This window comes from Dermacentor andersoni, chromosome 7 (assembly GCF_023375885.2).
Source record: "Dermacentor andersoni chromosome 7, qqDerAnde1_hic_scaffold, whole genome shotgun sequence".
Classification (NCBI taxonomy): Eukaryota; Metazoa; Arthropoda; class Arachnida; order Ixodida; family Ixodidae; genus Dermacentor; species Dermacentor andersoni.
Window position 1 is genome coordinate 21235523 of NC_092820.1, and position 576716 is coordinate 21812238.

Here is a 576716-nt window from a genome sequence, read left to right on the forward strand (position 1 = left end):
AACGAGGAGGAGTGAAGGCGGCGGAGGAGAGTGTCGCTACTTTACGAAGTTTAAGGGGTTTTCACAGCATGCGAAGCTCTAGGTACAGCGTACCCTAGGGAGGCATTGCGAAAGGCGGCTTTATTTTCTCTGTTCCTTGAAGCAAAGAATTCCATGGAAATTGGCGTTTCGAGGATACCTTCAACCGACCAATGGAAACGAGGATCAGTCTCCTCTGGATACGGCATCCGGCGCCAGGGCGCGTGCGTCTAGATGTCGTACAAAAATCCCTCACGTGACCTGATCCTAGGTGCCTAGGGAAAGGATCGTTTAGGGATTTTTGAGAAGGCACGATGGTGGCGTCGAGCGACGCCAGGCCCCGCACACTCTCAAGTTCAACAAATGGCCACAGAGGGCGAAAAAATCGACCGCGCGCTGCTGCTAACAAAACCAGCATAGTAATATCACTTCGGGATGCTTACGTTAGTTTGAACATTTTCCGCTGGAGGCGCCGTAATAAGCGCAATTTTTTTTGCTAACTTTCTCCTACAATTACCGAAGCACGTTTATTACATGAAAAAAAGGGCGAAATTATTATTGCTAATTTGATATTGTATTCTTTGTAAGTAAGTTTATTGTTTCTTTGTCATTATAAACGCAAATAGCGTTCAGCATCATCGATCTTTCACGTGACCTCTGGCGTGGATTTAAAATTTTTACCGGTATTTTCGAGTACATGGCGGCACGGATTCATTCGTCCGTGCGCTCAGACTGGTTGCTTCTTTTTCGCTAAAACTAGTTTATTGCGCTTCGATGTCACGCGTTATTTAACCTAGGGTGAAGTGACGTGTTTCCAAGCGGACATGTAAGCCCGAAAGTTGGGTATCGGTCGTGAGCCATTCGGAACACGTCTGCATCGAAACGGGAGCTGGATTCTGGTGCGGCTGACAACGGTAATAACGGTGAGTCGTTTAACACCGCTGCTTGAATCGTTATATAATATTCGTCTCATTAACTTACTGGCGGAGACAAGTTAACGAACTAGATCCTGCGCAGCATATGGCAGTTGGGATCCTCCGTTGCTGTTTCCTAAATAAACCGTTACTGGCGAGGCTGTCGTTATACACACACAATTGGGAAAGAAAGAGCGATATCGGAACGCGCGCCTCATTTTTCATCTTATTGTAGCCGTGGCCATAGGTGACTGGGTAGCCTTAACAATATACATATAAAACTTATTTTCGAGCCCGCCGGCAACTTTTTTCGCCCACAAAATCGAATAATCCTTTGGTAAAATTATGTGAAAGTACAGAATTTAATGTATTAAACAGTTGCAAGCGTGATAATTCACTCATATTTCGTACTTGTTGGTTCCAAATGTTCTTGCTGTTCAGTTTGGTTTACCGTAGGGCATTTATTTTTGCAGTAGTGCAGCAGTGCATCACGTTCGTGCAGAAAAATAATGCATCAGTTTTAATAGCTTCATGACTTTCATGTATTTGCTTGTGGAACCAGCAGTGTGATCTCTTCCAGTGTATAAATGAACGCACAAATGTTCTCATTTGTGATATTAATAATACTTAAACTGTTCACATGCATTGTATAGTTAGGCAGGCATAAATTTATGGACAACAGCAATATTTATTTAACGTGCTGCTTAAGCGCCCTAGAACAGACAGGGTATATTTGCATGTGTTCTGTAGTCGCAAACCATTACAATATATATGTCACACCTTCTTGCATTTCATATTGCAAAATTGTGCTTTTTTCAATTTCTGATTCAGTCAAAATTTCTGTTCCAGACATGCAGTAATGAGGATGGCACCAGTATAAAGCAACACACTCCACACACTAAACAGAAGCTGCTGCCTGCTACAACAAGGCCATTGTGTGGACATTGGCTGCTACTACAAGGTAAACAACATGTGAATCAGAAATAAATATGCTTGATATATGCTGTATTGTCTTGCTAGTCTTGAGATACATGTCATTTGTTTGCAGCAGAAATGAATGTTTGCTCATGTTTATGGTTCAGCATAATTGGTTCGAACATAAAAGAAAACACACATGAGTTTGGCTAATCTGTGCTGTATCTCATGTGTCACCGTTCTGCCCCAACAGAGTCCATGCCAAGCATACCTTGGTCATCACAGGAGCTCCTATCCACACCAACAGAAAGGGGCTGGAGCTGAATTTGCAAGGCTTTTACGCCACGAACAAAGAAGCGCATGCAGAAGAATTTACATGAGATATCAAGTCTGCAGAGCACTGTGTCAAGACTGAAAAGAGCTTCAGCCACCATTCCACCAGCGCTGACAAATTGGCTTAGTCATCCAGGTAACTCAAAAAGGACTTTATGGAAATTCTTCGTCTTCAGATGCGCCTGCAACTTCTGATCAAGCACGGACGACGCTGGCCAAAAGAGTTCCATCAGTTTGCCCTTAATCAGCTTCCTGGCCATGTCAATTCCATTTGTGCCAAGTGTAATTTTTCTTCTATAAATGCAAGCTTTTTCATTGCCCATTCTCGTTAGAGATCATTCATCCTCATCCAAACATAAAGGTCAACCGATTCTTCGCTGATACTTAATGCCAGTCACTGTCTAGTAGCATAACATATCTGTAGCAGTACCTTTTAGTGCATGTTGTCATGCACAATTCCTCTCCTGAAATAGCTGATGCAACATCGACATGTTTCTTGCATTAACCTACGCACTGTTTGCTATGCACCATTTTACTTTTCTTGATGTTTTTGGCCTTCAATGCTTGCAGAGCAGGGTGGCTTCTCTCTTGAATGCAAGCTTTCTCATTTTCCATATTCCTAGTCTCGTTGATGGTTGCTCTTCTTCCTCGATAGCCTGGGTCTTTGCGCAAGCTACACTGAATGATAGATTGCAGAATCTGGTTTTGCTGCCCCACTTGGTTGTGGTCGCCGTGTTACATTTCTCGGATGTGGGGGCCTGCTCAGTTACATTGGTAAGCAGTCTCTCGAGGTAAGCATTTGCTCCTGCAGTCCGCACAGCGACATAGACTCCCAATTTACACACCATGATTCGTGCTCCCCGTTCAGCCTTTCCTGCTGCAGCCATGTGCAAATTGTGCCTGCGGCCTTTCTCACTCGCAATTAAGCACGAACGGAGACAAGCATACGTGCTTACATGGTCCAACGTGTTTGAAGTTCATAGCCACATGGGTGGAAAGGCCCGCATAAATGGCTGCCGAAGGTGATGCCCACGAAAGCGACTTGTCCATATTGAGACAAAGTGGGACACCAAATGTGAGCCACACATTAGTGGCCCTCGATAGAAAAGAAACATGCAGGTTGGAAAGGAGTTAACGCTAAAATGCCGGATAGTCCATTTCGCTGTGTTGTTTGTGGCAGCAGACGCCTGCATCACTTGATTGCTTCGCAATGGAAGTTGCTCATCTTCAACGGCAACTGTCGGTTCAAACAGGTGCGACGCTCTGTCCAATCCGTTTGTACTGCTGTTTGTCGCTCGTTACCAGACCACCACATGCGACGAAGGCAAGCATTATGCCTGTAAGTAGGCGGCTGAATGTATCCTAAGAGACCCGTGTATGTGAATGCTCACTGTTGCCATATGGTTTGTAGCCAATGTATAATGTATTCTCTGAACACTATGTGGTGAATGATTGCCGTTTATTTTTGCGGTTATCTCACTTGGTTACGGTCGCCGTATTATGCTTATCGGATGTGGGGGCCTGGTCAGTTGCATTGGAAAACAGTCTCTCGAGGTAAGCATTTGCTCCTGCAGTCCGCACAGCGACATAGACTCCCAATTTACACACCATGATTCGTGCTCCCCGTTCAGCCTTTCCTGCTGCAGCCATGTGCAAATTGTGCCTGCGGCCTTGCTCAGTCGCAATTAAGCACGAATGGAGACAAGCATACGTGCTTACATGGTCCAACGTGTTTGAAGTTCATAGCCGCATGGGTGGAAAGGCCCGCATAAATGGCTGCCGAAGGCGATGCCCACGAAAGCGACTTGTCCATATTGAGACAAAGTGGGACACCAAATGTGAGCCACACATTAGTGGCCCTCGACAGAAAAGAAACATGCAGGTTGGAAAGGAGTTAACGCTAAAATGCCGGATAGTCCATTTCGCTGTGTTGGTTGTGGCAGCAGATGCCTGCATCACCTGATTGCTTCGCAATGGAAGTTGCTCATCTTCAACGGCAACTGTCGGTTCAAACAGGTGCGACGCTCTGTCCAATCTGTTTGTACTGCTGTTCGTCGTTCGTTACCAGACCACCACATGCGACGAAGGCAAGCATTATGCCTGTAAGTAGGCGGCTGAATGTATCGTAAGAGACCCGTGTATGTGAATGCTCACTGTTGCCATATGGTTTGTAGCCAATGTATAATGTATTCTCTGAACACTATGTGGTGAATGATTGCCATTTATTTTTGCTGTTATCTCACTTGGTTACGGTCGCCATATTATGCTTATCGGATGTGGGGGCCTGGTCACTTGCATTGGAAAACAGTCTCTCGAGGTAAGCATTTGCTCCTGCAGTCCGCACAGCGACATAGACTCCCAATTTACACACCATGATTCGTGCTCCCCGTTCAGCCTTTCCTGCTGCAGCCATGTGCAAATTGTGCCTGCGGCCTTTCTCAGTCACAATTAAGCACGAATGGAGACAAGCATACGTGCTTACATGGTCCAACGTGTTTGAAGTTCATAACCGCATGGGTGGAAAGGCCCGCATAAATGGCTGCCGAAGGTGATGCCCACAAAAGCGACTTGTCCATATTGAGGCAAAGTGGGACACCAAATGTGAGCCACACATTAGTGGCCCTCGACAGAAAAGAAACATGCAGGTTGGAAAGGAGTTAACGCTAAAATGCCGGATAGTCCATTTCGCTGTGTTGGTTGTGGCAGCAGATGCCTGCATCACCTGATTGCTTCGCAATGGAAGTTGCTCATCTTCAACAGCAACTGTCGGTTCAAACAGGTGCGACGCTCTGTCCAATCTGTTTGTACTGCTGTTCGTCGTTCGTTACCAGACCACTACATGCGACGAAGGCAAGCATTATGCCTGTAAGTAGGCGGCTGAATGTATCCTAAGAGACCCGTGTATGTGAATGCTCACTGTTGCCATATGTTTTGTAGCCAATGTATAACGTATTCTCTGAACACTATGTGGTGAATGATTGCCGTTTATTTTTGCTGTTATCTCACTTGGTTACGGTCGTTGTGTTATGCTTATCGGATGTGGCGGCCTGGTCAGTTGCACTGGAAAGCAGTTTCTGAAATTAAGCATTTGCTCCTGCAATCTGCACAGCGACATAGACTCCCAATTTACACACCGTGATTCGTGCTCCCCGTTCACGTTCAGCCTTTGCTGCTGCAGCCATGGGCAAATTGTGCCTGTTGCCTTTCTCGGCCGCGATTAAGCACGAACGGAGACCGGCATACGTGCTTACATGGTCCGACGTGTGTGAAGTTGGGTGCAAAGGCCCGCAAAAGTGGCTGATGAAGGTGATGCCCACGAAAGCGACTTGTCCATATTGAGACAGTGTGGGACACCAAGTGCGAGCCACACATTAGCGGCCCCCGAAAGAAAAGTAACGTGCAGGTTGAAAAGGAGTTAAGGCTAAAATGCCGGGTAGTCCATGTCGCTGTGTTGGCTGCGGCAGCAGATGCCTGGTTCACCCGATTGTTTCGCAGTGTTAGTTGCTCATCTTTTACGACGACTGCCGCTGAAAACAGGTGGGACACTGACCAATCTGCATGAGCCGCTGGTTTTCGCTCGTTACTAGACCGCCATGTGTGACGACGACGGTGAGCCGTTTACGAGCTCGTGTCAAAGATTCCAGTGTATCTCGACATACAAATTTTATTTCTGCTATTGCACGAGAATGTACATACACTGCTTGTCTTCTGCCATTAAAGTCGCACGTTCTGTTCACTCACTTGTGGCTTGTTTGTATGGGCGTCAGTAGAGGCTCTTTGCTCTCCTGGCAATTAGAACGCACCGGCTACGCGGCAGCCGAGGCGAGTACGGCGCGTACGAGCCGATACAAGCGTACACGACCGGCAAAAAGCGGCCATATTGAATAATGCTCTAAAAAAAAAATGCGCAATTCCGCTTCCTGTTTTAGCAGCGTCATCTGGCGTCCACCTAGGTAAGTTCCATGCGCTGCCGCTGCTTATTTTCGAACCACTGCGGAAGGTAGTTTCCCTTCTCTAACGTTGTTCTTTATTCTATGGCGACGCCGTGGCGTGTTCGTACTCGGCGTGATCGTTATCTGGCCCGCGCGGACCGCGCATTCTTCAACGTTGCTTATGTGATTGTGTTTCCGTTGCTTGTGTGTTGGTTGTAGGTTCTGTGTTACTTGGCGGAAAGCCGTGAGTAGTGGTGGTGGTGCGGCAGTGCAGCTTTGGCCTCGGTGAGCTCAGGCAGTACAGAATCTGCGTTGTGTGACCCGTGCTTTCTTGAGAACCCGGCGGTGGTGACAATCGAAATATCGAAGTGGCCTAGCGCCTCGTCAGTGAAGTTCTGCGAACCGCGATGTGGCGTCGCCGTGTCCGACTTTGCTTCACGGACATCGAGGGATGTGCTGCTCGCTGCAAGTCATGTATATGCAATTGCGTCGACCGCCCACTGTTCAGCGCTGAATGTGTGTTTGGTGTGCTGCGCTTCAAACGAGTAGTGCAGCTGTGCATCGGGGGTGGCGGAGAAGCAGAGGGGCTTTGGGGCTCCGTTTGCGCGTTCAGAGACATGTGCTCCCGTCTTGGTCTCATTAGCGGCTGCCGCGGGATTGTCGTGTGCTAGCTCCTTGCCTAGTATCAAGCGTACGACGCTAACACACAGCATGTTAACGTTTTTCCGCGCTATATGTCATCTGCATGACGGCTGCGTAGAAAACGAGACATATGTCTGTGTTTTTTGCGTTTGTGTTGTAAATTACTTTCTATTGTGGAAGTTCTGGGAGTCTTATTACGCAAGGAGTGCGAACGTAAACATAAACACATATGTGTGTCTGAAATTTTGAATTACCCATAATACCCTTTACGACTAATAAGTTGGCTACACGGCCTGTGTGAATCAGCTACCGTATGTTGCGACGTTCTTCCGTGTGGTAGACTGGTGCATGGTGCGCGTTTATTTCTGTAATGTTGTAGAAACCATTTGTTTATTCACTCAAAACAAATGTACAGCTTCTTCGCCGCAGTACATTTTAGTTACGTGGTGAAGCATACTAAAAGTGGGAGGGGGCCGCTATGGGCCAGCATAGTATGTCCACTTAGGTGACCTGAGTGGCGGCGGGTGCCCGAGTGTATAATTAAAGAACTCTCATTATGTCCAGTGACAGTGGCCCCTTTTCACATTTAGTATGGTTCACCGCAGAACATTGTTTAGGATTCACCGCGAAATATTAGTGTATTGCGAGAAAGATAATCATAAAAAGCTTAATTATGCAAAGTTTATTTTGTAGCTTGCTACACCGCAATACAGGGGTGTAAATAAGCTTCGAGCAGTAAAGCATACTAAGAGTGGAAAGGGCACATAGGTTTACACTGTGCTCATTATTTTCAATTGTGACATAATTTGCAAGTGCATCTGTGCTCGTGGTAAGCTTCATTGACAATTTTTCGTACATTACAAATTCATATTGCAGGGAAGCTTAATAAAGCACATTTCCCATTATGGTACGTGTTATTCACCTTCAATGCAGGAGCACAATGCGGATTCTTACCCTTGCTTTTGGCTGGACTGCACATGCTCTTTGAGAATTGATTCATTTCATTAATTCATTCTTTGATTAAGCGCAAGACGTAGCAATGGGTAGCGCAAATATAGATTTGAGAAAACCAAAACGAATTCAGCAATAAGAAGCTAAAGGGTTGTTTTGGTGTAGACCAGTGACCAAGTCCGGATATGAAAGAGGAGGAAGAAAAGCTGAGTCTTTCCACTTCAACACAAGAGTCGTGCAAAGTCTGCCCGACTCTTGGCCAATCCCCGTGAGTGGGTAAGCGCCAAACTCATCAAGGACATCATCATCATCAACACTGGGAGGCACAACTCCCACAAATAAATACGACTCTTATTTTACTTTTTAAGGAGATTACCGACTTGCATTGGCAGGTGTTCACCTCAACAAACACTGCATGAAGTAAGCTTCCTGTGCATATTTCACCAGCTACTGCATCATTGCTTCACATTATAAGTGAAACTGCAATTTTCTTTATGCCACAACTTGCCCAATTTGTGGTTTGCAGTAGGATGTTAGCAGTGCTATTAAGGCACTTAAATACTCATGAATAGTAGTAGAGAGAAAATAAGAGTAAGAAAGCAGCGGCTTTTCGTGCGTAGACTATGCATACACCTGGTGCCCTTATGGTCATTTTTTCCCTATCCGCTAAACTATTCTAAACAAGAAAAGTTTATACACAATTAGTTTATTAACAGACCACAACTAAACCACAGGTATCGTTAGTAAGTAAAGTATATTTATTCGGTGATATTTTCTACAGCCCTGCTATTGGGCTTTCCTTCCTTCCTTTTCAGCTGCGCAGGTTCATTAAGAGGTGATGAGACAGTTTGACAATTTTAATCGTTGAAAGACATAGCGAAACCTTTTTCGAGTTGTTTTTTCTTGGTTTCAGACTCTGCTCATTGCATTTTAAGGCGCGTTTTCTGTGTTTGTTGCTTTTTCTTTATGGGCAGGGCATGTCAACATTTTTTACACCTTGTCAAGTATGTGGTGCCATAGACTGTTCTTAGATGGAGTTTTGCCCTTTCATTCTGTACAATATGATGTCGGTTTTTTGTGTCCACGGCCATTTTACAGCGTGATTGTAGTATTTTCCCAAGTTTTGCCTCTGTCACCCAAGCTTGAAAGATTGCTACCCACTGCTGGTGGCATGACATATGTGACGTTTCTTTTTCAATAAAAGGAAGTCTGTCACTTATCCTGTGCACTGGTTGTCTTTCGTCTTTGAATTTCAATTTGTTGCCAATATTTTCTCTTTTGTTGCATTTCGGATTGGGAATGGCTATCATAATTGACATTCGACCATATTGCACACAATGTGGATGATATGTAATTGCAATATATGGCCACCATAAATATAATAGATGTTAATAATTCAAGAATAGTGCCTTTGCATGGTGGTGCAGCCATGAATTGTGGCTATAAGGTACCGGTGCAGCAGGTAGCACTGCTTGTGCAGAATATAGTTCAACTCTACTACTTTCAAAGATCATTGTTTTTATCTACATTTGTATAGCCCCAGTTTCTGTGAACGACACACATCTGGTGGAAGAGTGGCTTGCACCTGCAGTTGGGTCCAATGAATAAGCAAATTTTTTGCCCGTTTTCATGTTATTAGCATATTATTAAAGGCAGTCGTTTTTATAGTAGCCTGTTTGCCCAGTGTAGAAGCCGCTGCAGGGTGTCAGGATCTCATACACATCTTCAGCTTTGCAGGGGACACAGCATCTGGCACATAGTTTGTCAGAGGCCATGTATTCGGGGCAAGTTGAGTTCATTCACTAGCAAAGGGAGAACCAAGCTTGTTGGATATGATGTAAACCGCCCGTATACTCAGTGGCCTTCTTCATTTCGTTTGACATATGTGGTTTTAAACGAGAAGAAAGGGGGTTAACCGAGGGGCCGGATTTTTATTAGTCATATCATAAGAAGCCAACAAACACTGACACCAAGGACAACATAGGGGAAATTACTTGTGTTTAATAACATGGAATAATGAAACGATGAATTAATGGGAATTAAAGTGAATGAAAAAACAACTTGCCGCAGGAGGGAACCGAACCCACAACCTTCGCATTTCGCGTGCGATGCTCTACCAATTGAGCTACCGCGGCGCTGTTTCCCCATCCACTTTCTTGGGTATTTATGTGTCCTAGAAGAACCTTGGGAGTGTTAGCCAGCGCCACCACTCGGGTTCGGTTCCCTCCTGCGGCAAGTTGTTTTTTCATGCACTTTAATTCCCATTAATTCATCGTTTCATTATTCCATTTTATTAAGCACAAGTAATTTCCCCTATGTTGTCCTTGGTGTCAGTGTTTGTTGGCTTCTTATGATATGTGGTTATAGCGATCCTTATTTTAAGCACTTTTTGTCCAGCAGCGGTCGTTTGCTTTTGAAACACTCAGGATAGCTTTCAGGAAGCTGTACAGGAATAAGACTGTCCAGCAGATGTTAATCGTCGCACTTATCATTCGTACAGTATGATGAGGGCATAAATAAATGAGGGTGTTCTTTAAGGCCTTGTAGCACATGTCACGAGTTTAAAGCAACATGATGTATGGCACTTTTTTGATCGCATGCTATAGGTTTAGCAGGTGTGGTCATGGTTGAAGTGCAGTGCAAGGTCAAGAAAACAGATATCTATGAGCAGCACCCTGGCAGCACCCTGGTAAATGAGACTCTGGGAAAACTAGTGGGAAGCCTGTTGAACATCTGGTTAACCCACTTGCTGGCTTCATCAGGCAAAGTGTGATAAAGAGAAGGAAGTCATCAACACATCAGAAGGTTTTTACATATAAACACTGTGCTAAGGTTATAACATGCCAACAAGTCTTAGTGCGCAGGCTATGCACGACCAACTACATACGCCTTCTGCTCGGACATTGCTCATTGTAACTAACAAGGATGGAGTGGACAAAAAAAGAACAGCAGCTCCATTAATTTGGTTTCACTGGTATCAACAGTGTTTTGTAAGTGTACATTGCCATACTCCCCAATGCCTTCTTGGGTGACATCAGCAAGGACCAGCTTGAGGCAAGGGGTAATAGGCGTCTTTACGAGCTAAAAATGCATGCATGCATGGAGAGCACATTGTGTCCAAAAAGTAGGCACTTCACAGGGGCACTGGAGAAGGAACAGATTATTAACAGTGGGCAAAGACAAGCTACTAAACACCCAACACTGTTGCCATGTAACGACCTCTGAAAGAATCCCCCTTAAAGAGGAAATCATCTTTGTGCATCCATAAAGAGGGCAGATGGGCAAAGCCCTTTCAGTAATGTTGCCACCTTCAAAAGCCCACTTTGCACATCCTGAGTGCTTCCTTCTTACGACTTTGCTGGGTGCAAGCATTCTACTGTCCAAAAGCTGTCATTGGGAGCACTGTTGGTTTGGTGGCAATATAGTTCAGAAGCGATTGCAACAAAACTCCCTTCCTAGTTGGCCTGGATGCTCACGGTGCTTATGAAGCAGCAACATGAGGCAAGCAAGGTGAACGGGTGCCTCAAAGCCCTTGTTCGTTTAACACACTGTTCTGTTAGTAACAACCATGAGACTTGAAACCAACAAGCTAAAGTTCGGCACTCCCGTGGTTACTGTGGAGGATCCATAAAAAGCACAAATACAGAAAACTCAAAGGAAAGGATAAAGCACCATTTAACACTTAGTATCGCTGCAGCCCACCCCCTTCTTTTATTTTGTCTGGTTGTGCTACATCTTTTTACTATATATAGGCATGAACTTAGGTGATTTTCCCAATCAGTGTCCAATTTTTATATACACTATGTGCTGGTTCAAAGAGGCTCGAAACACTGCAATGGAAGCTTCAAGTACAAAAGGTGCCTGGAAGAAAAAAAAGCTGTGCTGCAACCATCTCAGCAACATCTCATCCCCTTAATAAAAATTGTGCTTTCATATTGTCACAGTCGGTAATGTGTGAAGAAGAGGACTATGATGGTGGCCTCGAGAGACGACGAGGAAGAGGGTAGTTTTTTTATCGCTGCTTACGCTTGTTGGCCCAGCCATTAAAAGCCATCTGTAAATAGACGCACGCTTCTTCCTTTCCGTAACATCATTGATGGACGTGCGGGGTAATCACTTGCGCAAGACGGAGCTCCGCAGCGGACGTAACCTGGCCGCCGTCATCCGAAGGAGAGAGTTCAACCACGGCCCCGTCGTCGCCACCGACGGTCATCCTGGCCCAGCCTCGCGACCCTGGCGTGTTTTCCGGGATCGACAACGTTGACGTCGATGACTGGTTGCAGAATTACGAACGGGTCAGCGCACACAGCAGGTGGGACAACACGCTTATGCTGGCCAATATAATATTCTACCTCAAGAAAACGGCACGGGTCTGGTTCGAAACACACGAAGAAGAGATTACGAGTTGGGACCAGTGCAAGCAGCTTAGAGATTTGTTCGGCAAGCCCGTCGGCCGCCAACGTGCTGCGAAGAAGGACCTTGGGACCCGTGTACAGACATCCACTGAATCTTACGTGGCGTATATCCAGGACGTCCTCGCTCTTTGCCGCAAAGTAGATAATAATATGGCAGAGGCAGACAAGGTCAGCCACGTCTTAAAAGGCATCGCGGACGACGCGTTTAACCTGCTTGTTTATAAGAACGTAACAATGGTCAATGAGATAATTAACGAATGTCGCCGCTTTGAAGACGCGAAGAGTCGCCGCATAGTTAAACAGTTTACGCGGCTACCCAATACCGCAGCTTCATCGACGTGCGAAGACATTTGTCCACCGCGTGAGCCCACCTCCTCCGAGAACGTCGTACGTATCGTTCGGCGAGAAATCGAAGCAGCGTCTCCTGCCACGCCTGTGACGCAGTGCTTTGGCGATTCCAGGCCGCTTGTGTCACTCATTCAGTCGGTCATTCGCCAAGAACTTGCCAATGTAGGTCTTCCGTCCATCTGCTCCGCCAGCCGTCCTGACTTTGCTTCGTCTGCTGCCTCTGCCCCTGTTCACCGGAGCCAATACGGTCCATATCCGTGCTATCACAACCCGGCCGAATGGCGCACCCATGATGACAGACCCATCTGCTTTTACTGTGGACGTGTGGGCCACATCTCTCGCCACTGTCGAAGCTCCTGGCCAGCCCACTCTCCACCAAGCTTTCCCGCCTACCGCCGCTCCCCACTGAATCCCCACCCGCCATCCCTCTCCACCGAAGTTGAAGACGCACCTGACAACGCTCGAGCCACCGCGACCAGCCGATCACCATCACCCCATAGGGCCCGTACATGGTCGCTCCGCCCGTCCGTTCCGCCCTCGTCCGCCCGCGTGCGGAAGCCCAAAAGGCGGAAGGTGTCGCAAAATTCGATGCACGCTCAATCCGCACGAGCGGATCCCACGCGCACTCCTATTGGGCGACGCGGCCTGTTGACAGCTGGCAACCGTTCGGCGGAGCAAAGGTGTTCAAGGTTGGCAACGACCTTTGACAGCAGACGACACTGGCATATTTTTGCAGATGTGATTTCAAGTTTCCGCGTTCCGGTGAAAATGCGACTCTACGCTGCCACATTCTGTTCTGCAGCCGTATGTGTTGCATTGGCACCGTCATCTTTCTTCGAAACATTGCACAGTCGTCTTATCTGCGCCACCTTTTACAGATGTATTGCAATCGCATCACGTCGCAGCACGCGACGTATTCTCGGATGATTACTTCAGTGCGCGCTGCCTTGGCTGGTTGAACAAAACCTCTCTAATTATCCAACGTGCTGCGTTCTGCGTCACGCGAAACTGATAGTGTCGCCGGAAGCGCGGTGGCGCGGTTTCTGAGTGCTAGTGACAGCTTGCAAGAATATGGAACACACGCACATCTGTCGCGGAATGCATTTGCGTAGGTCGCCAAGACGCACCTTTTTGCTACTGCACGTGTGAGGCTCCGAGTACAGCTTGCTGATACGCTTGCTCGTGTTTTTTTTTTTTTCACTCTGCCAATTTTAAGAGAGTGCTTAAAGCAGTTGGATGCATGGAATGCCTTTTCCTTTTTTACAGATATAAAGGCACCAAAGATGAGGCATGAAACATGCACCTTAGAAATTTAATACTTGCTGCTTGTAAACTTTCTAAACAAAATATAACCTTAAATGATGTGCTCAGCGATGAAGTTCTCACCGTGTGCAAGAAGGTTGTGCATAAGTGGTTACTTCATGCAGCAAGGAACTGAAGGTTAAGCAGTGAGTGTACGATTCACTATGACTGGCTTAAAGCAATATGTATGTATAGCAGCGACCTTATGCAGATATAGGTATACTCATCAGATGTTTCCAAGGGGAGTATTTATTTTAAAGCATATAATTTACATTGCTGATAAGAAAACTTATTTTGAGTGATATCAAACAATTGCATTCTTTCTTGCCAGCCTGGGTGGCCAATATGTTGTCACCTTACTACTTAACATACCTAATTTAACATTTTAACAATGTACAAACATTACCAAAGCGCACAAAATTAAGCAGTATCTTGACAAGCATGCTCCCTCTCTCACCCATGGCACCAAACAAGGATGTTCGACTTGAGACTGTTTGATACTGTCGGCATCATACATGCGTGTTCTATTTTGATTGCTCTACATATAAAAAATAAGCTCTACTCAGGTTATACGAGTTAGTTGGGCATGGGCTGCATGTTGTTTATGTATTTATGTAGTAACAACCTTGCTAGCTCATGCACAGCCATATTTTAGGAAAATGAAAAATGTATAGCATAACAGTGCCTGTGCCTGTATTTATTTAAAAGCAAACCGAGATTATCAAGTGTAGCTTAGCAGTGAGTTCAGTGACCTCTTGTGGTGTGAAAAGGTTGATGGGTTGATGTAGTTAGTAGTTTTGTGTTTGTCTTTCTTAATTAGTTGCTGTTTTAACATGCACATGACAATGAAATGAAGGCACATAGGGCAGAAGACAGGGCCACACAAAAAGTGAGGAAACATTCATTGCCATTTTTTTATTTCCATAACAGAGCAGCGAATAGTTCCTTAGGTTCAGTTTTCTGAATAATGCACAAGGTGCTCTGCGTAAAACTGAAAGATTGTAGTGTTCTATTACCTATTCACTATTCGCGTAGCCAAATGAATGATACTCCCATTAGCACTGTGAGAGCACAGAAATTTGCAGTCAAGAGGCCGTAGTGGCTCAGCCTCTGGGCCAAATTTAGCGCTGTGTGTGTGCAGCGATATAACTTGGTAAATCAAAGCTGTGGTTATTCAGTACACTGAAAGCAACTTTGCGTGTGGGTTAGCTAATATAATGCTCCTACATATGGGTCAGCTTAGTATTATCAGCCGCTTTGTTTACTAGTTCACTGTTACGCCTGAACTATACGGTGCCACTGGACAATGCTGTATCCCTGCAGGCACGTTAGAACAGCTTGGCCATGCACAAACAACCCTTTACATCGCACTTAAATTAAGGTGGTGTAGATTTGCTGTCACAATGTGCTTGTAAGCATAACTGCCGAGCATTCAACAAAGTGTTTGAAATGTAATGGTGGATGCTCAGGTTTGCAGGTGTCACGTTTTACATTTATAGTGCAAGGACACACCAATGAACAGGAAGGATACCACACAAATGCTCGTGTTGTGACCTCGCAGTCACAATGCAAGTAGTTTTCTGTGGTTTTTAGCTATAAACATGTGAAGCAATCTGTAAATTCAAAACTGTATTAAGTAAACTGAGACACCATGAAAAGCAACATAACACTAAGGTGTACACATTTTTTTTGTCACATCAGCTCTTTGTGGTGCAGGTCAAATATGTATACACACTATTTGTAGCTGAAAACAGCATGCATCACATTTAGAGCTCGGAATGTTCAATTCAAAAGATATTTAATGCGTCAGACATACATTTGGTATCTTGTGCAATGCTTTGCACACAAATAGCTATGCTTGGCACAACTTGAGTAGCACATTCATAAGGGACTACTACATGCAAAATCCATTTTGCACCTCTCCTTTGATATTATACCCTCCGACACAGAAGTACAGACTGGAATTTTTCTTTATGTCAATATTTAAAAGGCAAACAAGTTTTTGGCATCACAGGTCTCAGTCTCCCACACAGGGCACTTATTGCATGTTCTGAATGTGCATTAATTGGCAATGGTATATCTTCTATTGTGAAAATGGTTTGTTCGACATAGTTTTACCCGTTTATTTTTGAACTTACCCACAAGTTCTCTGCCCTACTTGTATATACCTCCTTCAGTACTGGTATCTGTGCTGTGCCTTCATTAGCGCAGTAAATGTTGTGAAAGCTGTTAATTCATAAAGTAGGAAGCCTATCCAATATAAACAAGAAACTTGCAGGCAAGGTAATCACGACAAACCAGCTGAGACGGTGGTACTATTCTACTTGTTTTCGCTTATGATAGCACAAGTGTTCCCACTTGTGCTGCTAGATGGTTGTGACTGATATGCTCACGAAGGTTTGGGTCATTCACATTTCAAGGGATGAGTAACTGTTACATACGTGCATCATCTTCCTCTGCCTATATCAATGACTTAACTATATGTGGCAGGTTTAGCTGTGTGATTATTGGTGTAGCTGAAGTGATGTATCACACATAGTTTCCGCGCACTACCCAACTGGTTAAAAGCATGCAGGAATTGGTCTTTGAGCTATTGGTTCAGCGGTGGCTTCCCGCTAAACTGACTGTTGAAGAGGCAGATTTCACTTCATCGAAAGACCCATGTGAAAATTAGCCTAGAACTCATGACGCCAAATACTGTCACCATGTGTGACTGAAGAACAACACGTTACAGAACAATGAGCAGTGGAATTAATCTCACTAGTATACAAAGAATTGCAGCTGCATTCAGTATTTCACTGCTGGTATACTAAACACAAACCTTTATATGAGTTGTTTGGATGGCATAATCAACAAGATCCCTCTAATAAGCTGTGGCAAAAGCTAACTAAAAAGCTGCTACCCCAGGTACTGCATTGGCCTAAATATGCATTCTCACATGCAGTGAATACAGGTCTTAAATTGGTTTACATAAAGGTATGAAATGTTGTAACTGCACCATGTGATAAAATTTCAGTAAGATCAGCTGAATACCACATAGAACATCTTTAATGGGTATAGTTGGTACAACGTCCCTTGATATTAGAAGTTGTGCTGTTTTTTTCACACACACATGCACATAAATGCAAGGTACACATACATTTGTGTTCACGTGTTACTGTGTGCATCAAATGAACAGCACCACTTAGACTACAAGCCATAAAGACAAATAATTTTTTCGTGCCAGTCTAATTCCTATTAGCTATGCAGTGGTTTTTTTCTCACATGCAGCAACTCAACTCCGTGCATAAGTTAAGCTGATGTTGCTAATCTAAGCTAGACATGGGTGTCATGTCCAGAATACCATAAAATAAAGAAGTGACCATGTGTACGGGCCTAAAATTGATGGTTGGGCAATATCTTGTCTGGCTGGGTAGTAAATTTCTGTCAAAAAAAGAACAATTCAGCATACTGACAAAGCAGTGTGGCTAACATAATATAGGGAGCAGACACTCTGCCTGCAGAGTCACTTGAAAATTTTGCCAGCAGTTCATGCTCATTGGCTGGCTTCGGTCACATAACTAATGCTTACATAAATGTGAAAATTCGTGTTCAAGATAAACTCATAGCAGCCAATAGGCACGTTTTATATTGTGATAGCAGCTGACTTCTCAGGGACAATGCACTGTGGCCATGAACATGCTAAAAAATGACAAGAGGCAAGGTCCCCCTTTCTATAGTCTGGCAGCGCAGCTGAAAACGGTTCAGTTAATGAGTGGAACCGTGGCCTATTCAAAATAAAGATCAGTCAGATAGCCACTTATAGCGTCCAACATCCCACACCCACGAATGATAGGTGGCAGTAAACTTACTGGCAGATGAAAGTGCACTGGAAAAACATTTAATGGACATACTTTACAGGCCCAAGTCAGTTTAATGCACATTATTTGCTAATGATTGTTGGCAGAATGAACACGAGGAAAGAAAATAAAGCACTTATCAGGCATATAATGCTGGTACTTGTGCTATTGTTCGCTTTAAACTGAAGGCTCGTGCCAAAACAGGCGACACGAACCAAATAATCAAATAGGGTGGATAAGCAAAGTAACCACAAACTTTCGCTTACCCAATTCTGCCTGCATTAGTAATGTGACCATGGCTGGCTAGTGAGGAAGAACTCTGGGCAAAATTTCTTTCACACAGTTCTGCTGGCTGCTAGCAGAATATTATAACACCATACCTGTGACACTTACTTGTTACTACTCGTCCTACGTGTTCATTTTTACATTCAAATTGCTTTTTGTCAGCAAGCGTAAAATTTTTAGTTAATAAGAAGGTAGTATCCAGTTCTTACCTATAATATATTCATCTACCATGCCACTGGTGTCTTCACAAACAGACGCTGTGTTTAGTCACTAGTCAAAAACAAGCAGCTCAGATTTTTGGCTATGTAAGCCGCTTGCATCACAATATATAAAGCAATTTACTTCGTGAAATCTAGAAATTCTTGATCTTCACACTAGTTTCCACATTATGAAAATCAAGGCTGCCAGAAATTTGCATTCATGACATTAGTGCTCTCAGGTGCGTCCACATTTCACGACAGCGCTGAACGTCTTGACGTATGCAATTATTATGATGTTCCCTAATTTCCCCCCACCGATAGAAGCATCTTCAACCGTGCAGTAACAACCTTTGAAAGAAACGATAGATGTACGAAGCAGAAAAGACCGGTGTGATAGGGCTTATCTGTAAGGGTACTAAATATGAAAACGCGATCGGCAACACTTCTGCACAGTTCACTTCTGAGCAAACACACATCGCGTAGAACGAGTACTTCTACACCCAGCAACGCTGCGACACATCGCACATACATATCACGGTTTGTAGCTTGCAAACGCACTTCATAACAGCAAGAACACAGCTCGAACGTCGCGGTCACCTCGACGCGTCGCAGCCGGCAAAACGGCTCACGCGCAGTATAGCACACGCGGAATGGCAGCGATAACAAGGCGATAAACATTTATCGCTACTGATCGTATCATTACTTCTGAAAGTTGCGAAGGGCTGGCGTTCACCACTTCGCGGCAACGATCCGCATACACAGAGCAGAAACCAAACGTGTACGCTGGGTGCGCCAATCGGACGCTAGTTATTTCGCCACGCACTGTACATGTGTCCTGCTGCTCAGAATGCACGTGTATGTGATGGACTTCTCGTTTGCGACACGCACGCGAAGCATGGAACAAAATATCATGAAGTCGACGGCTTCAAATATTTCTTCCGAGGCTCTCGTAAACACAACACACACTTCCTGCGCTCCGTCTGTTTATGTTGGCGATCGCACGCACTGATGAGGTCTGGAAGGGTACGCCGGCTTGCTGCTTTCGATGACTATCTCCGTGGGTGCCAGATAACTAGTAAATATCACAAAAAGGAGAAAAAATATACTGTTTCTGACGCGGCTGTAGCTTAGGCCTTCCGTCCCCGCTTCGCTTCGCTTCGAGCTCGCGCCATGTTTGCTGTGACGACAGCCAAACCGTCCGCCTCGGACCAGCCAATGAGAGACGAGCTGGCGTGCGGAAGGGAAACTTGCGACCGCTCCTCGCTCACCAGTAGAGAGCCATCCGCATGCGACCGGACGAGGGCGGAACGGACGTGCGGAGCGACCATGTACGGGCCCATAGTCGCCGCTCCCATTCGCCCCAGCTGCGTTGCTCTCCATCCCCAGCTTACCGTCGCCGCTCTCCGACGGGAAACTAACTGGGGCAGCTCCTGGAGGTGACGCTGCTCTAGAACACCGGCCTGAAATTCCTCTGCTGACCCTGCCTACGAATCAGAACCTTCTGGACGTGGACGTGGATGGTTTGCCAGTTACAGCACTCATCGACACTGGAGCCCAAATTTCCATTATGAGTGCGGAGCTTCGAACGCGCTTGAAGAAAGTACTGACTCCTGCTCCGACTCGACTGCTCCAGGTCGCCGACGGTGGAACTCCGGTTGTGCTTGGAATGTGTACTGCTCGTGTCAGTGTCGCCGGTCGCCACACGTCCGTTTTGTTTAGTGTGCTCGAACGTTGCCCTCACAATGTGATCCTCGGACTCGACTTTCTGGCCGCCCATTCTGCTCTGATTGACTGTTCCGCCGGCGTTGTACAACTTGACCTACCCCTACCTGTTCCCGTTGACCTTCCTGCTCAAGCTCCAACTCAGCTTTGTTCCGCGTATTTTACACGCCTGCCATCTCTTGCAGCAACCTGCATCCCTGTCTTAGCCTGCCCACCTGTACCTGACGGAGACTACGTCCTTACTCCCGTGGCTTCAGTCCTGCTTTCTCACAATGTCTCCTTCCCACACACCATCGTTTCTGTTGCGGACAATCAGACATGTCTTCCCATCCTAAATTTCGGACAGTGCCCACAAGTATTTCCTCGAGGCATGTCTCTTGCCACGTTGTCACCGACGCACGAGTGCCACATTTCCGCTCTATCTGTTGCGCCGTCTTCGACCAATGTTCATTCTCCGCCGTCTACATCAGCCCCGACCGACGACATTACAAAGATGATTGCACCGGACCTCTCGACCCAACAAGCCGCAGAGCTCCGTTGCCTCTCGAGTCCTACTCCGACATTTTCGACCTGAACGATCGCCCTTTGTGTCAAACTACGGTCGTGAAGCATCGTATAAATACCGGCGATGCAGCACCTGTTCGCCGACACCCATACCGGGTGTCGCCTACTGAGCGACACGTTATCCAGAGCGAGGTTGACAAGATGCTTGCCAAAGGGATTATTGAACACTCTTCCAGCCCGTGGGCGTCCCCTGTTGTTCTCGTCAAAAAGAAGGATAACAGCAGGCGATTCTGCGTTGACTATCGTCATCTGAACACGATCACCAAGAAAGATGTATATCCACTTCCCCGCATTGACGATGCTCTGGATTGTCTCCACGGTGCCACTTATTTTTCATCTATAGACCTTCGCTCTGGATATTGGCAAATATCCGTGGATGAAATGGACCGTGAAAAGACCGCATTCGTCACACCAGACGGCCTATATCAGTTCCGGGTAATGCCTTTTGGCTTGTGCAATGCCCCGGCGACCTTTGAACGGATGATGGACATGCTCTTGCGTGGTTTGAAATGGTCCATCTGTTTGTGCTACTTGGATGACGTCATCGTATTCTCTTCAACTTTTGCGACTCATGTTGAAAGACTTTCATCTTTTCTTTCTGTTTTTCGCACCGCTGGCTTGCAGCTCAACTCGTCCAAGTGCCACTTCGGTCACCGCCAAATAACCATGCTCGGACACCTCGTCGATTCGTCAGGCATTCGCCCCGACCCCGCTAAAGTTCATGCTGTGCAGAATTTCCCCGTACCAACTTTTGCCAAAGATGTTCGCAGCTTTATTGGCCTTTGCTCGTACTTCCGCAGGTTTGTGAAAAATTTCGCCCATGTTGCCCGTCCCCTGACTGACCTCCTGAAGAAAGACGTTCCTTTCTGTTGGGGCTCTGAACAAGTGTCTGCCTTCTCGCAGCTCATCACGCTGCTCACCACACCTCCTGTTCTCGCCCATTTTGACGCCTCCGCTCCGACGGAAATCCGCACTGACGCTAGTGGCTACGGCATCGGCGCAGTTTTAGTTCAACACCAATGTGGGCACGACCGCGTCATCGCCTACGCCAGCCGCCTCCTCTCTCCCGCAGAGCGCAATTACTCGATTACTGAGCGCGAGTGTCTCGCACTCATTTGGGCGATGGGCAAGTTCAGACCCTATATATATGGTCGGCCATTTACAGTTACAACCGACCACCACGCCCTTTGTTGGCTTTCCTCCTTTAAGGATACCACCGGACGCCTCGGTCGCTGGGCCCTACGGCTGCAGGAATACACATACACTGTGGTCTACAAGTCGGGTCGTCTACATCAGGACGCCGACTGCCTGTCTCGTCATCCCGTCGATGTACCGGACGGCTTAGTGGATGTCGCACCGATCTGCGTTCTTTCGCTCTCTGCCTTGGAAGACATTGGCGCTGAACAACGACGTGATGAGTCGTTACGGCCCATTATCGAACGCCTGCTCTCTGATCCGTCTGACCCATCCCTTCACATCTTCGTGCTACAAAATGGCATCCTGTATCGCCGCAACATGCACCCCGACGGGCCCGAACTCCTGACCGTCATTCCGTCTCATCAGCGACAGACTGTGCTGCAGCAACTGCACGACGTTCCCACCGCTGGACACCTTGGCGTTACGCGGACCTATGACCGAATTCGGCGACGGTTTTTCTGGCCCCGTCTCAACCGCTCCGTTCGGCGCTATGTTGCCGCGTGTGAGTCGTGTCAACGCCGAAAAAGACCAGCTGTGCCTCCTGCCAGACTGCTGCAGCCTTTGGATATACCGGCCGACCCTTTTTTTCGCGTTGGCCTTGATCTTGTCGGGACATTCCCTATGTCGAATGACGGAAATAGGTGGATTGCCATCGCTACGGACTATACAACTCGCTATGCCATTACTAGAGCCCTACCGACCAGCTGCGTGACAGACGTCGCTGATTCCTTGCTTCACGACGTTATCTTGCACCACGGTGCACCTCGTGAACTTCTCACCGATCGCGGCAGATACCCAGACAACACTCGACGTCCTGAGTACGTCCTCAAAAGGTACAAACGTCCTCGTCCGTTCTGTGTCGTTCTGAGGATGTCCTGGGGACGTCATGAAAAGGTAGAGGCGCCCTCGTCCGTTCTGCGTCGTTCTGAAGATGTCCTGGGGATAACAGTTGCAGGATTATCCTAGAATTGTCCTCAAAAGGACGTGTTCAGGATAACAAATCTGTTATCCCTTGGAAAGCTGCTAGTTGTGAAATAAATGCCGTTTAAGTGTTGATTTATTACGAAATACAATTAAAAATAGCTGGTTATGTATAAAAGGCTATGAAGTTAGGATGATAACCTAATTAGACGTTTTGCCTGAACTGAGCGAACATCGGCATAAATAAGTCGTCGATGCAATTTTGGTAAATGAGCTATATTTTTCCTTAGCCGTCTCCCTTACGGACTGCTTGGCAAAAAAATAAGCGTTGCTAAGAATGACATTTTGTTCAATATCGCCGCCCCCGCGTTTTTTTTTTTGGCCGCTGGCAACACTGGGATGAAGTCAAGCCAAGCCCGAGCCTCCCATTTTGGCGGGGCGCTCAATCAAAAAGATGGCGCAGTGCGATGCGGTCGCTGATGAAGTCATGACAGCAAAAAATGACCTCGAGCCACATGTGAATGCCGGTGAGTGCTGTCCAGCCTTCTGAAAACCGTGGTGTTGTTTGTTGTGCTCGTGATGGAGGAAAGTAGTGAACGACAGTTTCGCCGGGAGCGAAAACGGCGCGTTGATGCGTGTGTTCATTTCCTAAGAGACGTTCACAATGACTTCGCAGCGCCGGCGTGCAGCGCCTCACATGCTACGGAGCCCACACAGGCGCTGTCTTGCGTGTCCGGCGCGGATGACTGCGGTCACGTGGAGAATCAGCGTGAAATGAATTTGGATGATAGAGAGATAGCGCAATCTCCTGAGTTGAGTCCAGAGCTAGCACGTTTTGTTCATGACGATGTGCAAGTGGTGTGTCAGCATGGCGTAGTGGACACTGAGTTAGTGAGTGACCTAGTCAGCGGTTCTTTATCTGATGGCGACGTGGACTCGTAGCCTTCGACCATTTTGTTGCAACACGAACAACGCCAACTCCAAAGCAGTGATGCACAAATCACGCAGGACTCTGAATCTGATAGTGGCGAGAGCAATGTGTTGACCATACGGCAGATGTTGCAAGCATGGGCTGTTGAATCGCGCTGCCCTCAGGCCGCGGTCACGTCACTATTGGCAGTTCTGCGAAGCCACAGTTGCCTTTCGTCACTACCGTCGTCTGCTAGAGCTCTTCTGCAAACTCCAAAAAGGGTCCTCAACATCAAAGAGCTAGGAGGAGGGAAATTTCACCATTTTGGCCTAGAGGCAGGACTGCGGCAAACACTTCTTGGCCGTGAGCACTTGCCTGCCGAGCTTAGTCTTAGCTTTAACATTGATGGTCTGCCACTAGCCAAGAGTTCGAGAGACCAATTCTGGATCATCCTCGGCCGCATCCGAAATTTTGAAGATCGAGAACCATTTGTTGTCAGTGTTTTTTTCGGCAAAACCAAACCGCAAGATGCAAATGAGTTCTTGCAGTGCTTTGTTGAGGAAGCCAAAGAACTGCTGGTGGAAGGCCTTTCTGTTCATGATGCATCAGTTCCTGTGAAGCTGCATAGTATAATTTGTGATGCACCTGCTAAAGCCTTTGTCCTTTATATCAGGAGCCACACAGGATATTTCAGCTGCACAAAATGCACTGTCAAGGGAATGTATAGAGCAGGAAGAGTTTGTTTCCCGACTTTTGCTAACACCCTCCGTACTGATAACAGTTTTCGCAACCAGAGTCAGGAGCAACACCACACAGGCCGCAGTATTTTGGAGGAACTCCCAATAGATATGGTAAAGGATGTGCCTTTGGACTACATGCACCTTGTCTGCTTAGGTGTCATGCAAAAACTCCTTGTTCTGTGGGTTCGCGGGCCGAAAGAAGTGAGACTTGGCTCTAAAGTTCGAAGTGAAATCTCTGAGAGGAACATTAAACTTGCAAAGTTCATTCCTTCTGATTTTAATAGGAAGCCGCGAAGTCTGGTGGAGCTAGATCGCTGGAAGGCAACTGAACTTCGCTTCTTCTTACTATACGGAGGGCCTTTAGTGTTGTCTTCTACAATCCCTTCCCACATGTATGAGAATTTTCTTACACTGCATGTGGCCATTACAATACTAGCCTCACCTAATTCAACTGCAAGTGAGGTTAGTTATGCAGGTGACTTGTTAAACATTTTTCTTCGAAACTTCATCAACATTTATGGACAAGAGCAAGTGTCGCACAATGTGCATGGCTTAAGCCACATTGCATCTGATGTGTTGCACCTAGGTTCCCTGGATGCTTGGAGTGCATTTCCATTTGAAAACTACATGTCAAACATCAAGAGAATGATACGAAAACCTGAACATCCCCTTGAGCAGCTCTGCAATAGATTGTCAGAGCAAAGAAATGTTCCAAAAAGGAATTTGGTACCATCAGAAGGTCTATTTTCTGTAGAGCATAACTGCGGTCCATTGATTCTGCCATTCCAAGGCACACAGTTTAAAAAGGCCACATTACCTGGCAATGTTGTACTGGTAGCTGGTAAGAAGAACAGCTGCTGCACACTAAATAATGGAACAATTATTATTGTGGAGAACTTTGTGCATGACAAGTCAGGCACACCCTTTGTGATAGGAAGAGAGTTCCTCCAAAGAAGAGACTTGTATACAAAACCTTGTCAATCAAGAATGCTTGGGATTTGCATTGCATCTCAGCTTTCTGGCTTGCGGTCCTGGCCAGTTCAGAGTATACTTCAGAAATGTCTGAGAGTGTTGTTCAAGAGAGAAAATATTATTTTTCCACTTTTGCATGCTGTTGTTCCGCAATAGTTGTCATGTTGCTGTACAGATGTTGCAATTTCATTTGTCCTCATTAGTGTAATGCTTTTGGAAATAAACTAGGTTTCTTTCTGTCACGATCCACCCCGTGTCGTGAACAAGGGAGGGCTTCTCAGCGTGGTGGTGCTGAAAGATTACTGACCGGCGAGCTGCCGTGCTCGTCGGTGTTTATTGTGGCTCGGGTGACCACTGTTGCCTGCCGAGCTATAGCAGGCCGCCGAGCTTGGCGGGCGAACCAAGATTATGTCCGAGGGGGCGTCACCTACTTGCTACAACCCCTCACCCCCAGTTTGTTTGTTAAAATAAAAAACAAACGTCCAAGTTCAAACAAATGTCCAAGTTCACACTATGAGGCTCTGCCTCTACCCTTGCTGGGTCGACAGTGCCTGCTACCCAGGCGAGTAACGGTCTGGTGGCCTCCGCCGTCGAGTACTCCGCCTGGGCACCGGTATTGACGGGTCGGGTGTGGCAACGCCGGGTGCTGCCTGGGCCAGCCTTGCTCCATCCGGGGGGTCCGTAGTGGTCGGCCTTGCGAGTGGTGCCGGGCTTGACACCGGTCCCACGGGTGCCGCACCACTGGCTACGGTTGCCGCCTCCGAGGTAGGTGGTACTCCGCTAGAAGCGACTGGTGCTGCCGCTAGTCCTCCTGCGGGCTGGAACTCAGTGGCAGTCGAGGATGCTGGCCGGGTCCCGAGGCGTGGTCTGACATGGTCGGCGTGTCTATGCCACATGGCCCCGTCTGGCATGCGGACGAGCAGGGATGAGGCGCTGGCAGGAGACACCACCTGTCCGGCAGACCAGGATGAGCCAGGACGGAAGTTCCTGGCGAAAACTGGAGCTCCCGACTCTGGCAAAGGCCCGGGACGGCATCCTTGGTCAGCAGCCAGCTTCTGCTTCAGCTGCTTCTGCGTCTCTGATTGAGCCTTGTGCAGCTTGCGCTTGCTGCGGGAGACCTCGCTCTTGAGCTGCCTGTTGCGGCTCTGCAGGCTCGTTATAATGTGCCGCATCTCCCGGTTGATTGGCTGAGCCTGCTCGCTGGACACCGACGACGCCTCAAACTCAGTGCGTAGATTCTCGTACTCTCGACGAATCTGCACGATGTTGTCCTCGAGGCGAATGACCTCCGAGCGAAGCTTCTGGACAACGAGCTCCTCGCTTTCCAAGAGCTCAATGTGGCGAAGGTGCGAGTTTTTGGCTGTCGACAGCAAGGAGCGACACTCGTCCAGCTGAGTCTTGAGTTGCATGCTCTCGTTGTACAGCACGGAGAACTGGCTCTGCAGGCCCTTGTACTCTGCCGTGCTCACCACCAGGCTCTTGGGCAGCGACCGCAGCTCTATCCGCAGCCGCTCCACCGTCTTCAGGGCCTCCTTGTGGTCAAGCTGAAGCTGCTCCAGCTCCAGCAGCCGTGCCGATGCCAGCTCCCGCTGTTCCTCGAGCTGGCTCTGCAGGTCCTCCAAGCGCAGGGAGGCTGCTCCGCCACCACCGCCACAGCCCCCAAAATCCACATGTAGGCGGGACCAGGGTCTCTGTGGGAACGGCCAGGGGGTGCTTTCCACATTACGCGAGGCTCGCTGATGCTCCTGGCAGATTTGGCAGCTCTGCATCCCATGCAGGCTGGCTTCCGGGTACTCTGGCAGACGAATGCCCAGTACATGAATCCAGTTTCGGCCCAGCAGCGTCGGCGACGACCCCTTCGTTAAGTGAAGGGGAAGGGTTGCTTCCCTGTCGCCAAAACGAACGCTGACCTGTGCCTGACCCTGGACTTGGGAGAGTTGCCCGGAGGAGCTGCGCAGCATCACGCCCAAAGCCTCGACGGACACGCCGGGGAAAGTCCGCTTGAAGAGCTTCCCGGCCATTACAGACACGCTGGCCCCCGTGTCCAGCTCCATGGAAATGGGGTGCCCGCAGATTTCGACGGTCAGCATGTATGGCGGCACAGACGACGGTACAAAGCCTGTGTGCCACATGTCGAAAATCGGCGGGTCCTCGGCCACGACGTGGAGCCTGGCCGCGGAAGAGCTTGAGCTTGCTGCCGCATGCCTCCGCCGCGTACCCTTGCGACGGCTACCCTGGCCGCGGGCTTGTGTTGTACCTGGGCTTGAATCCGGCTGCTGCTTGCTGTTCGTCCTCCCACTTCGGCATACACGTGCCAGGTGCCCAGTTTTCCCGCACGTAAAGCATTGTGCTTGAGAGAACTGGCACTGTGAAGGGGAGTGGGCACCACCACAGCGACCGCAGGTACTGCCCTTTGTCGCGAACTTGTTGACCGCCGCTTCCGCCGACGGTGAGCCAGTCGCACGGGAAATCTCGCCGGCGTCCTTGGCGGCAGCTTCCATTGCCAGCGCTGCCTTCACGGCGTCGTCCAGCGACGGGTCGGGAAGCTCCAGGAGTCGCGTCTGCATGGCGGGGTTGTTGATTCCGCAGACGAAACGGTCCCGGAGCAGCGAGTCCAGTTGGTCCCCGAAGGCGCAGGCACTCGCTAACCCTCGTAGCGCAGCAACGAATTGTCCGAGGGTCTCTCCTTCCCGGCGGCTCCGGTTGTTGAAGCGGAAACGCTCCATGAGTGTGGACGGTGCTGGGTTAAAATGCGAGCGCAGTATGGCAAGCAGCTCACCCAGCGTCTTAACGTGCGGCGTGGCTGGCTTCAGAAGGTCGAGCAAGAGGCTGAAGACGCGGGTCCCGCAGCTGGCTAGGAAAATGTCCCGCTGTTTGGCCTCGGGTGTGTCGTTTGCCCGGAAGAACACGTGGACTTGCTCCTCGTAAATTTGCCAGGCGGACCCATCTCCCTCGAACGGCTCGAGCCTTCCGTACAGCGGCATGGCGACAGCAACGGGGGGCGGTGTTTCGCCGCTCGCGGCGGCGTGGGACGCTCCGTAGGTACTCGTCGCCAGCTTCGTCGCTAGAGTCACACGGATCCCATCCTCGTCGCCAGTGTCACGATCCACCCCGTGTCGTGAACAAGGGAGGGCTTCTCAGCGTGGTGGTGCTGAAAGATTACTGACCGGCGAGCTGCCGTGCTCGTCGGTGTTTATTGTGGCTCGGGTGACCACTGTTGCCTGCCGAGCTATAGCAGGCCGCCGAGCTTGGCGGGCGAACCAAGATTATGTCCGAGGGGGCGTCACCTACTTGCTACACTTTCTTTTTTTGCAAGGTGGCCTCTACATAGTAGTGAAATTTCCTGAAGAAGATGATGCTGTTGCCATTATACATAAAAACTGGATCGATGGCAACGGCTGCATGTGGCCTCCACAAACAAAATACATAAAAAGCTTGTTAAAAGCTGGGGCCATGCCTGGAAATGACTGGAGGAGTCTGCCTTGTGAAGTGGTTGAGGCATTTGGTAATATTTATTATTTTGTCCATTTTATATATGCAGGCTGCAGCCGTATTGCAATGATTGTGTACTCTTCGAACAGGTAGACTTGTGTGCTTTATTAAACATGTAAATTAACTAATTCTGCATGCAGCTTGCACTATGGAATTCTGTTCTGAAGCCCCACCTGTTTATGATAGAACCTATAGGTCATACCAAAGTTTCAGATCAAGCAAGTGAAAGGTGAATGTTGAGCTTGCAAATTAAATGTCGGCCACTATGTCTTCAGGGAGAACATGCTGTTATTTAAGCGTCTTGTACATACTTGTTCAGATAATTTTAATAGAAAATCTTAAAACAAACTATTGCAGCTATAACTTAAAACTATTCCAATCTGTTTTTATTCCAAATTGGCCATTAGCCCTCTGTGATAGGTCAAAATGGCTTGGGATCTGCCCATATTGGTGTGGCGCCCACTCAGTATGGGCTGGACTCGAAACATTCTGACCTATCAGAGACGGCGAATGACCAATTTGGAATAAAAACATAGTGGAATAGTTTTAGGTTGTAGGGCCTTTTTGTGGACAACTGCACAAGTGAGTGCCCACACTGGTTGGGGCATGTGGTTGTACTGCGTTTAACCATAGCTGACTAAACACTTCTGTTGCTGAATGTTCTTATCAAAAGAATAGGAGCATCTTTATTCACATAGAAAATGTTACTTCTGCCACTTTGCACCAGCAAAGTAGGCCATAGTTGATCATTGCAATAATAGTTCAGCATGGTAGTTCCATACAGCACTACACTATGTTGCTTACAGCGCAAGGAATGCAGTCACTATCTCCCGTATTCCATTGGTACCAATATGGAGAAGTTGGGGTAAATTGCTTTTATAGGTCAAAGCAGATTATTGACAATGTGGGACCACAATGAACTGCTTAGTTAGATGAGGCTTTAACTGCAGTGATCTTGTTTTAAACGGTGCTTGTATTTTAATTCTTTAATTCTATTTTAATTCAAATGAAATTTGCAAATTAATGCTGCCCATTTATTTATACTTATGCCATACTTGTCTTTCATTTTTGCCTTAATTTCCTACTCATATGAAAAATCAGTTAAGCCAGAGAGGGCATAGGTGAAATTATAGTTAATTGAGGTGTAGAAATAATGCAGTAAAGGAACATGAAAATGAACAAAAAGGTAACTGCTGCTTGTGGCAAGTAACCTTTTTGAATACATATGCAGTTTCAATACATTTAAAGTTCCAGTGATGTCCTGTATTTTTAAAGCCAGTGCGGAATACTATTGCGAATTTCAGCCAATTACGATGATGCTGTACGGGGCCTCAGAAAAGCTGAAGACAACTCAGACATCGCAAGTGCAAGTGAACGTGGCAGAGGAAAAAGAAAAAAGAAAAGAAGGCTCTACAGTGACGAAGACGAGATGCCACTCCCGCAGCCACCACAGTCTATGCAGAAAAGTATGCATTTTTTTCAGCTATCTGTAAAGAGGTGACAAAGATGTCATGGTCTTCATATTGGAGGGTTACTAGATTTGTGAAATACTGTTTACTAGTCTGCTATGCATGACAGTCATCAGCGGTGCTCTATATTGCCAGTGGACGTATAGCCAGGGAGTGGCACACTGGGCATGTGTTGCCCCCCCCCCCTCCCTTTCTCTAATCAACTGTTACACCTAGAGTGCTCAGGCAATTTTGTCATGTTCTCATGCAGGAGCAACACATGGTATTGCAGAAAGATCTGCAAGGATGGAACCGTCAAGTATTTCGACTGTTTCACAGCACTCGGCATATAATGGTATGGTTTCTTGCATGCATTTATGGTGCATAAATGAAGTTGTCAATTTTATAATGTAGTTTAAACATCTCATTGTTTAACTCAAAAGAAGCTGCTGATTGCATTGCCACAATTTTTGGTAATTGCAACTAAATCTGGTAATTTTTGCATCACTTGTTTTGCTATGCAGGTGCAATATGTGATGTGCAGGCCATCGAACCACATTTCGGTTTTACTTGTTGCTTGAAAGAGTTGTGGCATGTCATTTGCTCATTTGCTGCATGTTCGTATTTGTTATTATGTAACATTTGCATTCACAATTGTTATCACAGAGAGCTTGTATCACAGCACGTAGCAAATTTTAACATCGCTGGCTGCAGGGATGTCAAGCCCATTAACGTTTATGTAGCTGTCTGTGCACCTAACGGGTCTAAATATTGAACCTGAAACATTAGTATTACAAAATGTTTTTATACTATTAACAAGTACCGCTGTTATGATTGCAACGAGCAGAATTCTTTCCAAGTTATACCTTATGTTCTTGTGCAGAAAGAATGCATGGTACTGCAAAGCGGTCTGGAAAGGAGTCACTGCACTCGTGGAACGTTCCACAGTGCTCTGCATATAATGGTAAGACCACTAGCTTGTGTTGGGTTAGCTTGTGTTTCAGCACACTGAAAGATAACCTTTTTGATCTGCTTGAACGATACGTGCTGTCATGGGTGTTGACGAAACGTCGCACCAAAAGCAAGCCATGGTTTACAAAAGAGGTGCGCAGATGCGTTGAAGAGAGACATCTATATGCATGCCTAAAAAGAAAATAATTGCAAGAATCAGTTCAGAAAGATTACAAAAGATATGAATAGCTTGGTTCAAAAAGTCAAATTTGCCTACTTCTAGTCCTTTGGTCACCCTAAAGGATTTTGGCAGTATATATTTTAAAAAATAGGAAGGGTGGGTTGTCCGTCCCACCACTTCATCTTGACGGAATTATTGTTCACTATAGTCTGGAGAAAGTGAAGTGCCTTAAGGCGCTTTTCAGCTTGGTATTTTCTACTGCTGAAAGCAACATTTGCCCGGCCGACTATTGCCCTGACTTTATCAGTACCAAACCCATGGCAGTTGTTCTATTTGAAGAGCGAGGAATCGTGTCATTCTTAGGAATGCTTGAAAGAAAACAGTGCTACTACACCAGACAGTTTACCCATGATCCTGCTCTTTTCTTGTGTTTTTTCTTTGTCAAAGTAGCTGCAGATTTTCTTCACCAAGTCATAAGACTGATTTTTACCTGATGAATGAAAACTTGCAAATGTTGTGCCTATCTTAAATCAGGACTTTTAAATATTGTTTCAAATTATTGACCAGTGTCTTTGACCAGTGTGACATGTAAAGTTTTTGAGCAGAAGTTTTATACTAATATGAGTCATCTTAGTGCATGCTCATTCTTAAATACCCATCAGCATGGTTTTCGCAGCGGTTACTCGTGTGTCACCCAGATTACAGAATTCGTTCATCACTTAACGAGTGCACGGGATATAGGACATTCTGTTGACTGTATATTTCTTGACATCTGAAAAGCATTTCATGTTGTGTCACATTCGTTATTAATAGAAAAATTATCTTGGTACAACATAAATGAGGATGTGTGTTTACATATTTTGAGAAGCCAACAAAGACTCCAAGGACAACATAGGGATAGGGAAATTATTTTTATGCACTAATTGAATTAAAGAAATGATAAATTAATGGCAATGAAGGTGGATGAAAAAACAACTTGCCACAGGTGGGGAATGATCCGTCGGTACGCATGCGATGCTCTAGCCAATTGAGCTACCGCGGTGCCATTTCCCCATCCACTTTCTTGGGTATTTGTTTTACTACAAGTAACGTTGGGAGTGTTAGCAAGTGCTACCACTCGCAAACCTTAGCGGCTGATTGGAACATCCTTTCTGCCGCAGGCGTCACGAGTACGTGATTTTTTTGGTTGAAGGCAACTGGTCAATAAACCCACGCGTGCTTCCTGAAGGCATCAATGTTGCCAGATACGAAACACTCCATGCCACCTGAAGGCATTGATGTTGCCAGATTCGAGACCCTCAACAAGGGTCTGGAATCCGGCAACATCGATACTTTCAGGTAGCATGCATGGGTTTATTGACCACTTGAGGGTCTCGAATCTGGCAAGATTGGTGCCTTCAGGTAGCATGTGGGGGTTTATTGACCAGTTGCCTTCACCCAAAAAGATCACGTACTCGTGACGCCTGCAGCAGAAAGGATGTTCCACATCCGTTGACAAGGTTTGTGAGTGGCGGCGCAAGCTAACACTCCCAAGGTAAATACCCAAGAAAGTGGATGGGGAAACGGCACTGCGGTAACTCCATTGGTTAGAGCATCGCACCCATAATCCGAAGACGTGGGATCGTTCCCCACCTGTGGCAAGTTGTTTTTTCATCTACCTTCATATCCGTTAATTAATGATTTCTTTAATTCCATTAGTAACTACAAGTAATTTCCCCCATGTTTTCCTTCGTGTCTTTGTTTGTAGGCTTCTCGTGATTATCGGGGCCCCTCAGTTAATCCCCTTCTCGTTGTTTACATATTTTGACACTTTTCATAAATGAATACAACCTACAAACTTTTACCACATGTTCTGGCATTTAGTTATAAATTACAAGCAATTACAATTAAGAATTGTGAATTACATAAAATTAAATTAAGAATTACAAGCAATTGGACCCAGCTGAAGTGATGCCTTGTGTTCTTGTGCAGAAAGAATGCATGGTAGTCCTGAGTGTTCTGCAAGGGAGCCACTGCAGCGGAGCTTTCCACGGCGTCCTGAATGTGATGGTAAGACCTCTAGTTTGTCTTAAAGTGGCTGAACAAAGTTTAACCTTGCATATTCTGTATAATTATTTTTAAAGTCGTTGTCCATCATCGACTAATACATATTGTGTTGCTGATTTAACTGACAAAATCAAAAATCACCACAAAGCAAAACAAGTTATGTATCATGCAGGTGCCAATGGGGCAAATCTTTAAATCTTTGTTGGATATGTCAGAATTTTCATTTACTCAAAAACCCACAAGCATCCTTTCACAAGGGGCCAGCTGCACAAAAATTTAATATGATGGCTGCATCGATTCGGTGTAGTCTGAGTGGTCACCCGAAAGTTGCTACTTATGCTACCGTATGCTCACTGTCTGTGTACATATTTCAACACTTTGAGTAAACGAATACAACCTACATACTCTCACTACATGTTCTCACATTTAATGGCAGGTTTTCTTTGCTACAAGCAGTGGGGTGTAGCTGACTGAGCCATTTATATTGAGTTTGCAAAATTGCTCATTATGAGTCCAACGCTAAATGCACGTTACATTGCAGAAAACAGCAGTTTAAGTTGCATCTCAACGCCATGTGGAGAAGGTAGATTTGAATTTGCAGACTGTTCTAAAATGCACACATTTTGTCAATGTGATAATTTTATTCGAAACTGCAGTGTATTGCTTCTATTTTGGTGACATTGCAGACAACGCTCAGAGTGACTTGCCAGGCTTGTGGCCGTGTGTTAATCGAACGGCGACACCAAGCTCAGGTAAGGTATGCATGGCTATCGAAATAAGCTCCAATACTATATTTGTGCTGTTTTTTTTTAAGGCCATTACGACTGTAGGAGCCAGCCATTTGAGCATGAACATTTAGGTAGGTTGAGTGCATCATGTTCTAGTACCATGGCATGCTAATTTATTCCCTTTGTTGCATCGACACTTGTCTTTGCAAATAGGGTTGGAGAGACGCCAGAAAACTAGCACCCATGCCCGCTCACCTCTTACAGCTGCCTCTCAGCCAAGAAGTGACTTCTCACGATCAGGTAAGACTAAGTATATTGATTGCACTGCTGTTACTTATCTTGCCATAACTTGCAGGATCATATGGGCTGAGCAGGGCTTCATTTCCCACTGCTGATGTACTGTCTAGTAAGTGCATGTTACTTTTAGTTGATTCTAAGTGATAATTTGAATGCTAAGTTTGGCCATGCTCTGTCATACAACAGGGCATGACTATTGCAGTATTGCTTTCTGGTACAGCAGAGAGTAGATTCCGTTGCAATTTAATTAGGCAATACTGCTGAATGAGCTTGCAAAATGTGATTACATTCATAATGCAACCTCGACGTTCGCATGCTATGCAACTGCAAACTTGTGAACTAGAAAACCTTGTTTTGCTATTGATGGACATTTCATTGGCAAAGAACCTTGTGCGGGAAATTCACTCTCAATGGCTAAATAACTTGCAGCACCTACCTCAAGGCCCACAAGCAGGTCGGTTTCAACCATAAATGGGCCATCTGGTAAGCAAAAAACTACATTCCATTAGACTGGTGTTCTAATTTGTGATGCTTTCTAGTGCTACGTATTCTGCCTGTGCATAATGCATGCCTGGATTCCTCGGGCTTTTTTTAACATAATGGTTAGCATCCAAAATCACAGTTGAGTGTGACACCCTGGACAAAATTTAAGATCAAAAATAACGTACAGCGCGAAGGACAAGGACTGCGAGAGACGACATACACAGCGCTGTATATGTCGTCTCTTGCAGTCCTTGCGAGTGCTGTGTATGTCATCTCTTGCAGTCCCTGTCCTTCACGCTGTACATTATTTTTGATCATGAATTATCAACTAGCCCAAGCAACCACCCTAAAATTGAAGACTTTTGTGCGCATGGATTTTTGCTGTCAATGTGAAATAGACAAGAAACTACGAGTGTGCATCATCCGAGTTTTCATTGTCAGCTTGCCTTGTCTACTACAGGTGGATGGCCTCTACCTTCCATCTCAAATTGGCTGTATGCTTATCTGCCAAACCTAACCTATGCCTGCGGATTTCTTGATCTCATCACTCTGTCTGCATAATTCTCTGCTGCCCTCAACTGCCTACTCTTCCCTTTATATATCACCATTCATCTGGTCTACCATTACATACATGAGACAACCTTTCCAGTTTCACTTCCCTTTATTCTAAACTGGAATGTCATTTGCCTACCTTCTGCATTTACATGTAATTTTTTTGTTTCATTGCTAATTGCACGATTGCCTTTTTTGTCAATTTTCTTAGTTACCCAAGTTATAGCTCCATGGGCTAGTGCTAGCAGAATACAATGATTACATACATTTCTTTTTGAATATGTCAGTAAGCGGCAGATTTTTATTACATTGTTATTGTTACCTCAATCTTTGTAGATTTTGAACACCAGGTCTTCAAGATCTTGCAAACAATTTTAATGAGGGTTGAGCACCAAGGGCGCCAACTTGATGCCATTGCACAACAGCTATGCAGTGGCCCTTTGACAGTTGGGCCCGCAAAGGATGTGGTCCCAAAACCATTCGAGGACATCGAGGCATTCGAAGAATTTGATGCCGAGATATCAACAAATGAAGGAACAAGGACACGCCTGGTCTGATATTTTTTCTTCTCTTTACTTCCTCTTTCAAATGTACTTGCATATATGAAACTGACATTCCAGTGCACGTTTTACAGGAATAGTGGTGCAGAGCAAAACACAACACTGACACTAGGAGGCACATAAAAAGGACAACACACTGCGCTACAAGCAACAGTGATTATTCTCAAAACCAGACTGCTTCTATACCATCAGCCTCAAGCAGACATAGATCACGTGGAAGCACTGAGACATGCGCTATGAAAATCACACCATCGAAATTGTCATTACTTACGCAGGAAAGCTAACTCCTTGGGAAATAACGCTATTGATGGCTTGTTAATGCAAAATTCACCAAGTATGTCGATATGCTCTGCCTCAACAATCAATAAGGTGACCTCTCTATATCGAGCAACAATGATGGCGAAAACATGATTATTGTTGGCCAGATTGCTGAGGCCGAGCATATCGACGCACTTAGTGAATTTTGCATTAGCAAGCCATCAAGTGTTGTTTCGCAAGGAGTTAGACTTCCTGCATAAGCGGTGACAATTTGTTCTGGTAGATTATCGTGGGTCGTGAATATGGTTCGACAGTGCGACTTTCATAGTGCATGTCTCAGTGCTTCCACGTGATCTATGTCTGCTTGCCACTGATGGTATATAAGCGGTCTGGTTTTGAGAATAGGTTGTTGCTAGAGCACTGTGTGTTATCCTTTTATGTGCCTCCTAGTGTCCATGTTACATTTAGCGCTACATCCAAAGTATTCCTGATGATTCACCAACAAGCCCCGTCCCCGTCACTACCCATGTTTTACAGATGCAGCAATTTCATGGTCTTGGAGGCAGCAGCATAGGACCTGCAACACGGCGCATTTTAGGAATTTTGCTAAGCCAAAAAGTGGCAGTGCAGTACAGTTGGCTTGGCAAAAAAGGAAAGAAAAGTTTTTCTGCACTGCAAGTGGCTGACACAATCACAAGTAAGGCATTGGCTGCCTGAATGTTTATATTGTCGGTAAAAAGAAACTTGGTAGAATAATTTCCTTTCTCGCTTTCAAAAGTCAAACTTGTATGGGTATGCATACTTCGTAAATGTCAAGCTGAGGAGTGTTAAACCAGCTGAGCCAAGTACTATTGTACTTGGGCAAGCTAAGATGGCTAATATGTAATTTCCTGTTGTTTCTGGATACTGTTAATGTTTTGCTTTCAGCTTGTATATGTACAATGTTGTATAAGTAATCTCCAGTGGATTTTTCAGGGGCTGTAATGCAAAATTTTCCCACATCAAAAAGAAATGATGTCTAAAGTATAATAAAGGTGTGGCTGCGCCACTCTGGCGAAAAACTTCGAAAACAGCAGGCCAAGGCTGCCACATCTGAAAGTGAGTTTGGTATTTAGACTATCGTGAAAAATACTCAAAACATTATTATCCTACATGAATACTTAACATTTGAAGGCGAGTGTTTTCGTGCTTATGGGCTTGATCCCCATATGACAATTTGGATGCTGTCTGGCACCCAACATAGCTGCATGGGCTGCCTGTTTGAGAAGTTGCACTTTGCTGTACTTGCAATATTTATATTCTTGTAGAACCATTGTCATTATCTGTGCTCATCATCACAGTATACATTTTCTTCTAGGCTCACTGGATGTGAACTCGGATTTCTCTGATTAAATGCCTGGAAATTCAAGATTTCAAGAGGAGTCAATTTGCTCAAGATTTATTGCTGGCCTTGGCAAGTGCCACCAGTCTATAATAAACTCTAGTCATTGGGAAACTGGTTATATTTGTGTTTGCTTTAGCTGGTGCCATGACTATCACCCGTATGCATTGCCTGCTACAGATACTTTTTAGAACCAGGTAGATTCATTTTCGTTGGTACAGAAAAATTACATTTTCTTGCAGCCAGAATTTCATCCATGATGCAAAAGGCAGAATTGACATTATCTGGGCAAGGTGCTCATGGCACCTTCAATATTGAGTTTCGTGCAATAGATGAAGTAGCCAATTCAATTTACAACCACACGTCAGGCAATTAAGCAGCACCAAACCTTACTGTGCATGTGTGTTGAAAACTAGCTGATCATGGCAAGAGCTTGTGCTACTTTTGTCACGTAATGCCCTGTCAGCATTGGCTGTTTAATATGTGTAAATTAGCCTTGTATATTACCCAGCAAGCCGAGGCACCAAGGCATTCCATTCATTATGATCAACTTCTGGACGCAGCAATATGTGCAGCCCATAAGCATGCCTTAGTGTTATGTTCTGTTAAAAGCTAAACGACGTTATTGAATGCAAAAATTCTGCATTCAAGGAAGCCTACAGTGCACCCTAATAAGTCCTCAAAACATCCTAGAAAAATCCTTGTGGGCTATCTGAGGATGTTCCGAGGATGTGCCGAGGCCGGACATGAGGACCTTTCTAGGCCTTTGCAAGGACCAGTAGAGGATGTACTCAGGACGTTGCAATGTCCTTGAGGGGACATACTGAGGACATACTCAGGACGTCAGTGCGTTGTCTGGGATACTTTCTTCCCAAAGTCATAGACGACCTACTTCGATCATGTGCTACTAAACACAACCTTACTACCGCTTACCATCCTCAAATTAACGGTCTTACCGAACGCATGAACCGCACATTAACTGACATGCTAGCAATGTATGTTTCCTCCGATCATCGCAACTGGGACATTGCTCTACCATTTGTCACGTTCGCCTACAATTCCTCACGCCAGGACACAGCTGGCTATTCCCCCTTCTATCTCCTCTTCAGCCGTGAGCCAACTTTGCCTTTCGAGACACTCCTCTCGACTACGCTCGACTCGCCGACAGAGTACACTCGGGATGTCATAACCACAGCGACCCAAGCACGCGAGATTGCCCGCATTCGTCTTTCTGCTTCACAGACACGCCAGAAGTGCCGTTACGACCAGCGCCATACGACGTGCATTACGAACCAGGTGATCTTGTGCTAGTCTGGTATCCAACTCGGCGCGTTGGTCTTTCGGAGAAATTCCTCTCGCGATACTATGGCCCTTACCGCATCCTTCGCCAGGTGACCCCTGTCACATATGAAGTGTCTCCGCTGGATGCCACGGTGCCTTCACCTCTCTCTGACATCATCCACGTGAGCCGTCTCAAACATTACCTTTCTCGGACAGATGAGACGCACCAATAAGGTGCTTTTTCCGACGGGGGTGATGTCACAGACGGTAATGTGTGAAGAAGAGGACTATGATGGTGGCCTGAGAGACGACGAGGAAGAGGGTAGTTTTTTTATTGCTGCTCTACGCTTGTTGGCCCAGCCATTAAAAGCCATCTGTAAATAGACGCACGCTTCTTCCTTTCCGTAACAATATCAACTTGAGCCCTCCAGTTTAGAGTAAAGTACCAGTGCACTTATGAACAATGAATCAATTCTCAAAGAGCATGTGCAGTCCAGCCAAAAGCAGGGGCAAGAATCCGCATTGTGCTCCTGCATTGAAGGTGAATAACACGTACCATAATGGCAAATGTGCTTTAGTAAGCTTCCCTGCAATATGAATTTGCAATGTACAAAGAATTGTCAATGAAGCTTACCATGTGCACAGATGCACTTGCAAATTATGTCAAAATTGAAAATAATGAGCACAGTGTAAACCTATGTGCCCTTTCCACTCTTAGTATGCTTTACCGCACGAAGCATATTTACACCCCTGTATTGCGGTGCAGCAAGCTACAAAATAAACGTTGCATAATTAGGCTTTTTACGATTATCTTTCCCGCAATACACTAATATTTCGCGGTGAATCCTAAACAATGTTCTGCGGTGAAGCATACTAAAAGTGAAAAGGGGCCACTGTCACTGGACATAGTAAGAGTTCTTTAATTATACACTCACGCACCCGCCGCCACTCAGGTCCCTAAGTGGACATACTATGCTGGCCCATAGCGGCCCCCTCCCACTTTTAGTATGCTTCACCACGTAACTTAAATGTACTGCGGCGAAGAAGCCGTACATTTGTATTGAGTGAATAAACAAATGGTTTCTACAACACTATAAATTGGAAGGGCCCATTTCCCCCCGGCACACTTCTCGTTAAATAGACGGCAAGCGATGGCATGGCGCCTCTTACAAACAGATACATATCCGAACCCGGTGGCCTACCACCGCTACTACCCGAACCTTTACACGGATAGATGTAGATTCTGTGAAGAAAGGGCGGACCTACAACATATGGTTTGGGCTTGTCCTTGTACACCCATACAGAATAAGATAATTAAGACCAGAGAGCAGTGGGAGACCGCGTTGCTCAGCTGTGCACCGGAAGACCAACTCAAGGCAATCCAGCAGGCCGAAGATGCCGCCATGCAGGGCCCAAGGGCTCGAGGCCGTCATTTAGGTAGAGGCTATAGTGAACTAGAATACTCTCTAGTGGCGCGAGCGGCGAGGCGCAGGCGAGCCGTTTTCTAACAGACGCCATGAGATGGCGCCACTGCAACTTTTCATAGGCACAGGAATTCGCGTAGTTTTGAAAAGGTCGTCTGTCATCTTGCGTTTTTCATCTCATTTACTAATAAGAATCGCTCATTTATTACTTCTTGCTGTTCTCCGCCTGTCAGTTACAGTGACTAGGCTTGTTAATTATTGAAACGCGTCCGAAAACCACGTACCTTAGCAAGGAGACAACATTCCTACTGTCGCGTCGTCTGCTAAACTCCGACTTGCAGAGTGATTTTTTGGCGCAAAACACCATCGCAGAATGACAAGCGGTCAGCATGACATACAGAGCAAATTATTTGCGCGACCATTGCTGTGGTTTGAAGATCAAGACCCGAAAGCAATGCCATTTAGTGTGTGTACTCACAGCCATTTATTGTCCACACACTTTCAGAAGTAAACCGTTTAAGCTAAATTTTATGCGGCATTTTGAGCTCATATATAGCTCAGAGAAGTCAATGGTCTTGTAAATATGATCGATTTACCGCTATGATGTGAGTTTTGGTGTTGTTTTTGATGTAGTAATAATTGTAAAATTGATGTCACAGCTATGTACACATGAACACCATATGAAGCTTTTATTTACAACTGACTTCAGTGCAGAAATGATCAGAAAAAAATCTTGTTTGCAAAAATCCACAACTTCCCTGCCATTGCCTTGTTCAGCACCTACTCAATTTAAGGTGCTTTGACGCCTGCCGCTTGCTGTCGCTGGCTCGATTAATGCTCTTCGTGAAAAAATGCAGACGAGTAGTTAGGTAAAATGCAGTTATTTCTGCAGCTATGGTATGAGCGTGCTCAGGACATCCAAGCTCAGTTTGCTGCTTTTGCTTAGCAAGGTCCAAAACATCAAGCACACTTTCAGAGTGCAGCTCTGAAAGGCTAAAGCAGGTTGTGAATGACTCTTCGAGGTCAGCCACAAATTTAAACAACTTGCTTGAAGGGTAAAGTAACCCACCATTGTCCTTTAAACGGACAAGCTCGGCCACGTTTAAATTGTCCGCTGCCTCCTTGGTGAGCAAAAGAAGGTTAAGACACCTTTCACAACCCGTTCTTAGAACGCATTTTCGCGCGACGTAACCAGCAATGTAAAAGGTTAGCCTGCAGTCGCTTGATGCCACAACAATGGAAGAATGGTCAGGCACAGCTTTTGTGAGCAGGGCGTCGGCTGCATCCAAGTTTCCGGCATCGAGAAATCTGTCAATGAGCTTCTCCCTCCCAGTGCAAGTGTCCTGCTCACCAGCATCTGCATTCAAGAGTGAACTTAAAACAGCAGGCTCGCAGTTTCCTCTTGACACAGAGTGTGCAAGATTGCTGAAGCTGAGACAGTTCACTGTAGCAATGAACTGCTGAGGTGTAGGATGAGTATTGCATCCCGATGACTGTCTGACGATGCCAAAAAGATGTTCCACGGGGTCTTGGCTCACCCTGCTTGTCATTACATACTTGAAACCAATGTGTTGAATCAAGTACTTCAACAGCGACAAGGTACTGCATAGAGTTACACGCAGTCCAGTTACTGTGGACTGGCTTAGAAAGCCCCGCTGCCCATTTGTGTGGCGTTCCCACTCTGACAGAAACGACAGAAAAGAATTCAACTTGTCGGCCGATGCAGAGTTGGGACGCAGTGCTTCAGCTGGAAAGCGTGACGTCATGACTTGTATAACACCATGAATGATCCTGCAAGAGCAATGTTAATGTTCAATTTCAATCACACTTAGCTATTTAACTTATTTACGACACATAAATAATAAAGCGTTCAGTTAGTCATGTGGTCGTGCACCAGTTCACTATAGCACACTGTATTAAGTGAGACTTGTTGTCAGGCAGGCTAGTCCCAGTTTGATCTAGGCTGTGGTTGAAGGTTAGGTTGACAAAATAAGGCATTTTCTTTGTACCTGGAGTAGTGGAGTTATCATTCTATGATATGCAATACTTACTCAAAAAAGTGCACTGTCGCTGTTATGCTGCCGCACAGAGGCTCTAACTTGGCTTTTTGCAGCTGAAGCCCATGAATTACTTTTTCACTGAAGAGCTGGAACGCCAAGGAGACTCATTTTCTCGAAATCGTTAGGGCTCGTATGGCTGGATGTGATGCCATGCATGGCCTGCAGGGTAACATTGCTTCCGTCCAGCTCCACAGCTTTTCGAATAGTTCGCATTGTCACCTGCAAGTAAGGCAAATCAGTAATTATTTACTGCCAGTTAGAATGACTGGAACAAAAATTACAGAAAACAGTTAAGCATGCCGCTTTGGCAAATACTTACTTGGCCCTTTGGTGTTTGGAAATCCAAGCACAACAGCCGGTTTCGAAGGCACTTTATGAGGTGAGGGAAGTCTGACATGAAGAAAAGTTGACGGTGCGCGTCTACAGGATGTGGTGCACTGCATTTAATGTGGTCCAAAGACGCCTTGATGCCCATTAATGTCCACATCCGTCGGTTCCAACTTGCTCCGTCTGATGTTACGAAGTCAACCTTCAGCCCTGCTTTTTCTGCCAAAATTATGGCTTCAATTATGATCTTCGTTAAGGTACTGCCGCAAATGTTCCCTCTTGTTGCAAATGCTGCATGAATTTGGGTCCATTTTCCAACAAACGGTACGAAAACCAGAACCATTCCGTGATCGCATGGTGAGTGTTTGTCCTCAGTCGATGTAAACTTGCCGAGATCCACGAAACCATCTATGTGGCCAGCCGTTGTCACAGAAAGATGCTGAGAGAGCTTCATCTCATCGACAATAATTCCACCGTGGCGTGCATATTCATCCATTGTGGCCGTCTTTTCACTGATGACTTTGAAGATCTTTGGGCAGAAACCAAACCCTGTTCTGTAGGATTTCAAATATTTGCCTAGAGTTGTTTTACTCGGGAGTAACAGTATCTTTTCCTTCCTCAGGTGCTCATAAAGCCTGGCACTCTTCATTTTCATTATGAGGCACTCCAGGACCCATTCGTTAGAATACTGCATGCCTTTTGTGCTTTTTCTTGAAACAGATTTAAACATGTGAAGTGTTGCTTCACGCTGTTTTGGAGGGAGACTTTCCATTCTAGAGGCAAATTCTTTCTCATTGATGTCTTTGTTTTTAGCTGCCATTGCTTTCAGTTGGCCCTTTAATGCAGTGGCGCTGGTCTTCAAACGTTTTGTCTTCTGCCTTTGAAGTTTTAGACGCTGAGCAAGAGCTCCTTTCTTGGACACACGGGCTTTTAAGCTCGACTTTCGGGTCAGCAATAACTTTCGATGCGACTTGCACTCTGGGCAGATAAGTCCTGTCGATGAAAAAAAAAACGCAACTGATTAAATGTTGGAATAAAGAATACATACATACGAGACTAGTACATGAAAGTCTCTTAAAATTACTTACCAACGGACGGGACGTTTCCGGAGCACTTTATGCTGAAGACGCAGAGTCCGTTGCTGCATGTTGCTGCCTGAAGTTTCACCGTCAAGTTCGGTAACACCTGCCTATATTCATCATCCGTCATTGCTCCCTTGCAAACACAAGTTGCTTCGGCATCCTGCAGTACAGCTGCAGCGTCGCCAACAGAGGCAACTGTTTTTTCTGTGCACATCACTCCTTGGTAATAAATGTCAGCACAAACTTTGCCTCCGACAGGCTTGAAAACCACAGCTCGCTCATGCGTAATCACAAGCCTTGTTTGCATTTTCAAAGAAGACGTCGCAAAAATTAACCAGAAATGTTCGTCCTCGAAGTGGCACCAGCTCGTCGAAGGAGCGAGTCCACGGAGCGCCTGAAACGAGAAAGGCGAGGAATCTGTAGCAGCCAGCTCTCCCGGCTCTTGATGTTCGTTGTCACCGCTGTTCACGTCCTGACACGGCTTCTTGCTTCGTGGTGGAATTGTTTGACAAGCAGATCTTTTCCTTTCAGTCCTCTGTTTAGGAGTTTTAACAGAGAGGTAGGCTGGACACCCAGGCAGCAGCGTCGGAATGGCACCGGGAGCTAACGACGGCTTGCCTCTGGGTATACGCACTTCAACGCCATCGATTACGTGAACGTAGTCGCGCAATATGAGGTGGGCTTCAAAATGGTGCTCACACACTGCTGATAGTTCCGTGAGGCTCTTGTCGTCCCTTCGCATGTTCCGCTCCCACTTCCCTCGCAACTCGTCGTCTCTTGGTGCGGCAAACAACGATGCTTTAGGCGCGCCCGGGTAGCCGGTGCGGCAGCCTGGCGCAAAACAGTGGGAATCAGTTCTTCTTTTCGCCATAACTTCGTTAAATTCCCTGACACTGATGCTACATAGTTCCTGCTCACTGCTATCCCTACTTAACAGCAAGATACGAACGCTAAAGTAAAATTAATTGCGTGACAGCGCGCGCGCGAAGCGAGCTAAATCACACACCGCATTGCCATGTGCTGCCAACGCGCGCGCCGGAGGCTAGGAAAAGGCGCAGCAGCGCCCCTGGCGGCCGTCAGTGTCAACTCGCTTCAGCCGAGCTGGCCCCAGCAGCCACCGGTCGCGCCACTAGAAAGTATTCTAGTTCACTATAGTAGAGGCTTAGGTCTCAAATCTGCTGTGCACAAATAAAGTTTATTCCTCCTCCTCCTCCTCTACAACAGTACAGAAATAAACGCGCACCATGCATCAGTCTACCACACGGAAGAACGTCGCAACATACGGTAGCTGATTCACACAGGCCGTGTAGCCAACTTATTAGTCGTAAAGGGTATTATGGGTAATTCCAAATTTCAGACACACATATGTGTTTATGTTTACGTTCGCACTCCTTGCGTAATAAGACTCCCACAACTTCCACAATAGAAAGTAATTTACAACACATAAACGCAAAGAACACAGACATATGTCTCGTTTTCTACTCAGCCGTCATGCAGATGACATATAGCGCGGAAAAACGTGAGCATGCTGTGTGTTAGCGTCGTACACTTCATACTAGGCAAGGAGCTAGCACACCACAATCCCGCGACAGCCGCTAATGAGACCAAGACGGGAGCACATGTCTCTGAACGCGCAAACGGAGCCCCTAAACCACTCTGCTTCTCCGCCACCCCCGCTGCACGGCTGCACCACTCGTTTGAAGCACAGCACAACAAACACACATTCAGCGCTGAACAGTGGGCGGTCGACGCAGTTGCATTTACATGACTTGCAGCGAGCAGCACATCCCTCGATGTCCGTGAAGCAAAGTCGGACACGGCGACGCCACATCGCGGTTCGCATAACTTCGCTGCCGAGGCGCTAGGCCACTTCGATATTTCAACTGTCACCACCACCGGGTTCTCAAGAAAGCACGGGTCACACAAAGCAGATTCTGTACTGCCAGAGCTCGCCGAGGCCAAAGCCGCAGTGCCGCACCGCTACTACTCACGGCTTTCCGCCAAGTAACACAGAACCTACAACCAACACACAAGCAACGCACGTATACAACACATGAGCAATGTTGAACAACGCGCTGTCCAGTGAACGATCACGCCACAGGACGAACACGCCACAGCGTCGCTCGGCGCCAGCAACGTGCCTTCTCAAAAATCCCTAAACGATGCTGTCCCTAGGCACCTAGGATCAGGTCACGTGAGGGACTTTTGTACAACAAATAGACGCACGCACAAAATGACATCATAATGTGCAGAATGAAAGGGCAAGACTCCATCCAATAACACTCTATGGCACTACATACTTGACATGGTGTAAAAAATGTTAACATGCCGTACCCATAAAAAAAAAGCAAAAAACACGCCTTAAAATGCTATGTGCAGTCTGAAACCAAGAAAAAACAAATCAAAAAAGGTTTTGCTAAGTCTTTCAACGATTAGGATTGTCAAACTGTCGCGTCACTTTTTGATGAACCTGCACAGCTGCAAACGAAGGAAAGAAAGCCTAATAGCAGGGCCGCGGAAAACATCACCAAATAAATATAATTTCTTTACCAAGGATACCTCTGGTTTAGTTGTGGTCTGACTTTGCATAGAGAAAAAATGACCATAAGAGCACCTGGTGTATGCGTAGTCTACGCACAAGAAGCCACTGCTTTCTTACTTTAATTTTTTTTCTACTACTATCCACGAGTATTGAAGTGCCTTAATAGCACTGCTAACATCCTACTGCAAAACGTAAAATTGGGCAAGTTGTGGCATTAAGAAAATTGCAGTTGCACTCATACTGCGAAACAGTGATGCATTAGATGGTGAAATATGCACAGGAAGCTTGCTTCATGCGGTGTTTGTTGAAGTGAACACTTGCCAGTGCAAGTCAGTAATCTCCTTTAAAGAAGTAAAATAAGTACAAATCATTTATTTTTAGGAGTTGTGTCTCAGTGTTGAAGTGGTAAGACTCGACTTTTCTTCCTTCTCGTTCATACCGAGACTTGGTCACTGGTCTACACCAAAACAACTCTTTAGCTTCTTACTGCTGAATTCGTTTGGTTTTCTCAAATCTATATTTGAGCTACCCGTTGCTAGGTCTTGCGCAGTGCCCCATCAACCAGCCCCATCTAGTAAATCTCAGAAGCCAGGCACTAGAAGAAGATTAACGAAGCAGACGCACCCAATCACTGTCGTTACATGTAAGAAGAAAATTTGACATAGGACTGCCTTCACAAGTGGGAAAGTCATGAGTAAAAACTTGAAGGTGTGGACGCCACCTTTATATCCAGTATGCTGACATTGCACAGGTGTTAGCCAATTATGGCACCTGTTGGCTAGATCGCACTCTCCGGGATCAGTATTCACCACGACTGTGCCTTCAGCAGAGTGGCTGAAATGTAGAATTGTGGACTGCCAATCTTTTGATCATGTTTGAATCCAAGCAGCACAATGAGAACTTTATCTGCAATGTTCTAGCAATAAATTTGGGAATTCGAGTGACAACACGAGTAGACATCAGAACCAGGGGAGTTAGCCCATAGCAGCTATTGGTGTAAAAAAGAAGACTGGCATAAGCACAATAATTGAGATGGGCACGCTACATGCCTTTGTTCTGGTAGTGGTCCACTACTTTGGTGCTACAGTTAATACTCTCGAAGGAGTTCAAGGAGCAAGAATTTAGCCCAAAAATAATATTGCGCTTAACAGCTGCATCTAGTTGTATCATTTTGCCTATGCCATTTTATATAACCCTGTCCACACTTACCTAAAGCACGAGTGGCATCCTGAAAAAAAAATTTAGCTCTTGATATTGCTTTGGAGAAAATTCATCTGCTTCGGCCTAACAGTATATATACATACTGCGCATACCTGCATTCCCTATACCTTATCCCCAACTGTTAAGTCACCTTCTTACCTCATCAGCGAATCACTCCTGCAACCAAGTGTGCTGGTCCGGGTTTTACCTGCATTTCTACCTGTGCAGTTGGTAAAAGTCTTTGGCTGTCTACTGTAACTTCATATTTCAAACATTTAGTAGCATAAGAGACTTTGGCAACACTGGCAACCCTAATGCCTAGGCAGGCTTCACGAAAGGTCACCAGTACCTCATCGTTGCAGACTGCGCTCAACATCCTTCTTGGCTCGACTGTGACTAAGAAACCATATATCTCTTTTCCGAAGCGGCTGGTATGGCGATGCTTGGATGCAGGAAGAGGCTATTGTCGCACATGTCAACCTTAGGCCAGAAACCAGTCTGGCACAGGTCGAAATAGTCTTGCCTTTCCCAGATGGTGGTTCATTCTCGCAAGGCACATTCCTTCAGTCAATTTGCACACTAGCAATGTGGGTGAGACTGATCAAAGGTTGGCTATGGTGTCAGGTTCCTTGCCTGGTTTTGGTAGTGGCATGATGACCAAGTGTTTCCCCTCTGTGGGTAATTCCAGATTTCATTGATTACAAGCAATAGTGCTTGCTTCCTCGTTTCGGCAAGATTCCTCAACATCTGCAATATGACTCCATCTTTGCCACGTGCGCTTTAAGTGTTGACATGCTCAAGAGCAACAACAGGTTCTGCCATACAGAGGCTTTCCATTCCTTCCTTGGCAAGTGGTCATTAAGGTGCGTACAACTCAGGTGACGGTTAGTCATTGTGAGGTAATCGGGGAAAGCATCTGCAGTTTGTTTATCAAATTTTTCAGATGTTCACTGAAGATCAAGCAGCATGTTTTCAATAGTATTACAGTATTTGATTCATCCTGTTATAGCCGAGAACGTGTTGCAGCTTACTGAGACCTATACGTTCAAATGACTGGCAGTGGTCCATCCACTAGTCTCTAGCAAGTTTCTTAGCCTGACATCTTGCCTGCTCAGTCTCGTGCAGAACATTGATCAGGGTTTTTCCTGTGCTGCCACAATTTAAGTATGCAGTATGCAGCTTGGCTTGCTCACCCCAAAGTTGCAGCAGGTGCTTGTCAGGGCTGTATGTTGCCCCAGTAAGCTTTAGTTCGCATGTCGCTCTTTGCAGTGTGTAAAGCTGGAACCGCATGGCGCGTTTTCCGCGAGCGAAAAACGTGACGCGCGTTGCCGCCGACGCGCGAGCACCCGCCCATAGAATAAAGAACAACTTTAGAGAAGGGAAACTGTACCTTCCGCAGTGGTTCGAAAATAAGCAGCGGCAGCGCATGGAGCTTATCTAGGTGGACGCCAGATGACACTGCTAAAGCAGGAAGCGGAAATGCGCATGTTTTAGAGCATAATCCAATATGGCCGGTTTTCGCCGGTCGTGTACGCTTGTATCCACTCGTACGCGCCGTACTCACCCCGCCGGCTATGCGGCATGCCTCGATGCTTCGGCTGCCGCGTAGCCGGTGCGTTCTAATTGCCAGGAGACCAAAGAGCCTCTACTGACGCGCATGCAAACAAGCCACAAGTGAGTGAACAGAACGTGCGACTTTATTGGCAGAAGACAAGCAGTGTACATTTTCGTGCAATAGCAGAAATAAAATTTGCATGTCGAGATACGCTGAAATCTTTGACGCGAGCTCGTAAACGGCTCACCATCGTCGTCGCACATGGCGGTCTTGTAACGAGCGACAACCAGCGGCGCAAGCAGATTGGACAGTGTCCCGCCTGTTTCAAGCGCTGGTCGCCGTTAAAGATGAGCAACTTGCATTGCGAAGCAATCGGGTGAACCAGGCATCTGCTGCTGCAGCCAAAACAGCGACATGGACTACCCGGATTTTTAGCGTTAACTCCTTTCCAACCTGCACGTTACTCTTCTTTCGGGGGCCGCTAATGTGTGTAAAATCTTTAGTCCGAAGTAAACTCGAATATGCCTCTTCAATCTGGGACCCCAGCACTGCTATATTAACCTCTGCCCTCGAGCTTGTCCAAAATAACTCTGTCCGCTTCATTCTAGGAAACTACAGTCGTGCTGCCGGTATCACTTTAATGAAAGAGTCCCTACAGCTTGCGTCACTCGCCTGCCGCCGCAAGTTTTCCCGCCTATGTCTCTTCCACAAGATATACCACAGTCCCGCCCTACGCAACGACCTTATTCTTCTCCATCATACATTTCCCCTCGTTTCGATCATGCACAAAAGGTGGGAATAATGTCGTGCTTAACGCAAACATGTTATCAATCATTTGTACCCCGCACCTCACAGGACTGGAACCACCTTCCTGGAGCAGTCACGTCCACTGTTCAATATTCCCAGTTTCATAATGTTTTAAACACAAGTGTATTGCAATGTAACTAACCAACTATGTAATTATATTTGTTATCGGTAAATTGCTTGAATTTTTGTTGCTTCACGTTTCAGCTAACATTGTATTAGCAGAAGAAAAACCTGTATAGTGTCTTTTTTATGTTGCCCTCCCCTCTGTAATGCCTCTGGCCCTGAGGGTAATACTAATAAATAAATAAATAAATAGTCCTTGGTGTCCCGCATTGTCTCAATATAGACAAGTCGCTTTCGTGGGCATCATCTTCATCAGCCACTTTTGCGGGCCTTTACACCCAACTTCACACACGTCGGACCATGTAAGCACGTATGCCGGTCTCCGTTCATGCTTAATCGCGGCCGAGAAAGGCAACAGGCACAATTTGCCCATGGCTGCAGCAGGAAAGGCTGAACGGGGAGCACGAATCACGGTGTGTAAATTGGGAGCAGATTGCAGGAGCAAATGCTTACTTCGAGAGACTACTTTCCAAGTCAACTGACCAGGCCGCCACATCCGATAAGCATAACACGGCGACCGTAACCAAGTGAGATAACAGCAAAAATAAACGGCAATCATTCACCACATAGTGTTCAGACAATACATTATACATTGGCTACGAACCATATGGCAACAGTGGGCATTCACATACACGGGTCTCTTAGGATACATTCAGCCGCCTACTTACAGGCACAATGCTTGCCTTCGTCACATGTGGTGGTCTGGTAACGAGCGATCACAACCAGCAGCAGAAACAGATTGGACAGTGTGTCCCACCTGTTTGCAGCGACAGTCGCCATTAAAGATGAGCAACTTGCATTGCGAAGCAATCGGGTGACGCAGGCATCCGCTGCTGCAGCCTACACAGTGACATGGACTACCCGGCATTTTAGCGTTGACTCTTTTCGAACCTGCACATTTCTTTTCTTTCGGGGGCCGCTAATGTGTGGATCACACTTGGTGTCCCACATTGTCTCAATATGGACAAGTCGCTTTCGTGGGCGTCACCTTCGGCAGCCATCTTTTCGGGCCTTTCCACCCATACGGCTATCAACTTCATACACTTCGAACCATGTAAGCACATGTGCTGGTCTCCGTTCTGAGCAAATCATGGCCGAGGTCGGCCACAAGTACAATTTGCCCATGGCTGCAGCAGGAAAGAACGAACGGAAGCACCAGTTACGGTGCGTGTATACTGGGAGTCTATGTCGCTGTGCGGACTGCAGGAGCAAATGCTTACCTCGAGAGACTGCTTACCAATGCAACTGACCAGACCCCCACATCCGAGAAATGTAACACGGCGACCACAACCAAGTGGGGCAGCAAAACCAGATTCTCCAATCAATCATTCAGTGTAGCTTGCGCAAAGACCCAGGCTATCGAGGAAGAAGAGCAATCATCAACGAGACTAGGAATATGGAAAATGAGAAAGCTTGCATTCAAGAGAGAAGCCACTCTGCTCTGCAAGCATTGAAGGGCAACATGAAGAAAAGTAAAATGGTGCATAGCAAACGGTGCGTAGGTTAATGCAAGACATGTCGATGTTGCATCAGCTATTTCAGGAGAGGAATTGTGCATGACAGCATACACTAAAAGGTACTGCTACAGATATGTTATGCTACTAGACAGTGACTGGTATTAAGTATCAGCGAAGAATCAGTTGACCTTTATGTTTGGATGAGAATGAATGATCTCTAACCAGAATGGGCAATGAAAAAGCTTGCATTTATAGAAGCAAAATTGCACTTGGCAAAAATGGAATTGACATGGCCAGGAAGATGATTAAGGGCAAACTGATGGAACTCTTTTGGCCAGCGTCGTCCTTGCTTGATCAGAAGTTGCAGGTGCACCTGAAGACGAAGAATTTCTATAAAGTCCTTTATGAATTATCTGGATGACTCGGCTAATTTGTTCGTGCTGGTGGAATGGTGGCTGAAGCTCTTTTCAGTCTTGACACAATGCTCTGCAGACTTGATATCTCATGCAAATTCTTCTGCATACGCTTCTTTGTTCACGGTGTAAAAGCCTTGCAAATTCGACTCTAGCCCCTTTCTGTTGGTGTGGATAGGAGCTCCTGTGATGACCAAGATATGCTTGGCATGGACTCTGTTGGGGCAGAATGGTGACACATGAAATACAGCACAGATTAGCCAAACTCATGTGTGTTTTCTTTCATGTTGGAACCAATTATACTGAACCATAAACATGAAAAAATATTCATTTCTGCTGCAAACAACTGACATGTATCTCAAGATTAGGGAGCCAATACAGCATATATCAGGCATATTTATTTCTGAACCACGTGTTGTTCACCTTGTAGTAGCAGCCAATGTCGACACAATGGCCTTGTCGTAGCAGGCAGCAGCTTCTGTTTAGTGTGTGGAGTGTGTTGCATTATACTGGTGCCATCCTCATGACTGCATATCTGGAACAGAAATTTTGACTGAATCTGAAATTGAAAAAGCACAATTTTCCAATATGAAATGCAAAAAGGTGTGACATATACATTGTAATGGTTTGCGACTACAGAACACATGCAAATGTACACTGTCTGTTCTAGGGTGCCTAAGCAGCACGTTAAATAAATATTGCTATCGTCCATCAAATTTATGTCTGCCTAACTATACAATGCATGTAAACAGCTTAAGTATTATTAAGATCACAAATGAGAACATTTGTGCGTTCATTTCTACACTGGAAGAGATCACACTGCTGGTTCCACAAGCAAATGCATGAAAGTCATGAAGCTATTAGAACTGATGCATTATTTTTCAACACGAACGTGATGCACTGCTTCACTACTGCAAAAATAAATGCCCTACGGTAAACCAAACTGAACAGCAAGGACATTTAGAACCAACACGAAATATGAGTGAATCATCACGCTTGCAACTGTTTAATACATTACATTTTGTACTTTCACATCATTTTACCAAAGGATTATTCGGTTTTGTGGACGAAAGAAGTTGCCGGCGGACTCGAAAAAAAGTTTTATATGTATATTGTTAAGGCTACCCAGTCACCTATGGCCACGGCTACAAAAAGATGATAAATGAGACGCGCGTTCCGATATCGCTCTTTCTTTCCCGATTGTGTGTGTATAACAACAGCCTCGCAAGTAACGCTTTAATTAGGAAACAGCAACGGAGGAACCCGACTGCAATATGTTGTGCAGGATCTAGTTCGTTAACTTGTCTCCGCCTGTAAGTTAATCAGACGAATATTATATAACGATTCAAGCAGCGGTGTTAAACGACTCACCGTTATTGCCGTTGTCAGGCGCAGCAGAATTCAGCTCCCGTTTCGATGCAGACGTGTTCCGAATGGCTCACGACCGAAACCCAACTTTCGGGCTTACATGCCCGCTTGCAAACAGGTCACTTCACCCAATGTTAAATAACGCGAGACATCAAAGCGCAATAAACTAGTTTTAGCAAAAAAGAATCAACCAGTCTGAGTGCACGAACGAATGAATCCATGCCGCCATGCACTCGAAAATACCGGTAAAAAATTCAAATCCAGGCCAGAGGTCACGTGAAAGATCGATGATGCTGAACGCTATTTGCGTTTATAGTGACAAAGAAACAAACTTATTTACAAAGAGTACAACATCTAATTAGCAATGATAATTTTGCCCTCTTTTTTATGCAATAAAAATCCTTCGGTAATTATAAGAGAAAGTTTGTAAGATAAAATTGCGCTTATTACGGCGCCTCTAGTGGAAAATGTTGAAACTAACGTAAGCATTCCAAAGTGATTCTACTAAGCTAGTTTTGTTAGCAGCAGCGCGCGGTCGATTTTTTCGCCCTCTGTGGCCATTTGTTGAACTTGAAAGTGTGCGGGGCCTGACCCGTACGAAAAAAGGGCGCGGCGCTTTCGCTAGGGTGGCTAGGATTCTAGCCACCCTACTTTCGCGTCGCGTTTTCCGGGTTGACAGACAACATAACTCCCAACGACATCAATTGTCTCTGTTACCGCATAAACAATATGCCTAAAACTTACAGAACACTACAATAAAAATATTCTTAGGGTAATTTGACAGCGAAATTTTCTTCCGAAGTGTATTTATCAAGCTTAATTTCAAACAGCAAGAATATGTATGAAACTGCGACTATGTACCTTCCGCATGCTTATAGGCCGCTGCTTGTTTACAACTTCACATAGCAAATGGAGTGTCGGCCGCTTACTACTGAGCAGAAAACGAGATTGCTACTATTAAGGGGGATGCTGAGGGCATCTGCTATAGCTCGCCAAGACGCGACGCTTCTCCACTTCAGTTATTAGGGCCTCGTTGGTTTGTTTTGTCCATTTTAGGTAAACACGATGCGCGAACCAACATGATGCGCGAACGGAATCACGGTAGCACGTTTTTTTCTTTGACGCACGCTCCAGTTCTGCCGAGAAAAAAAATACCGTCAAGGAGGTTCCGTCGAGGATGGATGGATGGATGTTATGAGCGTCCCCTATGAGCGTCCCCTTGGTGGGTTGCGCCACCAAGCTCTTGCTACTATACTGCCTAATATCCTACCTAGGTTAAACAATGAAAAAAGAAAAAAAGACACTATGAACTTCCACGCCCAAATTATCTGATCCCCTATTTCGAACTGTGCTTTTGTACGTGTCTGTCTTTTGTCGTTTCCCTACTTTTCTTCCGCCAATCCTCCAATCGCCTCTTACCAATGTCTATTGAGGACATGTTTGCTTTACCACTACTCCCGCTGAACCCAAGGGCTTCAAGGAGACCAGTGGTGCCTAAATCGACCGCTGGGTAGACGTCTTCACATTCTAATAAAACATGCTCCGTCGTTCCCCTAGCTTTACCGCAGCAAGCACATGCTTCTTCTTCCTTCTTATATCTCGCTTTATAGGTGCGTGTTCTAAGGCATCCCGATCTCGCTTCGAAAAGTAATGAGCTTCCCTTTGAGTTATCATAAATGGTTTCTTTCCTGATTTCGTTTTTTCCTCTTAAGTAGTTACTCATGGCAGGTTTCTTTTCCATTGCCGCCACCCATCAGATTAATTCAGCCTCTCTGACTTTCCGCTTGACCTTCTTTGTTGCTGTGTTGCCCGCCCCACAGGCCGCATACTTGCTGGTAAGCTTCCTAGTTATTTTCCTCCACCGTGAATCAATTTTTTTTCCCTGTACAAATACCTGAGCACTCTCCCAGCCCATTTACTTTCTTCCGTATTCCTCAGCCGTTCTTCATACTCAATTTTACTGCAAGCTTCCCTCACTTCAAAACTAGTCCAGCCCATATCACCCTGCACAGCTTCATTTGTAGTCTTCCCGTGAGCGCCCAATGCGAGGCGACCCATTGACCTTTGGTTCCCGTCGAGTCCTGATTGTACCCCTGATTTAAAGCAAACAACCGCATTTTCAAAAGTAAGTCCTGGAACCATTAAAGGCGATCACGATCTTAGGGCTCGGGCGCCGGTTCTACGAGTTCGTCCGCTCCTTCCTAACCCGTCGCAAGGCCGTGCTCCGTGCCGGAGACCTCACGTCGGAAGAAGTCGAGCTCGGACAGCGTGGCACCCCCCAGGGCTCCGTCCTTTCGCCGACGCTGTTCAACCTGGTGATGATTGGGCTCTCCGAACGCCTGTCGAAGATACAAGGCCTCAACCATACGGTATACGCGGACGATATCACCATCTGGTGCTCCGCGGGGTCGGACGGCTTCATCGAATCCGCTCTGCAGGAGGCAATCGAAACTGCCGAATCCTACCTCGACCACACGGGCCTCAAGTGCTCCTCCGCCAAATCGGAGCTGTTGTTGTACAGCCCAAAACGACAAGGCAAAAGGCCTAAGGGATGGAAACCACCGACCGAGCGCAACATCACTATCCGCACCAGAGACGGTCGCCCAATCCCCAGGGTCGATTCCATCCGAGTACTGGGAATGATTATCGAGGCGGGCGGATCAAACATCCAAACGGTCCACAAGCTGACGACAAAGACGGACAACGCAATACGACTTGTACGCAGGGTGGCCAACCGTCACCACGGCCTCAAAGAAGACAATCTGCTGCGTCTCGTACACGCGTTCGTCCTATGCCACTTCACCTACGTCGCAGCAATGCATAAGTGGAAACAATCGGAACGTGACAAGCTCAATGTACTCATACGAAAGGCAGTGAAGCGGGCCCTTGGGCTCCCGATCACGACGCCGACGTTTCGACTCCTCGAGCTCGGTGTGCACAATACCCTCGAAGAGATCGCTGAGGCTCAGGAGAGAGCGCAGATGATACGTCTGACGATGACGAAGACTGGCCGTCACATCTTGCGCGAACTGGGGTACTTTCCACCGAACACCCAGGATCCCCCGGAGCTTACGCCGGTTCCCCGCGAGCTCCGCGACCTGATCACAATCGCACCCATTCCGCGAAACGTCCATCCGAAACACAATCGAGGCAGGCGCCTAGCCCGGGCCACCGCGTTCCTCAAACGAATAAACGAGAAAGCCGACGACGTCGCTTTCGTGGACGCCGCCGCCTACCGGTGCAACCGAGCCTACGCCGCGGTAGCCGTCTCGTCCTCGCAACGGACTTTAAACGCCGCAACGGTACGCACACGTGATCCCGAGGTGGCGGAGCAAGTGGCCATAGCCCTAGCAATGCTCGACGATAAGCGAACAACAATATTCAGCGACTCGAGACCGGCCATCAAAGCGTTCGAGAGAGGAGTCGTCTCCGTCAAGGCGTTACGCATTCTCCGCGGCGCTGATCCAAGCACCCTCAAACACCACACCGTCGTCTGGTTTCCCGCCCACCTGGGTCGGATCCCGGGCGCCCCGCCCAACCTCAACGAGACAGCCCACGACGCTGCGCGCGCGCTTACCGACCGCGCCGTCACCCCCGGGCAACCACGTCTCGATGAGTTGGAGGCGAACAGGGACGCCCCAGTAACCTACAATGAAATAACCAAACACTTTTACTTGGGACGACGTCTCTTTCCGCCCCCGCACCCCAAACTAAACAGGCCACAGGCGCTTACGCTACGCTTATTACAGACAGATACCTATCCGAACCCCGCCACCTTACACATCATCTACCCGGACGTCTACCCAGACAATGCGTGCCCCTCGTGCGGGGTCACGGCGACACTCGCACACGTGCTCTGGGAGTGCAGAAACGCTCCGCCCGACTCTACCTCCGACAAGTGGGAGAGGACGATACGAAGTCCGCTCCTAGAAGATCAGCAATGGGCCGTCCAGCAGGCTCGCGCAGCGGCCGCCAGGTACTCCCTGTCGGTCCCTGCGTGGGAGACGCCCACTGCGCGCTGACGTGCGTCCTGCAGGACTTCTATTAAAGTTTTTCCAATCCAATCCTGGAACCATTACACCTTTCCACATACCGCGGAGGACCTCGTACCTATTGTATCCCCATAGCGCTCTCTGCTTCATTATGGCTGCATTTCTCTTCTCCTTTACTGTTATGGTTTTTTCCTGTTTCCATATATCCATTGCCTTCGTTTATCCATATACCAAGGTATTTATATTCTGTTATCCGAGGTATTTCTTGACCCTGTATCTCCACTGTCTGTTCACTGTTTTCATTGAATACCATAACACCTGATTTTCTAACACTAAATTTCAAACCTAAATTGTTGCCTTCCTGTCCACATATATTAGCCAGACGTTGCATATCACTTTGCTTGTTAGCCAGCAACACAATGTCATCCGCATAACACAAACTTAGGAGTTGCTGCTCTATTACTTTACCTGCCTGTTTGTATGAGAGATTAAACCCAATATTACTTCCTTCTAGCGCCCTCTCCATCCGCACCATGTACATCATAAACAGCAGCGGGGATAAAAGGCACCCCTGCCTCAGTCCCTTGTTGATATGAACTTTCTCCTCGCTCCTCATCCCTTCCCATTCAATGCAAACGGTATTTTCTAGGTAAATCTCTCTCAAAAGCTGTAGGCAATCGTTACCTAAGCCTTCCCCTTCGAGAATATCCCACAAAATGCTGCACTCTACGTTGTCGTAGGTTCCTGTAATGTCTAAATAGGCCACATACAATGGTCTGGTTTCTGCTTTTGATATTTCAATACACTAAGAGATGCGCAGAGAGCAGGGCCATCTGGTGGCGAAACCAAAAACCAAAATGCCACGTGACTTACCTGAACTCTGATTGGAGGACGCGCCGCGCGACGCGTTTTTTTTTTTCTACCTCGAGCAGCAGCACGCAGCGGCGCGATTTCGTGACGGATCATGCTGGGCCCGCGTCAAAATGACGCGCGCGTCCCACAATCCGCGCGTCAATCGCGCCTGAAATCGCGCCATGCGGTTCCGCCTTAAAGGATGCGTGTTGCTAGCGATTCAACACCTTCACATTCTGCAGACTCAAGTGCATCACGGAAATGGTCCCAGCCTGAAACCCTGATTTTGTGAATGTGGCACATCTTCACCCCTACATCAGGTATTATATTGGATAATGGTCGCTGCCTCTGGGGCAGAGTTACACTGACACTCTGGATGAAGGCCCCAGTTGCCCATGCTAGGTAAGTGTACTGCCCTTCTGGTTTTAATGGTGGGTGTGACAGTTGGGATAGTTGCTGTCATTTGTTAATTTGAGGTTTTTGGTGACTGCTTCGTCAAGGTGGCATCCTCTTGGCCGTACATCTTTGCATTCCCAATGTGGGCGATGTGCATTGAGCTCACCTCGACTGAGTATTCTGTGCTCGGGAAAGCGAATTTGAAGATGCCAAAGCCAAGTGAAGTCACCTCGGCTTCGGAGCCTGGTTTTGGGACAGAGGAACACCAATGCCAAAACGGCTTCCTTTCACTGCTTTAGCCTGCAGCACACCACCACAGCTTACTGATGAGACATATGTTTATTCAAGCTGTTACTTCCTTGCCCGAATTCAATAGCCAAATTTAGCAGCTGCAAATCAAGCTGACTTCAGAAGACTGCCGATTTTTAGCTACTTCTAGTAGCTTATTCCTTGGTTAATTTTCTAGTTGAGCATGACATGCTTGTTGTTTAAAAATGAACTATTTAAAGAATTCTTGGAGTAATATTAGGACAGGCAACTCTGAGTCGTCACTGCTTTTATCACAAACTGCGGCAATGAGCTAGGCAGATGCTTTCACGACAGCGTAGTGTTAGGTTGTATGAGTACAGAATAAACAAAATTGGAGTTGTGAAGTTCCAAAGCCCTATTTTTACAGCATCTCTTTGTACTGCTGACATTAGAGAGCTTTAGATTAGTGGACGCAAGCAGCATGCTTAAACAAGCATCCTGTTTGGGTATTTCTGGCTTCCATGTGGTTTGCATAACCAAGCAGCACACGAGTCGCTTGCGTCCTCTTATCCAATACTATTATTTTCATTGTAAAGCAACCAATATCGCGGTTAGTCTGATCAACCTGCATCAATATGATAGAAATTTTTAAGCCCTTAAGGTGTCGGTTGATTGTTTAAAATACTTCACCACACCCTTGGTCACTAGACTTGTACTTTCCAGTATTACTTCCTAATCAACTCTTGAGGTCTTTACGTTATTTTTCTTTGCTGTAAGATTAGTTTGACAGTCCTAATAAAATTGTTAAAGTGAAGGTGGGGGCTGTTGTATTGGCCATGTCATTCTGAAGCTGTTAGGTCTGACACTGTCAAAGCATTTACCAATTTTAATAAGATTCACTTCACTACATATATGTGTTGCGGTCAGATCATTTTGCATGTGTAAATAAACATACCGGCAAATAGACAGCTCCAGCGCACCTGAGAGTATAGTAAAGCAGGCGGCGCAGTATCTTGAGGGTAACGGGGACATCAAAGCTGGAACTAGGGCTGCCATACAACCTCTCACCGCAGTACACTGTTTGCTTCATCGCATTACACAAATGTGTTGCGGTGAAGTTATTGGAGACACATTCATTCGCCCCAACTTTGCACAGAATCCTGCGTCCCATTGCTAAAACTAAGAGCGCGAAAATGGGCAGAGATGCAGCTGAACATCGCAGGGCACAGTATTAAGCTCCACCTCACTGTGTATCGCACCCTTAGCACCAATAATATTAAACATCTACTCTGCATTTAGTTCGTGGAATTCTGGCAGACCATGTGATGTCACTAAAGCCCCGTTATGTTCACAGCACTACGTGATAATTGTAAAGCCCACGATCACATGAAGCCCACGATCCTGCATGTGTTAGTTAATGTAATTCATTTTAATTGCATGTGACCTTAGAAGCACGCTAGTAGCCTATAAACTCTTGTATGCTACCCCAAGTCGTTAGGCGGTCAAAGTTAGGGCCGTCGACCATTTGTCTGCTCCTAAGCCCAATTAATGGCAAATCAGTTCTGTGGAAGCCCGCAAAATCAAGGAAGGTTCACGAAAAGGAAAATTCTCATGAACCTGACTTTAGCACAATGTCCTGGGTTCCATCCCAGGACCTGGAGAAAATTTTTTTCAGCTATGAAGCTTTTTTTTTCAAAGAAATCCCTTATGGGTTTTTAAAAACTGCTTTCGGCTGAGGAACCTATGAAGCCATCGTTGTTTTAACATACATCACATGACATAGCCATAGGTATGTACGATTGTATAACACATAATCACTGATAACTTCACAATCCATGCTTCTCTTTCATATGCTCGTCCAGTACACATGTAGAACGTAACAGTCTGCGTGTTATAAGCTGACTTCAAATGGCCGGAGTAGAAATCATGCCATCAGTGTCACACAATCATAGTCACTGACGTCTTTTTGCTTTCGTTACACACAGTTCATTTTGCACAAACATGTCGGTCCGCCTAGCAACACTTCACGTTAATCATAACAATGTTGGGCTACCAGCAAAATGTTACCATAACATTGGTTCCCATAATGCATGGGAGTCGCTCCATTTTGATTTCCGACTTGTGTAAATGTTTAACCCTTCTGCTGGAATGTAAATTAACAAGTCCTCATGGTTAATTACATGAATGCAATAATGACTTGCAGGCTAAGGCAATCTTTTCTGACTTGAGAAAGAATCACTGTGAGCAGAGGTGTATGTACAAAGAAGTTGTGGGAAGGCTAGGTTCGGTCATCCTGGTCACCAATTTATGGGAGGCAGCATGAAGTGGTAGCCACGGCTTATTCAAGCCAGCCAGCCATGGTGTCACGGGATCTTGGGAGCAGCCGTTGAGGTCGCGTGCACTAGCATGTTCTATTCTTGCTCTGCCTGTGCGTGAGCCCATCTTCTTTGCCTGTGTTGGAGGCGATAGTCCCGCGGCTACAGAGCCCATCTCCTCGTGCGAAGTGCAATTGAAATAAAGTCCAATGGTAAAGCCCAGGTAAAGTGTCCAGACGGTGTCGTCATTGGTAGTGTCGGGTTCACGCAATCTGAGAGCTGTACACCAGGCAGCATCGGCAGCATAGGTTGTGAGTGAGGCGCAGCCACAATGATACCAGAGTGCGAAATCGCAACCTGCCACAGGCACTCGTAGATGCACGGGCCTGTAGAAGTCGGAGCTCCAAAAGTAGACCGTCTGGCAGCTTGGGGCTTGCGTGGAGATAGCGCAAGTGTTGGTCACTCATGTTGTTGACGTAGAAGTGATTCTCGAGCTGAAGAAACCGGATGGCAAAGTTGTTCCTGCAAAACTTCGGTAGGCCATGCATCCGCGGAAGGTGTGAGCACAACATAGGAAAGCTTGCCTGCTACTGCTTGCAGTGGAATCTCGAATGCCAATAGCATCAGGGTTGCAGTGGTCGCTCAATGCATCACGAAGGTTGTGCTTGTGGCAACGCCGTGCCAGCGAGAGTGAAATTTGTGCCTTGTTGAGTCGGTGGCTGAGCCTCTGAATTGGCGATGAGTGAGTTGCCCTGAGTGGAAAAGCAGGCAGCTTGTGGGAACGTCTAAGGAAGGAGAGCCACGAGCTGTAGAGTAGCCGAAAGCGCTTGCATTTAGCTCAGTGTATTTCTTGGAAAGAATCGTCGAGCAGCTGCCTTTGAGCTGGGGAGGATGCTCACGGACCAAGTAGAGGTTTGATGCTGGGGTCGGCGCATGCGGACGACCGGCATGGGTGGACGCAGGTGATGTGGGACGACCAGATGCAGAATGACACGACAGATGGCGAGAGCTGTTGTGGTGGAGCACCAGCTGGAGGAGAGTGAGCACTCAAGGTGACATAGTGAGCAAGGACGGCTGCCCACGAGTCCTTGTACAAGTCAGAGCAGGGGCTGAGAGCGGGAGCCTGGAACATTTTTGAGAAGGAAATGATTGTTTAGCGGGATGAACCAGATGTCCAGCATGTCAGTGTAGACTTCCCGTGCACCCTACAATCGCAGGACGTCTGCCAAACCGTGCGAGGCCACGTCACTACTCGCCTTGGTAAAGTTGGTGCGCTGATGCTGGCATGGCAGGGCTCAGTCGTCCTGGTCACCAAGTTGTGGGAAGGCTGGGCTTGGTGAGCTGTGTCATCACTTTGAGGGAGGTGGAGCCAAGAAGTAGCTGCCGTAGCCACTGTTTGTTTAGGCCAGCCAGCCATGGTGCCACGGGATCTCGGGGCAGGCTGACCCGCGGCCGCTTTGGTCAAGTGCGCCAGCATGATCTATTCTCGCGCTACCTGCATGTGAGCTCATCTTTTTCGCCTGTGTTAGAGGTGACAGTCATGCCACTACAAGGTATTAAACATGTTTACTGTTTGAGCATCTCTGAATTGCATGAGCTATTAAATACACCCATCACGTAAGTGCAGAGCCCTTCCACTAAGTCTATCTGGCAGGAGTCCTTTGTCCTGTAGATGTTCACGTTCTCCCTGTCCATTGTACAGCTGTATCCTGCTACGTCTACTTGGTTAGACGCCAACGCCAAACTTGGAGGAAAAGGCGAAGAAGCTAGATCCTTATTAAATGACTTCACTGTGATAAAATTTTTAGAATTATCAGCATTCAAAATTAGCTCTCATTACAAACCACATTTAAATTTGTGAGAAACTCTCACTAAAAGGCAAATCTTATACTTTCTGATGAGCCTACCCTGTGCATTTTCATTCCTTAAGAATTTGTGTACTTTTCCTTATAGCTTTTATCTTCAACATTAGGTGAACAGGGTTTTTCAACTCGTGAAAAAAAATACATTTACAGAAGAACTAAAATTCGTGCTATCTTGTGCTGTCTAGACCAAATTTCAGCTTATCTGTGTTGTATGTCATCTTCCTTTTGTGTTCTACTTGGCGCTTAAACTATCCTGATAGACAATTTACACACAAACAAACCATTTATATTAGACTCTTCAACTTTATATGCAAAAAGTACTACCGTCGCAGACAGAAAACACTGGAGTATAGTAAGAAATTCTGATAATTGTTTTTCGTGCAAGAAATTTGGTTGGCTTTGGGCAAGGGTCTAAAAATGTTGCATAATTTGGTTTCCTAAAGTCAGTTTTTCCGTAATACAGCCGTAGTCACAGGACATGTGTGTTCCTTAATTACACATGCGCACACCTACTGTCCCCTGTCATACTACAAATACCGACACATGTAATAACTGTACTGGCAGCCATTCAAAGCTGTTTCTGTGGATATTTAAGGCCCATGTTCTGGGATGAAAAGTGCGGCCCTAGCTCGTAAGAAAGTAACGCTTTGTTTATCAAGCCAAAGTTTATAGTGTTCATGTTTTTTAAGTGTTTATTATTTCTAGAATATTAGTTACATCCTTGCAAGGTGGTTGAAATAAGAGCTCGCATTGCCACAGCCATGTCCAAAGTAGCTCTGATGGCCTGCTAGTACAATTAATAGGTGTATTGGTGCTTTTACTGACAGGAGATAGAGGGTGCACACACGTATCATTAAAGGGACACTAAAGCGAAACAATAAATCAGTTTAGACTAATAAAGCATTGTTTTAGAACCCTGCAGGCAGTCATTTTAAAACAATAGTTTGGTTATTAGATGTGAAAATGAAGTTCGAAGTATCAGTATTTGAAATTCATGCCGAAACCCTGACACAGCTGCGTCAGTGTGACATCAGGGTTTCCAAAGTATATTTTTGCATTTGTGCGGTGTTGGCTGAGTAAAAATTCCCGAAACTTCACATTTGGTTCCTTTAAAACACAATGTAGACAGTCTGTACCGCTATGTAATTAAGTAGGCCCTAGAAGATACCATCCAAATCCATGACTTCACAGCGACCAGGTGCGGGAACTTCAAGGAGGCATCGCCTACCTTCTTTCGTTTTTGCGCTTTTTCTGGCCTACCAAGCGTCTTATACTGGAAGAGTGGTGTTTTTGGTGTTGTAGAAAGGTAATTTACTAATGCAGAAGAAATAACTTTTCTCTTTAATGTCCCTTTTAGGAACACATTATATGTCCCGTGACAGTGGCCCCTTTCCACTTCTATAATATGCTTTGCCGCCGTACATTGCATATGCTTCACTGCATAACAAGACTGTATTGTAGCGAAGCTGATTTTAGGAAACTGAATTATGCAACACTTTTGGGAACCTTACATGACTTCATTCTGTAGAGGCGCTATGAAAAGGCATGCTGCTCTATATTCACAGCAAACATAATCTGTGTCATAGAAAAACAAATGTTTGTGATATTTATTTGCAAAATATTCATGTAACGTCAGCCAAAATATTACCTGCCGTTTTATTGTGGCACTGCTGCCAGTAACCCTGAATGACTGAGTGGGTCTGAGTAGTCTGGCTCTGAAAATTGCCCATTGATAATATTTGCATCCGTTAAGATCAGTTTTTGCCTTTACTAGGATGCAAATGAAAAAATGTTATTGTGACGTAGCATTCAGCATTACTTTTAATACGCCCCGAAGACATGGTGGACCGATCACACTGAAGGCACAGATCAATCTTAAGATGGGTCCCCACAAGAGATGAAGATGAAGAACACGGTCTGATGATGATCATGTGCAGATGCTGAAGTGCCTAAGAAATGCCCACATTATAATTATTTGCGTCAATAGAAGAATTATAAGCAACCTCTAGAAATCTGACATTTTTGTGATGAAATTGTAAAAGTTGGCAGGTATGTATTATGACATCAATGCAGAAAACATTCATTTTGTCATTAAAGAAAGTTATGTATGCATTCACTTTTTCATGTTCCCTCTTGTGCTTGGGCCTTCATTGGTCTACATTGTGCAACAGGTAAAATGATATGAAATATAACTGGTGACAAAGAAAATCCTAGCCTGCTAACATACGCCTACTCAGTACACTATTGACACGTCCTGATTTATTAAGCGTGCTCATCTGTCAATTCAGGCACAGAAGCAGGTAACTATAACTTCTGTTCTTGAGCTGAAACATACACAGCCATGCTTACATAGGAAACAACTTTCAGGAGGCCAATTATTGACACGCATTGCAAATAGTACTATGGATCAAACATGGGGCTGACCACAATGCCCTCGAACTCTTCTCAACATACACATATTTTCTTGCATCCTGGGCCAACCTTCTGACCATGCTTTGAAGCTGCTGTCAGGTTTCGAACCAAGCCCAATCTTTCTGGCTTTGTTCTCCTCCTTGTCTTGCCATTTTCCCCCTCATTTTCCCCCTCATTTATGTTTGTCATATTGAGACAGATATGTGATGATTTTTCATTTGTGTGTAGTTTGGGCAAAGTCAGTTTCAAATAAAACAAGCCACTCAGCGATTTTTATGGCCTAATTGTTTTTGCACTGATTGATCAGGCAGACCTACCTGCATGGCTGCATGTATATGGCAACGGAGTTCTCGTCAGATGTTATGTGAATATTTAATTAATAAACTTCATATACATTTCTGCGCAGCATAGACTCATTGCGGCTGCAACTATACTGAGCTGCATGGCTGTTCACAGCATCATTACGGAATAAAATCTGCCAGTCTTTATTTAATAAACAGTCAACATAGTGAATAACCGAATAATATTTTGTATATTGTTCTAAATTTAAGTACTTTATTTCTTGCACTGTCGTGTTCTTATAGCTTTGGCAGGCCTAAAAATCTCAACAGACCATCTAACTATGTGGAGTAATTTTTTAGCCATTACATATTCACTGCATTTGCCTGCTTTCCACATGGCTACCAATAATCAGTAGATATCATGTCGGTTATTTATATTTGGAATTGGTGACTTGCCCAAAACCTCATAGTACCCAAAAGAAAATAAAGCCATCGCATACATGCAACAAAAGTTTAATGCACCCATGGAAGGGGAAGTAAATCGTGAAGATTTACACAACGGCACAACGGCCACGAAGCCAGGATGCCCCCAGAGGTGAATGACACAACCTGTCAGCCAATTCCTTGGAGCAGCCGCTGACCTGCCTATCGATGCGAAGGACAACTGCAATGAGAACTGCAAAGCTTGCAAGGCTGGGACGATAAATTTTTTCAGTGACATCCATGTTGAAAGCCTAGCCCTTGAAGTGAACGGCATATAAAGTGCACACTTATCTCACCACCACAACGATGACTGCTCCACAGCTCACAAGGCTGGGATAGCAATTCTCATCGGAAGGCTGATCGTGTAGGCCTAGCCCTTGAAACCACCAGCTGTGTGCCTGCCAATATTCTGCGCCTTCATCGTGATGGGCACTCCAAGGTTTGCAAGGCTGGAACGCTGAGGTCATCCCATCTGAAATTTGGAAGCTTTGCCCTTCAAGCATCCAGTACCACCATGGCAGTGTTAAAAATGGGAGGAACTGCGAGGATCACTGGTGTTTACTAACAATTATGTGGCAGTAATATTAGCACACTAGAGCCAAAATGCAATGATATCCTTACTAAAGTATTGGCATAGACTAGAGTAAATAAAATCAAAGTAAACCCAACTAAATCCAAAGCAGTTATTTTTTGTGCTCAGAATAAAGCAATTCCTCCGGTGAATTCATTCATTTTACAAGACCAGCATATAGAAATAGTCACCGAGCACAAGGTTCTCGGTGTATTTTTCTGCCCATCAAAAATGGGACGCTCATGCTGTTTACATCTCCAGAAAACTGTCTGCAGTTACAGGTGTAATCTCACGCTGCTGCACATTTCTTCCCACAAGGGCTAAACTAAAAATATATTATGCCCTATTTTTTTCTCACATTAACTATTGCACACTGATATAGGCTACAAAACCTAAAAGAAATATGAAGAAGCTTCTTGTATTGCAGAGGAAAATTATTTGCCTTATCGTTTATATTGAACCAACGTCGAGTGTTAATCCCACAATAGTATCATTCAATTTGATCCGTGTAGATAATATATATAAATTTCGTTTGTTACAAATAACATACTTTTCTTCCACAGGTATGAGTAATTTCCTCACACAACTTCCCTTGCATATCATACACCAATAGTTAACACTCGTTCTACTGACACTTGGTCCTTACCACAGTTTAGCACCGATTACAAGCTGCAATCCTTGCTCACAATCTGCCATTTTTTCTCAATAAACATAAAGATACTGCTGGTTTTAGTCGAAAACAACTGCGAACATACTTTGTGCACATGTAATCCGTATTTCTTCATATGTCGTTTAAGAAAACTTCTGTGGTATTGCTGTACTTGATTTGATGCTGTACTTGATTGCTGTACTTGATTTGATTTGATGACTACTTCTGTATTGCTATTGTTATTTCGTTCTGTCTGCTGCTGCCATGTAATGGTTTCCTGGGCCTTCGTCAAGCTGTTCATACAGCTTTTAGCCCAGGTGACCATTCAGATACTTGCTGGAGAATAAAATATGATTTGATTTGATTTGATTTGAATTATGTAGCATCCTTGTCTGTGCACTCACGAGTGCCCTAGGGACCTAGAAGACTGAATTATGGGACATTGAGTGGCTGAGAATGTATGGGAATATTCTTGCACACTGACATCAAAGAAAAGTGATAGAATACTTGCATCTATGTCACGAATAGTTGTTAAGTTCAACTTGGTTTGCTTTCAACAAGAGTGACGTAGAGGCTTGTGAATACATTGAATTGGACATCTGCTGCAGTAAGTGAAGCTCGAGGTCTGATTGACCAAATTAGACAAGAAAGCACGTTACACATCCGCTATGCCAACAGGGATTTTAATAAGCAGGCCATAGATAGAGCTGGGTTTGTTCACATGACTAGAGGATGCCCATTGATGAAGCTAAGTAACTCGGTCTAAAGAATGCTGCAAGAATTTAACACTACTTGAGTAGCGATATTCTCACAGCAAATAGATGCGTTGCAGAAGCAACAGTCATAGCTCCAAAAGCACAGAAACTCGGAGGCGAATCTGAATTTGTGCCACAAAAGCCATTCTGTTCTCTGTCAGCAGGTCTGCTATGCTGTGTCGGTCAATGGGTGCTGTGTCTGCCCTGAAGACGGCGACAGCTTTCCTTTAACTGGGACTGATAATCCATCTGGCACCACTGCTAAAGAAATGTTAAACATTTGTCCTAAAGACAAAAACGCAAAACAAAGCGGGGGGGGGGGGGTGAAGCTTGCAGGAAAACGAGACTAGGATTCTTTGATATAAGGTGTGGCAGTTAGGATCAGAACCAGAACGATAAGTCAAAGGAGAGTTTTTGCACTTTCGCGTGTGATCAAACAGACAGGCATCACACTGAAGGCATCAAGAAGAGCACAAGGATGAAGCGAAGGCACTTGGCAGCTTGGACAGACAGAGACACGCACTCGAATGCAGAAAAATTGCGGGAAATAACTCAAGCACCCGAATGCAAGAAAAGAGTGAAAATAATACTTTATGTTAAAAAAAAGGATTTCCTTTTCAACTCTATAATAAAATAACACTGCCCCACTGTACGATACATAAAACATTATAAACAGCTTCAAAATTGCATAACTGTGCAAACTCAACCTGATAGCCTCAAATAGATGCAATAAAATTTGTTCCTTGTGAGCAAATCGGCCATCCCGATTTGCTCACGAGGTTGGTTGCTACTCCTCATGCAGAAGCGATAACCGTATGTTGCTGGTCCTGCCGTGCCCACGGCGTTTGATGTGCATTGCATATGAATGCTTAATTGTGTGCAAACTGCTCTTATGCGGTGATGTAGAAAGCAACCCTGGCCCTCCTGTTCACGAAATGTTCGATAAAATCATGAAATCCCAAACCATCATACAGCAGGAAATTTCAGAACTGAAAGCTTTCCAAAGTAAGCTATATATATCTCTCAGCTTCTTAGCAACTAGATTAGATCGCATAGAACATCTGTTTGGCGACTTCAAGGCCGGTATTGAACCACTTGCTCCAATCGAACAGCATATGAATTCGATAAAGCAGTCATTTTCCAAGCAACATCAAAAGCTCACTGACCTGGAGGATCGCAGTCGTCGCTCGAATTTAATTATACATGGCACAATGGAAGATACCTCTGAAACTGAAGAGGAACTTAAAAATAAGGTGATTTCTGAGGTCTTTGAAAAACATCTTGGTGTCTCAACATCATCCATTGCCCGTATACATAGAATAGGAAAAGCAAATAACTCAAACCGACCTGTAATCGCATTCTTCCAAGATTTTAATGAAAAAAAGGCCCTGTATGCAAATGTTAGTAAACTTAAAGGTTCGGCTTTTTCCATACAAAATGATTATTCTAAGGAGACACTAAGAAAACGAAAATTGCTCTGGGAATCTTGCAAAACCGAAAGGAAGGATGGAAAGAAGACTTATCTCGTTCATGACGAGCTCAAAATCGGCAACAGCATGTACGCTTGGAACGATTCAACTGAACAACGGATTAGCCTTTCTCCTCTCTTCTAGTAACTCTGATTGACAGACCACCTTAGATAACCCAGCTCTTCGTGACCCTGTTATATTAAACATAAACGCCCAAAGCATAGTGAACAAGGCAACTGCCCTTGAGATCGCTCTGTTTACTCACAGCCCTCATATAGTTGTTATAACCGAGACTTGGCTTCACTGTGATATCACTAATGATTGCATCTTTCCTCCACCATACACTGTATTTAGGCATGATAGGGGGTCACGAGGAGGTGGCGTAGCCATTTTACTAAAACCGAATGTTTCCGTTACAGTTCTAAATTCACCAGAAAACCATGAAAGCCTTGCTCTGAAAATCATGTATCTTGGCTACACTTTCATCTTATGTGCACAGTTTAGGCCCCCTGATTCAGATCTGGACTATCTGCATAAGCTGCAGGATTTTTTGTTCAACTACAGAAATAAAAAATTTATACTTGCAGGGGATTTCAATCTGCCAACCATAAACTGATCTAACAAAAACCTTGGATGTTCTGAAAATGCTGACACTATCTATGATATAATGTTGTCCCACAACCTTCAGCAAATAGTCACCGAACCAACTAGAATACATGGTTCTACTGAGTCAATCTTAGATTTAATATTCATAAAACTCTCTTTTTGTGATTACACAGTATCTGTTCATGACGGGATATCTGATCACAAGTTAGTAATCGTATCTTTACCTGTAGTCCACGGACGTATAGAAAAAGCAAGGCATAAGAACGTAAAAGATTATTCAAAAGCACTGGATGAATCCACCCTTGATTACTTGGAATTGGCTTATGAAAGCTTTGAGGGAACCAGTGTCACACAGTTGTGGAACATGTTCAAGGAACACTGTAAATATTGTATCAATAGCCATACCTGATAAGAAGAAGCGCTTAAAGAAAGCAAATCCCTGGTAAATAGGCACATTATTCACCTAAAACGAAGGCTTAAACGGCTGAAAAAAGCTAAGAACGCCAGTTCTAGTCAGTTAGCTATTTTAGCAGAAGAGCTTTCTTCTAGCATTAAATCAGCAAAAAAAAGCATTACTTTACAGAGAGTCTTCCACAATTGATGCGAAATGATCCCCATAAGTTTTGGGATCACCTTCGAACTTCCCACAAGCAAATAAATCAAATCACTATGCATAACAACGTGATTACGTGTTCTCAATCAATTGCTACGTATTTCAATGCCTACTTTCATTCTGTATTTTCTGAAGAAAGTGCCAATAAACGTGTGTTTGACCTTCCACCTGAAGAATCAATCACTGTATCCTACGAAGGTGTTGTTGAATCCCTACTCCGGTTAGATACCAAAAGTTCGAATGGTCCAGATGACATACCAAACGCCTTCTTACGCCGTTATGCTGAATCATTAGCTCATTTCTTAACAAAAATTTTCTGTTTATCCTTATCGTCTTTTTCATTGCCCCCCCGACTGGCTAACAAAAAAGGAGACCGCGCATGTTTAAGCAATTACCGTCCGATTTCTTTGACGAGTACCTGCTGCAAACTAATCGAACACATTATCGCTAACCACGTAGTTGAAATATTAAACTCTAAAGGATGCTTGTCTCCATTTCAACACGGCTTCAGGAAAGGTTTTTCAACTGTCACGCAGTTGGTTACTGCGATCCATAACTTTAGTTCTGTATTAGATAAATCTGGACAACTGGACATAATGTTTTTAAACTTCAGCAAAGCGTTTGATAAAGTTCCCCATAATAAACTTCTTTGAAAAGCTGAAATTAATAGGCGTGCCCTTGACCTTAGTAAACTGGATTGCTTCCTACCTACAAAATCAAACACAGTTTGTGGATATCGGTGGCATCTCTTCCACGTTACTTCCAGTGACATCTGGCATGCCTCAAGGAAGTGTCCTAGGTCCACTGTTATTTTTGGTTTATATTGTCACGTGGTGGTGACGGTAAGAACACAGTAGCAATACTGTGAAAGGCAAAACTAGATTTTATTGGGCGAACCTGTGCCCACAAAACAGGCTACACTTATAGCACAACGAAAGCGGCGAACACAGTCGGCGATCGTCGGAAATCTGATCAGCGAGGTAAGCGCGTCGGCTTTTATACAGCAGTCGTCGAATATTCCAGCTAGACTAATCGTTCGAACCCGCGTGCCTTCCACAATGTTCTACACCATTCGCGTCACGTGATGAAATCAGATAACACAACGTTCGGCGACAACAGACAGCCGGGTAGAAGCATCGATAACTTTCCAGAAACTTCGGATACATGCAGGCGCGTCCCGCGCTGTGCGATTACATTTGTTAGGTGGCGAAACGTGGTCGCCCGATAAAGATAAGTACAGGTGTCAATGTAAACAACATTGTGTGTTCCATTGATAGAAATGTTAAAATTGGTTTATTTGCCGATTACTGCATGCTGTACACCCCAATAAGTTCTGTGGCTGACCAAATATTACTGTATGATGCTTTCTGCGAAATTGTGGCCTGGTGTGACAGATCAGGAATGGTCTTCAATTCTGATAAGACTGTGCTTTTGCGCATGACAAGAAAGTAACGTCCTATCCACTTTAGTTACTCTGCTTACGGCACTACTATCTCGGAAGTCGAAAAATACAAATATTTAGGTGTTTTAATAAATTCACAGCTTAACTGGAGCGACCATGTTGATTACATCTGTTCGTCGGCGTTCATCAGCTCAAAGGAGCACCCAGTCACGTTAAGCTATTAGCCTATAACTCTCTTATTCGGCCCAAACTTGAATATGCAGCTATAGTGTGGGAGCCGTACACCAAAAAAGATATAGCAAAAATAGAAAACGTGCAAAGACGGGCTGTGCGCTTCATTTACAATAAATTCAAGAGAACTGATTCCCCATCTGCTTTAATGGCCTCCAACGAAATGAAACCTCTTCATATAAGACGGAAAATTGCTCGATTAATGTTTCTTCATTCACTCATCCAGGGAAAGTTTGGAATTTCTTCTTCACCTTATGTTACACCTTCAACTACACGAAAAACCCGTCACCAACATACCCATGCCCTAACACCATATTTTGCGAAAACAAACTTGTTTAAGTACTCATACTTTCCGCGCACAATAAACGATTGGAATGCACTGCCTGAACAGATTGTCTCAAGTGACAGTGTTGAAAGAAATCTTAGCAATGAATTTTGATGTGCAGATTGATGTGCAATGTATTATTTCCTTTGACTTGTTTCGCTCATTGGTGTCATGTGTCAAACCTTTTGTCTATGTAATAACTTTATGGCATTTGTAAGTATGCCTTGTTATCTGCCCTTCCTGCTTGGACCACATGAGGTCTGCAGTATTATGTAAATAAATAAAATGTCCTTGCATTCATGCTGGACGGCAATATTTTTCAGTTCTACCCTGCCCCCTCACTCTAGGTCTTTGTCCAGAGAAGGATTGCCCACTGCTTGAGTGCCCATGACAGAGTCGATGCTGCTTCAAGCTTCAACAATTCTTGTGCCAGTTACAGCTATGCAAGCCAATATTTGCACCAAGAAACTGTTACTTAGCTCCTTCAGGTTTTTCAAATAAAGTACTTCACCAACAAAGCTATGCCCGGGGGCTATCCCCCTTCGACTTTTCTTTGGCATTTACAACACATCCTCAGACCATAAATGCTTATTCAAAGCACCCGATACACTTTAGGCCGAACATCGTCTGCAAAGTTCCATTTGAAGAGGTACTGACATGATATCTTCAATTATTCCTTTTTTTTTCTCGTTAAAATAAGGCTTTCGAGCTCTAAAATTATAATAACAAGCCTTGGAGTGGCGTGATTTAGTATAATAGCTTTCCCAGAGCCGGTTTCGGTTTTGTTTTCTAGGAGGATACTGTAATGACATCACAACACAGTATGTGGTCACGTGGGAGAAGGACATTGCGACGTTTTGACACTCTCTTGAGGCCTCCGGCTAGCTCAGTTGACTTGTGCGCTGCTAATTGTGAAGATCAATGTAGCAGCATAGCGGACGACTGAATGAGCTAGAGCGAGTGTTGTAACATCGCAATGTCCTGCTCCCACGTGACCATATACTGCATCGTGACATCAGGGCATAGTATCCTCCTGGCAAACAAAATTGGCTGTAAAGAAGCTACTATATTAAATTATTTACAGCTTTTTGTCGTTTCACCCCTCTAGTGCTGTCTGTCGTCTTCTCTCCACCCATCTTCAGCACTGTTAAATTCAATTATAAACGTGCACTAACCAGCTCAGTTAAGCACACTCGTGCAGTATGTACTACCAATTGAGCGCTTTTTTATCCCCTTCCATGTCGCACTGCTACCCCGATAGGGGTGAAATGCAAAGACACCCATGTATTGTGCATTTGGCGCACATTAAGAAAACCCAGATGGTCATAATTAATGCGGAATCCCCCACTTCGGTGTGCCTCGTAATCATATCATGATTTTGACATGTAAAACCTCACAATTCATTTCATTCTGACGAGAAGTGGCCAACATATTTTTAAAACCTTAGTTGGCAACGTGTTTTACCTTCTTAGAAAGAATAAATTTGCTTCTTGTGCTGTCCCATGGATTATGCATTGCCTTCGATCAAAAGCCTGACTAAGCATTGAGACACATCTTGGCTTGTCCATGGCATTGCTAGAGAATGCAAAGTACTGTTTATGAGCTGAGCTTGTCTTTGGCCGTTTCTAGCAAGAAGCCACGGACGAACCTAGCTCATTGAAGGCACGGAAAATGTTAAACATACCACAATGTGTACAAGTATTTCATTTCAGAATCAAGTAGGGGAACACAAGCTGCACACCTGGCAAGTATTGCTTGTGCAATTGACGGAAAGCTAAGTCTATCAATCTTGCTAGAAAGCACGCCTGAAATGATGCACGTCAGCGATTCCAAAACTAGACAGCAAGGACAAAAGTCTAAGAATGCAAGGCATGCGGTGAAAAATGTTTGGTAGCTTTTGCAAAGAAACTGCAGGTAAATTATTAGGCTACTATGAAAATGCCTTTGGCAGACCAGTTCTTTTTAATATTAAGCTTGATGACACAAAATTGCATTGCTTAGACAAAGGAATACTGTTAAGAGCTTGGGTCATGGCTTTCAGTGAAAGGCAATAATGAAGAACAAGTCTTAACACAGCCACCTACATGCTCTTTCTGTTTGGACAATGATTTAAAGCAAAGGGGTGGGGGGAGGGGGGCTCAGTAACTGATTAAGAATAATGTATTGTAACGAAGAAGAGTAGCCGCCTGCGCCACAGCACCATCGCCACCGGCATGAGCTCGTGGTTGCTGTCTTTCGCCGAACGCTTGTGACGGCTACCCGTTCGCGCCCGTTGCTAATAAATCTCTTAGCAAGTGGTGGAGGTGCTGGGTTTCGACCACCCTGGAACTTCGGAGTCGCACTCTACCCCCCATCATGCCCGACGACGCACGCACTCCTCCAGCTCCTCCAACGGCGCCGGCCACCTTGGTTTGTGCCGGTGCCTTGCGTCAGCGAGATCCCCCTATCTTCTCCGGCACAGATGACAAAGACGTTGAAGATTGGATCTCGTCCTATGAGCGAGTGAGTGCCCATAACCAGTGGGACGACGTTACCAAGTTGAGAAACGTCGCATTTTATCTTACGGACGTTGCGAAACTATGGTTTCTAAACCATGAAGCCGACCTCACTTCGTGGTTGGTCTTCAAGACCAACTTTACCCAAGTTTTCGGTCGGCCTGCAGTAAGAAAGCTTCGTGCAGAACAACGTTTGCGCACACGAGCCCAAGAGGCCGGAGAAAACTTCACGAGCTACATTGAGGACATTGTCGACCTTTGCAAACGGGTGAATGCGTCGATGTCAGAGGGGGAGAAGATAAAACATATAATGAAGGGTATTCAGGACGACGCATTTCAAATGTTATTATCGAAGAGTCCTCACACTGTCGCTGAAGTGATAGAATTGTGCCAGAGTTACGACGAGTTGCGCAGGCAACGGCTTCACACCCGACGTCCCACCCCACCCGCCGACTCTCTAACAAGCCTTGGAGTCGACGACAACCATGCTGCTCTCTTCGTAAAAATCCAGGAATTCGTTCGCGCAGAGGTCGCCCGCCAGCTATCTTTGATATCTTCTGTCCAGGAACCACCCCCTGCTTTGCATCCTACGATCCGCGACTTCATTCAAGAACAAGTCTCTCAAGCCGTTCCTCCAGCCGTTGAACAGACACCAGTCACGGCTCCTCTCACTTACGCTGAAGCAGTTTCCCAATCTCGTCCACAAACGCCCCTGCCGCCCTCTATGCATCGACCACCGACATTTTTGCCGCCATCTATGCCGCTTCACGAACGCCGGCATTTTCCTCCTATGCCACTTCCTGACCGACAGCATTTTGCGAATCCTCAACCGCGACTCGGACCTTACCCCCACCAGTGGCGCACCTTCGATGACCGCCCAATATGTTTTGCTTGCGGTAATGCTGGCCACGTGGCGCGCCATTGTCGTCGTGGCATGCTTCCTCTTCAGAACATCCGGCGAGCGCCACCTTTCCCCGCTCCGTTTTCCTCTACGCCTTCCAGCCTTCCTACCTCTTCCTTTTCCCCTGACCGCCCAACCGCCTCTACTCGCCGCTCACCATCTCCCCGTCGTCGTTCGCTTTCTCCGATGCGGCGTCGTCCCGTGTCCACCGAGCAGGAAAACTGATGGCCGCAGTTCCCGAGGCACGAACTGCGTCCACGTCGCAATGCCCAAGTCCTCGTCCCTCTCCAGCCAACGTCATTGAAGTCTCTGTCGAAGGAATCGCCGTCCTGGCACTTGTAGATACAGGAGCCGCCGTATCCGTAATTTCCGCCGAACTCTGCCGCACACTACGAAAGGTTTTGACGCCTCTCTCCGATTTCTCCCTTCGAACCGCGAACGCTCAAAATGTAACGCCTCTCGCTGCCTGTACTGCTCGCGTCTTCATTCAAGGTCTACTGTATACCGTCGAATTCGTCGTGCTGCCCACTTGTTCCCATGACATCATATTAGGCTGGGACTTCCTTGCAAATAATAACGCCGTTATTGACTGTTGTCACGCCGAACTCGAACTTTCTGCACTTCCCGACGTCGAGCCTATCGAAAACGACCCTTCCAGTGTTAAACTGTTTGTGTCCGAAGGCAATTCCGTCCCTCCACGCTCTTCCCTGCTTGTGCCTGTGTCGTGCGCCGCTATTTCTGATGCCACCGTTCTCTTTACGCCCTCTGAGCTGTTCATTCGCCGCCGATGTTCTCCGCTGCCCTTTGCTCTCCTTACTCTTCGCAATGGCGTCACGAAAATGGTCGTCGACAATCCCACAGCCTGCCCTTTAGCTTTATCTCATGGTGAATGCCTAGGCCTTGTTCAACCGGTCGACACCTTTTGCATCTTTGACACTCCTGCCGTTTCTACTTCTGCGGGCCTTGGCGCACTTACTTGTGACTCTGCGATTGATCAGTCACTCCTCGACGCTTTCCACTGCTCCATCGACGATGGCACGTCATCTTCAGAACGAAGCCAGCTTATTGCTCTGCTGCAGAGGTTCAGCGCTTCTTTCGACAGCCATGCTTCCGGTTTGGGCCGCACATCGACCGTTTTTCACCAGATAGATACCGGCAGTCATGCACCTTTGCGGCAGCGCCCTTACCGAGTTTCCGCCTCTGAGCGCCGTGTCATTGACCACCAGGTTGCTGACATGCTCAAGCGTGGCGTTGTGCAGCCTTCCAACAGTCCCTGGGCATCACCGGTCGTCCTCGTTAAGAAAAAGGATGGCTCTATTCGATTCTGCGTCGACTACCGACGTCTGAACAAGATAACGCGCAAGGACGTTTACCCGTTACCGCGCATCGACGACGCCCTCGACTGTTTGCAGGGAGCTGAGTTCTTTTCTTCGCTGGATTTACGTTCCGGATACTGGCAAGTCCCCTTGGCACCATCTGATCGACCTAAAACAGCATTTGTAACACTGATGGATTGTACGAATTCATCGTAATGCCTTTCGGCCTGTGCAACGCCCCAGCCACTTTTGAGAGAATGATGGATAATATTTTACGCGGCCTCAAATGGAACACATGTTTATGCTACCTGGATGACGTAGTTGTCTTTTCTGCTGATTTCCGAACCCATCTCAGCCGTCTCGAGCAAGTTCTCAAATGCCTCACTGACGCGGGACTTCAACTTAACTTAAAAAAATGTCGTTTCGGCGCCCGCAAGCTCACTATTCTTGGCCATGTTGTATCACGAGACGACGTTCTTCCGGATCCAGCCAAGCTCCGCGCTGTCACCGACTTTCCGCAACCAAAGAAGTTAAAGGAGCTTCAAAGTTTCCTTGGTTTATGCTCATACTTCCGACGTTTCATTCGAAATTTCGCTTCCATAAGTGCACCCCTGACAGCCCTTCTAAGTGGCGACAAAGAACTTTCCGCTTGGTCACCCGCCTGTGATGACGCCTTCACGAAATTACGCCACCTGCTAACCTCGCCACCTGTCCTCCGCCACTTCGATCCTGCAGCGCCCACAGAGGTCCACACCGATGCCAGCGGCGTCGGACTTGGCGCCGTACTCGCACAACGAAAAGCGGGCTTTGATGAATATGTCGTTGCCTACGCGAGCCGAACTCTGACAAAGGCCGAGGCTAATTACTCTGTTACAGAGAAAGAGTGTTTAGCCATTATTTGGGCACTTGGCAAATTCCGTCCTTATTTGTATGGCCACGCTTTCGATGTCGTCACTGACCATCACGCCCTTTGTTGGCTGTCTACCCTTAAAGACCCATCTGGCCGACTTGCTCGCTGGGCCCTTAAGCTACAGGAGTACGACATCCGCGTCCTCTACCGTTCCGGCCGCAAACACACGGACGCTGACGCCCTTTCTCGCTCACCGGTCTCCGCTGACTGCGCTTGCCTATCCGCCCTTGAGCCCACAGTTCCATCTCATGCACTGCGCAACATGCCGTCGGAGCAGCGCAAGGATCCCTGGATCAGTGCTCTCATCAGCGTCCTTTCTGATCCATCCACCTCTTCACCATCTCGCGCTCTTCGCCGCCAGGCTACTCACTTCTGCATTCGCGACGGCCTTCTTTATCGTCGTAATTACCTCTCTGACGGTCGCAAGTGGCTTCTCGTGATACCCCGCCATCTCCGTGACCTTATCTGCGACGCTTTCCACGCAGACCCTCAGTGCGCACATACCGGCCTCTTCAAGACCTATGCTCGGCTACGCATCCGATTTTATTGGCGCGGCATGTATAACTACGTCAGAAAGTTCATTCGCTCCTGTGCTCAGTGCCAACGCCGAAAATTACCTCCCGGACAAGTCTACCCGTCACAACCCCTTCCCTGCCCTCGTCGGCCCTTTGATCGTGTTGGTATAGACATCTACGGACCGCTACCCTCCACTCCAGCAGGCAACCGCTGGATTATTGTTGCAGTGGATCACTTGACCCGCTATGCTGAAACAGCTGCTCTGCTGACTGCCACCGCCCGCGACGTTGCATCGTTTCTGTGACGACATTTCGTTCTTCGCCACGGTGCCCCTCGCGAACTTCTGAGCGATAGAGGCCGCGCCTTTCTTTCCGAGGCTTTGAAGGCACTATTCGACGAATGCCGAATCGTTCACCGCACCAGTACAGCGTACCATCCGCAAACTAACGGCATGACCGAGCGCTTCAACCGTACTCTTGGCGATATGCTCTCCATGTACGTCGCCTCTGATCATTCAAACTGGGACCAAGTTCTCCCTTTCGTGACGTATGCGTACAATACTGCGACCCAAGCAACTACTGGTTTTCCCCCTTACTTTCTCCTATACGGACGAGAACCTTCTACTACTCTCGATACCATTCTGTCATATACACCTGACGCCTCCGAAAGTACTCCGCTATCTGAAGCTGCTCGTCATGCCGAGGAATGCCGCCAGCTTGCCCGCTCTTTTTCCACCGAGGACCAGTGGCAGCAGCAATCCCGTCAACCTGCCGGCCGTTCTGCACCAACTTTTTTGCCTGGCTCTCTCGTATGGCTTCGGGTACCCGCTACTACACCCGGCCTCTCCTCAAAACTTGTCGCAAAGTACCTAGGACCCTACCGCGTTCTCGAGCAAACGTCCTCCGTCAATTACATCGTAGAGCCCCTCACGCCATCGACGGACCTACGCCATCGCGGCCGCGAACTTGTCCACGTCTCTCGCATTAAGCCGTACTACGACCCAATAGTAGTCTCTTCGCCTTAAGCCGCCAGGATGGCGCCTTTTTCTGCGGAGGGCGATTGTAACGAAGAAGAGTAGCCGCCTGCGCCACAGCACCATCGCCACCGGCATGAGCTCGTGGTTGCTGTCTTTCGCCGAACGCTTGTGACAGCTACCCGTTCGCGCCCGTTGCTAATAAATCTCTTAGCAGTATGTAGGACCTGCCAAACATCATTAACAATGGCAGGTGACATCGGTGGTATTTCTGGCTCCTGTTCCAAACATTAAAATATGAACCAAATTCTCTCTCTACAATGACTACTTTATCATCAGGTTTATAATATTACCCTTTTTTATACACCTAAATTTATAAAAAGGAGCTGCAGGCAGGCTTCACACAAATCAGGTAGCAATGTCTTTTGACAAATGAGCTTAATGGCATCAGCATTAGGCCTATTTCCACAATCCAGTTCATTAAGTACTACTTGGAACGTATACAGAGGAAAGGTCACTTATATTGATATTAATTAGAGCTGCACGAATCTCGGAACTTTCAAGCAACCAGAGGGGCTCCATGCTGTAATGTCTTCCTAGTTGTATTAGTATGTATGGAATACAGGTTTAGTCATATATGTACACTAAAGGCAAAACACTTTTATTAGTGACCATGGTTCTTTCTTTTGTGTCTCTTTTTTAACTTGGAAGGAGAGAAATGAGTGCAAGATGATGGTTGTTGGTACATTTAGATTGCCACAACAGAGTGATTAATGAAAATAGAGTTGCTGTGGACCCGTTAAACGCGTATCCAATATATAAAGAGTGAACCTTAGCAAAGCTGCACAACCATAAGTCAATTCAAGTGCATATACTAGTTAAAAAAACAAGCTTAAAATATAACGTACCAAATATTAATTTAGCCGTCATATATACCACTCATAGGTGCTAGCGTGGCTGAGTTAGTGATCAGAAATGATCCTACAAAAAAATCATTGTTGTATAAAAAACAAAATCCATGTTCCTGCTAGGGTTTGGGTTCATGACTTAATTTATAAGCCAGGTGTTCCATACATGACATGGCAGCAGTTACATTCTTTTCTTTCTAATGCAGACACAATCCAATAATTGTAACCCAGTGTATTTGACCACATTTGAATGTTTCAACAATTCAAATGCTGAACTCTTAAGAGTACTAAAAGTGAAATATTTTCATGTGGGTAGTTCCATCAGTCAATACAGCCCTCCTTAGTCCACTATAAGTGCTGTGGTCTTAAATATTAAATGATGTGCAATATTGGGAGATGTTGAAAAAGTAAGCATCGGAAGATAAATTTTGTACACCACAGGTCTTAGAACAGTTAACCATTGACCAAAAGCTCATAAAATTGACATCGTGCTTAAGAAGCCCGAGTATGTTAAAGTGATCAAAGGCTTTGCAAGTTTAAAAGCCGTCCATCAAGAAAGATGTGTTTTCAGGTAACACTATATCATAGTAAATACAAAGGGCAAGTGGAACAGTAGGAGCTCCAGATTATATTTGGTCATGGCCAGGACATTACGTGAAATGATTATGAGATACTTTCAGCTGTCCACAGAGTTGACATTGCAAGCCTTACTTTAATTAGAAGGTTTCCCTAAAAGGCTGCCACAGTAGGTTGACGCCTACTTGTATGTAATGGTTCATATGAAGTTCTGTGGGTTGTTTTCGTCACCCCACTTGGGAGAACCCTTAGCACACCCCTTTTACTATCGTAAACTAATCCTTGCCTTCAAAGCTGGACGTCCCTCTGCGAGTGTTCGCTATTGCTATTAGCAATAAACGTTGTTATCGTTGACACCGCTGGTTGCCTTATTCGTCCGAACACGGCGTAGCCGCGATTCCCGCGCTACGGGTTGGGGGTATCACGAAGCGACTGCGTGGGGCTAGATCCGGAGCTCGCCTTCAGCCCTAGCCGCACGCAGAGTGGAACCCCCACACAGTACAACGTAATAATGAACCTTACTGACAAAAAACTAGAAAGTTGGAAACATCTCACTCGCACGAAGACACTAAAACGACGAAACTCAAGCTAAACAGCTGTTGGCCTAATTTTGCAGATGGTTTATTGTACCAATGCAGTCGGATATGTATAGTACACGTCGAATACATTTTTACTGCAGCACAAATTTTATGCGATGAAGCCGATAGATTTTGGTGTAAAAGTTCATTGCTGCCACTGCAACTGCTGAGAACATATCGTAAAAACTTGATTTGCGCATATATATATATATATATATATATATATATATATATATATATATATATATATATATATATATATATATATATGTATGTACTGGCTACCTGCGAGACACTGATCATTGCGAAAACATGATGAAGCGCAATGTGTTTACCGGAGTTTAAATTTATTTCCGACAGCGCTTCGCTGCATAATACTTAATGCTGCTGTAAAGCCCATTTGCAGACAACAATTATGCATTGCAGCGAATAGCTGGGTTTATTAGTTGGTTTTATTGTTGTTCGCGAGTGGTTGTGTATAAAGAGGGCGCGAACAGAGAGGAATCCTGCAGGCAAAACAACGGCTTAAAACACCACACCAGAAACACCTCTGAATGCATGTCGGTACACATATTAGATGGTTCAGTGCTCATACTGTGACCGGAGGCGACGTGTACGCTCGTGTGTAATTAGGGACTCTTATTATAGTCCCCGTGAGAGTTGAACTGAGCCCCCTTGCAATCTCAGTATGCTTCACAGCAATGCAGTTTGTATAACTCACCACATAACTTGTCTGTATTGTGGTGAAGATAAAGCAAATCTGTCAACAACCATTAAGAAACACACACAAGACCTTTGCCCACGTGTAGGTGTGTGTGTGTGTGTGTGTATACATATATATTAGAACATATGCTTCCCTGCACTGCATTTTGTACAATTGAGCCCATAAAATGTCTATGTTGTGGTGAAGCTAATTAAAGCAACTTTGTCGACCATTATGAGATGCATACAAGACCTTGCCCACATGTGGATTTATGTAAGCTATGACTACACTCTAAAAAAAGTTTACCCCCTTTGGGTTGTATTTTGTCCCCAAACAATAATCATCATTTGTCATGCCCGCATTTCCTTTTTTTAATGCTGCGAGACCGGTACTTCTTAGTGACGAACGGCTTGTGCATAATCAGCTTGACACAGCACTCTCGACAGTAAAGTATCGAGCGCCGAGTTTTCAAGAAAGGAAATATGCAAGTAAGGCAGATGTGACGATTATCGCTGTAGGACAAGACAAGCCCCAAAGGGCGTAAACTTTTTTTAGACTGTACTGTGGACTGTCAGTGGCTGTGAAATCTTCAACATCTTGCTCTTCTCTCTCTTTCGAGAGAAAATTTAATTGCATCTAGATAAGCCCCAGCCCCAGGCTTGGAAAACTATTCTCCATGTTAGACGGCAATTAAAGGACTAAAGAAAGCAAGTGAGAAAAAAAAAGAAAAAAGCACACTGACTTACACTTACATCCATGCGAAATGCACTATCACAAAAGCGATTTTCTCATTGCCTTTGTGGAGCACAGCTGATATATTTTTGGTTGCACCACAAATCGTGTATTGTGTGCCTACTGAATTCCTAAGGACAGCCCTCACTGTTACAAAGCCTCTGCAAATATAAATCAATGGTCCCTGTCATGGTCAACACAACAGGTGGGTACATGTATGGCATGCTGGACAAATAATTCTAAATAAATCCCTCTTGAGCGCATGGCCGTTAACGAGACCTTTAGCATTTTGAAATGTAAGTTTAGCTCTGAACTGGTTAAATTGGTGATATAGCCATGGTCTCGAGGTAGCATTTTCTTGAATCTACTGTGTGTAAAATACACTCGCGATTGTTGACAGTTGAATTGTTACAATTGCAATCAGCAGAGAGACCTAATCTCGGCCTACATAGCTATACATACTAAAGGGCTCAGAGCACATATTCAACATTCCACCATCTTGCTTGAGTACCATCTTGTTTGCTTGAAAGTGACGAGCTCTCGGGCTACATTTTCAAGAACCATTGTTACTCACTAGCCTCCACTTTCACAGATGTTTTCACCTGCTGCAACAGCACCATCTCCCTTTCGAGGTGAGAGAAAGCTCTAGCTATTAGAACTGTCTATGTCATGTGGGCCTTCTTTGTAACCCCCGGTATTTAGAGGCATACTTGATCAAGTGCCTTTACAAATTCACTGTCCTTCGTTATTAAATGTGACCACTGTAACTGCAAAAAGACCATTGAACACCTCCCATGTCAGTCTTTGATGTCCAATGTCAGCCCTTTTAGAGTGTACCCACCCAACTGGATAGTGGCCCTTTCACAGAGGCTAGGATCCTGGGTGCTTGGCCATATTAATGAAGAAAGCTATGCATACATGCTCTTATGACTTTCTAAAATAAACGAATCTGAAAAGATACTTATAGACACCATCTGTCTTGTGCAAGTGAACTGTCTCGATTTGCCTCCTTTTTTTTTCTTTTAACCCCTCATACCCTCACCCCCATGCAGGGTAGCCAACTGGATGAACGTCTGGTTAACCTACCCGGCCTTCCTTGTTCCTTTCTTTCTCTCTCAGATGTAAACTCCATGCAGGAAAACTAAAAACCACACGAAATCTAGTCAGTCATACCTGTTGAAACTAAAACAATTTCAGACGTGTAAATGCACCTAAAATACAAGTACAAAAGAAAGGAAAACACACACGTAGCACATGCACTACTGATTCTTGTCCTTTCTTTTGTCCTTGTATTTTATATACTTTTACAAGCCTGCAATGCTAAACCAACTCGCCCAACTACCTACATTGCTTAAACCAATTCAATTAATATTTTGGTTAATGTATACTCAGGAATTCGTGCGATGATTAGTGTTACGTTTCGCCTACAACGCGCGGTATAGCCGGCGCGGATGCAACGGACGCCGGGGCTTCAAAGCGGCGGACATTTTGGCCCGTTCGGAGCTGCCGCAAAGCCTCCCCGCCAAGCGCGCCCAGGCGTGTTTCAGTGCCTCGTGTGTGCGTGTGTGTGTGTGTGCCCACGCTTGTCAAAGCGCGGCAGCCGGGGAGAGGAGCTCCCCAAGTGTGAAGCGAGGAGGTCCGACCGGCGCCCGTTTGGCGGATGCGTCACTACACTCGTCTCAACCTGTCTCTCAGCGTGTCCGTGCCCAGTCACGTGCGCATCTGACGAGACGTTCCTCCTTGCCCTCAGCTGCGAGACTATAAAAGCAGCTGCCCCCGGACGCCAAGAGAGAGGCTCCGATTTCTTCTGTTGAGTAACGTGCTCTCCCGTTTCTCACTTCGGTCGACCTGACCGGCCGCTCTTTTGCGATGTTAGAATAAACAAGTTGTTCTGTTCCCAGTCGACTCATGCTTTGCCGGGACCTTCGGATGCTTCCAGTGCCCCAGGCCGCCAGGCCAACGCTACCCTTGGGGCTTGCGACCCATTTGCAGTAACGGGCGTCAGCACTGAGATTGCAACAACTCGTGCCAGCGGTGCGATACACAACATTAGGCAGATTCTTCTCTTGCAGAACTTCATCCAACCAAACACCAGAAAAAAGAGTGATGCTGATACAGACACACAAGTTTTGTTGGCAGTGGAATATGTCAGCTGGATAAATTACTGCAAGCGTTGCATAGCAATATTCATTGAAGCTGGTGAGCAAGTTGAAGTGCATGATCTGCAAATTTTCTGCCAATAATTTGCATTGTCAGACGACGAAGGTGAAGAAAGGACTGCTGGCACCTGGACCAGGTTCTTGCTAAGTTCGTAGCAACTGCTATTACACTGGAGGACAAAATAAAGCAACCACTGCGCCACCTGAAGCAGTATTCTCGCTCGTTGCTTAATCCAGCAAGGACAGAAAAAGAGTGGAGAATGCTGCCTTCCTAGCTTAATTACAAGCAATGCAAAAGCAACCTTGCAAATCAAATCAACTGCATCATTCTGGGCAGAAATGGGAGAAGTAAAAAGATAGGATGACATGCAAGAGTACAGAAATATCTGTACATTGGCCCAAAACATACTAACTTTATATTTTTTCTGCAACTGAAGGAAGCTATGCTAAAAAAAAGAGCAGCAGCTGGGCTTGGAGTTGAAAAACTGCATGCCATAAAAAATCAGCTTTTGCCATGACTGGCAGGAGGTATGTCAACATGTACAAGCATCAATGACCAGCAAATTGAAGTCCACCAAAAAGGAAGTGGACTAAACGAGACATTTGCTTGAGCTTTGGCAAAGTGTTATCACCTGGCATTTCTACTTTCATGGCCTCATCGATAAAATAAAGTCGCATAAGTAATACAATATTGGTTTTGCTGTAATGGACTTTTTATTGTGTATTTGATTATGAGAGTGTACGATCTTTTGATGTAGTTTTATAGGTGCAACAAAGCACTAAATTTTTTGTTATAGTTTGTATTGAAAGATTTCAATAATGAGGTTATTACTCTTACATTTTTTTATGCCAACCCAATAGCCCAAGTTGTATATTAGCTTGTGCCACTATCTAGATGTGTGGATGTGTTGTGTTTGTGATGCCATCGTGTTCATTGCATTGTCGTCATTCCAGCTTTGTCATGCAACTTTCACGCTACCTGCGTTGGAACCAGATGGCTCACATGAAAAGATCCAGGTGTCTCAGCAGTAGCACACCCACCCATTGTTGGTCGCCTCCGTTTGAGATTCAAAAGCAAGTTTCACACGAATGTTCATTTCGGAATGACCGATAGCAACACCTCACCTTGGCATAGCCAACTACCTGTAAAATACTTCACATAACATCAATTCCCACATTGCATGGGATTTACGCAAGCTTATCTCATAGTTTTCATGTAGAGCCTTTTGGACCTTAATGTGGGGGATAATAAAATGGCTTTTCAAGTCTAACTCCTCTGAAATATGTATAATTCGACACCTTGCATGCTAAGCTGCATCTTCTTAAGTCCCAAACTGGCATCAAGAAAGCCAGGACCGTAAAATGATACTGGGCTGGACAAATCAGTTTCCAGAGGTTTATGTTGCGTTCTTGACCTCCTTTCCAGAGTTCCTGTGACAAGTTTGTGTGAAAAGACATTCTCAAAGCTAACATATGTAGAGACCAGGCTGAGAAGCTCTATGTCAAGAATGGCTTAGCTGGCTGATGGTGCCTTTGGTGGAGCAATGAATTGCAATATTTTTTATGATGTTATGAAGATAAATAACACTATAGCATGCATGCTTACGCTGTAGCTTTCTTTCCTGCCATGCAACACCAAGAAAGCAAATGCGTAATTGCAAAGTAATCTGCATTTTGTATCCCAGGTGTATTGTGTGTGCTACATTACCAGAGAATCCTGTGACCTTTAATTCACCTTTCCAGCACAACATGTCTTTATCAAGCCATACCTTTACGTTGGGTTGATATATGTAGGGATGCCCTTTCACCTTCATGTCACCTTAGCTCTGTCAACAGCAGATGCACTAAAGCTAAACACTCTTGCTACCTACTTCGCATATTGCAACTGAAATGAAGGAAACACAGGTCTTAACAGTAAACGTTTAAACAGTGCATTTAAATACTTGTGCAACCTTCTTTTTGGAAAGACCATGTGGCGCCTAGAGATGTAGCTTGACAAGTAAGAAACTGATGTGCTTTTATCTAAAAATAGAATTGATTGATGTTTTGTGGGACGAGGTGCCTGGTGTCTCAATGAGCACACTTTATGGCTGAGCATATTTTTGCCATTGCGTCAGCTTTGAAAACTTGTCAGAATCTTTAATCTTGGTGCATTAGAAAACACCTTAACACAAAATGAATGTAACCCTTAATGTCATTGAAAGAAAGGTGCTCAAAATAATTTGATGAATACAGCAGAATGAAATGCAGGGAACTTAGATGGGAAATAGGTAAGCAATTTGCCAACCACGTTATGAATGCAAGCAGCTTACACTTAATAGAATAAGAAGGCCCTGGAACAAGTCTCTGGCTTGCAGTGTAAGACCTGTGCACACTTATGATGATATTGCAGTATTCATGGCAGGGACGGGACCATTCAACCTTGCACACTGTAACAGTCTGTATATCTCTTTGAAATCTTCTTGTACCAACATGTACAAACTGCATGTTGCAAACAGTAAAATCATTGATATTGTCCTACAGACAGTTCCCATGTTTAGTGGATTCTCATTTTAACAGCTGACTTTAAACTTCCATACTGAGAGCTGGACGAGTTAGTGCGTTTTTGGAAGAGTAGAAACAGTGCACAAAGTATGAAGGACAGTGAAAACGCAACAGGAGCACTGACTTGCAACTGAATTTTTTATTCAGGTATACATACAAGAACAATATGCACACACCATGCAATGTAAAAAAAAGCAAGCAAATGAAGTGCAAGCTATTAATCATGATTGACATTGCTAGAAAACACAAGCATGAGTGACGTCATGAGTTGACTGCGACATGGTACTAAATCCATGCAAAAAGCCATGTTAGAACTTACATGGGCATTATGCGATTCAATGAATTCAACAGTATGCTTATAAACTATGTATTCTAGCATTTTACTTGAATAAGGGGCTAAGGAGATCAATCTATATATAGCTACAAATGCCTTAGTCACCAGATTTGAAAAGCGGGAGGACTTTCGTTTGTTTCAGAGATGAAAGAACTATACCTGTCGTGGGAGAATGCTGAGAAATAAAAGCGATACTGAGGAGTCCGTTGGGAATAATATAATGCACGAACATGCATTAGGAATTACGTCAGGATCTCAAAATTTATTAAATTTGCAGACATAGTTCTATATTTTAACAACATTATTAAGGCATACAAATTTAATAAAGAAATGCCACTACGTTAGTATTTGCCATAGCAAATGATTTCCTAGAGGTGCATGTACAATGGCCCCCAATTGAATATTGTACCACTAATGCTCTACCACATGTGTTTGACCCCTGTTGATTGCAAGTCGCACAAGAGAAACTTGGCCTTCTTTGTAGAGCAAAGGCAGTTGGCAAAAATGAAGCACACAAAGGTAGAGAGGTTTTGGTATAGCCTGTACAGTGAAAGATCCACTCAAGATCCAGGTGCTGTACCGTATCTTCAGAAGATAAAGCATTTATCTAAACACGTGCGTGCACAGGGTGTAAATGATCGCACTCCGATACATGTGATACATAATGACAATCACCACGAAAGCCTATCGCACTACTATTACTTCCACAGGTAATTTTCATGGCTACTAGCCATATGGCTGTCTCACAGCACCAGAATCTATAGCAACTAATACACTGGGCATTTCAAATGGTTCATGAAAGCGGGTTGGGCCCTGGCCAGTCTGAAGCAGCGGCACTCCACACACTGTTCAACGCCCAGCCTCATGTGAGTCACTTGACACTCGTCACGGACACTTGCTGACATTGCCTTCAGGCGGGAACAGGCCTTTCTGTTAGATTCACGTTTCACGTCCAGGCTTTCGTTACTAGGCTTCTGCGTGCGTAAGGCGACGCGAAATGTTTGAATGCACTTTGCTCATCGACAAAAGGCGCCCTTACTTTGCAAAGCGATTTGGAAATGTGTATGCACCCTACATCGACGTCAATGCCGACGCGCACCACTTCTGCGTTTTCGAGCTCGTGAGCAGTGTGTCGACGTGAAACCAAGGCCAAACAGGCATCCGGCTTTGCCAGAAGGCGTACACACAACTTAAAGAATCGCTACATATGACACATCCGTGTCGGCACCATATGCAGTGGGCGCTGTGTTACCACTACTCTTCGAAACCGACAGTCCAAATGAGGTGACATGTCGTGCTGTTTCGTGGATGCAGCACAGTTCGTTCGAAGCTTCTGTAGCTTCGTAACGACAACGTCATTCGTACTCGCCGATATTACACAGTGATCCAGTACTACAGTACACACCACACGGCCACAAGGAATCACAATGGTCCTCCCACTGCGTGCACGCGTGTGTAGGCGCCCACAGTCATTTTCGATTTTAAAACGCAGCATAAAATAAATGCTTTATTTATTTAGGCGTAGTGCATTTACCAAAAGAACGATAACGCTAGCATTTTATGTATTTTTTATTAAGCCTTCTTTTTGTGACGTCATCATGCGTGGCAGCAGCGGACTCCACTTAGGGTCGTCTGCTGCCACGCCTATGCGTGGCAGCAGACGCCTGCCATGAGTAACTACTTAAGAGGAAAAAACGAAATTAGGAAAGAAACCATTTATGATAACTCAAAGGGAAGCTCATTACTTTTCGAAGCGAGATCGGGATGCCTTAGAACGCGCACCTATAAAGCGAGATATAAGAAGGAAGAAGAAGCATGTGCTTGCTGCGGTAAAGCTAGGGAAACGACGGAGCATATTTTATTAGAATGTGAAGACGTGTACCCAGCGGTCGATTTAGGCACCACTGGCCTCCTTGAAGCCCTTGGGTTCAGCGGGAGCAGTGGTAAAGCAAACAGGTCCGCAATAGACATCAGTAAGAGCCGATCGGAAGATTGGTGGAAGAAAAGTAGGGTAACGACAAAAGACGGAGACGTACAAAAGCACAGTTCGCAATAGGGGATCAGAAAATTTGGACGTGGTAGTTCATAGTGTTTTTTTTTTCTTCATTGGTTAACCTAGGTAGGAAATTAGGCAGCATAGTAGCAAGAGCTTGGTGGCGCAAGCCATCGCCCCGTTCCAAAGGGGACGCACATAACATCCATCCATCTATCCATCCATGTATACGTGATGCCTACCACTAATACCACTTTACAAACCATAGCGCAGCAGCGCCAGATTTCCCTCTAGATAATATAGTGAGAAACTTTGTGGTTGCACGCACACGCACGCTTCTCCCCAGTTTGCTCTGTGGGCGCCGCCAGAGTTGGTTAAAACTCAATGGGCCCAGGCAACCGTCGCGCATGCGCAGAGCATTTTATATATCACGTGACCTGGCCATATGCACAGGTGTTCTGTGGCTGTCAAATCAACTGGCGCCAACGAATTTGAATCGCGGTGCACGCGCATTGTCCAAGCTTCTTCGTGTTCGCGGGTTTCTAACAGTTACGTTTCGGCCACTTGTATCCGACGGCGTTTGTGCGCTGTTAGCTTGCTGGCAGTGTTGCAGAGAGGCAGTGCCGAGCGTGCCAGAGTGAACTGGCGGTGCAATGGAGGGTGACGGCGGCGACTGGGAGCTGTCCAAGGAGAACATCCAGCCATTGAGGCATGGCCGCGCCATGTCGTCGCTGCAGGCAGCACTGGCTCCACAGTGCCAAGAAAACCTCAGGCAGATACGACGGTGAGCACCGTCCAATGCAGGCCTTGCGTTGCGAGGGGCGGTGCACTGCCACCGTGCCCGCAGCACGCCTGCGAGGCAACGTGCGCGAATGAGACAGTTTACATTGGTCTGGCAAGCTGGCTCCCGCGGAAAGCTTTAGTGGCGCGTTTTTGTTGGTCGAATGATTTGGTGGGTAGCTGGGGCCACTTAGGTGGTATTGCCTAACATGCACTGAAGTACTCGCGGTTGTATGCTCAGTACCGGCATGGCTGGGACTCGTGTATCGTGTAGTGGATTGGGGCAGTGTGTCGTCTGTACAGCAAAACAATAGGAGAACCGGGGTAGGTTGGTTGGATTGGATGGAAGGTAGGAGCGTCCCCTTTGAAACGGGGTGATGGCAGTTGCCACCATGCTCAGCTTTTTATTTTGCCTTTTATTTTTATTTACCTGTGCTGTGTTATTAAAATTCTCGATTTTCTTTAAATACGTCTTCCTACCCTTTTAACCTTATGTCACCTCTCTGCTTTTGAGCCACCAATCCTCCAATCGCCTTTTGCTAATTTCCACCGCATATTTATTTACATGATTATTATCTCTGAACCCTAGGGCCTTAGGAAGCGTGACTGTGGCCACATCGACATCGGGATTGACACCATCGCATTTTAGTATGAGGTGTTCTATTGTTTCTACAGATTTACCACACACTGTACATGTGTCTTCTTCGTTAAATTTCTTGTTATAGCATCCTGACCTAGCTTCAAAGAGAAGGGCAGTGCCTCTTGAGTTATCATAACATGCTTCCTTCCTGATCTGCTGTTTCCAGTCTCGATATAGTGCAACACTATATGCTTCTTTTCCATTGAATTTATCCAATTTTTTACCTTCCGCGTTTTTAACCTGTCGTTTAATGCTCTCTTTCTTTGTCCTCGTGTCTGGCATACTTACTGGTTAGCTTCCTAGTTTTTTTCCGCCATTGTGAGCCAACGCCTTTCTGTTTAGGTATTTAAATACCTTAGCTGCCCACCTGTTATCGTCCAGTTTCCTCAGGCGTTTTTCGTATAGGATTTTACTCTTGAGCTTCCTGTGCTTCGAACGATGCTCAGCCCATATCCCCCTGTACTGCTTCGTTTGTGGTTTTCCCGTGGGCGCCTAGTGCTAATCTTCCCACAGCTCTCTGATTTACTTCTTGTCTCGACTGAACATCTGCCCTTAAACACAGGACCGCATTCCCGAAAGTAAGCCTCGGCGCCATTACTCCCTTCCAAATACCTCTCAGTACCTCATACCTGTTGTACCACCACAATGCCCTATGCTTCATTATCCTGGCATCTCTTTGCCCTTTTGCTATGAGAGACTGTTCGTGCTTTTCCGTGTACATCTGCCCTTTGTTTATCCATACCCCGAGATATTTGTATTCGGCCACTCGGGGTATTTCATGGCCTTGTATTGTAAGCTCCTGATCAGTGGTATCGTTGAAAACCATCCCACTGGACTTAGCTGCACTAAAACTGAAGCCTAAACTGTCTCCTTCGTGTCCACAGTAATTAACCAGAGTTTGCAAATCTTTCTGGCTCTCTGCTATAACAGTACAATATCGTCCGCATACATTAAACCCGGTAGTCGTTGCTCAACAACCTTTCCGCCTAATCTTACGACAGATTATACCCTAGATTGCTTCGTTGTAACCTTCTTTCCATGCTTATCATATAAAGCATGAACAGCAGCGGTGAGAGGACAACCTTGCCTTAATCCTTTGTGAACCTCGACAGTTGTCGTACTCTTAATTCCTTCCCATGTTATTTCAACATTATTTTCTCGACATATTTCCTGTAGAAAATCAATTACCTCATGATCGATAACTTCATCTTTTAATATGTTCCACAGGAGTCCCCTGTTCACATTGTCGTATGCACCGCTTATGTCCAGGAAGGCTAAATACAGAGGTCTATTTTCCGCCTTAGCTATTTCTATGCACTGGGTAAGCACGAACAGGCTATCATCTAAGCGCCTACCACTTCTGAACCCGCTCTGAAGTTCTCCGAGTGTTCTATTACTTTCTACCCATGACTGCATTTTTAATCTCACCGCCTGCATCGCCAGCCTATATATAACTGATGTTATCGTAATTGGTTGGAAGGATTTTATGTTCTTCTTATCACCTTTCCCTTTATAAATCAAATTCATTTTACTCTGTTTCCAGCTGTGTGGAATTTGCTTATTTGTTATGACTGCCTCCAATGCTTTTATCAGCGTTTCCTTGCTTCTTGGGCCAAGTTCATTAATTAACTTGATTGGAATTTCGTCTATCCCTGCGGATGTGCATTTTGGAACATTTGCTTTCGCCTTTTTCCAGTTCGTATTGGTCAGTTCTAAGCTGTTTTCTATTACGCTATCCTGTGTTGCTCCCTCATTTGGGGAGATTACCCTATCGTCTTTCCTAAATGACTCAGCTATAACTGAACCAATGTAGTTCACAGCGTCATCTCCCTCTAAACAATTTCCTTCGGCATTGTGGATCTGTTCCTGCTTTCTGTGATTCGCTTTACCCAGCCAGCTTATATCCCCTTCAGGCGCAAATTAAGAGAAACACAAAGGAAAATTGTGGTTCCTTCAAATGTTGCCTCTAAATAGCGACCCAGACTCAGTGATATGAATGCAAACATGTTTATTGAGCCTATAAAAAATTTTTGTGATGTGTACATTTGTACACATGGCGCCACCAGGACGTAAATTATCCCGATGGCCACTTACACAAGGAACAGCAGTTGTCAGGTGCTGTTAACTTGTCAAAAGTACTTAAGAGTGTATTTACAATGCATCTCAGCTTGCCTGCTTCGACGGATCCTACTTTTTGACGTGAAATCCATAGTAGCAATCCTTTGTGGTACTTAGGCAGAGGAAAACTCCGCATTTGTGACAGCAAGCTCTTGACTTTGAAGCACAACCTGTGTTTCAGCACCTTTGCGGAGAGTTGGCACTGATGTGAATGGGCCACTGGTTATTGCCATCAAACCTTGTGGAATTTGTTGGCAGGGGCATACCGACATGTGATTTTCGGACAGGATTTGGAGAGCTGGTGTTTGGTCTTCCCCTCCTGTTTGGCGCAGCCCTGTTGCTTGAAATCAAACTGCGTGCAATGTCCGATTGAAATGCCATAACATCTTTTACTTCCTTTTTGGGCAGTCCTTCTGCGTTCGCGTCGTGAATGTACTCAAGCCAGCTTGTATGAAGTGGGAGATAAAGAAGCAAATGAAGTGGGAGATAACTCTTACTGGCCATTTCTTCGTCTTTGCTTTCAGGGGATAGAGCGACATCAAAAAGTCGAGCTTGTCGACGCCACCCATGAACTGATTGTATTTGGCGATTACCTGCGGACAATCGATGTCGACATGTGCCTTGGCAGCTTCGCTCCATCTCTTCACCTTAGTGATGTTGCCTAGTCCTACAACTGTAGAGACCATGTTGACTGGACCATTGTTGTGTCAGCGAACAATGACGGCGCCTTCCTCTTCGGCAATCTTGAAGTCGTAGTTTTCACGTCTTCCTTTTTCAATTCTTTTTCGCGTTTGAGCTCACAGCCTAGAATTCTGTTGGCCCTAATCGTACCAGAGGCCAAAATACCAAGCAATTTCAGCTCTCGGAAGAGCGGCACAAAAGAAAAATAATTATCCATGCAGCATCTAAAGTTCAGACCGCGGGGGAGCGATTCCACAAGCCGCATCACGACTGATCCACCAAGACCCAGATGTGAATGGTCCTTGCTTACACCAGCGCCTTTCCCTTGGTGGAATTCAAAATCATCCGCCATGCTGTCTGAACTACAGCGGACGAATACTTTAATTCCTTCATGGCTTGGCTTGTTCTTCACGAACTGCTTAGCAGAGACCCTTCCTGTAAAGGGCACCATCTGTTCGTCGATGCTGCTTTCGGCGAGAGGCTGCAGAGCAAGACATCGACTTTTGACAGCATTAATGATTGGTGCCACTTTCCAAAACTTGTTCTTTGGTGGATCCAGCGGAGCATTGCCATCAGTAACATGCAGTGCTGCTCGAAGCTTGAAAAATCGTTTGGATGTCATCGCATCCGCAACACATGGTATTCTAGTGTCCTCCTGCCAATACCTGCGTATCCGAGGAAATTTCAAGATTCCCATACGTATAATAATGCCAATGAGAACTTTGATTTCTGCCGATGTGGTGTTTAGCTCAACTCCATCTCTTTGTAGTGCATAAATGTTGGTGAAATGTGCTATGTCATCAAAAATGTTCTCTGGAAAGTACTTCACAAAGTACTTAAGCGGCTCAAGGATAGCTGATCCTCGGTCAGGGATGAACCTGCACTCAGTGTTTACTGGCAAGAATTTCTTCCTAATCCACTTCACAACCGTTTTCTTCCTTTTTGTTGGCGGTGGCTGAACATTCTCTTCATCTTCACTGCTACTGATGTCTTGGTCAATTAGGAGAGGATCTTCGTTTGAAGCAGTCTAGAATAAAATGAAAAAGTTACAGAACTAAATAACAGCAAAATGTAAAATTTCTTTTGAGTAGTGGCCATACTTACCACAATTTCGGCAGATTCTTCAAATTCATTGTCTGAGAAGTCCCCATCTAAATGTTCCCGTCAGCTATTCTGGCCGAAAGAGCCTGGGGCGATGTCGTCGATGCCTTTCGCCGGCATTCTGAATGGTCTCTAAGGCCTATAACGCATAAAAGATACATATTAGTTCAGAAAAAGAATAAAATGCCCAGGTAATGCGATCTGATGAGACAGGCTTGAGGCGCCATGTGTACAATTGTACACACACATATTTCACTGCACAGCACCGAGCCATCCTTAACAAAAACCGCAAAAAATTCTTGTTTGCCTCAAGCCATAACCGTATGTGTTAAGCTGATATGAATATCATTTTTGTAAACAAATTTTACACGAGCAAAATCAAAAATAATCGGAATGCACTCACATTTCGATCCGTAAAAGGTGGAGGCGTCCATCTTGAATGTTTGTTTTCACTTGTGCTTTGCTGTAAAAAACCTAGATGGCGCTAGCTGTCCACTGAGGAAGCATGTCTCAATGCTCACGTGGTGTGTTATCCAATTTGAAGCAAAGGCGGGCGCTCGAAGTGGCGCCAAATTTAATGTGTACAATTGTACACACCACTGCTGAAGGGGATATGGTTCCAAAATTTTCTTGACCTCCCTTTATTAGTTGCATCACGAACTTCAGCCAGCCAGCGATCAGAGGACTGCTTTATTTTAGCCTGGATGAGCACCTGCACTTGTATCTTTTGTTTATAAGATTCCCATTTTTGGCCTATTTCCTCTTCAGATAACTGCGCCCTCTTTGCTTCTGTGTTCCCGAGATGCCAACCGTCGTTGTTCGATGGCCTCCCTAATTTCCTTATTCCACCAACTTCGTGGCTTCCTCTTTCATCTCCAGCGGTTTACTCCTTTTACTTCTTTTATTTTTGTACTAATGAGTAGTTCTAACTGATTATATTCCCGCCTTTCGATGGGATGTTTCTCTATTGCTTCCTCTGTCGGCTGCTATTTGCGCTATTTGTTCGTCATTTAATTTTGCGTACTCTTTTTGACTTCCCTGCATTTTTTTAAGCAGGGCTCCCAACTGTATACTAATACGCTTATGATCACTTCCGAGGCTGTACTTCCCCTCTTTGTCTATTTCCATTATTGCGAGCTTGCTGTACAACCCCTGCGACATTAGGCAGTAATCAATGGTCGTTTGTCTGTTACGGGACACCCATGTGATTTGTCCCTCACACTTAGTTTCTTTATTTACTATAACTAGGTTGTGTTGCTCACAGAAGTCTAGCATCAACCTCCCATTACAATCTGTGTATCCATCCAGATCCTCGATGTGGCCATTCATGTCACCCAGCAGACAAATATCGGCACCTTCTCCAAACTGCTTTATATCGTCATTGAGGCACTTCACTAGATCCTTGTTCTCTTGCCTGCATTTGGCCCCTGTCCCTAAATAAACTACTCCTAGCCATGTCTCTTTACTGGCAATTGTATCTGATACCCAGACATGTTCTTTGCAAGTTAACTTTATTCTTTTCCAATTTGTTCCTTGATGTATCAGCATACCTACTCCTCCTCCCTTCCTCTCCGTTGTTCTGTTGCTCCCTTCCCAGACGTAGCCTTCAATAGACGGTGGGTCTTCTAGATCCCTGAGGTGTGTTTCGCATAGTGCGTATACACCTACTTCTTTGTCCTTTAACTGCTGTTCTATTTCTAACCACTTCGCTCTCTTTCTACCGCCTTGCATGTTTATGTACCTGATCCTGGTGTCAAATTTATTTTTTGTAGTTTTCTTAGGACGCCTGTAGGGCGCCATCAGTAGGGCGCAGCGATTGACCGCCGCGCCTAGCGCGCAAAATTTAAACTCGTTGTGCTAAACCCTGCATTCATAAGCTAAAACGCTCTCACAACAATTGAAATTAATATAGTTTAAAAAAAAATAAACACTACAGGCTGTTAGGATACATCAGTAACGGCGCCTAAGCTTGCGTGTTTCCAACCACAGATCATGCAGTGTTCCTGATCTTCCGCGCAGCGTTTCGGCTGCAGAAGACAAACACTTGTCTACTCGTTCTGTTGTGTAAGCACGCATATGTTTTTAGTATTTAGAAACACAGGACGATAAGAAGCCCGGAAGGAGCACCTACACTGTGCCTGGTGGGTTGCATGGGATTCTTTTCATGTTGCATCAGCCTGAAAGGCAGTCGCCAGGTTTCACTGAAGAAAACGAACAAGCTCGCACCGAGACACACACACACACAGAGATGCTTACAAATTCAGCGCTTTCCGTGCAGATAATGTGCGAACGCGGCAAGAAAAACCACAGCAAGCAATCGGTGAGCTCTGCACGTATGTGCATGACCTCCGCGACAACCATGACTGCCGATCCTGGCGGCCCAGTGTTGTACCATTAGCTTTCCTCTTGCCAGCAATGACTGCGTTTTAGCGACTGGTGGCACTGCAGTAGGATGGATGGATGTTATGAGCGTCCCCTTTGGAACGGGGCAGTAGGTTGTGCCACCAAGCTCTTGCTATTATACTGCCTAATGTCCTATCTAGGTTAAACAATAAAAAAGAGAAGCAAAAAAACATTATAAACTACCACGGCCAAATTTTCTGATCCCCTATTGGCGGCGAGGAGTTACGGAGTCGCCATCTTGCGGAAGCGCCTCGCTGGCGTAGTATGAGGGATCACGCGGCGCGCTCCTCATAGGTTTTGCTGTCAGCGCTCACTGAAAACGCCACGCGCGAGCTCTCCTGGACATTTCTGTAAGTACTTTCGAAACGAGAGAAGTTTTTTACTGTCTAAATAATAATCTTGGGCAAACTGAAAGCACAGAATCGTTTACAGACGCTATCTCTTTACCGAATACGTACAGTGAACGCCACTGTGCGCGGTCGCCACGATGGAGTCTTCCGAACCGGCTTCGTGCGTGAAGGGTAGGTAAATGCTGAAATCAAACTATGTGATACATGTTCTTATAGTGTTTGTATAACTAAATGGAGCGTAATAGAAGGAAGCCTCAATGCAGTGATCGCACAGATTCGCAGCGACCGACTGCGCGTCTGCATGCTTGTCCGCGCACTGTTTCGCTTTCGCCGCATGCGCGTTTTCGCACCGTGCCATGAGCTTTAGGCCGCAGAATATGAGCATTTGACAGTATACAAGCAACCATTGTTGCGTGGGCGCTATCAGAGCTGTCCAAAATTAATTTCATTGTAGACTTCGACGCCTGTGATGTGCCATCGCGACAATTCAATATTTTTTTTTTCTTCTAAATTCCTGGACGTTTCAATATTATTTCTCGAGTTGCGTCGCACTGTATGTTTATCGGTGTTCTCAGTGTGCGAATTCCCGCTGCTTCTTTTTTGTAATCCAGTGCATTAATTCATAACACAAACATGACCATATGCCATGCTTTTTTTTGTGCTTCTTACCGCTCCCTTTCCACTCCAGTGAACTTGCCAGTATCTATAGCATCGATAAGTTCATAGAACAAACAGTCATGACATTAGTCGGGCAGCGGACTCGAGCCAGCGTCTCAGTGAGAGTTTTCCGAACATCGCAGACCCGGCGCCGTAGCAGAAATCTTCCTCGCGTCTGTGCTTGCTGCATGCCCGAGTTGTAGCAGATGACTGTTTGCCGGTTTTATGTTTCGCGAGCCAAGCTTCACGCAGCTTCTTGTCCTCCGGCTATGTGTGAATAAGGCTGACACTGGGCTCCGTTGCGTACGTCCGGCACTGCGGCACCGAGCAGTAGCCTACCATGTTGCGTGCCTTCAAAGACAGCCACTACCTATTGTAGTGCTCTCAAGCGTTGTAAAGGAGACACTCGAAGCGGGAAAATCTCGTCACTAAATGAGGACCGCAGCGTACGAGGCAATTTAAACTCCCATTTTTAGCTCGCTTCGGTGCTCCCGAAGCAGCCGACGCGGCCGCTGTGTCCACGTGATCCCTAATAGCACGTCACGCCGACGGTGGCGCCAGCTTTTCCACTGGTGGAGCTCGAGGCCAATTGCGAACTGTGCTTTCGTATGTCTCCGTCTTTTGTCGTTTCCCTACTTTTGTTCCACCAATCGCCCCTTACTAATGCCTATTGCGGACATGTTTGCTTTACCACTGCTTTCGCTGAACCCAAGGGCTTCAAGGAGGCCAGTGGTGCCTAAATAGACCGCTGGGTAGACGTCTTCACATTCTAGTAAAACATGCTCCATAGTCTCCCTAGCTTTACCGCAGCAAGCACATGCTTCTTCTTCCGTCTTGTATCTCGCTTTATAGGTTCATGTTCTAAGGCATCCCAATCTTGCTTCGAAAAGTAATGAGCTTCCCTTTGAGTTATCATAAATTGTTTCTTTCCTGATTTCGTTTTTTCCTCTTAAGTAGTTAATCATGGCAGGTTTCTTTTCCATTGCTGCCACCCATGAGATTATTTCAGCCTCTCTGAGTAGACTGGCGTGCTCCAGCACCCCTGGAGGTCATCGCATTGCAAAAACAGGCATTTTTAGCTGCCGTACGACACACTGCCCTATTCCAGTGCATCATAACTCGTGTTTGTCAAAGCAACACTGCTTGAAAATGGCCGAAAGCAGCGGGTGGAGTGCATCAATCCGCATGCTCGCACTCGACTCCACCAACGCTAACTACGGTGCACATTTCATTTCCTGCTTTTGGTTTCCATTCGGCGATGTGCTTGGCTTTTGCCGCAATGCTAGGGGCAATTTATGGGGAGTCAATATTCTGTCGGCGCAGTTGCTCAATATGTTGCCGGCATTTCATAGTCTTTGCCTAACTTCTGTCACGCCACGAGAAAAGCGACAATTTGCGCTAGTGCTAAGTGTAAACAGCGTGTCATTATTTTGTATACTTCGGCGCGCCTCAAATAGGACAGTGGGGATGCCAAAGCTGCAACCCGGACTCTTCTTTTTGAAAGTTTGGCCCCCCCGTCGCCCCTTGGGTGTCCTGTTGAAGACCCTGCGCCGCTCGCTTTATTGTAATCTCGGATGCTCTCCTGAGGCCTGTTTGCAACTCCAATCAACATTACCATGAACCTCTGTCTGTAGCATTTTCTTTTAGTTTGACATTCCAAATCCTCGCCAACTGCATGCAGTACAGCGAAAACTATGGGTCGCCTCCGGTCGCACTCCGCGTGGATGGAAGCTTCTGGAAGGGATGACATAATGGACGAGCTCTGTTCTTGCAGCATGCAAAACAAGTTGGAAATCGGACTTTTCCGATTTTTGTTTCTTGAGTCTAGGAATTCAAGTCAACTTGCATTCTTAGCAAACTTAAGTCTTATATAGACTTTGAGGTACCAGCCATCCCTTTTTGTCGTTAAAAAGGAACTGTTTCATAAATTCACGAAATATTCAGTATTATTGGATGACAAATATTGGCTGCAACAAGGTAAATGCGGTAACCCAATGGCACAAGAGTGCTCTGCACAACGTTGGCCTGAGGTCGCTGGCCGAACTCAGCCCATGGTCCGCTGCCAAGCGCAGCCCACATTTGAGGATTGACACTGGCCTCACTTTGGCTGACGTTATGGCCAGCGACATTGGGCCAACTTGAATGGGCAACTGTTAGCCACAGTAGGACCATGCTTGGCCCGGTGATAATTAGCAGAATTTGGTAGGCCGCTTGTTTATGTATGTTTTATATGTATTTGTTTTTATACCAGGTGTTCTTCAGCTGCACCAAAATTTAAAAAAATTGCCTGGGGTAGGTAGCACAACTCTAACCCTTGAGCTAAATAACACAACAAGGCGGCCATTCCTTCTATGAGAAATCAAAATGCTTAATTGAATTATTAACCTATTTCCGCTCATTAACTTTTTAATTAATTGCTTTACGGAACATATTTTAATCTACGAATTATAGCATGCGAGTTCATAAGGCACTTATCCACTTGGAACGAATTGTCGGAACTAAACCAGTTCGAGATACTAATTTTTAAAATGTCCGATGAAATGAATTGTGTTCCAGTTACTACTTTTGTCTTTCACAACAATTTGCTTTCAAAGCGCTTTCACAACAATGTAAGTGGATAGCAGTGCATTTTAATAGCAAGTTTGATGGCACATATCTTGAAATTGGTATCATTGTCAGAATTTGTTCCAAGTGGGTATGCCTGGCAAACATGCTAGGTACTATTCCACAAGTGAAATATGCACTGTAAATTAATGAGTTGATTAGTGTAATTGCGCTATTCCATTAAGCGTTCAGATTTTTCATAGAATAGCCACGCTCGTTGAGGAATTCCTTGAGGGCTAGAATTGTCCTGTCTGCCACTTGCAATATTAAAAAATTTGGTGCAGCTAAACAAAGGCACCCTGTATATATTTGTAAAGCAACTGCACATGCACACTATTGTAAGGTCAGCACACAAGTACACAATGCAGCGAATGCTTTAGAAGCATTTATTGAACAAAGGTCTGTAAACCGCATGTGGCCGAAGCACTGAACCTTATTTGCAAGTTTTTATTGCATGTGACTAGACTAAATACTGAACTGCAAAAATTAGGGAGCATACCTTTTTTACTAGTGACGTCTTCTAAGTACCACTTAAAAATAAATATCATTTGATATATGTACTGTATAAAGTCTATACACTGTTAATGTCAAAAATCAGTTCTGTAAATTTCAGTCAAGTCCATTGCACCCTGCCTGACCTGCCTGCACCCTTTCAGTGCATCCTCTTTGTCTTGGGTGCCGAAGATCCAGTGTATCACAGCGGAGCTCAGATCTTGCATGCAGACTTCGGAGTGGTCCACTATCGAGGCAGCCTGCAAATTAAGAAGTAAAAAAAATGTATTAGAATTGTTTGTCGAACTGTCTGGCCACATTATCCCTCGTTTAAGGCGCTGAGGAGCTGAAATACATGCATTTCAGTGAGAAAATGCTACGTCTCACGACTCGGAATAACCTGGAAAATAGCCTTTACTGAAAAAACGGCATCTCAAGCTTAGCTGCAACAGGATGAGAGCTACGTCCTGCTCCTCGGCCAAATTGGAATAATATTCTGTTAACATTTGATAGCTCCTTGATATCTTTGCGAGTGTTGACTGACGGGACCGTGCCCAGCAGCTAATTGAGTTACGGTTTCAATGACCCAACGAAACCGTCGCTAAGTTCGCCGAGGACATGGCCCGTGTGTGTGAACCGCCTCTTCGGGGATCTGCTGACTAGGTTTGTGCACCCAGGTGTTGTCAAGGCACGTCATTCATTGCTGGAAGTTGACTGTGGAGCTGCAGAGAACCAGAAAGGTGATGAAGACATAGTCATTGGCAGCAAAACCTACTCTGTGGTTGAGACACTGAGCTACATTGAGAGAGAGCAGTTCTCTGCTGTATGTCTGTACTTAACGGCGGCATGCGATTACATTCGCCACAAATTCCCGCTAGAAGACATCAATCTCAAAATGGCTGAAGTTGCTCAGGTACAAGCTCTGGAAACTGCTTCATTAAACAGTGCACATAATTTTATTATGGCGTTTCCTGCTATCCTATCCCAGCGAAGTGGCGAATCAAAAGAAGCAAACGACGGGCATGAAGTCGAGTTCGCCAACTTGCAAACATATCGGGTTCCAGCCCATATTGAATGAGCCAAGGTGCGACGTGCACTGGTCGCAGTTAGGAAGTGGTCGAAGTGTCGACGGATCACTCAGGTTCTACAGAATGTATTCTCTCCATTCCCCACAGCAACGCTGACTGTGAGAGAATATTCAGCACTGTGAACAAAACTGAAGTGGAGTTTCACTCATCTGTATGTGAGAAAACATGAAAGTCTGCTGATGGTCAAGGGGCACCAGAGTGGTACTTGCTTCGAGCAAACCTACATGGAGAAATTTCTGAAGCAGGCAAAGTCGGCAACAGCAAAATTATTGCAAAATTATATAGTGCCCCAGTGGAGCTTTCGCTCTTTACTCTCCAAGACACGATTTCACTTGCGGTTGTGAAAGCGTGAGTAAGCTTGTCGCAAAAGGTAAATCCCTTAAAAAAAAGAAGTGCTGCCCCCCCCCCCCTCCCATCGTAATAGTTTTACGAATTTCCAAATCTTCAGGTTGGCAGTATGCCTTTGTAGACATTCGTGTCCTTTCCACCCTAGGCAGCTTTGAAGATGTAGTCAGTAACGATTACATCATCACATCGTCATAAATGTGACTTATTCGTCAGTCGTCGCACCCGCTGGCGCATTACAACCAGTGTTGAGCAATTTCTGACTACTAGTGACATCGGAACGCTTGTCAAGTGTGCAGCTAGCACAGAGTGCACCTCGGTTACAGCTAACTGGAGCATATGTACTCTACCTCGTTGACATCTGTGGAGGGCAGTGGTGGCACTGCCCTCCACAGTGTCATTTGTTGTGTGGTCATTTGTTGTAAAGTAACAAATCAGCTGGCGGGGACAGCAAAGTCCTTCATTGCACTGGCAAATTCGTTGTAGTGGTCTTCCTTGTAAAGGCATTCACAATATGTATCAATCCTTTGTTACACAGGTCATTTAGCTGCAAACGCATTCCAGTGTATCTGCTTGCGCTGCGCCAGCTTTCTGTCACTGGAATGCAAGACCAACTAGCCTAAGCAGTCCGTCCTTCTTTCCTTCCTTTTCATTCATGCGTGCTATTTTCAGCGCTGTTGCTTCTAATTGCACAGGGAGAACCTCGTAGCCTTTCTCTCATGCTGGTGGTATGAACTTCTTTCCTGGGTAGCTAAAGGGGGTGTAAAAGGTCCCACGCCTTCCACATTACCTCAGCATTACGTCAAAAGCAGCATGAATATATGGACTGTTATCTCGGAGAACAAGACTGCCTTGTATTGCTTGATGGGCAGCTTGGGGAATCGTACCAGCAATGATAGTGACATGTGTAGGCTACTTTGAACGTCCTGGTTCCCGAATACAATACCTGTGCTGCTGAACAATGTTGGTAAATGTGCCAATGCTGCAATTGCAACATGACAGTGTTAAGGAGCCCGTGTTGCAGAAAATCTGGCGACAATGTTGGACGTCGCTTCGGCAAAAAGATTTTCGAGCCACACATACCCAGCACATACCCAGGCCGTTCATGTGACTCAAGGAATTCACTGAAATTATTGAATTTCTCAAGCTAAAATACATGGAAGAATTGTAAACTGGCTTGTACACAACCTACAGACATGATAGCTCTCGGATTGTAATTTGGATGTATGAGAACACAATTCTGTTGTGTGAAAACTCGAACCCCTTTTCCGGCATTTCTACAGTGCATAGGCCAGAGATGGCGTCGACCATGTGCACGCGCCGGCTAGCCAGTATCTTGGAGGCCATGGAGTGGCGCGCCCGGTTCCTTGCAATACCTCCAGCTGGCGCTCGCCTCTGCCGCATCGCAGCTCCCGCAAGACGCTGCATTTCGACCAGAAAGCCCGCCTTTGTGCATAGCATTCGCCGCGAGCGTTTTTCGGTAAACAGTAATACGCTGCAGTTGCCAGGAAACGTGTGAAGCAGTCAGGTGCAATCGCGTTCCATCTTAACTCTTTCAGGGTCAATGACTTAAATATATGTCACCGGGAACAAGTCCAAAATGATCGATGCTGTATATTTACCGCGCCGTCTGTACGTTTAAAAAACGCGCCAATTTCCTAACATTTTTTTTTGTCTGGCATGTGCTTCCATTATGCGGCAATACAGGGAATTTTTTCCTTGCATTTCCCTCTCTCGATTTTCGTTGCATGGTTTGTTTGATCCAGCACGTCTACTACCACTCGCGTGTTGGCATGTGCGTGGGCACGCGGCGGTTTGGCTTTTGTTCCGCGGGCACTTTCAGCTTCTGGCACTCGCAAAACTGATGGCTATCTCGTTACCCATCACTCAAAGGGTTACTGCCTGTTACTCGCTCGTTTATTGCTCACAGGGGTACATATATGAACGATGCCGCCGTGCATGCGTTTCCTTTTTTGGAGACTCGCGAAAACTAATTGCCCTGGTTTACGATAAGATGAAGGATTAGTGGAAGTTTGTCACACATTTTGCTTTTCTGACAGGCACACAACGACAGTTTTCATTAGTGCGCTCACCTACGTAGTTCGATTACGTTATGGACGTAAATATTAGTGTAAAAGGGGGAGCATTTGAGACTTGTGAAATATTCTCGTGTGCGCATTTTTATAAGCCTTTGTCTATGTGTATGTATTACAATGCATAAATTTTTTAAATTATAAGTTCATTTCCTATATTTATGGTTGTTATTCATGAATAAACAGTACATATATACCAATGCGAAATATGTTTTTCTCACGTTACGGTCACCCTTAAAAAAATACGGTATTTTTATTTGAAATAGGTCCCTCTGATGAATTTAAATCTGCAATAAACAAAATCGACCTTGGGTGGTCACATGGCGAAAAAAGTCAATCCTGAAAGGATTAAGGCGAAGCTTAAGCGTCCTGCAAATTTTTTCTCACGCCATCTTGAGTGCTATCTCCCTTCAGACGTTGTTGCTTTTGAGAAATTTTCAAGATGTCCTTGCGTGCTGGGCTTTGCTATAGCCCGACATTTGATTCACTGCCAAATAGAAAATGTCCTTACTGGCCATGTTATTCCTTGTCATGTACAAGAGCTCGAAATCGTATCCAGCTAAATAGATGCTTTCAGATAGCTTGCTGCAAAATGTTTCTGAATGTATTTAGTAACTGGCTACTGGAAAAGTGAATCAAGTGGTTGAAGTTAATCTGAAACCCTTTGACAGCACCTTTAATCGTTGCTGCGTTGCTTTAGGTCATTAAGCCCAAATGCATTAGCCTTCATTCAATGAATAAATCCAAAAGGCAATCACTCAGTTGATGAATCAACAAGTGCAGCTTGTGGTAAGAATCGTATGTTTTGGTAATCCAGGAGACTACCTGTCTGATCTACAAGTGATCATAAGGACAAGCATGCCTTAAATGTCAATGTGAATTGCGACAGGTTGCAGCAAACTTTGCTTCTGTGTTTGAGTGCCCTCAACATATCTTAAGACATGTTTGCAGGATGCTTAGCCTGGCGTGTGAATTTAATTCTTTCTCTTATTTGCAGGGAGTTTGAGGAGGAGCTTAGAACCACATCTGGGGTCAGCCTGCTGGATGTATACCACAGGTAACATTGAGCAGCATTTCAGCTCCATTTCAGCCAGTACTTTGGAACGATTCAGCTGCAATAATAGAGATGTGCTTCTGACTACATTGGTGCAAATTCATTGCAAGTGTTCAACAGAGTGAATTGTGTTAGTGTTGAACACAGGGAAAAAGCTTCGATGATGTGTACATGTGGGATATTTTTTGTTTTTAGGTAAATGTAAAAAAAAAAAAAGAATATTGCTTGACGCCATCAGATTTGTTGGCCTGCTAGCAACACAAAAGTGCTTCATTAGGTAACAGGAGGGGGCAGCGCACAAAGGAGATAACACCAACGCTACACTTGCAATAAATTTTTATTTCGAAAGGTGTAGCTCTACACCAGTGCATCACCATGCGACAGAAAAAAAGCACTTCACGTCACTGCAGAAAACTAACAGACAAAACATGCTTGTACTTTCAGTTCAAGTTACACGTCAATGTTCATGCAAACCTTCAGAAAAAGATACAGGTCTCATTAGATTTGGGGATGTGAAAAGCCTCGATAACCTCCCTAGTTTGCTGAACCTTGTGGCGCAGAAATAGTGTAGTGCCACTGAGTAACAGCAGGTAGCTGCACTAAGTTAGCACATATTGTTAAGAATGTAGCCAGCCATTGCGACGTCGAAGCGTTTTTTTTTCTGCACTAAACAAGCTTGCAGAGTTCTGTGCTAAGCTGGGCTGTAAGCTTTCAAAAAAGCCAGATCAATATGATGGGAAATGCAGTATCCAGCATATGGCTTCACTGGCTGAATGTAGTGTTTCTGAGGTTTATTGTTTGTCTAATGTGTGATCTGATGTACATATGCCAGACTGGTCATTTTGTAAATCCACAATTGTTGGAACACAAGTGGTTTCTTCAGAATATGCATTCACACTTGAGAGGCCATTGTTGAAACTATATCTATTTAACCCTCTATAGTCTTTTATAGAGCCATATCACACATTTAGGTGCCACACAGGAAAAGGGCTCAGGTAAATGAATTCATGTTAAGTGATTTACTTCAGAAAATTTATTTATTCTTGAGGTTCTCACCAGTACTTTGAGCGCTACCAGTATGGCAGCGCTCAAAGCACTCTTTTGGGTGGAGTCGTGATCCTCTAAAGTGCTTTCACCTGAGCACCTATGCTGACCATCTCGAGGTGAAATATATTAATCCAGTGAACTGGCGTGAAATTTGTCTAAACAGTGCAAGTGCAGAAAACACCACTGTCCTGTTGGTGATTCAGTCCGCAAATCGTGCAATAGAGGAAGGAAAAAGAAAGTGCTGCTCATGTCTGGAGACATTACGAAGTGCACTTATTACTTGGAAAGTTCTCAAGAGCTGGCACTGCTAATCCAAATAACCGGTGAATGCGAGCGCACCTGGGCCCCTATTCTTAAACGTTCGGCTTCCGCGAAACTATCGCCTTGGCCACGCCTCTGCCAAAGGCACATGCTGACTGGCGGTTTGAGCAACACCGGAAGATAAACAGTGCCATCTAGTATTTCCGTCCTACGTCATTTTAACGTCATGTTGTCGATGGGTGCTCTCGACGTATATTAAATAAACGAACACGTCTTTTGGCGTTCGGTTGGTGGTGGAGTCTTACATGCATTGTTTCGTGGCGATATTTGTTGATTCATTTAAAACAAAACATTTCACACTTTCTTATTCAATTTATTTTACCTAAAGCGGCGGTAACCAACCGTAGTTAGTGCGCAGAACCGTACTGCGGTCACTATATACACTCGAAAACAACACACCCGAGCCACTCTGCACTCGCACGGTGTGCTCTCTCATGCGATGTGAAGCGTTCGACAGCATGTATTGGTAGTGCACGCTGACATCACAGGTAAGCAGTTGCTTGATTTATTGAATGGGACTATCGCCGAAGGTGAACATTTCAGAATACGGCCCCTGTTTTGCACGCTACCCGTTATCTAATCGGAAGGGATATTTTTGCATGTCAGGGGTGTGGCTACATTTTTTGGAATAATCAATTGCTAGTGCAGTGTTTGTATCTCCTTTGAGAGTTCTATATGCATGCCCCCCTTCTATTCAGCATGAACATATACCATTAGCTCAATTATCAACTTTACTGCCTCATTAGGGATATTGTATTCATTTTTTTTCATACTGAGAGTATAAGAGGTCGAGTGGAGTTTATTCAAGTAATGTATATTTATGTTTCGCCAAGTAATTAGGCTGTAATGTCTCCTGGAAATTAAATTCTGAGCATTTAGTGAGTCGGTTCTGAGCATCTAATAAAACGTCAGCAGTGTATCTTGCTCCAAGGGAAGCTTGGTGTTCATTGAACAAACTGGGAACAATAAAGAGTCTGCAGGTGCCATTCATTAAGTGCAGCCCTTGATTATACGTTACAACTAGTTGCTGACATCTTCGGCAGTGATCAGCTATACTGGTCCGGCTGGAAGGTGCCCAAGTGATAGGCTGAGGAGCAACAGCAGGGCCAGCACATCTTGTTCATCATATTTGAAGATCTTAGTATCACGCACTTTTTGGTTGCGTTCGAATATTATGTAGGTTTAGGTAGGAGCCTAATAGATTGGTCTTTGAGGCTTCCTTACATCAAAAACAAAGGTGATAACTGCACTAGCACTACTTCTGTAGCTATCACACAGAAGGAAATGTATGCAAGTCAGAATACAAGTGGCATGCAGGTATGGTAAAAATGAGCATGTTTTTGCCTGGTCTTCAATAGATTTCAGTTGTAGCTCCGTGCTTATGGTGCCTTACGTCCCTTTGTGTCCTGCTTCCTTGCGCTGGTAACATGAATCACCTGGTGCTGCCACTCGAGTGTAATCTTAATCTCTCGTAATAAATGATAGAAGTCAGAGGAAATGTTGCTAAAGGGACACTAAAGCTGAATGTTGAGCTGGATTTGCAAACTGCAATTCTGAAATGCCAGAAAGGTCGGCCATGTTGTGAACATAGTTTTTGCAAATAAGAAAAAAAAGCCCTTTCTATAATATATGTCAATCTAAGCAACCCATACATCAGACAGTGAATACTTGTTTACACAGTACTGTATGCGAGTTCTCATTCCCTTCAGAGGGGGCTCCATGTTCTTAATAGTATTGTGGGAGCACCAACCGACACAGGGGTCAGTTCTGTGTCACGGAGCACATCTGTGAAAGTGGTGAGAAGTGGTGCATTTGCACGTCCTGTCTGAATCTGGTCTGCTAGGCTATTCCATTCAGCATAGCATAGCCCCTGCTGCTTATGAGCTTTCTATCTTTTGTAACAGCTTATTGTGACCATGGTGTGCACACAAGATCCACGGAATATGGCAGTTAAGTTATGTGGCACTTGTGCAAGAGCATAAGTGTACATGCATTTGTGCTAGCGTTGGAACTGGATGAGTGGGGTTTTAAGCGCAATGCAATTGCCCAGCAGATGATGCTTGAACAGGAGGGTGCTATGTGCGCACGTGCCTACCCTCATTACTTTTGCAGATGCGCTTTGTGACACTACGTCGATCGTAGTGTCTGTCAACGCTCCTGCATAATTAGTACTAAAAATTTGGAGAGCTGTTACTTCTATCATCATCATCATCCACCTGGTTATGCCCACTGCAGGGCAAAGGCCTCTCCCATACTTCTACAACTACCCCGGTTATGTACTAATTGTGGCCATGTTGTCCCTGCAAACTTCTTAATCTCATCCGCCCACCTAACTTTCTGCCACCCCCTGCTATGCTTCCTGTCGCCCCCTACGCTTCCAGTCCGTAACCCTCAATGACCGTTGGTTATCTTCCCTCCTCATTACATGTCCTGCCCGTGCCCATTTCTTTTTCTTGATTTCAACTAAGATGTCATTAACTCGCGTTTGTTCCCTCACCCAATCTGCTCTTTTCTTCATCATTCCTCTTTCCATAGCTCGTTGCGTTGTCCTCAATTTAAGTAGAGCCCTTTTCGTGTTACTTCTAATCCTTTCAAACTTTCCATTAAATCAGACATGTTACTGCATGCTGCGCTTGCTATACCAGCATCTGCCTGCACATTCTCATGGCCTGTTAGGGGAGCATTGTTGGCATGATAGCTCATTGATGCCGGTCTCTGATTGCATGTTACCACTGAAGCCTGGTCGAGCTCCAGCGTCATTTGTTCGTTTATTGAAATTGGATACCGACAAACCCACTGCATTCCGCATGGGAACCATTGTGGAACTCCCCTTTAGATTCACTGTAAAAGATGAAAAATCTAGGACAAGTTTAGATGGGCACTAGTTATTGAGATATCTTGAGATTTGTACAGCATTTGCTCAGGACTGTTTCATAGCTTATTGATGATGAAGCATTACCTTGAACTCTGTATTTACCAAAGATTACAGCTAGCAAGTATGGAGAACTTTCATTGAACGTTTATTTTATGGACAGAACATGAAAACATGTTGAATTCGATGATGTTGTGCTGACATATAGTGCCTATATGACATAGGACATTGTCACGAGCTCTCGCAGCAGAGTTCAGAAAAGGCGTGAATGACTATGGAGAAGACAGAAGGAAGGGAAAGGACTTTTGGCTGGCTGCCTTTGTCCTGTTCCCAGGGAACGCCAACCATCCCGAGTCATCTGCCATGTATCTTTTAAGTAAATGCCTCATATATGATATATAACATAATGGCTAAACCTCTCAAGAAAGAGAAGCTGCGCTTCCTTTTCTCTGCTAATGACCAACCTTATCCATCAAGCGAAAAAAAAAAAAAAATCAGTTCTTATGTCCCCAAAACTGCACAGTCGGTTATGGGGGATGCTGACGTTCAGGGCTCCAGATATCTTTTGGTCAACTGGGTTTCTTTAACATGAACCTAAGTTCATTTGCGCGAGTGTTTTTGCGTTTTGTCGCCTTCAGAATGTGGCTGTGTGCTCTTGCTCTTCACTGTCCTTTTGCGGAGTGCCTTGCAAGCTCCATTGTAAAGCAAATTTACAAGCTAGTAGCAGCTTAGGGCGCCCATTGAATGCTGCCCATACTAGCGCTTTGAGATATACCAGCTTGACCTGTCTCTTTTAATAAGCTTATGATCATGCAGTGATAGAGCCTTGCACAAGTTCATATTTTTCGACGTATGTCATTAATGTCTAATGTTTAGTGTACACTTAGTTTCACCCTGAGTGCACCGTTGTGTTTAATTTGTCATTTGTTTTCCCTTTCCTGTCAGGATCACTGTAGCATTAGTATGGCAATGTACAAAACAGTTAAACCTCGTTATTTCTGAAAATGGGATAATTTGGACTCGTCTCTTGGTCCCGGCAGGCGTATTCATTATTGAATGCAATAACTCGTTAATTCGTTTGTATTTGGCCGCACATCAGTTAATTTGGAGAGTGTGCCTTCGGGGAGTGTCACAAAAAAGCAGACGGCTGTAACGTCCAACCGAAACGAAGCCACAGCGTATGCATTGCCATGGTCATCAGCAAAAATTGTATATGAATTCATCCCTATTTGGGCTTTTAAAGCCTTTATTTTTGCGTTTGACGCCGTGCATAATAATGTGTTGGCTGCATGCCTTCATAAATGCGTAGTCGCCATCCATGATCGTGTTGATAACGACCACGGCAAACATAGTTTCGTTTCGACACAAAGCAAAGCTGTCAAGGATGAAGTGCACTGGCTATGTTGCTTTGGATCGACAATCTGTTGGTGATCAGCTCACTGGCTTAAAAATAATCGGGATGTGCCCACAGCAATGAAAACAATGTTTCAGATGAAGACTCTCGCCGCAGCCACACTGCGAAGGAAGTTGCGAGACCTTTGCCGCTGTGAGCGCTAATCAGATGAGATCATGAAAATTGCAGCTTCTGCATTGCTTTTGTGCAATATAGAAACAGGATTTGCATATTCATTCATTAAATAAGTGTTGAGATAGTAAGTATTTGTTTATTGTTTTCTTGATACCCTCAATAATATAAATTAGGTTAATTCGGACATCTTTTTCGGTTCCATGAAATCTGAATTAGGAATGTTTTACTGTATGCTATTTTCCCCCTACTTTCTTTATTACCTAGTATAGCTGCCAGGAATGTGCACTTTGATATACCTTCTGTTCTATAAGCCTGTGCAAAGCGCAAAAAAATTTATCTGGAGTCTCCCAATACGATGTGCCTCATTATCAAATTGTGGTTTTGGCACGCAAAACGCCAGAATTAAATTTTTTTGGGATTGCAGTCCAGCCCCACGATATAATGAATGCAGATACTATAACAAAGTATAAAACATGACTATGTAGATCTAAAGCTTTTGCTGGTGTTACTCATGTTTTGCTGAGATTCGCCAGATGTGATGTGACTTAATAACAAGGTTTACTTGTGCTTCAATGTAAATAGTAAATAAGTACTCCTTGTCGTGCTTGTTCGCCAGGTATGTGCTGTGGGTGGAGCAGCACCATGTGACGGGTGGACATGGTGTCAACCTGCGGCAGCTGCTTGAGCAGGCCATTGTGCAGTTCAAGACAAACACCGAGCTCTTCAACGACAAACGCTACGTTGACATTTGGATACGCTATGTGGGTGCTCCTTTGGGATCATTTTGTAACCGCTTCTTTATCAGCTCTTTTATTTACAGTTGGATTCTTTTGCTTTGTTTTCATGAGAGGCAGTGTTTAACTGGTATTGTTTGCATTTAATAGTATTAGCATACTCTGCAGTTGGTTTGATTTTATTATGGAAGATAGGAAGGGGGACACATTAACATGTATGATAAGTGGCTGAGTTTATCCCTTGCTGCTTTTGCCGTCAGGTTTCATTTGTACTTCTTTTTTGTGATGGCAAATGTGGCCTTCAGATGAAGCCAACTGCATTGGATTGTGCTCATACTTGAGTTGAATGTTGCTTGTTATTTCTCTTTGGTGGTTGGAACTGAGATCACACACAGACCATGTTGATGACCCTAGGGGTAATGTTTGGGTTCACAGGCTATAAGTTTCAATCATCGCAAGTGCTGTCCATGCACCTTGTTAGAACAAAGACAGCCCATATGCAGGCACAAATTTTCTGAATGCCAACTAGGCGAGCCAAATTGGTCAGCATGTACTTTGGCTTTATACTGTTTGGGCAAGGTTTAGCTAGAAAAAAAAATTTTGCTTCTTAAGTCGACCATCATCAGCTGAAGTCACAGCTACTAGATCACCATTCACAGCTTCAAGGAGAAGCATCAAACTCTGCACTGATGCAGGTGACTGGTATGCAATTGCCATACTGCAAGAACAAGTGATGAAATGTGGATCCGCTCAATTGCATGGAGTCAAGCGAGTGCTATATAGCCAGTGTGGAAACTTTGCGCACACTAAACGAAGACAAGAAAAGGACACAACAACCAGCGTAGTACTGACAGGTGAACTTTGTTCCTAGAACATCTCGTATATACACGCTCAAGAACCATCTCATGATCACTGTGCATGAGCAACAGAGCATCCATTCCACATAACATTCAGAAAGGCAGCATAATTGACACACTATCTTCTATTGTTGAGCAAGTTAATTTCGCTGTCATTCAAAGCGATAGACGGATGGCTAACACATGCTCCTTGCAGTCTTGATATGTGCCAAGCTTCTACAATTTCCCTCATTGCCCGATTAGGATTAACATACAAAAGAGCAGTTTGGTAAAAAAATGACTTACATGAGCTCAATGAGCATTGAGCGCAGTGCATTGCTAAATGTGAGTAGGGCCTTCCACTCAAGCTGGCCAGGCATTCCCTTAAGGGGGGACGTGGGCCTCAATATAGCAAAAAAATAGTAAAAAAATTTTGGAAACCCGATTTCTAAGTCTTTATAGTCCAAAGTATGCTCTGGCAAAATATTATGGCTGAATTCCGTGAGCAAATGCTAAAAAACAATAATTTTAAAGCGTGGGAAGACTAAAATTAACGCCTGAATTCGGAAATTTGGCCTGACTTCAAGCCACTGTAGCTCCGCACGACGACAACCGATCGGCGCCATCTTGGTCTTGTTACAAAGCTGCTTCCTAGCGTTTGAATTTGGCGCGCTTCAAGCCAATCTACAGCTTGTAGAGCCGCTGCAGTCGGCACCTTTTGAAAGTGATGAGGAGGACGCCGATTGGGTATAGTGCGCGCGACGTCACTGCGCAGAGAGATGAAATTCTTATTGGAGGGGATGAAAATGTGGGGTGAAGTGCAGCGAAGTAATATCGCGCGGAGAAGTGCAGCCCTCCGATTGACGCGCCTCCTCTCCTGGCCTCCCCGGCACAGCCAGGCCTTGTAATTTGAAGCGTCTGCTACTGCTCGCTTTGCCATCCTAGATGCGTGTTTCCCTTTGTTGTCGCGAGCTTTTTTTCGTTGCCGTGAGTTTACCCGCGTTGCAGAATTTGTTTTGTTTCACGCGCTTTGATGGCCCGCGATGCCTGTTTAAAGTAAGCTTGCAGAAAGCGTGCAGCAAAAAAAAATGCATTTGGACGAAGAACATCGCGTCGGTGAAAATTAAAACTTTGATGGTGCCGCCGGCTGTTTCTTCTGTGGTCAGTACGGCTGGGCCATGTTCAACATCGTTGACTTCGGTGCCATCACAAGCTCGTTTGCCGCCGCTTGATGCTGCTGGAGCAAGCTCGTGCACTGAGCGCATTAACAATGACGTGCCTGGGCCAAGTTTGCGCACAGAGCGCATGGACACTGTGCTTTACACTGAGGAGGAGTGTGCAGAGCGCGAAGAACATGAAAAAAATGTGAAATCTTCCTTGGCAGAGATTCCGGCGACTTCGCGAAAGTTCAACCTGCTAGACGTCATGGCGAGTGACGACAACGATCGTGGCATGGAATTAGTCATCGTCGACACGAAAGTGATGCAAAAATTTTTTGCTACTGGTATGTGTACCAAGTTCGGGACGGTCAGTCTATAGTTCTCTAAGTGCAGCAAAAGCCAGTACGACCTGGCAGTAAAGCTGGCGCTCGTGTGCTCTGGTTGTGACTTCGCCAAGCCCCATTTTTCGTTACCGCGAGTCGATGGCCCATCCGCGATCACGCCCTTTGAGATAAATGTAAGGGCCGTGAAAGGTATCCAGAGCATCGGAAAGGGAGTGACTGCGCTTGCGGACTTCTGTGCCACCCTGAACCTCTCCCACCGTGACCTTCATCATAAAACCTTCAGGGGACATATGGACACCATGGTAGTAGCTTGCCAAGTAGCTGTTGGCCGCGGCGGCCGCATTTCGATGGGGGCGAAATGCGAAAACACCCGTGTACTTAGATTTAGGTGCACGTTAAAGAACCCCAGGTGGTCCAAATTTCCGGAGTCCTCCACTACGGCGTGCCTCATAATCAGAAAGTGGTTTTGGCACGTAAAACCCCATAATTAAATTATTAAATTGCCAAGTAGCTGCTACAGCCACAGAAATGGCAAGTGTAGAGGTGGTCAAGACCCTCTACAAGGACTTCTTCAGTCCGGTTGGGAATGTTGACATCATTTTTGACGGCATGTGGAAGACTCGTGGACACAAATCAAACATTGCTGTTGGGTGCATCATTCAACTGTACATGGGCCTGGTGTTAGACCACGTTGTGTTGTCTAGGTACTGCTGCGACTGCCCGGGGGCACCTGACCCAAGTGATGATGGCTGTAGTGACTGGGCAGTCAACCACAAGTGCCTAAAAAATATAGACTGCAATGCCGGACGTATGGAGGTTGAGGCTGCCCTGATTCTGTTCAGGCGCTCTCTAGAAAAGAATAGACTGCGCTATACAACCACCCTTTCAGATGGCGAAAGCTGCACATCCCATGCTTCGAAAGAAAAGGGTGTCTATGGATGTATTGACATAGAGAAAAAGGACTGCGTCGACCATGTTCACAAGAGGATGGGGACTGCTCTTTGCACCTTGCAGGAGAAAAAGAACACGCGAGGGGAGTCTCTTGGGGTGGAAAGGGAAGGCTCACCCAAGACAAGGTCAAGAAAATCGCAGCGTATTATGGATACGCTCTGAGAAGCCACAAGCATGACCTCCCAGCCATGCAGTAGGCAGTGAATACCGCACCGTTCCATATGACATCCACAGATGATGCCCCAGACCACAGTCACTGTCCAGAAGGTTCCAGTTCATGATGCTTTTATAACCGTGCACATGCCAGCCATGAAAAACCACCATCCCACAAAAGTTCACTGCCAGTCTCTGTCTGTACTTCTCTGGAGCCAGTCCTTGCAAGGCTCGGTGACCGTGCCTTCTTGCACCGTTGTGCTGATGAGATGACCCAAAATGTGATAGATACCCTACACTCTGTTATCTGGAGTCAAAGCTCCAAAAACACCCACGAGCCTCTGCTCGCTGTGGAAAGGGCTGTTGCAGGAGCAGTCTCGCGTTTCAACCAGGGAATGGTAGAAACCAGCCGAGCGATTGCAGGGCAGCTTGGCTACAGCCCTGGGAGCTGCCTCATCCAAAGGAGGCTGTGCAAGGCCAACAAAGGGCACACAGGGCGAAAAGCTCAAGAAGAGGATGGCCAAGAGACAAGCCCAATGTGAGCTAGGACTACTATCCAGGACTGCTGTAAAGTGGCTGAACACCGTGAAGTGACTCACTTTTATTTTTTGTCACATGCCTTTGCGGTACGAATGTTTTGGTCATGTCTGACTGAACCAATTTTAATCAATCTAGTTTTATTTTGTTCAGCAGAAATAGAGCTTCATTCTGAAGCGTTTGTTTTTCTTACAGGCTTAACAGATAAAATTACAAATGTTCTCAAGACTTTGAACGCAATTTTCTCAGCTTTGTTATTTTTTTGAAGTGCCTCTGCCTTACGGAAGTTTTGAGGAAGTTTCCATGAACAGATTTAAACAAACTTGGTATCATTCTTTTCAGTAACAACTGAACTGCAGGCTAAAGCTTTTATTTTTTTCATAACCTTGATGCAATTGTAATTATTTGATAAGTAAGCTAATTAATCAAAGCTAATTCTTACCTTCCAAGTTTGAAAATTATTTCTGATCAATGAAACAGCTGTATTGACATTTAATTAGCTTTAGCCTACGGGGTGGGCCTTCAAGAAAAACCACATAGTTCTGAAAAGTACCTTTTTGAATTTTAAGTTGCCATAATGGAACCGTAAAAAATTACCTAATTACAATGTGGGATTTTGTCATAACTTCTTCTCTAAATGAGATATTTTAAATCTGTTAGCAGATTTAAGATATCCATTCAATGATGCACACACATGCCGATTTTCATCGAGATAGGATAACAAATAAACTTTTTTTAGGACCCTCATTCCCCCTTAACCTTACACTTAATGCACTGGACAGTCTGACCGAGATAGTACTGCCCATGTGTGAAAGAAATTTTGTACATTACATTTCCTTTACATTCTAAAAACTGGCACACATGACGCATCTAGCACTTATTACTAAGACTGTTAACCTGTTAATACAGTCGAACCATGTTCGAACTTCCAGTTTATTCGAACTGACGCAGCAGACCTGTCAAAGTTATGCGTATTCCAATGGGCAAGAACGCCTGGTAATTCGAATGTGGAAGCATTTGCGTCGGTTAATTCGAACATACCGCGCTCCGGCATTGCTCTCAGCAGTGTGCCAAATCACGTAGCGGCACCCCTGACTAGTATTGCTCTGACCCCACCATAGAGGAAAGGCTTAGGAGAAGCCCCTCAACGGCACGGGCGGGGAAACCTGAGGCGGAAATATTACCCTCTCTCGAATGGCAAGGTTGCCTTTTCTGCGTTTTGCCATAATGTCCCAGACACACTAGTGGCAAAACGTGGACTGCATGAGGGAATGGTCTTGGGCCAATATCTTGTGACTCGCCGCAGTGGCAAGCGAGCCAGGAGCGGCGGAGACCAATAAGAGTGGCCGCTGCAGTGACATACGCGTGGGAAACAAGTATCATACAGACCTGCCCGACCGCTGTATTCGTACTCGTGTCTGGTTCAGCCAGACCACTTGTTTCGCACTATCGTCTGCTCACGTGAACTCTGACTCGTACTTGTATTGGTTGACTTGGTTAGTCTCGTTCGCGCTTGTTTTTCTACAGTCGCGCATTTAACCCGAGACATCCTGACAAAAAGGTTGGAGACAGTGCGCCATATCCGATTCTGTATGACAAGACAGACCTTGAATACAAGGATGCGAAGGTGACACCCAGTACCTCATTCTCCTTGTCTTTTGAACGTGGTGACACCATAACAGAAGGGAGCACACCAACATGATTACGATCAGCGGTGACGACTTCGTCGTCTTGATAAGACATGACTCTAGTTAAGAATAGAGGACGAAGAAGGTAAACACAGCGCCAATCTGTCAGCAGACGAACGAAAAAATACCCAAGCCTGCAGAGGGAAGCAGCAGCGGAGGCCCAGTCCTGGCCTGGTCATTTCTGCTACTTCAGTGGCAGTAGGTGGCAGAGGTAAGTAGCGCCATCAAGCAAGCTTGCAGGAACGCCGATATGCTTCCCTCTCAACTTCCTTGCAACTCCCTCATCTTCGACAGTCTCTGCGTGTGCACGCCTCCATGCCGGCGGCGTCAGCTTAGCCCGCTCCTTGAAGTTTTCCTTTCTGCCGTTATTGGGAAGCGAGCATTTGCCGGTGTGGGTAGTTTTGTGATCTTCGCTCGCTGTGCGCTTGCGTGCCATGATATTTCACGACTCTCACAGTTCGTGCATCCTGCTATAGTGCAGGAATACTTCAAAAAGAAGTCATTGTTTTAATTCAAAATTCTTTTCATTTGAACACATTTTCGGGTCCCTTCCAGTTCAAATGATTGAGATTTGACTGTATATGGGACGTTTTAGAAATAAAGTTCGATTGTAAGTTCTGTGCAGGTCTTTGTGGCCTTTTTTTGTTGTCCTTGTTTAGTGTGCGTAAAATTTTCCACAGTGAAGTCAAACCAACTACGCCGCCTTTCATTCTTATTGCTATATAGCCAGATTTGCCACTGTGAAGGCCCGTCAATGTGCCTGAGTTTTTGTATCTCGTGTTTATGCTGTTCAGGTAAAAATTCTCATGAAGATTATGGAAGGCAATGTGCGTGAGTCGTGAAACGTGCAGTGCGCACTGATCTCTGAGATCAACACCGTAGCCTAAAAGAAATAGAAGCATCATTTCATTTCTGCAAATTTTTAGAGCGATTGACCCACGTTAACTTTTCGCTTCTGCTTTGATGTAAAGAATTGTGTGCCAGGAGGGTGGAAGTGATACAAGGTGTGCTCTGTTACCCAGAAAACGATTGCCACCTTAGGTTCAAGTCCAGACGGCTGTGCCTGCCAAACGAATTGTAGCCTTTCTATGAAGGCGTGATATGCTCTGTGCAGGCTGAGCAGTCGCCAGAGCCCCTGGCCGTGCTCAAGGCAATGTTTGAGACTGACATCGGGGTGCGGCAGGCCCACTTCTATGCCACTTGGGCGCAGCAACTGGAAGCATCTGGAGACACCCGCGGTGCATCGCGCGTCCTCCAGGGAGGCATCGATCGACGTGCTGAGCCCACCAACTTGCTTGAGGGGGCACTGAGGTTTGTCTGCACTTTTGAAACTCTCTCGGTACATTCCTGGTGTCACAGGGTGCTTTGCTTGCAGAGTGCTGTTCTTCAGGATATCACTGGCTGCTGTTTCACGCAGAGAGTACTCTAGTGAATCCTAGGTTATATATGTACCCTGCCAGAATTGCTGTTCATACAGCACAGGAGTGATAAGCAGTACAGTGAAACCACATAAACATATTAGCAGCTGAACGCAGTTGTGACGAATCTCTGACCCAGTCACCAAAGAACCTATTGTATTGGCTAACTGCTTAAAGGGCGAGAAACCAGCTCCACAATTTTCTTGCATGTTTGAAATAAATGCGTGCATCACCTACAGTACAGCCGCTTTCTGATAATTTGGCCCTAACAGGACCAATGAAATTAGTTGAATTAATTGGCAAGTAAAATGAAACAAGATGCAAAAAAAAAAAAAGTCAGAACGCACTACTGGTTAATTTGGCAGTACAGTCGCCGACCGTTTATTCAGGCTTCACGGGGACTGCGGAAATGTCCGAATAAACAGGTGTCCGAAAAAGCAGATTAAGAAAAAAAAAGAAAAAAAAAGAAATCCTTTATTTTCACTTATTCGGGCTCGGCAGTAAGCTTGAAAAAATCGTGAATGCGCCGTTGCACGCTGTTCGGTTTATGCGCAATCAGATAAGCCTGAATCTCGGAGAGGGTCGTATGGCCACTATAGGTGGCTGAGAGCACAGTCACTGCTTGTTCATGCTCCGCATGCGACGGCAGTGTAGCACATGGTGCGTCATCTTCCGACTCGGAGTCATCGTCCGGCCGTGCAGCAGAAACCTGACAAATGATCTTGCCGTCATCGAGTTCTGCACATGTCAGTACAGCAGTGTCAGCACCTGTGAAACTGTCAAATGAGACGGTGTCCGGAATCGCAATGCAAGCGCTGCGCGGTTTTCCGCAGAACATTTTCGGCGTCAGTAGGGAGCACATCAGAAGGCGACAAATCCTAGGCCTCCCGGCACCCGCTTTCCGGCATGCTGCAGCGCAGTCTGTGTGGGCACTGTCGGTGCCATTAGACACTTGACGCGATGTTTTCGTATGCCGCGTTGGATCACCGCAACCTCGACACAGCTCACAAAGCAAACACCACCACGCCGACACCAATCGCACAAACGAAAAACGTAGCCTACTCGCAGCCATAGTTTCCTACAAAAATAACTAGAGGGAACTTTGGTGCTTCAGTCGTTGTCCTACCATGAGAATGATGGGAAGTACGTGGATTTGTCTGATCTTCGTGCTTGTGGATCTAGACGTTCTTGTGGCTTTGTATATTACGCTATATAAATCTTATTGTCGTATATTTCAGCGCAATCTATATTCTTTGAAGTGCAGAAGACGACATGAATGCGTACAACTGCTATGAATTGCAGCGATTGAGCTTGTCCAGGCGGCCAAATCGAAACGCGCCAAGCGTCTCAAGGCACTGGCATGCCTGCAATAAATTCATAAGGGCGTTTCATTCGCTTGTCGATACATGCGTCCGTGGCTTAATGGTTTCAATATCAGGCTTCCGTGCAAGAGTCCCTGTGTTCAAATCCTGGCGTCGGGCAATTTTAATGATGTTTATTCAATTATTTATTATGCAATACACTGTTGAAAATGACGAGTTTACAAAGTCACCAAGCCGTTTGAAGCCAAAATGACGAACTTTAGGCAAATCCATGTACTTCCCATAATTCCCATGCTGGGACAACCGCTCCCATTGCAGCTCCCGTAGACACTAGCGCCAGAGTTCCCTCTAGTAATTTTTGTAGGAAACTCTATGCTTGCAGCGTCGTGCACGAAGAAACAAGCAAATTGGTTGCTGGATTGTCTTGACATGGCTTACTAAGCTGAGACTGGAACTGCTGTAGCAACTCTATCGAACCAGGCAGAAACGATGATGATGAGCGGGGATTTCCAGTAGCGCCACTTCGTGGAGCAGCAAGGAGGCTCCGTTCAAAACAAAAATGGCGCTCAGCTAGTCGAACCACGCACCGGTCAGAGTCGATGCATGGTGCTCTCGATCGAGTTGGCTCAAGGAGTGTCCGAAAAATCAGATGAGAGGTTGCAAGGTGTCCGAACTTTCGGCAGTTATACATTATGGTCTATAGGGAGAATGGTGGTGCCGCGAAGCAGACCGAATAATCGAGCATGTCCAAATTTTTGGAGTCCGGAAAATCGGTCGGCGACTGTATTTGCCTGTTTTTAACACATCCCAAATCAATCTCGTGCCCACTTTCTGTATCTCCGAAGCAGAAAACTAATGTAGGAATCGCAAAGCTCCTAAACAAACTAGAAATTTAATGTGCACCCAATTTTTTAGAAACAAAAATGTGATATGGTCAAATATGGGTTGCACAATGGCGGCTAGGTTTTAAAAGTCAGCTTCGTTGCATGGTATTTAAAATCTGCTTTGCCGCAATACGGCCCCGTTATGCGGCAAAGCATACGAATGCCTCAAATGAAGTTTTGGTTTTTGAACTTGAACCGAACTTTGAACTTTATTTCGTATCTATACAACGTACAGATGACAGGGGCATGGACAAAAAACTATAAAATCAGCTTGACTAGGCCTGTGTCCCTTGGTTTCTTAGGCAACACGTAGCAATGCGTGCATAAATACAAGATGAGCACATGTATTAGAAAAACAATATAAATATAAACAATGTGTGGATAAATGGGGCTATTTATACAAAGTTACTTTCGCACAGCCACGAAAAATTGACATGAATGTGGAAATGGTAATTGTCATACAAGTTCTGATTGCACCATGCAGGCAATTTCTGAAGCAATTTTCCTGAAAAGAAATATGACGCGCATTTAATTGGGTAAATACAGTACAGTGAAACCTCGTTAAACCGTAGTTGGCCGGAGCTCAGAAAAAGTACGTACTAAACGGTAGTACTGTTTAACCGAAAAAGCATGAGATCGCCCACTTACCTGTCGAAAATGGAACTCAGAGAGACTGCGATGAAAGGGGAAAAAAACGTGCGGTATTTATTCACTTCGCGCGACAAAAGTGTTATTTTCGTTTGATGCTGCGATGGCCTAGCACGACGACAGCGGCCTCAAACTTACTGAAGCTGCGTGCCAGCTTTTCAGCCAGCCCCCTCTTCTCGGCAAACACTCGCATGGCAGATTCCTCGTTGGCGTTACGTATTCTCCGTGCATGCGCGCAGTAGTGCTGCAGAAGTCCCGGGGGCGCATTTTCATCGCTGGGTGCCGGAGTTTGGAATACTTTTCGTTTGGAATAGTTACGTTATCGCGCCCCTGTTCTCATCGCGACGATTGCATTCATTAGGCTGACGTAACGCGTATAGCTTCTGCCACTGTCGGGCCTGAATCGCCCGTGCTGTCGCTTTCTGTGTTGTCGTCATCATTGTTGTTAGGCGACACTTCGGCAACAACAGAGGCAACGATGGCGAAAAGTCGAACCTCGTAGCTGACATGTCTTCGCGGTCGCAGCAGCGCTGCCGAGCAACTTCTTCGCATTCCAAATACCATACACCGTAGTCAACAGCAGATCCTTGTCCCGTGCCAGCGCCGACTTCTTCGTGACACGTTCGATAGCACAGACAATGTCTAATTTTTCTTCTATGCTGAACACCCGGCGTCTTTTTTATCCGAGCTTGGGAATGACGTGAGTCCTCGCTTTCACGGTGCCATAACGCTCTCTGGCACGGCGTCGATATGATGCTGATGTTGATGCTGTCTCTAAGGCCATCAAGTATGGCCTTAGAGACCCTAGACATCAGGTGTGGCCTCAGAGATTACACATTGAACAGTGATATCAGAGGCCTTGCCTTGGTTGCAGCACTGTGCTTCAGAGATTTGACTACAAAGGCCAATCTTGGAACGACAGCAAGCTGAGCTAGTTGGTAAGGATTCATAATCCAAAAAGGGGGGTAAGGCGTGCAGACACGGGCACAAAAGAAGAGAAGTGGACGACACGAACGCCGTGGGGCAACACGATTACGAATAAACCTCAACATAGTTCTGATGCGGAAGATACGTATCGCAATTAAGGAAGCTAAAGAAGCAGGATTGTGCAGATAAGTAGAACAAGGAAACGGGCTCAGAGTACTAGAAATGAAGCTTAGAACTGAAAGCTGAGCTACCTTATTTACTCGCATAATGATCGCACTCATGTAATGATCGCACCCTGCACTTGTCGCAGTGATATGTCGTGTGCCAAGTCTAGCTAATGATGATCGCGCTTACCATCTGTTGAACGCTACGCGAACGACTATTGAAAACATACCAAGCGGTCTGCATGCACCAAACATTCTAAGATGCCCTATTTTATTCCTTTCATCACTTTCCGCACTTCCATGAAAAAAAAGCTACAACCAAACTTGCCTCAGCTTTATTATTTGTAGGCTTCATAATGGTTTTGGTCAACAACATCAACATAAAAGGTGTCTTTCGATTCGTCTCGTCTGCACTCGTCGGCACGCAACAAATTGCGAGCGGCAACGATAGTGGCCACGTTTACACTGATACGTTAGAAGTGCACCCTATTCATACGCTGACTCTTGTAATGCAGCTAAAATATTCGCCCACCCTTAGCAGAAACGTGCCGTATTAAGATAGCAGTGAAGACAAATGCCGCAGTTTCCGCAGCATGCCTGCCATGTGTTTCTATGTCATTAGCAGCTAAGCGCGCCCATCTCTGTTTCTGTCCCCTCAAAGTGGACATGGCTACGTTATTGTCGCAAACTTGCCGATATTAATGATATTATTCATTACTGAAACGGAAGAAACTGTTTCAATGCACTTAATGTACTCACGAGAAGAATAATAATCGCGTTCGGCACGTTCAGCTTGCTCCAATGGCCACAATTTTTGTTTTGGTGTCCCGCACTGACAGCGGCAGCCACCTGCTTGTCACCCCGCAGCAAATGCGGGATGAAAAAAGAAAATGTTTCTTTTAGTGGGAAATTTAATCCGCGTGATGATTGCACCCCTGAATTTGCATACATTTTTTGACAGAAAAAGTGCGATCATTACGCGAGTTAATAAGGTAGTTGGTAAGGATTCATAATGCAAAAATGTCGTGGTTTATTCGTAATCAGGTTGCCCCACGGTGTTCGTGTTGCCCACTTCTCTTGTGTCCCTGTCTGCAAGCCTTACCGCCTTCCTTTCCAATCTTGGAGGCTTTGCCTGAATTATAGGTCGCATCAACATCGCGATTATCATATCCTATTCCGGCAACCCTGCACATGGCCTGCTCTTGCTGTTCTGTTTGTTGTATTTGCCTTCCGGACAGCGTTCCACCATTCTGTGCTTGTTTGTTTGTTTAGTATGCATTCCCGACAGTGCTCTGCTGGCTCTAATGCCCCAACCACTGGCACGCGCCGGAAAGCTTCGGCGCGCGCCGAAGAGTCAAATGCGTCAAAGCGTTGGTCGGGAACACGGCGAAGCGGAACGTCGCGCAGCGATTATGTCTACTGCCGATGCTAGAAGTTTGCCGACGCGCGGCGAAGCCGCGCCGGCATGCACCAATGAGAGGCTGCGACTTGTCGCAGGCGTCAACCAATCGGAGGCTGCGGAGCCTCCGGCTGCTAGGCCTATGATGGCCGCCCGTACGAAGGCGCCGGCACCAACGATCGTCCGAGTTCCTTGGACGTACGACGCGCGCGACAGTGTTCCTGAAAGACAGTGTTGTAATAGTATGCGGACGACGACACGACCGACGACCGTGGGTTGTGGCAGTGCGACGTGGATCCGAAGCGACTTCGAACGACTCCGACTAATCCAACCTGCCCACTGGGTTCCGCCGGGCTCAGTGTGATCGTCTCCTAAAACAGCCAACCGAAGCACGATTACCGCAACGTCTGTGCTTGTTGTATGTGTATTTTGTTGTGCTGAAAACGAATGGAAACATGTTAATGAGTTCCGAAGTCTGGATATTCAGCACTCGCCTATCGCCGATGTTGTTTACGTTACGCGTAGGCCTAGCGGGTCCATCGAGTTCATAACTGCCGAGTAAACGAGGCCAGCTAAGAAACTCTGTCGAAGGAAGTGAATTTTCAGGTCCGTTTGGTGCTGCAGTGATTTAAAATATGGCACTCCTGACTTCATGTGAAGTGTGATGGGGTGAATGAACAGTGTGGAAGTTGGGTTGGTCAACCGCGGCGTGTTTCGTGTGATGTCGGTTGACTCAAGTTACACGGGCAAGCTCTGCGCTGTTTTCAGTGGTAAAGATAACTTCCGAAAGCGAAATACACTAGTAGTCGAACTATTGGAAGTACTTACATAATCGGCCGTGCCGCCTGTTTCAGCTGACACTGCGCTCTTCTATTCGGCATGTGAATCCAGTTCAGTACAAGTTCACTGTACTCATTCACTCAATTCTTTCAAGTGCGTCCGTCTTTTGGGCTAGTACGGGATAATTCGCTCGTGGAGCAATCAAGAACACTGATGCACTGAAGCATACGTGACAACGCAGTCATGTTTGAGTCAGTGTGTCCTTATAGTTGAGCACTGCAAAAAGAAATTATCTGTTTGCGACGTGTGCCCTGTGTGCAGTGCATAGCAGGACCTGCATCATGCAAGACCTGTGCATGTAGCAGCGTATACCATAAATGCTTCGATGCCCGCTTCAGAAGCAGCAAGTACTGAGTCAATGAAACTGTAATTGATTTTTATCTCACTTTTTGTTTATGGAAACTGTAGATGGTGTGAGTGCATTGTGGGGAAGGTGAAAAGGTGTCATCAGTGTTTTGTGCTGTCGGTATGCTTAAACTGCTGGAATCCCTTCAGCTTCTACTAAAATGTTTCTTGCTGCGATACTATAAATTGTAGTCGGGACAAAGATCTACTCAAAACCAAGTTACTAATGCATCTGCGCAGAATGTGTTTGATTAACAAGTTAACTCTTCCATAACAACAATATGCCGATGCACAGCATATGTGCTTACAATAAATACATTCTGTAAAGGTGAACGGCTGGGCCTACAGTATCAAACTTTGTAGTAGCACCGTAAAAGGTGCTGCCATGCGTATCAGCCACAATGAAACTGCTGCACGCCCAACCTTCTTCCTTGGAGGCACCTCTATAAAGACTGTTCGGGCCCTTCCCATTCTGGATGTAACATTTAGCTCGTCTCTCAACTTTTCCGCATATGTCACCAGCACTGTATGTAAGCACCGGCCCATTCTTGGGTTTGTGTCCCGTGTCTCGCTTCCCTGATGACCTAAGGTTTTCCGAGCACTCTACACTTCTATCATTCTGTCACGACTTGAGTACTGCTCATCAGTATACTTTCCGTACCAAACTCTCGACGCTAACAAACTTAAGCTTGTTCAGCGCCGGACAATACGCACCCTTTATTCCCGTCTTTTCGGTTGTCACAAGCTCATGCCAGCCTACGAGAATTGCATCAAACCCCTCAGGTAGCACACTCTGCAATACCAGCGCAACATTGCACTAGTCTATACTGCAGGGTGCTTGACGACTCTCTGGACAGCACTAATATTTCTTCAGTTCGTCTGAACAAGTGGTCAGCACAGCCTGAGCCCTCATCGCGCCTCTGTGGCCCGACACCGCAACTCCATGATTATATCTGGCATGCAGAGCTTTCTCTCCACCGCCCTGGCGATTTGGATTCTCCTTCCTTGGAACCAGACTGAATTGGAACTCCTGTGTGTTGTGCACCTGTCGAATGTGTGCGTGTGTGCCGTGCTGTGTTATTGAGCAAGTGTGTGTGCACGTGGAGGGGAAGGAAGTGTCTTCTGCATCCTGCAAATTCCTGCTCTACATGGCTGGTTATCAGATGCTCTAACATACAGGCTTTTTAGTCTAGTGTGCCAAGTTACCACTAAGATTGTTATTATTATTATCATTATTATTATTATTATTATTAATATTATTATTATTATTAATAATATTACTATTACTATTATTATTAGAATCATCACTTTGACCACATTGACTGTGTTGAAGCCAGCGTGACACATAATTCAAAATATTTCTGGAGCTTTGTGGGCTCTCTCTTCTAAAAGGAGTGCCAAAGATGTACGTCTTCTTAATGAAAATAGCGGTGTTGTCTCGAACACTGCTGATGCCTTTGCAGAACATTTGTTTGCCATATGGTGTGAAATATGCTTCAAGTAGCCTTCCTCCTCAGTCTGGTACAGTGTATGCTAACAGTCAATGAAAACCTTGTTTCCAAGTATATGAAGTGCCTTAAACTTTGCCTTAAACATTCCCTTTCTTGTGGTGTTGATGGTATTTCCTCCACAGAGCTTAACCCTTCGAGACGCTGTCTACACAATTGGGCACAGCAGGGGCGTGCATCAATAGCAAAAGCACTGATGAAAGTAATGGTATTTAAAATGTGTTTCATACATGTTGAAACACTTATTATTGGAACTGTGCTGCAATTTTGAATAACGTGCAGAATGTTTTAACAAAATGAGTGGGAAGGTAGACGGCTGGGTGTTGTTACTGTGTCAGTATTGTTGTAGCTTCGACGGGGCGGCCGGACGAAAGGTTGACGGCATGAGGCCTAAACGGCCGGGGCACGCAGCGCCGCAAAAAAGAGCCGGACTGCTTCAGTAGGGGACCAGACAAAGAATCTGTTTTATTTCTCCGAGGGGAAGCAGGAGACAACTTGCAGCGTTTGGCGCTGAGTGGTGCCCTGACGTAAACGACCCAAAACCGAAACCAGAAGCTAACACAGGATACCACAAGTATGTTGTATGTAGCGGGTTCACTTCTTTCATTGTTTTTTACAATGTTCTGCACCAGGCATAATTTTCAATTGGGTGGATAAGTGCTTTTCAAGCTTTTCAAAACAAGAAATAGTACATGTTTTCGTATTTTGTGTTCCTGTAGTGAGTTTTCGCATGGAGTCGAAATTTTGTAAACTTGACAAAACTCGCTAAACAATTGAAAATTCTTAATATTTGCTGCAGCTGTACACTTTCTACGATTCTGAGGATGCAAGAGATGTGGTGAAAGCAACTTTCAATCAACGGGATAAAGTGGTGTCTGAAAGGGTTAAGACGTATGGAAGCATACTTGTTCCTCGTTCTCACAAGCATCTTCAGTAGTTACCTAAACTCTAGTACTTTTTCTAGCACTCGGAAGGTAGCATGAACATTGCCCATGCACAAATCAGCTGCTAGATGTGCAGTTACTGCCGACCTATATCTATCCTCTTCAGTGCGTCAGGTGTTTGAATCGATATTTGACTCCTCGTTTTCTGTTAGTGCTAAGAGCATTTTAATAAATGAACAGCATGACTTTGTGTGCCGACAACTTAAAACTATTTCAGACTGTCAACAGTGTTCACCACTGCATCGACTTCCAAATAGAAATTTTTTCACTCTCTAACTGGTGGAAGCATTTAAGTACTCTTAAGTGCTTCCAACACTATGGCATTAAGTTATATGCACAAAACGCACCATGTGAAATTTTGATGCACCCTACGTGATGCTCCACTCCTTAGGGTCGATGAAATGAAAGATCTTGGTGTGTACTTCGACAAAATGCTAAGCTTTTCTTCACATAGATAATTACACAAGATGCCCTTCACGCTCTTGGAATTGCATGATTTCCACTCACCTGTTGTTTCTGAAATTCTGCTGTGTGCCTCCAACTACTAGAGTATGCCTCTGTAGGAGGGGGGTGCAATGAGCAAATCTAATTCTGACCTCATTGAACGCATCCAGAATAAATTGATATCTATCTTAAAGCACCACTTTTGCCATTCTGGCGACCACAGTTGAGCCTTCTCAAATATACTTCAACTCGCACCTCTAGATTCAAGTCTTAATTAATCACACCTTTTGTTCCTGTATAAGGTGATCCATGACATTATACATTCCTTTAAGCTTCTTGATCATATGCATTTGTTTGTGCCGCAACAGTATACCAGGTAGCATTCCACATTCGTTGCCTGGGCTTGTTACAAGATTGTGCTAATAAGACTCGACTCCAAAACATACTTCGGAGTTCATTTCCTGTGTTTTGTGTATCTGTAGATAATTATGTAGGATTAACTCCCTTTTACTTTTCCGCATTTCCTTTTTTTCGTATTTGTTTCTCTATCTTCCATTTTTTTGTCTACTACATTCATGTTTTCTGTACATTTTGTCTCGCATAGTGCTCGTTAAGTGCACCTGTACAAAGGCTCTCTAGCTGTTCCTGGGCACTACAATAAAAATTTGAATGATTTATTATTATCGTAGCATAAAATTGTGCTTTTTAAGTATGTACTAGTATACTATTTCAGTGCAGTAGCTTTTGTGCAATTAAAGAAAGGGCATGAATTAAGAAGAGAGAGAGAAAATGATAAATGAAAGGTAGGGAGGTTAAGCAGGACTGAGCCCGGTTGGCTACCCTACACTGGGGAAAGGGAAAGGGGGACGGAAAGATTAAAAGAAGAGAAAGTCCACTGGGGATATCAGTCGGTCACTCAGTTTGGATCACAGACGCTGATTCAATCCGGTATCTTTCAAATATCGCAGCAGCACTTTTGTGGCCTTTTGTAGCTGCGATATGAGAGGCCATGGTCCCAAGATCTTGTTCAAGGTGAACGGCTTTCCATCTAGCTGATTGAGAGCTGTGCAGAGGTCTTGCCTTTCATCTTCAAAAGATGGGCAGTAGCACAGTAGGTGTTCTATGGTTTCCTCGACACCGCAGGCATTGCACTCGGTGCTATCAGCCATTCCAATCAAAAATGCATATGCATTGGTGAATGCGACGCCCAAACGTAAGCGGCACAGCACTGTTTCCTCATTTCGCGGAAGACCTGGTAACAGCCGCAGTTGCATAGAGGAATCGAGGGAATGCAATCAATGTTGAGTGAATCCAGGTGTGTGCCACTTTTCCAATGTCAAAAGAGTGTGCTAGCTTGCCTAAGTGTTGGGCTGTGTCAGTCTGCGATAAAGGTACAGAAATAAGGGTTGCTCCTTCGTGGGCTTTCGTAGCAGCTTCGTCAGCGAGGTCGTTGCCGGAGATACCGCAATGACCAGGCAGCCACTGAAACACGACGTCGTGTCCTTTCAGGATCATGTGATGGTGCATTTCTCGTATCTTCGACACGAGTTGTTCACATGACCCGTGACGAAGAGATGACAGAAGACATTGTAAGGCCGCCTTTGAATCGCAGAATATTGCCCACCGATTAGCCGGTTGGTTATTAATTTAATGAACGGCACCTCGGAGGGCAACAAGCTCCGAACCGGTCGATGTTGTCAAGTGAGAAATATTGTATTGGATGCTTAGTGATCGTGATGGTATAACCACTGCGCTGGTGGAGCTGGTCTGAGTAGAAGAACCATCCGTTATATGTGGACTCGATCAAAGTAGAAAGTGTGCAAACTATCCAGAGCTGCTTGCTTCAAGGCCAAGGTAGGCAGGTCGGTCTTCTTTCTTATCCCTGGAACCGTAAGACGCACTTGAGGTTGCTTTAAAGCGGAGGTTGAACATGCTGAGGGTGTGAAGCCCGATGGTAAGGAGGCACGATGGATGCTGACCTTGTTGGAGAAGGACGCCTGCGGTCGTCGTTCTGGCATGAATTAAGAAAGTGCAAAAATATGCTATGTGCCTGATCATATGCATTGTGCTATTTCTTCCGAGTTCTAATAATGGCTGGCTACTGCATGCAGTGTTGTGCAATAAAATAATATGCCACAGCAATTATTGCGTGCCTCGCAGAACAAATTGAATATATCTTTCTCAGTCAAAACATCATAGCAGGCTGAAAACAATAAACTGCAATTTTTCTTTTTGTGGTGACGAAGTGTGTAAATTGTGAAAATATCCTGTTTATATATTTGTTACACTATGCAAATGAGCTGCTCCCATACATTCGAATAAGTGCTTCAATAGTACGACTTGGCAAAGGACAACGAAAGACTCCTATTAAAACCCTCTAATTCTCAAGCTTGTATTATCTGACGGTATGTCATTTCGTTAATGTAAAGAAAGGCAAACTTGATATGTGGAAACCAGTTACAATAGAACATGGCCCTTACACTGTGAAAATGTTTTGTAGCAATACACTCAATGTGAAGGCCTCCGGATGCGGTGTTGATGCATCAAAACAACCTAGAATAATAGAGGTGCTCCATGGGCTAGATTTGGCAGAATCAAGAATTGGGGGGAGACAAGATATGAATTACATACATTTTGGCAATTCTATATATTTTTTTTTTTTGTGAGTGCTACAGGTGTTTCAATTCTGTTGTGCTCATTTTCTCAGAACCCACTTTTTCACGTTTCTCTCGTGCATCAACAAGCATAATCATATTGACAAGATGCTTTATCTGTATCCGGTTACCGTATTTCACCGGATAAAAAATGTCAAACGTTATCGCTCGGTGCAGGATGCGCCTGAACGTATCGGAAGTTTCGTGAATGTTATCGATGGTTCTGTCTGTTGTCGACGAACCTTGCTAGTCTGATTGCATACGCGACACGAATTGTGTTGTAGTTTCTGGAAGGCGCGCGGGCACATTCGAATAGGCTGTAAGTTTCGACGACTGACGTATGCAAACCGACGTGCTTGACCCGCAGATGAGATTTTCTACGATTGCCGACATTGCTCGCCGCTATGGTTGCGATTGAGCCGGCACTATTTATTTACCGTCACTACTGCGTGGTAATATTTCCAACACAGATTTTTTCAGTTATACATTGCACGCCCAATTCTTACATAGTTGGCTGTGCAATAAGCTACCAAAAATGAAATGGTACAACAGTTTTTGATATATGGCAACGTCGTGCAGGTGTTTGCAAAGCGATCTTGCAGACAGACGACGCGCGAGCGCTGATGTCGATATTTTGTACACTATCGTTACTTCAAAAATAAAAAAACTGTTGCGGCAGGTGTATATTCATTATTCAAACGTGTTTTTTATATCTAAAAGCACATACAGATAACTAACTTATTGTTTCAAGCTTAGTTTACAGCAGGCTGTTTTAGGCCGGACTTTGATAGATGAAGACGGAATAGTCCAGCAACAGTGTGCTGCAGCCGAGGAGCGAGCTTTGGTGCGCGTCGGAGCTTGTCTCCAGTGGTTGCGCGCCCTTTCCCTCCAGCCGAAGCGAAGCGGCGCGTTCGCTTGCCAGCGCGCGCCGAAGCTTTCGGCACGTGTCAGTGGTTGGGGCATAAGAAGTCTTTCTCGTGAGGTTATTGACAGTGCGCGTCAAGTGGAACCAACGGGGCCCTCACAGTTCGACTCCGAATTCAGTGGCAGTCCGAATGGCTCCGCAACTGAAGAGCCTGAACTGCCACCTACACAACGAACTCAAATGCTTGCATTATTGATGACCTGCTAGGATGTGGTGTGCCCATTCTTGCCGCCGTTACAATTGAAGACTTTGCGAACGTTGACAGTGCGGTGTTGTGTGCCGAACTGAACGATGACAAAATAATTGAGCAAGTTCTCCCTCCGTCAAACGACAACTCTAACTCGGATGATGATACACCGTGTGCTCTGCAGCCTTCACATGTGGACTCGAGCCTTTGCAGTCCTTGCATTGGCGTACAGCGACAGCACAAACCTTGCAGAAATGCAGGCGTACTTGGTTGCACGTAAGCAGAAGTGTGTGCAGCAACGAATCGACCACTGATTCCCTGCACAGGGGCCTTAAAACATAAATGAAATTATCTTTTTTGGATACATTAGTTTTTTTTGGTCAACATGGCGTGCACAGGTGAGCGTGCGGCCGGTTCGATGTCCAGTGCCACAGTGCTGTGCTCTTTGCCTGTACGGCACCACATGCATTCATGCGCATGTCAAGGATTTGGAACAGTGTCCTTCCACCATGGGAACAATGGCCGCCCAAGCGTTCATGTCGTTACTGCCGATATGCACACGGCCCCAGTCAGCGAGGATGCTGTACTACATACTGCAACCACACAATGTTGCAAAGGATCGACAGTTACTACATTGTTACCATGAGATCATGGTTCGGTGGCGCTTTGTTTACGCATTGTCAATTACTGATAATGGTTCGAGCTGACATTTCGGAACATTGCATTTTCTTACCCAAAGCGACATAGATAACATAATTTTACGGCTCTTGTGTGGCTGACATGCAGTTGTAATGCCGAGAGGTTCAGAGAATGGCGGAATGCTGCAATAGTTTCCCAAGTTTACGCTTCTGGCATGTTCGAATGCTTTGCTATCTTGTGTGGAATAGGCATGTTCTGCTACAGTAAACTCTCAGTTGTATGGATGTCGGTATAACAAATATTTAAAAATAGTGAACTTTTAGCAAATCCTAGGTGGTTTTCTCATGCATTCTACGAAAAAAAATTTTCATTTAAATGAATTTCTAAATAGCAATTATTTAATTTAAATGAGCCTGGTGGACCTGGGCTCATTTTTAAGACCAGTTCAACAAAGTTTTGCAATCTGCAGCGCTGGTGTAGCCAACGCCTGCCACCCCCAAATTGCCCGTCAAGAGGTGGCGGCGCAGCATCGCTTGTGCTTGCAGTGCTGCCGAGGCAAAGCGGCCTTGCAGGAGAGGGAAATGAGCCACGTGGTGTCTATTTTTTTCTCACTGGTTTGGTTCGGCCATCTTTGTTTCGGATAACAGCAGGATTGCAGTTTGTCTGCCGTGAGCCCACTTTCGTAATGAGTTCAACGAAACGTAAGCAGTTCTCTCTATCAAACATGCTCAAAATCATTCGGTGTGTGGACAATGGTCAAAGGCAGGTTTCACTGTATCCCTATTATTGCATCTGTATTCCGGGCTACTTTTTTCGTCTTTTTGAAAAGTATCTCCAAAATATTCCATTACGTCAAAGACAAATGTATCTTTGTATCTGTATTTTAGATCTCCAGTTTATATAGGTATTTAGATATCTGTATTCCGGAATACTTTTTTGAGTATCTGCCCAGCCCTGCTCTCTCGACAGCTTTGTTGCTTGCACTTTCAGAGCACCAGTGCAAATGCAAACTATATTCAGGTTGTCTACCAACCGGGAAAACCGGGAATTCTCTGGGAATTTGAAGTCTGGAAATACTCAGGGAAAACTTGGGGAATTTGTGCTTCTATCAGGGAAAATTAGCCGTAACTCTATGAAAGGGAACGAAAGTCGTGTTAATGCTGGCTCCAGTAACAGAGGAATCGCAAGGAATAGTCATTGATGCCGTGTCATCGGCACGATGTATTGCCAGAGTAGTTAACGACCGATTTTCCAGACACCCGATTTTTCGGACATGCCGATAATTCGCACGGCTTTGCGGCACCACCACGTACTCCATATAGTCAGTGTATATTGCCCTGATTGCAGGTCTGAAATGGCATTAATCAAAGCCACCATCGCTGCCATTTCGATTATGCCGCCGCCTCGAACCAACACTCTTGCATGCAGATCCGCTGGCAGCCGTAGCCACCACCACTGCAACGTTAGGCCTAGCTGCTTCTACGTTCGCTATTAAGCTTCTTGTCGTGCGGTGCCATGTTTTTCATTGAAATAATTCGCCGCTGTCAGTAATGGCAGCGACACCGCCTTTGTAATCCTCGCGATTGGCTTACACTCGCGGAGCACAACGCGTTGCGTAATGCCAGTCTCCGAAGTTAGCTTTGCCTCGGTACAGCACTGTTAGGCGGTGAAGCATAAGCATGGGAAGGGGCAATTGTCACGGGACACTGTATGTATTCCTTAATTCTACATGCGTGCAGCCCCATCTCCTGTCACAGCAGGAGCACTGATATGCCTAATAAGTGTACGGGCAGGCCATAAGTGCTTTTTTGGACGTGCCTGTGGCAATTTTAGCCCTTAAGGGCAGTTAGAGACATGCATTCATTTTTTTTGGACGGCCAGATTTTTTGTTGATGTTTTTGTGGCCCCTAGGAAGTCCGAAAAATCGAATGTTTACTGTACAACTGACCAAGAGGATGCTTCAACTGATCCATGGGGTGAAAGCGTGGTAGAAGGAGGATGAGAACAGAAAGGACCGACGCACTAAGGAATTAACGGGAAAGGAAGCGTGCCACCACCTTTTGGAAGTAACTTGCGCTCAAAAAACAGTGTTGGCTGAAGCCGAGATGCAGGTGTCCCTCATCCAAACCAAAATAAACTCTTTAAAGCAGTGAAACCCAACACTGAGATGTTGTGTACAGGCTGAGAGTATGTCAGAACAGTTGAGGTTGACTTCCCAGCTGCTGAGAGAGAATCTTAGTTGGGACAAAGTTCAGGCCTCATACCGATGAGCTTGCTATCACTTGGTAGAAATAGCTCATATTCAAAAATATTTACTTATGTATTCATCTCCTTTTTATTCGTATTTGAAAATGTTCGACTCAATTTAGAATGGGTTTTACCATTCTTTTCATGGTGCATTTTACTAACATCTTCCTTCTGTTTTCTTTTTAAATAAAATAAATATTACTCCTTACTATTGAAATTGGATTGTCATCTTTTTTTGTTTCAACATGCTTACTAGAGAGTGACAGCATCGGACAACATGGTGTCAGCCTGTCTTGACAAAGTTCTGGCTCATTCAGGGAATTTTGCAAGGGTGCTCGGGGAAAACCTGGAAAACTCTGGGAATTTAGAAATGTCAACTTGGTAGACACCTTGTATATTTTTTTTCAAAATGAGATATGCATAACGTAACTGTCATGCACTTCGTATATATTGATGTACATAACTCCATAAATTTCATTTCACACTTTTGACTTGATGTCTGCTGTGCCCTATGCTGTTTCATATTCTAGTGAATATTCAGTTTATTTTGCGGCGGAAATCCTCACCGAGAGACAAGTTGCAGCCTTTGAGCTTGTAACCTTTTCGTAATATTTGAGTCTTCTGTCTAGAGTCGAGAAGCCTGAATATGACTGCACTGGTTTTATTTCTTGAATTTCTACCTAAACGGTGGATGCGCTCAATACCAAAGGGTTCCAGACCAACAGTGTTCTTAATTATGTTGTTGTTCACAGGCACTTCTAGGCTTTCACTGCTTTCTCCCTCAGTTTCAGAGAGGCCATTAACTAATAGGTTTGCTTGTCTGTTCCGATTTTCTAGGTCTTCAGCGCCTCTTAAAGCCTTTGCAAGCGCACCTTCATATCTGTTATATCACTTTCGAAGAATGACACGTTTTCCTCGATTGCTGTTAACACGTCTAACTTTTGATCCATCTGAATGAGGCGTCCCTCTTTCATATCTTTAATATCAGCGGCTATGTCCTTAAGTTGTTTGGCAATCTGGTGTATGTCAGGTCCCGGATTAGGTTCTACATCACCGCACAATAGCAGTTCTCAAATACAATGTGATGTCGATGCAAATCAATATACAACCGACCGAATCAACAGAAAGGCGAGTCTGTGGGCACGGCAGCAATAGCAGAAATGGGTCGTTTGACCGAAAACATAAACCATATCGTTTCACCTGCACGACGAAGACGAAAGGGTTAGATGCCACCACCGCAACCGAGGTGCCGTGCCCAATGAAGCCGTAGTGCTGAGGGAGGCTTTTTATACGAGTGCTGTGGTGAGACGATGCTTGTTGGCCGTGCAGCTGCGCAGGCGCTGTCGAGTGACGTATCTTGCAGTCCCATGGTGAATCGCGGCACGACGAAGACGAAACGGTTAGATGTAACCATCGCAACTGCGCTGCCGTGCCCAATATTTGATGCATTCTTCAACAACAGGAAACTTTCTTTGCTTGGGTCCTGGTTTGCTTTTGTTCCTGGTCTTGCATCGGTAAGCTGAGCCTTTTGTTTTTGCCAGTGTAGGGCGTGGCTTTGATTTATTCTGAACTGCTTGCACAGGGGCATGGTTTCAATTTTCCTCGGCTAACTGTGTTACACGGAGTTCAAACATGGCCGTGTAGGTATTGTACCTCATCACAATAGCAGTCGTTGAAGTTGCATAGATTAAAGCATGACCAACCAGAAAGCACACATCACACCATAATCAAAGGTTGTACGGGCAAGGACGTGCTACACCATCTCTCCTCCAATGTTGAAAATACGGTAAAAGCTCGTTAATTCACTACTCGTCAATTCGAAATTTCGGATAATTTGAAGTAGTCGCCGCGGTCCGTCCAACGATGATTGAAAGCAATATGTAACACATCCCGCTTATTCACACTGAAATCCGCACCGCCACAGATAATTCGAACTCCGCATCATCGTGGATGGGGAGAGTGCTAGTGCGCGGGAGCACGCTGGCGTCGCCGCGCGGGTTGCGCAGCTTTGCTTTTTCGATCAGCGGCAAGGACGATAACACTGTCGCTGCGCACCGTGCTCTTTGTGTACGAGCGTGCGAGGGTGAGCCGGCGAACGCGGCTCAATCTCGCGTGTGCGAGTGGGGAAGGTGGGGCGGAGCGCGCCCTCTCTTGTCACGCGCAAGGCGGGGGGGTGAGGCGAGGGAGGGACGGGAGGACGATCTTTGGCGTCTGCTGCTTAGGGCGCGGCCATGCGGGCGCTGCATCTTGAAAGCGATTTGCGACGTGGTCAAAGTGTGCGCCCGCATGGGCCTCATCTTCAAAGCGATCTGCGATGTTTGCCGAGTGCGCGTCGTGCCGGTAACTTCATATGCGATGTGCTTTCTACGTTTCGTTTGCGTTAAGTGAGAGCTGTACGAACGTCAATTGCTCGCTGCGACTGCTGCGTGTCCTCACTCCAGCGTTTTTCAGTGAGTTTCCATGGTCATCAAGCGAGATGCGTTCATGCTTACCTGTGCGCGCGTGACACAGTGCTTGTTAATTTATTTAGTAAGCGAATGCTTACAAGTTTATACGGCCGATAAAACTATTATCCTTACTTCATATAGCTATCTACTAATTTTCTATCGCAATCGATGCTTCGCTTTTCGCATGAGTCTGCGACATTTCTTATTTCTCCGCTCCAGTCAGCGCGACGAATGCGCGAATGGAGCAAGAGCCATCTCAATGTCGGGCGCGTCGAACCGTGCTGGCCCCGTCCGGTTACGTTGGCTGCACCAGTGCTTCGAAGTATAGACGTTGTTCACGCCAACGTGACATAGCGTGTGCGCGCGTGCTCATGCCACGTCAGACCATATACGCGCTTTAACCGAGCTATTTTTTTCTGACTTTCAATAATTCGAATTTCGTATAATTCGAATTTTCATAGGATACTGCAGAATTTGAATTAATGAGCTTTTACTGTGTTGTCATAAAAAAAAAGAAAGCGCACCTAGCTTGTTCTTTTTTTGTGTATGACTTCACCCCGACTTAGCCTCAAGCGACTTTTAACTGCACCATGCCTTCACCTGTTGCAACTACGGCGCTGGCATGGTACTGGCATGCTCGCATGGTCAGACACAGATATGACTATGCCATATGTCCTTGGATAACGCAGCCTGTTTTTGCACTGCTGAAGAAAATATAGACTACTACAATAAGCTGAAGTTGAATAAAACATGATTATTATAAGGCCCAATATTTCAGGAATCACTCTGTCAGGATGATGCATGAATCCAAAGAAAGCATATTATGGTGGTTTTAATAGTTCTTGCGATACAAAACAAACATAAAAATAGTCAGGGATGTCACGGGACTGAGTGATAAGAAAAAGATTTATCGTGACAATATAAGAACAAGCCTTACTAGTGATTATAATCATTACTTTGCTACTGTTAGTGTAAATGTTACAAAACAATTTAGTAGTGCATGGCCCACCACTTATTTTGAAAAGAATGAAAATAGGTTTAGTTTTCACATTGTAACAGGAAGAGGTAATGCCTTGCTATAGGTAGACTGCAGGGGAAGAAAGCCACAAGAATTGACGGCATACAAGCTAGGGTACTGAAAGCTAATACGGATATTTTGAGTGCTCCACCTTGCCATTTATTTAACCATTCGTTATATACTAAAATTGGCCAAGGTCGTGCTAGTATACAAAAGCATTGACCACAACATTCTGGGTATCTACAGGCTGATATTATACGAAGAACTATGAACAATATTTTTGAAAAATTAATAGCACTATAGCTGAAGGACTTTTAGCAAAAATAATGTGATTTGCCTTGAATAGCATGGTTTCATCCCAGGAAGGTCCGCATCTACTCCTGTGCTTACTCTATTCCAAACCATCAATTCTGCCCTTAACCAGCAAAAGATTATCAGAATTCTCATTCATATAAAGAAGGCATTCGATACCATTTGTCACTCGGCGCTGTTAGAAAAACTGAAGTGCTGCAGGACTGTTGGTGGCTCATGCGACTTCTTTCTAGTTATCTTAAATCGGCGACAGCAAACGGTACAAATCGAAGGGTTTCCCATCCGCATGAACAAACGTCACATGTGGTGTGCCGCGAGGGCTGGGTCCCATTTTGTTCTCTTTATTTGTTAACGATTTCCCATGAATATTGCAATCGTCAAATGCTTTATTGTGCATGCAGACGATAGTGTGATATTACTACTTACAATAAGTACACTTTAATTGTTGCAACACACTGTGTCCAATGAGCTGCTAGGATGTTTCAAAGTGGTTTCGTGACAATCAACTGTTGTTAAATGCTGACAAGATTAAATAGATTATTTTACATTCATGAATGAAAAATCTTAATTGCACTTCAATTAATGTATCAATAAACAACCGAACAATTCAATGTGTTTACAGCATTAAATACCTGGGAATTATATTTGATAGTCACCTTCATTGGAAAGACCAAATCCATGCCGTTTGTGAAAAGCTGTCTATCAACTGTGGCACTCATGTGCCCAACAATACATTGAATAAACTTTGCTAGGATATCTGTATTTTAGCCTATTTCACTGCCGCCATAGCTATCGTTTCGAATCATGGGGCCAAAGGAACGCAACTTACCTAGCACGGTTACTCTGTTTACAAAAGCGGGCTCTGCATATTACTTTTTCCCCGGTGCACCATCCCAGTAGTACTCCTTGAGAGACTATGTGTGCTGTTGTTTACTACTTATACAGACCTACATGATTTTTCTATCGCTGGACAGATGCCAGGCAAGCAACATCAGTGTTAACCTCCCTGTGTGCTGCAATGTGTACGGTGAAAGGCTAATCGAATTTTCCGATGCTAAGATGTGGAATGACTTGCCTGTTGAAATAAAACTTGCAACAAATTCGGACATATTATGTAAGCGCTACTTACTCTCTACCCAAGCTTTGTCTTGACCTTTTCTTGATGTACTTTTCATTTTGTGTACTATCCATAGCTCATCTTTCTACAGCGAAGCTGTATATAGCTACTCTCCGGTGGTGGTCGATGTCTGTCAGTATACGCATTGACACGAAACAATTTTCGTCTAGTTTCTCGCGAATGCTCTGTAGCTCTCAATCTCATGTAGGTACCTCGGAAAAGATCATACTGAAATTGGCTGCTAAGATGACTCATTATGCTGAGTTTTGTTTACTTGTCATAATTAGTTAGTTCACAGCGAAGATTTAAACGTTACAGAATTCCAGTCTGCTGTCAATACATGACCGTTTGCAGAGGGTGTATAGTTGCAGAAAATGGCTGCAACTCTTGATTTATTGAAACTATACTGAAACAAATATGACATTTGTCCGCTAAGATGACTCTAACATTATGCATAGTTTCATCTACTTTTTATAATTACGTAGTTCACAGTGAAGTCTTAAATATTATGGAATTCCCATCTGCCACGTGGAGGTACTTGCACACGTAACTGCTTCATGACAGAATAAGAATAAATTGCTCCACAGTCAAAAGATGTATTCAATGTCTGTGTCCTTCAATAACCATAATAATATTAATACTGCGGTGGCGTAGAGGTAGAGCATCCGCCTCACGTTCAAGAGGACCGTGGTTCGAATCCCGATGCCGTGCAATTTTCCACCGGATTAAAAAAAAATCTGCGTGTTGATAAAACTGCATAAAGAGGCCTGGAGTGCGGCCTGATACCGGTGACCAGAACCGGAACGCACTCCCTCACCAGAGCAGGATTGGCCACCCTGGTGCAGTACTTGGCCACAACCTCCTATATGAGTACGACAATCAAACCCCGGCCTTCAGTCCCCAGCAGCTGCGAAGCAACTGACCACGGCGGCGGTCAGACCTGTGACGCAGCAGAGGGTGCTAAGAATCCCTAGGGCCGGACAGGCCGCCATTGGAATCTAAACCTGGCAACGTTTAATGCTAGAACGTTATCTAGTGAGCAAATCTAGCAGTGCCATTGGAGGAACTAGCGGGCAGTAAATGGGATTTAATAGGGCTCAGTGAAGTTAGGACAAAAGAAGCATATAGAGTGCTAAAAAGCGGCCACGTCCTGTGCTACCATGGCTTAGCATAGAGACGAGAAATAGAAGCTGGATTCCTGATTAATAAGGATGTAGCTGGTAACATACAGGAATTATATAGCATTAACGAGAGGGTGGGAGGTCTTACATCCAGTCACATCCAGTCATGATGTACCGGAAGTCGAAAGCTTCTATGAAGATGTGGAATCGGCGATGGTTAAAGTCAAAACAAAATACACTATACTGATGGGTGACTTCAATGCCAGGGTAGGCGAGAAGCAGGCTGGAGACAAATCAGTGGGGGAATATGGCATAGGGTCTAAGAATAGCAGAGGAGAGTTAGTAGTAGACTTTGCAGAACAGAATAATATGCGGATTAGGAATACTTTCTTCCGCAAGCGGGATAGCCGAAAGCGGACGTGGAGGAGCCCGAATGGCCAGACTAAAATAGAAATAGGCTTCATACTCTGTGCTAACCCTGGCATCGTACAAGATGTGGACGTGCTCGGCGAGGTGCGCTGTAGGGACCATAGAACTCGAATTAGCCTAGACTTGACGAACGAACGGAAGAAAAGGGTACATAAGAAGCCGATCACTGAGTTAACGGTAAGAGGGAAAATAGAGGAATTCCGGATCAAGCTAGAGAACAGGTACTCGGTTTTAACTCAGGAAGACGACCTTAGTGTTGAAGCAGTGAATGACAATCTTATGGGCATCATTAAGGTTTGTGAACTAGAAGTCAGTGCTAACTTCGTTAGACAGGATACCAGTAAGCTATCGCAGGAGACGAAAGATCTGATTAAGAAACGTCAATGTATGAAAACCTCTAACCATACACCTTGAATAGAACTGGCAGAACTTTCCAAGTTAACAAGCGTAAGACAGCTGACATAAGGAAGTATAATATGAATAGAATGGAGCATGCTCTCAGGGACGGAGGAAGCCTAAAAGCAGTAATAATAATAATAATAATAATAATAATAATAATAATAATAATAATAATAATAATGATCATAATGAAGTGAAGAAGAAACTAGGAATAGACAAGAATCAGATGCGTTAATAGACAAAGCCGGCCATATCATTACTAATATGGATGAGATAGTTCAGGTGGTTGAGGAATTCTATAGAGATTCATACAGTACCAGTGGCACCCACGACGACAATGGCAGATGGAATAGTCTAGAGGTATTTCACGTCCCGTAAGTAACGCCGGAAGAAATAAAGAAAGCCTTGAGAGCTATGCAAAGGGGGAAGACAGCTGGGGAGGATCAGGTAACAGCAGATTTGTTGAAGAATGGTGGGCAGATTGTTCTAAAAAAAGTGGCCACCTTGTATACGCAATGCCTCACTACCTCAAGCGTACTGGAATCTTGGAAGAGCACCAACATAATCTTGACCCATAAGAAAGGGGACGCCAAAAACTTGAAACATTATAGACCGGTCAGCTTACTCTCCGTTGCCTGCGAAGTATTTTACTAAGGTAATCGCACATAGAAGCAGGAACGCCTTAGACTTTTGTCAACCAAAGGACCAGGCAGGATTTCGTGAAGGATACTCAACAACAGACCATATTCACACTATCAGTCAGGTGATAAAGAAATGTGCGGAATATAGCCAATTCTTATAGATAGCTTTCATTGATTACGAGAAAGCGTTTGATTCTGTCGAAACCTCAGCAGTCATGGTGGCATTATGGAATCAGGGTGTAGACGAGCCGTATGTAAAAATACTGAAAAATATCTATAGCGGCTTTACAGCCACCGCACTCCTCCATAAAGAAAGCAACAAAATCCCAATAAAGAAGGGCGTCAGGCAGGGAAATACGATCTCTCCAATGCTATTCACAGCGTGTTTACAGGAGGTATTCAGAGACCTGGATTTGGAATAATTGGGGATAAGAGTTAATGGAGAATACCTTAGTAACTTGCGATTCGCTGATGACATTGCCTTGCTTAGTGACTCGGGAGACCAATCGCAATGCATGCGTAGTGACCTGGAGAGGCAAAGCGGAAGAGTAGGTCTAAAAATTAATCTGCAGGAAACTAAAGTAATGTTTAACAGTCTTGGAAGAGAACAGCAGTTTACGATAGGTAGCGAGGCACTGGAAGTGGTAAGGGAATACATCTACTTAGGGCAGGTATTCACTGCGGATCCGGATCATGAGACTTCCTCAGCGACGCGTAATTCAGTTTCTAGACATTTCTTGGTCTTCGAACAAAATTACGTTTGTTGGCTGTACTCCCCAAGATCTTTGAAGCCGTTGTTAAACTTTCAATCCAAGCATTCCAAAGTAGTAAAAAACGGAATTGCCATGTCGTTCCTTAAGTCTTCTCCACCAGATCCTGCATGCACAACATGAGCGCCAGTTTTAATGCAGAGGTCCGACTCCTATTAGAAGCAGGTTATCCTAGTGTAGCAGTGGCCACTGTGGCTGAACGCCTAAAGAAGTCGGTTTTGAGGGGGACGTACGGGAGAACAGAAAGCAGTAATAGGAAAAAAAGAGTAGTGGCTATTCCGTACATTCATTCAGTATCGCACAGGCTTAAAAAAGTTGCAAGTAGATATGATGTTAATGTTGCTTTCACTGCTCCCAATAAGCTAGGTAAGATATGCGCTGCCGTTCAGAGGAAAAAGGAGCAGGTAAAAGGCAAAAAAAGAACAGATATTTATCCAGTGAAGCACAATAAGAACAACAGTTTTACTGACTGTCGTATGGGTGTGGTTTATAAAGTTCCCTTTAGCTGTGGCCAGTTCTACGTAGGGCAAACGGGGCGGTGTATCAATCAGAGGCTAATGGAACATAAAAGATCGTTAACCGGTGGATCACCTTCTAATCTTTCCCTTCATTGCCAAGATTGTAACTGCACGCCAGAGTTAGATCAATGCACAATATTGTACAGGCACAAAACTGAAGGTACGTGTCTTATGGTAGAGGCATGGCATAACTATAACAGTGGAGGTGCCTGCGTGAGTGAGCCTTCGATTACTTTATATAAGGAAGAGATTACGTGCCTTAACAGCTATCTCTCGCGTAGACCGGCACATGTACCCGACTGACACGTGGTGATACCATTCCAGAGGTTGCGCAGATGAGTTTTGTCTTTCTTTTTTTTTTTGCCTCAGTGCTCCCTTCAGTTGATAGTCGGCGTACGTGTTCACTTTTCTTCTCTTGCGTCCTGTCTGCACGCCTCACCTTTTTTGCATAATGAAATATTCAGAAGAATAAGAATGGGCTGGGGTGCGTTTGGCAGGCATTCTCAGGTCATAAACAGCAGGTTACCATTATCCCTCGAAAGAAAAATGTATAACAGCTGTGTCTTACCTGTACTCACCTACGGGGCAGAAACCTGGAGGCTTACGAAAAGGGTTCTACTCAAGTTGAGAACGACGCAACGAGCTATGGAAAGAAGAATGATGGGTGTAACGTGAAGGGATAAGAAAAGAGCAGATTGGGTGAGGGAACAAACGTGAGTTAATGACATCTTGGTGTAAATCAAGAAAACTAAATGGGCAGGGCATGTAATGAGGAGGGAAAATAACTTATGGTCATTAAGAGTTACGGACTGGATTCCAAGAGAAGGAAAGCTTAGCAGGGGGTGGTGAAAGTTAGGTGGGTGGATGAGATTAAGAAGTTTGCAGGGACAACATGGCCACAATTAGTACATGACCGGGGTAGTTGGAGAAGTATGGGAGAGGCCTTTGCCCTGCAGTAGGTGTAACCAGGCTGATGATGATCATGATATATAAATCATCATCATCAGCCTCTTTTTTTTCCACTGCAGGATGAAGGCCTGTCCCTGCAATCTCCAATTACCCCTTTCCTGCACCAACCAATTCCAACTAGCACCTACGAATTTCCTGATTTCATCGCTCCACCTAGTCTTCTGCCGTCCTCGACTGCGTTTCCCTTCTCTTGATACCCATTCTGTAACCCTAATGGTCCAACGGTTATCTAACCTGCGCATTACATGACCTGCCCAGCTCCATTTTTTTCTCTTAACATCAATTCGAATATCGGCTATACCCGTTAACATATTTAATCAAATCTAGGCCGGCCTCGATTCTAAGCCGACCCCCGAATGTCTGAAGGCAGAAAAAAAAAATAATGCTTGTATGTAGGCCGTACAAAAAAAGTGAGGGCAGTGTTCACAAAATAACAGCATTTATTTATTATGAACATGCTCAGCTTAGCGTTACTGCTCACGGTAACACTGAGCTTAGTGTCACAAGTTCGCGGTGCCGTGCTCCCCCTCCTCTCTCTCTACGTCGTCACCGCCGTTATCCTTGTCCCTACATAGCCCAGACCACACGTACGTGTGCGCAGACAGTGCGGCATTGCACGTGTCGAAACGCGGCGCGATCTTGGTGAACAGCTCTTTTCGGTTATTGCACGCTTCTTTACTTATTTATTTAGAAAGACCTCACAGGCCTACGAAGAGGCATAGTGTGAGGGGGCATATGGTACAGCGCATCACTAGATACAGTCGGTAAGAAGATATTGATGCATAAATGGATTCAAACATTGGCTCAAAACGATGAAATTTACGTATGTACAGAAAGATGTCAAAAGCAAAGGAAAAAAGGAATGAACAGATAAGCATTGCATAAAAACAGTAGAGAGCTTTAGAATAGGGGCCCCAAAGAAATAGCGTCGAAGCCACTGTGCATGTGCGAGACGCAAGCTGCGTTTGAGTTTTCGTTGGGAATGCTATTTCACCGATTTAGCGGGAGCCCAAATAGCGGCCCCAAAAGCTTTGCGTCAACAAACATGGCGGCACCCATTGAAGCGACGGCTCTAACCGAGCACCAAACTTGGTTCGATTCGCGGTAACGCGTGAAGTTCGCAAGCTAGAAGTGACTGCGGTTATCGCTTTCTCTCAACTAGCGTGTGTTATGAAAATTAATTCATTGGACGCCGCTGATTCCGAATTCGATTGTGGATGTTATGGCTCGTAGGCCTAACACGGCTAAGCTTGACTGATGAAGGAGGCACGTAAAGTTGGTTTGCTCAAAACTAAACGCAACCAATTGTTTGCTGCTTGCAGAATAACCTCTACATTGTAATTAAACACGAATACACGCAAGTCAAAATTACTATTCCTACCATAAAATGGTTTATTTTGTTTAATTATTTCTAATAGCTTTTCTTTGACGCCGTAGTGGTGCTGTCAGCGCAAGACGGTATCCGCAAATGTAAAACCCTATTCTAAAGCTCTTCATTCCTGCGTGCCCCAACGCTAACACCCGCAAAGCTCTTTGGAGCCCCTATTCTAACTCTCTCTAGTATCTCCTTATCAGCATCTTCCATATCGCTGTCATCTCCTCGTTGCGGCACCAGGGTGTCTACCAACCGGGAAAACCGGAAATTCTCAGGGATATTGAGTAGTCTGCAAATACTCAGGGATAACTCGGGGAATTTCTGCTTCCATCAGGAAAAATTAGATGTAATTTTACTGAAAGGGAAAGAAAGTAGCAGTAATGCCAGCTCGCGTAAAGAGAGGGATGGTAACGAATCGTACTTGACGGCGTGTCGATGGCTGGCGGAGTTGCCATTGTACAGCCAATGGCCGACGGCATCGTGGCACCATTACGTACCCTATAGAGTCAATGTCTGAGAACGTCTGAAATTCTGGACGCAAGAGCCCTTTGCCGACCGATTTTCCGGACTTTTTGCCGTGACAGCAGGTCCGAAACGGCATTAATCAAAGCCACCACTGCCGCCGTTTTGATTACCTCGCCTCCGTGGTAAACGTTAGGCCTAGATGCTTGAATGTTCGTTATTAAGCCTCTTGCCGTTCAGCGCCATGTTTTTCATTGAAAGAATTCGCCGCTGTAAGCAATGGCACCGTCTCCGTCTTTGTGGTCCTTGCGATTGGCTTCGAAGCTCGGGAAGTACAGCGCATTGCATAATGACGGCTCCCAAAAGTCGGCTTTGCCTCAATACAGAAGTGTTACGCCATGAAGCATAACAAGCGTGGGATGGGGCAATTGTCACGGGACACAGTATCTATTCCTTAACCCTTTGAGGGTCAATTTTTTTTGCCATGTGCGACCGCCCAGGGTCGGTTTTTTATTGCAGACTCCAATTCTTCTTAGGGACTTAATTCGAAAAAAATTTACCGTAAATTTTCTAGGGTGACTGATAAGTGAGAAAAAAACATTTTGTGTTGGTATATATGTACTCTTCATTTATGAATAACAACAGTAAAAAAAGAAATAAACTTATAAGAATTAAATATTTGTTGCATTGTAAATAGTTCAAGGCTTTGAAAATGCCCACACGAGAATATTTCGTAACTCTCACCTGTTCCTGCTCTTGCTCTAATATTTACGTCCATAGCATAATCAAACTGCGTAGGTGCGTGCACGCAAGAAAACTGTGGTTTTGTGCCCGTCAAAAAAGCAAAACTTGTGACAAACTTCCGCTAATCTTCATCTTATCGCCAACCAGAGGCAATTAGTTTTTGAGTGTCAAAAAAAAGAAGAAAAGAGCAGCGGAAACGCATGCACAGTGGCATCCTTCCTGTGCGCACCCTTGTGAGCACTAATCGAGCGAAAAATAAGTGGTAGCCCTTTGAGCGATTAGTAATGAGGTAGCTATCAGTTTTGCAACCGAAAGAAGCCGAAAGTGCACGCGGGACTAAACCCAAACTGCCGCCCGCCTATGCGCGCTCCAATGCGCAAGCGGTAGTATATAGATGCGCGGGAGCAAACTAGCTTTAAAACAAACCATGCAACAAAAACCGAGAGAGGGAGGCGTGCGAAAAAAATTGCTGGTATTCCCACTTAGTGGCAGCACATGATAGAAAAGGAAAAGTTAGGAAATTGGCATGCTTTTTAAAGGTACACACAGTGCCGTAAATATACGGCATCGACCAATTTTGGACTTGTTCACAGCGCTGTATATTTACGTCATTGACCCTCAAAGAGTTAATTATACACGCATCCATCCGCCGCCACCTGCCACAGTGCGGGCACCGATATGCCTAATAAGCGTGCTGGTAGGCCTTTTTGGATGTGCCTGTGGTGATTTGAGCCTTTAATGGCAGTAAAAGGCATACATTCATTTTTTCGGACTGCCCGATCTTACGCACGTTTTTGCGGCCCTTAGGGAGTCCGAAAAATCAGATGTTGACTGCACAGCTGACGAAGAGGGTGCTTCAAATGGTCCATGGGGCGAACGCGCAATGGAAGGAGGACAATAACAGAAAGGACCTACGCAATAAGGAATGAACGGGAAAGGAACTGTGTCGCCTCTTCTTTGAAGGAGCTTGAGCTCAAAAAGCAAAGTGCTGGCTGACGCGAAGATGCAGGTGACCCTCATCCAAACCAAAATAAACTCTTGAAAGCAGTGAAACACAAAACAGGCATTGTGCGCGGGCTGAGATTATGTCAGGAGAGTTGAGGTTGACACACCAGCTGTTGAGAATCTAATTTGTGACAAAGTTTGGGCCTCATACCAATGAGCTTGCTATAAATTGATAAGTAGCTCATATTGCCTTCAGTCACGTCGTCCACATTTGTAAACGCGACCTATTTTTGTCACTTCTATGCAGTCTTAGCAAGGAATAAAGCATGAACATTAAGCTTAGGGCAAATTTAACATTCTGATAACCTAAATTACTTCCATTTTGCTTCCGAGTGATATGTATCGCTACAGAGTATCGCTTTGGTGAAGGTACCAGTACCATGTTCTACGTGACGCGTGATGTGCGGCATGTCGGCAGCAACCTTGAAATATATATTTTTCTTTCTTGAAATGCTTGAGGCTAATGAATAACTTGTGCATGTAATTCGACCGGGGGATTTAATCTTTTTTATGAAGAAACATAGCATGACTGACTTTACAATGTTAAAATATTTAGTTACTATTTAATTGACTCATTAAATGCTCAAAGAGTCGCTCTATCACCTTGATTTTCTTTCTGTAGAGTCTCAAGCACCACCTATATTTCACACATGTATTGAGTCTATAATAATTCGTAACTGAAGTGGATATTCGAAAACATTTGTTTATGTATGCATCTCGTTTTTATTCGTATTTAGAATGTTCCGCTTGACTTGCAATGAGTTTTACCATTTTTTTCAATGATACTTTATTCGCTGTGCATTTTGCTAACCCCTCGCTTCAGATTTAAATAAAATAAAATAAATGGTACTCCTTACTGTTCAAACTGGATTAAGTCGTTTCTTTAGCTAGCTTACTAGAGAGTGACAACATCGGACGACATAGTGCCAGCCTGTCTTGACATAAAACAGAATTCTGTGTCACTCAAAGAATTTCGCAAAGGCACTCGGGGAAAACATGAAAAACTCGGGGAATTTGGAAATGTCAACTTGGTAGACACCAGGGTGTCTATCAAGTTCAGGTACAACTACCAAGTATAAATTAAAGCTTAGAGAAATAATAAAACACAAACCGAATGTCTGCTTGTTTTTGTTTTACTTCGCACCGCAGCAAGAGCGATGCACCTCCGTTTCATCTGCTTGTTCACACGTCGTGCAAACGCCTGCGCAGACACCGAAACTATGCCATTTTCTACCGTATTCCACCGCAGGATCATGCTCTGTGATCCGCTTGTCTGCCTCAGTATTTGTGTAGCACTGACTCATACTGCTAGTCAGGTGTCCTCATACACAGTGCGCAAAATTGTGTGCTGTGCGAAACGAGACAATCACAACAGCTTGCGCACAACGCCGTCAGTGCCTGTGGCATTGTTTGGCTAAGCATGATTCCGTGGGATCAAATCCCGGCTGCAGCAGATGCATTTTGATGGGGGTGAAATGAAAAATGTGTGTGTACTGTGCATTGGATGCACGTTGAAGATCTGGTGGTCAAAATTACTTCGGACTACCCCACTATGGCATGCTTCATAATCGGATCGTGGCTTTGGCACATAAAACCCCACAATATGATTTTAACTTAACAAAGGTGTGTCGACGTTTAAAAGTGTGCCATGACAGAGCACTTTAAATTTGTAATGTTAATGTCGGAACCATAGGAATTAGTCACGAAACGTACAGAACAATATTGTATTGCTTCCAACTTATTAATGAGAACTTTAGTGTTGAGGTCTTATACCAAAGCATATTAGAGTATCGAATGCATGTTAAAAAAATATTGAATTTGTTACGCATCAAGTGGAGCTTGCTTAGAACTTCTTATAATAAAGTTAGAATGTCCAGCTTTTAAGGTGATGTGCTGCACTTGTTTGCCCCATGTAATGCCTGGCATGCACGCACACACACACAACACCCAGCTATTTTTCGTGATCTCCTACTTGATTAGAATTTTTACTAGATTGCAGTTGCAAGAAATGTTAACTAGCTTTCTGCGCAAGTGGATGTGACTACATTTTGCAGCATTGAGGTTCATGTGCCATTTGTGGCACCAATAAAAAATTAAGTCACGGTCAGCCTGCAAAGAAGCATGTCCCTATAAACGATGCAATGGTCTGCATACAACCTAATGCGAGATGTGCTTAGACAGACGATATTAACCCTTCAAAGGTCAAAGACGTAAGCACGGCGCTGCAAACAAGTCCCAAATGGTCGATGCTGTATGCGCACCTATGACGTCATCTATATGTTTGAAAAATGCGACACTTGTTCAACTCCGTTGCCCAGAAAATGCTGCCGCCATGTGTGGATACAAGGAATTTTTTTTTTGCTCTGTAGTATCTTGGTTTTTATAGCATGGCTTCCTTGTGTCAGCAATCACTTGCATGGTCTTCATTGGCCAGAGCTGGCCCTTGCGCCATAAACATCATATATCATCATCATTCCTTATGCCATCAAGTCGGCAACTGCTCGTGCATCCGCGTGCACGGGTCAGTTAGTCTTGCGATCTGTTTCCATCTGTCACTTGCGAAAAAAATTCTTTCTGGTTTTTAATCCCTCAAAGGGTCAGCACTTGATGCTCGCTAACTTATTGCCCACAGGGGTGCGATTACATCTGTTCACAAGCAGGTGTTTGTATATACAAAAGATGCCACAGTATACTAACGATGCTGCCATGCCTACATTTCTTTTCTTGAAACTCGAGAAAACTGATCAACCCTTGTTGGCGATGGGACAAAGGATTACTGTAACTTGCTTGCTCATTTGGTTTTTCTGACGGGCACACAACCCTAAACTTTTCTTGCATGCGCTCACACACGCAGTTAGACTATGCTACGGACGTGCGTGCTGGTTCCTCTTCTGCAAGTGAGTTGAGCGGTGATTCCTTCAATGTGGCCCAAGTGCCCAATCGGAATACAGTCGAAACCTACGGTAACAACATTCCGCAACAATGAAATTCTAGTGACAACAAAATATTTTCGTATATCTGGCAAACACTCAAAGGATTCAGTGTATTTTGTAACTCTTGACAATGAAATCTCTCGAAACGTAACCCTGTATAGTGCATACATGGCATACTCGCACAATGCTAGCGGACCCAAAAAGGACTCATTTGCTTCGCACCTGAATTGCATAACATGCCACATTACGTTTGCATGGACACCGACATTTTCGTTCACAAAAGCCATCAAGCACCGAAAGTGATCGTATGCACTGGAAACACGTCATGGTCACCATCTTGTTTGCTAATCGCCTGTTTTAAGTGGTACGCATGTTGCTACCGACATGTGATGACAATTTTTGTGCCCGTAGCGCAGTGCATAATGTGCTGCTCAGTGATAAAAGTGTTAAAGAAATTCATGTCCCACTGACGTCGTTGAGTGATCGTCCAGAAATATGTGTCCCTTGCATCAAGAACGCTGCTTTCACTGCCATGCAACAGGCCTCCTTTATGGATTTGGCACAAATCCACGCATTGTTCGGCGCAGGGCATAGATTTGTGCGAAGGGGCTGTAATCTGGATCGATCACTTCGAAGGGAATACGAGATACAATTACGCTTGCGCTTGGCACTGCATAGGCCAAGCTGTAAGTTTTTAACTGGTGAAGGACGGTCACCGGAAAAATGTAAGCAAATGCGTATGTCAGTGTGTTTGGTAGCAAGGGCCTTTGCAGTTCATCTGTGTTGTGGCACTGCTAAACGTTGATGCAGGCACCTGGAGGCACGCGTCAGCCGCCAGGTTGCTCTCGATATGCAGCAGCAGGGCCAGGAAGCAGCAGCAGCAGTTGGTGGCGCGAGACAGGATCCTCGACCTGTGCTGGCACCATTGCGTCCACAGGGCAGGCAGGGCACCGCACCAGTGATGCGCACAGGGCCCACGGCTAGGCCAGGTGAGTGGCCAGCGTTGTGTCGCTGGGTTGCCTGCTTGGCAGGGTCCGGAAATGCGAGCACGGCCCACGTTCGCTGATTCAACTCTAGCGGGACCAATGAAATGGATCAAATTATCTGGCGGGTTGAATAAAAGAAAGTGCAGAAAAATTACCAAAAGCTACCCATGATTCGTTTGGCAGTATTTTCCCTATTTAACACGTCCCCGAATCAAATGTGTCCAAAGTGGAAAAGTAACTTAGAAATGACACTAAAGCTCCTACACAAAGTAGAAATCTAATGTGCACCTGATTTCTTAGCAAGAAAAATGGGCAAGGGTGGCACAGTGTCAGCTGGTTTCCCAAGTCAGCCTCGTCATACGATTTTTTAGTCAGCTTTGCCACTCTGCCGTGTTATGTGGCAAAGCTTACAAACGCCGCAAACTGTTTTTGGCTCAGTCTTCTTGGGAAGGAAAAATTCATGAAAATTGAGTAATTACCTTAAGTAATAAGTCATTGCAAGCTGCTGTTATTGCTTGGAAATCCTTCTAGGCCAGGCGGAAAATGGGCATTTTCAATGGAAGATGACTTGCGTTCACTGTCCCCTAAGCTCTGCTGTCACACACCACTAAATCTGCCGCTATTGGGGTCATCATAGAGGCCGAGTTCGAATCCTCCGGAAAATGCCAAATTTAGGATTGAAATATTCCCAGGGTACCTTATGTTATCCCTAAGACGAGTTGAAGACGAAAGCCCAAGTACTGATGCATTATGGATAGACAACGTGATGTACACATCCCACTTCATTCGCTTAATCTACTTCGCTTAGTCATCTCTTTTAATTCGCCTGGACATCCTTTTAAATTCCAAAGATTGGGAGTTTGACTCACACCCAAGGTTGTGGGTTCGAGTGCCTCATGGAACTCTATCCCTACCTGTGCCTTAATTAATTTTGCCTTAATTACCACTAAAGGTGGTGGGTTTGACTCCCACCAAAAGTCTAGTGTTCAACTCTGACCAAAGGTTGCGGGTTTGAGTGCCTTAGCTCTAACTTAATTAAAGAGGAAGAGGTTTTTTGACATGAATTGCTTTATTATTTAAGCCGGGATGATGGAAACTTCAGTGATTATGTATTGTCATGTGTGCATATCAATTATGGACTTTTATTGACACCATGCCATTAATTTTTAAATTAATTACAGTCGCCGACCGTTTATTCGGACCTCACGGGGACTGCGAAAATGTTCGAATAAACAGGTGTCCGAAAAAGCAGATTAAGAAAAAAAAAAATCCTTTATTTCCACGCACTTATTCGGGCCCGGCAGTAGGCTTGGAAGAAATCATGAATGCGCCGTTGCACGCTGTTCCGTTTACGCGCAATCAGATAAGCCTGAATCTCTGAGAGGGTCGTATGGCACAGTCACTGCTTGTACATGCTCTGCATGCGACGGCAGCGTAGCACATGTGCGTCATCTTCCAACTCAGAGTCATCGTTCGGCGGTGCAGCAGAAACCTGGCAAATGATCTCGCCGTCGTCGAGTTCTGCACATGTCAGTACAGCAGCGTCAGCACCTGTCAAACTGTCAAATCAGATGGTGTCCGGAGTCTCAATGCAACCACTGCGCAGGTCTTGGCAGAACATTTTCCGCGTCAGTAGGGAGCACATCGGAAGGCGACAAATCCTAGGCCTCCCGGCACCCGCTTGCCGGCATTCCCCAGAGCAATCTGCACGGGCACTGTCGGCGCCATTAGACACTTGACGCGATGTTTCCGTATGCCGTGTTGGATCACCGGAACCTCGACACAGCACACAAAGCAAACACCACGATGCCGACACCAGTCGCACAAACGAAAAACATGGCCTACTCGCAGCGTTGTGCGTGAAGAAACAAATCAGCTGCTGGATTGTCTTGACATGGCTTACTAAGCTGAAACAGGAACTGCGGTAGAACCAGGCAGAAACGATGATGATGAGCGGGGATTTGCAGTAGCGCCACTCGTGGGGCAGCAAGGAGGCTCCGTTTAAAACAAGAATGGCGTTCAGAAAGTCGAACCATGCACCGGGCAGAGTCGGTGCATGGTGCTCTCGATCGAGTTGGCTCAAGGAGTGTCCGAAAAATCAGACGAGAGGTTGCAAGGTGTCCGAACTTTTGGCGATTGTTATACATTATGGTCTATGGGGAGAATGGCGGTGCCGCGAAGCAGACCGAATAATCGAGCATGTCCGAATTTTTGGAGTCCGGAAAATCAGTCGGCGACTGTATCAAGTAATCTCTGAGGCCATGCTTGATGTCTCACCGAGGTGGCCAGAGGAGATAATGGCAGCAGTCGGTGTACGATACAGGCATGAACGTAGTCAGGATAATCGAATGTAGAGCTGGCGGCTGTCCGAAATATAGGTCGTCTTTACACATGAAGTCTATGGGGTCATTGACGGTGCCTCGAAGCTGTCCGAATTACTGAGCATGTCCGGATTATCTGTGTCTGACTTATTGGTCGGCGACTGTATTATAGTCTACGCTCGTTACAATGGACCCATGTACAACAGACTTTCTGATATAACAGACCATATTTCAACCTCACTTGGCTCTACCTATTTTAATAATGCAACAAGGTTCGCTTTTAACGGACCGCGTTACAATGAACTGTCGGCTACAGCGGACGAAATTTGCGGCAATTTTTGCCAAATTGGTTGTATGAAATGGCCTTTTGTAATGTCGACAGGGGCTCTTGCAAGGGGCAACCGACAATCGCGGCTCAATATCGTGCGCGCGAGTGCAAGGGAGGAAGGCCGGGCAAAAGCGTGCTGTCTTCTTTAGCGCGCGAAGCTCGTGGAAGTCGGGTGTGGGGGCGAGTGAGATGGGGTTTTAATCCTACGGCTGCTACTTATGGCGCTTCTGCATAGGTGACATATCTTGAAAGCAATCTGCAATGTGGACGAAGTGCACCCAGTGCCGGTAGCTTCGTATGCACTGGGCTTTTCACGTTTAGTTCACATTGAAGCGAGAGACAACACGAAGGTCAATTCGCTCGCTGCTGCTACCGCTCTTTCTCACTTTGTTTTGACAGTGGCTTTCCGCGGTCATAGAGCAAGATGGGTTCATGCTTAGCTGTGCTCGCGTGACACTGATTGTTCATTTAGTTAGTGAGCGAATGTTTGCAAATTTCTACGTCGATAAAACTACTATCCTTACTTCGCATAGCTGTCTACTAATTTGCTATCGCAATCGATGCTTTGTCTCTCGGGTGAAACTGTGACTTTGTTTGTTTTTTACTTTGGACATTTGTCACTAGCTCTTTGCAATAGCGTTGTTTACATCGTGACCAGAGTTTCGAAAGTGAGGCATTTTGGATAATACAAACTTAGGATAAAACCGACATTTCTTGTTGGATTGTCAGGGTCCATTGTAAGGGGAGTCTACCGTAGAGTGATTGAATGACCTAGCTTTGCAAATAACGCATTTTTGTGCAGAAACAAGGCATTACATGTCTAGTGTGACAAATTTTGTTTGTGTACTCGCCAAACAATGCTTACGCATTAAATAACAAATTGAGATTTAGGAGCAAACATGTAATTTCTTTGCATGCACATGAGTCTTCAGAGAGTGCCAATGATTGCTGTATAGCCTTTAACATATGGCTACCTAGGAGACGTAGCTTGCCTCCCTACACAAGTTCTCACGTTTTATGTCTATTGAGGGCAAGCTCTGCCCCAGGAAAAGCTGCCGCCACCGTCGGTGTGACGTGGTACATGGGATAACGAGGACGCAGCGGCTGCGTTGGAAGCGCTGAAGAGAGCTGAAAAACGGAAGTTTAAGGTCCCACTTGTGCTGCAGTTCTGATTAAGTGGGGAGGTTTTCCTGCTTTGGAGAGTGTGCTTAACAAGACTTGAAAGCACTCTAATACGTTGTGGCTGCTTTTGAAGGCGTCCAACATGGTAGGCTACTGCTCGGTGCCATCGTGCTGGACTACGCAGCGGAGCCCAGAGTCAGCCTTCACACGTACCCGCAGTACAAGAAGCTGCATGAAGCTTGGATTGCGATACTTTGAACTCAGATTTGCAGCGGGGAAGATTTCTGCTAAGGCATTGGGGCTACGATGTTCGGTGAGAAGCACAATTAAAGTGCGCACTGAAGACTCTCACCCGCTCGTGCTGCCCGGCTGATGTCATGAACCTATGCTCGTTACTGGCACACTCACTGGAATGGAAAGGGAACGGTGAGAAGCACATTAGAAAAAAGACCGCTAAACATAGTGATATGCAATTTGAGTAATAATGATATTGAAACGTCCAAGAACTTCGGTATCACCGAAGGGGGGGGGGGGGGGGCTCCCTCCCTTGTCCCTCCGACACACACACGCGCACACGCGCACACACACACCTAAAGTGCCATTACCAGAGCTTTGTCGACCACTTCATTTGATACCCGCTGTGGTTACTCAGTGGCTATGGTGTTAGGCTGCTGAGCACAAGGTCGTGGGATCGAATCCCGGCCACGGCGGCCGCATTTCGATAGGGGCGAAATGCGAAAACACCCGGGTACTTACATTTAGGTGCACGTTAAAGGGACACTAAAGGTTACCAGAAACTCAAGTTAAAGTGGTAGAGCAATGTTCTAGAACGTCTAAGGCGTCAATTTAATCGTGAACAGAGCTTTAGTAACCGAGAAATTGAGGTAAATGCATGACACGATTTGAGACCCCCCAGCGACATTCCGGTACTAGCCCGATGACGAAAGGACTCCTCATAATTTGTGTTACTAATACTCAACTACTCGTATTAAAAATATCATTTCATTCGATTATCAGACGGAAAAAAATGCTACTTGTCTACGTCTATTCGACTCTAAGAAAAAATAACATTTTGACGTTACCCTTAAGTAATATGGGTGTTCGAAAGGTTTCGTTTTCGCTCGACTCTGCGCGCTCGACTCTGCGCCGCGCACGCTTTGGAGTTTCAGTACTTTCGTTATCGCGTCGTGCTGTGAGGGTTCTGCTGGCTCGCGACACTTTCATTTGGTACAAGCAGCGAGAATGCCACGTCCATGGGATGTCGTGGGAAGCCCTCGTTGCTTTCCTGCTCCGGAGAGCCGGTGTCGAGGCCGCCGTCGTAGTACGCAACGACGCCGGCAGTGCGAGCCCTCAGCAGCAGGTCGCGCTCGTCGGTGCTCAAATCGCTGAAGTTGAGCCCACCATCGCGAGCCAATCTGTCGGTGTCAGGGTCCATTGCGACGAGCGTCGAAGTTTGCGCCATAGAATGAAGTACCAGCTTATGGGCGTCTTGCGCTGGAGTTTGAGGTATAGTAGCGGCGCCTGGTGGCGATGCGGGAAACGACATCTGGGTCGCGCCAGCTTGGGTCGTATTGAGCCCTGCTGGCTGTGGCGAAGCACGTTTCTAGGCCGAGTTTTGCGTCGATTCGCACTTTTTTATGCCCTGTTGCGAGTGCGAAAAGGCTCGTCACTTCTCACAGATCACGCCGACCACGCTGCGAGCTCGCCGCAGCCTATAGTTTAACGAAAACGGACTCTCCGTGTGCCGTGGGACGTAATGTGGGACGTAATTCGTTTCTCCTTCCGCTAGCCACCATACTCCCGCTTTCGCTCTGCTGTCGGCTCTGTCTTGGCTCTGTTTCTGGCCGCGCGTTTGCGTTTTGCGCAGAAAAGCCGTAGCGCCGTCTGCGGACGCCGTTCTACTCACCGTTGGCGCAACGTCACTATGAGACCATGATGTCAGTACTCCTCGATCGGAGGGCGGGTGATTTGAACTGCGCTAGCGGTACGCGGACGCTTCAGAACGCATTTTCTCTTAAAGTAAGTCTCTCCTTGGCACGAAACAAGCGTTTCGAGGTTTCTGTGATGGTATTTCAACAGTCCACGTTGACTTAATAGTAACCTTTAGTGTCCCTTTAAAGAACCCCAGGTGGTCGAAATTTCCGGAGTCTCCCACGACGAGGTGCTTCATAATCGGAAAGTGGTTTTGGCATGTAAAACCCCATAATTTTAATTTTTAACATCATTCGAGGTTTCTTTTGACTTCGACATTTTCACTCGAAATTTTACTGGCGCTAATAGCTTACTGCATCATCATTGGCGCAAACGTGCACGGTTTTTAATTCATACTGTCGCTTTCCTTCTGCAAATCTTGACAATAGGAGGACACGCGCGTTAGAAGCACTAGCGGTGGCTGCCTCTGTATTTTCTCACTTCAACATTGTTTTAACTTTCCACTGTAGACACCACGCACATGCACAACATATTTAAATTTACCTACAGCACAAAGTTCATTATATTATTGAAAGAGCTGGAGGTAGCCAATTAAAAATTACTTCTCAAATATGGATAGCCTATGCCTACAGAACGAATATGTTGCTGTATGTTCACCACGCTTCAAATTGCTTTGCATGCTTTTTTGACATTGAAAAGAAAACCTATAAACTTCAGTGACCCCTTCGACAGAGTATTGTCATGTGGTGATGACGTTGAACAACACAATAGCAATACTGTGAAAGACAAAACTAACTTTTATTGGGCGAACCTGTGCCCACAAAAAACTGGCTACACTTATAGCACAACGATAGCGACCAACACGGTCGGCGATCGTCGCAAATCTCATCAGCAGGTCAAACGCGTCGGCTTTAATACAGCAGTCGTCGAATGTTCCAGACGTAATCGTTGGGACCCGCGTGCCTTCCACAAAGTTTTACACCATTCGCGTCGCGCGATAAAATCAGATAACACAAGGTTCGGCGACAACAGACAGCGGATAGAAGCATTGATAACTTTCCAGAAACTTCGGATACATGCAGGCGCGTCCTGCACTGTACGATAACATTTGTTAGGTGGTGAAACGTGTCGCCCGATAAAGACAAACAAGTACACGTGTCAGTATTATCATTGGCATGTGAAATGCATGTGAATGTTGTGTGTCTCAGTATCTCTTCTTTTTCCAGTGAGCAATGCTAATGACTCATGAAAAAGAAAACATTTCTAATAATTTACAACATTCATTAGGGATGGAAATATTGTCACTTGCATGCAAAGGTCACAAATATATACAGTGTGTCCCAATTAAATATTGCGCACCAACATAAAAAAAGAGCAATGCAGCATTGAAGAAAACCTAGTGCATATTGTTTACAGTACAGAGGGGTAGCTGCCAGTATTTTTTTTCATTACCGAGATTTAATTAGGTAATTGTAATTAGATATCTAACTCGAGACATACTATCCTAATTATCAAAGTGTCATTGAGGCATTTCAAGGCACAGCCAAGGGACATCTAACTGCAGTATTTTCGGCAACATACTAATTGCATACTGATCTTTTTCCGACTGATAAACAAACCCCGTGAAATATGGAGAATACCATGTGACTTCGCTCCCACCCGGATCATAAAGCAGCTCCCTCGAACGCGCTCCTTCTGAGTTATCCAGAAGGAAATATAGAAAATAAAGAAAAACATTGCGATCGAGCTAGTGCCTTATCTGCCACGCCCCGGCCAAAGTAGCACTTTGTGTTTGGTATTAGTTGGAAAAAAGCTGCGATAGCTGTTGTCTCAGCATAGATAAAGTGCATGGATGTTCTTTCTTTTTTTTGCCACAAAACCTATCATTACAAAAGCAGATTGACAACGCCAGTGCACTGATTTAAAGGTGAATTTTGTTTTGTCCCAGTTGCCATGTCTTTCTGTAATGAGCAAACGGTAAACATGATCCTTGCCTTGGGATCTGCAAATGGCAACAAGAGGAAGGCCACAAATATGTAAATCAGTCATGGAAGTAGGGCGGTAGACCAAACGCGTTGACTATCATAAAAAATTATGGAAATCTGTGACAAACCGGAAGCTTCAAGAAACAGCGATGGAGGACTCCATCTTCGAGTCCTAGTCTATGCATGGATGTTCTAGCGTTTATGGCCTCATACCTTCATGCTAGTGTGTGGGACATGGCTGCCTAGGCACAGATTTCCAAGTCACCAGTTTGGAGGATTCTAAATGAAGGCTTTTCACCCGTACCACCTTATAACCAGCACCAATGCTTGGAAAATATGGACCCGTAAAATCGTCTAGATTTCTCAAATTGGGTCCTCACAAAAGCTGATGAGTCACCAAACTTTCTGAGCAACATCATGTGCACACATGAAGCCAATCTTTTCAGAAATGGCCAGGTAAATTTACTTAATGCTCACTATTGGTGTGACTCCAATCCATGCTGAGTAAAGTGCACTCAGCACCAGTACCAGCAGTCGTTCAATGTGTGGTGATGAATATATGCCGGTGTTATAATTGGTCCCATGTTCTTCGATCACACACCGACTGGATAGCGTTACGTGGACGAAATCCTTGGAGTGGTGGATGGGTTTCTCAGTGAAGTCCCGCTGTCACGTATTCCACTTCTGTGGTATCAGCATGATGGAGCACCAGCACATAGCAGCAGCCGAGCACGAAACTGGTTGAATGCGACTTTTCATGTGCAATAGATTGAAAGGGATGGGCCTGTAAATTGGTGGCTAGGTCACCTGACCTCTCTACTCGATTTCCTTCTTTAGGGTTATGTGAAAGATTGTGTGTACATGATTGAGACGGATGTCAAATTAATTCAAGGCAAAGATAACGGATGCCTGGCGTAAAATTCTGGCGTCGGTCATCAAGAAAGCCACTGAAATGTGATAAAACTGACATGGTACTGCGTATCTGCAAAAGGAGACCTATTCGAACACATCCTCTAGGTAGCAGCTGGTGTTCAACAGAGCTTACAAATTCATAGATAATAAGGGCACACTAAAATCTGATGTTTTTTTTTTACAGCGAAGCTGTATACCTCTACCATCCAATGAAATTTTCGTGTCGTTAGCGTGGTAAGCAAAAAATTCGCCATATGTAGGCCGATCCCGGAGATAGTACAATACCGACCCAGCCCGCGGCGGAGCTGAAGCAGGCTTTAAGCACTCCCTATACGTGGGCTGTTCTCAAAGATAGTGCAATGCTGAGCCGACCCACGGCAGAGGGGAAGCACTTCCCATACGTGGGCTGATCCCAACGATAGTTCAATGCCGGGCTGACCCACGGCGGAGGGGCAGTTCGCCATTAAGGGGCCCACATACAAAGCTTCGCTGGTTGTCCTTCTTCAGAGTGGAAGGGCACTGAGTTATTTTGTTTCTTGTGTGTTCTTTTTTTCGTGTGCAGGCATCCCGATTGCCTATTTGGCTAATTTAGGAGTGGTTATTTACTTTCTTGAATGCATCGGTTATGCCTTTTCTGAACATGTGGGTCGCTTCCCGATCTGCTTATTACGCTTTTATTTTTTGACACAAACCTGTTTTTGCAGCACGTATACACTCATGAAAACTAAAAGCGTCACTTTAATTTGGCTTTGGTCCGAAGGAAGTTTCTGGCACGAAATATAGCTGTGTGCGAAACATTTTATGGCTATTCCATTGCTTATTGCATTTCGTGCTTGGTCAGAGCGCCACTTTGGACGCGTTATCAAGCGGCTTTTGTTATCAATGTGATCAGTCGGCCTTGAGAGACGGATAATAAGTGTGACGTAGAAATGAGAGGAAGGAATTGCTGCTAAGCCGTGAAACCTGCTGTTGGTGCTCCTTCCGTATACCATTATTAAGGTGATGCGCTCTCTCTTCGGGTTTGCGACAGGCAGTGCAATTGCTTTCAATCAGCTTATTTGAGGGCACTGCTTTATGATGCGGGTGGGAGCGCACTCATATGGTATTTATCATGCTTCGTGAGGTTTCTTTGCCAATCGGAAAAGATTGTACGCAATTAGTATGTCGCTGGAAACACCACAGTTAGATATCATTTTGGGTGCCTACAAATGCCTCATATAAGCTTAGAAAATTACTAGAGTACTTCTCGAGTTAGATAATTAAGTGCAACCATTGAATTAGATCTCAGTAATGAAAGAATTACTGCTGGCTACTCCACTGTACCGGAAACAATATGCACTAGGATTTCTTAGAGTAACACAACTGCTCTCTTTTTAAGTCTTGGTGAATTATAGTTGGAAAACACTGTATAATTCACTCGGTAACTGAAATGAGGCCAAGCTGGATTCACTCTAAATCAGAATGAACAGCAGTCACGTGCAGCAAGCAGCGCCTATACTCGGACTCACAGAAAAAGAAAGAAAAAGAAAGGAAGAGAAGCTGCAGTTTCGCCGGAAAGGCGAAGCAGTATTAGTGATAGCCAAGTATGCGCCAATTACACGAAGGAAAATTACAACTCTGAGAGGACTCAGCTGTGAAATTGGACTGTTTCCTATGAGGTCTTGTAGGGCCTTATATAACGCTGTGACTTCAGCCCTCAATTGTTCGAGGTCACACGAAGTTTCTTCAAGTACAAGAAATATATGTATATATATATCATGGTGGAATGCGTTATCACGCATTCGTGACGTTTTCAAGCACTGACATACAGCGTATCTAGATTGGTCATAGTCGTGATCAATGAGGTGCGCACACATGCAATGTGAACTATTTTCTACAGTTTTTGTGAACACAAAGGGTGTCGCTTCATGCTTCCAATATATATATATATATATATATATATATATATATATATATATATATATGTAGCCCCTCACCCCAGACAAATGAACTCTCCGCCTATGTGTGCAGTTCTCGAATAAGCTTTGATAGGCATATTTTATAGTTCGAATCAATAGGGCAAACTATTTTGCAAGCCCCTTTGAGTTTGATATATCCGGGATGGACTGTACCCCCATTTTTCACTAATTTTAATGAGACTAGTGCCGGACGGATTCGGCGTTCTGGCACTTTGCCAACTCTGCTAAGGCAACGTTCCATGAACGGTGTCGCTCGTAGACATTGACGCGTCTGGTGCTAGTCTTGTGAAACCTCACAGAATGGAAACTATCTCTGAAAGTGATCCTCCGAGAATGCTGCCCTGGTGCCGTGTGAACACTTGTGGCTGTTAGTGAACATTCCTCTGCGAGTGCATTTGCAATGATGCCTCTTCTCTTACTATCTTCCCTCCCTCTCGCTCCCCTTAACCTTTCCCTCCTCTCGATGGCACGCCCTCCAAATTGCGTTCATCCGTTTGCAGCCGAGCAGCAACAGGGGGGCTTGGCGATTGTGTCGGCAGGCTCGGCGGTTGGGAACCGAGGCCACACAAAGGTGCGCGTGCGTGCTGACGAAAATGCCCCGCCGGACAGCGCTGCCCTTCTCGTGCAACCCGTCGCCGCCCCGCCCTTTGCACCCACCACCCAGCAGACCAAGGAGAACAGCCGCTCGGCTGGGCCATGGTCTGGAGTCACGGTGGGTCCTCTTTGACATTTCACTTCAGTTTAACAAGGAGCAAGCCCCATGATACCAAAAGGGTGGTATGATTTTATTCGCATTGAAGTGATCTAGGGGGGGATGCTATTTTTATTACTCTTGCACCATCATGAAAATTGCATTCACGTGTAGTACTCACTGCTAATTAGAAAACAATTTTCATAATAAATGCAAGATTGTTTTCTTGTCCGTAAAATGCTTCCAAATGAATAAAAATAGCATCACCCTCTACAGTAGGTCTTTAGCAATGGTGTCATGCGCTTATTCTTTCGGTTTAGCAAGACGGAATCATCAAAAAACACCGTAACGAGTTTGAAATAATTTGACTTCAGACCTCAATATTTTTTGAACTGCTACAGCTATCAAAAATCTAATTACAGATTTGAATGCATGAAAAATTACCCGGGAGAGTGGGGTTCATTAAAGATTCGCCCAAAAATAGGAAACACATTTTTAGGACCCATGTCCCCCCTTAAATGCCCTAGAAACGTCTGTGTTCTCTTCCAAATACTCGACGAGGCTCTCTTGCTCCAGATCTGCTCGTTGCTATTCAGCGAAGTCTTCTGCGCTTATTATTCTAAGGAAGGCATCGTCATCCTCGTCATCTTGCAGCAATTGGCATAGTGTTTTCGTCTGGACTTGTAGATTATAGTGATGTCATATTCTTGCAGTCTGAGGCTCCACCGCATCGGGTGTCGTGAAGGGTCATTTAAATTCGCTAGCCAACACAATGTGTGGTGGTCGCTGACGACTTTTAATGGCCTGCCATGTAGGTAAAGGCGGAATTTTGCTATAGCCAAAATGACGAGCCATGCCTTTTCAGTCTTAGAATAATTGCCTTCCGCTTTTGACAGCGACCGGCTAGCATAAGCTATCACCTGTTCAAGCCCATCTTTCCTCTGGACTAGGACGGCACCAAGGCCTAGGCTACTAGTGTCAGTGGGTCTCGTCGAAGTGCGCAAGTACTGGCGGTGACTGCATGCGTCGTTTGAGTTCTCGAAATGCGTCGGCCTGCGGCGTTTCTCACTTGAACTCGACACACATTTAGTTAGATTTGTCAACGGCTTAGCGATGCGTGAAAAGTCTTCGACAAATCGCCCGTAGTAGCCACACATGCCAAGGAATCTACGCACTGCCTTCTTGTCGATGGGCTGCGGGAACTTTGCAATGGCAGCTGTCTTCTGTGTGTTGGGGAGGACTCTAGATTTGCTGCTGATGTGGCCTAGGAACAAAAGCTCATCATAATCAAAGCGGCACTTTCCTGCCTTCAGAGTACGCCCTGATGACTTGATGGCCTCTAGTACAGTTGATAGCCGCGTAAGGTGATTGTCTAAATTTCCGGTGAAGACGACTTCATCCAAGTAAACAAGACAGGTCTGTCGCTTTAATCCTGATAAAACCGCATCCATCGCGTGATGGAACATTGCAGGCACCGAGCACAGTCGAAACGGCATAACTATGAACTCGTAGAGGCTGTGTGGCATCATGAAGGCGGTCTTTTCGTGATCTCTCTCGTCGATTTCTATTTCCCAGTAGCCAGACTTGAGGTCCATCAACGAGACGTATTTAGCGTTGCAGAGCCGATCCAATGCGTTGTCTAACCGTGGGAGGGGGTATACATCCATGATCTTGTTCAGTCGACGATAATCATCGCAGAAATGTAGGGTTCCGTTCTTTTTCTTTACCAAGACAACAGGGGATGCCCACGGGCTTTTCGATGGATGGTGATGTCGTCGTGCAGCATTTTGTCGACTCGTTGCCTAATAGCTTCACGTTCTCGCGTCGAAACTCAATAAGGGCTCTGGCGAAGTGATCGAATGCACTCTTTGGTTATTATGCGATGCTTTGCGACTGTTATTTGTCGAATCCTTGATGACGTCGAAAAGCAGTCTTTGTATCATCGCAGAAGACTTCTGAGCTCGGGGACACTTACTCAGGGAGAGACTTGGATTTATGTCAAGAACTATGGTCGTTGGGGTAGATGTGGCAGATTCTGAGAGGAGGGATGCATTGCTGGTTTCCCCAATTTCCTCGGGTGTATGCGATCGTCGTGCCCTTGTTGATGTGCTTGAACTCCTGGCTGAAGTTTGTCAGCATCACTTTCACGGCTCCTCCATTCAGTCGAGCGATCCCTCTTGCGGTGCAAATTTCACGATCGAGCAGTAGGCATTGATCCTGCTCGATGACACCTTCTATGTCTACAAGTATTTTTCTGCCGACAGAAATGCTGGAGCGAAGCGGGATGCTGACTTGGTCCTCAAGTACACTCAAGGCACACTGACTAGAAGGCCTCTCCGTCGGTATCGCTTAGTCAGCGTTATCGACTTCGACGTCAGGTCGACGATGGCACCGTGTTGGTTCAGGAAGGCCATGCCAAGAATTACCTCTCGCGAGTACTGTTAAAGGACAACGAGTGTTGCAGTGTAGGTCCGGTCATAAACTGTAATTCTTGCTGTGCCGATTCCCATCCGCATTATGAGGTATCCTCCAGCTGTCCGAATTTGAGGGCTGTCCCATGCAGACTTGACTATCTTCAGCTTGGCGGCGAATAATCCACTTATGATGGAGTAGTTGGCTCCTGTGTCCACTAAGGTGGTGACTGCGTAGCCATCGAGAAGCATGTTGAGGTCGGTTGTTCTTTTTCTTGCATTGCAGTTAGGTGTCGGCATCGTATCACGGCTGCGTCGTGTTGACCTGTGGCTGGTACGTCATGTCGTTATGTCTTTGGTGCGTGCATTCTTTGTTTCCAGGCTTCGTCGGGATGGCAGCGTGCTGTTATGTCGTCGAGATAGTCTTTTCGGCATCTTTGTCCGCGGTGGAGGATCTTCGTCAGTTTGACAAAGAGCAACCGCACCTCCATTGGTTGCTGCTTTTAGTTTTCTGGATAGGACTGACGGACCGGCCCCGGGCTGGGCCTGTGTATGGACGGCACTGCGGCGGCAGGTATCGGCCTGGTGACGGTGAACAGGATGGTCGTCGAGGGCTCCACTGAGTAGCGGCGAGGTAGTCAGCGATATCATGAGGGCGTTCACCTTCCTGTGGGTGCCGTGCGCTGACGGCAAACCCTCACAGTCCCATCTCGCGGTAAGGACATCTGTGGTAGATGTGGCCGGCTTCTCTGCAGGGATAGCAGAGCAGATGGTGCTGGGTAGCTCGCCAAACATCAGTTTTCCTTGGAATGCTGCGTGGGGTGATGGGTTGGCGTGGTGGCAGCGGCGGTGGTGGATGATGGAGCTGTGGTGTTAACGGGCCCTGGCGCAGGCACGAAGGGGGAACATGACTGCGGCCTACAGCGGTGTACGTCATTGCTTCTGGCTGACGCGGTGGCGATTGGGGTACTTCGAGTCATTGTTGGAGCTCCTCGCATACGACGTTGGCAATCGAAGCCACTTGAGGCTATGATGAAGGGAACAGCATCTGAAGCTCCTCCCGCATGACCGCTCTGATAGTCTCGCGCAGGTCGTTGGTGACGTAAGGGCGGACCTGGGCCTCGAGCAATACCATTATTGATATTGCTGCTAGAGGAATGAAATTTGTAGGTAATACGTAATTTAATGCGCTTGATGCAAATATGTAGTTAGTTTTTCTCTATAGAATGAGAAAAATATTTTATACCATTTTTCCTCTTCCCATGTTTCGGGATGACTGGCAGAAAACGTTTTGCAGTATTAAATGTAAAAGTTATGTGAAAATATTGCTGAATGCTCGAGGAGTGCAGTATAAGCATTGTCTCGTGTTTCTATCTCTGTTCTATCTAAACTTGACTTGCGATATATATATACAGTCAACGACCAATTTTTCTCACCCTCCAGGGAATGTAAAAACGTCCGAAAATTCAGGCAGTCCGAAAAAATGAATGCATGCAAAAAACACACTTTTTTTACTTTGTTTTTCTTTTCTTTTTTTCGGATCTAGAGGTAAAGTGCGAAGTACCAGGTTTTCGAAACCCTGCCAAAGCAGCAGTGAAGTGGCTATAAAAAAAACGCATTCAAAAACTCTGTATGCAGCCGACTGCCGGTTTATTATGTACATGTGCATCGTCAGGCAGCCGGTTTTATTGCTGCAGTGGCTTGAAGAACTTGTTGATTGTTGTTTGGACGGCGTTCCGGTTGCATGCGATCATATTCACCCCGATCTGAGCAAGGGTCATGTCATCACTGTACACCGATGAAAGAGTCAACAGTGCTCGCATCAACTCGGCGCTTGTAGGCGGCGCAGGCATTGGCTCCTTATTTTCAACATCGGAGTCTTCTTAATCCCCCACAACCTGACTCCTTGCTCCATGCCGAACTCCTTGCTCACGTCAGCCTGCGATGGGCTGCTCACGACTTGCTTAATAATGGCAGCTTTCTTCTCCATCGTTAACCGACGGTACTGCTTTCCGCGCTTCGATGCAATCGGCGAGGACAACCAAGATGGAGTGGGGGCCATCGAAGGCAAGCGAAATCCTCAAGTTGCGAACAGTGGAGTTCGCAGACGAGCGTCGAAGCACCTAGGCCTAGCGTCGCAGAGCACACTTGACACAACAGCACAACCACGCACCACGCTAGCTAAAACGTGGCCTACACAAACAAATGAAATGGCGCCGCTCTGGAAACTCCGCCGGAGGCGGAAGCGGAAGTGCGGCGATGATCAGAGCCAGCGTGGCCAGACCAAATCGGTGTGTGACGGCTAGATTTGGCTAGTTGTGGTTCAAAGCAGTGATATGCTTCGGCTGCAAGTTGATTTCCTGCGCAAGGGCGCTGCGCGAGGAGCCAAAGGACCTTCCGTCGCGTCAAGAAATCCGGAAAATTGGACGACGGGGGGTTCGAGCGTCCGAAACTTCAGATGTCCTTATACATTGATTCTATGTGGCTCGTGGCGGTGCCGCGAAGACGTCCCAAATATCAGGCACGTCCGAAAATTTGGGCGTCTGAAAATTCAGTCGTTGACTATATATATTTTTTACCTTCCTCAAAATTTCAATATGTTTCAAGGTGCAGAAATGTGGTATTATAGACTGTACTCCCTGGGGGCCTAGCTATCAGATAAAGCAAAAATTATTCAAATTGGATGATTAGGCAAGTAACTATGCCCCCCGGAAAATTGCTGATTACCAAAACAAGTGTGTTGAGAAAAGTGGAAAAAACTAGCCACCATGTGAAAAAAGCATTTTATTCTCCTGGATGCATGAAATTGTCATAGCCAATAGCTCGGAAGGCTGTAGGGGAATAATCTGGATGGGGATTTCCTCGCTGTCTCCGCTTTGCAGCTGCTTGAAAAGCTGCCGAGGACATTCGCTTTCTCTCCACAGTAACAACACAACAGTCCTTTTCAGGGGGGACATTGCTATTGATATAATATTCATTTTTTTATCAATACCGTAAAAGCTCGTTAATTCGAACTCGTGGGGGACTGAAAAATTGTTCGAATTAAGCGGAGTTTGAATTAACGAGCGGGCGGCAAAAAAAAAAAAAAAAAAAAAGATGGCCATTGCATTTGGCTGCTAGGGCTGAAGCCAATATAGCCATATCTGGGATCGTCATCGAGGAATACGCACTACTACTCTTTGAGGTCGGCGATTGCGGGTATTAAAATCATGCGAGTCCAAACACCAAAGGAAATAAAGATATCCAATCAATTTATGCGCCTGGAACTAATGATAAATGTACCCACGTGAGCGTCAGGCTTAATGATGAAATATGACACTATTTATGCTTCAAAAACATGTTTATTAACAAAAGAATAATGATCGAAAAATAATCGGTGATTTGCATTTGTTTGCGCTTTCTTCGCCGCGACTCGAAGCATTGTCTGCAACTTGTCCAACATCTCCAGCGCAGCATCCGAATTCTCATCGGTGGAGAAATAGCGCGCAGCCAGATCGAGTCCCGATGCTGCTTCACATGCGCTCGGAGGAGGCAATGGATCGTCCTCTTTGTCGGACTCGTCGTCGCTGTCAGGCGTGCTCGCCGCGCGTGAGTCGTGCTGCTGACTGGACGCAGCCTCGATAATCTCGGCGTCAGTTAAAGGCCCCGTTGTCTCCACGCCGTTGTCTACGTCGACAAATCTCTCGAAGTCCACACCCTCCGATAAAACAGCGTAGGCAGGGTCCAGCACGATGGAGCCATCATCTGGCACAGTCTATGGAGCCATCATCGGCACAGTCGATGAGACGTCAGCGGCGAGATACCACACAAACGAGCAAGCTCATGCAAAATGCGACAAGAAAAGACTACTCGTGCATTCCACCGATCGCAGCCGCCGCAGCGCAACGAAAACCTGAAACGGCTTGCTCCGGAGCATCGGCGGCGGCGGCGCCCGCGCGTCAGAGAAAACCTGCTACGGCATGCGCCGGAGAGTGGTGTGCAGCGAGCGATGAGCGAGCGCGGCTTCGGCCGCTTATCTGTTTTTTCTGCCAGCGTCCGCTGCGGCGTACGCGGTTGTTGCGACGCGGGTCTTTTCTTTTCTTTCTTTCCTCTTATCTTTGAACTCTCCTCTATCTGCACGCGGCAGCGGTGATGGCTCGGCCTGAGCCAATCGGCAGGCCCGTGCACTTTCCTTTTCATTCTTCCCTCAGTCGCAACAACAACGCCGGAGGCTCCAGCAAGGAAATTGGCGGCTCGCCTCGTGTGTGCAAAAATGCGCGCTGGCTTATTTATTCTCGTCGCTGTGCATATTGACACGTGTACTTATCTTTATCGGGCAACCACGTTTCGCCGCTTAACAACTGTAATCGCACAGCGAGGGACGCGCCTGCATGTATCCGACGTTTCTGGAAAGTTGTCGACGCTTCTATCCGCGTGTCTGTTGTCGCCGAACCTTGTGTTATCAGATTTCATCGCGTGACACGAATGGTGTAGAACTTTGCGGAAGACACGCGGGTCCCATCAGTTAATCTGGAACATTCGACGACTGATCTATAAAAGCCGACGCGCTTGACCCGCTAATCAGTTTTTCCGACGATCGCCGAGCGTGTTCGCCGCTATCGTTGTGCAATAAGTGTAGCCTGTTTTGTGGGCACAGGTTCGCCCAATAAAAGTTAGTTTTGTCGTTCACAGTATTGCTGCTGTGTTATTCAACGTCACCACCACGTGACATCTGGTGGAGGTGCTTCTCGTCCATGTACAGGACGCCCCCGACAAGCCGTGATCCCAGCCCAGACCACAAACAGAACACCAACGTAGTCCCGGACCACCGAGCAAGCCGCCGTCTTCAACAGCTGCCCCCGGAGCACGGACTTCTACCTGAGAAGACCAAGAAGATTGTGGCCAAGGCAACCGCAATGGCAGCCCCAGCGTCCCCCATCGTGCTGCAGCAGCCCAGGGAACCACCAACGTTCCGCGGTTCCACATTTGAGGACCCGGAAACCTGGCTGGAAACGTATGAGAGGGTCGCTACGTTTAACAACTGGGCAAGCGACGACAAGCTACGACATGTCTATTTCGCATTGGAGGACGCCGCCAAGACGTGGTTCGAGAATCGAGAAGCCACCTTGACGACGTGGGACCTCTTCCGAAGCGGCTTCCTGCAAACATTTCAAAGCGTCGTGCGAAAAGAGCGAGCCCAAGCTCTACTGGAGACAAGAGCGCAGCTGCCGAATGAGACGATCGCGATTTTCACTGAGGAAATGAGCCGTCTGTTCCGCCACGCCGACCCAGAAATGTCCGAGGAGAAGAAAGTACGTCTACTGATGCGTGGTGTAAAGGAGGAACTTTTCGCCGGTATGGTAAGAAGCCCACCGAAGACCGTCGACGAGTTTCTTCGTGAGGCGACGAGCATCGAGAAGACACTGGAATTGCGGAACCGGCGATTTGACCGACGCACCAAGCCAACAAGCTACTCCGGAATTCAATCACTGGCCACGGACGATTTATGCGAGACCATCAGGGCCATCGTGCGCGAAGAACTGCGCAAGGTCTTGCCATCGTCGCAGCCTCAAGTGGCCTCGATCGCCGACATCGTGAAAGAAGAGGTGCACCGATCGCTAGGAGTTCCTGAGGTGCAACCACGATTACCGCAGCCCCAGCCAGAAGCGATGACTTACGCCGCCGTCGCACGCCGTCAAGCTCCCCCTCCGCGACAACGCCAGGGCCCTGTAACGCCACAATTCCGTCGTCCACTGCCACCGCCGCCAGCACGACCACCTGTCGCCCAGCGCACCTACGCGAGGAAGACGGACATTTGGCGCGCTCCTGACCACCGCCCGCTCTGCTACCACTGCGGCGAAGCTGGCCACGTGTACCGCCGATGCCCATACCGCGACCTGGGATTACGAGGCTTCGCCGTGAACGCACAGCGCCCGAGGGAAGGTGAACGCCCTCGTGACATCGCCGACTACCTCGCCGCTACTCAGTGGAGCCCTCGACGACCGTCCCGTTCGCCGTCACCAGGCCGCTACCTGTCGCCGCAGCACCGACCGTACACCGGCCCAGCCCGGGGCCGCTCTGCGAGCCCATATCCGGAAAACTAAAAGCAGCAACCGATGGAGGTGCGGTTGCTGTTCGTCGAACTGACGAAGATCCTCCGCCGCCGACGAAGACGACGAAGAAACCATCTTGACGACCTAATGACGACACGCCGCCGTCCCGACGAAGTCAGGAAGCCAAGACTACACCGACGAAAGACGACTTGACGAAGCGACGTTACAGCTTCAGTTCAACACGACCCAGCCGTGATCCGACGCCACGACCTAACTGCAATGCCAGACAAAGAACCACCGACCTTGACGTGCTTCTCGACGGCCACGCAGTCACTGCCTTAGTCGACACAGGGGCCGATTACTCCGTAATGAGTGGACACATCGCCGCCCAGTTGAAGAAGGTTAAGACTGTATGGGAGGGCCCCCAAATTCGGACCGCTGGAGGGCACCTCATTACGCCGACTGGAATCTGCACGGCAAGAATTACCATTCATGACCGGACTTACCCTGCCACCTTCGTTATCCTGCAACGGTGTTCACGAGACGTCATTCTCGGCATGGACTTCCTGAACCAACACGGCGCAATCATCGACCTGAAGTCGCAATCAATAACGCTGTCGGAAGATCAAGCGATACCATCGGAGAGCCCTTGTAGTCACCACGCCTTGAGTGTGCTCGAAGATCAAGTGAGCATCCCGCCTCGCTCCAGCATCGTTATTTCGGTCGGCACCGAAGCACCCGCTGACGTAGAAGGCGTCATCGTAGGCGACCAACGCCTACTACTCGACCGTGAAATTTGCGTCGCAAGAGGGATCGCTCGACTGCACGGAGGAAACACGAAAGTGCTGCTGACAAACTTCAGACAGGAGTTCAAGCACATCAACAAGGGCACGACGATCGCATTCATCGAGGAAATACAGGAAACCAGCGATGCGTTTGTCCTCTCGGATTCTGTCGTATCAACCCCAACGACCGTAGTTCCCAAGCCAGACTTCGACATAAATCCAAGTCTCCCCGTGATTAAGCAGCAACAGCTAAGAAGTCTGCTTCGACGGTACAAAGATTGCTTTTCGACGTCATCGAGGATTCGACAAACACCAGTCGCAAAGCATCGCATAATGACCGAAGAGTGCGCTCGACCACTCCGCCAGAGCCCTTACCGAGTTTCGACGCGAGAACGCGAAGCTATAAGACAACAAGTCGTCGAAAAGCCCGTGGGCGTCTCCAGTTGTTTTAGTGAAGAAAAAGGACGGAACCCTACGTTTCTGCGTCGATTATCGTCGACTGAACAAAATCCCGAAGAAAGACGTATACCCCCTCCCACGGATAAACGACGCATTAGATCGGCTCTGCAATGCTAAATACTTCTCATCGATGGACCTCAAGTCTGGCTACTGGCAAATAGAAGTCGACGAAAGGGATCGCGAAAAGACCGCCTTCATCACGCCAGACGGCCTCTATGAATTCAAGGTTATGCCATTTGGACTGTGCTCAGCGCCTGCAACGTTCCAGCGCGTGATGGACACGGTTTTAGCAGGATTGAAGTGGCAGACCTGTCTTGTTTACTTGGATGACGTCGTGGTCTTCGCCGGAAATTTCGACGATCACCTTAAGCGGCTTGCGACAGTATTAGAGGCCATCAAGTCATCAGGGCTCACCCTGAAGCCAGAAAAGTGTCGCTTCGCTTACGATGAGCTTCTATTCCTAGGCCATGTCATCAGCAAATCTGGAGTGCGCCCCGACCCGCAGAAGACAGCTGCCATCGCAAAGTTCCCGCAGCCAATCGACAAGAAGGCAGTGCGCAGATTCCTTGGCATGTGTGCCTACTATAGGCGCTTTGTCAAGGACTTTTCGCGCATCGCGGAGCCGCTAACACATCTAACGAAATCTGATGTCGAGTTCAATTGGGAAACGCCGCAGGCCGACACATTTCAAGAACTCAAACGACGCATGCAGTCGCCGCCGGTACTTGCACACTTCGACGAGGACGCCGATACTGAAATCCACACTGACGCCAGTAGCCTAGGCCTCGGTGCCGTCCTAGTCCAGAAAAAAGAAGGACTTGAACGGGTGATATCGTATGCTAGCCGGTCGCTGTCAAAAGCAGAAAGCAATTATTCTACGACTGAAAAGGAATGCCTCGCCATCATTTGGGCTACAGCTAAATTCCGCCCTTACCTCTATGGCAGGCCATTCAAAGTCGTCAGCAACCACCACGCGTTGTGTTGGCTAGCTAACTTAAAGGACCCTTCAGGACGGCTGGCGCGGTGGAGCCTCAGACTACAAGAATATGACGTAACGGTAATATACAAGTCCGGAAGAAAACACTCCGACGCCGACTGCTTATCACGCGCCCCAATCGATCCCCCGCCGCAAGACGACGTGGACGACGACGCCTTCCTTGGGATAATAAGCGCCACTAAACAGCAACGAGCAGACCCGGAGCTAAAAGGCCTCGTCGAGTATTTGAAAGGGAACACCGACGTTGTCCCTAGGGCATTTAAGCGCGTGTTGTCTTCGTTCACGCTACGAAACAACCTGCTCGTGAAGAACTTCTCACCAGTCCACGCCAGCTACCTTCTTGTGGTGCCGTCAGCGCTCCGTCCAGAAATACTGCACGCCCTACGCGACGATCCAACCGCTGGGCACCTCGGATTCTCGCGGACGCTGTCGAGGATACAGGAAAAGTATTACTGGCCGCGTCTGACCGCCGACGTCGCCCGTTATGTCAAGACATGCAGAGACTGTCAACGACGCAAGACACCACCGACAAGGCCAGCAGGATTACTACAGCCGATCGAACCTCCTCGTCGACCATTCCAGGAGATTGGGATGGATTTGTTGGGGCCGTTTCCGATGTCAACATCCAGAAATAAGTGGATCATCGTGGCGACGGACTATCTCACCCGCTTTGCTGAAACCAAAGCTCTACCAAAAGGCAGCGCAGCCGAAGTGGCGAAATTTTTCGTCAAGAACATCCTGCTGCGACATGGTGCCCCAGAAGTCCTCATCACCGACAGAGGAACGGCTTATACAGCAGAGCTCACCGAAGCCATTCTGCAGTACAGCCAGACGAGCCACAGGAGGACAACTGCCTACCATCCGCAGACGAATGGTCTCACGGAGCGCCTGAACGAGACCCTCGCCGACATGCTAGCAATGTACGTCGACGTCGAGCACAAGACGTGGGACGCGGTCCTGCCGTATGTCACCTTCGCCTACAACACGGCGGTGCAAGAAACAACACAGATCACGCCATTCAAGTTGGTTTACGGCAGGAACCCGACGACGACGCTCGACGCCATGCTGCCGCACGTCACTGACGAGGAGAATCTTGACGTCGCTACCTATCTCCAGCGCGCCGAAGAAGCCCGACAGCTCGCCCGCCTACGGATCAAGACCCAGCAGCGTACCGACAGCCGACACTACAACCTCCGACGACGCTTCGTCGAGTACCAGCCCGGCGACCGTGTTTGGGTATGGACCCCGATACGCCGGCGAGGACTCAGTGAGAAGCTGCTGCGACGCTATTTCGGACCCTACAAGGTCATCCGACGTATTGGCGCACTAGACTATGAGGTCGTGCCAGACGCCATTTCGCATTCGCAGCGGCGCCGCGCACGGTCTGAAGTGGTCCACGTGGTGCGCCTTAAACCATTTTACGGACGCTGATGAACTTCCTTAGTTTGTTGTTTTCTTTGCTACGAGTGCTTTTCTTTGTTACTTTCGTTTGTTAGCAGCATCGGGACGATGCTTTTTAAGAGGGGGGTAATGACACGTGTACTTATCTTTATCGGGCAACCACGTTTCGCCGCTTAACAACTGTAATCACACAGCGAGGGACGCGCCTGCATGTATCCGACGTTTCTGGAAAGTTGTCGACGCTTCTATCCGCGTGTCTGTTGTCGCCGAACCTTGTGTTATCAGATTTCATCGCGTGACACGAATGGTGTAGAACTTTGTGGAAGACACGCGGGTCCCATCAGTTAATCTGGAACATTCGACGACTGATCTATAAAAGCCGACGCGCTTGACCCGCTAATCAGTTTTTCCGACGATCGCCGAGCGTGTTCGCCGCTATCGTTGTGCAATAAGTGTAGCCTGTTTTGTGGGCACAGGTTCGCCCAATAAAAGTTAGTTTTGTCGTTCACAGTATTGCTGCGTTATTCAACGTCACCACCACGTGACAATATAAAAAAAAAATTCAATGCATTGTACTCGTTACGAGGCGACTTCTATTTACGAGAAGCAATGTCGGCTGCCGGCTCCTAGTTCGAATTAACCGACGTGAGTACCGGTACGTTCGAATTATCGGGTGTTCCGGCCCATTGATATACATAGGGCTTTGCAGGGACCCGGGCATCAGTTCGAGTTAACCGGCGGTTCGAATTAAGCGATTTCGAATTAACGAGCTTTTACTGTAATAATTAAACTTTCATACCTTACTAAGATTCTTGTGATGATTTCATATATGTCATTCTTTTTCCAATAGGCCATTTACTTCTCAAGATAAATGAAATTCATTGTTCATCATTTGCAGAAACAAGAGAATACCTGCGCTACAAAAATTCATATTGTCACATGCCTAGTACTAGAAATTTCGTAAATTTTACCCCGCGTAATAGGCGCACCCCGAACTTCGCGCCGGATTTTCTGAAAAAATAGTGCGCCTATTATGCGAGTAAATACGGTAGTAGAGCTTGGGCTTGTTCTCTGTATACGACACTTGTGAATGTCTTCAGGAAGCTGCTTCGGAACAGGTCCCACATCGTTAAGGTGGCTTCTCTATTCTTGAACGATGTCCTGGCAGTGTGTTCCAATGCGAAAAAGACATTTTGCAGCTTGTCGGTGTCCCAGTTATTGAAGGGGGCGGTTTATTCATAGGTCTCCAGCCAGGTTTCTGGGTCTTCAAATGATGATCCACGGAAGGTCGGTGGCTCACTGGGCTGTTGCAGCATGATGAGGGGTGCTGGGGCTGCCATAGGGGTTGACTTTGTGACGATATTCGTGGGTGTCTCAGGCAAAAATTCGTGCTCCGGGGTCAGTACTTGCAGCCTGCTGCTCCCTCGCTGGTTCTTGGCGACGTTAGTGTTGGCTTCTGCGTTCGGGCTTGGGTCACGGCGTTAAGGGGGCGTTCGATACATGAACGCACTAGCACCTCCACCAGGTGTCATGTAGTAGTGACGGAAAAGAAAGCTGCAAGGCTGTTACTGACGAAACTAGCGTTTTATTGGGCGAACCTGTGCCCACAAAAATGGGCTACACTTCAAGTGCAACGATAGCGGTGAACACAGTTGGCGATCGTCGGAAGTCTGATCAGCAGGTCAAGCGCGTCGGCTTTTATATGTCAGTCATTGAAGGTTTCAGAGTTATCGCTGGTGCCCGCATGTCTTCCAGAAAGTTCTACACCATTTGCATCGTGCATACATGAAATCGGATTACATACGGTCCGGTGACAACAAAGTGGGTAGAACCATTGATAACATTCGAGAATCTTCTGATACATGCAGGCGTGTCCTGCGCTGTGCGATAACATTTGTTACGCGGTGAAATGTGGTCACCCGATAAACAAGCACATGTGTCAGTATGGTCTCATTTTTATAAGAATTGACATCCAAAAATTTTAAACGATCGAAGTTTGCTGTGCTACAAGAATGAATGCTCTAGACCGATTTGAGCCAAAGCTATAGCATGTCAAACTTATTTAAAGTAATAACACCTAGTAATGCCGAGAGCAAGTTATTTTAAAATATTTTTTCATCTTATAGGTCTATTGTCAGGGTGTCTACCAACCGGGAAAACCGGGAATTCTCAGGGATCTTGAATAGTCTGGAAATACTGAGGGAAAACTCTGGGAATTTGTGCTTGTATCAGGGAAAATTGGGTCTAATTTTGTTGAAAGAGAACGAAAGTCGCGGTATTGCTGGGTCGAGTAACAGAGAGGTGAGGAATCGTGACGAATCTACTTTGACGCGGTGTCATCGGCTGGAGGAGTTGCCAGTGTACAGTCAACGACCGGCTTTCCGGACGCCCGATAATTCGGACAGCTTCGCGGCACCATTACCTACCTCATAGAGTCAGTGTATAAGAACATCTGAAATTCCTAACGCAAGGACCCTTCGCCATCCGATTTTCCAGACTTTTTGCCGTGACCGCAGGTCAGAAATCGCATTAATCAAAGCCACCACTGCCGGAATTTTTATTACCTCGCCGCCTCGAACTGGCTCTCTCGCACACAGGTCCGCTAGCAGCAGTAGCCACCACCGCGGCAACACTAGGCCTAGCTGCTTCGACGTTCACTGCCGAGCTTCTTGCTATTCGACGCCGTGTTTTTCATTAAAACAATTCGCCGCTGTCAGAAATATCGACTCCGCCTTTGTCGTCCTCGTAATTGTCTTTGAAGCTTGTAAAGAACGATGCGTTGCATAATGCCGGTTCCCAAAAGTCAGCTTTGCCTTAGTACAATATTGCTACGCGGTGAAACATAAGTGTGGAAAGGGGCAATAGTCATAGTACAAAGTATGTATTCGTTAATTATACACGTGTGCACCCACCATCTCCTGTCATAGTATGAGCACCAATATGTCTAGTAAGTATACTGGCAGGCATTCAGAGCTTTTTCGGATGTGCCTGTGGCGATTTGAGTCCAAAAGGACCCACACCAGGTCTGGCCATTGTGAGCTGACAAGCGCAGAGCATTCATTATGTGATAACAGTCTTGTTTGCAAAGTATTACATTGCTACGCACCGCGGAAAGACCTGAAAATTCAAACCGAACGCCGTTTTTCTTTCTCCTGGCGGCTGCCGCGCACCAAGCTGGAGGATGAAGTACACATGCTGGTGCGCCTATGTACACATGTTTGCACTGTGACGTCACTCGTGGTGACACGTGACTTCATGAACTAGGTATTCAAGGCAGGATCGTTATTTGTGTAATATATTGCTTGAATAGACGAAGTAAAGCTTAGAGGAATAATAAAACACAAACTGAATGTCTGCATGTTTTTGTTTCACTTCATACCGCAGCAAGAGAGATGCACTTCTGTTTCATCTGCTTGTTCCCACGTCGTGCAACCACCCGCACAGACACCAAAAGTACTGTGAACCGCTTGTGTCTGCCTCAGTTATCGTGTAGCACTGATTTGCACAGCTTGTCAGGTGTCCTCGTACACAGTGCGCAAAATTGTGTGCTGCGCGAAACAAGACAATCGCAACAGCTCGCGCGCGACACCATCAGTGCAGGTGCGCAGCGTCACAAAAGAAAAGAAAGAGCGAGGAGAAAAAAATGAAGGTGGGGGCCCTTGTAGGTCCTGTGTGGGAGAGCGCAGGGAAGGTATTTCGGTTGCGGAGGTTAAGCCTGCTTCGCATGCAAGCGATTCAGCGAATGGAGCGAACAGCGGCGCGGCGCTGCGAAGCTTTTCGTGAGGTTTTGTTTCACATGCATTGCCGCCGCGCGTTTTCCGCCGCTGCGAATAGCAATGTTGCTGGCAAAAAACACGGGACTTTCCGCCAGTTTCGGTAGTTTGCGACTACCAACATAAGCATTGCTTCGTCTTACCTCTCAAATTTTTATTTTATAAATACATATCCTGCGCTTAGCAATTAACAATTAGTTGAAAAGCTATCTTGGCATGTTGCCTGTACCACGCGTAGCAAGTAAATAAACATTGTCCTATGCGCAGGCTTTCCAGCACTGGTACACCGCTGGTCACGTGTCGAGGTGGGCCGTTCGGAAGCGGTGCTGCCGCTCTGCCGCTGTGATGAAATTCCAACTTGTCCGAACCTCGCCGCTCCCGCTGCTAGTGCCGCCACCGCCGCTGGAAACTGATTCTGCGCCGCCGCGGCAGGATTCGCGAGCATTTTCGCTTGCATGTGAAACAGGCTTTAGATTGGGCGAGTGGAGAGAGTGTCCTGCTTGGCAGTGGGGCTCGCCTCCTTAAATCATGGGTTGGCGGCACTGAAATATTTCTTCAGCTATTAATGAGCTGATTTGCAAATTTTTCTGTGGCAGAACGCTCTTTAGAGGACACGTAACAACTTCCAGCGCATAAGCAAAATTTGTTATGGGACCTGGTGAGGGGCAGTAAAATACATGCATTCATTTTTTCGAACTATACTATTTTTCGGACGTTTTCGTAGCCCCTAGGGAATCTGAGAAATTGGACGCTGACTGTACAACTGACCAATAGGATGTTTCAAATAGTCTGTGGGGCAAACGTGCAACAGAAGGAAGACGAGAACAGAAAGGACCTACGCATTGAAAAATGAACGGGAAAGGAAGCATGCCACTGCTTCTTTGAAGGAGCTTGAGCTCACAAAAAAAAAAAAAAAAAAAAAAAAAAACGTGATGGCTGATGCCGAGATGCAGGTGCCCCTTCTGCCAACAAAATAAACTCTTTAAAAAATGCAACACTCAGGCGTTGCGCGTGCACTGAGAATATGTGAGAACAGTTGAGGTTTACTGAAAAGCTGTTGCGAGAGAGAATATAACTTGAGAAAGTTTTGGCCTGATATGAATGAGCTTGCTATCAATTCATAGAAATAGATCTTATTGAATATGTTTACTTCTACATGCATCTCCTTTTTATTCGAATTTTAGAACGCTCAAGGTGATTCGCAATGGAATTTATCTTCTTTTTTCGAAGGTATTTTATTTGCTATGCATTTCACTAACCCCTCCTTTCTGTTTTCGTTGCACCACTCCTTACTATTGAAACTGGATTAAGTAGTTTTTATTTGTTTTTAAGATACTTAGTAGAGAGTGACAGCATAGGGTGACACGGTGTCAGCTCGTCTTGAAATAAAACAAAGTTCTCTGTCACTCAGGGAATTTTACGAAGCCACTCAGGGAAAACCTACACAGTGAATTTGTAAGTGTCAACTTGATAGACGCCCTGATTGTACTGTAACCGTCCACCTTTCTCACAGAAGGAATACAGTAGAACCTCGCTGATACGATCCCATTTTGTACAATTTCCCGGTGCCAACGTTTGTAATGGACAACAAAAAAATATGACCCAGTATGGTTACGCTTCTTTCTTGCTGATTGGTATGTTCCTGGAAAAGCGCTCGTCTTTTGGCACTGAAATTCAGTGCATCTCCAAACTGTGATCATATTGTTATGGGGGAATAAAATATATGTACAGTGAAACGTCGTTAAACCGTAGTCGGCCGGAGCTCTGAAAAAGTACGTACTAAACGGTAGTACTGTTTAACCGAAATAGCATGAGATCGCCCACTTACCTGTCGAAAACGGAACTCAGAGTGCGATGAAAGGCGAAAAAACATGCAGTATTTATTCACTTCGCGCGACATAAGTGTTATTTTCGTTTGATGCCGTGGCGGCCTAGCACGACGACAGCGGCCTCAAACTTACTGAAGCTGTATGCCAGCTTTTCAGTCAGCCCCCTCCTCTCGGCAAACACTCGCACGGCAGATTTCTCATTGGCGTTACGTATTCTCCGTGCACGCGCGCAGTAGCGCTGCATAAGTCCCGGGGCGCCTTTTTCATTGCCGGGTGCCGGAGTTCGGAAAACTTTTGGTTTGGAATAGTTATGTTATCGCGCCCCTGTTCTCGTTGCGACGATTGCATTCATGAGGCTGACGTAGCGCGCAGCTTATGCCACTGTCGGGCCTGAATAGCCCGTGCTGTCGCTTTCCGTGCAGTCCTCATCACTGTCGCTAGTCGACACTTCGGCAACAACAGAGGCAACGATGGCGAAAAGTCGAACCTCGTAGCCGACATCTCTTCGCGGTCGCAGCAGCGCTGCCGAGCAACTTCGCATTCCAAATGCCACACAGTGTAGTCAACAGCAGATCCATGTCGCGGGCCAGCGCCGACTTCTTCGTGTCACGTTTGATAGCACGGACGATGTCTAATTTTTCATCTATGCTGAGCACCCGGCGTCTTTTTTATCCGAGCTTCGGCATGACGCGAGTCCTCGCTTGCACGATGCCGCAACGCTCTCTGGCACGGCATGGGCACCGCGTCGAAATGATGTTGATGTTAATGCGACTTCACATGCAAACGTACAGGGCGCTTGGAGGCCGTTGTACCGATCTCTGAGGCTCGTTGTTCTGCTGGGCCGCCCGATGGAGACGACGCACCGCCGTGTTTGCGCGACGAAAAGTGGAAACTCTACGTTTTAACCGATGCGTACGCAATAAGCTGGTACGGTTTATGCGGATACAAAATACATTATGTTCAATGCCCGCTGAGTCGGGGAATTGACTTTACTACTTTTAAACCAAAACTACTGTTGAAGTGGGTACGGTTTAACGAGATTTTACTGTATTTACAATATATACAGTTACGTAGTTGTAGCTCAGTAGTCAGGGTACCACCATCTACCTATCGTTGAGACACTTCAACTTCCTCTTCACCTCACAACGTCCTTTCGTCCACAGCGGCACAAACTCGTACGTGACACTAATCCCCAGCGGCAGAAGCATCGTCTCGATGCTTCCTAGGGTGTCAAATCAGTGTGCGAGTTATAGGGCTTTAGTCGGGAAATGTGCACGATATCAGTTCTTGGTGGGGTAGAAGACGTTGAAGTCACAGGTGATCTCATATGTGAGGCTGGTGACATATGTGAGGCTGGTAGGGCCCGACATATTGCGGCAGCAGTTTTTCGCAAAGGCTGACACGATGGGAGGGTAACGAAAGCAGGACAAGTGACCCAGTGCTGAAATTAACATCCTGACGACGACTGTCGTAATGGTGCTTTTGGCTAGTCTGAGACGCCAGAAGACGGTCATGGTCAAGGCGATGTGCTGTAGCCGCACGAACAATGGCGTCGTGAGTATAGAACGTGGTAGTGGTGGTATTGGAAGGGAGCAGCAAGTCAGGAGGCAGGCGTGGGTCACGGCCATATAGTAGATAGAATGGAGAATAACCAGTAATATCGTGACACTACGAATTGTACGCAAATATCACGAAGGGTATAAGGTGCAGTCCCAAACCCGGTGATCATCAGACACGTACATGGAAAGCATGTCCGTGAGTGTATGGTTGAGACGTTTGGTAAGTCCGTTTGTCTGTGAGTGGTAGGCCGTCGTGAACTTGTGGGACGTGGAGCAAGAGCCAAGAAGGTCATCGACAACCTTAAAAAGAAAACAGCAGCCCCCATCGGTGAGTAGCTGACGTGGGGCACCATGGTCTAGGATCAGCTCATGAAGGAGAAAATCAGCCACATCAGTTGCGCAGCTCGTAGGGAGGGCCAGCATTATGGCATAACGCGTGGTATAGTCTGTCGCAACGGCCACCCACTTGTTGTCTGAGGATGAAGTTGGAAGTGGGCCAAGGAGGTCCAGGCTGACGCGGTAAAATGGCTCACTGGGGATATCTATAGGCTGAAGGTGCCCAGCAGGAGATAATGGAGGCTTCTTGCCAACGTTACTAGACTAGGTTCAGTTTCCAAACTCCCGTGACTGCGTGGACCCACCACCGATCCTCGCCTCTCGTGGCGCTGCTGTCGCACTTTGCTCGGTCAGCACGGCGCGGACGCGCACTAAGCACTGTACGTTGTTTATTTATTTTGGCACTTTGTAAACATGGCTGTTTTGCTGCAGTTCCGGTGCATTTTCGCGACACTCTTGTGCGTTTTAAATGCCGTGTGCGTTTTGAAGATTTACGGGCGAGTGTCATCCAATTTCATTTGGTGACGCGAATGCATATTTATGCTCCGTTCCTCCAGCGAGAACCTACTTTGAATGTGCAAGTCTGCTCGCAAACGAGCAAAGCTTACGTAGGTTTCAACATTGCACTTGTGGATGTGGTGCTCTGATGAAAGAAATAGTGCTAGCTTCATTTTTTTTCAACCTGAAATGAAGTGCTGAGAGAGTGTATATACCGTGTGTCCCAGCTAACTTCAGCCAGACATTTAAAAGATGCGAATGCCGCGTAGTTGGACACAACCAAGGTAATGTTGTTTGCCGTCGCTTAGAGATATTCAAATTATTTTTAATCCGCCTAGTTAGGTAATGCGTAATATATTAATTAATCATTGCCTAATCAATGTTTCCTTAATAAATAATTGACGAATGAATTAAATAATTTGCCTAGTTAGGTAATTCATTTCCACCACCAAAGGTCGAGGCTTCAACTGTCACCAACGACCGCGGTTTCGAGTGCCATAATTTGCTATACATTAATTAACTTCGCCTTAATTACCAAGAAAGTAAGTGGGTTCGACTTCCAATGCTCGTGGGTTTGAGTGTCGTAATGAACTATATCGTAATTAAACCTGTGCCTTAATTATATCTACCTTGATTAACTTCGCCTTACTGAACACCAAAGGTCGTGGTTTCGAGTGCCTTAACTATATCTTAGAAACTGGGTCTTAATTAACATCGCCCTAATTGACGCAAACGGTCGCGAGTTCGAAAGGTTCCCCCAATGGTCGTGTGTTCGAGTGCCTCAACTATATTTTAAATAACTGTGCCTTAATTAACTTCGCCTAATTCACTCTGCCTTAACTGGCGTCGTGAACTGCCTCGATTGGTTCGCTTGGCCATGGGTTCCCGTGACATTTTTTTGGACCATCGTGTGGTCGCGCTAACATCGCCTCATGAGTCATACCATGCGTTCGCATTAATAATTAACTAGTACTAAGTAGCAACAGCTGATTACAACTACTACTCAGCTACTTACAGCTACTCAGCTACTTACAGCTACTCATCAGCAGCAGCTGATTAATATAGAGCACAGTGGACGGCCGCGGCTGCTGCGGCCCTGGACTAAGGACTCCACAACGCACTCTGGGGCAGCGCCGTAGCATTTTCATAGCTACGTAAAGTTTTTTAATCAATCTCCTAAACGCGAGACTATACAAACATTTAAAAACTCATTGATGAAAACACTTGCTGAGTACGTAAGTTGCGAAGTCGGAGGACCCGAGCCGCTTCGCCAACGCACAGCTGCGCCCACGTAGAGCTACCTGCGGTGCTCCCGCCCTCTGGCGGCAAGTCAAGACACGGGGGCACCCGCAATGTACGGCGCCTACGGAGAGTTTTACAACTGAACCTAGTCTAGTAACGTTGCTTCTTGCGGCATTGGCAAAGTTCGCAGGCTGCAACGTAACTTCGAACAGAGCGATATAGCCCAGGCCAGAAAAATCGCCTGTGGACAAGGTCATACGTATGGGAGACACCCAAATGACCAACGGTGGGCGCATCGTGCAACTGCGAGAGAATCGTTGACTGCAGGTGCTGGGGAACAACGGCAGTTCAGCACCATGTGGACTCATATTGTGTCTGTATAAGGTCCCATCCTGGTGAACAAACATACGGAGGGAAACGTCCTGTTGCTCAGAGGTAAGGCGTTCAATGATGGATCGCGAATATGGGTTACACCCGCCGTGGTTGCTCAGTGGCTATGGTGTTGGGCTGCTGAGCACGAGGTCACGGGATCGAATCCCGGCCAGGGCGGCCGCATTTCGATGGGGGCGAAATGCGAAAACATCCATGTACTTAGATTTAGGGGCACGTTAAAGAACCCCAGGTGGTTGAAATTTCCAGAGTCCCCCACTACGGCGTGCCTCATAATCAGAAAGTGGTTTTGGCACGTAAAACCCCACAATTTAATTTTTTTTTTAAGGGGGGACATGGGTTGTGGAGATTATTACCTGCATCTTATGGCCAAATCTGATAAAAACATACAAGCTTAATTAGTTTTTCGTGCTGATTTCAAATATGCAATAATCTTTCTTGTAGGTTCATTAGTTCAGGAGATTGACGGTGCTGCCCCTCTATTGTTTCCGGAGACAATGGAAAAAAAACTGCTCAGCAGAAAGTGAATATTATTGCATAGCTAGATACTATAATGTGCAATAACTGCAATGCTGCAAAACGTTTTCAAATGAAATTTTAATTAGCCATTCTGCAGGTGATCAAAATTCTTTCCTTGACCTAAGGCTACCACACCAAAAGAAAATTCATAAAATGGAAATATACATGCGCACAAATTTGAAATTCTGCTCTCAGCACTTTGTAATATGTAGATTAGGCTTTCTGCTAAAGAAAGAATTAGTGCTCTAGCGTTTCTAGATCATGAGATATCACTTCGACAGTCAAGTGAAGTGACCCAAAAACATGTTTTGAGAAAAGTGAGAAAACGTGCAAAACCCTACTTTATTTACAAATTTACAGCTGTAACAGCTTAGTAGGCACCAGGCATGTAGTCCTGCTGACTCCCAGCCCCGGTGTGCCGCTTTTTGAGGGACTGGTGGAAATTTTCTGATGCTTTGCATTTCTTGGCTGATGCTGTCATTTGACGCCTATCTTTCTCGGCCATGAGGGTGCGACTTTGCTCGCTCGGATTTAGACGTAGTTCTTTCATTGTGTCCTTTGAGGCTCTTGCCCTTGCACACAACGATGTTCCCAGTATGACCCACGTTCAGTACGGCGTAAAGTTCGCGAACCGACCGCGCGCAGTCGCCCGTCAGATTACGCGCCGCGCGATCGGCCGCTGGCGTCAACTTCGTCTTCACGTAGCTCTGGCACGTTTTCATGTGAAGAGCCCGACGGCTGATGCCCATCAACGAGACAAACGTCATTGAACGCGGTCTGTCGGTTCTCCGTTGCCTGCATGGCACGCGTAGCCAAAACATTCACAGCAAAGGGTTTCATTCGTTCAGCACTGTGAACGCGCGGCGAGCTCTACACCGACGCAATCTCTCCACAATTTGCGCACATAAAACGCAGCTTCACAGCGAGTCCGTATTCCCGCTCGTCTCGGACGATTTATAAGGCACCACTGCAGATGTTGCAGTTCGCAAATGTTAATAAAGTGTTCACGGCACTCAAATCCACAATCGTAAACGTAGTCCCATCAGGCAGGCGTAGTGCATCGTCGGTACTGTCACCCACACTCGCGTTTCCTCTCCGTCGCTGGAGCGGAAGACAACTCCGATAGCTTTGCTTTGGCTTTCGCTTCTTCCTCCTCCCGCTTCGAGGGTTGCCGGTAGATCGTATCTTGCCGTACGCGAGCGCTGGGTCGAAGGGTCAACGGCAGGCGGACTTGTCACAGTATCCGCAGCAGCCGATGCGGTCGTTAGGCCTGCCGTTGCTGCACCGACGATTTCGGCATCGGTCGCTGAGGTTGTGGCGTCCTGAGCGTTTTGCAGTGTTGAGCAGCGTTTTTTGAAGTTTTCGATGAGTGTCCGTCCCACTTTTTGCGCACCAAACTTGTGCCGCGTTCGAAATTTGCGTTCCGTTTCAGATATCGCGTTGACACTGGGGCAAGATGACGCACCTCAGTGCGCGGCTCCAAGCGCGGAGCAGACGATGGCCATGCAGTTCCGCCAATCGGGAGGCAAGCTCAAGTCACGTGCACCGAGTGACGAATAGGAGGGCGTTCTAGTACCTTTCTTTGCCGCGCATTTTATAAGTGGCCAATGGCTGAATGGGGCCCGTTCTGGCGGGAATTTGAAGGGAAAAGTCTCCTCTTTCAAATAAGACCAAAATGTCCGCGCTAGCACACGTGGAAGAGCAGGCGCGCGTTTCGGAAAATATGCCGTTTCAGCGCAAGTTCCGCCTGAAATTCAGCTAGTACATGTCGTATAAGGCGTCACTGCGGCTAAAATACTGATGTTATCGGTATGAAATTAACAATATAGATGCAATAATAGCTGTACATTCCAAAAATGCAAGAAAAAAAATCGTGTTTTTTTCGCGATTTTTGGTCGCCACAACCCGTGTCCCCCCTTAATATGGGTTACGACGCTGCTCGTCGGCGATGCGTGAGAAGTTGGAGATGACAAAACGCAGGTATCTGTATCGGTTCCAGTGCCATCGGCAGGGTCGACAGGATAGCGGCAGAGGCAGTTGGCGTCCTTATGTAGCCTCCCAGATTTTTAGGACACGGAAAAGGTGTACTCTTGCAGGCGTAAAGCCCAGCGGCCAAGAAGGCCTGTCGGACCCCTGAGTGTGGATAGCCAACGTAAGGCATGATGATCTGTTACGACGGTGAAATGCTGACCGAACAAGTAAGGGTGGAACTTAGCAAGGGACCAAACGGGCCAAGCATTCACATTCTGTTATGGAGTTGTTGCGCTCTGGTGCTGACAGAAGACGGCCAGTATACGCGATCACGCAATTGATCTCCCGTTGTTGTTGGGACAAGACAGCACCAATGCCATGGTCGCTTGCATCAGTGCAATCTTCTGTGTAAGCATGCAGATCAAAATGACCCAACACGGGTGGATTGATAACGCGACTGATAAGCGTTGAAAATGCTGCAGTCTGGTCGGGTCCCCAACGAAAAGTGGCGTCCTTTTTGATGAGGTCTGTGAGAGGATGAGCGATTTTGGCAAAGTTCTGGATAAATTGCCGAAAATAGGAACACAGCCCTAGGAAACTTCGGACATCGGTAGAAGAATGTGTGAGTGGGAACTCACCAACGGCACAACCTTTATCAGGATCAGGCTGGACGCCTGTAGTGTCAACCAAGTCACCAAGTACAGTCGCCGACCGTTTATTCGGACCTCATGGGGACTGCGGAAATGTCTGAATAAACAGGTGTCCGAAAAAGGAGATTAAGAAAAAGAAATGAAATCCTTTATTTCCACGCACATATTCGGGCTTGGCAGTAGGCTTGAAGAAATCGTGAATGCGCCATTGCACGCTGTTCTGATTACGCGCAATCAGATAAGCTTGAATCTCGGAGAGGGTCGTACGGTCACTATAGGCGGCTGAAAGCACCGTCACTGCTTGTACACGCTCCGCATGCGACGGCAGCGTAGCACATGATGCGTCATGTTCCGACTCGGAGTCATCGTCCGGCGGTGCAGCAGAAACCTGACGAGTGATGTTGCCGTCGTCGAGTTCTGCGCATGTCAATACAGCAGCGTCAGCACCTGTGAAACTGTCAAATGATACGGCGTCCGGAATCGCAATGCAACCACTGCGCAGGTCTCGGCTGAACATTTTCCGCGTCAGTAGGGAGCACATCGGAAGGTGACAAATCTTAGGCCTCCCGGCACCCGCTTGCCGGCATTCCCCAGCGCAGTCTGTGCGGGCACTGTCTGCACCATTAGACCCTTGACGCAATGTTTACGTATGCCGCGTTGGATCACCGAAACCTCGACACAGCACACAACGCAAACACCACCGTGCCGACACCAGTCGCACAAACGAAAAACGCGGCCTGCTCGCAGTGTCTTGCGCGAAGAAACAAATCAGCTGCTGGATTGTCTTGACATGGCTTACTAAGCTGAAACCGGAACTGCTGTAGAGCCACTCTATCGAACCAGGCAGCAACGATGATGATGAGCGGGGATTTCCAATAGCGCCACTTCGTGGGGCAGCAAGGAGGCTCCGTTCAAAACAAAAATGGCGTTCAGCAAGTCGAACCATGCACCGGTCAGAGTCGGTGCATGGTGCTCTCGATCGACTTGGCTCAAGAAGTGTCCGAACTTTCGGCAGTTATACATTGTGGTCTATGGGGAGAATGGCGGTGCCGCGAAGCTGACCGAATAATCGGGCATGTCTGAATTTTTGGAGTCTGGAAAATCAGTCGGTGACTGTACTCGTATTTGGCGGTGGCTGAAATAGCATTTTGCAGAATTGAGTTGTAGGCCAGCTCATAGGAAAACAGCAAGGATAGCTGAGAAGCAGTGGAGGTTGCTCTTAAATGTCGGTGAAAAAACAATGACGTCATCAAGGTAGCAGAGGCACGTGGTCTATTTCAATCCACGCAGAAGAGAGTCAATCATGCGCTCGAAGGTAGCAAGGGCATTGCACAGTCCGAAAGGCATCACTTTAAATTGGTAGAGACCATCTGGGGTGATAAAGGTGGTCTTTTCGCGATCTCGTTTATCCCTTAAGATTTGCCAGTAGCGAGAGCGCAAATCAATCGACGAAAAATAACTGGCACCGTGTAAGCAGTCCAGCGCGTCATCAATGTGCGGAAGCGGATACACATCCTTTTTGGTAATCTTATTAAGGTGACAGTAATCGTTACAAATTCTCCAGTGTTTTCCTTCTTCTTAACCAGAATGACAGGTGAAGCCCACGAACTGCAGAAAGGCTCAATATCTTTGGAGAGCATTTGGTCCACCTCCGCTTGGATCGCCTGGTGTTCAGCCACAGACACACGGTAGGGCTGCTGGTGTATAGGAGGAGCGTCACCAGTGTGAATTGGACGGGTGACGACACGGGTTCGACCTAGCGGGCGATTGCCAAAATCAAAGATGTCTTCATAGGACACTAGAATGCGGCGAAGAGCGTCGACGTAAGCAGGTCGTAAATCAGTAGCTATCATTGGCGTGAAGTAGGAGGGGTAGAAGCAGCTGCAGTGTCGAACCGTGGTTCGGCCGTAAGAGCAGCTACTCCACAGTCTTCTAAAGGGGACAGCACAGCGAGAGATACACCCTCAGGAAGCAGTTGCAGGCACGAACCAAAGTTCAGAGGAAGCCACACTCAATTGTTGACGAGAGTTACAATTGAGCTTGGTAGCGCTATTTGACGGGCCAGGAGGACGTCGCAAAGTGGGGACACCACGTAAGGACCATCTCGAAGTGGTGGAGAAGGCGACAGGAGGACGTAAGTCGCAGCATCAGGTTGCAGTCGAACAAATTCACTAGAACGAAGTCTGGACTTGTGGTTGTCGGTCGGGTCGGGAGAGTAATGGGGAAGTTCAAGGCAAAGGGTGCCGGTTGCACAGTCAATAAGTGCTGAATGGGCACTTGGAAGGTTGATTCCAAGAATCACTTTGTGGGCACAGTCAGCCAGTACGGTGAACAGGACTAACACTGGACGGCCGGCAATGGTAACACGGGAGGTGCACATTCCTATCACGGCTGTTGTACTGGCATGGCAGGCTACTCGGCAGGTGTCAGGACTTTACGGAGATGGCTACAAAGATCTGATCGCATAACTGACACCTGAGTGCCAGTATCGATGAGTGCTTGAACGGGTACATCATCAACAAAAATTTCAACAAGGTTCGATCGAGCAGTAGGGGTCAGCAGAGGTTTTGCAGTCCGAGTCGTCAATGCAGCCGCACCTCCGGGGGCTGCATTGCTTAGTTTCCTGAGAAGCGGCCCACGTAGGACGGGGACGAGGGACGATGAGGTGTGGGCGAATGGGACTGACGGCGTTTCAGCGAGGTCGTGCGGCTAATTGTGTTTCCCCGAGAGGAAAGGCCGGCATAGTATGGTTCAGAGAGGGCCGATAGAAGCCGAGGGTCTCGGTCGAAGTGGCAATCAGTGTATCATACCTGCCAACCCTCCCGATTCGCCTGGGAGACTCCTGATTTTTGACTAAACTTTCCGATTGTATGATCACTGTCTTATATCTCCCGAAAAGTGGGCTCCGTTCGTGCAATAATGGTTTTTGCAAAACCTGCACCGCCGAATTTACAGCCACATCGTAATCGACAGCATCACCAACAACAGCTGCACTAGCATCATCGGTATCATCGACTAAGCAGCAGACTACGGTGCCTAGTAAGCCGACCAAAGCCAGAGCCAAAGTAGCTCTTGCATTTTATGCACGCCTTCCTTCATGGTGCATCTTGTTGCTGCTGCTTGTTGGCTAGGCCGTCTTTGTGCAGTGCACTGTGTAAAGTTAGAATCCTTGTGTGCTCTATGCCAGGGCGCTATCAAAGCCCAAGAAAAGGTATTTGCAGAAGTTTGTGCGATCTTATATTTCTGAATTTCCATGCTTTTCGACATCAAGAATAGAACATTTTGCATTTTCTACAATGTGTGGATGCGACGTCAGCGTGTGTCGTGGTGTCAAAGGTGACTTGAAAGTGCACGTTTCCCCGTCGAAGCATCAAAGCTATGTTCGCACCGCTGAGCAGCATGGCAACATAGTGAACTTTCTCCAGAACAAGTGCGGCGACAGTGTTATACGTGTGGAGTGCCTGTTTACGGGATTCCTCGTTGAACACAACCTACCCCTTAGTGTCAGCGACTACGTTGGGCCTCTTCTACGGAAAATATTTCCGAAATGCGAGGAGGCGAAGTGCTATGGATGTGGACCCAACTCTGAAACCCAACTCTGAGGAGTGCGGAGGTGGCCAACATGAAATTTATTTCGCAGGCATCGATCTCAAGTCTTCGTTTCTTTATTCAGAGTTTTCCTCAGCTGCTGCCCCGAGATTCCAGTGAATTTGCTGAATACGCTTTAGACGCTCTTGAAGCTGAGTTAAGGTGATGCTGGATTTACTCATGATACGGCATAGCAACGCAGAGGGCGAGAGAATTTTTAGCACGGCATGAAAAACTAGGACTGAGTTCCGCTGATCAATGTGCAACACAGGCCTCCAACACCTGCTGCTAGTGAAGGGCCGTCAGTCTGGACCATGTTTTCAGCAAAGCTACTCCGACAAATTTTTGAAGTGAACAAAGTCTGCTACTGCAAGGTCCTGCAAAAGGACTCATCTAACACTGCCTGAAAGTTTGAACAAAACACCCCCCGGTACCACCGGAACTTGAAACAGGGAATGCCCCCCCCCCCCCCCGTTGGCACGAACAAGTCTCCCGATTTTTTATCTCGCCAGGTTGGCAGGTATGGCATATGGTCGAGGCGAGGAGTACCAGCGGCTACTACTACAGCAGTGGTGGGAGATGTGACCGATCCGAGAGCAAGTAAAGCAAATTGGCCTGTCATCCAGTGTTCGCCACTCAGAGGGGTTCCAATAGCGATTTGGGAACGACTGTCGAGGTGCAGCAGAGGCAATGACAGGAGCGGTAGGGGTCGGACATGGGCGGACGCCAGACTGGATGTCCATGTTTGCAATTTCTTGGTGGACAACAACTTGAATGAGCGAGATGGTCATGCTCTCATGCGTTATGGGGGCAGTGAGGACTTGGAGCCATAGCCTCATGTTGACGATGGATGACCTGTGTCAAGCTTGGCGTTGTAGGTTGATGTGACGCCGGAAGGTTGTAATGTGACACCAGAGGGTCATTGTAGGAGGAAGTGGCAGCCGTATTCGGGAGTCGATCGAAGTGTTGTACGATGCGTTTGCTCTTCGCTGGCTCAAAATTCCGGCATTCCTTAATGATGTGTCTCCAACCGATGAGCAGTTCTTACAAAGCAGGAGGTTAAATGCATCGTCTGCGATGCCCTTCAATATGTGTCCAACCTTATCGGCTTCCAGCATGTCCGTGTCCGCTTTACGGGAGAGAGCCAGAATGTCTTGAATATATGCGACGTACGATTCAGTTTATGTCTTGGCACGAGACGCTAGCTTTTGTGTGGCCTCCATTTGATGTCCCTCAGGTCTTCCGAAAAGATAGCGTAGCTTTTCCTCACAGGAGTCCCAGCTTCTAATGTCGGCTTCATGTGTCTCGAACCATACCTTGTTCGCGGTTCCTCCCAAGTAAAAGATCACGTTGGCCAGAAAAAGTGTGGCATCCCACTTGTTGTGCTTACTGAAGAGTTCATACGATGTCAGCCAGTCTTTGATGTCGACTTGCCAGTGCCGATGGATATTCCCGGGTGACGTAGCTGGGTTAGTGCCACTTCCGCTGGTGTGCGAGCGGTGGAAGCAGTGTCAGCAGCGGAGGCAGCGTCAGTAGCCATAACAGCGGAACCGATGTGACGCCCGCTGGGAAGATCCAGGGCTGGCTTGTGGCGAGAGTACCCTGCACGTCCACCAAAATGCTACGGAGGAATAAAATATATGTATATACAATATGTACAGTCTCAGTTGTCAGGGTACCACCATCTACCGAACGTCGAGACACTTCAACTTCCTCTTCACCTCACAATGTCCTTTTGTCCACAGTGGCACAAACTCGTACGTCACAATATGCTTTCTGGCCGCTAGATCCTATGTAAACAAGAAAAGGTGCAAGTTTGGGTGCGATAGTAAAGAGCAGTCACCTGCTGTTGTAGCAGCTTTCCTGCTGTGGGCCTTGCCTGCCTGTGTCGCTTGAAAACGTCGGCTCACACTGTTTTCTAATACCTTGTGGGTTGTCTCATGCCACGTTTGCAGCTATTGTCACCAACTCCATTGCGATAAGCTTACCTGTTTCACAGGGCATGGGGCATATTGCCGTAGGAAGGGTACTGCTGGTGTTTCATAGGAGATAAACCAAATGCACCTGCCATTCCTAGCGGCAGGCGGAGTGAGGTGAGTGTCATGGGGCCCAATAACGTAAAACTATTCCAATATGTTTTCATTCCAATCTCCTGACGTCAAATTTGCCTGACCACCGATGCAAGCATCGGGCGGTGACCTGCACTGTTGTTAGACACCAATCAAGTGCTCTCCTCGTTTATAGGAGGTCACTTTTGTTTGCTTTAAAAATGAATAACATTGCCTACACTGAGCGGCTTGCCTTATCTAATTGGCTGACAAGTGGTGAGGAGCACGCTCAAGTGGAGAGGGGTTTGATGGGGCCGAGCCAGTGCACTGAAAATCGAGAACCGGATGAAGAGGGTGTTGCCGGCGTCTGCGATTGGAATGAATGAATGTTTGGTTTTTATTGGCGCAAGGGCCAGTAATGGCCAAAGGTCAGGTGCGATTGGTCAGTTTTCCCTTACCTTGCTTGTGGTGGCTGGTCAAAAATCACGGCATGCAACGGAAGGTTAAGAATGCTACTAAAAAGGATCCTCGGCAAAGAAAAGTTGGCTGAGCGAGGTCGTAAATGTGCCGAAAGGGCTCGAAGACATTACACGAGCACTCAAAAAGTTTTATTGTACGCAAATAAACACATGCTCTCTGGCAGATGAGAGTAGCCAGTGTCTGAGCGATCGACGACAGCCATCTTTTATTCCTTTCGGAATTCGGCAGCCTGTGGCTATTCAGAGAAAAATTCAGTTTTATTCGGCATATTAATGCATCTTTAACGCGTCCACGTCACTTGGACACAGTAAGTTTTCGCGTTTTGTGACGTCGCGTGACGGGCAGGTGAAATAGTTGCAGCGCGAAAACTTTCAACCAATAGCCGAGGGCTAATGGTGAAAAGGCGTCAAATCGGAAATAACTATTTTTCTTTTGTTCAGTGCAATCATGCATAATCAGAGTGTACACGTCATATTAGATAGGGAACTATCGCCGTTTGCGTGGCGTCGCGTGACTGACAGGCGAAGTGGGGGTGGCCCAAAAAAGTTTTTCACCAATTGCGGAGGGCTAATTGCAGAATTGGAATAGAAACGTCCGGAATAGTTTTACGTTATAGTGCCCATATTCTGCTGACGGTTCACTTTGGAACCAGTTCACTCTGGCTGTTATGTCTGGGTTACATCACTAATAAGATGTCACTAATATGATTTCGGCTCTAATAGGAGTTCGTTTTGCCGGGGCTCATCTTCTTAGGGTGGGTGATTGGGATGAGAGTTCCGTCCATGCATCCCATAACTTCGAGAATCTTGCAATGGTCCAGGAAGCGTTTTTGACTGTGGATCAGCGTTTCGTGCTGCGAAGATTTGCGCAACGTTTTGAATTGCACAGAAGTCAACTACAGTTGAGTCTGTTAAATTTCTTAGTGACTTCGGATCGTACATTTTCCTGGTTAGTGCGTTTTTCTCACATTTTTTTTCCAGCACAAATGAGGTTTTACTGTACATTACTCTAATAGGATAAGCACAGCCAGAGATAAATCACTCAACTGACTGATACCATCACAAATGCTGTTTGGAGAAAACTAGGAAAAAGATTTTGTGACATGTTCATTTTGTTTACTGATACCATCACAAATGCTGTTTGGAGAAAACTAGGAAAAAGATTTTGTGACATGTTCATTTTGTTTACGGCAAAGGCTTAATTGATCAAGGATGATACAAGGGTCCAGTCAAGCAAATATAAGTGCTCTGCACCAGGCCAGAGCAAAGGGACTCAAAAAGATATTTTGGCTAATTTATGGCTTTTTAGGAGTTCAACGTTACTGAGTTACCTCCACATTTGTGCATTTTTGTTGTCTTGGTGTCTGAAAAGTTTATGGCTGTACCAAGTTTAGTGGATTTATAAAGTTTTCAGAGATGGCTTGCCTCAGCTGTCAATCTGCTGTGTGCAGGCAAAGCAGCGTCTGCAGTTGGTGTCTGCCCAGCCGGGCTTTGAGGTCTTGGAGGAGCAAGGCAGTGAGCCACTTCCATGGTGAGACCTCCCAGCTTTCTGGCCTGTTTGGAATTACCTCAACTTGTGGTATTTTAGGGGGGCATGGTGTTTAGTGTTGTCCTAATTATTCGGAGACTAAATTCAATTAAAATACAATCTTACTCAGTCTTTTGAGAACGAGAAGAGAGGGGGTTAACCGACATTGATGCCTTCAGGTAGCATGTGTGGGTTTATGGACCGGTTGCCTTCACCCAGAAAGATCATACTCATGACGCCTGCGGCAGGAAGGATGTTTCACATCCGTCGCCAAGGTTTGTGAGCGGTGGCGCTAGCTAACACTCGCACGGTTAGTTCTAGTAGTAACACATAAATACCCAAGAAAGTGGATGAGGAAACCGCACCATAGTAGCTCAATTGGTTAGAGTATCACACGTCTAATGCGAAGACGTGGGATTCTCCACCCGTGGAAAGTTGTTTTCTCATCCACTTTCATTGCCATTAATTTATCATTTCTTTAATTCAATTAGTAAGTACAAGTAATTTACCCTATGCTTTCCTTGGTGTCTTTGTTTGTTGGCTTCTCAAGATATTAATCTTTTGAGCTGATTTCTAGTGTGCATTATGCTTTTGATAGGTGAAGGTTAAAATTATATGGAGATAATTATTATTTATTAAACGATGCATGAGAAAAATAAAGCCTGAAAGCTATAATAATGCATGTGTGGACAGCAGGTGGGAAAACCTGCAAGCAGTTTTCAAATCCATCGAAAATTCACAATTTAGCAGCTTGTAAAAGTTCAGTATTTACGGCATCCCTACTAGCGAACAATAACAAATGCAAATAAAGAAGATTAGAGGCGAAAGAAGAATCTGCTTGCAGCACATAAAGCTCTATGCATTTAGCTTGATATAGTGTTGCCAAAAACAGCATGATGAGCGAAAAACTTGTTCTGAGAAAACTGATAAAAAACACTGCAACTTGATTTGTTTTGAAATATCTCGAAATATTTACATGTGACCAGTTGTAAGAGTGAAGCAGAGATATGTGACTAAGCTAGTATGCCCCCGCAGATACCATAGCATGTATGCCCTGGTGTGAAATGTTTGTTTTAAAAAATTATTTAGTGCTGTTTGCTAATTGCCAGCGCTGCACATTTCACACACAGCAAGATTTTTAACAAGGAGTAGTTTGCACGTTAGGCTGCCATTCACGTGCGGCATGCTGATGTGGCATCTCCTTAGATCGCATATGCGCAGACTATGGTGAGACCGTAGTCGTGTTCACCTTTGCCCAGTGTCACACTGCCACCACACATCGAACGCTTTGCACCAGACAGCGGAGCACTTGTAGAATTGAGGCTTATGACAATGAAGCGTTTCTTGCACCCGAGCCAATGCAAGTTGGAAAATGGGATTTTCGTGTGTTAGCCAGTGTTGAAGAAAATTCGTGCAGTCTTTCTTGAGCTTCCTCGACTTTATATAAATCGGCAGGCTGCAGTAGTTCTGCTGGAATGTTGCATGAACACACTCTGTCAAAGCCGCTTCCATCTTCTAAGCCTGTTTCTCAGTCATGGTTGGAGGCTTTGGCAGCGTTTGGCCTGGTTAGCAAACTATTGTTGACATCTTCTGAATCTCTACTGCATACAGTAAAACCTCGTTAATTAGAACTCGGTTAATTAGAAATCCCTGATAATTCGAAGGTTTTCTGCGGTCTCGTGTTTTCCAATGTAAATTTGACCGGATAATTCTAACCGGTGGCCTAGGCCAACCCGGTTAATTCGATGATTTGGGGTGCTATGCGGCAATTCCCGATCCCCATTTCACCACAAACCCAATGAAACAACGGCCATTCGTCGCCACGAGGCGACACCACATAACAATCATGATTATTTGTAGACGAAGCGCCCAACCCGTAGTACTGCTAGCACACAAATCAGTCCATGGTACTGCCGAAACGTGCGCCTGCAGAGGAGAAGACGTGCTTCACTGCAACGCAGCAGGCATACCGGTTTTTGTCGCATGCTCTCGTCCCCCACTCCGCACGCTCCTCGGAGTCAGTGGGGGTTTCGTGCCGCTGCCACTGGCTGCCGTTCGCCCATTCTCTCTCCGTGCCTGTGGTGACGTGTGTGCGTGCAACGCCGGTCTGCGCCGTGTTTTTGTGTGCGGTGGTTAGGGGTATTGCTGATAGCGTGGTGTTTTTTTTTTCTGAAGCAAAGATGGCAAAGTATAAGACTTTAATGCTGCAGCAGAAGTTCTGCTTGATCCAAGAAGCAGGTAAGAACACGTGTTCCAAGGCCGAGTTGGCTGAAGGGCGCAGCGTGCCCCTCTCGACGTTGTCCACAATATTGAAGAACAAGTCGAAGGTACTGGAGGCCTACAGCAAGAAACGTTCTTCGAAGCAGTCGCGAGTACGGGCTCGCATGCGCCAAGACGTGGAATCGGCTTTACTTCGTTGGCTGCAGAAAGCAAATGCAGCCGACCTTCCCGTCAGTGGAACGATACTGCGGGAGAAGGCCGACGACTTGGCTCTACAACTTGGGCACAAAGAGTTCAAGTGTAGCAATGCATGGTTCAGCTGTTTTAAAGAGCACAATAATTGGACCTTCGTAGCCATCTGTGGCGAGACAGGCAGCACAAACGAGAGCGTCGTCGACGATTGGAAGAAACGCACGTTGGCTCCGTTGCTTAGCGAGTACGGTGCAGACGATGTGTACAACCTTGACGATGCAGGGTAGGTAGGGTAGCCAACCGGACGTTATTCTGGTTAACCTCCCTGCCTTCTGCTTTTCTCTTACCTCCTCCTCTGACGAGGCAGCCCTTTTTTGTCAAGATGCTGCCCGCAAAAACACCGCGGTCAAGGGTCGAAAGCAGGTCAAGGAAAGAATTACCGTTCTGTTCGGCGCAAACAAGTGTGGTGAACACAAGGTGCCGCTACTCGTAGTTGGAAAGAGTGGGTAGCCTTGCTGCTTTAAAAATGCACGACCGCCGCCAAGTGATAAGCTTATCTACCGCCACAACAAGAAAGCCTGGGTAACAGGCCCGACATTTGAAGATTGCGTCCGGCAGCTTGACCACAAGTTCGCGGCCACAGGTAGGTATGTACTCTTCGCTGTTGATAATTGCTCGGCACACGGTGACATCCCAGACCTGAAAGCTATCAGGATGCTATTTCTTCCTCCGAACACCACGTTGATCTCGCAGCTAATGGACCAAGGTGTCATTCACCACACGAGAAAGATTTACCGCCACCACCTGCTCAAGTGCATGCTCCTTTGCTACGACAACGGCAAGGAGTACTCCGTCGTCCTCCTCGGGGCCAGATGTCTTATTACGTATGCATGGAAGCAAGTGGAACCCACTTTGATCATGCGGTGTTTTGAACACGGTGGCTTCTTGAAGGAAAGCACCGTCGATGCTGGTGCTGACTATTCATGTGCACTTGATGAAGAAGGAGCCGAGTATTGCGGCTGCATCAATGCACTCTGCGCTGAGTATAGTGAATCCGGTGCAGTCGGCTTCGCCGAGTATCTGAACTTTGAAAATGATCAACAAACCGGCTACTCAGACTTGGAGAGCGAAGTTACCGCTGATGCCACCATGTGCGATGACAGCGACGACGCTGCTAACGAGCCCTCCGCAGCACCCGCTCTTGGGGAAGTTATCGGATCGCGGAACGTTATCAGCAGTTTTGTTGAGTGCCACAGTGGAAATTCTCAAATGCTGCACGTAGTTGGCCAACTAGAAAACATGACCCTTGGAGCCTCGAACTACATGACGCGACAACCGGCATCTCTGATTACTTTAAGTAATCCGAAGATTGCCGAATAAAGGTAGCGCATTCCGCAGGGAAATTTTTTGCCTGGGTCGCATTTTTTTTTGTGATCTGTTAATTTGAATTTGAAAATCCGCTTAATTTGAAGATTTTTTTGTGGTCCCGATGTCTTCGAATTAACAAGGTTTTACTGTACTTCCAAAAATGGAACACCTTTTGTTTCTGCTTCTGCTTGCTGAATTTATGCGTTGTAGCAAACGGAATTTAACATTCTTTTGTGCCGAGTTTTGCACGCCCGAGCATACTGTTATGGGGAGAAAATATATGCATTTACAATATATACAGCTACAAGGTTGTAGCTCAGTAGTCAGGGTAACACCATCTGCGGATCGTCGAGACACTTCAACCTCCTCTTCACCTCGCAACGTGAAAATCTGCCAATGGCATGGTGTGTTTAGTCGCATGTCTCATTGCAGATACGCCCGTGTACTGTGCATTGGATGCACGTTAACAAACCCCAGATGGTCAAATTTAACCTGGAGTCGCCCACTACTGTGTTTCATGACATTGTCACGAAGGTGACAGCGAGCCAGTTGGCACGTAGACAGACAGAAGGGGACACTACGTCGGCAGTTCATTGGGCAAACTCGTGCCCGAGAGCAAGCGAACGAACTTGGTGACGGCGAAAACGGCAAGTGCGTACGGCATCGGTCAGACTTGGCCAGCGCAAGGGGCAGTCCTTTATTTGTGCGTTGCGTTGCGGAATATTATAGACGTGTCCACTATCAAGATGCATTCAACGACGCCGCACACGTCGCTGTGCGTAGACAAAAAAGTGATGACACACATGAATGGTGAGGTAGAAATAAATGCACGTGGCAACATAGTGGTTTTGGCTCGCAAAGCCCCATAATTAAATTTAGGATGGTATGGCAGCTAAACTATTAATCCAAGATAGGTGAAAGTTTCCATGATCATGCATCGGTCGCTGTAGAATGCAAAAATGACATTTTCAAATATTTTCCCATGGTTTATCGACTTGTGTCCCCCTTTGTTGCATTGTATGTACCCCTTTATACATACCGTAAACTCTTAATACATAATAAAGCTGCTTTAGTCTAATTATTGCTTTGCCCGTCATTTCTCCCAAGTTCCGACCCAAATGCATACATTTTAAATCGGATTACTCGAGGCACTCCGATAAACTTCTCCACTTGGAGCAAACTGGCAAGGGGCATGTGCGCGCTCGCAGCGGCGCCTTTCGTGCCGACGCTCTTGGTTGCCAGCTACGCGTGCCACCTGTGCGCACCCTTTTCTTCCGTGCCGTGCCCTGGGTGTGGCTGGCGGGGAGCGCACTTGCAGCGGTGCTCGTGGCCTGTCCTTCTCACTGCAAGGACCTTCCCTCACCCTTCGGATTGTTATTTTTGATTGTGCCAATCGTGCACGGCACGTCGATAGTCGCGATTGCCGGATCTGCGATCACTGAGACAGAGAGCAACTGTCATTGCGCTGGCGCAAGTGAAAACAAACCGAGGAAACAAGACGTGCGGCCAACAGAGTGCGGGCGCACGTGCATGCGTTTCCACGGAAACGGCGGCAGTGCAACCGCATGACTTTGCTCCACCAACAGGGAGACGCAGATGAGCCCCGGACCTCTTCACCTGCCCTCTATCGCTGGCTTGAGTGGCAAGGTAAAAGAATGTAGCTTTATTTGGGGGGCCTATTTGCACCAAGTGAGTGGTCTTTTTCCTCCGTAATGCACTGGCGTGTCGTTGGTGGCGGCCGGCGGTGCTGCCTTGGCACTGTGGCCGTGGTGGCTGCTGAATTGTGGAAGTAGTCCACAACGGAACAGACAAATGTTACACTTCACCGCCTTCTGCATGCCCAAAGTCACCTGCACCAAGGCCCTATTGGTTCCCTCTCGCAGCTTGTGCAAAGGAGCCAATCGCGACCAAGAAATTAGATCACCATCATCAGCAGCAGCAGCATAATTTATTTTTCCTTAAGTACCCTTATGGGGCATTACCTAAGGGGGAAGGGGGTGTTCTCTTCTTGTTTTGCGCTGCCATACTCATTTTGAATTTGTGTTCAGCTTGAAAATGTCTCGGAGATACTGCTGCAGGCACACATTGATATTGAGACCACCTTGTGCTTTCTTGCAGCACTCCTGCGCTGATCCCAGGCTCGCGGCAAGCCCTCAGGTGAGCATGGAAAACGCTACGAATGGCTTGTTCGCATGTTGACAAAGACCTGTGATATGGCTCAAGTGCATGTCAAATTATCTTTCATGTATAGAAGTGTAACAGAATGTCTAGGATGATAGCTGTGTAATGGAAGCTAAATGCAGTAGAGCCTCATTCACACATTTTTCAAGGGATTGCAGAAAAAAACAGGACGCGACAGCCGGAAATATGCAACAATGAGGAATGCCCCATATTGCCACAGCAACGTCGGAAACAGCTCTAAATGGCTGCCACTACAGTTATTAGAAGTATTGGTGCTTGTTCTGTGAACGGAGACGGCACATGCACGCATGTATAATTAGAGGACACATACTTTTATGTTGCATGAGAAAGGTCCCTTTTGACTCTTGATATGCCTCGCCGCATAACATGGCTGTATGCGGCGAAACTGACTTCAGAGAACCGGAAAAAAAAAAGAAAAGAAAAACACAACTGTGGAGAGACGTACTTATAGCGGCTGACCATTGCATACTCCCAGCGTTTTGAAGCAGGTCCATGAACAAGGCTTAACTGCAAGTACGCATTTATCACCTTTGTAGTAATGTTCCGAGAGTTAAATTGCCTCTGCACTGTTGAACTTGCATGACTGCTGTGTTTGAATGCAATGCAAGATGTGGGAACATTACACAATGGCGCATCAAGTGGGAACATGATACACAGCTGTCAATGGGGTTTAAGTCCTACTGCGAATATACGATGTAGTAGCCAGGAAAACCCAACAGCAAGGAAGATATCAATGGGGTTCCACTGTACTTGGGTTACCTCGTGCAGCTTCATTCACGGTGCAGCCGACGGAATTCCTAGCTTACCCAAGCGAGCGCTGGCTTCTGTGTACGGCAGTGCCTTATTGAAGGAAAGATTTTGCAAGACAGTCGATGTGAAATGCTTACTTGCAAAGCGCATGCAGAGATGAGTGTCGTCTCCTAGGGTGTTCCTTATTCTCAATGCAATCCTGCCTCTATTAGCACAGCATACACTTGCAATAAGCACACGTCGTGCTTATGTGTAGCAACCAAGCATGCCTAAACATGAGCATCCGAAGCACAGGTATTTTCTACTTAAAAGTCTGAACCTATTTTGTAGAAAGCTGTTATGAACACTATCCGCTGTGTAGTATGCGCAGCCGTGTGAGGTTGCTACTAGTTTGCATTGTGCTAATAGGTGGCTTGCGTCGGGAAGAAGACACAGGCTAGGCAGATTACGCTCCTGTCTACATGCTTTTTGTGAACATGCGGTTAACATTGACCATCACATAGTTGCTATTTGTCCATGTTTAAAATAAGTTCAGCTGCATTTGTAAATTGCTCTTCTGCAATACGAAACAGGGCCACTTTCACAGTGAGTAGACTTGGTAAGCCAGAAAAGGCGTATAAACGAGACGGGTGGTAATGCCACCTTGACCTACCAGCTTGCCATGAATTTTTCTGCTTGGGCCTCGTTAAGCTTTTATTGGCACAGGTGGGCTACATTGTCTTTTAAATGAGCCAGAGACTGAACTTGATAACCTGTGGTGCTTTTTACTGCACCACAGCTGCCTACATGAAAAAATACTTTCAAATCCATGACATCACATCGATGTACCAGCAATGAAATTTAGGCATGAAATTCATTTTTGAAGTTTGGTCTTTGTGTTGTCTAGTAATTTATCTCATACCACCAAATTTAGGGAATATAGTTTTGAAGGAGCATTTTATTAGCTTCAACTGGTTTAGTGTTTTGTAATGACTTACCAATGTGGCTGGCAACAACCACAGTAACGCTTCTTGATCTCATCATTAGAAATGTTGAGTTGCGCTGTGCGCAGTCTGATGTCTGACTACTGCCTCAGCGACCATCTCCCAACATTTCTTTCTGTAAATGAATCTTGTAGAGTTATTGATCACTCTACACCAGTAGCATACCTTTCTTATAGATCAATCAACTCTTTCACATTAACCACTTTTCATGAATCTATCGCACATGTGAGCTGATGTGAGCTGGGATGATGCTCCGAGTGAACATAATCCAGAAGTTGCCTACGACAGGTTCTTAAAACAGTTTACATCTACAATTCATGCTTTCCACAAAAAACATTTAAACGACCAAATAATGTTCGTAAGCCATGGATAACAACTGACTTTTTGCATTTAATAAAGAAACGAGAACAGAAAACTATTTTATTCGCATACCTTCATTAATTCAAACTAGATGTCCTGGTGCACTTGTTGCTTTCAAAGAACATGGAAATCACATCATTAAATAACTTTCTGTTGCTAAAAACAGATGCTATTGTAAACACTTGATTTCATTGAGGCAATACACTGGGGACATGTGGTGCAAACTAAATGCAATATTTGGCAAAAGTACTGAACAACATGAAGATTTCTGGAGCATTACTAGCAAATGCATTTAAACATTCGTTTCTAATCTCCCATTATTTTTCGAAGGCGACGGCCTGTCTTACATGCAGCTGTGCTATGAGCATATACAGTGTTTCAGCAACCAGTATCTGAATAGGAGGTTATTACAACCTACACACAACCTACACGTCCGGACAGGCCGCCAATGGAATCTGAACCTGGCAACATTTAACGCTAGAATGTTATCTAGTGAGGCAAGTCTAGCAGTGCCATTGGAGGAATTAGCGGGCAGTAAATGGGATATAGTAGGGCCCAGTGAGGCTAGGAGGACAGAAGAAGCATATACAGTGCTAAAAAGCGGGCACGTCCTGTGCTACCGGGGCTTAGCGGAGAGACGAGAACTAGGAGTCGGATTCCTGATTAATAAGGATATAGCTGGTAACATACAGGTATTCTATAGCTTTAATGAGAGGGTGGCAGGCCTTGTTGTGAATCTTAATAAGGGGTACAAATTGAAGGTCGTACAGGTCTACGCCCCTACGTCCAGTCATGATGACCAAGAAGTCGAAAGCTTCTATGAAGACGTGGAATCGGCGATGGGTAAAGTCAAAACAAAATACACTATACTGATGGGCGACTTCAATGCCAGGGTAGGCAAGAAGCAGGCTGGAGGCAAGTCAGTGGGGGAATATGGCATAGGTTATAGGAATAGCAGGAGAGAGTTAGTAGCGTTTGCAGAACGGAATATTTTGCGGATAATGAATACCTTCTTCCGCAAGCGGTATAGCCGAAAGTGGACGTGGAGGAGCCCGAATGACGAGACTAGAAATGAAATGGACTTGATATTCTGCTCTAACCCTGGCATCATACACGATGTGGACGTGCTCGGCAAGGTGCGCTGCAGTGACCATAGGATGGTAAGAACTCGAATTAGCCTAGACTTGAGGAGGGAACGGAAGAAACTGGCACATAAAAAGCCGATCAATGAGTTAGCGGTAAGAGGGAAAATAGAGGAATTCCGGGTCGAGCTACAGAACCGGTATTCGGCTTTAACGACTGTTGCCTAGAGGCAACATACCAGAAAAGCATTTTCTTGCCGAATTTTGGTGCGGAGTACAATGTTTCTGGCTAGAAATTTTTGGCCGACGCTGAATGACAGCCAGCAACCATCATTTGTTGGTTTAGAGCTGGAACCTAGAACTAGGAAGAAGTTTGGCACGTGACTTGCTTCTTTTTTGAACAGCAGATGCAAGATCTCCGGCTGTAAGGATATTTCACATGTGATGTAAAATAAATGAAATGTACATCAATGGGTCACATTCAATGTACAAATTCTAAACGAAACCATATGTGGCTCAGTGTGAAGTAACTTCCAATTTTTTGCTGGGTGTTTGCCCCTGTATTGTTGAAAAAGATGCTGCAAAGTATTTTTTCTCTTCATTGATTATGTTCATTCTCATTGTTTGCACATTAAGACAGAAAACATTTTTTTTCAGTGTTCATTTTTCTTTCCCTACGGGTTTAAGAACTGGTCATAATTCATCAGGACCAGCTGCTTTCGATGTATCTATTTGTCATACCAAGCAGTCAACATCATTAATGTCAATCTGAATGTCTAGCATTAAAGACTGGGTTACGGGAAGTGCTGCCACCATGCCAGGCACACTTTGAATGAAAACAAGTCAAGTATTGCTTTGAACTTAAGCCTTATATTCTGTGTGGGATTTTATAGTACAGTCAAACCTCAATACAGTGAAACCTCGTTACTGCAAACACAGCATTAACGAACATATCTGAAGTCCCCTGCTCATTGCTTGTAGTTTCAATGTAAAGATATTTCAGTACTACGAACTTCATAATACTGAACGTTTCAGGAGAATGACCAATATTCAGTTTCCGTGTCATGTTAACATCTCGGTACTACAATTTAATGTTCCAACGTCTCGGTATTCTTAGATTTCCCTGTATCCTTCACTCAGCCGGAGCAGTGGGCTAGCAGACAAGGCATAGAGAGCGGATGCCGCAGTGCTTGGGTTCGGAGAACCTGAGACGGCGCTGGAGGGCAAAAACGCCGGAGGGAACTTTCTTCTAATACAAATGCGACGACGCATGGCGTATTTCTAGTGCATGTTCCGCCCAGACAAGTGTCGCCTAGCATCTCTCCTCTTGCCTTTGTTTCTGCGCACGCCCCTTCTTTCTTTCGCACTTCTTTTCGTGGCCACATAAGCTAGATGCGTGGGGAAATTTAACCTCCGGGCTTGGGGGGGATGCCACATGGTCTCGCTTACACGCGCTTGCACTTTGGAATAGTTCAGGTGTCCGCCTCAAGCGAAACAGTTGCAGTGTCCCCGGCAAGGAATGTGGAAAGCAAACAGACAAAAAATGTTGTGCTTTGGAGGCAACAGGGAGCTTCCTCTTTGTCAGTGGTTTTCTTGGCGTCAGCATATGTATTGTGTGTGCCACTCTTACTATACAGTGCTTTGGTGGTGTGTATGGTGCCAGAATCTACGGATTCGATGTTGGCTGAGAGCCAACAGCGACGTTTTCATGGTTAGCTCAAATGGTGGAAACTTTTGAACTGGTAGGTTTATGGGCGGTGTTGTAATCGCACCGCTGGCACGAGTTGTTGGGGTCTCGGTGCTGACGCCCGTTATTGCCAATGGGTCGCAAGCCCCAAGGGTAGCGTTGGCCTGGCGGCCTGGGGCACTGGAAGCATCCGAAGGTCCCGGCAAAGCATGAGAAGACTGGTAACAGAACAACTTGTTTATTCTAACATAGCAAAAGAGCGGCCGGTCAGTTCGACCGAAGTGGAGAGACGGGAGAGCACGTAACTCAACAGTACAAATCGGAGCCTCTCTCCTGGCGTCCGGGGGCAGCTGCTCTTATACCCTCGGCGTCGCGGTCCAAAAGGGAAGGTCACCGGAAGAAGGTCACGGGATGAAGGTCACGGGACGGCGGAGCATGAGCCCACGACGGCGCGCACGGTCGAGCCGAGAGACCTGCTGAACCGAGTGTAGTGACGCATCGCCAACCCGCCCACACGACGGCGCGAACGGTTGAGCCGAGAGACCTCCAGGCTCCTCATTCGGGGAACTCCGCTCCCCGGCTGCCGCGCTTTGACAAGCGAGGGCACACACACACACACGCACACACGAAGACACGTGGCACTGAAACACGCCTGGACACGCTTGGCGGGTAGGCGTTTCGGCGGCGTCGGACGGGCCAAAATGTCCGCCGCTTTGAACAAAGCCCCGGCGTCCGTTGCATCCGCGCCGGCATTACCGCGCGTTGTAGGCGAAACGTAACAGACCTCCCCGCCGGGGGAAGGAGATCCCGATGGTCAGGGGACTGCATCCGCTGTCCGGAGGGATGTCGCTCGATGATGCTCATAACCGAAGTTGGGCGTCCTTGGGCGTTTCTTGAGCGCAGCGCACAGAGAAGGCCTCGTTCTCACGTTCAGGTGCACACAGGACACTGCAAAGTGACTTCGGGAGAGTTGACATTTTTGTTCTCGTTTCCGGCAAGCGTTAGAACCACGCCAAAAGTCAACCGCTCAGTCAGCAAGCACGGCACAACCCTCACTAAGCCCTGCCAGGCTTTTTTCCTTTTTTTTACTGCTGCCTAGTTCCTTACAGTAGTTTAGCAGCACTCAGAACGCGTCCACAAATCGAAAAATTGCACTAGAAAGCACATCATCACTTTGAAACACTACACAAAAGCAATAGGTTAAAAATCCTGCCTCAGGAAGAAAAACATCAGTAACAAGCAATTTTGAGGCTGATTCCCACGTTAGGGGCTTCGACTTAAGCCATCGGCGTTACCGTTGAGACTCCCCTTTTTGTAACGCACCTCAAAGGAATATTGTTGCAAAGCGAGGCTCCAGCGCAGGAGGCGGCCATTTTTGGGAGAGATGGTCTGCAGCCATTGGAGAGGGCAGTGATCCGTCTCAATGATAAACCTCGAGCCAGCTAGGTAACATGACAATTTCTGAACGGCCCACACGATACACGCACACTCTTTCTCGGTGGCGCTATACGCCTGCTCACGACTGGTCAGCTTACGACTAGCATACAGGACGGGGTGTTCTACTTCTCCATTTTCCCGTTGGCACAGTACAACGCCCATGCCTCGCTCACTAGCATCACACTGAACAACGAACCCTTTTGTGTAGTCGGGCGATCGTAGCACAGGCTGGCTTGTTAGGGCGCTCTTTAGGGCGCTAAAAGCTCTTTCCTTCGTCTCATCCCAGACGACTGTTTGCGGCTCTGTCTTTCTTAGAGCATCCGTTAAGGGAGCCGCGATATCAGAGTACCTGGGGATGTACCTCTGATAGTAGCCGGCGACACCTAAGAACGACCGAATATCGGTCTTCGTGCGCGGTTGCGGGAAGTCTCGCACAGCGGCCACCTTTATTTCAGAGGGGCGGCGTCGACCCCGACCAATCACGTGTCCGAGGTAGACAACCTCGGCCTGTGCTAACTGGCACTTGGGAGCCTTGACTGTCAAGCCCGCATCGCGCAGGCGGGTTAGCACTGCCCGCAAGTGCGCCATATGCTCAGGCCAGGATGCGGAGAATATCGCTACGTCGTCTAGATACGGTAAAGCGAATTCTTGCTGTCCCCGCAACACTTTATCCATGAGGCTTGAAAAGCAGTATGGCGCGTTCTTCAAACCAAAACTCAAAACTTTAGGACGGAATGTCCCCATTGGTGAAATGAACGCCGCATACCTACTAGCCTCTTCTGTAAGTGGAACCTGCCAATAACCCCTGACAAGATCTAGGGTGGAAATAAACTGAGCGCTACTCACTCTCTCAAGGCGCTCCTCGATGTTAGGGATCGGATAAATTTGATCCTTAGTGATGGAATTAAGCCTGCGGTAGTCGACGCAAGGACGAGGTTCCTTGCCCGGTACCTCAACTAAAATCAAAGGGGAGGTATAATCACTCTCACCCGCTTCAATAACACCGAGCTGTAGCATTTTCTTTACCTCAGCCTCCATAATATCGCTCTGGCGGGGTGACACCCGGTACGCCTTGGATCGTACTGGCTCTGGGGAGGTAAGTTCTATGTCATGAGTAAGGACAGAAGTCCTACCAGGCCTCTCAGAGAACAGACCTTGAAACTCTTGTAAGAGCTGGTGTAGTTCTGTTTTCTGCTCAGGCGACAGCGATGCTTTACTTATTAAGTCACTAATGACTTGATCGGCGTCTTTCCTGTTTGTCTCTGAGCCTAGTCCCGGAAGCTCGACCGGAAGCTCTTCTAACTTTCCCGCATTGGGAATTTCCTCTCCAGTATCTGGTGCCTTTAACGCTACAGGCTCAAGTTTATCCCGTTCGGGCGTGCTCTGAATACCAGCTTGCTGCGCCTCTGACCCTTTTTCATCGTTCAACAACGTCGGCCCCGCAACTACCGCCTTTGCAGCGAGCTCCCGAACCTTCGATCTGGTTAAGGCCTGAACGCTAGCCTCACCAAACAAAAGCCCCTTCTCGCGCAGGAGGTGATCGGACCTGTTTGAAAATAAGTACGGGTACTGGGGGGGCAGCATAGATGACACTGCGGCCTCCGTCTCAAGTGCTCCGAACGGTCCTTCAATAAGCACTTTTGCTACCGGCAGACACACGCTATGAGCTTCCACTGCTTGCTTGATCCATGCGCACTCGCCCGTGAACATATCGGGTTCTACGTAAGAGGGGTGAACTACATCCATTGTAGCTGCGGAATCGCGAAGCACTCGGCACTCTTTCCCGTTCACGAGGAGGTCTCGCATGTAAGGCTCGAGAAGCTTCATGTTCTCGTCAGTGCTGCATATAGACAAAAACACGACTTGTGTTTTTGTTTCTGGACACTGCGCCGAAAAGTGACCCGGCTTCTGGCATGTATAACAAACGCGCGCTTGCCTCGTCTCGAACCGCTTTCTGCGTTCGGCTTCGGTTGCCGCCGTCTCCTTACGTTCGGTCGGACTGCTTTCACTCGCATCCGCACTACGTGTATCCCCCTTTGCTCTCATGGGTGTGAACTTCGGCCTCTCAAACTTGGAGCCAAATTCACCCTTTTGACCGTCCTTAGCTCCGCGAGCCCGACGCGTCACAAACTCCTCGGCTAACTCAGCGGCTCTAGCCACCGTACTAACGTCTGGCCTATCCAAGACCCAGTACCGCACGTTCTCAGGTAACCGACTATAAAACTGTTCTAGCCCGAAACACTGCAGAACTTTCTCGTGGTCACCAAACGCTTTCTCTTCTTTGAGCCACTCCTGCATGTTTGACATAAGCCTGTAGGCAAACTCTGTATATGACTCACTTTTGCCTTTCTCATTTTCCCGAAACTTCCGACGGAACGCCTCCGCTGACAGCCTGTACTTTTTTAGCAGACTCGATTTCACTTTGTCGAAATCCTCTGCCTCCTCTCTCTCCAAGCGAGCGACTACGTCGGCCGCCTCACCGGGTAGCAAAGTGAGCAAGCGCTGTGGCCACGTTTCCCGAGAGAACCCCTGCTTCTCGCACGTTCGCTCAAAGTTAACCAGGAACAAACCAATGTCCTCTCCAAGCTTAAACGGCCGCATCAGGTCAGTCATTTTGAACAATACTCGTTCTCCTGCACCGTGTGCCTGACTTCCATTACGAGCGCGTTCCATCTCTAACTCGAGACGCTTCATTTCCAAAGCGTGTTGACGGTCGCGCTCTTCTTTTTCTTTCTCTTTTTGTTCTTTAAGTTCGCGCTCATCTTTCTCTTTCTGTTCTTTACGTTCGCGCTCATCTTTCTCTTTCTGTTCTTTAAGTTCGCGCTCCTGTTTCTCTTTTTGCTCCTCCCTCTCCTCAATGGTCTCAAGGCATTCCGACAGCTCGTCATCCTCAGCTTCTAACTCAAGAATAGCCCTTAGCAGTTCTGGTTTTCTGAGTTTGTCTGAGACATCCAGACCCAACTCTCTCGCAAGCTCCAGCAATTTCGGTTTGCGCAACGACTTCAAATCCATGGCTGCTCTGAATGCTGCTTTCTCTACTGCCCACTATTGTCTTGCCGCAAACTAACCCGGCAGCAACGACAACCCCAATTACCAGCTCTGTTTCTAACACTAACAAAAGCCTGGCAAAACTCAGAAGAAGAAAGTCCCGCACTCACCAAACCTCGCAGCCAAGAATTCAGCGCAGTCGTTCCGCTGCAGGCAACCAGTCGTCACACAGGGCTCGTTGCACTGCTCCCGGATGGTCGTTGTGCTGCTCAGCATAGTCAACCGCATCTCTTCGCTGCTGGCCTCCGTTGTCGCGATCTCACCGCTGGCAACCAGATGTTGTAATTGCACCGCTGGCACGAGTTGTTGGGGTCTCGGTGCTGACGCCCGTTATTGCCAATGGGTCGCAAGCCCCAAGGGTAGCGTTGGCCTGGCGGCCTGGGGCACTGGAAGCATCCGAAGGTCCCGGCAAAGCATGAGAAGACTGGTAACAGAACAACTTGTTTATTCTAACATAGCAAAAGAGCGGCCGGTCAGTTCGACCGAAGTGGAGAGACGGGAGAGCACGTAACTCAACAGTACAAATCGGAGCCTCTCTCCTGGCGTCCGGGGGCAGCTGCTCTTATACCCTCGGCGTCGCGGTCCAAAAGGGAAGGTCACTGGAAGAAGGTCACGGGATGAAGGTCACGGGACGGCGGAGCATGAGCCCACGACGGCGCGCACGGTCGAGCCGAGAGACCTGCTGAACCGAGTGTAGTGACGCATCGCCAACCCGCCCACACGACGGCACGAACGGTTGAGCCGAGAGACCTCCAGGCTCCTCATTCGGGGAACTCCGCTCCCCGGCTGCCGCGCTTTGACAAGCGAGGGCACACACACACACACGCACACACGAAGACACGTGGCACTGAAACACGCCTGGACACGCTTGGCGGGTAGGCGTTTCGGCGGCGTCGGACGGGCCAAAATGTCCGCCGCTTTGAACAAAGCCCCGGCGTCCGTTGCATCCGCGCCGGCATTACCGCGCGTTGTAGGCGAAACGTAACAGTGGAATGGTTAATTTTGTGGCTTTCACTATAACAACCTTTCAGAATAAAGAACAATTTGTTGCGGTCCCCTGAAGTTCGTTATATTGAGATTTTGCTGTATATAACAAAATTTAACTAAATTCATGATGTAACTATTTTCATTTCAGAGTCTAAGCTCCATTGTAAGACGTGAATATCTTTTTTTTGCTATTTAACAAACTAATTTTATGATGAGGTTTCAATTTAACGAAGTTTTCGGTCATTTCAAGCATGTAGTTGAAGCTTGTATAGCTAACAAATCTGGCAAGAAGCTACGAAAATGTCCTCCCGGGCAAAAGTTATTCCAAGCGTCCTTCCGCATTGCTGTGCTAGGAGAATGCCAGCAAACCTGAGAAAGGAAAAAAAATGAGAAGCATGCATAGACAAAGTGGCAGGAAGGCGGCTGGACTAACAACTGAACTTTAATCTTGAAAACATCCCGCAAGTCCGTAATGAACGTGTGCAAGGCACAGCATATCAAGTGCACAGTAATCACCTTATATATACAGGGCAACACTAATAAAGAAATTAAAGCTGTTTCTTAGTTAGGAACACTGATGGTGAGCTTACAGAGTGCTCGGGGTAAAGTTTATTGATATGATAGGCCTCAACTTTTTCCTGTAGAGTCTTAGCCTTCGCCACGACTGATGTGTTGCTGAAGATGGGAGTGCAATCGCACTCCTTGCAGTGTAGCAGGAGATCACCACCCGTGCCTCTGGGTACCACATTATCACGCTCACTCATCTGATCATTCTGACGCATCTGATCATTCAGCTCTGTACAAAATAGAAGCAGTTTGAAACATGGGATTGCAGCCGCAGTCGCGGCAGTGAATGCCCAAATGGCCTGAGATTACTTTAGTGACGTTATATTGGTGCTCCATGCAGGAAACACCACTGCAGCATTTATCGCGTTGGCAAACCACCTGCATAGGCTGTGGGTGCTTCATTACGACACAGTACGAAGCGTTTGCTTGTGTTGTGACAGTGTGTGGTCATTAAGTGCAATTTGTTCGTGTTTGCCAGAGCACGTGCGACAGTGATAAAACTACGAACCTTCCTTTGTGTTGTGGTCTCTTTGCTATCGCCATCAGTGCTTTGCTTTTCTGGCAAAACTGACTTTTTTTTCTCAGAGCGGGTATCCATATCTTTTTACTTTTGTTTTTAATTTACAGGCACCATCTGATAATGCCCGTGAACACGGAGTAGTCTGCCATGGTTTCCAAATTTATAGTGCTGTGTGATGCAACTCTCATAAATCTCGGATGCTGTGAGCCACACCGATATGTTGCTCTAGGCGCGACCTGCACCGCAGGCCCTGACGCTGATAACCGTTCTATTGTGGTCCAAACTTCTTGCAATTTGTTTATGAATGCCTACCGACAAGACACTGTCCACCGGAAAAGCGCTGAGAATTTATCAAGTTGTTTTTAGTGCTTACACTTTAAAACTTCAAAATTAACAGAATTCGCGTTCAACGAAGTATTTCGCAGTGAGTACAACTGCATTACATTGAGTTGTGACTTATGTTATACAGTGCAGTCCACTTATAACGATACCACATATAACGATATATCGGTTATAACGATGGGTCGACATGAGAGTGTCATTTTATGCATTAGGTCTATGGGGAAAAAAACCATTTATAACGATAGGTTATTCACCGCATATCGGATATAATGATCAATATATTGCCGTCCAGATGGCTTTTTCCGTGCAAAATAATCGTAACATTTGCGTTGCTTAGTTCCCTGAAACAAACGATGTCGAGATGAGGCGATGTTTACCTCCGTAAGTTCGTATCTGCCGCCATTACCACGCTGCGCGTCCCGCGCCGCCCGCGCACCGGAGAGTACTTGAGTAGGCGCAGCGCGCCACAAGATGGCGCTAGCTGCTTCATGCGTGTCGGCCACAGTCGCTCCGAAAGACAGAGAACGAAAAAAAAAAGCAACAAGCAATGCGGCGCGGTGGCGCCCGTCCCGCACTCAGTCTCTCTCTCTCGCGATAGCAGGCTGACGCCACCGAAGCAGCGTGCAACCAACGTGACCAACGGTACAACCCAGTTCGAAGATGGCATCGACAAAGCGTAAGCTGTGTCGCTTGACACGGAGATGGATATCTTGCAGGACTCTCGAAGCGGCTTCAAGGTGAGCGCCCTCGTGAAGAAGTACGAGCTCGCCCAGTCGACGATATCAACCATCTTGAAAACCGGATGCACCGCGATTCTGAAGGCAGGAGCTATCAGCGGCCATGCCGATCAGCGGAAAAGGGTTAGAGACCCTTTGTACGCCGATGTTGAAGAGGCGCTTTACCAGTGGTTCATCACCAATTGCTTTAAAAAGGTGGGCTTTGCGCATAAGGACGAACTTCCCCAACCCACTGAGACCAACACGGTGGAAGCCGCTGACATAACCGAGCTGTGGGAGTTCGTTCCTACTGGTGACAGAGGTGGTGCGTCGAAGGAGGACTTTTTGACTGCAGACAGTGCTGCCTCGTTCTGCGATGAGGTCACCGACGAGGCGATCGCCGACGATGTGCTGTCTCGACAGACGGCAAAGTTGTGCGATGGTGGCGACGGCAGCAGCGACAGTGACGAGATTGGCAGTGGCTCCCTAACCCCGACCATGATGTCCACGCAAAGTGCACTGTCGTCGATCGACTCCTTAATTGATTTTATGCATGCCAAAGGATTGCCGCCAGTGTTCGCGCAGCAGCTGGAATCCATGCACACCGCGGTTGTGAAGCTGAAGCTACCGCAAAAGCAAGTGCAGATTTCGGACTATTTCGAAGCGCCTAACCCTTGACACGGTCATTGGCGCTACAAATAAAGTTTGTTTTTCACAGCCGACTTTCTACATCATCTATTCTTTAAAGCAAGTAGCGAATTCGAGTTCGGAGCTGCAAAGGTATGCTCCGCGTTTTAAAAAAAATTTTTAACTGCAGTCCAGATATAGCGATCATCGTTTATAACGATCATATTTTTCGTCTTTCTCGATATCGTTATAAGTGGACTGCACTGTAGAAGCTGCTCATGAAATTCACTTGGTAAATATGATGCAATTGTTGCTTACATTTGGAAGAGGGTTAAGCATGGTGTTTGCTTTGCAGCGAGCGCAAGAAGTCGGCCGACGTCTACAAGGGCAACCGCTTTGACTGCTGGGAGGTCCCACTCTGTCGGCCTGATCCACCAGACCTGCCCACGCGGCCCATGTATGACAAGGCGAGCGTCTACCGGGGCACCACGGAGTTCCAGTTTGAGGAAATCCGCATGGCTAGAATTCGAATGTGGGAACGTAGGCTGTGTGCGTGTTTTTTTCCTTCTAGTTGATTTAAGATGTTGCAGTGACAATTCAGAGTGGTGATTAAAAATATTGGAGGATTGCGTTCAGCTGTCTTAAGCGAAGTGCACGTGTTGGGGCTGGTTGGCTCGTGACTTCAAGCAAGAAAAACAGAGAAATGCACAAGTCATGATGAATCGACAATATGTAGTACTAACCACTCGCAAACAAAAAGTAAAAAAAGAGTTATCCACCACGGACTCAGCTAGCTAACCGCGCACTTGGTTACAAAACTAGCTCTGGTCGACAGCGGCCCGCAAATGTGCCACTGTGGACCAGAAACACGCGATGCAAAGTAAGTCGCACGCATATGCTCGCCCCAAGCGGTTCCCATGCAAAAAGGGCGCTTCGCAAACTTGGTTCAGCAAACAGACACAAAAACCTGTCTCTTTGAAACGCAACTTCACTCTCTCAACGACACAGGCTACTGTACACCGCCAGGGTCGTAAGATGCGGGGCTCGAGGCGGAGGGAGATGCCTGCGGTCAGCGAAGGGGGGTCAAACCGGGGGTGGTGGCAAGGCTGCAGGCATGCAACCCGCCACTTGCGGGATTGTCTCCTCATTGTGTCCGAGGCACCTCGGTTTCCGAGAAAAACAGGGCCTGGTAGCGATGGCGGCGTGTTCGTTGCTTGCAAACTGAATGCTTATTCTTTTCAGCATTGTTCAAGAACCTCGATAATTTGAACTTTCAGCTAATTTGAGCTAGCGCTGTGGTCATGTCATAATCTTTAGAGGGTAGGATCGTTCCTACCGTTCCACGAATTTTTACGTGGACGAGGGAAGACACAGGTCTGGTGCTCGCTTACAACTGATGTTTATTGAATCCGGCACGCCATAAAGTTAACTTGGGCATGTGCATAGGGGAGTGCCCATATGTAGACAAAGCTTTGCAGACTCGCCCACACACAACACATCAGTCTGTGTGCCCTCCAGCGGCCTGCTGGTTTAATCTTCGTGCATGCTTTCTTGCCATCCATAGATGCGGATTTTGTTCCCTCCTTTCGCATCGCTTATGGGGATAGCTTCACTCGGTTTTCTTGCCCTGTGGCAGCCTTGTACCAACAGACCACGTGTCGTGTAATGGCTGTGTGCGTCAAGGTTCTTTCGAATATACAAAGTATTAAAAAATACATATTCAATACTGTATTTACTCGAATCTAACGTGCGCCTTTTTTCCCATAAAATTGGTCAAAAAATTGCATGCGCGTTAGAATCCAGTACGACACTAAATCCGCGTTAGCATTTCGCCATCGGCATTCAAAAAATGGCCGCCTCGTATGCGCTTCTAGCCTAGCTGCTGTAGCTTCCTCCATGGGCATACCTCCATGTTGTAAGTGTAACCAGGCGCTGGTGTAACCTAGTCTACCGCCTGTCTTCCCGTTTTCTGCATTTATTCAACCAGCATGAAACCGCCGACTGCAAAGACACGCCGAGTCCACCATGATGCCACATTTAAAAGTAAAGTTGTCATGTGTGTGGAGACGGAGGGAAATCGGGCCGCATCACGGGTGATCGGAGTTCCCGAAACTCGCGTGCGGGACTGGCGCATACAGAAGGAGAATATTTTTGCCGGCAAAGCAACAAGGAAGGGTTTCAGTGGACCGAAGCAGGGATGCTTTGCCGAAATAGAAGAGCTGCTCGCAGAATACGTGCAAGAGCAGCAAGCGGCACAGCGGCCTGTGACGACCGATCTGCTCAAAGTACAGGCAATGCAATTAGCCCTACAGAAAGAGCTAATGCGGAGTGACTTCAAAGCGAGCAGGTGCTGGCTATCAAATTTTATGAAAAGAAAAGGCTTTTCTCTTTAAAGGCAGACAGGGATGGGCCAAAAATTGCCCGAAGAATTTGAAAAGAAATTGCGCAGTTTTCAGCAGTACATTTTGAAGTTGCGCCATAGAAACTGCTACCACTTCGGGCAGATTGGAAATGCCGATCAGATGCCACTCTACTTTAACATGCCTGCCAGCACAACCGTTGAAAAGAAGGGGGCAAAGGATGTGCGCGTTTTGTCTTCCGGCCACGAAAAAACTAATTCTTTTGCAAACAGTGCGAATAACGGGACACAGAAAGAGGCACATGACAGTGTCGACACAACGACACAGCACAACGCCACAGCGCCTGTGTTGTGTGCTCCTTTGTCCTGTTATTCGCACTGTTTGCAAAAGAATGTGTTCGTACCAACAAGTCCGGCTAGCCACTATTCTGAAGAAAAAAAACTGGTCACCGCAATGCTTTGTTGCACTGCAGATGGGCACAAGCTGCCCCGTGGCTTATCTTCAGACGAAAGACGCTCCCGAAAGGAATCGTGTTTCCGAGTGGCGTGATTATGCACGCAACCGAAAATGACCATGGACTTGGTCACTGACTGGATTGATAACATTTGGTGGAAGAGACTCTGTGGTAGTTTGGGTCTGCGTGGGATGCTTGTGCTCGACGCGTTCAGGTGCCACCTTGACCAGCGGATCAAGGACAAGCTGGCTGCATGCAACACCGACCTTGTCGTGACACCCGGCGGCATGACATCGCAGCTCCAGCCACTCGATGTTTTTTTGAACACGCCAGTGAAAGGTACAATTCGGGCACCCTACACCGAATGGCTTGTCAGTGGCTTCCACGAATTCACGCCCGCCAATAAAAGGAAGCGTGCCTCGCTGCAGGACTTTGCTAGATGGGTGAAAGATGCATGGTGCACGATCCCGCTTGCCATGGTCAACATGGCGTTTAATAAAGTGCGGAATTTCGTATGTCATGGACGGCACCAAGAATCAAATGCTTTGATCTGTTCATAGCGATAAAGAGTTGTCTGATAGCGAAGACGAGTGATATCTATTGCCCCTCGTGAGTCGTATCGGCGCAGTGAAAATCTTGGCGGCAAGGTACGCCACTGCCATTTGTGTTTTTATTCATCGTAACTTTAGTGTGTTGGGAATAAATCTGTCTTTTCCAAATGAGATAAAATAGTACTTCTATATGAAAGCGCGAGGTGTGCGGTATTGTACTTTTTTTTTTGTCACGGAAAACTGGTGCGCGTTACAATCGAGGGCACGTTAGAATCGAGTAAATACGGCAATAATGCCTTTGTTGATTCGGAAAATCTGGCAATTCAGACTCATCCTCTGGTTTCGGCAGGCATGTGCATTACTTAACAGAATGAAACTCTTGTTAATCAAGTGTATTTGGCTGTGCACCGATTAATGTGGACAACTCTCCGAGCTCAGTGTGCGTGGAGCACCGCAAATGTGAGAGGCAAAAGAGTGGGAATGGCACTAGCATTCAACCGAAAGGAAGCAATTGAGTCCACATTGTCATAGTCATCAGCAGAAATTGTACGCTAATGACAGAAATGCTTTATGTGTATTTGTGCCTTTATAACCTTGTTGTTGCATTTAGTCGTGCATAACACTGTGTTCGCCGCATGCCTTCGTAACTGTGTAGTCGCCATCGATGATCGCGTTGATAGCAACTGCAGTTTCGTTCACAGCACTTGCGTTTCTACTCGGTGCAATATATGGCTGTGCATGTAATATCACAAACAAGCTGTCAAGGATCAAGAACGCCATCCATATAGACGAAGAATCTGTTGGCAACCAGCTCACAGGTGAAAAAATAATCGGTATGTGCGTGCGATAGTGAAAAGCATGTCTTTGAGGAAGATGCGCATCGCGGCTGCACTTTGAGGGAAGTCGCAAGGCCTTTGCCGCTGCGAGTGCTAGTCAGCCACAAGATGACTACCACAATGGCAGCTTCCACGCTGCTTTTGTGCAAAGAAATGGGATTTCCCGGTTAATGCAGTAAAAAAGTCTTGTAGTAAGCATTTGTTTTTTTTTTCATCACCCTCGCTAATTCAACGTTCAGTTAATTAGGACTTTTTTTCCAGTCCCATGAAATCCGATTGAACAAGGTTTACTGTAATAGATATCAGATTCACGAATATAAATGTTTGAGCATTCAATGTTTGATTTGTATATTGAAGTATTTGCATGCCCCGAGAAACAAGTGGTTGCCAATATATCAGCGCCAGGAGTGAGATGGAGATAATATATTGTTTTTAGAAAATAGCCTCCGAAGTTTTGTATTCTCTTTCGGTACCTCAAACACAAGGCGTGTAGTCTGTAATGTCATTTTCTAGGTGACGCTTGTCTCTTTCTGGTTATTTCTTTTTCATAAAATTTTATTGCTTTTTGTTTGGCATTTTTTTCTGCTGCCTGCTGAAGGGGAAGTAGGGGATCAGAGCTAACTTTCTTGTTTGTGGATGCAGAGTGCTGAAATTAGGCACACATTGCAAATCATATTGAAGAGGCAGTTATAAGTTATTCATAAAGGCGATTTCATTAGTCGTTTATGAAAATGTCAGAATTTCCTGCTTGCAGGTCAGAGTGTTTGTTTTCGAGGGCGAAATACTGCTTCTGCACTTCAACACTTGCTGTGCTAGACACTCTACTCCAGGACACCTATCTGGTGCCTACGCTTAGTGCAACGCTAACCTTAATCCATGGATGCTGTCCCACGTTATTCACGCTTCTTAGAGCTGCACGTGCGTCGTCTCTTTTATTAGTGACAATAGATGCACTTCAAAATAGGTTCTAGACTGCGAAAACTCGTGCTTTTGCGCAGAGGTGCAAGGCTAAGTACCAGCACATCGTCGATGGAAATTTTTTTTTCTAGCTCTTCAAGCTTTCTTTGCGCATCCACTCGTATGTCAAACATAAAATTTAGCATAGTGGCGGCTCTATTTGTACACCATTTAAAATTCTTGCTTGGTCCAAGGTGTAGTTGCAGGTCACCTTTAATGCACAGACATTAAATGTTTGAGTGCCCTGCCTTTTCCAGTGGAGCAGCGGCTGGAGGCCCAGCGAGACCGGTGTGCACAGATGGAGCTGGAGCGACTTCAGCGCCAGGAGAGAGAGCAGTCCGAACGCGACGAGCAGGTCGAGGCACTCAGGTGTGAGGTGCTGCAGTTGCGCCAGGAGCTGCAGAAGATGCGTAGCATGCTCGCCAAGACCAGGTGTGTTTCACCTGTCTTTGTGTTTGTCTGCGTGCCCGCTGGACAGAAAGGGTTAAGCGGGTCACTGAAGAGAAATGATTTTAGGTGTGTTAGTACCACAATATCAATACAGCAAGACCTTTTTAGTTTGGAAAATTGGATAATTCGATGCCTCCTCTGGTCCCGGTAGGCATATGCATTATTTAGTGCAATCAAACTCTTGTTAATTGGAACGTATCTGGCCACACGCTGGTTAATTCAGATAACTCCCGGAGTTCAAAGAGCACAGCAAATGTGCGACGCAAAAAGAGCAAAAACGGCGCAAGCATCCAACTGAAACGTAGTGGCAGAGTCTGCATTGCCATAGTCTTTGACAGGAAATCGTACGTCAGTGCACGGCCGCTAGATAAAAGCGTGTTTAAAAGTGTTTATCTAGCGGCCGTGGTAAATGACAGCAACGCCAGAACACTTCGTCTCTATTTGTGCCTTTAAAGGGCCCCTGAAACGCTTCGAACAAATTTTGCGGATGCATAGGGTACAGTTACAGTAAATGATTCACACCAAAATTTGTGTAAAGTGCCTCATATTAAGAGAGCTACGGATGATTACAAGGTACTCTCCTCCATAACCATGCATTTTCTCCTCAACTTGTTTACCGAGTGATTGGGGCTAAGCTCCGCCTTCACTGGCTCTGCATCATGATGGGACGTTGTGCCGTCTACTTCTGGTTGTCTTGAAGCCAGCGCGCGAAGCCTCTCCAACCTCTACCAGCCGCCTGGCGGTCAATCCCAAGCGAGAGCTATCGAAGCAGCATGCGTTGCAAGCACTCTGTCGCAGCGTCGAGGCTGTCCAGTATTCCGGTAACCGCAGGCGAGCTGGTCGTTTCAACGTATGGGTGGAAGCGTGAACTAAAGCCTCTCCATACTGCCATATTTTTCAGTGTATAAGTCACACCTATGTGTAAGTCGAATCTCCTCAAAGCGGCAGTTTGTCCGAAAAAAAAAAAACGAAAAGACATGTATAGTCGAATCCACTTATAACAATATTCAAGTGCCATGAAAACTGCATTGCTGTAACCGATAATTGCTATAACTGGACTGCATGAAAAAAAATCTAAATTGGGGGGATTGCGGAACTGATGTGATAAAACAATAATGGCAGGGAGGCCAGTGCCTCTCCTCACCACTTTCTTTCATCCGGACGCTGATTGTGTTCACTCGTTTAGCGGTTTCCTGGGCGCTCCAATTGCATGTAACGAGCTGCGGCTGTCTGCGTTAAAGAACAGCACTGCTATAACAACTGCAAAGAGGTGTCGCGGGTGGCAAGCGATATGTGAGCTCCGCCGAGGCATCGCTTTGGTGGTCCAAAAAGGGGCCTTTAAAAATTGCAAGAAGGCTGCCACGGCAGTCTATCAGCTTGAGAAATCTAGAAGAAAAGCTGAAGCGAGATCGCAACAAGGCATCTCGCCACGTACGTCTCACTGGCTTTCACGAGAAAACCCTATCGCTGCCAGCCGTGCATGCTTTACGCGAAGCTTGCTGACATCCTTCTCTAAGGCAAAACAGAGCACTGGAGGAACTGAAGCATCTGCTGGGCCTCCTGTGGAGACAACGTTGATGCAGCCTGCCCTACCACGTCAGTGTTGTCGTCGCTATCTGATGCAAGCATGTTTGCGACGATTGCGTCATCAGTTAGAAGCACTTAGTTTCTAAATCTATAGCCGTGCACTTTCTTTTCATTGGCAACGTCGTGCATTGCCAATGATCAGTGGACGAGTCAGCCATCTTACATTTTGGCGGCGAGTCATACGAGGCATGAAACCACATGGCCAGGAAATATTTTGACACAACCAACAAAGGTGAATGCGAGCAACTTAATCCGTTAGCAGAATAGCGCTCAATGAGGAGCCAGCGCAGAAACATGCAAGCAGCACAGTTGGCGTGGTCCATTCGTGTTTCGGAGGGTGGTGCAGCGAAGAGCTATGGGCGCAGCCTATTCGTGTTTGGACGGGTGGAAGGGCGACAGGAAAGAGGCGCGCAGGGAAGGCTGGAAAATGAGCGTGTGGCGGCTGTTAGAGCAGCGGCCCATCATAAAGTGGCAGGAATTTCATTCTTTTCCTTTTCAAGGATTTCGCATTTCACTACCTTTTGGCTCGGACACCCAGCAGCCAGACTTCATCATTTTAATCGATAATGCGGCATCGGGGCATTCTAGTAAGGGGATTATTTTGTCATGGAAAAAATTAAAAAGTCGATAGTGCAACTGCTTGTCATTGTCATAACCGATATATTGTTAAAACCAGTATCGTTATAAGTGGGTGCGACTGTATATATCGCACCGGTGTATAAAACGAACCTGTTCATTCGGTAAGCAATATAAAAAAAAATAGTGACGTTTCACTTTGTGAACACGGGTCACGCGCAAGCAATGATATGGATACTCCAGGGGCATTTCTGCCGTCGTGGTCGCCGCGATGTACTGTAACAAGTCCAAGGGCGATAACATTGTCCCCGCGCGCCATATGCTGTATGTGCGAGTGGAAGCGTGCGACGGTGAGATGAATCGCACACAAGGGAGGAAGGCAGGGAGGGAGGGTTGGTGGCTTGTACTCTGGTAGCAATTGTGTAGTTTGGGCAGTGGTGCACGCCACATCTTGAAAGGGATCTGCAGATGCAACGACTTCGGAGCCGGTCGACTCAGCCCGCCGCCGCTTGCGTTGCTGCTCCGTCCTTCTTGCACTGCGCTCCGCAACTCCATCACGAGAAGAACCCCGCGCATTTTGTGTGGCCAAGTCATTCAAACTGATTTTGACGACAGTTTTTTTTCCAAAAAGCAACAGCTGTATATAAGTCGCACCATATGTAGAATGCACCGACGAAAATTTCAGGAAAAAGAAAAACCTCAACTAATACACAGAAAAATACTGCACTGTTGCGGTGATGGAGCTTCACCGTAGACATATGTGAGCAGCCCGATCGGTCTGCACGGTCCAGCCACCTGGTGGCACAGAGCTTAACGAGCCAAAGAGCTAATATTGCTCTAACCAAGTGTAAAAATTTTAAACATGTAGGAAAGCAGTGTGCTCACGATTACGCCTCTGCCAAAAATTTAGACCAGCAGCAAAATAGAATACACTTTGTTACTGCTATATTAGTTCCGTGTTTGGTTGAGCCCTGTGCCACCAGGTGGCTGCACCGTGCAGATTGTTCACGTTTGTGCCCCCGCTTATCCCATGAAATGGCCAGGGCCAGTCCACTTGTGCTTGCATTTACATTTACCCAAATACCGGAAACGCGAAACAGCAAAGAGGTTCAACTTGTCCGGTATTCGGGTAAACGCAGGCGGACAGGGCATTGGGGCGGAGGCGTAAAAAGGAATGGCCTGCATGGCGCAGCCACCTGGTGGCGCAGAGCTCAGACAGACAGAAACAGCTAATAATGCAGCAGCCAAGTGTATTTTACTTTGCGCAGATCTTGGTGCCGATCGGATACTGACAGTCAAATGGGGTGCAGCCACTCTGCTCGTCTGCTGCCTTGCAGAGGGACACGATGTCGCAGCTTGACATATTGCTAATCACTACGTTTGCAGCCTGCATTGTAACAAGGGCAAGCCATGGTTATGGCGAAAAGAAAGATTGAGGCCAACACTGACCACTGAGCTCTCGTCAACCCAGTGCACAAGCAGACGACACCTGCTGCATGCCAGAAGTCTTGAGGCCAGTGATAAATTGATCTTGTGCATTCTCTTTTTGTTACAGTAAAACCTCGTTAAACTGTACCCACTTATAAACAGTAGTTTCGTTTTAAAAGTAGTAAAGTCAAATACCCAACTGGGCGGCCATTGAACATAATGCGTTTTGTACCCGCATAAACCGTAGCAGCTTATTGCGTAAGTGTCGGTTAACGTGTAGTGTTTAGACTTTTTGTCGCGAAATCACGGCGGTATGTCAGCCCAACAGAACAACGAGCCTCGGAGATTGGAACGGCTTCCAAACGCAAATGCAAAGGGCCCTTGGAAGGGTGAAGCCACATCAATATCAGCATCATTTCGGCGCCTTGCCAGAGTCGGAATGTTGTGACCCCTGTTGTAGTGTCGTTCAGAAAAGGAAGAAAAATTGGTCATCGTTCATGCTGTCGAACATGGCATGAAGAAGTCTGTGCTGGCATGCATAGTGCAGCCAATAAATATAGTGCAAAGCCAATAGTGCAAACAGTGCAGCCGATAAAGGCATGCGGAGTTCCGTTTGCCGACAAGGCTGCCTTGGAATTTGTTGCTGATTTCTGCACTTGGACATAGCTTTTTGTATTCTTCTTACACATTATTTAGACATTTCGCATATTCAAGAAGTCTTCGAATGCAGCCGTCTGCGTTAGATTTATCAAAGTGGTGCACCTAATTACATCAACATCTACAGCCGCAGATTGTTGCTATCATCAAATATTGTGAAAAAGGTGCATTGCCGATATGAAATAACGTTGAAGCGTAGGAAAATATACATATCTGCACATATGTGCCATGTTGTTGCACGCCGAACCGAGTTAATATGAGCGGCCGAACCACTTAAACAATCACAGCTGTGATCCAGATACGTACATATATTACGGGCTGTTAATTTATTACTGATTCTCGGCGTTCTTTTAACTCCATCATAGTCAGTTTGCGCGTGCCATAGAGCATTATTAGCTAAAACTGTGCTCACATAAGTGCTCATTTCTAGGCCGTGTTGTTCTCTAGCGAAAACGTGCGAATGCCATCGCTCGCTCCGCGTTAGTATGACTGAGCGAGGCGATTTATAGTGCTGTATACCGAATGCAGTCTCTTCTTTACTGCTTCACGCAGAGGCAAACAGTGCATCTCTGAAATCGAGAAATGTGTCTGCAGAGCAACGCGTACAGACCCACCCATTTACGTATATTGAATGCGACCGACAGCCTACAGGTATGGTGACGTATACAGATGTTGGCACAGTGTTGTGTCGCTGCTTGCCATTCATTATGCGCCGTGTGAAGTGAAGTGTAGTTGATTTCAAATCGCTGAGGCCAGTACGGAACTATAGCAGCAGTTTCGTTTGACCTAACTGCTTGCATTTCAGTTCAGGTCTGCCGGTAGCGGGTACACGAACTCGATGGCGCCAGGCTTAGCCTTCGCTGAACAGGATCATCATTGGCTCAAGCTTCATGGGCACGGCTTGAGAGGGTTGAAGCTTGTGCATTTCAACTTGGTAGGCGTGTTTGACTCATTTTGTCAGTTCGATGGCCGATCGCGCGGGTTTCGGTCGACTGGTGGTCGGCACGCTGATTTTGTTGACAAGAAAGCCCGTCGCAGTACGACTTGCACTCATCGGTTGTGTTGTTGTCGACCTGGTATGATAAAATAGTTTCAGTGATGCACAACAGTCGGTCAGTTGTTATTGTGAGCGTCTTGTCGGTCTCGTATCGACCCAGTGTTACGCCTTAAGAGTACGTGAACTCAGGTGTGCGCTGCCACGACCAGCAAGTGAGGACCGACGCTGCAAGAAGACTTCGTCAGCAACGTGATGTTTTTAAGTGTTGCCCAAGTGTAACATATGGGTTTTTCATTAAATTTGCTAGCCATCAATGAAACACAGCAACTATCTGGCTCATGGTGCAGTCCGGACAACTCTGATGATGCCCCGGCCGCTTTCTGTTTGAAAGTGGAGTTGCAGTCTTACGCTATGCATGTTTTCGGCACCGCACCGACGTCGAGCGACCAGTAGAGTTTCAACTGTAATACATGGCACGAGTGCTTGCAGCAGCGCGCGTCCGAGTGCTTTCTTTTTCGGGGGACATTTTGGTGCGTGGTCACGCGCGCGACCCCTCCAAAACGTTTCACGACTAATCTTCTAGGGCAGGGAGCACGCGCTGTTGTGCCATGATAAAGGCAGATTGTCACGTACGAGTCTCCTATCATGGTACGGGTACCAATACGCCTAATAAGTGTACTGGCAGGTCTTCAGGGCAATTTCGGACGTGCCTGTGACGATTTGAACCCTTGGGGCAGTAAAAGGCATGCATTCATTTTTTTTGGCACCGCCCGATTTTTCTGACACTTCTGCGGCCCCTAGGGAGTCCGGAAAATCGGTGATTGACTAATTTGTAAACACCTGTGAATAAATCTTATGGAGCTTCCCACTCATCTGTTAATTCAGTGTGCATGCGCCACTGCAGGTAAGTCCTCCGTTCAATTAGCTTCCTTTCTTCTTTTAATTCGAACAGATTTTTGGGCCCCTTTGAGTTGGAATTATAGAGATTCGACTATAATAAATTACATTTTTTACACGGAGCACTGAGATGCGTCAAATAATGATGAGAAGGACCTACCCTAATGACTCGGTACATTTGTACAATATCGTCGAAATCGTTTCATGGTCCCTTTAAAGCCTTTATTCTTGCGTTTACTGCCGCATATAACACCGCATCGACCGCGTGCCGTCATAACTGCGTAGTCTCCATCCGTTCGGCAGCAACCGGGGTTTTGTCTGCACTTGTTGCTGCATACGGGAGTTTCATTTCGACTTTGCGCATGCATTGTCTGCTTGGCTTCAGAACCGCAAGTTCCCTGCCCACGATTGCGTCAGTAGCAGCCGTCGTTGCAGCAAACAGTAGATTCGAAATGACTCTGTGCAAAGCTGTCGAGGATGAAGAGTACCGGCTATATCGCGATGGATAGACCATCTGTTGGGCAGCAGCTCAGTGGCTGAAAAGTAATCGGGATTTCTGCACAGTAGTAAAAAGCATCTCGGATGAAGACTCGCATTGTGGCTATTCTGCGAAGTCGCGAGGCCCTCGCCGCTGCGAGTGCTAATCAGTCACGAGATGACGAGAATTGCAGCTTCCGCACTGCTGTTGTGCAAAATAGAAATGGGATTTGCTGATTCATTCAGTAAGAAGCATGTTGACGTAGCAAGCATTTTTTGTTTTCTTGATACCTTCGATAATTATGCATTCGGTTGATTTGTACATTTTTTTTAGGTCCCAGGAAATCCGAAAATTAACAAGGTTTTTTTGTGCAGCATAGAATACTCGTAGCATAAGTCGTCGGAGTCGCGGATATCTGTGCTACAAGAAGTACCCCACTGTAAGCTAAACATTTTTCAAAGGCTACATACACAGCGAAACATGTAGCCTAAGCAGCCGCACATATGTGAGAATCGAAGCATGCGACCGGCATATTTGCATTTAAGGGGGGACGGGACTCTGACAAAAATTATATTTTTGGCAACAATTAGTTTTGGCATCTGCAATGCCTAATCAATGCTGTATCAAAGCGATTTAGCTGAAGATGCACTCTAAATGTCCAGAAAAAGATCACACAGAAACACTGGAGCCATCTCTCATCCATCCCAGCAGTGCCATATAGCTATTGTTAAGGAGTTCTATGTTCTACCTTTTCGTTCCCTCCCTCCTCGCCTATGATAGCCGCATAGGAAAAGCAGAAATCGGGGGTCGGTCTGACGAAGTTCGAGATGCAAGTGCCTTCATTTTCTCAGCGAGGCAGCGAGCTGAGAGGTGCCTTACAATTGGCTGTTGCTATGGCAACAGTGCAATGATGCTGTGCGTGATGTGCTCGCCTGCTTCAAAGCTGATCTGCTGTTTTTTTTTGTTGGTCACACTGTGATCCCAAGCAGTGGTTATTCGACACTTGTAAGAAGTACGAAACCGGACTCGCGTACAGAAAGCAAAGTGCAGAAGTTATCTGATCATATGGCGAGAAAGAAGCGCTTGTCGCAAGGATCGAACGAGCCGGCATGTGAGCCGGGAATTGGATTGTACCAGACCGTGAAAGTCAGTAATGTGTCATGGAATTCTGTATCGCATCAACAGTTGAGCTGTTGACACGAGTGGAGCGCCGTAAACGATTGAGGGGAGTGCCATTGCCGACAACCGTCGCGAGTGGAAAGGGGAGAGGCATAGGGATGACAGAACAGGTGAATGCCCGTGAAAAGGTGCTGGAGCATACCTCAATCCCCACAAACTGCAGCATTTACTTTGTGCACGACAAGGCTAGAGTGCGTTCTCGCATTCGTATGCTCCTGTCTGGCTGTGCTACGTGGTGTGGACCGGCCGTGTCCTGCACTGGCTTGACCAATGGGCCCCATCCAGCTTGTGCATATTGCATAAGTGCAAAACTAGTGTTCTTGAAGCAGGGAATGCGTATTCCCAGATGATCGCTCAATCACGACCCGATGCTCAGCACTCCATGCTGTGACCGCCATCTCAAGTGCCATAACAAATTCCACGTTGGTGGGACATGGATTTACTTGTTTTTGTTGCATTTTTCTCGCCGAGGCACACATTATGCACTGCACTGGGTATTCAAAAACTGTCGTCACATGCCGGTAGCAACATGCTGCTGCTTCAAACGGCCAATCAACAAACAAGGTGGTGGCCATGATATGTTTCCAGTGCGATTGTTTCTGGTGCTTGGTCGTTTTATTGTGATAACAATTATATGGACACTACAAGTGCATTTTTGCTGTTGCCGGGATGTTCCGCATAAAGTCCAAGGGCAATAGCATCGTCGCCTTGCATCGTATACTGTATGTGTCAATGAAAGCACAAAGGGGAAGCCGACGTTTGAGGCTCAATCTGATGCACGCATGTGAAAGCGAACGCGACATTTTCCGTCATTTGAAGGGCCGTGGGGGGACGGTAGGTAGGAAGGGGGGCAGCGGTGTGCTTCGGCAGCAACTGCGTATTTCGCGACTGGGCACAAGGTGAACTGAAAATCGTGGCTTAATCTCGCCCACCATGTATGGAAGCAAGCGGGAGGCAGGCAAGAGGGAAGATTGGGGGTGCTTAGACTCCGCCAACAAGTGCGAACTTTGCATGACCGCACGCGCAGTATCTTGAAAGCGGTCTGCAAGCGGCTCATACCTTTGCGTGCACTGTGTTCTCGCCTCTCTTGCGTTGAAGTGATAGACCACATGAAGGTCACTTCGCTCGCTGCTGCTGCCGCACTTGCTTACATTATCGTTTTGACAGCTAGTGTCCGTGCTCATCGTGTGTGATGTGTTCATCTTTGCTCATGCGTGCTGACACTATGCTTGTTAATTCATTTAGTAAGCGAATGTTTGCATGTTTATGCAGCCAATAAAAGTACTCTCCTTACTTCGTATAGCCGTGTACTAATTCGATATCGCAATCAATGCTTCACCTTGCGAGTGGGACTGCGACTTCTTTTTCGTTAAAAAAAATGCCAGCGCCCACGCTAGTGGAATGTGGTAGTATTTTACGAAATTTTAGCCACGAAGAAGGTCACGTGTGGTCGCACATTTTCAAGGCACAGAGGCACAGAATAAGCAGTATGGCGCAGGGTGTGTGCCGGTGTGATATCGGGTGCCACAACAGCGTCACTCTTGTTTCTACACAATTGTCCGTGTGGCACTGTGTGCATTATGCCCGTTTCAACGATTTGGAACGACCATCTGTCTTTCCACCTTGGGAACAAGGGCCACTCAAGCGTTCCTGTCGACACGGCCTTACGCGGCCAGAGTCAGCGAGAACGCTTTACCATGCGCTGCCGCCACGCAATGTTCCAAAGGATCAGTGGTTACTACACCATTATCAGGAGATCACGGTTCTGTGGCGCTTCTTTTATGCGTTGCCAATTGCTGATAATGGTTGATGGTGATGTTATAGCTTTCGAACATTGGATTTCTTTTTTTTGCTCGAAGCGACATAGATAATGTAATTTTACGGCTCTTGTGTCCACCGATGGTGTTGAAGTGTGTAAAGCATGGCAAGAGCCTAAAGCGTTGCATACCCCTTACTGTCTTTAAGCTCCAAGACAGTGAGTTCCCCATGAAAGAGACCTGGTGACTCTTAACCCTTTGAGGGTCGAATTATTTTGAAAAGAACTTTCCCTGGTGGTCAAATTACTTTATTGCAGATCTTAAATGTACAAAATGTATAAATTCGGGAATAAATAGTAAAAAAAAATTAGGAACAGTATTTTGGTGTCTGCATCACTCAGAACTGCAAAATGTTCAATAGTATTTCAGAGTGTGGTTCTCCTTGAAACACGGCTCTCCGCACAGCGCCTTATCGCAGTCTGCACACCTAAAATGCGTGTCTGTTCTCATCTTGGAGCGACGAGCTGTGTTGGCGCGCACATGACATCTCTTCTTGCGGCTGCCTTTGGCAGAGGTCTGAGGCACCCTCTCGCGTAAGCACGTTGCCGCAGAGAGCGAAAATACCTCGTGAGCGGTGGTGATAAACAAGCTAAGAGCAGCGCCAACGAAGATAGAAATTAACTTCCGCCGCCCCTGCAAGAGCGTGCCGACAAAGAAAAATCTCCTTTTGCGCGCCTCCGTTGTGATCCCGCGGCGGAACCAAAATCGCGAAAGCGCATTGCTGCTGAGAGCGAGAATACCGTGCGACCGGCGGTTATAAACAAGCTAAGAGCAGCGCCAATCAAGATAGAAATCAACTTCCACCACCCTGCAAGAGAGTGCTGACAACGAGAAAAATGACGTTTCGGGCACCTCCGTTGCGATCACGCGGCGAAACCGAAACCGCAAAAGGGGTGTTGCCGCAGTCTGCGCGACGCGCTGAAGCTAGAAATTAGTTCTGTTTATCTCCCCAAGAAAGTAGCACAAATTTCAAACGCTTCTTGTAAGTCCTAAGAGGTGGCAGCACCTTCCAGTGAGTACGCATCGTCATTATGGCGTGAAATTTCAAACAGAGGGTTGAAACCGCACCCGTACGGCAAAGACCTTGCGAGACAGAAAACCGCCGCTGTACATGTACGACAAAAACTTTCAAACGGTTAAAGAAGGAGAGGGGGAGACTGGTGCAGCACTGAGAACAGTAACTGTATCGTCAACTGCACGGATGCACACTGCAGCGAACACTTGGGCCGTGTACTGCATTGGTACTCCATTGGTCTGTTGCTCTGCGTCAGTGCAGTCCCGAAAAAGTGCATAGCGTGAGACTGCAACTCCAGCTTAAACCAGAAAGCAGCCAGGGCTTCGTCTGGACTGCACAGTGAACCACGTAGTTGCCGCCTTGCGTAGACGGCTATCAAATTTGTCGATAAACCCCTGTGTTACACTTGGGCGACACTTCCAAACATCCCGACTTCTTGCAGCGTCGAGCCTAACTTGCTGTTGGTGACAGCACATGCCACATACTCATTTGAAGCGCGATAACACTGGGTTGATACGAGACCGACAAGATGCTCACACTATCGAATGGCTAACTATTCAGCACAGTGCGTCACTGAGACCATTCAATTGTACCAGACCGACAACAATGCAATTGATGAGCGCGAGTTGCTGTACTGCGATGGGCTTTCTCGTCGACGGCGCCGATAAAATCGACGTGTCGACCTTCGTTCAACTGAACCCTGTGCGATTGGCTGTCGAACCGACGCGATAGCTGCAGCACTTTCGTTTCTATACATTATGGATTGCACTAAAAATGAGTCAAAACAAGCCTATGAAGTTGAAATGCACAAGCTTCAACCCTCTAAGCCGTGCGCATGAAGTTTGAACCAATGTTGATTCTGTTCAGCGAAGGTTAGGCCTGGTGCTGTCGACTTCACGCACCCACTACCGGCAGACCTGAACTGACAAGTAAGCAGTTAGGACGAGGGAAACTGCTTTTATAGTTCAGTTCTGGCCTTAGCGATTTGAAATAAGCTTCTCTTCACTTTGCATGACACGTACACAATAAGCAGCAAGCGGCAACACAGCGCTGTGCCAACATCTGCATACGTCGCCATTCCCGTAGGCTGCCGGTCGCATTCGCTGCATAGATGGTGGGTCTCTACGTGCTGACACATTTGCTGATGCATTTCTTCATTCCAGAGAAGCACTGTTTACCTCTGCGTCAAAGGGGAAACAAGACTGCATTCGGTACAGTATAACTGCCAACTCTTCTGAATTTTCTGTAAAATGTACGAATTTCAAGCAGTCCTACAATATTACGGAAAACATTTTGTTAAAAAAAAAAAAAAACCGTAAGCATGTAGTAAAACTACTCTGGTACCTTGCACAGCCACGAGAGGGTAATACGTATGTGTGGTATCATCATCAGCAGCTGCAAGGTTGTAGTGACTTCTGTCTTCTACTAGGGGGTTACGAATCCATATGCAACGCTTGATAATGCCGATAGTGCCCCTAACGCCTCCACAAACCTGTTGCCATGCTGTTGCCTTTGCTCGCGCGGGCGCACGGGTTTGGACTTCAGTCACTGCAGCGTTGGCGTCGCCTCTTGCGTGAATAGCTGCCGTGTAGGATGCAGTGCGACTCCGCCCTGCAGTGGCTTCGCAGCGCAGTGGCGGGCTCAAAGCCCAGGCAGTGCTTCCAAGTGTTTTTAAAATCGTACACGGCAGAATTTCCGTGCTTCGTGCCGTCGAAGAAAGGGGAGAAGTTCGGATTCTGCACCATGTCTGCCTGTGATGTGAACATCTCGCATGGCGGCAAGTCTGACATCAAGGTCCACATCGCTTCGAAAAAGCATCGAGGATACGGGCAAGCCGCAGACAGCCAGCCAAGCCTAGCAAGTTTTGTATGCAGTGACAATGACCTCGGTGTGATTTGTGCAGAATGCCTCTTCACGGCGTTTTTAGTTGAACACAGCATCTCGCTGAGTGTCAGCGATCGTGCCGGACCGCTTTTCCGGAAGATATTCCCCAAGTGCGAAGAAGCGAAATACTACGCCTGTGGACAAACAAAGACATCAATTGTTCGGGAAATGGCCACCAACGCGGAGGCTCCTTTGCTGGATTCCCTAAAACAGCAAGTATTTTTGAACGCTGTGGGCGGCAGTAACAATAGGAATACACTGCTTTACCCAATTGTTGTGACCTATTTCGTTAAAGAAACGAGTAGAGTCGAAAGCCACCTTCTTTGCCTTGGGACAATCCAAGGGGAAGCGATGGGTCACAAGATTGCAAATCTGGTTCTAGATGAGGCAATTTGCCTATTGGAAACCTGTTGGCTATGTGTTCGGACAATGCCAATGTTATGAACGGCAAGAAAAACAGTGTTTCTACTTTATTAAGAGAGGCTCAACCAGGTTTGATAGGGGTTGGTTGCCCATGCCATCTCATCAACTTGGCTGCCCAGAAAGGAGCTTCATGTCTTCTTGTAAAGGTTGATGAGGCTTTGGTTGTCATTTTTTTTTTAACCTAGAGAAAAGCTCGAAGCGGAAAGATCGACTTAAAGAGTTCCAAAAAAATGCATGACGCCGAGGTCAGATGTTGAAGCATTCGCCGACATGTTGGCTGTCATTCAGAAAGTGTTTGAAGAGGCTGCTCGACCGGTGGAAACCACTACTCAGCTTTTTTTTAAAATCTGAAACAGAGCACTGCAATAAGCAGAGCTTGTTTTTGAAGTCATACCAAATTTCGATGACTTCCTCACAAACAACGCAACAAATTAACCGAATGATAGCCCGTGTGGCTCATAATCGGACAGGAATGGGGGAACAAGACACCCTCAGACTGGTGAAAAGCCTGGTCATTAGCAGACTAATGTACTCCCTACCTTACCATACCATGAACAGGGAGGAAGAAGAAAAGGCTGATACAATAATAAGGATGGCATATAAGACAGCCCTGAGGTTGCCACGCAACACTTCAAATGAGAAGCTTCTAGCCCTCGGCCTCCACAATACATTTCATGAGCTGGCTGAGGCCCAACTCGTAGCGCAGAGGAGTCGATTGGCGCAAACGACAGTCGGCAGAGCTCTTCTTGTAAGAGTCGGCCTTGGAGAATGCATACAAATATACCAAAACGCCAAAGGTCTACCCTGCCAGATTAGAGCTTTGTATGGGGTATCACCAATACCACAAAACATGGATCCGACATTACACGCAGGAAGGAGAAAAGCTAGAGCAGAATACATAGACAAAACAACAAAATACTTGGACACTGCACGATTCACGGATGCTTCACCATATCGGGCCAACGCAAAGAACATGGTGGCAGTTGTCGTAAACCGTAAAGGGAAAATCACGGCCTGTGCTTCGGTTTCCCGAGCAACCATCTTAGAAGCCGAAGAGATAGCCATTGCCTTAGCTATACGAGAAGGCATAGAGCGCAATGCTCCACTAACAATAGTCACAGATTCTCAGGCCGCATGTAGGAACTATCAGAGGGGACAGATCGGCGCGAGGGCACGCCGGATACTTACCGAAATCTACAGAGACCTTGACGTCAGGTATACCCAAACGATAACATGGGCCCCGGGACACGAGGGTGTTACTGGGAACCTCCATGCAGATGAGGCGGCTCGAGGTTTTACTAATTGCCGAGCTGTCCATGGCAACATGGTGGATGACCCGACACCCATCGATCCAAGTTATAGAGCGATCTTGCAACACTACAGGGAAATCAGAAGGCTCTACCCAGCCCCGCATAGGAACCTTTCAGCCGTGGACTCAGCGACGTTACGCAGGCTCCAAACAGACACATACATAAACCTACATAAATTGCACATATACTACCCAACAGCATACAAGGACATATGCCCGTGGTGTGGGAGCACACCAACGCTCTACCACATCACATGGGAGTGCACAGCTCACACAGAAGAACAAGAAGATAATAACACGAGAGCGAGGTGGGAGGCATTGCTATCCAGCTCCGCCCTCGGGGATCAGCTCAGGCTCGTCCGCAGGGCAGAAAGGATGGCGAGGGCCAGCGGTGCCTTGGAATAGGGGCCCGACCACACGGCGTTACCCCATTTTAGGGGCAACGAAGTTCTTTCTACGAATAAAGTTTTGTTCTTCTTCTTCTTCTTCCTCACAAACCCCCAAGAACCCTGCACTGACCCCAAAGTCTGCTACACATCTTGACAGGACTGCTGCAGGCCTCGGGGAGAGAAAACACCGTTGGTGATGAACTCTCGCTAAAAAGGAAAGGAGCTCATTCTAAACCTCAAGGAAAAACACTGAAGCTTCATACCAAGGATTCTGGGGACTCCAGCCACGTGACCCGTGAGGAGTGCCTGTTTTTTTTTTTTGTCATTGGAGCTAAACAGGGCATGCTGTCTTTTTCTCCAAAATGTTATACCGCCTTTTGAGAAGGCAAACTGTCATCTTCAGGCACAGGCTTCTCATATTCAATTACTGAGGGGCCTTTTGAACCGCTTTTCGAGGGTTTCCTGACTAGATTTATGCACCCAGGTGTTGTCAAGGCATGTCATTCATTACTGGAAGTTGACTATGGAGCTTGTGAGAACCAGAAAGGTGATGAAGACATAGTCCCCACCCCCGTCGCGATAGTTTTATGAATTTCTGAATCTTCAGGTTGGCAGCTATGGGTATATCAGCATAAACTCGCTCAGTTACAAATGGTGTCAGCAATGGCAGCCAGGTTCTTGTGAGAGAATTACATTACCTATAAGTCGAGGCTTATGCCAAGCACAGGTTTCTTTAATAATACTTTGTGACATGCGCAAATGGTAATTATAAGTTAAAGAAAAGCGAGAATCAGTTAACATCCTGTAATATATGTGTCTGGATCACAGTTGCCGTTGTTTAAGTGGCTCGGCCGCTCATATAGACTCTTCTTAGGTTGGAACAACTCTGCTCATATGTGCACATGCGTATGTTTTGCTAAGTTTTGACATTATTTCATGTCAGTGATGCTGCGTTTCCACAATATCTGAAGCTAACATAAATCTGTGGGTGTAGATGTCGACGTAAACAAATGGACCGCTTTGGAAAATACGACGTGGAGAACTGTGCTCGAAGGCTTTTTGAATATGCGAAATGTCTAATGACTGCGTAAAAGCAATACAAAAAGCTAGGTGCAAGTGCTGACATCAGTGACAACAAACTTCAAGGCATCCGCTTCGGCAGATGGAACTCGGCGGACCTTTATCTGCCGCAGCGTTAGCACAACAGCGCATTTCCTGTGTTGTTCTCTTTTACTGTCTGGATTTTCTGTTTCCTCCAAAGCACTGGAAATGCATCAGTTAGAGATGCAGCTAGCCCAGCTGTCTGCTGAAGTCGGGCTTGGCGCACTTATCGACTGCAGGCAATGCACTAAACGAAGTTGTGCCTCGCACATTCCAAAAGCAAAAAGGTGAAACACTGTCAGCGCGCCAGTGTGCTTCGAATGCTTTAAAAAATTTGGACTGTAAGTTGAATTTGAACTTTTTATGCATAGTACAATTGCTAACCAATTCATTTTTGCATGAAGGGGCTTGAAGAAATGTCTCAGTAATCTGGCAGTCTGAAAAAATTAATTTCAATAACGAAAAAAAAATCAGTATTGTGGAACTTGAGAGCCTGCTCACCCATGGAGTAGTCGGTGCGTGATACTTGACTTCCAGGTACGACGTGCTGCCCTGGGGAAACCATTAAAAACGTTATTCACGATCCTCAAATTGGACAACAGACGCACACTCAACATGGGCGCAGGTACACAAATCAACCGGTAAAAGCCTCACGGCACCCTTCTAAAACGTTTCCAGCAGTGTGCGTCAGAGGGCAGCACAGGAACATGAAAAAGGTGGATTGGTCTTTACTTTTGTGCACTTGTGTTGCAAGTGCCGGCCCCTTTTGTCCCGTTGAGTGCTGAATATACCCAGCTTTTGGTAGCACGGTCATGTGCATGTGCGTGTTAGTTGCGTCTGATACCAGAAGACCACTACATCAGGTTTTGATGACGTGACTAGTCTCTTTCATGACCAAAGCCAGGCTACTGATGCATTTCCAGTGCTTTGGTAGAATACGGAGGATGCTGGAGGACGGCATCCTCCCTGTCCTGTTAGCGCATTTCCTGTGGTGTTCTCTTTTACTGTCTGGATTTTCTGTTTTCTCTAAAGCACTGGAAATGCATCAGTTAGAGATGCAGCTAGCCAAGCTGTCTGCTGAAGTCGGGCTTGGTGCACTTTTTGACTGCAGGCAATGCACCAAACGAAGTTGTGCCTCGCACATTCCAAAAGCAAAAAGGTGAAACACTGTCAGCACGACAGTGTGCTTCGACTGCTTCAAAAATTTGGACTGTAAGTTGATCTATACAGTTAAACTTCGATAGGATGAAATCAGTAAGATCGTCACTTTACTTCGTTAAATTGAAATTTCACTAGATTGAATTTGAACTTTTTATGCATAGTACAATTGCTAATCAATTCATTTTTGCATGAAGGGGCTTGAAGAAATGTCTCAATAATCTGGCAGTCTGAAAAAATTAATTGCAATAACGAAAAAAAGAATCAATATTGTGGAACTTGAGAGCTGGCAACTACTTTAAGGGATTGATGCCACGCTGTCAAAGTCCTCTTTACGTGGCCATATGGCATGCGGAATGTAGGAAGAAATGCAGGTCCAACGCACTGTAGAGATAGGTGTAAGCACAGCCTTTGCTTCTACTAGCCTTGATTGTCGCCGAGAGTGATGACGAGAACGCGTGGCCATCAGCTCTCTCCCCCTAGCGTGTGCCTCACTCTAATACGTAGGCCACATGCCGTACCTTGGAGGTTATCTGCGACAAGTGCGAATACTGAGCCGAGACGGTTGGTGCTTTGCGCAGTGTGTTCCTGCACGTCTCTCCTCCTCGCGACGGCTTCCCTGTGATCTGGCACGTATGGCACCACGCGATATTCTTGCTCACCAGCGCGGCATGCGGCAAAAATACGGCGCCCCCCACACATCTTTGCAAGGGGAAGACGCAATAGATCTCCGCAGGATTCAAACGGGGGTCTACCCAAATTTGTTAAGATTGAGCAAAATTTTCCCAACGATGTACAGGCGTGCCTGTCCGTGGTGTAGCGACTCACCACCGTCTTTGTACCACATCTCATGGGGATGCCAAAATAGACCACCGAATTTAAATGCCTACTTAGTTAGGTATAATCTAACCAACACACTGGAGCAATGGGAGGCACAACTCGCCAGCTCAGACCCGAAGGTGCAGAAGGCTCTTCTTGGTCACGTTCGGCTAGCGGCAGAAGCCAGTGGAGCCCTGGACTTGGGGCACCACCCATCAAGCTCCTAATCCCCTATCCCCATTTCCCCAGTTCTCTCTCCTGCACGTCTAGTGTTGGTGGCCGCGTAGTTTCAAGTTTTTGAGATGCTTCGTAAAGCATTCGCTTGCATTGTGATGGCGAGTTCGTGGCCATCGAGTGTTCATGTTTGCCTTGGCACAAGTGGCCCCAATAAATCTACGAACCTTACTTCATGTACCTAGTTGTCTCTTTGCTTTGCCCTCAGTGCTTTGTCCTTCTGGCAAGACTGACTTCTTCCTTATTTTTTTTCTCAGGACAAATATTTATCTTTTTACACTTTTGCTTTTAATTTGTGGGTAGCATCTGATAACAGCTGCTGGCACTAAGTATGGTCAGCCATGGCGTCAAAGTTTTACGGCGCCGTGCGACGCAACACAAGCAAATCTCGGACACCACGAGCCACGTCGATACATTTTTCTTGGTGCAATCTGTGCCACATGTGCTGGCGCTCATAACCGGCTATGTCCCGACCTTCTTGCAATTTATTTACGAGTGCTTACCGACAAGATACTATCCAATGGGAAGAATGCTCTGGGAATTTGCGAAGTTTTTACTGCTGAAGCTTTGAAGCCATAAAATTTGCGATTGAACAAAGCTTTTCATTGTAAGTACAATTTCGTTATATCAAGGTTTGACTATTTGGCTAGTTTCAAAAACTCAAAAGCACGGGATAGCTTTTTTCGAATATGGATACGTGGTGTGTAATATTCTATTCATATTTGAAACTTCAAGTATTCGCCTATCCGTTGTTTTGCGACATTGCACAGCCATGTGAAAAATTCAGTAAGATTTGGTGGGGTGTCAAGTTCATCATGGAGCACTCGCATTGTTTTGTGGAGTTGGTAGCAGTCACTCGGATACTGTGGAGCTCTTTGCGGCAGCAACTAGAGGCTTGCAGATCTCAAGTTCAGCCACTCAACCTGGAGGATGTGCGCCAAGCAAAGAGCTCTGATGTGAAGTGCAATGCATTTGTCTCCTTCTGTCAGCGTGGGTGGCCTCAAAAGAGGTATTTTTCTTGGTGGTTCCTCGTATTGCTTGGTGGCTGCTGAACTGTCTGTCGGTGAGGGATTGTTGCTCTTATGTGCCTGTGTGGCGATCCCATCATCATTCCGATCGGCAGTCTTGGCACTGCTACATAAGGGATGTCGAGTTATTAACAGATGCAAAGCCCTTGCACGAGATTCAGTACGGTGGCCTGGCATTTCTCTACAGACATTAACTCCGTGGTTGCCATCTGTGAGCAATGTGCCTTTCCTCTGGTTAACTTCGCTGAGTTTGTATCCTGGTTGTCCATGGGAATGCCTCGGCATGAACCTGTTTCATGTGAATGGACATAGTAGTTGATTGCTACCTTAGGTTCCTGGAAATAACCTTGAGCACAACAGTTCGAGTGCTGTGGACGTGCTTGAAAGCATATTTGCCCGCTACGAGATGCCTTGCAAGGTCCGGCCTAACAAAAGCCCGTCATTCTCATTGTGAGTTTGCGGCCTTCGCTTCCGCGTACAGCATTGTCCGTACGAGTGGTCCCTACAATAGCCATGTCATGGAGAAACTGGGAGAATGGTCTGGAGCATCAAAGACCTCTTCCACAAGGCAGTGTCATCCTATTCCCTTTGCATCACAGGCATCATTGGAGCCACATGAGCCACAGCCGCCGGTGCCCCCTCCCACTTCTCAAGGGCTTGACAACATAACTGAAACAACGAGCGACTTGGGATAGCCTCCAGGACATGCTGGTGATTGTGATGTTGTCTGTACCCATAGTGGCTGGCGTGTTGTTCCACCATACTGCATGAACTTGTGAGCTAAAGATGGGACGTGCAGAGGTCGCCGTTCATCAAATTGCTTGTCAGTGGTGCCCCCCCACTGTGCCAGCAGGGACACGTTGGGGTACACAATGAAATGCAAAGTTTGGATCTAGTGCAGACTGCTTGTCTCTCGGCTGTCTCGTTAGGCCATGTCTTGGGTGTGGCCCTGCGAGTCCTTATAGACAGTAGCTCTTCCAGTTGCATGTTATGATGGACTGTCACGAAATGTGCCGCAAGTGACAAATTTATTCAAATGTGTTGCAGACTACAGTGAAATAAACTCAGTGTTGTAGATGATTCTCTGTTCGTTTTCTAGTTAGTCCTTGCATAATTGCACAACGTTTAAATCTGTATTTAGTATACAGTTGGCCATGTTGCACTTACTGCATAAAAATAATTTAGTGACGTGATCAAAGCACGTGCACAAGTTAGTTACTGATTGCAGGCATTACGAGAAGGAAAATATTCTTTACCCATTAATGCTGGAATGCGCCGTATAAAACATCCTGTCAAGAATGGTAGTGCCTTCAATAAGGTGCTGGTGTGCAGCATTGCTCTGCAGTGAACTGGAGTAAACATTGGCAAAGACAAGCAGTGTACAAAAGTGAGCACACTGCGACTGAAGTTTCCAAGTTTGTAGCAAGTGAAGGTGGCAGTTCGTATGATTTGAGGTCGTATCGCTTGGATGGTGCACGTAGGGGTCTGAGATCAGCATGCACTGCCTTTGTGTTCCAGGAGTGGCACCAGGGACCATGCCGTGATGACCAGCAGGATGGTGAATCTCGAGCAGAGCATCCTGGTTGCTGAGCAATCCATCCTGGTCAGTCCTTCCTTGGGCAATGCCCTGAAGGACAGGGGTGAGTGACACCTTGCGCAGCTTGAAGTACTCTTGTTTAAAAGTTGACCCCCGACATTTGGCATAATGGACCATTGACCATGGTTTCAAATGTTCAATAATTGGGAGAAGCAAGATTTCTTGATTGGTACTTAGTCTTTTATACTGACCCAAAATTTGTCCTATGCGAAAACACCCGTGTACTTAGATTTAGGTGCACGTTAAAGAACCCCAGGTGGTCGAAATTTCCGGAGTCCTCCACTACGGCATGCCTCATAATCAGAAAGTGGTTTTGGCACGTGAAACCCCATCATTTAATTTTTTTTTTAATTTGTCCTCCTTTTCTTGTTTTCTTAGTAACTGTCAACTCTAACTATGGCATGAAGCCAAGGTTCTTTCAGAGTGTCACAAATGTAATAAAAGGGGTTTTTTAGAGCCCATGAAAAATGTGACGATTGCATTGCGGTTTTAGACAGGAAGCAAAAGACTGTCTGTGACAGTCACGTGGTCCAGTGAAATCTAATAAAAGGGACTACAACTAGCTATGAGGCCCTTCTGACCTCATAGCTAGTTACAGGAGGGGAGTCCCTGTACCCTGTTCATTACTGTTTCTAATTGAGATATCCTGACTCCTCTGGGTACTGTACAGGTCAGTATAGAATTATTCCGCTGCTTTTACTATATTTTTGAGATTGCTGATATTACCCTGCTTATATTTCAGTGCATACACCTTGGTTTGTCCTATGCCAAGTTTCTTTCTCCAGATTTCAGGCTGCGTCCTTTTTTATGGCTTCTTCAGTCTTTCTCACGTTATAGTTTCAAATATCCCTTATTTTCGCCTCATTGATCAGTTTTGACACTTTCGCGAATTCCGTCCTATCTTTTGAGTTACACTTTCATTTTTTGTAGTCTCTTTATCAAGTATTTTGTTACTTGGGAGAGCTTGCCTACTGGTTGCCTTGGTGCCTTGTCTCACACTTCAGTTGCTGCCTCTTAAGCTAGCCTAGTTACGATTTCAGTCATTATCTCTATGTCATCATCATCATCATCATCTCTGTTCTAAGGCTCCATATTTGTTTGCAAGTACCAGGCTGAATTTGTCTGCTTTTACCCTTACTGCCTCTGGGTCGACGTGTTTCTTCTTGACCAATTTAGCTCTTTCTCTCTTCAAATTGAGGTGAATCTTACACCTCACTAACCTATGATCACTGCATTGAGGTCTCTTATCCAGGAGACCTCAATAGCAGAGAATATGTTCGTTATTCAGCAATGTATAAGCCTGACCAGTTCTAACCTCACTAAGGCTGATGAGATCCCAAGCAATGTCTGATGGTTCCTTGAACAGTACTGCTAAGCTAGCCTCACTCGACAGAGTTCGGCAATTAAAGGTTGACAGGGTCAGTTTACATTGACGGTCTGTCTGGACCCAGACATTCCGGTCCGACCGCCGCCTTGGACAGGTGCTCCTCAGCTGCTGGGGACTGAGGGCCGTGAGGTAATTGTAGATATCATTGGGGAGGTTGTGGCCGAATGCAGCACCAGGGAGGCCAATTTCTGTTCTGGTGAGGGTGTGTCTTTGTTCAAGCTTAGTGGGTCTTCTTAATTTGGATGTACCTGGATTAGTATAACCTCACTCGCTCTTGGCATGTTTTGCCGGTGGCAGGCATCACTCCAAGCCTGCAGAAGTTGTGCACTGAAGGAGGTGAATTTCAAGCTCACCATCACTCAAAAAAAAAAAGAAAAAAAAAAGGAAGAAACTTGTGGTGGGATTCGAACTTCCAACTACGGCAACTGAGCATTCGCCATAACTCAGTCAGGAAATCCTGCAGGCGGGGTGGCTACCTTATTGCCGACAAGTATAGCCCCGAGTGCCCTATAAGCGTAAAAACTTCTTTGATTTGTCCGCGATGGAAGGGTTTTCCTGATTGCGATGGGTAACTCTATATAGACCGATTTCTAAGCGGCTCCAGCCTCGTAGTTCGAGTCACACGTGCGCAGGTGACACGGTGTAGTATTGCTGAATGGTTCCAACAAGGTGGTTTCGGAGTCACCCGTATGCATGCGGCCATGAACGCGGGTAGATATACGATATGTTTTCGGCGAACCGGAACAATACTTCCCTATTAGCGTGTTCAAGGCGGTTGCCCTTGTCGACCCATCGTTATAACCGATATATCGTTATATGTGGTATCGTTATAAGTGGACTGCAATGTATTCCATCAATGGTGCGGAGCCGTGCGTAAGAAAGGCTTCCTTGGAAGGTGGCCTTTTTCTGTGGTTGGAAAGAGCCTACACGTTGCCCCCTTCAAGCTACAGCACGTGTCTGCGGTCAGTTAAGACATTGTTTGTACAGTTAGCGCGGGGAATCTATTGAAGTACCTATTACTGCTGCACTTACAATACTTGTAATTTAGCAGTTCCGAATATGCGCTCGTGATCTTGTAAAAACGAAAGCCTGAGAAAACTAATGTAAGTGCAAATGTAGAAGAAATAGATGGGTGCGAACTACGGCCTTTTTTACTTATTTGAAAGACACATTTGCAAGACATGAAACGAGGAAGAGCGGCAGGAGCAGATGGAATGCAGTGCAGTCCACTTATAACGATACCACATATAACGACATATCGGTTATAACGATGGGTCGACATGAGAATGTCATTTTATGCATTAGGTCTATGGGGAAAAAACCATTTATAACGATAGGTTATTCACCGCATATCGGATAAAACGATCGAAATTTTGCTGTCTGGACGGCATTTTCCGTGCCAAATAATTGTAACATTTGCATTGCTTAGTTCCCTGAAACGAACGATGTCAAGACGAGGTGATGTTTACCTCCGTAAGTTCGTATCTGCCGCCATTACCGCGCAGCATGTCCCGCCCCGACCGCGCACCGGAGAGTACCTGAGTAGGCGCAGCGCGCCACAAGATGGCGCTAGCTGCTTCAAGCGTGTCGGCCACAGTCACTACGAAAGAGAAAAAAAAAAGCGACAAGGAAAGCGGCGCGGTGGCGCCCGTCCCGCGTCTCTCTCTCTCTCTCGCGATAGCAGGCTGACGCCACCGAAGCAGCGTGCAACCAACGTGACCAACGGTACAACCCAGTTCGAAGATGGCGCCGACAAAGCGCAAAGCTGTGTCGCTTGATACGAAGATGGATATTTTGCAGGACTCTCGATGTGGCTTCAAGGTGAGCGCCCTTGTGAAGAAATATGAGCTCGCCCAGTTAACGATATCAACCATCTTGAAAACTGGGAGCACCGCGATTGTGAAGGCAGGAGCTATCAGCAGCCATGCCGATCAGCGGAAAAGGGTTAGAGACCCTTTGTATGCCGATGTTGAAGAGGCGCTTTACGAGTGGTTCATCACCAATTGCTTCAAAAAGGTGGGCTTTGTGCATAAGGACGAACTTCCCCAACCCACTGAGACCAACACGGTGGAAGCCGCTGACATAACCGAGCTCTGGGAGTTCGTTCCTACTGGTGACAGAGGTGGTGCGTCGAAGGAGGAGTTTTTGACTGTAGACAGTGTTGCCTCGTTCTGCGATGAGGTCACCGACGAGGCGATCGCCGAAAATCTGCTGTCTCGACAGACGGCAAAGTTGTGCGACAGTGGCGACGGCAGCAGCGACAGTGACAACGACATTGACAGTGGCTCCTTGACCCCGACCTCGATGTCCACGCAAAGTACACTGTCGTCGATCGACTCACGATGCACGATTTTGTGCATGCTAAAGGATTACCGCCAGTGTTCGCGCAGCCGCTGGAATCCACGCACACCGCAGTTGTGAAGCTGAAGCTGCCGCAAAAGCAAGTGCAGATTTCGGACTATTTCGGCGTGCCTAACCCTCGACACGGTCATTGGCGCAATACTTAAATTCCCTATTAGCGTGTTCAAGGCGGTGCACCAAACAACTCAGTCTCGGCTGCCTGTCTCACACATCAGAGAAGTCATTCCTAAGAGGTGGAACTAATACTGAATCGCCGCCCAAGACTGAGGCGCCAAATGAGAGAAGGATGCCTTGGTAGAGACCTTCGCTCAAAGGGCAAATTGTCAGAGTGGGGACACGGGCCGCTACAATGGTGTGGAGCCGTGCGTAAGAAAGGCTTCCATGGAAGGTGGCCTTTTTCTGTGGTTGGAAAAAGCCTACACGTTGCCCCCTTCAAGCTACAGCACATGTGTCTGCGGTCAGTTAAGACATTGTTTGTACAGTTAGCGCGGGGAATCTATTGAAGTACCTATTACTGCTGCACTTACAATACTTCTAATTTAGCCGCAATCTGGCGCAAAAGCAAGTGCAGATCTTGGACTATTTCGGCACGCCTAACCCTTGACACGGTCATTGGCGCTAGAAATAAAGTTTGTTTTTCACAGCCTACTTTCTACATCATCTATTCTTTAGAGCAAGTAGCGAATTCGAGTTCGGAGCTGCAAAAGTATGTTCCGAGTTTTTTTTTTTAATTTTTCTTTAGTAACTGCAGTCCAAATATAGCGATCATTGGTTATAACGATCATATTTTTCGTCTTTCTCGTTATTGTTATAAGTGGACTGCACTGTAGCAGTACTTAATCAAAGATGGAGGAGACATAATGCTTGAAAAACTGGCGGCTGTTTATACGACATGTCTATCGACTGCAAGGGTCCCAGGAAACTTGAAGAATGGAAACATTCTAATCTGCAAAAAGGGAGACATTAAAGAATTGAAAAATAATAGGCCCATTAGCTTACTCCGAGTATTATAAAAAATATTTACCAAAATAATCTCCAATAGAATAAGGGCAACACTGGACTTTAGTCAACCAAGGGAACAGGCTGGCTTCAGGAAGGGATACTCTACAATGGATCGCATCCATGTCATCAATCAGGTTATTGAGAAATCCGCAGAGTACAGTAAGCCTCTCTATGTGGCTTTCATAGATTACGAAAAGGCATTTGATTCAGTAGAGACACCAGCAGTCGTAGAGGCATTGCGTTGGAAAATATCTACCTTAAAATAAATACCTTGGAAAATATCTACAGAGGTTCTACAGCTACCTTAATTCTACACAAGAAAAGCAGGAAGATACCTATAAAGAAAGGGGTCAGACAGGGAGACACAATCTCTCCAATGCTATTCACTGCGTGCTGGGAAGAAGTGTTCATGCTATTAAACTGGGAAGGCTTAGAAGTAACGATTGACTACGAATATCTCAACAACCTTCGGTTTGCCGATGACATTGTGCTATTCAGCAACGCTGCAGACGAGTTACAACAAATGATTGAGGACCTTAACAGAGAGAATGTAAGAGTGGGGTTGAAGATGAATATGCAGAAGACAAAGATAATGATAAATAGTTGGACAAAGGAACAAGAGTTCAGGATTGCCAGTCGGCCTCTAGAGTTTGTGAAGGAGCATGCTTACCTAGGTCAACTAATCGCAGGGAACCCTGACCATGAGAAGGAAATTCACAGAAGAATAAAAATGGCTTGGGTGGTCTCCCTACCTGCCGGAGACCTAAAGCGATTTTTTCAAGAGTGATTAGCACTCATCAAGAGTGCATACCATCATCTTTTACACCGGCGGCGAATCCGTCATCTCTCCTGTGGTGCTTGCGACAGCCTCAAGTGAACTTTGCTATCCCTGGAATTACAAAGAAGGCCAATCATCCATCGCCGACTCTGAAGCAACTTATGCTCCTATTACTGCACCTGACAAATCAAGACCGCATACATATATACCGTATTTGCTCTATTCTAACGCACCCTTGATTGTAACTCGCACCCGTCTTCCGTGCCAAAAAAAAGAAAAAAATGATAACCTCGATTGTAACATGCACCAGTTTTCCTTGACCAAAAAAAAAAAGAAAGAGTACAATATCGCACACCTCATGCTTTCATATAGAAATACTGTTTTCTCTCTAGAAGAGTTAACTGCTGGGCTAGTTGATCTTGCATAATGAAAAGATTTTGCACCAAAAAAACAACACACACAAGAAAGACGACGACACCACGGTTGCTACTTCAACTGTTTAATGAGGGTGAAAGCACTCGACATACGTAGCCCTCCACAACACCGCGCATGCGTACAAGGCAACACGGAGTACAAGGTTTTATCAGAGTAGGCGCGATAGAAACTTCAGCTCAGCATCGTAAAGAAAAACCTACGTATCACTAACACAGTTCGGACCCGCTTTCTTGGTGTAGAAGGCTTCCAATGTTTCACGTGATGTTGTGGTGTCGTCGTCTTTCTTGTGTGTGCTGTATTTTGGCGCAAAATCTTTTCAGTATGTTTTCTCTCATTTGGAAAAAACATTTATTCCATGTACACTAAAGTTGCGATGAATAAAGCACAAATGGAAGCGGCGTACCTTGCCACCAAGATTTTCACTGCGCCGTTACGACCCGCGTGGGGCAATAGATATCGCTCGGCCTCGCTATCAGACAACTCTTTATCGCTATGAACAGATCAAAGCATTTGATTCTTGGTGCCGTCCATGACATACGAAATTCCGCACTTTATTAAACGCCATGTTGACCATGGCAAGCGGGATCGTGCACCATGCATCTTTCACCCATCTAGCAAAGTCCTGCAGCGAGGCACGCTTCCTTTTATTGGCGGGCGTGAATTCGTGGAAGCCACTGACAAGCCATTCGGTGTAGGGTGCCCGAATTGTACCTTTCACTGGCGTGTTCAAAAAAACATCGAGTGGCTGGAGCTGCGATGTCATGCCGCCGGGTGTCACGACAAGGTCGGTGTTGCATGCAGCCAGCTTGTCCTTGATGCGCTGGTCAAGGTGGCACCTGAACGCGTCGAGCACAAGCATCCCACGCAGACCCAAACTACCGCCGAGTCTCTTCCACCAAATGTTATCAATCCAGTCAGTGACCAAGTCCGTGGTCATTTTCGGTTGCGTGCATAATCACGCCACTCGGAAACACGATTCCTTTCGGGAGCGTCTTTCGTCTGAAGATAAGCCACGGGGCAGCTTGTGCCCATCTGCAGTGCAACAAAGCATTGCGGTGACCAGTTTTTTTTCTTCAGAATAGTGGCTAGCCGGACTTGTTGGTACGAACACATTCTTTTGCAAACAGTGCGAATAACAGGACAAAGGAGCACACAACACAGGCGCTGTGGCGTTGTGCTGTATCGTTGTGTCGACACTGTCATGTGCCTCTTTCTGTGTCCCGTTATTCGCACTGTTTGCAAAAGAATTAGTTTTTTCGTGGCCGGAAGACAAAACGCGCACTTCCTTTGCCCCCTTCTTTTCAACGGTTGTGCTGGCAGGCATGTTAAAGTAGAGCGGCATCTGATCGGCATTTCCAATCTGCCCGAAGTGGTAGCCGTTTCTATGGCGCAACTTCAGAATGTACTGCTGAAAACTGCGCAATTTCTTTTCAAATTCTTCGGGCAATTTTTGGCCCATCCCTGTCTCCCTTTAAAGAGAAAAGCCTTTTCTTTTCATAAAATTTGATAGCCAGCACCTGCTCGCTTTGAAGTCACTCCGCATTAGCTTTCTGTAGGGCTAATTGCATTGCCTGTACTTTGAGCAGATCGGTCGTCACAGGCCGCTGTGCCGCTTGCTGCTCTTGCACGTATTCTGCGAGCAGCTCTTCTATTTCGGCAAAGCATCCCTGCTTCGGTCCACTGAAACCTTTCCTTGTTGCTTTGCCGGCAAAAATATTCTCCTTCTGTATGCGCCAGTCCCGCACGCAAGTTTCGGGAACTCCGAACACTCGTGATGCGGCCCGATTTCCCTCCGTCTCCACACACATGATAACTTTACTTTTAAATGTGGCATCATGGTGGACTCGGCGTGTCTTTGCAGTCGGCGGTTTAATGCTGGTTGAATAAATGCAGAAAACGGGAAGACAGGCGGTAGACTAGGTTACACCAGCGCCTGGTTACACTTACAACGTGGAGGTATGCCCATGGAGGAAGCTACGGCAGCTAGGCTAGAAGCGCGTACGAGGCGGCCATTTTTTGAATGCCGATGGCGAAATGCTAACGCGGATTTAGTGTCGTACTGGATTCTAACGCGCATGCAATTTTTTGACCAATTTTATGGGAAAAAAGGTGCACGTTAGATTCGAGTAAATACAGTATTGAATATGTATTTTTTAATACTTTGTATATTCGAAAGAACCTTGACGCACACAGCCATTACACGACACGTGGTCTGTTGGTACAAGGTTGCCACAGGGCAAGAAAACCGAGTGAAGCTATCCCCATAAGCGATGCGAAAGGAGGGAACAAAAGCCGCATCTATGGATGGCAAGAAAGCATGCACGAAGATTAAACCAGCAGGCCGCTGGAGGGCACACAGACTGATGTGTTGTGTGTGGGCGAGTCTGCAAAGCTTTGTCTACCTATGGGCACTCTCCTATGCACATGCCCAAGTTATCTTTATGGCGTGCCGGATTCAATAAACATCAATAAACTGCCATCTAGCCTTTCCCGCGGCGAAACAACCTTGCTGTGCCACTTGTGGCTGGGAGTGGCGTTCATGAACGCCTACTCCTATCGTTTGGGAATGGCCGAGAGCCCAGTCTGCGACTCCTGTAGGTGTGAGGAAACCATCGAGCACCTATTGGCTACCTGCTCTCCCTACGATGTACAACGCCTTCTCTGCGGACAACTTTACACCGACTGGACTCGAGACCGTTCACCAAGTCAACGATACTCGGACTGGCCACACCCATCACTTGCACAAAAAGTGATTCGTGCACTGGTACAATACTTGAAGTGCACTGGCTTAAGAGACTGGTTATAGTGCTCCATAGGCACTCGGTGCTTACGCATCTCTTCTCAAGCTCTGGGTCGGTACCCAAGCGGCAGTTGAAACTTGAAACTGGAGTGGGAACAGAACGTTCACAACGCGTGCTGCTTGGATAGCTCTCACTGGGGATCAACGGCCAAGCGGCTGGCAGAGAATTTGAAGAGGCTTTGCACGCTGGCTCCAACACAACTGGAAGTCGATGACATGACGTCCCGTCTTGATGCAGAGCCAGTGAAAGGGGAGCTTAGCCTTGATCGCACAGTGAACGAGTTCAGAAAAAACGTGGCTATGGAGGAGGGTAACTTGTAGTTGCCCGTAGCTCTCCTAACGAGACACTTCACTTGTGGTGCGAATGTCTTACTGTAGATGTACCTTATGCACCTACAGAATTTGCTCACAGAACTGTTTCGGGGACCCATTAATGTGCAGGTGTGCACTTTTTTAGGCAATGTAGTGACAGGAAACCCTTGTCATAGAAAACCTGTAGACACACGAAGATGATTCAAAGTGCATTCGACAGCATTGTACGAAGCCACGACTGGCACTTTAGTGATCACCTCCAAAGGAAAACCTGGGGCGCGATCGGAGATCATTGTTCGAAAGGCACATTCAGTTTGCGTACAGTTTTGCCTCGCATGCCTGGCCTAGGCTGCGCCGACGCGTGCTGCTGCCAATGTCGGTGCAGCCTAGGCCAGGCGTGTTAGGCAAAACTGAACGCAAACTGAATACGCGTTTCGAACACGATCTCCGATCGTGCCTCTGTGTGTGCTATGTCATTACTGACATGTGGGACTTAAGCTTGAAGGATATTGACGAGACATAGGCTAAAAATCCTGCAGCAAACTTGTGTTACTTTAAGGCACGGATATAGTTTTGTTTCCGGTGTGCAAGGCAGCAGCCGAATATGTCTGCTACATCACGATGCTGACATCACGAGCTCTGAAAACCCTGCATACCTCAGCATGCTGACCATGGCCTGCAGGAGTGCAGTGGCCAAGTTTTGCTGCAGAGCATGTGCACAAGTGTGCAGTGAGTGAGTGACACGAAGGAGAGAAAAGGCCCAGAGCAAGGCTATATGAAAGTTCGGTTAACATCCTTGCCAGTGAGCGAGCGCTTTTTTGTTAGGAAAAGACGCAAACTGGGTGTTCTTCCTTAAGTGGACCCGAACTGCTAGCTGGTGTGCTGCCCGCCACTCAAGCTGGTGCATGTTGTGTTATGGTTGAGAGGCTTCAGTGTGAGATGGGGCATAATCTGTTTTCGATGCTAGTGGCATCAAAGCGTGCTGAATGCCACCGGGATGCTATACTGTGAAGTGTCCACTTTTCACCGGTGCAAGATGCAGGGCTGCTCTTGCATTATGCCTTGCCACCTACTTGAAACACCAACTTGCCCCAAACCACTGCAACTGGCACCTTCGATGCTTGTCCTTTGCAGCCCCTGGCCAGCCTGAGGAAGCACCACCCGGCACCCCGAGTGTTCACCAGGCGAGCGGGCTTGCGAGTGCTGAAAGTACCCAGAGTGGCACGAGCCTACGCACAGCTGACGTGTCGAACGTCGTGCGCGGCCTCTGGAACTGCACCTTGGCACAATCACGCCTGGATCAGCCATCACTGAGCCAACAAGATCGCACGGTGGAAGGAGCAGCAAGTGCGTCCGTGCACGGGCACAATTTTCATGGGCTGTTCTTTCACATGTTCTTTAAATGCCTCAGGTACTGCTGATGGGGTCCTTAACCACCACTTAGGCTTGTTGATACAGTCCGCGGATAGCATACGCTGCTATAAACGTCTCGGCCAAATTTTCCAGTTGTGCGAGGCGTGTGGAGCTTGCAAGCACTGCGCCAAGTCACCTTTCTCTCAAGGACTTTTTTCAACAGAATCCTTAAATTTTTCAGTTTTATCCTTATTATTCCAAACTGATTTAGTAATTCTCTTTAGTGTCCTTTTAAAAACAGCATGTTGTGTGACTTGGTGGCCCTGTCCCACTTGTTATTTTGTGCAATGACCAAAACAACCTCCCTGTTGTAGTTATAGGTGCTGCTAATGATGGCTGGGTCATACTGGCACAGCACACTCGAAACAATGACCGTTGCAAGAGTCTGTGGTGTACCTTGCTACGTAGGCTTTATCGGGCATCATCGCAGTAGTGGGTAGCACCCAGCTTTGGAATTACAAGACAGTATGCTACCCAGCACCTCCACAAATTGCTGAGGAGGGTTTTTAATAACACCGCTCAAGCGGTGAACATGGGCAGAAAGCAGCCCTCGGTGCCAGCAGCAACCAGAGCTGCCTGACTTGCACGACATCGATGGCTGTGCCCATCGTGCTGCCTATGTCTTCACTACTTGTGTTACGTAATGAGGAGTTATAATTAGGGTTCATTTTGAATGCAACACGTCTGCATGTATGGTACAGCATTCTTTGTTCCAGCTTTTTGTGATGACCTAGCAACATCTGCATTGGTGCTTTCAGATAATGCAGAGGTCGAGGCACAAACAGAGACCACTCTTGAAGGTGCTGTTGTGGGTGTTGCAGCTACGCCTTTTGAGGTGTTCTGCGAGCCCACCCACACTGGGGGGCTCTCCTGCAGTGCCCAACCTCCACCGACGGGTGCCCTGGTAGACGGCGTCAATGATGAGAACAGGTGACCACTCTCAAATGCCGACGTGTCAGCACAGACATGTGCTACTACAGAGGGACTAAGCAAAGCTCTTCTGAATTAGGTGCAGCGAGTATTGTTGCTCCCAAATCTCTTGTACAAGTTTGGGCTCATTCTAAGATATTACAGATGTTATGTTTTACTAAAACTAAATTGTTTCTGAAATTCTTGAAGGTCTCGTAACACAGCACTGCACAAGATTGCAAAAAAGTACCAACAAGAAAAATTTATGGTACAAGTAAACCTTTATATAACTTAGTAAAATTTGTCAGTTTACCTCATTTATTGAAATTTTCTTATATATTGATTCTATCTCATGTTTGGGGCATGCTCACTGACCTGGAGAGGCAAAGCCGAAGGGTGGGTCTAAATATTAATCTGAAGAAAACTAAAGTAATGTTCAACAGTCTTGGAAGGGAACAGCAGTTTACAATAGGTAGTGAAGCACTGGAAGTGGTAAGGGAATACATCTACTTAGGACAGGTAGTGACTGCGGATCCGGATCATGAGACTGAAATAATCGGAAGAATAAGAATGGGCTGGGGTGCGTTTGGCAGGCATTCTCAGATCATGAACAGCAAGTTGCCATTACCCCTCAAGAGAAAGGTTTATAACAGCTGTGTCCTACCAGTACTCACGTACGGGGCAGAAACTTGGAGGCTTACGAAAAGGGTTCTACTTAAATTGAGGACGACGCAACGAGCTATGGAAAGAAAAATGATAGGTGTAACGTTAAGGGATAAGAAAAGAGCAGATTGGGTTAGGGAACAAACGAGAGTTAATGATATCTTAGTTGAAATCAAGAAAAAGAAATGGTCATGGGCAGGACATGTAATGAGGAGAGAAGATAACCGATGGTCATTAAGAGTTATGGAATGGATTCCAAGGGAAGGGAAACGTAGCAGAAAGTTAGGTACTCGGCAACAGTACTCGGCTTGTACTGTTGGTTGGGCGCAGTCTGCTGTCACTGTCAACTAGGCGTTGCTACTTTTGGTTTTGAGGAGACATTGACAATATAACAAAACAGAAACATAACTTTTTTTCTCGCTAGGCTAGGTCAACTGTTTGGCTGCCAAGGCTTTGTAGAAAGAGGCTGAATGCACTGTGGCGAATGCACTAATGTACTGCAAGGCTGAAGTGCTAAATTTCTATGGTATGCATGAGTGTGGTGTCTAGTGATACGTCGAACAGGGGTATTTGCCTTTGGTTTGGCCGAAAGGGTCTACAAGTGCAAGAAATTTTCTTCGAAATAACCATTGGTTATCACAGTTCAAATTTACGGGATCTTTTTTCTACTTAAATACATGTGACCCCTCCAGGTACAACGTGCCAGGTTCGAATTATCCATCAGTTTGAATTAAGCAATTATGAATTAAGTAATACCTCGTTAAACTGTACCCGCTTAAACAGCGGTTTCGTTTTAAACATAGTAAAGTGAAGTCCCCAACTCAGCGGCCATTGAAGATAACATGTTTTGTATTCGCATAAACCGTACCAGCTTTATTGCGTACGTATTGGTTAACACTTAGTGTTTGCACTTTTCCTAGCGCAATCACGACGGTAGGTCTGCCAGGCAGAATGAGCCTCAGAGATCAGAACGGCCTCCAAGCACGGACACAGAAGGCTCTTGGAAGGGTGAAGGCACACTAACATCAACATCATTTCGGTGCCGAGCCAGATAGCATTGTGGATGGCTAGTGGTGGCCGTGCTGTGGCGTTGTGCAAGCTAGGACTTGCGTCATGCCAAGGCTTGGACAAAAACCGGGTGCTCAGCGTAAAATAAAAATTGGAAATTGTTTGTGCTAACAAACGTGGCACAAAATCGGCGCTACCGTAGTGGCATTTGGAATGCGAAGGAGAAGCGGCTTGGCAGTGCTGCTGGGACTGCGAAAAGATGTCGGCTACGAGGTTCAACGTTTTGAAGTTCGTCTTTTCATCCTCGTTGCCTCTGTTGCCGAAGTGTCGCCTAATGACAGTGATGAGGACAACACAGAAAGCGACAGCACAAGCGATTCAGGCCCGCATTACGTCGGCCTCATGCGAGTGTTTGCCGAGCTTAAGGGAGTTCCTTAAGCTCGTCGTTCCTAAGCTGCCGCGGCATCAAACGAATATAACAGACTTTTGTCGTGCAAAATTAATAAATACTGCATGTTTTTTGCCCTTTCATCGCACTCTCTCCGAGTTGCGTTTTTGACAGGTAATTGGGTGATCTCATACTATTTTGGTTTAGCAGTACTACCGTTTAATACATACTTTTTCCAAGCTCCGGCCAACTACGGTTTAATGAGGTTACACTGTAGCAGGATTTTGCTATAATTGGCGTTGCCACATACATTGGAGGATAGTCTGAGCTGCTATTTTTCTCTTGGTCATATCATGAGAAGCCAACAAAGACACCAAGGAAAACACAGGGGAAATTACTTCTACTTACTAATTGAATTAAAGAAGTGATAAATTACTGGCAATGAAAGTGGATGACAAAGCAACTCCCCACAGGTGGGGAACGATCCCACGTCTTCGCGATTAGACGTGCGATACTCTAATACCCCTGTCACACGGGCAGCCGCGAACTCCATTGAACTCCTTCGTCTTTACGCCAATGGAGTTGCGCTCCCTGTCACACGGTCTCCCTTGCGCCAAGGAAGTTAAATGGAGATTTTGGGCGAAGGGAGTTCGGCAATGACCATTACGGTTGGATGGAACTCTCGTTCCCAGGCAGCTACAGTTCTGCAGAACACCACGCTAGTAAAATCGTCGTAACTGGTTCATTTACAAATCTTAGCATTATTCTTTTTTTTTGCCTTGGGATATATGCCACATAATGTAAGTTTTAATTTGTTTTTAAGGTCATCAGCACCTTTACTCTCTACACCAATGCTTCGCCACGCTGCATCGGGAAACGTCGTTCCGCCATTTTGTTTTTCTTTTATATCCACGGGAGCTGCACGTATCGTTCAAGCGGTACGGGTGAAATTCTCCGGGTGACACGCACCATGAGCGATCCCGGCGCACCGCGAACACACAGACACTCGCGATTACACAGCGGAATCACAACTCGAAGCGCACCGGCCCAACAACGTGACCCGCTCTGCCCACGCACGAAAGCAAGAGCGCAGTGTGGCCACCATCGCGTGCAACTTCGCTATGCTTGGAAAACTAAAGTCTTGTGGTAACGTACCTCAAAGTTTCTCGCTGTGATTTTATATTATTACATACTGCGTTAAAGAAATGCACATAGATTACTTTAACGGCGACCGTATATGTGAACAGTTGCACGCGGAAGTAAGCGCAGCAGCGCCGTTTGTACCCCGTGCGGCACCCGTCGAAAGCTCGCGCTGTGCCGTGTAGCACGGCCGCAACTCCATTGCCGTCAATCTCCGTTAGGGAGTTTCATGCTCAACGGAGTTCGCGGGTGCCCGTGTGACAGGGGTATAACCAATTGAGCTACTGCAGCGCAGCTTCCCCAACCACTTTCTTGGGTATTTATGTGTTACTACTAGAACTAACCTTGGGAGTGTTAGCCAGCACCACCACTCACAAACCTCGGCGGCGGGTGTGGAACATACTTTCTGCCGCAGGCATCACGAGTAAATGATCTTTCTGCGTTTTTTTCATACACTTTCATTGCCATTAATTTATCATTTCTTTATATCAATTAGTAAGTACAAGTAATTTCATCTGTTTTTCTTGGTGTCTTTGTTGGCTTCTCATGATATGATTAATAAAAATCGGGCCCCTTGGTTAACCCCCTTTCTTCTCGTTCTTACATAACGAGGGTTTCGAATCCGGCAGCATTGATGCCTTCGGGTAGCATGTGTGGGTGTATTGACTGGTTGCCTTCACACGGAAAGATTAGTACTCGCAGAGTCCTTGAATGCTTTTCTGGTCACGAAACTCTGCCCGCAGTTTTATACAGGGACAGAAGCTGCCACTAGGGTTGCTGCTGTTAGCGTGGAGGTATTCCGTGTCTGCATACACCGCACTCGGCTGAAACTCCTGTACTGGTTCGAAGCAATTGTTTATCTTTCATCAAAGAACTAACATTCTACTGCCACTCGTATTTCGGCTTACATACAGTGCGTTTATTGCATGTGCGCGTGAAAAGTTACTTTTGCTTACCTTTGCATGATAACAAGGCTATGATGGAGGCAGTCGTGCCGACAGCAATATTGAATGTGTGCGTCGTTGCAGCGCAGTTCCTTATCTCAGGCAGAGGAGCATGAGATTATTTATTTAAAATAGGTCGTTTGCTTGGGCTTGTGACTCTAGGCAAGGCCCAAGAAACTCGCCAAGCACTCGCACATTTAAGCCTCGCAGCAAGACTTGAAGCAGCGCCGCTCTCACTAGCTATTTGTAATGAGATCGTCTACACCGCGCGAGTTTGCTGCTGTCGTATTACAAAACAGAAAAGCTACTAGATTTCCCATGTTTACAGTTTATAAAAGCTAACTTCACTCTGCTGCAACCTATCACAGAGACCGTTGGCAACATTTCAAAGTGGGAACGACGAAGCTTCCGCAAGGCAACATCTGTGTGTCGCGTGAATATGCGCTGATCTCTAACCTAGCCTTAACTCCGAGTTTGTACCACCGTCTGTTCATTTTCAACATGTAACCTTGACAAGTTCATGTTGCGTTGGCATTGCATGAGCGAGAGCACGTCTCACTTCACCTTGCACAGCTATGCAAGGCCACCCATGCAGCTCCAATTCTCGTGTTGGTTGCGCTTTCACAAATATCTTGCCTTCTGGGACGAGTCCCGCTATCACCTCCACTCCAATCTGGCATGCTTCATAATGACAGTGTGTGTTGCTTGGATGGACTACGCTTGCATGGCGTGAGATTGCATAATGAAGACTGCACTCTGGAGTCTTGATTAACTGAAATGAAGCCGTGTTTCATGTCTAAACAAAAATAAGCACACGTGTTCAGGATCATGACACTGCTGCACTGCAGATTTATTCAGAATGTGAACCACATAACGTAGGGCAAATATCCCAATACGTGTCAAGCTGAGGAGACATTAATGCCCATTGCATCACAAGCCTCAGTATAATGGCACATTCCATTACATATGTTTGTCAATATGACACCGGTTGCGAAAAAAAAATTACGGTAAACAAGGAAGAAATGCAAAATACATATGATGGAAAGCATGTCAAAAAACAGCAAGCTACGAAGTAGTTCTAATGAAGTAGTTTAAAAATAGAAAAATGAACATGGTTTACATAATAGCAAATGAAAAGAGACAAATGCATTTTTTTACGTTTATCTATTGCATTGAGAAAAAGCAGTGAAAAAGAAACTGCTGCTTGCTTGCATGGCTGAAACGTTAAGAAAGCAATTCAGCTGATCACTTTCTTGTCCCCACCGGTTGAGCATGTCGCACGCTTACTTGCCTCGGCAAGTTTGTTCTTTTTCCGTGTGAAGAAGCGCAGACGGGCATCTGAGAAGTAAGAACGAGAAGAAAGGGGGTTAACCAAGGGGCCCGATTTTTATTAATCATATCATGAGAAGCCAACAAAGACACCAAGAAAAAAATTAATCATATCATGAGAAGCCAACAAAGACACCAAGAAAAACAGATGAAATTACTTGTACTTACTAATTGATATAAAGAAATGATAAATTAATGGCAATGAATGTGTATGAAAAAAACACAGAAAGATCATTTACTCGTGATGCCTGCAGCAGAAAGTATGTTCCACACCCGCCACCGAGGTTTGTGAGTGGTGGTGGTGGCTAACACTCGCAAGGTTAGTTCTAGTAGTAACACATAAACACCCAATAAAGTGGTTGGGGAAACTGCGCTGCAGTAGCTCAATTGGTTAGAGTATCGCACGTCCAATCGCGAAGACGTGGGATCGTTCCCCACCTGTGGAAAGTTGCTTTGTCATCCACTTTCATTGCCAGTAATTTATCACTTCTTTAATTCAATTAGTAAGTACAAGTAATTTCCCCTGTGTTTTCCTTGGTGTCTTTGTTTGTTGGCTTTTCATGATATGATTAATACAAATCGGGCCCCTCGGTTAACCCCCTTTTTAATTTTTCTCTTGGGTGATTTCTATTTTCTTTTCTGTTTGCCTTCTCATTTGTGCTGTTGTGAATGCAGAGTTCCTTACAAAGAATGGCTATCCCTGTGTTTCAGGCGCCCTGCAGATTGTGGCCCACCAGAGCCTCCAGTGTGGGCAAAGCCACTTCACCAAAGGGTGCCCTTCGCCGAACTGGTTGGTCATTGCTTTGTCTGGCTAGATTACAGTTATCTGGCAGTTGAGGCAGCCTCTGCCAGTACACTGGCAATGGCTGTCAGTACACTTATTAGACTTCTCTGTGTTTGTACTGTGACTGGAGGCAGCAGGTGTGCGCTTTTATATTAAACAAATACATTTTATGCCCTGTGACAAATGCCCCATTGCACTTGTGGTGTGCTTCACTGCGTAACACCGCTGTATTACAGTTGAGTTAACTTTTGGTAATCGGCTTGACACAGTGCTTTTTAGACCCTTGTCGTGCTTTCTGCGCCTCGACGCCATGAATAAGGATGACGAAGGCATAGTCGGTGCCAGTGCCGACAGAAACGAATCTTTCTAATGAGAACACCGAACAGCAGAATGCTTGACAGCAAACCTTGCCGCAGCTAGGCCTTATGTAATCTCAAAACGACTACTACAGCTGCCAGTGAATTGGCGTATGGGAGCGCTGATTTGAGGCCATGAGATAATAAAAAATCGCTGGGGTGGTACCTTCAGTGAATGCTGTTTCAAAGTTGTGGTCACTGCAAAAGAAGTTGGAAAATTCAGATTGTAAAAAAGGGTTTCAGTGTCTGAAATTTCAGACGTCCCTATACATTCTCTCTAAGGGGTATGTGGTGGGGCGGCAAAGGTGTCCGAATTATTAAGCATGTCCGAAGAATACGTCATGTATGGAGCACTAAAATGTGATAAGCTTCTCATTGAAGTTGCTCTGCAGATTCTGGCATACTGGCAGTCAGTTGTTAGAGGCTGAATCTGAACCGCTTCATATATCAAGTGGCCCAGCCTTGCCGGCCTTAAACTATGTTCGTGTGATGCCTCGAATATTCGTGACCTACCTTGCTATTGCGTGTATTACTTCTGTCGTTAGGCCACATGCTTCTGTTTGTGTCCTGATGAAGTCTGCTATGTCTTTTTCCATCTCATGGTGTCAACCTTTCTTTAGTCCAGTGAACGCCATACACTTTGCAACACTGTTGATCTCATTTGTTTCTGCCATAAGTGCACATTCTTTTCGTCTACACCGAACTGGTGCTTTCTCTGCTTGCAAAACGACCTTTGTTTTAAAGGTTGCACTGGAGTGGCATCGCTTGCTGGGTGCCAAACACAGGCTTTTTGACGTTATGGTGGCTAGGACTAGATGAGTGTAATTCTTTCAAACACAATTGCTTGGAATGAGATGCTTCCAGAAAACAAAATGGTACACACAAGTTTGTCCTAAAGCCCTATAAACTTTGCAAAGTAGCGACACTCTCCTCTTCCACCTTCACTCTTCCTCCTTTCTCCTCTTTCTCACACTCCCTTTTCGGGAGTGGCGCTGCCTACACCGCTCAAGCATTGCAGACGACCTTTCGCAAAGTGAATGCAAGCATAGCAAGGCAGTGCACGCTAAGCATTCGCGTTGGCTTTCTAGCTCTGAATGAATGAATGAATGAAACCACGTTTATTCCACATTAAAATGCGTCGAAGACTCTGCGGTGGAAAGAGGAGGGGTGTTATTGGAAAAGGGGAAGGGTAAAGCTGCCTCCGTTTTATTAATGAACGTCCTGGAGGCAGCTAAGTGGGGGCGGCATGACGCTTGTGGCTGTCACGGAGCCGATCGCCGACGGGTGGTGCTGCAGGGTCCTGAAGGAACAGCAGCAGTGCTCGCCAGAGCTCGATGGCATGGTCCGGAGACGTGGTATCCGGGCAAGCCCAAGTCCGGAGAGAAGGCCAGGGTCCCCGCTGTATGGTGGCCAGGGCACGAAGCCTTGGTGGGATGTAGATTGGGCACTCCCAACAAAGGTGGTTTAGATCAGCACGACATGTGCACATGGAACAGAACCCACTTAAGGGTGGTGGTGTGCCACCCTTGTGGAAACGGTTCAACAAGTGAGGAGTAAGGAGGGTGCTTGTCTGGATTCTCCGAAGTAAGACTGACTCTCGCCGTGTGAATACCTTCGGTGGAAGTGACGGTATAGAGAGTGGATTGCCCACTGCTGCGAGGTAGGCGGCTCGCCGTTGTTTGGTCGCATGCTTGTCAGCCATTGGGTCTGCTACCTCAGGTGTGGTAGCTAGGAGAGGATCAGGATTATCGGAGGCTCTGGCTAGCGCGGTAGAGAGATGAGCGCGCGCCAGTCTATGAGCCTTCTCGTTTCCGGGGATACCGCAGTGCGCAGGGACCCAGTGAATGGTAACATTGTGACCGCATTCGCGGAGCAGGCGTGCCTGGTGCCGGATATTCTGCAGTACGGGATCTGTGTAAATAATATTAGCACATGCCCGATGGGCAACCTGGGAATCTGTGTACACATGATGGTGAACAGGGTCAGTTTGAGACGAAGTTGCGAGGGCCAATTCCAAATAATCTAGGATGGCCATTAGCTCAGCGCGGGGTCTGGACATTGATTCTGCTGATATATGATGGCGGCGGTTCTGATTTTCATTTGTCTGGTCGTACCACGCAGTCGCATAACAGGTGTTACTAACGACGTCTGCAGGCAGTGCAGCGTCCGTGTATACGATGCGTTCAGTCAAGGAGAGTGAACTCGTAGCCTTAGCATGCCTCTTGGCATGCTAAGGCGTCGCATTCGCTGAGTAGGGTCCATATTGAGAGGAAGTGGCCTGCCATCGGTGAGAGCCGTGATTTCTCACGGCGGCGTGTTGTTGGGCAAAATCGGCATTTTGTGGGCGTCATACCCGAGAAGCATGCGTGTGTGTCGCCCTGCTTTTGTGGTGCGAAGTCTCGTCTCTTGTGTATAGATGTGCATGTCTACGAGCTCGGACAGGTTGTTGAGTTTGCTACAACTTTTAAGCGCTTCGAGGCTTGTGTACCTTGGGAGTCCAGTTACAATGAGTTTGGCTTCGTTAAGGGGGGATGAGGGTCTTGAAAACTTTTTTTTATTTCTTAACATATCTTTCTGAAAATTGGCATGCAGATATATCTTTGAATGCTGATCCCAAATATACATTCAGATTTTATATATCTCATCTAGAAATGAAGATATTGCAAAATAATTTATCCCACATAGGTCTTTTCTTACGGGCCATTATGATAATTTCTTAATTAAAAAAACTACTTTTAAAGAATAGCTGTCATTTCCAAGGGCCCACTGCACATCCTAAAGCTAAAGAAATTTTCAAAAAGTCATCATATAGGTCATGAATGAATAACAAAGTAGGAAGAAAAAGACAATGCGGGAGTAATTAGCTTACATCTGATTTAATTGCTAGTCTATTGGGTTTAATGAAAAATGGAAAGCTTTAGGATGTAGCTGAGGTTTTACTGAAAAAAATGATACCTAATTCAATAAAATCGGTTGATGCAAACATTATGAAAAGTTCTGTAAGGCAAAGGCATTTGATCGAAAAAGCAAAGCTGAGAAAATTGCATTCAAAGTTTTGCTTACTCTGCCACTTTTGTTTACCCATCACATGGAAAAATTTAACGCTTTAGCATGCAGCCCAGTCATTACTGAACACAATAACACCAAACTCACAGAAATCTGTTCATGTAAAGATTGTGAGAACCTCTGTATAGCATTGGCGCTTGACAAAAAAAAAGCTCAGAAAGTCACTTGCTATTTTCTATGAATCTGCCACACATTCACAAAAGTCCTGGGCAGTAGTCCTGGGTTCTGTCAGGCTTGTGCTTCTTGGCCATCCTCTTCACCTTTTCAGCATTGGTGTGACTTTTATCAGACCTGCACAGCCTCTGTTTATCTTTTTCAAGGCTCCTACGAATGAGGCAGCTCCCAGGACTGTAACCAAGCTGTGCTGCAACAGCTCTACTGGCTCTCTCATTGCTCTCTCTCACTGCACTTTGCGAGTTGGAGAGTGGCCATCCCACACTTGCTGCAGCTTGAGGACGCAAACAGCTTCTTTAGCACGGAGAGATCAACGATGATGTACTCTGTGCCGCGATCGTCGTCTTCACTTCCTGTGCCGACGTTCATTAGCTCGAACTTGCGGGAAGTCGCGGACTTCTTCGCCAATGAAGTTTTAATGTTGTCTGCGTATATTTCGCGCCCCGCGCACTTCGCCTCCGTGAAAAACACCGTGTCGAAGCGTTGAGCACGCGAGCTCGGTTCAGCCGCGTCCGTCGGCGCCGAAGCGGCGTGCGGAAACGCCGAAGTCGACGTTAGGCTTCGGTCAGCCGGCTCGTCCGCTTCCGACGACACTGAATCCGAAGCGACTTGCAGCGTCTCAAAAGTTGGAATTTTCGACGGGCTTAGTCCGGGCGCATCCACCGGCACTGAAGAGACTTGCGGTAACACGGAAGTTGACAGCGATCGGCACTGTCCAGCCGCGTCCACCGGCGAAGCTAGCGTCGACGGGGTTTGTTCAGCCGCGTCCTCCGGCGAAGCTGTTGTTGGCGAGCTCAGTCCAGACGCATCCACCAAGGGCACAGCAGCTTGCGGCATCACCGAAGCTGTAGTTCTCGACGATGTAGCGCTCTTCTTATTTTATATGCGCGTCTCTTTTTGCTGACTGCTTTTCGCGTGCTTGCTTTCAAGTGCGCGTCTCGCGCTATCGTGACACGCGGAATAAAGACACCAGGCACGCAAAAGCAAGAAATTCGTGGTTAAAAGAAGCGACTCAATAGCCAAGATATCTACAAGAACGATAAAGAAAAAGGCAGAACGAAAAATACTAGGAAACAAAGAGGAGCGCGAAAAATGACGTGCGTGCAGACGAAAGCAGACGACGTGAAGGAGTCGAACAACGCGGTTGCGGGGCCGCGGCAGGCGTCACGGCCAATCAGAGGGCTGCGCCTCGAGGAGGCGCTCGTTTCACCCAATCAGCGGCTGTCTCGCGACGATTTCCCGCTTGGGAACGGGTAGCGATCGTTCCGCTGCACGAGGGTCTTCAGCGTGCCGAAGGGCGCCAGCATGGAGAGCGGGAAGCCAGCTTTCAAACGAGACCAAGATGGCGCCGATCGGTTCGCGTCGCGCGGAGCTACGGCAGCTTGAAAATGAGGGAAATCTTCGCGCTTGGCATTCAATTTCGGCTCACCGACGTTTCTAAATTGCCGTTTTTTTTATACTTCGAGTAGGAATTGAGCCATAATATTTTGTAGAGGCATAGTTGGGACATTAAAGACTTCAAAAACGCAATCTTTGAAAATTGCCATTTTTGACCATTTTTCGCGATTTCAAGACCCGCGTCCCCCCTTAAGTAACCGGTCGAGCGTGTGCAGCTGTGTGCGGTTGACTGGATGATACGGCAGCCCGTACATGATACGGGAGACAAGAAAAGCTTGAGCGAACTGCCGTATTTCACGTTCGTTTACTCCACGGGTGCGGGTAGAGATTCTGCGTAAAGCATGCAGGATTTGTTTGCTGGTCTTCGTAACGCATTGGAACCAAGTGTTCGCTGTGCAGTTCTCATCTAGGTGTATACAGAGTATTCGGATAGATTTCCGTGTGATGGGTTGGTCACCGATGTACAGTTTAAAAGACTGCTTTTCTTCCTGCTTGCCAAAGGTAGACCTGCTACCATGAATGACGACAAACTCTGTTTACCCGCCGCGGTTGCTCAGTGGCTATGGTGTTGGGCTGATGAGCACGTGGTCGCGGGATCGAATCCCGGCCACGGCGGCCGCATTTCGATGGGGGCGAAATGCGAAAAGTTAAAGAACCCCAGGTGGTCCAAATTTTCGGAGTCCTCCACTACGGCGTGCCTCGTAATCAGAAAGTGGTTTTGGCACGTAAAACCCCATAATTAATTATTATTAAACTCTGTTTTGTCTGGGGCAGTGTGTAAACTCGTTTCCGTGGCATAGGCGTGAATAATGTCGAGAGCTCGTTGTAAGATGTCCTCCTGCTCCCCGATGCACCCTTGATGCGTCCACACGGTGACGTCATCGGCGTACACCGCATGTTTCAGGCCCGATACGTCAGCAAGGCGCTTAGGTAGCTGGTGCATAGCTATATTAAACAGCGCCGGTGAAATAACCGCGCCCTAGGGGACGCCTACGCGGTTGGTTCGTATGGCACTGGCGTCGTGACCGACTTCGACTTGGTAGCTTCGCTCTTCAAGGAAACCCGCTATGAACTTGTACATCTTCCCTCTGATGCCAAGGGCACGTGCTTTGATCATGATAGTGTTATGTGGGACGGAATCAAATGCCTTGCGTATATCCACTGCGACAACGGCTCGTGGGTGCACCGAATTAGAGTCGAGGACGTCTTGTTTTAGGCGGGCTAGCACATCCTGTGTTGATAGCCCACGGCGAAATCCATACAGTGTAGGAGCCAAAAGGTAGCGATCGTCAAGGTACCACATCAAGCATGTGTTGACCATGCTCTCCATTACTTTACAGACACACGAGGTCAGAGAGATCGGACGGAGGTTGGACAAGGTATGTGGTGGTTTACCAGGCTTCGGAATGGGCTTGACCACCAAAAACTTCCAAGTGGAGGGCAGTATCCCGGTATCCCAGACTCGATTAAATTCTTCGAGAAGAGCGTGCTTGTGCTCAAGGGGCAGATTGCGTAGATGAGCTACGCCCACCTCATCGACCCCTGGAGCACTACGTACGTTAGCACGCTGCAAGGCGTGCTCCAGCTCGATCAAGGTGAAGGGGCTGTTAACTGGTTCATTATCTTCAGAATGTACATCCTTCTGGCATGTGGTGTCTGTGGGGCGAGACGTCTGCGGGAAAAACAGTTCAGCGGCCTGTTTGGCAAGTTCCTGAGCGCTTATGCCTTCGTGGAGGGCCACACGAGCCGCGCTGTTGTTGGTCTTGCGCTGGCCGAGAAGAGAGCGCAGAATGGCCCAAACCTTGGACGTATGAGTCTGTCCATTGATGGATTCGCAAATTCCCATCCAGCGGTCTGACGCGAGCGTAGTCGTATATTCTTCGATCAAACGCTGTATTTTGCGCAACCGTGCTTTTTGGTGAGCAGTGCGACCAGACCGCCTGTACTGAGCGAGTATCCGGTGCCTTCTATTCCATAAGGTGAGAAGATGTCTATCAGGCTCTGGGTGGTCAGAGGGAACCCGTAAGCGTTTGGTGGCTCTTCGCTTCGCAATGCACAGCTGTGATACCAGATGGTCAATGTTCTTGGCTGGAGACTGCTGCTGCAGTAACTCGCGGTATTTGTCCCAGTGTGTTATGTGGCTTAGCCATGTAGTGGCATGTGACTTCATTTTCGGATTGGCGTGGCCTGTGCAAAAGCGTATGAGGATCGGAAAGCGGTCTGGGTAACTTCGTCTACAGCATAGAATTTCGATACTGACGGTTAGACAAATGGAGCTTTTTTTTTCCTGTTTTGATAAAAATTTTTTTGACACGTATCTGAATGAGCGCTAATGCTGTGCCGTGATGACTCCGAATGTATCGTGTGGGCTACAATTCGGTATGCAACATTTGTCAAGTGCATGTCGAAAGAAATTATTGCAAATGGTTGTAAATAACACGTTTACGATTGAATGCCAACATCCTGACCTCCAGCTACCCTCAGTAGCCTAAATCATCCGCCTCGTCCTTAGCATTTGAATTCATGGTGCATATCAGCTATGACGTAGAAAGGCTGACACAGGGCATGAACGACAACTGATCTGAAGGTTCGAAAGAGTATTATTACAAGCTACAGTGCCGCCAACATGCATGTTTGCCGATCTTCTAAGCACGCACAAAGGCTCAGAGGTGGGCGCTGGTGCTATTGTTTTCCTCGTGCCTCAACGTCGACAGAAACAACGGGGCCGATCATCGAGTCTAGACTCTGCGTACATAATACATAAAATCAGTTCTTTAGCATTCATTCGCGAACTGAGAATGCGATAACAGCATTTCACTCAGTCTCAAACAAGAGCATAGTGGGCTTGAGTAATTTTTTTAGGTTAGTGACTTATCACAAATAGCATTTCATCGTGCGTTAGCTCGTTCGTTCACTAAGTGACGTACTTGTCGTGAACTGAATTGCACTAAAGTGCATGCATTGAGGACGGTTACGCTCGCTCTGAAGTAAAATTTGCGAGATTTGACTTTGTATAGCGAAGTCATGACCATGCAAAGAATTGCTGCGCTATGACGCGGTCGAAATTGCAATAAGTGAAATGATGTTTTATAGAGGTCAAAATGATATGAAACAGCATTTGAGTGGCAAGTTCATAGTTTATTTTCAGCGTAGATGCATTACAGATTTGCTTTTGCAGTCACAAATAACAGCAAGTGCGTCTCAGAGACATAATGGCGATAGGAACTAATAGTGGAACCAACGAGCAAGCAAGCGACTTAGCGAACGAGTACGAACGACGACTAAACCAGCCAGGGAACGAGCGGGTGACTGCACGTTTTCTTTGTGAGTAGTCCACCACCGCGTCTAAACATTTGCACAATTTAAAGCTCACGCAAATCAGCAAGTATGTCTCGGTGACCTATGATGCTGTCTCTCGGCGACAAACGCACTGAGTAACTTAGTTTCGGGAGAACACGCACGCTTTTCATCGGTGCCACCCGTACACAACCACTTAGTGCTTACATAAGCAAAGTATGCGTCGCGTAGGAATCGTGTTAAAGCTTGCAGACAAATGACAACATGCTCAATGAACTGTGCAATATCTACTATGTTACGGCCCGCAACAAATTACGGAAGCCTGACACATGCATACTATACTATGAGAGTCTTGCAACTTAGCTCGCATAATCGTGTGGAAGGTGTTGGTGGGAAGTTCTCCCTCCCAATTCGTAGAAGCCTTATCTTTCTTCTTAATCCGTCGCACTTACTGAACGATATCGAGAAGAGCTTCTTGCTTTTGGGAAATCTATTCTGGCATCCGAAGGCGCAGCAGATCATGGTCATAGAAAATGCTGTGAAGCGACGCCCCACTTGTCACAAAACTTGCTTCAAGGCGTTTGCAAATCAAAACGACACAGAAGAGCAACGGTGCCAACATGTGCTCCACGCCACTCCGTAGACGCTTCTGAAGCGAAAATGCTGCCGAAGTGTGACTGTAAAAGAAATGAAGCCAGCGCGAGGGCCCACGTGATGCCATTAGGCCAATAGTGACGCGGCGTCAGCCTCGGCCAGAGCGCATGAGGAGGAGGTGGCATTTTTCAAAGCGTGGCGCTACTTGACAAAGTTTAAGGGGCTTTAGTTTGTCCACTGCAAGTCTGTGGCCGCGAGGTGGTGTTATGCATCTGGTGGTTGCAGCTGAACCACATTCTCGAACCCAAACTGACCCCATACTTTTGTGCGTTATCCTTTTTTAACACTTTTCTGTTCGCGCCTATGCCCATCGATAAACCGCTATCGATGATTTCAACTTCAAATTTTGCCGCACTTGGAGCACTTTCAGACAGCTAGCGCTATCCAGCACCTAAAAGAGACTGTTTTTCGAGTTTTGCTTTTGTTTCTTTTTTCCACCGCGGGGGGAGGGGAGGGATATTTTAAAGCGCCTTTTAGTCGGGCATGCACATAGAAAAAGGAAAATGCTTGGAGGGAACATATTGAATGCGATTGAAGCCAAACCTGTCGGCCCTACATCTGATTGCACATCAAAGTGCGCGGTTGGTTTTAGTGTTCACGCTCTGCAGGCAGAGCCATGGCAAGGCAGCTGAATAAGCGCGCACTGAATAAAAACTACTGGCATAGCTACTGAGAACCAAACGTCTTGGCAAATCTCGATTCTTGCTTTGTGATCTCGAGGCAAGGGGTTACGTTTTGCACTGAGAAAATGTGAGAGTTATGGAGTTCGCTTGCCAAGGCTGGCTGCCTGACGTAATGCTCTCTCCTGACTTTCTCCTTCCTCCATGCACGAGTGCTAGTAGCTTCCAACATGGTGCCGATGTCGCGCGCAGCTGCCCTTTGGAAATGACAAATTTTGGCGGGTTTCAATGAGCCTGCTTCATAATTTTTTGATGGTGGTAGCAGCACAGACTCGGAAGATGTCCACAGCTATCCGCCAGCAAGTTTCGTTTTCTATTCCAAACCATTTCGTTGCTGCTGAGCTCAGATCTAGAGATATCCGGTGTGTTCTAAAGGTCGCAGTTCTTATCTTCAGGGTGTCAATTTCGTTTGGACACGAGCATTTGCCGGTGGAGGCACAAAAAGTGGAATTATGCGGGAGAAGACGGAGTACACCTTGGCATTGTGTTCTGCATTGGTGCGCGGTGGTTCGTAAAAGTGGCAGCATGGCTCTCACGAACTGCTGAATGGCCCCTAGGGCTTACATTTTCCCTTGTATAAAAAAACCTTTTAGAGACAAAAAGGTCATATCTGTGAGAATGTTGTAATAGCCTTTTATTTTTTTTTATTTCGATTTTAGATTTTTTCTATGTTCTCTTAGTGCAAAGCAGCATCAATGTTTTTATGGAGTTCTCTCTGTCCCGTTAAAAATTTTTCTATTTAATATTTTTTTTCAAGTAATTGTTAATAAATGGTTGCTTGCAAATTATACCATTAGAAAGCACATTCTTCTACAAATTCATACTATACATTCTAATATCAAGCATTTGCTGTAACAGTTAAAAAATCCTTTACTAGACTACCCAAAAACTACAGTTTTTTTCACCGTTGACACGAAAGTGTTAATGGGGACGCGGGGATCTGTTCGCAAGAAGAAAAAAAAATCACTTTTTTGGAAGTTCCAGATTCGCAGATTCTGAACCCTTCTTTATGCTGTCTCCAAATATTTCCGTAGAAAACTGCCTCTAACTATAATACATAACTCTTGCATCTGGTCTGGCAGCCAAAATTTGATGCAAATCATTGAAAAAATATTTTTCCTCCTCGCTTTTTTTTCCTTGTGGCACTGTGCACAAGCTGTTGGGATTGTCTGGTTTCGTGCAGCGCATGATTTTGTGCGCTGTGCACAAGGACACATGACTAGCGGTATAATTCAGTGCTACACAAATGCTGAGGCAAAACAAGTGGGTCGCAGAGCATGATCATGTGCTGTAACATGGTAGAAGATGGCATAGCTTCGGTACCAGCGCGCGTGACTGCACGACCGTGGGAACAAGCAGACAAAGCGGAAGTACAGTCGCTGACCGTTTATTCGGACCTCACGGGGACTGTGGAAATGTCAAGTGGCAAGTTTTGCGGCTGGCAAGTTTTGCGGCTGGCAACACAGGTGACTCCTGGCCAAGCCCAGCCTCTAGCCGAGCCAGTCTGAGGGCACGTTGATCATCACGTGGGGTGTGTTATTGCTTGTTAACCCCATTTTGTTGTGTTCCCATGTTAGTCATTTGTGCAAGGCCGCAAGTGCTGTGATAATGGCATCTAAAAAAATGGAAGCAATTTCACTGAGTGACAGGACGAAGATTCTGTATGTAGTTTCATGGCGGTGAAAAGCAGGCGGACACTGTTAAAATGATGGACTATTGAAGCAGATCATGAGTTCACTTGTGAAACAACAAAGGTGTCGCTCCCAAGCAAGTGTGGGGGAAATTAATCCTAAATGTTTCAGGCTCTGCGAGGCAACATACCCGGACATTGAGTCCGCACTTTTGATGTGGCTGTGCAATGCCCGATCTTTCGATATTCCAGTGAACGCACTACTTTCAAGGAAGTAAGCGGAACAGCTAACCGTGGTCCTCGGACACGACGGTGTCACTTTCAATGACAGAAGGTTGGACTGTTTCAAGGCGAGACATGGCGTAACATACATGGAAGTCTGCGGTGAACGCGATAACATTAGTGTGGACACCCTCTCCGAATGGAAAGCAAATTAGCTGCCAAAGCTTCTTGCCAGGTACGAGAACAAGGACATACTTAATGCAGACGAAAGTGGTATGTTTCTTTAGGGGGGAGGCTACCCTGAAGAACAAACTTCTTTATTTTTTAAGATATCCGGATGAAACCTTCAGGGTACGTTCACACCACCGAACTATGAGGAACTGCAAAGGTTCACAAAGATGTGTTTATTAGTTCCAGGGTTATTGAGGTCCAACTAGATAGCTCATGTATATTGACACGTGTACTTATATTTAACGGGCGACCACGTTTCGCCGCCTAACAAATGTTATCGCACAGCGCGGGACGCGTCTGCATGTATCCGAAGTTTCTGGAAAGTTATCGATGCTTCTATCCGCTGTCTGTGATCGGCGACCGTGTTTGGGTGTGGACCCCGATATGCCGACGAGAACTCAGTGAAAAATTACTGCGACAATATTTCGGACCCTACAAGGTCATCCGACGTATTGGCGCACTGGACTATGAGGTCATGCCAGACGGCATTTCGCATTCACAGCGACGCCGTGCACGATCTGAAGTGGTCCACGTGGTGCGCCTTAAACCCTTTTACGGACGCTGAGGAACTTCGTTATTTTTGTTGTTTTCTTTGCTACGAGTGCTTTTGTGTATTACTTTCGTTTGTTTGCAGCATCGGGTCGATGCTTTTTTAAGAGGGGGGTATTGACACGTGTACTTATCTTTATCGGGCGACCACGCTTCGCCGCCTAACAAATGCTATCACACAGCGCGGGACGCGCCTGCATGTATCCGAAGTTTCTGGAAAGTTATCGATGCTTCTATCCGCGGTCTGTTGTCGCCGAACCTTGTGTTATCCGATTTCATCGCCTGACGCGAATGGTGTAGAACTATGTGGAAGGCACGCGGGTCCCAACGATTAGTCTGGAACATTCGATGACTGCTTTATAAAAGCCGACGCGCTTGACTCGCTGATCTGATTTTCGACGATCGCCGACCGTGTTCGCCGCTATCGTTGTGCTATAAGTGTAGCCTCTTTTGTGGGCACAGGTTCGCCCAATAAAAGTTAGTTTTGTCTTTCACAGTATTTGCTACTGTGTTCTTCAACGTCACTACCACGTGACAATATGCCTGAGGAAGAGCCTGGAGAAATGCCAGGACATCGTAGGAAGCTGAAATTCACTGTGATGCTTCCTTGATAGATATCCCAGGAGGCTACAGAGCCCTTTTCTTTAATTTCCCCTGCAAAAAATGTTAACACAACTTTGAATTTGATATAGCCAGTAATGACCGCGTTCATCAAGATATAATTGCTTATTATAAATTAACTGCACTAGCTTTAAAAGGAAGAAGCCTGTTACCCCCTGGCAAGGTCATTCAGGAAGAGAATCTAAAAAAAAAAGGCACAGAAATCTGAAGAGCGGTTCTTGAGATATCGCCTTCCCCAGCACCACTACTAGCAAAAAAATCTATTCCGAGAAAACGGGCCTTAAAGTTGAACACGTTTTTTTTTTTTTATTAGAAAGCTCCTGCGGAGCTTCTAATTAGCTCTTGCCGCGCCAGACTGTAAAGTTTGGAGTCGGACATAAAGTGGATGGTAGCTGGCCCATGCCGTCGTCCAAATTATCCACGCTGAGGACATTGTTGAAGGGAAGGACTGCTTCTCATTGAGAACGAGGAATATGGGATTTATTTACAGTATTTACATAAGGACGTTGCAGTTCATCAGTCCAGCTGACTGCGAGAGAAAGCACACTCAGCAGCTGCACAACAGCTGCTTATAAACACTTTGTCCTCCCTAGATCCCTAGGTGAGGGATAAACGGCCGTTCAACCTGCTACAAACGGAGCGTTGAAAGTCATCGTAGCCGACCCGCCTTTGAGTGGGGGGGGGGTTTACACATACACATTCCGCACGGGTTTCACTGACCATGCCTAGGTGAGGGGGTTCTCGCTGACATGTGTTTTGCCCGGAGCAGACGCGTCTTAATCCCAGAGTGGAACTCGCACAGTGGCTGCTGCGGCTGTCCATTGACTGGCGTCTTCAAAGGCCCGTGAGAAGGCACCGCAAAGCATCTCCTTCCAGGAATTCCCCCTGCTGCAGTTGAACTGTAAAGGCGTTGGCGATTGGTTTAGTCATAGCGGCGCCATGGAGGTGCTGACGGGGCACATCATCGTCCCTGCGAAACGAGTCACTGCGGCAGGTGGTGAAGGCTTCCATGGTTTCTTCAAGGAAGCTCGCCGCGCGCACAGCTGCAGCTGGCTTTGAAAACCTTGCATGTCGGCACCTCTGCAGGCCATTCCTAACAAGACACACTCAATGTGTCGGATTTTTGACTGGCGACAGCCGATAGTACAGTTCCAGCGCTGAAAGCGTCTACGCAGTCGGCACTCACTGCGGAATATCGAAAGTTCGATGCTCATACAAGTCGCATATCGCACTTCCGTGCACCGTACACCTGCACTGTCTTCGGCTTCGTTGCCGGCATCGCGTGCAGCAAAGAACTAGCGAGAAAAGAAAGTTGAGAAAATAATCTAAAAGATAGCGCAAGGCGATGAGCAGCTTGCAAGCAGGCGTCTGTTGAGGCGGACGGAGCAAGGGGCAACAACGACGCAAGCGCGGCATCAGAGGGAGCAGCCGCCGCCGCCCACGCAGCAGCCAATGGCAGGCGCGCTTTAGCCCGCGGGATTTGAACGCACTGCTTCGGCCAATCAGCTCTCCGCATCGCATCGCGGGAAAACGCCAATAGCGCCTCAACCGTGCCGACGATGCCATTTTGCAAGGCGGAAAAACAGACAAAGAATTCACGGTCAAAACGACACCAAGATGGCACGAGCAGGCCGCACGAGCTGGGTATGGCATGCGCGCGAAGTTTGACTTAATTTCTGCATTTGTACGCGTTTTGTGGGCCGCGGTGGCCTCAAAAGTAGCATTTTTTTTACTTTGCGGTTGAATTTAGTGCTGATAATGAGAGAACAGGTAGTTTGAGACATACAATCCAAAAATATTATTTTTCAGAAATGGTTTTTTTCGTGATTTTTCGGTTTTCGAGGACCGCGTCCCCCCTTAAAGCAAAACCAAACAAAATGCATGTGGTTTGCGGCAATACTGCCACGATAGTAAGCCCTTGAAGGAGCGTTTGACTGTGTTGTTTTGTTGCAACGTGGACGGGACAGAAAAAAGAAAACTTCTGTTTATTGGAAAATAAAAACAGCCTCGCACCTTGTGGCACGTACAGAATATGCCAGTTGACTGGACTGCCAACACAAAGGCATGGATGACGAAAGACCTGTTCAACACCTGGCTGCTGTAGTTCGATAGGGAAATGATCAAGTAAAAGAGGAAGGTGCTTTTTTTTGGACAGCTGCTCAAGCCCCATGAAACCACCCAAGCTTGAAGTAATTGAGCTTACTTTCCCGCAAATGCGACACCGGTACTCCAGCCAATTGATCAAGGTGTCGTGCACTCCGTGAAATCTGCCTATCATACACGCCCTGAATGCCTGCTCTTCATCGCGCAGAGTAGTCAGGAATCGAAAATAGACGTCAGATTCCCAGTGGAAATGTTGGCGAGCATTTGGCAACAGGTGAAAACTGATGTCGTCAAAAACTGCATCAGGAAGGCTGGTTTCCTGAGAAAGGAGACTGCCTGCGAGGAGTCATCCATCCTAGATGGGTGAACCATCGGATCCCTCAGTGTGGCCTTGGGTGAGGGAAGCATTCGGAGTAGAGAGCTTTTTTTATTTTGTCACATTTGACAACGGTGTTGTTGAGAATGAGCCACTGACGGACGAGGAAGTGAGAGCCATAATCGAAGGCCATACTGAGCTGCCATCAGAAGACAGTGAGCAAGAAACTGAGCCACATGCAGTCAGGCTGACTTCACGGCAAGTGGTTGACCTCAACGGAAAAGTGAACGAATACTTTCAGCAGCAGCAGCAGCAAGGCGACTGCTCCATTCGAGTGTTGCAGGTGACTGAAATGCGGTGCAAAGTGACTGCATCCTCCCTCTAGGGAGGCCGCCAATGTCTCATTACAAAGTTCATTTTGAGCTAAATGGGACTACAAAGCTTTTGTTTTGTTGCTTTGAACGTTTGCCACTCACTCTTTGCAATGACGTTGTTAGATATCTTGACCTAAGTTTCGGAAGTGAGGCCGTTCCGGCACTCCAACCCTGTGTCCCGGTGTAATCCACTGGCAAATTAGAAGGAGTTATTATTGTGAGAGGTGCGTTGGTATGAATATGTTAGAGTTAATTCAGATTAGATTGTTGTTCGGAGCGTGCGTTCAGTTTTGCCGCGCGCAGTTGGCTTTGGCCACGCCGACTTCGTGCAGCTGACAAACTCGGCGTGGCCAAAGCCACTCACGCACGGCGAAACTGAATGCGCACTTCGAATAGTTATCTCCAGTCGCACTAGAATGTCGCGCTATCTCCAGTCTCGTTAGAATGCTTTTAGAGTATATCAAATGCTACTTAAGCTATGATACAATTAATTACATTTTTAGAATGTGCACATTAAAATACAGTGTGAAACTTTCATTCAGATCTGCGCACAAATAAAAAAGTTGCCTTTCAAGTGTAGCCTACCTCCTTAAGGCGACGCTCATCCAGTGCACCACTGAAACGGTGCAGCATAGATTACACTCTTCACAATGGAGGAGCTCGGTGACCACAAACCTAGACTTATTGTGTCATATGGAAGCCTTGGCTGGAGACCTAGCTCCAACTGACAGCGCACTTCTCCGGGAACTTTTCCTGTAGCGCCTTCCACCACAGGTGCACATAATCCTGACCGCGTCTTCATTCTCTGTCCCATTTGGCTGACAAGATTACGGATGTCGGTTTTCCCTCCATGGCTATCGCCCTCCTGACCCTTCATCCCATGGCGCAGCCGTTGGCGACAGCTATGCACGTCTCCTCGAAGTTAACGAGCAGCTCAGACAGCAATAGCGCGACAGACAGCTGAGGTCGCTGCCATCCGAACAGGCTGGCCGCGTTCTTTGTCACGACCTCCCCGCTGCAGCCCCGGTCACTCTTAACGCAGTTCTCCTCTTGTTATGCTTTGTTGGTACCACTGTTGCTATGGCTCTCGCGCAAACTAGTGCCGCCAGCCCTGCTCCTATGTGGAAAATGGTTGGGCCGAACACTGACGGCGACCACTGTTCCCGGCCCCAGATCCAGTCGCCTTTTCCACTTCACCGACCGTGTCACCAAAGTCCGCTATCTCGTCGACATTGGCACCGAGATTTGCGTCCTTCCTCCTATTTTGGCTGAGCACCACCATCCTACCGACTGGCCTCCTATCAACGTGGATAGCGGATCGACCATCGGGACCTACGGACCAAAGTCTGCGACTCTTGGCATCGGCCTCACATGTACCTTTTCGTGGATCTTTGTCGTCGTAGCCTGCGTCAGCCCATTACCGGAGCCAACTTTCTTTGGCACTGAAGCTTGTCGTCAACTCCAAAGCGAGCTTAACCGTCCAAGGAGTTTCCTGTAGCGCTCCATCACTTCAGCTTCTCCAGGCGCACATAGCCGTTCTCGACCCTTGGTCAGTCGTCTTTGCAGAGTTTCCGGATGTCTTCCGACCCCCCTCCTTTCAGTCCTGTGTCGCCCACATTGTGGCACATCATATCGTCACGACTGGCTCTCGTCTAGCTGTCGCCAAAGAGGAGTTTGAACACATGCTTGACCTTGGCTTCATTCGTCCTTCCTCCTGTTCTTGGGCCTCGCCACTCCATATCATGCCCAAGAAGACTGGTGACTGGCAACCTTGCGACGATTACCGTGCTCTCAACAAGGCCACTGTCCCGTACAGGTACCCAATACCTCACATTCTGGACTTTACGTCGGCACTGCACGGCTGCGTCATTCTTAGCAAGGTCGTCCTAGTGAAAGCCTAGCACCAGATCCCTGTGGAACCCTCAAATATTCCCAAGACCACCATTATAACAACCTTCGGCCTGTTGGAATATTTGTGCATGCCTTTTCATCTTTGTAATGCAGCCCAGACCTTTCAGCGTTTCGTTGACCAGGTATTACGTAGCTTGACGTGCTGCTTTGCTAATCTTGATGACATCCTCGTCTACAGTATCACTGCCGAAGCTCATAAGCCCCATCTACATCAAGTGCTCACGAGACTCGGCGAGTTTAGTCTTGTCATTAACGGTCAGAAGAGCGAGTTCGGTGTTACGGAGTTGGATTTCCTCGCCAATCATGTCAACGCACACGGCATTCTCCCGCTCTTGACTCGCATCACAATCATCCGTGAGTTTCCTCAGCCATCCAGCACCATGCAAATGCGCGAATTTTTTTGCCTTGCCAACTACAGTTTACGCTCATTACAATGGACCCATGTACAACAGACTTGGATATAAGGGACCATATTCCAGCCTTAATTTGCTCTACCCATTCTATCAATGCAACCAAGTTGGCTTTTAACAGACCGCTCTGCAACAAACTATCGCCCATAGCGGATTAAATTAGTGGCAATTTTTGTCAGAATCAGGCATATAAAACGCACTTTTGCCGTGTCGACAGGAGCTGGCAACTGACTAGCGAGGGTGAGCCGATGATTGCGGCTCAATATCGAGCGCAACGTTCCTGAAGGCGGAGCGGAAAGGTGCAATCTTTTGCACGCGAGGCCCGGGAGAGAGAAGGGAAGGGATCGGCGAGGCGAGAGCGGGATCTACTCCGGCGGCTGCTGCTTACAGTGTGGCCACCGCATCTTGAAAGAGATTTGCAATGTGGACAAAGTGCTCGCCCGCACGGCCGCTGTATCTTGAAAGCGATCTGCCATGTGGACAAAGTGCACACACGCACGGGCCTCATCTTCAAGGCAATCTGCCATGTGGACGAAGTGTGCCCACTGCCGGTAGCTTTGTATGCGCTGTGCTTTCGGCGTTTAGTTGACGTTGAAGCGAGAGACAGCACGAATGACGATTCGCTTGCTGCTGCTGCCGTGCTCATCTTAATTTGCTATCGTAATCGATTCTTCGCCTTTCGAGTGAAGCTACGACTTTTTTGTTTTTACTTTTGGCGTTTGTCATTCACTCTTCGCAATATAGTTGTTAGACATCGCAATTAATGTTTCGTAAGTGAGGCGATTTGGATATTATGGACCTCAGATAAAACGGACGTTTTTTGTCAAAATATCAGGGTTCATTGTAACTAGTCAACTGTATTACCGCCGCTTCATTCCTCTCTGCGCCAATATACTGCAGCGTCTCCACGACTTTCTCTTGGGGCCTCAAGACACTGCACACTCCTCTGGCCTGGAACAACACTGCTGACCGCGCATTTAGAGGCATCAAAGAAGCCATTGCCGGTGCGACGCTCCTCGTCCACCCCAAATGCAATGCCCCTGCATCTGTCGTGGTTGATGCATTGGACACTACTGGCGGTGCAGTCTAGAAGCAATTTGTTGCTGGTGCTTGGGAGCCCATCACCTTTTTTAAGAAGCGTGCGCCCTCTGAGCGCCGATACAGCGGGTTGCAGTGTAGCAAGCACGTGACGCCCCCCAGGCATAATGTTCGTTCGCTGCCAGGCTCAGTGGCCTGCTAAAGCTCGGCAGGCAACATTGGTCACCGCACCACAATAAACACCGACAAGCACGGCTGCTTGCCGGTCAGTCATCGTTCAGCACCACCACGTTGCGGAGCGTCCGTCTATCGGAGGGTGCCTCGAGCCCTCCCTTGTTCACGACCCTGGGTGGATCGTGACACTGGCGATGAGGATGGGATCCTCATGACACGGCCGGGAGCTGCTCACAATCTATTTGGCTGGGAAGCACTTTTGAAATTTTCTTGGGACACTCCTTCCATGTCCTCACCGACCATAAACCACTGACTTCTGCGCTAGCGTCCAGCACCTCCTCCTATGCTCCCCGTGAAATAAGACAGCTCACCTATATTTCTGGATTCACCAGTGACATTCATCATGTCAGTGGAAAATTCAATGCACCTTTGCCGACACACTTTCTTGTGCCGCCATCCATGTAATGGACCATGGCCAACCAATCATAGACTTCGTGGCCATCGCTAACGCCCAAAGTGTCGACACCAGGCTCCAGCTGCTTCGTACGCGTGGTACCTCTCTGGTGTTTGAAGATATCTTGCTTCCTCACTGTGACGTACCCCTCGTTTGTGATATGTCGACCACACGTCCTTGTCCCTATGTGCCTTGCCCATACTGCGGGGCCGTCTTTGATGCCCTCCATTCTTTGGCTCATCCTGCCATTCACGCAACACAGTGACTTGCGCTTCTCATTATGTGTGGCCCAGTATCAATGTAGACGTTCATTGCAGGTCACGCACGTGCCTCGACTCCCAACAGTCTAAAGTGCATCGCCACACTGCAACTACTGTTGGCACATTCCCGTCCCCGGACGCCTGCTTCAGCCATCTGCATGTCGATATTGTTGGCTCCCTTCCTCTCTGCAGGAACAAAGCATTGCTACCTGTTAACTTGCACTGACAGGTTCACCAGATGGCCTGAAGCGCTGCCCCTCCTGGGCCTAATGGCGGACATAACTCATCACACTCTGTATTAGCCGCTACGGTGTCCCTTCCGCCATTACATTGGTGCCTGTGGTCCACAAATTATATCTTTAGCCGAGCCCACTTGATGAGGCGGAAGCCCGATCCCACCGATTCCACTGCTCGCGCACCGTCGGCGCGCTGGTCGTGTCATCGTCACCTTTTGTGACTGGACCATTGTGGCACGTAGTAGTGCGCTACAAGAGCATTTAAATAGCATATACACCGTACACAAACTATTCATATACACATCTACACATATCATATCAAACATGTACATATCAAACATGTACATATAAACTCAAGAGAAGTAAACAAAAGGAAGGGTAAGATAATGGTGGAAGAAATAGAGGTTGCTCATGGCTCCACAAAATTCGACCGTGTATCTCAACAGTGTTGAGCCACACTATTCAAAACACCCTCAGAGAGGTGTTTAAGTGACATGAATATACTACTGTCTACATTGCCCGTGTCAGGAAGGTCGTGCTTGATTTGCCAGCAGTTCAGTGGACTCTTGAGAAGGACATGGCACGGGTAAAACAGGTAAGACCTGAGGCAGAGACTTTCATAAGTGATGCTAGGATATTGAGGCATGTTACCAGTGCAAATTGAATGGGAGAACAGAAGTGGGTAAAGGAACCACGAATTCTGGTCTGGACTGCAGGTGATTTTGGCCTTATGCACGAATATAGCAGGCAGAAACCACACCAAACTGTGTACATTGGTGTCTTGTGGTCTGACGTAGTTTTCCCTTGAGATACCATACCAAAGTTTGCCGTGCCATGTCTGTCCTCACCTTTGTTGCCCTGGTAAATGTTTCACAAATTTAGCTTCTTCATTACTGCTTAGCAAATGACAGCAAGCAGTCTTGAGCGCTTTGTCTGGTGCTGCCATCTGGTGGCTCAGGGAGGAACTGCCTTGGCCCGCTTTCATGAATTCCATGCTTTCTTGCTGCTTTCAGCCTATGCAGGAGGATCAGGCTGTGGACAATGATGAGGATGTCCTGCAGGGTATCAAACCCTTGGAGGACGAGGATAATTTCACCTATGCAGTATCCAAGAGCTTTGCCCGCAAGGTGAGGCTGGCGTGCCATGCTTATGTGTGTTAAAAATACAGTAGAACCTCGTTGATACTTTCCTGTTACATATGTTTTCCAGACACCAACATTCAGCAATTGAGAACACAAAAAATTACCCAATAGAATTGCGCGAATTTTTTACAGGTTGATACGTTCCCTGAAGAGCTAATTTTTTTGCCACCAACTTCCAGTACATCGCCAAACTGTGATCGTCGTATGATACGTTTTCCGGTCGCAAGATCCCACATAAACAAGAAAATGCGCGAGGTGCACGCGATCGAGAACAGTATATAGCTACCCGCAGCAGCAGCTTCACTGCAATACTTGCCCTCCCATCTCACGTAAAAACACGGGCGCACTCACTTTCTCATTTCGGTACCAGCAAATGTTCTCCGGGGTCGTCGCATGTGGCAGTTACAGCTATCACCACCAATCCGATTGTGATAAGCATCTTCGCCTATCTGTTTCACAACACTTGATGCCGTCGGAAGCATAGCGAATGCTTTTAAGGGGGGACACCCCACTTAAATTTTCATTTTTTATTTGTGGCCACAATTTGATAAAACTTCCATCACTTATGTATTTTCAAATCAAATCAAATCAAGTTTATTCATTACAAAGAAATGGTTACATTTTCGTTTTACAGACGAGGGTCCCAATGTCGATGACTGTAACCGGGACCCTCGGTGGGTAATTATAAGAAAAAAAATTACATAGGTGGCAGGACAGAAATAAAATTTATAGAATGTACACTAACAGAAACGAAGAGCTCTAGTGCAACAACAGAAAAGTGATTAGGATTACAATGTACAGTACTACTAACAAAGATAAAAATAATATCGGCGTACAACAGAACCTTTAAATTATCTAAAGAAGGATATGCTGATGCTGATGCTGATATGTTGATAGCTGATATGCTGATATCTAAGAAGGACATGCTGATTTCAAATATTCAGTTGGTTTTCCCATGCAACAAGTACTTTTCAAAATATAAGCAATACATGTTTTTTTGTATGGCCTAATTTGGAGGCAAGTTCTCTCTACAATGCTGGCTGTTAATGAAGGAGACTGGCACATCAAAATGATGTTGAATGATCAGAGGTTGCAGTGCTACAAGAATGAATGTTCTAAACTGATTTATGCCGAAGTTACAGCATGTCAAACTTTTTAAGCAGGAGGCATTAGTGTAACCCTGAAGAAATTATTACTTTTTCAACATTTCTGTAATGATATTTGTTCACATTTTAGGCCTACTGCACTCCCATTTTGTCCACCTTTCTGACGAAAAAAGAATTATTGCAATAAGATGAGTAGAACCAGAGATATCGTCACTCCAAAACTACACTACCATCAAAAATGTTGTTTTGAGAAAACGAGAAAAAACATTTCAGGACATGTTCATGGTGATTACGGCAAATGCTTGAATACTAAATTGATCAAGGATGATACAGGGGTCCAACCAGGCAAGAATGAAACTTTCGCTTCTTCAAGGGGGGACACTGTAATTCAAATAATGTTCATGATGTTTTCCATCAATATTCATGAAACTTTCCATTCTTGTTAAGACCTTTGTGCTGATTTCAAATATGTAATTATTTTTCCAATAGGCCATTTAGTTCTGAAGATAAATGAAATTCATTGTTTATAATTTGCAGAAATAGGGGGAAAAATGCGCTACGAAACTCGTATTGGCACATGCCTGGGTACTAGAAAACATAAGGAACATAATGGTAGGAATACTATTTTGATATATCAAATATTAGTAATTTTATAGCAATTCAATCTTTACTGTTCGAATTGTGGCTACCCTACTGTCTGATCTAAAGCAGAATTGAAAATTTTTAAAGCAGAAATTCCAAAATCTGACCCTACATCGTGTACAAGTGAAAAGTCGGGTGTTTTGAGAAAACGAGAAAAAAGGAATACATTCACTTTTAATCAAAAGTACAGAAATAATTGTGCATTATTTTGCAGTGAAAGTGGCTAAAAGCCACCAGGAATGCAGTCGCTCTGACCACGGCCACTCAAATGCGGCAAAAACATCGTTTAACGGCGTTCGCCGATTCCCAGTGGCTTGCATCGCGCGCGCGGCAAGGTTGTTCACGCGGGTCGAGCTCCATGCCGACACGATATCGCCGCAACACGCGCACGTGATAACGATCTTTATGGCGAGGCCAGATTACCGTTCGCTTTTGCCTATTGCGACGCTGCCGCCGCACACCTTGCACTTGACGACATCAGTCCGTTCACGGAGTCCTACTGAGGAAAGCGAAGCCTGCCTCGGCGTCGACTGGCGCGGCTGCAACGCCGTCGGCGCGAGTGAGCAAATCCAACACCTGCGTTGTTGCTGGCGTTGACGCAAGAACTCGAAGTTTTTTTGAGCATTCATCTCCCTCTGCAACAAATCCGCACATTGCAACATTGCAGTGTCACGCCGAATGCAGCCGCTGTCCGTAACGATTTCACTCATTTGTGAGCTGGCTAGGTCTACTTCGGCATCGTCCGCGGTTTCGGCATCATTTGCGGTTGGCGGCGAGCTACTCTCGATGCTTTTAGAAGGAATGGAGCGCTTTTGAAAGTTATAAGCTGATCGCTTCTTCTTTCTGCCGACCTTGTGCCTCGTGGCGAACTTTCCCGGTGGATCCGACATCCTTGGGCATGTGCCAACAAACCTACGAGACGCGCAGTCGCGTCGCCTGCGGAGTGGAGCAGACGATGGGAACCTCGCGCAGCCAACCACAGCACGCGTTTTTGGTCACGTGCGCTAGTCAACGAATCGGATCGCGCGTTCGGGCTTTTTTTTCTCCCCGGATTTCAATGTCACTGGCGTACCGACGGAGTCACTTTTGGCGGGAAATTAAAGAAGGAAGGCTCCTCTTTCCAACGAGACCAAGATGGCTGCGATCGCGCGCGTTGAAAAAGAGCTACGCGCCGCGATAAAAAGGGCTGTTTTTGCGCGGAATTCAGCTCACAGTGATGTTACAAATTGATATTGCAGACGAAATACTCTTCCCCGAGATTCGAAACTTGGTGAATAAAAGGAATATTAGCTGTAGATATCGAAAATTTCGTTTTCAAAAAATCGATTTTTTTCGAGATTTTTTCGCCGCAAAGAGCCGTGTCCCCCCTTAACAGGCGATAACGCAAACACGCCACTGTTCCCTGCTGCAAACTGCAATTGTATAAATTTTCCGGCTGCTAGATCCCTTGTGAACAAGAAAAGGCATGAGGCTTGCGTGACTGGGAACGGTATTGACCTTTCCGCGGAGCAGCTTCTAGAGAAACAAGATATCCCAGCCACGGCGGCCGCATTTTGATGGGGGCGAAATGCGAAAACACCCGTGTACTTAGATTTAGGTGCACGTTAAAGATCCCCAGGTGGTCGAAATTTCCGGAGTTCTCCACTACGGCGTGCCTCGTAATCAGAAAGTGGTTTTGGCATGTTAAACCCCATAATTTTTTTTTTTAGAGAAACAAGATGGCACTTTTGGCAGTGTGCCGCACGTGGCCTTAACGATAGCGCATGAATACGAAAGCATTATCTCTTCTACCTTGCTTCTGTGCAGTCATCTGTTGGAAATACAACTGAGTTTTCGCTAATGTACTGCGCTCCAATCGTGCTGCAAATTGTGGAGTGCTGGATTGAAGATGTGTGCAGTAGTTGGCTGCGAAAATAGTGACTGGCGCATTAAGGAATGGAATGAATCTGTGTGACCAAGATCTGTGCGATCTACCTACATTAGGACAGCATGTGTCGCTGGCCCTTCGTGATACATGAGTTTCCCCGAGAATAAGACTTCACTCATCCGCCATTGTTGTATCACTAACGTCCAAAGAAATGACTTCAACCCCAGAATGTTGGCGAGAGTGAGTACTGCTCGTTAAACAGTGACAGACGGAGTAGCGCCACTTGCAGTCATAGTAAGTTTTGCATACATTATCTATGCACATCTACTCCAACTGGAATGCCAAATCACTCACGCCTACTCTGTCAGCAATGTATCAAAAATAAGTGAATGGGCGCACACTTGAATACATGGGCACTTTATGTGCACAATACATGACGGACTACACCGCCAGAACACGAATCGTCGAAGCTGAATGTTTCATGACAGTCCACAAGAGTAAGCGAGTGACTAGCAATAATACATCTAAGCCATGAGGCATTGCAATGCGCAGAACAGCTACTGTATTTATTCGAATCTAGGCCGATAGTTTTTTTCAACTAATCATATTCCAAACATTAGGGTCGGCTTAGATTTAGGATTTTAAAAAACGCGCCAGTTTTTCATTGAATCTGCTAAATATGGTGCATAGTTAGCGCCATCTGGGAAAGTCAGTATAGCAGCCGCTACTAGCCGTGCCAGTAGCCAACCGCACACAAGCGAGGTCACCATTTTGACCTGTGTCGTGTCGGCCGTATCGGCGCGCGGTGTGATGTTATGGCGATGGCACCAAGCAGTAGATGCCACTACAGTGCCGCTTTCAAGCGAAAAGTTGTGATAGCCGCAGAGGCATCGTCGAACCTTCAAGCCGGGCGGGACTTCGGCGTCGATGAGAAAAACGTCCGTCGTTGGAGGGGACAATGGCAACAGCTTTTTGCGTGCACCGCAACGAGGATGGAATTCAGCGGACGAAAGAAAGGCAGTCACCACTAAGTGGAGACAGTTTTGGACGACTTTGTTCGGACGTAGAGAGCAGCTGCCCTTCCAGTGACAACATACCGTATTTACACGATTGTAAGTCGACTCGAATGTAAGTCGACCCCCCCATATCGCTTCAACGAAAAAAAAAAGAAAAGAGAGCATACCCGAGGGCGCATTCGATAACGAAAATTTATGAGTAGCTGACATGGTCACTCGACTACTCGTCTTCACTAGTGCTGCCATCGTCATCGTTGCTGCGGTCCCACAGCGCGTCGTGGTCCAGCGAAATTTCAAATTTGGCAGACGACCGCACCAGGACATCTTGCAGAACAGCAGCCCAAGCCAAATGCACCCAACCACACGCAGCCGTCACGGAGGCTCTTTTGACAGGTCCAGTTGGCGTAATTTCGCAGTCTTCTGCCGCCAGCTACTCGTTGTACTCACGGCAGAGCAGAACCTTAAAATTAAGGCGAAGGTCCGGGCTTGTTTCATGATCACGTCGCACTTCAATGGCAGGGACCGATCACGCATTTCAGCGACGTACGCCGCAAGCTTACAGCTCCGGAAAGCGTCCAGACTTCGGCGCGTGGGAAATTTGTCACTTGCCGTCACAGGGTGAAAATTTCGCTTCACTGCAGTCGCCACTCTTGCACCACCCGTTTAGAAACATCGAAATTGTGGCCCGCTGCGCAGTGATTTGTTTCTTCGGCGTAAAGGATGGCAGCCCCCTTGAACGCTGCTGTGAACGAGTGCCGAACGATTAGTGGGCCTGCAGCACTCATGACGACTGGGGAAGGATAGATGTAGCACGTAGCCGGCAGTCAAGTGGAACGCGTCTAGCCTTTAAACAGAGAAAGAGAAACCCGCAAGCGCCGCCGTTGTGAGGGTGCCGCCGCAAATGGGAACAGCGGCGCTAGATATGGGTAGGGCCATAGAGCAAACATAAAATTGTAACTACGTTGTAGTTCTTGCTTGTATCGCTTATTTTGGCGGGGCCATGTTTTGGTTTCGATTGTAAGTCGACCCCCCAACTTCAGACTTTCAAATAATAAAAAAGGGGTCGACTTACAATCGTGTAAATACGGTAAGTGCTCCAAGCGAAAGCTAGGGAGTTTTCGAGAGAGCGAGGCCTAACGTCAAAGGGTTTGAAAGCCAGCCGGGGCTGGCTTCACAAATTCATGAAGCGCTTTGGCTTCAGCCTTGGACATCGCACTTCAATCACCCAGAAGCTGCCAAGCGATTTCGAAGAAAAGCTGATAGCTTTTCAGCGCTACGTGCTGTGAAAGAGAGAAGCGGCAGGCTACAACATTGGGCAAATCGGCAACGCCGACCAGACGGCTGTGTATTTTGAAATGCCAGTGGCATACACCTTGAATGAAATGGGTGCCAAGGAGGGGAAGGTGCGCTCTGCGGCCTACGAGAAGCAGCGCGCAACTGTGATGCTGTGCTGCACAGCTGATGGACATAAACTCCCTCCTTATATGATATTTAAAAGGAAGACACTGCCTGCTCGAGAAACTTTCCCAAGAAATGTCATTGTGCGGGCAAATGAGGACGGGTGGATGACGGGTGGGATGGTGGAAGAGTGGGTTAAGATTGTGTGGCAACGGCGTCCAGGAGCACTTTTGACAAAGAACTCGTTCCTTGCTGTCGACTCTTATCGTGGGCACTTGACCGACAACATGAAGGCTGCGCTCGCCCAAGCGAACACGGACCTCCCTGTCATACTGGGCGGCGTGACAGGCCAATTGCAGCCATTTGATGTCTGCATCAACAAACCTTTCAAGGATTGTCTGTGGAAATATTACACGGACTGGTTGACTGACGAAGCCCACAGGCTAACGGCAGCGGGCCCCATCAAACGTGCATCGCTATCGCAGCTGGCGGGCTGGGTAGCTGCAGCATGGGACGACATCCGAGGTGCTTTGATCGTGTGCGCCTTTAAGAAGCGCAGCATATCTAATGCGCTTGACGGTACCGAAGATAGTGCACTGTTTGAAGATGACAGTGACAAGGAACACAGCGACGAGTCTAGCAGCAACGACGGCATTGAATGAGCTCTGCACGTTCAGATTCAATAATTGCTGTTTGCATTTTGTGAACGCTGTCCTCGCTTTTTTGTTTGGCCTACATTCGAGGTAATATTTTTTTGTTGTTGGCTTCGGTAGAATCGGGGTTGGCCTAGATTCGAGTAAATACGGTACGTTTCAAGCCTTGTGCGCAGTAAGAACTAATCTATGCGAATTGTGCACACCCATGAGCGATTAGGCATAAAATAATCAGATAGTGACCGCCCCAAGGAACGTTGCCGAATCAGAAACGTGACAAGCCGCTGTGTCAATGTATTTGCGAAATAAAGAATGAAGAGCAAAACAAGTTGATCCTGATTCACTTCATAAGCAGAAATTTTGGATAGCTTGGAACACATATTTAGCCCTGCTTTTAGAACAAGCTCCATGTATGCTGTACGTTACTCATGCCATTTGGACATAGCTTAATCAGCTTCCAAAGTGGTTTTGCATGTTCTCTGAAGCTGTGGCCAAAGCTTCTAGTCGTCCACCCAGTCACCATCTATGATATCTCCTGAAACTGGTTTGCTAAGCCGCACCGGCAATATAACACATCCATCGTAAACACAGAGGCAGCTGAGGACACATCACCCTGTGATCAACATGGCCGTGCCCATGGGATCGCCACGAAAAGGGTCACTATAGCTGCCCATCTCACGTGAAAATGACGCTCTGCACAGTTTATTCCGCTACCAGCAAATCTTCGCCTGTGCTGTCGCACGCCACATTCACAACTATCGCCGCCGATTAAACCTATTCAGATAGAGATAAGCACCTTCAGCCTATCTGTTCTACAGTGCGTGGTGCATAGTGTCGTTGGTAGAGTACTGCACCCTTTTAGTAGGCGACAATCCAAACGCGTTGCCGTTCCTTGCTGCAGGTGTCGCGATGTGGGCATCGCATTTCGCTTCGGTGGCATCTGGCATCGCCCACCAGCTCGATTTCGTTTGTTTCCCATTGCCCTCTTTTCCTATTGCGTACCACACAATAGGAAAACAACAAAACGCGTCTCAGGCCGCTGGAGCACCACCAGCTCGACGCGCGTCGGCATCTTGTGCCGCAACAGTCTGCGCGACGCTTCGCATTATGTAGATGTTAACAATAGTTGAGGCTGTCAGATCTTTTTAGTTACTTCGGATTGTACGTTTTCTCAGTTAGTACGTTTTTCCAAAACATGTAAAGGAGGTTCTACTGTATACAGATGCCTCTCATTATAACGGACCCTGATGGTATGGTATGATGAACTTTATTTAATGTCCTGAAGGTCAACCCTTAGGTTGACGCAGGCGGCTCCCATGTCGGGACAGAAAGGTTTAACCTTACCGCCGTGTCGTGGGCCTTCTGCACAGCCTGTACTTGATCAAAAAGAACTCTACTGTGTAGGACTCGCCGCCAGTCTCGCTCCTTGTCACAGTCTGTGAAAGTCACAGGACACTGCCAAAGCATGTGATCCAGAGTAATTATGCCATTACACTTCTCGCAATTGATTGGTATCTCTCTTTCAGGATATATCTTGTTAATAAAGTTTGGACTTGGATAAGTTCCTGTTTGCAACAATCTCAGAGTCACCGCTTGAGCTCTATTGAGCTTAGCGTGTGGCACTGGGAATTCCCTTCTGTTCATGCAGTAATGCCTCGTGATTTCTTTATATGTAAGTAATTGGTCCCTGTTCTCCTCCTGTATATTGTTAAGGTCCTGGTTGCGTAGTGCACGGATAGTAAGTCCTCGTGCAGCTGCGTTAGCCATCTCGTTTAAATTCTTCCGAGATGAATTGACAGACCCCATGTGCGCAGGAAACCAGCAGATTTCAATCCCTTGGCTGTCCAACTCACCGATCAGCTGGGCAGCCCTTTTGGTTACAAAGCCATTGGTAAAGTGTCTAATAGCCATCTTAGTCACTGTAAATCTTCGTCCACTTATTATTCCTTAAAGCCAATAATGCTATCGCTACTTGTTCCGCGACTGTCGTGTCTTTAGTCATGATTGTAATATCATCCCGAGTGAGACCATCTGCATCTACTACTACTGCCGTAAAGGCTTTCTTTCCTCTGACCCATGCAGCATCTACAAAAGCTGCATGTTCTGCAGTCTTCTATCTCTTGCAGGAGAGCTTTGGCCCTTGCCTTTCGTCTTTCCAGGTTGTGCACCGGGTGCATATTTCTGGGGAAAGGAGTCGTCTTGATTATCTCTCTTATGCTATCTTTTAGTTCTACTGTGCCTTCACCTGAAATTTTGGATTCGGTTGGGCACCACCCCACCTCTTCTAGTATTGCTCTACCTGGTTTTGTTCCAGAGAGCTTCTCTCTGTGGGCAACTTTCTGAGCTTCAATTATCTCGGCTATTGTGTTGTGGAGCCCCAGTTTCATTAATTTATTATCCGGCGTGTTAATCGGTAACCCCACTGTTGTTTTGACTAGCCATTTAATTAATCTATTCAACTTGTTTAGCTCTGTCTGTGTCCAACTGAGCATCCCAGCTACATATGAGAAGTGACACAAGGCGAAAGCGTGGACCAGTCTCATGGTGCTCTCCTCTCCCAGCCCTCTGTGTCTGTTAGTGATTCTCCTTAGCAGTCTTATTACCTCCACAGTCTTGCTTGTGATGTGTCGTATTGTTCTTCCGTTTGCCCCGTTTGCCTTCAGGAATAACCCTAAGACTCTAATGGATTCTACTTGCTTAATAGATTTGCCTGCCTTCGTGGTTAGTACTAACCTGGGTTCTTCCTTGGGAACATATCCCCTCGGTTTTCTACCCCTTCTTCTGTTCTTGAGTACAAGGAGTTCAGACTTATTAGCAGAGCATTTGAGTCCCATGTCCTCTGAAATAGACTCTACCTCATAAATGCTCTTCTGAAGTCTGCTTTCCGCATGTCCCATACTTCCTTCAGCGGTCCATATAGTCACATCGTCTGCATAAATGGTAAAGTGAATGCCCTCTATCCCTTTTAATCCCTTTGCCACTTTTGACATGGCCAGGTTGAAAAGCATAGGTGACAAGACCGACCCTTGTGGCGTCCCTCTGTCACCGAGAGCCATCTTCTTTGATTTAATATCCCCGAATCTAAGGCGAGCTGAACGATTGCCAAGAAAGGTTTTGACCGCTTCATTATATAGAGTTTTCTCCCCAATCCCAGTTCGGAAATCACTTCAAGTATTGCTCTATGCTTAATTCTGTCAAAAGCTTTTTCGACATCCAACCCCAACCAAGAGAGCTCGAGTGTTTTTTGGTTTAGCTAATAGCAGTTGATGCTTGATTGACAGCATGGCATCTTGTGTGGACAAGCCTGATCTGAAACCAATCAGATTGTACGGTAGGATGTCATTGTCCTCCACATATTTTGTTAACCTGTTCAATATGACATGCTCCATTGTCTTCCCTAGACATGATGTTAACGAAATTGGCCTCAGATTATCCAAGTTGAGTTGCTTGCCCTGCTTTGGTATTAAGATAGTACTGGCCGTCCTCCCCTCTTCTGGATATACCCCATCTTTCCATAGTTCATTAATGTAAGCGGTCAGATATTTTATTGATTCGTAGTCCAAATTCTTAAGCAATCTGTTAGAGATGCCATCCGGGCCAGCTGCAGACTACTATTCAGAGCATACAGTGCCGTGCGTACCTCACTTTCGGTGAATTCCTTACCTGAGGGGCAAGTATTTAGTAGCCAATCGCTCCATTATGCTCTCTGCGCTTGCAGTCTGACTTTCCTGGTGTACCAGTTTCGCCACTGCCGTGCGTCTGTTCGATTTAGTGCCTTTTTCGTTGAGCAGATGCCTGAGCAAACATTTACACACCTCATCCCATTTTTGTTTCTGCAAATATTGTGCGTGTTCCTCTATATTCTTATTGAGCTCAGCAATTCATTTCCTGAGTCTCCTGTTTAAGCGTTGTGATTTCCATCTTTGTAAAATCGATTGCTTGGCTTCTATCAAATGCGCCAATCTACTATCAATTTGTTCGACCTCTTCCTCTGTCTCTATAGCCTTAGTTGCTGCATTCAAGTCGTCCCTAAGCTGAGCCACCCACTCTTGTAGTCTGATGAGCCCCTTTCTATCCGTGTCTGCTCTGTCTTTTCTGATTTTTCTAAAGTGATCCCAGTCTATGTAAGTGAAATGCTTTACCTCCACCCCCGTCGTTTCCACCATTATGTGTAGTATATAATGGTCGCTTCCTAGGTCTGTACCAGAGTTGATCCAGTCTGCCCTGGGTAAGTTATAAGTGGAGGATAAGTCCGGGGTAGTGTCCCTACACGTGGAACTGCCACACCTGGTAGGAAAGGCTGGGTCCGTGATAAGAGGAAGGCCTTAATCCGTGGCGAGTGGCCAGATTCCTTCCTCTTTCTTACTACTCCAGCGGTAACCCCGAGATTGGTGTGGGGCGTTGAAGTCCCCTCCTATTATTAATGGTGCAGTTTTGGCTACCCTCATGGCCTTATTAAAAATTGCTCTGAAGCTCTGTCTCATCTCTCTGGGACTGCTATATATGTTGAGGCAGAACAAGCTTTGCGCTTTACCTCTGTGCCTTTTTAGGACCATTTCTATCAATATGTATTCAATTTTACTCGCCCCTAATTTTAGATCGTGCTCTATGTAGGGAATTTTTTTGTCAAATAGGGTGGCAATTCCTCTGCCTGGTTCCTTGCCTTTGCAGACAGAGTTGAAGCCGGACAGCCCGATCTCCTCCGCTAGAGTTTCCTGCAGCATTATTAATTTCGGCCTATTTTCAACCGTTTTGATTATCTGTGCTAGTGTCGCTCTTTTTTGCTGAAATCCTCTGCAGTTCCACTGCCACACACTAAGTCTCTTTCTGTTATCCATTATTATTATCGTTGCCCCCTAACTTGCTACCCCCTGTCACTGTTCGCTTGACTGTACCACCTACCGCTCCTGGAGGTGTTCTAGCGCTTTCAGCTTCCGAGGGCATATATTCTTCATCCTCTCCTTGGGTCTCTAGCTTTTTCAATTTTTTTTCGGCTATTAACTTCCACTTCCATGTTTTGTCCACCTTAACGTTAACGCTATCTACCGTGTCCTTTAGGTCCCTAATCGCATTCCTAATCTCCTCCAGAACCGAGCACATCGATTCTGCCTCCGGAACTACAGCTCTTTTTGGGCGCCGGTGTGTCTTCTTCTTCCTTGCTGTTACTTCTACACACCGGCTTAGCTATTGCCACACTGCCACTTTCTGTCCTCAACCATTTTTTCATTTCCTGCATCTGCTGCTTAAGTTCTTCATTTGCTTTCTTTAGTGATATAACCTCTCTGATCAGCTGTTCTACTCTGGCATCATTGCTTTGTTCCTGCGAGGCTAGCGCACCTGTGACTTTCACAGTACCTTTGACTTCCTCTGCCCAGGTCGCTCCTGGCTCCTTTTTCTTGTTTGTCTTCAGCTCCTGCTCCTCGAAGCGCACCTGCGCCTCCAGAGACCTGGAACGGTTTCTTCCCCTCGATGTTCAGCGCTGTCTTGATCTTGATGTGCTTCTCAAGCGTGAGCGCCTTCCGGCGCCTGGAGGGGTTTCCTTTGTCGGTTGGGCCGATTCCATCTCGGTCTCCACTTTGGAGCGTTGTCTTCTTCTTACTCTTACTACATATGGTATTTGGTACCGCTGCTTGCAAGCCCTGTCACTTGTGGGGTGATCTTCACCACAGAACTTGCATTTGGGAGAGCAGATATGAGCCTTCCCTGGGTCTTGAATACCATATCCCCTGCACTGCACAACATCCGGTGTTGGACAAACGTCTGATCTGTGTCAGATTCTTCCACATGCGTAACTTACGTCAAATTGCTTTCTGTACAGATAGCACCTCACGAGGGTGGACCCATATTTGATGAAGTTGGGCACCCTGAATCCGTCGAAAAGCACAATAACAGAGCCCGTAGCTTTGATACGTTGTGCAGCCAACACCGTTGGGTTGTATTCATGCACAATCTTTTTCGTGATCACACTCTGACTGTCATTGATGTTCACTCTTCTAATAACCCCCTTGCACGTAGAGTGGGGGGCTGTTTCATAAGCGCTCACTTCATATTCTGCCTCCATGATCGTAATGGACTTGATTCACACATACCTTTCAGCATGAGAGGAGTCCGGTGTACGAACCACCACGATATTCTGTGTGAAGTTGGGGCAGACGATGTCTTCTTTCGCTTGGTCTGCTGCGAGTCCGGCTGCCTCGACGATCGCTTCTCCAATAGCTGTGCTGACCTTGTTCAGGTTGAGGCCTCCCCGAGGCCTAACGATGATTTTCCTGTGCTCCTCCCGCAGTTGCGGCATTCTTGACGCCTTCACAATCCGGCGCTTGAGCTTGTGAGCCCCGGCAGCACCTTTGTTGGCGATCTCCTCTCCTTGTGATTCTTGGATCAAATTGGCGGCTCCACCAGCTCCCCAGGTCTTTTTCGCAGATTGCGATCTTCAGTTGGTGACCACCTGCCAACTCATTCTTTCCTCGCCGTCTTCCATCTCCGAGGAGAGTTCGTCGTCCATGCATATATCGGCCATGCCGGCTTGGCGGACTCGCTAGACCTACGTGGCATTAGGCCCAGCGTGGCGCCCACGTGCGATGGACAGAGAAGAGGCTATGGAAGTCCAAAAAATGCTGGCCCACCTTGTCCAAAGGTATCCACCAATTCGGGTTAACCTCGCGAATCCGATGATGAGCTTCAATGCGTGGTCCTGCCAAAAGTGCCTGCAGAATCCAACAAACCCTGATAATCTGAACAAAAAAAAAAGTCCGTTTTATCCGAAGTCTGCATTATCCGAAATGCCTTACTTCGGAAACTTTGATCGCAGTGCATAACAACGTTATTGTAAAGAGTGCGTGACGAATGTCCAAAGTAAAAAAAGAAAAAGAAGAGAGAGAAAGAAAGTTGCAGTTTCACTCAAAGCGAAGCATCGATTGCGATAGCAAATTAGTAGACAGCTATGCGAAGTAAGGATAGTAGCTCTATCAGCCGTATGAAGTTGTAAAGATTCGCTTGCTAACTAAATGTACAAGCACGGTGTCGCATGCATACACGTAGATATAAACACATCTTGCTCGATGACCGTGGAAAGTTGCTGTCAAAGCGTTAGTGAGGACGCGCGGATACCGTCGTCGCGTGACGACGGTATCAGCCCACAGTTCCCTAGCTATGAACACATTCTGCTGATTGGTGATGCCACAATTACTGAGGAAGGTGTGTTAGCACTTATGCTCAACCTCGACGCTAAAAAATCGCCCGGAGCTGATGGAATCCCGAATGCATTTCTTTCCCGGTACGCCGAATAGTGTTCAAAGTATTTAACCCTAATATTCGAGAAATCACTGTCAAGCGCAGAAATTCCAACAGACTGGAAGTACGCGAAAGTCATCCCCATACCGAAAACAGCGAATCCGTCTCTCCTCGCATCATACAGGCCAATATCTTTACTATGCACATGCGCAAAAATCCTCGAACACATAATTTTTAAGCACATTTCCGCCTTTCTTAACGACAACGCAGTAATTGACGCAAGACAACATGGTTTCCGGCGAGGTTTTTCTACTGTAACTCAGCTCGTAGAAACAGCTCATGACTTAGCGACAGCTTTAGATAGACAAGGCCAAATAGACTTAATATTTCTCGATTTTGAAAAAGCATTTGACCGCGTCTCTCACTCCAAATTACTTCTTAAACTAAAACCCATTTTAAAGAACGACGCCTTAGTTAACTGGATTACAGCATACCTCTCATTACGCAAACAAAGTGTTCAGGTCAACGATGCAGCTTCAACACCCGCAACTGTAGACTCAGGCATTCCACAGGGATCAGTTTTAGGGCCGCTCCTCTTTCTTATCTTTATCAACGACGTCATCAGTGACATACGCGTCAAGATAAAGCTCTTTGCAGATGACTGCATTTTGTACAACGAAATACGCAATTCAAATGATCAGGAAGCTTTAAACACCGTGCTGTATGCAATACAAACCTGGTGCTCGAAATGGCAGATGAGTATTAACCTCAAAAAGACTGTTGCAATGACCATTACTCGCAAAAAGAATCCCTTAACTCCTACTTATAGCATTAACAACCAGTCTTTATCAGTCGTGTCCACGTACAAATATTTGGGAGTTGTATTAACATCAGATCTTAGTTGGAATGAACATGTAGCATACATTTATAATAAAGCAATGAAGAAACTAGTCTTTTTAAGGCGATCAATAGGAAACGCTTCACCTGAAATAAAACTCTTAGCATATAAAACATTCATCCGACCCATTCTAGAATACGCTGCGATTGTATGGGATCCGCGCACACTAACCAACATCACTAAAATTGAGAAAGTCCAAAGAAAATCAGCCAGGTTTATTTTCAATTCGTACAGCTGGCGCACATCCCCATCATCTCTTCTAGAAGCTGCAGAACTGGAAAACCTTGCAATACGTCGTTACCGGGACAGAATGAAATTTTTTTTCTTACTGTATAACAATCAATTAGGAATAGATAAAACAGCATATATTCTACCGGCTAGTCACCGTCACACGCGCTCTTATCACAACAAAAAGGTTAGAGATTTTACCTGCAGGACTAACGTATTTAAAAATTCTTTTTTCCCGCGCACGATTTCTGAATGGAACGCACTACCTGCCACAACTGTCGAATGTCCAACGGTTTCATCCTTTCTTTCTGCACTTTGTGAATAAACCATAGCGTTAATCTCTCGTTTTTACTAATCAAATCATGATTGTGAAAGGTTTCTCTTATGTTGTTTTTTTATGCAGATTCTTGTTCAGTGTCTGTTATCTTGTTTGATCTTATTTCGTATATGTTTTTTGTTATTTCAAATGCCTACTCCTGCCTAAGGCCTGGTAACAAGGCTGGCAGTACTTGTAAAATAAATAAATAACAGCGAGCGAATTGACCTTCATGCTGTCTCTCGCTTCAACACAAACGTCGAAAGCATAGCGCATGCGAAGCTACTGGCACAGGGCACACTTTATTCACATGGCAGATCGCTTTGAAAATACGGCGCTCACGCGGGCATGCACTTTGTCCTCATTGCAGATCGCTTTCAATATACGGTGCCTGCGTGGCCCTGCTGTAAGCAGCAGAAGCTCAAGTAGAACCCCTTTCCCCCTCCCGTGCCTCCCGTGCGACCGAAGATGGCGCTTCCGCCCTGCCTTCCTTCCTCACGTGCGTGATATTGAGTTGTGGTCATCGGATGACCCTCGCAAGTCAGTTGTCAGCCTGTGTCGACAGGGCAAAAGTCTATTTTATACACGCGATTTCGACAAAAAATGGTGCTAATTTTGTCCGCTGGGGCCGATAGTTCGTTCGAGGGTAGTTTGTTAAAAGCAAACTTTGTTGCATTGATAAAATAGGTAGAGCAAACTAAGGTCGCTATATGGTCAGTTATATCCGAAAATCTTGTATGTGGGTCCGTTTTAATGAGCGTAAACTGTAGTATGAATGCTCGTTCAGGGCACATACATTGTGTTCATGCTGCGAATACAAATACCTTTATTTCAACATCAGGGATGTTAGGGGTGCACCCAAAAAGCCTATGACTGGCTTGACAGAGGGGCGCACCCCCGTACATAAAAACCGGCAGCAACAGAACACGGACAGAACAATAAAAAAAAAAAAAGACTACAGTGCATAGGTAGACATCATATTCAATAAGAATTAGTGAACATCCTCTTGCAATAACAAATAAATGAAGGCGGCAGAATTAACACGAAACGCTCAGGAACACTAAAGAATGCAAAACGAAGAACAACAATAAGAAAAGAAAAAGGGAGAAAGGAGGCACAGACTTGCAGTAAAAACAAAAAGCAACAAGAAAACTGTATCGTTAGGTCCTCAGTGCTCATTGCGCCGATTAAGAAGAGTTGGAATTATATGTCTGAGCATTTCATGGCCGTAATTAGTACGAAAGGATGGCACATACCAGACGTCGTTGTTACGTGTTGGGTAGTAATTAGCTTTGGGCTGTAAGTTAGCTGTGTCATCAAAGAATGCGTCATGATTTTTCCGTTTTCTTTCATATTGTTTACTTAGCAATAAATTATATGTAGGTCAATAATTGGTGTTACTTTTAATGATACGATAATAGGTTGAGTGTGAGCAGTAAACGGGGCATTCGCAATGATACGAATGACCTTTTTCTGTATTTTCTGTAACCTATATGTATTTGACCATGTTGTTGTACCCCACACCAGATGACAACATGAAAGGTTAGATAAAAATAGTGCATTATAAACTAAAAGTCTAACACTCAGAGGTAGTAGAGAGCGGACTCTGTATAACATGCCTGTGCATTTTGCAAGTATTTTAACCAGGTTGTCGATGTGTATGTCCCATGAGAAATGACACTGCAGTGTCACACCTAGGCACTTTACTGACTCCGCTATTTCAATGCTTTGAAAACCAAGCGTTAGTGTAGGTAAATGTTCTAGTGGTTTGTTCTATGGTCGAAAAAGTACAGCTTTAGTTTTGGTAGCGTTAATTTTCAAAAAAGATTCAGTACTCAATTCGACTAATTTACACAGAGTTTCATTAGCGTTTAATGCCAGGTCATTAAGTGTTTTAGCCCTAAAAAATATGCTAAAAATATACACTGGGCATCTTTGAAGTCAATTTTTAGAGGAGGGCTTCCAAGCTTGCATGTAGTACACAAAAACGCTAAGCATGTTGCCACGCAGTCAAAGTGCTAGATGCCGCCGTGCTTTTTTTTTTGCTTTTATGGCAGTGCTGCTTGTGAATTTTAACTTTCTTTTCATTGTAATATACATTGAAAGTGCGCAAATGTATAGAAATAAAAATGTAGGCTTTCTGAGCAATAAGCCACCTCGGCAACTAATATACAGTGGAATTCTGTTCATTGTTTTTCACTGAATCGGGAAGAAAAACACGTAACAGTTGGGAAAACTCAACAGCGAGGAAAGCTCTGAAAATGAATGAAAACAGTGCAGCTTTGACTTGAAACAATTTATTTCCACAAAGTGAACTTAGGACTTAAACAAATCGAAAATGGTGGATTGCCGTTTTTTTTGCTCGCTAGAAGGCACCACGCATACCTCAATAGCCTGAGAGGCCACATTGCCATCAGCGTCGCTTTGAGGTGCAAGGTTATACGTGCGAAGGAGGTCCAGAGCCACGACGGCTTTTCCAAAGCTTGTATCTGCCAGCTCCCGGGAATCTTTTGGCTGGTCATCGTCGCATTCAGCGGCTTCAACTTGTGACTGAATTCGCAATGATCTCGGCAATGCTTTGGCCCTCCCACGTCACGACGGCAGCATCCACGGCAACATAGTCGTCGTATGCGATAGTGTGACCTTGCACTTATCGACTCTTTCCAAGTTCACACTTGCTGCTTCTCCGCGTACTGTCTTATAAGCGATGCCGTGCCTCTTCCGGAATTGGTTGATCCAGCCATTTGACACTGCAAAGTCAGTGATGCCCGGTCTGTCGGCTATCTCCATCGCCTTCTCGCGTAAAATCCTGCTGTCGAAGTTAACACCGGCAGCCCTTGCTTGTTTAAACCAGAGCCTCGTCGAGGTTCCCATGCTTGGCACCACAAGCCTGCTTAGCTTTCGGGCCGAAGAGCGTGGCATTGCCTTCTACCTCGGCACGCTTCAAGGCGATGCTGTTAAGCATTGAGTGGCAGTCTTTGGCAATGTCGACCCTTTTCTGTGCTGGCTGCTTGTCGACTGCATTTAGTAGCCCAGCTTTTCCTCAAGGGAAAGCGCCTTCCGCTTGCACGGCACCATCATGAAGATTGTGGCTGGAGCGACGCAGGCACCTTGAACAACTGCCAGTCAAAAACCATTATGTGAAAAGTGCAAACAACATTGGTTGTCTGCTGCCACTACTCTGGCAACGCCGTACCATGATCGCCTAGCGCCTGGTGAGAGATAGAGAGAGAGCAAATGATAAAGGAAAGGTAGGGAGGTTAACCCGGACTGAGCCCGGTTGGCTACCCTACACTGGGGAAAGGGAAAAGGGGACGGAAAGATTAAAAGAAGAAGAGAAAGTCTACTGGGTATATCGTTCGGTCACTCAGTCCGGATCATAGACGCTGACTCAATCTAGTAGCCTTCAAATATCGCAGGCTGGTGAGAGTTGTCGCTACTCTCAATATGCTGGCTCCTACCCTACATAAGTGACACCTCCATAGACGACCATTTTGCGGTCATCCGGCAGGCACAGAAGTTATCTAGGAGGCTATGCCCGAAGCTGTCCGGACAATGTGACAACGTTGGCGTGCATTGCCCGGGCGAGTTCAGAGTACCAGGTTGCGACGTATCACACGGGAACGTTTTCACAGCTACAATGTAACAGCAGGGATATTAATACATGAGATTCTATGCAAGTTGTGCGGGGCTGAGCAGCCGGGAAAATGCTGCACCGAGGAACGTAAGAGCAAGATTCTACTCTATACGATTTTGTGATCACATGGAATAGCTAAACATTACTACCAAAGTTTCATAGTATAGTGTCACGGCATGCAGTTTTAAGCAACTGTTTGAGCTAATCTAAAATTTTAATGCCTCTTTCAGCTTCTAACATCCTCCTTCAGTCCATCAATTACTGCAGGTGTTCTCAAGCATGTTGGTTCCAGGGAACCCTGCTAAGCTCCATAAAGGGCCAAGGAACCCCCTAGCCCCCAATAGATGCTAGACGTAGCGGGCAACAGGTATGGGGCCGACAGTTGCAGTGATGTAACAGCTGTGCCAATTGCGCCAAACTGCGCCGAGAGCAAGCCTTTGTGCCATCCTGCGTGAAAATGGCATTTTAGCGGAAAATTTCGCCGAGCCCGCATCAAAGCATGCATAAAAGCCAAGCCAAACTCCCTCTCCATCGATGCTTCGCAGCTAGCTAAACTGAAATCGAAACCAACACCACGCTATCATTATCATCATAGAAGGAAGCGGAAGCCCGCACAAAAAGTTTCTCACTTCATGCTGAAATCAAGAATGGGGCTGACAGATGGAGTAGTACATTGTGGTGTAAAGGTTATAAACAGGGATAAGGTACCTCAGAAAGGCTAGGCAATGTTTCGATAGGAGAACCTATCTTCATCAAAAGCAACCTCGTCATCCTCAGCAGGTTAGCTTCAACAGGTTAGTAGAGTGACATCACGTGCAGTTGTTGTCAGTGGTGGCTGGCTATAAAGGGAGACACTGCAAAGAAAATGAGCGCTGTCACCTGATGTCTCTAAGTGTGATTTCTAAGACGAGCGGACAAAACCGGGAAAATGGGAGGACGGGCAGAAAAAAAGAAGGGAGCAAGAAAAGTGGAAAGAAAAAGAAGGGCATAGGAAGGGTGTTGTGGGAGCGAGAGGTTAGGGAGCCTTCAGGGGTGTCATTGACAGCATGCTTTTGTGGCATTAGAAGAGCCGGTCAGTGAGGGAGCAACAAAGAAGACAAAAAAGGACACCAGTTGAAAGAATGACTTGAGTAGCGTAGCAGCAATGCGGCGGGTAATTTTGAAGGAGTTAAGATGCCGACAAGTGGTCTGGGGTGCAACGAATGTGGTAGCTGGAAGGCAGTGGCTTGGTCTTTCAAGGGCCGTTAGCCTCAGTTGCTCCACGTAGGCGTCGTCATGGTGGTACACAGAAGTGGCAACGCCCTGTGTGACTGAGGCGCACAGGGTGGCACACCTTGATGCCTTATAGAAAGATGTCGGCAAGCTTCGCGTAAAGCAAGGCTGATGGACATGGAGTTTCCTTGTGCAAGCCAATGAGAAATATGTGGCGAGATGCTTGTGGCGATCTCACCTCAGTGTTTCTTCTCGATTTCTTGAGCTGACAGGCCGCCACAGCAACCTTCTTGCATTTTTTAAAGGTCCCCTTTGGGACCACCATTGCAATGCCTTGGTGGAGCTCGCACGTTGCTTGGTGCCCGCGACCCCTCTTTGCAGTTTTATAGCAGTGCCAATCTTGAACACGAACAGCCGCGGCTTGTTGCATGTGATCGGAGTACGCAGGAAGCAGAGTTAAACATGTAAACGAGTGAACACAATCGGCAGTCTGATGCAGCAAGGGGGTGCAGAGGGGCACAACAGCTCTGCCGTCCTATTCTTTTCATGCAGCAGGCTATAATGATTATCAGATATAACAATGGAATTCTCATGGCACTTAAATATTGTTATGTGGGTTCGACTTTATTAAGGCTAAACCCCATGAAAGCGATTTTGTTTGTGACGGCGATGGCTTCGAGCAACAAAATGGGCCGTCGCTTGAACAGAGCACTCCATCGCTCGGTTATAGAAATCTAGAATTCGTCACTCGTCCTCCTGAAGTGCTATGAACGACTAGCCAATAGCGCGAAGCTGGAACTGGATGTACATCACTCAAATACTACCGACTGTCGCACGGAACAAGCAAACAATTGAATTTTTATATGTGCAAGGATAAGAACCTACTGCAAGACCTTCAGAAATATTTTATGCTTTTTACAGTAAAATACATCAACTTAAATTAATAAAGCACGTGTCGCGCTAGTTTTGGTGCATATATATTGCTTCTCTCATACCAGCAACACCGGGGAGACGTCGCTCAAAATCGTTGCTTGTATGGGGCACGACTTGTAGGCGACGAGCGAATGCTACAGTCATCTCCATCGCATCGCTTGCATGAGGTTTATACTTTAATGAGCTCGCAGTAATCAAGTCTACCAGTTATTTCGAGTTTAAATTTTTGTGTCAGTACTGTGTTCTGTGCTGCAGCACAGAACACAGTAAACTAGAGAGAAATGATGTGCACTTGCGCATTGTTTCTCATTCCAATTCTTCCTGCAGTGTTTAATAGTGCAGTAAGGTATGCACGTGAACAGCCAACTTGCCTGAACTTTCGTGATACTCTGGGAAGTGATTCTGCAGTTACAATTCTAATGTTGGAAGATTTAACACTTACTGCTTTTGTTTTCATTCAGGTTTGGGTTACAAACTTGCACTTTTTGGCTCATGTCATTCAGCACCACACGTGGCATCATTGTTTGCCTGATCTATCTTCTAGTCTTTTCATGGCTAGCAGGCAGCGAAGCCAGCCCAGGTCTCTGCAGCCAGTCACTGTTTCTGACGCACTGTAGCAGTGTTTATTACTTGGCAGGCAACACTGCAGAAGCTGTGCGAGTGGTGCCCTAGGAGGCATACATCACTTCGCATGTTCTGTAGTGGACTGCCTGTTGACCTGTAACATAATTTACTGGCTTCTTTATTATTTGGAATGGTAATATATAAAGTTATTGCTATGTAACAAACATATTTTTTGTATGAGTTGAGCTTACAGTGTGTGATGCATTATGTTTTGGTTGCCAGTGCAGGCACTGTGCTGTGGAATAGTGGTGTTGTATCACTCTGCTTGTATTTTTGTGGGCAATAGGCTTATAACCGGTATATTTTCTACATGGCATTTCCATCATATATTGTAAATTTAATGCATGAAATCAATGTTGCATCAAGTTGTGTACGTAGCACATTCCTGTTTCTGTCATGTGGCATGCACAATTTTTTTTTTGTGAATGCAGCAACAGAATCTGATGACGGCAAAAGTGCATGCCACTGGCTGAGCGCTGCCTATGAGATAAAGAACACCGTGCTGCTTCCCTGTAGCCAGTCACCACGCAGCCGACCTTGTTCGAGCGCACGCTTGAGAGCAAGCAGCACAATACCACTGTGCAAACGCTCCGTCACGTGGCTTTTTTCATGTTTTGTGGGCTTTCTTTGCAACCACGAAAAAAGGACTATGCAAGACTTATCGTAAAGGAAACAACTCAATCGGTGGTTTCTGAAGGTGACAAATATGCCTATCATTCTTAGGGTTCTCAGCCAGTAATTAAGGAATTGGGTAATTAAACTTAATTCATTAGTGAGCTATGGGCAAAACAAAAAATTGTCTGAGTTACTGTAGGCTATTGCGAATAGTCTGCGTTTGGTTCAATTTGCTTCCGACGGCCTTTCTTGTTCAAATTCTTGGCTCAAATTATGTGGGACACCCTGTATACCACCGAACCAATCTTGGCAAGGCCACAGAGCTGATAATTGTATAGTTTTCTTTTCTTTAGCAGCCTTCCAATAGCACCAAAGTGAACGATATGTGCACCTGGTTGTGTCGCTATATCGTAAGTCCTGGCACGCCACGTCCAAGATTTTTCAGCTTGCTGCGGATGTCTGGGGCTTTGGCTGGCTCGTGCTGCCACGCCTACGGAACCACCGAGGCCAATTGGAGCATGTGATAGTCTGAGCATCTCTGTGTCAAGAGGGCTCGTCGCGGCACCCAACGGTGCCCACAATATCTATGCTGCTTGGCAGAGGGGCCTCCTTGATTGCACGGGTGTGCCATTGGAATCTCGAAGGTCATGCGGAGGAGCCACATGTTAGGTCAAGCGTCACTGCCAGTGAGCAGTAATGGCAATGCATTTTTCAGTTTCAGTTTTTGTGAGCTTTTCGTGATGCTTCCACTTGTACTTCAAATGTCAAATTTTGCATGTAGGCTTCTATGTCTACAGTAGAGCCTCATTGATACAATCTCGCTATGTTCGATTTCCTGGTGCCAACGTTTATGACTGAGCACACAGCAAATGACTCAATGCAGTTATGCTTCTTTTTTTACCAGTTCCTATGTTTCTGGAAAACACTATCTTTTGGCACCACCGCATGGACGTTCAGTGCGTTGCCGAAGTGCAATTGTGCATGTCTTCTGGCTGCTAGATCTTGCGTAAACAAGAAGAGGTGCAAGGCGTGCGTTATCGAGAACAGTAGCCACCCCCTGTGGCAACTTCCCCACAATACTTGCCTGCCCGCCTCAACATGAAATCGCTGGTGCGCACTCGGTTTCTTAATCCAGTAGCCGCAAGTCGCCTGCTGGATTGTCGCGTGCCGTATTCACAGCTATCACCTACCTTTACCTATCTGCTTCACACTGCATGGAGTGCAGTGCCGCTGGAAGCGTACTGCATGCTTTTAAAATAGACGATAACCCAAACTTGCCGCCGTTCTCTGCTGCAGGCAGCACAAAGTGAGCATCATGCATCGCTCTGGCGGCATCGTAGGCATTAAATTCTGGCATTGCCCACCAGCTCAACTTTGTTTTGGTCCTCGCCACCATTTTAAAATGCTACGCAGTAGGAAAACGACCATGTGTATCTTGGTTTGCTCGTGCCCGACCTGCTTGACACGCGTCGCTGCCTCGTACTGCAGTGGTTTTCGTCGAGTGGGCACGTGAAAATGTCCCACTCGAAGCTGCTGACGCAGGCAGAATTTGAGGAGCGCAGACGCAAGCTTGCCAAATTTGTAAAAACGTCAACGCATTTCTCGAGCTGCTCTGGCCTCGCCAGCATAGTGCGTGTCAGCTTCTCGTTCTGCAACAATTCGTGCAGTTGGCATCAGACACCAATCTTGGCTACATCACAAGTCTATTTTGCGACCATGTGACGGTCTATGCTTCCAACCGGTTTGAAGTTAGGGTTGTGCTGCCAGCCGTAATCAGCTTGGTTCCCTCCATTGGAGAAAGGAAAGGGTGCCAGTGCACATTTATGGACATAACTCCCACGCCATGTCTCTTGGGGTTTTTAGAGAACTTAAGAAGAACCTGCAAAGCATATGGTGTTTCGAATTTTCGTGGGTGCTGCAGGTGACCTCGACCCCCTGCGCGACTGACCACACGGTGCCCGAGGTGGGTGAGGACTTCACGGTAGGCGGTCTGACTGCACTTGTCCAGGGGGTGGCCATCTGTGAACCCTCTCCACGTGCCTCCTCAACAGCATCTGCACAGCCGTGCCTGGTGGAGCCTCTTCTGCAGCCACTGCAGCAAGTGCCGCAGGTATGTGCAGTGCACTTATACAGCCAACCACAAAAGTTCATGTGCCGTAGGGTCTGATGAAACATAGAATTTATGAGCCGTTTGTTACCATAGCCAGGAAAATGGTAAAATACAGTAAAAATTTGTTAATATGGGCCCACTTCATAAGCAATTCCAGTTTAAATATAGTTGCGATGAATCCTCCTCCCTGTCGTCATTGAACCTAATGTATTGACTGACGCCTTAAGCCATAGTTGCTTTACGCATGCCCAGTGGTTACTGTGTAGTATTTACTTCACTTTTTGGTGCATACAAGCATGGAATTGGCAAAATTTTGTGCACGCAGAGAATAGATAATTGTGGATTATGGATGTTTCCTGGTCTGCAGTCGCCACCAAAAGTGATGTCAAAACATGGTAGCCATGATGTGTTTTCTGCTTTAATAGCTCCTAGCACATCCACGTCGTCATGAAGGATGACGTGGATGATGGCCCTGCCGTACACAATGTGGCTAGTGTGTTGACCATAATGAGGGCCATTTACACAGAAATAGGGCCTGATGGAGAAACTGGTTGTGGCCTTGCTGTGTTTGAGGATGCCGTCACTCGCAGTTTTTTTGCTGCCTGTTTGCATATAAAATGTGTTGCATGAGAAGTAACACCTTTTTTTTGGCCGGTAAGTTTATAGATGCTCATCTGCCATTGTCAGTTAATTAGTGCATGACTTAGTGCATTCCTGATCCAAGTTCCCTGCAAACTACATATTACTGAAGTTTTACTGTACTATCTTGTTTGCATATACAGTCGAAACCGACTATATCAACCCCATTTACATCGAATTATTTTGTACATCGAACAATTTCTGAGCAGAGTATAGTTTCTATGAGTATATATATAGCAAAAATTACGCTTACATCGAACAAAAATAGCAGTGACTCCCAATATATCGAACGTCAAGCAGCGTAAAAGTGCCCCCAGAAGTTGGCTTTCCCTCGTGGTAGCGAGGAAACCTGGTGGCATGGCTCCATCCACTCGCTCTGCCTACCCTGACCGTGCCGCGTCGTGCGAGTCGTGGACACCCCCCTGCAAGAAATGATCCTGGCCCACCCGCAGCGCTTGCTTAGACAGCCAATCAGAGGCTCTTGTGCCCTCGTCGTGCAGGATGGTCGAAGTGCGAGTGGTCTCGCTGCTTTTCTAGTTCATTGTGTTGTGCCTTGTAGGCCTTCTGCTTGTGCTGCTGTGATGGCTAGCGCGAAGTGAAAAAATTTGCCTTTTGCCGTGAAGCGCGAAATCGTTAATGGAGTCAAACGTGGTAAGAAGTTAGATGTTGCCACAGCGTGTATGATTCCGAGGAGCGCTCTCAGCACGATCTTCAAGAAAGACTAAGGCGAAGATTAGGGCTAAAGCGCACAAACTCGTGACCCAGTGCCCGTGGTGCCCGACGCATACCCACAGCGATGTCGAGGCGGTTGTGTGCAAGTGGTTCATCTGAAGTTGCTTCAGACGTGCCGGCTTCCATGTGCCTGCTGGTGGCTCTGAAAATTCTGATGAGGGCAACGAAGCCGTTGCCGGTGTCGCCGAAGCTTGGAGCAAGCAAGCTCTCAGAATTTCCGCAAGCCACTGATGGATGAACGGTCGACGAGTTTGTGAGTGCAGATAAGTGTCGCCACCATAGGAGAGCTCGAAAACGAAAACTACATCGCGGACATTGTACGGAGCACAAGTGATAGTGGGCACAATGAGGAAAGCAACGATGATCCTTTGCTGACATATTAGAAGGCGCAAGTGGCTTGCATACACAAGCCGCTTGCGTCCCCTAACCTAAAACTCTCCAATGTGGAGAAGTGCATGCATCGCAGGCAGCGAAATTGACCAAGCAGAAGAGAATACAGGACTATTTCATGCGAAACTAAGTTAGTTTCATCAATAAAGTGCTTTTATTTATGCTATGTGCTTTCATGACGCTGAATTGTTTAGCAAGCCTATATAGAATTATGCCCTATATTGAACTGATAGGCGCTTTATTGTGAGTTCGATATAACCGGGTTCGACTGTACTGTTGAACCCACTTAACGATTCCAGAGATAACAATTTATCGGTTATAATGACCTAATTTCGCTGCACTTATGATTTTCCGAACCTGCTTATTGAAGCTGCGCCTAGCTATAATGAACATTTTCAAAAGCACCATACTGTTGCGACAAACAATTCACGAAAAGGAACACTGCTCGCAGACGATAAATGATGACTCGGAAGGGTTTGAGTGCGAGCTAGTTGGTACAGATCATTCATATTTAAAACAGCGCCAACAATTCAAACCTGATTCCAGTAAAAGAAGGGCAGCCGTAATGGCAAGACATTTTCTAAATGCCGGCATGCTGCAGTAGCTTAATTCCGCTTCCAACCAACTAGAATGCCTCACTATCGTATGCAGAATCCAGTCGTGTCCTGCTGATAGCAAAATACAGTTAAAACTCAATATAATGAAAGTCTCGATATAAGGAAGTATTTAACTTTTTCTAACGTTTCGGAAAACTGGCGGCTCTTTATACGAAGTGTCTATTGACTGCAAGGGTCCCAGAAAACTGGAAGAATGCAAACATACTAATCCACAAAAAGGGAGACGTTACAGAATTGAAAAATTATAGGCCCGTTAGCTTACTCCCAGTATTATATAAAATATATACCAAAATGCGCCCTCAGGTACGCCCTTCTTTTTTTTTTTTCCCCCTGTCGCTTGCAATATGGGAGGGGGGGGGGTCGACTTATATTCGAGTCGACTTGCAATCGTGTAAATACGGTACTACTTCTGCTCCAAACTGTAATCTTATTTCTGCTGCAAAAGCTGCACCTAAAGACCCAAGTGCCGCTTCCATCACTGCATAGTCTATATGTCTACAATCTCAAAAAGACAGAAAAATCATTTCATCTTCGCACTGCTGGTCTACGCGCAGCAGCTGAGATCAGCTGCATCTGCTGCACACGTCCTCCAAAACAGCAATACCTGGGCTGTGCAGCGTAGTCTACTGCAGCTGCCACGGGTTGCCACGACGAGCCTTTTTGCCGACAACAGAACACTAAACGAGACCCTACACCCAGAAGGCTTTTCTCCCTGTGTAGCTTCCAGTGCACTAGCAAAGTCGAAAAAAATAGAGAAATAACTCCCCTCATAATTGAATGATTTGAAAAATCTTACCACCGTGAGATTCGTGAGATGACGTCCATCAATAGTGAGGCCATTCTATGGTTAGTTAAAAAGGTTTCAGGGCCTTTTCAAAATGCATCCTGGTTAATGTAACTTTTTGCCTCTGTCAAAGGTGCAAGAAAATTATCTTCTGTTTTGTTCTGTAGTTGTGGGTCTTGGTACTCCTGCATCAATACATTACGATTGCTTCGTAAGCCTTTCTTTCTTGCCGACATTTGGCTGTCTCGCAGGAACTTTGCAACTTGGAACATCAGCAGCCCTGCCCTCCTGCTGTGCAACCAGCTGTGGAATTGCCCCCTGGTGCTGACACTGGCAACAGTGTACCCCTAGCCAAGCGCCGGTTCTCTGTTGCTGCTGCTGCTGGGGACCTGAGGTACTCAAGCAGTACACATGTATTGTGTTGGGCAATGTGATACTAGGAGTTTGGCAAAGGCTCTTCCTTTGTCTGGCTTTTGCCTGACCTTGTTCATAAAGTTCAAAGCCAAGCTGTGCTGCTATGTGTTGCAGTAGATTCTAATTAATCTGACCCATCATAATTGAAAAATCGGATCATTTGGACTTGACCCCTGGTTTCAGCCAGCACGTTGGTGACTTTCATCATCCAGAGGGTGTGCCTCAGTCATGCAGGGAGGCTGACTGGCTTGAGTGCTGCAGTGCAGTCCACTTACAACAATACCACATATAATGATTTATTGGTTATAACAATGAGAGGATTTAAGAGTATCAACTTATGCATTAGGGCTATGAGAAAAGAAAATGTATGCTGTAAAACCCTGTTATAACGAAGTTGAAGGGGGATCATAATTATTTCGTTATAACCTATAATTAGTTATAGCTACTATCCATTTCTATTCACAATTAGCAAGCAAGAGAGGATGTACTGACCACCTAATCTCGCAGCAGCCTGCCATGCGAAAAGAAAATGGCCGCTACGCGGCAAGAAAGCAAGCGAAAAATAAATACCAGCAAGGAATTGCTAATTTATTCACGGCAAAAGGCTCATCACTGATCGATCAACAGCACACCAGGTGGCGGTTCACTTCGTAGAAAAAAATTTCTTGGTTGACTTTTGCCGTGTCTTCTTCAGGCGAATGATGGCTTTTTCAGCTGCAGCCACTATTTCGAGTCCGTCCTCGCCGTCATCGTGAGCGCCAAAGAAGCCGCACAGCAGGTCTACCGCATCGAGCGCTTGTGCGGACGTCGGTACATCGGGTTAGGCTCCGGGCTGGCGTCTACATATTCGTCACTGTCGTCATTAGGCACCCCCATCACCGTGCACACAATTTCCGCCTCTGTTAGTGCTTCGGTCATCACCGCGCCAGCATCAGCACTGACGTACCTCAAGAAGCTGCCGCAGTCAGGCACAACGCCGGCGTCAAGGAGAGCGTGCCACGACACTACGGCTTGGTCGCCCGTGTCACCCTCATTGGTGGCAGCACTGAAATCTGCGCTGTAACCGCCGCTGCTGATGCCAAATGAGGCATGCTGGAAGCAAATGGCGATCGTGCTTGCTGGTACACCTTTCCAAGCAGCCTGTAGCATCTCGATCGCCATGTACAAGTTGATCGTGGACTTGCGCTTCATGGTCCTATTGAGCAGAATCTGGTCAATCACATGTTTGCAGTAACCCGACTTAAGGGGGGAGGTTACCCTCGGATACCAACTTTTTTATTTATTGAGATATCCTAATGAAATTATCAGGATGAACTCATAGCAAAAGCATTAGTAGAAATACAAAATTTCATCCAGTTATCTTCACTGGTTCTCAAGTTACAGTAATATTTCAGAATGGTGCACATGGTTTTCTCATTCCACGCCTGGAGATTTCTCAAAAGGTGCTGCAACTGTGAAATTCACTGGCGATTCCCAGATGGATACCTCAGGGCAAGACAGAGCCCTTTCTTTAAATCGCAAATTACAGACACAATATATAAGAAATATGGGCTTGTCTTGCCCTCAGAAATTTATTCAGATACGCAATAAAAAAAACTTCTGGAAATCTGATGAGGGGTTACAGAGATATGGCTGGAACAAGCAGGCTCACCAGCCAAAAAAAAAAAGTCATTTTGAGAAACTGAGCTTTGAAAGTTTTGAGCACATACAGTCGAACCTCGATATATCGAACAGCGCGGTGATCGCAAAATAGTTCGATATAGCCAGAATTCGATATATAAAATCACGTAGAAAACGCGTCAAAAACTAGCGCAAATCAATCAATGAACCAATCGTGGCGCAATAGATACTCACATGAAGCTTCAAACAAAGTATTTATTTAGTTCGCTGAAAGTACTGAAGCAGCGTAGCCGGCTTCATATTGGCAACCGCGTGCTTGACCACGGCGTCCTCAACATAGTCCAAACGGTCCACAATAGACAGTCCAGTGCCTTCTATTGCGCCGCAGTAGCGGCGTACAACGGCCAAAGCAGCTACAGCCTCAGTTGCAGTCGGGAGCGGGGCAACATCAGCGCTTGCTGGATCAGCCTCGGCAGCGTCTTCGTTTGGCCGCTCAGCAGTCACTTCTGCCGCGATCTCCACGTCTGTTAACTCCGCCACTGTTCCGGTGCAGTCGTCACCGCCAACGAAGTCCGCAATGCACATGATGTGTGGCTCAGCACCGACAAAGCGCTCCAACTTGCTCCACGGCCGCCTCGATCACGCGCGCACGGCGGGGGCAAGCCTCGCCGTGCGCGCGTGATCGAGGCGGCTTGCCCCGCCGTGCGCGCATAGGTGCGCGCGTGATTGCGGCGGCCGTGCTGGCTCCAAGCCACCGCGTGTGTACGCCGCTACGTTCAAATGGCGCCCTCGGCGCAACCGATGTGGGCAGCTGTCGTACGCAGCAGTCTGGAACGCCGATCGCGCCGCCGCTATCTTCGAGGTGTTGCGGGAAAGCTCGCCTCATGTCAACAGAGCGCACTTGGTCTGGGGCGGCGGAGTTCGATATACCCATTTTACATCCGGCCCCGTTCGAAATAAAGAATTAAAAATGCATGCGATTTTTCATGTGATATAGAAATTGTTCGATATACGCAATAATTCGATATATCCGTGTTCGATATATCGAGGTTTGACTGTATATTGTTCTCAAATGACCCTCCAGCATAAGTGGATGTGTCCTTAGGCACTCTCCTCTTTTGCCACCTTTCCACCTTCTCTTGCGATCGCTTCTTGGCCTTTTTCAAGCACAAAGAATCTTTCTCGGCTGCCCATTGAATGGCCAGGTGGCCGGGTGTTAGCCCCACTGATGAACATAGCCCTTGGGCGGCACTGTGGCAGCCACCATTATATCTTAAAACTGCCTCATGCAGTGCTGTCTCCACAGCAATCAGCGACGCATGCTGCTTTTTGGGCATCAGTGACCACAGCACGGAGTGAAATGATTCTGACACATTCTGCGTCTTTGCTCCCAGGCAGCGTTGCAGAAGAGAAGCCTGTGAGAGGCACTCATAAACAGGTAGCAGTGCTCCTACAACATAGCCTGAAAGATTGTACTGATGCTTCGGAGGTGGCACACCATCACTCTTGCTGCCGTTATGACGACACCACAAGTCTGCACCCTCAGGACATAAGTCGTAGTGAGGATCCTCGTCCGTCGATGTCACGTGGTGGTACGATGCCATCGCTGCACGCTGCATTGCAGCCTTATCGTTGGAATAGTTCCATAGGGCCCAGCCATAATAGTCGGTCAACTTGTCGATGAGGGCTTTTGTCAGCCTGCCCTTCCCTCGTAAAGCCTTGTCACTTTTCTGCACAAGGTTGCGCAGTGCTGTCCCCATCCTCTTCTGGACATGGTTCAGGCCACTTTCGAAATGGGGACCAGTTCATAAACATTTGCTTGCACAAGGGCAGAGAAGGTGGCACTATCTTCGTCAGACACGAGCGTTGTGTAACGGAGGTTGTGCTTTGGCACCGAACGTGCGAAAAGAATGACAGCTGCCTCAACCTCCATTTTCCCAGACTTAGAGTCAGTGTTTTTCTGGCACACGTGATCCTCCAGCCAGCTTGCGTTGCCTGGGTCTCCACGCTTTGGTCCTACTTGGCAGCCAAGGCACTGGTTTGATAAAACAATGGTGCCCAAGATGAGGCCCGCATGATATTCAATTATTGTACCAACTCCGCAATATGGGACGTGTGGCCACACTTGTGCCATGTTCCATCAAAGTTTACTGTGATATCCCTGCTAAAATATGGATCCATTTTCTTGTAGGTGGTTTTCACAGCAGAAGCAAATTCTGCATAAAACTTGTCTATGCACTGTGTCTGCGGTTTCCTGAATTTCTTCAAGTGCTTCTGAAAAGTGTTATGATGCAGGCCACGATGGGACACGTTCATCACTGGCCAAAAGTCATTGAGGGCTGTTTGTCCCTTCCCTATCTGTTCTGTTGCCACAATGGCTCTTATATTCACGTCAGAGGCCATTGAGTCATCCTGACGAGCAGAACTCCACAAGCTTGCAACTACTCCACAATGTAAACATAGCAGCTCAAGCTTTGTTGCAAGTCCCGGTTAGGTCCCTCCTTGAACCTTCATCCCAGTTGCAATGCACCACTGGCACGGGGTCTCGGATAGCAGGTCACCTAGGGCATCCATTTGCAGAAGAAATTTTTCGCATTCACTTGTAGCGTTGGCAGCTTCAGGATCGCGCTCCATTGCTTTAAATTTTCTCTCCGTTGCTGACATAGCGCCAAGTCCTCGTTGCACAGCAGTGCGTTTTTTTGTCTGCCGCCTCTTTCCCCTCACACGTCAGGAAACGTGTTTTCAACTGCACAGGGGACGACGCAATCATACTGTCCAAGGCAGATGAAAGAGAAGATGTGGAAGCCACTGTCGGTGAGCATGAGACACCAGACGCGCTCGTCACGACATTCTTGCGCCGGTGGAGCAGGAGTCATGTTGCTAGAAGCGTCGACACAACCACGCTCTTGTGTAGATGAAACAGAAGCTGCCTCACAGGAACCGTCAGTGCGATCGTCGACGGCGCGCAAGTGAGCGGCGACCTTCGCTATGCGGGCGAGCTTCATAGAACGCTTCCTTGCACGCACCGAATGCGTCTAGCATCCTGAGTTTCTTTGGGCGCATCGTGGCCTGCCACACAACAATCAGCAGGCTAAACGAAACAATGGTCTCGTAACGACTGTAGAAACTTGGAGAAACGGCTGCAAAGATAGACGATGGCAAGCGGAACACACAAAGGGTTCCGGCGATGGAGGAGCCGAAGCAGATGACGGCCGGACACATTATGCAGGAGACCACTACGTCATCGCACGCAGCAGCCAATGGGAGTTGCGGGCTCCCCTGTGTCCTTAAGGAGCGCACGCTTCGCCGAATCTCAGTTTCACGTCTGAGCCGCGGGAAAGTTGAAAGTTCTCACGAACGAACAAAACAACACCAAACTGGCAGCACTCGGAGGAGTGGTGGAGAAATGGCGTTCGCACCAAGTAGGGATATTTTGAGTGCTCGCTCCCTCGAGGGCTGCCATGGCTCATTATAAACTTTGAAATAGTTTTGCGATGAATTAGACATTGATATTTACATAAATGGTAGTTTATAAGACATACTGACCGAATATGAGGTTTTCCAGAAATGACCTTGTAGCGATTTTTCGGTTTTCAAAGGCTGCGTCCCCCCTAAGGGGAGATGAGGGTCCTGAAAACTTTTTTAAAAATTTTTCGACATATGCTGCTTAAGTTTTGTGTGGAGATATATTGTAAAATGCTTATTTCAAATATGTTTCTAGATTTAAAATATCTCACAAGAAAAGATGACAGAATACAATACTCCTAATTAGGTCATTTCTTACGGACCTTTTTAATAATGTCTCATTAAAATAGTGTTTTTAAGAACACGTAGTTAACGAGGTTCGCAGGCAATGGGACCAAGAATGTGAAAAACATAATGAACACTATTTTAAGGGGAGACGCGGGTTTTGAAATGGCGAAAAATCTCAAAAAAGTTGATTTTTTGAAAAGTGCATGTTCGCTATGTTCATACATTCAGGAATCCTTCCACAAAATTTATAAAGCGAACCTAATCGAAAAATAATAAAAAAAACCTTCGAACTTCATGCCGTCGCCATTTGTCAACGCGGTGGCCGGCGGCCGCTAGTATCTTGGGCTTGTGTGAAAGCTATTTTCTTTATGTGCATTCTTGCGCCAGTTCAAAATGGTGTTGGAAAGGGGAAATTGATGCCATCACATCATTTCTGAAGGATGCGTCCTTGCTACTGATTGGCCAAAGCGCCCCCAAACCCACGTGCCTTGCTCCTATTGATCTGGCGCTGTTTGGCGCACACTTGACTGCTCTCACGTTTTACTACGTTTGTGGTTTGATCGCACCACAGCTTACGTTTGTTCAGCCACTTGCTTCTTGACAACGTTTCATAAGGCATCTTTTTGCCGCCCGAATGGCTGGAGGAGATCGTCGTCTTAAGGTTACTACGCATCAAGCGTTTGGCAAGACGCGAAAGTGCCGTAGAATTTGCGATGGAAGACGTCTAGGCCTGTCATTAGGAGTGGGATTCCTGCGCCAATTGTGCAATTTTGCTACAAACGTAAATTTCTGTGTGACACTGCGCCAAACACAGAAAATTGATGGAAATTCTGCCACGGTGCGCCAGAACGGCTTCAGCATGTATGTTCCGGCAGTGGCTGTGAACAGCGAGCGGATTTGTTCTCAGAAAAAGAGTGCAGCCGTTCACACGCCACATACCATGCAACCGTGTCTCGCACACAGTTTGTCGTAATTTTTGCGCTGCACTAGCACTAGCACTAGCAGTGCTAGTGCACTAGCAGTGTCATCACTGCTAGTGGAAAGGCAGCTGTTTACTAGGATACGGTTGAGTGGGCCGACCGGCATAACACAGCAAAAAGTAAGCAGACTGTGCTGCGAGCGAACTAGACGTTAGGGAAGCGCACACTGCAGCGCGTTTAGCACGTAGGCGTCTCTGTCCCCAGGACTGATATAATGTAAAACTATTCCAATCTGTCTTCATGCCCATATGGATGAGGCTTCGGTTCCCACCTGCGGCAAGTTGTTTTTTCATCCACTTCAATGTCCATTAATTTAGCGTTTCTTTATTCCATTTATATTAGGCACAAGTAATTTCCCCTATGTTGTCCTTCGTGTCAGTGTTTGTTGGCTTCTTATGATATCACTAATAAAAATCGGGCCCCTCAGTTAATAGCAATTTCTTTCAGAAATTGAATTTCAGTATTAAAAACCTTGTATTGTTTGTTATACAGTCGACTCCCGTTAATACGAAGTTCACGGAGACCGCAAAAAACTTCGAATTAAACGAACTTCCAATTAAGCACAAAATACAAAAACAGCACTTTATTTGTGGCGAAATTGAGTATTTTCTCTAAGAAAAATAGTCAGTCATCTTGCTCTGCTTCTTCTTGCCGAATCGCGCTGCTGAAAGTAAGTTCTGCAGGCTGTAGACGTGGCAGAACGCTTCTTCCGCATTACCTTCAGCGGCAAAGAAGTGCTCCGCGAGAGCAAGGCCCGCAGCTACATCGGCAGCCTTAGGTTGTGGCTCGCCTTCAACGTCATCGTCGCTTTCCTGGGTCGCTTCCTGGGGCCGAATAATCTCTACAATTTCGCTATCCGTCAGCGCACTGCACGTTTCGACCGCCTTGTCTACGGCGACGTAAACTTCAAAATTGACGTCCCCGAGAGCATCACCAAAATCAGTGCCGTCAAGCTCGCTTGTTGACGCTTCCTCCGCTGAAATTTCAGAGGCATCCTCCGAAGAAGCTGCCACAAAACCGCAAGCCCTGAAGCAGTTTGCGATTGTTTCTTGCTTCACACAGTCCCATGCTCGCGCTAACATGTGGATGGCTCTGAGCAGGCTCACCTCGTATTTTGCAGAGTTATCCATACACAAAATCATGCGCTCGAGGAGGTGCCGCCTGTACAGGACTTTAACATTTTTGATGATGCCTTGGTCCATAGGCTGCAAAACAGCCGTTGTGTTTGCAGGCAAAAATGCGAGGCGTATTGCACTCAAGGCTGGCACATTCACGTGAGCACTGCAGTGATCGACCAGGAACAACACCTTGCAGTTCGAAGAAGCAAACTTGCGGTCCAATTTGCTTATCCAGCTCTTGAAGATTTCGGCCGTCATCCACACTCTTTTGTTCGCCTCATAGTCCACAAGCAGCGTCTTCACGCCTTTAAAACATCTCGGTTTCACGGCTTTTCCGATCACAAGTAAGCGACATCGTTCCGTGCCAGTCATGTTTGCCGCGATCAGCACCGACACTCTCTCCTTGCTGCGTTTGCCCCCAGCACAGTCATCGTCCTTGAATGTCAGGGTCTTCTCTGGTAGAAGCCGATAGAAGAGTGCAGTCTCATCTGCATTGAAGATGTCTTCCGGTCTGTATTTGGCGAGATATTCACGCAGCTTTCCGTCCTTCCACGTGGCGCATGTTTCCTGGTTAACGGATGCCTTTTCAGCACACACGCTCTTGAAAACCAGGTCATGGCGATCTTTAAAGCGCGTCAGTCATCCATCTGACGAAACGAAGTCATCAATCCCCAACATTGCTGCAAGCGTCCGGGCTTTCATCGCAACGATGTCTCCGCTGAGAGGAAGTTTGTTGCTCCTGGCCTCCCTAATCCAAACCAGCAGAGCCTTCTCCAACTCTGGGTAAGCGCCGGTGCGCATTCGCTTCCGAGAAGTCTTGAACTTGTCGTTCTCAAATGCATCCATTATTGTGCGCTTATTCTTGATGTAGTTTGAGAGCGTGTTCGGCTTGATCCCGTACTTCCGCGCTAAGTCTTGTTTGGCGGCACCTCCCTTCTCAACTTCCTTCAAAACCTCGACTTTCGTTGCCAGGTCGAGCGTGCGATAAGAGCCACGGTTTGCCATGGCTATAAACTGTGCGACTAGGTACAGTCAATTCCGAAGCGTAGGATCACCGCCCGTGGTACAACCTAGCCAACGAGCTACCCGCACAAAGGCGCTCGACGAACACACGCCTCGACGTACGCTGCGCACGCTGCAAGACTAATCTCACACAATCTCGCCACTGCCAGTATGCAGCGCTGCGTGCACCTATGGCACCCGCGTGGCCTCCGGCGGGAGCCGCTTCGCCTCCCGCCGGAGTTGATCGCGGAGGCCACGGCAGCCGTAGCAATGAATAATCACGCCGCTCCAAGAAGGATGGCGTTGCGGGTGGCTGCGGTGGCGATGACACCAACGCGGAGCACGGAGTTGTTGCAGCACTTGAAAAATTGCACATTCTACCAAAGAATGAAGGTCACCTCGAGGATCCCGGCTGAAAACTAACTTCCAATTACTAAACAATATTACTGGCTGAGGACTTCGAATTGTCGAGCGATTTCTTCCATTGGATTACATCCAAACTGACTGGACCAGCACTTCACTTCTAATTAACCGAAAATTCCAATTAAGCGGCTTCGAATTATCGGGAGTCGACTGTAATGCAGATATGCAAAATCTAATTAGATATTTGCAATCAACAGAAATAACTGACCCTTACTGTTAAATATCATTCAATTCACGCCAAAATTAACAAAATTAGTTTCAGAACCCACGTCTACTCTTAAAGGGGGACATGGTGATTACAGGTATCCATACATATTTTTGAACCAAACTTGATAAAAGTATGCATGCTTGTTCAGTTTCTTGTCCCGATTCTAAAGATGCAGTTATGTTTTCGGTAGGTTCATTGTTTCATTACATAGTTAAGAAAACAATGTATTTTGTTCTTCCCACAATAGCCAAATAAGCGACCCAAAAGAAATATATAAATGACGTGTGGATCAATAGCAGAAAGCACGAGACTCACAGCAACGGAGCAGTGTTAGAGTGGGTTAATATTAATTTGTACTAGTAATACTGAACCTCCATTGTTTTGAACATGGCCATGCATTAATCACACAAAAAGACAATTAGAAAAATAACCGGCAAAACTGCTTCCTCTGTTGTGTGCTCCAAACATGTAGCTTCATGTTGCAAAAAGAACCGTTATTCTATCTGATAGCTAGTGATAGGGCACAGTGAATGTTTGGTAGGTGCGCAAAATTATTTTGAGAAAATCGAGAAAAACAAATGTCACTGCTATTGGCATAATGTTCACCATTTTTTCATCAATATTAATGAAACTATTGTCTTTTGACATTTTTTGTGCTGATTTCAAATGTGATTTTGCTGTAGGTCAGTTCTTAAGATAATTAACATTTCACTTCCATTGTTTAAGGGGTGTACATGGGTTATTGAGATACCTTTATTTCTTAATCAAAGCTGATGAAACTGCATATGCTCATTCAGTGTTTTGTGTTTATTTTAAATATCCAGTTATATTTTGCATATACATAGTAGTTGTCTAGATAACTAATAATTATGTTCTATTGTTTCTTCTCGACACGGTATCATGCAGATTGCACACGAGATGAATAACTTTAATCGCAAAAGTGTCATTTAATGTCATTTGCCGATTGCCAGTGCTCTGCATTTTGTGCACGTTTGGCGGCCGCTCACACGCGGCGAACTCTGCGCCGACGTGGCATCGCCACAGGTAGCGCACGAGAGGACCATCTCTATGTTGAGACTGCAGTCACATTCACCTTTGTCCACTGCCGCACCACAACTTGCACTTTACACAAGACAGCAGAGCATTTATAGAATCGAGGCTTACGATAATGAAGCGCATCTCCATTGCATCCGAGCCAGCCGTGCTGTATCAGTGTGAGCGAGAAAATCCGATTTTCACTTGGTAGCTGGCGTTGAAGCAAAGTCTTGCAGTTTTTCTTGAGCATTCTTCACTTTCTACAAATCATCGGGCTGCAGTAGTTGTGCTGGAATGCCGCATGCACATTGGCCGCTGCCAGAACCGCTTTCATCTCCTAAGCCTATTCCGTAGTCACGGGGAGAGGCTTCTGCAAACTATTGCCAGCATCTTCCAAAGCTGCTGCGCACTTTAGAAAGTTTGATGCCCCTTGTTTCTTGTTCTGCTTGCCAAATTTATGGCTTGCAGCAAACTGAATTTGACATGGCTTCACGCCAAGTTTCGCACTCCCGAGCAGTCGGCGACGAAAATCTGCCAATGGCATGGCGTGCTTACGATCACGTCTCAGTCGACGAATGGAATTGTGCATCGAGACAATTTTTTCGTGGGATTTTTCTTCATAGCCATTCAGCGCACAGAATAGCGGGGGCACAAAAACTAAATGAGAAGACTGGCTTGTTCAAACAAGATCAAGATGGCTGTGATCAGAAACTTGCAACGGCAACTGCGCGTCACGGAAAAAGGACCTTTTTTGCATGTTCCTCAGTAAAAATATCGCTCACCGACATGATGTAAATTGCCATTACGACCAAAATATCGGTCCAAATTTCTGAGATGATGTATCGGACACTGTAGATTCCAAAAACAATGTTTTCAAAAAGTGATTTTTCCGGGACTTCTCAGTCTGTAAGACCTCCTTCAATTTCTTTTTGAGGCGCTCTTCTGGGAACTTCGAAAGAGTTTGACAAGTGACCCATCTACACAGCAGATGCAGAGGTTTTATATCTACGAATCAATGCAGATCACACATAGCTCTCTATGTGCGATTGAACGTATGAATTGTGGTGTGGCATGCGTTTTGTGAAAATGGCCAAAACTTTACGTAATGGCGCCAAACTTTCTTTAATTCATACATATTTGGCTGCCTGCCGGTCAAATTGGGTGACATGCCGATTGTGGAGCACCGGAAATGTGCGATGTGAAGGAGAAAAGGCGGGCACTAGTGTGCAACCTAGATGAAGCCACGGAGTACACATTGCCATAGTTGTCAGCAGTAACTATACAGGAATGCACAGAGGAAATGTGGGAGTGCCAAAAATGCTTTGTGCCTCTTGCATTTTCTGCTGCGCAAAACACTGTGCGTGCCATGTGCCTTTAGAACTGCGTGGTTGCCATCCACAATCCTGTCGATTCATCTGTAATGTTTGCAACAAGCAGTAGTCTTGTTTTGACTCGGTGGATGATGCATGTGATGTCAGAAAACATGACTGAAGCTGTCGAGGATGAAAAGTGATTTTACTGAGACCTGTGCGCTGGCGTCCAACCCATTCTACCGGCTATAATGATAGATGGTGTATTGCCGATGTGCTAACTGATAAAAAATAATCGGAATCTACGCATGGTAGTGAAAAGTCTGTCTACTCACATGATGAAACTAGTGTTTGGATCATCTATAAAGGAAATTGTGAGGCCCTTGCCACTGCAACCACTTATTGACCACAAATAGGAACGAGGGTTGTGGATTTCTTCTGTAAATAAAGGCATGCTAATGTGGTAAGGACTTGTTTTTTTTTCTAGGTGTGTTCAGTTATTTGACATTTGTTTTTTTCAGACATTTTTTGCAGTCCTGTGAAATGTGAATTAACAATACTGCTCTGGCCCTGCATGTAAGTTCTGAAACAGCTGCTGTGTTATGAAAACCACAAATTACTTAGTACCCTGTTTGGCAGGGTACTAAGTAATGGCAGAAATGGCCGCAGGGGACTGCAACATTGTGACATTTTGGCATTCGCTCCAGCTTACTCGATGGTCTGTTATGGTTCTATTAAACTGGGCTGCGTAGTGAGTTGCAGCTTAGCAGACAATTGAGTGAGTCTGAGCAAGTGCCAAAAAGTTGCGATGTCGGGCTTCCACGTGACCGCCTTCTGTATTACAACGCATGGACCTCCTGTGAAACAAAACTGAAATTGGTTCATAGGAAAGCTTTTGTATACTATTTAGGGCACTCTTATGCTTGCCAGTATGTTTTGCAGCTTGGCCTTTTATGGTGGCATGCCTGAACGGGGCTGCCATCAGTGGTGTGTGTGAACCCCTTCAAGCTGCAAATAATTCTACCTATTAAAAATTTAGTTTCGCTACATTTCTCACATATTGAGAATCATGAAAAGCTTACAGCTGCAATGAAGGATTAAGAATTTTCAATTCTTCAGAGTTTTGCCAAGTTTACAGAATGTGGTCACGGTGTGAAAACTCTTTACAACATCATATATGAAAACATTGATTTCATGCCTAGCGTATCTGGAAAGCACCCATCAGCCACTTGAAAAATATGCATGATGTAAAAAATTGCGAGAAGCTATTACATGATGCTACGTGATGACATACTGACACAGAGAGCAAACACTCAGCCGTGTATTTTCAAACTTGTTTTACTAAAATGCATTACACACATCGTTCACGCTTGCAGTACAGGTTCAAAAAGAAGTGTTTCAAGATGTCGGCAACATGCTTTGTACATCAATATTTTCAATATTTATTTTGCTTTGTATGTACAGTGAAATCTTAATAATAATTTGAAGTATCTTAGAATTGACAGATAATTTGAACTGCTTTGTTGGTCGCAGCAAAGGCATATGTACAATCTGATTTTTCGTATTCCCTAAGGGCCGGAAAAACTTCAGAAAAAAAAAAAAAAATGGATGCATGCCTTTTACTGCCCCGCAAGGCCTCAAATCGCCACAGGCATGTCCGAAACGGCTCTGAAGACCTACAATTACACTTATTAGGCCTATCGGCACTCTTACTGTGATAGGAGACAGTGGGTGCACGCGTGTATACTGTCACAAGTAGTGCTACACACCGGTAATTAGAGAAGACGTCAATTGCTTGCTGTCTTGCGGTTCGTACTCGAGCGAGCTGCCAGGCCTCTTTGGCACGCTGCTGAAACGTCGCCACGTCAGGATGTGAGTCACCTTCATTCACATGAGGGAGCATGGTGTCGAGTGTCGCAGTCACTTCCCGGCCGTAAACAAAAGCAAACGGTGTCAGCCCAGTTGTCTCCTGAATGGCTGTATTATATGCGAAGGTTACATAAGGGAGTACTTCATCCCACATTTTATGTTCAACGTGAACGTACATCGACATGTCCGCTAGGGTTTTGTTTAGCCGTTCTGTGAGACCATTACTTTGCGGATGGTAGGCGGTAGTTCTGCGGTGAGTAGTTTGGCTGTACCGCAATATGGCCTGCATCAGGTCACTACAAGGTTTGTTCGATTCAGAAAAAGGTGCACGGCACCACAAACGAAAAGGTGCAGGGGGTGCCGGGCTGCACCCACTTGCTGCAAGGTTCAAGGGTGTTCTGCACCGCGGCGGCACCTTGCCTTGCACCCCGTTCAATCGAGCATGGGGGTGCATGGTGCACCGCTGCACCTCGGGGAATCGAAGGCCTAGGTGCAGTGCACCGTGAATAGGTGCAGAAGGTGCAGAGAAACTTCGCTGAATCGAATAGACCTACAGAATGCTGTCCCCCTGTCAGGGATAAGAGCCTCTGGCACGCCGTGACGCAGGACGATATGAAAAATAAAAAATCTGGCGGCTTCTTCAGCGGTCGCTCTTGAGAGTGCGCACGTTTCTGCGTAGCGTGTCAAGTAGTCCGTCGCAACAATACATTTGTTCCCAGCGGTGGACGTCGGGAATGGCCCAAGAAAGTCCAATCCAACTTGCTGGAACGGTCTTGTGAAGGGTTCGATCGGTTGCAGGAATCCGGCAGGTTTCGTTGGGGGAATCTTGCGGCGTTGACACTCTCTGCACGTACGGACGTAGTTCTTGACTTCTTCGGCAATACTTGGCCAGTAATAACATTCTCGAATCCGCGCAAGTGTTCATGCAGAGCCGAGGTGTCCGGATGTTGCTTCATCATGAGATGCCAGCAAAATTTCTGGACGTAACGACAATGGTACAACAAGAAGGTTGTGGGATCTTCGTGGAATCGAAGTTTTTTGGCTAGAACACCATTTCTCCAGCAGAATGCGGACACACTGCACTAGAAGATTTGTGGTGCGCCGTCACTTTGTTCTTCAAGGTACTCAATGAGGCCACTAAGTTCCGGGTTGGATCGCTGTTGCGTGGCAAAATCGGAGGCGGTAACCATGCCCAGAAAAGTTGAGTCGTCGTCTGTACACGGTGGTGGTTGCTCGAAGGGGGCTCGGGACAGACGGTCTGCGTCTGAATGCTTTCTTACTTTCTTGTAGAATATGGAGATGTCGAACTCCTGCAGCCACAAACTCTATCTCGCGAGGCGTCCGGACGGGTCCTTCAGGTTTGCTAGCCAGCACAAAGCATGGTGATGATCGGTAACGACAGTAAAGGGTCAGCCGTATACATATGGGCGAAATTTTGATGTTGCCCGCACTATTGGCAGACATTCTTTTTCCATTGTGGAATAGTTTGACTCTGCCTTCGATAAAGAACGACTGGCATAGAGATGTGTTCTCATCTGTTCTGTCTCTGAACAAGAACGGCGCCGAGGCCGTAACTGCTGGCGTCGGTGTGGATTTCAGTTTCCGTGTTGTCTTCGAAGTGCGCCAAAATGGGTGGCGATTGGAGACGGCGCTGGAGCTCTCGAAACGCTTCATCTTGTGGTGCATGCCATACAAATGGCACGTCCTCTTTTGTCAGGCTTGTCAGAGGCTCTGCGATCTGCGAGAAATCTTTGACGAAACGTCTGTAGTAGGCACAAAGTCCGAGAAACCTTCTGACGCTTTTCTTTTCATGGGGCTGTGGGAAGTGTTGCACGGCAGCTGTCTTCTCTGGGTGTGGTAAGACGCCTGCATAGTTGACAACGTGGCCCAGGAATTTCAGCTGTTTGTAGGTGAAGCGACATTTTTCATGCTTCAGCGTAAATCCGGAAGACTTGATAGCACGCAGTACCACCTCTAGCCTGCTAAGGTGTTCGTCGAAGGTAGAAGCGAATACTATCCCATCATCAAGATATACCAGACAAGTCTTCCATTTGAGTCCAGCCAACACAGTGTCCATTACCCTTTGGAAGGTCGCAGGGGCAGTGCACAGCCCAAATGGCATGACCTTGAACTGGTATAAGCCATCTGGTGTAATGAACGCAGTCTTTTCGCCATCCTTTCGTCAACCTCCACCTGCCAATAGTCGCTCTTTAGGTCCACGGACGAGAAGTATCTTGCATTGCAAAGGCGATCCAAGGCGTCGTCGATTCGAGGGAGCGGGTAGACGTCCTTTCTTGTGACCTTGTTGAGTCGGCAGTAATCGACACAGAATCTTAGGGTGTTGTCTCTTTTTTTCACGAGCACGACGGGGGAAGCCCAGGGACTTTGAGAGGGTTCGATGACATCGTCGTGCAGCATTTCTTTATCTGTTTCCTGATTGCTTCCCGTTCTTTTATGGACACGCGGTACGGTGACTGGTGAATAGGCCATGTACATTCATCTGTTGTTATCCGATGCTTTGTAAGCATCGTCTGGCGAATCTCTGACGATGTAGCATGAAGCAGTTTCTGCAGCCGTTCTTGTTTCGCTTGCAGCAGAGCAGGGTTTATATCGAATGAAATGTCAGGAGGTTGAGGTGCGAGTTCGTTTTCGAGCGTGAGGATGTTGCCTATGTTGGGAATAGTCTTGAAGAGCGCCACCGTGGTGCCTTTAGCGGGATGGCGATATTCCGAGCAGAAATTTGTTATCGGTATATTGGCTTTGACCAGGCGGACGATCCCTCTTGCTACAGACAACCCCCGCTCAAACAGCAAACCTGGGTTCCCTTCGACCGGTCCCTCCACGCAGCTGCCGTTGTTGGTACCCACTGTGATCAGAGTGAAGCAGATAATGCAGGACTTAAATCGTGCGCGATGGCGTTCTCTGGTGAAAGACTTGTGGTCTGTGTCTGTAGATTAATGACCGCACTGTTTGCCGAAAGGAAGTCTATGCCCAGAATGATGTCACGGGAGCACTGCTCTAGGACGATGAAATTGGTAGGGTACGTGTGTCCTCGCTACGCTACACGAGCCGTACATCTTGTCTTTGGTGTTATGACGGGACCACCTGCTGTTCGTATCTGCGGGCCGTCCCAAGCAGTAAAAACTTTCCTTAGTTGAGTGGCGAACACTGCGCTCACGACGGAGAAATCAGCACCGGTGTCAACCAGTGCGAACACATCCCGGTTATCTACCTTCACTGCTAGGTCCGTGGATTTTGTTCTGGTATTGCACGTGCGTCGGGGTGCGGTGCTGCGGCTTTTCCGGTAGTTGTTACTGACGCATCGCTTGCTCTTGTCGCTGGTATGAAGATTATATTGTTGCGTTGTTGACACATTTTGTTCGTTTGGCGCAGGCGTAGTTACATCACTAGAATGTTGCGGCGGGGGAAGGTTTTCAGCAGTGCGACTGGCTGCAACCGAGCCTCCATCGGTTGCCATCCTGTTTCCCAAGCTAGGGCTGGGGGACCTTCCACGCACTGCTTCCGCTTAGCTAGGACGGGGAGAAGTAGAACGGCGGGATGAGGGTGACGGCGACCTGTAGCGGCTTGTTGATGAATTCTGCCTTTGTAGGTAGTGTTCGATCTCAAGTGGCCTTTGGCCAGGTTGCGGACGTGGAGCCCCGATAGGGAACCCACGGATGCCGAGGTTCCTGTAGAAGCAGCGACGGTATACATGGCCGGGCTCACCACAGTGGAAGCATAAAGGACGCTGGTTAGGAGTCCTCCAGACGTCGGACTTTCTCGGGGCTGCCTGTTCGACTCTAGGCGGGCGGTCATTTGGTCGTGAGCGTTGCAATGGCGAGTACGCCAATCTGGTCGGCCGCACTTGGCTTTGCACAGCGGCGGCATACGACATAACCTGAGGTGGTCAAGAGGTGTATTCGGGTGCTTGGTGTGGCTGAACTAGTTGCCCTGTTCCCAGTGCCTGCTGGACTTCTTGTCTGATAACGTCACTGAGCGCTGCAACTTGAAGACTGGAGCTAGGGAACTTTTTACGAAGTTCCTCTTGTACTACAGCCTTGATTGTGTCTTGAAGGTTGCTCGTGCTCATGGTGTCGAATTCCGTGGGAGACGTACCACGGACCAGAGCAGGGCGTCCGTACTGTCTTCTCCGAATGTCGAGTGTGTTTTCCATGGCTACAGCTTCAGTTAAAAATTCAGCGACTGTTTTTGGTGGGTTCCACACTAACCCAGCGAAAAGCTCTTCTTTCCCTCCTCTGATAAGAAAACCAAGCTTCTTTTCTTCCTACATTTCTGGGTCTGCTCGACCAAAAAGATTCTTCATTTCTTCCACATAGACGGCCACGCTTTCATTGGGCAGCTGGAGACGTGTTTGAAGTTGTCTCTCGGCTCTTTTCTTGCGAAGAACACTTGTAAATGTAACAAGAAGGCTTCGCTTGAAGTTTTCCCATGTCCTGAGCTGAGACTCTTGGTTGATGAACCACGTATGTGCAGACACCTCCAGCGCGAAGTAAACGTGCTGCAGCTTCGCGTTGTCGTCTCACTTGTTGTAGCTCGCCACGCGCTCGAACTGTTCGAGCCAGTCTTCAGGATCATCGCAGGGGGTTCCACGGAATGTCGGTAGCTCCCGTGGCTGCTGCAACACTGCGGCTGTAGGAGTGATGGGCTCGCTCATCTAGACTGTTGTGGCCTCTTTTGCAGGGCATGTCTTCTCTGGTAGGGAAGCCGTACTCGGGAGAGCCCAAGATTCTGGCGGCTTCTTCGTTGGTCGTCTTCTTCTGGCTGATGCAGACTGGTGTCGAGAGTGCCTGAACGAGCGCTTGACATACCCAGCACCTCCACCAGTTGTCACGAGTGGTGCTACACACCGGTGATTAGAGAAGACGAGCGCACAGCAAGACAACCATATATTGAGGCGGACTTGTGCCCCACATAACCAAAAGCAACTAGCAGCAACATGTGCGATCATGGACAGCAATCGACAAAGAACGAGCATCCCCTATCTGCAGGCAGTATTTAAAGGCTGTGAAGGAACGTGCGTGGAACTATCGCGAGAGATAGTGTGAGTTGCCCTGCCTGATACGATGGGCGCATCGTAGATATGAAGCTATCGCGGTAGGTTTGTGCGAGTGCTCACACGCATTAACTTCCATCATTCAAACGGCACCGGCACAGATGCAAAGCCCGAAAGGCACGTAGCAATACAATGGTATGCTTCACCGCAACTCGTCACGCATGCTTCACCGTGTAACAGTGCTGTATTGGCGAAGCTGACCGGCATTGGGCAACGTGTTGTGCTTTGCGAACTTCGAAACCATTGGTGAGGATTACAAAGGCGGAGTTGGCACCATTACTAACAGGCGAATTGTTTCAATGAAAAACACTGCACAGAACAGCAAAAAGCTTGGTAGCGAAGGCCTAGCGTTGCCGCGGTGGTGGCTATGGCTGCCAGCGGATCTGCGTGCGAAAGTGTCGGCTCGAGGCGGCGAGATAATCAAAATGTCGGTGGTGGTGGCAAAAAGCCCGGATAATCGGACTGCAAAGGTCTTTTGTGTCCGCAATTTCAGACATTCATATACATTGATACTGTGGGGTACTTGGCAGCGCCGCGATGGCGTCCAAATTATCAGGCATGCCCAAGAAATTATTTAGATGCACATTAAGGAGCCCCAGGTGGTCCAAATTTCTGGAGTCCGCTACTACGCCGTGCCTCATAATCAGATTGCGGTTTTGGCACGTTAAACCCCATAATTTATTTTTCTTGTCTGGGCTTCTGGAAAAGCTGTCGTTGACTGTATTTAAAAGCACTCCAGTATATTCGAACTCCAGGAACCGTGCAATGGTTATGTCGAACAAACTTTCTCACTCCCATGGACTGCTTTTCAGAGAAACTTTATCCAAAGGCTCGATGCATAGACAGAACTCATAGCGTCGCGCGCTGTAAAAATGAGGAACGACTTGCTGAACCGCAGAGAAGCAGAGCACCCCTTTTCTCCCCATCTGGCTTAAAAGGAGCAAGAAGGAGCCCCCAGCGTGCGCATGATCATGTTTCTGCATGCCCAGCTAGGTCTCCCTCAGCATGAGCTTGATCACATTACTGCACGCTCAGTTACGTAATATCCAGCATGTGTTTGCAGGATGAGGATATGCATCAGGCCACCAGCCTTCCTAGCTCGCCCTCGCATGTTTCCCTTGCACTTCTTATTGCACTTGTCATAAGGAACCTAGGCCTCTCTGGCAAATGTGCGCTGATGTAGGAAAAATATCCCCCCTTTGCAGAGGGACCCCTGTGACATATTTGGTTTTGCATGCTGTACTGCACATTTTATTGAGCGCTATATTTAGCGCTGTATATCTGTACTTAATTCTAACTGCATTTTATTCGAATAAATTTCCAGCCCCCTTGGAGTTTGAGTTAACAGAATTCTACTTTATTGGCTTGACATGCACAATTGTGTGTGCAGCGCTTGAAAGGGTTAATGTGATTAGCTTTCCTTGGATGCTTCAAGCAATCTTTGGTCTGCCAATGTCTGACCTCTTTCTATTTCTGCGAGTGCATTCAGCAGGCGTACACTTGACGGACAAGTGGGAGTGCCCGCTCTTCTAGCTGAAAAGCTTTGTGCCTGCAATAGACGCCTGTGCATTTGCGCTGTAGTTCATTCAAAGTCCAGTATGCTGAACCCTAATTCTGCAGTGCCAGTGGGACAAAAGTGTATGTGGCTGCAAGGCTGTGTTTAGTTTCTATGCGACGTCCAAAAGTGTGCACACTTGTCTTGGTGCACCACACGCATGTATCTATGTGCGTGTGCCAAATCAAGTGCCACATTCTTTGCCCATTACACATCGTACAAAAGGTGTCCTTAGCAGTACAGTTTACTGCTACATTGCTTGAATGCTAATTCCATTAACGTTGACAGTCATTGTGAGGCATTTTCTACCAGAATATATTCAAATGCGATTAGCATTCTTTGGAAACTTCACCTAGTTTGCAGTATGTCTGTATGTTTAGGCCTAACTTCTTTCTCACCCACATCGGTTTGCCGAGGGAACAGTGTTCAAAACGAATCGGTGGACCAACTTGGAGCACTGGGTATGTAACACTGCAGCATGTGCTGCTCTTCAGTTGAGCCCCCTTTGAGGTCATAATCGTACAATGCACATAAACAATTGCGCCATTATCGTCAGATTGCGTGAAGGCCTGCCTCCAATCATCTCTGGTACATCGCCAATCTTCCCAGCACCATCCTGGAGTGTAGCAAGGAGGGCAAGTCGAGCAGCAACAGTGGAGGCAGCAGCTGTTCGAGCAGCTCGTCCCAGCACTCGGTGGGCGTGGCCACACTGAGCACCACCACTGGCCGACCCCCGACTGGCGGCAGCTCCACCTTGCCCGCCGTCCAGGAGGAGCCTGACGACGGCTGTGGTGACGTCTCCATGGCAACGCCAGCACCACAAGAGCAGCAGCAGCAACGTGGCGAGGGGTGCGTGGTCCAACTTGTGTAGACGCTTTTGTGCTCATATTTTTATTAGCTTGAGCCACAGAACGCTTGCATCTACTCTTCAGGTTAGCCCTTGAAAATCTGAAAATATATTTGGAATGTATGACTAATGAGTAGTTGCCATTTAATCAAAAGGAAAGGTCATTAAATTGTATGCTTCATTAGGTAAGATTTCTGTTTCAGCACTAAAAATCATAAATTTCTGGGACAGTCCTGGTGCATAGAACTGTTTGTATTTAAAAACAATCCCACCAGGAACTCCATCAGTGATTAGTATGATGTTAAAGAATGCTTATATAGAATGTTTACAGAATTTTTATTTAGTGTAAAATTAAGTGTAAGAAATTTAACACCAGCTTGAAGGCTTTTGAATTTTTAGCTCACCACTCCACTTTACTGGCCACCTTTTCGAGTGGTGACTTGGCTGTTGGAATTATTCATTTGGTCAACATTTAGGCTTCTTTTTTTGTTCTTTCTTTTGCGGTCCTTGGGTGTTCTTTTACCACATGGTGGAATATTAGAAATGTGAAAGGTCATCTGTTCTCTTGATTGACCAGAAGTGAGTATGCAGGCTAGTAAGCAGCCTCTGTGCATGGGCGACTTCCACTGAGTGTGTGCACCTTTAAGTGCATTTCAGTTTGTAGCAGCAAGCAAGACTGTCCTACTTTAAATTCAAAAACAACTTTCTTTCTGCTTATCTGAACATAAATGCTCCTCGAAATTATTTGCCTGCCAGGTTACCGATTTTTGATGCGGTTAAGGGGGGACTTGGTAATTAGAGCTATCTTGGTTATTTGTACATAAAATTCACTTCATTCCAAAAGGACTTCTTGGGTAAGTTGGTGCTTAGATTTCCTTGGTATACTTTGTAGCGCAAAATACATTTCTTCCTTTCTTCTGTCCCTTTTCACGAAATGTATTTTGCCCCACGAAGTATATCTAGGATTCACAAAATTGCAATTATTTTTTCATAGGTCAAATGATTATAGTGATAATTGAGCTCCTAGTGTTATAGGTGCAACAACAATAGGTAAAAAGGTTCTTGGCAGAAAGCTATAATTAATGCATGAGTGCACAGCAGAGTGTTTAAGGATGGAAGTGCTGCAAACAGTTTTCAAGTCCAGCAATTGGCAATTTAGCAGCTCATAAAAGTTGCATTCTAAAACGCCGTCCTATGTCGTGGCTACGACTACGCCTTTTCTTCCGGCAAAAATCCGACACGATGATTAGTGCTAAGTCCCTAGATATTTTTCGGTAGCAGAAAATCTAGGGACATTAATTAGCACATGAACGCCAGTTTTGAACGTTTTGCAATACAGAAAACCTCATTAATTCGAAATCCTGGATAATTTGAAGGTCCCGTATTTTCCAACGTAAATTTGACTGGAAAATTCGAATCGGCGGCTTAGGCCAACCTGGTTAATTCAAAGATTTGGGGTGCTATGCGGCAATTTCCGATCCCCATTTCACTGCAAACCCGACGAAATGACGGCCATTCAGAGCCGTGAGGCGACGCCACATAACAATCATGATTATTTGTAGGCGAAGCGCCCGACCTGTAGTACTGCTGGCACAAAAATCAGTCCATGGTACTGCCGAAGCGTGCGCCTGCAGAGAAGACGTGCTTCACTGCAACGCAGCAGGCATTCCGGTTTTTGTCACGTGCTCTCGTCCCCTACTCTGCACGCTCCTCGCAGTCAGTGCATGTTCCGTGCCGCTGCCACTGGCTGCCGTTCGCCCATTCTCTCTTCGCGCCTGCGGTGACGTGTGTGCGCGCAACGCCACTCTGCACCATTTTTTTGTGTGCGGAGGTTGGGGGTGTTGCAGCTAGCTGGTGTTCTTTCTTTTTTTTTTTTTCTGAATTATGCAGAAGTGCCCGTGAGCGAAGATGCCAAAGTATAAGACTTTAACGCTGCAGCAGAAGTTTTGCTTGATCCAATAAGTGGGTAAGAACACGTGTTCCAAGGCCGAGTTGGCTGAAGGGCACAGCGTGCCCCTCTCGATGTTGTCCACAATATTGAAGAACAAGTCGAAGTTACTGGAGGCTTACAGCAAAAGGGCAGTGGATTGGGCGAGTTGGTGTTGCATGGTAACAATAAAATTCAAACAGCGCTAAACGACAGGACCACAATCCTCCTCATTCTGGTCCTGTCGTTTGGCGCTGTTTGAATTTTATTGTTACCATGCCTACAGCAAGACACGTTCTTCGAAGTGGTCGCAAGTACGGGCTCCCACGTGCCAAGATGTGGAATCGGCTTTGCTTCGCTGGCTGCAGAAAGCAAACACAGCCGTCCTTCCCGTCAATGCAATGATACTTCAGGAGAAGGCCGACGACTTGGCTCTACAACTTGGGCACGAAGAGTTCAAGTGTAGCAATGGATGGTTCAGCCGTTTTAAAGAGCCAAGTAACTTAACCGTCGTGGCCAGCTGTGGCGAGAGCGGCAGCGCCAACGAGAGCATCGTCGACGTAAACACGTTGGCTCCGTTGCTTAGCGAGTACGGTGCAGACGATGTGTACAACCTTGACGATGCAGGGTAGGTAGGGTAGCCAACCGGACGTTATTCTGGTTAACCTCCCTGCCTTCTGCTTTTCTCTTACCTGCTCCTTTGACGAGGCAGCCCTTTTTTGTCAAGTTGCTGCCCGCAAAAACGTTCGCAGCGAAGGACACCGCGGTCAAGGGTCGAAAGCAGAGCAAGGAAAGAATTACCGTTCTATTCGCCGCAAACAAGTGCGGTGAACACAAGCTGCCGCTACTCGTAGTTGGAAAGAGTGGGAAGCTTCGCTGCTTTAAAAATTCATGGCCACCGCCAAGCGATGAGCTTATCTACCGCCACAACAAGAAAGCCTGGGTCACAGACCCAACATTTGAAGATTACGTTCGACAGGTTGACCGCAAGTTCGTGGCCACAAGTAGGTATGTACTCTTCGCTGTTGATAATTGCCCGGCACACGGTGACATCCCAGACCTGAAAGCTATCAGGATGCTATTTCTTCCTCCGAGCACCACGTCGATCTCGCAGTCAATGGACCAAGGTGTCATTCACCACACCAGAAAGATTTACCGCCACCACCTGCTCAAGCGCATGCTCCTTTGCTACGACAACGGCAAGGAGTACTCCGTTGTCCTCCTCGGGGCCAGATGTCTTATTACGTATGCATGGAAGCAAGTGGAACCCACTTTGATCATGCGGTGTTTTGAACACGGTGGCTTCTTGAAGGAAAGCACCGTCGATGCTGGTGCTGACTATTCATGTGCACTTGATGAAGAAGGAGCCGAGTATTGCGGCCGCATCAATACACTCTGCGCAGAGGATAGCGAATCCGGTGCAGTCGGCTTCGCCGAGTATCTGAAGTTTGAAAATGATCAACAAACCGGCTACTCAGACTTGGAGAGCGAAGTTACCGCTGATGCCACCATGTGCGATGACAGCGACGATGGCGCTAACGAGCCCTCCGCAGCACTCGCTCTTGGGGAAGTTATCGGATCGCTGAACGTTATCAGCAGTTTTGTTGATTGCCGCATTGGAAATTGTCAAATGCTGCCAACTAGAAAACATGACCTTTGGAGCCTCGAATTACATGACGCGGCAACTGGCATCTCTGATTACTTTAAGTAATCCGAAAATTGTCGAATAAAGGTAGCGCATTCCAGCAGGGAAATTTTTTGCCTGGGTTGCATTTTTTTGTGTGATCGGTTAATTTGAAAACCCGCTCAATTTGAAAATTTTTTGTGGTCCCGATGACTTCTAGTGCTAAAGTTGCTTCTAGTGCTAAAACTCTAGAACCCTTGAAGTAACGAAATTCACGATTTGACCAAGTTCTTCCCAGCAAATAATGCTTCATTATATTGAGGTTTGACTGCAGTACAGTCGAACCCAGTTTTAACAATCCTTGATATAAAAATTTATCAGTAATCATTTCACTGGGGTTTACAATTTTTCAACCCTGCCCATTGAATCTGCATTCATCTATAACGAACATTTTAAAAAGCACGATGCTGTTAAAATGAACACTTCAAAACCAGTCGCAGTAAAAGGAGGGTGCATGCGGAGATCTGAAGTACGAAATCGCAACTGAACTGGGTGCACGGCAGCGAGACCTCCTCCCCCCCCCCCCCCTCCCTCCAGTCCCACCACAACTTAGATATGACCGCCGAGATAAGCGAGTGCTGCAAGTGGATTTCAGAAGCCGCTGGGAAAGTCACTTGGTAGCCATGCTTTCAAGGCGTGTCCCAGCGTCCCACGACGGTGGCATCTGGGCAGTTCTTCATGCGGTATCATGTGGACTGCACTTATTTAGATTATTTGTATCGATGAGAACCAAGGGGGAGCTGCTCAAGTGTCTCCATCTTATTGTTGCTGTCGATATTCATGCGACCAGAGTCAATGTGAATGCAGCACAATGAACTGTCGCCATGCAAAGTTAGATTTTTAGAAGTTACCGCAAGAAACCACGAGACAACACAAGCTGACAACACACTGCTTGTGTTGTCCCTTTCTTCAAGTCTCGTGGTTTCTCGCAGTAACTTCCCAAAGTCATGAATAACCAACTGGCATACACACACACTCAGCTATGCAAAGTTAGAGTTGGGAGTTGCTGTTTGTTGTTGCCTTGTTTATGTTGCTGCTAACAGATCACTGTGGTGTTCTACCTTTGAAACTTTGTACTTTTCAAACCGAGCTAACATAGAAAACGTAACTTCATGGCTCTTGGCACTCGGTATGTGGCTGATGCTGGAGCCCTAATGGCAAGATGTTTGCAAAATGTTGGCATGCCACAGTAGTTAATGCTTCAGGCTAACTAGAACGCTTCGTCATCATGTTCAGAATCTATTCGAGCCCCACTGATGGCAAATTATGTATCACACGCTCTCAAAGAAAATATTGCAGTGGCTGCACTCATAACTGTGAGATGGCAGGTGATCAGTACCCGTCCGGAGCTGTTTTGACAGCCATGGCGCCACATTTCATTCTTTAGACGACTTTTTTTTAACAGAAACATGTAGCTTGATATGGGAAAGTACAGAAGACAGAAATGAACTGCAGTAAGATGGAAAACTAAGCTAGTTGATAGGCATTCATGTTGAAGTTAATGAAGTTAAAAATGAAGATAATGAAAATGTAAATTTTGAATCAAAGTGACATCGGAATATAGCTGCCAAAGCCACCGTCAATCTCAATTTTGGAGGTTTTAAACAGTGACTTTGTATGTGATAAACTACTGACATAATGAGCACATTTTGAGGAACCATCTGGTTCATTGCAAACAGGTTTGGCTGCATATAAAAACGTATAAATGCCAGACCATGACCTCCGAGACTTGCAGCGTGGTGCGCTTACTGGCTGATCTTGGAGATCATGCCCCATCGCCATGCTGGTTCTCAATTTTTCCTGTCATTTTTGGCAAGCAATAATGGCTGCATATTTTCTTTTTTAGCTTAGGTACTGAAAATGTATATTTGTGCTAGGTTTCTGTCACGCATCAACTCTCATTTCAAAATTCAAATTTCTATGACGGCTGCTGCACATCTCCATTATGGGAAAGTAGGCCTCGTACACAGTTCAAAATTTGCTGCAGTTGCCCTTTAAGAAGACAGCTGCCCGACAGGGACAGTTGATTATCAGTCTAGAGGTTTTTCAATGTGTCCATGTGCCTTTTATGCCGTGCTTACTCCTCCCAGGGTAGAGCAAGCAGCGTCGCCTGTGGGTTGCAAGGACCCGTTTTCAGAGGAGGAACGGTGCAGCATATTGACCTTGTGGCAGCCACAGCAAAGCGATCAAGAGCAGCTCCTCGAGTCATCCGGCAAGCGCCCTGTCCTCAAGGCAGATGCACAGATCACTCTGGGTAAGCACTGTGTTTTTATCTGGGACTGTTGCTTCCAGACCATGTGGCAACTTTCCAGCATCATGGCTGAGGGGCTTTGGCATTCGTCTGCTGAGCACTATGAAGGGCTGGTGGTGGACTGCTGTATAGTCTTGCATAAGGGCAGCACACCTAAATTTGGCTTGAATATTTCAGAAAAATTAATTGGCACACTCCAAGCTACACTCCCTCCGATGACTTCATCAGCCACAGTTGCACAGTGGTATCTCTGCATGGTTTCGACACAGTACAAAATTGTGTATTGCCTTCACCTATCGGTTGTAATCACAGCTGATAAAATTTCTTGCTGGGAAACTTGTCAATACAAACATTTGGGGCCATGAAATTTGTTTCCTGGTGCCCTGCAGTTTGTGCTGTAACACTTGCAGAGCCATTTGTCGAAAGTGCCTCGCTTGCGTAGTATGAAGGATAATGTGGCCCGCTCCTCATAGGTTTTGCTGTTGGCGCTCAGTAAAAATACCACGGTGAAATGTCGTTCCTGGACATTTCTGTAAGTACTCTCGAAAAAAAGGGAGCTTTTGCCATCAAAACAACAATTTTGGGCAAACGGAAAGCACAGCATAGTTTACAGACGCTATCTCTTTACCGAATACGTACAGTGAACGCCCACTACATGCACTGGCTTGCCACGATAGTTCCTCAAAAACTGCCTTTTTGCATAAAAGATATGCGAAATGTGTTCTTATAGTGGGCTGTTTATGTAACCAAATGGAGCGTAACACAATGAAGCCCCACTGCAGCGATCACATGTGTTTGCGGTGACCAACTGTGCATGCATGTCCGCGCACAATGTTTCGCTTTCGCTGCAAGCGCGTGTTCGCACCGTGCCACACTCTGCTATGCAAAGTTAGAGTTGGCAGCTGCTGTTTGTTGTTGCCTTGTTTATGTTGCTGCTAACAGATCACGGTGGATCACGGTGCAGTATATGAGCATTTGACAGTACACAAGCAACCATCGTTGCGTGGACGATATGAGAGCTGTTAAACAACAATTTCGTTATGACTAGGAACTTCGACCCCTACAGCGGCAACTTGTGATGTGCCGTTGCGATGATCCAATCTTTTTTTTTTCCCCTAAAGTTTCGGACGTTTCAGTATCATAGTTTCTCCAGTTGCAACATACTGTATGTTTATTGGTCTTCTCGGTGAGCAATTACCTGCTGCCTCATAATCCCAGTACATTATTCATTGTTTGGTGCTACACCAGCACGAGCATATGCCATGCCTTTTCTTTAATGTGCGTTTTACAGATCCCTTTCCAGTGAACTTGCCAGTGTCTAGCATCAACAAGTTTATAGACCAAGACATTAGCCGAGCTGTGCGCACAGGCGAGCGTCGCAATGCGCGCTTTCTGCTACTCACCGAACATCACAGCCCCTACGCCGTATCGGAAATCTTCCTTGCAGAAGTGATTGCTGCACCCCCGATAAAGGCATCCGATAAAGGCATCCCAAGGTCATTGGGATGCAGGGGCAAGCATGTCAGATTTTCAAAGTACAGTTAAACCTCGTTAAACCGTAGTTGGCCGGAGTTCAGAAAAAGTACGTACTAAACGGTAGTACTGTTTAACCGAAATAGCACGAGATTGCGCTCACTTATCGTATTTACACGATTGTAAGTCGACCACTTTTTTAAAATTTGAAAGTCCAAGTTGGCGGGTCGACTTACATTCGAAACCAAAACATGGCCCCGCCAATAAAGCGACACCAACGGGAGCTACAACGTAGCTACAATTTTATGTTTGCTCTATGGCCCTACCTGTATCTTTTCGCTATCCCGCGTGTTTGTTCGCTTTTCGGAAGAGTTTTTCAATATTTTTGAGTTTTACACTGCATGCAACACTCATGGGGGGCTGTCGATAGTAGATGGAAGCGCCGCTGTTCCCATTTGCGGCGGCACCTTCAAAACGGCGGCGCTTGTGGGGAGTATCGGTAGTTCATGCAAGAGCAGACACCGCTCGCAGGTTTCTTTTTCTCTGTTGAAAGGCATTGACGCGTTCCACTTGACTGCCGGCTACGTGCTACTTCTATGCTTCCCCAGTCGTCACGAGTGCTCCAGGCCCACTAATCGTTCGGCACTCTTTCACAGCAGCGTTCAAGAGGGCTGCCATCCTTTACGCCGAAGAAACAAATCACTGCGCAGCGGGCCGCAATTTCTATGTTTCTGAACGGGTGGTGCGACAGTGGCGACCGCAGCGAAGCGAAATTTTCACCTGTGACGGCAAGTGAGAAATTTCCCACGTGCCGAAGTCTGGACGCTTTCCGGAGCTGTAGGCTAAGCCTGCGGCGTACGTCGCTGAAAGGAGTGATTGGTCCCTGCCAGTGAAGTGCGACATGGTCATGAAACAAGCACGGACCTTCGCCTTAATTTTAAGGCCCTGCTCTGCTGTGAGTACGAGTGGCTGGCGGCAGAAGACCGCGAAATTACGCCAACCGGACTTGTCAAAAGAGCCTCCCTGATGGCTGCGTGTGGTTGGGTGCACTCGGCGTGGGCTGCTGTTCTGCAAGATATCCTGGTGCAGTCGTTTGCCAAATGTGAAATTTCGCTGGACCACGATGCACTGTGGGACCGCAGCAACTATGACGATGGCAGCACTAGTGAAGACGAGTAGTCCAGTGACCATGTCAGCTACTAACGAATTTTCGTTATCGAATGCGCTCTCGGGTATGCTCTCTCTCTTTCTTTTTTTCCTATCACGCAATATGGGGGGGATCGACTTACATTCAAGTCGACTTACAATCGTGTAAATACGATACCTGTCAAAAACGAAACACGGAACTCAAGAGAGAGTGGGATGAAAGGGGAAATAAACATGCAGTATTTAATCACTTCGCGCAACAAAAGTTATTTTAGTTTGATGCCGCGGCAGCCTAGCAGCAACGACAGCGGCCTCAAACTTACTGAAGCTGCATGCCAGCTTTTCAGCCAGCCACCTCATTTCGGCAAACACTCGCATGGCAGATTCCTCGTTGGCCTTACGTATTCTCTGTGCACGTACTGCAGAAGTCGTGGGGTGCCTTTTTTATTGCGGGTGGCTATTCTCGTCGCGACAATAACATTCATGAGGCTGACGTAACGCACATCTTCTGCCACTGTCAGGCCCAAATCGCCCGTGCTGTCACTTTCCATGTCGTGCTCATCACTGTCGCTAGTCGACACTTTGGCAACAACAGAGGCAACAATGATGAAAAGTCGCACCTCGTAGCAGACATCTTTCTGTGGTCGAAGCAGCGCTGCTGAGCAACTTGTTCGCGTTCGAAATGCCACACACCGTAGTCAACAGTAGATCCCTGTCGCGTGCCAGCGCCGACTTCTTCGTGTCACATTCGATAGCACGAACGATGTCTAATTTTTCTTCTATGCTGAGCACCCAGTGTCCTTTTTATCTGAGCTTTGCCATGACACGAGTCCTTGCTTACACGGCACCGAAATTATGTTGATAAGGCTTCATGCGCAAATGCACAGGGCGCTTGGAGGCTGTTGTTCCGACCTCTGAGGCTTGCTCTGCTGGGCCGCCCGATGGAGACGACGCACCGCCGTGTTTGTGCGACAAAAAGTGGAAACACTACGCGTTAACTGACATGTACGCAGTGAGCTAGTACGGTTCATGCAGATACAAAACACATTATGTTCGATGGCCGCTAGGTCGGGGATTTGACTTTACTACTTTTAAAACGAAACGGGTGGGTACGATTTAACGAGGTTTTACTGTACACTCGAACCTCGTTATATTGAGACAGGATACAACGAAATAATGGCTATGGGATTAAGAGGATGAACACCCAGGGTTGCCAGATTGGCTTATTAATAGGCAAATTGGGCTACTTTTTGTCCGAGTGGGCATCGGAGTTTTCCTTTTTGCTATATGACTATTTTTGGGCTACATCTTCTTCCTGTGTAAAAGAAAGTAAAAATAGTTAAGCGCAAATGAAAAGCACGCTGGAATCAAAATGCAGACGAAAGTAGGTTAAAGAAATTGAGTGCGCCTGCTATAAAATCAAAATTTGCTAGTTCTATGTGAGGGAACACATATGCATGTCAAAAGGTCAAGGATCGCGATTTCTGATTATTTAATTACGAAAGCTGGCCTCATGAAACACGTCTCCATCCCCGAACTAACGCTACCCGCACGCGCGTGCCAGCGAACATAGACTGTTGCTGTCTCCAGATGTGAGCTTTCGGTGTCCTACGTTTTAAGCATGACATGCTTTTTGCTCCCGTTGACGGTGCGCTGCGGGTGACCTCGGCGCCAGAACAGAGGGAGAACACTGAGCTAAACCTAACCGAAATTTGCCGAACTTTCTGCCTGCCGCATGGCACCTACGTGCACTCTTAGACAAGATATACGTCCTTTGGGGCGTATATCTGCCGCGCAACAATAATCGTCATCTCCCTTGCTTGCGTTTCCTTTCTGGAAAAGGCCCCGCCCCCTACTTTCATGTCTGGAATGCTATGTCATGCTGATAATGTGCATGCAATTCGTTACTCGGAAGTACCGGCCTCGCAGCGTTAAAGAAAGGAAATGCGGACAAGAGAGATGACGTTTATTGTTGTGGGGCAAAATGCAACCCAAAGAGTGTGCAGCTGCTCCAATGCCAATGCAGCACATATCCTCTTCCGTTGCCCCACAGCCACCACAGCCATTCGTTCCCTACACAACTCCAAACCCTCCTCCTATCTTCGCAATCACTACCCTTATCAAATGTCGCCGTCTAACGAGTGTTCATCCAGGTCTCTCTCATTAAAACCGACCCTCGAAATAGAATGTCGAACGAGACATTGGTAGCGTTCCTCCACGTGAAGTTTGGCCTGGCCAGAAACGGAGGCTGCTGCAAGGATATTAAACCGGGCCAAGAATTTTTGTCCCGTTTCAGATCTGACATTTTGTACGGATCAAGCAGTTCTACTTCTCAATAAGCTCGTGATGCTTAATCATAGCATACTTTTTATGTCTATATATCGTACTGGATTTTGTAACAGCCGCCATCTATTGTGTTAGACTTTGTCTTGAAATTTTTTGTAGTTTTCCATTTAGTACATTGTGTGGTGTTAAGTGAAATTATCATGAGCTGTAAGTAATGATACTGAACACCTGAATGCATGCCATTTTTTAGCGTGTTTATTGTGCAATGCTATTTGTGTGTTGTTCTTTTCGTGATTTTTTAGTGCTCTGGGAAAAATAAAACAGTGCATTTGTAATGAAGACCGCATTTGCCTTATCATGAATTTGCCTGCATGTCTGCGTTTCTGCACTTGCCCTTGTGCAGCATTTGTTTTCCGTGCCGCATGGCCTCCGTGACAATGCGTGCAGAGGTCATGCGTGGTCTTGCGTGGAAAAACTAATATGTAGGTATTCTTGCCGAAAATTAATTCAATATGCTTAAGAAATGACTTCACAATAAGACAAAGCTCTTTGGCTACTTTTGGGCTACCCAAAAGTTTCGCTTTTGGCTACATTTGGGCTACTGTGGAGGCCTATTTGGCTACCTGTGGTTGGAGTGATCTGGCAACACTGTTTCGCCACCAACTGAAGATGACGAACACCACCAACAGCGGCACCATCGTGATTGCTTCACGCAAGACGACGCTGAAGTTACGGTTCAGAACGCTGCTAGACTTAACTGCTCTAGCTGCCTGTTTCGGATAGTAAACCTAATTTTAAATGGTGGAGATGCTGGGATCAACTGCCATACTTCCATTCTGGAACTGTGCGCCCATACGCTATGACTTGGTATGCATGAAGACGCAACCACGCACCGACCGTCCACGCCCCCTTCACCCTTCTGCTCTAGGGTGCCTTACTAGAGGGATCTGGTGGTCTTCAGTAGCACTCAAGGCAGTGATGTGGAGGACTGGCTCTCATCTTACGCTAGGGTAACCATCTACAACCAGTGGGGTGATGCCACTAAGTTCAACGATGTCGTCTACTACCTTTCTAATGGGGCTAACCTGGGGTTTAAAAAAACGCGTGGCAGACTTTCCAACCTGGTCTGCATTTAAGGCCGCCCTCATAGACGTGTTTGGGCACCCCGCCACATAACATTTGTGCACCAAACAGCGTTTGCGCAAACTGGCACAGCAGCTGGGCAAGTTGTTCGCAAGTTACATTGACGGCATTCTGAACTTCTCGAAGCACGTCAATGCCTCCATGCCCAAATCTGACGAAATCAAGCACATCATGAACAGCATTGACAATGACGTCTTTGAGATGCTGCTTGCAAAAAGCCCGAGCAGCGTAGCGGAGCTCATCAAGTTGTGTCAGAGTTACGACCAGCTCTAGAAACAGCGGGCCTTGGCTTGTCACCTGGTTACAAATGACGAGAGCCTCGTAAGCCTGGTCGTCATCTCAGACCAGTCAACACTGCTGGCACAGATCACGGCGTTCATACGCAATGAAGTAGCTTGGCAGCTCTCAATGGTGCAGTTTACTCAGCAGCAGCCTCAGCTGCGTCCTGCTCCTTATCTATCACCCGCTATTTGGCAGGCGATTAAAGAAGAAATTGCAGATGCTGTGCCAATGTCCCATCAGTGGTATCCTGTAGCTGCTCCTCTCATGTACGTCAGTGTTGCCACAAGGCCTCAAACGCACCCTGCTTTCACACTGCATCGACCAATGCAGGCGCAGACTCCTCCCCGTGCCCCTTGCGCTGGCCCCGTAGCCGCAAACCCTTTGCGTACTCCAGATGACAATCCAATTTGCTTTGCCTGTGGTCCCCCCGAGCATATCTCCTGTTATTGTTGCCGCCACATGCCATTGGCCATCTCATATGGCTATCAATTGACGACTCGCTATGCTGATCAACTACCACTCCGCTACACTCCAAGCGCTCCCGATTGTCATGCCTCCTTCGACCAGTGCTCTCCATCACCACGTCAGCACTCTCTCCCCAATGCATCGTTGTCCCCTGCCTACAGTAAAGTAAAACTAAATGCCGGAGTTCACGAGGCAAGAACTGTGTCGCCATCACAGCGTCCAAGTACTCACTTTTCTCTGTCGAATGTCATTGCTATGTCTGTCAAAGGTGCCTCAGCTTTTGCCCTTCTGGACACTGGAGCCACCGTTTTTGTTAGGAATGAAAGACTTTGCCGCTGCATCCGGAAAATGACTGACCCCAGTTGCTGGCATAGGTCTCCGTACCGCAACAGTGCCAGCATGTTCAGCCGTCAGCAGCTTTTACAACCCGAGTTGTAATTTAGGACATTATGTAGATCATTGAGTTCATTGTGCTGCCATCCTGCTACAACATAGTTCTTCGATAAGATTTTCTCTCGCAACACAAAGCCATTGCCAACTGTGAGTGGGCAGAAGTCACTTTCTCCTTTATGTGACCTCCGTTTAGACAATTCTCCTGAACATCATCCTAAATTAGTCGTCGCTGAAGAGATTGACATTCCTCCGCACAATGCTGTTACTTCAGGCCTACGGAAGCATCTCTGACAATATCACGTCACCGATCATCAAAAGGGCGGCTGTACAAGGAAGGGTGGAACTTGCGTAAGGGCCCATAAGAAGGCTAAGCATTGTTCTTCAGTTACACTATAGTTAGTCTCTGCTTCGGTGGGTGTATGGTTGGCATAAGTAACAACATATTCAGGATGCCCGTGTTTTTGTTGTGCTGGACGGTGCCAAACCTATGCGGCTGGTGTCTGTCTGCCCCTTCATCGAAGCTGCAGGATCGAAGTGACGCAGAATAGGAGGTCTTCTTAAGAAGACTTCCTAAAGTAGTGAATGCCTCGTCGGATGCTGGAGAGAATGACAGGTTGCTGGAGCCCTTTTTCGGCTATCAAATTTGAAAGACCCACGTGGCTTCCTTGCCTGATGGGCTGTTTGACTTGATGTTGATGGGCTGTTTGGCTGCAAGCATTCAGATGCTGATCCCCTGTGCACTCTCCTCTGCCTGCCGACCTGTTGCCTGTCAACACTTATACCCGTCGTCTTGCCTCTCAGCATCCACAGAATCCGCCTCTTTCATGGCGTAATGGCGCATGTGCGATGCCCTAGCGGATTAGTCGTGAAAGGTATTGGAAGGGTCGCGCGCATGGCCGCGCGCCGGTAAGTCCCCCCAAAAAAAGAAAAAGAGAAGCGCTCGGACGCGCGCTGCTGCAAACGTTCGTGCCGTGTACCGCGTTGAAACTCTACTGATAGCTCGACGTCGGTGCGGTGCCGAAAACGTGCATAGTGTAAGACTGCAACTCTACTTTAACAGAGAAAGCGGCCAGGGCATCGTCCGAGTTGTCCGGACTACACCGTGAGCCAGCTAATTGGTGGCTAGCAAATTTAACGAAAAACCCGTGCGTTACACTTGGGCGACACTTAGGTACATCGCATTGCTGACGGAGTTTTCTTGCGGCGTCTGTCCTCGCTTGCTGGTGATGGCAGCGCGTGCCTGACTGCACGTATTCGTAAGGCGCGGCAACACTGTGTCGATACGGGACCACCAAGACTTTCACTCCAACGATGGACCAATGATTGTGCATCACTGGAACCGTTTTATCATACCAGGTCGACAACGATGCAACCGACGAGCGCAAGTTTTACTCTGACGAGCTTTCTTGTCGACAACACCGGCAAAATCAGCGTGCCGACCATCGTTCAACCGAACCCCGCGCGATCGGCCGTCGAACCCGCAGCACAATAGCGACAGCGTCTTCGCTTGTATATATAATTAATCGTGCTCAAAATGAGTCAAACACACAAGCTTTAACCCTCTCAACCCGTGCCCATGAAGTTTGAGCCAGTGTCGATCCTGTTCAGCGAAGGCTAACCTGGCGCCTTCAAGTTCGTGCACCTGCTATGAGTGGACCTGAACTGAACTGTAAGCAGTTAGGTTGAACAAAACTGCTTTTATAGTTCAATTCTGGCCTTAGCAATTTGAACTCAACTACACTTAACTTCGCACGGCGCGTACACAATAAGCGGTAAGGGGCAACACAGCGCTGTGCCAACATCTGTATACGTCACCGTACCTGTAGGCTGTCGGCCCCATTCGCCCATGTTCTCTTTATGTGTCTTCCTTTTGTGTTTGTTAACTTGCGGTAAAAACATGTCTTTTAGCAAGCACTAATTAAACCAACAAGCAGTTCTGTCGCCACGTATATCTGTGGGCCTGTACGTATTGCTTTGCCGGTGCATTTCTCAATTTCAGAGATGCACTGTTTGCCTCTGCGTCAAGCGGCAAACAAGAGACGGTGTATTCGGTATACAGCAACATAAACAACCGCCTCGCTCAGTTATACCAACGCCGTGTGAGTGATGGCATCCGTGTGTTTTCGTGAGAGAAGAACATGGCCTACAAATGACCATTTATGCGAGCACACTTTTCTCTAGCAACGCTCTATGGCATGCTAAAACTATAAGTATGGTGGAGTTAAAGAAACGCGAGAATGAGTTAGGTAATTAGCAGCCCGTAATACAAGTATCTCGATCACAGTTGCCGTTTAAGTGGTTCGGCCGCTCATATTGACTCGTCTCAGGGTGTAACAACACGGCAAATATGCGCAGATATGCATGTTTTGCTACGTTTTGACACTACTTTATATCAGTGATGCACCTTTTCCGCAATATTTGACGATAACAACGATCTGCGGCTGTAGATGTCGATGTAAACAAGTGCACCGCTTTGATAAATCCAACGCAGAAGGCTGCGCTCGAAGACTTCTTGAATATGCTAAATGTCTAAATAATGTGTAAAGATAACACAAAAAGCGATGTCCAAGTCCAGAAATCTGTGACATATTCCAAGGCAGTCGTGTCGCCAAACGGAATTCAGCGTGCCTTTATCGGCCGCACTGTTTGCCGAACAGCGCGCTCAGGACTGCTCACCCAGTAGTGGATATGTGCTACATGGCTTCTAGGAAGGACATGCTGTCCCGAAGAAGCCATTAATAATGATTCGCGATCCACGAAATGCACAACCGACGCGCACTCAATGTGGGCGCAGGTACACTAATCAACTGGCGAAATCCCTGGGACCCTTTCAAAACGTTTTCAGCGGCGTGCGGCAGAGGGCAGCACAGGAAAATGAAAAAGGCGGATTGCTTCAGAGCAGCTCCACAACCCCTGGATAGCAGTCCTCCTCTAACTGCGTTCCAACACGCCAAAGCGTCCAACCTCTCACGCACTCTGCCGCCAAGCTGTTCACTTTGCCATTTGTGATGACGTTCTGCACGAATGCAACTACTCACCTGACGGCCGCAAATGGCTACTCATACCGTGCAGCCTGCAGTTTCTGCTACCTGCGAATACTTTCATGTTGACCTGCTGCGTGCCCACGCCGGAGTCAAAACATATGAATGACTTCGGCAGTGCTGCTATGGGTGACGAATATTTACATACGTCTGCAAACTCGTTCCATCATGTACAGACTGATAACATTGGAAATCTGTCTCCTCATTCAGCTGGCGCTTTGCAGCCCCTTCCCTGCCATGCCTTCCCATTTTATCGTGTGGGCATCGACCTCTATGGTCCGCTTTCAATGAAACCCTTCGGTAACTGCTGGATCATCGTTGCTGTCGACCATGTTACGCAGTGCGCTGAAACTGCACACATGGCCTCCTTCCTGCTCTGCTGTTTCATCCTCTGCCACACCCCACCTCGTGAACTCCTCAGTGACAGTGGGCGCATCTTTTTGTCTGAGGTTGTCAAAGGCTCAGTGCCATGTTATTCATCGAACCACCCCCACCTACCACCCCCAGACCAATGGGCTCACCGAATGTTTCAACGTGACTCTGGGTGACATGCTGTCCATGTGTGTAGGCCATGTATTACATTCATCTACAACACTGCAACCTAGACTACTAGTGCCTCCACTTCGCACTTGCACTGTGGCGTGCTATGCTGGCTCGTGCACCAAGGTGTGACCTGCGAAATTGCGTGAAACCGGCACGAGCCGTCCAAGTCAAGCTGGCGGGCTCACACATCGGGCCAGACGGGGCCACGAGAGAGCAGTGAACCAGATAGTTTTGCTTTCGTGGGCCGAACGCGTCCGTGGATTTGCAGGACGCAGAGCCGTTGTCTTCGCGTGTTTATAGTTCTGCACACCATTTGGCATCTATACTACTGCAGTAAAGGGCAATAGTCAATATAACGAAGTAGTAGATATAACCAAGTAATCTTGGCTTCCTCTTCAATTTTGTTTTAACGAGGGTCGAGTTAAAGGCAAATTGATTTACTTTTTACTCTTGTTCGAGCAGCACCTGAGAAACTTGGGCCCAAATTTATGTAGGAGATGAGCACAGCGCTTTTGTGAGAATATTTGGTACATACCTGCCAGCTTCCCAGCTCTCTTTGGGAGTCTTCTGAATTTCCACCACTCCTTTCGATTGTACGGACATGACCCGAAATTATCTGAAATGAGAGAACGGACCTTTGTGGGCTTAGCGTGTGTCAACTATGAGCTGTACTGCCTTTTCATAGTACAAAAAGGCTCCTAAATTCAGCAGTGGTGTGTGTTTGGGTACTCACCCGGTCCTTCTCTTGCTTCCAGGTGGCCAGGAGGTGAAGGTGCTCCACCACTTGGCATCGGGCGCTTATGCGCGGGTCTATCTGGCGCTGATATTGAACACCGAGGAGACATACCTGGACGATGATGAAAGTTTTGAAGTGAGAATTTTCTGCCTTCTGGCTAGTTTGGGCATGGCCTGTTTGCAAAATCGCTCTTAATTAAGAGTGACTGTGCTATTGTGTACTGCATGCACCGAAAGCGATTGGAAAAGACGAGCATGCATACTAGCCGCCACACATGGGCAAGCTTAAGATAGGAAGGAGAAATACCAGAGTCGGACATGCTATTGATAATATGAGCAAGGGGCTTGGATACAAGATCGGTAAGACAGTGGTTAAGAGGCACAGCACTTATTTCGTTAGCACACTGTTTTGACATCATTAAGAGCCTGTCCTGTTTGTTGCCCTTAGAGATTCAAAAGGGGTAATTGATACTAAACTAGTTGAGTTAAGCTGCCCTGATGAACGGGTATTGTTGCTTGGGCATTCTGATCGAACCCCAAATGTGTTTCACTGCACATGCCTTGCGATAACACCCTGTGCAGGCACCTTCCCAGACGAAGGTTGTGCTGAAGGCGGACAACAGCAGAACCAGTGCCTGCTGGGAGACCTACATCTGCTGCGAACTGCGTCGGCGTTTCAACGAGGCCTTTTCGGGGGCACCTGTGAGTGACTGCTTGGCCAAGGCTTTGTCACAAAGTGCAGCTATCAGCCACAAAAGATGCCAGTTGTGTGTGCCTTTGCAGTTTGCTTGTGCTGGTCGTGATAATCGAGTCATGTCATACAGGGAAGGCACTTGGGTCACTCGACCTAGGGGATGAAATACACTGCAGTGAAACCTCGTTAAACCGTAGTTGGCCGGAGCTCGGAAAAAGTGTGTACTAAACAGTAGTACTGCTTAACCGAAATCGCATGAGATCGCCCACTCACCTGTCAAAAACGGAACTCGGAGAGAGTTCGATGAAAGCATAAAACATGCAGTATTTATTCACCTCGCACGAGAAAGGTGTCATTTTTGTTTGATGTTCCCGCGGCCTAGCAGCGACGACAGCGCCCTCAGAATTACTGAAGCTGCGTGCCAGCTTTTCAGCCAGCCCCCTCATCTCGGCAAACACTCGCACGGCAGATTCCTTGTTGGCGTTGCAAGTTCTCCGTGCACGCGGGAAGTAGAGCTGCAGAAGTCGCGGGGCGCCTTTTTCATTGCGGGGTGCTGTTTTCGTCGTGATGATTGCATTCATGAGGCTGACGTAACGCGCAGCTTCTGCCACTGTCGGGTCCGAATCGCCTGTGCTGTCGCTTTCCGTGTCATCCTTATCACTCTCCCTAGGCGACGCTTAGGCAACAACAGAGGCAACGATGATGAAAAGTCGCACCTCGTAGCAGATCTCCCTGTGGTCGCAGCAGCGCTGCCGAGGAACTGCTTCGCATTCCAAATGCCACACACCGTAGTCAACAGTAGATCTCTGTCACGTGCCATCGCCGACGACTTCATGCCACATTCGATAGCATGAACGATGTCTAAATTTTCTTCTATGCTGAGCACCCAGCATCCTTTTTATCCGAGCTTCGGCATGGCGTGAGCGATGAGAGTCCTTGTTCGCACGACGACACAATGCGCTCTGGCACAGCGCCAAAATGATGTTGATGTTGATGTGGCTTCACGCGCAAATGCACAGGGCGCTTGGAGGCCGTTGTTCTGTTCTCTGAGGCTTGTTGTTCTGCCGGGCCACCTGATGGAGACGATGCACTGCCGTGTTTGCACGACGGAAAGTGGAAACACCACGTGTTGACCGATAGGTACACAATAAGCTGGTACGGTTTATGCGGATACAATTCACATTATGTTCAGTGGCTGCTGAGTCAGAGATTCGACTTTACTGCTTTTAAAATGAAACTACTGTTTAAGCGGGTACGGTTTAACGAAGTTCTACTGTACAAGCCTAGCAAGAGACTGGTTCGGAATATTTTACTTGAGTTGGCAGCACAACCAGCATTGTGTATAATGGGGCCAGCCAACACAACCACCAAAATAGAGACAAAGTAAATCAGTAGAGAATGGATTAACCGAATTCACTTGTTATGCCACCCATTGCTTCACATTTCAGTTCTTTACTAATTCCAAGATTAAAATGAAGTCGTATTTTCATATTTTCACACTATAGTGACTGTGAAGAACGACACATTGTCTAAACTGAGTTACAAATTTAACGAATTGTTGTATGAATTTGTGCCCAGCAAAACAAGTAATATTTCAGCACCATGATAGCGGCAAGCATAGTCGGCGACCATTGAAAATTTGATATGCAGGTCAAGCGAGTCGGCTTTTATACATGACTTGTCGAAGATTCCATCGCTGGTGCCCATGTGCCTTCCAGAAAGTACAACACAAGGTTTAGCAAGAACATACACAACAGAAAGAATCAACGCTAACATTTGAGTAAGTCCCAAATAATGCACTGAGCGGTAACATTTAGCTGTCAGTGAGTGAAATGCAGTCCCGGAAAGAAGGATAAATACTAAGTACATGGGTAAATATAACGAGCATGTATACAGTTAATGATAGATTTTTCAGACATGCCTGATGCTTTCAGACATGCCCCATGAGCCAATGTACAGTGAAATGCATGTATAATAAAATGCTTCAGACCTCCAAACTTTTTCGTTACACAGCTCGCTTCGTTGTAAAAGTTTTGCACTTTATTCACAATACGGCTCACAACATCAAGTTGAAGAGACTTAGTGAAATCAGTCACTAACCTTCTTGAGCACAAAATTTGTTTGACAGAATGCGTGACAGTGGCCAGCCTTATTGTATTGAGGTGCTCAGTGGTGAAGCACAAAAGCTATGCAAAGTAAAGTTGGAATAATTGAATGATGCTATCAGCTACCTTGCCATAAAAATTCGTAGTTTGTCTACAGGATCTTCATACTGTTGCCTTCGTACACATTCACTTCCTTTTCACTAAAACCAGGGGTGGCTTTGAGACGTCATTGATTGTAAGTTACGATTACATCATCACATCGTCATCAAATGTGATGTACCGTAGTTATTTGCATAATGATGGCACTCGCGTAATGATAGCACCCCTGAATTTTGTTGTTAAAATTCAACCCTGAACTTGTCGCAGCGATATGCCGTGGGCCAAGTCTAGCTAACGAGGATCGCGTTTACCATCTGTCGAATGCGACAGGAACGACTCTTCAAGACATACCAAGTGGTCTGCACGCACCAAACATTTTTAAGCAGATGCCCCATTTCATTCCTTTCATCACTTTCCGCACTTCCATGAAAAAAAAAAAAGCTACAACCAAACTTGCTTTAGCTTTATTATGTGTGGGCTTTATAATGGTTGTGATCAACAACAACAAAAAAGGCGCCTTTCGATTCTTCTCGTCTGCACTCGTGGGCACGCAACGAATCGCGAATGGCAACGATAGTAGCAACATTTACACTGATACGTTCGAAGTGTACCCTATTCATACGCTGACGCTTGTAACACAGCTAAGCTATTCGCCCACCCTTAGCAGGAACATGCGATCCCGAAGTTGCTTGAATGTTTCTCTTGTAAATTGTTTTGCTTGTTCTTGTTATGGTTTTAGTCATCTCCTTCTCATAGTAAGCACCTTGGAGTGTCATCATTGCTGTTATATTCTTTTTATGCCCTCACTTCTTGTCAAAGCTGATAAGAGGAACTCATTAGGTGCAGCAGCTGGGATTGAATTGATGTTGGGTGTGTTTGTTGCAGGCGAATTGTGTGGTAGACTTGCAACTAGCCTGCTTCTTCAACAATGGCGCCATCCTGGTGTTCCCGTACGGCCCCTATGGAACACTTTTGGTGAGTGGCTCGGTGGTCCCACCTTTCTTGCCCACAACATCTTGCAGAACAGTTGGGAGGGACACAATGGCTGAGTAACAAATAGGCTACTAGACACATGCTTAACGTGCAGCTTGGAAACCTTGTTCTCGTGCAGACCCCTTGGCGAAGCTTTTGCTCTGGCGACATTCCTCGTTCAACCACTGTTCATCACTTCGAACCTCCATTGTCCCCTGAACTTTTTCTTTCTTCACATATTGCACAACAAGTAGCTCAAAGAACAAACAGGACTGTGTCTTTGAAACTGTAGTATAGTGTCGCCCCCTGTCAGATCTGTGTCATCGTACATGTATGTTTTGTAGTTGTTTAGCTAGATGGCGCACCCCCCTTCTGTCATGTGACGAGCTTGGACCAATCGGGAGGTGTCACCTGGCGTGTGAAGCCTTTATTAGTAATAAACGGCCGCGGGTCGGCTGAGTCTTCGTTCCGGTTTTCATCGGGAGCAGTTAGCTCAGAGTCTCCTTCACTGTGTCGGCGCTCGCCGCGCGTTCGCTGGCCGGTGGCCCCCACTTGCCTGCCGCTGCCGACACAACAGAAACTTGCATGCAGTGAGTGCAGACCTTCTCGCCTTTCCTCTAACTTCAGCACTTTGCCGATACTGTTTGCATTTGAATTAACTGTACACTGTAGTTGAAAATAAGTTGAATTGCAATAGTAAACCTTTCTACAAAACACACAACAGACATTATTTCGACCCTGATGGCACCAATGAAATTGGTCAAGTTATCTGCTAGTCGAATTAAATAAAAAGCAGAAGAGACTGTGCTCAGGTTGTGTGCATCGGTCCTTGCATCTCACACTGTTCCCAAAAAACTCCGCTGGTTCATTTGGCAGTATTTGTATCGTAAGTAAGAATGGCATTAGAAAGTGCCATTGCCATCGTGTGTCTTGGAGCCAGAAGAAGATTGGCATGCTAAAAAGCGCCATCACCATTGCATGTCTATCGTTGCTGTCGCTGTGTTTCTGGCTATTGCTTGCCGACTCCAATAAACCTCGTCACATTTGGTTGAGGTCTCAGGTACGCCTGGAAACTTGGAACTTCAAAGCAGGACTCTGCCATCCATTCCAGTCATGATGGAAGACCTGTCACCATGTCCAATGGCCACAATGCTTGCCGTAGCCTGCTCGCGTGCATCGCGTCAGCACTACCCTGCCATTCTCGGTAGGATAGGAGACCATGACGGGGAAGAATGGCTCACCTCCTATGAAAGGGTGAGCAACCACAACAAGTGGGACGAGGCTAGGAAACTGAACCTCATATTCTGACTAAGCGACGTTGCGAACTTGTGGTACCGCAACCTTGAACCTGACCTATCGATTTGGGTGGAATTCAAGACCAGCCTTACAGAGGTGTTTGGGCGGTCTGCAGTCTGCAAGCTTCGTGCCCAGCAACGTTTGCGAGAATAAGCGCAGCGGAGCGGTGAGACATTCGCTAGTTACATCGAGGATGTCATGGATCTCTGCAAGCGGGTCGATGCGACAATGGCGGAAAGCGACAAGGTCAGGCATATTTAAGGGGGGTTGACAACGATGCCTTTCAGATGCTGTTGGCAAAGACCCTCAGTACTGTGTCTGAAGTGGTGACCCTTCCCCAGAGCTATGATGAGTTGCGCAAGCAGTGGCGCTCGCCACACACAGTGCACTGGTAGACTCTCCCTCAGGCTTGACTGTTACCGCCGATGGCTGTTCAATGATGGCACAGATTAAGCAGTTTTTTTGCGAAGAGGTGGCCCGCCTACTTTCATTGGTGCATCTGACACAAGTCACCTTCCTCTTCATTGACGTCTACACTGCAGCATGTTTTCCGGGAACAAGTCGCTGAGTGCATTCCCCTTGTCTTTCACAACACTCCTGTTGCTGCACCACACACCTATGTGCAGTTCGATACGGTGCCCTCAACGCTGACCCATGCTGCGTTGTATGCACCAACACGGACACCTCCTTCTCCAGCCAGGTTAGTGCCGCAGTATCCCCACCCGTAGAACCCATGGCACACACCAGACAACCGGCCAATTTATTACTGCTGCAGGATTACTGACCACATCGCACATTCCTACCGGCGCCGGATGTCACCTCCTGCTCGCTTCTGGCAACCAGCTTTAAACTACCCTCCAAGAAAATTGCAACACCATGCTTAACCGGGTCCACCCTTCAATTCTATGAGCCCATCAAACGAATCTGCTTTCGCCAGTTGTCGACCACCTTCCCCTTGCCGCCGCTCCATTTTGCCCATGAGGTGTTACCACTTGTCCCGAGGAAAACTGGTCACTACAGTTTGGGAGGTCAGAATTGCGTGTCTTGCAAAATCTTCAAGGCCGCCAATTTCCCCTCGTAACATGATTCATGTGATCGTGGAAGGAGTACAGATACACTCGCCGACTGATTTTTCGGACTCCGAAAATTCGGACATGCTCGATTATTTGGTCTGCTTCGCGGCACCGCCATTCTCCCCATAGACCATAATGTATAACAACTGCCAAAAGTTCGGACACCTTGAAACCTCTCGTCTGATTTTTCGGACACTCCTTGAGCCAACTCGATCGAGAGCACCATGCACTGACTCTGACCGGGGCATGGTTCGACTTGCTGAACGCCATTTTTGTTTTGAACGGAGCCTCCTTGCTGCCCCACGAAGTGGCGCTACTGCAAATCCCCGCTCATCATCATCGTTTCCATAGAGTTTCTCACTACATTATGCAGTGAGAAACTCTATGATCGTTTCTGCCTGGTTTGATAGAGCGGCTCTACAGCAGTTCCGGTTTCAGTTTTGTAAGCCATGTCAAGACAATGCAGCAGCTGATTGGTTTTTTTTTTTTTCGCGCACTACGCTGCGAGTAGGTCACATTTTTCATTTGTGCGACTGGTGTCGGCATGGTGGTGTTTGCTTTTTGTGCTGTGTCGAGGTTCCGGTAATCCAAAGCAGCATACGGAAACATCGCGTAAAGTGTCTAATGATGCCGACAGTGCCCGCGCAAACTGCGCTGTGGAATGTCGGCAAGCGGGTGCCGGGAGGCCTAAGATTTGTCGCCTTCCGATGTGCTCCCTACTGACGCGGAAAATGTTCTGTCGAGACCTGTGCAGTGGTAGCATTGCGATTCCGGACACCGTCTCATTTGACAGTTTCACAGGTGCTGACACTGCTGTACTGACATGCACAGAACTCGACGATGGCGAGATCATTCGTCAGATTTCTGCTGCGCCGCCGGACGATGACTCTGATGCGGAAGGTGACGCCCCATGTGCTACGCTGCCGTCGCATGCGGAGCGTGTACAAGCAGTGACTGTGCTTTCAGCCGCCTATAGTGACCGTACGACCCTCTCCGAGATTCAAGCTTATCTGATTGCGCATAAACCGAACAGCGTGCAACGGCGCATTCACTATTTTTTCAAGCCTACTGCTGAGCCCGAATAAGTGTGTGAAAATAAAGGATTTCATTTTTTTTTCTTAATCTGCTTTTTCAGACACCTGTTTATTCGGACATTTCCGCAGTCCGCAGTGCTTGCAGACACGGGAGCCACAATTTCCGTAATGCTTGCCCACCACTGCTGCAGACTTCGGAAGGTGATGATGCCACTTTCAGGTCTTTCGTTATGCACAGGTAGCACGCAACACATTGAGCCGTCATCGAAGGAGAGCGTTATGTTATTGAATGTTTTTCCTCGCCTCTCATTCTCACAACGTCATCTTGGGATGGGATTTTCTTTCATGCCGTCATGGGCTGTACTCGCGCCGAGGTTGCATTCCTACTTACCTCGTTTTGCTCAATATTTATTTATTTGTCATGTCATTTGAGGAGCAGCCTCGTGCCAAATTTTTGGTTGCAGAAGACACCAGCGTACCTCCGTGGTCATCTGCGATCATCCCCTTGTTGTGCGACTCCCTGTGTGACAGTAGTGTGCTTTTTAGGTCGTCTGACCTTTTTGCCCAACACCGAATGGTTCCTCTGCCATTCGCTGTGCTTGATTTTTGTGCTGGTGCCACTTCCATGTGTATTTCTAACCCAACATCACTCCCGCTTCATTTCTTGCGCCACGCGTGCGTCAGTTGTGTTGAGCCGGTGCACTTTCAGCGCGCATCGAGACCCACCTGCTGCTTACATCGCCACTGTAGACCCTGTGCCTTCGAATTCTTCACCACAGCCCTTTAGCACATCCGTTGACCGTAACCTTACTCCGATGCAGTGTGACGAGCTTCTTCGTCTTCATCAATTCAGAGCTGCATTTGATTGCCACACTACTTCTTTGGGTCAAGCAACAGTTGTCTCCAACACCATTGACACTGACTCTCGTGCTCCTTTGCGGCAGCGACCTTACCGGGTTTGAGCCACAGCGAGGCTGGTTATAGACGAGCAGGTGACTGACATGCTCACTCTAGGCGTTATTTGTCCATTAAGTAGTCCATGGGCATCCCCAATCAATCTTGTCAAAAAGAAAGATGGTTCCATCCGATTTTGCGTCAATTATCGTCGTTTGGATGAGATAACGGGAAAGGATGTCTAGCCTTTGCCGCACATAGATGCACTCGACTGCTTACAAGGAGCCATATTTTTTCCTTCCTTAGATCTCCGCTCTGGATACTGGCAGGTGCCCATGGCTGACGCTGATCGCTGTAAGACCACATTTGTCACACTGGACAGCTTGTATGATTTACTGTCATGCTGTTTGGCATGTCTAATGCGCCACATTGAACGGATAATGCACACTATTTTGCGTGGCCTGAAGTGGCAAACATGCCCCTGTTATTTAGGCGACGTTGTAGTGCTTGCACCTGACTTCTAGAGACATCTCCAACGCTTTAAACATTGATCTGCCTTACGCAAGCGGGCCTGCAACTTAACTTACAGAAGTGTTTTTTCGGCACAAGTTAAGGGGGGAGGATACTTGAAATACTTTTTTATCTGTGGACAGATCTGAACGAAATTTTCACACTTGGTGTATTTTAATATGCAGATTCTAAAAATATAATTAATTTTGCCATAGGATAAGTAGTTTCTGATATACTCTAAAACCATTGTATAAGCTGAGTCCTTTCTTTGGAGGAAAATTAGCTTCTAAACAGAAAACCTCAACACAGTAATTTGAGTATAAAGACTATCTAGAATGTTCAATGAGTGTCATAAGGTATTAATAAATGTTCTAGGCTAATCTGAGCAAGAGTTAGAGCTCATCAAAGTTGTGAGAAAAGAACACCATCTTGACATGTCAAGCATGTGACCTATTCCAAAAACTTTTTGAGAAGAGTACTGCTTTAAAAAGATGCATATTGCTTACTGCATACATTTCTTTTTCTAGAAAAAAAAAAAATTATGCCGAAAGCTGAAATAGGACAGAAGCTATTTTACCTCCAAATTGAAAGTCTGTCAGAATTGTTGTTTTGAGAAATCAAGGAAAAACATTCTGCAACGTCTTTATCGAGAACATACCAATAAAATCTCAAGGAAATTCACCAGGGGCATAAACTGTATGCATCCTATCTTTATTCCGCTTTTTGGCCAGCTTCCTTGCGCTCAAAGAGGCTTCTTGTTGGAATTAGCACTTCGATGGCCGTCTTTCTCCTTTGCTCACTGAGATGCAGTGCCAGGAATATTCTTGTGTAGCTGCTGTAGAATTGCAGTGGACGCAAGCAGGTTCCCAGTGTTGAAGCGTAGGACAGCTTCCCCAACAGCAGCTTGCACGGCAAAGAAAGATGCATGCTGTTCCTTTGAGACACTCCAAATCACTGAGTGAATACTCTCATTCGAATTCTGTGTCTTGCCTCGCTGGCATCTCTGGAGCAGGGTTTTTTCAGATAGCCGCGTATATACAGGTAGCATTGCTTCTGCCACATGTTCTGGCAAGTTGTAGTGGTGCCTAGGTTCAGGCTCTCCCTTTGCTCTCGCAGCATTGTGACGACAGAACATTGTCAGAACATTGCTGCGAGCCCGTACTCCTTGGCGGGGTCCTTGAAAGCATCACCACTTTCTAGCCGCACCCGGGACACAGCACGAGTCCAAGGAACTCTTGTACGACGGATAAATCCACGATTGCAAATTCACTTCCGCTGTCGTTGACGTCCTCTCTCGTGTCGACAACCAGCAGCTTGAACTTTCGTTCCATTGCAGACAGTGACGCCAGGCACGTTTTCCGGCGCTCGCTACTTTCTTCAGTCGTGAAGGAAATGGTGCCTGCATGATCTGTGCCAACACGCGTGGTGTGGGCGGACGAAGTGTTGACACTAGACGTGCCTGTTTGCAGCTCGGAACTCGATCCGGTAGAATGTCCAGGCCACGGCCTACTGTAACTCCAGACCTGCACAGATATCCGGCTTCTATGGGAGCAGCTTGCGCCCACTTTCGTTCAACCGACGGTTGTAGGTGGCGCTTTTATAACCTGTTCGTCTGCTACGTGGTGGGCGGCTGTTCGGCGTTGTAATTAGTACGGCAGCTGTTGTGTTGTGACGAACTGCTTGTCTAGTTGATTTTCTGGAGGATGCGGCACGGACGCATCCTTCAGAAATGATGCGATAGCGTCGGTTTCCCTTCACCGACGCCATTTTGAACTGGCGTAAAATGCGCACAAAGAAAACAGCTTCAAAACAAGCGCAAGATGGCGGCCACCGGCCGCCGCGTTCGCAAATGGCGACGGCGCGAAGTTTGAACATTTCTGACCAAATTTTGCTGATTTCGTGTTCACCCTGGCACCTTTAAGCGCAATTTTTTATTATTTTCCGATTAGATTTAACTTCTAGATTTCGCGGAGAGATTCTTGAATGTATAAACGTAGTGAAAATGCACTTTCCCGAAAATCGACTTTTTTGTGATTTTTTGCCGTTTCGAGACCCGCGTCCCCCCTTAACTATATTGGACCATGTTGTTCCCAAACATAGCGTACTTCCTGATCCCGCTAAACTTGATGCCATGGCCAAATTTCTTAAGCTGACAACACTTATGTCCCTGTGTAGCTTGATGGGCCTGTGCTCCTGTTTTCACCGTTTTGTGCCAAATTTCGCTGCCATCATTGCAGCCCCGACACAGCTTCTTGCTGGCGCATGTGACCTTTCTACCTGGTCAGAAGAGTGTGACACCGCATTTACCACCTTACATTGTCTACTTACGAAAATCTGCCTTTGATGAGTACATCGTAGCCTACGCCAGTCGAACTCTCACCAGAGCTAAAGCGAACTATTGTGACTGAAAAGGAATGCTTAGCCATTGTGTGGGCTCTTGCCAAATTTCGGCCTTACCTTGACAGTTGAGCTTTTGATGTCTTCACAGACTACCATGCGCTTTGCTGTTATCGTCCCTCAAAGAGCTGTCTGGCCGCCTCGCGTGATGGGCCCGATGTCTACAGGAATACGACATCAGGGTAGTCTACCCCTCCAGGCGCAAACATTCTGGCGCCGACGCTTTATCACGTTCGCCAATCACGGCTGACGTCAGCAGCGTTTTGCCCCTGATACCCACTTTGTTACCTTCGCACATCACCGACTTGGCTTCAGAGCAGCAAAAGGACCCATGGATAGGCCTTGAGTTACCTTGGGCCAACCCAAGGTAACTCTTCCTATGCAATTGAGGGGGGGTAGGTAGCTTTACTAGCAGAAATGTGAATAATGACCACCATTGACCATAAACATGCATAAATCCGTAAAAGAGAATTGAAATAAGGTGTACCTTACAGGTACGCCTGTGGGATACACCACTCCTTTACTTGGCAAACAAGGAAGCACATCAAATTGACTCACGCATGACAGAAGCGCAGGAAGAACACTGCCAAGAACAAGTAAACAAGCGAAAGTAAAAAGTAGATTTCTAGTAGTGTTTTCTGAATTAGCCCTCGAAGAACTATAGAGAAATATATGTGTTTCCGGAACAATCACAGTTCTTTTGGATCCCTCGTTTACTGCTCTACCAATTAAAGTGCCAAACCCGACTCATGTCGCTATTTGAGAAGTTGCGTAACGATGCGTGGTCACCAGTCCCGTACAACCGCGTAGAGCGCAGAACGCTGCAGTTCTAGACACACTGCGCCCACCGCGGAAGGTTATAGAAATACTCACATTAGCACAGCAGAGAACTGGCTACGTCAGGTGCCTCTACTGATAACTGTGGAAGCGTGATTCAAAACACATGGAATTATTCTCCACTTCTGGCGGCCTTTTCTAAGCTTTTTTTTTTAAATAAAGAGATGTTGATTCATAAATATTTTCCCAAACAACAGTTGAACTTGTTAATTTTCGCTTTTCCTTCCTGTTTGGCTGTTTCATTGGCTCTCTCCCTTAGTAAATCACTTAATTTCTCAGCTCTCTGCAACATTTCTTTCCAATTGCCAATTTTTCACGAGAAGTGCTGTACAATTATGGAAAAGCCAGACGAGGTAACGGATGACAATCATATCTTTTATGGTTTTACCGGTTATTGCAGGGTCTGATGATGGACGCTGTTTGCCATTATTTTATTTTCCACCTTACCTAACCCATATCGCTGGTAATGCTTCCGAGGATCTGCCAGCACTGCGGCGAGCCGTCACTCAAGGAAATAATGAAGCAAAAGAAAAAGTTTACTGCACCTGGTGTTTTCTCCGGCTGCAACTCGTTCCTCGAGCATACAGACCAGCTGACTACGAACCGAATCACTTTCCTGGTCCCTGGATCAGTCTAAACAAAAAGGTTGAACTAACAAAGCAACAGTGATGCGCGTGATCGTCGAATAGATAGTGACAACTGAACTCATCTCGAGTTAATCGCGCGAGCACCGAATCGATGAGAAAACTGGCCTTCACGCCCCAGGAGATGCCGATAACTACCGCCATCTAAAAGGAGTGAAAACATTGACAAGCATTCTACTCTGTGAAGATGGAATGGCAGCGAGAGCTGATGACAGTCAAAGCTCTAAAACGAAAAGTGCTTCATCCACGTATGGAGTGCTTAACGCTTGGTTCTCCTCCGCCGCGGGCATCAAGCACTTCCCATACGTGGGCCGATCGCTAAGATAGTGCAATACTGGGCCCACCCGCGGCAGAGGTGAAGCAGGCGTTGAGCGCTCTGCATACGTGGGTCCATCCAAAAGTAGGGCAATGCCGGGCCGACCCGCGGCGGAGGTGAAGCAGGCATTAAACACTCCCCATATGTGGGCCGATCCCTAAGATAGTGCAATACTGGGCCCACCCGTGGCGGAGGTGAAGCAGGCGTTGAGCACTCTGCATGCGTGGGTCCATCCAAAGGTAGGGCAATGCCGGGCCGACCCGCGGCGGAGGGGAAGAAGGCATTAAGCACTCCCCATACGTGGGCCGATCCCTAAGATAGTGCAATACTGGGCCCACCCGCGGCGGAGGTGAAGCAGGCATTGAGCGCTCTGCATACGTGGGTCCATCCAAAGGTAGGGCAATGCCGGGCCGACCCGCGGCGGAGGTGAAGCAGGCATTAAGCACTCCCCATACGTGGGCCGATCCCTAAGATAGTGCAATACTGGGCCCACCCGTGGCGGAGGTGAAGCAGGCGTTGAGCACTCTGCATGCGTGGGTCCATCCAAAGGTAGGGCAATGCCGGGCCGACCCGCGGCGGAGGGGAAGAAGGCATTAAGCACTCCCCATACGTGGGCCGATCCCTAAGATAGTGCAATACTGGGCCCACCCGTGGCGGAGGTGAAGCAGGCGTTGAGCACTCTGCATGCGTGGGTCCATCCAAAGGTAGGGCAATGCCGGGCCGACCCGCGGCGGAGGGGAAGAAGGCATTAAGCACTCCCCATATGTGGGCCGATCCCTAAGATAGTGCAATACTGGGCCCACCCGTGGCGGAGGTGAAGCAGGCGTTGAGCACTCTGCATGCGTGGGTCCATCCAAAGGTAGGGCAATGCCGGGCCGACCCGCGGCGGAGGTGAAGCAGGCATTAAGCACTCCCCATATGTGGGCCGATCCCTAAGATAGTGCAATACTGGGCCCACCCGTGGCGGAGGTGAAGCAGGCGTTGAGCACTCTGCATGCGTGGGTCCATCCAAAGGTAGGGCAATGCTGGGCCGACCCGCGGCGGAGGGGAAGAAGGTATTAAGCACTCCCCATACGTGGGCCGATCCCTAAGATAGTGCAATACTGGGCCCACCCGCGGCGGAGGTGAAGCAGGCGTTGAGCGCTCTGCATACGTGGGTCCATCCAAAGGTAGGGCAATGCCGGGCCGACCCGCGGTGGAGGGGAAGAAGGCATTAAGCACTCCCCATACGTGGGCCGATCCCTAAGATAGCGCAATACTGGGCCCACCCGCGGCGGAGGTGAAGCAGGCATTGAGCGCTCTGCATATGTGGGTCCATTCAGAGGTAGAGCAATGCTGGGCCGACCCGCGGCTGAGGTGAAGCAGGCATTAAGCACTCCCCATACGTGGGCCAATCCCGAAGATGGTGCAATACTGGGCCTACCCACGGCGGAGGTGAAGCAGGCATTGAACGCTCTGCATACGTGGGTCCATCCAAAGGTAGGGCAATGCCGGGCCGACCCATGGTGGAGGTGAAGCAGGCATTAAGCACTCCCCATACTTGGGCCGATCCCTAAGATAGTGCAATACTGGGCCCAACCGCGGCGGACGTGAAGCAGGCGTTGAGCACTCTGCATACGTGGGTCCATACAAAGGTAGGGCAATGCAGGGCCAACCCGCGGCGAAGGTGAAGCAGGCGTTGAGCGCTCTGCATACGTGGGTCCACCCAAAGGTAGGGCAATGCCGGGCCAACCCGCGGCGGAGGTGAAGCAGGAGTTAAAGGGAAGCTGAAACACTTTTAGGAAAAAATGAGTTCTCTGCGGCATTCTACGGTTTTGAGTCCCCTGAACACGAATATCTGGTTCAAAAAGGGCGGAAAGAAATGCCAGCGGCTGTTTTTTCAAGAAAATGTGCTCCAGCGCCTCAGGGCATCGCGCGAACGCCGCTGTTGCCCGTGATTGGTCGGGGCCGCTGTGAGGTCATTCGCGGCAGTCGCCGGTCGGCGCCGCCGTTTCAGAGCGTAGCACGCTGTTCTGTTCTGGCTTCATAGCTGAGTTGTAAGCATTATGGAACGTTCTCGCTGTCTCGAACAGCTTGTATTTTCAGCGTACATGTTCGAACCGACAGCCGATACGGAAAACGATGGCGGCAACGGCGGCAACGACGATGTTGAGTGTGCCAACAGCGAGAGCGATGTGTGCACCTTCTCGCACGTTGGAAATCTTAGCTGGTACATGTGTTTTCTTTTTTTCATTTAGCTGCACGTTCCAATGACGGGAGAAAAAATGCGCTATAGTGCCACTGGGTACTTACTGCTGGAAGAATGCCGAAGCACTAACTTCTCATCAGTTTGTAAACACGGGTGCAATTCCGCGATGTCAAGCACCTTGCCGCTGCTTGCCTAAAGTCCCGTGATTTTTTTAGAGTTGATACACGATCGTGAACATAAGTGCCGCGTTTCAAAGCGCGCACATGCAGTGCTGCGAGGTACAGTCATGGAAGTTGCTTATCATACACATCCAGAGATGGCCAGAGGTATTATATGTGCAATATTCATGCTATGGTTCGATGACTTTGCGATTGTGGCTCGATCAAGAATCGGTATGCGTGCTCCATGCTAGTGTTGACATAAAGATATTAGGCAGTTTTAGCACCGCCGTGTGGTAAACACGATAACTGCAGCCGTACGTCGAATGTCACTAGGCAAGCCTATACTCCATTTCATACCTCAGGTGCAACGCTGTGGAAGCTACGCACGAAGTCCGGTCAGCAAAATTTATTACTGCGCGCGTTTCCGTCTATGCTTCGCAGCGTGCCAGCGGCGTTTGCTCGCGCGAATATGCACGTGAAGCTGCTGCGACGGGCTGCAATAAAGAATACCGAAAATTTATTTATAAGAACGTGTTAGCAGCCGTATAAGTACACGAATTGTTTCTTTGGGTAAAGTTTTTTTTTTTTTTTGATTCAGAACTGAGCTTATGTATGGAAAATTTTCTCAAAAATCGGGTCAAGAAACACCGAACTTTTTCTAAGTGCGAAGCAGCCACTGCAAGAAGTATCTCAAGCGGAACAATGGAACAACGCCGGGCTTCAGTCGTGCCGATTTGACTGGAATACCGATTGCCCACAACGTTGTCAAGCTCCGATGATAGTCACTGTCGCGGAAATGGTCCGAGCGCAGCACAGTTGATTTCGTCGGCAAGAAATTATCTCTCCTCACTGCACTGACCCACTGCGCTGCAAGCTTCTTGTCCTTCGGGAACCTGTGAAACACCACATCGTCTCGCCCGCCTGTGTTCGCGCAGCCGAATGCTACACAAAACGAGGGCATGTTGGGTGCCCTTGGCTGTAGGCACTCACGCAGCACAGAAGGAAAGAACAGTTTACGAAAATCGCAAAAGAAAACAAACGTGAGCGGCGACGGCGGCAGATCTCTTGTAGCGTCGTTCAGTAAAGCGCAGGACGAAAAGAGGCATGCCGGCACATGCCAACACGCCGGTCCGGCAGCTCGGTCCCCGCGAATGACGTCACTCTCGCCGGTTCTCTCCTCTGGCAACCACCTCACTTGGCGCTCCGGGAAGCGATGGGGGCGTGTCCGCGGGGGTGATTTAGAAAGCGATTTCCGCCCCTTATATTAACAAAACGAAGGAAAAAATTTCGGAACCGTAAATTATTAGGTCTGTTCTTCCTAATCCCAGCAATTCATGGAAATTGAAAACCGTTTCAGCTTCCCTTTAAGCACTCCCCATACGTGGGCCGATCTCTAAGATAGTGCAATAGTGGGCCCATGATCGCACCCCTGAATTCTGTCATTTGATTTTTTTTTTACTTCCCGTGTAATGATCGCACCCCGAACTTGCCGCAGCGATATGTTGTGTGCCAAGTCTAGCTAATAATGATCGCGCTTACTATCTGTCGAATGCTACGCGAACGACTCTTCAAGACAAAACAAGCGGTCTGCATGCACCAAACATTCTTAAGCAGATGCCCCATTTCATTCCTTTCATCACTTTCCGCACTTCCATGACAAAAAAAAAAAAGCAATCTACAACCACACTTGCCTTTATTATGTGTAGGCTTTATAATGGTTGTGGTCAACGACAACAACAAAAAAGGCGCATTTCGATTCTTCTCGTGGGCACGCAATAAACCGCGAGCGGCAACGATAGCAGGCATGTTTATACTGATAGGTTAGAAGTGTACCCTATTCATACGCTGACACTTTTAACACAGCTAAGATATTCGCCCTTAGCAGAAACGTGCCGTGTTAGGATAGTAGTGAAGACAAATTCCACAGTTTCCGCAGCATGCCTGCCATGTGTGTCTATGTCACTGGCAGCTAAGCGCGCCCATCCGTTTTTGTCCCCTCAAAGTGGACATGGCTACGTTATTGCCGCAAACTTGCCGATGTTAACGGTATTATTCATTACAGATACGGAAGAAACTGTTTCAATGCACGTAATGTACTCACGAGAAGAAAAAAAAATTGCATGGGGCTTGCTTCGCCAGCCGGCATTTTTTTTTTCGGTGTCCTGCACTACATACAGTGGCAGCCGCCTATTTGTTGACCTGTTGTCATCCTGCAGCAAACGCAAAATGAAAAAAAAAATTCTTTTGCGGGAAATTTAACCCGCGTAATGATCGCACCCCTGAATTAGTGACAATTTTTTTTTACAAAAAAGTGCGATCATTATGCGAGTATATATGGTAACTGATTTTGCAATTGTTGGTTTTTCTCTTGTGCTAGAACAAACTTATTAATATCATGTTAACAGCAATGTTAGTAGAAACAGTACTTACAAATTGCATTACCTGTTAACCTGAGTTGCACTGGTGTTTTATACTAATTTGCATGGGCCGAGAACTAGCAGTATGACTAAGGGCCCAGGTGATTTTAAGTAACATTCTGTGACCATATATAGAAATAAACTGACGATGATGATGAAATCTTTTATCGGTTAAAATGACCTACATTGTCTTAAAGGAGCATCACTAAAATTCATCTCAATTCAAGAACTTTTACAGAGCCGCAAAAGCCCAAACATGAGAAATCATTTTGAAATGCGCGATGTCACTCTGACATACTAGTGCTTGGGTTTCAGCGTGACGCTCTAATACTAAAGGTTTGGTGTTTGTTTTATATTTCAGTAGTATACATGCAGTAGTATACCGCGAAATTATTGAAAATAGTTATGAAATACATAGTACTTTGTCTGAACTGATTTACTATTTCTCTTTAGCGTTCTTTGAGTAAGAAATTACTTTATGCTAATAATGTAGCAAAAACGTAACGTTAAACTCTTTTGTGATACAGTTGAACCCACTTCCAACAATGCTGGTTTTAACGATATCTCGAATACAGTCAAACCTTGATATAACGAACCTCGATGTTGCGAGATTCACAATGTAACTAACTATTTTTATTTTCTTATCTTAGCTACGTCGAAAACTGTGTATATGTTGCAATTTAACAAAGCAATTTTGCAACATGGTTTCGATTTAACACAGGTTTCGGCCATTTAAAGCATTTGCAAGCATTCTTCTGCATGAAAACGTTGACAAGCCATTGAAACGTGTGCGCCGGGGTGCGATATGAAGAAAACCCCACTGCACCATTTCACGCGTTGGTAAACAACTCGCATCTTAAGTGCAAGAGGGGCGGGTACAGGAGAGCACGCATTTCGTCCTCTACCGTTGCTGTGACTGCGCGAGGCTTTTCATCTAGGTAATCTGTCCATTTAGGAGGTAATCTGCGGCAAGCGCAAAGCTAAAAGCAGAGACGGTTGATGCCTTGATGCGCATGGTGTTCCAGTGTGTCTACTGTTGGCGGCTGCGTAATCCCATGTTTCTGAGACACGGCGTGAAGCGTTCACTCTGTTTGCGACAGCGAGTGTCCGTGGTCATCGAGCGAGATGTTCACATTTGCCTGAGTAACACATTACACCGATAAAACTAAAACCTTACTTTGCATAATTGGCTCTTTGCTACCGAAACTGCGAATTTTTTTTTATCTGGACGATTATATATCTTTTTACATTTTCACTTTCAATTTGTGGGCACCATCTTTTGACGGCTGCGGGCAACAAGTGCAGTCAGCTATGGTGTCCAAGATTTACAGCATCACGCAATGCAAATTGCAAATCTGGGACGCCGTGAGCCGTACCGATGCATTGCACTCAGCGCGATCTGCACCGCACATGTTGGAGCTCATAACCACGCTGTTACGGCCCGACCTCCTCGTGATTTCTTTACATTTTCTTACTGATGAGGTACTATAAACCAGAAATGTGCTGGGTATTTGTGTAACTATTATTACTACTGAACTAATGAAATTAGGCATTAACGAAGTTTTTCGTTGCAAGTATACCTCCGTTATATTTACCTCCGTTATTTACCTCCGTTATTTACCTCCGTTATATACCTCCGTTATGTTTGACTGGATAACAATGAGCAGCCACGGCACTGTGAACTTTTGTGTGTTCTGTAGTAAAATAAACCACTTGCTGCAATGTTCTCATGCTGCATTATTCGTATAACAATGAAACTTGTCTACTGGGTGTCTGTAATGAAAGAGAAACAAACGCGAATACTCGAAGAAGCAAACGTAGTAATAACGGCAAGCTGCTGCAGCCGTGCCGGCATGCTGCGCACGTCATGCGCCTATCTCTCCGCTTCTCTTTCATTCCTACGAAACTTGCAAGGCGACTGCGGCAATAGTGGAGACGGGCGTCAGCTGTCGATGTCGATGGAGGCATGCAGCGTACACAGCGGCTCACTTTAGTGTTCCTTTTCGTACCATATTATAAGGGGGTTTGACTGTACGGACTAAACCACTCTGATAAATCGAACAATTCACTAGATTCTTCTTCAAGTTGGCCCGACTTTCCAGGCAAGGCATTTTCGTGCACGCAACAGCACCGCAGTGCCACTTTTACGTCCATGCCATTGTGAGAAACCGTGTGGCTTGTGCACTCTGTGCTGGCAGGATCTGGTGGGCCGGTACCGGAAGCAAGGCCGCGGCTGCATCCCCGAGTGCCTGGTGCTCTACTTTGCCCTCGAGTTGATCACCACCCTGCAACAGGTGCACTTGTGTGGCATCATCCACGCAGATGTGAAGCCTGACAATGTCGTCATCATTGACCTGTGAGCACCTCCTTTATTTGCTTTTCCGGTTCCATACCTGCTAATCTTTACAGTTTTATTGTGAAATGCTTCACTTTTAGAGCTTCGTTATCATTGTACCGACACTGATCTCGCAATTTTTTCTTTGAGCCAACTTTAGTCCAAAAGATACATGAAAAGGATAAAAATGCGTTTGTTGACCGATTTTTCGTAGCCCGAATAAACTGCAACACCAATTTATACAGAGGCAGACATTTAGGAACCTAGCCCGTCAGGTCCCTAAAAGTGCGCCTCTATATGTCCGTCTGTCTGCGTCGAAACCTTTCACGCCAAAATGGATAACTGGTTGTTCCATGGCCAAACTGTGTTGGAAGGCAGCCTTTGGACCACTCGGGTCACTGAGCTTGCCACTGGATATTCCTTTGTCAGGCGTGAGAAATCTACTCGGGGTTTCTGCTATACCTTTTCCCAAATGATTTGTACCACATGGAATAACTGCAAAAAAAAAAAAGCTAGTTATTTCTTGTGCAAGTGTATTCTCTGAAGAATCAGCGGGACTGCACCTGTCCCACAGATAACTTGAGGCCATGAGCGAAGGTGGGACACGCGTCCCTCTGCCCACCTTGGGCTTCTTTCTTTCAGGCCCTGAGGTGACTACGGCTTCTTATGGAAGGGTTCAAAGCATGCAATGCAAAGAGGTACTTGGCACGCTCTACGCACAAGCTTTGTGCATTTTTCCGTGAAGTCGTTGAGCACCATCTTGCGCATAGTGGTGCACGGGTAGTGCCCTTGCCCATTGAACCGAACATCTGTTGGCACCCATGTCATTATTGAGCAGTTCTTGCTTCCTCTTTTGTGGTATACTAGACTGTGCCAACCCTTGCGAAAGCTCCTCCTATTGATGAGCAGTCTGCCCAGCATGACTAGAAAGAATAGGTATGTCAGGCTGTTTCTGTAGCAGCCACTATGTTCAGCATACTTGCAGGTAGCTGAAAACAATGGCTCACTCTTGCGTCAAACCTGACAATTGATCTAACTGCACTGCTGGAGTGCAAGAAGTAATTTTTGCACTAGCTGTACAACTCATTCACGGCAAAAGAGCAACAAAATTTACATATTTGAAGAGTGACGACAGCTGAAAAACACAGCAATAAGTAAAACAACTCGAACTACTAGTGCCATCTACCCATTGAAATAATTATAGTTGCTTTATCTTATACGACATGGCACTACCTGCTTCTGTGGGGCCATGCATATCCCTCTGCGCACTCCAGGCTGCAAAGGGGTATGTGCTGCTCTTCAGTGCAAGAAAAATATTAGTCGAAGCTCGTTATTTCGAACTTTTGGTTTACTAAAACTGATGGTGTGGTCCCGTCAAAGTTATGCATATTCCAAAGGGCGAAATCACCTGATCATTTGAATGCGCAAGCATTTACGACAGTTAATTCGAATATACTTCGCTCCGACAACGCTCTCCGCAGCGTGCCAAATCATGTGGCGGCACCTCCGACCAGCGTTCCTCTGATCCCACGATAGAGGAAGAGCTTAGGACAGACTCCTGAATGCTGTGTGCGAAGAAAAAAAAACGAAAGAAAAAAAAAACTGTAGTGGAAATTTGTGCGCAGGCACACGTCACCGATAACTTCTGTTAGCGATGGGTTAGTGACTTCTGTTAGTGTCACGGTGCCCCATAGAGTCAATGTATAAGAATGGCTGAAATTTTGCACGCAAGATAACCTTTGCTGTCCGAGTTTCTGGACTTTTTGCCATGACCGCAGCCGAAACGGCATTAATCGAAGCCACCACCACTGCCATTTTGATTGTTGTGCTGCCTCAAGCCGGCGCTCGCACGCAGATCCGCTGGCAGCCGTAGCCACACCATGGCAACGCTAGGCCTAGCTACTTCAACGTTCGCTGCCAAGCTTCTTGCTGATCGGTGCCGTGTTTTTAATTGAAACATTTTGCCGCTGTTAGCAATGGCACCGACTCCGACTTTGTAATCCTTGCCAATGGCGCGTTGCTCAGCACTGGTTAGTTGCATATACTGTCTCAAGGTATAAAACAAGCAGGTTGCTGTCAATATGCAGTGATTCGCTCTGTTTCTTGTAGGCACACATAGAAACAAACAAAAGAGATGACGGTGTCATACAGCAGATGATTAAAGCGGGAGACATTTTTGACAGACTAATCGTGCACTTTGCATTAGCTGCTTCGTTCCACATATAATGCAAAAGCATTATATGTCCTGTGAGGCAGAAAAGCCAGCGTTGTACAGAATGAGTGGTACCAAAAATCATCACATCATGTGATGTGACAAGCGTTTTGTGTGACGTCAGTAGTAACACAAAAGATAGTAAATGATGTAACATTATTTGTAGTAATGGGTAATTAAGATGAATTAAAGTGAATTTAGATGAATTACAAGGAAGTAAAGCAAATTAAGGTTATAACAAGTTTGAGCAAGGTGACTTAAGGTGGAGTAAAGTGAATGATAAGGTTAGTACAAATTATAGCAAGGTGGATTGAAGTGAATTAAGGGGAGATGAGGCTCCTGAAAACTTTTTTCTTTTTTTTAACATATGTTGCTTAAATTTTGTGTGGAGATATATTGTAGAATGCTTATTTCAAATATGTTTTTAGATAAGATATCTGAATTGGATGAAAAGATATAACAGAATAGAATACTCCTAATTAGGTCATTTCTTACAGACCTTTTTAATAATTTCTCATTAAAATAAAGTGTTCTTAAGAATACGTAGACATTTCCAAAGGCCCACTGCATATCCTAAAGCTAAGCAAATACCAATAAAGTAATTGTGATTATCACAAATAAATAGCAAAGTTCGGAAAAAAAAACCAATGTGGCAGTAATTAGCCTACATTTGATCTAATTAATAACCTATCACATTTAAAAAAACACGAAAAGCTTTAGGATATAGCCGAGATATTACTGAAAAATATGATACCTAGTTCACTGAAATCAGTTGATGTAAACACCATCAAAACTTTCGTAAGGCAAAAGCACTTGACGAAAAAAAGAAATGTGAGAAAATTGCAGGTAAAGTTTTACTGCCACTAGCTCTTTTTGTCTATTGAACAGATGGAAAGCCTTTGGGCTCTATCATGCTGCCCAGGTGTTGCTGAGCACAAGAACACCAAATTTACCGAAATCAATTTCTCGATAGTTTATCAAACCTTTCATAAGGCAAAGGCACTTGATGAAAAACACACCCAGTAAGTCACTTTCAAGCTTTTGAATGCTCTCACAAGTTCATTCAAAACCTGGGCAGTAGTCTTGCGTCCTGTTGGGCTTGTGCTTCTTGGCCATTCTCTTCTTCACCTTTTCAGTCTCTTGTTGACCTTTCTTAGACCTGTAAATCCTTTGTTTGTCCTTTTCAAGGCTTCTTCGAAAAAGGGAACTGCCAGGACTATAGCCAAGCTGCACTGCAGCAGCCTTGCTGGTTTGTGTCACTCCCAGATTGTAGCATGACACTGCTTCAGCAACAGCCCTTTCCACAGCCAATACTGAGTCATGACTGTTTTTGGATCTCTGGGTTCAAATCACAAAGTGCAGGCACTCAATGGCACTTTGTGTCATGCCATCACAACAGCGCTGTAAGAGGGCCCGGTCACCTAATCTTGCAAAGACTGACTCTAGTGCATTGCGAATAAACCTTGGCAGAGGGTTTTTGTGTGGTGATGGCTCGTCTTGGATGGCCAGGGCATGGTCGAAGAAGCACCAGGAGTCATCACCTGCAAGACAATGACAGTGATCAAGGAATTCGTCCGTTGAAGTCATGGGCAACGGTGTGGCTTGCACTGCCTTCTGCATTGCAGGAACGCATGCCTGTGGCTCCTCAGAGCATACCCATAATAGTTTATCTTTTTTATTTTATTCTGGGTAAGTCTCCCCTTCCCACCAAGAGACTCTCCTTGGGCATTTTTCTTCTCCACCAAGGTGCGAAGGGCTGTCCCCATTCGCTTATGGACATGGTTCAGACAGCCTTTTTTTTGCAATGTCTGAGTATCCGTAGATGCTGTCTTGAGCCAATGCATGAAAAGTGCGGCTATCGCCATCAGACAGAATCATTGTGTAGCGCAGCCCGTTCTTCTCCAGGGACCGCCTGAACAGGATCAGTGCTGCTTCCGTCTCCATCCGTCCGGCATTGCAGTCAATGTATTTTTGATACTTGTCGGTCATAGCCCAGTCACCGTAGCCATCATCATCGGGGTCAGCTGCTCCTTGGCAGTCACGGCAATACCGAGAAAAGACAACATGGTCCAGCACCAGGCCTGTGTAAAGTTCAATAATGCGCCCCACAGCTACGTTGAAATTGTGGCCACGGGTTTTCCAGGCACCATCAACAATGACATCCACGTTTCCTACAGGGTTGAGGAAGTCCTTGTAGATCGTTCTGACTGCTTCCATGCTTGCTGCATCTGTGGCTGTAGCTACTGCCTGGCAAGCTCGCACCATGGTTTCCATGGGTCCCCTGAAGGTGTTGTGGTGAAGGCCCCGGTGGGAGAGGTTCAGGGTGTCACAAAGTCCCCCTAGGGCAGTCACGCCTTTTCCTATGCTTTGCATGCCTTTCATTGCCCTGAGGTTGACCTCAAAGGGCGGGATGTTTGATGCTCCGGTGAGTCGTGGCGATGAAGAGTGCCGCTCTGCGAAATCGCAGCTTGAGCATGTGAGCAGTAGCCTCACCACTAGGCCGTACTGTTTCTCACTGCACTTTTTGAGCGCAACAGTAGCCATCCCACACTTGCTGCACGTTGTGGACGCGAAAAGCGTCTGCAAAACTTTCATGTCCACAATGACGTATTCCGCGCCGTGATCGTCGTTGTCACTCACCGAGCCGACGCCTAAAAGTTCGAACTTCCACGAAGTTGCGCACTTTTTTGTCAAGGAAGACTTCATGTTGTCTGCACATTCTTCGCGCTCCGCACACTCAGCCTCCGTGTAAAATGACGTGTCGATGTGATGCGCATGCGAGCTCGGTCCAGCTGCGCCCACCGGCAATGCCGAAGCTGACGGTCTCGAGGAGCTTGAAGCAGCCGCGTCGACCCGCAGTGCCGTGGCTTGTGGCTACACCGAATTTCTCGAGGAGCTTGCAACAAAGGCGTCGATCTGTGGTACGGCAGTTTGCGGTAACACCAAACTTGACGATCTGGATGAGTTCAGCGCAGCAGCCCTGGAAGACTGCGGTACTGCGGCTTGTGACAACACCGAATTGGCCATTCCTGGTGAGCCTGGTGCAGCGGCGTCGATAGGTGGTACTGTGGCTTGCAGTGACACCGAAGCTGCCATGGTTGTTTTCGACTATGCAGTTATTTTATTCCAAGCACGTCTCCTTTTGCTTACCACTTTCCGCGTGCTTGCTTTCAAACGCGAGTCCCGCCCCATCAGAATAACGGCACAGAAACACGTACGCACGGCGCGGCAGCCTGGCTAATAAACGTAGTAACGAAAATGCGAGCTAAGAGGGAGCAAATTAACGATGAAAATATTTACATGAACGATGCAAGAAGAGGCTGTGGGGTGCGAAACACTGCACAACAAAGAGAAGTCTCGGACGCACGAAGGCACCACGCCATCAGCACATGGCCCCGCTGGCTCGAGAATAAGAGGAGGAGCACGCCAGGGCCAATTGGAGGGCTGCGCCTCGGAGAAGCGCCCGCTTCGCCCAATCAGCGTCGCTCTTTCCGAATTTCACCCTTCGAAAATATCACCGATGCCGTCACACACAGAATGCCTTCGTCGTGCTGAAAGGCGCCAAAATGAAGTACGGGAAACCAGCTTTCAAACGAGACCAAGATGGCGGCGATCGCCCTGCGTCATCTGGAGCGGCTTGAAATTAGGGCAAATTTTCGAGCTGGGCCTTCAATTCCGGCCCACAGACGCTTACAAATTCCCGTTTCTTTAATACTTCGAGAAGTAACTGAGCAATAATACTTTGTGTTGTAATACTTTGGACAATGAAGACTTCAAAATCGAGATTTTAGAAAATTTGCATTTTTTTGCTTTTTTTTTCGATTTCAAGACCTGCGTCGCCCCTTAAGGCGGATTAAGGCAGAGTTATTAAGGACATATGAAAATGTATGACATTGCATATCCTGGTCGCCTCATAATTAGAAGCAAGATCGATTCCGGGATGCGCATATATGACGTCATGTCACATGCCACGTCATGACACGTGACACTAAGGAATGCTTCTGCATTGAAATCACGTAAGGATACTTAAGTGACTCTTAATATTTTACTGAAAAAGAAAACTGTATTGCTTTGTTAAGAGCGTTAGGTTAATTGTCTCCATTCCAGTTTATTTGGCAAAACGTTTGCCTCACGCTTGCGCCATGTTACGAAAGCAAATTGGGGGCCATCACCACAATTTTGTATGTGCTGCTATTACATCATGCCTTGAATAACATGTTGGAATGTTCAGAATCATAGCTTTCTACAATGTCCAGAATAGAGCCTCGGGAAACTGCACCGTGGTTGTTCGTTTGTGGCACTGCACGGGACCAAAGTTGGGGGTTCGTTTATTATGCGAGTGAAAAATATCAAAATCTTGAGGAGCAAAGTTGTGGGGGCGTTTTTTATGCAGATGCACTCATTGTGCGATAAATATGGTAGTTGCAGCTGAAAACTTGACTGGTGCTATGTGAATACCGTATTTTCCCAAATCTAGCTTGCATATTTTTGCAGAGGAAATGGGCCTAAAAAATTGCCTGCACATTGTGATCAAATACGAAACCAAAACTGCATTCGTGGTGTTGACAACAGCCTACCATCAGGGCTGTCGGAGGCAGGCAGTGTCAGCACCACCACAAAAGGATGACGGAGCTTGTGTTCATGAAGGTTGCTGTGGGTTCATTTTGTGCTAGTCTAGGAACCTAGAGCAGCAGCCTTAGGCAATTACGTTGCTGAAATTTCATGTAACTTAGTACCGGATGTATCGGCATATGCTGCCGCCAGCGTTTATGGCCCTGTGCCAAGCTCGCCCATTGCCAGGAACACTGTCAGCACATACTTCTCGTGCAGAGTAACGTAAAATGGTGCAGAAGTGATAGTAGTATCTCTAAGGGATCACTCGAGAATACCACCCCTGTATGCTTGGTGTCTTGTTGGCCAATGAAGACCAAATGGTGATGACGCTGCACCGCTTTCATTACAAAAGATTAAAAAAAAGTTTCCATTCTGTGAAGGTAAATTCTGCACGTCTCATTTTTTCTTATTGTGGACGTGGGGGCATGCTATATTTTTCTTTCAGAAATCTACGGTCTCCTTAAAGAGACAATAAAGAGGAAAGTAACTTCAGCTATATTTGTGAATTACTCTTGTACAATACCAAAACAGCCGTTCCCCATGTTTCCTGTGCAGCCCAAGCAAGGCAGGCTTCCTCGACCGATTTACTGAGGAGGGGACCAGGTGCCTGCAGTTGATTGACTTTGGACGTGCCATCGACATGAGCCAGCTGCCCCCTGGCACAACATTCACCAACACAGTGACAACAGATGGCTTTGTCTGCACCGAGATGCGCGACGGTCGCCCGTGGACCTTCCAGGTGTGCAAACAGCTTGCCGTGCGGGCGTGGATGCCAAACGAGGTTGAGCAGGTCGCCAGGGCACTTTTAGGACTGGACAGCACATAATCAGAGAACATTGCAGTTGAAGGGTGCTTGTTGTAAATCAACGGGACTCGCTGGGTGCAAATGAAAATATGAAGGGAGTTCTTGGGCGAGTGGTTACCCTGGAAGAGCAACTGTTTTGTTGTTGAGATACAGTAATCTCTCTTTACAAAGAAATTGCTTTACTCAAAATATTGCTTTATTTGAAATTTCTTCCGGTCCCCACCCACATGCATGCATTTTAAGCTGTGTTATTCGAAGCGCACGAAGAGTTGACTGGCTTAGAGCAAAGTGGCAAGGGGAAGCATCGCCGCCGCCGAGCGGTGGCGACCCTTGTGCACATGTAGTGTCAAATTAATACTGTTTACGAATTAGTCTCATGCAGGCACAGAACAGGCTGAAAAAGTACCAAGCCCACAACCGATGACCGCCTAGTAACGGGTACCAAGCGAGTGCCGAGTGCCCAGCTGTTTACTGCGGAGCGAACGGAAGCTGTCAAATTTCATGGTGCAGCATGCCCAAACCATTAATCTCGGTCGCAATCGCATCACTGGTGTCCCCTGGGATAGAATTCACACAAAAATGTTTTTCTGGCGCTTTGCAATGCCAGAAAACTGCGGTCTCTTCGATGCCAAAAAGTGGCTGAAAAACCACAGGCAGACTTGCGCCGTAGCATTCCATGAGGTGCACTCGATGAGCAAAGTTTTACCGCTCTGAGGAGCACTTCTGGCGCTGGAATGTGCCAAAAAGCACAAAAGGAGTGTCCCTCTGATTATAAGTGGCATGTAGCTCCTTGCGTCCAACATTAACGAATCGGGAAGACTACTTTGGGGAAGGTGGTCTAAATTTGCTCACCGCTCGCCATAATTGGCCTGCATCGCAATAAAACAACTCCCCTAGCTTCATTGCACTTTTGACAGTACAAATCGACCGATGACTTGCCGAAAACATGGAGAATCTGAGCGTCGCCTGTCGGGCTGTCAACATGGCGGGTCAACGCAAGCTGGTGTTTCCCGGTGAATTTCTCGAGCCGATCATGCTTGATTTGCACCATCCAACTTTAGACAAACAGTCTAAATGTGTGGTAGCGTCATTGAAATTGGTTTTGTAGACATTTGTCAATGGCGCGACGGTGCGTGAACATTGACACTTGAATAGTAGAATTAGCACAGTGTCGTCGACAACGGTGCCCCGAAAAATTATCGTTTTGCAAACTTCACGGCTGCAAACTTCAAGAAAAAATTGCCTAGTGATAATAGAAAGCCCCTACTGCAAAACCATTCTGTTTTCAAGATCGCGCTGCGTACCCACAATGAGCGGCTAATCGTTTTTAGAGCACAACAAACACAACCTCAGACTCGAGCCACGGCATTTGCAGCACTTTCCAGCGCGATACTCTCGTAGTCTTCCATGACCTCTGCACCGCCCCCCTATAGAAGCGGCCACTGCCTTCCCCTCTTCATTCGCTCTCCAGTCTGCAAGTCGTTTGGATGCCAATCACTCCTCTCGCTCTCCTTCATGTCAACTCCTCGCCTCCAAAGCTGCCCTCTTCCAGCCTGCCCTCCCGAGCACAATCTTCCACCAACGGGTGACCTTCCACGGTTCCTGCTTCTTGGTCTCCACCACTCCGATCGCCTTTGTTCCTCTACACGTGAAGCCAATGCCAAGCCTGCCATTGCAACCATCGCCATCACAGTGCGCACTGACAAGTAAAGAGACATGCCCTGATGACATCTTGAAGCTTCTGCCTTTTGCGTCGCCCACTGCACTCAGTCACTTTGGTGTCGGCGGCACATGCGTTTGCATGCTTGCTGCAGGACATGCGATCGCGTGTTATTCAGAGTGCTTTGTTGGCGTGCCTCACATGTGCTTTTGTGGTCGACAGTGATAAATGGCTCCGTCAGTCTCCGGGTGAAAGTGTCTGATTTTGGGACAGAAAGTTCTGCTAATAAAAGTAGTGGAAAAAGGTGGCAGGCAGGAAACTGACATCAACTGTATTGAAAAACAATGAAGCTGTGCTGGATGGCTTTGAAAAGAGCTGCTCGGCGAGAAGAAAGAGCAATCTCGATTTAAAATATCCCCAAGTTGAAGGTGCACTTCTACAGTGGCTGAAGGACACCAGGAGTAAAAGTCTCCCCATACATGGACCTGCACTTACTGCAAAAGCCGGAGCTCTTGCTCTCCCAATGGGCCATAAAGATTTAAAGTGCCGCAATGGCTGGCTTGAGCGGTTCAAGAAATGACATGGCGTGACCTCGAAGTCGATCGTTGGTGAAAGCACAGCCGTGAACCGTGACACTGTAGACGTATGGCGCCAACATCAGGTCCAAGCTCTACTTGAAAAGTATGAAGACAGACATTTACAACCTAGATAAATCTACATTTTTCTACAAGATGCTGCCGAATCGCACATTCATTACCGCTGGCAGATCCTCATCCGGAGGAAAACAGAGCAAGGAGCGTGTCACGGTGCTGCTTGGTGCCAATGCAACAGGCGAGGACAAGCTTTCGTTGTCGATGCTGGGGAAGGCGGAGAAGCTGCGGTGCTTCCAAAATGCAACCATTCCCAAGGAATGCATCTACAGAAGTAACAAGCGAGCCTGGATGACTGCTGCTATTTTTGAAGACTACATGCGCTTTCTGGATAGATGGTCCGACGCAAAGAATCGGCAGGTGCTTTTCATAATTGACAATTGTCCAAGCCCAGGGAAGATCGACAACCTCAAGACGATCGCTGCGTAATTTTTTCCTGCAAACACAACCGCAGTACTGCAACTGATGGATCAGGGCATCATTGAAACCACCTGGAAGCTGTACCGCAAGGCTCTTTTGCAGTGCATGCTCACAGCGTATGACGCCAGCAAGAGGTACAACATTGATTTGCTTGGTGCGATCCACTTGCTGAACTTTTCATGGAAAGAACTCGCACCTTCGGAGGTTGCCAACTGCTTTGCGCACACCGGCTTTTCCCGTGCTGTCGCCAACGACCCTGACAATGACCAGCCTTACGATGTCCGGACTTGTAGCGATCTGTACGAGGCTGTTCATAAAGTTGCTGGCTGAGAGGTAGAAGGTGACTTCGAGACATTCGCGCTGGCTGACACTACTGCTCTTGTGGTTGCTCCAGCGATGAAAGCGGAGGGGCTAATTGACGCTGTTAGTGGCGAGCCACAAGAAATCTGCCCAGGACCGATCCCTTCGACTGCGCACATTTTGCCGCTAGTGTGGCTGGGGCATTACAGCGCGACATAGAAACGGTGACCTTGCGATGTGAGGGGGTGAAATTTCGACCACATTTTTTTTCTTTGCGTACCGCATTGAGAAGTCTCTCCTAAGTTTTTCCTCTATGGCGGGTCACAGGAATGCTAGTAGTCGGAGGCACCACCGTGTGATTTGGCGCGCTGCTGAGAGCATTGTTGGGGCACGGTATGTTCGAATTAACCGTCGCAAATGCTTGTGCATTCGAATTACCATGCGTTTTCGCCCATTAGAGAACACAACTTTGATGGACCACAGCGTCTGTTCGAATAAACCGGAAGTTTCGAATGAACGAGATTCGACTGTAATAAGCTTCCTGTAATTAATTGACAGTTATGTTTATGGCCCTCCACAACGAAAACACAGTGAACTGTCATATTCTGTTGATTCAGAATAGGACACATGTGTGGTACCCATAATTTCCTACTGATTGTTGAACTTCCAATCTCTAGTAGACGGGATAAGCTGACTGTCCTCCATGTCCTCTTGTAGTGTCGAGCAGCAGAAGCTGAAAGAAACTGTCCTCTAGCATACCGCCACCTCATCCCACTCCATCCGGTAGCGTTTCCTTATGCCAAACTGTTGTTTCACACCAAAGCAGTTCTATATTTCTTGAGCGCTGTTGTATTGCATGTTATTATTAGAAATTTGTAGTGCATCCTCTTGCCAGAGGATGATGCTGTGATAGTAGTGCTCTGTATAGCACATGACACCAGGTCCTTTTTGTTGCAAGGGCTCTGTCAAAGTAGTAGTGCTTCTCAAAGTTTTTACTGCTGACATATTTACTACCGTAAAAACCCGCATATAATACGAGATTTTTTTTTCCTATTATTAGCATCCCAAATTTTCACCTCGTACTATATGCGGATCCGAACAAAAATTTCAGTCCGAAATTTGGGCTAGAAGTTTCGGTTTCGTTATTGCTGCGTGACTACAGCATCGTTTCTTTATTATTGAGTGCGCACCGTGGCAGCACAAGTGGAAACCACGTGTTGCGAAGTGCATCTTTTTTATTCTGCATTCAAGGACCAAGATGTCCGGACCACGAAAACAGTACTCGGCTGCTTTCAAGAGAAAGGTTAGAAAGAGAAAGCCGCACAGGACATCGGCAACAGTGCGGCCGGGAGGCAGTTTGGCGTCAATGAGGGAAGCATTCGTGGGTGGCGTCGACAGAAGGAAGACCTTTTCACATGCAGTGGAACGCGAAGAAGCTGTCGCGGCCAGAAGAGTGGGCCATTCCCGGAAATCGAACTCGCCCTGACAGAGTTCGTACGCCAACAGCGAACCGCGCATCTAGCTGTGAGTGTGGAGCTTATGCAGGCAAAAGCTAAGGAGCTTGCAAGAGAAAAAGGGCTACCGAGCTCCGCCTTCAAAGCAAGCAAGCACTGGATTTATTGCTACGTGTGCCGTTCTGGATTTTCCTTGCGCCGCCAAACTTCGATTTTGCAAATGCTGCTCGAATCGTTTGAAGAGCTGCTTGTAGCTTTTCAATGCCACGTTATTTTGCTGCGCAAGTCCAAGAACTTGCAGCTAGGGCAAATCTGACCAAACGCCGGTTTATCTGGACATGCCATCGCCCCTCACCGTGCACGAAAAGGGCTCTAAACAAGTATATGTCCGGTCCACTGGCAACGAGAAAACGCGAGTTACTGTCGTGTTGTTGTGCACGGCAGACGGATGCAAGCTCCCACCCTATGTTGTCTTCAAGCGCAAGACAGTGCCTAAAGGTGAGGAGCTGCTAAAAAAAATGTCGTGAGATGCCATGAGAAAGGCTGGATGAACGAGAATCTTGCGCTCGACTGGATAAAGTCCGTCTGGCGTAGGCGGCCCTGCGCACTGTTGTCGTTCCCGTCCATCCTCGTGCTGGACGCATTTCGTTGCAATTTGGCTGACTCAGTGAAGAGGCTGTTGTGCGAATCCGGCACTGAACTTGTCGTTATCCTGGGTGGAATGGCGTCTCAGCTGCAGCCTTTAGATGTTTGCGTGAACAAGCCGTTGAAGGACACAGTCAAGCAGTGTTGTTACGCAGATCGGATGCGCTCAGGTGAGCCTGCAGTGACGCCGACCGGGCGGCTGAAGAGGGCTTCGCCAGCCACGCTATGCAAGTGGATTGTGGATGCATGGGCCAGCATACCAGAGGACCTTGTGCGTCGCATATTCAAGAAGTGCGGCATCTCAAACGCGCTCGATGTCTCGGAGGATGAGTACCTCTGGGAAGATATATCTGACAAGGAACTATCCGAAGAGAGCACAGCTGAGGAAGACAGCGATTGAAGTGCGGAGTGCAATTTGAATAAATGTTTTCCTCGAGTTTTCCTAACTCGTATTATACACGGATCAAATTTTTTTTCCATTTTGCGTCCCAAAAATTTCACCTCGTACTATATGCGGGTACGTATTATATGCGGGTTCTTATGGTACATACAGTTGACTCTTGTTACAACGGACCCTGATAATCGGACAAAAATACTCTGTGTTATCGCAAGTCAGTAATATCCGAAATGCCTCACTTCCGAAACTTTGGTTGTGACGTGTAACAAAAGTGAGTGATGAACGTCAAAAAAAAAAAAAAAAGTTGCAATTTCTCTTGAAAGGCAAAGCATCGATTGCAATAGCAAATTAGTAGACAGCTATGCGAAGTAAGGATAATAGTTTTATTGGCCGTATAAAGATGTAAACATTCGCTTACTAACTAAATTAATAAACACGATGTCATGCGCGCACAGGTAAACATGAACACATTTCGCTCAATGACCCTGGAAAGTTGCTGTGAAAACATCGGAGTGAGGAAGCACGGTAGCAGCAGCAAGTGAATTGACCTTCGTGTTGTCTCTCGTTTTAACACAAGGTAACGTCGAAAGCACAGCGCATACAAAGCTACCGGCATTGTGCGCACTTTGTCCACATCGCAGAACGGTTTCATGCCATAAGCAGCAGCCACCGGATTAGAACCCACCCCTGTTCCTTGCCTCCCTCCTGTGCCTCGGGCGCGAAAAAAGACGGCGCGCTTCCGCCTCACTTTCCTCTCTCGCGCAGGCAATATTGAGCTGTGATTGTTGGCCGACCCTGCGCAAGTCAGTTGTCGGCCTCTATCGACACAGCAAATGTCCGTTTTATACACCCAGTTTTTACAAAAATTGCCACTAATTTAGTCTGCTGTAGCCGATAGTCTGTTGCAGCACGGTCCGTTCAAAGCGAACTTCGTTGCATTAATAAAATGGGTAGTGCAAACTAAAGTTGAAATATGGCCCGTTATATCCGAAACTCTGTTGTAATGAACGTAGACTGTGTATCATCCTTCTTCAATGTATTTTTTATGTTCATAGTATACTTCATTAGCCATTGCCATAATCTTATTACATATACATTTTGCGCACTTTACAGCGACTGTTTTAAGGCCCCTTACAGCCACGTCGCATCTACTTCTCGTAATTCATCACCACATTGCCAACTCAGTAGTAACACTAGCCTGGCGCTTTTTGGCCTTTTGGCCATACTTGGCCCTTGTGCCACAAAAGAATTAATTATTTTTATTCAAATATATTGCAGTCTGGCAAATGTAACGTACCGTATTTACACGATTGTAAGTCGACCCCTTTTTTTAAATTTTGAAGTCTGAAGTTGGGGGGTCGACTTACAATCGAAACAGAAACATGGCCCCGCCAAAAAAAGCGATACCAACGGGAGCTTCAATGTAGTTAGAATTTTATGTTTGCTCTATGGCCCTACCCGTATCTTTTCGCTATCCCGCGTGTTTGTTCGCTTTTCGGAAGGGTTTTTCAACATTTTTGAGTTTTACAGTGCATGCAACACTCATGGGGGGGTGTCGATAGTTGATGGAAGCGCCGCTGTTCCCATTTGCGGCGGCACCCTCAGAACGGTGGCGCTTGCGGGGAGTATCGGTAGTTCATGGAAGAGCAGACACCGCTCGCTGGTTTCTCTTTCTCGGTTTGAAGGCATTGGAATTGGCATGGTATTGGTTTGACGCGTTCCACTTGACTGCCGGCTACGTGCTACTTCTATGCTTCCCCAGTCGTCATGAGTGCTCCAGGCCCACTAATCGTTCGGCACTCGTTCACAGCAGCGTTCAAGAGGGCTGCCATCCTTTACGCCGATGAAACAAATCACTGCACAGCGGGCCGCAATTTCGGTGTTTCTAAACGGGTGGTGCGAGAGTGGCGACTGCAGCGAAGCGAAATTTTCACCTGTGACGACAAGTGAGAAATTTCCCACGTGCCAAAGTCTGGACGCTTTCCGGAGCTGTAGCCTAAGCTTGCGGCGTACGTCGCTGAAATCCGTGATCTGTCCCTGCCAGTGGAGTGCGACGTAGTCATGAAACAAGCCCGGACCTTCGCCTTAATTTTAAGGTTCTGCTCCGCTGCGAGTACGAGTGGCTGGCGGCAGAAGACTGCGAAATTACGCCAATCGGACCTGTCAAAAGAGCCTCCCTGACGGCTGCGTGTAGTTGGGTGCATTTGGCGTGGGCTGCTGTTCTGCAATATGTCCTGGTGCGGTCGTTTGCCAAATTTGAAATTTCGCTGGACCACGACGCGCTGTGGGACCGCAGCAATGATGACAATGGCAGCACTAGTGAAGACGAGTAGCCCAGTGACCATGTCAGCTACTAATAAATTTTCGTTATCGAATGCGCCCTCGGGTATGCTCTCTTATTTTTTTTTTCGGTCACGCGATATGGGGGGGTCGACTTACATTCGAGTCGACTTACAATCGTGTAAATACGGTAATGAAGCAAATGTTTTGATTGATGCTGATGATTTGCCTCGTGATTGTGTGAAAGAAAGCCACAAAACGGTCGGTTCCTTCTCCATGCTCCACTCTATAACAGAGGCATTCATATTCTGCAACTCCTCCACATTCAATGCACTCTTTATTTGCAGTCTCATCTGCTTCCGTTGCGCACTTCCTTGCCTTTCGCTTGCCGACTTCTTTCCTTGCCTCTGGTAGTGGGTAAATTTGGGTGCAAAATAGGTGTGAAGCTAAAAGGCTTGTAAGGAAGCATATTGAAATTAAGTGGGAAAAAAAAACTGACTACGAAACAGATGTCAATGGAGAAGTCACTGGAAATAACTGTGAAAATGGTGGTAAAGGAAAAGTCTGAGAGGGAGCAGCGATATACTGAATACAGTCGAACCCACTTATAACAATATTCTAGTGCTGCGAAAACTCCATTGTAATAACCGGGTTGCATGAAAAAATCAAAATAGTGGATGGCAGAGGTGATGTGAGAAAACTATATAGGCAGGCAGGCCAGTGCCCCTCCCCACCACTTTCCTCTGCCCGGCTGCTGATTGTGTTCCCTCGTTTAACTGCTTCCTGGCTGCTCCGAACATGTGTAACAAGCCGTGACTGTCGGCGTTAAAGAATGGCACTGCTATAACAACTGTAAAGAGGTTCCACGGGTGGCAAGCAATATATAAACACTGCCGGGGCATCACTTCGGTGGCCCCAAAAGGGGCCTTTTAAACATTGCGAGAAGGCTGTCGCGGCAGCCTGTCAGCTTGAGAAATCCAGAAGGAACGCTGAAGAGAGATCGCCACAAGCATCTTGGCACGTACTTCTCACTGGCTTGCATGAGAGAAGCTTACGTCCGTCAGCCATGCATGCTTTACGCAAAGCTTGCCGACATCCTTCTCCAAGGCATCCAAGCACTCCACGTAGTGCGGCGAAAGGTTCCTCGCAAAAACGAAGCCCCGGGGGTCTGAATCATGTCGGGCCTCCTGTGAGGACAACGTTGAGGCAACCTACCCTGCCGCGTCATCACTGCCGCCGTCGCCGTCGTTAACCGTTGAAAGCACGTTCGCGACGATCGTCTCATTGGTTAGAAGCACTTAGTTTCCAAACCTATAGCTGTGTGCTTTTCACCGGCAACGACGTGCATTGCCGATGATCAGCGGGCGGATCAGCCATCTTCCCTTTCGGCGGCGATTCAAGCAAAGTTGAGAAACCGCGTGGCCAGGAACGACTTCCACATGACCAACAAAAACGAAAGTGAGCGATTAAGCTGTTCGCAGAACTGCACTGAATGAGGAGCCAGTGAGCAACATGATGATGATTATGATGATGATGATAGTGATCTAAAGAAAGGAAAGATGCTTGAGAGAAAATCTGGGGGCTTTTGCTCCTTGAATATATGATTCTGCCTAGGCACTATGAAAAAGGTTTCTTTAGTGCGTGTTGTAGGTGTTAGTCCCTAGGCATTCCGGCATTGTGGAGTGGGGTCGAGTTTGTTTACTCTTGGACGCTGCCTGTTGGTGCGGTAAAATAGGTGAAGCAGCAGGCACTGATGCCCGATTTGGCGACCGCTGTGTTGGACAGACTGTCTCGCACCTGCGGCAGGTGCGAGACAGTCTGCCTTGTGCCAGGGTGTATAACCGTGCCAGGGGGGTGTATTGGCTGTTCGCTATCGCCAATACACCCAATTTTTAGGCGAACACCCCCTGGCATGCTTAGGCCTTCGCGGCCCCAACCCACGAGCTGTCCTGCTTCCAGCTTTGATACCCCCGCTACCCCTTGGGCGCCCCGGAGATCCTGTGCTGCCTGCTTTATTACAACCTCAGGTGCTCTCCTGAGCCCTCCGTTTGCCGGTTATGTGTGCCCTCGTGGAGAAGTGCTTGTAAAGAAATCCAATCTATTGGCGACGAAAAAAGAGACCCGTGACTTGTACAACATCAGTCAGAACCTTGCCCCTTCAGACACAGCGATCACGAAATGGGGCGTCCGTGCCCACTGGCTCACCACGCGGACAGCCAGCGGCGGAGCGTAAACAAACTCGACCGCACTCCGCAATGCCGGCATGTCTAGGGGACGAACGCATATAACATGCACTAAGAAACCTCCTCTGTAGTGCCTAGGCAGAGTCATATATTCAACCCTGCTGTTAACAGCGCAAAATGTAAACGAGAGACGAGACAAGAAGACACCACAAGCGCTGACTTTCAACAACGTTTATTTTGAAAGAAGCACAGCTTCTTATACCATTGCCCACGCGTGTCAGAGAGCATATATTCAAGGAGCAAAAGCCCCGAGATTTTCTCTCTCACACCCGCTCTGACTCGCCTCTGAACACGAACAGCTGGCGATCCCTCAAGTGAACCTCTCGTGCTGGAGTACGGCTCAGCGCAATCTGCTTGCAGCGCAGTTGGCGTGGTCCATTTGTGTTTTGGAGGGTAGGGCGGTGTAGAGCTATGAGTGCAGCCCATTCATGTTCGGAGGGGTGGAAGGGCAACGGGAGAGAGTCGCGCGGAGATAGCTGGAAAATGAGCACGCGGCGGCTGTTGTAGCAGTGGCCCATCGTGCAGCAGCTCATATTTCTCGTTTTCTTTTTTCTTTTTTTCTTTTCAAGGATTTCGCATTTTACTACCTTTCGGCTCGGACACCCAGCAGCCAGACTTCATTGTTATAACCGATAATGTGGCGCCTGGGCATTGTAGTAAGGGGCTGTTTCTCCATGGAAAACATACAAAAGTCAACAGTGCAGCAGCTTCTCATTGTTATAACCAATATATTGTTAAAAGCGGGATACAGTCGCTGACTGATTTTTCAGACTCCAAAAATTCGGACATGCTCGATTATTCGGTGTGCTTCATGGCACTGCCATTATCCCCATAGACCATAATGTATAACAACTGCTGAAAGTTCGGACACCTTGAAACCTCTCGTCCGATTTTTCGGACACTCCTTGAGCCAAGTCGATCGAGAGCACCATGCACAGACTTTGACCGGTGCGTGGTTTGACTTGCTAAACACCATTTTTGTTTTGAATGGAGCCTCCTTGCTGCCCCACGAAATTGCACTACTGCAAATCCTTGCCCATCATCATTGTTTATGCCTGGTCCGATAGAGTGGCTGCAGCAGTTCCGGTCTCAGCTTAGTAAGCCATGTCAAGACAATCCAGCAGCTGATTTGTTTCTTCGCGCACGACGCTGCAAGTAGGCCACGTTTTTCGTTTGTGCGACTGGTGTCGGCGTGGTGCTGTTTGCTTTGTGAGCTGTGTCGAGGTTGCGGTGATCCAACGCGGCATACGAAAACATCGCGTCAAGTGTCTAATGGTGCCGACAGTGCCCGCACAGACTGCACTGGGGAATGCCAGCAAGCGGGTGCCGGGAGGCCTAGGATTTGTCGCCTTCCGATGTGCTCCCTACTGACGCCGAAAATATTCTGCCGAGACGTGCGCAGTGGTTGCATTGCGATTCCGGACACCGTCTCATTTGACAGTTTCACAGGTGCTGACACTGCTGTACTGACATGCACAGAACTCAACGATGGCGAGATCATTCGTCAGGTTTCTGCTGCACCGCTGGACGATGACTCCTAGTCGGAAGGTCACACATCATGCCGTTGCATGCGGAGTGTGCACGAGCAGTGACTGTGCTTTCAGCCGCCTATAGTGACCGTACGACCCTCTCCGAGATTCAGGCTTATCTGATTGCACGTAAACAGAACACCGTGCAACGGCGCATTCACAATTTCTTCAAGCCTACTGCCGAGCCCGAACAAGTGCGTGGAAATAAGGGATATTTTTTTTTCTTTTTTTCTTAATCTGCTTTTTCGGACACCTGTTTATTCGGACATTTTCACAGTCCTCGTGAGGTCCGAATAAACGGTCGACGACTGTAGTTATAAGCGGGCTCGACTGTATCTCTCATTTACAAGAAGTGCTTTGTTTGTGACGAACTGCCATAACTTGTTCGTTTCAGTTTCGAGTGAAGGTAGTATCTTTGTCGTACCATTTCTTCATATGCACAAAGTTGGTGCAGCTCCTTGATATTGCTAAAAGAATTGTCCAGTTGTTGATGCACTACAGCCCAGATGCCTGTGTTGCATGCAGACTGACTGGTTTGGCCTTCTGGGATGCCTGCACGTGCTCTTGTTCGGAGACTACATGGAAGTCGAGAAGATGCCCACTGGCACCTGGAGCATCCGACGCAAGTTCAAAAGGTGCATCTCTTTTGCCAGGAGGGTGTTTTGCAGATCTGGTCACTGCCTGTACGCAAATCCAATTATGACATATTTGTCTGTATGCTTAAAACAGCTTGATTCTATACTGATTATTATATTTGAAGCCATGTATACCGAACCTAAATATGCAGCTTGGCAGGACATATAATGCATAGGATAGATAACCTTAGTCCATTTGAGTTACAGAATGCGTGCCAAGGAAAGAGAAGCGCAGTTGAGGACAACACAGATGAAAGGAGAAAATTTGAAGCTGCAAGTTGGAATTGGCTGATGCAAGACGGAGGTTATTGGAGATGCCTTCATCCTGCAGTGGACATAGTAGGCTGATGATAATGATGATAAACCTGTGTGATGAGTTCGTTACGCATGGCAGAACAGAGCTGCGCTACAATGTGGAACCACCTCGTGATGACCTGATTCATGCAGCAGCGCGTGTAAGTAAAGCTGCAACCTGATAGCATCTAGCTCTCTGTTGGGTTATGTAATAATGCACCGTGCCCATTATTGTCTGAACGTACTAACAAGCTTGCTGAACCGCATACAGTCCAGTCCATTTTATAACAGTACCACATATGGTAATATATCAGTTATAACAATGAGTAGAGGGGGGACCCTGCACCTGAAAACATTGTTTTAAATTCTCAATCGATTTTGATGAAACTTGCTTAGTTTATGTATTTCAGTGTACTAGTTCCAAATATGCATCCATTTTTCGTTCAGAGTAAATAACTTTCCAGAAGTTGAAGAAATTCAGCTTTATTGTATAATTTGCTTGGAGGCGAGCTATCTACCAAACTATACATGGCATAATCAATATCGACATATGAAAATGATGTGGAACTAACAAAGAGTGCAAATAACCAAGTATGGTGTTCTAACCCAATTTTATATCAAATGAGAACATTGCAAACTTCACTGAGGGAAATCCATCTAGCTGCTAAGAAACATTTGTGTTTTATTTTCTAATAAATGCAACAATGTTATTTCTTAAATTTGCACTCTACTCAGCTTTGCCTTTCTCTGAAAAAGAATTACAGTGATAGCCCAAGTAGAAGCAGAGATAATGCACCTCCAATAAGGCATCATCATGAAAATTGTGGTTTTGAGAAACCAACAAAAAACATTTCACAGCTGATATATTGAAAGACAGTTTGAAAAAAACGGCACCAAAAGCCATCACTAAGCAGTAAGTATAATTCATGGCCGTTTGGCCGTTGCCAGGTCAACTACATAGCGCGCACTGCGAGCACGTACACTTCAAAAGGATTACATGTTTTTGGGCCCCCAATTCCCTGTGAGCTCCATCCCGATGCAACTTCGCTGCAGATCTCGCAAACCAGAGTCAGTTTAGTAGCAAGACTGTAATCCTGATTGCTCTGCACCAGCTACGCAAAACCACCGCAAGTATTGCACAAGAAAACGGCGACATTGTTCACTGTTGCAAGTCTGACAATGTACAGAGCAGCGTGCTTCACGGCGAAGGCTGTTGCACTGTTGGTGGTCGGATCTTGAACAAAATGCCGAATCTTTTGCTCCATGGCCTTCGTAGATGCAGTCTTGTTGAGTGTAGCTTGCTCATGTGCTTTTATGTTATCCACTTCCTCCTCAGTTATTATAGCCGTGTTCAATTCTCATGCGAGTGTAACCGACGTGTGGATGTGAGAGATCCGGCAGAGCAGTTGAGGCATCGATGTGCGGCGGCAGTACGACGTCAGCGGCGAGCTGCCGGGTATCCTGTGCAGACTGCGATGACGGAATCTCTTTCGGAAGTTTATTGCATCTTGCAAGTTTCCGCCCGTAACAACTCACGGAAAGAAACTTTGTCGGACCACCAGGATATTCAGCTTTGCAGTCGCGGGACTAGGACAAAATGGTAGCTGTTTTCGTCGTTTGAGCACTTGTGGCCCCTAGGAGCCAATCGTCACTGGCCATCTTGGTCATATGCTCAGAGGGGCCAATAGTAGCATGCACGGCGCATTCCTCTGCTCTTGTTTTTTTTTTTGTGACCGCAGCGCCGGCAATGTTGTTGACCGACGAATAAAGAAAGCCAGAAACATGAGCTTTCGAATGATACCTAAATGGCTCCGGCAGAGTGCGTAATTATCGAGTTTTTCTCGACGAAAATCGGGCGCGATTTGTCCCCAATTCAAAGGGCAGCGCTTGCGGATTCTCGTCTTTAAGTCACGATAACGAAGGAACTGCGCGGTATTTTGTAACCAAATTTCGGAGACAGGGGCAGAAACGCGTCAGGAACAGGGAAATTAAAAATTGAAAATTCGAATCTTGGGCCAATTTTCGGTGCCGAGGACCTGGGTCCTTATTGAAGTAATGTTCATCCTCTTTTTCATCAATATTAATGAAACTGTCGAGCCTTATTAAAGTTTTTGGCTGATTTCAAATATGTAATTAGTTTTGTTGTAGGTCAGTTAGTTTCTATGATATGATATGACAATAAGCTTCTATGACTTCCATTGTTTAAAGCCACAATGGAAAATAAATGGCACTATAAAAAGTTATCTGTAAGGCATGTTTAGATAGCATAAAGACTAAGGAATGAAAGATAGCAAGCACATTTTTTTGTGTAACCCTTAATAGATGTTTTACAGCCCGTTGAATACAAGCCCACAATATATGGCAAACATGTGGCAGAAGTTGTAGCAGAATTAAATTCCAAAGCGAAAACAAAAAAATTTGCTTGCTGTACTGCATAGAGTATACATTAAGTTCTATCGGTTCTTGGTGTTGAGATATCAAGGCCTGAATACTACATGGAGCCCAAAGTATGTGTTTTGAGGAAAGTACAAAAAACAATCAGCAATAAATGTGAGGGGATATGGCATTCAGAAGAACCATTTTTGATACTCGCGCTAAACACATGAAACTTTCAGCACACATCCAATGTTGTGTGCTCCTTAAAAATATGCAATTAGATTTTTTCTGAGGAAAATAAAAGAAGTAGTTAAAATTCTTCTTGTGTTAAACTTGGGATGTGATTTGCAAAAAATGTACTGCAACAACATTGCTAAAATGAAGCAGGTATGTTCCTGGATGTTCAGATACTGCAAGTTGTCATTTGGATGTTTGTATCTGTGCTTTAGCCAAAGTTATGAAATTCTAAAGTTTCAGATATGAAGATGAATCTTAGTTGGTGATTTCTACAGCATTTCAAAATATTTAAGTGTCCTATGACACTATGTCATAGCTTCTGTGCACTCTCCGACTCGCCTGCATTCAGGGACAAAAAAGAATGATGAGAATTCAAGGAGTAGAAGGGACACAATGGTGATCCCAAATTTTGAGACTTTAAAGAAGCTATACTTGAGAAATACTGGGAAAATATAACTTTCAAGCTTCAAAACTGAGAAATAATAACAAAATAATTAAATATGCAAAAGTATCCCGCTCATGTAGACATTATGCGCACATAGAGGCTCGTAACAGAATCTGGAATGCACCAACCCACGTAGAGGCATGGGAATAGGCATCGGCACATTGTATGCAGTCTCTGCGGGGATAAAGGGCAATGGCTAGCTTCGCTGCTGCGTTATTGCTGATACGGTACGAGATTCCTCGACGCAGTGACTTATCTCCGGTGCGATCTTGTTAGCTCGTCTAAACCTTGGGATAACTGCCTCCTCTTTCTTGCCGCAGGAAGAAGACTGCTTGCACTTCGCTTCTCGTGGAGGCGTGTTTCGTTTCAAACTTCTTCTTTGTTTAGAGAGGGTCGATTTGTCGGTTGCGTTCACAATACGATGAACAAAGAAACAGTATATCAGGGGTTTTCGAAGCGACCCACTGCCAGGCCTAGCAGATGAGCTAGGCCTAGTTGCCATAGCAACAGCCAATCAGAAGGCACCTTTCGGTGCACTGGCGCACTGAGCCAATAGGACGGCCATGTGCATCGCGAGCTTCGTCAGTCTGGCCCCTGATAGTTTTAAGTTTGTGCTTTTTCAATGCGGCCATCGTCGGCGAGGATGTAGGGACCTGAAAGACGGAACGTTGAGCTTTCAAACGATACCGATATAGCAGCGCTCAGTGATGGGAAACAGAAGAAATAGCTTCGTGAACTCCGTTGTTTCTGCACGATTTTGGGGTTTTTTCCCACCGTCCGCGCTGACAAAATAATTTTTTTTTCCAACAGTTGGTTTAGTGGTCGGCCCGCGACCCCTGCCGACCACTAAACCAAGAGTGGGTGGGGAGGGGTCCCTCAGGACTCAATAAAGTTATTTCCTCCTCCTCTGTCAGTTAGGGTGCGTTTTTGGGCAAATCGTTTTGGTACGGTGTAGATTAGGCATTATAAATGCCGAAAGAAGTAGTTCCCAAAAGTCAATTTGTTTTATTTTTGGTTCTTAAGACCTGTGTCCCCCCTTAGATAAGTTGTCTAAGTGGGCAGACGAGAACTGTTTTAACCTAAATCCTTGAAAAAGTATGTGTGTCACGTTCTCTAACACGAGAGGTATACAGCCGGGCTCGTAATAGATCTCAGTGGAGAACGACTACAGTCGAAGACCGATAATTGGGCTCCATGGGGAACGTAAATACCGTATTTACTCGAATCTAGGTCGACCCCGATTCTAAGCCGACCCCCTAAAGTCCGAAACCAACAAAAAAATAAATATATTACCTTGAATGTCGGCCGAATAAAAAAAGCGAGGACAGCGTTCACAAAAATGCATACAGCATTTATTGAATCTGAACATGCAGAGCTCATTCAACGTCGTTGTCGCTGTGTTCCTTGTCACTGTCACCTTCAAACAGAGCACTATCTTTGGTACCGTCAAGCGCATTAGATATGCTGCACCTTTTAAAGGCGCGCACGATCAAACTACCTGGGATGTCGTCCCACGCTGCAGCTACCCAGCCCGCCAGCTGCGATAGCGATGCACGTTTGATGCGGCCCATTGCCATTAGCATGTGGTCTTCATCAGTCAACCAGTCCGTGTAATATTTCCGCAGACGATCCTTGAAAGCTTTGTCGATGCATCAAGTGGCTGCAACTGGCCCGTCGTACCGCCCGGTATGACAGTGAGGTCCGTGTTCGCTTGGGCGAGCACAGCCTTCACGTTGTCGGTCAAGTGCCCATGGTAAGAGTCGACAGCAAGGAACGAGTTCTTTGTCAAAAGGGCTCCTGGACGCCGTCGCCACACAATCTTAACCCACTCTTCCACCATCACACCTGTCATCCACCCGTCCTCATTTGCCCGCACAATGACATTTCTTGGAAAAGTTTCTCAAGCAGGCAGTCTCTTCCTTTTAAATATCATATAAGGAGGGAGTTTATGTCCATCAGCTGTGCACTACAGCATCACAGCTGCGCGCTGCTTCTTGTAGGCCGCAGAGCGCACCTTCACCTCCTTGGCACCCTTTTCGTTCACGGTGTACGCCACTGGCACATCAAAATACACAGCCGTCTGGTCGGCGTTGCCGATTTGCCCGATGTTGTAGCCTGCTCCTTCTCTCTTTTGCAGCACGTAGCGCTGAAAAGCTATCAGCTTTTCTTTGAAATCGCTTGGCAGCTTCTGGGTGATTGAAGTGCGATGTCTGAGGCTGAAGCCAAAGCGCTTCATGAATTTGTGAAGCGAGCCCCGGCTGGCTTTGAAACCCTTTGACGTTAGGCCTCGCTCCCTCGAAAGTTCCCTAGCTTTCGCTTGGAGCACTTCTGTTGTCACTGGAAGGGCAGCTGCTCTCTACGTCCGAACAAAGTCGGCCAAAACTGTCTCCACTTAGTGGTGACTGCCTTTCTTTGGTCCGCTGAATGCCATCCTCGTTACGGTGCACGCAAAAAGCTGCCGTCGTTGTCCCCTCCAACGACGGACGTTTTTCTCGTCGACACCGAAGTCCCGCCCGGCTTGAAGGTTCGACGATGCCTCTGCGGCTATCACAACTTTTTGCTTGAAAGCGGCACTGTAGTGGCATCTCCTGCTTGGTGCCATCACGATAACACCACGCCGCACATCGATACGGCATGGCCGACACGACGCAGGTCAAAATGGCGACCTCGCTTGTGTAAAGATGGCTACTGGCAAGGCTAGTGGCGGCCGCGATACTGACTTTTCCAGGTGGCACTAGCTATGCACCATATTTAGCAGTTTCAATGAAAAACTGGTGCATTTTTTAAAATCCTCGAATCGAAGCCGACCCTAGAGTTTGGAATGTGATTATTTAAAGAAAACTATTGGCCTAGATAGGAATAAATACGGTAAGTCCGAATGATCATATGTGTGAAAAAATTCAATGTGTTAAAAAAAAAATCACTGTATTTATGTTTTAAGACCCCTGTGCAAGGAACAAATGATCGATGCATTGCTGCATGCACTTCCACTTAGGTACAAACAAGTTCGCCTGTATTTCCGCCAGTTTTGAACTTTGCTGTACGCCGATGCAAGGACTGCAAAGGCTCAAGTCAGATCCATCTGTGGAAGGCTCTGGAGCACACAACACATCATCATCCGAGTCAGTCTCTGTTTGACGGTGGGAGAACTTGCTCAGTTGTTTTGTCATCATTCAGTTCGGCACACGACGAAACCGCGCTGTCAATGTCTGCAAAGTCTTCAAAAATCTAACAATGGCAGGAATCGGCTCACCGCAGCCTAGTAGGTCATCAAAGATGTCTGCATTTGAGGTCGTTGTGGTAGGCGGCAGTTCAGCCTTTTCAGTTGCGGAGTCGGGCTCATTCGAACTGTAAGGGCGCCGTTGGTGCCATTTGATGTGGCCTATCAGAACTTCATGAGAAAGAATTCTTGGAGCCAGCACAGCGCTGTCTGGAAAGCAAACTAAACAAGCAGGCACAGCATGGCAGAATGCTGTCCACAATGCATACTCAAAAAATAGAACGGCGATAGCGGGCCATGCGTGGGAGTGCTGGAAAAGGATGTGATGATCGCAATGTTGATGCGACCTCACAATTCAGGCAAAGCCTCCAAGATAGGCATTTGCAGCTAAATCTCAGAGTCATAAAGTGGCACCCAAGGCAAAGTCTCAGAGATTAGCGTGTTATCTGTGAAGCCATACTTGGTGTCTCGTCGATGTTGCCAGAGAAGATAATGGTGGCCGAGTTGATCTATGCTACAGCCACGGATGGAGTGGTTAAATGAATGCAGAGCTAGCGGCTGTACAAAATATTGGTTGTCTTTACACGTTAAGTCTATTGGGCCATTGGTGGTGCCGCTAAGCTGATCCGAATTACCGAGCATGTCCGAATTATCGGTTGGCGACTGTATCTGTAAGCTGTGAACATAAATGGTTAGGCATCATCTTAGACTGCAAGTTAACTTTTGTCCCGCACCTAAAGTATCTTAAAGCGAAATGCCTCAAGACTATGAGCCTACTGGAGCTCTTGTCACACACTACCTAGGGAAGTGACAGGAGATGCCTTATAAGCTTGCACAAAAGTCTGTGGTCACGCCTTGACTATGGAGCAATAGTCTATAACACTACTAGGCCTAGTGTCTGAAAATGCTAGATCCTATCCACTACTTAGGCATCCGCCTTGCTACAGGTGCTTTCAGGACAAGTCCTGTGCAAAGCCTGTACGGCAAATGTAACGAATGGTCTCTATACTTCTGTAAGACATATTTAAGCTTTTCGTATGCCCTGAAGGTAAAATCGGCTGTAGATCATCCATGCCATTCAATTATTCGCAACTTGTCCACGGCCAGGCTGTTCCCTAACCGCCTCGCCACTAAGCCTCCTCTGTCCTTTCGGTTGGAAGAACTGTCAGAAAAAAACGGGCGTCCCTCTTTTAGAGAATGTCCTAATGGCTTCTACTCGGCTTCCACCGCCTTGGGAGTGGCAGACCACCCAGTGTGACGTCTATTTGTCGAAATATCAAAATGAGCACCTGAGGCACACATACATTCGCATTTTCTTGAACTTGAGAAGTATTCCTGTGCTATATTTTATACAGATGCTTTAAAGTTTCCGGCTGGTGTTGCTTATGCAGCTCTAGGACTATTGTTTTTAATAATTAATTGGTACATTAAATCCATATACAAGTATTTTTACGGCTGAAGCATATGTGATCCTTTCTGCAGTTAAACACATGAAGCAAACAAATCTCACTAGGGCTGTTGTGTTCACGGACTCGTTGAGCGTAGTCCAAGCCGTAGTGGGTTTATGAAAACCTGAAAACACTGTATTTAACTAACCATAGGCATTGCTATGCTCTGCTTATATGAATAAATAAGTCATCATCCTTTGCTGGGTGCATGGCCACAGTGGCATAAAGGGCAATGAAGCTGCTGACAAGAATGCTAGCTCAGTAGCTTTTAGTGACACTAACACAAACATACCCATTCCAGCCACTGGCCTCAAACCATACTTGCGTCACCAGCTGAAGGACTGGCACACTTGCGGAAACAGTGGGATTCCCAGGTATCCAATAAACTGCCCTTGAACAAACCCAAATTAGGGCACTGGATATTTGAGAAAACACAAGGAAGTGCTCCTTTGTCGATTAAGAATACCTTCGGCACCCACTCTTACCTACTGACTGGAAGTGTCGAAGGTGTAGTGTCCAGTGCAGGGAAATAGAAACTGAGCTTTCATTCTGCGTATCATCAGCACATTCCGCTTCACCCAGCACTTTCTTTCTTAGTAATGAACCACTTTCTAACCTGGAAACAGTTTTTACCTTTTTAGGTGAGGTTAACGCGTGAGAAACCATTTGGCCGGGTCGTGTGTAGCACAGCCTTGCCTTTGAGGCTGTAGCTGCACTGGCACAAGTTTTTACAGCACGTGCCTCTCAGCTCTTGCTTTACTGCAAGAGCCCTGTGGAGGCAGTAGTGCTTGTCTGCATTTTATTACGTCACTTTCTGGTAGCAAAACTTTTATGCTCATAGCTCATCACTCATTGACATTACTTTGATGCTTATATATTTTGTGCATTTCACAGTGACCCGTTTTTAGGCTTCTTTGCAGCCACATTACAGCTTTCATTTTCAACTCATTTGATTATTTCATATAGAAAACAGACTATTACCATATGTCATGGTGCTCTTTGGCCATAGCTGGCCCTTGCATCGTTAAATACCACACATCAACATGGAGGCAGACACAACAGCGAAACAGTCCATATTTACTCAAATCTAGGCTGGCCCGGATTCTAAGCAGACCCCAAATGTCTGAAGCCAGAAGAAAAAAAAAATGAAAATACCTTACCTCGAATGTAGGCTGAACAAAAATGCGAAAACGGCATTTATTGAATAATCTAAGTCATCATCACTACTAGCCTCGTCTGTCTTTTATCGCTGTCATCTTCAGTACACTATCTTCAAACAGTAAGTGCCATCCTCGTTGCAGCGCGTGCAAAAAGCATCTCCCATTGCCCCCTCCAACGACGACCGTTTTTGTCATCAACGCTGAAGTCACCGCCTGGCTTGAACGTTTGACGATACCTCGGTGGCTAGCACAACTTTTTGTTTGAAAGCGACACTATAGTGGCATCGCCTGTTTAGTTCTGTTACAATAGCGCCACGCCATATGCCAATACTACCATAGAATAGAGAACCAGCTCCAATACGACACAGGTCAAAATGGCGACGTCGCTCGTGTGCTTCAGTTAGCCACTGGTGCAGCTAGTAGCGGCTGCGATACTGACTTTTCTAGATGGCACGAGCTATGCACCATATTTATCAATTTCGATTAAAAATTTGTTTTTTTTTTTTATATCCCGAATCTAAGTGACCCTAGAGTTTGGTATATGATTATTTGAAAAAAAAAAGCTGTCGGCTTAGATTAGAATAAATGCGGTATTTACAATATAGTATTTACAAGGAGAGCAAACATTGAACCATATGGTCAAATGCACGTGCCAGATCAAAAGCATCTGCTTCATTGACGCTGCTCTGGAGGAATATTACCATAGCAATATTTTTACATTGAAACTATAAGAAGTCAGCAGGGGATTTCCAAAAAGTTTATTAATCTGAAAAGCTCGTAAATGTGGTGTTCGTACTAATGAGGTTTCAGTATAGTCATCGGCACAACTTGGTTCACAGAGTCAGCATAGTTCTTGTCATGATAATGCCATGCCAAGCATGCATGTCATGAATTTATCTTTCTTGTCATGCACGTCATGGCTCGAAATACTGACCATGGCAGTCGTGCCAAATATTTTGTGACATACATGGCATGACATGTAATTACGTCACATGCATTTCGTGACAAGCATATCCAGAATATATCTTGCTGAAGAAACGCATCTGATATCATTCAGTCCATTTAGTCATATCATTTGACACGCATGGCATGACATAAATGACATGAGGGCATGGTATCGTGGTCATTTCTTTAACTGGATACATATCAGAATATGTGTGGCGAGGCGTGTGCACGACCTGATGTGAATTGACATGTTCACGCATGTCTGTCATTGTCATGTCATGCGGTACATAGTATTTATGTCATTCATATTCAGATATACATATATATTGTTCTAAAGTGGCCATGACGTCATGTCATTCATACCATTTGTGATGACTTACATGTCATGGCAGGCATGTGATGTTATTGATGTCATCACATGATACACACTTGTATGCCTTGTCATTCATGTTAATCCATGGGCTGTATTACATAGACTATTTGTTTCTGACTTTATTCTAATCTGCTGACGTCAAATTTATGCAACTACTGACGTAAGCATTGGGCAGTGATTCGCAGCATAGTTTGAACAGCCCAATCAAACGCTCTCCACGTTTATAAGTCACTTCAGTTAGCTTTGAAAATGCATCTTGCCTACCATGACAAGTTTTTCTTATCGAATTGACTGACAAGAGGCAAGACGCGCACACGAGGGGAGAATGTTTCAGTGGGTGTGAGCCAGCACAGTGAAAGTAGATAACTAGATAAGGAGGCAAGTGCCGGCATCTGCGATTGGACTACTTCCCCCATCTTAGCTTGTTTTGGCTAGTCTAAAATTACAGCATGCAATGGAAGGATAAAAATATCACACAAGTGGATCCTCAGCAAAGAAAAGTTGGCATAGGGAGGGCGTGCATGAGCCAGATGGGCTCTACAACGCTATACTGCCACCCAGAAATGTTTATTATGCCCAGAGAAATACATTCACCCAGCAGCTCCAAGTAGCCAGTGCCAAAGTGGTCAGTGGGCAGCCATCTCTCGTTTCTTTTGGGACAGGGCAGTCTCTGGCTATTCCCCCCTAAAAAATTTGTTTTGTCTGGTGTAATAGTGCATCTTTAGTATGTATACGTCACTTTAATGTGGCGAGTTTTCTTGTTTTTCTGATGTCACGCGACACAGGCGAAGTAGGAGCAGCCTTTCAAAAAATTTTGACCAGCAGCGTAGGGGTCCTTGTGAAAAATGTGTAGTCGTAAAGAATTTTGTTTGTGTTTGCCATTATCATGCATAATTGGTCTATACATGTCATATCAGATGGGGAGGTATCGCAGTTTTTGTGGTGCCACATGACACAGGCAAAGTGGGGAAGGCCCTAAAGAATTTTCACCAGTCATGGATGTCAGTTGCAGAAATGGAATAGAAACAGTTGGAAAAGATTTATTTACAGTGCCTTATGTGATTCATGTCATGTCATCCATGTAGGTCATGCATACGTCATCATATGCTGATTGATATACTGAAGAAATGACTATGACAGCATCATGTCATTCAAACTATTTGTCATGACATGTCATTCCTGCTATGTATGCATGCGTGTCCTGCTACCCTAAGCCTATTCTGATATTGACACTGGAACTTGTTTATCTTATATGGGTGAGCGCTTTTCACTGTATAACAAATGTTATTGCTCAGCGCAGGACGTGCCTGCATGTATTGGAAGCTTCCGGAATGTTATCGATGGCTCTACCCATTGTCTGTTGTCGCTGAACCTTGTGTAATATGATTTCATGCATGTGCGACGCGAATGGTGTAGAACTTTCTGGAAGACACGCGGGCACCAGCAATTGCTGTGGAATGTTCGATGGCTCATGTATAAAAGCTGACGTGCTTGACCCACTGATCAGATTTTCGCCGATCACGGACTGTGTTCGCAGCTGTCGCTGTTCTTTGAGGGCTCAAGTTCGCTAGATAAAACGCTAGTTTCATCATTCCCAGTTTTGCTGCTTTCTTTGCCGTCACTACTACGTGACAATATATGTCCAGTTGAAGAAAGAAGCATGAAGGCATGATGACTTCAGAGGCTAGATGGATGGATTGAAAATGTTTGAAAAGCAAAAAGCAGTGGTGCCCGCCCTTTGTACGATCCCAGAAATGCACCGCAAAAGCAGCCTTGAGCAGCGGACAGCCCAGTTTTAGAAAATAAGTCTCCGTTTTGCCCGAAAGGCGAAGCATCGATGGCGATAGCAAATTAGTAGACCGCTATACTGAAAGTAAGGATGGTAGTTTTATTGGCCATATAAACTTTTCAACATTCGTTTACTAGCCAAACTAACAAGCATGGTGTCACATGCGCACAAGCAAACATGAACACGTCTTGCTCAGTGATTGTGGAAACTCTTTATCAAAATGCTGGAGCGAGCAAATGTGGTAGCAGGAGCAAGGGAATTGACCTTTGTGCGGCCTCTCGCTTCAACACGAACTAAGCGACTAGAACACAGCGCGGTGCCTCTAGATGTGTAGACTCTGTCTCCATCGCATATCACTTTCAAGATAAGGGCCGCGTGGCCGTGCTGTATGCAGCAGTCGCTGTAGAGTATAACTCCTCTCCTGTTTGTGCCAATCAAGTTTTGGGAACTCGGAATGCCCGTGATGCAGCCCGATTTCCGTCCGTGTCCGCACGCGTGATAATTTTCCTTTTAATTGTGGCATCGTGATGAACGCTCCGCATGTCTTCGCAGTTGGCACTTCCATGCTGGTAGAGCAAACACAGAAAACGGGAAGACGGACGGTGGACTAACCTAAGCACATGTACTATAGCACATGGAGGAAGGTACGGCAGCTAGGCTTGAAGCACGTACGAGGCGGCCATTTTTAAATGCCGATGCTGATATAGCCACAAAGATTTAGGGTCGCTCTCGATTCTAACGTGCACGCAATTTTTGGACCCATTTTATCAGAAACAAAGTGCGCGTTAGATTTGAGTAAATATGGTATTGCTGCCTCGTTCTGCGAAGAGATCTCCGATGAGGCGATCATTGAGGTTGGCGTTGAGCAATGCAGACAACGGCAGTGGCAGTGACGAGATTGACAGTTGCCTGTCTTTGAACCCAACCCGGATGTTCACGCAAAGAGCACTGTCTTCAATCAAGGCGTTCATTGATTTCGTGCACGCTAGAGGATTGCTGCCAGTGTTTGCGCAGCAGCTGGACACGATGCACACCACAGTTGTAAACCTGAAATTGTCGCCAAAGCAAGCGCACATTTCTTAATATTTCAGCGTGCCTAATGCTCGACACACTGTTTACAGGTAAAATGAACAATTCGTTTTTCATAGCCTACTTTCTACCATGTTTATTTGTTATTGCATGTGGGAAATTTAGGTTCAGAGCTATGAAGGTATGTTCGGCAGATTTTTTAATGGCAGTCCAGGTATAGCGATTATTGATTATAGCAATCTAATTTTAATGTGAAGGCATCATATGGCTCATGAGGCAGAAAATCCGGCGTTGCCGTGACGACACGATGGTCCAAAAAGGCTATGAACTCTCAACTTTTGGTGGGAGTCAAACCCACGACTTTTGTAATTAATTAATGTGAGGTTAATTAAGGTAAAATTAAGATATAGTTAAGGCACTCGATTCCAATACATTTGGTGTTAATTAAGGTAGAGTTCATTGTGGCACAGGTCCTCCAACTCACGACCATTGATGTTATTAAGGCACAGTTAAAGTATAGTTAAGGCACTCGAACCCTCGACCTTTGATAGGAGTTGAACCAAGAACCAGCTGGGGGTGTTTACCAACTGGGAAAACCGGGAATTCTCAGGGATTTTGATTAATCGGGAAATACTCAGCGAAAACTCGGGAATTTATGCTTCTATCAGGGAAAATTAGCTGTAATTTTATTGAAAGGGAATGAAAGTCGCAGTAATGCTGGCTCGCCTAACAGAAAGGGATCGTAACGAATCGTCTTTTGACGCCGTGTCGTCGGCTTTAGGAGTTGTCAGTGTACAGTCAATGACCGACTTTCGGGACAGCCCGATAATTCGAACGGCTTCGCGGCACCACCACGTACCCCATAGAGTCAATGTATAAGAACATCTGAAATTTTGGACACAAGAGCCTTTCGCCGTCGGATTTTCTGGAATTCTTGCCGTGACTTCAGGTCCGAAACGGCATTAATCAAAGCCACCACTGCCGCTGTTTTGATTACCTCGCCGCCGTGGTTAATGCTAGGACTAGCTGCTTCAACGTTCGCTATTAAGCGTCTTGCTGTTCGGCGCTGTGTTTTTTCTTGAAAGAATTCGCCGCTGTAAGCAACGGCACTGTCTCCGTCTTTGTCATCCTCGAGATTGGCTTCGAAGCTCGGAAAGTACGGCGCTTTCCTAATGCCAGTTCCCGAAAGTCAGCTTTGCCTCAATACATGATTGTTACGCGGTGAAGTATGTACGAAAGTATTGCGGTGAAGTATAACAAGCTTAGGAAGGGGCACTTGTCACGGGACACAGTATCTATTCCTTAATTATACACGCGCCCATCCTCCATCTACTGTCGCAGTGCGAGCACTGATATTCCTAATAGGTGTACTGGTAGGCCCTTTTGGGTGTGTCTGTGGCGATTTGAGCCCCTAACGGCAGTAAAATATACGCATTCATTTTATCGAATTGCCCGATATTTTGGACGTTTTCGCGGCCCCTAGGGAGTCCGGAAAATGGGATATTGAGGGTCCAACTGACGAAGAGGATGCCTCAAATGGTCTGTGCGGCGAACACGCGGTGGAAGGAGGACGAGAACAGAAAGGATTATCGCAATGAGGAATGAAGAGGAAAGGAAATGTGCGGCCGCTTCTTTCAAGGAGCTTGAGCTCAAAAAACAGTGTTGGCTGATGCCGAGATGCAGGTGTCCGTCATCCAAACCTAAATGAACTCTTTAAAACAGTGAAACGCAACACCGAGGCATTGTGCGGGGGCTGAGAGTATGTCAGGACAGTTGAGGTTGACAAACCAGCTGCTGAGAGATAATCTCACTTGTGACAAAGTTTGGGCCTCATACCAACGAGCTTGCTATCACTTGATAGAAATAGCTTGTATCCCCTTCAGTCACGGCGTCCACATTTATGGACGCAACCTATTTTTGCCATTTCTGTGCGGTGGTAGCAAGGATTAGAGCACAAACATTAAGCTTGGGGCAAATTGAACATTCTGTTAGCCTAAATTACTTCCATTTTGATTCTGAGTGATATGTGTGTTACATAGTTTCACTTTGGTGATGGCACTACCGTGTTTTACGTGACACTTGACGTGTGGCATGTCTGTAGCAACCTTGAACTATTTCTTTTCTTTCTTGAAATGCTTAAGGTAAATGAATAACTTGTGCATGTAATTCGAGCTAGGGATTTAATCCGTTTTATGAAGAAACGTAGTAAGTCTGACTTTACAATAGTCAACTATGTAGTTAGTCTAATCTAGTGACTCATTGTAGAATGCTCAAAGAGCCACTCGATCACCTTGATTTGCTTTCAGTGGAGTCTCAAGCACCACCTATGTTTCACACGATATGTATCGACAGTTGATCATATTTCGCGACTGAAGTGGGTATTCGAAAACATTTTTCTGTACGCATCTCCTATTTATTCGTATTTGCGAATGTTTGACACGATTTGCAATTAGTTTTACCATTCCTTTCAAATATATTCGCTTTGCATTTTACTAATCCCTCCATTTTGATTTCTTTAGGGTGTCTACCAACCGGGAAAATCTGTAATTCTCAGGGATTCTGAATAGTCTAAAATACTCAGTGAAAACTCGGGGAATTTGTGCTATCAGGAAAAATTAGCTATAATTTTATTGAAAGGGAGCGAAAGTCATGCTAATGCTGGCTTCGAGTAACACAGAAGGATCGTAACAAATTGTCTTTGGCGACGTGTCGTCGGCTGGAGGAGTTGCCAGTGTACGGTCAACGACAGATTTTCCGGACGGCGGGTTTTGGGACATGCCCTATAATTTGGACGACTTCGCGGCACGACCATGTGCCCCTAAAGTCAATGCATAGCAACGTCTGAAATTTCGGACGCAAAAGCTCTTCGCCGTCCCATTTTCCAAACTATTCGCCGTGACCGCAGGTCCGAAATGACAATCAAAGCCACCACCGCCACCATTTTGATTATCTCGCCACCTCGAACTGTTGCTCTCGCACGCAGATCCGCTGGCACGTAGCCACCACTGCGGCAACGCTAGGCCTAGCTGCTTTGACATTCGCTATTAAGCTTCTTGTCGTTCGGTGGTATAGTTTTCATTGAAAGAATTCGCCGTTGTCAGCATTGTAATCCTCGCGATTGGCTTCGAAGCTTGGAAAGCACAACCCATTGCATAAGGCCGTTTCCTGAAGCTCAGCTTCGCTTCAATACAGCAATGTCACGTGGTGCAGCATACGAAAAGTGCTGCGGTGAAGCTTAAGCGTGGGAAGGGACAATTGTCACTGGACACAGTATGCACGCGCGGTCTCCTGTCACATTACGAGCACCGGTATGCCTCGTAAGTGTACTAGCAGTCCTCCAGACCTTTTTTCAGGCGTTCCTGTGGTGATTTGAGCCCCTTGAGGCAATAAAAGGCGTGCATACATTTTTTTACTGCCCGATTTTTCGGACGTTTTCGCGGCCCCATGGGTGTCCGAAAAATCGGGCGTTGGCTTTACAATTGTCCAAAAGGATGCTTCTTATGGTCCGTGGAGCGAACGCGCGGTGGAAGGAGGGCGAGAAGAGACAGGACCGATGCATTGAGGGATGAACGAGGAAGGAAGTGTGCCGTCGCTTCTTTTTAAGGAGCTTGAGCTCAAAAAACAGTTTTGACTGACGCCGAGATGCAGGTGCCCCTCATCCAAACCAAATTAAATTCTTTAAAGCGGTGAAACGCAAAACTGAGGCATTGTGCGCGGGCTGGGAGTATGTCAGGACAGTTCAGATTGACTATCCAGCTGCTGAGAGAGGATATCACTTGTGACAAAGTTCGGGCCTCATACCAATGAGCTTGCTATCACTCGATAGAAATAGCTCATGGTTGGAAATGTTTGACTCTATTTGCAATGGGTTTTATTGTGTTTCTTTTAAGATATTTTATTCGCTGTGTATTTTACTAAGCCCTCCCTTCTGTTTTCTTTTTGAATAAAGTAAACACTACTTCTTACTATTCAAACTCGGTTAAGTATTTTTTTTATTTTTAGCATGCTTACTAGAGAGTGACAGCATAGGGCGGCATGGTGTCAGCAGTCATTTTATGTGTCAATCAGAAAATTTCGCAAAGGCACTCAAGGAAAACCGGGAAAATGCAAGGAATTGGGAAATGTCAACTTCGTAGACACTGTTTCCTTTTGAATAAAATAAGTACTTCTCCTTACTATTCAAACTAGATTAAGTTTTTTTTTTATTTTTTAGCATGCTTATTAGAGAGTAACAGCATCGGGTGACATGGTGTCAGCCTGTCATGATGCAAAACAAAGTTCTTTGTCACTCAGGGAATTTCGCAACAGCACTCGGAGAAAACTTCGAAAACTTGGGGAATTTGGAAATGTCGGCTTGGTAGACACCCTAAACCAGTTACTCAACAACTGAAAGAGCACAGGCATTGTGCGGTGGTTGCAATGCTTTCGCCTTCGTCCACGTAAAAACAACTAAGTGCCTCTTGAATTTTTTTCGTTCTTTTGTTAGCTTTTTAAGTGGACTGTGCACTCTAATCTCAAAACATAAGTTCTCAGAGCAGCATGTGCATAAAGAAAAAGCCACTGCAAGAAATTTTTTATGGTATTACATGTACGCCTTTATGTAACAAGTAGTTTCTTTTAAGGAATATGTTTTGCGTAAGCATTACTAAGTTGCACCTGGAGGTCACTGCACTTGGGTCATTATAACTGGGTTTGAATATACTTATTTACGAATACATAATGTGTTAAATCTGCATATTCTTCTGCACACATGCAGAAGCAAGCAAGGCGTACCGTTATGCAGTTTGGTTCATCACAGCTTGGAAACTCTGCCACGAAACAGCAAGTAAAGATGATCATAAAGGGTACCAGCAGCTGAAAAAGAACATTTAATGTTTATTTTTACAGATAAGCAGAACTCGGAAAAATGTCAGAGTGGTGGAAGAACTGAAAGCAGAGACTTTATGTACATTTGAACCTTGCTGTAACCATTAAGCCTAAACCGTTACTCACCGATATTAATGTTTCACAATATAACGAAGCTGGTAAAATGGGCAGTGTGCTTCATTATATTGAAATTTTGTGCAATTGAAATTTGACCTGTTATGCAAAGAAATAGTCACCGACAAATTTTTCTTACACGAAAGGTCCGCAAAAATTGTCGTATTATCGGGTAAACTAAAAAAGCAAACCTGAATATGTAGATGTCAATACATTGAATATGTAGTCATCAACTACGGTTGAGTCTGCTAAATCTTTTTGGCCACTTGTGGAATAAAGTCTGCATTTTCTGGCAAATCTTATGTTTCGACCTATCGGTTGCTTGGATTTCTAGGTCGTCACTGTCCAGCCCAAGTTATCGGTTGGTGTATGCCTCTTTTTCTCTTCAAAGCATACTGTGCTTGTTACATTGCTGGAGACAGGAAAATCTGGCATGCATTTGAGCTCTAGTTCTTTCGTAGGTGTGTATCATTTTATATATCTGTGTACGTACATACTCCATGAATTGTGTTGCGGGGGCACTGTAGGGCTATGCGTATTGCTGCTCCTGAATTTACTTGGATCTATTTCAACTGGAAGTCCCCATTGTCTTGCACACTTGTAGTGTGTAATGCAGCGAGCAACATGTTGTTGCAGGTACTGGCAACAGGACCTGTGGAATCGCCTCTTCTCGACCCTCCTCAACGTTCCCAGCTGCTCGATTCAGCCAGACCTCACACCTTTTGCGCTGGAGATCCAGAGCCTGTTGCGGAACAGGTCACGTGCGCACGATGTGGTTGTGGAAGCTCTGCGGGCCAAGAACATTTAATTACTTTAACCCTTTCCTAACTCACAGTAAATTTTTAACACTGACTTCGTACAAAAGAGCTTGTCTCAGTCTCAATTACAAAGACTGAGAGTCTGTTGTGCATAGCATTTTATTCCAATTAATGTGAATACCATTTTACATGTGCCAGTTTTCATCCTACTTTAAGTCCATGTGACTCTATTTGCAATGGGTTTTATTGTGTTTCTTTTAAGATATTTTATTCGCTGTGTATTTTACTAAGCCCTCCCTTCTGTTTTCTTTTTGAATAAAGTAAACACTACTTAGTATTCAAACTCGGTTAAGTATTTTTTTTTATTTTTAGCATGCTTACTAGAGAGTGACAGCATAGGGCGGCATGGTGTCAGCAGTCATTTTATGTGTCAATCAGAAAATTTTGCAAATTTTGTTTTGATTACCTCGCCGCCGTGGTTAAGAGATGCTCGAGGGCATTGGAAGCACATTCAATATTCTGCAATCCTAACGTCCATCATTTTTTACTGCACCATAGATTTCTACTCGGAAGTAGTTTACAGCATCACTTGCATAGCGTAGCACGGTGCGCTGCACATCGTATGGATGTCTTAGTGTATTTGTGCCATAATAAAACAAAGAATGTGTCTGTAACTACTAGAACGTTTCTCATCTATGCTTATAACTTTTTAGACCAGAAATGTTCTAAATGTGTACATACCATGTGTACAGGTGCTCCTTTGTGTTAAATAAACTTTTGTAACATTTTACAGCATTTTTTGTATGAAAATTCTTGCCCCCAATCGTGCGCGAGGCACTCACAGTGGCTACCTCACACGCCATTTCTTCACTGCAAGCAATCTTCTTGCAGGGTACGCTGTGCAAATAGTGTTTTCAAAAAAGTTACTTCAGACAGTGTTCTGGTGCCTTTTGTTCCTGAATAAGAAAACATAAATGCAATTGCCAAGTGCAAGTATAATTTCACAGCTATTATGTATATAAGCACATTCCTGCAGCATCTCTGGAAGCTACCTTCCTAATTTGCATTACAGCTTTGTATGAACATCCAGGCAGCTTACTGAATAGTTTTCCACTACGGCTGCTGCACTGCAAGGAAGTGAGGCCTACTAGGTTTGCCCGCAAGGTAAGGCAAAAGGATCATTTATTGCCAGCACACGCACTAATCCTATTGTTAAAACACTTATGCTTTATGAGGGTGTATCATGCTGCAGGGAAAATTCCTTGAGATCCACGCATAGCCACTTATAACAGGGTCCTTTGTTTTCGGGTAAAACTTAATCATGCCTGTTTGCACGCCAAACAAAGATTCTGTAAATATCAAACCAGATTTTGCTCCAAACTTCTCTTTCGTAAATTACGATAATAATGCAGGTTTAAAAAAAACTAATGAACACTGCCCACCTTTTGTAAGCAAGTGGTCAATGCACAGTAGAATCAAATTGATGCGATCCCATTACTTACGATTTCCCGGCACCAACGTTTGCGATCGAGAACATAAAAAAATGACTCAATACAGTTAGGTATATTTTTTTACCACTTCATATGTTTGCAGAAAACATCTTTCGGCACCAACGTTAAGCACATCGCCAAAGTGCGATCACACGAAGTATTTTACGGCCGCTAGATCCCATGTAAGCAAGAAACGGAGGGAGGCACGCACATATAGAAGGGGGCACTGACGGGCGGTGTATCTGCACCGTATGAAGGAGAGGCGTGATGAGCGATGAAATTTCTCGGCACTGCTAGGGGCACTTTTACCCATGGAAATGCAGAAAAACAGATTAGTACAGAAAAAAAACATTGTTCACAGTGGAGGAAAAGAACTAGGAAGCTTACCAGCAAGTACGCGGCCTGTAGGGTGAGCAACGAAGAACGTCAAGCGGAAAGTCAGCAAGGCTGAAGTAATGTTTACTCAGAAGGGTTTGGGTGCGAGCTAGTTGGTACGGATCATTCATATTTAAAACAGCGCCAAAAAACACGGACAAGGGAGGACACAGGACGAGCGCTGTCCTGTGTGTCCTCCCTTGTCCGTGTTTTTTGGCGCTGTTTTAAATATGAATGAAGTAATGTCATGTGTGGTGGCAATGGCAAAAAAAGAAGAATGCCATGAGTAGCTTCTTAAGAGGAAAAAACGAAATCAGGAACGAAGCAATTCATGATAACTCAAAGGGAAGCTCATTACTTTTCTAAGCGAGATCAGGATGCCTTAAAACGCGCACCTCTAAAGCGAGATATAAGAATCAAGAAGTAGCAGGCGCTTGCTGTGGTAAAACTAGGGAAACGATAGAGCATGTTTTATTCGAATGTGAAAATATGTGCCCAGCGGTCGATTTAGGAATCGCTGGCCTCCTTTAAGCTCTTGGGTTCAGCGAGAGCAGGGCGAAAGTAGACATCTCCGCAATAGAAATTAGTAAGCGGTGATTGGAATGGCGGAAGAAAAGTAAGGAAACAACAAAAAGGAGACTTACAAAAACAAACTTCACAATAGGGGGTAAGAAAATTTGGTTATGGAAATTCATCACTTTTTCTTTTCTTTTTCTCTTTTTTTAACCTAGGTAGGACATTGGCAGTACAAAACAAGCGCTTGGTGGCACAACCCACCGCCCCGTTCGAAAGAGGACGCTCATAACATCCATCCATGCATTCCTCAGCTAAAAGCTGAGGAATGCATGCAAAAGCCACTGTGGCTAAAAGCATAGAGTTTCCCACTATAATACCTAGAGGGGAATCTGGCGCTACCGTCTATGGGAGTTTCTTAAGGGGGCACCGTGCCGTCATGGGAATGACGGTATATGTGTCTGCGAGGCTCGTGTTGGCTGGTGTTGTAAGAGGCTTCGTCTAAAACGTGGATATGGCTACACAAATAACGCGTTCTCAAAGTAAAATCTCCATAAAATGTTTCCATTCACGCATATTACATCTTTACTCACCTACAATGCATGACCAAGCAAAGAAAAGCAAGAACAAACGACCAACTGTTTCAAAGCGAGCGCGAACCTTGTCGTCTGTCCTCCAACTTTAGCGGCCCGCTGATACTTTTTACGTAACATATAGTCGTACACGCAATAACAAGTTTTCATAGTTAAACAAAACATGTTTTTGCGTAATAATAAAGCTAAAACAGCGTTTTACGTGCTGTTTAAGTAGAAGATGAATAATTGTGACAGACTGAACGGTACTAGCCAAGCGCGTCTTCAAGGTGTCCCTCTCTCCGAGAACGATGTCAATCCGAAGTCACAATATACCGGCATTCCCATGCATACCACTAGAGTTACTGTATATGCTACCAAAGCTACCTTTGGTAGCATATACACTAACTCTACATACCACAGTGCAGAAGCGCCAGATTTCCCTCTAGGTAATGTAGTGAGAAACTCTATGGCTAAAAGAATATACATACCTTGGTATATGGGTAAATGAAGGTAATAGATACTATATGGAAACAGGAAAAAATAACAGTAAAGGAGAAAAGAAATGCGGCCATAATGAAACAGTGCTATGGGGATACAATGGGTACGAGGTGCTTTATTTCTTTTATTTATTTATTTTATATTTTCAGTGCGTGAATTATTTTAACACTGTGTAGTTCCTTATCTGTTTAAATGCTCATCGAAGTCTACATCACGGCAGTTTGTGACTTTGTTTACGAATTCATTGTGGTGCAACTTACATTTGACTTTTATACAGTTATGTTCATGTGCGTATAGGACTGCTGTGGGTTTCTGACCATATGAAGTGATTTCATTTTCCTACAATTTCTTTTATATTGTATCCGCTACGAGAAAAGGAGTAGCCATCACCATTTATAAGGTGACTACGTCTCTTTCTTTTATTTTTATTTCAATAAAAAAAAGAGGTGCTCTGGCATCTGTGGCAAGGTGTAATTGTTGCAGGACTTGCATTTGGAAATGCCGTTGTTTGGTTGAAATCGGTTGCAATCAGAACTCTATGGCAACCAAAGGTCACTGGGACGCCTCGCATTGGGATCTCACGGGAAGACTACAAATGAAGCTGTGCAGGGTGATATAGGCTGGACAAGTATTGAAGTGAGGGAAGCTCACAGTAAGATTGATTATGAACGACTGAGGAATATGGAAGACAGTAAATGGGCTTGGAGAGCGTTGGGGTATTTGTACAGAAAAAAAAATTAATTCACAGTGGAGAAAAAGAATGGGGAAGCTTACCAGCAAGTATGTGCCCTGTAGGGTGAGCAACAGAGCAACAAAGAACGTCAAGCAGAAAGTCAGAGAGGCCTAAATCTCATGGGTGGCGGCAATGGAAAAGAAACCTGCCATGAGTAACTACTTAAGGGGGGACGGGTTTCGCATCACGAAAAATTGCCCAAAATCGATTTTTTGAAAATAAGATTTTCATTTTCTATAACCCTTTTTCTATTTGATACCCAAATATCATCTCTGGAAACCACTTAGAAGTGCTCTAAAATACGTTTTATCAGCCAGCCATAGGGGCGAAAAATCTCGCGGAAATCAAGAAAAATGCGTTTTTCAAGCCACAATATCTCCGGAACGGCGCGACTGAGCGCCGCCATCTTGGTCTCGTTGGAAAGCGCATTTCTCCGTTTTCAAGTTTGCCGATTCAGCGACCTCCTCCATACAGAAACAAGCGCACAAAAAGCATATGCTTGAAGGTCGTGCCGGAGTCTGCGATTGGCCGCGCCCGCCACGTGACTTCAGCGCGGTTCGCCATTGGTCCGGCGCTCCCGTCGTCTGCTCGGCTCTTTGCACCTCGCGAGTTTGGACGTCTCCACTCGGGGTAATCTCGACGTGTCGAAACGGGCGCTACGCGGACATCGCAGTAGTGTGGCCAATCTCTGCACTTGTGGACGTTTCAGACTCGCGGCTAAGCATTCCGAGCATCGGCGACGCGGGCTTCGCGACCAAGATTCACGCGCGTAATCCTCGGACATGCGGCTAAGCCTTTCAGCACTCGGTGTTTCGAAATTCGTGACGAAGCACATAGCGCACGCAATACGGAGTCTCGATTATGCACATCGCGCGCGAATTTCTCGGACCCTCACTTAAGCATTTCGTGCATCGGCGCCTCCGACTGCGCGTATAAGCGCATCGAGTGTCGACTCCTCGAGCCCGCGGCTAAATATTTCGCGCGTCGACACCTCGGACTGCGCGAATAAGCGCATCGAGGGTCGACTCCTCGAGCCCGCGACTAGGCATTTCGTGCGTCGGCGCCTCCGACTGTGCGAATAAGCGCATCGAGTGTCGACTCGTAGAGCCCGCGGCTAGGAATTTCGCGCGTCGGTACCTCGGACTGCGCGAATCAGCGTATCGAGGGTCGACTCCTCGAGCCCGCGACTAGGCATTTTGCGCGTCGACACCTCGGACTGCTCGATTAAGGGCATCGAGAGTCGACTCCTCGAGCCCGCGACTAGGCATTTCGCGCGTCGGCACCTCGGACTGCGCGAATAAGCTCATCGAGGGTCGACTCCTCGAGGCCGCAACTAGGCATTTCGCGCGTCGGCACCTCGGACGGGGCGAATAAGCGCATCAAGGGTCGACTCCTCGAACCCGCGACTAGGAGTTTCGCACGTCGACACCTCGGACTGCGCGAATAAGCGCATCGAGGGTCGACTCCTCGAGCCCGCGACTAGGCATTTCGCGCGTCGACACCTCGGACTGCGCGAATATGCGTACGAGGGTCGACTCCTCGAGCCCGCGACTAGGCATTTCGCGCGTCGACACCTTGGACTGCGCGAATAAGCGCATCGAGGGTCGACCCTCGAGCCCGCGAATAGGCATTTCGCGCATCGGCACCTCGGACCCGCAACCAAACATATTGCGCGTTCACTCTATTATGATATTGTCACGATAGCTGGTAACAATATCTATCATACCACCCCTTCATAAAGTGAACCTCATCATGAGCTGTGTTCACTAGGCCCCTTGGGCTGGCACAGACACCTGGCTGCATAAGTGATCGAGGCATCATACAAAAGTACAATTCTGGAAAGCAACTTGCAGCTGAAAATCTATCACTGGCTCTCTGATCCTAAGTTCTACAGCCACTGTCAAGTAAAGATGACGTGGGAGGCTGCTGACACTCATGAGCCTTCATTCAGTAACATGATCAATTCTACCAAAAGAAAAAAAATGCCTCACTGATTGTACTGGAGATTGCTATCATTCGGGCAGCCTACGGGTACAGGCTGCCTGAATGTACACTGGAACTATATTCATGCCGACACAGAGTTCTGCACGTCACTTGGTTTGAAATCTAGCCACCATGCTCTTTTTAGAGCAGCAGCAGCAAAGAATGCCCTATAAAAATAAAAAGGGGGGCATCCCAAAGACTAGAAATTTGGTGCCTTTTAGAGAACTGAAAAGAAAGTGAAACTTTGCGAGCCGTTTTCTGAAAACTGTTTTTCTGCCTTTCTGCTCAGTTTCTGGAGCTGATTTCTTTGTTACCGTTTACACAGTTTGACTCCGTTTTTTTTGTCACTTTGCTTGAGCTGCTGTGCACAGGGTGTCTACCAACCGGGAAAACCGGGAATTCTCAGGGATTTTGAGTAGTCTGGAAAAAGTCAGGGAAAACTCAGGGAATTTGGGCCTCTATCAGGGAAAATTAGCGGCAATTTTATTGAAAGGGTCGAAAGTCGCGGTAATGCTGGCTCGAGTAACAGACAGGAATCGTAATGAATCGTCTTTGACGCTCTGTCGTCGGCTGGAGGAGTTGCCAGTGTACAGTCAACGACCGACTTTCCGGATTCCCGATAATTTGGACGGCTTCGCGGCACCGCCACGTACCTCATAGAGTCAACGTATCAGAACGTGTGACATTTCCGACGCAAGAACTCTTCGCCGTCCGATTTTCCGGACGTTTTGCCGTCACCGCAGGTCCGAAACGGCAATAATCAAAGGCACCACCGCTGCCATTTTGATTACTTCGCCACCTCGAACCGGCACTCTCGCACGGAGATCCGCTGGCAGCCATTGCCGCCACTGCGGCAACGTTAGGCCTAGCTACTTCTATGTTCGCTATGAAGCTTCTTGCCGTTGGATGCCGAGTTTTTATTGAAAGAATTAGCTGCTGTCAGCAATGCCACGGACTCCGCCTTTGTGGTCCTCGCGATTGGCTTAGAAACTTGGAAAACACGGTGCGTTACATAATGCCGGTTCCTGAAAATTAGCTTCGCCTCTGTACAGAAATGTTACTTGGTGAAGCATACGCAAAAGTATTGCAGTAAAGCATAACAAGCGTGGGAAGGGGCTATTGCCACGAAACACAGTATGCATTCCTTAATTATACAGGCGTGCACCCGGTATTTCCTGTCCCAGTACGAGCACCGAGATGCCTAATATGTGTACCGACAGGCCTTCAGAGCGTTTTCGAACGTGCCTGTGGCGGTTTGAGCCCCTAAAGGCACTAAATGACACGCATTTATTTTTTTTCCAACTGGCCGATTTTTCAGACGTTTTCGCGGCCCCTGGGAGTTCGAAAAATCGGCCGTAGACTGTGCAACTGACCAAGATACTTCAAATGGTCTTTGGGGCGAACGAGTGGCGGAAGGAAAACAAGAACAGAAATGACCTACACATTGAGGAATAAACAGGAAAGGAAGCTTGCTGCCGCCGTTTTGAAGGAGCCAGCGCTCAAAAAATTAAGTTTTGGCTAATGCCGAGCTGCAAGTGTCTCTCATCCAAACCAAAATAAACTCGTTAAAGCAGTGAAACACAATACTCAAGAGTCGTGCGCGGGCTGAGAGTATGTCAGGACAGTTGAGGTTGACTTAGGAGCTGTTGAGAGAGAATCTCAATTGTGACAGAGTTCGGGCCTAATACCACTGAGCTTGCTATCAGTTGATAGAAATAGCTCATATTCGAAAATATTTGCTTCTATATCCATCTCTTTTTATTCGTATTTGAGAATGTCCGGCTCCATTTGCAATCTTTTTTGAAGACATTTTACTAACCCCCCTTCTATTAGATCTCTTTTTGAATACCATGAACACTACTCCTTAGTATTCAAATTTGATTAAGTCGGTTTTTTAAAATTTTTTTCTGTAGCTTACTAGAGAGTGACAGCATCGGGTGATATGGTTTCAGCCCGTCTTGACATAAAACATGGTTCTGCATCACTCAGGGAAATTTTCAATGGCACTCAGGGAAAACCTGGAAAACTCAGGGAATTTGGAAATGTCAACTTGGTAGACACCCTGGTGCAGGTCGTGACATTCTCGCTTTCTTATCTTGGCCCTTTGTAAGTTTACGATATGGCTATTCGTCTACCCTGGAATTATGCTTGATGTGAAGGTAACATCAAAATATGGCACTCCAAAAATTTGTGTTGCAAAAAAAAAGCAAGAATGTCACGACCGTCAGCACGCATTTAGCTATGCAGTCAATACTTAACAAGCCTTCTATCACGTTTTTTAAGTTCCCCACGCTCTCTTGAAAGTAAGAGGGAGAAAAATTCTGATCAATAAAATAGAATAAGATGTTCTCAAGATATCGCTCTGAAACTTTATGGAAGCATCAGGGAGACATTCTAAATATTTGTGTCAATTTTCATCAAAATCCATGAAGAAATAAGGAAGTTGATTTTCAATGCCACATCCCCCCTTTAGAGGAAAGAGAGTAATCAGGAAAGAAGCAATTCATGATAACTCAAAGGGAAGCTCGTTACTTTTCGAAGCGAGATCAGGATGCCTTGGAACACGAACCTATACAGCGAGATATAAGAACGAAAAAGAACCATGTGCTTGCTTCGGTAAAGCTAGGGAAATGATGGAGCGTGTTTTATTAGACTGTGAAGATATCTGCCCAGCGGTCAATTTAGGCACCACTGGCCTCTGTGAAGCCCTTGGGTTCAGTGAGAGCAGGGGGAAAGTAAACATGTTTGCAAAAGAAATTAGTAAGCGGCGATTGGAAGATTGGTGGAAGTAGGGAAAGAAGAAAAAAAGGAGACTTACAAAAACAAATTTCACAATAGAAGGTAAGAAAAGTTGGTTTGCACTCTAAAATCTAGGGAGAATGTCGCAGGAGTAAAGCGGCCTAATTAATCTTCAAAGCATTGTGTCACTCTCAAAATGTAAAGTAGAGTGAAATGCGTTGTTCACTCCATCAGCAAGGAAAGAGAGAAAAGTTATTTTCACTCTGCCCTTCTCAGAACATAGGTCGGCAGTGTAGGAGAATACTCACACTCACTCACTATAATTTTTCCAGGCCCCGCACTCACTCGCGTTCACGCTCACCTCCGTTTACACTCACAAGCGTCCACTCACACTCGCAGTCATTCTCACTGGCACTCGCCTTCGCACTCATGTCCATTCACACTTGCACTCATCTCCACTCCCAATCACTTGCACTCACCTCCGCTCACACTCACTGGCACTCACCCGAACTCGCACTTACCTCCACTCACTCGCACCCACCTCTGCTCACACTCACTCGCACTCATCTCCACTCACACCCACTGGCCCTCGCTTGCACTCAGCTCTGCTCACACTCACTCGCACTCACGCCTGTTAAATGAGTACGAGTGAATGTGAGTGAGTAGCCAAGGCCTCCCTTGTTAAAATACTGCCTAAGAACGCACCTCGGCGTGAATTGTGGTCGCGAAACATCAACGTGCTGACAACGAGTTGGCAATGCCACTTCTAGTTGATGTACATCGAAAGGACCTTTCGGCATGTGATAAATGGGGAAGCAGTCCCCAGAGAAGCAGCTGAGTGCAATGCAGACAGCCGATATTAAGGGTTCCGGGAATGGTGCCGAAATTATCCTATTAGGGGGACATGAATGCTCTCTTACAGGATCTAGATGGCTGTACCGACAATGGGAAGTCTGCTAGATTGATTGGCCTTGCATCTGAACTTCCTAACACGGTGAAGATTAGCACATATGCGGAGGCCTCCCTTGTTAAAATACTGCCTAAAAACGCACGTCGGTGTGAATTGTATTCGCGAAACATCAACGTGCTGACAACGAGTTGTGAACGGCACTTCTAGTTGATGTACATCGAAAGGACGTTTCGGCAGGTGATAAATGGGGAAGCAGTCCCCAGAGAAGCAGCTGAATGCAATGCAGACAGCCGATATTAAGGGTTCCGGGAATGGTGCCGAAATTATCCTATTAGCGGACATGAATGCTCTCTTACAGGATCTAGATGGCTGTACCGACAATGGGAAGTCTGCTAGATTGATTGGCCTTGCATCTGAACTTCCTAGCACGGTGAAGATTAGCACATATGCGGACGACATATATGAGCATCTGGAGCCACCCGTCCCCAAATGTGTGCTAGGCTTCAACGTGCAGTGACAATCACAACTAAGAATCTGCGGCGTCAAGGCCTCCAACTCTCAACAGAAAAATGTTCCGTGATTACATTAACGCGAAAACAAATGACCAGGTATCCGATAATCGTTAACGGAGTAGCGATACCCACGGTTACACACCACAGATTCCTTGGCTTAGTCGTAGACCGGAGATTATCTTGGTCAAGACACGTCGCCGCATTGAGGTCAAAGCTGAAGAGTTTTGTTCACGTCCTTCTCGTCGTTGCAGGAACAAGATGGGGCCCCTCGGAGTCGTCATTACTCCAATTGTACCAAGCACTAATCGTAGGGCATATACGATACAGCATGCGGGAGCTCTCAAGCATGGGACTTAGCTGTGTGCGCGCGCTGGGGAGCATTCAAGCTCAAGCATTGCGCACATGTTTGGGCGTCCCATGATGCACGTCAACCAATGGAACAATAGCGGAAGCTCGGGCTTGTCCTATTGGAGTATACTTGCTCTGCGAGCCTCTTCGAATGTACCTTCGCCTCTTGACCCGACACAGGCACCATCCTCTGTCATAGCTCCCTGCCACCCACCCAGGTTCCAGCTTTTCAATGACTATATCGCGCCATCAGAGTGTTCTGCCGTCAAGATTTTCTCCTGGCTGTATTCCGAGAATACCCCCGTTGGTTGTGCCTAAACCTGTCGTTACATTGCAGATACCTGGAATTAGTAAAAAGTCATCCGTTGCATCTATTGTCCTCAGGCAACTCGCCCTGTTGCACATTTCTGCAGAGTACGGAGATACTGTACACGTGTATACCGAGGGCTCTGTCACACCATATGCCTCCACTGCAGTCTTCGTCATTCCACATATGATCATCGCTCGGTGGTTTAAACTAGACCATAGCTCAACATCAGCTGCCGTAGAACTTGTTGCTATCCGGGAGGCACTTCGATTTCTCTCCGAGGAGCCTCCTCACGCATGGACGATATTCTGCGGTTGCAAGCCAGCTCTCCAAACGATTGACTGTCCCCAGACGAGGCGTGTAGTACTCCATGGCTATGGAAATTACAGAGCGTCTCGAACAGGCAACTAGAAATGGCCGCAATGTCACCTTTCAGTGGATACCCTAACACTGTGGCGTGTTTGGGAACGAACAGGCAGACGCTGAAGCGAAACTGCTTTAGATAATGCTTGTGAAGTACGCATTCTGTTCTCACGAACCGACACAAACGCCCTACTTCGTCGCGTAATACGCAACCGTACGTTGGAACACTGGACCCAACCAGATCGACGACACAAGCGATTACACAAATGGGACCAGGAAATGAAATTTCATATGCCTCACAAGTTTAAAAGAAGCCACATGAGCATGCTGCACCGGATTCGCCTTGCTGTCGCATTCATCAACCGTTATAGACATACGATAGGTGCCAGTTATACTAGCCCAAACTGTGAATACTGAGAGGTGCCAGAAACACTTGAGCATATATTTTGCGTGTGTCGTGCGTACGTGCAAGAACGACAGCAACTTGTCTCTTCCATTGCAAAGGTCCATAAGAGACCGCTATCAGACGAGTTTCGTTTAGGTCCTTGGCCTAATGCAAACATCGCAGCCCTGGTAACAAGTGCCGCTATAGCTTTTGTCCAAGCCACTGGGCTGGACGCACGGCTTTAGAGATGCCACAACTCTGTGAATTTGTATATGCGCATCTCTTCCTTATACCATCATCATTCATCAGCCCTTTACCTACCCGTCCCTTCTCCCCAGTGTAGAGTAGCAGGCCAAAGCAAGTTATAGCTCAGGCCGACCTCTCTGCCTTACTGTAAATAAATTTCTCTCTCTGTCTCTCTGCTAGATCTTTGTTAGCAACAGAACCTCGTTGTCATGAATGCAGTGCCTAAGTGTGACGGGCAGATCACGTGGGAAGTGGGAAACCGGCAATCGGCGATTATTGTCTAATCACAAATGGAATTCTTGATAAGTTGAGAGAAATGGTCATTGACGAGGAAGGGAATAGAAGCATAGGGAGTGACCCATAGGTGCCGACTATGGGGTGGCTCTGGGGCCCCGTTGGAGATTTCTGGGAGGGGGGAGAGGGCTGAACACCCTCCCCCCGCCTATGCCGAACCCTCCCCCTCCCCCCTCACCTAACGTGTCATTGCCAGAGTTTTGTCACCCACATAATTTGAGGTTTCTTTTTGACTTGCCTCGACCTCCTCACTTAAAATTTTATTGTGGCTGATCGCTTACTGCATCATTGTTGGCACGGACCCACACGGATTTTAATTCATACTGACAATTCGAATCCTGACTATAGAAGAACAAGCGCATTAGAAGTACCAGCGGCGGCTGCCTCATCCGTATTTTCTCACTTCAGCATTGTTTCAAATTTCCACTGTAAACACCATGCACACACGCAATATATTTAAATATATACCGTACACAGGACAAAGTGTTTTAAAGGAGGTAGCCAATTAACCATTATTTCTAAAGGAATGGATAACTTATGCCTATGTAAAAGGAATATGTTGCTGTATGTTCACCTCGCTTCAAAATGATTTGCACGCTTTTTTGACCCAGAAAAAAAAACTAGGCTTTAGTGACCCCTTTGGCAGAGTCTTATCAATGACGTGTGAAATGCGTGTGAATGGTATGCGTCGCAGTATCTCTTCCCTTTCCAGTAAGCAAAGCTAACGACTCACGAAAATAAAAAATAAATAAAGAGAAATTCTTTTAATAACTTCCAACATATATTAGGGATAGCAACATCGTCACTTGCATGCAGAGGTCATAAATATATAGAGGGTGTCCCCATTAACTATCATGCATCCAGGTTTAAAAATAAAGCGATGCGTTACTCAAAGAAAACCTAGTGTATGTTGTTTCCAGTACAGTGGATTAGCTGCCAGTATTTTTTTGTTACCGATATTTAATTAGGTAATAGTAATTATGTAACTCTAATTGTAGTATCATAATTATCAAGGTGTCAAGAAGGCATTTGTAGGCGCAGCCAAAGGACGTCTAACTGCGGTATTTTCAGTGACGCACTAATCGCGTACAAATTTTTTCCGTCTAACAAAAAAACACTGCGAGATATGGCGAATACCACGTGACTGCGCTCCCATCCGCATAATAAGCAGCTCTCTCGAACAGGCTCCTTCCGAGTTGGCCAGAACGAAACGAACGAAATAAGGAAAATCACCGCCCAAGCTGAAGAAAGCGGACGTGCCCCGCATCGGCTCCGTCTTTTTGAATGATTCTGCCGGCACTTTTGGCAGGACCACGCACTGAAGCTCATCATCGGATTCGTGAGGTTAACCCGAATCGGTGGACACCTTTGGACAAGGTGGGCCAGCATTTTTTGGACTTCTATAGCCTCTTTTCTGTGCATCGCAAGTGGGCGCCACGCTGGGCCTAACGCCACGTAGGTCTAGCGAGCCCGCCAAGCCGGCATGGCCGATATGCGCATGGACGACGAACTCTCCTCGGAGACGGAAGACGGCGAGGAAAGAATGGGTTGGCAGGTGGTCACCAACCGAAGATCGCGATCTGCGAAAAAGACCTGGGGAGCTGGTGGAGCCGCCAATTTGATCCAAGAATCACAAGGAAAGGAGATCACCAACAAAGGTGCTGCCGGGGCCGACAAGCTCAAACGCCGGATTGTGAAGGCGTCAAGAATGCCGCAACTGCCGGAGGAGCACAGGAAAATTATCGTTAGGCCTCGAGGAGGCCTCAACCTGAACAAGGTCAGCACAGCTATTGGAGAAGCGGTCGTCGAGGCAGCCGGGCTTACAGCAGACCAAGCGAAGGAAGACATCGTCTGCCCCAACTTCACACAGAATATTGTGGTGGTTAGTACACCGGACTCCTCTCATGCTGAAAGGTATGTGAGAATCAAGTCCATTACGATCATGGAGGCAGAATATGAAGTGAGTGCTTATGAAACAGCCCCCCACTCTACGTGCAAGGGGGTTATTAGAAGAGTGAACCTCAATGACAGTCAGAGTGTGATCACGAAAAAATTGTGCATGAATACAACCCAACGGCGTTGGCTGCACAACGTATCAAAGCTACGGGATCGGTTATTGTGCTTTTCGACGGATTCAGGGTGCCCAACTTCATCAAATATGGGTCAACCCTCGTGAGGTGCTATCTGTACAGGAAGCAATTTGACGTATGTTACGCATGTGGAAGAATCGGACACAGATCAGACGTTTGTCCAACACCTGATGTTGTGCAGTGCAGGGGATGTGGTGTGCAAGACCCAGGTGAGGCTCATATCTGCTCTCCCAAATGCAAGTTCTGCGGTGAAGATCACCCCACAGGTGACAGGGCTTGCAAGCAGCGGTACCAAATCCCATATGTAGTAAGAATAAGAAGAAGACAACGCTCCAAAGTGGAGACCGAGATGGAATCGGCCCAACCGACAAAGGCAACCCCTCCAGGCGCCGGAAGGCGCTCACGCTCCAGAAGCACATCAAGATCAAGACAGCGCTCAACATCGAGGGGACGAAACCGTTCCAGGTCTCGGGAGGCGCAGGTGCGCTTCAAGGAGCAGGAGCTGAAGACAAACAAGAAAAAGGAGCCAGGAGCGACCTGGGCCGAGAAAGTCAAAGGTACTGTGAAAGTCACAGATGCGCTAGCCTCGCATGAACGAAGTAATGATGCCAGAGTAGAACAGCTGATCAGACAGGTTATATCACTAAAGAAAGCAAATGAAGAACTTAAGCAGCAGATTCAGGAAATGAAAAAAGGGTTGAGGACAGAAAGCGGCAGTGTGGCAATAGCTAAGCCGGTGTGTAGAAGTAACAGCCAGGAAGAAGACACACCGGCGCCCAAAAAGAGAGCTGTAGTTCCGGAGGCAGAATCGATGTGCTCGGTTCTGGCAGAGATTAGGAATGCGATTAGGGACCTGAAGGACACGGTAGACAGCTTAACCTTAAGGTGGATAAAACATGGAAGTGGAAGTTAATAGCCGAGAAAAGGTTGAAAAGGCTAGAGGCCCAAGGAGAGGATGAAGAATATCTGCCCTTGGAAGCAGAAAGCGCTAGAGTACCCCCAGGAGCGGTAGGTGGTACAGTCAAGCGAACAGTGACAGGGGGTAGCAAGTCAGGGGGCAGCGACAATAATAATGGATAATAGAAATAGACTTAGTGTGTGGCAGTGGAACTGCAGAGGATTTCAGCAAAAAAGAGCGTCACTAGCACAGATAATCAAAACGGTTGAAAATAGGCCGAAATTAATAATGTTGCAGGAAACTCTAGCGGAGGAGATCGGGCTGTCCGGCTTCAACTCGGTCTGCAAAGGCAAAGAACCAGGCAGAGGAATTGCCACCCTAATTGACAAGAAAATTCCCTACATAGAGCACGATCTAAAATTAGGGGCGAGTAAAATTGAATACATATTGATAGAAATGGTCCTAAAAAGGCACAGAGGTAAAGCGCAAAGCTTGTTCTGCCTCAACATATATAGCAGTCCCAGAGAGATGAGACAGAGCTTCAGAGCAATTTTTAATAAGGCCATGAGGGTAGCCAAAACTGCGCCACTCATAATAGGAGGGGACTTCAACGCCCCACACCAATCTTGGGGTTACCGCTGGAGTAGTAAAAAAGGGGAAGGAATCTGGCATCTCGCCACAGATTTAGGCCTTTCTCTTATCACGGACCCAGCCTTTCCTACCAGGTGTGGCAGTTCCACGTGTAGGGACACTACCCCGGACTTATCCTTCACTTATAACTTACCCAGGGCAGACTGGATCAACTCTGGTACGGACCTTGGAAGCGACCATTACATACTACACATAATGGTCGAAACGACAGGGGGGGAGGTAAAGCATTTCACTTACATAGACTGGGAGCACTTTAGAAAAATCAGAAAAGACAGAGCAGACACAGATAGAAAGGGGCGCATCACGCTACAAGAGTGGGTGGGTCAGCTTAGGGACGACTTGAATGCAGCAACTAAGGCTATAGAGACAGAGGAAGAGGTTGAACAAATTGATAGTAGATTGGCGCATTTGATCGAAGCCAAGCAATCGATTTTACAAAGATGGAAATCACAACGCCTAAACAGGAGACTTAGAAAACGAATTGCTCAGCTCAATAAGAGTATAGAGGAACACGCACGATATTTGCAGAAACAAAAATGGGATGAGGTGTGTAAATGTCTAGACGGAAGGATAAAACGTGGAGGCAATTGGAGTCTGCTCAGGCATCTGCTCAACGAAAAAGGCACTAAATCGAATAGACGTACGGCAGTGGCGAAACTGGTACACCAGGAGAGTCAGACTGCAAGCGCAGAGAGCATAATGGAGCGATTGGCTACTAAATACTTGCCTCTCAGGAAAGAAGATCAGGATGTGAGTTATACCGATTACTTAGGGGTAGAATGCAAATATATGGATCAGGAATTCACCGAAAGTGAGGTACGCACGGCACTGTATGATCTGAATAGTAGGTCAGCAGCTGGCCCGGATGGCATCTCTAACAGATTGCTTAACAATTTGGACGACGATTCAATAAAATATCTGACCACATACATTAATGACCTATGGAAAAATGGGGTATATCCAGAAGAATGGAGGACGGCCAGTACTATCTTAATACCAAAGCCGGGCAAGCAACTCAACTTGGATAATCTGAGGCCAATTTCGTTAACATCATGTCTAGGGAAGACAATGGAGCATGTCATATTGAACAGGTTAACGAAATATGTGGAGGACAATGACATCCTACCATACAATCTGATTGGTTTCAGATCAGGCTTGTCCACACAAGATGCCATGTTGTTAATCAAACATCAACTGCTATTAGCTAAACCAAAAAACACTCGAGCTCTCTTGGTTGGGGTTGGATGTCGAAAAAGCTTTTGACAGAATTAAGCATAGAGCAATACTTGAAGTGATTTCCGAACTGGGATTGGGGAGAAAACTCTATATAATGAAGCGGTCAAAACCTTTCTTGGCAATCGTTCAGCTCGCCTTAGATTCGGGGATATTAAATCAAAGAAGATGGCTCTCGGTGACAGAGGGACGCCACAAGGGTCGGTCTTGTCACCTATGCTTTTCAACCTGGCCATGTCAGAAGTGGCAAAGGGACTAAAAGAGATAGAGGGCATTCACTTTACCATTTATGCAGACGATGTGACTATATGGGCCGCTGAAGGAAGTATGGGACATGCGGAAAGCAGACTTCAGAAGAGCATTTATGAGGTAGAGTCTATTTTAGAAGGCATGGGACTCAAATGCTCTGCTAATAAGTCTGAACTCCTTGTACTCAAGAACAGAAGAAGGGGTAGAAAACCGAGGGGATACGTTCCCGAGGAAGAACCCAGGTTAGTACTGACCACGAAGGCAGGCGAATCTATTAAGCAAGTAGAATCCATTAGAGTCTTAGGGTTATTCCTGGAGGCAAACGGGGCAAATGGAAGAACAATACGACACATCACAAGCAAGACTGTGGAGGTAATAAGACTGCTAAGGAGAATCACTAACAGACACAGAGGGCTGGGAGAGGAGAGCGCCATGAGACTGGTCCACGCTTTCGCCTTGTGTCACTTCTCATCTGTAGCTGGATGCTCACTTGGACACAGACAGAGATAAACAAGTTGAACAGATTAATTAAAAGGCTAGTCAAAACAACAGTGGGGTTACCGATTAACACTCCGGATAACAAATTAATGAAACTCGGGCTCCACAACACAATAGCCGAGATAATTGAAGCTCAGCAAATTGCCCACAGAGAGAGGCTCTCTGGAACAAGGCCAGGTAGAGCAATACTAGAAGAGGTAGGATGGTGCCCAACCGAATCCAAAATTTCAGGTGAAGGCACAGTAGAACTAAAAGATAGCATAAGAAAGGTAATCAAGACGACTCCTTTCCCCAGAAATATGCACCCGGTGCACAACCTGGAAAGACGAAAGGCAAGGGCCAAAGCTCTCCTGCAAGAGATAGAACACGACAGAGAACATGCGGCATTTGTAGATGCCGCGTGGGTCAGAGGAAAGAAAGCCTTTACGGCAGTAGTAGTAGATGCAGATGGTCTCACTCGGGATGCTATTACAATCATGACTAAAGACACGACAGTCGCGGAACAAGTAGCGATAGCATTGGCTTTAAGGAATAATAAGTGGACGAAGATTTACAGTGACTCTAAGATGGCTATTAGACACTTTACCAATGGCTTTGTAACCAAAAGGACTGCCCAGCTGATCGGTGAGTTGGACAGCCAAGAGATCGAAATCCGCTGGTTTCCTGCGCACATGGGGTCTGTCGATCCATCTCGGAAGAATTTAAACGAGATGGCTAACGCAGCTGCACGAGGACTTACTATCCGTGCACTACGCGACCAGGACCTTAATATTATACAGGAGGAGAACAGGGACCAATTACTAACATATAATGAAATCACGAGGCATTATTACATCAACAGAAGGGAATTCCCAGTGCCACACGCTAAGCTCAATAGAGCTCAAGCGGTGACTCTGAGATTGTTGCAAACAGGAACTTATCCAAGTCCAAACTTTATTAACAAGATATATCCTGAAAGAGAGATACCAATCAACTGCGAGAAGTGTAATGGCATCATTACTCTGGATCACATGCTTTGGCAGTGTCCTGTGACTTTCACAGACTGTGACAAGGAGAGAGACTGGTGGCAGCGAGTCCTACACAGTGGAGGTCTTTTCGATCAAGTACAGGCCGTCCAGAAGGCCCATGATACGGCGGTAAGGTTAAACCTTACTGTCCCGACGTGGGAGCCGCCTGCGTCAACCTAAGGGTTGATCTTCAGGACATTAAATAAAGTTCATCATACCATACCATACCGCCCAAGCACTCCATATAGATGGTTAACCAGCGAAGCTGAAACGTGCAGCCCCGGTGTTTATCACTGGGTGAATCGCGACAGTTCATAATGTGACGGATTGGTAGGCTGACGAATCGTCGGTACGCAGTTGCTGCTTGCGCTCGGCTGCACGATCCCGTCCTTGTGCTCGGGCTGCAGCATCGGGATGGTTGAGACGAATTCGTTTCCAGTTCTGCTCATGGTGTTGCTGATCAAAAGCTGCCTGCTCTTCAGGAGTACGTATAATAAGAAAAAGAATGGGGTGGGGTGCGTATAGCAGGCATTCTCAGATCATGAACAGCAGGTTGCCATTATCCCTCAAGAGAAAAATTTATATCACCTGTGTCTTACCAGTGCTCACGTACAGGGCAGAAACCTGGAGGCTTACGAAAAGGGTTCTACTTAAATTGAGGACGACGCAACGAGCTATGGAATGAAAAATAGGTGTAACGTTAAGGGATAAGAAAAGAGCAGATTAGGGGAGGGAACAAACGCGAGTTAATGATATCTTAGTTGAAATCAAGAAAAAGAAATGGGCATGGGCTGGACACGTAATGAGGAGGGCAGATAACCGATGGTCATTATGAGTTACGGAATGGATTCCAAGGGAAGGAAAGCGTTGCAGAGGGCGGCAGAAAGTTACGTGGACGCATGAGATTAAGAAGTTTGCAGGGACAACTTGGCCACAATGAGTACATGACTGGGGTAGTTGGAGAAGTATGGGAGAGGCCTTTGCCTTGCAGTGGGCATAACCAGGCTGATGATGGTATATATATATATATATATATATATATATATATATATATATATATATATATATATATATATATATATATTATTACGATGTCATCGAGTGATGCTGAAGGTACGAGCCGCCGCGAGAACGACGACGAAGGGTGTCTGTGCCTTATGGCCGCGAGCGAGTGTCGGCCTGGCGATCTGGCTCCAGTGTAAATAACCTGTATATAGCTTCTTCATTCTGTGCCTTTCCACACGTAACATTCTGGTGGAGGTCGGCGATTCCCGTCCTCACCACGGAACTCCGGAGTGGTCGGTACATCCAGCTTGTCACCATGCCTCCCGGTGACGAGACAGCCTCTGCAACGGCTTCGGCTTGCCCGACTGCTCCAATTATCACGGTTGCCCAACATCGCGACCCTGGTGTGTTCTCTGGCCTGGAGGGAGAGGACGTTGACGAATGGATCAAGCTCTACGAACACGCCAGTGCTAATAACAGGTGGGACCCAACGATCATGCTCGCCAATGTCATCTTTTATCTCGGCGGCACCCCACGCGTGTGGCACCAAACGCATGACGACGAGATAAACAGCTGGGACAGTTTCAAAGAAAAGCTCAGGGAACTGTTCGGCGACCCCATTGGGCGCAAGGCTGCCGCGAGAAAGGCTCTTGCGTCTCGTGTTCAGACATCTACAGAGCCGTACGTTTCATACATCCTCGACGTCTTGGCTCTCTGCCGCAAAGCTGACGATACTATGTCTGAGGCAGATAAAGTGTCGCATGTGCTAAAAGGCATCGCCGACGATGCTTTCAATTTGCTTGTTTTCGGCCACGTCTCGACTATCGACGCCATCATCAAAGAATGCCGTCGCCTTGAACAAGCTAAGAACCGCCGTATCACACATCACATCACGCGGCTCCCCAACACTGCCGCTACGTCGACATGTGAGGGTCGACCGCGTCAACCCACCCCCTGTGACGATGTAACTCGTATTGTTCGCCGCGAGCTCGAGGCCGCCTGTTTGCCAGCTTTCTCCGCGGCGCCTCCCGATCCACCAGCAACCACGATTGCGCTGATTCAGGCCGTCGTCAGAAAGGAATTTGAGAACATGGGTCTCAACTCCGTGTGTCCATCGTCTACACCAACGGTTCCCCAATTCTCTAGCAGCCCTCCTCGTCCCCGGCAGCCTTTCTCTCCCACACCGCGCCGCAACCCGTCCGAATGGCGTACCCCTGATGACAGGCCGATCTGCTTTCACTGCTGTCGCATCGGCCACGTCGCTCGTCACTGCCGCAACCGATGGCCACCACCTCCTCGGACATACACCGCCGCTCATTCCCGCCCCTTTGGACCTTCTGTTCCCTATGCCACCCGCCATGACCCCATTGCCGCTGATCCTCCTGCCCCGAACCTTCGCTACAGCCGCTCCCCTTCACCCCGACGCCATCAGTCTCGTTCGCCCCAACCCCGTCGCTTCTCTCCGTCGCCTATCGCCTCCCGGATCCAGCCGGAAAACTAGGCACTGCAGCTTCTGGAGGTGAAGCTGCCTTGTCCACTCTCCCCTCAAATCCTCTGCTGACGTTACACACGAACCAAAACCTTCTTGACGTTGACGTTGATGGCTATCCTGTCACGGCACTCATCGATACAGATGCACATCTTTCCATTATGAGTGCTGCCTTCCGACGACGACTGAACAAGCTCCTCACCCCAGCGTCGGCACGCGTCGTCCGCGTTGCGGATGGCGGTACTGTGCCTGTCATCGGCATGTGTACGGCACGTGTCAGCATCGCCGGCCGCCACACTCCTGTCCTCTGCACCGTGATTTCTCATTGCCCCCACGACCTTATTCTCGGCCTCGATTTTCTCTCCGCGCATTCTGCTCTTATTGACTGCTCTGCCAGTACCCTTCGCCTTGAGTTGCCGATTCTCACAGAACCTTCTGACGCACCCCAGTGCCGCCTACGCCCCACCGGCTTTATTCGCCTGCCGCCAAAATCAATAGCCTATATTGAACTCTTGTCTTCCCCACCAGTCCCTGATGGCGAGTACCTCGTCACTCCTCTGCCCGACATTCCGCTACAGTATGACGTTACCGTGCCTCACAGTATCCTTACTATTACGGCGAACCGCACTTTCCTACCTATCTGTAACTTTGGATTGGCAAAGCAAATTCTACCGCAAGGTATTTGCCTTGCCAACGTTGATTGTCTCGGCGACCATCACGTGGCAACATTATCGACCGATGCTTCTTGCGAGCTTAGGGGGCCCATCATGCCAGCCTCGGCCGCCGACCCCAAGATACAGAAAATGATTGCGACGGACCTGTCCTCTGCGCAGGCTGAAGACCTTTACCAAGTGTTATCGTCCTACAGAGATATTTTCGACTTCGACGATCGCCCTTTAGGCCAGACGCTCGCGGTCAAGCATCGGATTCTTACTGGCGATGCTACTCCTATTCACCGACGACCATATCGAGTTTCTGCGTCTGAACGCCGAGTAATTCAAAGTGAAGTCAACAAGATGCTAGACAAAAACATCATTGAGCCGTCTTCCAGTCCCTGGGCGTCACCTGTAGTGTTGGTTAAGAAGAAGGATGGCACGTGGCGCTTCTGTGTAGACTACCGCCATCTGAACAACATTACTAAGAAGGACGTCTACCCGCTCCCACGTATAGACGACGCCCTTGACTGCCTCCACGATTCCAGCTATTTCTCTTCCATTGATCTTCGTTCTGGATACTGGCAGATTGCTGTTGACGATATGGACAGAGAAAAAACCGCGTTCATCACACCTGATGTCCTCTACCAATTTAAAGTAATGCCGTTTGGATTATGCAACGCCCCTGCCACCTTTGAGCGTATGATGGACTCCTTGCTCCGTGGTTTCAAATGGTCCACTTGTCTATGCTACCTCGACGACGTCATCGTCTTCTCGCCCACGTTCGACACTCACCTTGAGCGTCTAACAGCTATACTTGACGTATTTCGAAAGGCGAACCTGCAACTTAACTCGTCCAAATGTCGTTTCGGCCGCCGCCAAATTACTGTTCTGGGCCACCTCGTTGACGCTTCCGGAGTACAGCCTGATCCCGACAAAACTCGCGCTGTGCGAGACTTTCCGGTTCCGAAGACAGCCGCAGGCGTTCGAAGTTTTGTCGGGCTATGCTCGTACTTTCGTCGTTTTATTGAAGATTTTGCGGCAATTGCTAGACCCCTGACTAATCTATTGAAGAAAGGCGTACAATTCTTGTGGGGCACTGAAGAAGCCGCCGCCTTCTCTCGTCTCGTCACTCTTCTCTCCTCACCACCCATTCTCGCCCACTTCAACCCTGTTGCCCCTACAGAATTGCGTACAGATGCCAGCGGTCATGGCGTAGGTGCCGTCTTAGCCCAGCGTCAGTGTGGCCAGGATCGTGTTATTGCTTATGCAAGCCGCCTCCTCACACCATCGGAGCGCAACAATTCCATTACGGAATGAGAATGCCTTGCTGTTGTGTGGGCGGTTGCGAAGTTCCGTCCTTACCTTTACGGTCGCCCTTTTTCCGTAGTCACTGACCATCATGCTCTCTGCTGGCTCTCACCGCTAAATGATCCTACAGGCCGGCTTGGTCGATGGGCTTTGAGGCTACAAGAATTTTCATATTCCGTGGTCTACAAGTCTGGCCGCTTGCACCAAGACGCTGACAGCTTGTGGCGTTACCCTGTTGACGACCCTGACTCCTCCAATATTACCAGTGCTGCTTGTGTATTCTCTGTGTCGCAGCTGCTTCATTTCGCCGACGAGCAACGTCGTGACGCCTACATCCGAGCACTCATCGACCGTTTTGAACACTCTCCGGCCGACGCCACTCTACGCCTCTTCGTCCTCCGCGACGGTACTCTGTACCGTCGTAACCTTCATCCGGACGGCTCTGAGTTCCTACTTGTCATACCTAAGCACCTCCGCTTAGGTATATATATATATATATATATATATATATATATATATATATATATATATATATATATACACCTTGAACAAACTTCGTGTGACCTCGAAGAATTGTGTACTGAAGTGAAGGTATTTATATGACAACATAAAAGACCTCATAGTAGAAGACAGTTCAATTTCACAGCCTGAGTCATCTCCCACCACCAAGAATCTGGCGTCTCTCAGTGGTGTAGTCTTCCTTCGTGTAATTGTCGTATACTTCTATATCATTAATACTGCTTCACCTTTCCAGCGGAACTGCAGCCTCTTTCCGTCTTCTTTTTTTCGGTGAGCCCGAGTATAAGCGCTTCTGCGTTCGAGTGAATCCGGCTTGGCCTCATTTATGTTACTCAATTAATTATACAGGGTGACCCAAATATCGCTCACCAAGACATAAAAAGGAAGAGCAGTTGCGTTACTTGAAGAAAACCTAGTGCATATTGTTCCCAGTACCATGGAGTATCCGCCAGTAATCCTCTCGTTCGTGAAATTTCATTCGATAATTGCAATTAATTATCTAACTCAAGAAGTACAGTCCTAATTATCAAAGTATGAATGAGGCATTTGTAGGCACCTCCAGGCACTCCCAAATGACATCTAACTGCTGTATTTTGAGCGACATACTAATTGCGTGCAATTTTTTCCGAATGGCAAACAAACTTGACGAAATATAAAAGAAATACCACGTGACTGCGCTCCCATCCGCATCATAAAGCAGCACCCTCAAATAAGCTGTTTAAAAGCAGCTGCATTGCCTGTCGCTAACCTGAAAAGTCAACGTGTCACCTTGATAATGGTATGGAAGGAGCACCAACAGCAGGTTTCGCACCATTGCAGCTATTCCTTCCTCTCTACGTGACACTTATCCGTCTCTCAAGGCCAACTGATCACATCGATAACACAAGTCCCTTCATAACACGGTCGAAGCGCAGCTCTGATCACGCACGAAACGCGAAAAACAATGTAATAGGCATAGCATGTTTGACGCGCAGCTGTATTTCGCGCCAGAAGCTTGCTTTGGACCAAAGTCAAATTAAAGTGATGGTTTTAGTTTTCATGAGAGTGCACACGTGCTGCAAAAACAGGTTCATGGCATAAAATAAAAGCGAAATAAACAGCCCGGGAAGCGGCCCACGTGTTAAGAAAAGGCAAAACCGATGCATTGATAAAAGTAAATAACCACTCCTAAATTAGCCGAATTGGCAATCGGGATGCCTCCACAATAAAAAAAAAAAAAACTCGGAGCCCTCACTCTGTGAAGAAGGGTGACCAGCGAAGCTGGTTATGTCAACCCCTTAATGGTGAACTGCACCTCCGCCGTGGGTCGGCTCGGCATTGCATTATTTTTGGTATCGGCCCACGTATGGGGAGTGCTGAACGCCTGCTTCACCTCCACCGTGGGTCAGCACGGCATTGCACTATTTCCGAGATCGGCCCACATATGGGGAGTGCTTAAAGCCTCCTTCACCTCCGCCACGAGTCAGCCCACGTATGAGGAGCTTTTTGCTTACCACGCCAACGACACGAAAATTCCCTTGGGCAGTAGAGGTATACAGCTTCGCTGTAAAATACTGCATCAGATTTCAGCGTGGCCTAATTATCTATGAATTCGTAAGCGCCGTTGAACACCAGCTGCTGCCTAGAGGACGTGTTTCAATAGGTCGCCTTCTGCAGCTACAGAGTACTGAGTTCGCTTTATCACATTTTCAGTGGCTTTCTTCATAACCGACGCTGGAATCCGTTATCCTTGTATTGAACTAACCCGACGTCCGTCTCAATCACGTAAGCACGATCTTCCACATAACCCCAAGAAAGAAATTGACTGAAGAGAGGTCAGGTGACCTAGCCGGGCAGTTTACAGGCCCATGCCTTCCAATCTATTGCGCATGAAAAGTCGCATCCAGCCAGTTTCGTGCTTAGCTGCTGCTGTGTGCTGGTGCTCTATCTTGCTGATACCACAGAAGTGGAAGGCATGACAGTGGCACTTCGCTGAGAAACTCATCCACCACTCCTTCAAGCATTTCGTCCACATAACGCTGTCCAGTAAGTGAGTGACCGAAGAATATGGGACTAATTACAGCACCGGCGTAAATACCGCACCCCACATTGAACGACCACTAGTACTGGTGTCGATTGGGCTTTACCCGGGGTGCATTGTAGTCACTCGAATAGTGTGCATTATGCAAATTTACCTGGGCGTTCTTGTGAAAATTGGCTTCATCTGTGCACACGACGTGGCTCAAAAAGTTGGGCGGCTCATCGGCTTTCGTGAGGACCCCATTCGAGAAATCTAGATGATTCTGCAGGTCCCTATCTTCCAAGCATTGGTGTTGGTTAAAGTGGTACGGGTGAAACGCCATCGTTTAGAATCCTCCAAACTGATGCCTTGGAAATTGGTACCTGGGCGGTCACGTCCCGCACGCTAGCATGAGTGTTTAAAGCCATAAATGCTATAACATCCGTGCGTAGAGTCCTCCACCGCTGTTTCTGGCCGCTGCCGGTTTGTTTAAGGTTTTCATAATTTCTGATGACAGTCGATGCGTTTGGTCTAACGCCAGACTTCCATGACTGGTATATATTTACGGCCTTCCTTTCGTTGGCATTTGCAGGTCCCAAGGCAAAGATCATGTTTTCCTTCTGCTCATTGGAGAAAAACATGGCGACTGGGACAAACAAAACGCACCTCTAAACCTTTGCAGTGACGTTGTCAATTCACTTTTGTGGTGATAGGTATTGCGGCAAAAAAAGCCATCCGTGCACTTTATCTGCGTTAAGACCACAGCTTTCACAGCGTGTTTCTAACTACCACCAAATGGGACGTATTACTTTGGCCGAGGCGCGGCAGATAAGGCCCTAGCTCGATCACAATGTTTTACAGCGAAGCTATATATGGCTAACCAATTAGTCCGTCTGTCTGTCTGCCGCCTGTACGCCGAAAACTCGTTCGCACAACCCCATACGAATGCACTATAAAAAAAGCGAAAGAGGCGCGCGATTGGCTTCGTCAATAGTGACGTCGTCGTTGTTACAGCCGAGCGGGGGTGCAGCAATTTCTCTCCTGCTCCGAAATGGGTAGGCCACGCGTCATATGTACTCATGAAGAGCAGGCAGCTTTTGATCAGCAACACCGTGAGCAGAACCGGAAACGATTTCGTCTAAACCATCCCGATGCTGCAGCCCGAGCACAAGGACGGGCTCGTGCAGCCGAGCGCAAGAAGCAACTGCGTACCGACGATTCGTCAGCCTACCAAGCCGTCACATTATGAACTGTCGGGATTCACCCAGTGATAAACACCGGGGCTGCACGTTTAAGCTTCGCTGGTTAACCATCTATACGGAGTGCTTGGGCGGTGATTTTCCTTATTACGTTCATTTGGTTCTGGCCAACTCGGAAGGAGCCTGTTCGAGAGAGCTGCTTATTATGCGGATGGGAGCACAGTCACGTGGTATTCGCCATATCTCGCAGGGTTTATTTGTTAGACGGAAAAAATTTGTACGCGATTAGTGCGTCGCTGAAAATACCGCAGTTAGACGTCCTTTGGCTGCGCCTACAAATGCCTTGTTGACGCCTTGATAATTATGATACTACATTTAGAGTTACATAATTACTATTACCTAATTAAATATCGGTAAAAAATTACTGGCAGCTAATCCACTGTACTGAAAACAACATACACTAGGTTTTCTTTGAGTAACGCATCGCTTTATTTTTAAATCTGGATGCATGATAGTTAATGGGGACACCCTCTATATATTTATGACCTCTGCATGCAAGTGACGATGTTTCTATCCCTAATATATGTTGGAAGTTATTAAAAGAATTTCTCTTTATTTATTTTTTATTTTCGTGAGTCGTTAGCTTTGCTTACTGGAAAGGGAAGCGATACTGCGACGCATACCATTCACACGCATTTCACACGTCGTTGATAGGTGGGGGGGAGGGGGAGGCTTCGGCATAGGCGGGGGGAGGGTGTTCAGCCCTCTCCCCCCTCCCAGAAATCTCCAACGGGGCCCCAGAGCCACCCCATAGTCGGCACCTATGGGTCACTCCCTATGCTTCTATTCCCTTCCTCGTCAATGACCATTTCTCTCAACTTATCAAGAATTCCATCTGTGATTAGACAATAATCGCCGATTGCCGGTTTCCCACTTCCCACGTGATCTGCCCGTCACACTTAGGCACTGCATTCATGACAACGAGGTTCTGTTGCTAACAAAGATCTAGCAGAGAGAGAGAGAGAAATTTATTTACAGTAAGGCAGAGAGGTCGGCCTGAGCTATAACTTGCTTTGGCCTGCTACTCTACAATGGGGAGAAGGGACGGGTAGGTAAAGGGCTGATGAATGATGATTGTATGAGGAAGAGATGCGCATATACAAATTCACAGAGTTGTGGCATCTCTAAAGCCGTGCGTCCAGCCCAGTGGCTTGGACAAAAACTATAGCGGCACTTGTTACCAGGGCTGCGATGTTTGCATTAGGCCAAGGACCTAAACGAAACTCGTCTGATAGCGGTCTCTTATGGACATTTGCAATGGAAGAGACAAGTTGTTGTCGTTCTTGCACGTACGCACGACACACGCAAACTATATGCTCAAGTGTTTATGGCACCTCACAGTATTCACAGTTTGGGCTAGTATCACTGACACCTATCGTATGTCTATAACGGTTGATGAATGGGACAGCAAGTCGAATACGGTGCACCATGCTAGTGTGGCTTCTTTTAAACATGTGAGGCATATGAAATTTCATTTCCTGGTCCCATTTATGTAATCGCTTGTGTCGTCAATCTGGTTGGGTCCAGTGTTCCAACGTACGGTTGCGTATTACGCGACGAAGTAGGGCGTTTGTGTCTGTTCGTGAGAACAGAATGCGTACTTCACAAGCGTTATCTAAAGCAGTTCTCGCTTCAGCGTCTGCCTGTTCGCTCGACGATCACGCCACAGCGTTAGCCTATCCTCTGAAAGGTGACATTGTGGCCATTTCTAGTTGCGTGTTCGATACGCTCTGTAATTTACATAACCATGGAGTACTACAGGCCCCGTCTGAAGACACAGTCAATCGTTTGGAAAGCTGGCTAGCAACCGCAGAATATCGTCCATGCGCTAGTCGCATGCTCGAGGAGTGGACCCTCGATGCGCTTATTCGCGCAGACCGAGGTGCCGACGCGCGAAATGTCTAGTCGTGGGCTCGAGGAGTCGACCCTCGATGAGCTTATTCGCGCAGTCCGAGGTGCCGACGCACGAAATGCCTAGTCGCGGGCTCGAGGAGTCGACCCTCGACGCGCTTATACGTGCAGTGCGAGGTGTCGACGCGCGAAATTCCTAGCTGCGGGCTCGAGTAGTCGACCCTCGATGCGCGTATCTGTGCAGTCTGAGGTGCCGACGTGCGAAATGCCTAGTCGCGGGCTCGAGAAGTCGACCCTCGATGCGCTTATTCGCGCAGTCCGAGGTGTCGACGCGCGAAATGCCTAGTCGCGGGCTCGAGCAGTCGACCCTCGATGAGCTTATTCGCGCAGTCCGAGGTGCCGATGCACGAAATGGCTAGTCGCATGCTCGAGGAGTCGAGCCTCGATGGACATCTTCGCGCAGTCCGAGGTGGCGACGCATGAAAAGCCTGGTCGCGGGCTCGAGGAGTGGAGCCTCGATGCGCTTATTCGCGCAGACCGAGGTGCCGGCGCGCGAAATGCCTAGTCGCGGGCTCCATGAGCCGACCCTCGACGCTCTTATTCGCGCAGTCCGAGGTGCCGACACGCGAAATGCCTAGTCGCGGGCTCGAGTAGTCGACCCTCGATGCGCTTATTCGCGCAATCCGAGGTGCCGACGTGCGAAATGCCTAGTCGCGGGCTCTAGGAGTCGACCCTCGATGAGCTTATTCGCGCAGTCCGAGGTGCCGACACCCGAAATGCCTAGTCGCGGGCTTGAGGAGTCGAGCCTCGATGGACTTATTCGCGCAGTACGAGGTGGCGACTCAGGAAATGCCTGGTCGCGGGCTCAAGGAGTCGGGCCTCGATGCGCAGACCGAGGTGCAGACCGATTCGCGCAGACCGAGGTGCCGACGCGCGAAATGCCTAGTCGCGGGCTCCATGAGCCGACCCTCGACGCTCTTATTCGCGCAGTCCGAGGTGCCGACGCGCGAAATTCCTAGTTGCGTGCTCGAGTAGTCGACCCTCGATGCGCGTATCGGCGCAGTCCGAGGTGCCGACGCGCGAAATGCCTAGTCGCGGGCTCCAGGAGTCGGCACTCGATGCGCTTATTCGCGCAGTTTGAGGTGTCGACGGGCGAAATGCCTAGTCGCGGGCTCGAGGAATCGACCCATGATGCACTCATTCGCGCAGACCGAGGTGCCGGCGCGCGAAATGCTTAGTCGCGGGCTCCATGAGCCGACCCTCGACGCTCTTATTCGCGCAGTCCGAGGTGCCGACACGCGAAATGCCTAGTCGCGGGCTCGAGTAGTCGACCCTCGATGCGCTTATTCGCGCAATCCGAGGTGCCGACGTGCGAAATGCCTAGTCGCGGGCTCTAGGAGTCGACCCTCGATGAGCTTATTCGCGCAGTCCGAGGTGCCGACACCCGAAATGCCTAGTCGCGGGCTTGAGGAGTCGAGCCTCGATGGACTTATTCGCGCAGTACGAGGTGGCGACTCAGGAAATGCCTGGTCGCGGGCTCAAGGAGTCGGGCCTCGATGCGCAGACCGAGGTGCAGACCGATTCGCGCAGACCGAGGTGCCGACGCGCGAAATGCCTAGTCGCGGGCTCCATGAGCCGACCCTCGACGCTCTTATTCGCGCAGTCCGAGGTGCCGACGCGCGAAATTCCTAGTTGCGGGCTCGAGTAGTCGACCCTCGATGCGCGTATCGGCGCAGTCCGAGGTGCCGACGCGCGAAATGCCTAGTCGCGGGCTCCAGGAGTCGGCACTCGATGCGCTTATTCGCGCAGTTTGAGGTGTCGACGGGCGAAATGCCTAGTCGCGGGCTCGAGGAATCGACCCATGATGCACTCATTCGCGCTGACCGAGGTGCCGGCGCGCGAAATGCCTAGTCGCGGGCTCCATGAGCCGACCCTCGACGCTCTTATTCGCGCAGTCCGAGGTGCCGACACGCGAAATGCCTAGTCGCGGGCTCGAGTAGTCGACCCTCGATGCGCTTATTCGCGCAATCCGAGGTGCCGACGTGCGAAATGCCTAGTCGCGGGCTCTAGGAGTCGACCCTCGATGAGCTTATTCGCGCAGTCCGAGGTGCCGACACCCGAAATGCCTAGTCGCGGGCTTGAGGAGTCGAGCCTCGATGGACTCATTCGCGCAGTACGAGGTGGCGACTCAGGAAATGCCTGGTCGCGGGCTCAAGGAGTCGGGCCTCGATGCGCAGACCGAGGTGCAGACCGATTCGCGCAGACCGAGGTGCCGACGCGCGAAATGCCTAGTCGCGGGCTCCATGAGCCGACCCTCGACGCTCTTATTCGCGCAGTCCGAGGTGCCGACGCGCGAAATTCCTAGTTGCGGGCTCGAGTAGTCGACCCTCGATGCGCGTATCGGCGCAGTCCGAGGTGCCGACGCGCGAAATGCCTAGTCGCGGGCTGCAGGAGTCGGCACTCGATGCGCTTATTCGCGCAGTTTGAGGTGTCGACGGGCGAAATGCCTAGTCGTGGGCTCGAGCAGTCGACCCTCGATGAGCTTATTCGCGCAGTCCGAGCTGCCCACGCACGAAATGGCTAGTGGCACGCTCGAGGAGTTGACCCTCGATACGCTTATTCGCGCAGGCCGAGGTGCCGACGCGCGAAATGCCTAGTACTGGCTCGAGGAGCCGACCCTAAATGCTCTTATTCGCGAAGTCCGGGGGCCGACGCACGAAATGCCTAGTCGCGGGTTCGAGGAGTTGATCCTCGATGAGCTTATTGTGCAGTCCGAGGTGCCGACGCACGAAATGCCTAGCCGCGGGCTCGAGGAGTCGATCCTCGATGCGCTTATTCTCGCAGTCCGACGTGCCGACTCGCGAAATGCCTAATCGCGGGCTCGAGAAGTCGACCCTCGACGCACTTATTCCCGCAGTCCGAGGTTCCGACGCGCGAAGTGCCTAGTGGCGGGTTTGAGTGCTCGATGCGCTTATTCGCGCAGTCCGAGGTGCTGACGCACGAAATGCCTAGTCGCGGGCTTGAGGAGTCGACCCTCGATGCCCATATTTGCGCAGTCCGAGGTGTCGACGCACGAAATGCCTAGTCGCGTCTCGAGGAGTCGACCCTCGAAGCGCTTATTCGCGCAGACCAAGGTGCCGACGCGCGAAATGCCTAGTCGCTGGCTCGAGGAGCCGACCCTCAATGCTCTTATTCGTGCAGTCCGAGGGGCCGACGCACGAAATGCCTAGTCGTGGGTTTGAGGAGTCGATCCTCGATGAGCCTATTTGTGCAGTCCGAGGTGCCGACGCACGAAATGCCTAGTCGCGGGTTCGAGGAGTGGACCGTGGATGAGCTTATTCGTGCAGTCCGAGGTGCCGATGCGCGAAATGCCTAGTCGCGGGCTCGAGGAGTCGACCGTCGATGAGCTTATTCGCGCAGTCCGAGGTGCCCACGGACGAAATGGCTAGTGGCATGCTCGAGGAGTGGAGCCTCGATGCGCTTATTCGCGCAGGCCGAGGTGCCGACGCGCGAAATGCCTAGTCGCTGGCTCGAGGAGCCGACCCTCAATGCTCTTATTCGGGCAGTCCGAGGGGCCGACGCACGAAATGCCTAGTCGCTTGTTCGAGGAGTCGATTCTCGATGAGCTTATTTGTGCAGTCCGAGGTGCCGACGCACGAAATGCCTAGTCGCGGGTTCGAGGAGTGGACCCTGGATGAGCTTATTCGTGCAGTCCGAGGTGCCGATGCGCGAAATGCCTAGTCGCGGGCTCGAGGAGTCCATCCTCGATGCGCTTATTCTCGCAGTCCGTCGTGCCGACGCGCGAAATGCCTCATCGCGGGCTCGAGAAGTCGACCCTCGATGCACTTATTCGCGCAGTCCGAGGTTCCGACGCGCGAAATGCCTAGTGGCGGGTTCGAGTGCTCGATGCGCTTATTCGCGCAGTCCGAGGTGGTGACGCACGAAATGCCTAGTCGCGGGTTTGAGGAGTCGATCCTCGATGAGCTTATTTGTGCAGTCCGAGGTGCCGATGCACGAAATGCCTTGTCCCGGGTTCGAGGAGTGGACCCTGGATGAGCTTATTCGTGCAGTCCGAGGTGCCGATGTGCGAAATGCCTAGTCGCGGGCTCGAGGAGTCGATCCTCGATGCGCTTATTCTGGCAGTCCGACGTGCCGACGCGCGAAATGCCTAATCGTGGGATCGAAAAGTCGACCCTCGACGCACTTATTCGCGCAGTCCGAGGTTGCGACGCGCGAAGTGCCTAGTGGCGGGTTTGAGTGCTCGATGCGCTTATTCGCGCAGTCCGAGGTGCTGACGCATGAAATGTCTAGTCGCGGGCTCGAGGAGTCGACCCTCGATGCGCTTATACGTGCAGTGCGAGGTGCCGACGCGCGAAATGCCTAGTTGCTGGCTCGAGGAGCCGACCCTCAATGCTCTTATTCGCGCAGTCCGAGGGGCCGACGCATGAAATGCCTAGTCGCGGGTTCGAGGAGTCGATCCTCGATGAGCTTATTTGTCCAGTCCGAGGTGCCGACGCACGAAATGCCTAGTCGCGGGCTCGAGTAGTCGACCCTCGATGCGCTTATTCGCGCAGTCCTAGGTGGCGACGCGCGAAATGCCTGGTCGCGCGTTTGCGTGGCCGACCTTCAATGCGCTTATTCGCGCAGTCCGAAGTGCCGACGCGCGAAATGCCTTGTCGCGGGCTCTAGGAGTCGACCCTCCATGAGCTTAGTCGCGCAGTCCGAGGAGCCGACACGCGAAATGCCTAGTCGCGGGCTTGAGGAGTCGAGCCTCGATGGACTTATTCGCACAGTCCGAGGTGGCGACGCACGAAATGCCTGGTCGCGGGCTTTAGGAGTCGGGCCTCGATGCGCTTATTCGCGCAGACCGAGGTGCCGACGCGCGAAATGCCTAGTCGCGGGCTCCATGAGCCGACCCTCGACGCTCTTATACGTGCAGTCCGAGGTGCCGACGCGCGAAATTCCTAGTGGCGGGCTCGAGTAGTCGACCCTCGATGCGCGTATCGGTGCAGTCCGAGTTGCCGACGCGCGAAATGCCTAGTCGCGGGCTCCAGGAGTCGGCACTCGATGCGCTTATTCGCGCAGTCCGAGGTGCCGATGCACGAAATGCCTAGTCGCGGGCTCGAGGAGACCCCCCTCGATGAGCTTATTCGCGCAGTCCGAGGTGCCGACGCGCGAAATGCCTAGTCGCTGGCTCGAGGAGTGGACCCTCGATGCGCTTATTCGCGCAGGCCGAGGTGCCGACGCGCGAAATGCCTAGTCGCTGGCTCGAGGAGCCGACCCTCAATGCTCTTATTCGCGCCGTCCGAGGGGCCGACGCACGAAATGCATAGTCGCGGGTTCGAGGAGTCGACCCTCGATGCGCTGATTGTCGCAGTCCGTCGTGCCGACGCGCGAAATGCCTAATCGCGGGCTCGAGAAGTCGACCCTCGATGCACTTATTCGCGCAGTCCGAGGTTCCGACGCGCGAAATGCCTAGTGGCGGGTTCGAGTGCTCGATGCGCTTATTCGCGCAGTCCGAGGTGCTGATGCACGAAATGCCTAGTCGCGGGTTTGAGGAGTCGATCCTCGATGAGCTTATTTGTGCAGTCCGAGGTGCCGATGCACGAAATGCCTTGTCCCGGGTTCGAGGAGTGGACCCTGGATGAGCTTATTCGTGCAGTCCGAGGTGGCGACGCGCGAAATGCCTAATCGCGGGCTCGAGAAGTCGACCCTCGATGCACTTATTCGCGCAGTCCGAGGGTCCGACGCGCGAAATGCCTAGTGGCGGGTTCGAGTGCTCGATGCGCTTATTCGCGCAGTCCGAGGTGCTGATGCACGAAATGCCTAGTCGCGGGTTTGAGGAGTCGATCCTCGATGAGCTTATTTGTGCAGTCCGAGGTGCCGATGCACGAAATGCCTAGTCGCGGGTTTGAGGAGTCGACCCTCGATGCACTCATTCGCGCAGTCCGAGGTGCCGACGCGCGAAATGCCTAGTCGCGGGCTCGAGTAGTCGACCCTCGATGCGCTTATTCGCGCAGTCCGAGGTGCTGACGCACGAAATGTCTAGTCGCGGGCTCGAGGAGTCGACCCTCGATGCGCTTATACGTGCAGTGCGAGGTGTCGACGCGCGAAATGCCTAGTCGCGGCGTCGAGGAGTCGACCCTCGATGCGCTTATTCGCGCAGACAGAGGTGTCGACGCGCGAAATGCCTAGTCGCGGGCTGGAGGAGTCGACCCTCGATGCAATTATTCGCGCAGTCCGAGGTGCCGATGCACGAAATGCCGACTCGCGGGCTCTAGGAGTCGACCCTCGATGAGCTTATTCGCGCAGTCCGAGGTGCCGACACGCGAAATGCCTAGTCGCGGGCTTGAGGAGTCGAGCCTCGAGGGACTTATTCGCGCAGTCCGAGGTGGCGACGCACGAAATGCCTGGTCGTGGGCTCGAGGAGTCCAGCCTCGATGGGCTTATTCGCGCAGACCGAGGTGCCGACGCTCGAAATGCCTAGTCGCGGGCTCCATGAGCCGACTCTCGACGCTGTTATTCGCGCAGTCCGAGGTGCCGACGCGCGAAATTCCTAGTTGCGGGCACGAGTAGTCGACCCTCGATGCGCGTATCGGCGCAGTCCGAGGTGTCGACGCGCGAAATGCCTAGTCGCGGGCTCGAGCAGTCGACCCTCGATGAACTTATTCGCTCAGTCCGAGGTGTCCACGCACGAAATGCCTGGTCGCGCGTTTGCGTGGCCGACCTTCAATGCGCTTATTCGCGCAGTCCGAGGTGCCGACGCGCGAAATTCCTAGTGGCGGGCTCGAGTAGTCGACCCTCGATGCGCGTATCGGTGCAGTCCGAGTTGCCGACGCGCGAAATGCCTAGTCGCGGGCTCCAGGAGTCGGCACTCGATGCGCTTATTCGCGCAGTCCGAGGTGCCGATGCACGAAATGCCTAGTCGCTGGCTCGAGGAGACCCCCCTCGATGAGCTTATTCGCGCAGTCCGAGGTGCCGACGCGCGAAATGCCTAGTCGCTGGCTCGAGGCGTGGACCCTCGATGCGCTTATTCGCGCAGGCCGAGGTGCCGACGCGCGAAATGCCTAGTCGCTGGCTCGAGGAGCCGACCCTCAATGCTCTTATTCGCGCCGTCCGAGGGGCCGACGCGCGAAATTCCTAGTTGCGGGCACGAGTAGTCGACCCTCGATGCGCGTATCGGCGCAGTCCGAGGTGTCGACGCGCGAAATGCCTAGTCGCGGGCTCGAGCAGTCGACCCTCGATGAACTTATTCGCTCAGTCCGAGGTGTCCACGCACGAAATGGCTAGTGGCACGCTCGGGGAGTGGACCCTCGATGCGCTTATTCGCACAGGCCGAGGTGCCGACGCGCGAAATGCCTAGTCGCTGGCTCGAGGAGCCGACCATCAACGCTCTTATTCGTGCAGTCCGAGGGGCCGACGCACGAAATGCCTAGTCGCGGGTTTGAGGAGTCGATCGTCGATGAGCTTATTTGTGCAGTCCGAGGTGCCGACGCACGAAATGCCTAGTCGCGGGTTCGAGGAGTGGACCCTGGATGAGCTTATTCGTGCAGTCCGAGGTGCCGATGCGCGAAATGCCTAGTCGCGGGCTCGAGGAGTCGACCGTCGATGAGCTTATTCGCGCAGTCCGAGGTGCCCACGCACGAAATGGCTAGTGGCACGCTCGAGGAGTGGAGCCTCGATGCGCTTATTCGCGCAGGCCGAGGTGCCGACGCGCGAAATGCCTAGTCGCTGGCTCGAGGAGCCGACCCTCAATGCTCTTATTCGGGCAGTCCGAGGGGCCGACGCACGAAATGCCTAGTCGCTTGTTCGAGGAGTCGATCCTCGATGAGCTTATTTGTGCAGTCCGAGGTGCCGACGCACGAAATGCCTAGTCGCGGGTTCGAGGGGTGGACCCTGGATGAGCTTATTCGTGCAGTCCGAGGTGCCGATGCGCGAAATGCCTTGTCCCGGGTTCGAGGAGTGGACCCTGGATGAGCTTATTCGTGCAGTCCGAGGTGGCGACGCGCGAAATGCCTGATCGCGGGCTCGAGAAGTCGACCCTCGATGCACTTATTCGCGCAGTCCGAGGTTAAGACGCGCGAAATGCCTAGTGGCGGGTTCGAGTGCTCGATGCGCTTATTCGCGCAGTCCGAGGTGCTGACGCACGAAATGCCTAGTCGCGGGTTTGAGGAGTCGATCCTCGATGAGCTTATTTGTGCAGTCCGAGGTGCCGATGCACGAAATGCCTTGTCCCGGGTTCGAGGAGTGGACCCTGGATGAGCTTATTCGTGCAGTCCGAGGTGCCGATGTGCGAAATGCCTAGTCGCGGGCTCGAGGAGTCGATCCTCGATGCGCTTATTCTCGCAGTCCGACGTGCCGACGCGCGAAATGCCTAAACGCGGGCTCGAAAAGTCGACCCTCGACGCACTTATTCGCGCAGTCCGAGGTCGCGACGCGCGAAGTGCCTAGTGGCGGGTTTGAGTGCTCGATGCGCTTATTCGCGCAGTCCGAGGTGCTGACGCATGAAATGTCTAGTCGCGGGCTCGAGGAGTCGACCCTCGATGCGCTTATACGTGCAGTGCGAGGTGTCGACGCGCGAAATGCCTAGTCGCGGCCTCGAGGAGTCGACCCTCGATGCGCTTATTCGCGCAGACCGTGTTGTCGACGCGCGAAATGCCTAGTCGCGGGCTGGAGGAGTCGACCCTCGATGCAATTATTCGCGCAGTCCGAGTTGCCGATGCACGAAATGCCGACTCGTGCGCTCTAGGAGTGGACCCTCGATGAGCTTATTCGCGCAGTCCGAGGTGCCGACACGCGAAATGCCTAGTCGCGGGCTTGAGGAGTCGAGCCTCGAGGGACTTATTCGCGCCGTCCGAGGTGGCGACGCACGAAATGCCTGGTCGCGGGCTCGAGGAGTCCAGCCTCGATGCGCTTATTCGCGCAGACCGAGGTGCCGACGCGCGAAATGCCTAGTCGTGGGCTCCATGAGCCGACCCTCGACGCTGTTATTCGCGCAGTCCGAGGTGCCAACGCGCGAAATTCCTAGTTGCGGGCACGAGTAGTCGACCCTCGATGCGCGTATCGGCGCAGTCCGAGGTGCTGACGCGCGAAATGCCTTGTCGTGGGCTCGAGGAGCCGACCCTCAATGCTCTTATTCGCGCAGTCCGAGGGGCCGACGCACGAAATGCCTAGTCGCGGTTTCGAGGAGTCGATCCTCGATGAGCTCATTTGTGCAGTCCGAGGGGCCGACGCACGAAATGCCTAGTCGCGGGTTCGAGGAGTGGACCCTGGATGAGCTTATTCGTGCAGTCCGAGGTGCCGATGTGCGAAATGCCTAGTCGCGGGCTCGAGGAGTCGATCCTCGACGCACTTATTCGCGCAGTCCGAGGTTCCGACGCGCGAAGTGCCTAGTGGCGGGTTTGAGTGCTCGAAGAGCTTATTCGCGCAGTCTGAGGTGCTGACGGACGAAATGCCTAGTCGCGGGCTTGAGGAGTCGACCCTCGATGCGCATATTTGCGCAGTCCTAGGTGTCGACGCACGAAATGCCTAGTCGCGGGCTCGAGGAGTCGACCCTCGATGCGCTTATTCGCGCAGACCGATGTGCCGACGCGCGAAATGCGTAGTCGCGGGCTGGAGGAGTCGACCCTCGATGCAATTATTCGCGCAGTTCGAGGTGCCGATACACGAAATGCCGACTCGCGCGCTCGAGGAGTCGACCTTCGATGCACTTATTCGCGCAGTCCGAGGTTCCAACGCGCGAAATGCCCGGTCGCGGGCTCCAGGAGTCGACATTTGATGTGCGTATTCGCGCAGTGAAAGGTGTTGACGCGCAATATGCCTAGTCGCGGGCTCGAGGAGTCGACCCTCGATGCGCTTATACGCGCAGTCCGAGGTGTCGACGCGCGAGATGCCTAGTCGCGGTTTCGAGGAGTCGACCCTCGATGCACTCATTCGCGCAGTCCGAGGTGCCGACGCGCGAAATGCCTAGTCGCGGGCTCGAGTAGTCGACCCTCGATGCGCTTATTCGCGCAGTCCGAGGTGGCGACGCGCGAAATGCCTGGTCGCGCGTGTGCGTGGCCGACCTTCGATGCGCTTATTCGCGCAGTCCGAGGTGCCGACGCGCGAAATGCCAAGTCGCGGGCTCGAGTAGTCGACCCTCGATGCGCTTATTCGCGCAGTCCGAGGTGGCGACGCGCGAAATGCCTGGTCGCTCGTGTGCGTGGCCGACCTTCGATGCGCTTATTCGCGCAGTCCGTGGTGCCGGCGCGCGAAATGCCAAGTCGCGGGCTCGAGGAGTCGACCCTCGATGCGCTTATTCGCGCAGTCCGAGGTGTCGATGCGCGAAATGCCTAGTCGCGGGCTCGAGGATTCGAGCCTCGATGCGCTTATTCGCGGAGACCGAGGTGCCGACGCGCGAAATGCGTCGTCGCGGGCTCCATAAGCCGAACCTCGACGCTCTTATTCGCGCAGTCCGAGGTGCCGACGCCCGAAATTCCTAGTTGCGGGCTCGAGTAGTCGACCCTCGATGCGCGTATCTGCGCAGTCCGAGGTGCCGACGCGCGAAATGCCTAGTCGCGGGCTCGAGGAGTCGACCCTCGATGCGCCTATTCTCGCAGTCCGACGTGCCGACGCGCGATATGCCTAGTCGCGGGCTCGAGGAGTCGACCTTCGATGCACTTATTCGCGCAGTCCGAGGTTCCGACGCGCGAAATGCCTAGTCGCGGGCTCGAGGAGACGACCCTCGATGCGCTTATACGTGCAGTGCGAGGTGTCGACGCGCGAAATGCCTTGTTGCGGCCTCGAGGAGTCGACCCTCGATGCACTTATTCGCGCAGCTCGAGGTGCCGACGCGTGAATAGCCTGGTCGCGGGCTCGAGTAATCGACCCTCGATGCACGTATTCGCGCAGTCCGTGGTGCAGATGCGCGTAATTCCTAGTGGCGGGCTCGAGTAGTGGACCCTCGATGCGGGTATCTGCGCAGTCCGAGGTGCCGACGCGCGAAATGTCTAGTCGCGGGCTTGAGGAGTCGAGCCTCGATGGACTTATTCGCGCAGTCCGAGGTGGCGACGCACGAAATGCCTGGTCACGGGCTCGAGGAGTCCAGCCTCGTTGCGCTTATTCGCGCAGACCGAGGTGCCGACGCGCGAAATGCCTTGTCGCGGGCTCCATGAGCCGACCCTCGACGCTCTAATCGCGCAGTTCGAGGTGCCGACGCGCGAAATTCCTAGTTGCGGGCTCGAGTAGTGGACCCTCGATGCGCGTATCGCCGCAGTCCGAGGTGCTGACGCGCGAAATGCCTAGTCGTGGGCTCCAGGAGTCGACACTCGATGCGCTTATTCGCGCAGTTCGAGGTGTCGACGCGCGAAATGCCTAGTCGCGGGCTCGAGCAGTCGACCCTCGATGAACTTATTCGCGCAGTCCGAGGTGCCCACGCACGAAATGGCTAGTGGCACACTCGAGGAGTGGACCCTCGATGCGCTTATTCGCGCAGGCCGAGGTGCCGACGCGCGAAATGCCTAGTTGCTGGCTCGAGGAGCCGACCCTCAATGCTCTTATTCGCGCAGTCCGAGGGGCCGACGCACGAAATGCCTAGTCGCGGGTTCGAGGTGTCGATCCTCGATGAGCTTATTTGTGCAGTCCGAGGTGCCGACGCACGAAATGCCTAGTCGCGGGCTCGAGTAGTCGACCCTCGATGCGCTTATTCGCGCAGTCCTAGGTGGCGACGCGCGAAATGCCTGGTCGCGCGTTTGCGTGGTCGACCTTCGATGCGCTTATTCGCGCAGTCCGAAGTGCCGACGCGCGAAATGCCTAGTCGCCGGCTCTAGGAGTCGACCCTCCATGAGCGTAGTCGCGCAGTCCGAGGTGCCGACACGCGAAATGCCTAGTCGCGGGCTTGAGGAGTCGAGCCTCGATGGACTTATTCGCACAGTCCGAGGTGGCGACGCACGAAATGCCTGGTCGCGGGCTTTAGGAGTCGACCCTCGATGCGCTTATTCGCGCAGTCCTAGGTGGCGACGCGCGAAATGCCTGGTCGCGCGTTTGCGTGGTCGACCTTCGATGCGCTTATTCGCGCAGTCCGAAGTGCCGACGCGCGAAATGCCTAGTCGCCGGCTCTAGGAGTCGACCCTCCATGAGCGTAGTCGCGCAGTCCGAGGTGCCGACACGCGAAATGCCTAGTCGCGGGCTTGAGGAGTCGAGCCTCGATGGACTTATTCGCACAGTCCGAGGTGGCGACGCGCGAAATGCCTAGTCGCGGGCTCGAGGAGTCGACCTTCGATGCACTTATTCGCGCAGTCCGAGGTTCCGACGCGCGAAATGCCTAGTCGCGGGCTCGAGGAGACGACCCTCGATGCGCTTATACGTGCAGTGCGAGGTGTCGACGCGCGAAATGCCTTGTTGCGGCCTCGAGGAGTCGACCCTCGATGCACTTATTCGCGCAGCTCGAGGTGCCGACGCGTGAATAGCCTGGTCGCGGGCTCGAGTAATCGACCCTCGATGCACGTATTCGCGCAGTCCGTGGTGCAGATGCGCGTAATTCCTAGTGGCGGGCTCGAGTAGTGGACCCTCGATGCGGGTATCTGCGCAGTCCGAGGTGCCGACGCGCGAAATGTCTAGTCGCGGGCTTGAGGAGTCGAGCCTCGATGGACTTATTCGCGCAGTCCGAGGTGGCGACGCACGAAATGCCTGGTCACGGGCTCGAGGAGTCCAGCCTCGTTGCGCTTATTCGCGCAGACCGAGGTGCCGACGCGCGAAATGCCTTGTCGCGGGCTCCATGAGCCGACCCTCGACGCTCTAATCGCGCAGTTCGAGGTGCCGACGCGCGAAATTCCTAGTTGCGGGCTCGAGTAGTGGACCCTCGATGCGCGTATCGCCGCAGTCCGAGGTGCTGACGCGCGAAATGCCTAGTCGTGGGCTCCAGGAGTCGACACTCGATGCGCTTATTCGCGCAGTTCGAGGTGTCGACGCGCGAAATGCCTAGTCGCGGGCTCGAGCAGTCGACCCTCGATGAACTTATTCGCGCAGTCCGAGGTGCCCACGCACGAAATGGCTAGTGGCACACTCGAGGAGTGGACCCTCGATGCGCTTATTCGCGCAGGCCGAGGTGCCGACGCGCGAAATGCCTAGTTGCTGGCTCGAGGAGCCGACCCTCAATGCTCTTATTCGCGCAGTCCGAGGGGCCGACGCACGAAATGCCTAGTCGCGGGTTCGAGGTGTCGATCCTCGATGAGCTTATTTGTGCAGTCCGAGGTGCCGACGCACGAAATGCCTAGTCGCGGGCTCGAGTAGTCGACCCTCGATGCGCTTATTCGCGCAGTCCTAGGTGGCGACGCGCGAAATGCCTGGTCGCGCGTTTGCGTGGTCGACCTTCGATGCGCTTATTCGCGCAGTCCGAAGTGCCGACGCGCGAAATGCCTAGTCGCCGGCTCTAGGAGTCGACCCTCCATGAGCGTAGTCGCGCAGTCCGAGGTGCCGACACGCGAAATGCCTAGTCGCGGGCTTGAGGAGTCGAGCCTCGATGGACTTATTCGCACAGTCCGAGGTGGCGACGCACGAAATGCCTGGTCGCGGGCTTTAGGAGTCGACCCTCGATGCGCTTATTCGCGCAGTCCTAGGTGGCGACGCGCGAAATGCCTGGTCGCGCGTTTGCGTGGTCGACCTTCGATGCGCTTATTCGCGCAGTCCGAAGTGCCGACGCGCGAAATGCCTAGTCGCCGGCTCTAGGAGTCGACCCTCCATGAGCGTAGTCGCGCAGTCCGAGGTGCCGACACGCGAAATGCCTAGTCGCGGGCTTGAGGAGTCGAGCCTCGATGGACTTATTCGCACAGTCCGAGGTGGCGACGCGCGAAATGCCTAGTCGCGGGCTCCATGAGCCGACCCTCGACGCTCTTATTCGCGCAGTCCGAGGTGCCGAGGCGCGAAATTCCTAGTGGCGGGCTCGAGTAGTCGACCCTCGATGCGTGTATCGGCACAGTCCGAGTTGCCGATGCGCGAAATGCCTAGTCGCGGGCTCCAGGAGTCGGCGCTCGATGCGCTTATTCGCGCAGGCCGAGGTGCCGACGCGCGAAATGCCTAGTCGCTGGCTCGAGGAGCCGACCCTCAATGCTCTTATTCGCGCAGTCCGAGGGGCCGACGCACGAAATGCCTAGTCGCGGGTTCGAGGAGTCGATCCTCGATGAGCTCATCTGTGCACTCCGAGGTGCCGACGCACGAAATGCCTAGTCGCGGGTTCGAGGAGTGGACCCTGGATGAGCTTATTCGTGCAGTCCGAGGTGCCGATGCGCGAAATGCCTAGTCGCGGGCTCGAGGAGTCAATCCTCGATGCGCTTATTCTCGCAGTCCGACGTGCCGACGCGCGAAATGCCTAATCGCGGGCTCGAGAAGTCGACCCTCGATGCACTTATTCGCGCAGTCCGAGGTTCCGACGCGCGAAGTGCCTAGTGGTGGGTTCGAGTGCTCGATGCGCTTATTCGCGCAGTCCGAGGTGCTGACGCACGAAATGCCTAGTCGCGGGCTTGAGGAGTCGACCCTCGATGCGCATATTTGTGCAGTCCGATGTATCGACGCACGAAATGCCTAGTCGCGGGCTCGAGGAGTCGACCCTCGATGCAATTATTCGCGCAGTCCGAGGTGCTGACGCGCGAAATGCCGACTCGCGGGCTCGAGGAGTCGACCTTCGATGCACTTATTCGCGCAGTCCGAGGTTCCGACGCGCGAAGTGCCCTGTCGCGGGTTTGCGTGGTCGACCCTCGATGCGCATATTCGCACAGTCCAAGGTGCCGACGCGCGAAATGTCTACTAGCGGGCTCGAGGAGTCGACCCTCTTTGAGCTTATTCGCGCAGTCCGAGGTGCCGATGCCCGAAATGCCTAGTCGCGGGCTCGAGGAATCGACCCTCGATGCAATTATTCGCGCAGATCGATGTGTCGACGCGTGAATTGCCTGGTCGCCGGCTCGAGGAATCGGCCCTCGATGCAATTATTCGCGCAGTCCGTGGTGCCGACGCGCGTAATTCCTAGTTGCGGGCTCGAGTAGTCGACCCTCGATGCGCGTATCTGCGCAGTCCGAGGTGCCGACGTGCGAAATGCCTAGTCGCGGGCTCGAGGAGTCGACCCTCGATGCGCTTATTCGCGCAGTCCAAGGTGTCGACGCGCGAAATGCCTTATCGCGGGCTCGAGCAGTCGACCCTCGATGAGCTTATTCGCGCTGTCCGAGGTGCCGACGCATGAAATGCCTAGTCGCGGGTTCGAGGAGTCGATCCTCGATGAGCCTATTTGTGCAGTCCGTGGTGCCGACGCGCGAAATGCCTAGTCGCGGTTTCGAGGAGTCGACCCTCGATGCACTCATTCGCGCAGTCCTAGGTGCCGACGCACGAAATGCCAAGTCGCGGGCTCGAGTAGTCGACCCTCGATGCGCTTATTCGCGCAGTCCTAGGTGGCGACGCGCGAAATGCCTCGTCGCGCGTTTGCGTGGTCGACCTTCGATGCGCTTATTCGCGCAGTCCGAAGTGCCGACTCGCGAAATGCCTAGTCGCGGGCTCTAGGAGTCGACCCTCGATGAGCTTAGTCGCGCAGTCCGAGGTGCCGACACGCGAAATGCCTAGTCGCGGGCTTGAGGAGTCGAGCCTCGATGGACTTATTCGCGCAGTCCGAGGTGGCGACGCACGAAATGCCTGGTCGCGGGCTTGAGGAGTCGGGCCTCGATGCGCTTATTCGCGCAGACCGAGGTGCCGACGCGCGAGATGCCTAGTCGCGGGCTCCATGAGCCGACCCTCGACGCTCTTATTCGTTCAGTCCGAGGTGCCGACGCGCGAAATTGCTAGCTGCGGGCTCGAGTAGTCGACCCTCGATGCGCGTATCGGCGCAGTCCGAGTTGCCGACGCGCGAAATGCCTAGCCGCGGGCTCCAGGAGTCGGCACTCGATGCGCTTATTCGTGCAGTTCGAAGTGTCGACGGGCGAAATGCCTAGTCGTAGGCTGGAGCAGTCGACCCTCGATGAGCTTATTCGCGCAGTCCGAGGTGCCCACGCACGAAATGGCTAGTGGCACGCTCGAGGAGTGGACCCTCGATGCGCTTATTCGCGCAGGCCGAGGTGCCGACGCGCGATATGCCTAGTCGCTGGCTCGGGGAGCCGACCCTCCATGCTCTTATTCGCGGAGTCCAAGGGGCCGACGCACGAAATGCCTAGTCGCGGGCTCGAGGAGTCGAACCTCGATGAGCTCATTTGTGCAGTTCGAGGTGCCGACGCACGAAATGCCTAGTCGCGGGTTCGAGGAGTGGACCCTGGATGAGCTTATTCGTGCAGTCCGAGGTGCCCATGTGCGAAATGCCTAGTCCCGGGCTCGAGGAGTCGATCCTCGATGCGCTTATTCTCGCAGTCCGACGTGCCGACGCGCGAAATGCCTAATCGCGGGCTCGAGAAGTCGACCCTCGACGCACTTATTCGCGCAGTCCGAGGTGTCGACGCACGAAATGCCTAGTCGCGGGCTCGAGGAGTCGGGCCTCGATACGCTTATTCGCGCAGACCGAGGTGCCGACGCGCGAAATGCCTAGTCGCGGGCTCGAGGAGTCGACCCTCGATGCAATTATTCGCGCTGTCCGAGGTGCTGACGCGCGAAATGCCGACTCGCGGGCTCGAGGAGTCGACCTTCGATGCACTTATTCGCGCAGTCCGAGGTTCCGACGCGCGAAGTGCCCTGTCGCGGGTTTGCGTGGTCGACCCTCGATGCGCATATTCGCGCAGTCGAGGTGCCGACGCGCGAAATGTCTACTAGCGGGCTCGAGGAGTCGACCCTCTTTGAGCTTATTCGCGCAGTCCGAGGTGCCGATGCCCGAAATGCCTAGTCGCGGGCTGGAGGAGTCGACCCTCGATGCAATTATTCGCGCAGTCCGAGGTGCCGATACACGAAATGCCGACTCGCGGGCTCGAGGAGTCGACCTTCGATGCACTTATTCGCGCAGTCCGAGGTTCCAACGCGCGAAATGCCCGGTCGCGGGCTCGAGGAGTCGACATTTGATGCGCGTATTCGCGCAGTGCGAGGTGTCGACGCGCAATATGCCTAGTCGCGGGCTCGAGGAGTCGACCCTCGATGCGCTTATACGCGCAGTCCGAGGTGTCGACGCGCGAGATGCCTAGTCGCGGTTTCGAGGAGTCGACCCTCGATGCACTCATTCGCGCAGTCCGAGGTGCCGACGCGCGAAATGCCTAGTCGCGGGCTCGAGTAGTCGACCCTCGATGCGCTTATTCGCGCAGTCCGAGGTGGCGACTAGCGAAATGCCTGGTCGCGCGTGTGCGTGGCCGACCTTCGATGCGCTTCTTCGCGCAGTCCGAGGTGCCGACGCGCGAAATGCCTAGTCCCGGGCTCGAGTAGTCGACCCTCGATGAGCTTATTTGTGCAGTCCGAGGGGCCGACGCACGAAATGCCTAGTCGCGGGTTCGAGGAGTGGACCCTGGATGAGCTTATTCGCGCAGTCCGAGGTGCCGATGCCCGAAATGCCTAGTCGCGGGCTCGAGGAGTCGATCCTCGATGAGCTTATTTGTACAGTCCGAGGTGCCGACACGCGAAATGCCTAGTCGCGGGCTCGAGGAGTCGACCCTCGATGCACTTATTCGCGCAGATCGAGGTGTCGACGCGTGAATAGCCTGGTCGCCGGCTCGAGGAATCGGCCCTCGATACAATCATTCGCGCAGTCCGTGGTGCCGACGCGCGTAATTTCTAGCTGCGGGCTCGAGTAGTCGACCCTCGATGCGCTTATTCGCGCAGTCCAAGGTGTCGACGCGCGAAATGCCTAGTCGCGGGCTCGAGCAGTCGACCCTCGATGAGCTTATTCGCGCTGTCCGAGGTGCCGACGCATGAAATGCCTAGTCGCGGGTTCGAGGAGTCGATCCTCGATGAGCTTATTTGTACAGTCCGAGGTGCCGACGCACGAAATGCCTAGTCGCGGGCTCGAGGAGTCGACCCTCGATGCGCCTATACGCGCAGTCCGAGGTGTCGACGCGCGTGATGCCTAGTCGCGGTTTCGAGGAGTCGACCCTTGATGCACTCATTCGCGTAGTCCGAGGTGCCGACGCGCGATATGCCTAGTCGCGGGCTCGAGTAGTCGACGCTCGATGCGCTTATTCGCGCAGTCCGAGGTGGCGACGCGCGAAATGCCTGGTTGCGCGTGTGCGTGGCCGACCTTCGATGCGCTTATTCGCGCAGTCCGAGGTGCCGACGCGCGAAATGCCTAGTCGCGGGCTCGAGGAGTTGAACCTCGTTGCGCTTATTCGCGCAGTCCGAGGTGTCGATGCGCGAAATGCCTAGTCGCGGGCTCGAGGAGTCGAGCCTCGATGCGCTTATTCGCGCCGACCGAGGTGCCGATGCGCGAAATGCCTAGTCGCGGGCTCCATAAGCCGACCCTCGACGCTCTTATTCGCGCAGTCCGAGGTGCCGACGCCCGAAATTCCTAGTTGCGGGCTCGAGTAGTCGACCCTCGATGCGCGTATCTGCGCAGTCCGAGGTGCCGACGCGCGAAATGCCTAGTCGCGGGCTCGAGGAGTCGACCTTCGATGCGCTTATTCGCACAGTCCGAGGTGCCGACGCGCGAAATGCCTAATCGCGGGCTCGAGAAGTCGACCCTCGATGCACTTATTCGCGCAGTCCGAGGTTCCGATGCGCGAAGTGCCTAGTGGTGGGTTCGAGTGCTCGATGCGCTTATTCGCGCAGTCCGAGGTGCTGACGCACGAAATGCCTAGTCGCGGGCTTGAGGAGTCGACCCTCGATGCGCATATTTGCGCAGTCCGATGTATCGACGCACGAAATGCCTAGTCGCGGGCTCGAGGAGTCAACCCTCGATGCAATTATTCGCGCAGTCCGAGGTGCTGACGCGCGAAATGCCGACTCGCGGGCTCGAGGAGTCGACCTTCGATGCACTTATTCGCGCAGTCCGAGGTTCCGACGCGCGAAGTGCCCTGTCGCGGGTTTGCGTGGTCGACCCTCGATGCGCATATTCGCGCAGTCCGAGGTGCCGACGCGCGAAATGTCTACTAGCGGGCTCGAGGAGTCGACCCTCTGAGCTTATTCGCGCAGTCCGAGGTGCCGATGCCCGAAATGCCTAGTCGCGGGCTCGAGGAATCGACCCTCGATGCAATTATTCGCGCAGATCGAGATGTCGACGCGTGAATTGCCTGGTCGCCGGCTCGAGGAATCGGCCCTCGATGCAATTATTCGGGCAGTCCGTGGTGCCCACGCGCGTAATTCCTAGTTGCGGGCTCGAGTAGTCGACCCTCGATGGGCGTATCTGCGCAGTCCGAGGTGCCGACGTGCGAAATGCCTAGTCGCGGGCTCGAGGAGTCGACCCTCGATGCGCTTATTCGCGCAGTCCAAGGTGTCGACGCGCGAAATGCCTTATCGCGGGCTCGAGCAGTCGACCCTCGATGAGCTTATTCGCGCTGTCCGAGGTGCCGACGCATGAAATGCCTAGTCGCGGGTTCGAGGAGTCGATCCTCGATGAGCTTATTTGTGCAGTCCGTGGTGCCGACGCGCGAAATGCCTAGTCGCGGTTTCGAGGAGTCGACCCTCGATGCACTCATTCGCGCAGTCCTAGGTGGCGACGCGCGAAATGCCTGGTCGCGCGTTTGCGTGGTCGACCTTCGATGCGCTTATTCGCGCAGTCCGAAGTGCCGACTCGCGAAATGCCTAGTCGCGGGCTCTAGGAGTCGACCCTCGATGAGCTTAGTCGCGCAGTCCGAGGTGCCGACACGCGAAATGCCTAGTCGCGGGCTTGAGGAGTCGAGCCTCGATGGACTTATTCGCGCACTACGAGGTGGCGACGCACGAAATGCCTGGTCGCGGGCTTGAGGAGTCGGGCCTCGATGCGCTTATTCGCGCAGACCGAGGTGCCACCGCGCGAAATGCCTAGTCGCGGGCTCCATGAGCCGACCCTCGACGCTCTTATTCGTTCAGTCCGAGGTGCCGACGCGCGAAATTGCTAGCTGCGGGCTCGAGTAGTCGACCCTCGATGCGCGTATCGGCGCAGTCCGAGTTGCCGACGCGCGAAATGCCTAGCCGCGGGCTCCAGGTGTCGGCACTCGATGCGCTTATTCGCGCAGTTCGAGGTGTCGACGGGCGAAATGCCTAGACGTGGGCTGGAACAGTCGACCCTCGATGCGCTTATTCGCGCAGGCCGAGGTGCCGACGCGCTAAATGCCTAGTCGCTGGCTCGAGGAGCCGACCCTCCATGCTCTTATTCGCGCAGTCCGAGGGGCCGACGCACGAAATGCCTAGTCGCGGGTTCGAGGAGTCGAACCTCGATGAGCTTATTTGTGCAGTTCGAGGTGCCGACGCATGAAATGCCTAGTCGCGGGTTCGAGGAGTGGACCCTGGATGAGCTTATTCGTGCAGTCCGAGGTGCCGATGTGCGAAATGACTAGTCGCGGGCTCGAGGAGTCGATCCTCGATGCGCTTATTCTCGCAGTCCGACGTGCCGACGCGCGAAATGCCTAATCGCGGGCTCGAGAAGTCGACCCTCGACGCACTTATTCGCGCAGTCCGAGGTGTCGACGCACGAAATGCCTAGTCGCGGGCTCGAGAAGTCGGGCCTCGATGCGCGTATCGCCGCAGTCCGAGGTGCTGACGCGCGAAATGCCTAGTCGTGGGCTCCATGAGTCGACACTCGATGCGCTTATTCGCGCAGTTCGAGGTGTCGACGGGTGAAATGCCTAGTCGCGGGCTGGAGCAGTCGACCCTCGATGAGCTTATTCGCGCAGTCCGAGGTGCCCACGCACGAAATGGCTAGTGGTACGCTCGAGGAGTGGACCCTCGATGCGCTTATTCGCGCAGGCCGAGGTGCTGACGCACGAAACGCCTCGTCGCGGGCTTGAGGAGTCGACCCTCAATGCTCTTATTCGCGCAGTCCGAGGGGCCGACGCACGAAATGCCTAGTCGCGGGTTCGAGGAGTCGATCCTCGATGAGCTCATCTGTGCACTGCGAGGTGCCGACGCACGAAATGCCTAGTCGCGGGTTCGAGGAGTGGACCCTGGATGAGCTTATTCGTGCAGTCCGAGGTGCCGATGCGCGAAATGCCTAGTCGCGGGCTCGAGGAGTCGATCCTCGATGCGCTTATTCTCGCAGTCCGACGTGCCGACGCGCGAAATGCCTAATCGCGGGCTCGAGAAGTCGACCCTCGATGCACTTATTCGCGCAGTCCGAGGTTCCGACGCGCGAAGTGCCTAGTGGTGGGTTCGAGTGCTCGATGCGCTTATTCGCGCAGTCCGAGGTGCTGACGCACGAAACGCCTAGTCGCGGGCTTGAGGAGTCGACCCTCGATGCGCATATTTGCGCAGTCCGATGTATCGACGCACGAAATGCCTAGTCGCGGGCTCGAGGAGTCGACCCTCGATGCAATTATTCGCGCAGATCGAGGTGTCGACGCGTGAATTGCCTGGTCGCCGGCTCGAGGAGTCGGCCCTCGATGCAATTATTCGCGCAGTCCGTGGTGCCGACGCGCGTAATTCCTAGTTGCGGGCTCGAGTAGTCGACCCTAGATGCGCGTATCTGCGCAGTCCGAGGTGCCGACGCGCGAAATGCCTAGTCGCGGGCTCGAGGAGTCGACCCTCGATGCTGTTATTCGCGCAGTCCAAGGTGTCGACGCGCGAAATGCCTTATCGCGGGCTCGAGCAGTCGACCCTCGATGAGCTTATTCGCGCTGTCCGAGGTGCCGACGCATGAAATGCCTAGTCGCGGGTTCGAGGAGTCGATCCTCGATGAGCTTATTTGTGGAGTCCGTGGTGCCGACGCGCGAAATGCCTAGTCGCGGTTTCGAGGAGTCGACCCTCGATGCGCTTATTCGCGCAGTCCTAGGTGGCGACGCGCGAAATGCCTGGTCGCGCGCTTGCGTGGTCGACCTTCGATGCGCTTATTCGCGCAGTCCGAAGTGCCGACTCGCGAAATGCCTAGTCGCGGGCTCTAGGAGTCGACCCTCGATGGACTTATTCGCGCAGTCCGAGGTGGCGACGCACGAAATGCCTGGTCGCGGGCTTGAGGAGTCGGGCCTCGATGCGCTTATTCGCGCAGACCGAGGTGCCGACGCGCGAAATGCCTAGTCGCGGGCTGCATGAGCCGACCCTCGACGCTCTTATTCGTTCAGTCCGAGGTGCCGACGCGCGAAATTGCTAGCTGCGGGCTCGAGTAGTCGACCCTCGATGCGCGTATCGGCGCAGTCCGAGTTGCCGACGCGCGAAATGCCTAGTCGCGGGCTCCAGGAGTCGGCACTCGATGTGCTTATTCGCGCAGTCCGAGGTGCCCACGCACGAAATGCCTATTCGCGGGTTCGAGGAGTCGAACCTCGATGAGTTTATTTGTGCAGTTCGAGGTGCCGACGCACGAAATGCCTAGTCGCGGGTTCGAGGAGTGGACCCTGGATGAGCTTATTCGTGCAGTCCGAGGTGCCGATGTGAAATGCCTAGTCGCGGGCTCGAGGAGTCGATCCTCGATGCGCTTATTGTCGCAGTCCGACGTGCCGACGCGCGAAATGCCTAATCGCGGGCTCGAGAAGTCGACCCTCGACGCACTTATTCGCGCAGTCCGAGGTGTCGACGCACGAAATGCCTAGTCGCGGGCTCGAGGAGTCGACCCTCGATGCGCTTATTCGCGCAGACCGAGGTGCCGACACGCGAAATGCCTAGTCGCGGGCTCGAGGAGTCGACGCTCGATGCACTTATTCGCGCAGATCGAGGTGTCGACGCGTGAATAGCCTGGTCGCCGGCTCGAGGAATCGGCCCTCGATACAATCATTCGCGCAGTCCGTGGTGCCGACGCGCGCAATTCCTAGCTGCGGGCTCGAGTAGTCGACCCTCGATGCGCTTATTCGCGCAGTCCAAGGTGTCGACGCGCGAAATGCCTAGTCGCAGGCTCGAGCAGTCGACCCTCGATGAGCTTATTCGCGCTGTCCGAGGTGCCGACGCATGAAATGCCTAGTCGCGGGTTCGAGGAGTCGATCCTCGATGAGCTTATTTGTGGAGTCCGAGGTGCCGACGCACGAAATGCCTAGTCGCGGGCTCGAGGAGTCGACCCTCGATGCGCCTATACGCGCAGTCCGAGGTGTCGACGCGCGAAATGCCTGGTTGCGCGTGTGCGTGGCCGACCTTCCATGCGCTTATTCGCGCAGTCCGAGGTGCCGACGTGCGAAATGCCTAGTCGCGGGCTCGAGGAGTTGACCCTCGATGCGCTTATTCGCGCAGTCCGAGGTGTCGATGCGCGAAATGCCTAGTCGCGGGCTCGAGGTGTCGAGCCTCGATGCGCTTATTCGCGCAGACCGAGGTGCCGATGCGCGAAATGCCTAGTCGCGGGCTCCATAAGCCGACCCTCGACGCTCTTATTCGCGCAGTCCGAGGTGCCGACGCCCGAAATTCCTAGTTGCGGGCTCGAGTAGTCGACCCTCGATGCGCGTATCTGCGCAGTCCGAGGTGCCGACGCGCGAAATGCCTAGTCGCGGGCTCGAGGAGTCGACCTTCGATGCGCTTATTCGCGCAGTCCGAGGTGCCGACGCGCGAAATGCCTAGTCGCGGGCTCGAGGAGTTGACCGTCGATGCGCTTATTCGTGCAGTCCGAGGTGTCGATGCGCGAAATGCCTAGTCGCGGGCTCGAACAGTCGAGCCTCGATGCGCTTATTCGCGCAGACCGAGGTGCCGATGCGCGAAATGCCTAGTCGCGGGCTCCATAAGCCGACCCTTGACGCTCTTATTCGCGCAGCCCGAGGTGCCGACGCCCGAAATTCCTAGTTGCGGGCTCGAGTAGTCGACCCTCGATGCGCGTATCTGCGCAGTCCGAGGTGCCGACGCGCGAAATGCCTAGTCGCGGGCTCGAGGAGTCGACCCTCGATGCGCTTATTCGCGCAGTCCGAGGTGTCGATGCGCGAAATGTCTAGTCGCGGGCTCCATAAGCCGACCCTCGACGCTCTTATTCGTGCAGTCCGAGGTGCTGACACCCGAAATTCCTCGTTGCGGGCTCGAGTAGTCGACCCTCGATGAGCTTATTCGCGCAGTCCGAGGTGCCGATGCACGAAATGCCTAGTCGCGGGCTCGAGGAGTCGACCCTCGATGCAATTATTCGCCCAGATCGAGGTGTCGACGCGTGAATTGCCTGGTCGCCGGCTCGAGGAATCGGCCCTCGATGCAATTATTCGCGCAGTCCTAGGTGGCGACGCGCGAAATGCCTGGTCGCGCGCTTGCGTGGTCGACCTTCGATGCGCTTATTCGCGCAGTCCGAAGTGCCGACTCGCGAAATGCCTAGTCGCGGGCTCTAGGAGTCGACCCTCGATGGACTTATTCGCGCAGTCCGAGGTGGCGACGCACGAAATGCCTGGTCGCGGGCTTGAGGAGTCGGGCCTCGATGCGCTTATTAGCGCAGACCGAGGTGCCGACGCGCGAAATGCCTAGTCGCGGGCTGCATGAGCCGACCCTCGACGCTCTTATTCGTTCAGTCCGAGGTGCCGACGCGCGAAATTGCTAGCTGCGGGCTCGAGTAGTCGACCCTCGATGCGCGTATCGGCGCAGTCCGAGTTGCCGACGCGCGAAATGCCTTGTCGCGGGCTCCAGGAGTCGGCACTCGATGTGCTTATTCGCGCAGTCCGAGGTGCCCACGCACGAAATGCCTATTCGCGGGTTCGAGGAGTCGAACCTCGATGAGTTTATTTGTGCAGTTCGAGGTGCCGACGCACGAAATGCCTAGTCGCGGGTTCGAGGAGTGGACCCTGGATGAGCTTATTCGTGCAGTCCGAGGTGCCGATGTGAAATGCCTAGTCGCGGGCTCGAGGAGTCGATCCTCGATGCGCTTATTGTCGCAGTCCGACGTGCCGACGCGCGAAATGCCTAATCGCGGGCTCGAGAAGTCGACCCTCGACGCACTTATTCGCGCAGTCCGAGGTGTCGACGCACGAAATGCCTAGTCGCGGGCTCGAGGAGTCGACCCTCGATGCGCTTATTCGCGCAGACCGAGGTGCCGACACGCGAAATGCCTAGTCGCGGGCTCGAGGAGTCGACGCTCGATGCACTTATTCGCGCAGATCGAGGTGTCGACGCGTGAATAGCCTGGTCGCCGGCTCGAGGAATCGGCCCTCGATACAATCATTCGCGCAGTCCGTGGTGCCGACGCGCGTAATTCCTAGCTGCGGGCTCGAGTAGTCGACCCTCGATGCGCTTATTCGCGCAGTCCAAGGTGTCGACGCGCGAAATGCCTAGTCGCAGGCTCGAGCAGTCGACCCTCGATGAGCTTATTCGCGCTGTCCGAGGTGCCGACGCATGAAATGCCTAGTCGCGGGTTCGAGGAGTCGATCCTCGATGAGCTTATTTGTGGAGTCCGAGGTGCCGACGCACGAAATGCCTAGTCGCGGGCTCGAGGAGTCGACCCTCGATGCGCCTATACGCGCAGTCCGAGGTGTCGACGCGCGAAATGCCTGGTTGCGCGTGTGCGTGGCCGACCTTCCATGCTCTTATTCGCGCAGTCCGAGGTGCCGACGTGCGAAATGCCTAGTCGCGGGCTCGAGGAGTTGACCCTCGATGCGCTTATTCGCGCAGTCCGAGGTGTCGATGCGCGAAATGCCTAGTCGCGGGCTCGAGGTGTCGAGCCTCGATGCGCTTATTCGCGCAGACCGAGGTGCCGATGCGCGAAATGCCTAGTCGCGGGCTCCATAAGCCGACCCTCGACGCTCTTATTCGCGCAGTCCGAGGTGCCGACGCCCGAAATTCCTAGTTGCGGGCTCGAGTAGTCGACCCTCGATGCGCGTATCTGCGCAGTCCGAGGTGCCGACGCGCGAAATGCCTAGTCGCGGGCTCGAGGAGTCGACCTTCGATGCGCTTATTCGCGCAGTCCGAGGTGCCGACGCGCGAAATGCCTAGTCGCGGGCTCGAGGAGTTGACCCTCGATGCGCTTATTCGTGCAGTCCGAGGTGTCGATGCGCGAAATGCCTAGTCGCGGGCTCGAACAGTCGAGCCTCGATGCGCTTATTCGCGCAGACCGAGGTGCCGATGCGCGAAATGCCTAGTCGCGGGCTCCATAAGCCGACCCTTGACGCTCTTATTCGCGCAGCCCGAGGTGCCGACGCCCGAAATTCCTAGTTGCGGGCTCGAGTAGTCGACCCTCGATGCGCGTATCTGCGCAGTCCGAGGTGCCGACGCGCGAAATGCCTAGTCGCGGGCTCGAGGAGTCGACCCTCGATGCGCTTATTCGCGCAGTCCGAGGTGTCGATGCGCGAAATGTCTAGTCGCGGGCTCGAGGAGTCGAGCCTCGATGCGCTTATTCGCAGAGACCGAGGTGCCGACGCGCGACATGCCTAGTCGCGGGCTCCATAAGCCGACCCTCGACGCTCTTATTCGTGCAGTCCGAGGTGCTGACACCCGAAATTCCTCGTTGCGGGCTCGAGTAGTCGACCCTCGATGAGCTTATTCGCGCAGTCCGAGGTGCCGATGCACGAAATGCCTAGTCGCGGGCTCGAGGAGTCGACCCTCGATGCAATTATTCGCCCAGATCGAGGTGTCGACGCGTGAATTGCCTGGTCGCCGGCTCGAGGAATCGGCCCTCGATGCAATTATTCGCACAGTCCGTGGTGCCGACGCGCGTAATTCCTAGTTGCGGGCTCGAGTAGTCGACCCTCGATGCGCGTATCTGCGCAGTCCGAGGTGCCGACGTGCGAAATTCCTAGTCGCGGGCTCGAGGAGTCGACCCTAGATGAGCTTATTCGCACAGTCCGAGGTGTCGACGCACGAAATGCCTAGTCGCGGGCTCGAGGAGTCGACCCTCGATGCGCTTATTCGCGCAGACCGAGGTGCCGATGCCCGAAATGCCTTGTCGCGGGCTCGAGGAGTCGACCCTCGATGCAATTATTCGCCCAGATCGAGGTGTCGACGCGTGAATTGCCTGGTCGCCGGCTCGAGGAATCGGCCCTCGATGCAATTATTCGCACAGTCCGTGGTGCCGACGCGCGTAATTCCTAGTTGCGGGCTCGAGGAGTCGACCCTCAATGCTCTTATTCGCGCAGTCCGAGGGGCCGACGCACGAAATGCCTAGTCGCGGGCTCGAGGAGTCGACCCTCGATGCGCCTATACGCGCAGTCCGAGTTGTCGACGCGCGAAATACCTGGTTGCGCGTGTGCGTGGCCGAACTTCGATGCGCTTATTCGCGCAGTCCGAGGTGCCGACGTGCGAAATGCCTAGTCGCGGGCTCGAGGAGTTGACCCTCGATGCGCTTATTCGCGCAGTCCGAGGTGTCGATGCGCGAAATGCCTAGTCGCGGGCTCGAGGTGTCGAGCCTCGATGTGCCTATACGCGCAGTCCGAGGTGTCGACGCGCGAAATGCCTGGTCGCCGGCTCGAGGAATCGGCCCTCGATGCAATCATTCGCACAGTCCGTGGTGCCGACGCGCGTAATTCCTAGTTGCGGGCTCGAGTAATCGACCCTCGATGCGCTTATTCGCGCAGTCAAAGGTGTCGACGCGCGAAATGCCTAGTCGCGGGCTCGAGCAGTCGACCCTCGATGAGCTTATTCGGGCTGTCCGAGGTGCCGACGCACGAAATGCCTAGTCGCGGGCTCGAGGAGTCGACCCTCGATGCGCCTATACGCGCAGTCCGAGGTGTCGACGCGCAAGATGCCTAGTCGCGGTTTCGAGGAGTCGACCCTCGATGCACTCATTCGCGCAGTCCGAGGTGCCGACGCGCGAAATGCCTAGTCGCGGGCTCGAGTAGTCGACCCTCGATGCGCTTATTCGCGCAGTCCGAGGTGGCGACGCGCGAAATGCCTGGTCGCGCGTGTGCGTGGCCGACCTTCGATGCGCTTATTCGCGCCGTCCGAGGTGCCGACGCGCGAAATGCCTAGTCGCGGGCTCTAGGACTCGACCCTCGATGCACTTATTCGCGCAGTCCGAGGTGCCGACGCACGAAATGCCTAGTCGCGGGCTCTAGTAGTCGACCCTCGATGAGCTTATTCGCGCAGTCCGAGGTGCCGATGCACGAAATGCCGAGTCGCGGGCTCGAGGAGTCGACCCTCGATGCGCTTATTCGCGCAGTCCTAGGTGCCGACGCCCGAAATTCCTAGTTGCGGGCTCGAGTAGTCGACCCTCGATGCGCGTATCTGCGCAGTCCGAGGTGCCGACGCGCGAAATGCCTAGTCGCGGGCTCGAGGAGTCGACCTTCGATGCGCTTATTCGCGCAGTCCGAGGTGCCGACGCGCGAAATGCCTAGTCGCGGGCTCGAGGAGTTGACCCTCGATGCGCTTATTCGCGCAGTCTGAGGTGTCGATGCGCGAAATGCCTAGTCGCGGGCTCGAACAGTCGAGCCTCGATGCGCTTATTCGCGCAGACCGAGGTGCCGATGCGCAAAATGCCTAGTCGCGGGCTCCATAAGCCGACCCTTGACGCTCTTATTCGCGCAGCCCGAGGTGCCGACGCCCGAAATTCCTAGTTGCGGGCTCGAGTAGTCGACCCTCGATGCGCGTATCTGCGCAGTCCGAGGTGCCGACGCGCGAAATGCCTAGTCGCGGGCTCGAGGAGTCGACCTTCGATGCGCTTATTCGCGCAGTCCGAGGTGCCGACGCGCGAAATGCCTAGTCGCGGGCTCGAGGAGTTGACGCTCGATGCGCTTATTCGCGCAGTCCGAGGTGTCGATGCGCGAAATGCCTAGTCGCGGGCTCGAGGTGTCGAGCCTCGATGCGCTTATTCGCGCAGACCGAGGTGCCGATGCGCGAAATGCCTAGTCGCCGTCTCCATAAGCCGACCCTCGACGCTCTTATTCGCGCAGTCCGAGGTGCCGACGCCCGAAATTCCTAGTTGCGGGCTCGAGTAGTCGACCCTCGATGCGCGTATCTGCGCAGTCCGAGGTGCCGACGCGCGAAATGCCTAGTCGCGGGCTCGAGGAGTCGACCTTCGATGCGCTTATTCGCGCAGTCCCAGGTGCCGACGCGCGAAATGCCTAGTCGCGGGCTCGAGGAGTTGACCCTCGATGCGCTTATTCGCGCAGTCCGAGGTGTCGATGCGCGAAATGCCTAGTCGCGGGCTCGAACAGTCGAGCCTCGATGCGCTTATTCGCGCAGACCGAGGTGCCGATGCGCAAAATGCCTAGTCGCGGGCTCCATAAGCCGACCCTTGACGCTCTTTTTCGCGCAGCCCGAGGTGCCGACGCCCGAAATTCCTAGTTGCGGGCTCGAGTAGTCGACCCTCGATGCGCGTATCTGCGCAGTCCGAGGTGCCGACGCGCGAAATGCCTAGTCGTGGGCTCGAGGAGTCGACCCTCGATGCGCTTATTCGCGCAGTCCGAGGTGTCGATGCGCGAAATGCCTAGTCGCGGGCTCGAGGAGTCGAGCCTCGATGCACTTATTCGCGGAGACCGAGGTGCCGACGCGCGACATGCCTAGTCGCGGGCTCTTTAAGCCGACCCTCGACGCTCTTATTCGCGCAGTCCGAGGTGCTGAAACCCGAAATTCCTCGTTGCGGGCTCGAGTAGTCGACCCTCGATGAGCTTATTCGCGCAGTCCGAGGTGCCGATGCACGAAATGCCTAGTCGCGGGCTCGAGGAGTCGACCCTCGATGCAATTATTCGCGCAGATCGAGGTGTCGACGCGTGAATAGCCTGGTCGCCGGCTCGAGGAATCGGCCCTCGATGCAATCATTCGCGCAGTCCGTGGTGCCGACGCGCGTAATTCCTAGTTGCGGGCTCGAGTAGTCGACCCTCGATGCGCTTATTCGCGCAGTCAAAGGTGTCGACGCGCGAAATGCCTAGTCGCGGGCTCGAGCAGTCGACCCTCGATGAGCTTATTCGGGCTGTCCGAGGTGCCGACGCACGAAATGCCTAGTCGCGGGCTCGAGGAGTCGACCCTCGATGCGCCTATACGCGCAGTCCGAGGTGTCGACGCGCGAGATGCCTAGTCGCGGTTTCGAGGAGTCGACCCTCGATGCACTCATTCGCGCAGTCCGAGGTGCCGACGCGCGAAATGCCTAGTCGCGGGCTCGAGTAGTCGACCCTCGATGCGCTTATTCGCGCAGTCCGAGGTGGCGACGCGCGAAATGCCTGGTCGCGCGTGTGCGTGGCCGACCTTCGATGCGCTTATTCGCGCAGTCCGAGGTGCCGACGCGCGAAATGCCTAGTCGCGGGCTCTAGGACTCGACCCTCGATGCACTTATTCGCGCAGTCCGAGGTGCCGACGCACGAAATGCCTAGTCGCGGGCTCTAGTAGTCGACCCTCGATGAGCTTATTCGCGCAGTCCGAGGTGCCGATGCACGAAATGCCTAGTCGCGGGCTCGAGGATTCGACCCTCGATGCGCTTATTCGCGCAGTCCGAGGTGCCGACACACGAAATGCCTAGTCGCGGGCTCGAGTAGTCGACCCTAGATGAGCTTATTCGCACAGTCCGAGGTGTCGACGCGCGATGTGGCTAGTCGCGGCCTCGAGGAGTCGACCCTCGATGCACTTATTCGCGCAGATCAAGGTGTCGACGCGTGAAATGCCTAATCGCGGGCTCGAGAAGTCGACCCTCGATGCACTTATTCGCGCAGTCCGAGGTTTCGACGCGCGAAGTGCCTAGTGGCGGGTTCGAGTGCTCGATGCACTTATTTGCGCAGTCCGAGGTGCCGACGCACGAAATGCCTAGTCGCGGGCTCGAGTAGTCGACCCTCGATGAGCTTATTCGCGCAGTCCGAGGTGCCGATGCACGAAATGCCTAGTCGCGGGCTCTAGGAGTCGACCCTCGATGAGCTTAGTCGCGCAGTCCGAGGTGCCGACACGCGAAATGCCTAGTTGCGGGCTTGAGGAGTCGAGCCTAAATGGACTTATTCGCGCAGTCCGAGGTGGCGACGCACGAAATGCCTGGTCGCGGGCTTGAGGAGTCGGGCCTCGATGCGCTTATTCGCGCAGACCGAGGTGCCGACGCGCGAAATGCCTAGTCGCGGGCTGCATGAGCCGACCCTCGACGCTCTTATTCGTTCAGTCCGAGGTGCCGACGCGCGAAATTGCTAGCTGCGGGCTCGAGTAGTCGACCCTCGATGCGCGTATCGGCGCAGTCCGAGTTGCCGACGCGCGAAATGCCTAGTCGCGGGCTCCAGGAGTCGGCACTCGATGTGCTTATTCGCGCAGTCCGAGGTGCCCACGCACGAAATGCCTATTCGCGGGTTCGAGGAGTCGAACCTCGATGAGCTTGTTTGTGCAGTTCGAGGTGCCGACGCACGAAAACCTAGTCGCGGGTTCGAGGAGTGGACCCTGGATGAGCTTATTCGTGCAGTCCGAGGTGCCGATGTGCGAAATGCCTAGTCGCGGGCTCGAGGAGTCGATCCTCGATGCGCTTATTCTCGCAGTCCGACGTGCCGACGCGCGAAATGCCTAATCGCGGGCTCGAGAAGTCGACCCTCGACGCACTTATTCGCGCAGTCCGAGGTGTCGACGCACGAAATGCCTAGTCGCGGTCTCGAGGAGTCGACACTCGATGCGCTTATTCGCGCAGACCGAGGTGCCGACACGCGAAATGCCTAGTCGCGGGCTCGAGGAGTCGACCCTCGATGCACTTATTCGCGCAGATCGAGGTGTCGACGCGTGATTAGCCTGGTCGCCGGCTCGAGGAATCGGCCCTCGATACAATCATTCGCGCAGTCCGTGGTGCCGACGCGCGTAATTCCTAGCTGCGGGATCGAGTAGTCGACCCTCGATGCGCTTATTCGCGCAGTCCGAGGTGTCGACGCGCGAAATGCCTAGTCGCGGGCTCGAGCAGTCGACCCTCGATGAGCTTATTCGCGCTGTCCGAGGTGCCGACGCATGAAATACCTAGTCGCGGGTTCGAGGAGTCGATCCTCGATGAGCTTATTTGTGCAGTCCGAGGTGCCGACGCACGAAATGCCTAGTCGCGGGCTCGAGGAGTCGACCCTCGATGCGCCTATACGCACAGTCCGAGGTGTCGACGCGCGAAATGCCTGGTTGCGCGTGTGCGTGGCCGACCTTCGATGCGCTTATTCGCGCAGTCCGAGGTGCCGACGCGCGAAATGCCTAGTCGCGGGCTCGAGGAGTTGACCCTCGATGCGCTTATTCGCGCAGTCCGAGGTGTCGATGCGCGAAATGCCTAGTCGCGGGCTCGAGGTGTCGAGCCTCGATGCGCTTATTCGCGCAGACCGAGGTGCCGATGCGCGAAATGCCTAGTCGCGGGCTCCATAAGCCGACCCTCGACGCTCTTATTCTCGCAGTCCGAGGTGCCGACGCCCGAAATTCCTAGTTGCCGGCTCGAGTAGTCGACCCTCGATGCGCGTATCTGCATAGTCCGAGGTGCCGACGCGCGAAATGCCTAGTCGCGGGCTCGAGGAGTCGACCTTCGATGCGCTTATTCGCGCAGTCCGAGGTGCCGACGCGCGAAATGCCTAGTCGCGGGCTCGAGGAGTTCACCCTCGATGCGCTTATTCGCGCAGTCCGAGGTGTCGATGCGCGAAATGCCTAGTCGCGGGCTCGAACAGTCGAGCCTCGATGCGCTTATTCGCGCAGACCGAGGTGCCGATGCGCGAAATGCCTAGTCGCGGGCTCCATAAGCCGACCCTTGACGCTCTTATTCGCGCAGCCCGAGGTGCCGACGCCCGAAATTCCTAGTTGCGGGCTCGAGTAGTCGACCCTCGATGCGCGTATCTGCGCAGTCCGAGGTGCCGACGCGCGAAATGCCTAGTCGCGGGCTCGAGGAGTCGACCCTCGATGCGCTTATTCGCGCAGTCCGAGGTGTCGATGCGCGAAATGCCTAGTCGCGGGCTCGAGGAGTCGAGCCTCGATGCGCTTATTCGCGGAGACCGAGGTGCCGACGCGCGACATGCCTAGTCGCGGGCTCCATAAGCCGACCCTCGACGCTCTTATTCGCGCAGTCCGAGGTGCTGACACCCGAAATTCCTCGTTGCGGGCTCGAGTAGTCGACCCTCGATGAGCTTATTCGCGCAGTCCGAGGTGCCGATGCACGAAATGCCTAGTCGCGGGCTCGAGGAGTCGACCCTCGATGCAATTATTCGCGCAGATCGAGGTGTCGACGCGTGAATAGCCTGGTCGCCGGCTCGAGGAATCGGCCCTCGATGCAATCATTCGCGCAGTCCGTGGTGCCGACGCGCGTAATTCCTAGTTGCGGGCTCGAGTAGTCGACCCTCGATGCGCTTATTCGCGCACTCAAAGGTGTCGACGCGCGAAATGCCTAGGCGCGGGCTCGAGCAGTCGACCCTCGATGAGCTTATTCGGGCTGTCCGAGGTGCCGACGCACGAAATGCCTAGTCGCGGGCTCGAGGAGTCGACCCTCGATGCGCCTATACGCGCAGTCCGAGGTGTCGACGCGCGAGATGCCTAGTCGCGGTTTCGAGGAGTCGACCCTCGATGCACTCATTCGCGCAGTCCGAGGTGCCGACGCGCGAAATGCCTAGTCGCGGGCTCGAGTAGTCGACCCTCGATGCGCTTATTCGCGCAGTCCGAGGTGGCGACGCGCGAAATGCCTGGTCGCGCGTGTGCGTGGCCGACCTTCGATGCGCTTATTCGCGCAGTCCGAGGTGCCGACGCGCGAAATGCCTAGTCGCGGGCTCTAGGACTCGACCGTCGATGCACTTATTCGCGCAGTCCGAGGTGCCGACACACGAAATGCCTAGTCGCGGGCTCTAGTCGTCGACCCTCGATGAGCTTATTCTCGCAGTCCGAGGTGCCGACGCCCGAAATTCCTAGTTGCCGGCTCGAGTAGTCGACCCTCGATGCGCGTATCTGCGTAGTCCGAGGTGCCGACGCGCGAAATGCCTAGTCGCGGGCTCGAGGAGTCGACCTTCGATGCGCTTATTCGCGCAGTCCGAGGTGCCGACGCGCGAAATGCCTAGTCGCGGGCTCGAGGAGTTCACCCTCGATGCGCTTATTCGCGCAGTCCGAGGTGTCGATGCGCGAAATGCCTAGTCGCGGGCTCGAACAGTCGAGCCTCGATGCGCTTATTCGCGCAGACCGAGGTGCCGATGCGCGAAATGCCTAGTCGCGGGCTCCATAAGCCGACCCTTGACGCTCTTATTCGCGCAGCCCGAGGTGCCGACGCCCGAAATTCCTAGTTGCGGGCTCGAGTAGTCGACCCTCGATGCGCGTATCTGCGCAATCCGAGGTGCCGACGCGCGAAATGCCTAGTCGCGGGCTCGAGGAGTCGACCCTCGATGCGCTTATTCGCGCAGTCCGAGGTGTCGATGCGCGAAAGGCCTAGTCGCGGGCTCGAGGAGTCGAGCCTCGATGCGCTTATTCGCGGAGACCGAGGTGCCGACGCGCGACATGCCTAGTCGCGGGCTCCATAAGCCGACCCTCGACGCTCTTATTCGCGCAGTCCGAGGTGCTGACACCCGAAATTCCTCGTTGCGGGCTCGAGTAGTCGACCCTCGATGAGCTTATTCGCGCAGTCCGATGTGCCGATGCACGAAATGCCTAGTCGCGGGCTCGAGGAGTCGACCCTCGATGCAATTATTCGCGCAGATCGAGGTGTCGACGCGTGAATAGCCTGGTCGCCGGCTCGAGGAATCGGCCCTCGATGCAATCATTCGCGCAGTCCGTGGTGCCGACGCGCGTAATTCCTAGTTGCGGGCTCGAGTAGTCGACCCTCGATGCGCTTATTCGCGCACTCAAAGGTGTCGACGCGCGAAATGCCTAGTCGCGGGCTCGAGCAGTCGACCCTCGATGAGCTTATTCGCGCAGTCCGAGGTGGCGACGCGCGAAATGCCTGGTCGCGCGTGTGCGTGGCCGACCTTCGATGCGCTTATTCGCGCAGTCCGAGGTGCCGACGCGCGAAATGCCTAGTCGCGGGCTCTAGGACTCGACCGTCGATGCACTTATTCGCGCAGTCCGAGGTGCCGACACACGAAATGCCTAGTCGCGGGCTCTAGTCGTCGACCCTCGATGAGCTTATTCGCGCAGTCCGAGGTGCCGATGCACGAAATGCCTAGTCGCGGGCTCGAGGAGTCGACCCTCGATGCGCTTATTCGCGCAGTCCGAGGTGCCGACACACGAAATGCCTAGTCGCGGGCTCGAGTAGTCGACCCTAGATGAGCTTATTCGCACAGTCCGAGGTGTCGACGCGCGATGTGGCTAGTCGCGGCCTCGAGGAGTCGACCCTCGATGCACTTATTCGCGCAGATCAAGGTGTCGACGCGTGAAATGCCTAATCGCGGGCTCGAGAAGTCGACCCTCGATGCACTTATTCGCGCAGTCCGAGGTTTCGACGCGCGAAGTGCCTAGTGGTGGGTTCGAGTGCTCGATGCACTTATTTGCGCAGTCCGAGGTGCCGACGCACGAAATGCCTAGTCGCGGGCTCGAGTAGTCGACCCTCGATGAGCTTATTCGCGCAGTCCGAGGTGCCGATGCACGAAATGCCTAGTCGCGGGCTCGAGGAGTCGACCCTCGATGCGCTTATTCGCGCAGTCCGAGGTGCCGACGCACGAAATGCCTAGTCGCGGGCTCGAGTAGTCGACCCTAGATGAGCTTATTCGCACAGTCCGAGGTGTCGACGCACGAAATGCCTAGTCGTGGGCTCGAGGAGTCGACCCTCGATGCGCTTATTCGCGCAGACCGAGGTGCCGATGCCCGAAATGCCTTGTCGCGGGCTCGAGGAGTCGACCCTCGATGCAATTATTCGCCCAGATCGAGAGGTCGACGCGTGAATTGCCTGGTCGCCGGCTCGAGGAATCGGCCCTCGATGCAATTGTTCGCACAGTCCGTGGTGCCGACGCGTGTAATTCCTAGTTGCGGGCTCGAGTAGTCGACCCTCGATGCGCGTATCTGCGCAGTCCGAGGTGGCGACGCACGAAATGCCTGGTCGCGGGCTTGAGGAGTCGGGCCTCGATGCGCTTATTCGCGCAGACCGAGGTGCCGACGCGCGAAATGCCTAGTCGCGGGCTGCATGAGCCGACCCTCGACGCTCTTATTCGTTCAGTCCGAGGTGCCGACGCGCGAAATTGCTAGCTGCGGGCTCGAGTAGTCGACCCTCGATGCGCGTATCGGCGCAGTCCGAGTTGCCGACGCGCGAAATGCCTAGTCGTGGGCTCCAGGAGTCGACACTCGATGCGCTTATTCGCGCAGTTCGAGGTGGCGACGCACGAAATGCCTGGTCGCGGGCTTGAGGAGTCGGGCCTCGATGCGCTTATTCGCGCAGACCGAGGTGCCGACGCGCGAAATGCCTAGTCGCGGGCTCCATGTGCCGACCCTCGACGCTCTTATTCGCGCAGTCCGAGGTGCCGACGCGCGAAATTCCTAGTTGCGGGCTCGAGTAGTGGACCCTCGATGCGCGTATCGCCGCAGTCCGAGGTGCTGACGCGCGAAATGCCTAGTCGTGGGCTCCAGGAGTCGACACTCGATGCGCTTATTCGCGCAGTTCGAGGTGTCGACGGGCGAAATGCCTAGTCGCGGGCTGGAGCAGTCGACCCTCGATGAGCTTATTCGCGCAGTCCGAGGTGCCCACGCACGAAATGGCTAGTGGTACGCTCGAGGAGTGGACCCTCCATGCGCTTATTCGCGCAGGCCGAGGTGCCGACGCGCGAAATGCCTAGTCGCTGGCTCGAGGAGCCGACCCTCAATGCTCTTATTCGCGCAGTCCGAGGGGCCGACGCACGAAATGCCTAGTCGCGGGTTCGAGGAGTCGATCCTCGATGAGCTCATCTGTGCACTCCGAGGTGCCGACGCACGATATGCCTAGTCGCGGGTTCGAGGAGTGGACCCTGGATGAGCTTATTCGTGCAGTCCGAGGTGCCGATGCGCGAAATGCCTAGTCGCGGGCTCGAGGAGTCGATCCTCGATGCGCTTATTCTCGCAGTCCGACGTGCCGACGCGCGAAATGCCTAATCGCGGGCTCGAGAAGTCGACCCTCGATGCACTTACTCGCACAGTCAGAGGTTCCGACGCGCGAAGTGCCTAGTGGTGGGTTCGAGTGCTCGATGCGCTTATTCGCGCAGTCCGAGGTGCCCACGCACGAAATGGCTAGTGGTACGCTCGAGGAGTGGACCCTCGATGCGCATATTTGCGCAGTCCGATGTATCGACGCAAGAAATGCCTAGTCGCGGGCTCGAGGAGTCGACCCTCGATGCGCTTATTCGCGCAGACCGAGATGCCGACACGCGAAATGCCTAGTCGCGGGCTCAAGGAGTCGACCCTCGATGAGCTTATTCGCGCAGTCCGAGGTGCCGACGCACGAAATGCCTAGTCGCGGGCTCGAGGAGTCGACCTTCGATGCACTTATTCGCGCAGTCCGAGGTGTCGACGCGCGAAATGCCTTGTTGCGGCCTCGAGGAGTCGACCCTCGATGCACTTATTCGCGCAGCTGGAGGTGCCGACGCGTGAATAGCCTGGTCGCGGGCTCGAGGAATTGACCCTCGATGCACGTATTCGCGCAGTCCGTGGTGCAGATGCGCGTAATTCCTAGTGGCGGGCTCGAGTAGTGGACCCTCGATGCGGGTATCTGCGCAGTCCGAGGTGCCGACGCGCGAAATGTCTAGTCGCGGGCTTGAGAAGTCGAGCCTCGATGGACTTATTCGTGCAGTCCGAGGTGGCGACGCACGAAATGCCTGGTCACGGGCTCGAGGAGTCCAGCCTCGATGCGCTTATTCGCGCAGACCGAGGTGCCGACGCGCGAAATGCCTTGTCGCGGGCTCCAGGAGTCGGCACTCGATGCGCTTATTCGCGCAGTTCGAGGTGTCGACGCGCGAAATGCCTAGTCGCGGGCTCGAGCAGTCGACCCTCGATGAACTTATTCGCGCAGTCCGAGGTGCCCACGCACGAAATGGCTAGTGGCACACTCGAGGAGTGGACCCTCGATGCGCTTATTCGCGCAGGCCGAGGTGCCGACGCGCGAAATGCCTAGTTGCTGGCTCGAGGAGCCGACCCTCAATGCTCTTATTCGCGCAGTCCGAGGGGCCGACGCACGAAATGCCTAGTCGCGGGTTCGAGGAGTCGATCCTCGATGAGCTTATTTGTGCAGTCCGAGGTGCCGACACGCGAAATGCCTAGTCGCGGGCGTGAGGAGTCGAGCCTCGATGGACTTATTCGCACAGTCCGAGGTGGCGACGCACGAAATGCCTGGTCGCGGGCTTTAGGAGTCGGGCCTCGATGCGCTTATTCGCGCAGACCGAGGTGCCGACGCGCGAAATGCCTAGTCGCGGGCTCGAGTAGTCGACCCTCGATGCGCGTATCGGCACAGTCCGAGTTGCCGACGCGCGAAATGCCTAGTCGCGGGCTCCAGGAGTCGGCACTCGATGCGCTTATTCGCGCAGTTCGAGGCGTCGACGGGCGAAATGCCTAGTCGCGGGCTGGAGCAGTCGACCCTCGATGAGCTTATTCGCGCAGTCCGAGATGCCCACGCACGAAATGGCTAGTGGTACGCTCGAGGAGTGGACCCTCGATGCGCTTATTCGCGCAGGCCGAGGTGCCGACGCGCGAAATGCCTAGTCGCGGGCTCGAGTAGTCGACCCTCGATGCGCTTATTCGCGCAGTCCTAGGTGGCGACGCGCGAAATGCCTGGTTGCGCGTTTGCGTGGTCGACCTTCGATGCGCTTATTCGCGCAGTCCGAAGTGCCGACGCGCGAAATGCCTAGTCGCGGGCTCTAGGAGTCGACCCTCCATAAGCGTAGTCGCGCAGTCCGAGGTGCCGACACGCGAAATGCCTAGTCGCGGGCGTGAGGAGTCGAGCCTCGATGGACTTATTCGCACAGTCCGAGGTGGCGACGCACGAAATGCCTGGTCGCGGGCTTTAGGAGTCGGGCCTCGATGCGCTTATTCGCGCAGACCGAGGTGCCGACGCGCGAAATGCCTAGTCGCGGGCTCGAGTAGTCGACCCTCGATGCGCGTATCGGCACAGTCCGAGTTGCCGACGCGCGAAATGCCTAGTCGCGGGCTCCAGGAGTCGGCACTCGATGCGCTTATTCGCGCAGTTCGAGGCGTCGACGGGCGAAATGCCTAGTCGCGGGCTGGAGCAGTCGACCCTCGATGAGCTTATTCGCGCAGTCCGAGATGCCCACGCACGAAATGGCTAGTGGTACGCTCGAGGAGTGGACCCTCGATGCGCTTATTCGCGCAGGCCGAGGTGCCGACGCGCGAAATGCCTAGTCGCTGGCTCGAGGAGCCGACCCTCAATGCTCTTATTCGCGCAGTCCGAGGGGCCGACTCACGAAATGCCTAGTCGCGGGTTCGAGGAGTCGATCCTCGATGAGCTCATCTGTGCACTCCGAGGTGCCGACGCACGAAATGCCTAGTCGCGGGTTCGAGGAGTGGACCCTGGATGAGCTTATTCGTGCAGTCCGAGGTGCCGATGCGCGAAATGCCTAGTCGCAGGCTCGAGGAGTCGACCTTCGATGCACTTATTCGCGCAGTCCGAGGTGTCGACGCGCGAAATGCCTTGTTGCGGCCTCGAGGAGTCGACCCTCGATGCACTTATTCGCGCAGCTGGAGGTGCCGACGCGTGAATAGCCTGGTCGCGGGCTCGAGGAATTGACCCTCGATGCACGTATTCGCGCAGTCCGTGGTGCAGATGCGCGTAATTCCTAGTGGCGGGCTCGAGTAGTGGACCCTCGATGCGGGTATCTGCGCAGTCCGAGGTGCCGACGCGCGAAATGTCTAGTCGCGGGCTTGAGAAGTCGAGCCTCGATGGACTTATTCGTGCAGTCCGAGGTGGCGACGCACGAAATGCCTGGTCACGGGCTCGAGGAGTCCAGCCTCGATGCGCTTATTCGCGCAGACCGAGGTGCCGACGCGCGAAATGCCTTGTCGCGGGCTCCAGGAGTCGGCACTCGATGCGCTTATTCGCGCAGTTCGAGGTGTCGACGCGCGAAATGCCTAGTCGCGGGCTCGAGCAGTCGACCCTCGATGAACTTATTCGCGCAGTCCGAGGTGCCCACGCACGAAATGGCTAGTGGCACACTCGAGGAGTGGACCCTCGATGCGCTTATTCGCGCAGGCCGAGGTGCCGACGCGCGAAATGCCTAGTTGCTGGCTCGAGGAGCCGACCCTCAATGCTCTTATTCGCGCAGTCCGAGGGGCCGACGCACGAAATGCCTAGTCGCGGGTTCGAGGAGTCGATCCTCGATGAGCTTATTTGTGCAGTCCGAGGTGCCGACACGCGAAATGCCTAGTCGCGGGCGTGAGGAGTCGAGCCTCGATGGACTTATTCGCACAGTCCGAGGTGGCGACGCACGAAATGCCTGGTCGCGGGCTTTAGGAGTCGGGCCTCGATGCGCTTATTCGCGCAGACCGAGGTGCCGACGCGCGAAATGCCTAGTCGCGGGCTCGAGTAGTCGACCCTCGATGCGCGTATCGGCACAGTCCGAGTTGCCGACGCGCGAAATGCCTAGTCGCGGGCTCCAGGAGTCGGCACTCGATGCGCTTATTCGCGCAGTTCGAGGCGTCGACGGGCGAAATGCCTAGTCGCGGGCTGGAGCAGTCGACCCTCGATGAGCTTATTCGCGCAGTCCGAGATGCCCACGCACGAAATGGCTAGTGGTACGCTCGAGGAGTGGACCCTCGATGCGCTTATTCGCGCAGGCCGAGGTGCCGACGCGCGAAATGCCTAGTCGCGGGCTCGAGTAGTCGACCCTCGATGCGCTTATTCGCGCAGTCCTAGGTGGCGACGCGCGAAATGCCTGGTTGCGCGTTTGCGTGGTCGACCTTCGATGCGCTTATTCGCGCAGTCCGAAGTGCCGACGCGCGAAATGCCTAGTCGCGGGCTCTAGGAGTCGACCCTCCATAAGCGTAGTCGCGCAGTCCGAGGTGCCGACACGCGAAATGCCTAGTCGCGGGCGTGAGGAGTCGAGCCTCGATGGACTTATTCGCACAGTCCGAGGTGGCGACGCACGAAATGCCTGGTCGCGGGCTTTAGGAGTCGGGCCTCGATGCGCTTATTCGCGCAGACCGAGGTGCCGACGCGCGAAATGCCTAGTCGCGGGCTCGAGTAGTCGACCCTCGATGCGCGTATCGGCACAGTCCGAGTTGCCGACGCGCGAAATGCCTAGTCGCGGGCTCCAGGAGTCGGCACTCGATGCGCTTATTCGCGCAGTTCGAGGCGTCGACGGGCGAAATGCCTAGTCGCGGGCTGGAGCAGTCGACCCTCGATGAGCTTATTCGCGCAGTCCGAGATGCCCACGCACGAAATGGCTAGTGGTACGCTCGAGGAGTGGACCCTCGATGCGCTTATTCGCGCAGGCCGAGGTGCCGACGCGCGAAATGCCTAGTCGCTGGCTCGAGGAGCCGACCCTCAATGCTCTTATTCGCGCAGTCCGAGGGGCCGACTCACGAAATGCCTAGTCGCGGGTTCGAGGAGTCGATCCTCGATGAGCTCATCTGTGCACTCCGAGGTGCCGACGCACGAAATGCCTAGTCGCGGGTTCGAGGAGTGGACCCTGGATGAGCTTATTCGTGCAGTCCGAGGTGCCGATGCGCGAAATGCCTAGTCGCAGGCTCGAGGAGTCGATCCTCGATGCGCTTATTCTCGCAGTCCGACGTGCCGACGCGCGAAATGCCTATCGCGGGCTCGAGAAGTCGACCCTCGATGCACTTATTCGCGCAGTCCGAGGTTCCGACGCGCGAAGTGCCTAGTGGTGGGTTCGAGTGCTCGATGCGCTTATTCGCGCAGTCCGAGGTGCTGACGCACGAAATGCCTAGTCGCGGGCTTGAGGAGTCGACCCTCGATGCGCATATTTGCGCAGTCCGATGTATCGACGCACGAAATGCCTAGTCGCGGGCTCGAGGAGTCGACCCTCGATGCAATTATTCGCGCAGTCCGAGGTGCTGACGCGCGAAATGCCGACTCGCGGGCTCGAGGAGTCGACCTTCGATGCACTTATTCGCGCTGTCCGAGGTTCCGACGCGCGAAGTGCCCTGTCGCGGGTTTGCGTGGTCGACCCTCGATGCGCATATTCGCGCAGTCCGAGGTGCCGACGCGCGAAATGTCTACTAGCGGGCTCGAGGAGTCGACCCTCTTTGAGCTTATTCGCGCAGTCCGAGGTGCCGATGCCCGAAATGCCTAGTCGCGGGCTCGAGGAATCGACCCTCGATGCAATTATTCTCGCAGATCGAGGTGTCGACGCGTGAATTGCCTGGTCGCCGGCTCGAGGAATCGGCCCTCGATGCAATTATTCGCGCAGTCCGACGTGCCGACGCGCGAAATGCCTAATCGCGGGCTCGAGAAGTCGACCCTCGATGCACTTACTCGCACAGTCCGAGGTTCCGACGCGCGAAGTGCCTAGTGGTGGGTTCGAGTGCTCGATGCGGTTATTCGCGCAGTCCGAGGTGCTGACGCACGAAACGCCTAGTCGCGGGCTTGAGGAGTCGACCCTCGATGCGCATATTCGCGCAGTCCGATGTATCGACGCACGAAATGCCTAGTCGCGGGCTCGAGGAGTCGACCCTCGATGCGCTTATTCGCGCAGACCGAGATGCCGACACGCGAAATGCCTAGTCGCGGGCTCAAGGAGTCGACCCTCGATGAGCTTATTCGCGCAGTCCGAGGTGCCGACGCACGAAATGCCTAGTCGCGGGCTCGAGGAGTCGACCTTCGATGCACTTATTCGCGCAGTCCGAGGTGTCGACGCGCGAAATGCCTTGTTGCGGCCTCGAGGAGTCGACCCTCGATGCACTTATTCGCGCAGCTCGAGGTGCCGACGCGTGAATAGCCTGGTCGCGGGCTCGAGGAATCGACCCTCGATGCACGTATTCGCGCAGTCCGTGGTGCAGATGCGCGTAATTCCTAGTGGCGGGCTCGAGTAGTGGATCCTCGATGCGGGTATCTGCGCAGTCCGAGGTGCCGACGCGCGAAATGTCTAGTCGCGGGCTTGAGGAGTCGAGCCTCGATGGACTTATTCGCGCAGTCCGAGGTGGCGACGCACGAAATGCCTGGTCACGGGCTCGAGGAGTCCGGCCTCGATGCGCTTATTCGCGCAGACCGAGGTGCCGACGCGCGAAATGCCTTGTCGCGGGCTCCATGAGCCGACCCTCGACGCTCTTATTCGCGCAGTCCGAGGTGCCGACGCGCGAAATTCCTAGTTGCGGGCTCGTGTAGTGGACCCTCGATGCGCGTATCGCCGCAGTCCGAGGTGCTGACGCGCGAAATGCCTAGTCGTGGGCTCCAGGAGTCGGCACTCGATGCGCTTATTCGCGCAGTTCGAGGTGTCGACGCGCGAAATGCCTAGTCGCGCGCTCGAGCAGTCGACCCTCGATGAACTTATTCGCGCAGTCCGAGGTGCCCACGCACGAAATGGCTAGTGGCACACTCAAGGAGTGGACCCTCGATGCGCTTATTCGCGCAGGCCGAGGTGCCGACGCGCGAAATGCCTAGTTGCTGGCTCGAGGAGCCGACCCTCAATGCTCTTATTCTCGCAGTCCGAGGGGCCGACGCACGAAATGCCTAGTCGCGGGTTCGAGGAGTCGATCCTCGATGAGCTTATTTGTGCAGTCCGAGGTGCCGACGCACGAAATGCCTAGTCGCGGGCTCGAGTAGTCGACCCTCGATGCGCTTATTCGCGCAGTCTTAGGTGGCGACGCGCGAAATGCCTGGTCGCGCGTTTGCGTGGTCGACCTTCGATGCGCTTATTCGCGCAGTCCGAAGTGCCGACGCGCGAAATGCCTAGTCGCGGGCTCTAGGAGTCGACCCTCCATGAGCGTAGTCGCGCAGTCCGAGGTGCCGACACGCGAAATGCCTAGTCGCGGGCGTGAGGAGTCGAGCCTCGATGGACTTATTCGCCCAGTCCGAGGTGGCGACGCACGAAATGCCTGGTCGCGGGCTTTAGGAGTCGGGCCTCGATGCGCTTATTCGCGCAGACCGAGGTGCCGACGCGCGATATGCCTAGTCGCGGGCTCGAGTAGTCGACCCTCGATGCGCGTATCGGCACAGTCCGAGGTGTCGACGCACGAAATGCCTAGTCGCGGGCTCGAGGAGTCGACCCTCGATGCGCTTATTCGCGCAGACCGAGGTGCCGATGCCCGAAATGCCTTGTCGCGGGCTCGAGGAGTCGACCCTCGATGCAATATTCGCCCAGATCGAGAGGTCGACGCGTGAATTGCCTGGTCGCCGGCTCGAGGAATCGGCCCTCGATGCAATTGTTCGCACAGTCCGTGGTGCCGACGCGCGTAATTCCTAGTTGCGGGCTCGAGTAGTCGACCCTCGATGCGCGTATCTGCGCAGTCCGAGGTGGCGACGCACGAAATGCCTGGTCGCGGGCTTGAGGAGTCGGGCCTCGATGCGCTTATTCGCGCAGACCGAGGTGCCGACGCGCGAAATGCCTAGTCGCGGGCTACATGAGCCAACCCTCGACGCTCTTATTCGTTCAGTCCGAGGTGCCGACGCGCGAAATTGCTAGCTGCGGGCTCGAGTAGTCGACCCTCGATGCGCGTATCGGCGCAGTCCGAGTTGCCGACGCGCGAAATGTCTAGTCGTGGGCTCCAGGAGTCGACACTCGATGCGCTTATTCGCGCAGTTCGAGGTGTCGACGGGCGAAATGCCTAGTCGCGGGCTGGAGCAGTCGACCCTCGATGAGCTTATTATCGCAGTCCGAGGTGCCGACACGCGAAATGCCTAGTCGCGGGCTTGAGGAATCGAGCCTCGATGGACTTATTCGCGCAGTCCGAGGTGGCGACGCACGAAATGCCTGGTCGCGGGCTTGAGGAGTCGGGCCTCGATGCGCTTATTCGCGCAGACCGAGGTGCCGACGCGCGAAATGCCTAGTCGCGGGCTCCATGTGCCGACCCTCGACGCTCTTATTCGCGCAGTCCGAGGTGCCGACGCGCGAAATTCCTAGTTGCGGGCTCGAGTAGTGGACCCTCGATGCGCGTATCGCCGCAGTCCGAGGTGCTGACGCGCGAAATGCCTAGTCGTGGGCTCCAGGAGTCGACACTCGATGCGCTTATTCGCGCAGTTCGAGGTGTCGACGGGCGAAATGCCTAGTCGCGGGCTGGAGCAGTCGACCCTCGATGAGCTTATTCGCGCAGTCCGAGGTGCCCACGCACGAAATGGCTAGTGGTACGCTCGAGGAGTGGACCCTCGATGCGCTTATTCGCGCAGGCCGAGGTGCCGACGCGCGAAATGCCTAGTCGCTGGCTCGAGGAGCCGACCCTCAATGCTCTTATTCGCGCAGTCCGAGGGGCCGACGCACGAAATGCCTAGTCGCGGGTTCGAGGAGTCGATCCTCGATGAGCTCATCTGTGCACTCCGAGGTGCCGACGCACGAAATGCCTAGTCGCGGGTTCGAGGAGTGGACCCTGGATGAGCTTATTCGTGCAGTCCGAGGTGCCGATGCGCGAAATGCCTAGTCGCGGGCTCGAGGAGTCGATCCTCGATGCGCTTATTCTCGCAGTCCGACGTGCCGACGCGCGAATTGCCTAATCGCGGGCTCGAGAAGTCGACCCTCGATGCACTTACTCGCACAGTCAGAGGTTCCGACGCGCGAAGTGCCTAGTGGTGGGTTCGAGTGCTCGATGCGCTTATTCGCGCAGTCCGAGGTGCCCACGCACGAAATGGCTAGTGGTACGCTCGAGGAGTGGACCCTCGATGCGCATATTTGCGCAGTCCGATGTATCGACGCACGAAATGCCTAGTCGCGGGCTCGAGGAGTCGACCCTCGATGCGCTTATTCGCGCAGACCGAGATGGCGACACGCGAAATGCCTAGTCGCGGGCTCAAGGAGTCGACCCTCGATGAGCTTATTCGCGCAGTCCGAGGTGCCGACGCACGAAATGCCTAGTCGCGGGCTCGAGGAGTCGACCTTCGATGCACTTATTCGCGCAGTCCGAGGTGTCGACGCGCGAAATGCCTTGTTGCGGCCTCGAGGAGTCGACCCTCGATGCACTTATTCGCGCAGCTGGAGGTGCCGACGCGTGAATAGCCTGGTCGCGGGCTCGAGGAATCGACCCTCGATGCACGTATTCGCGCAGTCCGTGGTGCAGATGCGTGTAATTCCTAGTGGCGGGCTCGAGTAGTGGACCCTCGATGCGGGTATCTGCGCAGTCCGAGGTGCCGACGCGCGAAATGCCTAGTCGCGGGCTCGAGGAGTCGACCCTCGATGCGCTTATTCGCGCAGACCGAGATGCCGACACGCGAAATGCCTAGTCGCGGGCTCAAGGAGTCGACCCTCGATGAGCTTATTCGCGCAGTCCGAGGTGCCGACGCACGAAATGCCTAGTCGCGGGCTCGAGGAGTCGACCTTCGATGCACTTATTCGCGCAGTCCGAGGTGTCGACGCGCGAAATGCCTTGTTGCGGCCTCGAGGAGTCGACCCTCGATGCACTTATTCGCGCAGCTGGAGGTGCCGACGCGTGAATAGCCTGGTCGCGGGCTCGAGGAATTGACCCTCGATGCACGTATTCGCGCAGTCCGTGGTGCAGATGCGCGTAATTCCTAGTGGCGGGCTCGAGTAGTGGACCCTCGATGCGGGTATCTGCGCAGTCCGAGGTGCCGACGCGCGAAATGTCTAGTCGCGGGCTTGAGAAGTCGAGCCTCGATGGACTTATTCGTGCAGTCCGAGGTGGCGACGCACGAAATGCCTGGTCACGGGCTCGAGGAGTCCGGCCTCGATGCGCTTATTCGCGCAGACCGAGGTGCCGACGCGCGAAATGCCTTGTCGCGGGCTCCATGAGCCGACCCTCGACGCTCTTATTCGCGCAGTCCGAGGTGCCGACGCGCGAAATTCCTAGTTGCGGGCTCGTGTAGTGGACCCTCGATGCGCGTATCGCCGCAGTCCGAGGTGCTGACGCGCGAAATGCCTAGTCGTGGGCTCCAGGAGTCGGCACTCGATGCGCTTATTCGCGCAGTTCGAGGTGTCGACGCGCGAAATGCCTAGTCGCGCGCTCGAGCAGTCGACCCTCGATGAACTTATTCGCGCAGTCCGAGGTGCCCACGCACGAAATGGCTAGTGGCACACTCAAGGAGTGGACCCTCGATGCGCTTATTCGCGCAGGCCGAGGTGCCGACGCGCGAAATGCCTAGTTGCTGGCTCGAGGAGCCGACCCTCAATGCTCTTATTCTCGCAGTCCGAGGGGCCGACGCACGAAATGCCTAGTCGCGGGTTCGAGGAGTCGATCCTCGATGAGCTTATTTGTGCAGTCCGAGGTGCCGACGCACGAAATGCCTAGTCGCGGGCTCGAGTAGTCGACCCTCGATGCGCTTATTCGCGCAGTCTTAGGTGGCGACGCGCGAAATGCCTGGTCGCGCGTTTGCGTGGTCGACCTTCGATGCGCTTATTCGCGCAGTCCGAAGTGCCGACGCGCGAAATGCCTAGTCGCGGGCTCTAGGAGTCGACCCTCCATGAGCGTAGTCGCGCAGTCCGAGGTGCCGACACGCGAAATGCCTAGTCGCGGGCGTGAGGAGTCGAGCCTCGATGGACTTATTCGCCCAGTCCGAGGTGGCGACGCACGAAATGCCTGGTCGCGGGCTTTAGGAGTCGGGCCTCGATGCGCTTATTCGCGCAGACCGAGGTGCCGACGCGCGATATGCCTAGTCGCGGGCTCGAGTAGTCGACCCTCGATGCGCGTATCGGCACAGTCCGAGGTGTCGACGCACGAAATGCCTAGTCGCGGGCTCGAGGAGTCGACCCTCGATGCGCTTATTCGCGCAGACCGAGGTGCCGATGCCCGAAATGCCTTGTCGCGGGCTCGAGGAGTCGACCCTCGATGCAATATTCGCCCAGATCGAGAGGTCGACGCGTGAATTGCCTGGTCGCCGGCTCGAGGAATCGGCCCTCGATGCAATTGTTCGCACAGTCCGTGGTGCCGACGCGCGTAATTCCTAGTTGCGGGCTCGAGTAGTCGACCCTCGATGCGCGTATCTGCGCAGTCCGAGGTGGCGACGCACGAAATGCCTGGTCGCGGGCTTGAGGAGTCGGGCCTCGATGCGCTTATTCGCGCAGACCGAGGTGCCGACGCGCGAAATGCCTAGTCGCGGGCTACATGAGCCAACCCTCGACGCTCTTATTCGTTCAGTCCGAGGTGCCGACGCGCGAAATTGCTAGCTGCGGGCTCGAGTAGTCGACCCTCGATGCGCGTATCGGCGCAGTCCGAGTTGCCGACGCGCGAAATGTCTAGTCGTGGGCTCCAGGAGTCGACACTCGATGCGCTTATTCGCGCAGTTCGAGGTGTCGACGGGCGAAATGCCTAGTCGCGGGCTGGAGCAGTCGACCCTCGATGAGCTTATTATCGCAGTCCGAGGTGCCGACACGCGAAATGCCTAGTCGCGGGCTTGAGGAATCGAGCCTCGATGGACTTATTCGCGCAGTCCGAGGTGGCGACGCACGAAATGCCTGGTCGCGGGCTTGAGGAGTCGGGCCTCGATGCGCTTATTCGCGCAGACCGAGGTGCCGACGCGCGAAATGCCTAGTCGCGGGCTCCATGTGCCGACCCTCGACGCTCTTATTCGCGCAGTCCGAGGTGCCGACGCGCGAAATTCCTAGTTGCGGGCTCGAGTAGTGGACCCTCGATGCGCGTATCGCCGCAGTCCGAGGTGCTGACGCGCGAAATGCCTAGTCGTGGGCTCCAGGAGTCGACACTCGATGCGCTTATTCGCGCAGTTCGAGGTGTCGACGGGCGAAATGCCTAGTCGCGGGCTGGAGCAGTCGACCCTCGATGAGCTTATTCGCGCAGTCCGAGGTGCCCACGCACGAAATGGCTAGTGGTACGCTCGAGGAGTGGACCCTCGATGCGCTTATTCGCGCAGGCCGAGGTGCCGACGCGCGAAATGCCTAGTCGCTGGCTCGAGGAGCCGACCCTCAATGCTCTTATTCGCGCAGTCCGAGGGGCCGACGCACGAAATGCCTAGTCGCGGGTTCGAGGAGTCGATCCTCGATGAGCTCATCTGTGCACTCCGAGGTGCCGACGCACGAAATGCCTAGTCGCGGGTTCGAGGAGTGGACCCTGGATGAGCTTATTCGTGCAGTCCGAGGTGCCGATGCGCGAAATGCCTAGTCGCGGGCTCGAGGAGTCGATCCTCGATGCGCTTATTCTCGCAGTCCGACGTGCCGACGCGCGAATTGCCTAATCGCGGGCTCGAGAAGTCGACCCTCGATGCACTTACTCGCACAGTCAGAGGTTCCGACGCGCGAAGTGCCTAGTGGTGGGTTCGAGTGCTCGATGCGCTTATTCGCGCAGTCCGAGGTGCCCACGCACGAAATGGCTAGTGGTACGCTCGAGGAGTGGACCCTCGATGCGCATATTTGCGCAGTCCGATGTATCGACGCACGAAATGCCTAGTCGCGGGCTCGAGGAGTCGACCCTCGATGCGCTTATTCGCGCAGACCGAGATGGCGACACGCGAAATGCCTAGTCGCGGGCTCAAGGAGTCGACCCTCGATGAGCTTATTCGCGCAGTCCGAGGTGCCGACGCACGAAATGCCTAGTCGCGGGCTCGAGGAGTCGACCTTCGATGCACTTATTCGCGCAGTCCGAGGTGTCGACGCGCGAAATGCCTTGTTGCGGCCTCGAGGAGTCGACCCTCGATGCACTTATTCGCGCAGCTGGAGGTGCCGACGCGTGAATAGCCTGGTCGCGGGCTCGAGGAATCGACCCTCGATGCACGTATTCGCGCAGTCCGTGGTGCAGATGCGTGTAATTCCTAGTGGCGGGCTCGAGTAGTGGACCCTCGATGCGGGTATCTGCGCAGTCCGAGGTGCCGACGCGCGAAATGCCTAGTCGCGGGCTCGAGGAGTCGACCCTCGATGCGCTTATTCGCGCAGACCGAGATGCCGACACGCGAAATGCCTAGTCGCGGGCTCAAGGAGTCGACCCTCGATGAGCTTATTCGCGCAGTCCGAGGTGCCGACGCACGAAATGCCTAGTCGCGGGCTCGAGGAGTCGACCTTCGATGCACTTATTCGCGCAGTCCGAGGTGTCGACGCGCGAAATGCCTTGTTGCGGCCTCGAGGAGTCGACCCTCGATGCACTTATTCGCGCAGCTGGAGGTGCCGACGCGTGAATAGCCTGGTCGCGGGCTCGAGGAATTGACCCTCGATGCACGTATTCGCGCAGTCCGTGGTGCAGATGCGCATAATTCCTAGTGGCGGGCTCGAGTAGTGGACCCTCGATGCGGGTATCTGCGCAGTCCGAGGTGCCGACGCGCGAAATGTCTAGTCGCGGGCTTGAGAAGTCGAGCCTCGATGGACTTATTCGTGCAGTCCGAGGTGGCGACGCACGAAATGCCTGGTCACGGGCTCGAGGAGTCCAGCCTCGATGCGCTTATTCGCGCAGACCGAGGTGCCGACGCGCGAAATGCCTTGTCGCGGGCTCCAGGAGTCGGCACTCGATGCGCTTATTCGCGCAGTTCGAGGTGTCGACGCGCGAAATGCCTAGTCGCGGGCTCGAGCAGTCGACCCTCGATGAACTTATTCGCGCAGTCCGAGGTGCCCACGCACGAAATGGCTAGTGGCACACTCGAGGAGTGGACCCTCGATGCGCTTATTCGCGCAGGCCGAGGTGCCGACGCGCGAAATGCCTAGTTGCTGGCTCGAGGAGCCGACCCTCAATGCTCTTATTCGCGCAGTCCGAGGGGCCGACGCACGAAATGCCTAGTCGCGGGTTCGAGGAGTCGATCCTCGATGAGCTTATTTGTGCAGTCCGAGGTGCCGACGGACGAAATGCCTAGTCGCGGGCTCGAGTAGTCGACCCTCGATGCGCTTATTCGCGCAGTCCTAGGTGGCGACGCGCGAAATGCCTGGTTGCGCGTTTGCGTGGTCGACCTTCGATGCGCTTATTCGCGCAGTCCGAAGTGCCGACGCGCGAAATGCCTAGTCGCGGGCTCTAGGAGTCGACCCTCCATAAGCGTAGTCGCGCAGTCCGAGGTGCCGACACGCGAAATGCCTAGTCGCGGGCGTGAGGAGTCGAGCCTCGATGGACTTATTCGCACAGTCCGAGGTGGCGACGCACGAAATGCCTGGTCGCGGGCTTTAGGAGTCGGGCCTCGATGCGCTTATTCGCGCAGACCGAGGTGCCGACGCGCGAAATGCCTAGTCGCGGGCTCGAGTAGTCGACCCTCGATGCGCGTATCGGCACAGTCCGAGTTGCCGACGCGCGAAATGCCTAGTCGCGGGCTCCAGGAGTCGGCACTCGATGCGCTTATTCGCGCAGTTCGAGGCGTCGACGGGCGAAATGCCTAGTCGCGGGCTGGAGCAGTCGACCCTCGATGAGCTTATTCGCGCAGTCCGAGATGCCCACGCACGAAATGGCTAGTGGTACGCTCGAGGAGTGGACCCTCGATGCGCTTATTCGCGCAGGCCGAGGTGCCGACGCGCGAAATGCCTAGTCGCTGGCTCGAGGAGCCGACCCTCAATGCTCTTATTCGCGCAGTCCGAGGGGCCGACTCACGAAATGCCTAGTCGCGGGTTCGAGGAGTCGATCCTCGATGAGCTCATCTGTGCACTCCGAGGTGCCGACGCACGAAATGCCTAGTCGCGGGTTCGAGGAGTGGACCCTGGATGAGCTTATTCGTGCAGTCCGAGGTGCCGATGCGCGAAATGCCTAGTCGCAGGCTCGAGGAGTCGATCCTCGATGCGCTTATTCTCGCAGTCCGACGTGCCGACGCGCGAAATGCCTATCGCGGGCTCGAGAAGTCGACCCTCGATGCACTTATTCGCGCAGTCCGAGGTTCCGACGCGCGAAGTGCCTAGTGGTGGGTTCGAGTGCTCGATGCGCTTATTCGCGCAGTCCGAGGTGCTGACGCACGAAATGCCTAGTCGCGGGCTTGAGGAGTCGACCCTCGATGCGCATATTTGCGCAGTCCGATGTATCGACGCACGAAATGCCTAGTCGCGGGCTCGAGGAGTCGACCCTCGATGCAATTATTCGCGCAGTCCGAGGTGCTGACGCGCGAAATGCCGACTCGCGGGCTCGAGGAGTCGACCTTCGATGCACTTATTCGCGCTGTCCGAGGTTCCGACGCGCGAAGTGCCCTGTCGCGGGTTTGCGTGGTCGACCCTCGATGCGCATATTCGCGCAGTCCGAGGTGCCGACGCGCGAAATGTCTACTAGCGGGCTCGAGGAGTCGACCCTCTTTGAGCTTATTCGCGCAGTCCGAGGTGCCGATGCCCGAAATGCCTAGTCGCGGGCTCGAGGAATCGACCCTCGATGCAATTATTCTCGCAGATCGAGGTGTCGACGCGTGAATTGCCTGGTCGCCGGCTCGAGGAATCGGCCCTCGATGCAATTATTCGCGCAGTCCGACGTGCCGACGCGCGAAATGCCTAATCGCGGGCTCGAGAAGTCGACCCTCGATGCACTTACTCGCACAGTCCGAGGTTCCGACGCGCGAAGTGCCTAGTGGTGGGTTCGAGTGCTCGATGCGGTTATTCGCGCAGTCCGAGGTGCTGACGCACGAAACGCCTAGTCGCGGGCTTGAGGAGTCGACCCTCGATGCGCATATTCGCGCAGTCCGATGTATCGACGCACGAAATGCCTAGTCGCGGGCTCGAGGAGTCGACCCTCGATGCGCTTATTCGCGCAGACCGAGATGCCGACACGCGAAATGCCTAGTCGCGGGCTCAAGGAGTCGACCCTCGATGAGCTTATTCGCGCAGTCCGAGGTGCCGACGCACGAAATGCCTAGTCGCGGGCTCGAGGAGTCGACCTTCGATGCACTTATTCGCGCAGTCCGAGGTGTCGACGCGCGAAATGCCTTGTTGCGGCCTCGAGGAGTCGACCCTCGATGCACTTATTCGCGCAGCTCGAGGTGCCGACGCGTGAATAGCCTGGTCGCGGGCTCGAGGAATCGACCCTCGATGCACGTATTCGCGCAGTCCGTGGTGCAGATGCGCGTAATTCCTAGTGGCGGGCTCGAGTAGTGGATCCTCGATGCGGGTATCTGCGCAGTCCGAGGTGCCGACGCGCGAAATGTCTAGTCGCGGGCTTGAGGAGTCGAGCCTCGATGGACTTATTCGCGCAGTCCGAGGTGGCGACGCACGAAATGCCTGGTCACGGGCTCGAGGAGTCCGGCCTCGATGCGCTTATTCGCGCAGACCGAGGTGCCGACGCGCGAAATGCCTTGTCGCGGGCTCCATGAGCCGACCCTCGACGCTCTTATTCGCGCAGTCCGAGGTGCCGACGCGCGAAATTCCTAGTTGCGGGCTCGTGTAGTGGACCCTCGATGCGCGTATCGCCGCAGTCCGAGGTGCTGACGCGCGAAATGCCTAGTCGTGGGCTCCAGGAGTCGGCACTCGATGCGCTTATTCGCGCAGTTCGAGGTGTCGACGCGCGAAATGCCTAGTCGCGCGCTCGAGCAGTCGACCCTCGATGAACTTATTCGCGCAGTCCGAGGTGCCCACGCACGAAATGGCTAGTGGCACACTCAAGGAGTGGACCCTCGATGCGCTTATTCGCGCAGGCCGAGGTGCCGACGCGCGAAATGCCTAGTTGCTGGCTCGAGGAGCCGACCCTCAATGCTCTTATTCTCGCAGTCCGAGGGGCCGACGCACGAAATGCCTAGTCGCGGGTTCGAGGAGTCGATCCTCGATGAGCTTATTTGTGCAGTCCGAGGTGCCGACGCACGAAATGCCTAGTCGCGGGCTCGAGTAGTCGACCCTCGATGCGCTTATTCGCGCAGTCTTAGGTGGCGACGCGCGAAATGCCTGGTCGCGCGTTTGCGTGGTCGACCTTCGATGCGCTTATTCGCGCAGTCCGAAGTGCCGACGCGCGAAATGCCTAGTCGCGGGCTCTAGGAGTCGACCCTCCATGAGCGTAGTCGCGCAGTCCGAGGTGCCGACACGCGAAATGCCTAGTCGCGGGCGTGAGGAGTCGAGCCTCGATGGACTTATTCGCCCAGTCCGAGGTGGCGACGCACGAAATGCCTGGTCGCGGGCTTTAGGAGTCGGGCCTCGATGCGCTTATTCGCGCAGACCGAGGTGCCGACGCGCGATATGCCTAGTCGCGGGCTCGAGTAGTCGACCCTCGATGCGCGTATCGGCACAGTCCGAGGTGTCGACGCACGAAATGCCTAGTCGCGGGCTCGAGGAGTCGACCCTCGATGCGCTTATTCGCGCAGACCGAGGTGCCGATGCCCGAAATGCCTTGTCGCGGGCTCGAGGAGTCGACCCTCGATGCAATATTCGCCCAGATCGAGAGGTCGACGCGTGAATTGCCTGGTCGCCGGCTCGAGGAATCGGCCCTCGATGCAATTGTTCGCACAGTCCGTGGTGCCGACGCGCGTAATTCCTAGTTGCGGGCTCGAGTAGTCGACCCTCGATGCGCGTATCTGCGCAGTCCGAGGTGGCGACGCACGAAATGCCTGGTCGCGGGCTTGAGGAGTCGGGCCTCGATGCGCTTATTCGCGCAGACCGAGGTGCCGACGCGCGAAATGCCTAGTCGCGGGCTACATGAGCCAACCCTCGACGCTCTTATTCGTTCAGTCCGAGGTGCCGACGCGCGAAATTGCTAGCTGCGGGCTCGAGTAGTCGACCCTCGATGCGCGTATCGGCGCAGTCCGAGTTGCCGACGCGCGAAATGTCTAGTCGTGGGCTCCAGGAGTCGACACTCGATGGGCTTATTCGCGCAGTTCGAGGTGTCGACGGGCGAAATGCCTAGTCGCGGGCTGGAGCAGTCGACCCTCGATGAGCTTATTATCGCAGTCCGAGGTGCCGACACGCGAAATGCCTAGTCGCGGGCTTGAGGAATCGAGCCTCGATGGACTTATTCGCGCAGTCCGAGGTGGCGACGCACGAAATGCCTGGTCGCGGGCTTGAGGAGTCGGGCCTCGATGCGCTTATTCGCGCAGACCGAGGTGCCGACGCGCGAAATGCCTAGTCGCGGGCTCCATGTGCCGACCCTCGACGCTCTTATTCGCGCAGTCCGAGGTGCCGACGCGCGAAATTCCTAGTTGCGGGCTCGAGTAGTGGACCCTCGATGCGCGTATCGCCGCAGTCCGAGGTGCTGACGCGCGAAATGCCTAGTCGTGGGCTCGAGGAGTCGACACTCGATGCGCTTATTCGCGCAGTTCGAGGTGTCGACGGGCGAAATGCCTAGTCGCGGGCTGGAGCAGTCGACCCTCGATGAGCTTATTCGCGCAGTCCGAGGTGCCCACGCACGAAATGGCTAGTGGTACGCTCGAGGAGTGGACCCTCGATGCGCTTATTCGCGCAGGCCGAGGTGCCGACGCGCGAAATGCCTAGTCGCTGGCTCGAGGAGCCGACCCTCAATGCTCTTATTCGCGCAGTCCGAGGGGCCGACGCACGAAATGCCTAGTCGCGGGTTCGAGGAGTCGATCCTCGATGAGCTCATCTGTGCACTCCGAGGTGCCGACGCACGAAATGCCTAGTCGCGGGTTCGAGGAGTGGACCCTGGATGAGCTTATTCGTGCAGTCCGAGGTGCCGATGCGCGAAATGCCTAGTCGCGGGCTCGAGGAGTCGATCCTCGATGCGCTTATTCTCGCAGTCCGACGTGCCGACGCGCGAATTGCCTAATCGCGGGCTCGAGAAGTCGACCCTCGATGCACTTACTCGCACAGTCAGAGGTTCCGACGCGCGAAGTGCCTAGTGGTGGGTTCGAGTGCTCGATGCGCTTATTCGCGCAGTCCGAGGTGCCCACGCACGAAATGGCTAGTGGTACGCTCGAGGAGTGGACCCTCGATGCGCATATTTGCGCAGTCCGATGTATCGACGCACGAAATGCCTAGTCGCGGGCTCGAGGAGTCGACCCTCGATGCGCTTATTCGCGCAGACCGAGATGGCGACACGCGAAATGCCTAGTCGCGGGCTCAAGGAGTCGACCCTCGATGAGCTTATTCGCGCAGTCCGAGGTGCCGACGCACGAAATGCCTAGTCGCGGGCTCGAGGAGTCGACCTTCGATGCACTTATTCGCGCAGTCCGAGGTGTCGACGCGCGAAATGCCTTGTTGCGGCCTCGAGGAGTCGACCCTCGATGCACTTATTCGCGCAGCTGGAGGTGCCGACGCGTGAATAGCCTGGTCGCGGGCTCGAGGAATCGACCCTCGATGCACGTATTCGCGCAGTCCGTGGTGCAGATGCGTGTAATTCCTAGTGGCGGGCTCGAGTAGTGGACCCTCGATGCGGGTATCTGCGCAGTCCGAGGTGCCGACGCGCGAAATGTCTAGTCGCGGGCTTGAGAAGTCGAGCCTCGATGGACTTATTCGTGCAGTCCGAGGTGGCGACGCACGAAATGCCTGGTCACGGGCTCGAGGAGTCCAGCCTCGATGCGCTTATTCGCGCAGACCGAGGTGCCGACGCGCGAAATGCCTTGTCGCGGGCTCCAGGAGTCGGCACTCGATGCGCTTATTCGCGCAGTTCGAGGTGTGGACGCGCGAAATGCCTAGTCGCGGGCTCGAGCAGTCGACCCTCGATGAACTTATTCGCGCAGTCCGAGGTGCCCACGCACGAAATGGCTAGTGGCACACTCGAGGAGTGGACCCTCGATGCGCTTATTCGCGCAGGCCGAGGTGCCGACGCGCGAAATGCCTAGTTGCTGGCTCGAGGAGCCGACCCTCAATGCTCTTATTCGCGCAGTCCGAGGGGCCGACGCACGAAATGCCTAGTCGCGGGTTCGAGGAGTCGATCCTCGATGAGCTTATTTGTGCAGTCCGAGGTGCCGACGCACGAAATGCCTAGTCGCGGGCTCGAGTAGTCGACCCTCGATGCGCTTATTCGCGCAGTCCTAGGTGGCGACGCGCGAAATGCCTGGTCGCGCGTTTGCGTGGTCGACCTTCGATGCGCTTATTCGCGCAGTCCGAAGTGCCGACGCGCGAAATGCCTAGTCGCGGGCTCTAGGAGTCGACCCTCCATGAGCGTAGTCGCGCAGTCCGAGGTGCCGACACGCGAAATGCCTAGTCGCGGGCGTGAGGAGTCGAGCCTCGATGGACTTATTCGCACAGTCCGAGGTGGCGACGCACGAAATGCCTGGTCGCGGGCTTTAGGAGTCGGGCCTCGATGCGCTTATTCGCGCAGTCCGTGGTGCCGACGCGCGAAATGCCTAGTCGCGGTTTCGAGGAGTCGACCCTCGATGCACTCATTCGTGCAGTCCTAGGTGCCGACGCACGAAATGCCAAGTCGCGGGCTCGAGTAGTCGACCCTCGATGCGCTTATTCGCGCAGTCCTAGGTGGCGACGCGCGAAATGCCTGGTCGCGCGTTTGCGTGGTCGACCTTCGATGCGCTTATTCGCGCAGTCCGAAGTGCCGACTCGCGAAATGCCTAGTCGCGGGCTCTAGGAGTCGACCCTCGATGAGCTTAGTCGTGCAGTCCGTGGTGCCGACACGCGAAATGCCTAGTCGCGGGCTTGAGGAGTCGGGCCTCGATGCGCTTATTCGCGCAGACCGAGGTGCCGACGCGCGAAATGCCTAGTCGCGGGCTCCATGAGCCGACCCTCGACGCTCTTATTCGTTCAGTCCGAGGTGCCGACGCGCGAAATTGCTAGCTGCGGGCTCGAGTAGTCGACCCTCGATGCGCGTATCGGCGCAGTCCGAGTTGCCGACGCGCGAAATGCCTAGCCGCGGGCTCCAGGAGTCGGCACTCGATGCGCCTATTCGCGCAGTTCAAGGTGTCGACGGGCGAAATGCCTAGTCGTGGGCTGGAGCAGTCGACCCTCGATGAGCTTATTCGCGCAGTCCGCGGTGCCCACGCACGAAATGGCTAGTGGCACGCTCGAGGAGTGGACCCTCGATGCGCTTATTCGCGCAGGCCGAGGTGCCGACGCGCGATATGCCTAGTCGCTGGCTCGAGGAGCCGACCCTCCATGCTCTTATTCGCGCAGTCCGAGGGGCCGACGCACGAAATGCCTAGTCGCGGGTTCGAGGAGTCGAACCTCGATGAGTTTATTTGTGCAGTTCGAGGTGCCGACGCACGAAATGCCTAGTCGCGGGTTCGAGGAGTGGACCCTGGATGAGCTTATTCGTGCAGTCCGAGGTGCCGATGTGCGAAATGCCTAGTCGCGGGCTCGAGGAGTCGATCCTCGATGCGCTTATTCTCGCAGTCCGACGTGCCGACGCCCGAAATGCCTAATCGCGGGCTCGAGAAGTCGACCCTCGACGCACTTATTCGCGCAGTCCGAGGTGTCGACGCACGAAATGACTAGTCGCGGGCTCGAGGAGTCGGGCCTCGATGCGCTTATTCGCGCAGACCGAGGTGCCGACGCGCGAAATGCCTAGTCGCGGGCTCCATGAGCCGACCCTCGACGCTCTTATTCGCGCAGTCCGAGGTGCCGACGCGCGAAATTCCTAGTTGCGGGCTCGAGTAGTGGACCCTCGATGCGCGTATCGCCGCAGTCCGAGGTGCTGACGCGCGAAATGCCTAGTCGTGGGCTTCAGGAGTCGACACTCGATGCGCTTATTCGCGCAGTTCGAGGTGTCGACGGGCGAAATGCCTAGTCGCGGGCTGGAGCAGTCGACCCTCGATGAGCTTATTCGCGCAGTCCGAGGTGCCAACGCACGAAATGGCTAGTGGTACGCTCGAGGAGTGGACCCTCGATGCGCTTATTCGCGCAGGCCGAGGTGCCGACGCGTGAAATGCCTAGTCGCTGGCTCGAGGAGCCGACCCTCAATGCTCTTATTCGCGCAGTCCGAGGGGCCGACGCACGAAATGCCTAGTCGCGGGTTCGAGGAGTCGATCCTCGATGAGCTCATCTGTGCACTCCGAGGTGCCGACGCACGAAATGCCTAGTCGCGGGTTCGAGGAGTGGACCCTGGATGAGCTTATTCGTGCAGTCCGAGGTGCCGATGCGCGAAATGCCTAGTCGCGGGCTCGAGGAGTCGATCCTCGATGCGCTTATTCTCGCAGTCCGACGTGCCGACGCGCGAAATGCCTAATCGCGGGCTCGAGAAGTCGACCCTCGATGCACTTACTCGCACAGTCCGAGGTTCCGACGCGCGAAGTGCCTAGTGGTGGGTTCGAGTGCTCCATGCGCTTATTCGCGCAGTCCGAGGTGCTGACGCACGAAACGCCTAGTCGCGGGCTTGAGGAGTCGACCCTCGATCCGCATATTGGCGCAGTCCGATGTATCGACGCACGAAATGCTTAGTCGCGGACTCGAGGAGTCGACCCTCGATGCGCTTATTCGCGCAGACCGAGGTGCCGACGCGCGAAATGCCTAGTCGCGGGCTCGAGGAGTCGACCCTCGATGCAATTATTCGCGTAGTCCGAGGTGCTGACGCGCGAAATGCCGACTCGCGGGCTCGAGGAGTCGACCTTCGATGCACTTATTCGCGCAGTCCGAGGTTCCGACGCGCGAAGTGCCCTGTCGCGGGTTTGCGTGGTCGACCCTCGATGCGCATATTCGCGCAGTCCGAGGTGCCGACGCGCGAAATGTCTACTAGCGGGCTCGAGGAGTCGACCCTCTTTGAGCTTATTCGCGCAGTCCGAGGTGCCGATGCCCGAAATGCCTAGTCGCAGGCTCGAGGAATCGACCCTCGATGCAATTATTCGCGCAGATCGAGGTGTCGACGCGTGAATTGCCTGGTCGCCGGCTCGAGGAATCGGCCCTCGATGCAATTATTCGCGCAGTCCGTGGTGCCGACGCGCGTAATTCCTAGTTGCGGGCTCGAGTAGTCGACCCTAGATGCGCGTATCTGCGCAGTCCGAGGTGCCGACGTGCGAAATGCCAAGTCGCGGGCTCGAGGAGTCGACCCTCGATGAGCTTATTCGCGCAGTCCGAGGTGCCGACACCCGAAATGCCTAGTCGCGGGCTTGAGGAGTCGGGCCTCGATGCGCTTATTCGCGCAGACCGAGGTGCCGACGCGCGAAATGCCTAGTCGCGGGCTCCATGAGCCGACCCTCGACGCTCTTATTCGTTCAGTCCGAGGTGCCGACGCGCGAAATTGCTAGCTGCGGGCTCGAGTAGTCGACCCTCGATGCGCGTATCGGCGCAGTCCGAGTTGCCGACGCGCGACATGCCTAGCCGCGGGCTCCAGGAGTCGGCACTCGATGCGCCTATTCGCGCAGTTCAAGGTGTCGACGGGCGAAATGCCTAGTCGTGGGCTGGAGCAGTCGACCCTCGATGAGCTTATTCGCGCAGTCCGCGGTGCCCACGCACGAAATGGCTAGTGGCACGCTCGAGGAGTGGACCCTCGATGCGCTTATTCGCGCAGGCCGAGGTGCCGACGCGCGATATGCCTAGTCGCTGGCTCGAGGAGCCGACCCTCCATGCTCTTATTCGCGCAGTCCGAGGGGCCGACGCACGAAATGCCTAGTCGCGGGTTCGAGGAGTCGAACCTCGATGAGTTTATTTGTGCAGTTCGAGGTGCCGACGCACGAAATGCCTAGTCGCGGGTTCGAGGAGTGGACCCTGGATGAGCTTATTCGTGCAGTCCGAGGTGCCGATGTGCGAAATGCCTAGTCGCGGGCTCGAGGAGTCGATCCTCGATGCGCTTATTCTCGCAGTCCGACGTGCCGACGCCCGAAATGCCTAATCGCGGGCTCGAGAAGTCGACCCTCGACGCACTTATTCGCGCAGTCCGAGGTGTCGACGCACGAAATGACTAGTCGCGGGCTCGAGGAGTCGGGCCTCGATGCGCTTATTCGCGCAGACCGAGGTGCCGACGCGCGAAATGCCTAGTCGCGGGCTCCATGAGCCGACCCTCGACGCTCTTATTCGCGCAGTCCGAGGTGCCGACGCGCGAAATTCCTAGTTGCGGGCTCGAGTAGTGGACCCTCGATGCGCGTATCGCCGCAGTCCGAGGTGCTGACGCGCGAAATGCCTAGTCGTGGGCTTCAGGAGTCGACACTCGATGCGCTTATTCGCGCAGTTCGAGGTGTCGACGGGCGAAATGCCTAGTCGCGGGCTGGAGCAGTCGACCCTCGATTAGCTTATTCGCGCAGTCCGAGGTGCCAACGCACGAAATGGCTAGTGGTACGCTCGAGGAGTGGACCCTCGATGCGCTTATTCGCGCAGGCCGAGGTGCCGACGCGTGAAATGCCTAGTCGCTGGCTCGAGGAGCCGACCCTCAATGCTCTTATTCGCGCAGTCCGAGGGGCCGACGCACGAAATGCCTAGTCGCGGGTTCGAGGAGTCGATCCTCGATGAGCTCATCTGTGCACTCCGAGGTGCCGACGCACGAAATGCCTAGTCGCGGGTTCGAGGAGTGGACCCTGGATGAGCTTATTCGTGCAGTCCGAGGTGCCGATGCGCGAAATGCCTAGTCGCGGGCTCGAGGAGTCGATCCTCGATGCGCTTATTCTCGCAGTCCGACGTGCCGACGCGCGAAATGCCTAATCGCGGGCTCGAGAAGTCGACCCTCGATGCACTTACTCGCACAGTCCGAGGTTCCGACGCGCGAAGTGCCTAGTGGTGGGTTCGAGTGCTCCATGCGCTTATTCGCGCAGTCCGAGGTGCTGACGCACGAAACGCCTAGTCGCGGGCTTGAGGAGTCGACCCTCGATCCGCATATTGGCGCAGTCCGATGTATCGACGCACGAAATGCTTAGTCGCGGACTCGAGGAGTCGACCCTCGATGCGCTTATTCGCGGAGACCGAGGTGCCGACGCGCGAAATGCCTAGTCGCGGGCTCGAGGAGTCGACCCTCGATGCAATTATTCGCGTAGTCCGAGGTGCTGACGCGCGAAATGCCGACTCGCGGGCTCGAGGAGTCGACCTTCGATGCACTTATTCGCGCAGTCCGAGGTTCCGACGCGCGAAGTGCCCTGTCGCGGGTTTGCGTGGTCGACCCTCGATGCGCATATTCGCGCAGTCCGAGGTGCCGACGCGCGAAATGTCTACTAGCGGGCTCGAGGAGTCGACCCTCTTTGAGCTTATTCGCGCAGTCCGAGGTGCCGATGCCCGAAATGCCTAGTCGCAGGCTCGAGGAATCGACCCTCGATGCAATTATTCGCGCAGATCGAGGTGTCTACGCGTGAATTGCCTGGTCGCCGGCTCGAGGAATCGGCCCTCGATGCAATTATTCGCGCAGTCCGTGGTGCCGACGCGCGTAATTCCTAGTTGCGGGCTCGAGTAGTCGACCCTAGATGCGCGTATCTGCGCAGTCCGAGGTGCCGACGTGCGAAATGCCAAGTCGCGGGCTCGAGGAGTCGACCCTCGATGCGCTTATTCGCGCAGTCCAAGGTGTCGACGCGCGAAATGCCTTATCGCGGGCTCGAGCAGTCGACCCTCGATGAGCTTATTCGCGCAGTCCGAGGTGCCTACGCGCGAAATGCCTAGTCGCGGGCTGCATTAGCCGACCCTCGACGCTCTTATTCGTTCAGTCCTAGGTGCCGACGCGCGAAATTGCTAGCTGCGGGCTCGAGTAGTCGACCCTCGATGCGCGTATCAGTGCAGTCCGAGTTGCCGACGCGCGAAATGCCTAGTCGCGGGCTCCAGGAGTTGCCACTCGATGCGCTTATTCGCGCAGTTCGAGGTGGCGACGGGCGAAATGCCTAGTCGCGGGCTGGAGCAGTCGACCCTCGATGAGCTTATTCGCGCAGTCCGAGGTGCCCACGCACGAAATGGCTAGTGGCACGCTCGAGGAGTGGACCCTCGATGCGCTTATTCGCGCAGGCCGAGGTGCCGACGCGCGAAATGCCTAGTTGCTGGCTCGAGGAGCCGACCCTCAATGCTCTTATTCTCGCAGTCCGAGGGGCCGACGCACGAAATGCCTAGTCGCGGGTTCGAGGAGTCGACCCTCGATGCACTTATTCGCGCAGATCGAGGTGTCGACGCGTGAATAGCATGGTCGCGGGCTCGAGGAATCGGCCCTCGATGCACTTATTTGCGCAGTCCGTGGTGGCGACGCGCGTAATTCCTAGTTGCGGGCTCGAGTAGTCGACTCTCGATGCGCTTATTCGCGCAGTCCAAGGTGTCGACGTGCGAAATGCCTAGTCGCGGGCTCGAGCAGTCGACCCTCGATGAGCTTATTCGCGCTGTCCGAGGTGCCGACGCATGAAAGCCTAGTCGCCGGTTCGTGGAGTCGATCCTCGATGAGCTTATTTGTGCAGTCCGTGGTGCCGACGTACGAAATGCCTAGTCGCGGGCTCGAGGAGTCGACCTTCGATGCGCTTATACGCGCAGTCCGAGGTGTCGACGCGAGAAATGCCTAGTCGCGGTTTCGAGGAGTCGACCCTCGATGCACTCATTCCCGCCGTCCGAGGTGCCGACGCGCGAAATGCCAAGTCGCGGGCTCGAGTAGTCGACCGTCGATACGCTTATTCGCGCAGTCCTAGGTGGCGACGCGCGGAATGCCTGGTCGCGCGTTTGCGTGGTCGACCTTCGATGCGCTTATTCGCGCAGTCCGAAGTGCCGACGCGCGAAATGCCTAGTCGCGGGTTCGAGGAGTCGATCCTCGATGAGCTTATTTGTGCAGTCCGAGGTGCCGACGCAGAAAATGCCTAGTCGCGGGTTCGAGGAGTGGACCCTGGATGAGCTTATTCGTGCAGTCCGAGGTGCCGATGCGCGAAATGCCTAGTCGCGGGCTCGAGGAGTCGATCCTCCTTGCGCTTATTCTCGCAGTCCGACGTGCCCACGCGCGAAATGCCTAATCGCGGGCTCGAGAAGTCGACCCTCGATGCACTTATTCGCGCAGTCCGAGGTTCCAATGCGCGAAGTGCCTAGTGGCGGGTTCGAGTGCTCGATGCGCTTATTCGCGCAGTCCGAGGTGCTGACGCACGAAATGCCTAGTCGCGGGCTTGAGGAGTCGACCCTCGATGCGCATATTTGCGCAGTCCGAGGTGTCGACGCACGAAATGCCTAGTCGCGGGCTCGAGGAGTCGACCCTCGATGCGCTTATTCGCACAGTCCGAGGTGCCGACGCGCGAAATGTCTACTCGGGGGCTCGAGGAGTCGACCCTCGATGCGCTTATTCGCGCTGTCCGAGGTGCTGACGCACGAAATGCCTAGTCTCGGTCTCGAGGTGTCGACCCTCGATGCGCTTATACACGCAGTGCGAGGTGTCGACGCGCGATATGCCTAGTCGCGGCCTCGAGGAGTCGACCCTCGATGCACTTATTCGCGCAGATCGAGGTGTCGACGCGTGAATAGCCTGGTCGCGGGCTCGAGGAATCGGCCCTCGATGCACTTATTTGCGCAGTCCGTGGTGCCGACGCGCGTAATTCCTAGTTGCGGGCTCGAGTAGTCGACCCTCGATGTGCTTATTCGCGCAGTCCAAGGTGTCGACGCGCGAAATGCCTAGTCGCGGGCTCGAGCAGTCGACCCTCCATGAGCTTATTCGCGCTGTCCGAGATGCCGACGTACGAAATGCCTAGTCGCGGGCTCGAGGAGTCGACCCTCGATGCGCTTATACGCGCAGTCCGAGGTGTCGACGCGCGAAATGCCTACTCGCGGTTTCGAGGAGTCGGCCCTCGATGCACTCATTCGCGCCGTCCGAGGTGCCGACGCGCGAAATGCCAAGTCGCGGGCTCGAGTAGTCGACCCTCGATACGCTTATTCGCGCAGTCCTAGGTGGCGACGCGCGGAATGCCTGGTCGCGCTTCTGCGTGGTCGACCTTCGATGCGCTTATTCGCGCAGTCCGAAGTGCCGACGCGCGAAATGCCTAGTCGCGGGCTCTAGGACTCCACCCTCGATGCGCTTATTCGCGCAGTCCGAGGTGCCGACGCGCTTAATGCCTAGTCGCGGGCTCGAGGGGTCGACCCTCGATGCGCCTATTCGCGCAGTCCGAGCTGTCGATGCGCGAAATGCCTAGTCGCGGGCTCGAGGAGTCGAGCCTCGATGCGCTTATTCACGCAGACCGAGGTGCCGACGCGCGAAATGCCTAGTCGCGGGCTCCATAGGCCGACCCTCGACGCTCTTATTCGCGCAGTCCGCGGTGCCGACGCCCGAAATTCCTAGTTGCGGGCTCGGTTAGTTGACCCTGGATAAGCTTATTCGTGCAGTCCGAGGTGCCGACGCGCGAAATGCCTAGTCGCGGGCTCGAGGTGTCGACCCTCGATGCACTTATTCGCGCAGTTGGAGGTGTCGACGCGCGAAATGCCTAGTCGCGGGCTCGAGGACTCGACCCTCGATGAGCCTATTCGCGCAGTCCGAGGTGCCGACGCACGAAATGCCTAGTCGGGGGCTCGAGGAGTCGACCTTCGATGAACTTATTCGCGCAGTCCGAGGTTCCGACGCGCGAAATGCCCGGTCGCGGGCTCGAGGAGTCGACCCTCGATGCGCTTATTCGCGCAGTCCGAGGTGCCGATGCGCGAAATGTCTACTCGCGGGCTCGAGGAGTCGACCCTCGATGAGCTTATTCGCGCAGTCCGAGGTGTCGATGCACGAAAAGCCTAGTCGCGGCCTCGAGGAGTCGACCCTCGATGCACTTATTCGCGCAGTTCGAGGTGTCGACGCGTGAATAGCCTGGTCGCGGGCTCGAGGAATCGACCCTTGATGCACTTATTCGCGCAGTCCGTGGTGCCGACGCGCGTAATTCCTAGTTGCGGGCTCGAGTAGTCGACCCTCGATGCGGGTATCTATGCAGTCCGAGGTGCCCACGCGCGAAATGCCTAGTCGCGGGCTTAAGCAGTCGACCCTCGATGAATACGTATATACAAATTCACAGAGTTGTGGCATCTCTAAAGCCGTGCGTCCAGCTTGGACAAAAGCTATAGCGGCGCTTGTTACCAGGGCTGCGATGTTTGCATTAGGCCATCGACCTAAAAGAAACTCGTCTGATAGCGGTCTCTTATGGACCTTTGGAATGGAAGAGACAAGTTGCTGTCGTTCTTGCGCGTATGCGGCACACACGCAAACTATATGCTCAAGTGTTTATGGCAGCTCACAGTATTCACAGTTTGGGCTAGTATCACTGACTCATATCGTATGTCTATAACGGTTGATGAATGCGACAGCAAGTCGAATACGGTGCACCATGCTAGTGTGGCTTCTTTTAAATTTGTGAGGCATATGAAATTTCATTTCCTGGTCCCATTTGTGTAATCGCTTGTGTCGTCGATCTGGTTGGGTCCAGTGTTCCAACGTACGGTTGCGTATTACGCGACGAAGTAGGGCGTTTGTGTCTGTTCGTGAGAACAGAATGCGTACTTCACAAGCATTATCTAAAGCAGTTCTCGCTTCAGCGTCTGCCTGTTCGTTCCCGATCACGCCACAGTGTTAGGTATCCAATGAAAGGTGACATTGTGGCCATTTCTAGTTGCGTGTTCGAGACGCTCTGTAATTTCCATAACCATGGAGTACTACAGGCCCCGTGTACAGGCCCCGTCAGTCAATTGGAGAGCTGGCTTGCAACCGCAGAATATCGTCCATGCGCTAGTCGCATGCTCGAGGAGTGGACCCTCGACGCGCTTATTCGCGCAGACCGAGGTGCCTACGCGTGAAATGTCTAGTCGCGGGCTCGAGGAGTCGACCCTCCATTTGCTAGCTTATTCGCGCAGTCCGAGGTGCCGATGCACGAAATGCCTAGTCGCGGGTTCGAGGAGTCGAACCTCGATGAGCTTATTTGTGCAGTTCGAGGTGCCGACGCACGAAATGCCTAGTCGCGGGTTCGAGGAGTGGACCCTGGATGAGCTTATTCGTGCAGTCCGAGGTGCCGACGTGCGAAATGCCTAGTCGCGGGCTCGAGGAGTCGATCCTCGATGCGCTTATTCTCGCAGTCCGACGTGCCGACGCGCGAAATTCCTAGTCGCGGGCTCGAGGAGTCGACCCTCGATGAGCTAGCTTATTCGCGCAGTCCGAGGTGCCGATGCACGAAATGCCTAGTCGCGGGCTCGAGGAGTCGACCCTCGCTGCGCGTATCTGCGCAGTCCGAGGTGCCGACGCCCGAAATGCCTAGTCGCGGGCTCGAGGAGTCGACCCTCGATGTGCTTATTCGCGCAGTGCGAGGTGTCGACGCGCGAAATGCCTAGTCGCGGGCTCGAGCAGTCGACCCTCGATGAGCTTATTCGCGCAGTCCGAGGTGCCGACGCACGAAAAGGCTAGTCGCATGCTCGAGGAGTGGACCCTCGATGCGCTTGTTCGCGCAGACCGAGGTGCCGACGCGCGAAATGCCTAGTCGCTGGCTCGAGGAGCCGACCCTCAATGCTATTATTCGCGCAGTCCGAGGGGCCGACGCACGAAATGCCTAGTCGCGGGTTCGAGGAGTCGATCCTCTATGAGCTTATTTGTGCAGTCCGAGGTGTCGACGCACGAAATGCCTAGTCGCGGGCTCGAGGAGTCTACCCTCGATGCGCATATTCGCGCCGTCCGAGATGCCGACGCACGAAATGCCTAGTCGCGGGCACGAGTAGTCGACCCTCCATGCGCTTATTCGCGCAGTCCGAGGTGTCGATGCGCGAAATGCCTAGTCGTGGGCTCGAGGAGTCGACCCTCGATGCGCTTATTCGCGCAGTCCAAGGTGTCGACGCGCGATATGCCTAGTCGCGGGCTCGAAGAGTCGACCATCGATGCACTCATTCGCGCAGTCCGTGGTGCCGACGCGCGTAATTCGTAGTTGCAGGCTCGAGTAGTCGACCCTCGATGCGCTTATTCGCGCAGACCGAGGTGCCGACGCGCGAAATGCCTAGTCGCGGGCTCCATAAGCCGACCCTCGATGAGCTTATTCGCGCAGTCCGAGGTGCCCACACGCGAAATGCCTAGTCGCGGGCTTGTGGAGTCGAGCCTCGATGGACTTATTTGCGCAGTCCGAGGTGGCGACGCACGAAATGCCTGGTCGCGGGCTCGAGGAGTCGAGCCTCGAAGCGCTTATTCGCGCAGACCGAGGTGCCGACGCGCGAAATGCCTAGTCGCGGGCTCGAGGAGCCACCTTCAATGCTCTTATTCGCGCAGTCCGAGGGGCCGACGCACGAAATGCCTAATCGCGGGTTCGAGGAGTCGATCCTCGATGAGCTTATATGTGCAGTCCGTGGTGCCGACGCACGAAATGCCTAGTCGCGGGTTCGAGGAGTGGACCCTGGATGCGCTTTTTCGTGCAGTCCGAGGTGCCGACGCGCGAAATGCCTAGTCGCGGGCTCGAGGAGTCGAACCTCGATGCGTTTATTCTCGCAGTCCGACGTGCCGACGCGCGAAATGCCTAGTCGCGGGCTCGAGAAGTCGACCGTCGATGCACTTATTCGCGCAGTCCGAGGTTCCGACGCGCGAAATGCCTAGTGACTGGTTTGAGTGCTCGATGCGCTTAATCGCGCAGTCCGAGGTGCTGATGCACGAAATGCCTAGTCGCGGGCTTGAGGAGTCGACCCTCGATGCGCATATTTGCGCAGTCCGAGGTGTCGACGCACGAAATGGCTAATCGCGGGCTCGAGGAGTCAACCCTCGATGCGCTTATTCGCGCAGTCCGAGGTTCCGACGCACGAAATGCCCGGTCGCGGGTTTGCGTGGTCGACCTTCGATGCGCTTATTCGCGCAGTCCGAGGTGCCGACGCGCGAAATGTCTACTCGCGGGCTCGCGGAGTCGACCTTCGATGAGGTTATTCGCGCAGTCCGAGGTGCCCATGCACGAAATGCCTAGTCGCGGGTTCGAGGAGTCGACACTCGATGCACTTATTCGCGCAGTCCGAGGTGCCGATTCACGAAATGCCTATTCGCGGGCTCGAGGAATCGACCCTCGAGGTGTTTATACGCACAGTGCGAGGTGTCGACGCGCGATATGCCTAGTCGCGGCCTCGACGATTCGACCCTCGATGCACTTATTCGCGCAGTTCGAGGTGTCGACGCGTAAATAGCCTGGTCGCGGGCTCGAGGAATCGACCCTCGATGCACTTATTCGCGCAGTCCGTGGTGCCGACGCGCGTAATTCCTAGTTGCGGGCTCGAGTAGTCGACCCTCGATGCGCGTATCTGCGCAGTCGGAGGTGCCGACGCGCGAAATGCCTATTCGCGGGCTCGAGGAGTCGACCCTCGATGCGCTGATTCGCGCAGTCCAAGGTGTCGACGCGCGAAATGCCTAGTCGCGGGCTCGAGCAGTGGACCCTCGATGATCTTACTCGTGCTGTCCGAGGTGCCGACGCATGAAATGCCTACTCGCGGGTTCGAGGAGTTGATCCTCCATGAGGTTATTTGTGCAGTCCGAGGTGCCGACGCACGAAATGCCTAGTCGCGGGCTCTAGGAGGCGACCCTCGATGCGCTTATAACCATAGTCCGAGGTGTCTACGCGCGAAATGCCTAGTCGCGGGCTCGAGGAGTCGACCCTCGATGCACTCATTCGCGCAGTCCGAGGTGGCGACGCGCGAAATGCCTGGTCGCGCGTTTGCGTGGTCGACCTTCGATGCACTTATTCGCGTACTCCGAGATGCCGACGCGCGAAATGCCTAGTCGCGGGCGCGAGAAGTCGACCTTCGATGCACTTATTCGCGCAGTCCGAGGTTCAGACGCGAGAAATGCCCGGTCGCGGGTTTGCGTTGTCGACCCTCGATGCGCTTATTCGCGATTTCCGAGGTGCCGATGCACGAAATGTCTACTCGCGGGCTCGAGGAGTAGACCCTCGGTGAGCTTATTCGCGCCGTCCGAGGTGCCGATGCACGAAATGTCTAGTCGCGGGCTCGAGGAGCCGACCCTCGATGCGCTTTTTTGCACAGTCCGTGGTGCCGACGCACGAATGCCTAGTAGCGGGCTCGAGGAGTCGACCCTCGAGGCGCTTATACGCGCAGTGCGAGGTGCCGACGCGCGAAATGCCTAGTCGCGGGCTCGAGGAGTCGACGCTCGATGCGCTTATTCGCGCAGTCCAAGGTGTCGACGCGCGAAATGCCTAGTCGCGGGCTCGAGCAGTCGACCCTCGATGAGCTAGCTTATTCGCGCAGTCCGAGGTGCCGATGCACGAAATGCCTAGTCGCGGGCTCGAGGAGTCGACCCTCGATGCGCTTATACGTGCAGTGCTAGGTGTCGACGCGTGAAATGCCTAGTCGCGGCCTCGAGGAGTCGACCCTCGATGCACTTATTCGCGCAGTTGGAGGTGTCGACGCGCGAAATGCCTGGTCGCGGGCTCGAGGAATCGACCTTCGATGCACTTATTCGCGCAGTCCGTGGTGCCTACGCGCGAAATTCCTAGTTGCGGGCTCGAGTAGTCGACCCTCGATGCGCGTATCTGCGCAGTTCGAGGTGCCGACGCCCGAAATGCCTAGTCGCGGGCTCGAGGAGTCGACCCTTGATGAGCTTATTCGCGCAGTCCGAGGTGCCGACGCACGAAATGGCTAGTCGCATGCTCGAGTAGTGGACCCTCGATGCGCTTGTTCGCGCAGACCGAGGTGCCGACGCGCGAAATGCCTAGTTGCTGGCTCGAGGAGCCGACCCTCAATGCTCTTATTCGCGCAGTCAGAGGGGCCGACGCACGAATGCCTAGTCGCAGGTTCGAGGAGTCGATCCTCGATGAGCTTATTTCTGCAGTCCAAGGTGCCGACGCACGCAATGCCTAGTCGCTGGCTCGAGGAGCCGACTCTCAATGCTCTTATTCGCGCAGTCCGAGGGGCCGACGCACTAAATGCCTAGTCGCGGGCTCGAGGAGTCTACCCTCGATGCGCATATTCGCGCAGACGAGATGCCGACGCACGAAATGCCTAGTCGGGGGCTCGAGGAGTCGACCCTCGACGCTCTTACTCGCGCAGTCCGAGGTGCCGACGCACGAAATGCCTAGTCGTGGGTTCGAGGAGTCGACCCTGGATGAGCTTATTCGCGCATTCCGAAGTGCCGAAGCACGAAATGCCTAGTCGCGGGCTCGAGGAGTCGACCCTCGATGCGCTTATTCGCGCAGTCCGAGGTGTCGACGCGCGAAATGCCTAGTCGCGGGCTCGAGGAGTCGACCCTCGATGAGCTTATTCGCACAGTCCGAGGTGCCGACGTACGAAATGGCTAGTCGCACGCTCGAGGAGTCGACCCTCGATGCTCTTATTCGCACAGTCCGAGGGGCCGACGCACGAAATGCCTAGTCGCGGTTTCGAGGAGTCGATCGTCGATGAGCCTTCTTGTGCAGCCCGACGTGCCGACGCACGAAATGCCTAGTCGCGGGCTCGAGGTGTCGACCCTCGATGCTATTATACGCGTAGTCCGAGGTGTCGACGCGCGAAATGCCTAGTCGCGGGCTCGAGGAGTCGACCCTCGATGCGCTTATTCGCGCAGTCCGAGGTGCCGACTCGCGAAATGCCTGGTCGCGGGTTTGCGTGGTCGACCTTCGATGCGCTTATTCGTGCAGTCCGAGGTGCCGACGCACGAAATGCCTTGTCGCGGGCTCGAGGAGTCGACCCTCCATGCACTTATTCGCGTAGTCTGAGGTGCCGACGCGCGAAATGCCTGGTCGCGGATTTGCGTTGTCGACCTTCGATGCGCTTATCCGTGCAGTCCGAGGTGTCGACGCGCGAAATGCCCTGTCGCGGGCTCGAGGAGTCGACCCTCGATGCGCTTATTCGCGCAGCGGTGGTGCCGACGTGCGAAATGCCTAGTCGCGGGCTCGAGGAATCGACCCTCGATGCGCTTATTCGCGTAGTCCGAGGTACAGACGCGCGAAATGCCTAGTCGCTGGCTCGAGTAGTCGACCCTCGATGCGCATATTTGCGCAGTCCGAGGTGTCGACGCACGAAATGGCTAATCGCGGGCTCGAGGAGTCAACCCTCGATGCGCTTATTCGCGCAGACCGAGGTGCCGACGCGTGAAATGCCTAGTCGCGGGCTCGAGGAGTCGACCCTCGATGCAAATATTCGCGCAGTCCGAGGTGCTGATGCGCGAAATGCCGACTCGCGGGCTCGAGGAGTCGACCTTTAATGCACTTATTCTCGCAGTCCGAGGTTCCGACGCACGAAATGCCCAATCGCGGGTTTGCGTGGTCGACCCTCGATGCGCTTATTCGCGCAGTCCGAGGTGCCGACGCGCGAAATGTCTACTCGCGGGCTCGCGGAGTCGACCTTCGATGAGGTTATTCGCGCAGTCCGAGGTGCCCATGCACGAAATGCCTAGTCGCGGGTTCGAGGAGTCGACACTCGATGCACTTATTCGCGCAGTCCGAGGTGCCGATTCACGAAATGCCTATTCGCGGGCTCGAGGAATCGACCCTCGATGTGTTTATACGCGCAGTGCGAGGTGTCGACGCGCGATATGCCTAGTCGCGGCCTCGACGATTCGACCCTCGATGCACTTATTCGCGCAGTTCGAGGTGTCGACGCGTAAATAGCCTGGTCGCGGGCTCGAGGAATCGACCCTCGATGCACTTATTCGCGCAGTCCGTGGTGCCGACGCGCGTAATTCCTAGTTGCGGGCTCGAGTAGTCGACCCTCGATGCGCGTATCTGCGCAGTCGGAGGTGCCGACGCGCGAAATGCCTATTCGCGGGCTCGAGGAGTCGACCCTCGATGCGCTGATTCGCGCAGTCCAAGGTGTCGACGCGCGAAATGCCTAGTCGCGGGCTCGAGCAGTGGACCCTCGATGATCTTACTCGTGCTGTCCGAGGTGCCGACGCATGAAATGCCTACTCGCGGGTTCGAGGAGTTGATCCTCCATGAGGTTATTTGTGCAGTCCGAGGTGCCGACGCACGAAATGCCTAGTCGCGGGCTCTAGGAGGCGACCCTCGATGCGCTTATAACCATAGTCCGAGGTGTCTACGCGCGAAATGCCTAGTCGTGGGCTCGAGGAGTCGACCCTCGATGCACTCATTCGCGCAGTCCGAGGTGGCGACGCGCGAAATGCCTGGTCGCGCGTTTGCGTGGTCGACCTTCGATGCACTTATTCGCGTACTCCGAGATGCCGACGCGCGAAATGCCTAGTCGCGGGCGCGAGAAGTCGACCTTCGATGCACTTATTCGCGCAGTCCGAGGTTCAGACGCGAGAAATGCCCGGTCGCGGGTTTGCGTTGTCGACCCTCGATGCGCTTATTCGCGATTTCCGAGGTGCCGATGCACGAAATGTCTACTCGCGGGCTCGAGGAGTAGACCCTCGGTGAGCTTATTCGCGCAGTCCGAGGTGCCGATGCACGAAATGTCTAGTCGCGGGCTCCAGGAGCCGACCCTCGATGCGCTTTTTTGCACAGTCCGTGGTGCCGACGCACGAATGCCTAGTAGCGGGCTCGAGGAGTCGACCCTCGAGGCGCTTATACGCGCAGTGCGAGGTGCCGACGCGCGAAATGCCTAGTCGCGGGCTCGAGGAGTCGACGCTCGATGCGCTTATTCGCGCAGTCCAAGGTGTCGACGCGCGAAATGCCTAGTCGCGGGCTCGAGCAGTCGACCCTCGATGAGCTAGCTTATTCGCGCATTCCGAAGTGCCGAAGCACGAAATGCCTAGTCGCGGGCTCGAGGAGTCGACCCTCGATGCGCTTATTCGCGCAGACCGAGGTGCCGACGCGCGAAATGCCTAGTCGCTGGCTCGAGGAGCCGACCCTATGCTCTTATTCGCGAAGTCCGAGGTTACGACGCACGAAATGCCTAGTCGCGGGCTCGTGGAGTCGACCCTCGATGCGCTTATTCGCGCAGTCCGAGGTGTCGATGTGCGAAATGCCTAGTCGCGGGCTCGAGGATTCGAGCCTCGATGCGCTTATTCGCGCAGACCGAGGTGCCGACGCGCGAAATGCTTAGTCGTGGGTTCGAGGAGTCGACCCTGGATGAGCTGATTCGCGATGTCCGAGGTGTTGACGCGCGAAATTCCTAGTCGCGGGTTCGAAATGTCGACCCTCGATGCACCTATTCGCGCAGTTCGAGGTGACGACGTGCGAAATGCCTAGTCGCGGCCACGAGGAGTCGACCCTCGATGCACTTATTCGCGCAGTTCGAGGTGACGACGCGCGAAATGCCTAGTCGCGGGCTCGAGAAATCGACCCTCGATGCGCTTATTCGCGCAGTCCGAGGTGCCGGCGCGCGAAATGTCCAGTGGCGGGCTCGAGGAGTCGACCCTCGATGAGCTTATTCACGCAGTCCGAGGTCCCGACGCACGAAATGCCTAGTCGCGGGCTCGAGGAGCCGACCCTCGATGCCCTTATTCGCGCAGTCGGAGGTGGCTGTAGAACTTAGGATCAGAGAGCTAGTGATAGATTTTCAGCTGCTAGTTGCTTTTCAGAATTGTAGTTTTGTATGATGCCTCGATCACTTCTGCAGCCAGGTATCTGTCGCAGCCCAAGGGGCCTAGTGAACACAGCATATGATGATGTTCACTTTATGAAGGGCTGGTATGATAGATAGTGTTACGAGCTATCGTGACAATATCATAATAGAGTGAACGCGCAATATGCGTGGTTGCAGGTCCGAGGTGTCGATGCGCGAAATACCTATTCATGGGCTCGAGCAGTTGACCCTCGAAGCGCTTATTCGCGCAGTCCAAGGTATCGACGCGCGAAAAGTCGACCCTCGATGCTCTTATTCGCACAGTCCGAGGGGCCGACGCACGAAATGCCTAGTCGCGGTTTCGAGGAGTCGATCGTCGATGAGCCTTCTTGTGCAGCCCGACGTGCCGACGCACGAAATGCCTAGTCGCGGGCTCGAGGTGTCGACCCTCGATGCTATTATACGCGTAGTCCGAGGTGTCGACGCGCGAAATGCCTAGTCGCGGGCTCGAGGAGTCGACCCTCGATGCGCTTATTCGCGCAGTCCGAGGTGCCGACTCGCGAAATGCCTGGTCGCGGGTTTGCGTGGTCGACCTTCGATGCGCTTATTCGTGCAGTCCGAGGTGCCGACGCACGAAATGCCTTGTCGCGGGCTCGAGGAGTCGACCCTCCATGCACTTATTCGCGTAGTCTGAGGTGCCGACGCGCGAAATGCCTGGTCGCGGATTTGCGTTGTCGACCTTCGATGTGCTTATCCGTGCAGTCCGAGGTGTCGACGCGCGAAATGCCCTGTCGCGGGCTCGAGGAGTCGACCCTCGATGCACTTATTCGCGCAGTCCGAATTACCGACGCGCGAAATCCCTAGTCGCGGGCTCGAGTAGTCGACCCTCGATGCGCTTATTCGCGCAGCGGTGGTGCCGACGTGCGAAATGCCTAGTCGCGGGCTCGAGGAATCGACCCTCGATGCGCTTATTCGCGTAGTCCGAGGTACAGACGCGCGAAATGCCTAGTCGCTGGCTCGAGTAGTCGACCCTCGATGCGCATATTTGCGCAGTCCGAGGTGTCGACGCACGAAATGGCTAATCGCGGGCTCGAGGAGTCAACCCTCGATGCGCTTATTCGCGCAGACCGAGGTGCCGACGCGTGAAATGCCTAGTCGCGGGCTCGAGGAGTCGACCCTCGATGCAAATATTCGCGCAGTCCGAGGTGCTGATGCGCGAAATGCCGACTCGCGGGCTCGAGGAGTCGACCTTTAATGCACTTATTCTCGCAGTCCGAGGTTCCGACGCACGAAATGCCCGATCGCGGGTTTGCGTGGTCGACCCTCGATGCGCTTATTCGCGCAGTCCGAGGTGCCGACGCGCGAAATGTCTACTCGCGGGCTCGCGGAGTCGACCTTCGATGAGGTTATTCGCGCAGTCCGAGGTGCCCATGCACGAAATGCCTAGTCGCGGGTTCGAGGAGTCGACACTCGATGCACTTATTCGCGCAGTCCGAGGTGCCGATTCACGAAATGCCTATTCGCGGGCTCGAGGAATCGACCCTCGATGTGTTTATACGCGCAGTGCGAGGTGTCGACGCGCGATATGCCTAGTCGGGGCCTCGACGATTCGACCCTCGATGCACTTATTCGCGCAGTTCGAGGTGTCGACGCGTAAATAGCCTGGTCGCGGGCTCGAGGAATCGACCCTCGATGCACTTATTCGCGCAGTCCGTGGTGCCGACGCGCGTAATTCCTAGTTGCGGGCTCGAGTAGTCGACCCTCGATGCGCGTATCTGCGCAGTCGGAGGTGCCGACGCGCGAAATGCCTATTCGCGGGCTCGAGGAGTCGACCCTCGATGCGCTGATTCGCGCAGTCCAAGGTGTCGACGCGCGAAATGCCTAGTCGCGGGCTCGAGCAGTGGACCCTCGATGAGCTTATTCGTGCTGTCCGAGGTGCCGACGCATGAAATGCCTACTCGCGGGTTCGAGGAGTTGATCCTCCTTGAGGTTATTTGTGCAGTCCCAGGTGCCGACGCACGAAATGCCTAGTCGCGGGCTCGAGGAGGCGAACCTCGAAGCGCTTATACCCACAGTTCGAGGTGTCTACGCGCGAAATGCCTAGTCGCGGGCTCGAGGAGTCGACCCTCGATGCACTCATTCGGGCAGTCCGAGGTGCCAGCGCGCGAAATGCCTAGTCGCGGGCTCGAGTAGTCGACCCTCGCTGCGCTTATTCGCGCAGTCCGAGGTGGCGACGCGCGAAATGCCTGGTCGCGCGTTTGCGTGGTCGACCTTCGATGCACTTATTCGCGTACTCCGAGGTGCCGACGCGCGAAATGCCTAGTCGCGGGCGCGAGGAGTCGACCTTCGATGCACTTATTCGCGCAGTCCGAGGTTCAGACACGAGAAATGCCCGGTCGCGGGTTTGCGTTGTCGACCCTCGATGCGCTTATTCGCGATTTCCGAGGTGCCGATGCACGAAATGTCTACTCGCGGGCTCGAGGAGTCGAGCCTCGGTGAGCTTATTCGCGCAGTCCGAGGTGCCGATCCACGAATGCCTAGTAGCGGGCTCGAGGAGTCGACCCTCGAGGCGCTTATACGCGCAGTGCGAGGTGCCGACGCGCGATATGCCTAGTCGCGGGCTCGAGGAGTCGACCATCGATGCACTTATTCGCGCAGTCCGTGGTGCCGACGCGCGTAATTCGTAGTCGCGGGCTCGAGTAGTCGACCCTCGATGAGCGTATTAGCGCACTCCAAAGTTCCGACGCGCGAAATTCCTAGTCGCGGGCTCGAGGAGGCGACCCTCGATGCCCTTATTCGCGCAGTCGGAGGTGGCTGTAGAACTTAGGATCAGAGAGCTAGTGATATTTTTTCAGCTGCCAGTTGCTTTGCAGAATTGTAGTTTTGTATGATGCCTCGATCACTTCTGCAGCCAGGTGTCTGTTCCAGCCCAAGGGGCCTAGTAAACAGAGCACATTATGAGGTTCAGTTTATGAAGGGCTGGTATGATAGATAGTGTTACGAGCTATCGTGACAATATCATATTAGAGTGAACGCGCAATATGCTTGGTTGCAGGTCTGAGGTGCCGATGCGCGAAATGCCTATTCATGGGCTCGAGCAGTCGACCCTTGATGCGCTTATTCGCGCAGTCCAAGGTGTCGACGCGCGAAATGCCTAGTCGAGGAGTCGATCCTCGATGCACTTATTCGTGCAGTCGGAGGCGCCGACGCACGAAATTCCTAGTCGCGGGCTTGAGGAGTCGACCCTCGATGCACTTATTCGCGCAGTTCGAGGTGTCGACACGCGAAATGCCTGGTCGCGGGCTAAAAGAATCGACCTCGATGCACTTCTTCGCGCAGTCTGTGGTGCCGACGCGCGAAATGCCTAGTCGCGGGCTCGAGTAGTCTACCCTCGATGCGCATATTCGCGCAGTCCGAGATGCCGACGCACGAAATGCCTAATCGCGGGCACGAGTAGTCGACCCTCGATGCGCTTGTTCGCGCAGTCCGAGGTGTCGATGCGCGATATGCCTAGTCGCGGGCTCGAGGAGTCGACCATCGATGCACTCATTCGCGCAGTCCGTGGTGCCGACGCGCGTAATTCGTAGTTGCGGGCTTGAGTAGTCGACCCTCGATGCGCTTATTCGCGCAGAACGAGGTGCCGACGCGCGAAATGCCTAGTCGCGGGCTACATAAGCCGACCCTCGACGCTCTTATTCGCACAGTCCGAGGTGCCGACACGCGAAATGCCTAGTCGCGGGCTCTAGGAGTCGACCCTCGATGAGCTTATTCGCGCAGTACGAGGTGCCCACGAACGAAATGGCAAGTGGCACGCTCGAGGAGTGGACCCTCGATGCGCTTATTCGCGCAGGCCGAGGTGCCGACGCGCGAAATGCCTAGTCGCTGGCTCGAGGAGCCACCTTCAATGCTCTTATTCGCGCAGTCCGAGGGGCCGACGCACGAAATGCCTAGTCGCGGGTTCGAGGAGTCGATCCTCGATGAGCTTATTTGTGCAGTCCGTGGTGCCGACGCACGAAATGCCTAGTCGCGGGTTCGAGGAGTGGACCCTGGATGAGCTTATTCGTGCAGTCCGAGGTGCCGACGCGCGAAATGCCTGGTCGCGGGCTCGAGGAGTCGAACCTCGATGCGCTTATTCTCGCAGTCCGACGTGCCGACGCGCGAAATGCCTGACGCGGGCTCGAGAAGTAGACCGTCGATGCACTTATTCGCGCAGTCCGAGGTTCCGACGCGCGAAATGCCTAGTGGCGGGTTTGAGTGCTCGATGCGCTTATTCGCGCAGTTTGAGGTGCTGATGCACGAAATGCCTAGTCGCGGGCTTGAGGAGTTGACCCTCGATGCGCATATTTGCACAGTCCGAGGTGTCGACGCACGAAATGGCTAGTCGCGGGCTCGAGGAGTCAACCCTCGATGGGCTTATTCGCGCAGACCGAGGTGCCGACGCGTGAAATGCCTAGTCGCGGGATCGAGGAGTCGACCCTCGATGCGCTTATTCGCGCAGTCCGAGGTGCCGACGCGCGAAACGTCTACTCGCGGGCTCGCGGAGTCGACCCTCGATGAGCTTATTCGCGCAGTCCGACGTGCCGATGCACGAAATGCCTAGTCGCGGGCTCGAGGAGTCGACACTCGATGCACTTATTCGCGCAGTCCGAGGTGCCGATTCACGAAATGCCTAGTCGCGGGCTCGAGGAATCGACCCTCAATGTGCTTATACACGCCGTGCGAGGTGTCGACGCGCGATATGCCTAGTCGCGGCCTCGAGGAGTCGACCCTCGATGCACTTATTCGCGCAGTTCGAGGTGTCGACGCGTAAATAGCCTGGTCGCGGACTCGAGGAATCGACCCTCGATGCACTTATTCGCGCAGTCCGTGGTGCCGACGCGCGTAATTCCTAGTTGCGGGCTCGAGTAGTCGACCCTCGATGCGCGTATCTGCGCAGTCGGAGGTGCCGACGCGCGAAATGCCTATTCGCGGGCTCGAGGAGTCGACCCTCGATGCGCTGATTCGCGCAGTCCAAGGTGTCGACGCGCGAAATGCCTAGTCGCGGGCTCGAGCAGTGGACCCTCGATGAGCTTATTCGTGCTGTCCGAGGTGCCGACGCGTGAAATGCCTACTCGCGGGTTCGAGGAGTTGATCCTCCATGAGGTTATTTGTGCAGTCCGAGGTGCCGACGCACGAAATGCCTAGTCGCGGGCTCGAGGAGTCGACCCTCGATGCGCTTATTCGCGCAGTCCGAGGTGGCGACGCGCGAAATGCCTGGTCGCGCGTTTGCGTGGTCGACCTTCGATGCACTTATTCGCGTACTCCGAGGTGCCGACGCGCGAAATGCCTAGTCGCGGGCGCGAGGAGTCGACCTTCGATGCACTTATTCGCGCAGTCCGAGGTTCAGACGCGAGAAATGCCCGGTCGCGGGTTTGCGTTGTCGACCCTCGATGCGCTTATTCGCGATTTCCGAGGTGCCGATGCACGAAATGCCTACTCGCGAGCTCGAGGAGTCGAGCCTCGGTGAGCTTATTTGCGCAGTCCGAGGTGCCGATGCACGAATGCCTAGTAGCGGGCTCGAGGAGTCAACCTTCGAGGCGCTTATACGCGCAGTGCGAGGTGCCGACGCGCGAAATGCCTAGTCGCGGGCTCGAGGAGTCGACCCTCGATGCGCTTATTCGCGCAGTCGAAGGTGTCGACGCGCGAAATACCTAGTCGCTGGCTCGAGCAGTCGACCCTCGATGAGCTAGCTTATTCGCGCAGTCCGAGGTGCGGATGCACGAAATGCCTAGTCGCGGGCTCGAGGAGTCGACCCTGGATGCGCTTATACGTGCAGTGCTAGGTGTCGACGCGTGAAATACCTAGTTGCTGGCTCGAGGAGCCGACCCTCAATGCTCTTATTCGCGCAGTCCGAGGGGCCGACGCACGAAATGCCTAGTCGCGGGTTCGGGGAGTCGATCCTCTATGAGCTTATTTGTGCAGTCCGAGGTGTCGACGCACGAAATGCCTAGTCGCGGGCTCGAGGAGTCTACCCTCGATGCGCATATTCATGCAGTCCGAAGTTCCGACGTGTGAAATGCCTGGTCGCGGGTTTGCGTGGTCGACCCTGGATGAGCTTATTTGCGATGTCCGAGGTGTTGACGCGCGAAATTCCTAGTCGCGGGTTCGAAATGTCGACCCTCGATGCACCTATTCGTGCAGTTCGAGGTGACGACGCGCGAAATGTCTAGTCGCGGCCACGAGGAGTCGACCCTCGATGCACCTATTCGCGCAGTCCGAGGTACCGACGCGCGAAATGCCTAGTCGCGGGCTCGAGGAACCGACCCTCGATGAGCTTATTCGCGCAGTGCGAGGTGCCGACGCACGAAATGCCTAGTCGCGGGCTCGAGGAGTGGACCCTCCATGCACTTATTCGCGTAGTCTGAGGTGCCGACGCGCGAAATGCCTAGTCGCGGGCTCGAGGAGTCGACCCTCGATGCGCTTATACGTGCAGTCCGAGGTGCCGACGCGCGAAATGCCTAGTCGCTGGCTCGGGGAGCCGACCCTATGCTCTTATTCGCGAAGTCCGAGGTTCCGACGCACGAAATGCCTAGTCGCGGGCTCGTGGAGTCGACCCTTGATGCGCTTATTCGCGCAGTCCGAGGTGTCGATGTGCGAAATGCCTAGTCGCGGGCTCGAGGAGTCGAGACTCGATGCGCTTATTCGCGCAGACCGAGGTGCCGACGCGCGAAATGCCTAGTCGCGGGCTCGATGAGCGGACCCTCGACGCTCTTATTCGCGCAGTCCGAGGTGCCGACGCACGAAATGCCTAGTCGTGGGTTCGAGGAGTCGACCCTGGATGAGCTTATTCGCGATGTCCGAGGTGTTGACGCGCGAAATTCCTAGTCGCGGGTTCGAAATGTCGACCCTCGATGCACCTATTCGCGCAGTTCGAGGTTACGACGAGCGAAATGCCTAGTAGCGGCCACGAGGAGTCGACCCTCGATGTACCTATTAACGCAGTTCGAGGTGACGACGCGCGAAATGCCTAGTCGCGGGCTCGAGAAATCGACCGTCTATGCGCTTATTCGCGCAGTCCGAGGTGCCGGCGCGCGAAATGTCCAGTCGCGGGCTCAAGGAGTCGACCGTCGATGAGCTTATTCGCGCAGTCCGAGGTCCCGACGCACGAAATGCCTAGTCGCGGTTTCGAGGAGTCGATCGTCGATGAGCCTATTTGTGCAGCCCGACGTGCCGACGCACGAAATGCCTCGTCGCGGGCTCGAGGTGTCGACCCTCGATGCTATTATACGCGTAGTCCGAGGTGTCGACGCGCGAAATGCCTAGTCGCGGGCTCGAGGAGTCAACCCTCGATGCACTTATTCGCGCTGTCCGAGGTGACGACGCGCGAAATGCCTGGTCGCGGGTTTCCGTGGTCGACCTTCGATGCGCTTATTCGCGCAGTCCGAGGTACCGACGCGCGAAATGCCTAGTCGCGGGCTCGAGGAGCCGACCCTCGATGAGCCTATTCGCGCAGTCCGAGGTGACGACGCACGAAATGCCTAGTCGCGGGCTCGAGGAGTCGACCCTCCATGCACCTATTCGCGTAGTCTGAGGTGCCGACGCGCGAAATGCCTGGTCGCGGATTTGCGTGGTCGACCTTCGATGCGCTTATTCGCGCAGTCCGAGGTGCCGACGCGCGAAAAGCCTAGTCGCGGGCTCTAGGAGTCGACCCTCGATGAGCTTATTCGCGCAGTCCGAGGTGGCGACGCACGAAATGCCTAGTCGCGGGCTCGAGGAGTCGACCCTCGGTGCGCTTATACGTGCAGTCCGAGGTACAGATGCGCGAAATGCCTAGTCGCTGGCTGGAGTAGTCGACCCTCGATGCGCTTATTCGCGCAGTACGAGGTGTCGACGCGCGAAATGCCTCGTCGCGGCCTCGAGGAGTCGACCCTCGATGCGCTTATTCGCGCAGTGCGGGGTGCCGACGCGCGAAATGCCTTGTAGCGGACTTGAGGAGCTGACCCTCGATGTGGTTATTCGCGCAGTCTGAGGTGTTGACACGCGATATGCCTAGTCACGGGCTCGAGGAGTCGACCCTCGATGAGCGTATTAGCCCACTCCAAAGTTCCGACGCGCGAAATGTCTACTCGCGAGCTCGAGGAGTCGAGCCTCGGTGAGCTTATTCGCGCAGTCCGAGGTGCCGATGCACGAATGCCTAGTAGCGGGCTCGAGGAGTCGACCTTCGAGGCGCTTATACGCGCAGTGCGAGGTGCAGACGCGCGAAATGCCTAGTCGCGGGCTCGCGGAGTCGACCCTCGATGCGCTTATTCGCGCAGTCCAAGGTGTCGACGCGCGAAATACCTAGTCGCTGGCTCGAGCAGTCGACCCTCGATGAGCTAGCTTATTCGCGCAGTCCGAGGTGCGGATGCACGAAATGCCTAGTCGCGGGCTCGAGGAGTCGACCCTGGATGCGCTTATACGTACAGTGCTAGGTGTCGACGCGTGAAATGCCTAGTCGCGGCCTCCAGGAGTCGACCCTCGATGCACTTATTCGCGCAGGTGGAGGTGTCGACGCGCGAAATGCCTGGTCGCGGGTTCGAGGAATCAACCTTCGATGCACTTATTCGCGCAGTCCGTGGTGCCTACGCGCGAAATTCCTAGTTGCGGGCTCGAGTAGTCGACCCTCGATGCGCGTATCTGCGCAGTCCGAGGTGCCGACGCCCGAAAGGCCTAGTCGCGGGCTCCAGGAGTCGACCCTCGATGAGCTTATTCGCGCAGTCCGAGGTGCCGACGCACGAAATGGCTAGTCGCATGCTCGAGGAGTGGACCCTCGATGCGCTTGTTCGCGCAGAGCGAGGTGCCGACGCGCGAAATGCCTAATTGCTGGCTCGAGGAGCCGACCCTCAATGCTCTTATTCGCGCAGTCCGAGGGGCCGACGCACGAAATGCCTAGTCGCGGGTTCGGGGAGTCGATCCTCTATGAGCTTATTTGTGCAGTCCGAGGTGTCGACGCAAGAAATGCCTAGTCGCGGGCTCGAGGAGTCTACCCTCGATGCGCTTATTCGCGCAGGCCGAGGTGCCGAAGCGCGAAATGCCTAGTCGCTTGCTCGAGGAGCCACCTTCAATGCTCTTATTCGCGCAGTCCAAGGTGTCGACGCGCGATATGCCTAGTCGCGGGCTCGAGGAGTCGACCATCGATGCACTCATTCGCGCAGCCCGTGCTGCCGACGCGCGTAATTCGTAGTTGCGGGCTTGAGTAGTCGACCCTCGATGCGCTTATTCGCGCAGACCGAGGTGCCGACGCGCGAAATGCCTAGTCGCGGGCTACATAAGCCGACCCTCGATGCTCTTATTCGCGCAGTCCGAGGTGCCGACACGCGAAACGCCTAGTCGCGGGCTCTAGGAGTCGACCCTCGATGAGCTTATTCGCGCAGTCCGAGGTGCCCACGAACGAAATGGCTAGTGGCACGCTCGAGGAGTGGACCCTCGATGCGCTTATTCGCGCAGGCCGAGGTGCCGACGCGCGAAATGCCTAGTCGCTGGCTCGAGGAGCCACCTTCAATGCTCTTATTCGCGCAGTCCGAGGGGCCGACGCACGAAATGCCTAGTCGCGGGTTCGAGGAGTCGATCCTCGATGAGCTTATTTGTGCAGTCTGTGGTGCCGACACACGAAATGCCTAGTCGCGGGTTCGAGGAGTGGACCCTGGATGAGCTTATTCGTGCAGTCCGAGGTGCCGACGCGCGAAATGCCTGGTCGCGGGCTCGAGGAGTCGAACCTCGATGCGCTTATTCTCGCAGTCCGACGTGCCGACGCGCGAAATGCCTAGACGCGGGCTCGAGAAGTAGGCCGTCGATGCACTTATTCGCGCAGTCCGAGGTTCCGACGCGCGAAATGCCTAGTGGCGGGTTTGAGTGCTCGATGCGCTTATTCGCGCAGTTTGAGGTGCTGATGCACGAAATGCCTAGTCGCGGGCTTGAGGAGTTGACCCTCGATGCGCATATTTGCGCAGTCCGAGGTGTCGACGCACGAAATGGCTAGTCGCGGGCTCGAGGAGTCAACCCTCGATGGGCTTATTCGCGCAGACCGAGGTGCCGACGCGTGAAATGCCTAGTCGCGGGATCGAGGAGTCGACCCTCGATGCGCTTATTCGCGCAGTCCGAGGTGCCGACGCGCGAAATGTCTACTCGCGGGCTCGCGGAGTCGACCCTCGATGAGCTTATTCGCGCAGTCCGACGTGCCGATGCACGAAATGCCTAGTCGCGGGCTCGAGGAGTCGACACTCGATGCACTTATTCGCGCAGTCTGAGGTGCCGATTCACGAAATGCCTAGTCGCGGGCTCGAATAATCGACCCTCAATGTGCTTATACACGCCGTGCGAGGTGTCGACGCGCGATATGCCTAGTCGCGGCCTCGAGGAGTCGACCCTCGATGCACTTATTCGCGCAGTTCGAGGTGTCGACGCGTAAATAGCCTGGTCGCGGGCTCGAGGAATCGACCCTCGATGCACTTATTCGCGCAGTCCGTGGTGCCGACGCGCGTAATTCCTAGTTGCGGGCTCGAGTAGTCGACCCTCGATGCGCGTATCTGCGCAGTCGGAGGTGCCGACGCGCGAAATGCCTATTCGCGGGCTCGAGGAGTCGACCCTCGATGCGCTGATTCGCGGAGTCCAAGGTGTCGACGCGCGAAATGCCTAGTCGCGGGCTCGAGCAGTGGGCCCTCGATGAGCTTATTCGTGCTGTCCGAGGTGCCGACGCGTGAAATGCCTACTCGCGGGTTCGAGGAGTTGATCCTCTATGAGGTTATTTGTGCAGTCCGAGGTGCCGACGCATGAAATGTCTAGTCGCGGGCTCGAGGAGTCGACCCTCGATGCACTCATTCGCGCAGTCCGAGGTGCCGGCGCGCGAAATGCCTAGTCGCGGTCTCGAGTAGTCGACCCTCGATGCGCTTATTCGCGCAGTCCGAGGTGGCGACGCGCGAAATGCCTGGTCGCGCGTTTGCGTGGTCGACCTTCGATGCACTCATTTGCGTACTCCGAGGTGCCGACGCGCGAAATGCCTAGTCGCGGGCGCGAGGAGTCGACCTTCGATGCACTTATTCGCGCAGTCCGAGGTTCAGACGCGACAAATGCCCGGTCGCGGGTTTGCGTTGTCGACCCTCGATGCGCTTATTCGCGATTTCCGAGGTGCCGATGCACGAAATGTCTACTCGCGAGCTCGAGGAGTCGAGCCTCGGTGAGCTTATTTGCGCAGTCCGGGGTGCCGATGCACGAATGCCTAGTAGCGGGCTCGAGGAGTCAACCTTCGAGGCGCTTTTACGTGCAGTGCTAGGTGTCGACGCGTGAAATGCCTAGTTGCTGGCTCGAGGAGCCGACCCTCAATGCTCTTATTCGCGCAGTCCGAGGGGCCGACGCACGAAATGCCTAGTCGCGGGTTCGGGGAGTCGATCCTCTATGAGCTTATTTGTGCAGTCCGAGGTGTCGACGCACGAAATGCCTAGTCGCGGGCTCGAGAAGTCTACCCTCGATGCGCATATTCATGCAGTCCGGGGTTCCGACGTGCGAAATGCCTGGTCGCGGGTTTGCGTGGTCGACCCTGGATGAGCTTATTTGCGATGTCCGAGGTGTTGACGCGCGAAATTCCTAGTCGCGGGTTCGAAATGTCGACCCTCGATGCACCTATTCGTGCAGTTCGAGGAGACGACGCGCGAAATGTCTAGTCGCGGCCACGAGGAGTCGACCCTCGATGCACCTATTCGCGCAGTCCGAGGTACCGACGCGCGAAATGCCTAGTCGCGGGCTCGAGGAACCGACCCTCGATGAGCTTATTCGCGCAGTCCGAGGTGCCGACGCACGAAATGCCTAGTCGCGGGCTCGAGGAGTGGACCCTCCATGCACTTATTCGCGTAGTCTGAGGTGCCGACGCGCGAAATGCCTGGTCGCGGATTTGCGTGGTCGACCTTCGATGCGCTTATTCGCGCAGTCCGAGGTGCCGACGCGCGAAATGCCTAGTCGCGGGCTCTAGGAGTCGACCCTCGATGAGCTTATTCGCGCAGTCCGAGGTGCCGACGCACGAAATGCCTAGTCGCGGGCTCCAGTAGTCGACCGTCGATGCTCTTATTCGCGCAGTCCGAGGTGGCGACGTACGAAATGCCTAGTCGCGGGCTCGAGGAGTCGACCCTCGATGCGCTTATACGTGCAGTCCGAGGTGCCGACGCGCGAAATGCCTAGTCGCTGGCTCGAGGAGCCGACCCTATGCTCTTATTCGCGAAGTCCGAGGTTCCGACGCACGAAATGCCTAGTCGCGGGCTCGTGGAGTCGACCCTTGATGCGCTTATTCGCGCAGTCCGAGGTGTCGATGTGCGAAATGCCTAGTCGCGGGCTCGAGCAGTCGAGCCTCGATGCGCTTATTCGAGCAGACCGAGGTGCCGACGCGCGAAATGCCTAGTCGCGGGCTCGATGAGCCGACCCTCGACGCTCTTATTCGCGCAGTCCGAGGTGCCGACGCACGAAATGCCTAGTCGTGGGTTCGAGGAGTCGACCCTGGATGAGCTTATTCGCGATGTCCGAGGTGTTGACGCGCGAAATTCCTAGTCGCGGTTTCGAAATGTCGACCCTCGATGCACCTATTCGCGCAGTTCGAGGTTACGACGAGCGAAATGCCTAGTCGCGGCCACGAGGAGTCGACCCTCGATGTACCTATTAACGGAGTTCGAGGTGACGACGCGCGAAATGCCTAGTCGCGGGCTCGAGAAATCGACCGTCGATGCGCTTATTCGCGCAGTCCGAGGTGCCGGCGCGCGAAATGTCCAGTCGCGGGCTCAAGGAGTCGACCCTCGATGAGCTTATTCGCGCAGTCCGACGTGCCGACGCACGAAATGCCTCGTCGCGGGCTCGAGGTGTCGACCCTCGATGCTATTATACGCGTAGTCCGAGGTGTCGACGCGCGAAATGCCTAGTCGCGGGCTCGAGGAGTCAACCCTCGATGCACTTATTCGCGCAGTCCGAGGTGCCGACGCACGAAATGCCTAGTCGCGGGCTCGAGGAGTCGACCCTCTATGCGCCTATTCGCGTAGTCTGAGGTGCCGACGCGCGAAATGCCTGGTCGCGGATTTGCGTGGTCGACCTTCGATGCGCTTATTCGCGCAGTCCGAGGTGCCGACGCGCGAAAAGCCTAGTCGCGGGCTCTAGGAGTCGACCCTCGATGAGCTTATTCGCGCAGTCCGAGGTGGCGACGCACGAAATGTCTAGTCGCGGGCTCGAGGAGTCGACCCTCGGTGCGCTTATACGTGCAGTCCGAGGTGTCGACGCGCGAAATGCCTAGTCGCGGGTCGAGGAGTCGACCCTCGATGCACTTATTCGCGCAGTCCGAATTGCCGACGCGCGAAATGCCTAGTTGCGGGCTCGAGTAGTCGACCCTCGATGCGCTTATTCGCGCAGCGGAGGTGCCGCCGCGCGAAATGCCTAGTCGCCGGCTCGAGGAATCGACCCTCGATGCGCTTATTCGCGCAGTCCGAGGTACAGACGCGCGAAATGCCTAGTCGCTGGCTGGAGTAGTCGACCCTCGATGCGCTTATTCGCGCAGTACGAGGTGTCGACGCGCGAAATGCCTCGTCGCGGCCTCGAGGAGTCGACCCTCGACGCGCTTATTCGCGATGTGCGGGGTGCCGACGCGCGAAATGCCTTGTAGCGGGCTCGAGGAGCCGACCCTCGATGTGGTTATTCGCGCAGTCTGAGGTGTTGACACGCGATATGCCTAGTCACGGGCTCGAGGAGTCGACCCTCGATGAGCGTATTAGCCCACTCCAAAGTTCCGACGCGCGAAATTCCTAGTCGCGGGCTCGAGGAGGCGACCCTCGATGCCCTTATTCGCGCAGTCGGAGGTGGCTGTAGAACTTAGGATCAGAGAGCTAGTGATATTTTTTCAGCTGCCAGTTGCTTTGCAGAATTGTAGTTTTGTATGGTGCCTCGATCACTTCTGCAGCCAGGTGTCTGTTCCAGCCCAAGGGGCCTAGTAAGCACAGCACATGATGAGCTTCAGTTTATGAAGGGCTGGTATGATAGATAGTGTTACGAGCTATCGTGACAATATCACATTAGAGTGAACGCGCAATATGCTTGGTTGCAGGTCCGACGTGTCGATGCGCGAAATGCCTATTCATGGGCTCGAGCAGTCGACCCTTGATGCGCTTATTCGCACAGTCCAAGGTGTCGACGCGCGAAATGCCTAGTCGAGGAGTCGACGCTCGATGCACTTATTCGTGCAGTCGGAGGCGCCGACGCACGAAATTCCTAGTCGCGGGCTTGAGGAGTCGACCCTCGGTGCACTTATTCGCGCAGTTCGAGGTGTCGACACGCGAAATGCCTGGTCGCGGGCTAAAAGAATCGACCCTCGATGCACTTCTTCGCGCAGTGTGTGGTGCCGACGCGCGAAATGCCGAGTCGCAGGCTCGAGTAGTCGACCGCCGATGCACTTATTCGCGCAGTCGGAGGTGCCGACGCGCGAAATGCCTAGTCGCGGGCTCGAGGAGTCGACCCTCGATGCACTTATTCATGCAGTCCGCGGTTCCGACGTGTGAAATGCCTGGTCGCGGGTTTGCGTGGTCGACCCTCGATGCGCTTATTCGCGTAGTCCGAGCTGCCGACGCGCGATATGTCTAGTCGCGGGCTCGAGGAGTCGACCCTGGATGAGCTTATTCGCGCAGTCCGAGGTGCCGAAGCACGAAATGCCTAGTCGCGGGCTCGAGGAGCCGACCCTATGCTCTTATTCGCGAAGTCCGAGGTTCCGACGCACGAAATGCCTAGTCGCGGGCTCGTGGAGTCGAGCCTCGATGCGCTTATTCGCGCAGACCGAGGTGCCGACGCGCGAAATGCCTAGTCGCCGGCTCGATGAGCCGACCCTCGACGCTCTTATTCGCGCAGTCCGAGGTGCCGACGCACGAAATGCCTAGTCGTGGGTTCGAGGAGTCGACCCAGGATGAGCTTATTCGCGATGTACGAGGTGTTGACGCGCGAAATTCCTAGTCGCGCGTTCGAAATGTCGACCCTCGATGCACCTATTCGCGCAGTTCGAGGTGACGACGAGCGAAATGCCTAGTCGCGGCCACGAGGAGTCGACCCTCGATGTACCTATTCGCGCAGTTCGAGGTGACGACGCGCGAAATGCCTAGTCGCGGGCTCGAGAAATCGACCCTCGATGCGCTTATTCGCGCAGTCCGAGGTGCCGGCGAGCGAAATGTCCAGTCGCGGGCTCGAGGAGTCGACCCTCGATGAGCTTATTCGCGCAGTCCGAGGTCCCGACGCACGAAATGCCTAGTCGCGGTTTCGAGGAGTCGATCGTCGATGAGCCTATTTGTGCAGCCCGACGTGCCGACGCACGAAATGCCTTGTCGCGGGCTCGAGGTGTCGACTCTCGATGCTATTATACGCGCAGTTCGAGGTGATGACGCGCGAAATCCCTAGTCGCGGGCTCGAGAAATCGACCCTCGATGCGCTTATTCGCGCAGTCCGAGGTGCCGACTCGCGAAATGCCTAGTCGCGGGCTCTAGGAGTCGACCCTCGATGAGCTTATTCGCGCAGTCCGAGGTGCCGACGCGCGAAATGCCTAGTCGCGGGCTCCGGTAGTCGACCGTCGATGCGCTTATTCGCGCAGTCCGAGGTGGCGACGCACGAAATGCCTAGTCGCGGGCTCGAGGAGTCGACCCTCGATGCGCTTATACGTGCAGTCCGAGGTGTCGACGCGCGAAATGCCTAGTCGCGGGCTCGAGGAGTCGACGCTCGATGCACTTATTCGCGCAGTCCGAATTGCCAGCGTGCGAAATGCCTAGTCGCGGACCCGAGTAGTCGACCCTCGATGCGCTTATTCGCGCAGCCGAGGTGCCGACGCGCGTAATGCCTAGTCGCGGGCTCCAGGAGTCGACCCTCGATGCGCTTATACGTGCAGTCCGAGGTGTCGACGCGCGAAATGCCTAGTCGCGGGTCGAGGAGTCGACCCTCGATGCACTTATTCGCGCAGTCCGAATTGCCGACGCGCGAAATGCCTAGTCGCGGGCTCGAGTAGTCGACCCTCGATGCGCTTATTCGCGCAGCGGAGGTGCCGACGCGCGAAATGCCTAGTCGCGGGCTAGAGGATTCGACCCTCGATGCGCTTATTCGCGCAGTCCGAGGTACAGACGCGCGAAATGCCTAGTCGCTGGCTGGAGTAGTCGACCCTCGATGCGCTTATTCGCGCAGTACGAGGTGTCGACGCGCGAAATGCCTCGTCGCGGCCTCGAGGAGTCGACCCTCGATGCGCTTATTCGCGCAGTGCGGGGTGCCGACGCGCGAAATGCCTTGTAGCGGGCTCGAGGAGCTGACCCTCGATGTGGTTATTCGCGCAGTCTGAGGTGTTGACACGCGATATGCCTAGTCACGGGCTCGAGGAGTCGACCCTCGATGAGCGTATTAGCCCACTCCAAAGTTCCGACGCGCGAAATTCCTGGTCGCGGGCTCGAGGAGGCGACCCTCGATGCCCTTATTCGCGCAGTCGGAGGTGGCTGTAGAACTTAGGATCAGAGAGCTAGTGATATTTTTTCAGCTGCCAGTTGCTTTGCAGAATTGTAGTTTTGTATGATGCCTCGATCACTTCTGCAGCCAGGTGTCTGTTCCAGCCCAAGGGGCCTAGTAAACACAGCACATGATGAGGTTCAGTTTATGAAGGGCTGGTATGATAGATAGTGTTACGTGCTATCGTGACAATATCACATTAGAGTGAACGCGCAATATGCTTGGTTGCAGGTCCGAGGTGTCGATGCGCGAAATGCCTATTCATGGGCTCGAGCAGTCGACCCTTGATGCGCTTATTCATGCAGTCCAAGGTGTCGACGCGCGAAATGCGTAGTCGAGGAGTCGACCCTCGATGCACTTATTCGTGCAGTGGGAGGCGCCGACGCACGAAATTCCTAGTCGCGGGCTTGAGGAGTCGACCCTCGATGCACTTATTCGCGCAGTTCGAGGTGTCGACACGCGAAATGCCTGGTCGCGGGCTAAAAGAATCGACCCTCGATGCACTTCTTCGCGCAGTCTGTGGTGCCGACGCGCGAAATGCCTAGTCGCGGGCTCGAGTAGTCGACCCTCGATGCGCTTATTCGCGCAGTCCGAGGTGCCGACGCGCGAAATGCCTAGTCGCGGGCTCGAGGAGTCGACCCTCGATGCACTTATTCATGCAGTCCGCGGTTCCGACGTGTGAAATGCCTGGTCGCGGGTTTGCGTGGTCGACCCTCGATGCGCTTATTCGCGTAGTCCGAGCTGCCGACGCGCGATATGTCTAGTCGCGGGCTCGAGGAGTCGACCCTGGATGAGCTTATTCGCGCAGTCCGAGGTGCCGAAGCACGAAATGCCTAGTCGCGGGCTCGAGGAGCCGACCCTATGCTCTTATTCGCGAAGTCCGAGGTTCCGACGCACGAAATGCCTAGTCGCGGGCTCGTGGAGTCGACCCTTGATGCGCTTATTCGCGCAGTCCGAGGTGTCGATGTGCGAAACGCCTAGTCGCGGGCTCGGGGAGTCGAGCCTCGATGCGCTTATTCGCGCAGACCGAGGTGCCGACGCGCGAAATGCCTAGTCGCGGGCTCGATGAGCCGACCCTCGACGCTCTTATTCGCGCAGTCCGAGGTGCCGACGCACGAAATGCCTAGTCGTGGGTTCGAGGAGTCGACCCAGGATGAGCTTATTCGCGATGTGCGAGGTGTTGACGCGCGAAATTCCTAGTCGCGCGTTCGAAATGTCGACCTTCGATGCACCTATTCGCGCAGTTCGAGGTGACGACGAGCGAAATGCCTAGTCGCGGCCACGAGGAGTCGACCCTCGATGTACCTATTCGCGCAGTTCGAGGTGACGACGCGCGAAATGCCTAGTCGCGGGCTCGAGAAATCGACCCTCGATGCGCTTATTCGCACAGTCCGAGGTGCCGGCGAGCGAAATGTCCAGTCGCGGGCTCGAGGAGTCGACCCTCGATGAGCTTATTCGCGCAGTCCGAGGTCCCGACGCACGAAATGCCTAGTCGCGGTTTCGAGGAGTCGATCGTCGATGAGCCTATTTGTGCAGCCCGACGTGCCGACGCACGAAATGCCTTGTCGCGGGCTCGAGGTGTCGACTCTCGATGCTATTATACGCGCAGTTCGAGGTGATGACGCGCGAAATCCCTAGTCGCGGGCTCGAGAAATCGACCCTCGATGCGCTTATTCGCGCAGTCCGAGGTGCCGACTCGCGAAATGCCTAGTCGCGGGCTCTAGGAGTCGACACTCGATGAGCTTATTCGCGCAGTCCGAGGTGCCGACGCGCGAAATGCCTAGTCGCGGGCTCCGGTAGTCGACCGTCGATGCGCTTATTCGCGCAGTCCGAGGTGGCGACGCACGAAATGCCTAGTCGCGGGCTCGAGGAGTCGACCCTCGATGCGCTTATACGTGCAGTCCGAGGTGTCGACGCGCGAAATGCCTAGTCGCGGGCTCGAGGAGTCGACGCTCGATGCACTTATTCGCGCAGTCCGAATTGCCAGCGTGCGAAATGCCTAGTCGCGGACCCGAGTAGTCGCCCCTCGATGCGCTTATTCGCGCAGCCGAGGTGCCGACGCGCGTAATGCCTAGTCGCGGGCTCCAGGAGTCGACCCTCGATGCGCTTATACGTGCAGTCCGAGGTGTCGACGCGCGAAATGCCTAGTCGCGGGTCGAGGAGTCGACCCTCGATGCACTTATTCGCGCAGTCCGAATTGCCGACGCGCGAAATGCCTAGTCGCGGGCTCGTGTAGTCGACCCTCGATGCGCTTATTCGCGCAGCGGAGGTGCCGACGCGCGAAATGCCTAGTCGCGGGCTAGAGGAATCGACCCTCGATGCGCTTATTCGCGCAGTCCGAGGTACAGACGCGCGAAATGCCTAGTCGCTGGCTGGAGTAGTCGACCCTCGATGCGCTTATTCGCGCAGTACGAGGTGTCGACGCGCGAAATGCCTCGTCGCGGCCTCGAGGAGTCGACCCTCGATGCGCTTATTCGCGCAGTGCGGGGTGCCGACGCGCGAAATGCCTTGTAGCGGGCTCGAGGAGCTGACCCTCGATGTGGTTATTCGCGCAGTCTGAGGTGTTGACACGCGATATGCCTAGTCACGGGCTCGAGGAGTCGACCCTCGATGAGCGTATTAGCCCACTCCAAAGTTCCGACGCGCGAAATTCCTAGTCGCGGGCTCGAGGAGGCGACCCTCGATGCCCTTATTCGCGCAGTCGGAGGTGGCTGTAGAACTTAGGATGAGAGAGCTAGTGATATTTTTTCAGCTGCCAGTTGCTTTGCAGAATTGTAGTTTTGTATGATGCCTCGATCACTTCTGCAGCCAGGTGTCTGTTCCAGCCCAAGGGGCCTAGTAAACACAGCACATGATGAGGTTCAGTTTATGAAGGGCTGGTATGATAGATAGTGTTACGTGCTATCGTGACAATATCACATTAGAGTGAACGCGCAATATGCTTGGTTGCAGGTCCGAGGTGTCGATGCGCGAAATGCCTATTCATGGGCTCGAGCAGTCGACCCTTGATGCGCTTATTCATGCAGTCCAAGGTGTCGACGCGCGAAATGCCTAGTCGAGGAGTCGACCCTCGATGCACTTATTCGTGCAGTGGGAGGCGCCGACGCACGAAATTCCTAGTCGCGGGCTTGAGGAGTCGACCCTCGATGCACTTATTCGCGCAGTTCGAGGTGTCGACACGCGAAATGCCTGGTCGCGGGCTAAAAGAATCGACCCTCGATGCACTTCTTCGCGCAGTCTGTGGTGCCGACGCGCGAAATGCCTAGTCGCGGGCTCGAGTAGTCGACCCTCGATGCGCTTATTCGCGCAGTCCGAGGTGCCGACGCGCGAAATGCCTAGTCGCGGGCTCGAGGAGTCGACCCTCGATGCACTTATTCATGCAGTCCGCGGTTCCGACGTGTGAAATGCCTGGTCGCGGGTTTGCGTGGTCGACCCTCGATGCGCTTATTCGCGTAGTCCGAGCTGCCGACGCGCGATATGTCTAGTCGCGGGCTCGAGGAGTCGACCCTGGATGAGCTTATTCGCGCAGTCCGAGGTGCCGAAGCACGAAATGCCTAGTCGCGGGCTCGAGGAGCCGACCCTATGCTCTTATTCGCGAAGTCCGAGGTTCCGACGCACGAAATGCCTAGTCGCGGGCTCGTGGAGTCGACCCTTGATGCGCTTATTCGCGCAGTCCGAGGTGTCGATGTGCGAAACGCCTAGTCGCGGGCTCGGGGAGTCGAGCCTCGATGCGCTTATTCGCGCAGACCGAGGTGCCGACGCGCGAAATGCCTAGTCGCGGGCTCGATGAGCCGACCCTCGACGCTCTTATTCGCGCAGTCCGAGGTGCCGACGCACGAAATGCCTAGTCGTGGGTTCGAGGAGTCGACCCAGGATGAGCTTATTCGCGATGTGCGAGGTGTTGACGCGCGAAATTCCTAGTCGCGCGTTCGAAATGTCGACCTTCGATGCACCTATTCGCGCAGTTCGAGGTGACGACGAGCGAAATGCCTAGTCGCGGCCACGAGGAGTCGACCCTCGATGTACCTATTCGCGCAGTTCGAGGTGACGACGCGCGAAATGCCTAGTCGCGGGCTCGAGAAATCGACCCTCGATGCGCTTATTCGCACAGTCCGAGGTGCCGGCGAGCGAAATGTCCAGTCGCGGGCTCGAGGAGTCGACCCTCGATGAGCTTATTCGCGCAGTCCGAGGTCCCGACGCACGAAATGCCTAGTCGCGGTTTCGAGGAGTCGATCGTCGATGAGCCTATTTGTGCAGCCCGACGTGCCGACGCACGAAATGCCTTGTCGCGGGCTCGAGGTGTCGACTCTCGATGCTATTATACGCGCAGTTCGAGGTGATGACGCGCGAAATCCCTAGTCGCGGGCTCGAGAAATCGACCCTCGATGCGCTTATTCGCGCAGTCCGAGGTGCCGACTCGCGAAATGCCTAGTCGCGGGCTCTAGGAGTCGACACTCGATGAGCTTATTCGCGCAGTCCGAGGTGCCGACGCGCGAAATGCCTAGTCGCGGGCTCCGGTAGTCGACCGTCGATGCGCTTATTCGCGCAGTCCGAGGTGGCGACGCACGAAATGCCTAGTCGCGGGCTCGAGGAGTCGACCCTCGATGCGCTTATACGTGCAGTCCGAGGTGTCGACGCGCGAAATGCCTAGTCGCGGGCTCGAGGAGTCGACGCTCGATGCACTTATTCGCGCAGTCCGAATTGCCAGCGTGCGAAATGCCTAGTCGCGGACCCGAGTAGTCGCCCCTCGATGCGCTTATTCGCGCAGCCGAGGTGCCGACGCGCGTAATGCCTAGTCGCGGGCTCCAGGAGTCGACCCTCGATGCGCTTATACGTGCAGTCCGAGGTGTCGACGCGCGAAATGCCTAGTCGCGGGTCGAGGAGTCGACCCTCGATGCACTTATTCGCGCAGTCCGAATTGCCGACGCGCGAAATGCCTAGTCGCGGGCTCGTGTAGTCGACCCTCGATGCGCTTATTCGCGCAGCGGAGGTGCCGACGCGCGAAATGCCTAGTCGCGGGCTAGAGGAATCGACCCTCGATGCGCTTATTCGCGCAGTCCGAGGTACAGACGCGCGAAATGCCTAGTCGCTGGCTGGAGTAGTCGACCCTCGATGCGCTTATTCGCGCAGTACGAGGTGTCGACGCGCGAAATGCCTCGTCGCGGCCTCGAGGAGTCGACCCTCGATGCGCTTATTCGCGCAGTGCGGGGTGCCGACGCGCGAAATGCCTTGTAGCGGGCTCGAGGAGCTGACCCTCGATGTGGTTATTCGCGCAGTCTGAGGTGTTGACACGCGATATGCCTAGTCACGGGCTCGAGGAGTCGACCCTCGATGAGCGTATTAGCCCACTCCAAAGTTCCGACGCGCGAAATTCCTAGTCGCGGGCTCGAGGAGGCGACCCTCGATGCCCTTATTCGCGCAGTCGGAGGTGGCTGTAGAACTTAGGATGAGAGAGCTAGTGATATTTTTTCAGCTGCCAGTTGCTTTGCAGAATTGTAGTTTTGTATGATGCCTCGATCACTTCTGCAGCCAGGTGTCTGTTCCAGCCCAAGGGGCCTAGTAAACACAGCACATGATGAGGTTCAGTTTATGAAGGGCTGGTATGATAGATAGTGTTACGTGCTATCGTGACAATATCACATTAGAGTGAACGCGCAATATGCTTGGTTGCAGGTCCGAGGTGTCGATGCGCGAAATGCCTATTCATGGGCTCGAGCAGTCGACCCTTGATGCGCTTATTCATGCAGTCCAAGGTGTCGACGCGCGAAATGCCTAGTCGAGGAGTCGACCCTCGATGCACTTATTCGTGCAGTGGGAGGCGCCGACGCACGAAATTCCTAGTCGCGGGCTTGAGGAGTCGACCCTCGATGCACTTATTCGCGCAGTTCGAGGTGTCGACACGCGAAATGCCTGGTCGCGGGCTAAAAGAATCGACCCTCGATGCACTTCTTCGCGCAGTCTGTGGTGCCGACGCGCGAAATGCCTAGTCGCGGGCTCGAGTAGTCGACCCTCGATGCGCTTATTCGCGCAGTCCGAGGTGCCGACGCGCGAAATGCCTAGTCGCGGGCTCGAGGAGTCGACCCTCGATGCACTTATTCATGCAGTCCGCGGTTCCGACGTGTGAAATGCCTGGTCGCGGGTTTGCGTGGTCGACCCTCGATGCGCTTATTCGCGTAGTCCGAGCTGCCGACGCGCGATATGTCTAGTCGCGGGCTCGAGGAGTCGACCCTGGATGAGCTTATTCGCGCAGTCCGAGGTGCCGAAGCACGAAATGCCTAGTCGCGGGCTCGAGGAGCCGACCCTATGCTCTTATTCGCGAAGTCCGAGGTTCCGACGCACGAAATGCCTAGTCGCGGGCTCGTGGAGTCGACCCTCGATGCGCTTATTCGCGCAGCGGAGGTGCCGACGCGCGAAATGCCTAGTCGCGGGCTCCAGTAGTCGACCGTCGATGCGCTTATTCGCGCAGTCCGAGGTGGCGAAGCACGAAATGCCTAGTCGCGGGCTCGAGGAATCTACCCTCGATGCGCTTATTCGCGCAGTCCAAAGTACAGACGCACGAAATGCCTAGTCGCGGGTTCGAGGAGTCGATCGTCGATGAGCCTATTTGTGCAGCCCGACGTGCCGACGCACGAAATGCCTATTCGCGGGCTCGAGGTGTCGACCCTCGATGCTATTATACGCGTAGTCCGAGGTGTCGACGCGCGAAATGCCTAGTCGCGGGCTCGAGGAGTCGACCCTCGATGCACTTATTCGCGCAGTCCGAGGTGCCGACGCGCGAATGCCTAGTCGCGGGCTCGAGTAGTCGACCCTCGATGCGCTTATTCGCACAGACCGAGGTGCCGACGCGCGAAATGCCTAGTCGCGGGCTCGATGAGCCGACCCTCGACGCTCTTATTCGCGCAGTCCGAGGTGCCGACGCACGAAATGCCTAGTCGTGGGTTCGAGGAGTCGACCCAGGATGAGCTTATTCGCGATGTCCGAGGTGTTGACGCGCGAAATTCCTAGTCGCGCGTTCGAAATGTCGACCCTCGATGCACCTATTCGCGCAGTTCGAGGTGACGACGAGCGAAATGCCTAGTCGCGGCCACGAGGAGTCGACCCTCGATGTACCTATTCGCGCAGTTCGAGGTGACGACGCGCGAAATGCCTAGTCGCGGGCTCGAGAAATCGACCCTCGATGCGCTTATTCGCGCAGTCCGAGGTGCCGGCGAGCGAAATGTCCAGTCGCGGGCTCGAGGAGTCGACCCTCGATGAGCTTATTCGCGCAGTCCGAGGTCCCGACGCCCGAAATGCCTAGTCGCGGTTTCGAGGAGTCGATCGTCGATGAGCCTATTTGTGCAGCCCGACGTGCCGACGCACGAAATGCCTTGTCGCGGGCTCGAGGTGTCGACTCTCGATGCTATTATACGCGCAGTTCGAGGTGATGACGCGCGAAATCCCTAGTCGCGGGCTCGAGAAATCGACCCTCGATGCGCTTATTCGCGCAGTCCGAGGTGCCGACTCGCGAAATGCCTAGTCGCGGGCTCTAGGAGTCGACCCTCGATGAGCTTATTCGCGCAGTCCGAGGTGCCGACGCGCGAAATGCCTAGTCGCGGGCTCCGGTAGTCGACCGTCGATGCGCTTATTCGCGCAGTCCTAGGTGGCGACGCACGAAATGCCTAGTCGCGGGCTCCAGTAGTCGACCGTCGATGCGCTTATTCGCGCAGTCCGAGGTGGCGAAGCACGAAATGCCTTGTCGCGGGCTCGAGGAATCTACCCTCGATGCGCTTATTCGCGCAGTCCAAAGTACAGACGCACGAAATGCCTAGTCGCGGGTTCGAGGAGTCGATCGTCGATGAGCCTATTTGTGCAGCCCGACGTGCCGACGCACGAAATGCCTATTCGCGGGCTCGAGGTGTCGACCCTCGATGCTATTATACGCGTAGTCCGAGGTGTCGACGCGCGAAATGCCTAGTCGCGGGCTCGAGGAGTCGACCCTCGATGCACTTATTCGCGCAGTCCGAGGTGCCGACGCGCGAATGCCTAGTCGCGGGCTCGAGTAGTCGACCCTCGATGCGCTTATTCGCACAGACCGAGGTGCCGACGCGCGAAATGCCTAGTCGCGGGCTCGATGAGCCGACCCTCGACGCTCTTATTCGCGCAGTCCGAGGTGCCGACGCACGAAATGCCTAGTCGTGGGTTCGAGGAGTCGACCCAGGATGAGCTTATTCGCGATGTCCGAGGTGTTGACGCGCGAAATTCCTAGTCGCGCGTTCGAAATGTCGACCCTCGATGCACCTATTCGCGCAGTTCGAGGTGACGACGAGCGAAATGCCTAGTCGCGGCCACGAGGAGTCGACCCTCGATGTACCTATTCGCGCAGTTCGAGGTGACGACGCGCGAAATGCCTAGTCGCGGGCTCGAGAAATCGACCCTCGATGCGCTTATTCGCGCAGTCCGAGGTGCCGGCGAGCGAAATGTCCAGTCGCGGGCTCGAGGAGTCGACCCTCGATGAGCTTATTCGCGCAGTCCGAGGTCCCGACGCCCGAAATGCCTAGTCGCGGTTTCGAGGAGTCGATCGTCGATGAGCCTATTTGTGCAGCCCGACGTGCCGACGCACGAAATGCCTTGTCGCGGGCTCGAGGTGTCGACTCTCGATGCTATTATACGCGCAGTTCGAGGTGATGACGCGCGAAATCCCTAGTCGCGGGCTCGAGAAATCGACCCTCGATGCGCTTATTCGCGCAGTCCGAGGTGCCGACTCGCGAAATGCCTAGTCGCGGGCTCTAGGAGTCGACCGTCGATGCGCTTATTCGCGCAGTCCTAGGTGGCGACGCACGAAATGCCTAGTCGCGGGCTCGAGGAGTCGACCCTCGATGCGCTTATACGTGCAGTCCGAGGTGTCGACGCGCGAAATGCCTAGTCGCGGGCTCGAGGAGTCGACGCTCGATGCACTTATTCGCGCAGTCCGAATTGCCAGCGTGCGAAATGCCTAGTCGCGGACCCGGCCCCGGCCGACTACTTCCCCGTCATTCCTGAAAGCAACAACAAAAATAAAGGGTGGGGAAAACCTGTTCCTGCAGAAAAGCATACCAGGTTTAAAGCCAATTTAAAATAAATGAAAAGGGGTTTTTAAGTAATACCCAAAGCGCATGTTTTGATGAAGAAAAGCCAATTGGAAAAATAAAAGTGTGGGCATAGGTAACGCACGTGTGTCCTAAGGTGTCTCATCGAGGGCAGAAACCCTCGCACAGGGCTATCTTTTAATGAAGAAATGAGGCGGAGACGGGATGGCATGGCCGCGGCCATGAAGATGATGATAAAAAAAAAATAAAGACGAACTAAGAAATGAATAAATAAATAAACAAGCGACATAAAATCAAAAGGGGGAGAGAAAAAAAAAAGAATACAAGAATAAGGAGAAAGTAAGAGGAGAGGAGAGGCGAGGCAGGAAATGGATCAACTGTCCATCGTGAACCAAAAGAATAAAGTCATGGTGCGAAACAAGAAATAAAATTAAAAGTAAAAAGAAAAGGAAAATAGCTAAAAAAAAAACTGTACACTGAAGCACAGTATACACACAAACACACAGCTGGCACTGTCATTGTCACTGGGTTGCTGTGCCGTGACTGGTCCTCGTCTTTTCGCCACCGTGTACACGGCACGGTCGCCAATGGTAGAGAGGCCCTGACAGGACTCCACGGAAGACGGCCGTCAAATGGGCCAACGGACGCCCTCCGAGGTGGAATAGCGGGGCCGATCCCGGATGTGGTGCGAAACCGGTGCGTCCGTCCATCTGTCAGCCGAGTAGAGGGTGATGCCGCCGCGTACCGCACGGCTCGTCAGGCGAGGGTCGAGGTTCTAATATCCTTGTCTCGACACCCGGTTAGTGTCCGTTGCGGCATCCCTCCAGAATGATGGTTTGGCCGAAGAGGGCGCTCCTCGTTCGTAAAGAGGACTGAGGGTAAGAATTGCCGCATTAATAAGGCAAGTTGTCTTGTACCGGCAGACTCCAGCGGGTGCTCGAACGAGCGATGTTAGGGCGCGTCTGTCCTCAGGAGATAGCGGTATTGGCCAAGGGTGAAAGACAAGAGTGGCACGGCGTCACGGTTCTTTCAGACAGCGACCGAGAAGGTCCCACAGCCAGTCGGTTGCACGAGGGCGTGTCGCCAGGGGCGCAAAGCCCCGCCGTCTCCGGTCGACAAGGCGACAGCGACCTCCGCAATCCGGCGTGTGTGTACTTGTATGTAAGAAAATTGAGAAGAATAAAAAAAAAAATAAAAATTAAAAAAAAAATGTGTACGGGACAATTCCGCAGCCGGGAATCGAACCCCCAGCCGTGAGGTGGGCATGGCGGGTGTGAGCCGGTGACAGGGCGTGCCGCGGGGGTCGGGTGATGTCTCTGACATTGCGAGTGGATTGGGGTCGCGGGGGAGGCGTCCTCATGGATTTCGATGGCCCCGCGGACCATTTGCGGCCGGCTGGCCGTACTCGCGCCCCGACAAGATCGTCAGCGAGGCACCTGACGCCTCCCCGGAAGCACCGCTCGAGCCCACCCGGCCATCGTCAGCGAGGCGCCTGACGCCTCCCCGGAAGCACCGCTCGAGCCCACCCGGCCATGGCCGGCGCGCAAACGGTATGCGATCAACCGCGATTATAAATCAGCGCGTCTGTGTGAAGTCGTCAGCGGACATAGTCGGGCAGATGTTCGCTAATAACCCGTACAATTTGGACCAAAATTGCTCTATTACGACTGGAGCGCAGAACCACAGGCAGGTCCAGTCGTGTCAGGGAGCTCTGCGGCTCAAGAGAGGCGGCCAACGACCTGGTGAGCCTACATTCACCCAAGTAGTGTTCGAAAGACAAACACTCTGTGCCGCATGGGCACATAGAGTCCTGGGCGAGGCCGAACCGATGGAAATAAAAGGGAAAACGGCCGTGCCCCGTGAGCAGGGTAACCAATGCTCGCGGGGGAGGAAAAAAGGACGGCATCTCCTCTAGGCGCTGCACCCAGCGAAATAGCGCCGTGTCTGTGTGGTGTTCGCGCCACAACCGTGCCCACCGCCCTCGTTGTACGGCCCTGAACGCATTGCGGATGGATCTAAAAGGTATGGGCGCTCTGCGCTCCAGCCCGTTCCTCGCGGCCCGCGACGCTAGGAAGTCGGCGAGTTTGTTTCCGAAAACCCCACAGTGTCCGGGCACATGATAGAGATGCAGCTCGAACAAGCCGGCAATCTCCGCGAGCGCCGTTTGAATACGGACAATGCGGGGGTCGACCGAGCCGGGCGTCGCGACCGCTTGAAGCAGGGATAGGCAGTCGGTATATAAAGATACCGCTGCCGTCTGCCGGTGGCCGCACAGGTGATTCAAGGCCTCCGTGAATGCGATTATCTCAGCGCAATAGGCGCTGGTGGCGGCGCTCACACGAAATCGGCCCACCGCCCCGATCCGCTCCCGCGGGCCGAGGACGACGAAGGCGGCGCCCGATGAGTGCAGCGTGTAGGAGCCGTCGGTGAACACATGTAGGCCGGCGGCACGCGTTCTACTGCGCGCCTCCGGCGCCGACAGTTGCGCGAACGGAAAAGCGCGCACCGAGGCCGGGTGTGCTCTCCATGGGTCGGCGGGGTAGAGGATATCGCGCGGGGAGAACGCGAGGTCGCCGAACTCGACGGCCTCGCGCAGCGCGAAGAGCCTAAATTCCGCCGCGGTCCTGTCTAGCTCGAGCGACAGTGGTGGCACCTTCAATAAGACCTGGAGGGAAGCCGTGCGCGTCGTTCGATATGCCCCCGACAACGCCAACAGGATCGTGCGCTGCATGGTGGTTACGCGGGTGCTGAGTCTGCAATCCGGCTTGGCAGACCACCACACTGCCGACGCGTACGTGAGCGCCGGCAGCATCACTTGATGGTAAAGGCGCGTTAATGCCGCCGGCTGCAGGGTACCCTGCATTTGCAAGAACGTCAGCGCCCGGCAGGCCAGATGTTCGGCCTTCTCCTTGAGGCCGTCGGCATGTAGGAAAAAGTGGAGGCGCCTATCAAAAGTCACGCCCAGAACCTTGAGGGCCTCCACGAATTTCAACCCTCTGCCCGAGGTGCCCAGGCGGACGGTGGGATGGACGCGTTCCATCCCTCCATGCCCATGAGAAAACAAGACACATTGGGTCTTATCCGTGTTGAGGGAGACCTTGACGCTCGCGGCCCATGCCACCACCCGCCGAAGGGCTTCCGAGCCCGCCGCGCCGAGCCCGTCACGCGTCTTTGCCGAAATGACGAGGATCGTGTCGTCGGCGTACGCCTGGGCGGTCACCCCGGCGGGCATGGGAAGCTCGAGGAGCCCATGTACGACGACGTTCCACAAAAGTGGAGACAAGGGCGAGCCCTGAGGGCTGCCCAGCGATGGCCTGGCCTCGACCGCGCCCGCGTGGGAGGTGAACTCCACACGCCGGTCCTCGAGGAAAGTGCGAAGAAGGTGGTAAAGGTTCGCCGGCAGCCCCCGGTCCCTAAAAAATTTAAGGACGAGGGGGTGCCACACGCTGTCGAAAGCGCCTCGAAAATCCAACGACATGAGGATGGCCGGTGTCTTGGCCTCCTTGAGTGCGAGCAGGCGGGTCTTTAGTGCGTGTAAAGCCATGACAGCGCTCCTGCCGGGGGTAAACCCGTATTGGTTTTCGTGCAGGTGTCCGCCGCACTTCAAAAAATAATATAACCGCCCGTTCAAGAGGCGCTCAAGCACTTTGCCGAGTGCCGACGTAACACAGATCGGCCTGTACGAGGCGGGCAAATCTGGCGGGCGCTGCGGTTTCGGGAGGAAGATGATTCTCCCCGTTCGCCAGCAACGGGGGAAGTATCCCAACGCGAGCGCCGCGTTGAAAATCCCGAGCATGAAAGCGCTGTGCGACCGCGCGAGCCCCTTGATTATGTAGGGCGTAATCTTGTCCGGCCCGGGTGCTGATGCGTCTATCGTTTTGCGAAGGACGCTTTGCAGTTCGGCTGCCGTAAAAGGCGCGTCGCTTGCCCGCGTGGAGTAGGGCGACGCTGCCAGTCTCCTGATTTCTGCGTGGCCGGGCCCGTCAGACGAGGGATCGTCGACCGCCACGTGCGTCTTCAGTAGGAGGGCCGCCGACTCTAAGTGTGTAGTCGTGCGCGTCCCGTCGGGCAGCTCGAGCGGCGGCAAACACTGTCGCGGGCGCACCCTGCCGAACGCTTCCCGATACGCGGCGGAGAAAATGGAGCGTCGCGTACAACTGGCATACCAACCCCGGAGGTGCGAAGTCTTGGCCGCACGAACATGACTGCGATAAACTGCGAGGGCCTTGCTGTATGCTATGCGGAGTTGTGCCCGTAATTCCTCCGTCGCGCAGCGCTGATACCTGCGCCGCAGCGCGTTCACGGCGCGTCTCTCCCTCGCCAGCGCCGGGGTCCACCAAGGCCTCCCCGGGCCCTTGACAGGGCGGAGATTTGCCCGATAATACCGGTCGAAGAGCCGTTGGAATGCTGCCAGTATTTGGTCGAGGGCGCCCGGTGATAGTATGGCCGCCCCCGAGACCCGCGCGAACCACGGCTCGCCTGCGAGGGCGGTCAGCAATTCCTCCCGCGCATAGCGTGTGAGGCGACGAGGGCGGTCGTCGCGAACAGCGCCGATGCGAACCTCAACGTTCTTGTGTTCAGAGAACGTGATGTCCTCCCGCACTTTCCAATCAAACCCGGCCGCGACGAGGGCCGGCGCCGCCAGCGTGACATCAATCCAGCTGGCCGCGTAGCGCGTCTCGTATGTTGGTGGTGACTGGGGGTCGTTGAGGACGACGAGGCGGTTTGCCCCGGCAAACTCTATGAGGCGGGCGCCGCGTTCGTCTCCCGCGCAGGGACCCCACGCCGGGTGCTTCGCATTGAAGTCTCCCGCAACGACGATGTTGGGCGTGCGGGCCTTCGCGATAGCCTCCTCGATACAGCGAAAAGTTTCGTCCATCGGTCGGTGGGGCGGCGCGTACGCCGAGACGAAAACGAATTGAAAGGCGCGCGCCTCGCAGTACACAGCGACGACCAGCTTGGAGAGGAGCAGGGGGGAAACGTCGCATGGCGGCCCTCGTGTAACCACCGCTGCCGCGGGATCCCGCTCGATGGCGTATACGTTGAATTCCGGCGGCATACGTGGCAGCTTGCCTCCGGGCCTGTAAGGGTCGGACACGGCTGCCAGCGAGACGCCCGCCTCCGCCATGCGGTCACCCAGGTGTTCCGAGGCCAGTCTAGCGTGATCCAGATTTAATTGGACGAATGCGATGCCGACCGCCGCGTCCGCGCGCGCCCCGTCCAGACGGGCGGTCGACCCGCCGGGCCGCCCGCCCGCCGGCGCCGCGCCACCCCGCTCCTCCATTCGCGCCCCACCCCCCTTTGCCGCAGCGCTGTTCGCGCTACTCCCCGCCATAATTTGTGCGCGCTCGCAGCCGCGCCACCCTCTCCATCAGGATAGGGCACTGCGGGAATCCTGCGGGGTGGGCAGACGATAAACCGGCCCGATTGCACTCCGCGCAGCGTACCGCCTCGTCACCCATGCGCACCTTGCATGTGCCGCCCAGGTGATTACCCGCACAACGCATGCAGACTGCTTTCGCAGCGTCTGCGCGTACCGGACACGTGGTGCGGCCGTGACCATACGTGGCGCAAAAGGTGCACGTGGGGACGTGAAGGTCCTCGTGGGCGCGCACCATAGTCCAGCCCACAGAGAGGCGTTGTCGACCCACAAGAGCGCGGAACGCCGGCGGGTCAACCTCTGCTATGTAGGCGTTAGTGCCCGATCTTTCCTTAAAGGTCACGCGGACCCTACATTTGTCGGGGTCAAGATTGAGGCCCGGGTTGCGGTCATTAAGCCTCGCAGTGGTCTTGCGGCGCGACGTCAGGGTCTACACCCGAAAACCGCACGTGCGGGTTACGCTTTTCCGCGACCCTGACGATTATCGCGGCTCTAGTCACGGCATTCTCCTGTATGGCCCTGTGTAAATTGTCGATGGACTGTTTTATGTTTGAAAAAACCGTGACGCCGTACCGGGTGTGTCGTAGTTGCACGTCCTTGATGCCCTTGGCCCCGGGATCGATGTTGGCCTTGAGCAGACGGACGACGTCCCTCGCCGGCGTGGTCGTCTGGGCCGTCGGCGTGAGGAAGCAGACGTGGTCGTGTAGGGGTTGCGCGGGCGCCCGGGCGACGCCTCCGGGCGCACCCGCCGCCGCGCCGGCATCGGGGAGGCCGCCCGACCGCAGGGCGGCGGCGTAACTCGCCGCGCCGGGCACCATCGGTGCCGCGCCCGAAGCGCACGCGCCCGCGACGCCAACAGACGACGGGCGCCCGGCCGCCGACGCCGCAGCGCCCACCGCCGCAGCACCCCCGGCGCCAGGAAGGCCGGCACTCGCAGGGTCGGTCACGGCCCCGACAAGGCCCTCCAGCCTGCATTCTGCCACGCCCGCCCGTCGCTGCACCACGGCCAACTCCCGGCGCGTCTCCACGAGCTGTCCCTGCAGGGCCAGCGCCGCGCCGCGCTCCGCGGCCGCCTCCGCCCTCAGGCCGGAGCAGAGGGCGGCCAGCTCGAAGAGCTTATTCATCACGAAAACGCGAGCGTCGACGGGCACCTTGTTCGCGGGCGCCGAGCAGAAGGCGAGCACCTCGGCCTCGATCTCCTGGCACCGCCGCTCGGCGCGGCCCCCAAGGTCCGCCGGGAGCGCCGCGGCCACGGCCGTGCCCTCCGAAACGGAGGACTGCACGTCCTCCTCCTCGCCTTCGCCGGCCGGGGGCCGGCTCTCTTCCTCCGGGACGGGGAGCTGATCTAAAAGTTCACAAAACCGCGCGATCGCCTCGTCGCCGTCCTCCGAAAACCCGGAGCCCCGCGAGCGGGGCGACCCCTCGGCGGCCGGAGGCCGCGGGGGGGATCGGGGCGGCGACGCGTTTTTGCCTTTGCGGGTGTTGGGCATGGCCGGGGCTCAAAGGGTATGAGCCACGGCCATTTTGTGCCCGATGGCTGGCCGGACGAGAAAGCGAGCAGAATTCGAAAAATAAACCCTTTCCCGCCCGGTTTTCGAATCGAATGAAGTCCCTACGTGTTGAAAAACAAAGTCAGCTAAGATTTTGAGAAGTCAGATGCAAAATACCTGATTTTTGGGAAGAAAAGCAGGAGCTCGATGTAACCGCCCAGCCGAGCACTTGCACGCGCGCTCGTGCAAGATGCCTAGTCGCGGACCCGAGTAGTCGACCCTCGATGCGCTTATTCGCGCACTCCGAGGTTCCGACGCGCGAAATGCCCAGTCGCGGGCTCGAGGAGCCGACCCTCGATGCCCTTATTCGCGCAGTCGGAGGTGGCTGTAGAACTTAAGATCAGAGAGCTAGTGATAGATTTTCAGCTGCTAGTTGCTTTGCAAATTTGTAGTTTTGTATGATGCCTCGATCACTTCTGCAGCCAGGTGTCTGTTCCAGCCCAAGGGGCCTAGTAAACACAGCACATGATGAGGTTCAGTTTATGAAGGGCTGGTATGATAGATAGTGTTACGAGCTATCCTGACAATATCATATTAGAGTGAACGCACAATATGCTTGGTTGCAGGTCCGAGGTGTCGATGCGCGAAATGCCTATTCATGGGCTCGAGCAGGCGACCCTTGATGCGCTTTCGCGCAGTCCAAGGTGCAGACGCGCGAAATGCCTAGTCGCCGGCTCGAGTAGTCGACCCTCGATGCGCTTATTCGCGCAGTCCGAGGTGCCGACGCGCGAAATGCCTAGTCGCGGGCTCTAGGAGTCGACCCTCGATGAGCTTATTCGCGCAGTCCGAGGTGCCGACGCGCGAAATGCCTAGTCGCGGGCTCCAGTAGTCGACCGTCGATGCGCTTATTCGCACAGTCCGAGGTGGCGACGCACGAAATGCCTAGTCGCGGGCTCGAGGAGTCGACCCTCGATGCACTTATTCGCGCAGTCCGAATTGCCAGCGTGCGAAATGCCTAGTCGCGGGCCCGAGTAGTCGACCCTCGATGCGCTTATTCGCGCAGCCGAGGTGCCGACGCGCGTAATGCCTAGTCGCGGGCTCCAGGAGTCGACCCTCGATGCGCTTATACGTGCAGTCCGAGGTGTCGACGCGCGAAATGCCTAGTCGCGGGTCGAGGAGTCGACCCTCGATGCACTTATTCGCGCAGTCCGAATTGCCGACGCGCGAAATGCCTAGTCGCGGGCTCGAGTAGTCGACCCTCGATGCGCTTATTCGCGCAGCGGAGGTGCCGACGCGCGAAATGCCTAGTCGCGGGCTAGAGGAATCGACCCTCGATGCGCTTATTCGCGCAGTCCGAGGTACAGACGCGCGAAATGCCTAGTCGCTGGCTCGAGTAGTCGACCCTCGATGCGCTTATTCGCGCAGTACGAGGTGTCGACGCGCGAAATGCCTCGTCGCGGCCTCGAGGAGTCGACCCTCGACGCGCTTATTCGCGATGTGCGGGGTGCCGACGCGCGAGATGCCTTGTAGCGGGCTCGAGGAGCCGACCCTCGATGTGGTTATTCGCGCAGTCTGAGGTGTTGACACGCGATATGCCTAGTCGCGGGCTCGAGGAGTCGACCCTCGATGAGCGTATTAGCGCACTCCAAAGTTCCGACGCGCGAAATTCCTAGTCGCGGGCTCGAGGAGGCGACCCTCGATGCCCTTATTCGCGCAGTCGGAGGTGGCTGTAGAACTTAGGATCAGAGAGCTAGTGATATTTTTTCAGCTGCCAGTTGCTTTGCAGAATTGTAGTTTTGTATGATGCCTCGATCACTTCTGCAGCCAGGTGTCTGTTCCAGCCCAAGGGGCCTAGTAAACACAGCACATGATGAGGTTCAGTTTATGAAGGGCTGGTATGATAGATAGTGTTACGAGCTATCGTGACAATATCATATTAGAGTGAACGCGCAATATGCTTGGTTGCAGGTCCGACGTGTCGATGCGCGAAATGCCTATTCATGGGCTCGAGCAGTCGACCCTTGATGCGCTTATTCGCGCAGTCCAAGGTGTCGACGCGCGAAATGCCTAGTCGAGGAGTCGACGCTCGATGCACTTATTCGTGCAGTCGGAGGCGCCGACGCACGAAATTCCTAGTCGCGGGCTTGAGGAGTCGACCCTCGGTGCACTTATTCGCCCAGTTCGAGGTGTCGACACGCGAAATGCCTGGTCGCAGGCTAAAAGAATCGACCCTCGATGCACTTCTTCGCGCAGTCTGTGGTGCCGACGCGCGAAATGCCTAGTCGCAGGCTCGAGTAGTCGACCGCCAATGCGCTTACTCGCGCAGTCCGAGGTGCCGACGTGCGAAATGCCTAGTCGCGGGCTCGAGGAGTCGACCCTCGATGCACTTATTCATGCAGTCCGCGGTTCCGACGTGTGAAATGCCTGGTCGCGGGTTTGCGTGGTCGACCCTCGATGCGCTTATTCGCGTAGTCCGAGCTGCCGACGCGCGATATGTCTAGTCGCGGGCTCGAGGAGTCGACCTTGGATGAGCTTATTCGCGCAGTCCGAGGTGCCGAAGCACGAAATGCCTAGTCGCGGGCTCGAGGAGCCGACCCTATGCTCTTATTCGCGAAGTCCGAGGTTCCGACGCGCGAAATGCCTAGTCGCGGGCTCGTGGAGTCGAGCCTCGATGCGCTCATTCGCGCAGACCGAGGTGCCGACGCGCGAAATGCCTAGTCGCGGGCTCGATGAGCCGACCCTCGACGCTCTTATTCGCGCAGTCCGAGGTGCCGACGCACGAAATGCCTAGTCGTGGGTTCGAGGAGTCGACCCAGGATGAGCTTATTCGCGATGTGCGAGGTGTTGACGCGCGAAATTCCTAGTCGCGCGTTCGAAATGTCGACCCTCGATGCACCTATTCGCGCAGTTCGAGGTGACGACGAGCGAAATGCCTAGTCGCGGCCACGAGGAGTCGACCCTCGATGTACCTATTCGCGCAGTTCGAGGTGACGACGCGCGAAATGCCTAGTCGCGGGCTCGAGAAATCGACCCTCGATGCGCTTATTCGCGCAGTCCGAGGTGCCGGCGAGCGAAATGTCCAGTCGCGGGCTCGAGGAGTCGACCCTCGATGAGCTTATTCGCGCAGTCCGAGGTCCCGACGCACGAAATGCCTAGTCGCGGTTTCGAGGAGTCGATCGTCGATGATCCTATTTGTGTAGCCCGACGTGCCGACGCACGAAATGCCTTGTCGCGGGCTCGAGGTGTCGACTCTCGATGCTATTATACGCGCAGTTCGAGGTGATGACGCGCGAAATCCCTAGTCGCGGGCTCGAGAAATCGACCCTCGATGCGCTTATTCGCGCAGTCCGAGGTGCCGACTCGCGAAATGCCTAGTCGCGGGCTCTAGGAGTCGACCCTCGATGAGCTTATTCGCGCAGTCCGAGGTGCCGACGCGCGAAATGCCTAGTCGCGGGCTCCGGTAGTCGACCGTCGATGCGCTTATTCGCGCAGTCCGAGGTGGCGACGCACGAAATGCCTAGTCGCGGGCTCGAGGAGTCGACCCTCGATGCGCTTATACGTGCAGTCCGAGGTGTCGACGCGCGAAATGCCTAGTCGCGGGCTCGAGGAGTCGACGCTCGATGCACTTATTCGCGCAGTCCGAATTGCCAGCGTGCGAAATGCCTAGTCGCGGACCCGAGTAGTCGACCCTCGATGCGCTTATTCGCGCAGTCCGAGGTGCCGACTCGCGAAATGCCTAGTCGCGGGCTCTAGGAGTCGACCGTCGATGCGCTTATTCGCGCAGTCCTAGGTGGCGACGCACGAAATGCCTAGTCGCGGGCTCCAGGAGTCGACCCTCGATGCGCTTATACGTGCAGTCCGAGGCGTCGACGCGCGAAATGCCTAGTCGCGGGTCGAGGAGTCGACCCTCGATGCACTTATTCGCGCAGTCCGAATTGCCGACGCGCGAAATGCCTAGTCGCGGGCTCGAGTAGTCGACCCTCGATGCGCTTATTCGCGCAGCGGAGGTGCCGAAGCGCGAAATGCCTAGTCGCGGGCTAGAGGAATCGACCCTCGATGCGCTTATTCGCGCAGTCCGAGGTACAGACGCGCGAAATGCCTAGTCGCTGGCTGGAGTAGTCGACCCTCGATGCGCTTATTCGCGCAGTACGAGGTGTCGACGCGCGAAATGCCTCGTCGCGGCCTCGAGGAGTCGACCCTCGATGCGCTTATTCGCGCAGTGCGGGGTGCCGACGCGCGAAATGCCTTGTAGCGGGCTCGAGGAGCTGACCCTCGATGTGGTTATTCGCGCAGTCTGAGGTGTTGACACGCGATATGCCTAGTCACGGGCTCGAGGAGTCGACCCTCGATGAGCGTATTAGCCCACTCCAAAGTTCCGACGCGCGAAATTCCTAGTCGCGGGCTCGAGGAGGCGACCCTCGATGCCCTTATTCGCGCAGTCGGAGGTGGCTGTAGAACTTAGGATCAGAGAGCTAGTGATATTTTTTCAGCTGCCAGTTGCTTTGCAGAATTGTAGTTTTGTATGATGCCTCGATCACTTCTGCAGCCAGGTGTCTGTTCCAGCCCAAGGGGCCTAGTAAACACAGCACATGATGAGGTTCAGTTTATGAAGGGCTGGTATGATAGATAGTGTTACGAGCTATCGTGACAATATCATATTAGAGTGAACGCGCAATATGCTTGGTTGCAGGTCCGACGTGTCGATGCGCGAAATGCCTATTCATGGGCTCGAGCAGTCGACCCTTGATGCGCTTATTCGCGCAGTCCAAGGTGTCGACGCGCGAAATGCCTAGTCGAGGAGTCGACGCTCGATGCACTTATTCGTGCAGTCGGAGGCGCCGACGCACGAAATTCCTAGTCGCGGGCTTGAGGAGTCGACCCTCGGTGCACTTATTCGCCCAGTTCGAGGTGTCGACACGCGAAATGCCTGGTCGCAGGCTAAAAGAATCGACCCTCGATGCACTTCTTCGCGCAGTCTGTGGTGCCGACGCGCGAAATGCCTAGTCGCAGGCTCGAGTAGTCGACCGCCAATGCGCTTACTCGCGCAGTCCGAGGTGCCGACGTGCGAAATGCCTAGTCGCGGGCTCGAGGAGTCGACCCTCGATGCACTTATTCATGCAGTCCGCGGTTCCGACGTGTGAAATGCCTGGTCGCGGGTTTGCGTGGTCGACCCTCGATGCGCTTATTCGCGTAGTCCGAGCTGCCGACGCGCGATATGTCTAGTCGCGGGCTCGAGGAGTCGACCCTGGATGAGCTTATTCGCGCAGTCCGAGGTGCCGAAGCACGAAATGCCTAGTCGCGGGCTCGAGGAGCCGACCCTATGCTCTTATTCGCGAAGTCCGAGGTTCCGACGCACGAAATGCCTAGTCGCGGGCTAGTGGAGTCGAGCCTCGATGCGCTTATTCGCGCAGACCGAGGTGCCGACGCGCGAAATGCCTAGTCGCGGGCTCGATGAGCCGACCCTCGACGCTCTTATTCGCGCAGTCCGAGGTGCCGACGCACGAAATGCCTAGTCGTGGGTTCGAGGAGTCGACCCAGGATGAGCTTATTCGCGATGTGCGAGGTGTTGACGCGCGAAATTCCTAGTCGCGCGTTCGAAATGTCGACCCTCGATGCACCTATTCGCGCAGTTCGAGGTGACGACGAGCGAAATGCCTAGTCGCGGCCACGAGGAGTCGACCCTCGATGTACCTATTCGCGCAGTTCGAGGTGACGACGCGCGAAATGCCTAGTCGCGGGCTCGAGAAATCGACCCTCGATGCGCTTATTCGCGCAGTCCGAGGTCCCGACGCACGAAATGCCTAGTCGCGGTTTCGAGGAGTCGATCGTCGATGAGCCTATTTGTGTAGCCCGACGTGCCGACGCACGAAATGCCTTGTCGCGGGCTCGAGGTGTCGACTCTCGATGCTATTATACGCGCAGTTCGAGGTGATGACGCGCGAAATCCCTAGTCGCGGGCTCGAGAAATCGACCCTCGATGCGCTTATTCGCGCAGTCCGAGGTGCCGACTCGCGAAATGCCTAGTCGCGGGCTCTAGGAGTCGACCCTCGATGAGCTTATTCGCGCAGTCCGAGGTGCCGACGCGCGAAATGCCTAGTCGCGGGCTCCGGTAGTCGACCGTCGATGCGCTTATTCGCGCAGTCCGAGGTGGCGACGCACGAAATGCCTAGTCGCGGGCTCGAGGAGTCGACCCTCGATGCGCTTATACGTGCAGTCCGAGGTGTCGACGCGCGAAATGCCTAGTCGCGGGCTCGAGGAGTCGACGCTCGATGCACTTATTCGCGCAGTCCGAATTGCCAGCGTGCGAAATGCCTAGTCGCGGACCCGAGTAGTCGACCCTCGATGCGCTTATTCGCGCAGCCGAGGTGCCGACGCGCGTAATGCCTAGTCGCGGGCTCCAGGAGTCGACCCTCGATGCGCTTATACGTGCAGTCCGAGGTGTCGACGCGCGAAATGCCTAGTCGCGGGTCGAGGAGTCGACCCTCGATGCACTTATTCGCGCAGTCCGAATTGCCGACGCGCGAAATGCCTAGTCGCGGGCTCGAGTAGTCGACCCTCGATGCGCTTATTCGCGCAGCGGAGGTGCCGAAGCGCGAAATGCCTAGTCGCGGGCTAGAGGAATCGACCCTCGATGCGCTTATTCGCGCAGTCCGAGGTACAGACGCGCGAAATGCCTAGTCGCTGGCTGGAGTAGTCGACCCTCGATGCGCTTATTCGCGCAGTACGAGGTGTCGACGCGCGAAATGCCTCGTCGCGGCCTCGAGGAGTCGACCCTCGATGCGCTTATTCGCGCAGTGCGGGGTGCCGACGCGCGAAATGCCTTGTAGCGGGCTCGAGGAGCTGACCCTCGATGTGGTTATTCGCGCAGTCTGAGGTGTTGACACGCGATATGCCTAGTCACGGGCTCGAGGAGTCGACCCTCGATGAGCGTATTAGCCCACTCCAAAGTTCCGACGCGCGAAATTCCTAGTCGCGGGCTCGAGGAGGCGACCCTCGATGCCCTTATTCGCGCAGTCGGAGGTGGCTGTAGAACTTAGGATCAGAGAGCTAGTGATATTTTTTCAGCTGCCAGTTGCTTTGCAGAATTGTAGTTTTGTATGATGCCTCGATCACTTCTGCAGCCAGGTGTCTGTTCCAGCCCAAGGGGCCTAGTAAACACAGCACATGATGAGGTTCAGTTTATGAAGGGCTGGTATGATAGATAGTGTTACGTGCTATCGTGACAATATCACATTAGAGTGAACGCGCAATATGCTTGGTTGCAGGTCCGAGGTGTCGATGCGCGAAATGCCTATTCATGGGCTCGAGCAGTCGACCCTTGATGCGCTTATTCATGCAGTCCAAGGTGTCGACGCGCGAAATGCCTAGTCGAGGAGTCGACCCTCGATGCACTTATTCGTGCAGTGGGAGGCGCCGACGCACGAAATTCCTAGTCGCGGGCTTGAGGAGTCGACCCTCGATGCACTTATTCGCGCAGTTCGAGGTGTCGACACGCGAAATGCCTGGTCGCGGGCTAAAAGAATCGACCCTCGATGCACTTCTTCGCGCAGTCTGTGGTGCCGACGCGCGAAATGCCTAGTCGCGGGCTCGAGTAGTCGACCCTCGATGCGCTTATTCGCGCAGTCCGAGGTGCCGACGCGCGAAATGCCTAGTCGCGGGCTCGATGAGCCGACCCTCGACGCTCTTATTCGCGCAGTCCGAGGTGCCGACGCACGAAATGCCTAGTCGTGGGTTCGAGGAGTCGACCCAGGATGAGCTTATTCGCGAAGTCCGAGGTGTTGACGCGCGAAATTCCTAGTCGCGCGTTCGAAATGTCGACCCTCGATGCAACTATTCGCGCAGTTCGAGGTGACGACGAGCGAAATGCCTAGTCGCGGCCACGAGGAGTCGACCCTCGATGCACTTATTCATGCAGTCCGCGGATCCGACGTGTGAAATGCCTGGTCGCCGGTTTGCGTGGTCGACCCTCGATGCGCTTATTCGCGTAGTCCGAGCTGCCGACGCGCGATATGTCTAGTCGCGGGCTCGAGGAGTCGACCCTGGATGAGCTTATTCGCGCAGTCCGAGGTGCCGAAGCACGAAATGCCTAGTCGCGGGCTCGAGGAGCCGACCCTATGCTCTTATTCGCGAAGTCCGAGGTTCCGACGCACGAAATGCCTAGTCGCGGGCTCGTGGAGTCGACCCTTGATGCGCTTATTCGCGCAGTCCGAGGTGTCGATGTGCGAAACGCCTAGTCGCGGGCTCGGGGAGTCGAGCCTCGATGCGCTTATTCGCGCAGACCGAGGTGCCGACGCGCGAAATGCCTAGTCGCGGGCTCGATGAGCCGACCCTCGACGCTCTTATTCGCGCAGTCCGAGGTGCCGACGCACGAAATGCCTAGTCGTGGGTTCGAGGAGTCGACCCAGGATGAGCTTATTCGCGATGTCCGAGGTGTTGACGCGCGAAATTCCTAGTCGCGCGTTCGAAATGTCGACCCTCGATGCAACTATTCGCGCAGTTCGAGGTGACGACGAGCGAAATGCCTAGTCGCGGCCACGAGGAGTCGACCCTCGATGTACCTATTCGCGCAGTTCGAGGTGACGACGCGCGAAATGCCTAGTCGCGGGCTCGAGAAATCGACCCTCGATGCGCTTATTCGCGCAGTGCGAGGTGCCGGCGAGCGAAATGTCCAGTCGCGGGCTCGAGGAGTCGACCCTCGATGAGCTTATTCGCGCAGTCCGAGGTCCCGACGCCCGAAATGCCTAGTCGCGGTTTCGAGGAGTCGATCGTCGATGAGCCTATTTGTGCAGCCCGACGTGCCGACGCACGAAATGCCTTGTCGCGGGCTCGAGGTGTCGACTCTCGATGCTATTATACGCGCAGTTCGAGGTGATGACGCGCGAAATCCCTAGTCGCGGGCTCGAGAAATCGACCCTCGATGCGCTTATTCGCGCAGTCCGAGGTGCCGACTCGCGAAATGCCTAGTCGCGGGCTCTAGGAGTCGACCCTCGATGAGCTTATTCGCGCAGTCCGAGGTGCCGACGCGCGAAATGCCTAGTCGCGGGCTCCGGTAGTCGACCGTCGATGCGCTTATTCGCGCAGTCCGAGGTGGCGACGCACGAAATGCCTAGTCGCGGGCTCGAGGAGTCGACCCTCGATGCGCTTATACGTGCAGTCCGAGGTGTCGACGCGCGAAATGCCTAGTCGCGGGCTCGAGGAGTCGACGCTCGATGCACTTATTCGCGCAGTCCGAATTGCCAGCGTGCGAAATGCCTAGTCGCGGACCCGAGTAGTCGACCCTCGATGCGCTTATTCGCGCAGCCGAGGTGCCGACGCGCGTAATGCCTAGTCGCGGGCTCCAGGAGTCGACCCTCGATGCGCTTATACGTGCAGTCCGAGGTGTCGACGCGCGAAATGCCTAGTCGCGGGTCGAGGAGTCGACCCTAGATGCACTTATTCGCGCAGTCCGAATTGCCGACGCGCGAAATGCCTAATCGGGGGCTCGAGTAGTCGACCCTCGATGCGCTTATTCGCGCAGCGGAGGTGCCGACGCGCGAAATGCCTAGTCGCGGGCTCGAGGAATCGACCCTCGATGCGCTTATTCGCGCAGTCCAAAGTACAGACGCGCGAAATGCCTAGTCGCTGGCTCGAGTAGTCGACCCTCGATGCGCTTATTCGCGCAGTACGAGGTGTCGACGCGCGAAATGCCTCGTCGCGGCCTCGAGGAGTCGACCCTCGATGCGCTTATTCGCGCAGTCCAAAGTACAGACACGCGATATGCCTAGTCGGGGGCTCGAGGAGGCGACCCTCGATGCCCTTATTCGCGCAGTCGGAGGTGGCTGTAGAACTTAGGATCAGAGAGCTAGTGATATTTTTTCAGCTGCCAGTTGCTGTGCAGAATTGTAGTTTTGTATGATGCCTCGATCACTTCTACAGCCAGGTGTCTGTTCCAGCCCAAGGGGCCTAGTAAACACAGCACATGATGAGGTTCAGTTTATGAAGGGCTGGTATGATAGATAGTGTTACGAGCTATCGTGACAATATCATATTAGAGTGAACGCGCAATATGCTTGGTTGCAGGTCCGAGGTGTCGATGCGCGAAATGCCTATTCATGGGCTCGAGCAGTCGACCCTTGATGCGCTTATTCGCGCAGCCCAAGGTGTCGACACGCGAAATGCCTAGTCGAGGAGTCGACCCTCGATGCACTTATTCGTGCAGTCGGAGGCGCCGACGCACGAAATTCCTAGTCGCGGGCTTGAGGAGTCGACCCTCGATGCACTTATTCGCGCAGTTCGAGGTGTCGACACGCGAAATGCCTGGTCGCGGGATAAAAGAATCGACCCTCGATGCACTTCTTCGCGCAGTCTGTGGTGCCGACGCGCGAAATGCCTAGTCGCGGGCTCGAGTAGTCGACCCTCGATGCGCTTATTTGCGCAGTCCGAGGTGCCGACGCGCGAAATGCCTAGTCGCGGGCTCGAGGAGTCGACCCTCGATGCGCTTATTTTCGCAGTCCGAGGTGCAGACGCGCGAAATGCCTAGTCGCCGGCTCGAGTAGTCGACCCTCGATGCGCTTATTCGCGCAGTACGAGGTGCCGGCGAGCGAAATGCCTAGTCGCGGCCTCGAGGAGTCGACCCTCGATGCGCTTATTCGCGCAGTCCGGGGTGCCGACGCGCGAAATGCCTAGTCGCGGCCTCGAGGAGTCGACCCTCGATGCGCTTATTCGCGCACTCCGAGGTTCCAACGCGCGAAATGCCCAGTCGCGGGCTCGGGGAGCCGACCCTCGATGCCCTTATTCGCGCAGTCAGAGGTGGCTGTAGAACTTAAGATCAGAGAGCTAGTGATAGATTTTCAGCTGCTAGTTGCTTTGCAAATTTGTAGTTTTGTATGATGCCTCGATCACTTCTGCAGCCAGGTGTCCGTTCCAGCCCAAGGGGCCTAGTAAACACAGCACATGATGAGGTTCAGTTTATGAAGGGCTGGTATGATAGATAGTGTTACGAGCTATCGTGACAATATCATATTAGAGTGAACGCACAATGTGCTTGGTTGCAGGTCCGAGGTGTCGATGCGCGAAATGCCTATTCATGGGCTCGAGCAGGCGACCCTTGATGCGCTTATTCGCGCAGTCCAAGGTGCAGACGCGCGAAATGCCTAGTCGCCGGCTCGAGTAGTCGACCCTCGATGCGCTTATTCGCGCAGTACGAGGTGCCGGCGCGCGAAATGCCTAGTCGCGGGTTCGAGGAGTCGAACCTCGATGAGCTTATTTGTGCAGTCCGAGGTCACGACGCACGAAAGGCCTAGTCGCGGGCTCGAGGAGTCGACCCTCGATGCGCTTATACGCGCAGTGCGACGTGCCAACGTGCGAAATGCCTAGTCGGGGGCTCTTGGAATCGACCCTCGATGAGCTTATTCGCGCTGTCCGAGGTGCCGACCCGCGAAATGCCTAGTCGCGGGCTCTAGGAGTCGACCCTCGATGCGCTTATTCGCGCAGTCCGACGTGCCGACGCGCGAAATGCCTAGTCGCGGGCTCGAGTAGTCGACCGCCGATGCGCTTATTCGCGCAGTCCGAGGTGCCGACGCGCGAAATGCCTAGTCGCGGGCTCGAGGAGTCGACCCTCGATGCACTTATTCATGCAGTCCGCGGTTCCGACGTGTGAAATGCCTGGTCGCGGGTTTGCGTGGTCGACCCTCGATGCGCTTATTCGCGCACTCCGAAGAGTCGACGCACGAAATGCCTAGTCGCGGGTTCGAGGAGTCGACGCTGGATGAGCTTATTCGCGCAGTCCGAGGTGCCGAAGCACGAAATGCCTAGTCGCGGGCTCGAGGAGCCGACCCTATGATCTTATTCGCGAAGTCCGAGGTTCCGACGCACGAAATGCCTAGTCGCGGGCTCGTGGAGTCGACCCTTGATGCGCTTATTCGCGCAGTCCGAGGTGTCGATGTGCGAAATGCCTAGTCGCGGGCTCGGGGAGTCGAGCCTCGATGCGCTTATTCGCGCAGACCGAGGTGCCGACGCGCGAAATGCCTAGTCGCGGGCTCGATGAGCCGACCCTCGACGCTCTTATTCGCGCAGTCCGAGGTGCCGACGCACGAAATGCCTAGTCGTGGGTTCGAGGAGTCGCCCCAGGATGAGCTTATTCGCGACGTCCGAGGTGTTGACGCGCGAAATTCCTAGTCGCGGGTTCGAAATGTCGACCCTCGATGCACCTATTCGCGCAGTTCGAGGTGACGACGAGCGAAATGCCTAGTCGCCGCCACGAGGAGTCGACCCTCGATGTACCTATTCGCGCAGTTCGAGGTGACGACGCGCGAAATGCCTAGTCGCGGGCTCGAGAAATGGACCCTCGATGCGCTTATTCGCGCAGTCCGAGGTGCCGGCGAGCGAAATGTCGAGTCGCGGGCTCGAGGAGTCGACCCTCGATGAGCTTATTCGCGCAGTCCGAGGTCCCGACGCACGAAATGCCTAGTCGCGGTTTCGAGGAGTCGATCGTCGATGAGCCTATTTGTGCAGCCCGACGTGCCGACGCACGAAATGCCTAGTCGCAGGCTCGAGGTGTCGACCCTCGATGCTATTATACGCGCAGTTCGAGGTGACGACGCGCGAAATCCCTAGTCGCGGGCTCGAGAAATCGACCCTCGATGCGCTTATTCGCGCAGTCCGAGGTGCCGACTCGCGAAATGTCTGGTCGCGGGTTTGCGTGGTCGACCTTCGAAGCGCTTATTCGCGCAGTCCGAGGTACCGACGCACGAAATGCCTAGTCGCGGGCTCGAGGAGTCGACCCTCCATGCACTTATTCGCGTAGTCTGAGGTGCCGACGCGCGAAATGACTGGTCGCGGATTTGCGTGGTCGACCTTCGATGCGCTTATTCGCGCAGTCCGAGGTGCCGACGCGCGAAATGCCTAGTCGCGGGCTCTAGGAGTCGACCCTCAATACGCTTATTCGGGCAGTCCGACGTGCCGACGCGCGAAATGCCTAGTCGCGGGCTCGAGGAGTCGACCCTCGATGCGCTTAATCGCGCAGACCAAGGTGCCGATGCGCGAAATGCCTTGTAGCGGGCTCGAGGAGCCGACCCTCGATGCTCTTATTCGCGCATTACGAGGTGCCGACGCACGAAATGCCTAGTCGCGGGCTCCAGGAGTCGAACCTCGATGCGCTTATACGCGCAGTCCGAGGTGTCGACGTGCGAAATGCCTAGTCGCGGGCTCGAGGAGTCGACCCTCGATGCAAAGTTTCGCGCAGTCCGAGGTGCCGACGCGCGAAATGCCTAGTCGCGGGCTCGAGGAGTCGACCCTCAATACGCTTATTCGCGCAGTCCGACGTGCCGACGCGCGAAATGCCTAGTCGCGGACTCGAGTATTCGACCCTCGATGCACTAATTCGCGCAGTCCGAGGTTCCGACGCGCGAAAATCCTGGTCGCGGGTTTGCGTGGTCGACCCTTGATGCACTTATTCGTGCAGTCCGAGGTGCCGACGAACGAAATGTCTAGTCGCGGGCTGGAGGAGTCACCCTCTATGACCTTATTCGCGCAGTCCGAGGTACCGATGCAGGAAATGCCTAGTCGCGGGCTCGAGGAGTCGACCCTCAATGCGCTTATTCGCGCAGTCCGTGGTGCCGACGCGCGAAATGGCTAGTCGCGGGCTCGAGGAGTCGACCCTCGATGCGCTTATTCGCGCAGACCGAGGTGCCGACGCGCGAAATGCCTAGTCGCTGGCTCGAGGAGTCGACCTTCAATACGCTTATTCGCGTAGTCCGACGTGCCGACGCGCGAAATGCCTAGTCGCGGGCTCGAGTATTCGACCCTCGATGCACTAATTCGCACAGTCCGAGGTTCCGACGCGCCAAAATCCTGGCCGCGGGTTTGCGTGGTCGACCCTTGATGCACTTATTCGTGCAGTCCGAGGTGCCGACGACCGAAATGTCTAGTCGCGGGCTGGAGGAGTCGACCCTCTATGACCGTATTCGCGCAGTCTGAGGTACCGATGCAGGAAATGCCTAGTCGCGGGCTTGAGGAGTTGAGCTTTGATGCGCTTATTCGCGCAGACCGGGGTGCCGACGCACGAAATGCCTAGTCGCGGGCTCCATGAGCGGACCCTCGACGCTCTTATTCGCGCAGTCCGAAGAGCCGACGCACGAAATGCCTAGTCGCGGCTTCGAGGAGTCGACCCTGGATGAGCTTATTCGTGCAGTCCAAGGTGCCGACGCGCGAAATGCCTTGTCGCGGGTTTGAGTGCTCGATGCGCTTATTCGCGCAGTACGAGGTGCTGGCGCACGAAATGCCTAGTCGCGGGCTCGAGGTGTCGACCCTCGATGCGCTTATTCGCGCAGTCCGAGGTGTCGACGCGCAAAATGCCTAGTCGCGGGCTCGAGGAGTCGACCCTCGATGCGCTTAATCGCGCAGACCAAGGTGCCGACGCGCGAAATGCCTTGTAGCGGGCTCGAGGAGCCGACCCTCGATGCTCTTATTCGCGCATTACGAGGTGCCGACGCACGAAATGCCTAGTCGCGGGCTCGAGGAGTCGACCCTCGATGCAAAGTTTCGCGCAGTCCGAGGTGCCGACGCGCGAAATGCCTAGTCGCGGGCTCGAGTATTCGACCCTCGATGCACTTATTCGCGCAGTCCGAGGTTCCGACGCGTGAAAATCCTGGTCGCGGGTTTGCGTGGTCGACCCTTGATGCACTTATTCGTGCAGTCCGAGGTGCCGACGACCGAAATGTCTAGTCGCGGGCTGGAGGAGTCGACCCTCTATGACCTTATTCGCGCAGTCCGAGGTGCCGATGCAGGAAATGCCTAGTCGCGGGCTCGAGGAGTCGACCTTCAGTGCGCTTATTCGCGCAGTCCGTGGTGCCGACGCGCGAAATGGCTAGTCGCGGGCTCGAGCAGTCGACCCTCGATGCGCTTATTCGCTCAGTCCGAGGTGCCGACGCGCGAAATGCCTAGTCGCGGGCTCTAGGAGTCGACCCTGGATGCGCTTATTCACACAGTCCGAGGTGCCGACGCACGAAATGCCTAGTCGCGGGCTCGAGGAGTCGACCCTCGATGCGATTATTCGCGCAGCCGAGTTGTCGAGGCGCGAAATGCCTAGTCGCGGGCTTGAGGAGTTGAGCATCGATGCGCTTATTCGCGCAGACCGAGGTGCCGACGCGCGAAATGCCTAGTCGCGTCTCCATGAGCCGACCCTCGACGCTCTTATTCGCGCAGTCCGAAGAGCCGACGCACGAAATGCCTAGTCGCGGGTTCGAGGAGTCGACGCTGGATGAGCTTATACGCGCAGTCCGAGGTGTCGACGTGGGAAATGCCTAGTCGCGGTATCGAGGAGTCGATCCTGGATGAGCTTATTCGTGCAGTCTGAGGTGCCGACGTGCGAAATGCCTAGTCGCACGCTCGAGGAATCGACCCTCTATGCGCTTATTCGCGCAGACCGAGGTGCCGACGCGCGAAATGCCTAGTCACTGGCTCGAGGAGCCGACCCTCGATGCTCTTATTCGCGCAGTCCGAGGGGTCGACGCACGAAATGCCTAGTCGCGGGTTCGAGGAGTCGATCCTCTATGAGCTTATTTGTGCAGTCCGAGGTGTCGACGCACGAAATGCCTAGTCGCGGGCTCCAGGAGTCTACCCTCGATGCGCATATCCGCGCAGTCCGAGATGCCGACGCACGAAATGCCTAGTCGCGGGCTCGAGGAGTCGACCCTCGATGCACTTATTCGTGCAGTCCGCGGTTCCGACGCGCGAAATGCCTGTCGCGGGTTTGCGTGGTCGACCCTGGATGAGCTTATTTGCGATGTCCGAGGTGTTGACGTGCGAAATTCCTAGTCGCGGGTTCGAAATGTTGACCCTCGATGCACCTATTCGCGCAGTTCGAGGTGACGACGCGCGAAATGTCTAGTCGCGGGCTCGAGAAATCGACCCTCGATGCGCTTATTCGCGCAGTCCGAGGTGCCGGCGCGCGAAATGTCCAGTCGCGGGCTCGAGGAGTCGACCCTCGATGAGCTTATTCGCGCAGTCCGAGGTCCCGACGCACGAAATGCCTAGTCGCGGGCTCGAGGAGCCGACCCTCGATGCCCTTATTCGCGCAGTCGGAGGTGGCTGTAGAACTTAGGATCAGAGAGCTAGTGATAGATTTTCAGCTGCTAGTTGCTTTTCAGAATTGTAGTTTTGTATGATGCCTCGATCACTTCTGCAGCCAGGTATCTGTCGCAGCCCAAGGGGCCTAGTGAACACAGCACATGATGAGGTTCACTTTATGAAGGGCTGGTATGATAGATAGTGTTACGAGCTATCGTGACAATATTGCTACGGCACAATATGCGCGATCACGAAAGGCCAGCAGTGTGAAGACGACGACGACGATTAGAAGCTAGCGCGGGCTGTTGCCTCTTGGCCAAGCGCAGCGTATTTTCCTTGTAAATATATTTGTACATAGCTTTTCGTCTGCGTCTTCCTACGTAACATATCTGGTGGAGGTGGACGTTCCCTGTACCTCGTCACGGAGCTTCGCAGTGGACGGTACGTCGAGCCTTCCTTCATGGCTCCCGGCGACGACAACCCGACTCCGCCGGCTCCGACACCTGCTGCCACTTCGACGACCTACATCACTCTCCCCGCTGCCCGTGATCCTGGCGTATTCTCGGGCCAAGATGGGGAAGACGTCGATGACTGGATCAGCCTGTATGAACATGTCAGCCGCAATAACCGGTGGGACCCTACTATTATGCTCGCCAACGTAGTCTTTTACCTCGGTGGCACACCTCGAGTTTGGTATCGCACGCACGAAGATGAGCTCACCAGTTGGGATTCACTTAAGACACAGCTTCGAGACTTGTTCGGCAACCCCTACGGTCAACAACTTGCCGCGCAAAAGGCGCTTTCCGGCCGTGTGCAGACGTCAACAGAGCCCTATGTCACGTACATTCAGGACGTCTTGGCTCTGTGCCGCAAAGTTGACACCCACATGACTGAGTCAGACAAGGTTTCCCACATCCTCAAAGGCATTGCCGATGACGCCTTCAACTTGCTCGTTTGCAACAACGTAGCGACGGTGGATGCTGTTATAAGAGAGTGCCGCCGCCTGGAACTCGCCAAAAGCCGACGTATTGACCAGCAGTTTGCCCGTCTGCCCAACACCCCAGCGACATCTTCCTGTGCCGACGCTCCTCGTCCCAACAACACTGCCGATGTTACCAGGATCGTCCGGCGTGAGATCGAGGCCGCCTATCCGGCTGCCTTCGACTCCAGTCCCACCAACACATCTGCAGTCACGGTCTCACTGATCCAGGCAGTTGTCCGCCAGGAGTTTGAAAACATGGGTCTTCACACCATCTGCTCGGCCCATCGCCCTAATACCCGCCCGGCTTCTTCGATTTCGCCCCGTCCCGCATCTTCTTACCCACCACGTTTCCGCAACCCATCTGAATGGCGCACTGCTGACGACAAGCCTATTTGTTTCCACTGCCATCGAATCGGGCACATTTCTCGGCACTGTCGTAGTCGCTGGAGTTCCCCGAGCCGGCCTACTTATACTGCCTACTCTCGCCCCTCAGGTGGCCCTTCTCGTCCCTATGCCGCACGCTCCGATAATGCCGCCACTGATTCTCCTGCAACGAACCGCCCCTATTCTCGTTCGCCTTCGCCCCAACGACGACAATCTCGCTCTCCCCAGCCCCGTCGCTCCTATTCGCCGACTCCCTTCGGACGCCGCTCCCAGCCGGAAAACTAGACGATGCAGCGCCTCGAGGTGACGCTGCATTGCTCCCTACGCCGCCAAATCCTCTACTGACTTTGCCCACTCATCTGAACCTTCTTGACGTGCAAGTCGACGGTGTTTCTGTGTCTGCTCTCATAGACACTGGGGCGCATTTGTCCGTAATGAGCGCTGACCTTCGTAACCGGCTCAAGAAAATTATCACGCCCGCCACGACGCCTGTTGTCCGTGTCGCCGATGGCGGAACAGCCCCCGTAATTGGTATGTGTACCGCCCGCGTCTCCTTCGCCGATCGCTCAACAATCGTGCTATTCACAGTCATCGCCCACTGTCCCCACGACATCATCCTCGGCTTAGACTTCCTTTCCGCACATTCTGCTCTCATCGATTGTTCCGCCAGTACTCTCCGCCTTGACCTGCCTGTTCTGGATCCTGCTGAACCACACCCCAGTCGCCTCAGTTCCGCCGACTTCGTTCGCTTGCCACCTTCGGCACTGACCTACGTTGACCTAGTGTCATCCCCACCAGTCCCCGACGGTCACTACATCGCGGCTCCTATGCAAGACGTCCTCCTTACACATGGGATCGCAGTACCCCATACAGTTTTATCTATTACGGCGAATTGCGTCTGCCTGCCAGTGGTCAACTTTGGCTTGACGACACAAGTGCTGCCACGTGGGATGTCTTTGGCCCAGCTTTGTTCATTCGAGGATCACTCAGTAGCATCCATTGCAGTAGACGACACTTCATCCGATACTCCTCTACCATCGCAGTCGGCAAATTGTACCATCGCTGACTTACGGAAAATGATTGCCCCCGACTTGCCCTCCGAGCACGCTCGTGAACTCTACCGCGTTCTGTTTTCCTACCACGATATTTTTGACTTTAACGATCGTCCTTTAGCCCAAACTACAGCTGTCAAACATCGCATTAATACCGGCGATGCCCCTCCTATTCATCGCCGCCCGTATCGAGTGTCACCAGCTGAGCGTCAAGTTATTCACGCAGAAGTTCGCAAAATGCTTGCCAAGAACATTATTGAACCATCATATAGTCCATGGGCGTCACCTGTAGTACTGGTCAAAAAGAAGGATGGCTCATGGCGCTTTTGCGTGGATTATCGGCACCTTAACAGGGTTACCAAAAAGGACGTGTATCCCCTACCTCGGATTGATGACGCCCTTGACTGCCTCCACGGTGCTCGCTATTTCTCTTCTATTGACCTTCGCTCCGGCTACTGGCAGATTGCCGTGGACGATCTCGACCGCGAGAAGACTGCTTTTGTCACACCCGACGGTCTTTATCAATTCAAAGTGATGCCGTTCGGTCTATGTAACGCCCCTGCCACTTTTGAACGCATGATGGACTCCCTTCTTCACGGTTTCAAATGGTCCACGTGCCTGTGCTACTTGGACGACGTTATCGTATTCTCCCCAACGTTCGCTACGCACCTCGAGCGCCTCTCAGCAGTCCTGGACGTTTTTCGGCGAGCCGGTCTGCAACTCAACGCATCGAAGTGCCAATTCGGCCGCCGCCAGATTACCGTCCTTGGACATCTCGTTGACGCGAACGGAGTGCAACCGGACCCAGGCAAGATCCATGCTGTTACGCACTTCCCTGTTCCGAAGTGTGTCAAGGATGTGCGCAGCTTCATCGGCCTTTGTTCGTACTTCCGCCGTTTCGTGAGAAATTTCGCCGCCATAGCACGACCACTAACCGACCTTTTGAAAAAAGACGCTCCTTTCCAGTGGGGCGATAACGAGGCCTCTGCATTCTCTCATCTAATCGACATTCTCACAACGCCTCCCGTTTTGGCCCATTTCGATCCTTCTGCGCCTACCGAAGTCCGTACTGATGCCAGCGGTCACGGAATTGGAGCAGTACTGGCACAACGCCAGCGTGGCCACGACCGTGTTATCGCTTACGCCAGCAGGCTCCTCTCACCCGCGGAGCGCAGCTACTCCATCACTGAGCGGGAGTGTCTGGCCCTAGTTTGGGCGGTTCCGAAATTCCGCCCATACTTATATGGCCGATCCTTTTCCGTTGTCACAGACCATCACGCGCTTTGCTGGTTATGCTCACTGAAAGATCCTACAGGAAGACTTGGTCGCTGGGCCTTACGCCTCCAAGAATATTCGTATACTGTCACCTATAAATCTGGCCGACTACACAAGGACGCTGACTGCCTGTCTCGCTACCCGGTCGACGAGCCTGACGACGCCGACAGTAGTAGCGCCAACGGCATTTTCTCTGTCTCTGCCTTCGGTAACATCGCCGATGAGTAGTACCGAGACCTATCGCTGCGAGCACTTATCGAGCGTCTGCGCTCTACACCTACCGACGCATCCGTTCGCCGATATGTCCTCCAGGGTGGCATTCTGTATCGAAGGAACTTCCTCCCTGACGGCTCTGACCTTCTTCTTGTCGTGCCAAAACAGCTACGACAGACTGTGCTCTTTGAGATGCATGACGCACCCACTTCAGGACATCTTGGGGTAACCCGCACGTACGACCGCGTCCGCCGCCGCTTCTATTGGCCTGGTCTCGCTCGCTCCGTTCGACGCTATGTTGCTGCCTGTGATCCCTGCCAGCGTCGGAAGACACCTCAGGTGCTACCTGCCGGTCATCTCCAGCCGATCACCGTCCCTGTGGAACCGTTCTTCCGTGTTGGATTAGACCTGCTCGGTCCCTTTCCCACGTCATCTTCTGGGAACAAATGGGTAGCCGTCGCGACTGATTACGCCACCCGATACGCTATCACTCGGGCTCTCCCTACCAGCTGCGCCACTGACGTCGCGGACTTTCTCTTGCGTGACATTACCTTGCTTCATGGCGCCCCGCGACAGCTGCTTACTGACCGTGGTCGAAACTTCCTCTCGAAAGTTATCGCTGACATTGTGCGTTCCTGCTCCATTCAACACAAACTGACTACTTCATACCATCCTCAAACCAATGGCCTGACAGAGCGGTTAAACCGTACTCTTACCTATATGCTGTCCAAGTACGTTTCCAAGGACCACCACGACTGGGACATTGCCCTTCCTTACGTAACATTTGCGTACAATTCTTCCCGGCACGACACCGCCGGATTTTCTCCCTTTTATCTACTGTACGGTCGCGAACCTACCTTGCCCCTAGACACGGCACTTCCTCCTGCTGCGGTCTCAACAAGCGAGTATGCGCGCGACGCCATCGCCCTCGCTGACCATGCACGCCAGCTTGCCCGTGCTCGACTGACGGCCTCACAGACCACTCAGCAGTGTCAGTACAACGCCCGCCATCGTGACGTACAGTTTTCACCTGGTGCGCTCGTGCTCCTGTGGTCGCCCTCTCGTCACGTCGGACTTTCAGAGAAGCTCCTTTCGCGATACACAGGGCCCTACCGCGTGCTGCGCCAGGTGACGCCTGTGACTTACGAAATTGCTCCTGTGGCCTCAACCTCGTCCTCTCCTGTGGCATCTAGTGATGTCGTACACGTCAGTAGGCTCAAGGCCTACTACACTGCTTCCGAGTCCGATCTTTAGTCGCTCCGGGACGGCGCTTTTGCAGCAGGGGGTAGTGCTACGGCACAATATGCGCGATCACGAAAGGCCAGCAGTGTGAAGACGACGACGACGATTAGAAGCTAGCGCGGGCTGTTGCCTCTTGGCCAAGCGCAGCGTATTTTCCTTGTAAATATATTTGTACATAGCTTTTCGTCTGCGTCTTCCTACGTAACAATATCATAATAGAGTGAACGCGCAATATGCGTGGTTGCACGCCCGAGGTGTCGATGCGCGAAATACCTATTCATGGGCTCGAGCAGTCGATCCTCGATGCGCTTATTCGCGCAGTCCAAGGTGTCGACGCGCGAAATGCCTAGTCGAGGAGTCGACCCTCTATGCGCATATTCGCGCAGTCCGGGGTACCGACGCGCGAAATTCCGAGTCGCAGGCTCGAGGAGTCGACCCTCGATGCACTTATTCGCACAGGCGGAGGCGCTGACGCACGAAATTCCTAGTCGCGGGCTAGAGGAGTCAACCCTCGATGCGCTTAATCGCGCAGAGCGATCTGCCGAGGGGCGATATGCCTAGTTGCGGGCTCGAGGAGACGACTCTCGATGCGCTTATTCGCGCAGTCCGACGTGCCGACGCGCGAAATGCCTAGTCGCGGGCTCGAGTAGTCGACCGCCGATGCGCTTATTCGTGCAGTCCGAGGTGCCGACGCGCGAAATGCCTAGTCGCGGGCTCGAGGAGTCGACCCTCGATGCACTTATTCATGCAGTCCGCGGTTCCGACGTGTGAAATGCCTGGTCGCGGGTTTGCGTGGTCGACCCTCGATGCGCTTATTCGGACAGTCCGAGGTGCCGACGAACGAAATGCCTAGTCGCGGGCTCGAGGAGTCGACCCTCGATGCGCTTATTCGCGCAGTCCGAGTTGTCGACGCGCGAAATGCCTAGTCGCGGGCTTGAGGAGTCGAGCTTCGATGCGCTTATTCGCGCAGACCGGGGTGCCTACGCACGAAATGCCTAGTCGCGAGCTCCATGAGCCGACCCTCGATGCTCTTATTCGCGCAGTCCGAAGAGGCGACGCACGATTTGCCTAAGTCGCGGGTTCGAGGAGTCGACCCTGGATGAGCTTATTCGTGCAGTCCAAGGTGCCGACGCGCGAAATGCCTAGTCGCGGGTTTGAGTGCTCGATGCGCTTATTCGTGCAGTACGAGCTGCTGGCGCACGAAATGGCTAGTCGCGGGCTCGAGGACACGACCCTCGATGCGGATATTTGCGCAGTCCGAGATGTCGATGCGCGAAATGCCTAGTCGCGGGCTCGAGGAGTCGACCCTCGATGCGCTTAATCGCGCAGACCAAGGTGCCGATGCGCGAAATGCCTTGTAGCGGGCTCGAGGAGCCGACCCTCGATGCTCTTATTCGCGCATTACGAGGTGCCGACGCGCGAAATGGCTAGTCGCGGGCTCGAGGAGTCGACCCTCGATGCGCTTATTCGCGCAGACCGAGGTGCCGACGCGCGAAATGCCTAGTCGCTGGCTCGAGGAGTCGACCCTCGATGCACTAATTCGCGCAGTCCGAGGTTCCGACGCGCGAAAATCCTGGTCGCGGGTTTGCGCGGTCGACCCTTGATGCACTTATTCGTGCAGTCCGAGGTGCCGACGACCGAAATGTCTAGTCGCGGGCTGGAGGAGTCGACCCTCTATGACCTTATTCGCGCAGTCCGAGGTACCGATGCAGGAAATGCCTAGTCGCGGGCTCGAGGAGTCGACCCTCAATGCGCTTATTCGCGCAGTCCGTGGTGCCGACGCGCGAAATGGCTAGTCGCGGGCTCGAGGAGTCGACCCTCGATGCGCTTATTCGCGCAGACCGAGGTGCCGACGCGCGAAATGCCTAGTCGCTGGCTCGAGGAGTCGACCCTCGATGCAAAGTTTCGCGCAGTCCGAGGTGCCGACGCGCGAAATGCCTAGTCGCGGGCTCGAGGAGTCGACCCTCAATACGCTTATTCGCGTAGTCCGACGTGCCGACGCGCGAAATGCCTAGTCGCGGGCTCGAGTATTCGACCCTCGATGCACTAATTCGCGCAGTCCGAGGTTCCGACGCGCGAAAATCCTGGTCGCGGGTTTGCGTGGTCGACCCTTGATGCACTTATTCGTGCAGTCCGAGGTGCCGATGACCGAAATGTCTAGTCGCGGGCTGGAGGAGTCGACCCTCTATGACCTTATTCGCGCAGTCCGAGGTACCGATGCAGGAAATGCCTAGTCGCGGGCTTGAGGAGTTGAGCTTCGATGCGTTTATTCGCGCAGACCGGGGTGCCGACGCACGAAATGCCTAGTCGCGGGCTCCATGAGCCGACCCTCGACGCTCTTATTCGCGCAGTCCGAAGAGCCGACGCACGAAATGCCTAGTCGCGGGTTCGAGGAGTCGACCCTGGATGAGCTTATTCGTGCAGTCCAAGGTGCCGACGCGCGAAATGCCTAGTCGCGGGTTTGAGTGCTCGATGCGCTCATTCGCGCAGTACGAGGTGCTGGCGCACGAAATGCCTAGTCGCGGGCTCGAGGTGTCGACCCTCGATGCGCTTATTCGCCCAGTCTGCGGTGTCGACGCGCGAAATGCCTAGTCACGGGCTCGAGGAGTCGACCCTCGATGCGCTTAATCGCGCAGACCAAGGTGCCGACGCGTGAAATGCCTTGTAGCGGGCTCGAGGAGCCGACCCTCGATGCTCTTATTCGCGCATTACGAGGTGCCGACGCATGAAATGCCTAGTCGCGGGCTCGAGGAGTCGACCCTCGATGCAAGGTTTCGCGCAGTCCGAGGTGCCGACGCGCGAAATGCCTAGTCGCGGGCTCGAGTATTCGACCCTCGATGCACTTATTCGCGCAGTCCGAGGTTCCGACGCGCGAAAATCCTGGTCGCGGGTTTGCGTGGTCGACCCTTGATGCACTTATTCGTGCAGTCCGAGGTGCCGACGACCGAAATGTCTAGTCGCGGGCTGGAGGAGTCGACCCTCTATGACCTTATTCGCGCAGTCCGAGGTGCCGATGCAGGAAGTGCCTAGTCGCGGGCTCGAGGAGTCGACCCTCAGTACGCTTATTCGCGCAGTCCGTGGTGCCGACGCGCGAAATGGCTAGTCGCGGGCTCGAGCAGTCGACCCTCGATGCGCTTATTCGCTCAGTCTGAGGTGCCGACGCGCGAAATGCCTAGTCGCGGGCTCTAGGAGTCGACCCTGGATGCGCTTATTCACACAGTCCGAGGTGCCGACGCACGAAATGCCTAGTCGCGGGCTCGAGGAGTCGACCCTCGATGCGATTATTCGCGCAGCCGAGTTGTCGAGGCGCGAAATGCCTAGTCGCGGGCTTGAGGAGTTGAGCATCGATGCGCTTATTCGCGCAGACCGAGGTGCCGACGCGCGAAATGCCTAGTCGCGTCTCCATGAGCCGACCCTCGACGCTCTTATTCGCGCAGTCCGAAGAGCCGACGCACGAAATGCCTAGTCGCGGGTTCGAGGAGTCGACGCTGGATGAGCTTATACGCGCAGTCCGAGGTGTCGACGTGGGAAATGCCTAGTCGCGGTATCGAGGAGTCGATCCTGGATGAGCTTATTCGTGCAGTCTGAGGTGCCGACGTGCGAAATGCCTAGTCGCACGCTCGAGGAGTCGACCCTCTATGCGCTTATTCGCGCAGACCGAGGTGCCGACGCGCGAAATGCCTAGTCACTGGCTCGAGGAGCCGATTCTCGATGCTCTTATTCGCGCAGTCCGAGGGGTCGACGCACAAAATGCCTAGTCGCGGGTTCGAGGAGTCGATCCTCTATGAGCTTATTTGTGCAGTCCGAGGTGTCGACGCACGAAATGCCTAGTCGCGGGCTCCAGGAGTCTACCCTCGATGCGCATATCCGCGCAGTCCGAGATGCCGACGCACGAAATGCCTAGTCGCGGGCTCGAGGAGTCGACCCTCGATGCACTTATTCGTGCAGTCCGCGGTTCCGACGCGCGAAATGCCTGTCGCGGGTTTGCGTGGTCGACCCTGGATGAGCTTATTTGCGATGTCCGAGGTGTTGACGTGCGAAATTCCTAGTCGCGGGTTCGAAATGTTGACCCTCGATGCACCTATTCGCGCAGTTCGAGGTGACGACGCGCGAAATGTCTAGTCGCGGCCACGAGAAGTCGACCCTCGTTGCACCTATTCGCGCAGTTCGTGGTGACGACGCGCGAAATGCCTAGTCGCGGGCTCGAGAAATCGACCCTCGATGCGCTTATTCGCGCAGTCCGAGGTGCCGGCGCGCGAAATGTCCAGTCGCGGGCTCGAGGAGTCGACCCTCGATGAGCTTATTCGCGCAGTCCGAGGTCCCGACGCACGAAATGCCTAGTCGCGGGCTCGAGGAGCCGACCCTCGATGCCCTTATTCGCGCAGTCGGAGGTGGCTGTAGAACTTAGGATCAGAGAGCTAGTGATAGATTTTCAGCTGCTAGTTGCTTTTCAGAATTGTAGTTTTGTATGATGCCTCGATCACTTCTGCAGCCAGGTATCTGTCGCAGCCCAAGGGGCCAAGTGAACACAGCACATGATGAGGTTCACTTTGTGAAGGGCTGGTATGATAGATAGTGTTACGAGCTATCGTGACAATATCATAATAGAGTGAACGCGCAATATGCGTGGTTGCAGGCCCGAGGTGTCGATGCGCGAAACACCTATTCATGGGCTCGAGCAGTCGATCCTCGTTGCGCTTATTCGCGCAGTCCAAGGTGTCGACGCGCGAAATGCCTAGTCGAGGAGTCGACCCTCGATGCGCATATTCGCGCAGTCCGGGGTACCGACGCGCGAAATTCCGAGTCGCAGGCTCGAGGAGTCGACCCTCGATGCACTTATTCGCACAGGCGGAGGCGCTGACGCACGAAATTCCTAGTCGCGGGCTAGAGGAGTCAAACCTCGATGCGCTTTATCGCGCTGACCGATCTGCCGAGGGGCGATATGCCTAATTGCGGGCTCGAGGAGACGACTCTCGATGCGCTTATTCGCGCAGTCCGACGTGCCGACGCGCGAAATGCCTAGTCGCGGGCTCGAGTAGTCGACCGCCGATGCGCTTATTCGCGCAGTCCGAGGTGCCGACGCGCGAAATGCCTAGTCGCGGGCTCGAGGAGTCGATCCTCGATGCACTTATTCATGCAGTCCGCGGTTCCGACGTGTGAAATGCCTGGTCGCGGGTTTGCGTGGTCGACCCTCGATGCGCTTATTCGCGTAGTCCGAGCTGCCGACGCGCGATATGTCTAGTCGCGGGCTCGAGGAGTCGACCCTGGATGAGCTTATTCGCGCAGTCCGAGGTGCCGAAGCACGAAATGCCTAGTCGCGGGCTCGAGGAGCCGACCCTATGCTCTTATTCGCGAAGTCCGAGGTTCCGACGCACGAAATGCCTAGTCGCGGGCTCGTGGAGTCGACCCTTGATGCGCTTATTCGCGCAGTCCGAGGTGTCGATGTGCGAAATGCCTAGTCGCGGGCTCGGGGAGTCGAGCCTCGATGCGCTTATTCGCGCAGACCGAGGTGCCGACGCGCGAAATGCCTAGTCGCGGGCTCGATGAGCCGACCCTCGACGCTCTTATTCGCGCAGTCCGAGGTGCCGACGCACGAAATGCCTAGTCGTGGGTTCGAGGAGTCGACCCAGGATGAGCTTATTCGCGATGTCCGAGGTGTTGACGCGCGAAATTCCTAGTCGCGGGTTCGAAATGTCGACCCTCGATGCACCTATTCGCGCAGTTCGAGGTGACGACGAGCGAAATGCCTAGTCGCGGCCACGAGGAGTCGACCCTCGATGTACCTATTCGCGCAGTTCGAGGTGACGACGCGCGAAATGCCTAGTCGCGGGCTCGAGAAATCGACCCTCGATGCGCTTATTCGCGCAGTCCGAGGTGCCGGCGAGCGAAATGTCCAGTCGCGGGCTCGAGGAGTCGACCCTCGATGAGCTTATTCGCGCAGTCCGAGGTCCCGACGCACGAAATGCCTAGTCGCGGTTTCGAGGAGTCGATCGTCGATGAGCCTATTTGTGCAGCCCGACGTGCCGACGCACGAAATGCCTAGTCGCGGGCTCGAGGTGTCGACCCTCGATGCTATTATACGCGCAGTTCGAGGTGACGACGCGCGAAATCCCTAGTCGCGGGCTCGAGAAATCGACCCTCGATGCGCTTATTCGCACAGTCCGAGGTGCCGACTCGCGAAATGTCTGGTCGCGGGTTTGCGTGGTCGACCTTCCATGCGCTTATTCGCGCAGTCCGAGGTACCGACGCACGAAATGCCTAGTCGCGGGCTCGAGGAGTCGACCCTCCATGCACTTATTCGCGTAGTCTGAGGTGCCGACGCGCGAAATGCCTGGTCGCGGATTTGCGTGGTCGACCTTCGATGCGCTTATTCGCGCAGTCCAAGGTGCCGACGCGCGAGATGCCCAGTCGCGGGCTCTAGGAGTCGACCCTCGATGAGCTTATTCGCGCAGTCCGAGGTGCCGACGCGCGAAATGCCTAGTCGCGGGCTCCGGTAGTCGACCGTCGATGCGCTTATTCGCGCAGTCCGAGGTGGCGACGCACGAAATGCCTAGTCGCGGGCTCGAGGAGTCGACCCTCGATGCGCTTATACGTGCAGTCCGAGGTGTCGACGCGCGAAATGCCTAGTCGCGGGCTCGAGGAGTCGACCCTCGATGCACTTATTCGCGCAGTCCGAATTGCCAGCGTGCGAAATGCCTAGTCGCGGACCCGAGTAGTCGACCCTCGATGCGCTTATTCGCGCAGCCGAGGTGCCGACGCGCGTAATGCCTAGTCGCGGGCTCCAGGAGTCGACCCTCGATGCGCTTATACGTGCAGTCCGAGGTGTCGACGCGCGAAATGCCTAGTCGCGGGTCGAGGAGTCGACCCTAGATGCACTAATTCGCGCAGTCCGAATTGCCGACGCGCGAAATGCCTAGTCGCGGGCTCGAGGAGCCGACCCTATGCTCTTATTCGCGCATTACGAGCTGCCGACGCATGAAATGCCTAGTCGCGGGCTCGAGGAGTCGACCCTCGATGCAAAGTTTCGCGCAGTCCGAGGTGCCGACGCGCGAAATGCCTAGTCGCGGGCTCGAGTATTCGACCCTCGATGCACTTATTCGCGCAGTCCGAGGTTCCGACGCGCGAAAATCCTGGTCGCGGGTTTGCGTGGTCGACCCTTGATGCACTTATTCGTGCAGTCCGAGGTGCCGACGACCGAAATGTCTAGTCGCGGGCTGGAGGAGTCGACCCTCTATGACCTTATTCGCGCAGTCCGAGGTGCCGATGCAGGAAATGCCTAGTCGCGGGCTCGAGGAGTCGACCCTCAGTACGCTTATTCGCGCAGTCCGTGGTGCCGACGCGCGAAATGGCTAGTCGCGGGCTCGAGCAGTCGACCCTCGATGCGCTTATTCGCTCAGTCCGAGGTGCCGACGCGCGAAATGCCTAGTCGCGGGCTCTAGGAGTCGACCCTGGATGCGCTTATTCACACAGTCCGAGGTGCCGACGCACGAAATGCCTAGTCCCGGGCTCGAGGAGTCGACCCTCGATGCGATTATTCGCGCAGCCGAGTTGTCGAGGCGCGAAATGCCTAGTCGCGGGCTTGAGGAGTTGAGCATCGATGCGCTTATTCGCGCAGACCGAGGTGCCGACGCGCGAAATGCCTAGTCGCGTCTCCATGAGCCGACCCTCGACGCTCTTATTCGCGCAGTCCGAAGAGCCGACGCACGAAATGCCTAGTCGCGGGTTCGAGGAGTCGACGCTGGATGAGCTTATACGCGCAGTCCGAGGTGTCGACGTGGGAAATGCCTAGTCGCGGTATCGAGGAGTCGATCCTGGATGAGCTTATTCGTGCAGTCTGAGGTGCCGACGTGCGAAATGCCTAGTCGCACGCTCGAGGAGTCGACCCTCTATGCGCTTATTCGCGCAGACCGAGGTGCCGACGCGCGAAATGCCTAGTCACTGGCTCGAGGAGCCGATTCTCGATGCTCTTATTCGCGCAGTCCGAGGGGTCGACGCACAAAATGCCTAGTCGCGGGTTCGAGGAGTCGATCCTCTATGAGCTTATTTGTGCAGTCCGAGGTGTCGACGCACGAAATGCCTAGTCGCGGGCTCCAGGAGTCTACCCTCGATGCGCATATCCGCGCAGTCCGAGATGCAGACGCACGAAATGCCTAGTCGCGGGCTCGAGGAGTCGACCCTCGATGCACTTATTCGTGCAGTCCGCGGTTCCGACGAGCGAAATGCCTGTCGCGGGTTTGCGTGGTCGACCCTGGATGAGCTTATTTGCGATGTCCGAGGTGTTGACGTGCGAAATTCCTAGTCGCGGGTTCGAAATGTTGACCCTCGATGCACCTATTCGCGCAGTTCGAGGTGACGACGCGCGAAATGTCTAGTCGCGGCCACGAGGAGTCGACCCTCGATGCACCTATTCGCGCAGCTCGTGGTGACGACGCGCGAAATGCCTAGTCGCGGGCTCGAGAAATCGACCCTCGATGCGCTTATTCGCGCAGTCCGAGGTGCCGGCGCGCGAAATGTCCAGTCGCGGGCTCGAGGAGTCGACCCTCGATGAGCTTATTCACGCAGTCCGAGGTCCCGACGCACGAAATGCCTAGTCGCGGGCTCGAGGAGCCGACCCTCGATGCCCTTATTCACGCAGTCGGAGGTGGCTGTAGAACTTAGGATCAGAGAGCTAGTGATAGATTTTCAGCTGCTAGTTGCTTTTCAGAATTGTAGTTTTGTATGATGCCTCGATCACTTCTGCAGCCAGGTATCTGTCGCAGCCCAAGGGGCCAAGTGAACACAGCACATGATGAGGTTCACTTTATGAAGGGCTGGTATGATAGATAGTGTTACGAGCTATCGTGACAATATCATAATAGAGTAAACGCGCAATATGCGTGGTTGCAGGCCCGAGGTGTCGATGCGCGAAATACCTATTCATGGGCTCGAGCAGTCGATCCTCGTTGCGCTTATTCGCGCAGTCCAAGGTGTCGACGCGCGAAATGCCTAGTCGAGGAGTCGACCCTCGATGCGCATATTCGCGCAGTCCGGGGTACCGACGCGCGAAATTCCGAGTCGCAGGCTCGAGGAGTCGACCCTCGATGCACTTATTCGCACAGGCGGAGGCGCTGACGCACGAAATTCCTAGTCGCGGGCTAGAGGAGTCAAACCTCGATGCGCTTAATCGCGCTGACCGATCTGCCGAGGGGCGATATGCCTAATTGCGGGCTCGAGGAGACGACTCTCGATGCGCTTATTCGCGCAGTCCGACGTGCCGACGCGCGAAATGCCTAGTCGCGGGCTCGAGTAGTCGACCGCCGATGCGCTTATTCGCGCAGTCCGAGGTGCCGACGCGCGAAATGCCTAGTCGCGGGCTCGAGGAGTCGACCCTCGATGCACTTATTCATGCAGTCCGCGGTTCCGACGTGTGAAATGCCTGGTCGCGGGTTTGCGTGGTCGACCCTCGATGCGCTCATTCGCGTAGTCCGAGCTGCCGACGCGCGATATGTCTAGTCGCGGGCTCGAGGAGTCGACCCTGGATGAGCTTATTCGCGCAGTCCGAGGTGCCGAAGTACGAAATGCCTAGTCGCGGGCTCGAGGAGCCGACCCTATGCTCTTATTCGCGAAGTCCGAGGTTCCGACGCACGAAATGCCTAGTCGCGGGCTCGTGGAGTCGACCCTTGATGCGCTTATTCGCGCAGTCCGAGGTGTCGATGTGCGAAATGCCTAGTCGCGGGCTCGGGGAGTCGAGCCTCGATGCGCTTATTCGCGCAGACCGAGGTGCCGACGCGCGAAATGCCTAGTCGCGGGCTCGATGAGCCGACCCTCGACGCTCTTATTCGCGCAGTCCGAGGTGCCGACGCACGAAATGCCTAGTCGTGGGTTCGAGTAGTCGACCCAGGATGAGCTTATTCGCGATGTCCGAGGTGTTGACGCGCGAAATTCCTAGTCGCGGGTTCGAAATGTCGACCCTCGATGCACCTATTCGCGCAGTTCGAGGTGACGACGAGCGAAATGCCTAGTCGCGGCCACGAGGAGTCGACCCTCGATGTACCTATTCGCGCAGTTCGAGGTGACGACGCGCGAAATGCCTAGTCGCGGGCTCGAGGAGTCGACCCTCGATGAGCTTATTCGCGCAGTCCGAGGTCCCGACGCACGAAATGCCTAGTCGCGGTTTCGAGGAGTCGATCGTCGATGAGCCTATTTGTGCAGCCCGACGTGCCGACGCACGAAATGCCTAGTCGCGGGCTCGAGGTGTCGACCCTCGATGCTATTATACGCGCAGTTCGAGGTGACGACGCGCGAAATCCCTAGTCGCGGGCTCGAGAAATCGACCCTCGATGCGCTTATTCGCACAGTCCGAGGTGCCGACTCGCGAAATGTCTGGTCGCGGGTTTGCGTGGTCGACCTTCCATGCGCTTATTCGCGCAGTCCGAGGTACCGACGCACGAAATGCCTAGTCGCGGGCTCGAGGAGTCGACCCTCCATGCACTTATTCGCGTAGTCTGAGGTGCCGACGCGCGAAATGCCTGGTCGCGGATTTGCGTGGTCGACCTTCGATGCGCTTATTCGCGCAGTCCAAGGTGCCGACGCGCGAGATGCCTAGTCGCGGGCTCTAGGAGTCGACCCTCGATGAGCTTATTCGCGCAGTCCGAGGGGCCGACGCGCGAAATGCCTAGTCGCGGGCTCCGGTAGTCGACCGTCGATGCGCTTATTCGCGCAGTCCGAGGTGGCGACGCACGAAATGCCTAGTCGCGGGCTCGAGGAGTCGACCCTCGATGCGCTTATACGTGCAGTCCGAGGTGTCGACGCGCGAAATGCCTAGTCGCGGGCTCGAGGAGTCGACCCTCGATGCACTTATTCGCGCAGTCCGAATTGCCAGCGTGCGAAATGCCTAGTCGCGGACCCGAGTAGTCGACCCTCGATGCGCTTATTCGCGCAGCCGAGGTGCCGACGCGCGTAATGCCTAGTCGCGGGCTCCAGGAGTCGACCCTCGATGCGCTTATACGTGCAGTCCGAGGTGTCGACGCGCGAAATGCCTAGTCGCGGGTCGAGGAGTCGACCCTAGATGCACTAATTCGCGCAGTCCGAATTGCCGACGCGCGAAATGCCTAGTCGCGGGCTCGAGGAGCCGACCCTATGCTATTATTCGCGAAGTCCGAGGTTCCGACGCACGAAATGCCTAGTCGCGGGCTCGTGGAGTCGACCCTTGATGCGCTTATTCGCGCAGTCCGAGGTGTCGATGAGCGAAATGCCTAGTCGCGGGCTCGGGGAGTCGAGCCTCGATGCGCTTATTCGCGCAGACCGAGGTGCCGACGCGCGAAATGCCTAGTCGCGGGCTCGATGAGCCGACCCTCGACGCTCTTATTCGCGCAGTCCGAGGTGCCGACGCACGAAATGCCTAGTCGTGGGTTCGAGGAGTCGACCCAGGATGAGCTTATTCGCGATGTCCGAGGTGTTGACGCGCGAAATTCCTAGTCGCGGGTTCGAAATGTCGACCCTCGATGCACCTATTCGCGCAGTTCGAGGTGACGACGAGCGAAATGCCTAGTCGCGGCCACGAGGAGTCGACCCTCGATGTACCTATTGGCGCAGTTCGAGGTGACGACGCGCGAAATGCCTAGTCGCGGGCTCGAGAAATCGACCCTCGATGCGCTTATTCGCGCAGTCCGAGGTGCCGGCGAGCGAAATGTCCAGTCGCGGGCTCGAGGAGTCGACCCTCGATGAGCTTATTCGCGCAGTCCGAGGTCCCGACGCACGAAATGCCTAGCCGCGGTTTCGAGGAGTCGATCGTCGATGAGCCTATTTGTGCAGCCCGACGTGCCGACGTACGAAATGCCTAGTCGCGGGCTCGAGGTGTCGACCCTCGATGCTATTATACGCGCAGTTCGAGGTGACGACGCGCGAAATCCCTAGTCGCGGGCTCGAGAAATCGACCTTCCATGCCCTTATTCGCGCAGTCCGAGGTACCGACGCACGAAATGCCTAGTCGCGGGCTCGAGGAGTCGACCCTCCATGCACTTATTCGCGTAGTCTGAGGTGCCGACGCGCGAAATGCCTGGTCGCGGATTTGCGTGGTCGACCTTCGATGCGCTTATTCGCGCAGTCCGAGGTGCCGACGCGCGAAATGCCTAGTCGCGGGCTCTAGGAGTCGACCCTCGATGAGCTTATTCGCGCAGTCCGAGGTGCCGACGCGCGAAATGCCTAGTCGCGGGCTCCGGTAGTCGACCGTCGATGCGCTTATTCGCGCAGTCCGAGGTGGCGACGCACGAAATGCCTAGTCGCGGGCTCGAGGAGTCGACCCTCGATGCGCTTATACGTGCAGTCCGAGGTGTCGACGCGCGAAATGCCTAGTCGCGGGCTCGAGGAGTCGACCCTCGATGCACTTATTCGCGCAGTCCGAATTGCCAGCGTGCGAAATGCCTAGTCGCGGACCCGAGTAGTCGACCCTCGATGCGCTTATTCGCGCAGCCGAGGTGCCGACGCGCGTAATGCCTAGTCGCGGGCTCCAGGAGTCGACCCTCGATGCGCTTATACGTGCAGTCCGAGGTGTCGACGCGCGAAATGCCTAGTCGCGGGTCGAGGAGTCGACCCTAGATGCACTTATTCGCGCTGTCCGAATTGCCGACGCGCGAAATGCCTAGTCGCGGGCTCGAGTAGTCGACCCTCGATGCGCTTATTCGCGCAGCGGAGGTGCCGACGCGCGAAATGCCTAGTCGCGGGCTCGAGGAATCGACCCTCGATGCGCTTTTTCGCGCAGTCCAAAGTACAGATGCGCGAAATGCCTAGTCGCTGGCTCGAGTAGTCGACCCTCGGTGCGCTTATTCGCGCAGTACGAGGTGTCGACGCGCGAAATGCCTCGTCGCGGCCTCGAGGAGTCGACCCTCGATGCGCTTATTCGCGCAGCGGAGGTGCCGACGCGCGAAATGCCTAGTCGCGGGCTCCAGTAGTCGACCGTCGATGCGCTTATTCGCGCAGTCCGAGGTGGCGAAGCACGAAATGCCTAGTCGCGGGCTCGAGGAATCTACCCTCGATGCGCTTATTCGCGCAGTCCAAAGTACAGACGCACGAAATGCCTAGTCGCGGGTTCGAGGAGTCGATCGTCGATGAGCCTATTTGTGCAGCCCGACGTGCCGACGCACGAAATGCCTATTCGCGGGCTCGAGGTGTCGACCCTCGATGCTATTATACGCGTAGTCCGAGGTGTCGACGCGCGAAATGCCTAGTCGCGGGCTCTAGGAGTCGACCCTCGATGAGCTTATTCGCGCAGTTCGAATTGCCGACGCGCGAAATGCCTAGTCGCGGGCTCGAGTAGTCGACCCTCGATGCGCTTATTCGCGGAGCCGAGGTGCCGACGCGCGTAATCGCTAGTCGCGGGCTCTAGGAGCCGACCCTCGATGCTCTTATTCGCGCAGTCCGAGGTGCCAACGCACGAAATGCCTAGTCGCGGGCTCGAGGATCAACCCTCGATGCACTTATTCGTGCAGGCCGAGGTTCTGACGCGCGAATCGCCTGGTCGTGGTTTTGCGTGGTCGACCTTCGATGCGCTTATTCGCGTAGTCCGAGCTGCCGACGCGTGAAATGTCTAGTCGCGGGCTCGAGGAGTCGACCCTCGATGAGCTTATTCGCACGGTCCGAGGTGCCGGTGCACGAAATGCCTATTCGCGGGCTGGAGGAGGCGACCCTCGATGCGCTTATTCGCGCAGTCCGAGGTGCTGACGCACGAAATGCC

General features: G+C 50.2%; 2 protein-coding genes, 2 long non-coding RNA genes and 2 pseudogenes across 5 annotated transcripts; 4 read left to right on the forward strand and 2 right to left on the reverse strand.

Moving 5' to 3' along the window:
- The first annotated feature begins 843 nt into the window (after window positions 1-843).
- On the forward strand, window positions 844-2188 carry LOC129385960 (uncharacterized). The gene is made up of 3 exons (XR_008613424.2): window positions 844-941; window positions 1782-1893; window positions 2101-2188. It is a non-coding gene; the product is annotated as an uncharacterized lncRNA (long non-coding RNA).
- Window positions 2189-28434: 26246 nt separating this feature from the next.
- LOC129381839 (uncharacterized) lies at window positions 28435-34276 on the forward strand. Its single transcript, XM_072289421.1, has 9 exons — window positions 28435-28625; window positions 29917-30078; window positions 30332-30415; window positions 30944-31024; window positions 33164-33241; window positions 33925-33990; window positions 34053-34097; window positions 34180-34215; window positions 34272-34276. Exons 1-9 carry the CDS (start codon window positions 28523-28525, stop codon window positions 34274-34276), a joined length of 660 nt encoding a protein of 219 aa, XP_072145522.1. The 5' UTR covers window positions 28435-28522.
- Window positions 34277-34299: 23 nt separating this feature from the next.
- LOC126518506 (uncharacterized) lies at window positions 34300-37565 on the forward strand. Of its 2 annotated transcripts, XR_011895917.1 has the most exons (6): window positions 34300-34372; window positions 34693-34746; window positions 35635-35849; window positions 36654-36813; window positions 37092-37214; window positions 37474-37565. It is a non-coding gene; the product is annotated as an uncharacterized lncRNA (long non-coding RNA). The 2 variants fall into 2 exon arrangements; XR_011895916.1 differs by lacking the exon at window positions 37092-37214 and having other exon boundaries at window positions 34301-34372.
- Window positions 37566-90707: 53142 nt separating this feature from the next.
- Window positions 90708-407412, forward strand: LOC126535659 (uncharacterized). The gene is made up of 26 exons (XM_050182461.3): window positions 90708-91024; window positions 106590-106649; window positions 113031-113175; window positions 119932-120128; window positions 153383-153561; window positions 164617-164828; window positions 197226-197305; window positions 203201-203239; window positions 216746-216939; window positions 221806-221980; window positions 242493-242614; window positions 252781-252993; window positions 253818-253989; window positions 260152-260230; window positions 281392-281505; window positions 305820-306008; window positions 309422-309564; window positions 330141-330380; window positions 336080-336243; window positions 347768-347883; window positions 348330-348449; window positions 351531-351620; window positions 367583-367740; window positions 375101-375284; window positions 387454-387563; window positions 406496-407412. Exons 1-26 carry the CDS (start codon window positions 90894-90896, stop codon window positions 406665-406667), a joined length of 3798 nt encoding a protein of 1265 aa, XP_050038418.2. The 5' UTR covers window positions 90708-90893; the 3' UTR covers window positions 406668-407412.
- On the reverse strand, window positions 310365-313974 carry LOC140219448 (uncharacterized; annotated as a pseudogene).
- LOC140219450 (tigger transposable element-derived protein 4-like) lies at window positions 316549-318060 on the reverse strand (annotated as a pseudogene).
- Window positions 407413-576716: the final 169304 nt, after the last annotated feature.

What these genes read in the sequence shown, in the direction of transcription:
- LOC129381839 (XM_072289421.1), top strand. Translation starts at nt 28,523, where the DNA reads ATGTGGCCTCCACAAACAAAATACATAAAAAGCTTGTTAAAAGCTGGG. An exon ending in TGAAGTGGTTGAGGCATTTG is followed by an intron (nt 28,626 to 29,916) that starts GTAATATTTATT and finishes TGCGAATTTCAG; the next exon opens with CCAATTACGATGATGCTGTA. An exon ending in ACCACAGTCTATGCAGAAAA is followed by an intron (nt 30,079 to 30,331) that starts GTATGCATTTTT and finishes GTTCTCATGCAG; the next exon opens with GAGCAACACATGGTATTGCA.
- LOC126535659 (XM_050182461.3), top strand. Translation starts at nt 90,894, where the DNA reads ATGGAGGGTGACGGCGGCGACTGGGAGCTGTCCAAGGAGAACATCCAG. An exon ending in AGGGCCCACGGCTAGGCCAG is followed by an intron (nt 153,562 to 164,616) that starts GTGAGTGGCCAG and finishes ATCCGTTTGCAG; the next exon opens with CCGAGCAGCAACAGGGGGGC. An exon ending in CAGCAGCAACGTGGCGAGGG is followed by an intron (nt 330,381 to 336,079) that starts GTGCGTGGTCCA and finishes TACTCCTCCCAG; the next exon opens with GGTAGAGCAAGCAGCGTCGC.